This window comes from Triturus cristatus, chromosome 2_1, assembly GCF_964204655.1.
Source record: "Triturus cristatus chromosome 2_1, aTriCri1.1, whole genome shotgun sequence".
In the NCBI taxonomy this organism is placed as follows: Eukaryota; Metazoa; Chordata; class Amphibia; order Caudata; family Salamandridae; genus Triturus; species Triturus cristatus.
The window spans coordinates 759,948,912-760,525,627 of NC_140581.1; the positions used below are offsets into that span (position 1 = coordinate 759,948,912).

At 46.5% G+C, this 576,716-nt stretch overlaps 1 protein-coding gene and 1 long non-coding RNA gene across 2 annotated transcripts in view; one reads left to right on the forward strand and one right to left on the reverse strand.

Moving 5' to 3' along the window:
* Window positions 1-58,394: 58,394 nt before the first annotated feature.
* SPMIP10 (sperm microtubule inner protein 10) lies at window positions 58,395-295,606 on the forward strand. The gene is made up of 3 exons (XM_085640775.1): window positions 58,395-59,277; window positions 162,892-163,000; window positions 295,225-295,606. Exons 1-3 carry the CDS (start codon window positions 58,490-58,492, stop codon window positions 295,429-295,431), a joined length of 1,104 nt encoding a protein of 367 aa, XP_085496901.1. The 5' UTR covers window positions 58,395-58,489; the 3' UTR covers window positions 295,432-295,606.
* Window positions 295,607-500,140: 204,534 nt separating this feature from the next.
* The window catches only part of LOC146865832 (uncharacterized), a 266,254-nt gene continuing 189,678 nt past the window's right edge, over window positions 500,141-576,716 (reverse strand). The window contains exons 3-4 of the long non-coding RNA XR_014970339.1: window positions 547,737-547,806; window positions 500,141-504,184 (exon numbers count right to left, since the gene is read on the reverse strand). This is a non-coding gene — a long non-coding RNA (uncharacterized LOC146865832). The remainder of the gene's footprint in view (window positions 504,185-547,736; window positions 547,807-576,716) is intronic.

Below are 576,716 nucleotides of genomic sequence, written 5' to 3' on the forward strand. Positions count from 1 at the left end.
ACCGATGAGAGAGAGATTATTGCCGAATTCAGGGACTACTATGCAGGCCTTTATAAATCTAGGTCCTCTCAGATGGACGAGGAAATAGATGACTACCTCAGTTACATTAAAATGCCCTTTTTGTCTAACTCTCAGAGGGCATTTCTGATGCTGCCCATACAAAAGGATGAGATTCTTGAGGCACTGGAGGGAATGAGAACAGGTAGTGCACCGGGGGCTGATGGGCTGAAGGTGGCCTTTTACAAAGCCTTCAAGGATAAACTCCTCCCGCACCTGATGACACTCTTTGATGATATATGTCAAGAGGGTAGCATGCCTGACACTATGAGAGAAGCTTTGCTCGTCACCATCTTGAAGCCTGGGAGACCCCCTAATTTGTGTGGATCCTACAGACCGCTCTCCCTGATTAATGTTGACGCCAAGTTGTACGCCAAGGTCCTCGCTACGCGCTTGGCACTACTGGTTCCGGAGCTCGTGGCCCCGGAGCAGGCGGGCTTTATCCCGGCCAGAAACCTCACATATAATATCCGCACAGTACTGGGAGCTATGAAGCACGTGCGCCCCGAGTGCAAAGCCTTAGCTCTCTTCCTAGATATGAAGAAGGCGCTCGACTCTGTGGAATGGCCCTTCATGGTGAGGGTCTTGAGGAAGCTCGGACTGGGAGAGCCTTTCCTACAGATGCTTGGAGCATTGTATTATCGACCCACTGCCAGGCTGAGAATAGGTAACCACGTTACGGAGGCCTTTGAAGTTGGCAGGGGGACCAGGCAGGGCTGTCCCCTTTCCCCCCTCCTATATGCATTAGTAGCGGAACCCTTGGCGTGCGCGATGAGAGAATACCACAGATTCGAGGGTATCAACTTTCCCACCTACTCGATCGGTATTTCTACGTATGCAGACGACACGCTGCTATACATCCGGGATCCGGAGGAGAATCTCTCTTCTATATTGAGGGATTTGGTCAGGTTTGGGGCCCTGTCTGGCCTCAAGGTGAACTGGAACAAGTCGCTAGCGTTCCCGCTGACACCGGTTACTTTACCGTTCCCTATGGAATACCCCCTGCAGTGGACAACAGACTCAATACGATACTTGGGGATTCGGTTGCACAGGGACCCGGATGTTCTGCTCAGGGAGAACTATGGGGTGGCCTACGCCAACTTAGTTGAGGATGTAGAGGTATGGAATAGGCTTCCTCTGTCTCTGCTGGGCAGGATAGCCATCATGAAAATGGTGGTTTTGCCAAGATTCTTGTTCCTATTCAATAACATACCTATAGTGCTGTCCAAGGCCTTTTTCGCGCAGCTGACCCAAACCCTTGGTAGGGTGGCCTGGGGCGGTAAACAGCCCTGTGTGCAGTGGAAGGTGTTAATGCTGCCGTATGAGATGGGAGGGCTTGGAGCTCCGGACCTGGAACGGTACTACCGGATAGCGCAGGCGGCCCACTTGCACACGTGGATACATGCCAACCCCGATGTCCCGCATGTGATCTTGGAGCGACTGTTTGCGGACCCTCTCCCCCTGCCGGCGACTGTTTTCCAGCCGGTCGATCGCCGCGTTGGAACATTGGACTCGATAAAAGCCACAAATCATGCTTGGCATGCGTTGCTGGGGGCGCATGACTGTGCACTGTTGTATTCCCCGCTGATGCGGGTGGAGTGGGCGGTTTGGCTCCGCCCGCTGCGGGAGGCAGGAGTGCTGAAGGCGTTAGGCGCCCTGGGCATCGCGAGGATGGCGGATTTGTTTTTGGATGGGGTAGTCAAGACATGGGAGCAGATCGGCTCGACACGACCTGAGTCCACGCTTCTTCAGCGCTTTCAATTTCATAGGGTCCGTAGTGCACTGTCGGCCCTGTTGGGGCCGGACATTGCAGAACCCACGGAAATCCCGGAACTTACTTATGTCATTAAAACCGTGGCGCCGTCCAAACTGGTTACGACCCTTAAAAGAATCAGAGACCAGCACAAGTCGCACCAGTGCTCTACAGCGAGGCGAGACTGGCAGGTCGACCTCCAATTTGATATTACCGATGAGATGTGGAAATACTGCTGCGCTAGCACCAAGAAGGTGTCACTAAATGGTTGGCATAGATTGGTGCACTTTAAGTACCTACAGCGGGTCTATTATACTCCGCAGAGACTGCATAGGTACGGGCTCCGCCTAACGGCGGAGTGTGAGTGCTGTCACTTCCCAGTGGCGGACTTCATACATATGGCCTGGTACTGCCCGGGAATAGCTAAGTTTTGGACGGAGGTGTTTCAGGAATTGAGTCAGATTTTGGAAACAGAGATACAGCCCAACCCATCGCTGGCGTTACTGGGATATTCCAGGCCGCTCCCAATGGCACTGCGCCGTCTGACGGATATAGCGCTGTTAATAGCTAGACGAGTGGTGGCGACATGTTGGATGAGAGGGCCACTTCCCACTAAGAAACGGTGGACCAGGGATATGCTGTATTGCAGCACACAGGCGGAGGTATATAGTGAACTGCTACCCCCGAAGAGTCGTCCCAAGAACTTTTGGGAGTTATATAGAACGTATTTGGCTGCCGGGGTCACCGGGACTGCTGGCCAGGGGGAGACACAGAGTGAGGAATCCAATGCGCACACTGCGACAGAGGGGGGCGCGTGTCCAGATCGGGACCCTTCGGGCGCATGATTGTTAGGGGTGTCGTTGTGACGGCCTGGATGAACGCCTGCGTGTGGAGAGTGTGGGCAGGTGCACTTCGGACCTACTGTCACGCTCTAAGCGGGGTCACTCGAGGTGTTGCTGAGTAACGCATGGTTGTACACAGACTGAATGCGGGGAGGCGCTATCGCTGGTTGCTGCTGGACAGAGGGACGGAAGACACGTATGCATGAGGTTAGGGGGAAGGAATAGACAGCTAGCGTGCGGTGGGTGGGGTGGGTGATTGGGGGTTGTGTTATGATTAACTATATGGGAACTATGCCAGGTGTGCAGGAGCATGTGGATATTGTTGGGCTTCTCATCCATACATGTAAGGCTGATACATGGACTGGGGTCGAGTGCGGCCTTCACTTGCAGATGCCAGCATGACCGGTCTATTGCATATCATGCTTCACTGAGACGCCGCCGGTCCCCCGGGATGTCGGCTAAATGGCCGTGTGACAGACAGCGTATCTGCCCGACTGGCTGGCAGGTTCCTTTTATGGCTATGTGCTTAAACAGTGGTTTGCTTTGTATAATTTCTATATGTTAATAAAAAAAAAAAAAAAAAGTTTCCTCACGTGACCCTTTATGCCTTAAACCTTCAACAAAACTACTCAAGCAGTAAATGGTCACAACACTAAGTGCTATATAAATACAACTCACAATTCTGTGAACGCGTTTCCCACGAGCAGATTGTGGTCTGTGAACGTGCTTCACATGACCACCTTTTGCGCGTTCATTTTATTGGAGTGCTCCTCTCCGGAAGACCTGCTGAGTTAATTATAGGTCCTTTCCGGAGATGTGCTATTATTTAGCATTGTGGGGCGCTTGTTTTTTTATTGACGTTGCATTCCACCCGTTTTTTAAAATTCCTTTACGAGCGCTGCTTATGTCATGCCGCCTTCCTAAACAGCAAAACGGCCACTTGCAGACACACTCTTCATGTACAGCAGGATTCATGGGGTTATTTTGTTTAATGGCTGGAAAAGGTAGCGTTTAGGTTGAAAAAAAAAGTGGTGTTTAAATAATTATTCGCTTGGAAAACGGATTTAGACTTCATTGTCATTGCAAGTTTTGACATGCTTCAAAAAGCATTTGTATGCTCCGATTTAGTGTGTACTCAGAAGTACCCCATGGCACAATTAGGCACTGACTTAAGTGATTCCCGATCATCGTGCACTAAGTAGTCCTCCCCCCACCCCCCAAATCAGGCGCCTACTTCTGTGCTTAGAGTGAAGGTGTGGCTGGCGGACAACTCTAAAAAAACACGTGAACAGGGGTGACGGAAAATTTACGTCTTATTTTACCAGATTAATCATGCAAAATCTCATATTTTACAAGCACTCTCTCCCTTCCATCTCGCTCTTGCTCGCAAACACACTACACACAGGCGAGCGCTTCCTCCTACTGCCACATACCCTCCTGCCTAGCTCACCAGGTCGCTCCTCTCCAATCCCCAGTTGTCCCTGCACCCCCTCCAGTGACAGCCAGCCCTGCGCCATCTGCTGACCCCCACCATATTCTTCCAGGACTACAGACTTCGTTTCCTACCCCTGCCAGGATGAAGGCATCGCGGCAGAACCTTTCAGTCCCTGTCGCCCCCTCCATACAGCTACTCCCTTCCCGCATTCCTTACCGTTACGCCATACATCGTGCGATGCCTTGCAGCGGGTCCCCAGAGCTCACTGGGTGCTCTGTGTACCCTGAGTGCCCAGGCGGCTGCTCAAGGACACTTCGGCCTCGGATTCAGACTCGGAGCCTCAGCGCGGATAGACGGCGTGTCTTCTCTGGCGATCCCCAGCTTGCTCCGGGACAGCCGATGTGCACGCTCACACAAAGTGTGCTCCCACCGCGCTTTCAATTTCGTTCCTGCCCTCCAGCAACTTCCAGACATCAATTAAAATGTCAAGAGAAGCCCCGTCATTAATCGGCTTCCTAGAAACTGACCGGAGGTTTCTGTTGTGGAAGGTTTGACTCATCCTTAGGCAGCTCAGAGGGTTAAACTGCCTGCTGCTAAGAAAGTGTCCCACTAGTTTTTCGTTCCTTGGGCTTGCAGTTTACCCATTTTGTTTAAAAATGTTTCTCCACATTTGCGAAAAGTGCTGAGGGTAGTCTTATGGGTAAGCTCCTTTTCTCACAGAAAATCAGAGAGCCCAGGGCGCATTGGACACACAAGTGCACTGGAAAAAACAAGGACGTTACACATGACACCGTTGACTCTTCTCACTTTCAAAGAACCAAATACACATCATATTTATTCCCACTGAGCCAGCGTGAAGCAGTTCTTTATTGCACACCTTCACCTCTGGTGGGTGGGCTGTGCTTTTAGGAGTCTGCAAGGCTTCTGAAGGTCGTGAAGCATTGGTGCAAGAAAAAATGAAAGTAGTTCAGGTAATATGAAAGATTTGTTGATGTAATACAGAGTAAAACGGCATTGTTCTAGAGCTGAAAGGAACGGACTCGGTCCGTTTTCAAGTGCCACCTTCACTGCTTTGTCCTTAGCTGACCAAGTCTGCCAAGGGAAACCCAGATGTCTGCCTTGCAATTGTTTACAGCATACCAAGTGAGTTTCCATATTGACTACAGCCCCAACCTCTGTCTTGCCTTACACAATAAACACAGAGGATGCAAGCATCAAGGACTGCCAAAAGTGCACCTGACACATTTTTACATGCAGGGTAAATTCCAGGTCAACCTGTGGAATCACAACTAACAAGCATTTGCAATGCAATAGGTCTCGCATTTGCGAGAGTTTGAGCTATTGGCATTGTAAATGACAACGCCTTTTATTTATGTGTTTTGAAAACTTGCAAACGGTGTGTAAATACACACTTTGTACTTATAGAAGCAAGGCTGGCAGTAAAAGAGGCGCAGTTACTGCCAGCCTTGCTTCTCGTAAGCAAGGACTATAAGCACCGCTTGCACGTTTTCAAAACACATAATTAAAAGCATTGTCATTTACAATGCCAATAGCTCAAACTCTCACAAATGCGAGACCTATTGCATTGCAAATGCTTGTTTTACTTTTGTAACCTCCGATGGGGACTGGCCATCTCACATGTTCTGTTACTTATCATGTTATTTATTACTTTACAAGCACTCTTTCTTTATTGTTGCTTGTTCAGGCTCAGGAACTCACTCACACCCACACTGGCTCCCTCTCTTTGGGCTGCGGCTGCCTTCTCCTCCTTCCCCCTGCTTATTATTTATTTCCTGCTCACTCTTTTGTGTGATTTATCTTTGGCTCCCATCCGTCCCCCCTAAAACCTCCCAACCGTCAGGTATTTCAGACCGTTTTTTAAAGATATTATGCGCAAGGGCTGCTTTCATAAGGTATGTTCATTCAAATACTGGTCTGCCGTCGCGCATAATATAAATAAAGTCCTGAAACATACATGCCAGCCCCTCCCACTCACCCAGTACTGCATTACTCTCAGTGGTGGCTCCTCCATTGGGGCGTAGGGGTGTCGCCTCACTGCTCTCGGGGCCGGACTGGCCATAGCGGGCACCGGGCATTCCCCCGGTGGGCCGCCAGGGTTGGGGCCAGTTTTGGGCCCCTGGGGGCCGATATTGTTACAGGGCCGTTTTTGCAGCATAGCTGCAATAATGGCTGAAACGAAATCGTCCGAAACTGGCCGTGGCAAACAGCTCGGCCGCACCCCCAACCCCCAGTAGGGCTGGCCGAGCACTTTGCCAGGGCCAGTTTTGGTTCCCAGTCCGGCCCTGACTGCTCTCTCGCAGTGCGAGAAGCAGAAACATAAAATGGTAAACCTACCATTTTATGTTTCTGCTTCTCGCACTGCGAGAAAGCAGAAGTACCTGGTTGGGGACGGGCGCTCCTGCTCGAGGGCCGGGGGGAGTGGCTTGCCCACTGTTGTTGGCCCTGACTGTTTGGTCAGCCCTCTGTCATGCGCACTCTCCCTTTTCCTCTATGTAGGTTGCATGCAGCCTACATAGAGAAAATGGCCTCCCTGCAAGCACCCGGCTGGGCGCCGTCCGCACCAATCACAATGCTGCCATTGCATCGTTGTGATTGGTGTACGGTAGGGAGGCTGCCTAGCTAAAACGCAGACCCGGTCAGGAGCAGCAGGAGCTGAGGTGGCGGCACGTGACCCGGGGGAAGGTAAGCTTTTTTTATTTTAATTACTGTCCCTGACAGCTCCCCCCTGAGATCCCACACCACCCCTTCACCCATGTCAGTCATGCTGGCTGCGACTGCTCTGATGACGGGGTTAAGAATTGTTGAAGGGTTTCTGAATATGCAAAGATCGCAAATCAGACCAAGACAGGCTTATTGGTAAAGTACTGTACTGTAGTAAACAACTGTACGGTGTGCCTGGTGCTATGTTGTAAATCTGCAACATTAAATGAATGTGCACTGTAAGGAATATGAAGCAATTATGTTTTTGTCTTTAAAAGTGAATGATGTAAGCGCTGCTCAGTGGCGCAGATTAACTCCCTTACTTCTGCTCGGCGTAGCCCCGGCAATGCGTTTAGTGCAACTGATTGCATCAGCGCGGCTCTTCTCACCTGCTGGATCCCATCTGGATCAAAGACGCTGCTCTCACCTGCTCTTCCTCCTACCACAGCGACGAGGCCGAACCCTCGCTTTGTAACAGCGGTAACTCCCCTCTCTGAAGTTTGCCGGGCTTGTTAAGCTGCACGCTACACTGTAGGGTTGCTCGAAGCCAACTGCATTGATTCACTTTAGCATGGAAGTCACATCTTTAGGAGCAGGCCAGTAGGCCCTTGTGTGTAGGGGATGCACTGGCTAATAAGGCTTGGTAGCCCAAAGACCTATACGGTGGGTAACCCCGGTGCATTCTTGCAATGCACCCGGCAGATTTTTGAGGTGGAACAGATCTTACCACAGACCTCCTGTGCTCCTAAGCAGCCATGCCACCCAAAGAAAAATAATACATTAGATAGACGTAAAAGAAATCCCATAAATAAATGCACAGGTTTTCATCAAAAGGCACGCCTTGGGCAAAAAGCTTCCTCACGTGACCCTTTATGCCTTAAACCTTCAACAAAACTACTCAAGCAGTAAATGGTCACAACACTAAGTGCTATATAAATACAACTCACAATTACAATGAGAATTAGATATGGCGTTTCTATTTATGGCACTACTGGGGGGCATGGAAAATGTTATCCTGACCTCAAAGTACAACTCATAGGCAGAACCTCGAACCAAAGAACGGTGTGGGAGATGCCTGCTTACATGTTTAGTCCTTTGTAAGTATGTATTAACTATACGTATGTGTTTGGTTCTTTATCACGTTAAAGTTTTTTAAGCAGAGTTGTATTTTTAACTTTAATTTAATTTTTTTAAAGTTTGCTTATTGACGTGATTTCCTCTAGAGTGGTCGCCTCTGGAATCCGTGGTGTCATATTCTGGCTCAAGTAGAGGGCGTACACCTGGCTAGAAAGATGTGGATGATCATCTTCAGGTGATGTGTGGCTGGGCCCCATACAACCTTCGATATCGGAGGCCAGAGTCACAATTCTTTCTGTGCACTCACGTCAACATATATTATCTTGAGTGATTGACGGTCAGAAATATGTATTTGGAGCAAAGCCAGGTTGGGAGAATTTTTTTAGCAATGAAATAGCAATATACAGGGGAAATTTATACTGGGATGGCGTTGTTAACATGTCGGAGGAGAAATGACTACAGAAATACAACAATCAAGCCAAAGTAAATGAAATAGAATTTTAGCTAGGTCGTCACAGCGGTGTCAACATGCTTTTTGTTCATTAACGGTGTATATTACTGCTAAATGTAGTTTGGTACAACTGCCTGCAGTGCTGTCAAAATTCACATTTCTTGGGTTTTCACGTAATCGTCTGGTGCTATGGAAATGTTCTCACTATGCACCATGCGTTTCATCTCTGGCTGTGCGTAACTTGAAGAAAAACATAAGAATGCTGCCATAGGGGCACATGCTGCTAAAGTTGGCTTGCGCGGTCACCAAAATGTATCACGTAGCGCCTTAAGCTTGCTGTACCTTCATGATGCGTAGAAAGTAAAAATCCTCAGAAAATATCAGAAACTAAAAGGAAATGTTTCAAATTTTTGCTTTGAAATGGCAAAATCTGCAGAGACAAACCTGTGAATTCTGTAGAAAAGACAGGGAAAATATAAGTGCATTCTTCTTGGTATCATGACAAGAACAACGGACAAATTGCATCAAGCTTCCATGTCTTGCATATGTTTATTTACTTACAGCATTCCTGGTTGTTTAGAAGGCAATCTTTTCGAAATAGGTATGTTGTTCCTCTCCCTCACACAACTCCCCTGGACTCTCTTGGTTATGCTTCTAGGTGTTGAGGTCTCTGCAGTCTGCACACCACAAGCGCACAAATTTGCTTGAAAATGCACCATTTATCCACTCTTTTTTCAAAATTTTCTCGGGGGGAGAACACCCACCAAACCCCCCCATAGGTTGTTCGGGCTCGCTCTCTACGCTTGCTCGACCCAGTGCAGTATGGCAATAATTTTATGCCTCACCACTTTCAAATGGCAGGCGCTTTTAGTGCATGTCATAAAAATTACAAGGACGCCGTGCTTCAGTTTTCAGCATGGCGCCCGCTATCATCAAATATGGTGGCCCCCACCTGCCCTCCCATTCTCCCTCTTCTACTGACCGTGTTTCCTTGCCATCTCCCTCCCTTGTCCTACTGTCCCTGTTTTGACTCATTGCCCTCACCCATCGATTGCCAAGCCCCCATCCGAAATAACAAAAAGCAGCACTATGATAGTTGCTATAGAGCTTTTTTACTTGTTTTGGTCATCAACAAGCGCCAGGAGGAAAATTGCCTGCAAGGCTTGTCTGTAAAATCTCTATTTATGCACAAAGACCCTCTTCTTATCTGTTTGTCTCTGTCCCATCCTCTCTGTCACTCCCTCCCTCATTCCTTGTGCCCCCTCTTGCCTCACTTTCTCCTGCTGTCCTTGCCTTCACTTGTTTCTCTTCCATCTTCCAAATTCGAAGCACAGTGGACGGGGGAGGTAGGGCAGTCCTGGTGATGTTAGATCTGTCGGCTGCCTTCGATACCGTAAACCACGCGGTTTTGATTCGGAGGCTCCAGGAGATTGGTGTTCAGGGAATTGCACTGTCCCTCCTCTCTTCTTTTTTGGAAGGTAGGGAGCAGAGCTTGCTATGGGATGGTTTGCAGTCAAACATTTTTCATTTGCCATGTGGTGTACCGCAGGGTTCAGCCTTATCACCGACGCTATTCAATATCTATGTAGCTCCCTTGGCCAAGCTCATTAGGAAACATGGTTTTACGATAATCTCCTCTGCTAATGATTCCCAGCTCATAGTTTCGGCTGCTGAACAACCGAATGACATGGCTTTCAATTTCCATAGCTGCCTGTCTGAAATTATGAGTTGGATGCGGGATAGCTTCCTGAAAATTAACGGAGACGGAGATTATAGAGTTTGGCCACGGTAGCCCCTTGTGGAATGGATCTTGGTGGCCGGTGGAGGCGGGGGAGTGCCCCTGTCCCGTGCCCAAAGTTAGAAATTTGGGCGTGTTGTTTGATAACCAGCTCAATTTCTCAGCGCACGTGAGTAACCTGGCGTCATCCTGTTCCTTTTTAATAAGGACCTTGCGGAAGATCCTTCCTTTTATTGAACCTGACCTTCGCAAGACGGTGGTAGTGGCCCTTGTGTTGTCCAGATTGGACTACTGCAATGCCTTGCTGTTAGGGATAAATAAGACTTTGATGAAGAGGTTGCAGACTCTTCAGAATGCTGCAGCAAGACTTCTGCTAGATGTCCCCAGAGATCAATCTATCTCTGTGGGAATCAAAACACTACACTTGCTCCCGGTTCAGCAGCGTGTAGATTTTAAGGCTATATGCTTAGTACATAAGGCTGTGTTTGGGGGGGAGCCAAGGATGTTCAGAAGCTTCTCATTCCTTATTCTTCGGGTCGGGTGCTAAGGTCCACCACTCAAAATCTTATTAAGATAAATCGGATTAGGAAAGCGAGATGGGGCGGCAGAGCTTTTTCTTTCCGTGCTGCTGGTCTCTGGAACAAGCTTCCTTGTTCATTGAAATCAACAAATAATCATCAAGCGTTCAGAAAACTGTTAAAAACATGGCTCTTTGATGAGAACCGCTGCTGAGGATGGTGTCTTTCTCTCTCTGCTTACCAGCGCCTTAGACGCTTCGGCATTCGTTGTGCTATATAAGTGATTATCCTATCCTATCCTATCCTATCTAGCTATCTGCTGTCCATTTACTATGGGTCCCTTTCTTTCCCTCAAACTCACTTGTATTTTTAACATGCACCTCCTCTACCTTCATGTCTGCACCCCTCTCTCACCATCTCACCAGTTACACAACTTCTCTCCTCAATATCTCTCATCATCTTACCTTCTCCTATTTTCTCCCTTCTCATACCCACCTTTCTTTCTGCAACTCGTTCTCTCCACACTCTTATCTCATTTTACCATCTTCGGCCCCCTCCATTAACAGTTCTCTCTCTCTCATATCACTCTCTTTCCATTTCCAGTGGTGCCCAGCTCTCTCCCGCCTCACCCACCCCCACAGAGGAGACATGCACTGGGATGGTTTGGAGACAGAGGGGAAGATGCACCCCCTACTCTGGGGGAGGCAGAGAGCTCGGAGACACAATCCACTTCATAGTTGTGTTGTACTCATGTTTTACGGCACATGTGATGCTTCGCTAGGTCACACATTGTGATCCTGGGTATCTTTGCGCTGGTGCTGTTTTGTAATGCTATGCTGCTATTTGTTATAATGCTATGCTAGACAATGCAATATAACTAGATGCCATCTTGTACTGTTCAAATCTGCTAAGCTATACTGCTGTGTTACTATATATTATACAGTACTTTGAGGCAAGGGAGGTTGGAGTCCTATAGGATGGGTGTCACCAGTGCTGGATTTGGAAAAACTTTACACAGGGAACCCAAAAATTGGGGGTCACGTGTTGCAAAAAGGGGAAGGAGCTGCAAGAGTGAGTCATGAAAAGCAATCTGTCAGAAAAGTATACATCTTTTTTGTAAAACTCTGCCACAAAGAAATTGGCAACAAGGGGAGACATGCCAGTAAACCTACTCTGGTTTAATTGGTTGCAAAGACCACTCATGCAGTGCTGTCACTCTCCTGCACCGTCATCTCTTTCATTAATGCTTTGCTCTCACTCTGTCATGCAGTGCTAGAATCACTCTTACACAATGCTCTCTCCTATAGTGTTGTTTTATTTACATACAGTGCTTTCTTTCCCCTCCCCCTCACTGAACTTGGAACAGAGTTCAAATAATGTCGGGCTGTGGCTTTTAAACTTCGCTCACTACAGGACGGGTCCTCCCCCAGGAAGCAATGGACATGTCACTTCCCCTCCTCCTCTCTCTTTACTCTCGCTTTCTCTCCTCTTGTATCGCCCCACCCTCTTTTTTCACCCAGCCTATCTCTCACTCATATAAATACACCCCACATAAAACCAATCTATACCACATAGCAACAATTCACATAAACATAAACCACTCCACATAGTTACAATTAGCATAATTTCACTCAATGCCACATAGTCCACACAAATCAACTCAACATGTTTCCATTTCACAACACATAATGCAACAAGAAATCATATAATACAAATTAACACAATTACCATACACACCACATAATTCCACATCACACCACAAAATTCAACAGCATGCAACATAGTTAAGCTCCACTGCATAACACTCCACAAAACAAAATATCATACCACATAATTGCTCTCCATAACACACAATCCCCTTCCAAATAATTCCAATACACTAAATACCACATAATTACAATCCACTGCATACCACATACATCCACTCCACAAAACATAAGTAAAAAATATTTACATCACCAACAGCTCTAACTCTCGTTTTCTAAATAATCACTCCACGACATACAAAAAAGCATAAGTAAAAAACGTCATAATTTCCAATTTACAAATGCGAAACCGATTGCATTGCAAATGCTTGTTTCTCCTTCCCATGCCTTTCAATATCAGGTATTCTGTACAGAATGGCTAAAACCATTGGCAAAGATAATAGGGCCCAAAGGCAAGAGTGACCTATTGGCTTTGCTAGTATTGTATATGTATGTATGTATGTATGTATATGTCTGCGTTGTGTATAAGGCTGGGCTATTCCTCAAAATCCGTACTGCATCTCTTAATTATCGGAATTCCCTTATTTCACAATTTTGAAGTCGTGTGGAAAACATAGTACTCAGACAGACAGGAATATCTATTTTTGCGTTCTTTGACAATGAATAGAACGAACTACTAACGGCATGCCCCGAAATTGACATATGTTCGATAATTACCTCCAATGTCCATAAGATGGCAGCAGACACCGGCTAAAGTACAGGGTGGTACTTATAGATGGGACATGACAAATAATGGAATGGCAGAAGGTCAACGAATGGGTGTATGGATCATCAGGCACTTTCAATCCCTCACTTATGTAAAACGTATATTCTTTACAATGTTTATGTTCTTCACAGTGAAATGAGACCGAGAAAGTACCCGTACTTTTCCACGTTTTAAATTATTCCTCTGCCATATTGAGGTTCATGTTTTAAACTTTGACTTTAATACCATCACTGTTCAGACTGAGAGTGAGAACTTGCTTCTCATCTGGCTCCCAATCTAATCAATACTGCAGTACATTTAAAGTACTTTTTAACATGATATTTATCTTTGTGGAGCCATTCCCCACCATATGTATATAGTACTGAGGGGAACTTACAGCTACATCACTAAATGTTACTGAGAGTTCTAATGTTTTCTGTTGTGCTGGTTATCCTTAGTGCGCTCACAACGTGCAATTTGCTGCCCCCACAAAAACAACTCCCAAGGAGATACACAACAGCGATTAGTGTGGTTCAACACAGGGTGTAGCTTTTTATTCAAATAGTCACATAGCGAAATGATAACAATAGTTATGCAGACATTGTTATGAGAATACAGGACGTAAGATCACAAAATACATACGTTATTGTTATGAGAATGCAGGACGTTAGGTCAGCAAACAGCTCAAAGAGTGTGCAAGCATTACGACAGTTGTCCCCACCTTCCATAAGAGAGGCCCATTCAAGATACAAAGTGCCAGAAGGCTCCTTTACCTTATCCACCGCCCACGCCCTCAACCAAGGGCATCCAAGGCATAGCTCAGCAGGAACTTCCCCGCCATCACTCAAAGGGATAGGGAAACCCACAGATCCATACCAACACATGCACCAGGGCACCACATAGTGCTCCGTCCATGTCGGGGTACCTGCCATCAGGCAAATCCCCCAAAATGTTCAACTCCAGGCATCCTGGGGTAGGGCTAAAAGGTCCAGGACCACCAGCAGGTCAGCCCCCCCTCCTACCTTCCCAGTGCCCACACAAATCAAAACCCCTCCAAGGGGAAAGTTCAGTAAATCAGTCCATATTTGGGGTAGCCCCCTTTTCTGCGCAAGAAATACCGCCAATTCCTCCTTCCTCCAGGAGATTGTGAGGGTGTGATATGATGGGTACCGGTGTGTGGTGGAGAGAAAAGAGGCAGATTCCTCCCCTCTTGAAGCCTTATATGCTACTGTCCCGGGCACCACCAGATGGCGTCACGGGACATCCACCCTCATGGTGACACCCACGAGGGACTCTCTACCTTGGCTCCTAGCAGTGGAGCGAATAATGGTACCCCTCCGCTAATTGCATGTGGCACCTGGTTTTAGTGCACTCACAAAGTGCAATTCGCTGCCCCCACTATAACAACTTCCACGGAGATAGACAACGATTAGTGTGGTTTAACAAAGGGGATAACCTTTTATTCACATAGTCACATAGGGGCATATTTACAAGCCCTTATCGCCACCACAACGTCACTTTTCAGGACGATGCAGTGGCGATAGGGGCTTCCCCTTATTTACAAGGCAGCGTTAAGCCACTTAGCATGGCTTAACGCTGACTTGTAAATAAGGCACCCTTTCTCGCTACACTTAGTATGAAAGGGGAGGGCAATGGGTGTTGCTGTGGGTGTTTCACTGCAACACCCACTGATTTTGACGCTGCCCCATATTTAAAAGGGCAGCGTAAATGTGGGGCAGCGCCAAAATTAAGACCAGGGAAAACCTGGTTTTACCCTGACGAAACAAGGAGAAATGTTTATTTTCTCCTCATTTTTGCTGTTTCCATGTGTTCTGCATTGTGCGACACACATGGAAACAGCAACATGCAAATGATTATTGATGTGCAGGAAGTTGTCCCTTCCTGTCCATAAACAATCTTTTCCTGCAAAGCAGACACCCTTGCACTATGGTGCAAGGGTGGCTTCGTTGATGCTAGGCAGCTAAATTTAGTGCCAGCACTGGGAGAAACGCAGGGCTGCACCATATTCTTGTAAATATGGTGCAGCCCTGCATTTCTAAAGTAAAGAAGGGTGTAATTAGCCTTCTTGGCTTAACGACACGCTTCGCCACTTAACTTGTAAAAATGCCCCTGAGTATCATTGCGAAATGATAACCATAGTTAAGCATACATTGTTATGAGAATACAGGATGTAAGATCAGCAAAAGACATACAGTATTGTGATGTCAATGCAGGACGTAAGGTCACACTCACTTCTCCAACATATTCAACTTTTTCAATTCTAGTAGGTTCATGACACACCAAACACATCTTACCCTACCTTTCATGTTCCAATCTCAATCTTGGATGCAAATATGACCATCTGGATCGTTCCTCTGCCATGATCTGCTCTCTTATCTTCTTGTTTTCTCTCCAATCTCTCACAATTGTAACTCACCTCACATTGAATTCTTAAAGAAACTCACACTCTTCATTACTCAAACCACATACATAGTCCTGGTCAGTACTTTTAATTTTCTGCTTAATTTGTACAATGGCATTCAGAATTTTACAATATTTAAGGTCCTTATTAAAATCTTCATCTTCAGAGATAGGTAGATCTTCCAATGAGACATTGAAATCCAATAAGTGAGGAGCAAAACATTCATGTTTGTGCTCTCAGAACCTACAGAGATCAGCTCCTCCCTGAGCCCCACCCTCTTCAGGTGCGGTCATCGTCAGAAACCACTGACTCAATGTTGTTTACTATGTCTACACCCAGCTGATCCTCTCAGTCACCAATAAATCCACAGCCGCCAGATCCAACTTTCACAGCGGGATGAAGGCCGTGCCACCTGAATGAAGGATAGCTGCCTCAAGTTCAACTCGGACAAGACCAAAGTACCCATACGGAGAACCGCCCCCTCAGCCTGGGGTGACTCCTGGTGGTCCGCCCCACTGGGAACCGCTCCCACCCCCTCGGACCATGCACATAACCTCGGTATCATACTGGACTCTTTACTGACAGTAAAGCGCCAGATCAACAGCATATCCTCATCCTGCTTCCACACGCTCCGCCTGCTTCAAAAGACATTTAGATGGATCCCCACAGAATCCAGAAAGATCGTCATCCACACACTGATCACCAGCAGACTCGACTACGGCAACGCACTCTATGCTGGCGTCACCCAGAAACAGCTCAGGAAACTACAGAACATTCAAAACGCCACAACCAGACTGGTCCTCGACATTCCCCACCACAGCCACATCACACAACACCTCAACTCCACTGCTCCCAGTCAACAAGAGAATCACCTTCAAGCTCCTCACGCATGCCTACAAAGCTCTCCATCACGCAGGACCAGCATATCTGAACCACTGCCTCTCATTCCATGTACCCGCTAGACAACTTTGTTCTGCCCAACTTGCCCTGTCCACCGTCCTATGGATTCACAAGACCAGAGCCGGAGGAAGATCCTTCTCCTACCTCGCTGCCAAGACCTGGAAAACCCTGCTCTTCCACCTCAGGCAATCCCCGTTGCTGACCCAATTCAGGAAGGATCTCAAGTCCTGGCTCTTCGACTGAACCTCCATGCCCATACAGATCAGCAGCCCCCCCCCCCCACCTCAGTGCCTTGAGACCCTCACGGGTGAGTAGCCGTGCTATAAAAAACTTCTGATTGATTGATTGACTCCACCTCTGTTCCTAGAGAAGTAACCTCTTACTGAGGAAGGCTAAGGTTGATCCAGGCCCACTTTGTTAAGCTAATAGAGCACAGCCCTATGCCATGCTCTGAGACTCCTGTCTGCACAATGAATTCTTGGGAGAAGTCGGGGGCAATGAGCACAGTTGCTGGGCACATGGCCTCCTTCAGGGTGTCAAAAGCCTCTGTAGTGGTACACCTCTGTCCAGATCTACTGACCGGGCGGCTTCTTGGAAGACAGCTCTGTCAAGAATGCAACAATGATGACATACACTTTGACAAATCTCCTGTAGTAGCCAGTGAGGCCTAAGAAGGTTTTCCCCCCAATCTTGTTCTCAGGGGGTTCCCAAGACAGAATGGTTTAAATCTTGGCCCCGAGAGGCTGCACCTTGCCTCCTCCCACTTGGTGACCCAAGTAGACCACTGACCCATGCCCTATCAGGCACTAACTGGCCTTGATAGTCAGGCCTGTCAACTGCAGAGCCTGAAGCACTTCTCTGAGGTGGCACAGGTGGTCCTCCCCGCTAGAACTGGAGACCGCAATGTCGTCTAGATAGGCAGCACTGAAGTTCTCCATGCCAGTCAGGACCCAGTTGACGGGTCAGGGACGTTCTTCGACCCAAATGGCATGACCTGGAACTACAAGTGCCCTCTGGGGTGGAAAACACAGACCTCTATATGGCCCCGTGGTCTTTTGTTGTATAAATAATCCAACAAAGAAGTAAAGGAAATAATCTTCTTTATTCCGCACAGGAAACAGGTGTGTCTTGTCCAGCAGCAGTAACAGTACTGACTGGAACATAGAATACCTACAACAACATTCTAATACATCACTAAGCTCTAAGAGAGAGAATGTGGATACAACACATCCCCCTCTTTATGATAGAAACACAAAAGAGAGTACAAAGAACATACTATGTAAAAAGATTAACAACTTACCACCACTTACTACACAAAAAGAACAAAAATAAATAAATAATAGTTAAAAAGAAATTAATAAGAATCATCCAACGACAAAATCCTTCAACCAAGAAGGTAAATTCCTCTTTCTTCCACTCCTCCCGTCGGATACATTAGTACATTCACTACTAAGGTCACTACTAACTGCAGGTACAACAATATTTTGGTAATTAGGTCCACTAATATCAGTAGACAAGAGGGGATCGGTAAATGAATCAGTTTTACATTTCACTCCTAATTGACTCTTTTTACATAACACTACTCTTTTCAAATTACACACTTTACTGTTCTCTAAACGAACAGGATTCTTTAAAATTACAATGACTTTTTATGGCTCATTAACCCTACTAATACCTTTTGCGACCAGTGTTGGTTTTTTGATTCTTACCCAATCACCAACTTTCACACAAACATTTTTAACATTATTATATAAGTCATAATATTCCTTGCACTGCTTTTTACCCCCTCGCGCTTTTTATGCCTTTTTAAATCGCCCCAGATTTTCTTTTCCACGTTATTCTCTAATAATCTAATTTGCCTGCTGAGACCAGAGAACTTCCGCCGTCTCGCAAAACTTGCACTGCTTGGAATACATTGGAGTCGAACGGAGACACTCCCGCCTCCACCCGACTTACTTTTCAAGTTTTCTCCGGCCCCTTCAGGCTGTAGAGAGCTTTCCTCCCACGGGACCGGCATCTTTCAAATGCCGATCCCGTGCTGAAGGACGCCATTACTGTCTCCATGGTGACCCTGTGGCCTCAGTCGAAGCACGGCGGGTGCCGCGCAGGGTTGCTTTAACAACGGGAGACAATGGGAACTCCGTATGAGCCCATTAAAAATAAATAAATAACGGTCACGGAGCTCCCATCTGGACAATTAAATACTGTTTACCCACCAGGGACAAAAATAATTAGGCTGACTCATCTGACGCACACACGGTGTGCCTCTCCATAGATCTTACACTGGTTAACCCTTCATCTTCCTTACTGGTTACGGGCTGGTCTGCTCTGTCTAAGAATAATATATTTAAAAAAAAGAGAGGGCAAAGCAGGTCAAGGACCATGGAAATAAAGGAAGGGCTCTCAGATTAAGCCATGGACAACTTGAATTAAAGGAAAAGCCCTTAACAAAGACCAAGGAAACAGAGGAAGGGCTCCTGCATTAAACCCTGGACAGTCTGAATTAAAGGAAAAGCCCGTAGCAAACTTTGGTATCCATTTTGTTGAACCAAGTTAAATTACCTCATCAATAAGGCCGCCATTTTATGTACCTAAAACTCCGACCTGTTTTTTTGACAGTTGACATCTCAGTACCCCTTTGATTGTTCATTGTGTCGGAGCTTATCTCTAGTTATGTCCTCAGAACCCTCAACCAGCGCTATGGAAGATAAATTAGAGGGACTAATTAATAAGGCCCTAGATAGAGTGAAGGGATCACTTGATGACACCATTAATAAAAAATTGAAAAGCATATCAAATAAAGGCTGGCCATCCACAAGACCTCAGGAGGAGCCCGCAGAACCTACAACGGCGCAAAGGAAAAGGCCAATTAACGACAACCCTCCTAAGGGCACCAAAAAGTCTACCCTTTTGACCTCACACTCTGGCGGTGACAATGATAGTGCCTTGGGCACATTAGATGGGCAACATAAAGGCCCCACTTTACCCACCCCTGTCGGGAGTGATGATGGACAGGAGGATGAAATTGATCTCTCCTACTCCTCTGACTTCAACTCTGAAGAGGAAAGTGAAATTGTGGAAACTTCAGGTGAGGCATCAATGGCCTCAGGGTCTAAAATGGGAATCCTTGATCCCTTTGGGGAATATCTGTTCGACACACTCCTCATAAAATACCCTCTCTCTCCCGAGTGGGTCCCCTCCCATCACATTGAGGAATACCTCTCCTTCTGGCTCCGTAAAGAAATACCCAAAGAGGTCAGATCTCGACTTAGATCTGAATGTCCTCGCCCCTCCCTTCCCGATAAGATAGCTCTGACCCCCGATTCGGACAGCAAAGTGGTGGCATTCATTGCCAAAACCAGAAAAGACCCAAGAAAAGGACTTGATAAGGGCCTTAAGTCAAGTCCTGCCAAGATAGACTCCTGGATATTACGGGTCCTCTGACTAAAATGTTCGAGCTAGCTGAAGGAGCCTATCTTAACAATACTCCCATAGACCCAAAGGAGCTGTGCAAATGGGCTCAAAGAGCAATTCACCTACTAAGCAATGCAAACACTGCGCTCTCTAATGAGAGGCGAAAGAGTGTGCTCTTAAAAATAGATCCCAAGCTAGTCGAGCTAGCTAGCAAAGAAGGGGGAACATCCTCCCAGGGCCTTCTTTTCGGAGAAGAATTTATTAAGGAGATGGCCAAGTATGTAGGAGTTTTCAACTCCATTCAAAAGTCACAAAAAGATATTTTAAAAGTCTTTAACAACAGAGTTTTTACCAGGGCCGGGAGGATGCGGGGTTGGTTCCCCGGCCGTGGAAATTTCTCATCAAGACCCTTCATGGGACGAGGAGCAAGAGCCTCCCAATCCGGATTTGGAGGTCAGTCATCCTTCTTTCCCCAAAGGTGGAAGAGGCTTCAGGGGTGAAAGAAAGCAAAGAGGCTTTTCAGCAGGTAAGACCAACCAAAGACCTTTCAGATACCCCAATAAAGGTAGGAGGGAGACTAGCCCTTTTCTGTGGGAACTGGAACATGGGGAGTCAAGACCCATGGATACTAGACACCGTCAAAGGCTACAAGATAGAATTCATAGACTTACCTATTCAGGAGAGACTTCTACGAGAAATACGATTCTCCCAAAAAGATTCCGCCTTGGTGACTCAGGAAGTAAAAGACCTGTTTGCCAAAGGTGCAATCCGAGAGGGAAAAGAGATTGGCTTTGTCAGCAATGTCTTTCTAGTAGAAAAGAAGGACAAAAAGATGAGACCCGTTATAAATCTAAAACTCTTAAACCAATGGGTGGTTTACCGCCATTTCAAAATGGAAGGAATCCACCTACTCAGAGATGTCTTAAGGAAAGGGGATTGGCTTACTCGGCTAGATCTGAAGGATGCTTACTTGACCATCCCTATCTGGCCCCCCCATCAGAAGCTTCTCCAATTCTTTTGGGAGGGCAAGCTATGGCAGTTTTGCAGCCTTCCCTTCGGTCTATCATCAGCCCCTTGGTGCTTCACCAAGGTCCTGCGCCCAGTGGCAGGGAGGCTAAGAGGCAAAGGGGTAAGACTAATTCTATATCTGGATGACATTTTAATAATGGCTCAATCCAAAGAGGTTGCTTCCCAACACACAAACCTTGCAATAAAACTCTTAGAACACCTGGGTTTTATTATAAACACCAAAAAATTAACAAGCCAAGACACAGAGTTCCTGGGTTTTACGGTAAGTACAGTCCAAGCAGAATTGAAATTGCCAGGGGATAAACTCAGAAAACTCAGGAAGGAGTTAAGGAAAATTCTAAAGATTCATTCCTTCCCACTAAGGACGTTAGCAAGGGTACTGGGCAAGTTGCCCTCAACTATCCAAGCCATATATCTGGAATCCCTATATTATCGGGCCCTTCAGAGACTCCTAGTCAAAGCCCTCAGGGCAAATCAATCCTATTCTCAGATTGTTTACCTGGACTCAGATTCCAGGAAAGAAATACTCTGGTGGTTGAGAAATACAGAGGCCTGGAACGGCAGAGCCATCTTTGGGGAAGAACCAGACTTAGTAATAGACTCAGATGCGAGCCTAGAGGGATGGGGTGCCACATGTGGCGACTCTTCGACGGGGGACTCTGGATGCCCCAAGAGAAGGAACTACACATCAACTGCCTAGAATGACTGGCAGGATCCTTTGCGATCCAGAGCTTTACCAAGGGCTTGATGAAGTATTCAGTCATGCTTCGTATGGACAACGTATCCGCTGTGAGATACATGAACAGAATGGGAGGCCCTCATTTAGAGGACGTTCGGACCTAGCCAAGAACTTCTGGGCGTACTGCCTCAGCAAGGGCATCTCAGTGATTGCCGAACATATTCCGGGCTTGAACAATGGGGTAGCAGACTGGTTCAGCAGAAATTTCAAAGATTCGAGCAACTGGAAACTGGACAGACAGGTTTTTCTATCCATCCAGTCGCTATGGTGACCCTTTGGAATAGACCTGTTCGCAGACAGAGTCAACACTCAACTGCCCACATTTTTCAGCTGAAGGCCGGACCCTCTGGCCTTGGGGATAGATGCGTTCTTTCAGAATTGGCTTGGTTTGAGACCTTATGCCTTTCCGCCTTTTGCCATGCTTCCTCGGCTTCTTCTACAAGTTCGGAGAAACAAGGAAATACTGGTTGTAATAACTCCCCTCTGGAGATCTCCGGCATGGTTCCCCATCCTGATGGAGATGAGTGTGGACTATCCAATTCTCATACCTACCTTCGAGGAAATAGTCACAGGTCCTCAGGGAGAATGTCACCCCCTTGTACTTCAGGGCCTCCTGTCATTGATGGCATGGAGGATTTCAGGAGACAGTGGCATCTCCCGGGACTTTCGGAGAGCGCTTTCAGACTCATATCAGAGTCCTAGGCACCTGGAACAAGGAAAGCCTACAGATTGGCTTGCCGTGGGTTTGTTGGTGCCTTCGACGGAATTACGATCCCATTTCAGCTGATGTAGTTCAAGTTATCATTTTCTTGGCTGAAATCTTTGCTTCAGGCCTGGCTTATCGAACTGTTACTGTCTATAGATCGGCCATCGCAGCAGGGCACTGCTTGATAGATGGTACCTCGGTAGGCCAAAACTTATTAATTAAAAAGCTCATGAGAAGTGTGCGTGTTTTACATCCACCTTTGGCCAAATATTCTGCCCTATGGGACGTAAGGGATGTCCTTAGAGTAATTGCCGATTGGGGTGAGAATTCTACTCTCTCGCTAAAGAAACTGTCCTATAAACTGACTGTTTTACTGTGCCTTGTTTCCTTCAGAAGTACGTCAGATGTTAAAGCCTTAGATATCACCAGTAGGGCTTATCAACCTGAGGGAGTTTGTTTTTTCCTAAAGAAACAAACTAAAACTATGTCAACTTCTGTTTTCTACCCGTTTTTTCCACAGAACGAATGTTTGTGTGTAGTGAAGTGCTTGTTGGAGTACGAAAGAAGAACCTTAAGTTTCAGATTAATTATTAATATCTCACAGGATTCCACACAGAGCAGTTTCCTCCCCCACCTTAGCAAGATGGGTTAAGGATGTTATGAAAGAAGCTGGAATTGATATTTCCATTTTTGGTGCTCATTCTCTTAGAGGTGCTCCGGCTTCCAAAGCCTTTATTCTGGGTGGTGGCCTTCAAGATATCCTTAGGGCTGCGGATTGGTCAAACAAATTCATTTTCAAAAGATGTTATTTTAAACCTGTATCTAATGCTATTGATAGTGTGTTGAACACACTTTAAACTTGCATAATATTGGCCTCCGTGTCATGCCATAAAATGTAGATAAAATGCAGATTTTTCACAGCCTGGTGGGCAGAAAATCTGGATTTTATTGAGGACATGGAGGCTAAGATTACCCCTCCTCTACTGATCCCACCCTGGGAATATAATTTATTTTTGTTCTCTTGTCTTGCAGATTAAACGTTTCAGTAAAGTTTTTCCAAAAGAATTCTAAAGTTTTCTTGTTCGCTGCACAAAGAAGGGAGAAGACTACCTGCACATGGACTATATACTGTGTTAGAATGTTTTGAAGTTCTAAATCTCTGAGCTGCGCAATAAAGTAGATTTGCATAATCTTAGCCTCCGTGTCCTTAATAAAATCCAGATTTTCTGCCCACCAGGCTGTGAAAAATCAAAATTTTCCATTAGTCTTTTCTTCACAATTTCACAATACGTTTTGGCTGCTAATCAAGTAAATTGTACACCATTATCACTCAAAAGAGTAATAGGAAAGCCCTCAGATAAAAACACTTGGTCTAAAAATTCCCAAACTGTGTTAGTGTCCACTTTACTTACAATATCTATAATGGGCCATTTAGTAAATAAATCCATTAAAACAATAATGTACTCTTGTGATTCACCAATGGGACCCATAAGATAAATGGCAACATTTTCCCAGGGTTGATTTGGAATATTAACGTCAGACTTAGGGGGCCTTAATGTCGGGAAGTTGTATCTGAAGAGGAACAAACAGTACAATTTTTTACAAACGCTTCAACTGCTTTATAAATAGAAAGCCACCAGAAAGACTCCTTACTAACCTTTTTCGTCCTTATCACACCAAAATGTCCTTCATGACATAGACTCTACAACCTCTAAAAACTATGTAATTTTCTAAGGATAGCTCAGATCTAACTTTCCAGAAGGCTTTACACTCCTTTGACAGCACCTCTTTCTTTAGCCACCCTTCAGATATGTACTTGATAATCTCTAGTAAATCTTTGCCCTCTGCATTTTTTTCAACCCAAACTTTATGTTCAGTAGCAGATGAGCCTGAATCATGCACAAAAGCAACTTTATAGCCATTCCATGGATCATCCTCACACACTTCTAAAGGATTCTGTAATCTTGACAAGAAATCAGCAATTACATTTTCTTTGGCTGGAACGTAAACCATTTTGTAAATATAATCTTTCATCCTCATAGATATTCTTGGTAATCTTGCAGAAGAAGATGAAATGCCTTGAGTGGAAAGTAGTTTGAAGAGTGTTTTATGATCACTGCGAATGACTATAGGCTTACCCCAAATGAAAGCTCTAAAATGATCAAGTGCCCATGCACAAGCTAATGCTTCTCGCTCAATTATAGGGTACTTTTCTTCTGTAGGTGATATTAATCTTGATGCAAACAAAATAATGTTCTCCTTCCCATGAATATTATTTTCAGAACGCACTGCCCCTAAACCCTTATTACTTGCATCTACAGTAATATAATTGTCTGAATTAGGGTCAAAACTTGTTAATTGTAGTACCTTTTCTAAACATTCTTTGATGTACTGGAATTCTTCTTCACATAAAGAATCCCAACAGAATTTAACATGAGTATTAAGGAGTTGCCTGATATTGAACACTTTCCCTGCAAATAAACTTAGCACAATATTCCTCCATTCCCAGGAAGGATCTTACTTCGTCCTTGCTCGTGGGAGATGGTATATTTGGAATAGCATTGATTAACGCAGGTTTAGGTTTAACGCCCTCTTCACTGATAACATGACCTAGATGAGATACATTTCTTTCAGAAACTTTACATTTGCTTAACTCAATTGTTAATCATTTACTTCCTAAATTACTTAATACCTTATGCAGCCTCTCATCATGTTGACATTTGTTCTCACCAAAAATTAAAATGTCATCCTGAAAGAATAATCCACCATTTTCTTTCCCAAATAAGTTATACATAAGTCTTTGAAATTCAGCCGAAGCCAGGCCAAATGGCATACGTTTGTACTGAAAACAGCAAAAGGTGTTATAAAGGCCGTGATTTTTCTAGACTTTTCGGATAACAAGATCTGGTGACACGCACTTGAAGGATCGATGGGTGAAAACCACGAAGCACCTTTAAGGCAAGACACCATTTCAGTAAAATAGCTACCTATCTGTTGGGTGTGTGTGAACCATTCAATGGCTGGCAAATGCTTCTGGGAGGGGGGGGGAGTGCTCCATCCTTCTCAGGGGTGGGTCAGGGGGCCTGGTGTGAGTTGTTGTGCAGGCCTCCCACCTCCAAACGGCCCTCCCAGGGAAGGGGTCTACCTACCTGTTAGTTTGCTTGTAGTGAGACAATGGCTGCCAAATGCTTGTGGAGGGGGGGGGGGGTGCTCCATCCTGCTCAGGTGTGGGACACGGGGCATGGTGGGAGTTGTGTTGCTGGCATCCCACCCCCAAACAGCCCTCCCTGGGATGAGGTCTACCTACCTGTTAGTTAGTTTGTAGTGAGACCATGGCTTCCAAATGATTTTGGGTGTGGAGTGCTCCATCCTGTTCAGGTGTGGGACAGGGGGCATGGTGGGAGTTGTAGTGCAGTCTCCCCACCCCCAAACAGCCCTCCCTGTTAAGATGGCTGCCTACCTGTTAGTTTGATGAGAGCAATGCAATCTCTGCCACATGCTTCGGGGGGTGCTCCATCCTGCTCAGGGGTGGGGCAGGGGCATGGTGGGAGTTGTGCGGCTGGCCTCCCACCCCAAATCAGCCCTCCTGGAAAGATCGCTACCTATCTGTTAGGTGAGGGTGAACCTTACAATGGCTTCCAACTGCTCCTGGGTGGGGGGGAATGCTACATCCTGCACAGGGGTGTGACAGGGGGCATGGTGGGAGTTGTAGTGCTGTTTGCCTGGACACATACAACCCTGTAAATTCTTTCTACCTTTGGGGTGATTCAGATGGAGTGAATGTTACATCTCAAGGACATGTGTTGGATATTGTGGTGCATATGGATATTGTTGGGCTTCTGAGATGTAGCTTTGTAGTTTAGCTGGACAGTACATAGCTGTGTAATGGTCTACATTTGTTTGTACTTACCAGCCTGTACTCCCCCGGCTATTCCTGTGAGACTCTCTGGATGCAGTATGGCAAGCACCTTCTCCTCCCATGCAGTGAATGTTTTGGGTGCAATGGGAGGGCCACCGCCAGTCCTCTGAGCAAGCTCACGGTTCTTGCTCCTCTTCTCCTTTACAACCCTCTTCAAGTCATGCCACCGCTTCATGATTTCCTTTTTTGTTCTTGGGTTTGTCCCTACTGCATTGACATTATCGACTATCCTTGCCCACATTTGTGCTCTTGTGGCTAATGGTGTCTGTTGAACCAGGATACCAAACACTTGTGGTTCTACTCTGATTATCTCATCTACCATGACTGTCAACTCACTCTATGTGAATTTGGGCATTTTCTGTGTTGCCATGGTGTGTGATGTGCAAAGGGGTTATATGTGCAGGGGTGTGAGTGGTGGGGGTGGTGGTGATATGTATGGTGTGTGATTTGCAAAGGGGTTAGAGGTGCAGGTGTGGAAGTGGTGGTGGTGCTGTGTGTGGTGTGCGTAGTGATAGTGTGTTGATGTGCCTCTCCTTTGTGCTCTGGAGTTGGGCCCTTCAGTTGTGGAGTTTTGCAAAGGCTTGTGGTCAGGGAAGGGGCTGGTTTTGTACTCAGCTATGTGGGTGTGTCCAAATGGGGTATTGCTGTCAGGTGTGTTGTGGGGGTTGTCCTTGTATTTTTGTAGTTGCCATGTGGTTGTGTCATTGGGGTGTGTTCGGTGTTTTTGGGTGCATGGCTAGTTTGCTGTGTGCACTTTGTGGCCTTGTTTTGAGTTTTTTCTGTCGTCCGCCGTATTTGTCATGGAGTGTCCACAGCAGTGGCTATGATACAGCTCTTCCACCGGCTCTCCCATTCATCACTGTTAGCGACCGCGGCGGTCGGAAACAGCGGAACGTACTGCGGTAACATCGGGGATATCCTAATTTTCCGTGCGTTATCTCCGTTGTCATGGCGGCGGTTTGATGATTTTCTGCCACAAATCCAACTGCCGCGGACGGATTTTGGCCTTCTCCGCCCGCTACGGGCGTTTTTTCTTTGCCTTGTTCCGCCGTGGTCATTTTTTTGGGGTGGTTGATCCAAATTGTACCGCCGGTTTTGCCGCGGTACCGTCGGGCGTTTGTTTTCCGCTACCATGGCGGTTTTCTGACCGCCATCCTAACGGGCCCCTTAGTTTTCATCAATATCCAGCATTTTTTCTAAGGCAGGCACCCTTTAGAGTAGAAATAGTAGTTTTAGCCTCATAACTCTTTAGCACTCTCTTTGAAGTATGTATCCCTTGGAGTTGGAATAGTAATTTAAACACCATCACTATCCAGATTTGTCCCTGAGGAAAGCACCTTTTGGAGTAGGAATATTAATTTGAACTCCATCACTATCCAGCACCTTCTCTGATGTATTTAACCTTTCGAGTTTGAATAGTTATTTTAACCTCACTGCTATCCAGCATTTTCTCTGAGGTAAGCTCCCTTTGGAGTAGGGATAGTAATTTAAACCCTATTACCATCCAGCATTTTCTATGAGTTAATCACCCTTTGGAGTTGGAATAGTTATTTTAACCCTACCACTATCCAGCATTTATCCTGGGACAAGCTCCCCTTGGAGTTGGAATAGTAATTTAAACCCCACCACCATCCAGCATTTTCTCTGAGGGAAGCACCTTTTGCAGTTGAAATAGTAATTTAAACACCACCACTTTCAAGCATTTTCTCAGACAGCAGCACCCCTTGGAGTTAGAATAGTAATTTAAACATCACCACTATCCAGCATTTATCATGAGGCAAGCACCCCTTGTAGTTGGAATAATAATTTTAACACCAGTACTATCCAGTATTTTTTTTAGAGGTAGCATTTCTTGGAGTTGGAATAGTAATGTAAACCTTAACACTATCCAGTATTTTGTCTGATGTAAGCACCCTTTGGAGTTGGATGTATTTAACCTTTCGAGTTTGAATAGTTATTTTAACCTCACTGCTATCCAGCATTTTCTCTGAGGTAAGCTCCCTTTGGAGTAGGGATAGTAATTTAAACCCTATTACCATCCAGCATTTTCTATGAGTTAATCACCCTTTGGAGTTGGAATAGTAATTTTAACACCACCACTATCCAGCTTTTTCCCTGAGACAAACACCATTTGGAGTAGGAATAGTAATTTAAATCCCATTACTATCCAGCATTTTTTAAAGGTAAGCACTCTTTGGAGTTGGTATAGTAATTTAAACCTCACCACTATACAGCATTTTCCCTGAAGCAAGCACCCTTTACAGTTGGAATAGTACATTAAATATTATCACTAGTAAGAATTTTCTTAGAGGTAAGCATCTTTTGGAGTTGGAATAGTAATTTTAACACCAGCACTATTTAGGGGTCAATTCCGATTCCGGCCGCACAACGAACCGACCGACACGCACCCGACCGAATACCGACCGACACGGACCAGCAGCGTACGACCCGTGCAGTACGATGCAACGCGAGTGAATTACAACCGACACGTACGGAATACAAGCCGTACGACCGAGCCGGAGGGAAAATAGTGATCCGGCTGGAAAACTAACGCGATTTTCACCGACCGACACGAACCCGGAATCAACCCGACCGACCCGTACCCACGATGTACGATTAGCGCAGTACGATGCAATGCGTGTAAAACTAGACCGACTCGCACGGAGACAAAGCCGCACGACCAACACGCACAGATAACCCGGCACACAAGCAATAGAGACCACGGCGAACGACGCGTACCAAACACAGAAGACAGGTAGCGTGAACAAGGCAGAGAAGCCCGCACGAGACAACAGCAGCGTCCGTTTCCATCACATGAACGTCTCCTTCATGCCTACAAAACACAAAGGAAAAAACACAAAAAAAGGACCAAACAAGCAATGACAAAGCCAATAAATACCCTAAAAAAATTAATTGGACAAAGACACACCCACAACTCCAACTATATGAAGGGCTACAATCACTACCATCATCCCTTGCAAACAGGAGGCACAGCCAGCAGCAAACACCAGTACACAGCAACCACAGACACACTCACAACTAACCCATCACACAACTCACACACCATCAGCACCTCATACAAAAGCACACACACATACACACAGCAAAACCAACACCAACCCAACATCACTTGCACCCTCACGCACATCCCCCACCACTCATCACCATGCCTCCAAAGAAGAATCCAAAGTTCACAGATAGTGAGTTAGAAGTGCTGGTAGATGAGATCATCAGAGTAGAGCCACATTTGTTTGGTATATTGGTTCAAAGGACCCCCATCTCACAGAAAACCAAGATGTGGGCGAGGATTTTGGACAAGGTGAACGCACAAGCACCAACGTTGCGCACAAAGGACGATATCCAGAACCGGTGGTATGACGTGCGCAAGAGGGTCAATAAACTCATCGAGAAAGATCACGCCTTGAGACAGCGCACCGGCGGTGGCCCTCCTGCCAAACCAGTCTACTTCAGGACATGGGAGGAGAAGGTGCGGGACATCCTACCACCAGAGAGTGTCCATGTCCTAACAGATATCCCAGACACTGGTGAGTACACAAACAACATACCCAAGATTGTGTGGCAAGGGGACAGTGAAACTATGCACCCCAAGCAAAGCTACACTAACCAATAGATAATCAACCCAAGATGTGTATGCCAGTCACACAAACACAATACCTGCCATCTCATAGTGACTGGGGACTGTGTCATGACATGCACCAACCTACAAACAAATAGAGCAAGCCAGTGGCACTAAGCCAAATACACCCAGCCAGACAGTTTGCCACCACAAACACACCACCTCACAGTGCAGCTGACTGTCAGGAAGGAATAGTGGGGATGCAGGTGAAGTGAGTGTAGACAAAAGCATGATGGGGCCTGTAGTCACAGATAATGCTCCCCCTCCTGATTGGCCCATCAAGACCCCTCTGAAACATGCCCACATCACAGGGAGTGGAAAATGACTGACAAGATGGCTGACACTGGCTCCTGCTGTTTGGAGCACAAGGCCCTGCAAGGGCTTGTGTGCAAATCAGAAGCAGGACACCACTGACTGACATCCTGAAAGACAACTTGCACGCCCTACAATGGAAGCACGTTTCATGATGGGAAGGAGGACTGACAGCCCTGACCATACTAATCAGCATGGGGAGACACCCCCCCAATACAAACTCTACACAACTCACCAGGTACAATGCATTGACACACACCTCATTGAAATATCAGCAAAAGATACCCCGTACTGGGTGCTGCTGTGTGAAGCACAGGGGCTCACTTGGGACTTGTAGCCAAACAAACACCGGGATTTCACATTTAGCCATCTTGCCATTGATGTCATACCCCCTCACAGGGAAGCAGAGTCAAGAGGGAGGAAGCATGGGCATGCTGGGAAGGGGGGTGTAGCCAAGAGTATGATGGGACTCGCAGTCACAGACAACCTACACCCACCCACATGGCCCTGCAAGATCAACCTGAACCATACTCGCCTCACAGGGAGTGGGAAGGGACTGACAAGATGTCTGACACTGGGCTCTGTTGTGGGGAGCACAAGGCCATGCTGGGACTGGTAGCCAAACAAACACCAGGATTTCACAGTCAGCCATCTTGCCATTGATGTCACACCCCCTCACAGGGAAGCAGAGTCAAGAGGGAGGAAGCATGGGCATGCTGGGAAGGTGGGTGCAGCCAAGAGTATGATGGGACTCGCAGTGACAGACAACCTACACCCACCCAGATGGCCCTGCAAGATCAACCCGAACCATACTCGCCTCACAGGGAGTGGGAAGGGACTGACAAGATGTCTGACACTGGGCTCTGTTGTGGGGAGCACAAGGCCATGCTGGCAAATGGCCAACAACAAGATCAAACTCTGTCTGTGACAAGCCTGGAAAAAGCAGTGTACAGGCAGGCATCTGTATGAAAAGTAGAAAATGTCATGTTTGTGAACCAACGATGCATGTAGAAACATAAATCACATTGTGTGTCTCTTCCAAACACAGGTCGTGCTGGGCACCCAGCGCCAAATGACGAGGATACCCAGTCTCAGACTCTGGTGGACACTGAGCTCTCTGGTCTGACTCTATTACTGTCCTCTTCGGCTGACGACGACCAACCTGGCCCCTCCGGTGTGAGCCATCATGCAGCACCAGCAGCAGCAACATCTGCCCCCCCTGTACCCATGCCTCCAGCATCTGGACACTGACAGGGCACCCCCGCCAACACGGACAGACCAAGGATAATCAACACCCACAGCACAGGGACACAGGGCCCCCCGGAAGCTACAGCCAACACCACCAGCAACACCACCCAAGGGGTCCCAGTGTCACCTGTGCGTACTGCTGCTGGTCCTGCCCGTGTGGAGAGGGGTGCTGGGAGGGGTGGGAGGCACAGGGCACGCCTTGCAGAGGGGTCTGGACTGCATGATGACCCCCAACTGGCACGCATCTTAGATGTGTACCAGGATAGCACCGGAGGATTTGGCCAGGTAGTGGGGATCCTCAAGGACATGCAACACGAGCAGGTCGCCCACCATGCCCGCATGGAGGCAAAGTGGGATGCCCTAATAGCGGTGCATCGGGACATACTACAATGCCTCCGCCAGATCAACACCAACCTGTCCCCACCCCCCTGTGTGCCCACAACATCTGTTGCAACACCATCTGCCAGCGCCACAGGGAGGGAGGAGGACTCTGGCGGAGAGTCCCCTGCACCGCAGAGGCCTGCACATGAGGATCCCCCCCTCCGGAAGAAGAGGGGTCGTCCGAAGAAGGACATGTGAGAGGCAGATGTCCCAGCACATCCCCCAGGGCCTCCAAACGTGTTCTGGACAATGTTCTTTGTGCGCAACCCGTTCACCTTGTCCAATCGCAGACAACTCGCCCACATTACATGGAGGGTTCATGTTGGGCCAATGTAGCAGACGACTGTGGACTTTACTCTGGACATTTCATCTACCAGCACTTCCAACTCCAATATGAACTTTGTATTCCCAAACCACTGCACAGCACCCACCATCCTATGTACTTCACTCACACATGTTTGTAAATAAACTCACCAGCACACCATACTTGCCTCTGTTGTGATTCCAACTTGTCATGTTCAGGGCGAAGTCGATCTGCTACACAACACAGTGCAAGCCAAATACTGCAACAATGTGACCAACGTAAGGTGAGTCATGGGGATGTGACACATGTGAGGCAGACACACCACCATGGCAACACAAAACATACTCACCATGGCCATGTTACTCATCACACACAATGATGTTGACCTGAAACACATTGGCATGCACAGACACAACACCAACCCCAGTCAGTGGTAACAAGTCCACAGGTGAGGTAAGCAGATGTCACTCAGATGTGGGAAGACAGACAACGCACATAACAAAGCGTAGCACAGGTTCATTACACATCAGCAACACGTTTATTCCACACTAGTTGCACGGTAATTCTACATAACAGTGGACACACGCTCACGATGTGTTGGAGAATGGAAGTCCGGGGATGTGTGTTACGTCAGTTGATGGGAATTGTCAACTTCCACACTGGTGTTGGCTTCTGGGTGTTGGGGGTCAGTGTTGAACATACAACAGGCAAGGGACCCTGGGAAGGACAGACAAGATACAGTCAAAAGCACAGACGAACAGGAGAAAAATGCAATACACATGCACAAAACATGTTGCAAAACACCTACACAAACACTAGTTAGCATTACTACCCTATTGTGGAGTACACGCCACCTGAATAAACACATCACAACACGCATCCAGTCAAGTGGCACACAGACACACTCAGATAGCAACAGAGCTGGCTCAACACATTCCAGGCTACCTCCATACATTCACATAACAGCACTGAAAACTCACATTCAGGTGAAGAAGTTGTTGATGAGCTGGGAGCGGACGTCACCATCATCTTCATCATCACTGGCATCTTGGTCCAGGCCGGGATCCTCCACAGGTGCCGGACGTTGGTCGTCGTCATCCTGGATGAGAGGCACCTCCTTCCGCACCACCATGTTGTGTAGCATGCAGCAGACCAGTATTATTTTTCACACCTTTGCAGGCTCATATGGGAGGGCCCCTCCGGTCTTGTCCAGGCAGCGAAAGCGGCTTTTCAGAAGGCTGAATGTCCGCTCAATCACCCTCCTGCTCAGACCATGTGCCTCATTGTAGCGCAGCTCGGCTGGTGTCACAGGGTTCCTGAGGGGTATCAGCAACCACGGCATGTTGGGGTATTCAGAGTCACCTACACACCCAAAAATGAACAAGTAGCTGAGTTTTGTAGGAGTGCGGAATACAACACTGACAAACACACACAATGAGAAACAGTCAGTACACACCGACAAGCCAGGCACGCTGAGCTGGCATCTGTGACATCAGCGTTGCAATGTGACTACTCCTCATAATGTAGGCATTGTGCGCCGAACCAGGGAACCGTGCACACACATGTGTGATCAACATGTCAGCAAGACAGACCACCAGAGCATTGATCGAATGGTAGTGCTTCCTGTTCCGGTATGCCTGCTCATGTGCCTGTGGTGATATCAGGGCAACATGTGTCCCGTCAATGGATCCAATGAGGTTTGGCATCCTGCCCAGTGTATAAAAGGCATCCTTAATTTCAGGGAGTTCATCTTGGCTCGGGAACATGATATACAGGTCGAGGAATTGCAACATCTCCTCCAAGATATCGTGTAGCACCCGACTAAACATCGTTTGCGACATACCACCAGCAGTAGCCACAGTGTACTGGAAGGTACCAGTAGCAAAGAAGTGCAGGGCTGCCATCACCTTCACCTCTGGGGTCAGTGCTGTAGGGTATGTCCGGCCAGGTAGCAGATGTGTGCGCCAACTGCTCCGCCAACTCCTCAATCAGTGGCCTGGTGAAGCGGTACCGTCTGATGCTGTCGCATTCCTGCATGGTTGCACAAAAAGGTGGCGCACTAATAGTACGACCCCTGCTAGGCAGCCCTCTGCAGAGTGTAAGGGAAGTCCCATGGACCTCCCAGACATTCCCATTACTAGCGTGTGTGGTCACTCACTGCACCTACCTGCAGAGGGACCTCTGTCCCAACTTTAAAGAGAAGATGGATTAATGCCTGCACTGTGAAACACGTAGCGGCTTGAAAGCAGCCACTCCCTATTTCACAAACGATGCTGCCCAAAGGACAGGTGCAAGTTTGCGGCTGGCTTGGGGGCTGTGCATTTATCATACCAGGGGGCATCATCCTGCCTGTGACAAGCACCGTTTTTGAAAGGTGCATTGTGGCACAGACAGGGACAATGTACTCTATGTTTAATAAGGGTCCAGATGTTCATTATTAGTAACACCACACCCCTGTCAATAAGGAATGCACTTCAGATTTAAAAAACTGTCCTCATCACTAAGTTCCTATATGTAAATGCTTTCTGTTTGCCCTAGACATGAGACTGTGTAAGTGTTTGTACTAAACTATGCATACAGTAGCCAAGCAGTGGCTTTACCCACTATACAACCGTTACTCTCTTCTTAAAGTCAAGCATTTTGAATCCCCAAGACTGGACAGCAGCTTGTCTGTGTTCATGGGATCAAATTATCCAAAACATTTAATGCAAAAGTGTCAAGAGGTAGCACAAGGAGTGGAGTACTTGAGCCAATTAATTCATAATAACTTAATTAAAGGATGAACATGGTACCCTCAAGCACCCACTGCTGCACAACATTGTTTATCTTTGAGCTTCAAAGATGGATGGAAAGATGCTTTCAAAGAGCTCAGCTGTTGACGAAGAGGACTAGTTGAGGGTTAAGACGTTGGTTAGAGGTTTTTTCATTACTCCTACATAATTAGTAATGGATTGGTAAAGTTGCTCTAGTAATTGCTTTGAGACAAGGTGCATTTTCTCTGCATTGTTTATCAGCTGCATCTTGCATTTAAAAATATGCACGTGTTTGCTAGTCAAGGGCATGTTGACTTATTATAGAATATTTAAGATGTTTTATGAATAGTATTTAGTAGATCATCTGATACAGGACAGAAGATGTCCTTTCTCTGAAGGGAAGAGTAGCTAGGAGTCTTAAAACCCCTTATTTAGCCACAAAAAAATGTACATTCTGGAAATGGGTTGAAAATGAGCTACCCATGTCTGTGTCCCTTCACCTTCTAGTTTTATGGTGAGCAGTCATCTGTATAATAAAAATATGCCGGTGGCAGGTTGGAAGTGTAGAATCTCCTTGTCTGTCTGAAATTCTCAGGTCTGGAGTCTTTTAACCCCTTCCCCGCTCATGACGGAACCGTTCCGTCATGAGCCACGGTTGCCGTGTGCTCATGACGGAACGGTTCCGTCATGACAATCCTGTTGGCGGCCGCTCCGCCTGCGCGGCGCTGTTTCCCCGCCTGTGCGGGGGGACAGCGCAAATGGGCGGAGTCATGACGGAACCGTTCCGTCATGAGCACAGCTCAACTGTGGCTCATGACGGAGCGGCTCCGTCATGAGCACAGGCCCACCGCGCTGCCTCCCTGCCCCCCCCAGCGCTGCAGCGGAATGTCCGCAGCAGCGAAGGGGTTAAATTCACCAACACGTAGTCATAAAGTTACCTGGTGACATCACCAAAATCATCCATAGATAACTGTAAATTACTAAGGTACACTTTTCTCCTCAACTTAGTTGCATGTAATTAATTCTACTGGTGCTTAAATAAGACTGAGTAAGGCTATACAGGAGGTATTCTGACTTTTGGACCTAAGACACTGTCCTGTCTGAAAAATATATCACAAGATGTAAAACAAGCCTAGTGTGGTGTTGTAAGTTCTATCTTAGGGGTCTATTAGGATGACGGTCGGAAAATCACCCGACCGCCATGGTAGCGGGAAAAGACCACCCGCCAGGACCGCGGCATAACCGCCGGTCCAATTAGTATGCTCCGCAGTCGAAATCCAACCGCAGTGGTACGATCGCGGCCTTTAACATTGCGGCAGTTGCTGCTGCCAGGAGCACCGCCGCGATGTCAAAAGGGGCATGCCCTGATTATCCCTGCACTGCGTGGCAGGCACTGAACAGTGCCTGCCACTGAACATGTAGGGTGGAACCATGGGTACCCCCCAGTGCACCCACACCCCACCCAACACGCAGGAAGCTTATTTTGAACAAAATATGGGACGATGTATAGAGGGTGTCCGTAGGTCAGTAGAGTTTTGGCGTACCTTACCCTTATCACTAATGGGGCGTGTGGCTCTGATAAAAATGGTGGTCCTCCCCCGATGTTTATATGTAATGCAGAACTCCCTTTATCGGATACCACGCGAGTGCTTCCTCCGATTAGAGGCCTGCTGGTAGACCTGTTGTGGGGGAAACGAGTGGGGTTGCAAACATTGCAGAGAACTTGGGAAAGGGGAGGTCTGGAAGTTCCAAAATTGGAATTTTATTATATAGCAGTGCAGCTCCAGCATGCTGTACAATGGCTCGATGACCAAGATAATTGGGAGAAACAATTGCTGAGGGGTACTCACAGGGATAATTCACTCCCGGACCTGCTGATGTTGGGCTCACTTGTGCCTGATCATCTCCTGTATATTATTGGGCATGTGGCCTCTACATGGGAGTCTGCCGTTAAGGTTGCAATATGAATGGCACCTTATGCCCCTGAGGCCCCATTATGGGCGGTTGTCCCATTTGGGCAAATCGATCAAGTTATGTCCATCTCAAGATGGATGGAGGGTGGCTGCAGAATGATGGGAGAGCTGTATTTAAATCAGCATTTTCTGACCAGGGTGGAAGCAGTGACTGCGTTTGATCTGGGTAGAGGTCAATGCCTTCAGTATGAAAAAGTGGCTGCGGTAGCATGGGAGATATGGCCGACGTTTCCCGAGGAGCCTCCAATAGCTGCCACCCTTCAGGCCCTGGTGAGTCTAGCAGGAAGCTGTAGACTGGTCTCATATTTATAGAGCATTACGAGCCCATCTTGCTGCGCACCCTCTTCCAATTCAGTCTAGATGGGACGAAGTGTGGGAAGTGCCCCTTACAGATTCTGAACGGAAGAGGGTGCATGAAGGAGTAAAACAAATCAGTTCCAATACCAGATTTACACTCATCCAATTTAATATTGTACATCAAACCTATTTAACACCGCGAGTGCTGCATACAATATATCCAGGACGTTCCTCCTGTAGTCCCAGATGTGGTTGTGATGCTGCCTCATTTTTGCATATGGTATGGGAGTGCCCGAGACTGAATTATTTTTGGGACTCCATACTAGAGCAATTGCACCGAGTAACGGGATGGAGGCTACCCCAGTTTATTAATGAGATACTATTGGGTTTACTTCATTGTCCCAAGGGTAGGAAGCTTACACGTAGATTTCTCCAACTGGGGTTAGTGCTTGCCAAAAGACAGAAACGATCCTCTGGATGGGCTCCCAACCCCCCAAGATGGAATGTTGGGCCAAAGATTTGAGGAAATGGGCAACAGCGGAATGGATCCGTATGAAGAGGGTCAGGAGGGATGATAAGTTGGAGGAAGATGCTAGGACCTGGTATGCTTTGATGCTGAAGGTCCCTTTGGAAATAGCCTCTGATATGCAGCGATCGGAGAGCACACAAGCAGTCCTCACTGAGGACAATCAGTGAAGCAGTGTACGGATGCTCCCGTAATAAACGTAGAGTAATCACACAGTTGTATAGAGTGATGGGGTGCAGTGACCTCTGGCATGACTGGAGATTCCTTTTATGTGTGTGACCAGGGGGGAGGGTGGGGTGGGTTTGTTTATGGCATTTTTGATTTTGCGATTTGTTTATTGAGAAATTTAAACTTGCTATATGCATTGTACGGAGTAGAGATGCAGATGCTTACGACTGGTATGCGCTCCTAGTTTAAGGGGTATTATTCCTTCATGTCCATTTTCTGTTCCACTCTTACCTACCTGGCAAAACTTTTTGTAGTACATTTATTGTTATTTTATACGATTGAACTGAAGTGAGAGATTGCTGTTTCTGTACTGATTTTCTGAAACCGGAAGCTTTGCACCCTCAATAAATAAAAACATGTTAAAAAAAAAAAAGAATTCAGGAAAATTGGAGGCAAGCAGCCAAACAGTTTGCGGGAAGACAACCCTAGGGCTGTCATGTCTAACACAGCAAACTAAGAAAAAACTCCATTATCTTGTCTAATAATGGGTTAGTGGAACGCATCAACAGGTTTAAAAAATAAGTTTTGCAAACTATGCAGATGTGGCCTCAAATCTGAATGTAGAGTATATCAGGGAAAAGGTTTGTAGTTATAACAACACTCCCCGATATTCTCCGTTTTATTTATTAAGAGGGTAGGAAACGCAAACCAGGCTTACTCCCAGGTGTAGTGGTGCGAAAGTAAATACTGTTTGTGATATGTTTCTCAAAAAGAAATTGGTTAATTGAAAGGGATGGTATAAAGCCCATCATCATCAGATACACAGAAATAAATGCAAGAATACTGGAGTGGGTGATTGGGTCCTTATAAGGTAATAGGTTTGATTCCAAAAAGACGAGTTCAGCTTTTCCCCAGCTGTACAGGTTCTGAAGGCGACCGATGGTGCTTTTCTTTTGAGAGATACGGGATGGTGGAACAAAAGCTTAGTTGTGCAACTTAAACCTGGATAAGAAGTCATTTTCAATAATATTGAGGGCAATGATAGTAGACTTTCTTGGGCTGGTTTCAGTAATACTGGTGGACTCAGTGGCTAGTGTAAGGGAGTTCTAAGGATTTACAGTTTTGGGCATGATTGAAAATGTGCACAATGCATTTACACACATGATTTCACATCTGCAAACAGATTTAACACAATTGTTTTTCAAACAAATGTTCTATGATGAGCATAAATGTATTTTCTAATGTGTTTTATTTAGTTAGGCCCCATTTCTGGGCAAAGCGCCATTTTAATTAAGATGGAAGTAAGTTCTGTCACTCATTTGTGCTTCCCCCCGAACCCACTCTCTTCCTGCAAGCTCCGCAGTACAGTCACGCTGCAATATCTTTTTTTTTGGTTTAAATTTCTTTATTGGGAGTTTTACTTTTCATGCTACATTGTTATACAGGTTAATTAATACATGATGACAGGTGTATACAGGCAGGCAGACGACATCAGTACAGTGTGGAACATCCATCCTATCTCATACCATAGAGCTCAAGTAAAAGACTGCAAGGTACATGAATATTGCATCTCCAGTGGATTAGTGCAAGTGTTTGTAGGCTGATAGTGCCTGGTGCCTGTAGTCAAGCTGCAATATCTTAGGATATTTTAACTGTTGTTTTAGTTCTGTTCACATTGAACTTTCCCTAGCTCGGATGTAACTGGAAACATGTTGCCATGTCTTCCGCTTCTTCAGTGGGATCTATTCATCCAAACAGAGAGCCACTGTAAAGTTATATTATTTTTTTAGAACATCTTTGGAGGATGCGGAATAATTAATCCAATAATGGGATAGTGTTTTGATGTTAAGGTAATGACATTTATTTTTTCTTGAGCTTTGATTTGCTGACGAAATGATACATCCACTCGATATCAGTAATAATCTTTATTCGAAAATCAGAGAGAATCATAAAAACATACATTTAAGAAAAACAATAAAACAATGTATGCATAGCAGCTATAAGTCCATACGTTTCTGATATAATAATACAGATTTAAAAAAGAACCCACTCTGAAACTCAGATCCTTGCTAGGTAACAACTGCAGGAAGCCTAAGGCAACTCTACATTACTTACATTTGTGTTCCCTTAACTGTGGCAATAAAAAAAACATGATCTGAAAGCACAAAAAATGTACAGAAAACCATAAAATGCAAAATTGATGAAACTCCGATACCATCACAAGGGCATATCCTTTCATTTATGTTGCTGAATTGCCTCAGGGGAAAACATAAAAGATAGCAAATCAAACCTGCTGTGAGCCTAAGTAGCACAGCCCTCTCCCAACTGCTACACGCTGGAGTCAAATAGGGCTCCATTCCAACATTAGTTTTTAAAATAACATATTTCACATTACATTCAGTCATACCACGATGATTCTGGGAACATTCTTATTTTCTATGCAAGAATTGTGTATAAAACCCTTGATTTTGGGGATGAGCCAGAAGAGTTTCCTGTTCTACTAGGAAACCTGTCTGATTGTTTCTGATTTTGCTGCCCACTGAGATTTAGAATATGTTCTGATTCTTACCTACTCTGTATAACTCTGCACTCAAGAGCCTTCATGGAATTGATTCTGGACCGCTTGTTTTTTAATTTTGTAATAAAACCTTTTAACTTTTCATTGATATAGAACGCAATTAATTAATTAAATGTATTTCGGTTGATTTTGATGTTTTGGGAGGTCCCTTAACATGGGGCTACATTCCCTAATGAAATTGATGTTTTCACCGACTTTGATCCAATAAATTGTGAAAAAGGATAAATGTTGTTGTGTCCGAGCTTAGGGGGAGCAGTTTGCTCCCACAATAGTAATGTGAATGCGTCAATTCAGCTGAGGACTTTGTGGACAACTGGGATGGAGGCTCTGGTGACACAATTTCCTCTTCGCATTCTTCTTTTCCACATACTGGTGAAGATGTCAATGGTTCTCTCTTCTCATAACAGTGAGGAGTACAATGACGAGAATGATTACGAATGTATTAATATATTTGTTATGTTTTCCTTCCATTATGACTTCTGCTTTTACATTTTCTTTTTGTTTTATGTTTCATTAAAAGGAGGGGAATGTTGTAGGTTGTTTAGAATCTCATCTATGTCATACACAGAATATTCTTAATCTGTATATAAGGCACCTGTCTGGAATGTTATGGGCATTTGCATCTGTACCTCCTGGCTACAGACCTTCCTGTTGTTCCTTGCTAATTGAGTTGAATTTGAATGAATTTAGAAATTATAGAGTGCCTGGTTACTCCGATGGAGTGTCCCCGCACTAAGCAGGAGCCAACATATCAGGATCGGAATATTCAGAAGCAGGTAGGCCCAATGCTCCTTTTAACTCTGTCTAAATAGCCAGGTCTTCAGGTTTTTATGGAAACTTGCCTCAGAAGGTTCACGCCTTAGGTTGAACTTTAATATTCGCCTTTAGTTAAGTTCTTATTTTTCACTATTGCTGTGACATGACTGTTTTGCCTACACCTTCACTACAGATGTGTTTAAATTACTGATCTGAATGTTTGCCATTGTAGGAAAGTGCCTCTTTTGACATGGTTACCCCATACGTTTTACCTGGTATCTGGTGCAACTTTAACTGAGAGTGTGCTGGGTTAATGCTAACCAGGTCCCCAGCACCAGTTTTCTTTCCCTAAACTGTACAATTATTCCACAATTGGCACCCCTTTAGGATCCCTTGTAAGTCCCTAGTAAGTGGTAACCCTGGTACAGTGGCAGCAATGACTGAGAACGGGTGGTGGGGTGAGTGCGCGGGGGCGTGTTAATAATAATAATTGAAAAAACGTACCTGACGCCGCTGGCCGCCTCCTGTGTAGCATCGCTCCTGTCCCTGCAGCCCCTGGGACAGACTCCTATCCAATCCCCATGCTGCAGAGCAGTGCGGGAATTGGCCTGAGTGGGCTGTAAAAATGGTCCAGTCTGGTCATGGAGTCTGTAGGGTTTCTTGAGCTCGGCTGCTGAATGCAGCTGGGCTGGGGAAAGCTAAGTGCGCTTGAGTGTTTTGGTCAGCCTGAGACGACCGGCCAAACACATATGTGCACGTAGGAAGCACAAGCATTCCTCATCCCCTGCCTCTCCCTGCAAAAGCTGGCTCAGAGCTGGCAAATTAAAAATAAAACTATGCCAGAACATCGTTTTATTTTTCATTTATTGGCTCGGTGCCAGGAAGTGGGGCGACGCTCCTCCGCCATTGCGGAGGAGCTGCCACTGCCCAGGCACCTATTGCATTGGACCTAAAGAGGGTCCCTAAGGGCTGCAGCATCAATTTTGTCACCCTAAGGGACCCCTCACCAATCTCATGCTAACTGCCATTGCAGCCTGCGTGTCTTGGTGCAGAGAAAACTGAAGAGTCGACATAACACACATCCCTGTGTGCCATGCCAGCAAAACATTGCATGTGGTATAGGTTGTCACGTGGCTGTAGGGAGACATTGTCAACATCACTAAGTTAGCATGAGACCTGAAGCCATTATGCTGCTTTGCGTACGTTACTCAATGGCTTTATTTTTGCAAAGGACTTTATTCTGCCTTTCACATGAGAACTGTCTGATGTGTTCGTTCTCTGCCTGTTCCTGGAGTTTAGTCTGAACATTGTGTGCAAGGTCGATAAACAATGCCCCTTGTTATTCTGTTCTTATCAGGCCCTAGTACCTAGACAAACATACCAATGCAGTTGTTGTTGGAAACTCGTACTTTGATTTTATTGGGATACATGCATAGGGAGCACACACTTGGAGAGGGGCCTTTCCAGGGAGAAGAGCGAGACAGCACATATGATGGAGATCTACCATCTATAGGCTAAGGCAGTGGTTCCCAAACTTTTTTGACCCAGGGCTCCCTTGACCCATTGGCTGTTATCTGCGGCTCCCCGTTAAGTCACTTTTCTTGGCGTGTGGGGGAATGTAAGCCTGGCCTCGGAGTACTTTCGTTTTTCTTCCTGAAAATAATTGGGATGCTGCTATTGTAATCATAGCTGTAATCCAATCCTATCCACTGCAGAGCCCCATGGAGTGTCAATGACTTATTGGAGGGACACCGGGTTATCAGATAAGGGAACTGTGAAGGAATGCTTGATGCTAGGCCCTAACAATACTTCATTCTAAAAGGTATATGCATGGGTGCTACATGTTATGGCTGCTGGTAAACTGTTTTGTGTGCCAGATGCTGGAATCATGGAAGGAGGTTTATGCAAATGTTTTTGAGTGAAATTAGCGAGTCTGTCTTTCCATAGGAGTGGTTTTACAGCTGACCTCCTTTAAAGATTTTGTTTTCACCCCTCCCCAAGCCCCTCTCATGGCTTATCCTGTCACTGTGCAATACACTCAGAAAACTCAACCATGCAGAGTCACTGTCACTTTCATCCTATTAGATCCCAATACAACAGCTAAGGAAATAGCTAGCGGCCAATGAGGTTTAACATGCTACTTATTTACCATGCTATGTAGGAAGGCCAGCCACAAAAAACAAATGCTAAATACCTTTAAATGCCCTGTGTAGCATTTATTGTGTTACCATACTGGTGCCTTCCTTTATCAACAACAAATACTCACTTAACCTCTTCTGCTTTTAAACTCCAGACCTTGAAGCCTTGACCCATGCGTTTTTACGCTATGAAAGCATCTTCTTCAATGGCAGCATCTTGCATCGTCCTCTGCATATCACAGAATGAAATTGAATGCAAATCCCTGCCAATCCTTAGCAACAAACATTATACACCCACTGAGCATATGTAGCCAATTTAAACATTTATTTTAATGTTAAGGCCAGAAGTAAAATAACGGAATCCCCATTCGCTCCAGCACTCCCGATTATGGTGGGACACTGTTTAACCCAACAATCCCACTGTTTTACATTTCCACCGGCCAAAAAGATCCACCTGTTCAATAAAATCCCAACAGAGACAATACCTTCCCTAGATTTTATATAAAGCTCCCTCTCATCTCTTCCCAGATATTGGCATGTATGGACGTGAATTTTATTGTCAGATTAACCAGCGCTTCCACCTGCCGTTCAGTGGAAAAGAAATAGAAGATACAAAATAAAAGCAGGCCTTTTCTAAAAAGCTAGCGGTTTCAGCAGAGTCCAAAACCTGCATGACCCTTTACCCTGCCCCCCATAGCACACCTCGGCACGAGGATTGGGAAATTGTTTATTATTTGCCACGTATGACATATCTGGCTCAAAAGACAGCCTGTGGCATTACACCGTCAATCCTACCTTCGTGCGTCTTAAACAGCTCTGTCAGACCGAGGATAAACATAATGCAGACTGTAGTGAGGAGTGTAGTGAACGTGGACTTGGCGCTGGTTCTGCACATAACGCTGGGAGATTGTTTGTAAACGCTTCCTGGTTCAGCAAGTGTCTGAAGTGAAGTCGAAGCTGCCTGCGCTTTGTTCAAAGTGTATTTTTTGAATCGAGCTCCATGCAGTGGTTCACAAACTGTGTGCTTGGTGCGCGGCGCACAGATTGGGAACCCCTGGGCTAAGGTATGACGTCTGCTGAAAAAGCCCAGAGATCTTCTATTATATAATAATACTTCTTCTTAGCAAGGAGAGGGGGGTTAGTCTTTTCTCCACTGTATTTAAATGATGACATCTCCCTTCATGATATATGGACTAGCTGCTATACTGACTGTATTTGTACTATGCATGTTCCTGCTTGTTGTGACACGTATACTGCATGTTAGGGCACATTAGTTAAAATAAATATTTTTAACTATTCCGTGTCTCTGTCAGATCTTATTGTGAACAAGTACAAGAGTGAGAGCGAAAGGGTGTGTCTTGTTAGTGTGGTTTTTGAGAGATCAGGAAGTGTGGTGTTCTGGGGTGCCTAATCATTTGTTTCTCTGTGAGTGAGTAAGTGAGGCACTATAGCTAGTCGGTCCTGGGCTCGTAGGTACTAAGGTGGTAGGAAGACTGAGTCCCTATACACCAAGGTAGAATATTCCTGCGCATAGTTCTGTGTTTGTGCAGAATCCCTGCAACAAGGTAAGTCACCCCTATTGCAGACCTTATAGGCCAAAGGCAGGGTGCTCTATACCCATGTGTTGGTATACCTGCCTGAGTGGATGTGTCCCCGTGATATCTAAGTTCACCTGTCGATATTACCAGTGTACAGGGAAGCCATGAAAAGTACATGGGCTGGACACTCGTGATTACGAGTTCCCCAGCTGCATGATAGCGTCACTATACCCCAAGGTGTTTGCTACCGAACACCGCATCTTAATAAACCCACACCAATGCCAGTGCTGAATTTATTAATAAATGCACACAGAGGGCACCTTAGAGGTGCCCCCTGAAAACATACCAACGACTAGTGAGTTGATTGACTAGTCTCGATCAGCCAGCCACCATAGACAGGATTCTGACTTCCTGAGGTGATAGCCTTAGCTCTCGGAGGTTGGGAACAAAGCCTGCTTTGAGCGGAGGTGTTCACACTTACTCCAAGCAGAATGAACATTCCAGAGCTGGAAGCTTCAAAGGCCCTGCCACCTTTGTTATGCGACCCCGGGCCTCTACCGATAGTGGAGGTGCCCACCCCCTGTCCTGACCCCATTTTTTGGCTGCAAGACAGGTGGGAAAATTAGTAAGATTAGGAGGCGAGCCCACATTCAGCCAGCATCACCCCTAGGGTGGGACAGCTGATGTGGACCCCACTTTTCAGATTTCTCCATGTTGTTTTGGAAGAAATTAGCCTTCTAGGGTCAGGGTTATGCCCACTTCCCATAGAAAGTGGTCGTATAGAGGGTGTAGACACCCTAAGGTAGGTAGCCCATTGTCTACTACCTGTCACTCCCCATAAACTCCCCTAAATTGAGTATTTAGGTGGCATTCCTGAACCCAAGAGCTTAGATTTGATGGGTCAACAGAATAAGGACAAAGAAGAGTCACTGCCAGGCGAGAACTGAAGCAGAACTTTGGAATTTGGGGCGAAAACCTGCTGTCCTCAGCCATCTCTTGACAATCGCGACAGAGTGGCTCATCCTGGAAGCTGGAGAACTACCAAACCTTTGGGTAGCCTGCCAGCACTTCGACAAACACTGAAAGTCTCCCTTGGAGTAGAGGAGCTACTACCCTACAGCCTGTAGGCACCGACAAGCAGAGTCTGGTCCACCGCCTTGCGGGTCCCTGGCCTGACCGATACTGCAGATGACCAGGAGAAGGTATTTGTGCGCTAGAAGGTCATATCTGTCTCCCCACTGAGTGTGAAGACACCAGGACCAACCGCAGCCGTGCAGCACCAACCCTCGGGGTACTGGACACCGAGCACCAAACACCAACAGCCAGAGTCCAGTCCAGATTCTCACTGCACCAGAACCAAACAGCCATCAGAGGACATCAGCTTCACTGAAACCCACTTGGGAGTGTCCCAGCTGCTTTGATTTTTGCCCCTGCCAGATGTTTGTCCCTGATCACAAGGTGCATGTAGTATCTGGTTAAGGTATGTCATTTCTTAGCAGAATATAGAATTATAGAACCTATTTGTTAACATTCCATGTTCTTAATATTTATGGTAGAGAATAGTATGTCAGCCATTCTTCATTGGCACTTGTACTTGTCAAGAATTCCTGTCATACGAGGGGAGGAAAACGGTAACCAGCGAAAACGGACATCATCTCCCAGGATGCTTAGCGGTTGAGAGGTTATGTAAACAGGAGAGCTGTTGCATAACTCAAGGAAAACACGCCCTTATGTAAACAGGAGAGCTGTTACATAACTCAAGGGAAACACGCCCTTATGTAAACAGGAGAGCTGTTACATAACTCAAGGAAAACACGCCCTTATGTAAACAGGAGAGCTGTTACATAACTCAAGGGAAACACGCCCTTATGTAAACAGGAGAGCTGTTACATAACTCAAGGAAACACGCCCTTATGTAAACAGGAGAGCTGTTACATAACTCAAGGAAAACACGCCCTATAAAGGGAGGAACCGGGAGGTACAACGCTGTCGGATATTGTGTTCACACCGACGTACCTGCTTCGTGAAGAGCAGTGTTCCGGAGTGGTGCTCCAGTAAGGCAAGAACGGAGGTAGGTCGAGTCGTTACTCCCTGGGCCGTGTCTTGCCCCATCGTCACCTGTGAAGGACCCGGAAGCTCTACCGGTCAACCATTGAGCTTCGCTTTTTGACTCGGCTGAGTCCAAGCGCAGTGGCGCTTTTGCTGGTTGGAGTCGTAACTCCCAGCCCGACCAGAGACACAGGGACTGCCAGCTGTAACGCACACCAGGAGGTGTTTGCCGCGTTACAGACTCGGAAGTCCACAGGATCGATCGAGCGGCTGCTCTCGGTTCAGTCTTCTTGCTTGTGATTGGGGTATCGGTGACGCATCACCAGGAGGTGACTCCGCGTCCCGGTGCAGTCTGAGGAAGAGGTTGAGCGGCTGCTCCCTTCAGGTAGAGACCCCGGCTGGGTGTTTCCCTGACTCCTCGATTCTCCCCAACATTCTTCGTGCCCCTCACAGCCTACCGATTGGCATTGTCGGCCATTTCATTTCTGCCCTCTGTTGGCATACGCCGGGACCGGCGTATATGCAGAGGACGGTTAGGACCATCCGTGCTGTGGGCTGGTAACGTACTTAGCCTGGAGGATTCCAGTGACTATAACTTTTGTTTATTCTTTGTATTATATTTGCCTTCATTAAAACAACTAACCCTTCACTAGTGGTTGCGTCCTCATTGTCGTGTCTGTTAAACGATCCTGAGACGTTCAGGGCGTTACAAAATATCCGACCTTAATAACACTAACTGTCTCCCGGTCGATAACAGACATGGCAACACTTGATGATGTGCTGGCTGCTTTAGCGGCCATGCAAGTTGAAGTGGCTGCCTCTAGGCAAGAAACAGCCGATGTAAAAGCCAGACTGGATGCTATCCAATTGGACCCGCTCACGCCCAGCACCTCCCTCACGAATCAGACCCCTGCGGTAGTAGTGGAATTGCCGGTAGCCATCCCCTTGGCGACACCAGAGAGGTACAGTGGGGATCCTAACACAGTGCAGGTATTCCTCACACAAGTGGCGCTACATTTATCGTGCAAACCAAAGGCGTTCCCCACGAGTCAGGCTCGTGTGGCTTTCCTTATATCCTATTTGGCGGGAAACGCGGCACAATGGCCCGTACCTCTGGTGAGCAGGGACGACCCCCTCTTATGTGATTGGGGTGCTTTTCGCGAGGAATTCCTGAAGGTATTCGACAGAAGGGCTGACTCGTACACGGCGGACCGTGAAATGCTTGAGTTGAGACAGGGATCCAACGACCTGGTGCAGTATCTCAACGCGTTCCGAAGGCTGGTTGCGGAAACCAAGTGGCCTGTTGCTAAACAGACGGCGCTCTTCCATCAAGGGCTGTGCGATGAGCTCAAGGACGCCGTGGCTCATATTGACCCTCAACCCAAGACATGTGAGGGCCTTATCAACCTGGTATTACGGCTGGAACATAGGCTAAGTGAAAGAAAGGGGGATCATGGGAGAAAAGGAAAATCCCTTCCATCCTATGGGACGGTGGGAAGTCCTGAAACTTCCACCGCATCCAAGGGAGAACCCATGGACATCGGCGCAATACGAGCGAGCCTCACAGCCACGGAGAAAGAGTCACGCCGTAAACAAGGATTGTGCCTATATTGTGGCAAAAAAGGCCACTACGTACGTGAATGCCCTGCCAAACCGAAGACGTCACGTTATCGGGCCAACCGGTCGGTAACAGCCGTGGTGGACATACCGGCGGAAAACTAGAGGACTCCAAGACCAGAGAAGGGGCATCTCGGAGTCACTCATCCATCCCTTCACTTTCCAACTCGGTCACTAAGGGACAACGACACCTGTTTATCACGGTGCACGTGGGAGTGCATGACCAGTGGATACCCGTTGTGGCCATGGTGGATTCAGGAGCCACTGGCATGTTTATGGACCACAACGAGGCATGCAGGCTAGGGCTAGTGCTTCTTCCCAAAGCTGTACCCGAAGACGTCTATGCTGTAGACGGAAGGCGATTGGTGACGGGGCCCATCGGGCAGCACACGGGGGTCCTTCCGATGAGATATGGGTGGAACCATTTGGAACAAATCGATTTTAACATCATCCGAGCGCCCCAATATGGCATCATATTGGGATTGCCGTGGCTACAGAAACACAACCCCTTTGTGGATTGGCCAACACATCGCATCGAAATGACGTCACCGTATTGCATCCTGCATTGTGGAATAAGAACGGAATGCCTTGACGCAGATGAGAGCGGGAGTCAGACGGTGGCTACAGCGGCAGAAAAAGATGTGGCTCTCCCCCAGGCTTATCACAGTTTTGAGGATGTATTTGATGAGGTGAAGGCGGAAGTGCTACCACCACATAGACAGTTTGACTGCCAGATCGACCTGGTGCCAGGGGCCAGCGTTCCCAGCGGCAGGCTGTATGCCCTGACGGAGCCTGAAAACGTGCATCTCCGGGGGTACCTGGATAAACTCCTCAAGCTAGGATTCATCCGCCCGTCCAAGTCTCCGGCCGCCTCGCCACTCTTCTTCATCCCGAAGGCTAATGGGGAGCTGAGAGCCTGTGTGGACTTTAGGGCATTGAATGCGATAACCATAAAAAATCGGTACCCCTTGCCTCTCATCAGTGTACTTCTGGAACAGGTCAAGAAAGCTCGTATCTACACCAAGTTGGATTTGAAAGGGGCATACCATCTGGTGCGCATGAGGGACGGAGACGAGTGGAAGACCGCCTTTAAGACCAGGTTCGGCCTTTTTGAGTACCTCGTCATGCCGTTCGGTCTGTGCAACGCCCCGGCAGCCTTTCAGTACTTTTTGAATGAGGTATTCAGAGAGGAGTTGGATATCTACGTGGTCGTATATATCGACGACATCCTCATCTATTCGTCCAGTGTGGAGGAGCACGTACACCACGTCAAAGCTGTGCTCCAAAAGCTGAGGGAAAACATGCTGTTTTGTAAACTCAGCAAGTGTGACTTCCACGTCACATCTGTGGAATTCCTCGGAGTGATGCTGAGTCCAGAGGGACAGGAGATGGCAGAACGAAAGATCAAGGCGGTGAAAGAATGGCCGGTGCCCCAAAGCGTGAAGGACGTCCAAAGCTTCATTGGCTTCGCCAACTTTTACAGGCGGTTCATAGATGGATTTTCAGGAGTGGTGGCCCCAATCACACAGCTACTGAGGAAGTCCAAGGAGTTTGTCTGGTCCCCTGAAGCGAACAAAGCCTTTGAGGCCCTGAAAAGCGCCTTTGGTAAGGCGCCGGTGTTGGCTCACCCCGATCCGGATCTCCCCTACGTGGTGGAAGCGGACGCGTCGGATGTGGCGCTGGGGGCTATCTTGTCCCAACGCAACCACGACACAGGGGTGCTTCATCCCGTTGCGTACATGTCCCGCAAACTCAACGACGCCGAACGCAACTACCATATTGCGGAGAAGGAGCTTCTCGCAATCAAGGACGCCTTCACCGAATGGAGGCATTGGTTGATGGGGGCAAGACATGTGGTATCGGTGTACACGGACCATCGGAACCTACAGTTCATGACGGCCACTAGACACCTTTCTCCCAGGCAGCTGCGGTGGATGATCTTCTTTGCGGGGTTCAACTTCCGCATCACATATCGGCCGGGGACGGAAAACCGAAAGGCGGACGCCCTGTCCCGTCAATCTGCAGTTAAGGAACCATTGCCTGCGACCGAGCGTTCCATCATTTCCCCGAGGATGGTATTGGGGGTTATCCAACCGGATACTTTCCTGAGGGGAATAAAGAGAGGGATCAGGTCATTCGCATGGCGGAGGTGGCTCCTCAGTCACAGAGAATGGCAGCTGAAGGACGGGATACCCCTGAAGGGCAGGTGCCTATTGATACCCACGCCTAGGCTAAGGAAACAAGCATTCATCTGGTGCCATGACTCTCCATGCGCAGGTCATTTGGGCTTTGAAAAAACGGTGGCTAGCATGGGACGGCATTTCTGGTGGCCAACCATGAGAGTGGATGTCAGGAGGTGGGGACAGGAGTGTCCTACGTGTGCTACCATGAAGGCCGACCATGGCCGAACCCAAGGGCTCTTACATCTACTTCCGACCCCGGATAGACCATGGGATAGCATATCACTGGACTTCGTGGTGGGCCTACCGGTAGACCAGGGGATGACGGCAATACTGGTGGTGGTGGATTACTTGACGAAAATGGGGCACTTCATCCCCTGCAAGAGAGTCCCTACGGCCGGGGAATTGGCGTCACTACTCCTAAAGAATGTGGTACGACTGCATGGATTACCTGGGGTGATCGTGTCGGACCGGGGGTCGCAGTTTACTGCGCAATTCTGGAAGACTTGGTGCACTGCGCTGCATGTTAAGACCGCCCTGTCCACCAGCTACCACCCTCAAACGGACGGCCAAACCGAGCGCCTGAACCAAACGCTCAAACAGTATCTGCGATGTTTTGTGGACCAGGGCAGGGAAGAATGGGTCGACTTGCTATGGGTTGCAGAGATAGCCTATAACAACGCCACTCACAGCTCCACACAGTCATCTCCATTCTATAGCAACTATGGCCAACATCCCAGGTTCTTGCCATTTCTACATCCGTTCAGAGAGGACAGGATTCCCGCCACAGCGGACAGGGTGGCACACATAAAAGACACATTGATGCGCTCAAGGGCTGTCCTAATAGAGGCCAAGAGAAGATACAAGGCTGCGGCAGATAGGAAGAGAAGGCCCGGGCCACTGTACCGCACTGGAGACTACGTCTGGATATCCACAAGAAACATGAGGTTTCGAAAGAACAGTGTGTTCCATCCCAAGTACATGGGCCCCTATCGAATTACCAAGTGTATGGGTCCCGTGAACGTGAAGGTGTGCTTGCCCCAGTCATTGCGGATACACCCTGTCTTTCATGTATCATTGCTCAAACCAGCACCCTCCAAGCCCTCTGGGACACCTCGGCCGGTATGCGTGGAGTCGGAGGTGGAGTATGAAGTGTCGGGCATACGGGCGTCCAAATGGTGCAGGGGGAAGCTGTGGTACCTGGTTGCGTGGAAAGGCTATGGCCCGGAGGAGCATTCATGGGAACCGGCTGAAGGGGTTCATGCTCCGCGCTTGGTCTCCTTGTTCCATCGGCGTTTTCCTGCCAGCGCTGGACCCGTGGGGAGCCGCTGAGAGGGAGGATGTACTGTCAAGAATTCCTGTCATACGAGGGGAGGAAAACGGTAACCAGCGAAAACGGACATCATCTCCCAGGATGCTTAGCGGTTGAGAGGTTATGTAAACAGGAGAGCTGTTGCATAACTCAAGGAAAACACGCCCTTATGTAAACAGGAGAGCTGTTACATAACTCAAGGGAAACACGCCCTTATGTAAACAGGAGAGCTGTTACATAACTCAAGGAAAACACGCCCTTATGTAAACAGGAGAGCTGTTACATAACTCAAGGGAAACACGCCCTTATGTAAACAGGAGAGCTGTTACATAACTCAAGGAAACACGCCCTTGTGTAAACAGGAGAGCTGTTACATAACTCAAGGAAAACACGCCCTATAAAGGGAGGAACCGGGAGGTACAACGCTGTCGGATATTGTGTTCACACCGACGTACCTGCTTCGTGAAGAGCAGTGTTCCGGAGTGGTGCTCCAGTAAGGCAAGAACGGAGGTAGGTCGAGTCGTTACTCCCTGGGCCGTGTCTTGCCCCATCGTCACCTGTGAAGGACCCGGAAGCTCTACCGGTCAACCATTGAGCTTCGCTTTTTGACTCGGCTGAGTCCAAGCGCAGTGGCGCTTTTGCTGGTTGGAGTCGTAACTCCCAGCCCGACCAGAGACACAGGGACTGCCAGCTGTAATGCACACCAGGAGGTGTTTGCCGCGTTACAGACTCGGAAGTCCACAGGATCGATCGAGCGGCTGCTCTCGGTTCAGTCTTCTTGCTTGTGATTGGGGTATCGGTGACGCATCACCAGGAGGTGACTCCGCGTCCCGGTGCAGTCTGAGGAAGAGGTTGAGCGGCTGCTCCCTTCAGGTAGAGACCCCGGCTGGGTGTTTCCCTGACTCCTCGATTCTCCCCAACACTCTTCGTGCCCCTCACAGCCTACCGATTGGCATTGTCGGCCATTTCATTTCTGCCCTCTGTTGGCATACGCCGGGACCGGCGTATATGCAGAGGACGGTTAGGACCATCCGTGCTGTGGGCTGGTAACGTACTTAGCCTGGAGGATTCCAGTGACTATAACTTTTGTTTATTCTTTGTATTATATTTGCCTTCATTAAAACAACTAACCCTTCACTAGTGGTTGCGTCCTCATTGTCGTGTCTGTTAAACGATCCTGAGACGTTCAGGGCGTTACAGTACTTGACTGATGCTGTTGTCCTCCGGGTTGATATTAAAGAGAAGATTCCTACAAAGATTAAATGTTTGTGTGATTCATTGCGAGCCCAACACTAAAGAAATTTGGTGACAACTGGGATGCTACTAATCAGCCCCGGATCCGGATCCATGGACTATTTCTGGTGTCATCTACTTTGTTATTTCTTCAAACGGATGTATTCAATCTGTGGAAATGTTGTTTACTTCACATTATGTGTGACGTGACGATCGAGAAGATACTTTGGTGGATTGTGCCCTTTTACTGTTGATTGAGCCTTCATACTACCTTGTACAGTTTTCTTTATTTCATTGCTTACGCTAACCTGCATTGCCCGTGCATTGAAACTACAGTTGCTGTATATTTTCAAAAAAATAAATCCCAGGCATTCATACAATGCTCATTCTTTCATTGGCATCATACTCACCAGATCTTTGTTGCAAGTTCGTTCGGATACTACTTGACGCTTCACATCAAGTTCTCTCACAGTGCATGCTGGGATTCTAGACTTCGGTCACACTATGTCACCTTTACCTGCCGACATTTAAAAAAAAAAATATTTTCATTATCAGGACTTCCTCGAACTTTGCGGCTGTGGATCTCCGGCTCACTGCTCACTGCCGACTGGAGTATGTAAATAAATAAATAAACAAAACGAATTTCATTGCGTGCTCTGCATCGCCATTTGGCGTTTCAGAGCGCAATGAAATTTGTTTTATTTATTTATATATGTACTTACCTCCTTTCTGCCGTAAGCCAGAGTTTACTACTCCCCACCCTGCCACTACCGCCCCCCACCCCGCCCACCGCCCCGCAGCACTCCCTCCAGGAGCCGCTACTGTTAGTAGCGTGTGACAGCGAAAACACAAAAAAATGGGTGTTGAATGAATTTCTGTACGTATTCAATGGTAAAATTGGTAATCTTAAAGGTTTCACTCACCACATCAGAGTTAAACCTTCTGCTGTTCCCAAAATACACAAAGTTCGCACTATTCCTATGATAGTTAGAGATGAAGTCAAATTGGAACTTAAAAAGTTGCAGGATGCAGGTGTTATTGAGCCCATAGAGGCATCTGAATGGATTTCTCCACTGGTCGTAGCCAAACGTTCCAATGGAAAATTTGTCTGTGTGTTGATCTTAGAAGTTTAAATGACAATATCATTGTGGATCAATTTTCTTCACCGAGGAATGACGAAATGCTTTCTCTAGCCAGAGGGGCCAAATTGTTTTCTACCACTGATCTTTTCTTGGCGTATCACCAAATTGTTTTACATCCATCGTGTAGGAGCGTAATTTTATTTTTTTGTACTCTATTTGGATGCTATCAATTCCATTAGAATTCCATTTGGATTAGCGTCCGCGACTGCTGGTTTCCAGAGATTAATGACACAATTGTTTGGTGAAAAGCCGGGGATTGTGTTTTTTCAAGATGATATTCCCATCAGGGGCCGTGACAAACAAGAACATGATGATAGCTTAAAGGAGGTATTATGAGTTTTATCCCTTAAAGGTTTAACTGCAGAAATTTCAAAATGCAAATTTGCTGAATGGAGTGTGGTTTACTTAGGTCATGAAGTAAGTAACAAGGGCATTAAACCCAAAGAAAAACTGGTTAATGCAATTATCAATGCGCCCTCTCCTATATCCAAGGATGTTTTGCGATCGTTCTTGGGCTTAGCAGAGTTCTACTCTAAGTTTGTAGAAAATGTCTCAGAAAAAACGTATCCTATGAGAATCTTGCTAAAAAAACAAAGTGAATTTTGTGTGTTCTATGGGATGTCAACAAGCTTCCAAATCATTAAGGAAGCTATCAGCAAGGCTCCTAATCTTCAAGGGTTTGATCTCTTAGCTAGCACTTTCGTGACCACTGACGCTAGCAGCAAAGGTTTAGGCGGTGTCCTATCTCAAATTAATGAATACAGGATAGAAGTTGTCATTACGTTTGCATCTAGATCTTTAACTCCTACAGAGGAGAAGTATTCTGTAATTGAAAGAGAGACGCTGGCGTGTTTATGGGCACTAGAACATTTTAGGAAATTTCTATGGGGTAGGCAATTTATCTTAAGGTGTGACCATAAACCATTAACTAAATTGCTTACCACAGAAGGATTGTCTAGAGCTACCACCAGAATTGCCAGATGTTCTATGCAGTTGCAAGATTTTAGGTATAATGTTCAGTACGTTCATGGTGTAAAAACATAACAGCAGATTTTTAAAGTAGAATGGCATTACCATTAACTGAAATAGATAATAATCGTTGGAATGGGTATTCTGTTGCCAGTGTTTCACACAATGATGTCTTGCAGGGAAGTATTGAACAAAAGGAATGGATAAATTCTGAAATGGAGGAAGCTATTCTGTTGGATATCAAATCCAAAGTAGGTAATGGCTGGTACGGAGTTGAAAAAAAACAGTTAACTGATGAATTAAGAGGATTTTGGGAGGTTAGGGATGAATTGTGAGTGAATGATCAATTTTTAATGAGAGCTGAAAAAGTTGAACCGCCTACTTCTTTAAAGAAAAGGATTATCAGAATTTGTCATGAAGGACATTCAGGTATCACTCGCACCAAAGACTCAAAGCGTTATATTGGTGGCCTGGAGCAGATATAAGTGTGGAAATATTTAAGAAAGAGTGTGCCAATTGCGAAGTTGCTGATAAGTCCCAGAAAACTCTAAATCCTCCTTCGTGCTCTTTGCATTGTCCTAGTATACCTTGGGAGGAAGTAGCTTTGGATTTCATGGGACCCATCAACTGACAAGATGGTTCCATCAAGTATATTATTGTCCTAGCTGACATGTTTTCTAGATGGTTCGAATTAGACATAGTAGAGATTGTAAATTCCAAAGGGGTCATTACATTTTTGGATAGTGTGTTCCTAAGAGAAGGGTTCCCTGCGTCCATTCTTATGGACAACGGTATACAGTTTAAATCCAATTAAATGATCCAGTAAGTGTCTTAGAGCCTCAGGAATTAAACAAAAGTTCACTGCACTTTACAATCCTAGTGGGAATAGTGTTATGGACTATAGAACTATCAAAGGGATTCTTCAATTGTCCAATAAAGCCAATATTTCTTGGGAAAATGAACTTCTGAAAATGATTTGGGCTTACAGAGTGACTTGTCATTCCTCAGTTGGGTGTAGTCCTTCCTCTATAATGAGAGGTAGAATTCCTTTTTCCAAAGAGAATCCTGGATGGACGGATAGAATTAAAAGAGTTCACAATGATTGGGAGGGTGTGAAGTGCAATATAAAACTATCTCAGATGAAAAATAAGCTTTACTATGATAAGAAATATGGCACTAAACAATTGAAATTGGATGTTGGTCAATGGGTACATGTGAAATCTGGTAAAAATGTGCCTAAAGGGGAGAGTAGGTTTAGTGAACCTAAAATAATTGTTAAAGTGAACAACAACACTGTTGTTTTGGATAATGGAGAAGTATGGCATATGAGTCGACTTGCCCTTACTGAAAAATACGGAGAGCGTTTTGTCAAGGACTCCATTCCTCACTATTGGTGGTTGTGCAGTAATGATGGACGTTTTGCATCACCTAGTGTAAGTTATTCCAAAGGTGGTGAGAATTTTAAAGTAAATGAAAGGGAAAATTGTGCTTTAAGGGGAGAAAATTGAGAGACTGAAATTACACCATCTGAGCTGAATCAGGGGATTTCCTCTTTTTCTGCTGAGTTAAAAACGTCCAGTGGTAGAGTTGTTAGGAAACCTAGTCATTTCAATAATTTTGTGTGTGATTAAAAATATAAAGAATATGTTTTTATATATAATATTTAATGTATAGAACCATTTGCATATTTTTGCCTTATTTACGACATGTAAGTTATATATTATTTTTTTTTTAAAGGGAGAAAGATGTGTAGTTCCTGGTTAAGGTATGTCATTTCTTAGCAGAATATAAAATTATGGAACCTCTTTGTTAGCATTCCATGTTCCTAGTATTTATGTTAGAGAATAGAATGTCAGCCTTTCTTCATTGGCACTCATACTTGGACGGGTGCTGTTGTCCTCCGGCTTGATATTAAAGAGAAGATTCCTACAAAGAATAAATGTTCATGTGATTCATTGCGAGCCCAACACTACAGTGCATTTTTGTGCACCAGCCCAGCTGACTTAACTACTCTGCATCTGAACCCCCCAGCTCAGGCCCCAATGAACTGGCTATGCAACGTGCTCCAAAACCCCTAGCGACCTGAGCCCCCATTTAGGAGCCCTGTGACTTACCCACAAGTCCCCCTGTGCAGCCTCTTTTGAGGTGGCCCCCTTTCTCCGTAGCGTGAGCTACCTACCTCACCAGCACCCTGCTCCTGGTAGAACCCAGGCAGTTCCTAAAGAACTGCTGGTAGTACTTTGTACCTTGACCCACTACTATTCCGATCCCAGAAGGTGAATCCCTGAAACCAACTATATCTACCTTTATGCATCTTGGACTTTTACTCCCATAGGATTGAATTGTGAGTGGAAGCGCACAGGTTTGAAAGTTTTACTTGCCTGTACATATTTCTATCAAAAACTGTACTTTTCTTTGAATGAAGTTCTTGAGTTTGAAATATATATAAAAAGAAGTGTTACTTTTCTAATTTGGTCCCGGATTTGTTCTTTGAGTGTGTGTCTCATTTATTGCCTCTGCAACTGCTTAGCACTACCCTCTGATAAGCCTAACTGTTCGTCCACACCACCACAAAAGACAGTGTTAGTATGATCTACTTTAGCCTCTGTAAACCAATCGGGGACCCACTGGACTCTCTGCACAGTGTACTTCGTTTTAGTACACTATATAGAGAGCCAGCTTCCTACAGCCACTATCTTAATTGCCATAAATAATAATCGATTTTAAATACAATCCATATGTCAATCAATGCTTATTCCTCTTATGCCTGTAATGTACTATAAAGTTAAACGTGCTTGGATTAAAACCTATTCTTCTAACAATATAATTCCCCTATCTTTGTAAAATAAAAATGAAACAGATTAAGACGAGTGTGAAAAGCTCACTTTTTTGGTAAATCGACTAATACCATAATCCATTCAGCCCCGTCTATAATACACAATATCGGATTCAGTTTTACACCTGCCTGCTCAATTCTGGACGGGTGCGCGCCGTGGCCGGTGACAACGAACGCCACAATGGTCCGCCATCGCCTCACGTGCGAGTCATAAACAGACGTGTACTTGTCTCGAGCCTCTCAGAAGCGCCCCGCCCACACCGTTCGGTCTACAGATTCAGTTGCTGTGTTCTCGTCTCCATAGAGACAGCAGCGCTGCAGGCCAGCCCACACTGTTGATGATGGGGTGAATCTGACTTAAACTTGCGGTATGTGCGAGGTGGGTCCGACGTCCGGTGTGCTTAAGGAAGAAGGTCCAACATGCGAGGTGTCCATCGAGGGTTCAAACAGTAAAGGGCGCAAGGAAGGTCTGACATGCCCTGAGCGCAAAAAAGGTCAAACAAGCTTGGTGCTCAAGGAGGGCCCAACGTGTGAAGTGCGTGAGGAGGATCCAACACGTAAATTGCTCAATGAGGGCCCAGTGTGCAAAGTGCAAAAGGCGGATTCGGTGCACAATGTGCGCAAAGAAAGTCAAACCTGCGAAGTATTCAAGGAAGGCCAGACGTCCTCTGTGCACCAAGAAGGTCCAACGAGCAATGTGTCTCACAAAGGTGTAAGGTTTGAGGCAAACAAGGAGAGTTCAACAGGAGACATTCCCAAAGAAGGTCAGTCTCGTGAAGTGCACAAGGAAGGTCCAACGTCTGAAGAGCACAAGGAGGGTCCAACTTATAAAGTAGGCAAAATGGGTCCAACCAGTGACATGAGCATGAAGGGTCCAATATGTGAAGTGAACAAGGAGGAACCAACAAGTAAAGTCTGCCAGAATGGTCCAACGTGTAAAGTGCACGAGAAGCATTCGATGCGTGGAGTGCAGAAAGTGGGAGCAATATGTGAAATGCGCAGGGAGGATCCAATGGGTAGTGTGCGCAGAGAGGATCCAACGTGCGTAGTGCGCAAGGGCACTCCGCCACACTCAGGCCCAAGAGGGGGCAAGTGCATCCCAGTACCACCGTGCGCCGCCGCCATGGTGTCCATAGGAACCAACACCGACTGGAAAGGGTAAGTGGGAGGGAAGAATCCCCGACCTAGGGTGCGACTCAGAAGTAAGTCATAGAAAACCCCCTCCTCAGGGTTCAAAGAAAAGGAGTGACAGGATACAAGTCCAATTAAAATGGCCACGTATGACCAGTCCCTTTTTTTCATTCGCTTTTTGGATTATTGTATTGTATTGTATTGTAATTGCATTTACATAGTGCTTACTACCCCTGACGAGGCGTCAAAGCGCTTTTTCGGCGAGTAGCACGTTATTCCGGGACCCATAGAGGATTAGTGTTGAATTAGTATAGTGAAACATGCAAGTAATTTTAAGTGGTAGATGGGTTAGTCAGTTATTTGGAGTGAGAAGGATAGCCAAGGGATAGAAGGGGAAGAAAGGTTTGTATTTATATAGCGCTTGTTACCCCTGAAAGGGTGTTGAAGCGCTTTCCTTTTTTATGGGCGAGTAGCACGCTCCTTCGGAAACCCATAAAGGATTAGTGGTGAATTAGTATGGTGAAATATGAAAGTAACTTGAGTGGTGGATCTTAGTCAGTTATTTGGAGTGAGAAGGCTAGCCGAGGGATAAAAGTGGAAGAAAGGTTTGCATTCATATAGCACCTGTTACCCCTGATGGGTGCTGAAGCGCTTTTCTGGCGAGTAGCACGCTACTCCGGAACCCATAAAGAATTAGGCGATCATTAAGATGGCGTGCGGACAAAGTCTGCCCGCCATCCTGATGTAAAAAGGGACCGCCTGCCATAAGTGCGGTAGTCCTGTGGGGGTGACATCCTGCATTTGTTTTTTTTTTTCAAAGTTGTTTTTATTTGAATAAGGTCAACAACCAAGGAAAGACACGCGGCAAACCCGCCACAATTCCCAAGCAGGGGAGATGCACAAGGTGAGGGGGGCCGCTATGACTAGGAAAAGTCCTGTTGTCCGGCCCAGCAGGGCATCAACTCTAAAGATGGTGAAAAGGGACCAAGTCTAGGCCGCCAGTACGGATGCAATACAAGTGTGCGAAGTCCGCCCTTCTAGAGTGTACACCAATAGGCAAGTCTCCAGGGCCGGACCAGCCCGGCCCATCATCTCAGGCCCCCCCCACTCATCGTTTAGGACTGACACAATTATCTTTCCAAAGCGAAAAAATGAAACCGGGAAAACTCCCCCCAACCCTCCAACAACCACCCAACTCCCTCCCCAACCCTCCAGTGATGGCAGCACTCAATCACCCCACCGCAAGCTTCCAATGCAAATCACACTTGAAACAGGTGTAGGGCTCGAATCGACGGTGGGCACACCGCAGCTGGTAGCCCCCGAGAAAGGAAACGCACTAAAGGCCCCCAGCGGAAAACAAAATTTTTGAAATCCCCCAGAAAGATGTCCGCCATTCGCTCCATGCTGAGCAACTTCCACAGACTCGCATGCCATAGAGAGATCGCTGGGGCCTCCCTCTTTTTCCAGGCCGCTGCCAAGGTGATTTTAGCCACCCCAATACAAAGCCAGAAGATTTTTTTGTCCGCTCGAGTCTGATGTTCTAAGAGCGGGTCCCTAAGACCCAACAACACATGTTCCAGGGAATCCACAATAGGATACCCCAGGATGTCTTTAATATGGGACAGAATCTCTTCCCAATAAGGGCGGATAACCAGGCAGTCCCACCAGATGTGGCGGAAGTCCCCCAACAAACCACAGCCCCTCCAACATCTGTCTGAGGTGTTAGGAAAAATGTGATGAAGCTTGGCGGGGGGAGATACCAATCCATCATAGTTTTAGCGTGTGCCTCCCGCAGTTCCATCGAATGATTATGTCTGGCCATATCTCGCCATTGATGGGACCACTCCTCATTCGTGATGTCTCGCCCAACAAGGTTCTCCCATTGACCCATATACCGTGGCCTAGGCGAGACAGCTGTGGTCAGGAGGTGACTATAGATGAAGGAGATAGCCCCACGCATGGTCGAGGTGCGGGAAAGAAAGGCTTCAAAGGGAGTAGGCGGTCGAGTCGCCGCCTCCCGAACTGACGGAGATAGGGCTCAGTGTAGCAACTGTCCGTGATGGAACCTTTCCTTCTCAGCAATCCCATAGTCCCGCCCACAGTTCGGGAAAGTCAGCGGGGCACACCCGTGGAACAAATGTGTAAGGGCCAGGCAGCCTCCCTCTCTCCAGGCGTCAAAGGAGCTGTCCCGCAGCGCAGGCGGAAAGGCCGGATTGAAGTGTATGGGAGTGAAGGACGATGGAAAAGTGGTACATCGCTCGTCTCCGGAGACTGCATCCCAAACCTTTAGGGTGGTGCCGGTAGGGGTGCTAAGATAAGCATTCTTGGGCCTGTCCCCCTTAGGCTTCCACACCAGGTCCCAGATCGTGCAACCCGCCACACTCCTATCCATGTGGAGCCAGTGTTTTTCCGAAAGGGGTTGGGTCCACTCCACCAGGACCCTCAATTGCACTGCTTGATAGTAGAGATGCATGTCAGGGAGGCCCACCCCTCCCTCCGCCCGCGACCGTCGAAGAGTGGTAAAGGAAAAACGAGCCCTGCCCCCCTGCCACACGATGTGAAGCATGAGAGTCTTTATGCGGCGAAAAAAGTCCCCGTCTAAGACAATAGGAAGGGCCTGGAAGAGGTATAAAAGCTTCGGGAGGAGTGTCGTCTTGATCGCGTGGATCCTGCCCAGCCAGGAGATAAAGAGCGGCTTCCAGCGCTGCAACTCAGTCTGGATAGATGCGAAGAGCGGGGGGAAATTAGCCGAGTACAGCTTGCCCACAGTGGGGGTCAAGCGGACCCCCAGATATAACAGAGAGGAGTGAGACCACGATAGGGGCGTGAGCGGACGAAGCCGCTCCACCTCCGCCGGCGAGAGCGTAAGATTAAGGATGTAAGATTTGCTATAATTGACCCGGGACCCTGCAACCTCCTCCAAGCGCGCCAGGGCGGCCTGCACATGGGGGAGAGAGTGCGCCGGATCCGCAAGGGAAAGGAGGACATCGTCCGCGAACAGAGAAATCTTATGTTGCTCCCCCGTGAAGGGCAGTCCCCGGACGTCCGGATGTTCCCGAATCGCCAGTGCAAGGGGCTCGATACTCAGGGCGAACAGCAGAGGGGAGAGAGGGCAACCCTGCCGCGTACCCCGCTAGTGCGAGAGGAAGGGGGACAAGTACCCATTTACCGCGACTCTAGATCGGGGGCTGCTATAGTTAGCTTTAAGCATGGTCACAAACCTGTCCGAGAAGCCAAAGGCCTGAAGAGTGCGGAACAGGAACTGCCAATCCACCTGATCAAACGCCTTCTCGGCATCCAGCCCAAGCAACACCGCCGGAATATGAAACCGGTTGGCCTTCTCAATAAGGTGGACCACCCGTCTGATGTTGTCATGGGTCTGCCGCCCCTTAATGAAACCGGATTGGTCAGGATGAATCAATGCCGGCATCAAATCCTGCATGCGCGACACCAAAATGGCAGAGTAGAGTTTAGCATCAAGGTTGAGAAGAGCTATCGGTCGGAACGACGAGCAGACAGAGGGGTCCTTGCCAGGTTTGGGAATCACCGAGATGACCGCTTCCGCCATGGAGACGGAGGACATCCCCGAGTGGGCCATTTCATTAAACAGGCGAACTAGAAACCCACAGATTTCCACCGCAAACGTCTGGTAGAAAAGGGCTGTGAACCCGTCCGCGCCAGGCGCCTTGCAGGGCTTCAGAGACTTAATGGCGCCCAACACTTCCTCCCTAGTGATAGGGGCGGAGAGCTGGTCATTCCATTCGGGAGACACTCGAGGGAGCGGGAGAGCGCGCAAATAGGCCTCCTGGGTAGTGGGGTCCAGGGCGTCCCCTGAGTACAATGCAGCATAAAAGTCCCCGAAGAGTTCTGCCTTGGTCGCGTCGTCGTGCTGCAGCAAGCCGGCGGCATCCCTTATGCCCCCTATGTACTCCCTCTCCCACTTGTGGCGTAGCTGACGGGCCAAGTGCCTCCCCACCTTATTCCCCTGGGAGTAGGAGAGATGACGAAGCTTCAGAAGGGTGAAGTCAGCCCTGTTGGTATAGTGGGCCCGAAGCTTGGCCCTGATAGCCGTAAGAGAGCGCAACGTCTGCCTGGACGGGCTGGCTTTATGCGCCTGCTCCAGTGTTGAGAGCTCCCCCTCCAGTGCCTCCCGCTCCACCCTCCGCAGCCGATTAAGCGCCGCATTGAGGGCCAAGCAGCTACCCCGGATTGACGCCTTGAAGGCGTCCCAGGTAGTGAAGATCGATGTGTCCCGGACCGGGTTGAGCTCAAAGAATTCCCGGATCGCCTTGCGGAGGTCGTTGCAAGAAGACTCGTCCCGCACCAGTGACGCCGGAAAATACCATCTGCGCGGCGCAGTCCCCTCCGGAGCCCACTGAAGGCCCAGCGCCAGTAAGCTATGATCAGAGACGGAGAGGGGAAATATCTTCGCGTCCCTCAGAGACCCCTGGAGGGACTGGCTATAGAAAACATGGTCAAGGCGGGAGTAAGAGTTGTGCACGTGAGAAAAGAAGGTGTGATCACGAGAGAGGGGGTGTAGAGAGCGCCACCCGTCCAGCAGACCAAGCTCCTCAAACCGCCGACGCGTCTCCTCAGAGAAGAGGCCGGCCTCGGCCCTCCGCTGGTGAGAACAGTCCAAGTCTCTGTCCCAGACCAAATTGAAATCGCCCATTAAAAAGATGCCGCCCTCCACAAAGTCTTCCACCGAGCGCAACAGTTCCAGGAGGAACCGGTTTTGCCCAGCATTGGGAGCATACACCACAAGTAACGTACAAGTCCTGCCGAGGAGCACTGCCTTAACAACGAGCCATCTGCCCTCCTTATCGCCACGCACCCCCAGAGGTTGAAACTGAAGGGTCGAACGAAACATCAGGGCCACTCCCCTGTGCTTCGACGCCGCTGAAGACCTGTATATAAGAGGGAAGTGCCTATGCTTGAGACGGGACTCGTCTCTCCGGGCCAGGTGCGTCTCCTGGAGTCCCACGACATCCAGGTGGTGATCTAGAATGCATTTCCAGACCTTCTGGCGTTTCTGTGGAGAGTTCAGCCCCTTCACATTCCAGGTACCTAAGGTAACAGGCATCCTACATTGTTCCCCTCTCCCTTCTCCGCCAGATCTCCCCCTTCACTCCTCCGCACAGGCACACATCCTCCAGTGCGACCAAGACTCCCTCTCCAAATTCGGGCCAGCAGCGCCCCTCGGAACCATTGCTCTCGAAGCACAGCATCGGGAGACTCCAGGTCATTTCCTAAGCTGTCATGCGTCCCATCGGACCTATCAGCCAGTAGTCGCCTCACCTCCTGACATGGCAAGTAGACCAAGGACCCCAGCCAATTCCACCTCCCACTCCCCCGTCTGCAGCTAAGACGTACACAGCCATTCACTCCAGAACCTCCCTCCTTGCCCCCCCAACAGACACCCCCCACACCGCTCGCACACGCCACCCCCGGCCGCCACCACTGGACCCTCCCGTCCCCACACCCAACCCACCCCCCCCCACCCTCTCCTGGAACCCCCCCAACCAGGGTCCCTCCAAAAAAAAAATAACTTGGAACACAAATAAACCCAACAACCCCAAAGCCGGGACCACTGTAGTTATCCCCCAAGTCCAGGAGGCGGGGCCTCCGCCCTCACCCCTCCAGTGAACAGGTCCAGGGTGTCTCCTCGCAAAGTACATCAATACCCAGTGGTACCTGAAAGGAGGATGGCCCTCCGGCGCCGATCAAGCTGAGGCCTCCCTGGTGGCTAGGCAGCAGAAGAAGAGTTCTGCAAGGCAGCTTCCGTCACATTCACCACCGAGGCAACCGCGGCGTCTCGCTCCTGCACGCTGGTCTCAGGGTCCGGCCGACCCGGGGCAGCAGGGCGCCCCACTCGTTGCCAAGGGAGGGAGCGCCGACGCTGCCTCCCCGGCGAGCCCCCATCCCCCAGCGAGGGGGACCCGTCGACCAAACCAAGGAGATCCCTGGCAGCCTGTAGAGAGCGGACCTGAACCAGCCCGTTCCGCCACCGGAAAATCAGCCGAAACGGGTGCCCCCATGAGTAGGAGATATTCTGGTCTCGCAAGAAAGACGTCACGGGGCGAAAGTCACGGCGCTTCTGCAGCGTCGACGCCGCCAGATCTTGGAACAGCTAGGGATGGTGGTCCCGGTAAAGCAGTGATGGAGTCCCTCTCGCCTTCCGAAGTATACGCTCTTTAAGCTGGTAGTCGTGCACGCAAACCAGGATGTCCAGGGGAGGATCCCCTGTCCCTCTTGGCAACCCCACACGGTGCACCCTGTCCATCCGGACTTCGCGGACGTCGTCCTCTCCCAAAACCTGCAGAAACAGGCCTTCCACGTAGCCCCGCAGGTCCCCAGCCTCTCCATCCCATGGCACCGAGCAAATGCGGATGTTGTTCCGTCGGGACCGATTTTCTAGGTCCTCTGCATGGGCCTGGAGATCCAAGTTCTGCTCCGTGAGCCGAAGAACATCTTGCTGGAGCTGATGGACGTCGCCGGCGAGCCCCAAGTTGTGCTCTTCCAGGGTTGCCACCCTCTCTCCAATACCATCCACATCTCGACGTACCTCCCAGAGGTCAGAGGCCCGCTGGGAGCGAAGGCTGGTGATGTCCTCTTTGATAGCGTTGAACAGTTCCAGCATAAATGCCTTGGTGACAGGCGCATCATCATCAGGTGGCTTAGAAGAGGCACTAGCGCCAGGCGGCGTCGAAGGGGTGGCAACCCGCTGCGGACCGTCTCGTCCGGGTTTGCCCCCTCGAGTCTTGCCAGACATTGTGCCCTGTTCAACGGTAACTCGATGCCACCCACTGGCAGGCCACGCGTCACCACCACCGGCGCTGCTCCACTACGTGACCCTACAGTCGGGGGAAGCCGGTCGTCGGGCAAGTCCACTCCCCAGTTCGTGCCAAGCGTGGGGGGTAGGCTGACACACGTCGGCCCCCAGCAGTTCAGATGGTCCAGCAAAGGGGCTGCACACCGGCCACATGGCGACTCCTCGAACGACCCCGCTTCTTCAGGCCCCAGTCCACACTCCTCCTCCCGAGAGATCCGGCCAGCCGTAAGGGTAGTGGGGCTATGGTTCCCCAAGCGGTCGCCAGCAGGAGCCCCCAGGGGGATCGCCCACACCGCGGGCCCCAGATCGAGCTTACCGGGTCCACACGATCAGGCAGGTCACAGGCCCTCCAGCTCCACTACGGGCGGAGCACACTCCAAGCTCCCACGCCCCAGGTCACCACAGATGCCTTCATGCCATGTCCTCCTGTGGCCGCAGCACCATCACTGTTTCCGCTGCACACCGGAGCCCATAGGGGGCTGGACGCCACCCCGCACCCTGTGTCACCGGGTCGGCCCGGTCGGATCAAACTCCGGCGCAGCAGCGCTCTAATCAGGTGGCCCCCTCAGGCTTCGCCCCCGTTGCCGGGCGGGGATTCGTGCCCCCAGGCGCCCACAGCTGTGTCCACCCGCTGGGCTGGCCGCTCAGTCTCCGCCCGCTGGCCCACTGCACCACGTCGCCTCCGCCGGCATGAAGCTCTGCCCTCGGTGGGAAGCCGGGCTCCACAGCGTCAGCCCCACGTCGTAGGCGAGGTCCCGGCTCCTCCGCCAGCCGCGCCGCAGGCCGCAAACACTACGGGACAGCCAGCACCACGGGCGAATCCGCCGGCGATCTCAAACTGCCTCCGCAGCCACAGGACGCCAAGCGCTACCGCAGGCAGGTCTTAGAAGTCCTCAGGAGGCCGCTAAAACAATGCTTTGCAAGTCTGGCGCCGGAGGGACCGAGGAGAGCGTCCTACTCCGTCGCCATCTTGACTCCGCCCCCCCATCCTGCATTTTTAACATTGCGGCGGGCAGTGCTTTCAGCATCACCCGCCGCAATGCCAAAAATGCATGTTGTGCATATGCATGCACAACGTGGCAGGCACTGCGCAGTGCCTGCCATGTTGTGCATGCACATGCAGGGAGGTACCACAGGTGCCCTCCATGTGCCCCCTCATCTCCTCAAAATCCTGGGGGACCACAACGGGCCCCCGACTTGAAAATCCGCATGCCTTTCCGCCTGCATATTGATATGGATGGCGGTGTCTAAGAGACACTGCCACCATATTAAACCTTTTCCGCCCGGTCGACTTGTCGACCGGGCGGAAAAGCGGCGGATGGTCTTCCCGTCTGCCGCGGTACCCCCCGCCATGCTAATATGGCGGTGGGGAAATGGGTGACAGGCGGGGAAGGATGTAGGGTGGATCGCCACCGCCATGCGGGCGGTGGCGATCCGCCCTACATCCTAATGGATCCCTTAGTGTTGAAAATTAGTATAGTGAAATATGAAGTAATTTGAGTGGTGAATGTGTTATTCAGTTATTTGGATAGAGAAGGGTAGGTGGCGGGATAGAAGAGGGAAAGAGGTTTGTATTTATATCGCGCTTGCTACCCCTGATGGGGTTGTGAAGCGCTTTTTTGGTGAGTAGCACGCTACTCTGGAACCCATAAGGATTAGTGTTGAATTAGTATGGTGAAACTTGAAAGTAATTTGAGTGGTGAATGGTTTGAACCTTATGCTTCCCTTAGATATATACTAGCTGTAAAATGCAAAAAAGATATCCCCTGTCCGCTCAGCAGATAATTTGCTTAGTTGAGATACCAAAGGTGAAATACACTAGAAAGAGTGACATATCTTTTTCCTTTATGACACCCTCTCTCTGGAAAGGACTGTCGTTTGCTGTTGGTGAAAATAACAATCATAACTCCTTCTGGAAACATCGCAAGACATGCCTTTTTCAAAATAACTAATTGTCTCCGGTGGTTATATACCTTGTTATGGATAGGTCTTAGCTCCTGGACACTCTTCTTTAGCTGTTGTGCCTAATAGTTTCATTTCAATTCATTCATTCACATGCTTTACTCAGGCCAACCAGTATTAAGTGGTATAAACTGCAAAACAATGCTCCCCCCCCCCCCTGCAAAATGTGGTGAAGAACCCCCAGAGGTACTACTATTTCACAGACACATATTTAAGGCCATTTAAATAAACATACGTATGTTTGCTGCACGCATATTTTATTGGCAAACTCGCCCCGTTTCATAGCAAGCCCTGTTGAATTCTTTCCTTATTTTCACCCTATGTTCATTACTCTCGTCAATAACAACACATCTGAATGGCACTCAGGCCCAGATTTACTACTGTTTTGCATTAGGGTTGCATCACTTTTGTGGTGCAACCCAATGCAAAATCGATTTTGAGATTTGCAAGGCCACACAAAGCCCTATTTGTGGGATTTTGTAAAAAAATTACTCGATGCTATGCAAATCCATATTTACTAACATCAATAAATATGGGTTTGTGCCAAAATGGTGTGCCTACCCGAGGCTGACCTAGCAAGGGGAGATAGCTCCTTGTTGCTTCCTCTTTGCTTCTATGTTTTCGGCAGCACACATACAAGGAGGAATATGCCTTTAAGAACAAAAACTATTCTGACCACAACGTAAACACCCTTGCGTCGTGGTGCAGGGGTGCCAGCGCTGGTGATAGGCATCCAGAATTGCACCAGCACTATGAGAGAGCAAAACTGCGTCATATCTTAGGCAGATATGGTGCATTTCTGCTCGCTCCCTCTGACGCAATGCAGGGCAGCAACTTCCCTTGCTGCATTATATTGTGTCAAAGTTTAGTAAATCTGGGCCCTAATATTTTCCCTCCCCATCATATTATTGGTAATGCTGACTGTTGTAATGCTATTGGTCTGTTTACTTTAGAATGAAAAAAGGGAAGAGGAGTAGGGCATTTTTGTGTGTGTGCAGAGGATTGGTAACTATTAAAATTAGGACCAGGTAAAAAATTTTATGATGTATTCCTGCATAAATCCAGATAATTCGGTTTCGCGCATGTGGAATGGTTCCATGGTGTGAAAAGTCCAAAAGTAAGATTTATTCCAAAGATAGGATCCACGACCGCTTTGCCACAGCAGCATGCCAGTCAATGAGTCACAAACCCCACATTCCAGAATACCCCAACAACATGACATGATTCTATTCTACTATATCCATGACAACATTAAAGACACATGCCTGAACCAAAGATTAACGATAATACACCCATACTACACATCCCCCTTTTTTAAATAAAACAAAACAAAGTTATAGGGACTCAATAATACACATAATCACTAGATCAAACTGGAGCAGTTCTAACTCTACCACTACTCCTATGCATACCACCCCCATCACCATAAGTCTTGTTACACACACCTGCCCTTTCAAGGAAAGAATTGTAAACCCTGCAATCATTATCTCCTCTGTCAAGCACCAATACTGCTTGAACTTCCATTGCGTAAAGTACCAACACCACCCTCAAAAGAAATTAAAATCAGCCAGATCAAACCAATCATTTCTCACCAACCCACTCTTCATGACCGCACTCTGATCACTCACTGTTAGAAAACCCCGGGCAACCGAGGTTAGCAGTCACCCGGTTTTTCCCAACACACACTGTGGTAGCTTGGCTCGAGCGGTAGGGAAGGCACCGTGTTAAGCGTACGTCACCCCCTCACAATAACCATGCGTTCATCCGTTCCAAAAACGACTCTACACCGTAAAAATTTATGAAAATATCTCTGTGTTTATCTTGTTTTCTCTTAGTTGCAGGTTAAATAAATAATGACACACTTACAGTACACAAAGCTTCTTCTGTAAAAAGGGGTAGGTCAAATAAATAAGCTCAGATCATAAATAATCAATGAATAAATAGACGTGCATAAAATACATAGGCAAATAAATACTGCGAGGGAATAAATACTGTGAGACAATACATACTGTGAGACAATAAATACTGTGAGACAATAAATAGGATAAATACAAAGAATACAATACTCTCAATAAATATAAGCCATCAGTACACTTTCAAATCAGGTCACATTTGTGAGGTTCTATGGGTTGATTCGGCCCAATCACAGCTTGTGGTTATGTGGATGGCCTGAGGATGTCCCACCTAGAGTGGTCAAGGCTGGGGCCTAAGCTGAGGTAAAATGAGGGTAACCTAAGGTTCTGGCTCACCAACTACACAGTTCCTCACACAGGTCCCTGCACCAGTCTCAGTTCACCCCCCCTAGCACCTAGAATGGTCTTAACACCCCACTAGCCCCTAGAATGGTCTTTTAGGGCTCCACAGGGCCTCAGATGCCCTTTCTACCACTTACTGCCCTTTTCTCGGTGTTCGGCTCCACTCGGCGCCGGGTCGACGTCGATGGGCGGCTCCGGTTCGATGACGAGTCGATCGGTTCCACTTGACGCCGTGTCGATGCCGTCGGCCGGTTCCGGTTCGATGTCGCTGGGCGGCCTCGGTTCGTTGTCGGGTCGATCCGCTTTACCTGACGCCGGGTCGATGCCGTGAGGCGGCTCCGGATCGATGACGCTGGGCGGCCTCGGCTCGATGTCGGGTTCCGGGGTCACGGTCTCCCCGCTTCCGGGCGACTCCGGAGTGCGACCTCCACTCCCGACCTCCGTCGGCTCCACTTCGGGTTCCGGCGACTCCGGAGTGCGATCTCCACTCCCGACCTCCTGCGCGCTTCGCCTCGACCTCAGGCGACTCCGGAGTGCGATCTCCACTCCCGACCTCCTGCGCGCTTCGCCTCGACCTCAGGCGACTCCGGAGTGCGATCTCCACTCCCGACCTCCTGCGCGCTTCACCTCGACCTCAGGCGACTCCGGAGTGCGATCTCCACTCCCGACCTCCTGCGCGCTTCACTTCAGCTTCCGGCGACTCCGGAGGGCGGACTTCACTCCCCCGTCGACGCCTCACCTCAGGTGACTTCTACTTGACCTCCGGTGTCTCTCCACGACCCCCGTCGGCGCCCTCACTCGACCTCTAGCAGCTCCGGGTACGACGTCTGCCTTCTGTCAGCGCCGCTTCTCCACCTCGGGCTCCAGGTCTCCAGGCTTCTCGACGTTGGGTCTCCAGGAGGATTCCACCAAACAGGTCAGGAACTTGCTGTTCTTCTCCTTTAAGGCCTGTTCCGGCTGTTCAGGTCCTTAAGATGATTTTCTGGTCTTTATCCCACACAGGGCACTAGGCTGGGCTCGGTCAGTAGGGACTAGCATCAAGGGTGGGTTTCTGAACCCCACTCCAAGCACTGGTTTCCACCCCTGCTGCCTCACTCCTTCCTCCTTCTGAATCTCTGTCCTCTCCCTTCACTAGTCAGGTGCCAACTGCCAATTCCAACTGCCAACTCTGAGCTGGCTTCCCAACATTCCAAACCTGCCTCACACTGTCACAGGGTTCTAGAATGTTCTGGAAGGTACTAGTAGGTTCCAGTGATGTCACAGGTGACAATGGGTGGCCACCATTTTGTATCTCAGGCCCTCAGACAGAAGTTCCAGGGGTAGGGAAAATGGCTCCCTGACACTGCATCAACACTAAAAAGTCTGGTGGTTCCCAAAAAGGAAAAATCTTAACAGGGTTTGAGGCAAAAGTGGGACAAAATAAATAATGATGAGGAGGGACCACCCAAAGGGCTGACAGGTCTAACACGCGTCCCCCCCAGCTGAAAGTGGGGAGAGCTACCCAACCCCTTGGGAGTTCTCATCACTAAGGCGGAAATACCTTGAGAGACCGTCTGCATTGGCGTGGTCCACTCCAGGCCGATGTTCCACCTGAAAGTCCATTCCCTGTAGGGAGATAGACCACCTTAGCAGCTTGGGATTCTCCCCTTCATCTGCATCAGCCAACGAAGGGGTCTGTGGTCGGTCTGAACCAGGAAGTGCGAGCCAAACAGGTATGGCCGCAACTTCTTCAGAGCCCATACCACTGCAAAGGCTTCACGCTCTATTGCACTCCACTTCTGTTCCCTGGGAAGTAGTCTTCGGATAGGAAGACCACGGGTTGATCCAGACCCTCTTCATTGAGTTGCGATAATACTGCCCCAATGCCATGTTCCGATGCATCCGTCTGGACAATGAACTCCTTGGAAAAATCTGGGGCCCTTAAGACCGGGGCCTCGCACATGGCTTGCTTCAGTCTCACAAAGGCCTGCTGACAAGCCTCCGTCCAGACTACCCGTCGAGGTTGTTTCTTGGACGTGAGCTCCGTGAGGGGGGCTACAATGGTACCGTACCCCTTCACGAAGCGGCGGTAATATCCCGTGAGGCCCAGAAAAGCTCGGACCTCAGTCTGAGTCTTGGGGGGTTCCCAGGCCATGATAGCCTCGATTTTCGCCTGGAGGGGTTGCACCGCTCCCCTACCCACCAAGTGTCCAAGGTACACTACCGACCCCTGCCCGATCTGGCATTTGCTGGCCTTGATCGTTAATCCAGCTTGTCTCAGGGCCTGGAGAACAGCTTGCAGGTGACGCAAGTGATCCTCCCAGCTGTTACTGAAGACGGCTATGTCATCCAGATGAGCAGCAGAGAAACTCTCCATTCCAGTGAGGATCTGGTTCACCAGATGCTGAAACGTGGCAGGTGCGTTCTTGAGCCCAAAGGGCATCACACAGAACTGGTAGTGGCCATTGGGCGTGGAGAAGGCTGACCTTTCCCTTGCTCCATCAGTCAGAGAGATCTGCCAGTACCCCGAAGTAAGGTCAAAGGTACTTAGATATTGGGCAGCTCCCAGCCGGTCAATCAATTCATCCGCCCTCGGGATCGGATGAGCATCAGTCTTGGTTACTGAGTTCAGTCCCCGGTAGTCCACACAGAACCTCAGTTCCGGTTGGGCACCCGGTGGTGCAGCTTTTGGTACTAACACCACCGGACTGGACCAGGGGCTGCTGGAAGGTTTGATCACTCCTAGCTCCAGCATCTTAGTGACTTCACTGTGAATGCTGGCCTTCACCTTGTCTGACATCCGGTAGATCTTGGACTTCACAGGTGGGCTGTCTCCTGTGTCCACATCATGGACGCACAGGTGAGTCCTACCCGGAACAAGGGAGAACAACGAAGAGTACTGTCCCAGGACCTGGCGGCAGTCCTCCTGCTGTTCAGGAGTTAGAGATGGGGAGAGAATCACTCCCTCCACCGACCCATCCTTCTCTTGAGACGCAAACAAATCGGGGAGAGGCTCGCTTTCCACGTCCTCTGCTCCGTCAGTCACCATCATCAATATGACTTCGGGCCTCTCGTGGTGGGGTTTGAGGCGGTTGGCATGCAGCACCCGTAGGGGCTGACGAGGGGTCATAAGATCCACCAAGTAGGTAGCCTTACCCTTCTTCTCCAAATACCTCAAAGGGTCCTGACCAGCGATCCTGGAGGGCGCTAAGCTCTCCTGGTTCGATCACCCACACCTTCTGGCCAGGCTCCAACTCCACCGGGTGAGCGTTGTGATCATACCACGCCTTCATTACTGCTTGGCTGGCTTCCAAGTTGTCAGAAGCTTTCTTCCACAACTTAGCCATTTGGCTCCGGAAGGCCAGCATGTAGCTCACCACATCCTGGGGAAGCTTTCTGGGAGTTCTTTCCCATCCGTCTCTCACCAGGCTGAGAGGTCCACGCACAGGGTGCCCATACAAAAGCTCGAAGGGGCTGAAGCCCACTCCCTTCTGTGGCACTTCCCTGTAGGAAAACAATAGACAGGGTAGGAGGACGTCCCATTTCCTCCGCAGGCTTTCAGGCAGACTTCTGATCATGCCTTTCAAGGTTTTGTTGAACCTCTCCACCAGACCATTGGTCTGGGGGTGGTAAGGAGTGGTGAACCGGTATGTCACTCCACACTCCTTCCACATTGCCGCATGTACGCTGACATGAAGTTGGTCCCCCTGTCGGACACAACTTCCTTGGGAAAACCCACTCGGGTAAAGATTCCCATCAGGGCCCTAGCCACAACAGGTGCGGTAATGGTCCTCAGAGGTATTGCCTCTGGGTACCGTGTGGCATGATCCACCAGAACCAGGATAAACCTGTGACCAGCTGTAGTAGGTGGATCTAACGGACCCACAATGTCGATGCCCACCCTTTCAAAGGGGGTGCTAACGACAGGAAGTGGTTCCAGGGGAGCTTTCAGCTTCACCCCTGTTTTCCCACTGGCTTGGCAAGACACACATGTCCGGCAGTAGGTGTCGGATGACACTTTCATTTGAGGCCAATAAAAGTGTGGGACAAGACGGGCAAAGGTCTTGTCTTGCCCCAGGTGTCCTGCCAAGGGGATCTCGTGAGCCAACTCCAGTAGGAAGGCTCGATAACGTTGAGGGACTACTAAGGCTCGTGACGATCCATGTAGGGGTGCCTTGGGTTCACTGTAGAGGAGGCCATCCTCCCAGTAAACGTTGTAGTTCCCCTCAACGTTCCCTGCTGCCTGGGCTTCGGCCTGTCGCCTCAGTCCCTCAAGGGTAGGGCACTCCCTCTGGCCCTTGCAGAATTCCTCCCTGGTCGGCCCTCCCTCCACGTGCCACTCGGCCGGGATGGGTAGGTCCTCCAGTTTGGTAACATCCCCCACCGCGGACTCCTGGTCCACCACCTCCGGTGGCCTATCCGTCACACGGGGCGCGGATGCCGAGGCAGGCTCCCCCTGTCCTCGGTTCTTCCCTTGGTCGGCAGCTGGCTGGGCCTTTGTTCCAGGCTCCAGCCGAAACGAACTCCCTCTCCGGGTAGTCGCAGACCTTGTGCTGACACAGGCCCAGTCAGGTGTACCCAGCATCTCAACATGAGTCCGGTATTCCACCTCCTTCCAAGCATTGTGCTCCATGTCATTCCCCAGCAGACAATCGACTGGCACGGCAGGGCTTACGGCAACTCGAAGTGAACCTGCAACCCCCTCCCATTCAAAGGGAACCTCGGCCACCGGATAGTGGCCTGTTCTGCCGTCAGCCATCGCGGCTGGGTGGAGTACATCGGGAATTACCTGCTCTGGAGACACCAGTTGGCTACGTACCATAGTCATACTGGCTCCTGTGTCTCTCAGAGCCTCCCCTCTTTGGCCGTTGATGGTGACCCACTGCCCATACTTTACGGTATTTGCGGGCACCTGGATCTTAGGAACCATCTCCCGTTCTCCCAGGGACACTAAAGTGACACCCGCCCACTCCCTTCCCTTAGTTAAGGGCATCTCCTCCCCGAGCACTACACTAGCTACTCCGGGGGCCTTTCCTCCAATGGGAGGGGGTGGTCTTTTCGGGCACTTCGCATCTCCCTTATAGTGTCCGACGCCACCGCACTCGAAGCAATGGACAACCCTTGGCTGCTGACTCTGGCCAGGATTAGGGTTTCTGGGTGGGTTAGCCCTAAGGGTGAATCCTGTTCCCTTCCCTGGGAAACTATTTTGGGGGCCTTTGGAGAACTCCTTTTTCTTTTCCCCTCCCTCTTTCTTCTGGGGGGCGCCCTGTCCGGCCTTTTGAGTATCCCCTCCAGTCCCCCTTGTGGACACCCGGGTACTAGCCCAAATGTCCGCCTCCTCAGCAAGCTTCCGGGGACTGGTCAGCTTGCTATCCACCAGGTGTTGACGCAGTTCAGGGAAACATTTTTCGAGCAGGTGTTCCTTCAACATTAAATCAAACAACCCCTCGTAGTCCCTCACCTCACTGCCTTGAATCCAACCCTCTAATGCCTTCTTCGCATAATCCAGGAAATCCACCCAATTCTGTGTGCCCAGTTCAGGCTACCCCGGAACTTCTGTCGGTACTTCTCGGGTGTTAGTCCAAACTTTCTTACGAGCGCCACTTTCATGGTGGGGTAGTGGGTCTGCTCATCCTGCTCTAGGGCCAGTAATGTATCCCTACCAGCTGGAGGCATGTATTTGTACAATCCCCCTCCCCAGTACTTATCTGGAACCCCATGGGCCCTTAAAGAGACCTCATAGGCCGCTAGCCACTTGGCAATATCATCCCCTGCACTATAGCTAGCTACTATGTCTTTTGGCAGGTAGGGTTTGGGTTCCCTGGTGATTTCTTGGGCTTTGCTGCCACCATTAGGAACAGTTTGTGCCCCGACTCGTAAGATCTGGATATCCATCTCCTTGAGCCTCAACTCGTGAGCCATCCTCCGTTCCTCCTTTTCTTTCTCCAGCTCCGCTAACTTCCATGTGAGCTGTCTTTTCTCCCTCCGGTCAGTTAACTCTGCTTCAGATAAGCCACCGCTAGAGACAGTGCTGCCCTTCCTGGAAATGGTTCTGGGCCCCGCTACTAGGTTCCCCACCTCAGGTTGGTACAACCCAGCCCCCTCGCTAACAGGCTCTCCATCCCTGTCCTCCTGCTCAGCCTTACTTTCCCGTCGTGCCTCCCACCAAGCCCTCAGGCTGGTCTGGAGCTCACCCTTCCTTGCACCTGGGGAACAATACACCCCCTCTCTCTCACAAAACTCTTTGAGTTGGGCCACAGTGTAAGCTTCCACATCTTCCAGCACAAACTCCATTTTGCCCACTCAGAAGAAAGAACAGGTGTTTACAGAAGCTATGCAGGGGGGTACCTTATATAATACCTCCTCCCACCACCAGAGTAAATTTGGAAAAAACAAAACTCAAAATTAGGAAGTCCGCTTTGAGAAAACTCCCGGTGTAGGCCTATGGACTACCCACAGTTATTGTCGAGTGGACGCAAGCACAGCTCTATCCCACCACTGAACACCAATTATGTTAGAAAACCCCGGGCAACCGAGGTTAGCAGTCACCCGGTTTTTCCCAACACACACTGTGGTAGCTTGGCTCGAGCGGTAGGGAAGGCACCGTGTTAAGCGTACGTCACCCCCTCACAATAACCATGCGTTCATCCGTTCCAAAAACGACTCTACACCGTAAAAATTTATGAAAATATCTCTGTGTTTATCTTGTTTTCTCTTAGTTGCAGGTTAAATAAATAATGACACACTTACAGTACACAAAGCTTCTTCTGTAAAAAGGGGTAGGTCAAATAAATAAGCTCAGATCATAAATAATCAATGAATAAATAGACGTGCATAAAATACATAGGCAAATAAATACTGCGAGGGAATAAATACTGTGAGACAATAAATACTGTGAGACAATACATACTGTGAGACAATAAATAGGATAAATACAAAGAATACAATACTCTCAATAAATATAAGCCATCAGTACACTTTCAAATCAGGTCACAATTGTGAGGTTCTATGGGTTGATTCGGCCCAATCACAGCTTGTGGTTATGTGGATGGCCTGAGGATGTCCCACCTAGAGTGGTCAAGGCTGGGGCCTAAGCTGAGGTAAAATGAGGGTAACCTAAGGTTCTGGCTCACCAACTACACAGTTCCTCACACAGGTCCCTGCACCAGTCTCAGTTCACCCCCCCTAGCACCTAGAATGGTCTTAACACCCCACTAGCCCCTAGAATGGTCTTTTAGGGCTCCACAGGGCCTCAGATGCCCTTTCTACCACTTACTGCCCTTTTCTCGGTGTTCGGCTCCACTCGGCGCCGGGTCGACGTCGATGGGCGGCTCCGGTTCGATGACGAGTCGATCGGTTCCACTTGACGCCGTGTCGATGCCGTCGGCCGGTTCCGGTTCGATGTCGCTGGGCGGCCTCGGTTCGATGTCGGGTCGATCCGCTTTACCTGACGCCGGGTCGATGCCGTGAGGCGGCTCCGGATCGATGACGCTGGACGGCCTCGGCTCGATGTCGGGTTCCGGCGTCACAGGGTCACGGTCTCCCCGCTTCCGGGCGACTCCGGAGTGCGACCTCCACTCCCGACCTCCGTCGGCTCCACTTCGGGTTCCGGCGACTCCGGAGTGCGATCTCCACTCCCGACCTCCTGCGCGCTTCGCCTCGACCTCAGGCGACTCCGGAGTGCGATCTCCACTCCCGACCTCCTGCGCGCTTCACCTCGACCTCGGGCGACTCCGGAGTGCGATCTCCACTCCCGACCTCCTGCGCGCTTCACCTCGACCTCAGGCGACTCCGGAGTGCGATCTCCACTCCCGACCTCCTGCGCGCTTCACTTCAGCTTACGGCGACTCCGGAGGGCGGACTTCACTCCCCCGTCGACGCCTCACCTCAGGTGACTTCTACTTGACCTCCGGTGTCTCTCCACGACCCCCGTCGGCGCCCTCACTCGACCTCTAGCAGCTCCGGGTACGACGTCTGCCTTCTGTCAGCGCCGCTTCTCCACCTCGGGCTCCAGGTCTCCAGGCTTCTCGACGTTGGGTCTCCAGGAGGATTCCACCAAACAGGTCAGGAACTTGCTGTTCTTCTCCTTTAAGGCCTGTTCCGGCTGTTCAGGTCCTTAAGATGATTTTCTGGTCTTTATCCCACACAGGGCACTAGGCTGGGCTCGGTCAGTAGGGACTAGCATCAAGGGTGGGTTTCTGAACCCCACTCCAAGCACTGGTTTCCACCCCTGCTGCCTCACTCCTTCCTCCTTCTGAATCTCTGTCCTCTCCCTTCACTAGTCAGGTGCCAACTGCCAATTCCAACTGCCAACTCTGAGCTGGCTTCCCAACATTCCAAACCTGCCTCACACTGTCACAGGGTTCTAGAATGTTCTGGAAGGTACTAGTAGGTTCCAGTGATGTCACAGGTGACAATGGGTGGCCACCATTTTGTATCTCAGGCCCTCAGACAGAAGTTCCAGGGGTAGGGAAAATGGCTCCCTGACACTGCATCAACACTAAAAAGTCTGGTGGTTCCCAAAAAGGAAAAATCTTAACAGGGTTTGAGGCAAAAGTGGGACAAAATAAATAATGATGAGGAGGGACCACCCAAAGGGCTGACAGGTCTAACACTCACTCTCTGACAATTATATAAGCTTGTTCTTCAGTCAACTTGACCAATGCATTTTGATGTAATCCAAAGAAGAAGTCCAGCGGGAGCCATGAGGTAGGTAATAAGTGGGAGGTTTATTAAAGCTTAGTTACAGATCAGGTTTAGATAGTAAGTAGAAGATGTAATGTTTAGCCCCACCAGGAGCAGCATCCTTGCTGCTCAGCTCACACACACCAACTGTCTCTCTCTCTCCACTCCACCTGGCACTCCTGCATTCCTCTCCCTCATCAAGCATTCTAACATTCCACATACACATCACATTCATATTGGCTGAGCAGTAGGGAATGGGTAACCAGGGAAAAGATGCAGTATAAGAAATCAAGGTATATCAAGGGAAAACAATAAATAATGATTTCTACAACAATGCACAATAAAAGTACAGTACAAAAGAGAAATATACTGCATGCAAATAATAATTGCAATTTTCGAGTTCTTTAGAATAGAAGTACAGTACGTGAGAGAAAAATACAATATACTAATAATACCTGCAAATTTAAAAGAACTAAGAATAGGAAGATTACCCACTTCCCAACAATACTGAATAAAAATAGAAATTATGTAGTGGTAATATTGTGCAGGACCGGGAGAAAGGTGGACACCAAAGATGTGGTGTAATTCCCTAATCATTCACCCCATTCTGCACACCACACATAGCCCACCTGACATAGTAAGAAGTTTCAGGTAAGACACAGTACAGGGTACACGTCCCCTCAACACACACCTAGGTAAAAATTACGCAGTGGTAATATTGTGCAGGACCGGGAGAAAAGAGGACACCAAAGACGTAGTGTAAATCCATCATCATTCACCCCCTTCTGCACACCACACATAGTACACCTGACATAACAAGAAGTTTCAGGTAATAAACAGTACAGAGTACACTATCCCACAACGCACAGCTTGGCAAAAATAGTACAGAGTACACGACTCCTCAATGCACACTTAGGAAAAACACAGCACAGGGTACACGACCCCTTAACTCACCTCTAGGTAAACTAATGCACAGGGTACACGACCCCTAAACTCACACCCAGGTAGAACAAATGTTCAGGGTACACAACCCGTAAACTCACCCCCAGGTAAAACAAAGTACAGGGTACACGACCCTTCAACGATGCCTGACTAAATTTGCATAGTATAACAACACCACCAACAATAAAAACATGGCAGCAAATTCAACATAACAATAAAAGAACACAATGGCAGAACCACAAATACATCTCACGCATTTTACTTCTGCCACTGGATTATTAACTCACCTCATTCACATGAACAAGAAATCAGATCACATAAATCAGCATACATTTAAATCACATTTTGCAGTGAATCACTGTCAGAATATCGAAGGTCAGATTATCAACCTACAAAAATATCGCAGCAAGAATATCGAGGTCAAGAATATCGACATCCTATCTACATTATGGTAAAATCAAAACAATTTTGGGGGAAAATCGATGTCAAAAATATCGTCATTAAAAATATTGTTTTTTATTTAAGAAAAAAAAAATGCAAAACAAAGTACATAATACATATAATCAAAATAAACATAGTTAAAATTATTACAAAATGTTTACATTTTTAAAGTAATATATATATAATATAAAAACAAATTAAACATATATGTATAATAAATATTATATATATACTTATTAATGTTTTAATAATTCTTTTAATAACTTATACATTGTTTAAAAAAACTTATAAATTATAAATACATCTATCCACATAAAACAATAATATAAATGCAAATTTACTAAAAATATGTAACAATTTTTTTTTTTTTTAATTATTTGTAATCTTTTAAAAATTAATTATACACTACATTAGCTAAAATAATACAAAAAAGATTAGATAGCGGAGGGAATAAAATTACTATTCCAACTCCAAACAGTGCAACAGTAGGGAAAATGTTGGATACCGTAGGGGTAAAAATTACTATTCCCACCCCACTGAGTGCAACAGTAGGGAAAGTGTTGGATAGCATAGGGGTAAAAATTACTATTCCCACTCCAGTGAGTGCAACAGTAGGGAAAGTGTTGGATAGCATAGGGGTAAAAATTACTATTCCCACTCCAGTGAGTGCAACAGTAGGGAAAGTGTTGGATAGCGTAGCAGTTAAAATTACTATTCCCACTCCAGTGAGTGCAACAGTAGGGAAAGTGTTGGATAGCGTAGGGGTAAAAATTACTATTCCCACTCCAGTGACTGCAACAGTAGGGAAAGTGTTGGATAGCGTAGCACTTAAAATTACTATTCCCACTCCAGTGAGTGCAACAGTAGGGAAAGCGTTGGATAGTGTAGGGATTAAAACTACTATTCCCCTTCCAGGGAGTGCAACAGTAGGGAAAGTGTTGGATAGCATAGGGGTTAAATTAACATACTTATTAATTTAATAATTTGTGTAAAATAAATAAATTAATAATTAATTAACAAAAATAATAAATACCAATATAATTAAATTAATATTTACCAAAATATAATAAATTACTTCCCACCCTATTCCCCTATGAACCCGCAACCCGCTACATATAAAGAATAACACAATGAATTTAATTATCTATTAATCAATTAATACAAATTCATTACCAATTACTAATAAATTGCCAATAAATTAACAATAACAATAAATAAAAATGAATAATAAATTAATAGTTTATATAGTCATAAATTAACCAATTATTAAAAATAATTACCAATTAATAATTAATTAACAATAAATTAATCAACAACAATAAATTAATCAACAACAATAAATAAAACATATTCATTATTTAATTATAATTACATTACTTCCCACCCTATTCCCCTATAAACCCACAACCCGGTACACTTAAAAAATAACATAATTAATTTAATTATCAATTAATAAACATTAATTACAATTAATAATTAATTAACAATGCATTAATTAACAATAACAATAAATACAAATAAATAATACATTAATTATAATTAATATGATAGATTAATCAATTAATAAAAATGAATGCCCAATTAATAATTAATTCGAAATAAATTAATAATCAAATACAATAAATAAAAACATAATAATTATATAATTAAATTACTTCCCACCCTATTCCCCTATAAACCCACAACCCGCTCTGATACTAAAACGCGAAATTTACTTAATTTACTTTAAAAAATGTTAAACATACATATAAAATACGTACTAAAATACATAACACTAATATAAATATCGATAATATTAACAACAATATTTTTGCTAACGATATTACTTACTTCGATATTACTTACTTCGATATTAAAAAAAAACAATATTACTTACCTTAAGGTCGATATTCTTGACATCGATATTCTGTCCCTACGATATTAAAGACTCAGGTGCCGATTACGATCCGGTAAAAAAATTCCCCGTACGACTCGTATCCGGTCGTTTTACCGTACGAATCGTACAAGTGCCGTACAAACTGCCAATTACGATTCGCATGGGAAAAAGACCATACGAATCGCATTGGGAAGAATTCCCCACACGTCCTCGGGTCGGAAAATGTGTCCGACACGTCCACGGACGATTTACCGTACAAACGTGAAAAGTGAAGTCCGACCGCGGAATCACGATCCATCCCGTGCGTCCGATGTTACAACCGTATGGAAAAAACACCGTCCGCACCGAACTCCCAAAGCAACCATGGAGACATGTGCCCGCATACGCGCCGACCCCCCCCAGCCCCCGTACGTTCGAGTCGTACCCCCGTGTATGTACACCCCTGTACGTGTCGTACCCCCCCGTGTATGTACACCCCTGTACGTTCGCCGTGTATGTACACCCCTGTACGTTCGAGTCGTACCCCCACCCGTGTATGTACACCCCTGTACGTGTCGAACCCCCCGTGTATGTACACCCCTGTACGTTCGAGTCGTACCCCCACCCGTGTATGTACGGTGCGGACCCCCAGCGCTGGGGGTACGCACCGTACATACACGGGTGGGGGTACGACTCGAACGTACAGGGGTGTACATACACGGGTGGGGGTACGACTCGAACGTACAGGGGTGTACATACACGGCGAACGTACAGGGGTGTACATACACGGGTGGGGGTACGACTCGAACGTACAGGTGTGTACATACACGGGTGGGGGTACGACTCGAACGTACAGGGGTGTACATACACGGCGAACGTACAGGGGTGTACATACACGGGTGGGGGTACGACTCGAACGTACAGGGGTGTACATACACGGGTGGGGGTACGACTCGAACGTACAGGGGTGTACAAAGACGGGTGGGGGTACGACTCGAATGTACAGGGGTGTACATACACGGGTGGGGGTACGACTCGAACGTACAGGGGTGTACATACACGGGTGGGGGTACGACTCGAACGTACAGGGGTGTACATACACGGCGAACGTACAGGGGTGTACATACACGGGTGGGGGTACGACTCAAACGTACAGGGGTGTACATACACGGGTGGGGGTACGACTCGAACGTACAGGGGTGTACATACACGGGGGTTTCGACACGTACAGGGGTGTACATACACGGGGGTTCAACATGTACAGGGGTGTACATACACGGGTGGGGGTACGACTCAAACGTCCGGGGGCTGGGGGGGGTCGGCGCGTACATACGGGGGCTGGGGGGGGTCAGCGCGTACATACGGGGGCTGGGAGGGGGGGTACGGCGCGTACCGGGCCACCTACTCTGGTCGTTTCGCGCCGTACTTCGCTTTTCCAGCACTTTTTGGGTGCCGTGAAAATATTGCCGTCCGGACTGCTGTCGGTTCGAATCGTACTTCCTGGGTCGTGAAACGCTGCCTGAAAACGTCCCGACGTCACGTCGCAGCATTCCCGGATCACATTCGTATGTATATTTTCGTCGGTCGGTGTTTTTTACGATTCGTACGGAAATGGTGTTTCCGTGCGAATCGTAATTCCATGTTTGTAAAGTTTTACGACCGGGTACGAGTCGGACAGAGAAAACGCTCCGACCTACGGTTCGTACCCGGTTTTTACCGGATCGTAATCGGCACCTCAGTATTATTGTAGGTCGATATAAAAAATTTGATATTTTGACTGCGCACCTTTTGCAATAACTTGCATAGTAGAATGAACTACGAAAATAGGCACTAAACACAGTGAGCTAAGAAACGACAACACGGGTGAGCGGCCTCTCACCCAAATAAAATGTTAATGATGAGCACAAATTTTCAAAGTTCCTTCGTGCCAGGCTGGCTTAAGTAGAACATTTTTCTTTTTTTTTTAAAAGCGCTGTCCTTAGAAGTTGCGCACACACCTCCCTTGTTGCTGAAAGTTGCCGCAATGCGAAACGTTTTACAGTTCGCCTATGCGTCTCCAATGCAGATCACTGTAAACAGGGCCAGAAGCACCGGACCTCAAAGGAGGAGGGCAATTAAATGATGATGCCAACATTGAGCTTAAATGCGCTTACGTGCAACCAGTAGGCGAACTAAATACACTGGACTCACCCGTGCCAACGAACTGCACAGTCCGGAGACATCTTTCAGTCCGCGGCCTCGTCCACTCGCAAGTAAATTTACGGAACAGCGCTGGCCAAAAATGTCTCATGCTTTGTACAGCTTCAAAAGCCTCCCCACCGGTCATGCTTGTACACACAAGAGAGACCTGCGCGCTGCCTCCAACAAAGATGGCGGCATGCCGGGGTGAGCAACTTCGGGTGGCTCACCGCAAGGACGTGCTCTCCTGACGTCACTGAACAGCGCAACGTCGTGGAACAGCTCGCACTCTACAAGGACTTCACGTGAGCTTAAGGCCGTTCTCTCAGCTTGCGGCTCCACAGCAACAGACATCATAGATGCCTCTTTTGAAACTGGTTGTGTGCTGACTTCATGGTTCACGCGCTGATGTAAAAATAAGTTTTTCGTAGCACATTCACCATTTAGAATGCAAATGCCACAGTACTCCTCAGATCAGACCTCGGTATACAGCAACAGCGGCTCCACAAGAAGCTAGGCAGAAGTTTAAATAAAGTGTCCACAATGTGTCCCTAGTTGCTGTAGCAGATTCACATAACTGAAAAGTAGCAGGACATAAGGCACCAATCCTGTGCAGCAATCCCTAGCAGCCACTGTATGTTGCAAAATGACTCCACTAAAGTGCCACCACATACATCAATATCATAGTACTTGCCAGGTCCACATCTTGGTAGAAAGGTGTCTGAAGGCTTGCCAGCCTTCAAAGCGCACTGGTTAGCACCACATTGATGTTCAAATCTGTAGATGAAAAGAAAGGTCAAACGCCCAAGGCAGGCTGTCCAGGTGGTAAAGGACACTGGTGGGGCTACCGAGGGGCGTAATTTTCCTTAAAGTTTCAAGCTTCTTTACCTCAAGTTTCCATAGTAGTTTCCAGTACAGTTCATCTTGTTTCAAATTTAAAGTATCTTTACCTCAGGTACACTTGGGTGCCGATTCCGATCCGTTAAAAATAAATTGTGTACGACCCGCATCCGTATTCTTTTACGTACGAGTCGCACAAGTACCGTACAAACTGGCAAGTACGATTGGGACGTGAAAAATAACTAAGAATAGTGTTGGGAAAAGTATACGAGCGTGCGTCGGAAAGTGTCCACGTCCGAATATCGTCGGGAAAAGTGTACGAAAGTGATCCGGACTGTTTCACTTACAAATCGTAAAACACAAGTCCGAGCGCGCAAGTACGATCCCGAACGCCCGTCCGAATACACAATTGCACGTAAAAAGGCCCGTACGGAGCCAACGCAGTAGCACACATGTACACGGGTAAACTCATGCCCGTGTACGAGTCGTACAGCCCCCCCACACACAAATATGTCAGCACTGTACAACACCCTGTCAGCACTGCACCCCAGGCCTGCAACTGTACGCGCCGTACCCCCATGTACACGCAGCACCCCCTCATGTACGCGCTGTACCACTGCATGTACGTACTGTACCCCAGCCCCCCACCGCATGCACGCACCATACCCCCAGCCCCCCCCACCGCATGTACGCACGGTACCCCTGCACCGCATGTACGCACTGTACCCCCAGCCCCCACCGCATGTACGCACCGTACCCCTGCACCGCATGTACGCACCGTACCCCTGCACCGCATGTACGCACTGTACCCCCAGCCCCCCACCGCATGTACGCACTGAACCCCTGCACCGCATGTACGCACTGTACCCCCAGCAGCCCACCGCATGTACGCACCGTACCCCTGCACTGCATGTACGCATTGTACCCCCAGCCCCCCACCGCATGTACGCACCGTACCCCTGCACCGCATGTACGCGCCGCACACCAACACCGTACCCCAGCCCCCTCACCCAGCATCGCATATGTACAGATCGTACCTACGCGAAAAATACTCTTACAGAACCAGGACACTGTAAAACAGCACAGGGAGGGCCAATCCGACTCGCACAACAACACAAAACACGTCGACATGACAAAATACATCTCAAAGACTGACCTGGCACATCCAAACAGGCAAACAGAGGCCCCAAATCACAACCACCACTTATAACACACCCACCAAAATTCAAACACAGCCACACCCAAAAATGGACCAATAAAAAGGGCCCACACACACACCCCATGAGCCTTTGCAACAGACCCACTGCTGCCAGACCCCACGAACAAACAACCCCACACAACTCATACTTTCGCCACACCTTCACTCACACACCTTCACACAAACACCTCCACAAACATCCCCCTCTTCACATTCACACACACACACCCACAACCATCCACACCCACACCCCCACACCATGCCCACAGACAAGAATCCAAAGTTCACCACGGCGGAGCTGGAGCTCCTTGTCAACGAAGTCATCAGAGTCGAGCCACAGCTGTTTGGAACATTGGTCAGACAGACCAGCATAGCTGCCAAATCTGCCATGTGGCAGAGGATTGTCGACAAGGTGAATGCTGTTGCGCCCGTCCGAAGGACCAGGCAGGAATGCCAAGCCAGGTGGTACGATCTGCGCAGGGCGGTCAAGAGGAAGATGAATGAAGAACATGCCCAGACCCACATCACTGGAGGTGGGCCGCCCCGCAGACCCGTACACTACCATCCCTGGGAGGAGAATGTGATGGCCATGCTACCGCCGGTGGGACTACATGGAGTGGAAGGAGTCGCAGAGCCTGGTGAGTACACAAGCAACTCACGTAACTTGTGGGGAATGGCATCCACACCCCAACCACCAGAGGCGCAACTAGAGCTAAATTTCGGGAGAGGCTAAGTAAATATTTTGTGGGGGGATGAATCTTTTAAGCCATAGGCAGAGTGGAGCTGCAGGGGCTGTTAAAGGGGTGAAACAACAGCGAGGCCTCATTAACACGCAAATGGCCTGTTAAAGACCTGTGAAGTGCTCGGGTGCGGCTGTGAGTGCGCCAGGAAGCTGTCTCATCCCAGGCTGCCACACACGACGGGGGGGGGGCTGAAGCCCTGTGAGTCCAATGGGTGTTGCTCGCCTGCCAACCACAACAAATGCACGCACCTATCCCCAAGCACTCACCGCGCACAACCACACCCAAAAACCACGCCCATGCCACTAACATCACCATTCACCCATCACAAATCAAGGCAAGGCCATGTCCAAGGCTACAGCAACCACACACACAAGACTGGATGTCCGGGAGGCTGGGAGGGTGGGCCCCACACAACACATTGTCAAAATGAGACGCAGACAACAATGTCCTCAGCCCATATGGCATAGGTACATACCCATGCACAATGCACAGGGACTGGCAAAGTACTGACAAGGTAGATGACACTGGGCCCTGCTGTATGCAGCGCAAGGCCCTCCTGGGACCACTGTAAACTCAAACACCAACTCCACAAGCACAGGTATCTAGCACAGGAACTCACACTCACTGTCATGCCAGCATGCACCATGAGGGGGCACACACATCACCTGGGAGACCCAATGACAACTCACACTACACACAACAGCACGCCCGGTCACACCCCCCCCTAACACAAGCACACTCACCCCGGGGCAGAGAACGGATTCACACACTCCCACAATGGACATGTGACACAACAAGACCAATCCAGAGTCAAGTATGCATCAGAGCCAACTATCTACAGGTCACACACTCAGGAGAACATCCCAATCTGTCCCCCGCAACATCCCCATCCCCAAGTGGACACTGAGAGGAATGCTAGGGACATCCAACTACCTGGGTGAACTGTGTCAACTAGAATATGTATGAAACATGGATGTGGCATGAAACAGCATTAACATCGTCTCTCTCTCACACACAGGGCAACGTCGACGATCTCCCCCCAACACTGGGGGGGAAGAATCACAGTCCCAGGCACTGCATGAAGACGATCCCAACGGCAGCGACGACTCTCACCACTCCGTGGATGACCCCGACCAACCTGGCCCCTCTGGTGTACAAGCCCCTGCAGCACCTGCGTCAGGTACATCTGTGCCAACCACCACCCCCATTCTTGCCACATCCCAGGAGACACCCAGGAGCCCTGCTCGCACTGAACAACACAGCCAGTCTGACCAGGAGGGACAAGGTTCTCAGGGCACCCAGGAGGAGGCAGGCAACCCTGCAAATGCCATCCCTCCGGGGTCCAGGAGACCCGATGTGCCCACAACGGCAGGCCAGGCTCGTGTGGGCAGGGGTGGTGGGAGTGGAGGCAGGCAGAGGCGCGAACCTGACCAGCCAGCTCAGGACCCCGGTATGACACACATATGCAACATCCTGGACTCATACCGGCGTGACACCAGAGGCATGGACCAGGTCGTGTCTAGACTTTCCGGGATGCAGGGGACCCTCAATGAGATTAAGAACCTGCAGGTCGAGCATCATGCCAGTCATCAACAACACCAAGGACGGATGGAGGCAAGACTGGCTGATCTCCTGGCGGTGCACAGGGATGTGGGACAATCACTCCGTCAGATGGCCCAAAGCCTGGCAAACCCTCCCTGTACCACCAGGCGTAGACCAGCACCAGACACAGGGAGGGACTAGGAGGAGGAGGATTCGTCTGACGGAGCGTCCCTGACATCATCAAGGCCTGCATCTGAGGGTCCCCGGAGGAAGGTGGGTCATCCACGTAAAAGACCGTGAGAGTTAGCGGACCGTCACCATCTCCCAGGTCACCTGGCCTGGCACCTGGCCCTCTGGCGCAACAGCTGCACCTCACCAAATGACATTCTCTGCCACATGGACTTGCTGGTCACAGTCTGACCAATGATGACCAACACTGTGGTCTGGACTCTGATGACTCCAACTGACAAGGGTGCCATCTCCCCCTGTGAACTTTGGATTCTATTCCCCCGGTAGAGCACCTTGGCACATCTACCAAAATACTCACCCCACCAAAAATAAATTCACATTGTTCTGTACATGAGATGTTGCTGTCATTTTGCATTATTCAACAACATATGTGTGTAGAAATGTCCAACTATGCCTGAGTGTTGAACTAACTCCAGCCATCCATACCCTGGGATCAGAGTCTGGTACAGGACACACATGGGTCACAAGGTATCATTCAATGTAGGCATGGAGCACACCACTCACCTGTGATGGCCTCTGGCTGCTGAGGGTGGGGGGTTGCTAAACTGTGTGTACACACCTATTTGGGAGATCATCATCAAGGCGTAGAGGTCATGGCCCATGTGGAGGTACCCGGGGAGGGAGTCCCAGGTATGTGTTGCCAGGTGGGAGAACAATGTCCTGTATGCTGGAGTACGGTGGATGTGAAGAACGGTGGCCAGGGCAAGGTTGGATGCACGGAGATGGCCCAACAGGATCTAGGATGACAGACGTACAAGGTAGGTTTGGGGTCGGGGTTGTGGACTGCCTCCTGAGTGTGGGTGGGAAGTGTGGAGGTCATCCTGCAGCAGACAGTGATCCATTGCAGCTATCTATGGTGGACGGTGAGGTGGCTGGGGCGCCGGGTGTAGAAGCTGAGGTGTGCAGATGCCCCCTGGAAGTGGACCAGGTTCCTGGGAGTGCGAATGTACTTGCACCGTAGAGGGCAGGGCAGTATATGAGACGGATGTTGTCATGGACCTGGGGGATGGACTGTCGTAACTTGGAGTGGATCTATCTGTGGATCATGTGTATAATGCAGAGGGCATTGCAGCATGAGGCACAGATGCTGTGGACTAGCATGGCATATGTGAGCGAGCCAAACATGATGCACACCATCTCGTGTGTGTGGCCACTGGGTGCTTGTGCAGGGCCCGCAGCAGCAGGCGCCATCTCCCTGAAAAATGCCCCATTTTGCACACAAAGCCTAGGATGTCAGAAGGACAACTGCAACAGGCGCGTGTGTAAAGTAAGGAGTGTCCAGTGTCACATGGCACACCCAGAGACAATGTATGCACAATCACCAAAGAGCCATTACACCGGATCAGGAAACTGAAGGGCCAACTGCGCACAGGAGACACACCCTCAGCAGCTGGTGATGGCCCATTGTGTGGTCGACCTTGCTAAAAAATAAGACACGACCATGTACTTCGTGCCCAATAGAGAGCCTAATCCATGAGCAACTGCATGCATGTCGCTAGACTACACATGGACTCCTATGCATTATCGACAGCAAGTATGCCAGAGATGCCGCATGCCAAGTGGCAACAAACCTGCATTGACAGAGACGAGGCACCTTGGAGTGTGACGAACACCTTTATTACTCAGCCTCACACCAATGGAATTGCATCCATTGGAACAGTATCACAGGTCATTCGGCTGACCATGTGTGACCTACACTGGACATCCCCTGCAACACACAGATGTGGTAAATCCTACTGAGCTGGCACACAAGTGAAGGGGTTGAGCCTCACACCCCTTGCTGCACACGGAGAGTGTACAATTCCCCATTGAGCCTCATATGGGGATGTCCCACACCATGTCCACCATTGGCATCCCGTATGTTCCTGAGTGACGTTATACACACATTGATGCCTACATCAGAAACCACAATCCATGACAGATGACTGTCAGGAAGGGTGACTATCAATTCATGGGAGCCATGCAACACGTCAGGTGGCCCATGGTGAGTCTACATGTATGCACGGTAACACAACATGCACAGGAGCAGTCCCCACATATCACAAACACGTACCACCACACAAAACGCCTTGCTGCACTCCTTACCCCAAATGACTTTTCACCATGTCTGTGCATGTAACTCTGATCCAGCCCACGTTGCAATACTCATGAGGAATAGCAGGAGTGCAATGATGACATGAGCAGACGACAGCCGCAGGAACCTGGGGAGGACAGACACACAACAAGTCAGCGAAGAGCTAGTAATCCGCAGACATGTACATGCACTCTACAGGATTTATGTTGTCACCATGCTAATCATGAAATTTGTGTACCCGCTGAAATTTGGCAAATGACATCATCACTTGAATGACACATCAGAACACACCTCCAAGTCACTTAGCAAACAGTCAGCTCGACACACACATTGCAACACATGCCACACAAGGCCCTAAGCGTGCACACTCAGACACAGGGACTCACCATCATGAGAAGAAGTTGCGGATAAGCTGACTCCGGATGTCCTCATCCTCATCCTCATCCTCACTTGCCCCGTGCCCGAGCCCTTCATCCTCCACGGGTGGATTATCCTGCTCATCCGGACCAAGGATGAGTGGCACGGCCTTCTCCACTGCCATGTTGTGCAGCATGCAGTACACAAGGAAGATTTTGCAGACCTTCACCGGGGCATATGGGAGTGCGCCGCCGGTCTTGTGGAGGCACCGGAATCTGCTCTTCAGGGGTCCAAACGTCCTCTCAATCACGTGCCTCGTCTGCCCATGCGTGTCATTGTACCGGTGTTCTGCGGCTGTTCTGGGGTTGCGGAGCGGCGTCATCAGCCATGGCATGTTGGGATAGACAGCGTCCGCTACATGGAAACATCATGGACAGAAGTGGGTCAGGAGGAGCAGTAAGATATTAAGATACCGCTAAATACAGGACTAACAGAGTATACCCACCAACAAGACATGCACGTTCGTTGCACAGCTGCAGCATCATTTCAGGCATCCTGCTACGCCTCATGATGTAGGCATCGTGTGCTGATCCTGGAAAACGGGCACAGACATGGGATATCATCATGTTAGCAAGACATACCACAAGGGCATTGATGGAGTGGTAATGTTTGCGGTTACGGAAGGCTACCTCCTGTGCGTGTGGTGGTACCAAAGCCACATGTGTCCCATCAATGGCCCCAATGACATGGGGCATCCCTCCCAGGGCATAGAACTCACCCTTGACACCTGTCAACTGCTCATGAGTCGGGAAATGTATGAATTCATCCAGGTGTAACAACATGGCCTCTAACACATCATGCAGGACGTGGCTGAACATGGTCTGGGACATGCCACCTACATCAGCTAGGGTCAATTGAAACGTACCCGTGGCAAAGAAATGTAGGGCTGCCATCACCTTCATCTTGGCTGTCAGTGCAGTAGGATACCTGTGTAGCGGTTGGAGGTGTGGTTCCAGCCTTGTGGTCAAGTCGTCAATCAACGGTTGGGAGAAGCGGTAGCGGCGTATACAGTCACGTTCCCTCATGGCAGCCAAGTCTGGCATTGGTCGGGGGAGAGTCGGTGCCCTGCAGAATTTTGGAAGGAATAACGAAGATTGAGTACAGCACTACACCACTGTCAATGAACTGAGCACATGTTCAACAGCTAATACACACATGCTACATACAGAGTCTGTACTGTGCAATGCATCCAGGACACGCATGCCAGCCAGGTGACACCCCTACCAACAGTCAGATACACACGTGGGTGCTCAAGGTCAACATGACATGACATGGAACTAGCTGTGGGCCAGTGTAAGTGAACAGGCAGACGCATTACAGGAGTGACAGACAACCACATATGTGCATGAGAAGGATGTTTCATCATACAGACCGGTTGCGGAACACTAGAGGCACAGGTCACATGTCCTTGAAATAGGACAGTCCACACACCTTGCCATGAAGGGGTACATGTCTGGAATGATCACACATACATTGAGACTACGCAGATATGTCCTTGTCTCGCAAGGCCATGTGCGATGTATGCATACACCCGTTACGTCTGATTCCACATGTGGCCTGGTGTGCGTAATAGTGTGCCATGCCCATCAACACGCACACACATGTTGGATGCAGCAACTGCAGATGCATGTCACGGAACAACTACAGCAAGCTCATGGGAACACATGACACACACATTACATAGTCACATCGTGCAACACCGGTAGTTACATGTCAGGTGTCATTATCCGTGTCCCTGGCATCAGGGGACAGTTGCGGGTGTAGGTGACTGTGCCATGCCAGTGATGCAGTGCCCGACTGTCCACAGAGGGTAGCTCCTCTGTATCAATTGATATCAAGTAAATTTGCTGTCGTGTCATGCTCCCCATTTTTTCACAGTGGCATGGTGGGTAAACCAACTGTGTGGTGCAGGGCCTACATATGTTTGTGGTATTGCAGATGTCACTCATGTTGCTGTTCATGCTATGCGCTGTGTCCTATGTAGTTTGGACTCATGTGTCATATGTATACAGGTGTCTGATCATTTCCTGTCTCTTCACCTTGCCCGCAGCATCGTCGGGGGAAACCGAGGGAGACACTGGCACGGACGTGGGGGAGGGATCCAGCACCGGGGCTACCAGTGCTGGGGAGTCTGGCACTGCAAGTGGCACGGAGGCCGAGGGGAGTCAGGCGGAGGACCTGTCCAGTCCCATCACCGCCCTCCCACTTGCTCGGGTCCCTTGTGTCTGTGCTAGGTGACAACAGGTGCGTGAGAGGCGGCAAGGAGGTGTATTTAAAAGGTGAAGGGTGCACTTCCACTCCGGATCATTCTGTGGTGTGTAGGCAGATTCAATTGCATGGTGCATGTCATATGCACGCTCATGATTTAGCTTGTATTCTAAGGTGGATTCGTGTGCCAGTCATGACCCCGTCTTGTACGCTGCTTGATAATGGTAATTATGTGCTGTTCAATGAAGAAGCTTGCTGTGGGATGGTTCCGGGAATTCCTCACATCGTGACTGTATCACTACGAGTGGTTTTCTGTCATTACGTCCTTTTCCCACCCCTGCATGGCCGGCTGGATGTATCCATCTGGCCTTCCATTCCAACCTTGAAAGCAGAGTTCAACAAGATGTGCAGAATAAGGGCTCTATTGTCTCAAAAACAAGTTGTGTTGACTTCATACCGAGAAACATTTGTCCTTCACGTAGCTCACATGCGCACAGAGGTGCAAGCGCTTTTGGACACTGATCTCCCACTACATATTTGGGACTCGGATTCAGACTATCTTTCATGCCTCGTCAACAAGTGGCCTGGATGTTTTTTTCAGAATTGTGTGCTCCGGCCTCGTGACCTCCTTCCATACTCTGTTTGGTGTGATCCCCGCATTTCATCATTCGATTTGTTCTAGCGTCTTCGGAGGTCTCCCTTTGCTTCTCGCACTCATGGCTGGGGTGCTATCATTGATCTGCGTACTACGCTGTGGCTTCACAACTTGCGTTACAAGACAGCATGCACCGGCTGCTCCATCTTCTGAAACAGATGCTTGAATTCTACGGCACTCTGCCGCCGGCGACCTTAAGCAGTGCCTATGGATTGTCCTTCCGTTTCCCTTCTTTACCTGCGTGCAACCTGTCTTTCATTGCCTAGATTGTCCATTCGAATGGGCTCTGGATTTGTGCCTGTGTAATTCGGTGTCTCCTGACCCGGATTATGATCGACTGATGAGCCCCTTAGTGGCTCATGAGTTGGACTGCTCTGGCGTCGGGATTATGGCCTGTGCTGCAGCACATGGAGTCCCTGGGAATTGGGACATCGGAACAGCTGCAACTGAATTCTTATCCAGAAGTTATCTTGATGTCCCCACCAGTTGTCCACAAATGGTGCTGGATGCCCCGATTGTTAAGGAACACTTGTGTTCTTTCCCCCTGCTGAACTGGATGGCAGATCATTTTGCGGGACGTTCTAATGGTTTCCTCTTGGAAGCTGTTGCGACTTATTGTGCATATACCTTGATGGATTGACTTTAGCCCTGCTCATTTCATGGTGCATCCATCGATGTTATGTTTTTCCCCCTTTTACATGGTTCATTTCCCTGCAACATCGTTCATCATTGACATTTCTTTTCTGACTTTTTCGCTTCCCTTCTATGGACTTCCAGTTCATGCCCTTGGTTCCGTTGTATCAAACTTGAACTCTGCGTTCTCGATTTTGCGCCCCTAGTGGTTAGTGGTATGAACAAGGGGGGGTGTAGTCATGATTCCTATCTCCCTATGTACAATGCTAAGTTGGCACCACCGCGTTAGTTGTTAGTGAGCCATCTTGCCAATTTTTCTGCTTTTGCACGCGACACTGTAGTTGCGTGTTATCAATTTTAAAATGCCTACTTGAGTTTGCTTCACATGAGGACTGTCTGTTGTTTGACATCCTTCACAGTGAGCAGCGAGCTTGTACTGTACATTGTGTACACAAACAGTCTGGGTGACTGGACGGTGCATGTTGTTGTGTGCAGGTTGATCGTCCCACTATTTAGCCATTACATGCACGCAGCTGCAGATACCTGATAGACGAATGCTTGCCATATTGCAGTGCAGCACGTTTGAGTTTCATTGTGATGGGGAACTTTCGCAGGAGAAGAGACTAGATGATCCTGTGATGTGATACCACTGAGCTGATCTGTACGGTGGGGGGTCCCCCGTTCAAGCCTAGAGACCTTCTATTAGTCGAATAATACTACTATTGGTTTACTGGCGACAGGAAGGTTGCTGTTTCCACTGTCATTTACTCATGATTGCTCCTTTCATTGTCTATGATATTGCAACAATGCTGATGCTTCTGAACTTAACCATTTGTCTGCTTATGTTAGCCACAGTACTGCATCTTAGGACGCGAGGTTCATTGAATGAACTCTTTCAACTTTACCGTGTCTATTCGGTTGTGGACTGATCTGAGAATAATGATGTACAGGTATGTCTGATTCCCACCATTCGTGAGAATATTGTCATGCGCTTGTTCTGGGTTGTCTATACATTGGGACCGCCGAGCTCAACCTCGGCTAACGAATGGGACACTAAGCTAGTCGGATGAGGGGTTCTGGGGGGAGTTTGTGGTACACCAAACATGTCTCCTTCGTGCCAGGCACCGCACCCCCTGCCCCGGTCTCCCCTGCTGCCGTCCATGCAGAGTCTGTGGACATTCAGCGCCAGTTGCAGGTTGGTCAGACATGGCTCATGTGTGTCCTCCATGGCCACACCAGACTGCTGACAAGGATGGTGTCGTACATGGAGGGCATGTCATCAGCGATGTCTGACCAACGGATGTTGCTGAGGTCCATTGACTCGTCACTGACGCCAGCAGAGGGTCTCCTGCAGCGCTCCGTCCCCCCCCCCCCCTACCCCGGCACCATCCGCACTTCCCACTCCCATGCCTGTCCCATACACACCCAGACGTCCCCATGCTCGCACCCCACCAGACACAGGCAGCACACCACCAGGGAAGGCCAAGCGCACACCTCCTGTCATGCACACACAGGGGGGAGTAGGCACAGGCACTGGGTCGGGGGGAATACAGCAGCCACGCTGTCACAGTAGGAGTCCGCAGTCCTCACGACCCACTACCTCCGAAACCACTCCCCTTGGCTCTCCTGCCCAACAGTCAGACAGAGAGTCCTTCATGGCCAGTCCGTCCCCAGCCCCAGTGTGACACCACCCCGCAAGCGTTTGAGGGATTCCTCAGGCAGGGTAGTTGATTCCCCCTCCCCTGTCCACACCCTCCCCCAGTTGCGCTGCGGCCCATCCCTCCGACCCCCCCCTCCTTGGGGCCTGTGGTTCCTTCGGGTGCAGGGGAGACACTGGAAGAGCTTGCTGCCATGTGCAGCGCCATACTGACCTCCTCCTTTGGCGCTGCCCCACCCCCTGTGGTGGAGTCGTCCGTCCCTGCACCCACGACACCTACACGTGCCCCTCCTTTCCCTGCGGTGCCTGGTTCTTCCCCCCCACATGATGCCCCCCACTCTGTGGATGATATGGTACAGTGCACTGTGCAGGCAAGCTAGGGGAGACGCGTCCCAACGTGTCCCCTCCCAGGACTTCGCATCTGGCGTGGCCCATGGGCTTGGTGAAGAGTGTACTGTAGCTACTTTTCTTCGAAATGCTGATTGTGGTTCTTTGTTTTTCCTTTGCACACTATGGCTTTTCTGGTATTGCTGTTGGTGCTGCTGCTCCCTGAGTTGGGGTGGCGATGATGTGTTGTGTGTCTGGGAAATGTTGTAGTGTGCTGCTCATGGGGTGGACCCTGGTATCTGCATGCCGTCACAAGGTGACTGCATGTATTCTTAGGTGATGTTAGCTCTTACTGCATGGTGACATTGTCCCAAGGTGTGTTCCTTACTCTGTGGCACCTGCCATCTTCCCTGCAGGGTGTTTGCCAATTGTTGTGCTGAGCTGTGTCAACATTTCCTGGGTGTGTGACACGTCCCTTCGACTTTGGCCATGCATGCTCTGCTATGTCTCCACCTGCATCGTTTGTGTCATCCTTGCTGGACACTGTACTTGTGTATGGAGTGTATTGACATGACTTCATGTGGACATTTTCCCTTTTCCGCACTATGCATGTGTGTACTCCCTGCCTCACACACATGTGTTACATGTTCTGCAGGGTATTTGGGCACCTGACTGGCAATTGTGGGCATTGTATCTGTGTGTACTCCATCATTTTCCTTCCATGGGAGGCTACAATTTGTTGGCTGCCCCGGCACCTGTACATTTCTATCATTCCTGGAATGTGGGTGACAGTGTGTGTTCCCTTAGGCTCTCTTACTTTAGTGGTGTTTGACATGAGGATACTGTCTTGTTGCATGATCTCAGTGTGTGTATTGTGCTGCCTCCGCCAGGGGTGGGTATGCATGTGTAATTTGTCATCACACCCACATGTGGTGTGTCATGCAGTGGGGGAAGGACATCCATCCTCATGGGAGTGGGACACTCTAGTCAGTGATGCGTTGTCATGGCACTCTCAACATTGTCGCACATTGTGTATGCCTTCATGCACCCATGGAGTTTGGCTCATCGGAGGGTGATGTACACACCCCCATGGCTCTGTCCACTGCTGAGGGTCCTCTACATCCACCCCTCATATGTCTGGGCACTGCTGGGAGTGATAGGCACCCACCACTCATATGTCTGGGCACTGCTGGGAGTGATGGGCACCCACCCCATGTATGTGTCCACTGTCGTGGTACGAGCCGTACCCACGCGCTGATGGCCTGGGTAGGGCACGTACCCCTATGGCACCCCAACTTTGGGGGTGCGGCCCGTACCCATGCCTTTGGGACGTGGGTACCGGCCGTGCCGCCATTGTTGGTGTGACGTAGGGGTCGGCGAGGTATGTGCCGTACACACGCGCTGATGGCCTGGGTACGGCCCGTACCCCTACGGCACCCCAACTTTGGGGGTGCGGCCCGTACCCATGCCTTTGGGACGTGGGTACCGGCCGTGCCGCCATTGTTGGTGTGACGTAGGGGTAGGCGTGCTATGTGCCGTACCCACGCGCTGCTGCCCTGGGTACGGCCTGTACCCCTACGGCACCCCAACTTTGGGGGTGCGGCCCGTACCCATGCCTTTGTGACGTGGGTACAGGCCGTACCGCCATTGTTGGTGCGACGTAGGCGTAGGCGTGGTACGGTCCGTACCCACGCTCTGGGGGGCGTGGGTATGTCCCGTACCACCATTGTGGTGGTGATGGGTACGCGTCCACGTCCACTTCTGTTGTGGCGGGACATGGGATTGGTGGACACGCCCCCCGAAGTGACCAGACCATGGAGGTAATTAATGTGCAGGATGTATTAGTATTTTGTGGGGTGTGGGTTATGTTTCCTGCCCCTTGCACACCCCCCCCCCTTGGCCCCTGGGGGTTGTTCTGACCTTCTGCGGCGTCTGCGTCGGTTTCTGTACACGAGGTGGTAGGCTATGAGGGCCGGGATGATGCGTAGGTTGGGGTCCATGGCTGTCCGTCGCGTACCGGTGCTCCTTGTTCGTTTCATCCTCAATTTCCCGGCAGTTTTTGGCTCCCGTAAAAACTGCTGCGTGCGGAGTGACTTGCTGGTCCATAGAACGCTACCTGACTCCGTCCGGACGTCGCGTATGCGCCGTCCTGATTCAGATTTGTATGTATTTTTTTGCCGGTCGGTGTTTTTTACGACTCGTACGGAAATGGTGTTTCTGTGCGAATCGAACTTGCGAGTTTGTAAGGTGTTTTTCCCGGTTACGAGTCGGACGGAAAAAACGCCTCGTACGACCATTCGTACCCGGGTTTTACAGGATCGGAATCGACACCTTGATCTTTAAGAACACACAGGTTTTTTTCTCCAAATCGTCGCCATTGATGTAATCCAAAGAAAAATTCCAGAGGTAGCCAAGAGGTAGGTAATAAGTAAGATGTTTATTTAAGCTTAGTTACAGATCAGGTTTAGATAGTAAGTAGAAGATGTAATGTTGAGCCCCAACAGTAGCACAACCTTTGCTGCTCAGCCCACACACTCCAACTGTCTTCCTCTCCACTCCACCAGGCACTCCTGCATTCCACTCCATCATCAAGCATTCTAACATTCCACATTCACATCACATTCATACTGGCTGAGCAGTGGGTAATGGGTAACCAGGGAAAGGTGCATTATAAGAAATCAAGGAATAACACATTTCTATTCCACCATCCTCTGTCTTGCAACAAAACAGCCATCCGAGATACTTTAAGTACCTTAACTGTTTACGAAAATTTAGATTGTCCTTTCACCACATTAACTTTTTTTTAATTAAAACCCAGTCACCCGGCACCAAGTTTCTTTCTTTCACATGCCTACGTCTGTCATAATCTCTTTTGTAAACAGTGTGCTTCTCTTTCACATGCTCACAAATTTCCTTTAAATATAGATTGTGGGATTGCCCCACTCTATCTAGCAACCACGTAGGTCTCAACATGGAAATAGGTTTTCTACTTCTTAAAAGTACATACAGAAAAATATTGGTAGTGCTATGGGGAGTGGTATTATAACTCCAGACTTTGTGATGCAAATAATCTGCCACTACCAATTTATTAGCAATAGCCGTTTGTACAACCTCTTTCAACAAACGATTTGCATTCAACAAGTCCATTAGAAGCGGGAATATACAGTGGTACAAGAATATGCATGATATCATAAACCTAAGAAACTAGCTCATTTCTTCTGATACAAAATACGTCCCATTTTCTGTCACAATTTCTTTAGTAATACCTTCAATAAAAAACAAGCATTACAAAAAGGAAATAACAGAACTGGTATCAGCATTATTAACAAAAGCAAAATACAACGATTTAGAAAAAGAATCTATGACAACAATCAGAAATCTCTTATCACCTCCAAAAACATTAAATAGACCCGCAAAGTGCAAGCCTATCTTCTCCCATGCATCTTTAGACCATTCAACAGGACAAAGGAGTTCCGTGGAAGTTTTTCTATGTTTATCGGAACACAAACACTGCGCACACCTCTCAACAAAAGGTTTTACCTGACCGCCAGGCCACCAATAAGGCTGCTTATTCCTCCTGACTGTAGCAGTAATACCCAAATGCCCTTCATGAGGAAACAAAATAATCTTTCCTCTCAAACCTACTGGTGGAAAAAACATGTCTTGTTTCAACAAAATATCGTTTATCAACGACAATTCAGATGCTACTGGTGAGAAAATGTTTACTTCTAAAGACATGCTCCTATCACAAGGCCAACGTTCCATCAAAAATTTCTTAACTTTATTTAAATAATCATCCTTCTCGCAACTTTAAAACCACTCCTTCGGAGGAGGAGCCTAGCGCGCAACCAAGATGGCCGCGTAGGTGCGAGGCTCCCGAGGACCTCCGCGACCTCCTGAATTAATCCTGGCGATATCCTGTCCTTGTTGAGGGGACTGTGTTGGGGAACCGGAGCTGAGGCGCCACCCGTTTTTTGGGCTCGAATCGGACCCCGGACGCCGGTGGGAGCATCGATCGAAGGTTGTGGCCTTCTCCTCGCCGGCCCCCCGGATTGGAGTAGTGGGGCGATCCGGGGACAAAGTGAATAACAGCGGCAAACGGGGCTGGGCGACTGGCGTGCCCCGCACTTTCACTTTCGCTTTTGCGCCCTCCTAGCTCTCGAGCGGGGTCGGACTGCGGAGCGGGGTGTGGTGGTGTGGCTTTGTCCAGGAGCCCGGCTGACCCGCCGGCGGTGGGTTGACCCGCGGCTCGGTGGTCGCCCCTGCCCCCCCCCTGGCACCCGTGACTGGGTATAGCGGCCCGTTTGGGGTGCCTGGTACGACGGTGGAGGAGCCAGCATGTCCACCAAACAAGATGGCGACCGGGCGAAGGTGAAGACGACCCGCCGTGGCACGGCGCACCAGGCCAACAGTATGGACCGCTACACGCTCCAGAAGGGTTCTCCGGAGACATCGCGTACATCCCCGGTGGGCCCGACGGAGGCATCCGCTCATCCGGTGGATCTGACCCTCCGGGACGTCATGGGCGCCATCGCAGAGATGAAGGCCTCGGTGGACCAGCGTTTCGACACCTTAGCGCAAAAAATAGACTCGGTCCTGGTGGATGTGAGCCTTGTGAGGGCAGATTTGTCCAAAACAAACGACCGAGTCGACTCCCTGGCCCACACCACGACGAGCCTCACGACAGATGTGGTGGCCCTCCAGAAGGAGGTGCGCCGGCTTGGCCAGGCGAGCGCCCTGATGGACCGGCGACTGGAGGACTCCGAGGGTCGGGCCCGGAGGAATAATGTCCGTATTGTGGGGGTGCCGGAGGGGCGAGAGGCGGAGGCGGCGGATCTTTTCGTGGAAGAGTTGATCCTGACCCATCTCCAGCCCCGGGGGCTGAGTAAGCTTTTCGCGGTGGAGCGTGCTCACCGGGTCCCCGGGGGCAGACCTAAGACTGGTGCCCCGCCGCGGCCTCTCATTGCCCGGATTTTTAATTTCCGGGACAGAGATGCTATCCTCCAGACCTCCAGACAACAGGGACCGGTCAAGCTTGACAACATGGAGGTACATTTCTACCCAGACTTTACCCCGGCGGTCCAGAAGCAGCGGCAGAGCTTTCTTGGTGTTAAACGTCGCCTGAGGGACCTGAACCTCAAGTACTCAATGCTCTTTCCAGCTAAGCTGAGGGTGGAGGTGGATGGTCGCACGCACTTCTTCGACCGGCCCGAGGCGGCTGGGGACTGGCTGGACACTCTGCCTGGAGATCGGGGCCGGGGGGGCGGGGGGGGTGCGGCTGGCGAGGAGGGCCCGCCGGAGCAGAATTGAGGGGTGACTGCATAGGCCTTGCTCTGGACGTTGTTCCTTCACCATTTATTGATTGCGTATTTTTCCCTCCTATGGAGGTCGTGCGGGGTCTGTTGGGGGCTTCCCTCCTCCTCTGGGGGACTAGTTAGTATTTTAGCTATGGGGCGACAGGCACACTGCACTTTGGGGGGGCTGTCTGGGCTCATGCAGGGGTGCAGGGAGGGGGGAGTTTTGTTGGGACCGGGGGGTGGGGGGGGTGTGTTGTTTGTTAGCACCGCAGGGCAAACCCGCTACTATGTTGTTGTTTTTAGGATGCTCGATGGGGGACGACCGATTGTTTCGCCGTATGATGGGGGGTAGGGATCTGGCTGTGTTGTCATGGAATGTTAATGGCCTGGGGGATAGGATTAAGCGTGGTGTGGTCCTGCAGTACTTAAAACGTATTTCACCAGATGTTGTCTTCCTGCAGGAGACGCACCTTATAGGTAACTCCTTTCATGCAATGAACCGGCGGGGATATCGTTTGGCGGCCCATTCTGGCTTCACCTCGGGCTCGCGGGGGGTGGGTATTATGATTAAGAACTCGCTCCCGTTGGAGATTGATGAGGTGCGCCATGATGAGAGGGGACGCTACACGGTTCTGGTGGGAAGAATGGAGGGTAGAGTGTTTATCTTTATATCAGTGTACGTCCCGCCTGGGTTACAAGCCACCACATTTGCGGACCTGGGGCGCCTCCTTCTGGACCTTCCGAGTGGCCTGCTGGTGGTTGGAGGGGATTTTAACGCGGTAGCCTCTGGGTCTATGGATCGCCATCCCCCTAGGGACCTCACCCGGGCACAGGCGTGGCTGCCCGGCCTTCTGGACACGCTTGGCCTGGTGGATTGCTGGCGATTAAAGCATCCTGCATTGCGACAGTACACCTTTCACTCGGGTGCCCATGGTAGCCTCTCGCGGCTTGATTACATCCTTGTCCCAGCGGCCCACGCAGGGAGGGTGGGGGAGGTGCGCCATCTGGCGCGGGGTATCTCAGACCACTCCCCATTGTTGTTGCACCTCGACGTCTTCCCGAGGGGGGATGGCAGGGTGGCCCCGATCAATGCATGGTATTTGCGCGACCCCACCATTCGTGCCGATTTGATCAAATCCCTACAGCGATATTTCGATGAGAATGTGGGGTCGGTCTCTTCTGCCATCTCCCTGTGGGAGGCTTTCAAGGTAGTCCTTAGAGGGGAGGCCCTCTCCTTTATCTCCCATGCCCGGCGGCGCGAGCGGGAGGAGGTGACCCGGGTAGAGGCCGAGATTGCAGAACTTGAGGGTGCCCTGGGAAGCGGGGTAACAGACGACAAGTTGCATGTTCTACACCTAAAACAGGCGGCCTATCGGGCCCTCGTCACGGAGGCGGCCAGGGGCCTCAGTAGAGAGCAGCAGGGGCGATTGTATGATGTGGGTGATAAGGCTGGCAAATTGATTGCGTGGTTGGATAAGAGGGAGAGAGCGAGCCGTGTGGTGCCTTCGATTGAGAGTGTTGATGGTGCGTGTGTCACTGAGCCGGAAGCCATTGTCTCCTGCTTCGCGGATTATTTCCGCGAAGTCTACTCCCCGGTTTCCCCCTGCTCGGAGGCAGACTCCCATGCCCTGCTTCGGGACATCGCACTGCCCTCCCTAACGGTGGAGGACAGGGATTCGCTGGACGCCCCTCCCACCTCGGACGAAATTGCCTTGGCTATTCGCTCGGTTGCATCCAGCAAGGCCATGGGCCCCAATGGTATTCCCATCGAGCTCTACAAGCTACGCCCGGATGTGTTGGCGCCCCACCTGCGCGCGATGTTCCTGGCGGCCCACTCGCGGGGTTACCTCCCGCCGGACCAGCGTCTAGCCACAATTGTGGTGATCCACAAGGAGGGGAGGCCCCGTGAACGGGTCACATCCTATAGGCCGATTTCGCTTTTGAACGCGGAGCCCAAAATCCTCGCCAAGGTGTTGGCCAACAGGTTGGTTGGCGTGGTAGGTGATTTGGTCCACCAAGACCAATCTGGCTTTATACCGCACCGCAACACGGCGCTCAATCTGCGGCGCTTGCACGGGGTGCTCGCGCGTGTCCCATTTGTGCGGGAGCCGGCCATCTTGGCGTCCTTGGACGCCACCATGGCGTTCGATACGCTTGAATGGCCATACATCTGGGCGATGCTGGCAAAATTCGGGTTTGGCCCGGGCTTCATTAGCTGGGTCAAATTGCTCTATTCGGGCCCATTGGCGCAGGTGGTAGTGAATGGGCGCGTCTCGGCCCCATTCGCGCTGGGGAGGGGTACGCGACAGGGCTGCCCCCTGTCGCCTCTCCTGTTTGCTCTGGCCCTGGAGCCCCTGGCGGAGTGGCTGAGGTGGCACCCTTCTATCCGTGGTCTCCGCTGGACCCCCGAGCATGAGGACCGTGTGTCCCTCTATGCTGACGATATCCTTCTGTATCTCGCCTCCCCGCGTAAATCACTGATCGTCCTGGTTGATGTTTTGCGTTCATTCGGTCGAAACTCAGGCCTGGTCATCAACTGGGCGAAATCCTGTGTATATGTGCTTTCCGGGGAGGCTCCGGCCTTACCACGGGACTGTCCGATCCAGATTGCCTCCCAAGGTTTTCGGTACCTGGGTATTTATATCACTCTTGACCCGGAGGCCCGCTATGAGCGGAATTTGTTACCCCCCCTTCGGCGTTTGAGGGAGGACGTGGTGCGCTGGCGGCGTCTGCCGCTCTCGCCGCTCGGCCGAGCGGCCTTGTTTAAAATGATGTCCCTGCCACGCTTCCTCTACGCCCTCCAGAATACTATGGACTTGGTCCCGGCACGCTATTTTTGTGAGGTGGAGGGCCTCCAGCGGCGCCTGTTCTGGGACGGGAGGCCGCGCATTGCTCTGGCTAAATTGACGCTCCCGTGGTACGATGGGGGGGTCGCCCTCCCTGACATTAAACGGTATTACTGGGCCTCCCAACTAGCTGCAATTAATCATGGCCTTTACGGGCCCGCCTTGAACCCGGCATTTGAGATGGATAAGATGCTCCTGCCCGGTGGCGATTACAATCGAGCGCTCTACGCGGGCGCGCCCGACTCCCGTTTGACGGGACCGACGCGTGTCATGGTGCGTGTCTGGCACGCGGCTAATGCAGCTATGGGGTGGAAGGACCGTTTGACCCGGGCGTCACCGCTGTATGCGTCTGAGAGGTTGGGCTCCCTGTGGACGTCGAAGGGCTTCGAGAAGTGGGACACGATCGGAATCAGCACGGTGGGAGATCTCTGGACGAGGGGGGGATTCAAAACTTTTGAGACGCTGCAGGCGGAGTTCCAGCTGCAGGGCAGTGAGTACTTTCGGTACCTATAGGTCCGGCACGCGCTGGGCTCCGTCTTCCCGGATGTCGCATCCATTCCGGAGTCTTCCCCCCTGGAGGACAGAGTCTTAGATGGCCATGTCCCGGACAGCACGATCTCCCTCATATACAAAAAATTGATCAACGATAGATCGTGCCTGCTGACCAATCTCCGCGAGGCTTGGGTTGCCGACGGGCTGGAGCTGGACGATGAGGATTGGATTTCCGCGGTGGCCTCTCCGAAAGAGGTGGCCATCCCGGCTCGCCTTCGTTTCGTCCAGCTCAAGATCCTTCACCGGGTTTACGTGACGGGGCCAAGGCTTCTGCGTATGGGTTTTGCTGGTGACGGAATGTGTAGGCGTGGCTGTGGTGCGTTGGCGACTTTCATGCACATACTGTGGGAGTGCCCGAAGGTGGAGCGATTCTGGCGTGGTGTGCATGAGGTCCTGCGTGTGGTGACGCGTGTTGCGCTGCTGCCTGAAGCGAGGAGATGCTTGCTGAATGTATGGGAACCGAATGACTATTCGGTCCCGCAGACGCGGTGGGTGACTCTGGGATACATGATAGCCAAGCGCGACATTGCTCAATTGTGGGGATCCCAGAGGCCCCCTGCGGTGTCGGCCTGGAAAGAGCATATGGATTGGTGTATGTTTCGTGAAAAGGTGGTGTATGTGGCGAGAGGTAAGCCTGGGGCGTGGGTGAAACTCTGGGGCCCCTGGAACGCCTACCGCGGGGGTATTTGTGAGCCGCCACTGCTACCGGCTGCCTCGCCTGCTCCATCTCCCTAGCCGGCCCCCCTCCCTCAGCCGCGGGCGCGCGATCCCCCAGTCCCTGATCTATTCCCATTCCCCCCTCCAGAGTTTTGCTACTGGTTTGGATCCCCCACTTATGGAGCACGTGCTGTTATTTTGGATTGCGGGTTGCCTTGCGGGTGTGGTTTTTTGGTGTTGTTTTGTTTCAAGAAAAGGGAACCGTACTGTGGGCTTGGAGCTGTGTGGCCTGCACCATTGATTACTCCTGTTTTCACTGCTCTGCACTGCCTAGAGACTTTTACTGTATGTGTGCAATATGTTTTTTGTCATTCTAGCGGCCGGCCGGATGGTTGTAGGCCCATACCTGTAACTTTTCGAACTGCAATAAACGGTTTCAAAAAAAAAAAAAAAAAAAAAACCACTCCTTCTCCGTGATTTTAAACTCTTCAATAACCTCACCCAGAGTTAAAACAAACTCATCATCATTCCTACCAGCATCATGGTTATCTTCAGGTAAACATGACAGGCAATCAGCCCTAACATTTTTTCCTCCCAGCAAGTACTTAGGGCATCATTAGGATGGCAGGCGGCATTTGTCCGACCGCCATACTTTCGTAGAATGGGACCGCCTACCATAGGTGTGGTGGTCCCGTGGGTGGCATTAGGATGCGCCCCCAACTCTGACGGGCACATCCTGCATTCTTGACATTGCGGTGGGTGGTGCTCTCAGCACCGCCGGCCGCAATGCCAAAAAGGCATGTCGTGCAGTTCCATGCACAACGTGGCAGGCACCACGCGGTGCCTGCCATGTTGTGTATAGAATTGCAGGTACCCCCCATGTGCACCCCCCAGAATCCCCGGGGGCCCACCAAGGGCCCCCAATGGTGAGAACCGCCTGCCTTTTGGCAACACCCCGTATTTATCATAATATGGATGGTGGTGTCTACCAGACACCGCCACCATATTAACTGATTTTCCGCCCGGTAAGCAATCAGGCAGATTGCCTACCGGCGGAAAACTGGCAGATGGTCTTTCCGTCCGCCAGGGTCCCCTCCGCCATGGTAATGTGGCGGGGGGAAATTTCAATGCGGGCGGTGGTTTTTGGCGGGCGGATCGCCACCACCATACGGGTGGTGGCGATCCGCCCGCTATCCTAATGACCCCAACAATGTCAAAATTAAATTCTTGCAACCTTGCCAGCAACCTAAAGTCTTGAAGATGCTTTCTTGGAGCAACTGTCACCCAACATGTAAATCAAAGGAAAGTGCGCAAAAGTAAAGCGCACAACCAAGTAGAAACGTGTGCCTGTCACAGAAACAGGCAGAAAAGAAGTGCACAGAACAACATGTTTCCTGAAGAATCAATGAAGAAATGCCCAAATGATTAAAATGGACACCGAAGAACGTGTGTTGCGTGCTTTTCTACCGACGGTTGAAGTAACGTTTAGCAGCGCGATGAAGTGTGGAATTCCTGAAGAGCTTCGTGAAGAAAGCGGCAGGCACCGAAGAATGTCTGGCTTGAGCAGTTAGTTTGAAAAAAACCGGCAGGCACAGGAAGTGCTCAAGACTCTTAACGAGGTAAGGAGATGTTTAAAGGATGCAGCGGGCGCACCGATAGTTGCACAGATTGGTACAGACACAATGTAGGCTCCCAAAGTCAAGGCACGCATCGGCACACAAAATGAGTCTCAACAAATTTCAGCACACAAAACTTTATAGGTTAGTAACTTGTCGCCATAAACATGTGGAATGGTCCCATGAAGTAAAAAGTCCAAAAGACAAATTATTTTCCAAAGTAAGATTTTTTCTACAGATAGGACCCACAACCTCTTGCCACAGCAGCAGGACAATCAATGAATCACAAACCCCACATTTCAGAATACCCCAACAACATGACATGAATCCATTCTAGTATATCCATGACAACATTAAAGACATATAAGCCTGAACCAAAGAATAACAATAATACTCCCATACTACAGTGCATAATGCATAATTTTTAATTTTGTCCACTTAGGCTTTGTTGCATAATTTTCAACGTTACAAGGCTAGTTTGATCAGAAAATGTCTCAAGTGAAATTTGAAACTGGAGATACTCTAAAGCAGCATGCGCTGCACGACAAAAGTATTACTTTACAAATTATAAGGAAAATACATTGAACAGGTGTTTTGCATGACGTCGTGTACTCATTTATAACTTTCACGCGGACTGCCAAAATTAATTTAGTATGTAACACATAATTTGCAGGATGATTATGCATATTTTATGCACCAATTTTTTTTTCAATTTTATTGAAACCTCTGTTCCAATCTCTCCTGCATGTTCCTCTCTTAAAAACAACATTATAAATTTCTCTTTGCTCACCATTATACTTGCTTAGTGACAAAAACATTTGTTAAACACAAAAAGTCTCTCAGTAGCATGATGAATATTTGTACTTTAAAAAAAAAAAAGTAACCCCTCCTTTTTTGACCTTCCATGCCCTCTGAACACCAGTCGATTGAGACTTCTTTAAGAGGAAGAGACGGAGCTGCTATTTCACAGAGACACAAACCAATTAGGGGTCGATTCTGATCTGGGTCGGACAGCTCTCCGAGAGCTGTCCGTAGCCTTACCGTGCGACCGCACGTACCCGTATCCGATCCGTCCTGTAGATGAAGTACGATGCTCATAACTGACACAAATCCGACCGACACGTACGCTGTGATTCAAGCTTCATTCTCCGTCCGAGCCGTAACTCCAAACCGAGTCGCCCGGAAGCAGTATCCATAGCAGTTTCCGGCCTGACAAGTACGATGCGTACTCCCTACGCGCCGGGCGGGTCGCCACGTACGGCACGTCACAGCATCCGGAGAACAAGCACATCAGCTACGATTCGCGCCACAACTCAATCCACGGCTACGAGACGGACCAGCTTGCAACGGGTACGAGATGGAGCAACAAGCAGCGTGTACGACACGACCACATCATGATTCCCATCGTGCAGGTCATACCAGTACTCTACATCTATGACCGGATCAGGAACCGACGTCGACGGCGCAGACGGTAAGTCAGACACCTACCAAACAAACAAACGACATGTACCCGCAAACTGTCACACACACACAGGGGATCCATATCCTGGCCACTAACAACAGGCCACCATAGAGGTTGCATGACCAGCACCACTACCACCCCCACCCATAGGGCTCATGTTGACCATCAGCCCTGCCACCCCCACTCATAGGGGACCTGTTGCCCAGCACTACTGCCACCCCCACCCCTCGGGCTTATGTTGCCCATCACCCCTGCCACCCCCACTCATAGGGCTTATGTTGCCCACCACCCCTGCCACCCCCACTCATAGGGCTTATGTTGCCCATCACCCCTGCCACCCCCACTCATATGGCTTATGTTGCCCATCACCCCTGCCACCTCCACTCATAGGGGACCTGTTGCCCATCACCCCTGCCACCCCCACCCCTAGAGCTTATGTTGCCCATCACCCCTGCCACACCCACTCATAGGGCTTATGTTGCCCATCACCCCTGCCACCCCCACTCATAGGGGACCTGTTGCCCATCACCCCTTCCACCCCCACCCATAGGGACTATGTTGCCCATCACCCCTGCCACCCCCACCCATAGGGACTATGTTGCCCATCACCCCTGACACCCCCTCTCATAGGGCTTATGTTGCCCATCACCCCTGCCACCCCCACTCATAGAGCTTATGTTTCCCATCACCCCTGCCAGCCCCACTCATAGGGAACCTGTTACCCATCACCCCTGCCACCCCCACTCATAGGGGACCTGTTGCCCAGCACTACTGCCACCCCCACCCATAGGATGGGTGATGCGCCACACATCCATCACACTCCAACATTAGGTAAGTCAGCAAAATACATCCCCCCTAACATCATGACAACAGTGTGTAGTCTGTGACAAATGCCCACAACAGTGATTATGACTTCGAACATACAATGTAACTAACAGCACATGTGTGACAAACAAATGAGTGGGCCCTACACAAGGCAAGAATCACTATAGCACTGTGTTAATGTAACACTAACACCCCCTCACTGTGTTGAACAAAAGTTAAGTGTGGGGTCCAAACTGCAGCAGTTGTTGAGCATTGTGATGATGGGGTTAAACCCCCTCTAATCACAGTGAACAAAAGGTAAGTGTCATCATGGTCAAAGCTGCAAATAGCAAACAGCATGGATGATCCCTGCTCCCAACACATTAAACACTCCTGAGGCAAACTAGTGGTTGTGTCCCATACCCACAGAGATGTGGTGAGGCTAACAGCGCTGTGAAAACAAAAAATACTCGCGGCCATGTGCAGACAAGCACCACACATGGGGGCTGACAATGCATACAGTGTACAATGACACAAGAGCAGAAGTGACCATCACAAAGCATACACACATAGACACACCAATCAAAACAACCTGTGTAGACTGTAGGTGTCAGCTCACAAACTCAAATTCCATGTCAGCAATGGCACCTAACAACCAGGATGAATGTGCACAATGATGTGATATGACTCACAGGGACTGCAGGGAAATGGCCCACAACAGCAACAACAATGCACCGATGCAGATACACAAACACAAACAGGCAACCTCACACTGCACATCTGACACAACATGTGTGTGTGTGTGTCTCAGTATCCCCAGGCAAATACACAACACATGAGGGGGGCTGAACCACAGTGATACAGATGTGGACACAGTGCTATACAAAAGTAAACCATCATTGGGACCCCCTTAGTGGGCAATCAGACATTGTGAGAGGAGAGGGAGCCCAACAGACACATGTGACACAAGCTGGAATGAACAGCAACTGGATACAACAGCCTGGGTACGTGAGTCTCCCCTAAGTCATCTGCACATACTCAACACATATGTACAGCAAGTTGCACAGAGGACCCAGTTGCTCCTATACCAATGATGCCCACACCTGTAGGTCCAGTGGAGATGCGCCCAAAGTCAGGGAGACAGACAAATTGGACAATGGGAAGCACATCATATGTGCACGGGTGCAAGCCACAGATGTGACCATGCGAATGAAATGTTCACAGAGATGTTATCAAATTGTTAATCATGACACACCCAGTTAGCTGCAAAGGATGAGATGGATACCCACCAGAATAGGATACATATCTCATGGACCACATGGAGTACCTCACATCAGCACCTCAGTATTCAACATTGGAAACCAAGCATTACAGGTGCAAGGGCATGCTAAACATCATCAACCTAATGTCCTGCTAAATCAAGTTCACAGGGATAAATTAAAAAGCTTTATTCAGCAGATGAAAATTGAAACGTCCATTCAAACAAAAGGCCAATGGCCAGTCCATCATCAAATTACAAGGAGTGAACCTTAGTGATAACTATCACACGTTGCTTGCCTGCACTGCTTAGGACAGGGGACATCCCCTCGGAGGGGCATACATGGGGCAGGCCAGGCACCGCAGGGACAGGATCAGTGGAGCTGACTGAAGTAGTGGGTGCAGTCACAACTGTGGGGTACAATGCAGATGGGGTGGGTGCCGGCACAACGGCAGTGGGCAGGTCAGATGGAGTGGATTGGGTCCCCACTGCAGTGCCCAAGTCAGACGGGGTGGTCGTGGACTCCACTGCAGTGCCTAAATCCATGGGAGCGGAATGGGGTGCAGGTGAGGTCGGCAGGACAGAGGGGGGAGGACACGGTCCCCACATCAGTGGCACTAACCGTCTGACCGGGTGTGGAGGAGCAAGTGATGGGGAAGGGCCTCAGCATTTTGGGGATGGTGTATCTGTGGGTGGGGGAACCCGGGGCAGGGTATGGCGGGGGAACCTCTGGAGTGGTTGCCTGGGGGATGGAGTACGGAGACTTTGCCTTGGAGCTGCGTGGCGGCGGTGGGGTCTTGCTCTTCCGGCTCTGGGGGGACTTGCGGGTGGGGGTCTCAGTCGGGTCAGAGGGTATCCGGGTGTGAGGGGCACTCCCCTCTGTGTATGGGGACTTCCTCTTTCCCTTGTAATCTGGATCTGCTGGGTCGGTGGGGAAGCGGCCAAGGTCACAGAGGAAGAGCTTCTGGGGAGATGGGGTTGCAGGTGAGGCAAGGGAAGGGGGCTGGGAGGGAGAGGTTTCGGAGGACTGCAGAGTGGTTGTGGATGACTGTGTGTGTGTCTGCAAACCAGCCCCTGTGAGTGTGGTATCAGTCACCTGCTTGTGTTCACGTCTAGCCCTTGGTTTGGGTGTTTGTGTGCTGCCCGTGTCTGTGGCTTTGTGAGAATGTGCAGGTGTGTGTGTGCTTGGGATAGGTAGGCTGCTAGGAATCGTGGGTGGTGCAGGGGTAGGAGAGGTGCAGGACTGTTGGAGGAGGGACACTGCTGCCGTCAGGGATGAGGCGATAGACTGGTTGGTCCTCTGTAGGGCAGACATGCCCGATGAAATGCCCTCCATGAACGACACCAGTTGCGTCAACAGAGTGGTGTGTGCATGTAGGACACTCAGCATCGATGTCTGCCCTACATGGATCTGTCTAAGTAAGTCCACAGCCTCCTCACTCAGGGCAGCAGGGGACACAGGGGCAGGGGGTGCGGTGTCTGGCACAAAAAGAGACATGCTCCAGAACACGGGAGCCTCCACGGACCTCTGGGATGGGAGCCGATGGGAGGGTGGTGATAGTGGTGGTGGGGCGGTGGCGGGGACTGCCTCACTAGCTGGGGTTTGGTGGCTGCTGACCACCGCCTCCACAAGGGAGTCATCCTCCGAGCTGCTGTGGCCCTCATCTGGGGGGATGCTGCTGTTGACGACTCCTCGGTGTGGCTCCACTCGCCCTCCGTGCCACTGGGTCCCCCCGACTCCTCTCCTGTCCCTGTCAGGCTCTGTGGCTCCTCCTGGTCCATGGAGCTGTCCCCTCCTGTGGCCATGGATGTATCTGGATAGGAATAGGAAGAAAGAGAACAGCATCAGTCACCTGCACTGACTGCACACACCACAGTGAGTACATCACATCACAGGGCAAGCCCTGGCATCATCAGCTGAACACTGCTCAAAGTGCCAACACTTTTTAGAATAAGCCAATTGTCATTCTCAACATCAACCATGGCACACATATCCCTCCTTGACTTGCACCCATATGTCTGTTGCATGTTGGATGCTAATACCCCAATGTCCCGACATGCACCACCCACACATCAGTTGGACATGCAAGTGAACATGTAGCAGCAGCAACCTTGCCACTCTTGAGGCGGAAGCCGGGAGGTGTATCATTTTACTTTGTGTCTTTAGCGCTTTTTAACTTTTGATTGTTTTTGCATGACTCATATTGCATATCGTGTACTTACATAGCGGTGTGCATTTAGTCACTTCCTTGCGCTCCTAGGAACTGTGTGCTCCTTTCCCCCTTCCCTGCCTCCGGACCACCCTCGGCCGAGTATTGACGCCGAGGGCTGGCTTCCCGGTTTCTTGGCGGCCATATTGGGTGTGGGTCAGGCGGGTGACGTGCTCTAGCAGCGCTTTAAAAAGGGAATTGTGCATCTATTCCGGCGGTTACCAACAGCAGCAACCTTGCCACTCCTGAGGCGTAAGCTGGGAGGTGTATAATTTTACTTTGTGTCTTTAGCGCTTTTTAACTTTTGATTGTTTTTGCATGACTCATATTGCATATCGTGTACTTACATAGCGGTGTGCATTTAGTCACTTCCTTGCGCTCCTAGGCGCTGTGTGCTCCTTTCCCCCTTCCCTGCCTCCGGACCACCCTCGGCCGAGTATTGACGCCGAGGGCTGGCTTCCCGGTTTCTTGGCGGCCATATTGGGTGTGGGTCAGGCGGGTGACGCGCTCTAGCAGTGCTTTAAAAAGGTACGGCTATGACTCCGTGCAGCGGACGCGAACAGCGGACGCGCCGGATTAGCGCCGGAGTCGTGCCAGAGTCCTGCCCATCTGCGCCCGTCCGCGACAGGACGGGACCAGGGACCATGACCCGGACACCTTCACCATTCGTATCTGTAATTATTCCCCATTTCAGGTACACGGCGCAAATGCTGCTACAACTCAGACCCATTCCTTCCCCGAACTGTTGCAGAAACTCCTGGACTTGCCCCGAGGCCCCTTTTTCCTGCATTAATTGCAAATTTCAAATTTCTCTTACCACACCCGGTTCTGAGAAGTCAAACAATAGGGAACATAGTCTACCCATCGGGACTGAGGGAACTAAATGCCTCCTCTTAAATGTTCGTTCCCTACCTAGGCATCAACTAGAGGTATGGGATTTAATACATTCTGCTCAACCCGACCTCTGCTTCCTAACGGAAACTTGGCTGAAACCCCACACTGTTCCTGCTATTGCTGTGGGGGTTCCCTCTGGCTATAAGCTTGTGCATTTCGATCGGCCAATTAAAACAGGTGGTGGTCTAGCCATTGTGCATAAAGAACATTTGAAAATCACTACACTAGAACAGAGGCATAGCCCCCTCTTTGAAATATTGATCTTTAAAATGCAATATGCCTCAAATAGATTCTGGAAAGGTGCCCTAGTATATCGTCCCCCGGGGCCCTCTACTGGTTTATCCCTGGCTTTATTAGAAATGCTGGCCCCACATTTTAAAGCAAAAGAAGATTTCCTTCTTCTTGGTGACTTTAATGTCCATGCTGACAATCCCACACTCCCTGAAACAAACTCCTTGGTCTCTGAACTATCCTCCCTTGGCTTGACTCTGCAAAATCATGAGCCCACCCATATAGGTGGCCACCTTCTTGATTTAGTGTTCACCAACTTTCCTAATACACAATGCCTCTCCCCGGCTCAAATAATTTAGTCCGACCATTTCATGGTGGAATTTTTAATACCTAAGGCGGATAAACCCTCCAATAAAAACTCTCTACCACCCATTTGGCGCCGACAATGGCATAAAGTCACCGTAGAGGAACTACAAAAGGAATGGAGGCAGCCCATTCCCACTGAGACAGACAGTACAGAAACCATGTTAACCAAATTTAATAATTCTCCCAGAGAAGCTATTGATAAAATAGCACCTCTAAAATTGCATAAGCAATACCCCGTCACCAAACAGGAATCATGGTACACTGAGGAGCTCAGAACAGAAAAACAAAAATGTAGGAGGTTGGAAAAAAAATGGAGGAAAACACGAACTGATGAAAATAAGAAAGCACATCAGGAGGCTCAGACTAAATATCACAAAAACATTAAACTTGCTTGGAAAAACAGTATCTCCCAACAATTGGAAGAAGCGGGAAACCGTTCCAAGGAGTTGTTTAAAATTCTTCAGGACTTCGTAAAACCCATTGCATGTAAAAGCCCTGATGAATTCTCTCAACAACTTTGTGATGAAATCTCCCTGTTCTTCGAAAGCAAAACTAATCTGATATATGATAAAATTTTATCAGCTGTCATTCAAAATAATATTAGCCCCTCTTCCCCCTCTACCCTGCCCACACGTAATCAAGCCACATTTATGACATTTCCAGCAGTGAGTGACTCTGACCTCACCTCCCTTATGAGCCATATAAAATCGGGCTCCCCAGATGACTTCCTATCCGCTACTATCACTGCATCTCTGAAACCTCTGCTCGGGCCCCACATTCAATCATTGATTAACCATTCCCTTAGGACAGGATCTGTACCCACGGAATGGAAAAAAGCAGTAGTGAATCCTATTCGAAAGAATGCTGCGATTCCATGGACCGACCTTTCCAATCTTCGACCCATCTCCCTCTTACCCTTTCTCGGCAAGATGACTGAGAGACACGTAAACATTCATTTGTCTAAATACATCGAGGAAACGGAGGGCCTAGACTTCTCTCAATCTGGATTCAGGCCCAATCACAGCACTGAATCTGCCCTCTTCTCAGTGACTGATAACATCAAAATGTCACTGGATGGAGGTAATTCCATGATTCTAGTGCTGTTAGATCTATCCGCGGCCTTCGACACTGTGTCTCACGAGATACTCCTTGATCGTCTAAGGGAAAGAGGTATAGAGGGTGTGGCTCTCTCCTGGCTGGAAAGCTTTCTTTCAGAACGCCAACAAGAGGTAAGATTGGGCTCCCACCATTCTATCTCAAGGGAGCTCACTAAGGGAGTACCACAAGGCTCATGTCTAAGCCCCACACTGTTTAATGTGTATGTAGCCCCCCTGGCGGATATCGTAAGATCTTATGGATTCACTCCTGTTTCGTATGCTGACGACACTCAGCTTCTGTTCCCCTTTAAAAACCTGACGCCCGCAATCCAAAAATCTTTTGCGGACGGAATGAGGGCAATATCCCACTGGATGGCTGCTAATCGCCTCCAGTGCAATGTTGGGAAGACAGAGGTAATGCTGTTTGGGGATGTCACACTCCTGTGGTCTCCGGAATGGTGGCCTCTGGATCTAGGACCCACCCCAACTCCTAAACAGACTGTTAAAAATCTTGGTGTGCGTCTAGACAAATCCCTTCTGTTTAAAGAGCACACAAATCAACTAGCAGGCTTTTGCTTTCAGACCATTGGGCTGCTCCAGCGAGTCTTCCCATTTCTATCAGACTCCTATAGGAAGACTCTTGTCCAAGCCTTGATTATAAGTAGACTTGACTATTGTAATGGCTTACTGGTCGCGGCTAATGAAGAACAGCTTCAAAGACTACAGGTAGTCCAGAACACGGCTGCGAGACTAGTTCTCAACGCCCAGCCAAGATCTCCGTCAATCCCCCTTCTGGCAAAACTTCACTGGCTACCAATCAAACAGCGGGTAAAATTTAAAATCTGCTGTATCATTCACAGTTGTTTGTTCTGCCATGGACCAAAATACTTAAAAGAACTTTTCAAACCTTACACGCCGAGTCGTACCCTGCGCTCCAGCAGTCAGCAAAAACTCATAGTAGCTAGGCAGGGTGGACGTGCCTTGTCCTACAAAGGACCAATCATTTGGAACTCATTGCCCCCTGCTCTTAAAAACGTTACTAATCTTCCAATTTTAAAAAAATCCTTGAAAACGTTCCTATTTGCCGGCTGTTAGGCTATTGTTAGGTACTCTCCCTGCATAAGATAAGATCTGGGCTCTTTGGTAACCATAAGCGCGGAGATACCCCTTCGGGGGTCGAGTTCCTGCGCTATATAAGAATATAAATAAATAAAGCAGTATGTCACTACACACACAGCACATCTCTTGCCACTGACTCAGTACAGGTGTTCGGATGAAGGGATGGGCAGAGACTTATTTCACATGCTTGTGATGCATGCCAGCAACACACACTATGATGTTCTCATGTCCTGATAGTCAATGCCACAATGGGGTGCATGGTGCACACTTGAACACAATGCAGGATCACTCATAGCAAATTAAATGCCATTGCACTGGCATGCCTGGAAAGTCAGTCAACACTGTCTCCTGTCACAGGGGCAGGGCAGCCATACAACAACAGTATGCACTGTGTCACAATCATAACCCAGGGGTAAAGTAAACTCTGCAGCTGACAAGTGCACTTGCCGATCCCCTGCAAACAACATATCCAGGACCCAGAAGACCCCACATCATGCAAATCAGACATATGAGTCTCTGCAAACACAACTCCATGTACATTAGCACATCACAGTCTACTGTGCATGTAACCCAGCTGCCTGAAGTACACAGTTGCTTACACCATTGTGCGCTGTCAAATGATCACACACCTATATGTCACACAGGTCTTGTCTCACACAGTCACATCTCAGATGTCCTGCTGACCCTCAAAATCATGGACACCCCAGTTGTACGTAACAGGAAGCCACACCATAATGACACAGAGGCAGACACCTGAAGGTACATGTCACGAAGCACAACCTGTAAGTTGATACACAGGAGTGGGATTACAGAGTGTTTCTAAATGCCCTTGAGGGGGCATGACTGCCCAGGTCTACGTGAAACAGTTTTTGGCCTTGAACAGTAGTCAGGTGGCTAAGCAAGTGGGACATACTTGATATACATACTCCTGAGGCCTACAAATTGGAGTCCCCTGCTGCATGGTTTTGTTTGAAATACCCCAGCCACATGTGGCAAGCCAGACCAGCAATTGGAACACATATCAAGGGCACACACAGATCACATGTCAGATAACAGGCATTGGGCAAACAAACCACCCATGAAACACACAACAGAGTCACGGGGACAGATGCTGTCCGTTAGCTGAAGCATAGCTGACTGCAGGGACACAGTGTCCTAGTGACACAAGCAACAGACTGTAGGGGCCACACCTGTGGAACAGATGAGGAGGGTGCATCACAAAATTGAGGGACCTGAATATTGGACTACAAGAGCGACGTAATGTGGAAGTGTGACCAGGGCAAAAAACTGCAATTCTCATGTCAGACATAGTACACAGATTAGGCATGGACTTACCCCCTTCCTGCTGCTGTCTGGCCTTCAGCTGCCTATCCAGTTCTGGGAAGACCACCGCCAGGATCCGGAGCATGTGGGGGGTCAGGGTCCGGTGTCCGCTCCTCCTGCGTGGAGGTGACAGCTTCAGCTGGACTCTAGCTATCCTCCGGGTCCAGCCCCGAAGGTCCTGCCACCTCTTCTGGCAGTTGCGGATTCTGCGCTTGTAGACCCCCACCGAACGAACTGCCCGGGCGATGGTCAGCCATATCTCCTGCTTCTGGTGGGCATCAACCTGTGAGGATGACAAAGTTAAAAGTAAATTAACACACCTGCCCCATATATGTGATGCACACATTTGGATATACATGTCATCATCACAAAGGGAAATGAGTTACACAGGTAGTGCAACCATGGGGAAGGACAAATCACCTGCATGTCTGACATGTTAACAATGCCTGGGAAGTTTAAGCTTACACTAATGCACTTTAGCAGCAGAACACCTGTTCATTACATGTCCCTACACACTTTGGGGGATGAAAGTAGTCAGTGAGAATGCTTGCCACTGGTGTACACACTGCTAGTACTGCTAGTCAAACAACGTGCACAATTAGGAAGGCAGTGGACTGCACACTCACCTGCTCCCCTGGTTTCCCATACGGCTTGCTGCACTGTGGAAGGAGCCCGTCCAGCAGGGCCTGGTTCTCCTCCTCAGTGAAGGCTGGGACCCTCTCCAGAGTATGTGCCATAGCAGGAGCCAGAGGATGCAGAGACAGCAGCAGTGGTAGCAGGGATGTGGTTTAGGGGCATGTAATGCAGGCAAGTGAGCTCCCTGGGGGGCAGCCAGCCTTATATCTGTGCTGCAGAGGCAGAATCTGTGCCATGTGTCCCAAGTGATAGGTCCAACACGGTTGCATTCTATGAATCTGGCCAATCCATGGAAATGTACGACTCGTACATGCCTTCCGCATCGTTCAAATCTTCACCTTCATGACACACTAGTAATTGCAACATTGTTGTAGGCATCCAACTGAATTTCCAGCGCACAACTCGTACAAGTTTTGAATCCGCATCCGTCTCCATGACAGTCCAGAGCCAATGGGTGCACCCGGCTCGGTCAACTGACAGTACAACGCGTATTTTGAATATACACATGCACCCATCTCCATACGATTCAATGGCCAAGGCATACGCATGTCTCGGACCATGCCTGCCCGACGCGTATGCATGATAGTCACCCGCGTCGGAGCTCATTGCAGTCAATTGCAAAGCGTACGCACGGCTCGGTCATGAACCACGCAATGCGTACGCATTGTCACCCGTGTCGGAGCTTATTGCAGTCAATGGCAAAGCGTACGCACGGCTCTGTCATGAACCATGCAATGCGTACGCATTGTCACCTGCGTCGGAGCTCATTGCAGTCAATGGCAAAGCGTACGCATGGCTCGGTCATGAACCGTGCAATGCATACGCATTGTCACCCGATTCGGAGCTCATTGGTGTGACTATTCGACGGATTCAACACACAATTACTTGCCAGGGACACCTGTGCACACCTACCACACTACAGCATTGCCCACACAGTGTCCCATGGCATGTAAGGCTGCATTCCCTGTGTGTTGGGGGGCACATTTGGTTTGTTGGGTGGCACTTTTGTTTAGCCACTCCCAGGCTGTGCACGTGTACATGGGGGCAGAATTGTTTGTGTGTCGTGCACATTACCACTGTGATGTGCAAATGTACAGTAATGGGCATGAGTCAAGGACACAGTTTCATGTTGGACCTGTTTAGGGCATGTCACATACACCCTGAGTCCTGGGGGTGATGGCATTTACGTCACAGGGAGACCTGTAGCCACAATTCTGATGTGCACCCACAGTCTGTGTGCATGTTGTGTCTCAGATGTGGCTGATCAAATGTGCCCAATGGGAAACAGTCTCTACATCCATGTGGTATATGCATCTACCTTGATGGTGTGTGTGTGTGTCTAAGAGACGTACATGTAGGGCCTGCAGGGACAACAGTGGCCACTACCTGTGGGACTCACGCTTGCCTTGTGGTGTGTACGTGATATGCCATGTCCATGGCATTGTCGATGTGGCAATAAAGGGACCCTGGGTATCTGCATGGCAAAGATCTGTGATGCCTGGGAGACATCAGGCCTCACTTGTCACTGTGGTGTGTGCTTGTAATGTCATAGCAGTACATAGGTCGGGTGACACAGCCAGATGATTGGCCATTGCACTACATGGGACTCATGTGGACATGTGGAATTGAGATGTGAGGTATGCAGGTGACATGTGTGTCCATGCCCAACAGCACACACCTCAGTACATTGTGTAATGTCATGATCTGTCATGTGATATTGAGCCTGGTCATGGCCACATGGGTGGATGAACCGACAATCTTCCTTTGTTCATCTCAGTTCTGCAGGGCACCAGCTGTCCATCGACCGTTCTCAAACCATGCAGGAACGCGACTGCATCCAACGTTACCGCTTCACCAGGCCACTGATTGAGGGGTTGGCGGAGCAGTTGGCGCCACATCTGCTACCTGGCCGGACATACCCTACAGCACTGACCCCAGAGGTGAAGGTGATGGCAGCCCTGCACTTCTTTGCTACTGGTACCTTCCAGTACACTGTGGCTACTGCTGGTGGTATGCCGCAAACTATGTTTAGTCGGGTGCTATGTGATGTCTTGGAGGAATGTTGCATTTCCTAGACCTGTAAATCAAGTTCCCGAGCCCAGCTGAACTACCTGAAATAAAGGATGCCTATTATACACTGGGGAGGATGCCGAATGTCATCGGATCTATTGATGGGACACATGTGGCCCTGATACCACCACAGGCACATGAGCAGGCATACCGGAACAGGAAACATTTCCACTTGATCAATGCTCTGGTGGTATGTCTTGCAGATATGTGTATCACACATGTGTGTGCACGGTTCCCTGGTTCTGCGCACGATGCCTACATAATGAAGAGTAGTCGCATTGCAACGCTGATGTCACAGATGCCAGCTCAGCATGCCTGGCTTGTCGGTGTGTACTGACTGTTTATCATTGTGTGTGTTTTTCAATGTTGTATTCCGCGCTCTTACAAAACTCAGCTACTTGTTCATTTTTGTGTGTGTAGGTGACTCCGGATACCCCAACATGCCGTGGTTGCTGACACCCCTCAGGAACCCTGTGACACCAGCCGAGATGTGCTACAATGAGGCACATGGTCGGAGCAGGAGGATGATTGAGCGGACATTCGGGCTCCTGAAAAGCCGCTTTCGCTGCCTGGACAAGACCGGAGGGGCCCTCCCATATGAACCTGCAAAGATGTACAAAATAATCCTTGTATGCTGCATGCTACACAACATGGCAGTGCGGAAGAAGGTGACTCTCATCCAGGATGACGATGACCAACCTCCGGCACCTGTGGAGGATCCCGGCCTGGGCCAAGATGCCAGTGATGATGAGGATGAGGGTGACGTCCGCTCACAGCTTATCAACAACTTCTTCACCTGAATGTGAGTTTCCAGGGTTGTTATGTCAATGTATGGAGTTCGCCTGGACTGTGTTGTGGCTGCTCTGTTGCTGTCTGAGTGTGTCTGTGTGCCACTTGACTGGATGCGTGCAGTGATGTGTCCATTCAGGTGGTGTGTACTCCACAATAGGGTGGAACTGCTAACTTGTTTTCGTGTAGGTTTATTGTGACATGTTTTGTGCATGTGTATTGCATTACTCTCCTGTTTTGCTGTGCTTTTGACTGTGGCTTGTGTCTGTCCTTCACAGGGTCATTTGCCTGTTGTTTGGTCAACACTGACCCCCAACACCCAGAATCCGACACCAGTGTGGGAGTAGTCAATTGCCATCAAGTGATGTGCCACACACTCCTGGACTACAATTCTCAGACGCTCTGTGACCGTGTGTCCACCGTAACGTACAATTGCCTTGCAACTATTTTGGAATAAACATGTTGCTGATGTGTAATGAACCTGTGCCATGCTTTGTTAGGTGCGTTGTCTGTCTTCCCACATCTGAGTGACATTTGCTTACCTCACCTGTAGACTTGTTACCACTTACTGTGAACAGGTGTTGTGGTTGTGCATACCTATGTGTTTCAGGTCACCATCATTGTGTGTGATGATGAACATGGCCATGGTGAGTATGTGTTGTGTTGCCATTGTGGTGTGTCTCCATCACATGTGTCACGTCACCATGACTCACCTGACGTTGGTCACATTGTTGCAGTATTTGGCCTGCACTGTGTTGTGTAGCAGATTGACATCTCCATGACACATTACAATTTTGAATCACAACAGAGGGAAGTATGGTCTACTGGTGAGTTCATTTTCGAACATGTGTGAGGAAAGTGCACAGGATGGCGGGTGCTGTACATTGGTTTTGGCATCCAAAGTTCACATTAGAGTTGGAAGTGCTGGTAGATGAAATGTCCAGAGTATAGTCCACAGTCATCTGCTACATTGGCTCAACATGAACCCTCCATGTCATGTGGGCGAGTTGTGTGCGATTGAACAAGGTGAACGGGTTGCGCACAAAGAACATTGTCCAGAATAGGTTTAGAGGCCCTGGGGGATGTGCTGGGTCATCTGCCTCTCACATGTCCTTCTTTGGTCGACCCCTCGTCTTCTTGGGGGGGGGGGGGATCCTCAGGTGCAAGCATCTGCGGTGCAGGGGACTCTCCGGCAGAGTCCTCCTCCCTCCCTGTGGCGCTGGCAGATGGTGTTGCAACAGATGTGGCCACATAGGGAGGTGTGGACAGGTTTGTGTTGATCTGGCGGAGGAATTGGAGTATGTCCCGATGCACCGCAGTAAGGGCATCCCACTTTGCCTCCATGCGGGCATAGTGGGCAGCCTGCTCCTGTTGCATGTCCTTGAGGATCCCCACTACCTGGCCAAATCCTCCGGTGCTATCCTGGTACGCATCTGTGATGCGTGCCAGTTTGGGGTCATCATGCAGTCCAGACCCCTCTGCAAGCTGCGCCCTCTGCCTCCCACCCCTCCCAGCACCCCTATCCACACAGGCAGGACCAGCGGCAGGACGCACAGGTGACACTGAGACCCCTTGGGTGGTGTTGCTGGTGGTGTTTGCTGTAGCTTCCGGGGGGTCCTGTGTCCCTGTGCTGTGGGTGTTCAATGGCCTTGGTCTGTCCGTGTTGGCGGGGGTGCCCTGTCGGTTTCCAGATGCTGGAGGCATGGGTACAGGGGGTGCAGATGTTGATGCTGCTGGTGCTGCATGATGACTTACACCGGATGGGCCAGGTTGGTCGTCATCATCCGAAGAGGACAGAGACAGAGTCAAACCAGAGAGCTCAGTGTCCACCAGAGTCTGGGACTGGGAATCCTCTTCATTTGGTGCTGGGTCCCCAGCACCACCTGTGTTTGGAAGAGACACACAATGTAAGTTATGTTTCTACAGGCATCAATGGTTCACAAACATGACGTTTCTACTGTACGAACAGATGCCTGCCTGTACACTGCTTTTTTCCAGCTTCTTACGGACAGAGTTTGATATTGTTGTTGCCCATTTCCCAGCAGGGCCTTGTGCTCCCCACAACAGAGCCCACTGTCAGACATCTTGTCAGTCCCTTCCCACTCCCTGTGAGGCGAGCATGGTTCAGTGTATGCTTTCTGGGCCATGTGGGTGGGTGTGGATTGTCTGTGACTGCAACTCCCATTATACTCTTGGCTACACCCCCCTTCCCAGCATGCCCATACTTCCTCCCTCTTGACTCTGCTTCTCTGTGAGGGGGTGTGACAGCAATGGCAAGATGGCTGACTGTGAAGTCGTGGTGTTTGTTGTTGCCGATTTCCCAGCAGGGCCTTGTGCTCCCCACAACAGAGCCCAGTGTCAGATATCTTGTCAGTCCCTTCCCACTCCCTGTGAGGCGAGCATGGTTCGGTGGGTGTGGATTGTCTGTGACTGCCACTTCCATCATACTTTTGGCTACACCTCCCTTCCCAGCATGCCCATATTTCCTCCCTCTTGACTCTGCTTCCCTGTGAGGGGGCGTGACAGCAATGGCAAGATGGCTGACTGTGAAATCCTGGTGTTTATTTGGCTACAAGTCCAAAGAGACCCCCTGTGCTTCACACAGCAGCACCCAGTACGGGCTATCTTTGGCTGATATTTCACAAAGGTGTGGGTCAATGCATTCTACCCGGTGAATTGTGTGGAGTTTGTGTTGAAGGGGGGTGTGTGTCCTCACATGCTGGTAAGTATGGTCAGAGCTGTCAGTACATTTTTCGGCAGACCGAGCTGGGTCCGTGTAGCTGGTCTGCACTCCAGCGCAGTTGGCCTGAGTTTCTGACTTTGTCCAGATCCGGCTTGACCAGATATCCACAGTTGGTGCTTCATGCTTTGTGGTGCTATTTTCCCTGAAGCCTTTAAAACTGCATATCTCCACGTCAACTAATTGGATTTTTGCAGTTTTTTGTTGTTGTTTTATTTAATAAGGGAAGTTCTATTATTCCAACTTAGTGTGGGAATCTTTTTGTGTGGTGCTTTTACTCTATTACTGAATGAAGTGTTGCACAAATACTTTACACATTGCCTCTAAGTTAAGCCTGACTGCTCTGTGCCATGCTACTAGAGGGTTGAGCACAGGTTAATTTAGGGTTGGCTTGTGCCTCACCCTGAGAAGGATTGTGGTTGCTATTTGACCAGAGTTCACACCACAGTCAACCAACAATTTCTCACAATAACCCACCTGCCCTCAACCTTACTCGGGCACATACTGCAGCCAAGCTTCTCACATCCATTGCCCTCTCCCACTAACTCCTCTCTCACACTACTACAACCTTCCTACTATTTTTCCTACCACTTAAAAGGTAGCCCCTATGAACCCTATTTCTCCTCCCACCCAGTCTTTTCTTAATGCTCTGTCAATTTATTGTACATATAAATCATTCTGTTGTTTTGTAATTAGATTTGTCCCAAACATCAGCTTGCCTATTTCTCAAATATAAAGATTAGGCTATCAAATTTAAGCTTTTCATTTTGGAGTAAAAATAACTTAAATTCCTTCAAACAAAAGCATGTAATTTTTCTTAAAAAACATTGTTTTGAAATATGAGCTTGGCATGTTTAGTAAATACACATGTGGGGCCATATTTATCAAAGAGTTGCATTACCTTTGCACCTTGGGGTGCAAAATTGCAAAAAAAAAAGCAACCTTTAAGATGTAATTTATCAAGCCACACCAGGCCCCCTTGCGTGGCCCTGTGTGGCTTGATAAATCCAAAGAAATGCAACGTAGCGCAAATCACTGCGTTGCGTTACTCTGATCCAGGGAAGCATTCTGTGGGTGGTGCGTGGGTGGTCCAGTGAAAACCCATGGATTTTGATGCATTCCCAGATCTCTGCTCCAGGGAAGCATACCATTGGTGGTGCGCGGGTGTTACCTGGCAAAACCCATGGATTTTGATGGATTCCCAGGTTTACCATGAGTGATAGACCTGACCTGCAAATGTTCCAAAACTTCTACGCATCCCCAGAAGAGGTGTAAAAGGGAGAACTTTCTCTTTGTTCTTTCCTTTTCTATTTGCAGCACAGATAGAAAGAGGAAATGTTCTGTAGTATGTTAAATGCAGCATATTCTGCACTTTCCCTGTCATGCAGTGCAGCTCAGCAAGGTAACTAGCTGCGCTAATAAATATGCCTTGTGATCTCCGAACATCAAAATATTACTTTAAAAACATACATGCCCACATGAGCAGCTTCTACCGTAGATGTGCCCGTTACAGTCACATATCAAGGATTATTTTCAAATGGCAAGGATTTCCACCAACATCATGTCAAGTTTGAGCACTAACACGCTATTGACGCCCACAATATGCAATATGCCAATAATTACCACCATTGTACCAGGGTTAGCATTATGCCAGTGGTGCTTACCGTATTGCCATGGGTGCCTAAATATGCAAAAAAATACTGTTCTGTCAGCCAGCATTATGCTAGGGGTTAGCACTATCTTGCCATATACCCGTAGTATACCAGCGATTATCATGGTTAAGTCAGGGCCAGCACCATGCCAAAAGGGGGTCCATTGTAAAGTGGATGCCCACAGTATGCTAAGAATTATCAATATTGTGCCACAACTAACATAACAAAGATGAGCACCACAGTACAGAGGATGCTCCAGTATGCCAAGAGTTACCACAAATCTACATGGGCTGTCATGATTCATTGTGTGGCCACTGTTGTGCCATAGATACTCACAATATGCCAAAATGTTTCACTATTATAAAAGAACCAGATTATGTCTCAGGAGGGCTCTATCATGCCATGGACACCCACAAAATGTCAAGAATTGCCACCATACTGCCAGGGCTAGACATCTTTGTGCCATGAACTCCCACAATATGCCTACAATCACAACCATTGTTCCATGACAAACATTATAACTGCAAAAATATAACAGCTATGTGAGCACTCGATTTATTCAAAATAAACTGAGAATCTGTTCGTATTTGCGTAGTGCTAGTTTTGTGTGCAATGCCTGAGGTGGTTCTACCCTGCCACCTATTTATGAAAGCTGAAACTAGAGCGCTGTGACCTAGACAGAATTTGCACTACCATGAACACTCATTAAGAGAGTTTAACTGATGCGTCATCATTATTTATGTGTGCTTAACTGGTTCAAACTTATTGCAAACATTAAATAAAAACAAAACAATTTACACTTTGTTATCACAGATTATCTCAAGGAGATCCAAGGAATCCAAAATGAAAAAATGCTTAACCCCTTCGATGCTGCGCAGATTCCGCCGCTGTGCTGACGGAATCTTGCGCGGGTGTGCTCATGACGGAATGGTTCCGTCATGAGCACAGCTCAACCGTGGGTCATGACGGAACCATTCCGTCATGAGCACCGAAGGGGTTAAACGAGTTCTTCTTATTGATGTGTTGTCTTTTATTGACACATCAGTTTTATTGCAACAAGTCCTTTTCAGAAATCCAATAAATTCTTTTGTTATTTGTAGATATCCCCTGAAGAAGGGTGATGACAACACCCGAAATGCATTGGGATTGATTTAATTTCCTCTAATACAAGAATTTATTGGATTTCTGAAAAGGACTTGTTGCAATAAAACTGATGTGTCAATAAAAGACAACACATCAATAAGAAGAACTCGTTTAAGCATTTTTTCATTTTGGATTCCTTGGCTCTCCTTTATATAATAAGTTTGAACCAGTTAAGCACACATAAATAATGATGACGCATCAAGTTACACTCTCTTAATGAGTGTTCACGGTAGTGCAAATCTTGTCTAGATCACAGCGCTCTAGTTCCAGCATTATACTGGAGACGGTCACCTTTATGTGTTGAATGCACACAGTTTGACAGAAATATCACCAAACTGTAAGGACTAGCTATCAGAGGAAGACAAAGGGGTATGTCTCACATTGGCCTCCCTCTCCCAGATCTGTACCTGGGCATATGATGCCCACTGGGAGAAAACTAAAATTGCAGGTACTCAATTCAATTAGCCACTAAGTGACAACATGTTGTGTGGGACATCTTCAGTTCGCATTTTAGCTAAAGGCATGTTGAACTCTGGTACTCATAGTCTAGTTTTCCGTATTGCAAGTATAGGCTAAGAAGACTCAGCAAGCAAACTGCGGATGACTGATTATGTCACACATTGCATTGGGCCAATTGACAGCTCTGAATTCATATATTTACAAGGCCAATCACAGGTGGCGGTTGGGATTGAATCTTTTTACCCAGAAATGACAGGTTTTTTAACAGTCATGTGTATTGATAGAACCACCATGACTAGTCATCTCTCTCAAATTATGCGAAATGTTTAGAAGATATTAGCCGTGTCTACTTAAATTTCGAACTGACATGGATTTGTCATTGGTTGTGTTAAAATGTAAAGCTCTCCAAGTGTAAGCATTTTATTGAGGATCTTCAGACACTGAAATACTTATTTATCTTGAAATTCTTGATCTGGCTGGATTTATTTAGTGGGTCATACCAGAATCCTGTATTTCTCTAGAAATGAGCACTAGAACCTCCAAATGAAGATCCCTTCAGAGGTGTAAAATTGCACTTGTCTACTCGCTCCGAATAACATCTTTTTACCAAGTCTCAACAAACTCTCATCATTACCAGATCTCATTTAGTGCTAATTTAATGGATCTAAGCCAGGTGGCCTGGGCTGTGACAATCTTATTATTATTTTAATCCAAATTAGGTTAGTGAAAACCCATTTTTATTATACATCTCTCCATGACTGAAGTTGAACGATATACCAACCCAAGCTTCAAACAACTATATACATTCATGTACTTCATGGAGGTCACCATATTGTTAAATTCACATTATTATATAAAAATAATCATAGGCAGATAATGCACATAACATATTCACTGAAACGTCTTTGTTAGTTGTCAAAATGAGATAAGATCTAACTTTCATAAACCAAAAAACCCTGACATTTGCCAGTTATTGTTTAATGAACTAACTATATCTTGTGCTCCCATCATGCAATGCTTATGACCCCACATATTACATCACTCATGACATGCTAAATTACATCATTGGTGACATCACTGATGACATCTGAAATGACATCACTGATGACACCATTCAGTCATTGGGACAGGGTCCTATAGAGTTTGTGGACTTGAAGTAAATCAACACTCTATACCTGTGCCCAGTGTTCTATCACCAATCAAGTGATAATGGATATAATGTTTGAACACGTGCTGGACATATCTGTCAAGTTGTTATATTCCATATAGGTACCCTATATAGGCGCAGGTAACACTGCAACCTTTCACCTATATCCTTCCCTACGTTACATACATAACGGTTCATAGGGACTGACCTTTTACCTAGATACGCCACTGCATTCAGAACGCAGGATTTTCCCTGGTTCAAAACTCATACATTATGCATGAGGCTTGTTGGAAGCACAGCAGGACTGACAGCAGGACGAACATCTCCTGTATAATATCTATGTATAAAGTTCAAGCCCGACGTCATCCTTTAGGCCGACACAGTAACACAGCAAGGTAGGACCCCTGGGGAGACCTGTGGGTGTATATACATCATGTGTTGCTTAAACAGACAGAGGAGACCATGACTTCCTGGCTGATACTTTGACCAGAGACGCTGAGGTTCCTGCATGCAGACGCTCCAGCTAGCAGTGGTCTAACATCCCTCGCGGAATGTCCAACTCGAAACCAGGACGCGGTCCCATATTCTCACCTTACTCAAGTAATGGGGTTGACTAGATCTTAGAGGGATTCTTGGCATAACACCTACATAGATGCTAGGTACATTTAGGTATATCTAGTTAGGGAGGCATTGTAGGAGCACGCACTTATTATCATGTATTTTATGTAGTTGTATATATTCATGATTACTGCAAAATGGTAGAACTGTACCATCCTTTTACGTTCGTAGTACTGCTAACCATATATCTCTGCTACTGTCTGATGGTTGTTACAGCACATCTATTTTACACTAGAATAACAACTGTTCAAAAAATCCCTATTGAAACGCCCAGACTGTTTATTCTGTGTATCTCTGAGACCAACTAAGTGAGCACGAGTGACTGAGCAAAAAGTAGTATATTGTTTCCACAATCCTGAGGGATCAGGGTTGTCATGATCTGAGGTTGCCAGAAACTATTCTCTCCCCGATGAGAGGAGATTCTAGTGGCACTGTGAGCTAGCTAATGCAAACAGGTTAACATATCCGATGGGGGTGCTCGGAACCAGTCTGCCACCAGACCCACAGATATCTGAATGCGCAGATCCTGTATAGGATATATAGGAACTACACGACATGGCGCCGCCAACGTTGGTTGGGTACTTACTTAACAGTAGAATCTGAGTAGTTCAGTCGTGCTATTTCTCAGAGATCCCTACTCACAAAACACCAGAACGTCTGGAGTGGGTGGGCACTAACTCCGCCACAGCTGAGTAGGCAAAAAATCCTATTTATTAGCTGTTGGTTAATCAAGCTTGAAGGACACAGTGTTAAATTGTGCATTAAAACCTTTATCTTAGTTCCCTTGAACAAAGTTCTTCTTTACAAAAATGACTGAGACAGGAGATAACCCCATAGTGGATCTGCACCTCTCAGCCAGGGAAGAAGATGCAGACGCAATTCTGATTGCTGAAAAATTCAGACGTACAGTCACCATGAAACTGTTAGAAAATGGTTTATCAGCTATGGGTGGCTTAGTAGTTTTCGTGATTGAGGCACACAAATCAAACAAAAACAGGTATTTTATTTGTGGGTTACATTCCCAGCAGCAAATGCAAGAACAAAGACATTTCACTCTTACACAGAAGGAGATGCACCCGTGGAATATTGTCCATTCGAGGACATAGAGGTTCCGCTCACGTGCCAGGAACACTTATACTGGTTTAAAGGCGCCCTACCCCATATAAAAGGAAGAGTAAGATTAGGCCCGCTCGGAGAAGGGGCAACATGGCTGATATTAGCAGCCTACACTCCACATCCTGACATTAACACAATCCCACAGGGAGACTTACTGATACAACATAAAGATTGAATTAAAATCTATAGAAACTTGACAAAATTCGTAATGAGGACATTTACAGTCCAACCAGCAATAGTCGCAATAAATGGAACTCAAACTCAGGGTACAGCAACTAAAATCACACCTCAAACATTACACTCAGTTATGGGTAAAATGCCCTCTAAACGTGAACAAAGCCATTCTGGGTAGCTCAGAAAAAAACACAGCTCAAGGCAGTATTTTTGAATACTACCCCATATGAAAAACACAGAATGCTAACAATCTGCTTGCCCATGGGGATAACACCACAAGTAGAAGATTATACCACTTGGGGTACAGTCTTTGCTGCCATTTATACCAGAACTCATGGTATTCCTTCATTAGCGGTGATACTCAATGTATTAAGACAAATATAGAACGAGTATCTGAACTTAGGGAGTAGGTAACTATGCCCAGGTATCAGCCATAATACCAGCTAATATTAAAGGGGAAGCAGCTTCAGTGGCAATCCGCCAACGCCTAAGGGAGTTCAGTCCTTTAGAACAGGAACACTAAGTACCCAAAATAATTGAAACTGCATATGCAGAATTAGGCAGAGACAGTTTGGGTGGGAAAGCTTTAAAACCACACCTAATGGGCAGTTCTGAAAAGGACACCTGCTTCTTCTAAAAAGAAGTGGGATAATAAAAAAACAGCAAACATTTAAAGGAAACAGATCTCAGGAATAGGGATGATATTAGGAAACCTGACAGGTATCAGGAAACTGATACACGTTCCTCTCGTTCCTTTCAGGGTTCATCGAAAAACTCTGAGAGGGAAGGACGGTCAGAAAGACAAGAAAAGCGTACAAAGTCCAGAGACTAGCAGCACGCTCAAGAATACACACTTCTAAAAAAGAAGAAAAGCCAAAGAAGAAGCCACAGTTCAAAAAGAAGAAAGTTGCAGGTCTAAAAATCAGACATGCCCAGAATTCTGAGGACTCGACTACTGAACGGGGAATGGACTCTGACGATGCTAGACAGTGCGGCGGAAGTAAAAATAGCTTGCTAGAACCTTATGGAATTTCTGGTGATAGTGGACTTGAATGATTATATCACGGTGGAAACACCTGATAGTAGAGTGAGTGTCCCACATAAAGTATATGAAATAACGCTCCAGATGGAGGGGGACAAGAGTAGGAAAGTGAGAGGTCTTTTTTGGGAGAACCTTATGTTTGGCTATGACATTTTGTTAGCTGAACAATATTGTCCGCCCGCATTCGTCATGGATTTCCCTAAAGGAGAAACAGTAATTATGCCGGCATTCTCAGACCAAATTCCCAGGCACTTGCAACACACATGTGCACGGGAGTGGGCAGTGGCCCAAGTTCCAGATTTATATAAGAACCATGTTGGATGGGATGAGGATTCAACCTACTACATAATTCCTTTAAAAAATACTCCAACTGCACAGGGCAGTGTCCAATAAAGCAAGAAGCTAAAAAAAGGTTAGGGAGATCTTAGATCAACTTGAATACCAAGGGGTGATTGAAACATGCACCTCTCAAATGAATAATCCTTTGTTTCCAGTCATGAAACCCGACAATACATATCATCTAGTTTTAGATTACAGACATTTAAACACTTGCACATAGACATTCGCAGACCAAAATGCACACAGTGCCGCATTAATGAATAACATTGTGCCAAAACAACGCTTGATATGTCAAATTATATTTTTCTGCCAAATTATAGCACCTGAAAGCAGGTATTTGACAGCATGCTCAGCGCTATGGTCCCAGGGCAATTTCGGCGACTCCCCCAGGGGTATAAGAACAGCCCGGGATTGTTTTCGGCCAGAGTAACAGAGTTACTTCAAAAATTAGATGAAGAGGCATTGTCCGATGATATTTATCTGACAGACGATGACCTAGAGGAACACTACAACAGAGTGAATACCATAATTTTGGAATTTGCATCTGATGGCTACAAATTCAATAAAAAAAAAAAAATTGCCCACCTCAGTGTCCTGTTTTTAGGATATAAGCTTTCATGTGAACGCCTGGCAGCCAATTTTTTTGAAAACTGTGCGCTGCTCCAACCTCCTAAATCATTAAAAAATCTACAAACAATACTGGGATTCCTAAATTTTGGTAGAACATACATTTTGGATTACGCAGAAAGAGTAAAACCTTTCTATGACTTAATAAAACCTGATTTCTCAGCGAGAAATTGGACACAGGAACTCACAGATACACTACATTCCTTACAAGCTGACATGATAGCTTCAAAACACTTACAGACACGTGTAAACATATGCAACCTGGTGATCCGTATAATTGCGGGTCAATCTGGGTACACGTATCTCATATATAATGAAGGTGAAACAGTACCAATTGCATACAAATCACATTTGTACACAAATGCTGAGATGCGCTTTGCATCTACAGAAAAGATTCTAACAGTAGTACAGACTGCTGTAGTGAAAGAAAGAGCACTGGCTCAGGGGAAACGAATATTAGTAGTGACTCCAGTCCCAGCCTTAGAGGCTTGGACTAAGGCAAGCATCCCTAACGCTAAAACTTTACATCCGAGATGGATACAGTGGGCTAATTGTCTCACTGCAACAGATGTAGAATACAGGTACGATCCAAATTTAAAGACACAAGCATTCCTGCAATACGAACAAGAATATCCTCTACCTAATGAAATAATGCCTCTGAATCAGTATGAATATATCATTTACAGTGACGGATCTGCTCAACCGGCCACAGGAAGTAAGCAACAATATAGCCCGGCATGTGCAATCGTTAAAGGTTGCATGCAAGATGGAAAGTTCCATCCAAGTTGCACTAAAATTGAATCTCTAGGAGACTGCACGACACAGTTGGCAGAATTAAAAGCTCAGATACTGGCACTTGCAAATTCGGATCGAGAATTCCCCACACTAATTGTGTGCGATTCCTTTTACTGTGCACAGTCATATCATGAATACTTGCAATACTGGGTTCAAAATGGAATCAAAGATGCTAATGGTGGCACAATTAAGCATAAAATGCTATGGGAATAGGTAGTGGAGTTGAAATCCGAACTACTAGGACTCACGTGATACATACACTGAGACATGTTGAAGGGAATTCATTGGCTGATGAAGCAGCGAAGGTGGCTGTACCTACGGCTTCCATAGCTGCAATCACTCGTTCTAAAATGAAAATAGACAGTGAGATTATGGTGGCTGTTATTCTTTCAAGCAAAAACAGCAGTGCAGTATCAAAAAGATTTCTACTCAAGTACTCCTACAAGTTAGATGCCAATAATGTTCCATTTGCTCAGATTCCTGGTGTGGGGGATAGAGTAATTCCAAACATGGATCGTAGGTTAGTTTTAATACTAGCAGCACACGAAGGGATAGGTTCTGCACATGCAGGAGTTACGGTGACTGTTTCCTTATTGAAACAACGCTACTGGTGGCCTGGTTTAACAAAGCAGACTAAAGACTACATCTTGAAATGAGACATCTGTCAGCAGATGAAAGGTTCCACCGTAACATCACTTGCACAGACACCGTTGTTAATAGCAGACAAACCACTAGCGTGTGTCTACCTAGACCACTGCAGCCCCTTGAAAAGAGACGGGGATAAAACATATATCATGGTAGCAGTGGATTCCTGCTCGAGGTTCCTATGGGTGTGGCCCCAGCACTCGGCTGACGCTCGAACTGTTATAAATGATTTGCGAGTCTTCATAGGAACATATGCAATTGGCACATTACATTCTGACCAGGGCCCTGCGTTTAGCTCTAGGGCTCCCCTGCTCGAATAGAAAGGGGAGTTCCCTATACTAATGTGCAGTGTAAGGGCAGATAGCTGCTCCTTATTATAAAGTTGTCATTCTGTTAATAAATTCACTCTCCTAAATTGGGATGGAGTGAATTTATTAACAGAACGACAACTTTATAATAAGGAGCAGCTATCTGCCCTTACACTGCACATTTGTATAGGGAACTCCCCTTTCTATTCTAACAGGGGGTATACGCCCTGAAGAATGTCCGCGCACCCTTTATGGGGCAATTAGGACAGAAACATGTTGGCAATAGGGTCCTAGGACCATAATATCCCTGGAAACCCACCTTTGTTGTTTTTATTATCAGTGCCAAACCCAAGAATAAAGGGAAACTGGGGTTTGACACCGATTTTTAGTCTTTAAAACCCCCTGGCCAAATATCATCTCATCAAGTGCTCCCTGAAATACTGGTTGAGCCCACCCTGACTTTTAGGCGTTGGGGTGTCCCGATGATGAAGCATGACACCACTAGGGTGTGTGAGGGAAAATAATAACAAAAGGACTTGCTTCCTTCCCCACACTTAGGTGGTGTTTTACACTACAGATAGGGCATACCACCGTTTGAACTAGCAATATATTGTTATTACTGGCTGGACCATCGCGGGAGTACTTATAGTGATTTAGGACTATGCAACAATGCCATGGAACTCATTCCTCTTGAACCTGAAGTTCAACTTCAAAATGGAACTCAAAATAACACACAAGTGACTTTTCGGCAAAATACAGATGTCTACGTCAACATACCTCCTCAAGAGCAAAGAACGATTTCAACAAATCCTGATTCAATTCCAACAATTGATCAAACTGCTTCTGGCTATTTCATAAACTTTGATACTTTTTCTTTGGATCCAAGTAAACATGAAACGACGCCAGTCCAAAAATCACGCAAGCAGCAAGTTAAAGACTTTCTGAACTTTCTTAGAACTTACCTGGCATCACCATGGGTGGAACTATGGATAATTACTGGGGTGCTTTTCTTTCTTTTCTGTTTAGGCTTAGTGATAGTTTTTAACATGCTTATTAGTGGACAATACATTAAGCAAAGCTCTGTAGCCCAAAGGAGAATTTAATTTTGAAACCACATCAATCATCTCATCGAGAACAAAGAGACTTGCCATCAGTGAACATTACAGCAGTTCCTATACCAGATGGTACAGTGTGGGACAAGGTTGATTTCGATATATTTGGCCCAACAGAAATTTTAATAATTCCACATTTATTTAAAATATCATTAAGTGATATCATTACCTCAAGTACATTTTCTGATGATTGGGATTATGAAACTGTTAATAACATGTTGTCTGCTGCATTTTCTAATAGTGAAACATTGCAGAGCTCATCAGATTATGAATCTATGCATTGTTATCAACATTATGGTCATCATTTTTGCATAAACCTGCTAATCCTAGAAATGTGTTCACATACTATCAGTGGGAACATTGTCCAACACCGCCAAAAGGCAGTTCAAAAACATTTGCACAAAAGTTTCCATATTTTTCTGGGTTTAATATGTCTGACCCAGCCTCATAAAATTATAAGGTTGCACCAACATCAGCAAAGAAAAATATGCTGACAAATACCAAACAGATTTACTCTGCATCCTTTATTGCCCAGTTGTCTGAACAAGGTTACGACTTATAGAAAGACACCATACACTTAAAATCGGTCTGGGGTACTAGAGAATGGCAAGTTCATGGAACAAAATCTTTATTTAGAGCATGCCTTATCCCTCACCAGATCATGCTTTTGAACGAGAAAGTGCAACAGACGTCTTGTCTTGGACTAGCCAATAACAAAGACTTGAACACACCTCGGGTGCCAACACCATCGCTGACCGAGGGTAATGAAACATCACAAGAAAAAATTACATTAGATGACCTCAAACAATACAGCAGGTCGTACCCCAATTGGAAGAAATGGTTGATTTGGCCCGCAGACATCAATAGCTGTCAATCTAGATTCTTGGGTAGAACCGAAGGGTTTAGTACCTATAGGCCAGATCCACACTATGTACAGAGAGAACATCCAGGGGTAGTGACATCATACAGTGTTGGGAAGTTGTGCCTAGATTGGCTAAAAACCTCAACACTCACACAGGTGAAACAGTCAGTCAAGAAGGCTTTATTTCGATATAAAAATATCTTAAAAAGCAGAGATACAATAATACACAATAAAATAGTAAAAAGGAACCAGTGCATGGAGAGGTAAACAAACATTTCGGAACTGCTACTGGTGCCAATAAATTAAGTTAAAACCAAAGTATTTTTGAATAAAAAGACTAATTAAACAAGATACAAAAGCCTAGCTGATCTGATGCGCCAAGCCCAACCTAGGAACTTGGCTAAACCACAAGCAAGGAGGGGCCGTGGGTCATTTTTTAGTATTCACAGGGCCTCAGCGTGGAGTCTAGTTCCAAGTTCTCTACAAAGAGGCTTGAGCCATCTGCTCCGGGGGGCTGCATAGGCCGGGCATTCAAACAAAAAATGGGGGACTGACTCAGACCTTTTTTCACAGAAAGGGCAAGAAGAAATTTTCTGAATTGGAACCTTCCACCTGGAGGTCAGTTCTCCGACAGGGAGTAAGCCTACTCTGAATTGGAAATATAGTGCCCTGTCCTTACGGTTTGTAATGACATCCAGGTAAGGTTCACAGTAATGCACTTCCTTAATCAGGAGAAAATCCATAGAGGACCTACACAGATTGGCATTGCTACTTCTGGTGCCAGCTACCCAGCTCCAAAAAATCTTTTTCAACTCTGGTTTAGGAGGTGCAGTTCTGTTATTCCAGTCTTCGCTAAGGCCAAGGCTGAAGAGAAGACGCTTGACTTCCATCAGCCAGGGAATCTTGGCCCAGGCTGATGACCCCAAAACATCGGTTAGGCCATCCGCATAACTGGATAGTTCTGGTGTTCTCCATATTCTCGCCCATAAAAGAAGAGGGCGGAGCCTAGCCTGGTCGCTAAAAGACCGAGTGTCCGTATCTAGAAGCAGTGGGAGGGTTGGGGTGCTATAGGGGAGCCCCATTAGATCTTTAAGGAATTTGCTTTCCGAGCGGGATAAGTGATCCACCTTATGGACCCCCCATAGTTCGGCCCCATATAGAGCAGCACTAACCCCCCTTGCCCTATAGATGTCTAAGACTGCAGCGATGGGTTTCAGGGATGAGGCACAATGTTCCTTAAGCAGGGCACCCACCACCCGCTTGTGAGGCAGCAGCTTCTTTTGGAGGTGGCAATTCCAGCTCATGGAATCGCAGAGCCGAATACCAAGGTAGTCGAACTCTGAGACTCTTTCTAGGGCAACAGAATCTAGAGTCTGTGGTTTAGCCAGCTTTTTTGGGGGGTTAAGGACCAAATACTTGGTCTTCGCAGTGTTAATAACTAACCCTCTCGCATCACAGAAAGACTTGAAGTTGGCTAATAGACTCTGCAAACCTGCCGGGGTTTTAGAGACCAGGAGGGTATCATCTGCAAATAGAAGGGTAGGTATTCTTCTGCCTGCCAGGGATGGTGCATCTGCAGGATGTTGAAGCAGGTGCTCCACCACTCCATTGACATACAGAGAGAACAAGGTGGGAGCAAGGACGCATCCCTGGCGTACACCTCTATTTACAGGTATGCATGCTGTTTTTTGCCCCTGATTACCCCCACCTGATCTGTGCAAAATTGTCGGCATGGAGATTTATCAACAGGTTTAACAAGTAGGGTGGAACGCCCTGTTCGTCGAGTACTCTCCAAAGTTGGCTACGGGGAACTAGGTCAAAGGCAGTCCGTAAATCTATAAAAGCAAGATACAGACTGCCCTTGGCCTGTAGAACAACCTTCCAGTAAAGCATCATAAGTCGAAAGGATTGCTCTATTGTCCCCGTGCCTAATCTGAAGCCAGCCTGAAAGTCTGAGAGAATGCCCTTTTCCTCTACCCACTGCAATATCCTGGCAAGACCACCTTTCCGGCCACCTTTTGTGAGGTATCTAGGAGACTTATTGGACGGTAGTTGGCTGGGTCGTTCCGACAACCTTTCTTAAAAATCGGAACGACCTCAGCGCCCTTCCATGAAGTCGGGAAAATTGCCCCTTCAAGGCTGGAATTCAGTAGGGCAGAGATAAGTTTTCCCCAGGCTTCCGGATTGGTGCGAAGCAAGTCTCCGGGAATGCCATCCGGACCTGCTGCTTTATTGGGCACAAGACTATTTATCGCCCCCACCACTTCGTTAGATGTGAACAGGAGCACGTCCTTAGACTGGGAAGAGACATGCGGATACCGTGCACTCAAACTATCCCCCTCTTCCTGAGCCATAGAATAAAGTTGGGAGAAGTGGTCAACCCACGCGCTCTCAGGTACGTTGCATGTAATCATTGTTTCCACAGGTTTCTCCCTAGATCTCAATAGGTCCCAAAAACCCCTTTCATCCTTCCTCAAGCTTGCGGCCTTTAGGTCACACCAGAACTGGTCTTCCCATTCTGCCTTTGCCTTTATTAGGGCCCTCCTATAATTACCCCTTGCGGCACAAACCAGGGCTCTATTCTTAGATTTTACTGCCTTTAGCAGTTCCCATTTTGCCACTCGGCATGCACCTGAGAACCACCACGGTGGACCCTTCCTGCCATCTCTCATATTGACCGCCATTCCCGCGTTCTTAACTGAAAATAATTCGCCAATGGCCTTTGTAGTTTGTACAAAAACTACGGATACTTCCTGCGCACTGGTAGAGGGGGAATCTAAGTGAGGTAGAATATTAGCCATTATAGATTGTGCCTCCCGCATCTTGGCCTCGTTACCGCTAAAATTCTTCCATTTCAGGCGCCTGCCACAGTTAGAGGGGCATACTTCGTGTGTTGATTTCCACACATGGGGGATTGAGGGTGGGGAGCTACCCTTCCACAAAGGGGACAGAGATAGAGATAGAGGGTTATGGTCACTGTCGATGGATGGACGGACCTCCATATCCACCAGGAAAGACCACAAGCGAAAGTTCAACATAATGTAGTCAATCCTGGAGGAATGGCCTATTCTATTGAATGTATGTGCCCCCATTTGGTCTGACTTGGATCTGCCATTGGTGGCTCTAAGGCCATGCTCCAGGCAAAGGGCATTGAGGTCAATTGCATTTTGTGTCCATCTTTTAATTGGAGCGATTGACAACGGCGGGATGCCTCTCCTTGCATCGTCGTCGCTGTAGCCTAGCACATCGTCCACTGCAAGAGGTTCGAATGTGCAGTTAAAATCCCCGGCTAATAAAACAAGGGAGTCTGGACCACAGCTCTTAAGTTCCTCATCAATGCCCGACGGGGAAAGGATAGGTAAAGCACCCCTAGTGCCTCTAACGTAAATATTAAATATTTCGAAAGCCCCTCCTCCACACGGGCCTCTTACTGAGAGTCTCTGTAAGTCCGGAGAGGTAGTGGTAATACATTTAATAGAATACCGCAGGGAAATGCTTACCCAAATTAACAAACCTCCGGATGGGCGCCCTTTACCTTCCTTCGGTCGAACAGCTGGGACAAAGTAGGTAGTATAACCCAGCTTGTACTGTGGTTCCAGGCACCAAGTTTCCTGGAACATGCAGATCTCAAAGGTTTCAATGAATGTGTTCCATTCTGGAATGCTAATATTTCGAGCTAGACCAGCAATGTTCCAGCTGGCTACCTTCAGGGGCGTATTAGAGACCCCTCCCTTCCCTAAGTCTAATGCTCTAATAGTGGGAATAGTATCAGTAGTAGTGTCCGTTTCACCAGCAAGTGATGCCACGTCATATAGGGTTTGAAGGCCTTCAGCAGGCAAATTTCTACTGGACTGGGGCTCGGCCTGTGCGTATCCCCTAGGAGCAGGTAAGAAGGAGAGGGTAAAGGTGGGAGGGCTCACCAATTGCTCTCCAAGAGGAGAGCTATCAGTGTAAGAATCCCCAGAAGCTTCGATATGCTGCTCCTGTCTAAGGCAACTTGCCTGTCAATAACCTTGCCAAGAACGACCCTGCGACTGGGTGGGGTTATTGTTGAATAGACTGAATTTGGAAATGCAACCACGAGAATAACAGCTGTCCCAGCCCTCCCGCATGTGATGTCCAGCTTGTCTCGCGGGCGGGAATGGAGGGTTGAAATTTGGTCTGTACTGCCTACTAAGCTATGTTCCTTCCTAGGTCCCCTGCATATGTAGCTGGCAATCCTTGGGTCTTCAAAATTCACTATAATACAATCCCCATTAATGGATTTTTTCCTGTTGCCAATCCATCCAACTCTACGTACATGGATTATCCGGCCCTCCCAAGACTCGGGCAAGGGTCTATTCTCTTTGAGCCAGAATAGAGTCTTATTAAACAGATCAATATAAGGCTCACTCTTGCCCGGACTAAGCGCCGGTACCCCGGTCAACACAACTACATAAGGCTGGCAATCAGGGGGAAGATTTATATTAAGATCCCGCCTACAAGAAGGGCCCTCATCTGGTTGCACCACGTTGGCCTTTGTAGTTTCCACAGGGTTGGAAGTTGGGGTCTCAAGTGTACTATGTGCTACTGGCGAAATAAGTATGGTGGTAGAATTATCAACGCCTGGATAACCCGGGGCTAGGGAACATGTCGTCTGTTTGTCTGGAATAAAATTGGGAACCTTAGAGGTGTTAAGTTTCTCCACGGGCTTGGGGAAGGGGTGGCTCGGATTACAGGGAGTGTCCGCCGCCAGCACAGTGGGGTACAGGTTACGATTTGTTACTTCTAACCCAACTGGTAGGTTGTCAGCGGTGGTGACTGATCTGTGTTGAGCGGTAGACAATGCCTTCCCATCCAGCCCCCCCCCTAGTCCATCTTCCCTTGTCCTTAACTGCAGTTTAATGAATGATTTTAATGAGAAGAAGTTATCTAAGGTTGTCTGCTCCATTTTGTCCACTCGCTCCGTTAACCCTCTAATTTTATCTAATACTCGAAGGAGTAAAGATTTTATTATATCCTCCATTTTTTTGATGAGGGAAGAATCTAGGGAGAGAGTCGCTGCGCTACCCGCAGTCTGATTATTGGGCACAGAATTTGCAGACCCCTCAGTGGTGCCCTCTTCTTTCTCTTCCTGAGTTGGACTAATAGCCCCCCCCACTGCTTTATTGGGATTACCCCTCCTGACACCCGCCCACCTCTTGTTCTTACAATTTTTGGACAATCTGGTTTTCCGGGGGATAACAGGTCTAGTCTTCTTTAAAGAGGCAGGATGGATTTCTGCCTGTACCCCGATAGCCGCCGTGAGGGGCGATGTTTGGATGGTAGTGGGGTCGGCCGGATGTGGACAAGAAATAGATGACTTAGTTACTGCTAAGATAGGGACCACATGATTTTGGGTATTAAGTGCCGTAGCCGTCAGATTTTCAAGCCCTACTATGTTAGCTCTCAAGGCCGCCACTCGAGGGTGGTCCACAGAATGGGGGACATAAGGGAGCGAGTCCGGAGTTCTATCCGGGGAGGGTATCTGGGCTAACTGGCCAATCGAAGATCGTCTATCGCCAAACGAGCTTTGAGATAGCCGCCGTTCGGCCATGTTAATTTCTTTGTCGATAACGTTGGCCACACGGGTGATAAACTGGTCCATGGTGCCCGCCATACCCCCCATACCCACCACAATCCCCCTCAAACTTTTGCCAGAGCGAGTTGACATTGCTGCTGCTAAGCCAAGCTTTACATAAAATCACAACAGAGCCCTAGCACAAAATTAGACGATGAGTTGCAAAAGGGGAATAAGTGATAGCAGGATTCAAATATCGAGGCAGGAGGTCCCAAACTCTGTCAAGCCTACAAAAAGTAGGGAGGATTATCGTAGGTAAAGTCCATTAGGCACAGTCCTAGACCATATCTATAACATTGGGCAAATAACCACACGAATCGGTAACAGTACCTGGATGGAAACAGGTGCGGTAATCCCAACGTTTAGAGGGATGGCCCAGCCCAGCCTCATCCGGCCCCGGACGGCCACAGACGGCCCGCCCTCTGCCCGGGCTCAGCCCGGCGTTGCCCGCGCGCATCCCGCGATGCGGAGGGAGCCTCGGAAGATGTAGCGCCTCCGGGCGCGTTTTCCGCCGGAAATGGGCGGAGCAAAAGGGAATGCTGGGGGCTGTAGTCTCGCCCTACTGCGGCCCCTGGTGACAGAAGGCGGCGGGTGAGACAAGCAGCCACGGAGGTATGAAAGCAGCAAACTCTTCACGGGTGCCCAGGAGACCAGGTAGGTGCTGCGTAGTACTGCCAGTCACGGGTTGCAAGCGAGGACCCCCCAGGAAACAACACTTATCCTTACTCACACAGGACATGGACCTTAGGGATTTTCTACTAGGTCGCGGGAAGCCACATCAGAAACGTTTCATATATGCTGGCATTTATGCTGCCTACAATGAAATATGGAAAATATTCCAACAAGAAGCCGCAGAAAGAATATTGGAAATAGACCGTATAAATCTAGAAAAATCTCTAGCAGTGGTAGACAATGGGTTAACAACATTGACCTTCAGGATATATTCCTCAGGCAACATTGTATCTTCTGCGACAAACATACTAGAAAAGGATTTGGCCATATTACAACACGGGCAATCTCAGTTATGTTCTACTTTGTTATTGAGCTGGACGCTGCAATCTTTGCGTGCAGGCTATGTGCCTTGGCGTTTTATCAACAGTACGTCTGTTTTCTGAATACAATCTAACAGATAAACAGATAGAAATGGCACAAAGGAAAACGAAATATACAATGCTGCATATCGAAAAACTAGATGGATTACCATTCACAGTGGCAGAATCACCGTCCACAGAATGGCTAATCCATGGCCACATAACTCTACCGGTCACTACTTTTCAGTTTCAGTATTGCCTTGAACAAAAGCAGCAAGGCAGATATGAAAAAAATGGGTAAGGAATACATTAAGGAATAATGAGAATTACCATACAGATTTCGATGCTGGAGTGGGGATCGAGAAGTGTTTCTAAGCGGTACAAACTGTGAGAACGCTTTAAGTGGATCACTCATTTGTCAGGCTATTCTACTGCATGGGGCTTGTAATGGTTCTTTGGAGAACTTGTCCTGTCATCTGAGGTCTGCCCCAGCTGCCGTGATTACTTCAGCATTTGGGCTACTTTCGAATGGGAGTTACTTGATGCTGAACAGTCAAGGCTTCTGGGCATCGCATATCTGGTAACTGTGAGCTTCAGGGTTACTTTTTGTATGCAAGTATTGTTTCCACCAACACATACTGTCAGGGAGGCGCCATTATGGCCTTCACTGAATGTTTCTTTAATACGGTTTGATACACTAAGCAGAATGAAAGCCATGCTTTTACAGAAGTCTGTGCCCTTAACCTCCGATCAAGAGACTTTTGATCTCCAGATCGCAAGGTCCTCAGCAAAGATACAGGCGCTTATACATACAAACTGCCCTTTCCATTTCGTAGAAATGGTAAATCGCATCTTTAACATGTCTGATACGACTGGCATTGTCCACCTACTTCAAACCATAGGTTCTGGGCTTCTAGGCACCTTTCAGACAGTATTTGGAGTTATACCAAATTTCATACACTCCGTATTTGGAAGCATCTTTGGAGGACTTACGGTAATCCTGTTTCTAATAGCAGGTATCCTGATTGTCTTCTGTCTGCTACGCAATGGACGTCCCAGTCACCAAGAAGATGGAAAAAGCACTCCTGGTGCGGAAATACCGTGACCGAATGGTACATCTAGCACGCCTCACCTGAGAGAACTAAGTGCATCTTGATTCCTGTCATTTCGACCAGTCTGTATGGACTGTATCTTACCTGTCCTCTGATGCCTGTTTTGAGGAAAAGAATGTGTGTTAGACCTATGTTTGAAACTCCCATCATGTGCGCAACTGGACATGAATGCTCTACTGGACCCTGATAACGGCCCATGTTCTGCAATGTCCTCAGCGTATTCCAATGTTGATGGTGGCATTCCTTGAGCCACCGCAGGTAGTAACATCACCTGTTGGTATGACACCGGCTCCTCCACTGACACCCAGGCTTTGGACGGCGCACAGGGTGCCACAGCACCGGCAGTGGACAGCGTGGAACATCATCTGTGCTCAATTAACGTACTCTGCAAGGTGCTACAGGGGCAATCCACTGCGGAAGCAAGCAATGAAAATGTTGCGTCTACCAGCCAGGACACATAAACAATTGACTCATTTTTGGCTTGTCGTTTGCTGGACGAAATTCACCCTTTTTTAATAACAAAGCTCAATTTGGAACTCAGATACAAAATTGATATTCTTTTTCATTTATTTGGGCATGAATGGCTTTCTAATGCTTATAGTGGTTCGGACTATAACAACGGACACTTTTTTAGAGCTAGGGCCTGCAAAATATTTAGCTTTTTATATTTTTAAGTCTTTTAGACATTTTTAGACATTTTTATAAAAACTTTTAGCTATAGAATGTTTTTAACACTTTTTGCATACCAATGTCTAGATAGAATGGTAGTACACTTATAGGTTACATGTGTCGTCCAGTTGGAAGAGGAGTGGGTGTTATATTCCATATAGGTACCCTATATAGGCACAGGTAACAGTGCAACCTCTCACCTATATCCTTTCCTACATTACATACATAACGTTTCACTTTTACCTAGAATCGACAGTGCATTCAGTGCGCGGGTTTTTCCCTGGTTTGAAACTCATATATTATGCATGAGGCTTCTTGGAAGCACAGCAGGACTGACAGCAGGACGAACATCTCCTGTATAATATATATGTATAAAGTTCAAACCTGACATCATCCTTTAGGCCGACACAGTAAAACAACAAGGTAGGACCCCTGGGGAGACCTGTGGGTATATATACATCATATCTTGCGTAGACAGACAGAGGAGACCGTGACTTCCCGGCTGACACACTGACCAGAGACGCTGAGGTTCCTGCATGCAGACGCTCCAGCTAGCAGTGGTCTAACATCCCTCGTGGGGTGTCCAACTCGAGACCAGGACGGGGTCCCATATTCTCTCCTTACTCAGGTAATGGGGTTGACTGGACCTTAGAGGGATTCTTGGCATAACACCTACATATATGCTAGGTACATTTAGGTACATCTAGTCAGTGAGGCATTGTAGGAGTACGCACTTATTATCATGTATTTTATGTACTTTTATATATTCATGATTACTGCAAAATGGTAGAACTGTACCATCCTTTTACTTTCGTAGTACTGCTAACCATATATCTCTGCTACTGTCTGATAGTTGTTACAGCACATCTATTTTACACTAGAATAACAACTGTTCAATAAATCCTTATTGAAATGCCCAGACTGTTTATTCTGTGTATCTCTGAGATCAACTAAGTGAGCATGAGTGACTGAGCGAAAAGTAGTATATTGTTTTCACAATCCTGAGGGATCAGGGTTGTCGTGATCTGAGGTTGCCAGAAACTATTCTCTCCCCGATAAGAAGAGATTCTAGTGGCACTGTGAGCTAGCTAACGCAAAGAGGTTAACATATCCGGTGGGGGTGCTCGGAACCAGTCTGCAACCATACCCACAGTTTATGTTATCCGAATGCACAGATCCTGTATAGGATATATAGAAACTACACAACAAAGTCATCCACATTTGGTGGAATGTTCCCTCTTTTAACCGGTATTCACCCACCTATCAGACAAAATGCCTCCACAGAATTTAATGGGGTCACCCTCCAAAAATAATTTATACTCTGTTCACCTTAGCGGGATCACCCTGTCAAAGGCTCTACATGAACTGTAATTTTTTTAAATTGTTTAATACTGCGTGTACGAAATCCACCTCTTCTGCTTGGTAGTGCCGGACTGGTACTTTTGGGCACTGGGCAATCCCCCGGTAGGCTGGATGGGGTGGGGGTTGGTTTTCCGACAGGGGGCCGGTTTTGAGGTTGGGGGGCCGATTTTCAATCCGACCATCGTCGGACCGTGAGTGACGTGACACACGTGAGTCACTCAGAGAGAAGTCACTGTCTGACTGACTGTCTGAGTCTCAGTCAGACAGACAGTAAGTCAGACTTCCAAGCTCCCAGCGAAAACAATACTACTACTGCGACCGAGTCTACTCTCTGACTGCAGCTGCAGGGAAAACAGCAGCAAGCCTGATTGACCCGTGCAATGTGCAAGTGCAACCAAACTTTTCAGGAGGAGGAGGTGCCTGTGCGCAGCGCGCAGAATGATGCACTGACTCCTCCTCCGCCGCGTCTGCGCGCCTCTCTAGGGTGCCGCTGATGTCATCCCCGCATGCGCATTGGGCCTTGTGCAATTAAAACTGCACGTGACTGCCTGCAGCATCACGAGTGACGACCAGCAGAGGTGCGCACTTTTTGACCTTGGGCGGCCATAATTTAATTATTCCATCCTAGGCTAGCCCCCCTGTGTCTGCAGACTGCCACCAACAGCAGGTGAGTACGTAACGTTTTTCCAGCACCAAATCAATTAATATGACATTGATTCGTCATGGTGGGTGGCACAAACAGTTGGCGGGCGTCGCGCCTCGCGCAGTGGTGGTGACTGGTGGTCTGGAGATTCCGTTACCGTATATGCACAGCTCTGTCCTCTGTGTGTACATGCTGAGGCCTCTCACCTGCTAGCGCCTTGTTCAACCTTCACTGAGCTACCCATTCCTGAGCTGAGCGCATAACTCAGGCTGAGGAGGGGGCTGGGGCCCCTCAGCCTGAGTTGTGCGCTCAGCTCAGCCTCTCACAGGACCGTCGCGGGTGCAGGCAATAAATCAAAATGTGTAATTATGATGATGAATCAATCAGCATCATGATTACAATTTTTGATTTGGTGGCGCGCATGGTGCGGGCGGCCAGGCCGCCAGCCAGGCCGCGATTAAAGTAGGAGAACTGAACGAAGCTAATGCAGCAGGCTGTCTGGCTGCTTTGTTCGTTCTCCTACTTTAATCATGGCCTAGGCATGGGTTTGATTAATATTAGTGATCAGCAATTGCTGTAACTTTGAGGGATTGGGCATGAAATCTGTAGGCTGCACCAAGCTATTTTTGCTCTTAGTTTGAGAAACTATTCAGTGAGATGCAGACAGACTTTATTGTGGTAAATCACTGGCAGAGCTACGCATGAAACCTTTTTCATGGGCATTTAATCTGTGCTTGCCTTTTATCCATACACCATGTCTAAACCTTTCCCATGTCAACTCTTCCTTTCTGTCCCTGAAAACTTACACCTGTTTGTATCTCTTCATATTTTTGTCTCCCTTTCTCTCCTTTGCCAAGACTGTCTTACTCTCCCCTCTTCAGTCTCTTCCTCTCCTTTTTTTCCTCTACCTACGCTCAGTTGCTTTTCTTAATTCTCTTCCTCTTGAATTTATAGAGGTTCTTTAATCTCTTTTCCCCATCTTTACCTCTCACTGCCTCCGGCTTCTGCATCACTCTGCCTTCCTTCTTCTTATCCCATGCGCCACTGGTGGCTCGGAATTTCGTAGCTATTTGTTTCTGTTTTTACACGAATACAATGAACAAAATCGTGTTTCTGTTCCATTTCAATACTTTTGCAATGTCTTCTCCCCATCTTTTGAGCGGTATGTCAAGTCATACATTTCCCAATCTAGTTTACAGTTGAACAGGGAGCTCGCTGGCCGCACACAATAAATTAACCGGTTGGTAAGGTTGGCAGCGTGTGATCGTGCAGCAGAGCTTGCTCTCTGTTTGCCAAACAGGTGACCTACTGTATAATCAAGGCCCAGGAGGAGCGCTTGCACTGCTGCTGCAACCCTGTGAGCACCGGTATTCTCCCTGTTTTAGGAGAAGCTCCAGTCCTCCAGGAGAGAGAACTGAGAAATGCTGGCATTCCATACCGATGAGTACCGGCCCATTTAAAACACAGGTCATGATGAGAAGTCGGCAGGGTTTCTTGACCCTAGAGCCAGAAAGGCCATCATTGTAGTACAACTGTACACGGCGGTGCATCCTGCAAACCTGACCCCATGGTGTCCATTGAAATTGCCATATCAATCATGTGCCTTAGTGATAACTCCTAACAGGGAAATGTACTTATTTTTGACTAAAAACCGGAGGTAATCGTATGATCACACATTTGTTTTGCACTTTGAGGAGCAAAAGAAAGTGAGGCTGTCAAACGTGATGTAAAAAAAAGATGTCTCTTTCTTTGGATCTGCTGCAGTTTACAAGTTTTGAAATACTGACTCTGAGGCGTCCAAGTTTGGTCCAGGAAGGCTGGATCCTTGGCTGGTGTTGGGAGAAGCACAGACTGTGTAATGTGTTCCATTTCAGACTCGGTGGATGTGCATTTATCTCATGCCCCTAACCTTAAAACGTCTCTATGACTATGGACCTTTTGGTTTAAGTGTTGCCTGCTGTTCATATTGGGACGTACAGGTAGCACAGTCATGCTCTGTCTGGCATGCATGTTGCCCCATAGGTGGCGGAAGCGGAGCCAGTCGGGGGTTGAGAGCCTATTTGAGTGTGGCTAGCAGTAACTTCGTTTGGCGAGCTGATAATGCAGAGAATGAGAAGGCTACTGTGATTGCTGCCTCAGCCTCTAGGGACTGCAGTCCCCAAATGTGAAGTGTATGTGTGTGGGTCTTCCTGGGAGGTCGTGCCGCTAGACAGTGCACACACTGCAGGAGTGAAAGCGACCAGAGAATGTATACTAACATGGTGCACTCCATGAGACTGCATGCAGTGTTCACTATTTTGATATGAAAACGTTCAGCAGCCAGACATGCCCCCAAACATGCAGTCATGACTTGTCACTTCAAAGCAGCTGAACATATGTACTTATCCTTGCTTCTAGAACAACTATGCCATAACAGAGTGGCCATGCATGTGATTGCCCAAGTATGTAGTCTTTGTGACATGTCTTGTTTGCTGTGGGTACCCGTTTCTATCAGAGAAACCACAAAGTGTTACTGACTGGCAGGCATATGGGCGAGAGAACTGCCTTTCCAGCAATTCTGGCACCTACACATTCTAACTTCTACCTGCTGCAAGTGCGTTTTTTGCTGAGAACGCTGCCCAACCAAACTCCTGGTGAAAGAGCACACTGGGGGAAGATGGCTTGAAATGCCGCACCTTCAGCCTGCGCGAGATCTGACTGACCCATCCACCTTTCGATGTCTGTAATTGTGGCATGGGAGGAGGGGGGGGGGGCACTCTCTCCCTGCCGCACCTGCCGCATATCTGATAGAACCTCGTGCATGTAACGAACACCCCAGCGTGCCCCGTCCTTACTGCAGGGGTGAGCCTGTTTTTGCCAATTCACTCTGAGCTGATGATGCACACAAGTCAAACTGTGATTGCTTGGGCAATTCCGACAATATAAAATAAATGGCTTGTATTTTTCCTTCTTTTCTTTTCTTGCATTGTGAGCAGCCCTCTTTTTAAATGTGCCTTTTCAGAGAGTGGCTGCCTGACTGTAAACCCAGCAGGTACAAGCAAATCTCATTAAGAAGGCGGGGGCGCTATTACCACATTGCCCCTAATTAATCTCCAAAACGCCTCGCGCAAGAGTAGTAACGCAAGATCTGGGCTTGGCGCGTGTGCTCGCCGTTGTGTTCAACCTGGACTTCTTTGTGATGCAGACGTGACCTCAATTTCCTATTATCACAGGTGCATTACATATCTTATAAAAGGTGGCTCCAAGCTTCAGCGAGGCCCCACCGGATACACCCATCGCACAATAATGCACTAGCTGGAGTTTGTGAGCCCAGGTTTGTGCCGATTCCAGTGTATAAAACATCTGTATGGTCTAGAGCGCCTTATTCGTATTTATAGCAGCTATATTTTTCCTCGTCATATGAATGCATTTTTAATGCCGGCATTCCTGAAATTTTCAAAACCTAAAACACAAAAAAGAACTATGTTTTGGAAGGCCCACCTCTTATATTTCATAGCACTGTCCCTGGACAGCATGAAAAAATCTTATCATCGGTTTATTTTAATTGCAAGTTTCATCTACATTCAGAGGAAGAAACCAGAAAAAGGCAAGGACAGAAGGGTAGGAGACAAAGAGAAGGGACAGAGAGTGAAACAAAAAGCGACAATCAAGGTGGAAGAGAGATGAAAGGAAGAAGAAAAGACAAATGCGGACAGAAAAGGGAACAGTGTGATCTCTCTCTCTCTCTCTCTCTCTCTCTCTCTCTCTCCTCTCTCTTCTCTCTTCTCTCTTCTCTCTCTCTCCTCTCTCTTCTCTCTTCTCCGTCTCTCTCTCCCTCTCCTTCCATCTCTCCCCTTTCTCTCTCTCTCTCTGTATCCCTCTCTCCCACTCTCTTTCTTTCTCTCTCGCACCCCCTCTCTTTCACCCTCCTTCTCCCTCCCTCCCCCTCTCTCTCCCTTTCTGTCTCTCCCTCTCTTGCTCCGTCCCCCCCTCTCTCTCTCTCTCTCTATCCCTCTCTCTCTATTTCTCTATCCCTCTCTCTGGCTCCCTCACGTGCTCTCTATTTATCCCTCACAATCTCTCTTTATACCTGTCCCTCTCTCGATCTCTGTCACTCTCTCCCTCCCTCGTCCTGATGTTCTTTAAGGTCATCATCTACTATTTACTGTGCTTGAAAGTTGATACAATTTGAATATGTAATAAAAAATGTGCTGTAAAATTCACCATTTTGGTCTGTCGTTTTCCCAAATTTTCTTCGGGGGAGAACCCCCCCCCCCCCCCCCAACCCCCCTAGTCGCGGTTTGGCTCGCTCGAGACGCGCCGGATGGGGGCTGGTCTGGCAAAATTTGCCAGGGCTGCTTTCAGTTCCCAGTCCGGCCCTGCTGCTTGGTCACTCCGTAGTATTTGTTAGCACAATAAATACGACAGCTCCAGGTAGAAAGCACAATTAGTGTTCTTGCCTGATAATAAACATCCAAATAGTCAGACTTGGACCGTCACAGAAACCCTGTGCAAGTGCTGAAGTGAGGAAGCCTCACACACAAAATTGTGTCATGCTTCATCATCAGCAACCTCTCCTCATCCTGGAAGGAGAGAGTACCTCCAGGGCAGACTCAACCTCCTGTTGGACTCGGCGCAGGACGGAGTTCTGAGATAAAAGCAGCCGTATTTCTTGAGGTGACAGTCTTTTTCTAGGAGGGCGTACGGCTGCTTACTTCCTCCTCTCTGGTGGGTTGGGTGCACTCCATAGTATTGACATTTTGCTGGAAAGTATATTTCTACTGACTTTAGAACTTTGTGCACTTTAATCCTGCTAACCAGTGGTAAACTGCTTGTGTTCCTCCTTTAAACATAGTCGAATTTGCATACTCCTAATTGGTATATTTAGCGTATCTATAAGGCCTAATATATGGCACTGGGTGTACACATGGTATGGGAGTTAAATGGTACTAGTGGACTGCAGCACCTATTGTTCCATCTAGTACAGTGGTCGTGCAGTCATGGCTACAGGCCAACCCTGTGTAGTCTGATTGAAGTAGTGTAAAATCTGCAGTATGACCCGTCACAGTGGTCATGCAAACATGGTGTTAGGCCTACATTGTGGCAATGTAAATCTGCAGTTCATCTCGCCACAATAAACCCTTTTGAAAGGTCAAAACCTCCCTTTTAGATATTATTAAGTCACCTCCCATGTAGGACTTGTAGTCCTCAAGGGAGGGTGCATCGTATTTAAAAGTAGGACATATAGAAATGCAACATATCCATACAGTGACTAGCACCCAAAAGCTAGTGGCAGGCCTACTATGCGTTGTATTTATCAGACTTCTGTCTCTGGGTTTGGCTAAGGGGTGCCCAGGATTCATTCCAACCACTGGTTTGTGCCATGCATAAATGTGGCACCTCCAAACTCCCACTTTAAAACACTACTGGACCTGAGGAAGATCAGAGGAGTACTTAACATGCTGTTTGTGACCCGAGAAGAGCCCTGAAGGACTGGGCTTGTTCTCTCTTGTATACAGGACAAAGAAGTGAACTCCAGGGGTCCTACAGCTGACCTCCTGTTCAAGCTACTGGGACACAACAAGCCACAAGAGGCCTTTTCCTGCAACTTCCCAGCTCACCAGTGGCAACTGGACCTGGACTCGACCCTGCTGTTTGGATTCTGCCTGATACTCTATGAGTCTCTTAAGTGTCTCCCCTGAGGTCCCGGGAGAGGGGAGACACCTGTAATGGATCGAGGATTAAAGGAATATAGTCAAAAGGTAAAATCTTTGACCAGGACAAACCTGGTAAGTGTATCTGACCCAGGCTACATCAGCAGCAAATTGCCCCAAGGTCTACCACAACCATTAACTATAGTTGTATGTATCTGAATCAGTTTGGGATTTTTTTTTGTTTTGAATTTCGATGTTAGTACTATTTCAGTACTGCATAAATACTTTATGCATTACCTCTAAATTAAGGTAATCTGCTCTGTGCCACAGCTACCAGAGGTTGAGCTCACTTTAATTTAGCGACTTTAAGAGTTCACCCTGATAAAGGTTGTGGTTATTACTTGAGGTGGGTACATATCTCCCTCAACTGATATGCTAATTTCTTACATTTGTGTTCAGAGGTGGGATCAAGGATTTGTGTTTCTCAGTACTGCTCGGTGGTTTAAGTTAAAATCAAAAATCCTTTTTTAAAGTGACATAAAAAATTAGCTTTGGGATTTTTAATTGGCTTTTGATTTTTACTTTTTACTGAATTTATTCCTGTCTTCAAATGTATGCACCTTTGAGTTTTTGCCAGTATAAAGGTAGACCTAAGCAACATGGAGAGCCACAACATGACTGATCTGAGGAGAATGTACAAAGAAAGTGGGATAAAACTGGTGAAGGCAGCCTTCAGAGCATTGTAGGGAGTAAGCATGAAGACGGTCATCCCACAGGATCAAGTGGGTGAGGAATAAGAGGAGGTAGAGGAAGAAAATACAATTGATAATGAAGAGGCTTCAGAGCTACAGCAGTACAATCCCAGAGGGGCTAGCTCACCTGCAGTGTCCAAAGCAGGGATCAGTGTGTCCTCTCACATCTGAACCCAATCATAGCTGGAGAACAGGCAGGACAAGCAAGGGTCTTGAAATTGCAACTGGCTACTCTTGCCCTTGAGGAGTAAAATGTGACTCTGGCTGCTGAAGAGCAGAAGTCTGCCAAAGAGAAAAAGACGGAAGCAACTTTGGCCTAAAAGGAAAATAAGTTAACACTGGCCTTAGAGAAGAAGGCCCTGCTGGCCCACAAGAGGAACCATCGTAAAATGAACTTGAGTCTCAAAGGGCATCTGAGTCCAGTGAAGATGGTGGCAGCGACAGTGACGTGCCTAGGTAAGGTAAATGCATTCACATCTGCAGAGGCCTGGTGCCTAGATATGTGGTGAGACGTGACACAGATAAGTGGTTTGCTGCATATGAGGTGCCCCTACATATGCATAGAGTCTAGGTGAATGATTATGGGTGGGTCTGAAGAAACGCATGCCCATTGCAGGTAGGGATACCTTATTGGCCCTTGAGGTAGCTGACCAGATGACATATGCTCCCATAAAGGAAGCCTTTATTACTAAATTTGGTTTAACCCCAGCAAAGTATCACCTGAAGTTCAGGGATAGCCAGAAGCAGAAACACCAGTCATGGGTGGATTTGGTGGATGTTTCTCATAAGGCACTGGATGGTTGGATGAAGGGCTGCAAAGTAAACAAATATGATGGGCTGTACAATTTGGTTATGAAGGACCACATTTTAATTGTCAGATCCCCTTTCAATGGGCCACGGGTCAAGAAGGAGCTACTTGGCCCTACCATCGAGGTTGAGCCTTTTACTCATGATGATTGGCATGGCAGTCTAGCAATCTGCACAGCGACCTTGTATGGCATACAGGGTCTCCAATTTCACTACATAGATGGGCGACAGCCCGATCGGCACAGCAGCCTGGCAGTCTTCCTGGTGGCCCCCTCTGGGTGGCGTGCTTGCGGATTTTACTTCATACATGGGCGACTGCGGGATTGTCAAGGCAGCCTGGCAGTCCTCACAGTGGACCCCTCTGGCATACGGGGCAGAGAATTTTGCTCTACACACAGGTGACTGCCTAATCGGTAGTACCATGGCTAACTTCATGACAGCCCCCTCTGGCATACAGAGTCTCTGACTTGAATCTACACACGGGCCATGACCCGATCAGTGCAGCAGCCGTCTCCTCTCACCTAGCTATTGGGATCTACTTGCCAGGACCCCCCTCTGGACCTCTCTCCATCCAGTACTCTCCTTCTCTTCACATGGTACACTAGTCTTGGCAAGCAGGCAGGAATTGGTGCTCAGAGGCCGGGTGGCCTTGGATTTCCCAGGATAATTTCCCCTCACCCAGCTGGCAGACTGGCACTTCTTAGCCCCCAGTCCTGGTCACAGGCAGAATTCTTGCAGTGCTTCTCCTCATCATACAGCCAAACTGCCTGCCTGACAGTTGACAATTTTATGACCTCAAGCTTCCCTTCTTATAATCCATTTCCAGACACCATTTTTTCTTAGGGTCTGAGTCTTTGAAGTTTGGGTTGGGGGTCAGATTCCTTTTGAAGTGCCCACTCCTCTGCCCTGCCCTTCCTCCTGAAAGAAGTCAATCACAGCAGTAGCAACTCCAAATCCAATTGCCCCACAACATAGACCATCGTAGTGAATAGAGGTTCACACCTAGATGTCAGTCACAGTAAAGAGCCTGGCTCTTCTTCCTCCAGTGTGTGCGTGTCTCACCCATCTCACAGGAAGATAGCAATTCACAAATCTGTCTGGGGTATTCTTCTACCTCCTCATGCTCCTCCAGTCAGCTCTTGGTCTCTCAAAATGGGACCCAGAGTCTTCCATGTATTGTATCATTCACGGGCACACATACACACATGGAATCACGTGTGCTGCCCAGTGCTACATACCAAATCAATGTAGGTTAAGGGTGGGTTAAGCACACAGCAGCAGAACTTTACATGCATGAGCTTGTAGATCTCACTCCAGTGACACAGGTAAAAAGACCTGTTTACTTCTGCGATTAGTATACGGTATGCTGTCATCACCGCGCTCATGCTACTCAACTCCTGGCAAAGGTAGTAACCTTTCACCAACCATGATGAGGCCAGCACCTAATAGATACCAAGCTCACTGTGCCGAGAGTACTTGGGAAAGAAGATGACCTCTGGGACAGCACCAGAGTGTCTAAGAAGGTTCCTGCGAGTAACCAAAGGAAGGGTGGTTCAGGACTCCCTCCGCAGAGGGAAGAATAAGATCGGGTTAATACTGGGTAGTTCCCCAAAGGACCCCAAAAAAGTTTGGAGGGAAAAAATTGTTATTCCCCTTTAGAACTCAGGATTTGAGGTTCTCATGGGCAGAAGCCCAGCCTGTCCTTTCACCCACCCCATTGTTATGACTGTGTCAAGTCAGGGCAAAAGAAGGGGGTCTCTCTATGTCCATTAAGCCACCCACGGGTGGGACCGACAGAGATCAATCAATCAATCAATCAATAAAAATTTGTAAAGTGCACTACATACCCGCAAGGGTTTCAAGGTGTTGAGGGTGGGGAGAGGGGGGTGCTGTTGCTACTGGTCGAACAGCCAGGTCTTGAGTTGTCTCCTGAAGGTTAGAAGGTCTTCAGTTTGTCGTAGGATGAGGGGGAGGGTGTTCCAGGTCTTGGCGGCGCGGTGGGAGAAGGATTTGCTTCCGGCTGTGGTTCTACGGATGCGTGGGACGGTAGCCAGGGAGAGGTCTGCGGAAAGGAGTTTCCTGTTGGGTACGTAGAAGGAGAGTCAACTGTTGAGATAGGCCGGGCCGGTCTTGTGGAGTGCCTTGTGTGCGTGGATCAGGAGCTTAAAGGAGATTCTTTTGTCGACAGGGAGCCAGTGCAGGTTCCTCAGGTGGGGGTGATTTGGTCGCGGCGCGGGATGTCGAGGATCAGGCGTGCAGAGGCATTCTGGATTCTTTGCAGTCTGTTGATGAGCTTGGTCGGGACTCCGGCGTAGAGGGTGTTTCCGTAGTCGAGTCTGCTGCTGACTAGGGCCTGGGTGACTGTTTTCCTTGTGTCAGTCGGGATCCATCTGTAGATCTTGCGGAGCATACGGAGGGTGTTGAAGCAGGTGGAGGAGACAGCGTTGACTTGTTTGGTCATGGTGAGTTTCGAGTCGAGGATGACTCCCAGGTTGCGTGCGTGGTTGGTGGGTGTGGGGGTGTTCCCAGCGATGCGGGCCACCAGTAGTCGTCCCATGCTGAGGGGTTGGGCCCGAGGATGAGGATCTCCGTCTTGTCTGTGTTCAGCTTAAGGCGGCTATCCTCCATCCAGTCGGTGACGGCCTTCATTCCCTGGTGGAGGTTGGATTTGGCGATGAGGGGGTCCTTGGTGAGTGAGAGGATCAGTTGCGTGTCGTCGGCGTAGGAGATTATGTTAAGGTCGTGATGTCGGGCGATGCGTGCAAGAGGCGCCATGTAGATGTTGAACAGCATCGGGCTGAGGGATGATCCATGCAGGACGCCGCAGATGATCTCGGAGGCTTCGGATCGTAACGGGGAGGCGGACTCTCTGGGTTCTGCTAGAGAGGAAGGAGGAGGTCTAGTCCAGGGCCTTGTCTCGGATCCCTGCGTCGTGGAGTCGTGTGCGGTGGCAGACGGTATCGAAGGCGGCGGAGAGGTCCAGAAGGATGAGGGCCGTCTCGGTGCTGTGGTTGCTGCGGAATCCCGACTGGGAGGGGTTCAGGATGCTTTTGTCTTCGAGGTAGTGGGTGAGCTGGATGTTGACTATCTTCTCGATTACCTTAGCTGGGAACGGGAGCAGGGAGATGGGCCGGAAGTATTTGAGTTCGCTCGGGTCCGCCTTGGGTTTCTTCAGTAGGGCGTTGATCTCGGCGTGTTTCCAGCTTTCAGGGAAGGTCGAGGTCTCGAAGGAGAGGTTGATGATGTTGCGCAGGTGGGGTGCGATGGAGCTGCCGGCTTTGTTGAAGATGTGGTGTGGAAAAGGGTCAGATGGCGAGCCGCAGTGGATTGTGCCCATGGTCTTCATTGTGTCTTCGAAGCTCACGTTGGCCCATGTTGTCAGGGGTTTGTGGTCGGTGGGGTGTGGTGGTTCTGGCGTGTTGGGACCTGTTAGGGTCGTCCGGGGGTTGAAGCTATCGTGGATGTCGGTGATCTTGCGGTGGAAGAAGGTGGCGAGGGAGTCGCACAGGGCTTGCGACGGCAGGATGTCGTTGGCGTTGGAGCTGGGGTTGGAGAATTCCTTCACGATGTTGAAGAGCTCCTTGCTGTTGTGTACGTATTTGTCGAGGTTTGAAGGAAGTCCTCTTGGCGGTCCTGATGAGGTGGTGGTGGTTGCGGATGGCGTCTTTGTGGGCTGCGCGGCTGTCCGGCGATTTCTCGCTGTGCCATATGTTCTCCAATTTCCGGCACGTGCGCTTTGATGCTAGGAGTTCTGGGGTGAACCAGTTAGCTCTCTTGCTGGTGTCTTTGAAGGTTTGTTTTTTCAGCGGGGCTAAGGTGTTGGCGCAGTCGTCCATCCATCGTCTGAGGGTGCGCGCACCAACGTCAGGGTTGGAGGGGTTGGTCAGTGGGTTGAGTGCGAGGTTTGTCTTTAGTTGTACTTCGGTGATTTTGCCCCAGCAGCGACGGGGGATCTGTAGGGTGTGGTGATGTGCAACGGGTTTCCGGAAGGTGAAGAGGATGCAGTGGTGGTTGGTCCAGGTGGGTGCGGAGACGTGGCTGAAGGAGACGTGGGGGCTTGAGGAGAAGATGGTGTTGAGCGTGTGACCGGCGATGTGGGTCGCGTCGTGACGAGCTGTTCCAGTCCGAGGTTGGCGAGGTTGTCTATCAGGGTGGAGGAGTTACTGTCGTTGTTGTTCTCCAGATGGAAGTTCAGGTCTAAGAGGAGGTGCTGATGAAGTCGGCAATGGCGTCGCAGAATTGTGGTCGGGGTCTGGGTGGTCTGTAGCCGAGGGTGCCTCTTAGGGTGGTCTTGGGGTCCGTGTGGATCTGGAAGTGCATGTGTTCGGCGGTGCTGAGAGTGTCGTCGGTGTTTGTGAGACCTTGATGGTTTTCTTGTGGATGATGGCGATTCCTCCTCCGACTCCGTTGGTGCGGTCTCTGCGGGCGATCTTGTATCCATCGGGGATGGCAATGGCGATGTATGGAGAGGAGGCTTCATTCATCCAGGTCTCGGTCAGGAAAGCGACGTCTGGTGATGCGGTGTCGAGTAGGTCCCAGAGCTCTACGGCGTGTTTGCGTGCGGAACAGGTGTTAATCAGGATGCATCGGAGCTGGTTGTGTTCTGTCGTGGCGTGTGTCTCTGCGTCTTTGATGCAGGAGAAGCTGCAGTTCTGGCAGGCGAAGAGACCGTGGGTGCGCTTCGGGGTGGCCCTGCAGCAGGTGAGGGTCCGTCCTGGGTTGAGAGCGCAAAGGGTTCTGGTGTCGTATCGGAGACGGTTATCATGGCTGAGGCGGGGGCCAGGGGTTCTAGCGCTGGGCGCGGTCCAGGCGCGGACAGGCGCAGACGGGCTTGCCTTAGGCGTGGCCGCCATTGTAAGGGGAGGTGGGAGGGAGGAGCAGCTGGGAAGCGGGAGGCGGGTGGCAGGGGTCATCGAATGGGCACGGGGGCGGGCCGCAGGGAACGGGAGCTGCGAGGGGGGAGCAGGCACAACAGGGGACACAAAAAGCAAAATGTGCAGCGGGGCACGGGTGACGGGGGCACACAAGAATGGGGACACAGAAGCAAACTGGGCAGCTGGGCACAGAGGGAAATGGGGCACACAGGAACAGGGACACAAAGCAAATGGAGAGCGGGGCACAGAGGGGACGGGTGCACACAAGAATGGGGACGCAAAAGCAACTGGGCAGCGGGGCACAGAGGAGCGAAGGGCACAAAGATACTCGGCGAGCGCAGGTGGAGCTGCAGCGGGGGGGGAGCGACCTACCTGGCAAGGTCAAGAAAGGTGGCTAATGCAACCCTGGGGAAGGTTATTCCCAGGAGGAGATGGTAGAATAGGTAGTATCCCTTCGTTGTAATGTGGACCCAGAAGGTAAGCTAGTGGTTCTGGGAGGGGGGTCACTGTTACTTCCAAGAGGTCACTGTAACTGGAGTCCCTGCAATTGCTGTACAGGACACATGTGCCAGTTAGACCACACCATGGTAGTAGCAAGGCTGGTTTCACCAGAACAGTATCTGCCAGGACAGGTCTGTAGGTTGAACGGGGCCCATGTGCTGGACTTTTTCTGCCCAATGGCCACAATGTCCTTAGAAGGGAGAGGGTACTTGCCCACAGGAGGGTCATTGTTAGTCCCCAAATGCCCATTTAATGCATTCTGCACACTGGCTAGAAAAGAGCCTGGAAGGGTGGTAGCCTAGGCCATCCGAGTACTGTCTCTGAATGGAGGGTATGGTGGAGTGAGGGGTAGGAGGTGGATATCCTTCACAGTGGGAGGGCCAGTGGGTCAAGGATTACCTGGCCTGAGAGGGGAGCATGCCAAGGCTGACTTTGGTGATATCTGACCTGGGAAGGCTGCCTGCGCTGCCACAGAAACAGAGAACAGAAGACCTGCAGCAGGAAGACCCTTATAGTGCATAGAGTGTATCATCCTTGAGGGGGGGCTATGCTTCTCCTGTGGAAGTCCTGGACTGCACAAGCAAGCTGGGGACTCCTTGTCAACCCCATGGCTGGAAGTGAGACCTACGCAAGGACCCAAATTGGAGCCTTCACCTGGCAGTGGAATGCCAGGGGCTTGGTGACTGACACTGACAGCTATCATTAGCCCCTGATGGTTGTTAATCTTTTGGCAGAAGTTGCCCTGGATTGGGGGCAGAAGTCTGACCCACAGGGCTGAACGTGTCACATAATATTATTGGCCATGGTGGTACTGTTCGCCTACTGTGAGCAAGCTAGGTTTATTTGTCTCCCTGGTGAAGTCTGCAGATGAGGATTCCCCATGAGCAAGGTTAATGGATGAGACACGTTGACAAAGGGGTACAGGTAGATTCTTAGGGCCATAGAACAGACAAGTGCCTCTGGAGCGGTGGAATCACCTGAGACAGGAAGCTCATCTAGGAATTGCTTAGTGTACCCTAGCTTTTGGCTGGAGTAGGTCTGTGTAGCACATCTGCCTTTTCTGTGTGGTCACTTCATATTTTTTGCCTTTTGCTGGACCCTATATTCTAGCTAGCTTTAGACTTTTGTGTGCTATAATCCTGCTAACCAGTGGTAAAGTGCATATGATCCCTAGTATATGGTTCAAAGTGTACCCAGGGTCCCCGATTGTAAATACCATTAGTGGCCTGCAGCACCTATTGTGCAATCCCCTACAGTGGCAGTGCAGTCATGGCTACAGGCCAACCCTGTGTAGTCTGATTGAAGTAGTGTAAAATCTGCAGTATGACCCGTCACAATAAACTATTTGGACGGCTCAAAAACTCCCTTTTAAATATTAATAATTAATTCCTAAGTAGGCCTTGCAGTCTACAAGTGTACAAGGCAGACTGCATGGCATTTGTAGGTAGGATATGTAAAAATGTAATGTTAACATTCCCCATCGGTGATTAGCATTCAAAAGCTATTTTTCACAGTAGCAGGCCTTGCTGCCCCTAGCAGTACAGATTACAAATCTTATTAATGTATCTTGGGAAAGGGACTGGCTAGAAAAATAATTAAACAACTATTTTTTAATAGTGATTAAAAATCTAATTCAATGGGGAAGTCCGATTTTTAGTAAATATTAAGGAAAAGTAACTTTTTAGAAAGTTACATTTTCCATGCCTGAGGTTCCTGGAAGCTAAACTTATATGTGATCTACCACTTCTGTCAGCCAGTAATTAGCATTTGAGTTGTTATGAAAAAAGTGTGAAGTGCCTTACAGAAGCAAACAGTATGCTTGAATATCAGATCCTGCTGGGTTTACAGATAACACTGGGGGCACATTCAAAAGGAAAGGGAACATGATGCCAAAATAATTCTCTGCTGTTTGGCCTCTGCCTGACACCCACTAAGTCACTAACTGCCTCCCCTGACATCCTGAGGTACTATATAAGTGTACTCCTGTGGTAGATTGGGACTCAAAGGACAAAAGGCAGAAGGTAAAATCTTTGACCAGGACGAACCTAGTTGGTGTGTCCGACTTGTGCTCCATCTCAGTCAGCATCAAATTGTGCCTCGGTCCTGGAAATATGTAATTTGTTTTGCAAAGTTATGGGAACATTGTGCAATATAATGTGGGCCCATTTTGAACAGTGTCCAAACACCCTGGAACAAGTCAGACTTGTTTGCTCACTGTAGTTTAGGATGGGTATTAAACCCAATCCCCAAAAACGCACACAAAAAAGAAATAAAACGTACAACACTCAAAGTTTCATGTTGAAGGGTGCTTACCATGTTAGATTTAACAACCTTGTAAATTCCACTCCCACGGCAAAATATTTTTGGAAAATTAGATTTGTCAGAACCGCTTTTGTTTAATGCAGGTTTTTTGTCATGCGTTTTAATAGTGGAGGAGCCTTTACCTTCTCTGCTACACCATCTTTATTTCATGGAAACCCAAGTGGATAACCTTGCTCGTGATTGAGATTTTGCTTTAATTGTGTGGAGGTATAGATTCTATGTATTAAGTAGTCTATCCATCTTTCGCTCCATCAAATACTACATTTATTTGTGCAGACACAGTAGGCTAATGTTTCGTAGCTATAGTTTGAGGGCTGGTGCTATCCCTCTTTGTATTCCTTTCAGAACAGGCCATTGCAAAATGGCCTATTTATGGAAACACATTCACTCCTAGAAATTGGTTTGCGATTACTGCCCTATTCAGATTTTTTAGGCTTGTGGTTGCATTTCATATACAGCATGTTTATTTGTGTGTAATAGCATGAACATATATCTTACTAATATATATGTAATTGAGCTATCTTCTCAATCTCATAAAGTAATAAAATGTAACTCAAAATTATCTCAGATAGGGGACTGATTACTCATATCTTTGACCTTTGATATATGAAGTCTGTGTAACAGAAAATCTTGACCTGTTCTTCCTCTCACTGTTTAGGTTAGTACACGCTCATTTCCCAGTGATGTCTAAAAGCCACCCTTTGATGCCCAAGCGTTATGTGATGCCCTGGAAACAAGATATGGTGAACAGAAAGCTGATTTCAAAGGTGAATTTGAACAGTTTAGGACAAAACAAGAACATTTTCCTTTTTTTGTATTAATTGTAACAGGCTAAGAATGTACCCTCTGTTTACGTTACAATGCATATTGATGTGTGAGTGAGTGATTGATGTTTAGGAGCCTATATCAACGATAACGCGTGTACGATTCGACAGTCTTGTAAAATGAGCTGTGAGCCTGACAACATTTTTTCACTGTGGCCCACACACTTTGAACCACAGGCACTTTGAATCTATGCTCTTCTCTCCCACACTAAATACTTCCTTAGCCTGCAGACCTGCTTAGAAGAGCAGGAGTTTTAAGTCTGTAGATCTTGTTTATTTAGCATTCCACCAAGCTGCACTGTCTTTCTAGCCAGTAACTCTCCCTATTTCCACTGCCACCGCAGATCATTTTTAAATCAACAATTGCATATTCCAGACACCAGGAAGGTTAGGTTTGAAGACCCAATTTTCAGAGTCCATGCTGAAAATCTATGTAATGCTGTTCATTCTCAAATAACATCACCAGGCTGAAGTTCTTCAATTTATTGAGAACGTGGTGGTTCATTTAGTACCATAAGTTCCCTACCATTGGGGTTCTTTTACGCAACTGTCAGAAGTACATACCGCCGGACTGGGGCCAATCACGATAAAGATGAGTGCTGGTGGGATGGAAGGGATCATCATGAAAAGAAGTCATATGCCCCCCCAGGGAGCCAAGGCAGAATCCGCCTTAAGGAACAGATTCGACCCCCTTATGTCTCTGGAGGAGGTGGATTGACTGAATGGGGTTAAAGATTATGCTGAGCAAAAACCGGCACAACTAAATACTGCACAATTTATTCCCATCATTACGACCTCCTGCCACCCTATGAGGAGCAACATTTGCACTCATCATCCAACTAGAGGGAGGCCTCCAGAGAACACTATTGTAAACAAACATATAACAGTTAACAGGTTGGATTGCCTAGGTCAAAGACAAGAGGAGGATGAGACTAATGAGGAACCAGCTCATGTGGCCTCACACACACAGCACCCACAAGCTATCCAGACCTCACTAGTGCTTAACACTAATGGAAACTCAGGAGAGTCTGACCATAATACCCCCGATAAATCTATCCTAATAGGGAGAAAAGTGCAGCAGGGGACTGAAATGGTCTCATGGAATGTAGCTGGACTGTCCTCCAAATTTCATAATCAGGAGTGGAGGCAATACATCTCCAGATTCCATATAATTTGCCTGCAAGAAACTTGGGTGGTGGACCATAATCCCTATCATCTAGCAGGATATAAATGCTTTGCTGTTCCTGCAAAAAAACTGGCCCCGGGAAGAGCAATGGGAGGGTTAATCACCTATGTGGATCTACAGTTAGAAGGATCATGGACTGATTTAAACTGGAACTCACCTAATATACAAGCTATCGGGTTGAAAGCAAGCAGGCTAAATGTTGTCTTGATTAATGTTTACAATGCAATGGCAGGGAGTGGGAAGGGGCAAATAACACACGACCTGGATACCTATCTGACCCGTGAAATGAGCCAAAGGAAGATAGGTAGGGAGCCATGTGTGGTCTTAGCAGGAGACCTAAACTGTCATCTGTGTCCAAATCTAAGTCCTTCGATGGGTGCCTGGACCGGTTGCACACTGTCAAAAGGGGCGCACTTCGAGCATACACCGGGAGGGCGGGAGTTACAGAGGGTCCTGGAAAACCACATGTTGAGGCACACATTAGACCTGGTGGGTTTTAAAAATAGCTGTGAGGTCATACCTACATTCAAGGGAAGAGGGCAATGCTCCATCATAGACTACATAGTTGTCTCTCACCAATTTAAGGATTGGATAAATGAAGTAGGAATTGAATGGAGCATATTCAGTGATCACAATCCACTAGTACTGAATATTAAGGACTGGTTCGCCCGAAATGTGAAGAAAAGGACCGAGGTCATTAGCACAGTGAGGGCAACTGACCAAGGGAGACGCCTCAGATGGGCAAAAGTGGATGGGGAGGCCTTTTATAAATCCCTAATAGAGAAAGGCAAAGAGATGTTTGAGGTGTGCTTAGAGCCATCACTTAAAGGTCCTGTTGTGGTCAAAGCGTTTGAGTCTATGGCACACCTTATAGATGGTTTACTTAAGTCATCTTCGAACCCGGTAGTCAAGACTTTCCCTATGTGGTTTGACAAAAACTGTTCTCGGGCCCATAAAGAGCTAAAAGAATGTTTAAAAACAGTTCCAAAAAATAAGAGGGATATTGCACAGTGTAGGATTGCATATAAAAAGGCAATCAAACAAAGGAAATTGGCATTGCAAACACAGGTATGGGAAGACTTGCGGGATGCAGCTGAAAGAAGAGATTCTAGTGCATTCTGGAAAATAATTAATAAACCTTGTTTCCAGGACACCGCTGCCCCAGTAATTGGCACATCTATTCCCCCAGAGCAATGGTCCAAACACTTTGAACAACTGTACAATCACTCGAATGCGAACTCGAGGGGCGATGGAAATCTTTGCCCATGGGCATCTAATATCGAATTTACATTGGAGGAAATAGTAGAGGGCATTAAAGGTCTTACAAAAAATAAAGCCCCTGGCCCGGATGGAATCCCTCCTGACCTCTATCTAAGTAGGGTTGAGCTCTGGGCCCCAATCCTTACAAGAGTAATAAATGCAGGAATAGCAACCGGTTTGCCACGATCCTGGTCCGAGGCAACAATAGTTCCAATTTTAAAAAAAGGGAAAAGGACGACCCGCAGTGTTACCGGCCTATATCCCTAATTGATGTGACAGCTAAAGTCTTGGGGCGTGTAGTTCTGAATCGCCTATTAGACTGGGCCACTGAACATCAGATAATCACGGATTTGCAATATGGGTTCAGGAGCGGAAAATCAACAACAGACCAATGCCTGAACCTCTATTTAATAGTGCCCAAATACACTATTGCAAGTGATCAGGCGGTGTATCTGGGGTTCATGGACCTTTCAGCCGCTTTCGACCATGTCAATAGGGAAAAGCTCTGGGTTCTGATGATAAGATTAGGGGTTGAGCAGGGCCTAGTGGATATCCTAAGAGCACTTCACTGGAACACTTCTGCTAAAGTGCGTTTTAACTTGGAGGGTGACACGACAGCATCCTTCCCTTGTACAAGTGGGGTGAGACAGGGATGCATCTTGGCCCCGTTCCTGTTCTCGCTGTACATAAATGAGTTAGATCGAGCACTGTGTGAATTGAATGTGGACACCCCTAGACTAGGTTCCCGACCAGTTCCCGTGCTATTGTACGCTGATGACGCGGTACTTTTAGCCCGCACACCTAAAGGTCTTCAAAGCCTGTTAGATGGGTTCGTTAGCTTCATGGCCAGCTTAGATCTATCGGCCAACCTAACCAAGTCTTATGTGATGCTGGCTGGGTCCAAACCCTGTAAAAGATTTTCATATAAAATAGGCACACATAAAATGGAAAAGGTTGAAACCTTCTCTTATCTGGGTATACTTTTTGATGGGCTTTTAAATTTTAAACTTTTAACTGAAGAGCGGAGGTCAAAGTTAGCGGTATCTACAGGGGCCATAATGAGTTATGGGCGCAGGCTGGGCAGGTGGTCCCCTGAGCAGGATATGCACTTATATGGTTCAATCTGTTGCCCCAAAGTATTATACGGGGCAGAAGTGTGGGGTTTCACAGGTATCCAGCAAATACAGATTGAGGAGAATAAATTTCTGAGAAAGATTCTCCAAACCTCACAAAGTACATCGGCCCATATTTGTCATCACGAATTGGGTAGAGCATACATGGAAGATCTGATCAAAATCAGACCTATTATGGCCTGGCTAAAAATTTGGACCAATCCAGAGGCGGGACTGAGTAGGCAAATAGTCACTGACTGCATGAATAGGGATAAGGGAATGTGCATACCATCGCTGAATTACGTTAGGGTCACCCTGGAGAGTTTAGGGTGTAAGGTTTTTTTTTATAACCCACTAACAATAATTCCCGAGGACAAAATTAGAATTAAAAGAATGTTCTTCGAAAAAGAGACTACACGAAGAGCGGTCCTTGAGGAAAGCAAGCCTACAGTCCGCGCCCATTTAATGGTAAAGACAGTAGAAGGTATGGAACCGTACCTTGCCCTCATACATAATGCACAGGACAGGTTCCTAATTACACGATTTAGGTTTAACCTTCTCCATCACCTACTGGCTGACCCGCTTGGTTTTACTGTTACAGTCGAACAGAAGGGTACCTGCGGCTGCGACAATAGGTCTCCGCAGGATACCCTTCATTTCGTTTTACTATGCCCTTTTTATTCGATACCTAGACGCAAATATTTAGTAAGGATTCTTAAACAAATGAAGTTTAGACATGCTAAGGTCGCTCTTTTATATTTACAAAGATCGGAGAACCCACTAGCACTGGCTTGCACTTTAAACTTTATCAAAGTTGCAATAAGACTTAGGAACACCAGGGGACTTCCTTGAACGAACTGTGAATTTGGAATGAATTACTAGTTTTGTAATGAACTGAATGTTGTTTTTTAATTGTATATTTGTACTTTTATGATATTTTTTTAAAATATCGAATAAAGGAATTTAATTGAAATTGAATAGTACCATAGGAATCTGGTCATAGCATTCAGTCCTCCGTCATGCTACATTAAGACATTTAATTGATAAAGCACTAAAGAAATAGAAGTGACATAACATAAAACCCACAGATATACACTCCATCGCCCAAGTCACACTTTGCGCACACTTAGCCATGCTCTACACATGCTCAGTTGCCCTCCGAACACCTTCAACTGGGCTGTGCACACCCACCCAATTTCTGCCTTGTTAGGCAACCTCATTTGTAATTTACTGGACAGAGAGGCAACATTTCTGCAATTGTGGGGGTGTTGCTGCATGCTGTGTTTTCCACTAAGGTCTCCAGTGATATAATTAATATTTTGGCGGGGTAGTGTTTTTCTTTTTGGAAAATGGTTTGGGTGCACAACGTGGTAGAACCTAACCTTGGTTTATTTGAACATTGCACTCCAAGCTGCATTCTGTATCAACCAAGTGGCATTCAAACCTCCATGTGGAAAAACATCACTGCTCCTTGATCAGTCTCCATATTTTTCTTTCATTCAATTCAATCCATTGAAAGTGTTCATATATTTCTTCATGTTACATCTGAATTATCCATGTTCAGAACAACTCTTAAACCAATTTGTATCAAACTCTTGCATTTTAATGTAATCTCAGTGCATTTCAGCGCAGAAGATAATACAGTTCTCTTCAAAATCAAATGTCTTTTTAACCAAAAGACATAGCATTAAGTTAATTACATCTCTTAAAATTTCAACATCTTCTTAGAGTATTCTAAGAAAGAGAAATCTGATTGTTGACATCAATAAACAATAGTCTTCCATTTCTCTATGTGCTCCTGTTCAGCACCTTCTTTCAATGGCGGTAATTTGGTGTTTTCTCTCTTCCATTATTGTAAACATGTGACTTCCCTGTAGACATTCTGAAAGGCCTGTTCACAAACTGCATTTTGTAGTACAGTTTGTAGTACTACATATGTACTAGAAATTGCTATTCACAAACGTCTGTACAGAGGTTCCGCCTTGCCTATCTTTTTCTCTGCAGAGATCTCTGCCCGACTGTGGATTCTCCGCACACATAAGTATACGTTTTAGTGATAACTTCGGGAGGGACAGGGGAGAATGGCTGGACAATTGAAAATTCTTACTGCTAAAGAGGAGGGGTTAGGGAAGGAGTAAGGAGGGGTTAGTGGAGTGTTATGAAGAGTTTTCAAGAGAGACATGCACCCACCCACAAAACCCCTAAGGGCCACATGTATAACTGTTTTTAGCAGTCGGTCTTTTGCGACCGCTAAATAGGTCTGTGGCATGTACCACCCCTATTTTGCGAACCTGTAACCTATTACCGACTCGCAAAGTAGGGTTAGTGACTTGTCATTGGGAAGGGGTGTGCCAAGGGGGCGTCGCTTCCTAATAGCGACTCGAAGTGCCATGAATGAATGTTTTACGACCGAAATGCAGTAGCAAATGGAAAGTTGGTGAGGCACACCTTCCCCTTTGTGAATGTGGGCGCAAATATTTTTTAAGAGCAAGCAGTTGTCCCAGGGACTGCTGCCTGCTTTAAAAAAATGAAAGTGAATCGTTTCATTTTTCTTTTTGAAATGCATTCCGTTTTCCTTTAGGGAAAGTGGGCTGCATTTTAAAAAACTGGTTTATTTAAAAAGCAGTCACAGACATGGTGGTCTGCTGACCCCAGCAGGCCACCATCCCTTTGAGTGCTGGCCATTCCCAATTGGTCGCAAATTGCGACCTGCCTCATGAATATTAATGAGCCAGATCACTTGTGAACCATTTGGGAATCGCAAACAGTGTCTCAGGCACTGTTGTCTATTCTATTTTATGAGTTACAAATTGCGAGTCGCAAAATTGAATGGTCGTGCATCTGGGCGTAAACCTGTTGCTAATCACAAACTACACTTCTGAAGTTACTACAGGCAAAAGGGCCCACAACATAAGTAAATGTACTCCAGCTCACAGCTGGAGTATGTCTAGCACCACGCAGGGCCAAACCCTGGTACTGCAACACCCTTCCTTAGTAATCAGTGGAACCAAAAGATAACTATAGATATATATCGGCAAATAAAGCCTGTTAGACCTGGCACCTTGGCGTGGGTCTCCCTTCCATTTTTTCGCTGTTGCTTCATGTATTTTTGCTGGTGTTAGTTGCTCAGGGCACTGTGCCACTGCTGTCCAGTGCCACAGTGCAAGTGCTCCCTATTGTACATTGATGTATGATTTGTGATTCCATGATTGGTTGGTTTGGTTTACCTGTCAGACCCTAGTACAGTGCACCAGGAGTGCCCAGGGCTTGTAAATCCAAATGCTGCTGGTGGGCCTGCAGCACTGGTTGTGCCACCCACAGAAGCAGCCTGTAAAAATGTGTCTAAGGTCTGCCATTGCAGAGCCTGCATGCAGTCTGGTACTGTCATGCTGACTGGGCAAGTGCACCCACTTGCCAGTCCCTAAACCTTCCCTTTTCTTCATATCAGACACCCCTATGGTAGGCCCAAGGGCAGGGTGCATTGTAAGGATAAGGTAGGACATGCCCTGTTGTGTGTGGCATGTTCTAATAGTGAATTACAGCCATTTTCATTTTTCACTATTGCAAGGCTACCTGTTCTCCTTAGGCCAGAATGGACAGTTTGGTTATTACATTTTATAATCCTAACTGACTCAGGGAAAATTCGAATTTAGTATGCCTGAACTCAGAATGATAAAATACATCTTTTAGTGTAGTTGGTTTTAACATTCTGTGTTTGAAAATGCCACTTTTAGAAAGTAGGCATTTTCTTGTCTAACCATTCAAACCTGACTCTGCTAGGCTGTGTATTTCCTGTCTGGAGTTTTTAGTGACAGGGCTGGGGAATTCCTGGAGACAGGGTGAGGTGTCCCAGTGGTGAACAGAGAGATCTGCATCTAGATGGGTGGGAGGAGTTGCACCTGGGACCTGAATAGGGCTGTACCTTCCCTCCACAATTCTGGCTCCACCTCCTGTGGTGCCTCTGATGTCTCTGCCCTGCACTCTGAAAGGAAAGAAGGAGTCAGGTAAACAAAGTGCTCCAGAACTGACCAGAACTGGTTTGAACAAGGCAAAGGCCCCTCTGCCCTCAGAATTTTGGGGTATAAATATTGGGACCCTGATCCCAAGAATTTAGATCACTTTGGGAAACATGAAGAAACTCTGCTGAGGAGGGGAACCAAGAAGAAACTGAGGAGAGACTATCCCTGAAACTGGGGGATTGGCCTACAGGGGTTGCCTACTGCCAAAGAGAGGAGAAAGGATCTTTGTGTATACTTTTGCTCAACTTGTGAAGGCTCTCCAAGGGCTTGGAAAAGAGCTTGCCTCCTGCTGAAGTCTCAGGAACAACAGACTTCACCCCCCAGCTCCCCAGAGTTCTTTGGAAGTGCCTGCTGCTGTTGTTGGGCCTCTTGAGGGACTGCGTGTCGCAAGGAGCTGGAAGCGCGACTCAAGAAGGAGAAGTGTGCCGCCGTCGGAGCTGTTGTCGTCGCATCTCGTAAAGTGTGTCGCCGCTGCAGCCTCGCATCGAGCGGAAGCGTCTCGCATCATCCAGGAAGTGTCTCGCAACGCCAAAGAAGCGTGTCGCATCGCAGCCATCGTAGCTGACACATTGCACCGCATCAAGAGAAGCGTCTCGCATCGAGGAAGAAGCAAGTCGCCATGGCAGCCATCATAGTTGTCGCATTGCACCGCATCAAGAAAAGTGCCTCGCATCCACGGAATAGCGTGCCGCCGTCGGAGCTGCTGTCGTTGCATCGCGTAAAGGGGTGTCACCGCTGCAACATCGCATCGAGCGGAAGCGTCTCGCAACGTCGGAGAAGAGTGTCGCTGCCAAGGCCGCTGTCGTTGCATCGTGTAAAGTGTGTCGCCGATGCAGCTGAAGTATCAAGTCGAGTCTTCTCGCAACATCGGAGAGGCGTGCCGCATCTGGAAGATCTTTACGTCTTTATTTCTTTGCACCAAAATCTTCAAAGCATCAACATCGTTGCAACACTTTCGTTGCCCTGCGTGTCGCATCTAAAAGGTACATTGACTTAAAGTGTCGCATTTAAGAACTGAAGAGAACTAAGCAAAATTCTACCATCTAAAGTAACGGTATTGTGTGTATTTTTGTCGTTTAATGGTCTTGTGGTAAATATATATAAAGAATACTTATTTTTTATATAAAACCTGTGTGGTGTCCATCTGTAGTGTTGTCACTTGTTTACTGTATGTGTTCACAAATGCTTTACACACTGCCTCTGAGATAAGCCTGTCTGCTCGTGCCAAGCTACCAAGGGGGTGAGCAGGAGTTATTTTAGGAGTGTACCCCCTTACCCTGACTAGAGGCGAGGGTCCCTGTTTGTCACAAGTGCATACCTGTGCCAACTAGAGACCCCCAAGTCTAACAAAGCCAAATTTATTTCTGTGCATAATATCCAAATTACTGAACATTTTTTTTGACTGAGTATACATATTGTTTGCTTTGGTCTCCAGTATCTTTGTCATTTTTTTGTAAACTCCGTATAATTGTGTATGTTTATATAAAGTGTTGTTGAACCGGGCTAATTGTGTTTTAAATTTTTCAGTGTTCACTTATAAGCAAATGCTGGAGATTTACATAACAAGGATTAAAACACTTGCAACACACTTGGTCATCCATGCATCACCATCAGAAACACATTTCCACAACAACCAATCACAGCCAGACTAGTACATAAGAAATTAACTCAAACATCAAACCTCTTCTGATGCATTCACTACTTAGGGGGAACATCTTTGTAGGTTTGCCCCTAGTTTTTTGGGAAAAAATATATTGAGGATAAGGAGAGAGAGGGTTTACAGGCAAAGGGTCAGCATCTTTCTAATATCCAGGGATGCTGTCATTGCCAGATACTGCTTCTTACCTGGTGTGATCCTGAACATGAATCTTTGGAATAGGAGCCTAATTCACCTACAGCCCGCTAACAGGCTTTCCCAGCCTAAGTCAAAATATTGGCTGCACTCCGTCTCACAGGCAAGCCAGTATCAATGCTTGCTTCAGATTCTGAGATTCATCAACAGAAGAGTGCACCAGTTTATTGCTATTTCACAGTCACTGGCAGAAAAACAATAGGTGGCATGTGAAGTATATGCCTTTGGCCACTTCCCTCATGTGCTAGGCGCCATTGACTGCATCCACATGGCACCTGAGCCACCTCACCTCACCATATAGTACATCTTTTTGGCAACATGTGCATTTGGGGATGTTATCTCAAACATAATCAATAATCACTACAGACAATACAGACACTTCACCCTAACACACACTGCATGCATGCAGACATGATGTATTACATTTAGAATAGAGGCCCTTTGACCAAAAAAAGCCACTTCTATTTTATAGGTAATGCCGTGTGTGCTCTCTCTCTCCTATGCCTTCACACCCTACAAACATCCAACCACAGTATCTCAACAGTAGTACTATAAGGCACACATACGTACACAAGCCATTTTTGAGCTAACTTTTTGGATCCTCAAGTCGCGATTCAGATGTCTTGACCATACAGGAGTGATACTGGTGTGCTCCCCAGAACATGTGTGCAAGATTTTTGTTGCCTGTTGTGTGTTGCAGAAAATCGCCATGCAATGGGGCTTGCATATAGATTTTGATCCTGATATATGCCCAGGTCCAGGTACCCATAGTGGGGTAAAGAATAGAGGTCATGGTGTGCAGGAATGGGATTGCCTAGTTAACACATTTTTCTCTTGAGCTGCTAGTTTGGTTGCTGCATTTATATGGTTGGACAGTCTCTTGTCAATGATGAACGGTGAATGGCTAATACACTGTCCATGTATGCCATTCTGAGGCAATTCTCTTTCTGAATAAAATGTTGTTGCCTAACATACTACATTCAAGTTTAAAATTAGTTGACGCTCTTATTTTTGAAAACATTATAACACATCATTCACAACACAAAATCACACATTCTCAGATGCTACACTCCTTTTTTTTGGTAAAACCATTACTTAAAACACATATATTTATCACAAACAATCTCTTTATTTTTAAATATATAAATGTTTTATTACTTTAGGTACATGCAGCATGTCTCTCTCTCATATGTGGAGAGTTCCCTTCCTCATGCAGAGCCTCTGCTACGAGTGTGGTGTCTCCCCTGTGCACGTGGTGCAGAGACTGCACTTGGGTGGAGATTTCGACCTCCAGCGTCAAGCAGGAAATGACATACAGGAAGAGGAAGTTGGCCATTTGGTTGACATTTAGAGCCATCATCTCTTCACAACACCATCCTCCTTGATCCTGCTGTTCCTTGCAATATTCTTGCCCTCAACACAGCTGAGGGACTTGACCAGAAGTCGTCCCATAGCCTAAAGGAAAAAGTAAACATCAGTAGCCAGGGGGTTGTTGAGAAGTACCCTCAGCTTAATGGGGTTCCAGAGACCCAGCTGAGCAATGCAGCTCAGGCACAAATCTGGAAACAAATCATGCCGCACTGGAGTGCTGTGGGTCTCCACACACCGTGGGAGAAGCTGTGTCGCAAGCTCTGGTATGACATTAATCTTTGGGCCTGAATTCAGACCCAGAACATTATCGGCTTGTCTTCCCAACCACATTCTGGGCACCCCACAAGGCACCACTTTACCTGAGGCTCCTGAAGACTGCCGAGCCAAGCCCTCATGCTCAGTTTGAAGAGTTTGAGCAGAAAAGATAGGGTTTGTATTGTTCACGCATGTGCATATATGGTTTGAGAGTGGTGTTCTGTCATGTGTTCACAGTGACCTGTGTTATGTCCTTCCATGTTATATTTAACGTGTTTTGTGATATGAAAGTTTGAAATCAAACTTTCCTAACATGCATCTTTAGTGTTTCTTTAGTTTGGAATGACTAATCTTCTGATCTTGTCATGGAAATGTTTTAAATATATTCAGGTATTCTGTCAACTTAAACTTAAGACACACATTATATATTTGAAATCTGTAACTTTTTCATTTTCCAATTTTAGTTTATATGTTACTGATATTGTGTACCTTTTCCTTTATTCCTAACCACCATATAATTGTTGTATTTACCACAAATAATGATTAAAGTGTAGAACAACTAATGTTAACAAATGTAGAGCAGATCAACAGCCTCTACAATGCTTTACAGCCACATTTAAAAGCTATCTCCTCCCAGATAACCAATGTGTGGAACCTGTTAAAAAAACAATTTTCTACAGTTTAAACATCATTTTTCACAGACATAAGCTCTTAGTATCTCTTTCTCTTCCTTTGGATGGCTGATCCCAGATATGTTTCAGAATATAAAATTTTTTTTTTTATAATCAATTTTATTGAGTTTTCAATGTAACCAAACAAACAGCACCATTCAGAATTACATCGCATGAGAATAGTCCAGGGTAAGCACATTCCACATTGATATGAAAAGTGATGTACATGCAAATCAAAGGTCCACATCTCCGGAGGCAATCCGCAGATCCAACCGACCCACCTTAAATCTCTATCACTCCCACCCACTTCCCCCACATTCGGCGAAATTTCCCAGGGCATCCCCATGCCACATAAAGAGGTTGTTCCTGGGCGGCACACCAGTCTACCCCATTGCGCCAACGCGCCAATGTTGGTGCGGTAGCCGTCAGCCAATGGGCAGCGATATCCCTGTTTTCTACCACCAAGGCCGTGTTAAGAAAAAGCTTTTCGGCTCTGCTACCGTCCAATCCATCAGTGATGCCCAAGACAATATGTGTAGGAGCCAGAGGAACTTCCCAGCCCAAGACCTCCGTCAATTCTCCTATTAAGGACTCCCAGTACCTCTGTATCACAGGGCAAAGCCACACCATGTGATAGAAGTCTGTGCGGGGGTGGAAGCAGCTGGGGCAAAGGGCATCCGATCGGAGCCCCGCACTGTGAAGGCGCAGCGGTGTAAGATAGGCAGCATGCAGGAAGTAGACTTGGACCAGCCGAAGCCGCGCCGAGAAGTGATTGTTTTAGGGCCCATCAAGGCATCTCTCCAGTCGGCATCCTCTAGAGCCCCAAGCCAGCCCTCCCACTTATCGCGGAGTTGAGAGAGGGAGTTGGGGGTATTATTGGTGAGTGATCGGTATATTCTGGAAATCCCCCCTTTCCCCAAGTCACCAGTCATAATCTGAGCTTCCGGCGGACTGTTTTCCGGCAAGGAAGTACCATCTGGGATGTACGAGCGGAGGGCATGGCGAAGCTGCAGGTAGCGGAAAAATTAGGAGGGGTGGAGAGAGTGCCTGGCCTGCAGGTCTTGAAAGGAGCGCAAATGGGTACCACTCCAGACATCGCCCAACAGGTATATTCCAATGAGGTCCCACTGCCGGAACCCTGTCAAGGAAGCCACCTCTTTGAGCCGGGTGCCACACCACAGGGGGGTATATTGCGTCAGCCTGCCCGAACATCGGTGTGGCGCAAGGAGGCCCGCCAAGCCAGGAACACTCCAAGGGTAACCTCAGGGAGAGCCCGAGGGACAGCCGCACCATATAGCATCCCCTGGAGGGAGTCGAAGATCAGAGGGGGCAATTCCAGGCGATATGCTGGGTCGGACCATCTGCCATTAAACCAGTCATGAAGCGTGAGTAATCGGGTCGCTAAATAATACAAATAGAGGCTCGTCAGACCAAGACCTCCGACAAAAGGTGGAATGCGACATTGGGCCAGGGCCAGCCTTGGTTTCTTTCCCCCCCATAAAAACTTTGTGATCAGACCATCCGTCTCCCGGAACCAAGACCTGGCGAACAAGAGGTGTGTGTTTTGAAGCATATAGAGAAAACAAGGTAAAATCATCATTTTGAAGAGAGCTATCCTTCCCAAAGGGTTTAGGGGGAGAGCACGCCATTTCGAGAGATCTTCACGGACCCGTTTGACCAGCGGGGTGACGTTTAGCGACCATGCAAGTTCGGGGAGAAGGGCCACCCAGATCCCCAAATACTTAAAGGACTGCCGTCGAAGGGGAATCGTCGACTGCCAATCAAAGCACTCCTGCGATACGTGCAGGGGGACCAGAACGGACTAAGCCGGGTTGAGCCGCAAGCCAGAGGTACATTCGAAGAGGCCAAGCGCTCGGAGGCATCGGGGTCCCGACTGGGCTGAGTCTGCCAAAAACAGCAGGACATCATCCGCATGAAGTGCAATTTTGTCTTCTTCAAAGCCGGCCCACCGCCAGCCCGTGAAGGATTTGTCGCTGCGAATAAGGCAGGCAAGGGGCTCCATAGCCAGGGCGAAGAGGATCAGAGAGAGGGGGCATCCCTGCCGCGTACCACGTCGAAGAATATTCCATTTTAACGATTTGTTATCATCAGTATTTTGAGTATGAAAGCAGAGCACAGTGTCAAGTTTATTAAAGACTACACAATGTCTGCACTTGTATAATAGGGAACATTTCCCCTTTTAACTAAAGTTATGTAGATATGCATTATTGACCTAATGAATTAAAAACGTCTCTCTTTTTTCTCATATATTTTCTGTGAATCTGGCTGGCCAAGGAAGATCACAGCAAAATTAGTGGCAAGTCGCAGAGGTGGGCACAACCACTAGACTCCACCAGCGAGGAGGAAAAAGAATCCTCCACCACCAGCAGGAATAGTGAGATGCAATTATTTGTCAAGAGAAGGAGGCTGAACAGTCAGCTGTGAGGTAGTGGAGCTGAACACTATGGGGCATATCAACAACAACCGGCGATAATTATCTCTAAGTGCACTTAGCGCTAGGATAATTATCGCCGGCTAGCGTGAATTTTTATCGCTGAGATAGCGTGCTATTAGCAACGCTTATCTCAATAGCGATAAAAATCCTCACGCTAACAGGCTAACGTGAGATTATCGCTGGAAACCCAGCGATAATCTAACGTTACCTTGTTGATAGGGACAGACAAACTTAGCCATGATATCCTCCTTCCATAGGATATCATGGCTAAGTCAGAAAAATACCAGACGTAAAAAAGCAGCGTTAACCGCGGTTAGCGCTGCTTTTTTTGTCCCTAACAGGGTTAGCGACATTCTTGATAATAGGAGAAATGTCGCTTAGCGACATTTCTCCTATTATTTTACTCTGGAACGCCCCCTTTGCATCTCATTAGAGATGCAAGGGGAAGCGTAGAGTAAAAGGGTGCTAACATGCAAATTTGCATGTTAGCACCCTGTTGTTGATAGGGTGCTAGTTTTATCTCTGCTTTTTTGGCTTTTAAAGCCAAAAAAGCAGAGATAAAGCCCTTGTTGATATGCCCCTATGTTGCCAGGAAGAGGAAGATCTTGGATCTCCTTCTGGCTTTGAACAAGACCAATCTATGGTGTCCCAAGATCAGCCCCAACACCATGTGGGCCTGCACACAGACCCGCCTTAAATCCTGAGGCCCTAATTGAATTATTGTTCAATAAAAACTTTAAAAAAAATAAATAAATAAATCCTGAGGCCCCCATTCCATCGGGCCCTCCTCCTGCTGCAACACCTGGCCATACATTACCTCCTCCTCCCAGTGCTTATCCGGAAGAATTAGTCAAGGAACCCTTCTGCCTCCAATACCCACAACTCTCTAATATGTATCTTTGGATGCTTTGACGCAAGCCATGAGGCCAATTGGAGAAGTTTCTGGAGCTGTCTCATGTGTGGCGAGTTTAGGATACTCCCAGAGACAGTCACTGAGCAGCTCCAAATTCTATGTGACCTCATGACCTCCTTGATTGCAGGTCTTATGTCTTGTCCAAGACACTCCACCTCCTTTTGGCCCATCTCCCAGTTTGTCTGCGGTCCTTGTTTCCCCTGTCACCCCTTCTTTTTTTCTTCTAGTGGGGTGTCAAGCAGTGGCCAGCTACTTGACATCTGTGTGTTGAGGAGGATTTCAACATTGTGGTAAAGATTGAGAGCGGGGATAGCCAGAAACTTTTGCCCCCAAGCCAGAAACATGTTTGGTGCACTCTGTGGCTTGGTAGTGTGATTTAATTTTATGTGAAACCCTTCTTTTTAGACTCTATATGGACCTTTTATTTTCCCTTTTGTATATAGACTGGTTCCTTTTACGTTTCCTAACGTGTTTTTATTATTTGCCCAATCCCCTTCAAGTGAGCATTCCCCCTCTGAATAAAGACTCTAATTTACATTAATTGTAGCAACTTCCCAAAGACAGATAGATTTGAATTCCTCTAAAATATATTTGTGAATAAATTGAAGTGTGTGTGTGTGTTTGTATGAAAATAACGTACAACTCTCTTTCTTACCTTCACAAATGTTATTGTATAATGGATTGTATATCAGCCAAAGAAAATGTTTAGTTAGAATATTCTTTTTATATCAGAAGGCAGGTTTTAAATGCATTACACTTTGAAGGCTACCAAAGAAAAGCAAATACATAACAGTTTCCTATGTAGTAAATGCAATATCAAACAGTCAACACAGATGGAAGTTGACACAGGTTTGTGCTCCAAAAAGTGTACAGATTGTTATTGGTGAAAAATGCTTACAGGGAATGTGTTTGGAATAATAATCTAAGAAGCAGTTGTTTTGGACAGTTTCTCCTGCTACTCCACCTGTGCACTGCTGGTGGGGAGTACGATTGAGATTATATTTGTGTTGTAGGTGAGTGTGTTAGTAGTGGTTGAGTTGAGTTGCATTGTTAGAGGTTGAGGTGGTGCGGGTAGCTTACCTGGTGCAGGCAGAGGTGGCAGAAGTTTGAGGTTGCCAGGTGTTGTGTCCCTTCTATTTTGAGATACCTCTGTAAAGTGTCCTGCATGCGTTGGCCGTGAAGATTAACATTGGCATTATTTGCCTATTGGCTCTAATATTTCATGGCAAAGGCATGCCGCCTTACATTCACACCCTTAAGAAATTGAAGATGTGATTCTTGGTTCATCTTTGCCATGTCTCAGTTACATTTAGCGATATCATCCTAGGCATGAGTCTGTTTGTCAGTCATCTAAGGAAGTCCTTTAAGTTTGGCAGCTTTATCACAGAGAGTACCCCTTAGCATGAATATCCTCCCATACATTAGATTGATATTTATAAAATAGATCTTCCCAGTAACCAGCATTTGCCCATGCAAAACTCATCCACCTATGTGGCCATCTGATATGGCCTTTGTTAAATTGTTTTTAAGGCTTTTTATTTTGTGCATCAATAATAATAGTTAATATTACTTTTACACATGAATTTACGTATATAGACTGAACTAACATATTTGCAATTGAAACAAAGGTCCTTAGATATGTAGAAATGTGTTACTAACTTTATTAACTATCTGAAGAATAAAGTGTATTAAAATACGGCGATGAAATTCAGATACAAAACTGCATTTAATGTAATTCATATGTTGAAATGTGTTCATTAATGTATTTTAATTATGCCGCATTTCCTGTGTGAAACTCCATTTTAGATGAGATGACTCACCATCTCTGCTACTCACCTCACTCCTGCTTCCACCCTTCATAAATCTTTGCCCCCACAGGCTTCACAGAGTACACATTTGAGCTGATGACATTATAGCATATTCCATTGTAGTAGTTGCCTTGTTGGTGATGCTATCGTGTAACAAATATTCTAAGTTGTTTGTTTTTAAACTCTATCCATTCATTGAGGGAAGGTTTTATTGTTAATGTTTCATATTAGTTAGAACATCTCTGGATGACACTAGCATAGAGGGTTAAGAATACTTTTGTCTGAACACTGGGATGGTTCTTATGTGTTAAGGTAATGACGTGTATTTTCCTTGAGTTCTGATTTGCTAAAGAAATTATACTTTTGCTCACATCACAATTGTTGGAAAACCACTCCCACACTAGAAAAGGTGGTGGTGGTCTTCCGGACACACTGTGGTAGCTTGGCTCGAGTGGTCAGGAAACAGGCGCAGTGCTAAGCATACAATATACCCATACAATAACCATGCGTGCATCCGTTCCAAAAACGACTCTACACCGTAAAAATTATGAAAATATTCTTTCTTTATCTTTTTCTCTTAGTTGCTGATTGGAAAAATAAATAGGTCAATCACAATATACAAGTTTCAATTAGTGCAGGTCAAATAAATATTGGCTGTTTGATGAAATAAATAGGGGTGATCATAAATAACAGGGCATAAATACAAGTGCAATATATACAGACAATTAAATACTTTGAGGCAATAAATACTGTACCAATAAATATTGTACACCATCAAGTCCTGTGGACCTATAAATATAGTGAAGCAATAAATAGGTGAAAATTCAATAAATACAGTACCCCCAATAAATAATTAAAAGTATACAGCAACCCTCATATAATCCGTTGACACTACAATTCTTATGGGCTGATTTGGCCCAGGCACAGCTTGTAGGGTTGTGGAAGGCTTGAGGGGGGGGGCTACTCCCTGGCTGGGACAAGGCTGAGGCCTAAGCTGAGGTAGATCAAAGGGGGGAATACCAGTGCCCTGGCTTTCTCTCTCCACACAACCTCTCTAGGTTAGTCCCAGTTCACCCCAGGCACAGTCAGGTTGGTTTCAGCACCTCCCTAGCCCCTTAGAGCAGTCTCTCAGGTCTCCACAGGGCCTTAGGCGCCCTCTACTCCACTTACTGCCCTTTTTCTGATGTTCCGACGCCGCTGGAGTCGTGTCGACGCCGTGAGGCGGTTCCGGTTCGGTCTCGGCGGCCTCGGCACAATGTCAGTTCTTTGACGACGCCGGTAGGCGGTTCCGGTCCGATGTCGGTGGCCTCGGTTCGATCTCGACCTCCGATTCGACGGCGTCGGGCAGCCTCTTCACGATGTCGACTTCGGGCGGCTCCGGTCCGATGGCGCTCCCGGCTCCGATGACGTCGGCCGGCCTGGCCTCGGTGTCGACTTCCGGCGACTCCGGGGTGCGATCCTCACCCCCGACCTCCGGTGCTCCTCCTCTCAGGTTCCGGGCGACTCCGGAGTGCGATCCTCACTCCCGACCTCCGGTACACCTCTACCTCGGTCTCCGACGACTCCGGAGGGCGGACTTCACTCCTCCGATGACGCCGCTCACTCGACCTCGGTTCGCTTCCTCCTCGACCTCTGGTATTCCTCACGACCTCCGACGGCGCCCTCTCACGACCTCAGGCGGCTCCGGGTACGACGTCTGCTACTTCAGTCAGCGCCGCTTCTCCACCTCGGGCTCCAGGTCTCAGGCTACTCGACGCCGGACTCCAGGGAAACCAGTTTCCAGGTCAGGATCTTGCTGCTTTCTGCTTCCAAGGCCTGTTCCTGCTGTCCAGGTCCTTAGGATGAGTTTTTCTGTCTTCTTCCCACACAGGGCTATAGGCTGGGATCCATCAGTAGGGACAAGTATCAAGGGTGGGTTTATGGACCCCACTCCAGGCACAAGTTTCCACCCCTGCTGCTTCACTCCTTCCTCCTTCACTGTTGTGCTCCACTCTCTTCACCAGTCAGGTGCCAACTGCCAGCTCCAACTGCCAACTGCCTCTCTTATCCTCCCAACATTCTAAACCGCCTCCAACTGTCACAGAGTTCTGGAATCTCCTGGAATGTTCTGGAAGGTGCTGGTAGGTTCCAGTGGATGCTGGTGATGTCACAGGTGGCCACCATTTTGTGCTTCAGGCCCTCAGACAGAAGTTTCAGGGGTAGCTAAAATGGCTCCCTGAATCTGTAGCAACACTAAAAAGTCTGGTGGTTCCCAAAAAGGAAAAATTCAAACAGGGTTTGAGGCAAAAGTGGGACAAAATAAATAATGATGAGGAGGGACCACCCAAAGGGCTGACAGGTCTAACACGCGTCCCCCCCAGCTGAAAGTGGGGAGAGCTACCCAACCCCTTGGGAGTTCTCATCACTAAGGCGGAAATACCTTGAGAGACCGTCTGCATTGGCGTGGTCCACTCCAGGCCGATGTTCCACCTGAAAGTCCATCCCCTGTAGGGAAATAGACCACCTCAACAACTTGGGATTCTCCCCCTTCATCTGCATCAGCCAACGAAGGGGTCTGTGGTCGGTCTGAACAAGGAAGTGCGAGCCAAACAGGTATGGCCGCAGCTTCTTCAGAGCCCATACCACTGCAAAGGCTTCACGCTCTATTGCACTCCACTTCTGTTCCCTGGGAAGTAGTCTCCGGGATAGGAAGACCACGGGTTGATCCAGACCCTCTTCGTTGAGTTGCGATAACACTGCCCCAATGCCATGTTCTGATGCATCTGTCTGGACAATGAACTTCTTGGAAAAGTCTGGGGCCCTTAAGACCGGGGCCTCGCACATGGCTTTCTTCAATTTCTCAAAGGCTTGCTGACAAGCCTCCGTCCAGACTACCCGTCGAGGTTGTTTCTTGGACGTGAGCTCCGTGAGAGGGGCTACGATGGTACCGTACCCCTTCACGAAGCGGCGATAGTATCCCGTGAGGCCCAAAAATGCTCGGACCTCAGTCTGTGTCTTGGGGGGTTCCCAGGCCATGATGGCCTCGATCTTCGCCTGGAGGGGTTGCACCGTTCCCCTACCCACCAAGTGTCCAAGGTACACTACCGACCCCTGCCCGATCTGGCACTTGCTGGCCTTGATCGTCAATCCAGCTTGTCTCAGGGCCTGGAGAACAGCTTGCAGGTGACGCAAGTGATCCTCCCAGCTGTTACTGAAGACGGCTATGTCATCCAGATAAGCAGCAGAGAAACTCTCCATTCCGGTGAGGATCTGGTTTACCAGGCGCTGAAACGTGGCAGGTGCGTTCTTGAGCCCAAAGGGCATCACACAGAACTGGTAGTGGCCATTGGGCGTGGAGAAGGCTGACCTTTCCCTTGCTCCATCAGTCAAAGAGATCTGCCAGTACCCCGAAGTAAGGTCAAAGGTACTTAGATATTGGGCAGCTCCCAGCCGGTCAATCAATTCATCCGCCCTAGGGATCGGATGAGCATCAGTTTTTGTCACTGAATTCAGTCCCCGGTAGTCCACACAGAACCTCAGTTCTGGTTGGGCACCCGGTGGTGCAGCTTTTGGTACTAACACCACCGGACTGGACCAGGGGCTGCTAGAAGGTTCAATCACTCCTAGCTCCAGCATCTTAGTGACCTCACTATGAATGCTGACCTTCACCTTGTCTGACATCCGGTAGATCTTGGACTTCACAGGTGGGCTGTCTCCTGTGTCCACGTCATGGACGCACAGGTGAGTCCTACCCGGGACAAGGGAGAACAATGAAGAGTACTGCCCCAGGACCTGGCGACAGTCCTCCTGCTGTTCAGGAGTTAGAGATGGGGAGAGAATCACTCCCTCCACCGACCCATCCTTTTCTTGAGACGCAAACAGATCAGGGAGAGGCTCGCTTTCCACGTCCTCTCCTCCGTCAGTCACCATCATCAAGATGACTTCGGGCCTCTCGTGGTGGGGTTTGAGGCGGTTGGCATGCAGCACCCGCAGGGGCTGACGAGGGGTCTTCAGGTCCACCAAGTAGGTAGCCTTACCCTTCTTCTCCAACACCTCAAAGGGTCCTGACCAGCGATCCTGGAGGGCACTAAGCTCTCCGGGTTCGATCACCCACACCTTCTGGCCAGGCTCCAACTCCACCGGGTGAGCGTTGTGGTCATACCACGCCTTCATCACTGCTTGGCTGGCTTCCAAGTTGTCAGAAGCTTGCTTCCACAACTTAGCCATTTGGCTCCGGAAGGCCAGCATGTAGCTCACCACATCCTGGGGGAGCTTTCTGGGAGTTCTTTCCCATCCGTCTCTCACCAGGTTAAGAGGTCCACGTACAGGGTGCCCATACAGAAGCTCGAAGGGGCTGAAGCCCACTCCCTTCTGTGGCACTTCCCTGTATGAAAAGAGTAAACAGGGTAGGAGGACGTCCCATTTCCTCCGCAGGCTTTCAGGCAGACTTCTGATCATGCCTTTTAAGGTTTTGTTAAACCTTTCCACCAGACCATTGGTCTGGGGGTGGTAAGGAGTGGTGAACCGGTATGTCACTCCACACTCCTTCCACATGGCCCGCATGTACGCTGACATGAAGTTGGTCCCCCTGTCGGACACAACTTCCTTGGGAAAACCCACTCGGGTAAAGATTCCCATCAGGGCCCTAGCCACAACAGGTGCTGTTATGGTCCTCAGAGGTATTGCCTCTGGGTACCGTGTGGCATGATCCACCAGAACCAGGATAAACCTGTGACCAGCTGTAGTCGGTGGATCTAACGGACCCACAATGTCGATGCCCACCCTTTCAAAGGGGGTGCTAACGACAGGAAGTGGTTCCAGGGGAGCTTTCAGCTTCACCCCTGTTTTCCCACTGGCTTGGCAAGACACACATGTCCGGCAGTAGGTATCGGACGACACTTTCATCTGAGGCCAATAAAAGTGTGGGACAAGACGGGCGAAGGTCTTGTCTTGCCCCAGGTGTCCTGCCAATGGTATCTCGTGAGCCAACTCCAAAAGGAAGGCTCGATAACGTTGAGGAACTACCAAGGCTCGTGACGATCCATGTAGGGGTGCCTTGGGTTCACTGTAGAGGAGGCCATCCTCCCAGTAAACACTGTAGTTCCCTTCAACGTTCCCTGCTGCCTGGGCTTCGGCCTGTCGCCTCAGCCCCTCAAGGGTAGGGCACTCCCTCTGGCCCTGGCAGAATTCCTCCCTGGACGGGCCCCCCTCCACGTGCCACTCGGCCGGGATGGGTAGGTCCTCCAGGTTGGTAACGTCCCCCTCCGCAGACTCCTGGCCCACCACCTCCGGTGGCCTATCCGTCCTACGGGGTGGAGACGCCGAGGCAGGCTCCTCCTGTCCTCGGTTCTTCCCTTGACTGGCAGCTGGCTGGGCCTTTGTTCCAGGCTCCAGCCGGAATGAACTCCCTCTTCGGGTAGTCGCGGACCTTGTGCTAACACAGGCCCAGTCAGGTGTACCCAGCATCTCGGTGTGAGTCCGGTATTCCACCTCCTTCCAAGCGTTGTGCTCCATGTCATTCCCCAGCAGACAATCGACTGGCACGGCAGGGCTTACGGCAACTCGAAGTGAACCTGCAACCCCCCCCCATTCAAAGGGAACCTCGGCCACGGGATAGTGGCCTGTTCTGCCGTCAGCCATCGCGGCTGGGTGGAGTACATCGGGAATTACCTGCTCTGGAGACACCAGCTGGCTACGCACCATAGTCATACTGGCTCCTGTGTCTCTCAGAGCCTCCCCTCTTTGGCCGTTGATGGTGATCCACTGCCCATACTTTGCGGTATTTGCGGGCACCTGGATCTTAGGAACCATCTCCCGTTCTCCCAGGGACACTAGAGTGACACCCGCCCACTCCCTTCCCTTAGTTAAGGGCATCTCCTCCCCGAGCACTACACTAGCTACTCCGGGGGTCTTTCCTCCAGTGGGAGGGGGTGATCGTTTCTGACACTTCGGATCTCCTTTATAGTGTCCAACGCCACCGCACTCGTAGCAATGGACAACCCTTGGCTGCTGACTCTGGCCAGGATTAGGGTTTCTGGGTGGGTTAGCCCTAGGGGTGAATCCTGTTCCCTTTCCTTGGAAGTTATTTTGGGGGCCTTTGGAGAACTCCTTTTTCTTTTCCCCTCCCTCTTTCTTCTGGGGGGCGCCCTGTCCGGCCTTTTGAGTATCCCCTCCAGTCCCCCTTGTGGACACCCGGGTACTAGCCCAAATGTCCGCCTCCTCAGCAAGCTTCCGGGGACTGGTCAGCTTGCTATCCACCAGGTGTTGCCGCAGTTCAGGGAAACATTTCTCGAGTAGGTGTTCCTTCAGTACTAGGTCAAACAACTCCTCGTAGTTCCTTACTTCACTGCCCTGAATCCAACCTTCCAGTGCCTTCTTTGCATAGTCCAGGAAGTCCACCCAATTCTGTGTGCCCAGTTTGTGACTACCCCTGAACTTCTGTCTGTACTTTTCAGGTGTTAGTCCAAACTTTCTGATGAGCGCCAGTTTCATGGTGGGGTAGTGGGTCTGCTCATCCTCTTCGAGGGCCAATAAAGCATCCCTGCCAGCTGGAGGCATGTACCTATACAATCCCCCTCCCCAGTACTTCTCTGGAACCCCATGGGCCCTTAACGAGACCTCATAGGCCGCTAGCCACTTGGCGATATCATCACCCAACCCATAGCTAGCTACTACGTCCTTTGGCAGGTAGGGTTTGGATTCCCTGGTGATCTCTTGGTCTTTGCTGCCACCATTAGGAACAGTTGGTGCCCCAATTCTTAGGATCTGAAGCTCTATCTCTTTCAGTCTGATCTCATGAGCCATCTTCTGTTTCTCCGTCTCATGAGCCATCCTCTGTTCCTCCTTCTCCTTCTCCAGCTTTGCTAAGTCCCATGTGAGCTGTCTTTTCTCCCTCCGATCTGCTAACTCCACTTCGGATAAGCCCCCACTAGAGACAGTGCTGCCCTTCCTAGAAAGTGTCCTGGGCCCTGCTGACAGGTTCCCCACCTCAGGTTGGTACATCTCGGCCCCCTCGGGGTCAGGCTCTCCATCCCTGTCTTCCTCCTCAGCCTTGCTTTCTCGGCGTGCCTCCCCCCAAGCCCTTAAGCTGGTTTGGAGTGCACCCTTCTTTGCTCCTGGGGGACAGTACACCCCCTCCCGCTGGCAAAACTCCCTGAGTTGGGCCACAGTGTACGTTTCTAAGTCTTCCAGTACAAATTCCATCTTGCCCACTCAGGTTAGAGGACAGGTTTTGTGCAGTAACAATGTAGGGTGGTACCTTTAATAATACCTCCTCCCACCACCAGAGTAAATTTGGAAAAAACAAAAACCCACAATTAGGAAGGCCGCTGTGAGAAAACTCCCGGTGTAGGCCTATGGACTACCCACAGTTATTGTTAAGTATATGTAGGCACAGCTCTATCCCACCACTGAACACCAATTTATGTTGGAAAACCACTCCCACACTAGAAAAGGTGGTGGTGGTCTTCCGGACACACTGTGGTAGCTTGGCTCGAGTGGTCAGGAAACAGGCGCAGTGCTAAGCATACAATATACCCATACAATAACCATGCGTGCATCCGTTCCAAAAACGACTCTACACCGTAAAAATTATGAAAATATTCTTTCTTTATCTTTTTCTCTTAGTTGCTGATTGGAAAAATAAATAGGTCAATCACAATATACAAGTTTCAATTAGTGCAGGTCAAATAAATATTGGCTGTTTGATGAAATAAATAGGGGTGATCATAAATAACAGGGCATAAATACAAGTGCAATATATACAGACAATTAAATACTTTGAGGCAATAAATACTGTACCAATAAATATTGTACACCATCAAGTCCTGTGGACCTATAAATATAGTGAAGCAATAAATAGGTGAAAATTCAATAAATACAGTACCCCCAATAAATAATTAAAAGTATACAGCAACCCTCATATAATCCGTTGACACTACAATTCTTATGGGCTGATTTGGCCCAGGCACAGCTTGTAGGGTTGTGGAAGGCTTGAGGGGGGGGGCTACTCCCTGGCTGGGACAAGGCTGAGGCCTAAGCTGAGGTAGATCAAAGGGGGGAATACCAGTGCCCTGGCTTTCTCTCTCCACACAACCTCTCTAGGTTAGTCCCAGTTCACCCCAGGCACAGTCAGGTTGGTTTCAGCACCTCCCTAGCCCCTTAGAGCAGTCTCTCAGGTCTCCACAGGGCCTTAGGCGCCCTCTACTCCACTTACTGCCCTTTTTCTGATGTTCCGACGCCGCTGGAGTCGTGTCGACGCCGTGAGGCGGTTCCGGTTCGGTCTCGGCGGCCTCGGCACAATGTCAGTTCTTTGACGACGCCGGTAGGCGGTTCCGGTCCGATGTCGGTGGCCTCGGTTCGATCTCGACCTCCGATTCGACGGCGTCGGGCAGCCTCTTCACGATGTCGACTTCGGGCGGCTCCGGTCCGATGGCGCTCCCGGCTCCGATGACGTCGGCCGGCCTGGCCTCGGTGTCGACTTCCGGCGACTCCGGGGTGCGATCCTCACCCCCGACCTCCGGTGCTCCTCCTCTCAGGTTCCGGGCGACTCCGGAGTGCGATCCTCACTCCCGACCTCCGGTACACCTCTACCTCGGTCTCCGACGACTCCGGAGGGCGGACTTCACTCCTCCGATGACGCCGCTCACTCGACCTCGGTTCGCTTCCTCCTCGACCTCTGGTATTCCTCACGACCTCCGACGGCGCCCTCTCACGACCTCAGGCGGCTCCGGGTACGACGTCTGCTACTTCAGTCAGCGCCGCTTCTCCACCTCGGGCTCCAGGTCTCAGGCTACTCGACGCCGGACTCCAGGGAAACCAGTTTCCAGGTCAGGATCTTGCTGCTTTCTGCTTCCAAGGCCTGTTCCTGCTGTCCAGGTCCTTAGGATGAGTTTTTCTGTCTTCTTCCCACACAGGGCTATAGGCTGGGATCCATCAGTAGGGACAAGTATCAAGGGTGGGTTTATGGACCCCACTCCAGGCACAAGTTTCCACCCCTGCTGCTTCACTCCTTCCTCCTTCACTGTTGTGCTCCACTCTCTTCACCAGTCAGGTGCCAACTGCCAGCTCCAACTGCCAACTGCCTCTCTTATCCTCCCAACATTCTAAACCGCCTCCAACTGTCACAGAGTTCTGGAATCTCCTGGAATGTTCTGGAAGGTGCTGGTAGGTTCCAGTGGATGCTGGTGATGTCACAGGTGGCCACCATTTTGTGCTTCAGGCCCTCAGACAGAAGTTTCAGGGGTAGCTAAAATGGCTCCCTGAATCTGTAGCAACACTAAAAAGTCTGGTGGTTCCCAAAAAGGAAAAATTCAAACAGGGTTTGAGGCAAAAGTGGGACAAAATAAATAATGATGAGGAGGGACCACCCAAAGGGCTGACAGGTCTAACAACAATGATTTTGCAGTTCCTTAAATTTGATATTCAAGAATTGTGTTTAAGACCCCCTTGATTTGGAGGGTGAGCAATAATACTTTCCTATTTTACTAAGGATGCTGTTCGGGTACTTTCTGATTTTGCTTCTCATTTGGGACTTAGATTAATGTCTGATGTTGCATTCTCTGTATAACTTTCCTTTGAGAGCCTTTATAGAATTGATTCTGTACAGCTTATTTTGGAAATTTTGGTAACAAACCCCTTTAACCTTTCATTGATCTAGAACTCAATTATTGAGTGAGCTTCATTATTTTTAAGTTTAAAAGAAGTTTATTTGAAAGAGTAATGCAACAAAACATATATACTTAATAATAATTACAGTAAAATTATAAAATACGAAATAAATTGATAACTTAATAATCAATCAGCAAAAATCAAACAGTTGCATATGGAATAAGGATATAGGGAACTGTAAAAGGATGGAAAAGAGCAAGAGGGGAAAAAGGTGCACTAACATTGAACTAATTATAATGTAAAGAAAAACAACAATAGGAGAGCTTAATATGATAAAATAGTAAAATAAGCTATTATTAAATAGTGACTGTAAGATGGAAATAAACCATTATAAAGTAGCTATAAGCAACTAGGACAAAAAATATACTATGTAATATTGGATTGGACAATTCATGGCGGTTTGGGGACTTCTTCTAGCATTGGGCGATGATGATTAGAACATTGAGCAGAAGCATATAAGAAAATAGTGATAGGCGACCATAAATGTTCTCTTTTGATAAGTAGGGATAGAGGGGAGATATAAGCACGATCCAATCGGTGGTTATAGGAAACACTATGCCACCAAGCTTCCGAGAGTCAATTCACCCTATTCTTGTGTCGAACCCCTTTGCTAACATTACAATTGAGGAGTTTTTATGTCATGCCACTCTGACGTCCACCCTCTTCTCATTAAAAATTACATTACAGTCTCATTATGTTGTTACCATTTTCTGCTCTATAGCAGCTTTCGGCCGGGTGGTCTGAATCTTCAGTTTGGTTTGCTTCTATCTGTGTCCGACTCAAGTGTCGCTAGCTCACCGGCTTGTTCCTGGTCTGGTTGCTTCCACTCTTCCTGCTATGGTCGGGGTCTCCTCAGCGTTGCCCTGTCCCCCTTCCACTGCCTCGGCTGTTGGTTCGCCATCCCTCCAACCACTCCCATACCTCATCTGGGGAGGTGAAGTGCCATGAATTGCACTCCGCTTTTATTCTGAGTTTTGCCGGGAAAAGCATTTGATATTGCACTCACTGAGTTCCTTCTTTACTGACTCAAAGCTTCTTCTTTGCCATTTCACTAGTAGCGGGAGGTCTGGGAAGAACCGATTCTGAGTATTCTTAAAATGTATATCCCCTTTTGCTCCTGCATGCTTGCAGGATTGCGTTGAAGTCCCGATAGTTAAAAATCTTCGCAATTATTGTTTTCGGGGGCGCCCCAGCTTTAGGCGGGGAACTGGTGTCCTCTCTACGGAAAAAAAGTTGGATAATCTCTAAGGATGCAGTGTGTTTACAATCAGGTCTTCTAGGAAGAGGTCAACACCATGGCCGTCCAACCCCTCTGGAACCCCCACCACCACACTGATATTTTACCTTCTTGCTCTACACTCCTGGTCTTCGAGTTTGGCCCCCATGGTCGTCGTCCGCCGGGTTAGTGTTTGTACCTGAGTCTCTAGATGTTTTGTAGTGGCTTGGAGTTTTTAAAAAAACTTTATTTATACATTTTTCACATAACTTGAGCATTCACATACAGAATCCTTCGAGACAATATCCCACGTCTTGTTTTCAGTTCACGTATAAGAGTCCCAAGCACTTAGCACAGTTAAATATACTTCACACTTTTCATGGCCTAGCAGCAGAGACAGCAACATATACAAAATATAGGGTTTGGGTTGACACAAGCACCAGCTACATACTATTATCCCCATCAGACTCACTAGACTGTTCACAGCCTAACCCCGTTGATTTCAACAGTGCCCTACACAGCTCTCTTCAACTTGCTATGTCCTCTTCCAGCTTTTCGTCTCTACGGCATGCCTTAATATGCAATTCCTTAGCCAATGACAACTCTCCTACATCTCTCAGCCAATTCACAAAAGAGGGGGCTCGGTCACCCATCCAGCAAATGGCATCCCTACGCTTAGCCAATACCAGTGCAAGCTGTATCAACTTGTTAGCCATTTTTCTCTTCTTGCGTTGTGGTACCAACCCTAGAAGACACTGCTCAGGCATAACCTCCAGTGCAACTCCAACCCTTCCACTGAGTTGCGCTACTACCTCAAGCCAGTACTGATGAACTCTGGGCACGTCCACGCCAGATGCATGAACCCCGTATGACCTCCATGACATCTAGGACATTCATGTGTGCGAGTGGCCGGAGTCATGTACACCCGTTGCAAAAAATTATAGTACAGCAACCTCAACCGGGCATTGCAGGACACCTTACGCTCTCACCCACTCTTTCTCCTGCTACGGCTCCTGCAAATCCAAATTCCACACATCCCATGCCCTAAGGGCCAATGATCCTGAATCTACCCTCATAGCCTTGTACAAAAAAAAAAACAATCTGCGCCCGCCTCCACATTAGCAATATATCTAAGGTTTCCGTGGTCCGTGGCTTATCCGGATACAAAGCCCATGTTACCTTAGCCATTTCCATCAGACCAGCATATTGAAGATATTGCCCTTGACCCTGGCCAAATCCCTCACACGCCTGCTCAAACGTAAGGTAGGTGTCATTAGTATACAAATCTGCCAACACCATGTAGCCACCCTCTCTCCATGCCTGGAAATACATGTTTTCCACCATTCTGCGTACCTGAACTAACTGCCAGATGGACGATTCCGGATGGAAAGGAGCCCACCCTAGCACTCGTTCCACAACTTTCTGCCACACACTGGCTGTTTGCTTAACCACATACGGTAGCTCTGCATTGGCCCCATTACCTTCCATCAAAACCATTGGGAGATCCTCTGGCTGCAGTCGCCCGGTGAATAAACGCTTTTCCCAATGATCACCCTCATCCAGCCACTGCACAGCGTGTGTTGTGATTGGGCGTAAAACAGGTGAATGTTCTCTGAGTCGGGTAATGCTCCCTTCAAACATCCCGGAGGCTCAGGTCAACCATTCGTGTCTGCAGCTGCTTAGTCATACGCGGCTTGGTACCCATTCTAGGGGGGCATCTATCCAGCTCCGGGTCCACCACACAATTAAAATCCCCTAACCATATCAGGGGAATTTCCAAGTCTATAGTCATCAGGTCCTGCAGGACTGCAAAGAAATTTGGGTTATCAACATTGGGGGCATAGATATTCAGTATACTGATATCTTTACCATCTAGCTTGCCCTACACTAACACATAGCGTCCTTCGACATCCCCTTCGGCGTACTGTAGTGTGAACGGAATCCCAGGTGCCACCCAGATCAACGCCCCCCTAGCATAAGTAGAGTACGATGAGTGGAATACCTGTCCCCTCCACTTGTTTGTCAGACGCCTGGCCCCAGCATCATTCAGATGTGTCTCCTGCAAACACGCAACCATTATATTATGCCGCTTAAGGAATGAAAGACCCTGTGGCTTGGTGCAAGTGCCTAAACCCCAACGTTCCAGCTAAGAAACTATATCACCGCTGCCATGGCCACGCATCCGCACTATCTGTCTGATCTCACGCCAGGACTCAGCACTCTTCTACAACAACATGCTCTTTCACTATCTGCCGCATAATTGCAGATTTTAACCAAAAAACAATGTTTTTTTTCTAGCTCAAGCAGTTCAAAAGTTAGGGAAAATGGATTGACACGTGTTGCCGTGCAGTGGAAGGCCCTTTGCAAAGCTGGACTGGACACCTTTCTGTTGCTTAGTGCTATATTTGTGTATTAAGCAGATTGGTCAGTGATAGCTGGAGGCAGATCAGCAGGTCAAGTGCAGGGCCATACTAAGTAGCCCTTTTTTGCTCTTATGGCCCTGTGAATCATGGAAGTGACAGGAAACTTTTGTTTGTCCCCTAGTCCCCCCAACCCTTGTCCCCTGTGGCCCCCACTCCAAAATATGGGGGGGGGGGATATGTCCCCTGCATCCCCCACACTTCCTACGCCCATGCTACTGGAAGTGCTTGAAAAGGGTCTCTCCTATTGCCCAACAGCCCACTGGGATATTACAAATGTGTAAGGAGACTTAAACTCAAAGTGTTCTTCTCTGACAAACCAAGAGCTAGATCCACTTTTCAAGTGGAACGTGTCACAAGCGAACTTACAGCACAGGACTTACAGGATATCCATTTTCCAACTAAATTATCAGACACCAGCATAACAGACTCTATTATGGATCTGACAGCATTAGCAGAGAAATTAGAAATCAATACATCACACACCAAGAAAAACAAAAGATTCTTCCCAAAGTCTACATTCACACCCATTCTACCTCCAGGTGATACAATAGACCTCTTTTACAGGGCAGTTCTAGAAGATCTTGAGAAGGAGCACAGGCGATATAAATCAAAAAACAAATGCCTCCCATCTAGCATCACACATGGACAAAAACAGGCACTAATGGATCTCAATGGAAATGCAGATCTAATAATAAAATAAGTGGACAAAGGAGGTAACATTGGTATTTTAAACACTGTAGAAAGAGTGAAGATTACACAACAAAAGCGATGGAACTTACCTACAGTCTAAGGCAATGGGGCTATGAAGAGAGACACTTGCTTAATACAATGCAAGAAATTGGTCAGGTGGACAGAAACCAACTCCTTGTGGACACATACAAACCAAACCTATACAACCAAGCACAAGATTTATTACGGATTATCATAATGGCCATCACCATATCGGAAAGGTATTGAGAAAACACCGGAAACTACTCTTGCATAACATACAACTACAGGAGGAGATCAAAACTTTTCCACAAACAAGTTTCAGAAAAGCATCAAACTTGAAACAAATATTGTGTCACTTTTTCATTGAAGAGAAAATAAATTAACCAGGCACCTTTTTTTCTCAATCTATAGGTTTCTTTACTTGCAGTAATTGTTCAATCTGCAAGTTTGGGTAGAACAAACCAAGGTCTGTACCATAAACAACCGAAAACATCACATGCAGCAGTGGATAAATGGTAAAAGCACATATGTAATCTACAACATTCTCTGGTCTTGTGAAAAAAACGATATAGGCAGATCTATCCGACCCCTTAAACATTAGATCCAAGAACATTATCGAAATATACAGAAATCTGACCTGAAACTACCTCTTGTTGACCACTTAAAAAAATACCATCCCCACCATAGATCTTTTACAATCTATAGGACGGAAAGATTCAACAGAAAACCACAGGGTGGAGACCTGGAAACCACCCTACGAAAACAAGAGAGCAGAATGATCCTGAAGTTTAACACAGTGAACAAGGGGCTAAATAATGATGCTGAACTTCATTATTGGTTATGAGAAGCAATCTGCACTATGCTTTGTTTTCCCTCCCCTCACCTCTTCCATCTCCTCTCCCAATTGAAAATGATGTCTGCTCAATGGAGGATACATAGTTGCTTGCCATTTACTGTGCTTAAATACTGTCAACCAATGTGTATGCATTCTTACAATGTATTATGTCAGTTATTTAAATATTGACTACTAATTTGTATGGACAAACGTATCATTTTTATGACAATAATACTGTCATATGGGTTCTTCAACACATTGGGGATGTACAACTAACTCAGGTGACTACATGGAGTGAACCCCTGCTTTTTTACTGTTTTACTCTACTTCGCTAAAACATATCTAAGCTCTATCAGCTGTAAGTCCCACCGTTCAAAAATACGATAGTGCTTTGGGTTTGGCCTCCTTCTATACCGATAGTAACCGCTACAAACTGGTGCAGGCTACATGATCGGGGCACGAGACTTAGAACCTCTCAGCTTACAATGGAGGGTTTTCTCCTAGCTATATTGATTATAAATCCTACGAATAATATATGATTGAGTATTGACCACTGTCACCTTTCATATCGCTCTAAAACCGCTCCAAGAGGGCGCAAGACCATATGACGTTAAAAGTGAGACCTAGAGTCTACAACCAATAATGGATCGAGGACTTGAAATGGCACCGTTTCTGAACATCAACTCTGGAGAAGGAACCGTGCACATGTCATCAGTACCACAGTGGCTGAATTTATTGTTCCCTGACAAGGAAGCAAGGTATGTTCCCCTTTACAAGCGAGGCGCTGACCCAAGGAGAAGGTGTATACATCATCTGTAGTGACAGTGGGCTTTTAACATAGCCCGATTTTTCCCTTCAACATGCTGAATTGAGCACTATGGGAAGGATACGACTTCCCGTCTCTGCACAAACATAACCCCATCGTTTCTGTCCGTTAAAAAGATGATGTGAACGGCTGCAAAAGGATACTCATATTGTTTTTAATGTGTTTGGTTGATATTCTGAGATGGGCTTACACTAGTGAGCGCTCAAAGACATATTGCCCATCAAAATTACGATGCGAATGGGCTGTTCATTTACACCTAGCTGTTTGTTCATGTTTTCTTTGACTTTTAAGCATTGCGCTAAGGTATGGGATGTGTACTGATGGACTCAGTGTTTCATCAAATATGGCATTTACAGTGTAGGCAAAAATCACAGAATGGTTGTACATCACAATCAGCCCCCCTCCCGTTTTTTGTAAATTACTCCATTCTTGTTAACTTACTTAGATACAAATCTTTAAGGTGCATCCCATTTCATATGCCGTTGTCTGGCAGTTTTTTACAGCTTGAACAGATTTACCTAGGATAGTACTTTTATTTTCAAACCAGGACATATCGAGTGCTACAGAATTCCAAAGAGGTAAAAGTCCTCTCCCAAGTGCCAGTACACATATATGCTTGTAGCTACACTTAGTATTGGACTTACTGCATGGTCCACTTATCATTTGCCCCAATAACCTTTTTCCCATTTATTTTATTTTCCTTTTTCCTTTTTTCACTTTCTCTTTTTTTCATATCACTTGGTTTTCAGTCGGTTTTATTTGGTTGGGTATCTTGAATCCCTACGTCTAAACTCTTGGGTGCTATGGGAAGAACTCACCCTTTGAGCACCATCACGATTGTTTAAAACACACCAACAGGCACATGTTTGAAGATCAGGGGTCACAGGAAGTGTGATGAAAGGAATAACAATCACATATTTAAATAATATTTTTTACATTGGATTTTCATGAGAAAGCCCCCACCACACAGGCACTGTAAGGGGTGAAACACGTGTTGGCTGCAAGTAGTCAGTATGAAAAAAATGCAGGACAGTCTGCAAATACCATATACAAAATAAAAGGACATTCAACACAAGCATCTGCATGGAAGTGATTCTCTTTTCTATCTGGATACTCAAAATTTCATTATTGAGATCCAGTAAATATTCACCAGGAGAACATTACACTCAGTATAATAAAAGTTTACTTATGAGGAGTGGGCCCACCCCTCAAGAGTCTCAAAGAGTTTTCCAGTAGATCAGGAACAACCTTAAAAGCATTGTGAGTAAGGAGGGAGCAGGTCGAGCCTGCAAGTCTTCACAAATCTCACACTTATCAAAAACAAGTGAATTGTGGGGCATAGCTAGACCATATAAAAAAGGCAGCATTATGATAACTGAATCCAGGGGAATTTATGTCCAAGGCACCTCTGATCAAATTCAATAATTTCAAGTTAATTTATGTTCTATTTAAGAAATTGAATTTGATATATTCAAAAGTAATTTTTGGAGACACCAAATGGGTATACATCAACACTCTTATTGATAAATAGTTTCTGAAAGTTTTGTTCCCATTTCTCCCTGAGATGTGTCAAAGGATGTTTAATTATCGTTATTAAAAATGTATACAACCAAGAAATGGTATGTTGGATATTTCCAATTGTGAAAAACTGTTATAGAATGTTGTGAGTTTTGGGTTTTGCTCACCCCATTCTCCAATTTTGCTGAAATGAATGTTTAAGAGTAGCCTTTTTAAAAATCTGAGTTATGGGGAGGCTCTAATTGCCAATCAGAAGGGTCAAGGTAATAATGCAACCATCCACAAATAGGTCTTCCACTTCAAGATCGGTCCAGTTGGATAAAGGAGATGCTGTATGGTTCCCAGGCCATCCAGTAAACCAATTAAGGATATCATAGGAGCCTATAAAGGATAATAGACCATCATGTGATTGACTCCATCTCCTGAGGTCCACAGTCAGTAAAATATCCTCCCCTCTAGATTGTTTGTTTAGGTTCTATGTGACAAGTAACCAATTCACCCCTGTTTACTCAGTTATCCAGCTACTCAGTTCATGCAAATATTCCCTGCTGAGCCACCTCGGGAGCCACTGCATCTGAGCTGCGAGCTAGTACATTTTAAAGTTAAGAACCTCTGCCTGGGAACGCTGGAGGACCCTAATAGATGTTCTATGGCTAGTGGAATCCATTTAAAATCTCGGATATAGAACTCCAACTGTTTGAACCACTTAGCTGAAATCCATAAAAGCACATTTCTAAAGTAGTGTGAGAGTCATGAAAAGGGCAATCATTTGAAGAATAGCAATTCTTAGACCAAGTCTTAAGCCAAATAGCCCGCAATCCTGAGAAGTTGCCAAACCCTTGCATGTGTACAACCATGGCCAGATGTCTTCAAGTGCTTTCTTCTTAAGCTACAGCAGCATTTCACCCACATAGAGCAAGTTTTCTCCATCCTCTTATGTCCCTATTCTTTGCCCTGCATGAACCTGATCTCTTTCTACTTTGCTCTGCATTCTATGTGATCTATGCCTTCATGTGTCTAAGCTGGGCAGCATTTTCTGTGTCATCATATGGTTACTTTGTGTGGTAGTGTCTCAGTTCTCTGGTGTGTCCCAGAAATGGAGGCTTCTTAGGCCCAAACTATAGTGGTCCATTCATAACCAGCAGGAGTCCCTACCTCATAAATTCTTACAACGCCTTGTGGTAACCACCATAGCAATAAAATAAAAACGTGTTTCTAACTGTAAAAGCAGGCATAGGGTTAGGCCTTATATTTAAGTGTGCATCAGCTAACATATTTGGTCTGCCTACATCGAGAATAGTCAAAAACACATAAAACTACACAGTCACAAGGATAGAGGAGAGCAGGCCAGTGAAATTGAAGCTCCTTGGGCTTAGGATCCAAAGCTGACCGGGAACATCAGAACCAGAGCCAAAGGCCCTCTGAAAGCACTCTCTGGGTGGAGGTACTGTACATGTAACGTACCAGTGATGTTTGAGGCTGAGAAAAAGAGCGAGCTGTGGAGTAACAAAGAGAGGAAAGAATGTTGGAAGCTCTCTAGAAGAATAGGAAGGCAGAAGAGAGGTTACGGGGAGTAGAAGAGGGAATTGGGGAGTAAGAGTGAATCAATGAGGAAATAAAAAAAGAGGAAAATAACTGATACATTATTGGTATTGTTATTGGTATTGATAGGTTTACAGCACTTCAGCACCCATAAGAGTGCTTCAGTGCACTGATCTGGCCCATGAATGTTCAAACCATGATGATGGGACCATTAGAAGATCTCCCTTAAGTAAGACGTCCAAGAACCGGCGTGACATAAAAAGGAATCATCAGTGAGGTTAACTTTTGGGGGGATAAAGTGAAAATATAGTTGTGGCATGGCAAAACTTTTGGCAAAGTAGAGAGAGATTACCTTGAAAAATATCATAACTTAACATGCATTTTTAAAGAGCACGTTCACTTAGAAGGGTATCTTTGTGTGGAATAACAGATGTTTATTATTACCCTACTTTATGATGCTCACTTTATTGGCTTATAAAAGATGAAAGGCTGAGTGGACCTGCCAGGATTTTAACTTGTGACCATGAGGTCAAACACAGATGCCTGCAGTGAATTTATTAGTTCACCCAATCACCAGATCCGGTAAATAAATGGTTGTCCATTATTATGCCCTATGAAGGGTCGTTATTAGAGATGAAAGTGGAATGATGATCCCATTGCCTCTTGTGTTGGTGGTCGAGGGTGCTATAATGGAATATTGTAACCACCATTACAAGCTTTTTGCATCGCACTTTTGGTTCCAGAGAGGGTAACCCAGCATCTTGTAGTTTACAGGGGTGGGAATCTTGGGATAATGTGAGAAACTCCAACTCTTTTAAAAAAAAAACTTTATTGAGTTTTCAATGTACATCCATTAGGCATGTTCAAAAGTCAATGACATTTGCTAAAATCACAATGTTGTTACATTTAGTCTAAACCCTATTCTATGGAGTACCATGCTCTTTCAACCCACCCATTCCCCTTGGGCCTCTAACACTAGTCAATGATACATTCAATAACCGACCCATTGCAACTCGTCAACCATATCTTGTGATAACAGCGTTTTGCGTGTACATTCCTAATATGCTTAACCACGATAACCCATCAACTCACTAAGCTACCCCCCTCCTCCCTCCCCATCCCCATAGGCATGCCGCTTCAGGCCCGGCACCATAATTCCACTGCTCTGGAACAACACATAGGTTGAAAAATACTCGCATTCTAACAATATGGACATGTGCATATGCATGATCCCATCCCTAGTTGCAACCATGACAATTGCCAGTGTATTCCTCTTCTTAACTTTGTGACCCTTCAGGACTGCCCTCCAAGTCCTGCGCATTCAACGCAACATCATCCTCATTCTCCCCATCAGAGTCTGGGTCTTTTAGCAACCGCACCAGGTGCTCCCACGCTCTTGCCATCTCCAGTGCCCTCTCGCTTCCGGATCTCTTTGCTAATTGCAGCCGCACTATCCCATCACATTACGCCCATTTAAGAAACTCTTTCTTCCATCGAACCGCACCAGGGGGTGTTCTCGCCTTCCAGTGCATTGTGATCTCCCTTTTGGCCAGCACCAACCCCATGTCTATGAATTTACTGGAAATTTTTGTTTCAGCCGTGTGAGGAAACCAGTGTAGGATGCATGTTCCCAGGGTCAACTCCAACTCCCTTTCCGTTACATCATTCAGCAACTTAATCACCTCCCTCCAATAGTCTGCTAATAGCGGGCAACCCCACATCATGTGAGGGAAGTCCGCACCCTCTCCTCTACAACACGGCATTCATCTGTTTCCGTATTAAAATATGCTTCGATCTTTGCCGAGGTAAGATAAACCCTGTGCAGAATAAAGAAATGGACCAATTGAAATCTAGGATTCCTAGTTTTCTTCCATGCTTGCGCTACTATGTCAACCCAAGACCTATCAGGTATCTCAGCTCCCAAATCCATTTCCTATTTATGCTTAAGACCCTCCAGAGGGACTAACCTCTCCAGGGTCAAGCACCTATTAAGGCACGTAACTGCCTTATACCTCCCTGCAGCAGTCACAACATACTGACACCCCAAAGAGTGTCACGGCTCCCCGAGTCTCCTCAGGATCTGGGCGATGCTTAAAGGGGTCCACCTCCAGACATCCCCACACTCTGATTGAACAATGCTACAGAGTGTTGAGGCGATCAGGTGAGGGAAAGGAGAGGGTAGGATCTGCGTGGGAAGGGACACCTGCAAAACAAAGAACATGTGATTACTATCTACTCTCACCGTTCCCTACTCTCATAAGGTCTCACTAGTGAATTCTCATACCTGCCAATGTATCTCCCTGAACACCAGTCTTCTCTCAGAAATGGCAGGGTAATTATATATACTGCAAAACAAAAAGGCAAACACTGTAACACAGGAATCCCTGACGATTCATTCCTCTACCCCTTCCACACTCCTTCGTCCTCATACGTACCAAACAACTCCTCCCCACACGCCTGGTACTTAGGAACCGAAGAAATAATAACTGAACAGTGGCTTGAAGAACCCTTTTAGTCAGGGCTTCTCTCTCCCACCAATAGGTCTCGAATACCTCAATATCGAACCCAGCTCCCACTCCGTGGTTTTACTGCAGGCTCCGGATTTAGTCAAACAAAAAGAAAGCACTGGGCCGGCTCCACCCACATGGCTGCCAGATGGCCCCTAACAAAGAACACAGCTATAACAAAGAACTCCTTACACAACGGTCGTCTTGGCTCCAGCAACGGTTTTGTTCGCCGTGCGCTAATCCACGGCTTACCTGACACGGTGTGCGGGTTTCCTGGCGTGCTGCTCCGGAGAAGCGGAGAGAGAGGGAGAAACTCCCCGTCTGTTGAGCCTCAAAGGCGCCTTGCAGCGAATCACGCCGTTAACCTGAATTGCTCCGTTGAAGAGTCCTGGGAACCCCTGCCGATAACCCACGGCAGGTTCCTAAACGGTTTCACGAAACTCTCCTTCTTCGCTGGAGGCTTGATTAGTTGAGCCGCAGCAGCTCGCAAATCCGCTGCTGCTTCCTGGTTCCAGAATCACGAACAACGCCCTGACGCGTTGTTCGTGTCTATAAAGTCATTAGCCCCTCCCCTCCTCTGGGGTTGCTGGGACTTGTAGTTCCGTCGTAAAAGATACTCGGAACAATGTAGGCGCCCTGGCCCTCAAACCCTGACAGTACGTCCCCCTCCCCAGCGCCTCCTTGACCCTGGTTTCTCAGGATTGCGGGCATGAAACCTACGGACCGCCTGAGGGGCATGCACGTTCGTACTCGGTTCCCATGAATCATCCTCGGACGGGTACCCCTTCCAGGAGATCAGATACCACAAACGACCTTGCCTGAATTTCGAGTCCAGAATGCGGTGTACTTCATACTCCAGCTGGCCGTCCCGTACCATCGGCGACGGCGTTCGGCTCCTGACATTCCTCGCCGGTTTCAGAAGGCCACAGTGAAACACCGGATGTATTCGTAAGGAGGCAGGCAGTTTCAACTGATACGCCACAGGGTTGATTTTTCGTACCACCGTATACGGTCCAATGTATCGGGGATGAAAGACACTGCGCCACCGAAAGCGGATGTTTTTTGTGGAGAGCCACACTCGGTCCCCCACCCGGTAAACCGGCCCCTCTTGCCTGTGGCGATCGGCCCATTTCTTGTACTGTTGCTTGGCTCGCCTCAGGGTGGTCTGGAGTTTTTTATGGAGTAGTAGGAGTCTGTCTACTTGTTCCTTTACCGCGGGCTGATTTTGTACGTCTCGAGGGATCACCACAGGCAGCGTTGAGGCATGAAAACCATGATTAGCTCGGAACGGCGTTTCTTGAATAGAGCTGTGCCAGGTGTTGTTGTACGACAGCTCAGCCAACCACAACAACGAAACCCACGATTCTGTCGCTTCTTCTGAAAAACAGCGCAAGTATTTTTTGAGAGTTTGATTAAGTCGCTCGGTCTGCCCATCAGTTTGTGGGTGAAAACTGGTGGACAGAGCGGCCTCCACTTGAAGTGCTTTGCACCACATGCGCCAGAATCTTGCCACAAACTGGGGGCCCCTGTTGGAAATGATCACTCGCGGTAGGCCATGTAAACGCACCACCTGTGCCAAGAGCATCTGTGCTGTTTGCCCTGCCGTGGGAAGGTTCTTGCAAGGAATAAAATGTCCCATCTTAGTTAGGCTATCTACCACCACCAAGATGGCGGTAAATCCTTGATCCTGGGGTAGGCCTAGAACAAAATCCACACTGATTGTGTGCCATGGTTGAGGCGGTGTCGGCAACGGCAACAGTTTCCCTCTAGCCTTGCTGTGTTCTCCTTTAGCCCGGGCACAGGTCTCGCAGTGAGACACCCAGCGTTTGACATCTGCTACCATACTCTCCCACCAGAAATATCTTTGCACCAGGTGTAACGTTTTCTGGTTCCCAGGGTGTCCGGCCAGCACCGTATTATGACACCAATTGAACGCCTGTATCTGTAGCTCCTGTGTGGGCAGAAACAGCCTGTCCTTGTGGAGTGGAATGCCGTGTTTCAGGACCCTACCGGGGTCTTGTTCCACCCAACGCTGCCACCTCATCGGGGATCGACTGGCTTTGACTTGATCCACGAACTTCTCCGCTGTGACCACACACACGACCTTCTCTGGAGGAACAATGGCTTCCAAGGGTTGTTGAGGCACTGCCTCGCTTTCTCCAATCCTCGACAGGGTGTCTGCTTTTCGGTTATCTGAGCCTGGACGAAAAGTCACCACAAACTCGTATTCAGCAAAAAACAACATCCAGCGGAGCTGTCTCTGCGATAGAAGCCTTGCCGTTTTCATATATTGCAGGTTCTTGTGATCTGTGTATACGGTGACAGGATGAAGAGCCCCCCATAAATAGTGTCTCCACTCCTGGAAGGCCCTCTTGATTGCCAACAGTTCTTTTTCGGCGACTGAGTAATTAATTTCCGCAGGACCTAGCTTTTTTTACAAGAACGCCACCGGATGCAACTGTCCTGTCCTCTTGTCTCGTTGAGACAACACTGCCCCCACAGCGAAGTTGGAGGCATCCGCCTCTACAATGAATGGAACGTCGATTTGGGGGTCTCGCAAAATGGGGGCTGTACAGAAGGCTTCTTTCAGTTGACTAAAGGCTTCCATGGCTTCGGGTGTCCAAATGAAGACAGCCCCCTTTCTCAACAACCTTGTGATGGGAGAAGCTAGTTGAGAGAAATGAGAGAAGAACCTCCGATAATAATTGGAGAACCCAAGGAAGCACTGTACTTCTCTCACACAGCTAGGCACAGGCTACTCCTGAACCGCTTTCACCTTCCTCTCAGCCATCCTAAACCCCCACGGACTCAGAATCACTCCCAGGAACTCTACTTCCTTAACTCCAAACTCGCACTTGCTAATTTTGCAATATAGCCGCTGTTCTTGTAATCGTTGGAGAACCAGTAGAACATGACTCACGTGTTGTGCGGGTGACACTGAGAAGACCAGAATGTCATCAATATAAACGATGACAAATCTGTCTATGTACTCCTTCAAGACATCATTCACGAAATATTGAAATGCCGCCGGGGCATTACACAGCCCGAACGGCATCACAAGATATTCGAAAAGACCGAACCTGGTCTTGAACGCTGTTTTCCACTCATCCCCCTGGCGGACTCGGACCAGATGATAGGCCCCTCGGAGATCGAGCTGGGTGTAAATGGTGGCCTCTTTCACCTGGTCCAGCAACACGGGGATGAGTGGCAACGGGTACCGATTCCTGATGGTGTTTTTATTCAACATGCGATAATCTATGCACGTTCGAAGATCGCCGTTCGCCTTCGATATAAAGAAAAGGGGGGACGCGGCGGGCGAGCGGGAAGGGCGAATAAACCCCAAGGCACAGAATTTGTCTAAATATTCCCGCAGGTGTTTGGTCTCGGGCTCCGATAAGGCATACACCCTACAAGAGGGCATTGCCGCCCCATCCACCAGGTCTATCCTGCAATCGTACTCGCGATGAGGCGGCAGGCTCTCCGCTTCCTTTTCGCAAAATAAACTCCGATACCTGGCGTATTCCGGCGGTAGCTCGGTCTCTTTTTCGACTGCCGTGGCCACCTGCCAAATCGAGGCCAGGGCAAGCGTGTGGGAGACAGACACCCTATCCCTCATACACTGCTCTAGGCACTCTGTTGAGTTGAAGCAAATGGTTTTGTTTCTCCAATCCATGGTCGGATTATGTCGCCATAACCACGGCATTCCCAAAATTATCTCGTATTGAGGGGCCTCAATGATGTTCAACCGGATATCTTCCACGTGATCTTGTATCTCACCGTGGAGAACCAGTTCTACCTCCTCCGTCTGTTCGGTGATGGGACTGGAGGTCAGAGGAGTCCCATCCACTGCTAACACCTTCTCAGGCTTGAGAACTGGAACCCTACCCAAACTCAACTTACGTACCATCCCTTCATCCATAAAGTTGCCCGTGGCTCCTGAATCGATCATAGCAAGAACCGGATGTGAGGCTGACCCGGTCTTCAAGAGCATGGGCAGCACGATATGGGTTTCTGTCGTCTTTTTCTCACCCCCCGCTAGCGAAGGCAATCTCCACTCTGTCGTGCCGGCTTCGCTCTCGGCTGTTTCTGACGGAGCGACTTCTCCCCTGGCAGTGACGGCCACCCTTTTCCCCACGAAACCGGTAGGTCTTTTCTTGGGCTTATGGGGACACTCCCTTACATAGTGGCCCTTCTTCCCACAGTACATGCAGAGTCCCAGGACTCTGCGGCTTTCTCTCTCGGTTTTTGACAACGGAGGCCGAAGCGCTCCCACTTCCATAGGTTCAGGTACGGTCTCCCGAACTGCTTGCGGGGCACGCCTGTCGGGCTCCCATCCTCCTGAGACCCTCTCACCTTTTCTCCTATCTCCCCCTCTCTCTGTGAGCCTATGATCGAGACGTAGCGTTAGGTTAATTAAATCCGTACAGGTCTTGGGTTGGGGATCTATCTGCGCCAGTACGTCTTTAAGGTCATCCGTCAACCCTTGATAGTACAAGGCCATTCTTTTCTCCTCGGGCCATGCTGTCTCCCCCACTAGTCTATTGAACATCGTCATATACGTTACCAAGTCTTTCTTGCCCTGGCGCAATTCCAACAGCTCTCTGTCTGCACTAAGAGTGGTAGCCCTTCGGTCGAACACCCGTTCGAACTCCGTACGGAAGGCGTTCCAGTCGGTCAGTAACGGATCATCGTTCCTAACCAAAGGAACCGCCCAATTGGCGGCGTCCCCCGTCAGGTACGATACCGCAAACGCCACCCTTGAATGATTCGTCGAGAACGCCGACGGACGACATGAGAAGTGAAGCGTGATTTGTGTGAGGAAAGCCTGTATTTTTAAAGGATCTCCCGCATACCTCTCGGGACTAGCCAAAGGAATGGGCGGGGGTACGGTGACCTGAATTGGGGGCTGACCAGCCCCCACATCAAAAGGGTTCCTAGCCTGTCTATCCACCCTCTCTCGTAAGGCTGCTGTCTCCGCTCGGGACGCTACCAACTCTTGTTGCACGGCCGCTAAGGCTTGCATCACATTTTCTAACGTGGCCATCTATGCTATTAGCCCAGACTGGGAGGAGAAACTATCTTGGGTTCGTGATTCTGTCACGGCTCCCCGAGTCTCCTCAGAATCTGGGCGATGCTTAAAGGGGTCCACCTCCAGACATCCCCACACTCTGATTGAACAATGCTACAGAGTGTTGAGGCGATCAGGTGAGGGAAAGGAGAGGGTAGGATCTGCGTGGGAAGGGACACCTGCAAAACAAAGAACATGTGATTACTATCTACTCTCACCGTTCCCTACTCTCATAAGGTCTCACTAGTGAATTCTCATACCTGCCAATGTATCTCCCTGAACACCAGTCTTCTCTCAGAAATGGCAGGGTAATTATATATACTGCAAAACAAAAAGGCAAACACTGTAACACAGGAATCCCTGACGATTCATTCCTCTACCCCTTCCACACTCTTTCGTCCTCATACGTACCAAACAACTCCTCCCCACACGCCTGGTACTTAGGAACTGAAGAAATAATAACTGAACAGTGGCTTGAAGAACCCTTTTAGTCAGGGCTTCTCTCTCCCACCAATAGGTCTTGAATACCTCAATATCGAACCCAGCTCCCACTCCGTGGTTTTACTGCAGGCTCCGGATTTAGTCAAACAAAAAGAAAGCACTGGGCCGGCTCCACCCACATGGCTGCCAGATGGCCCCTAACAAAGAACACAGCTATAACAAAGAACTCCTTACACAACGGTCGTCTTGGCTCCAGCAACGGTTTTGTTCGCCGTGCGCTAATCCACGGCTTACCTGACACGGTGTGCGGGTTTCCTGGCGTGCTGCTCCGGAGAAGCGGAGAGAGAGGGAGAAACTCCCCGTCTGTTGAGCCTCAAAGGCGCCTTGCAGCGAATCACGCCGTTAACCTGAATTGCTCCGTTGAAGAGTCCTGGGAACCCCTGCCGATAACCCACGGCAGGTTCCTAAACGGTTTCACGAAACTCTCCTCCTTCGCTGGAGGCTTGATTAGTTGAGCCGCAGCAGCTCGCAAATCCGCTGCTGCTTCCTGGTTCCAGAATCACGAACAACGCCCTGACGCGTTGTTCGTGTCTATAAAGTCATTAGCCCCTCCCCTCCTCTGGGGTTGCTGGGACTTGTAGTTCCGTCGGAAAAGATACTCGGAACAATGTAGGCGCCCTGGCCCTCAAACCCTGACAAAGAGGTCCTAGGCTCTGTTGGACCCTCTTTCCAGTGCACTCGAATAGCCTCCGTGAGGGCCGCGTGTAACAAAGTCTCCTTCCCGCAGCTCGAAGCGCTCCTGCAATACCTGGAAGGGCAGCATAGATCCATCTTTACACAGGTCTCCAATAGTAACCAACCCTTTTTCCTCCCATTCACTCAAATCATGCCACAAACCTCCATGAGGGAGCACCTCACATACTGCAAGAGGTATATCAGGAGCATATGGCAGCCTCATTCCCGCTCGTCTAATACTCCTCCTCCAGCACTGCCTCACAGTCCGAAGGTCCCCTGGTAGGTCACTCATCCAAATGGGGAGGTCCAAAAGGAGCTGTGATTTCAACTTCAATTCTGATACCCCCTCTCTCTCCAGCTCAGGGCCCCTCAACCTTGCCGCTACCAACTGTGTCAACCACTGTAACTGCGCGGCCAAGTAAATAGTCTCAAAATCTGGAACTGCCCATCCTCCATCTGAGCGCGGATGCTGTAAAATCGTCAGGGCTACCCGGCGCCTCCTAGTGCCCCCATAGAAAACCAGTGACCATAGATGTAAGTTGTTTAAACACCCGTGCCTGTATCCAAACTGGCAATGTCGTAAAATAATAAAGCAATCGGGGAAGAGCCACCATTTTAAGTAATGCCACTTGCCCCGCCATCGACAGTGGTAACGTACTCCAAAACTCAAAACTGCCCATCAGGCCTCTCACCGCTCTCAGCACATTCCCTTCTAATAATTCCAACCAGTCACAATAAATCTAGACCCCCAAATATGGGAGACACCTGGCTTCCCACCGCACCCCTGCCACTCTCTGCAAGTCCCCTCTAGTATTATCTGTTGGAAATAAACAAGATTTGGACCAGTTAACTCTGAGGCCAAATACTTCTCGTAAATAATGCAATAGCGCCTTTGCCCCTTCCAAAGCTTGCCCCGTATCCATCAAAAACATGAGGAGATCATCCGCGTACAAGCCAATATAATAAATATGGTTCCGCACTTGAAGGCCCCTTTAATAACGCCCGGTTCTTGCCTTCATCGCCAAAGGTTCTATAGCCAATGCGAACAGGAGCGGAGACAGTGGACATCCCTGTCTCGTACCCCGACTCACTACGCAGGCCTCTGATATCACCCTGTTTGTTCTAACCCGTGCTGTAGAAGACAGATATAACAGCGTCGTCCATGCTATAAACGCCTCCCCCAACCCGAAACTAGCCATGACATGAAACAGATACGACCACTCTAAACTATCAATTGCCTTTTCTATATCAACGGCAAATATCGCAGCAGTGTCTTTTGGATAAGTCCCCTACTCGAGCACCTGCAACAATCAACGGATTTTTAAGGCCGTGTTTCGGGCAGGAATATAGCCAGCCTGGTCCAGATGGATTAAGGACGGCATATGTGACAATAGCCTAGTGGCCAAAATACGACTTAGTATCTTATAGTCCGTGTTCAGCATAGAAAGCGGGTGATACGCCACCCTATCCCACACTGGCTTGCCAGGTTTAAGTAACGGAATAATAATCGCCTCTCTCGTGGAGGCTGGGAGGCGGCCCAAGCGTCTGGCCTCATTATACAGCAGCACTAAGCGTGGAGCCAGGAATTTAGAGTAGGTTAAATAAAATTCTGTCGGGAGGCCATCTGAGCCCGGTGTCTTGTTCCGTGCCATGTGCTTAATTGCCGCCCGTACCTCCCCCACCCTGTAAAACTCTTAGAACAACCCATTAATTCCCTCTTGGGTAAAACACGCTTCCCCGCCACCATCCCTGATCTCTAATATTGGCGTCCCTCTTCTCGATGGGCTAGCTAAAAAGGCCAACAATGCCCCCGATTTATCCCCCTGTACATGGGTCCGGGCGAGATAAGCCTTATAATCAAAGCAGCGCAATCGCTCCACATGGTCTGCTACCATTTCCTTTGCCTCCAGCAGCTCAACTTGTTTGTCAGGTCTCCCAGGTCGATCCCTTTCCACCTCTCTCAGTTTCCGTTCTGCGTCTGCCACTTCTATCAACCGTGACTTCCGAACCCCAACTGTGCCAGCGATACAGCGGCCCCGAACCACCACCTTAAAGGCATCCCACTCCACCAGTGGCGTGGATACAGTCCCTCCATTAACCTCGAAATATTGCGTGATCCCCTCACCCACAGCCTCTCGATATACTTGATCTCCTAAGGCCTCTGGGCGCAGGAGCCAGGCCGGCACCCGGGTCCGGACACGCGACCACTGCATCCAGATCAAGACAGGGTTATGGTCAGAAAGCGTCCTAGCCAAATACTCGCTCCCCTGCACTCCCACATGCACATCCGGGGTACACAGTATCGCATCCAGCCTGACGTGCAGGTCATGTAGTGCCAAAAAATAGAAGTAATCCCGCTCCCCCAGGTGCTGGGCCCTTAAAAGTGTCCACCAGGCCCCACCGCTGCTGCCAACCACGTCTCGCCTCTGCAATCTTGCACGTGGGAGCTGCTAGAATCGGAGGATGCAAGCGGTCTAACAATACATCTGAGACACAATTAAAGTCCCCACCCAATAGCACAGAGTCCGTGAGGTAGGGAGCCAGTTTCCCAGACAGATTTGACAAGAAAGTCGGTTGTTCCACGTTGGGGTCGTAAATGCTTCCCAATGCTATATCCCGCCCATCTAGTTTACCGAGGACCACCACATACCTCCCTTTGGGGTCTATGAGTTTTTCCCTACACAGAAAGGGTACTCCCGCTCTGATCCATATTAACACCTCTCGAGCGAAAGCAGAATAAGTGGTGTAGAACAATTTGCCACGCAACCTGTAATGCCGCTCCCTCCTGCGCCTGCAAGTGTGTTTCCTGTAAAAGCTCTGTATGCACCCCCCTTCGCACCAGATAGGCTTGCAACTTCTGACAGCGCCACATAGAGTGCATACCCCGCACATTCCATGATATACACCTTAAGTGATTAGCAGTTCCCAACCCAGCCATACCAGAGTATTAACACTGAAAGCAGATACAACGACATGCCTGGTCCCAACCTTCCCTAAAACTAAACAACATCCCCAACTCCCCCACCCAAGGACAGCTACTCTAAAACTGGTATCCATCCAAACCTGAAAAAAAAGCACACACAAAGTCCTCTGTCAGCAACAGAGGAGCTGGGGCACACGGCTGGCTGAAATCCCTGACCTCTTTGCGCCTCTGCCCCTTCGTAGAAAAAGCATCCCCAGCCCAATAGCAACATCCCCGCACATTGAACAATCCACCAACGCCACTCTGTTCATTCTTGATTGCCTAACCACTCAGTTTATGATGCCATCCGCCGTCTGTGGTGTCACCTCTGGTCCCGGCCCCACGCTACCCATTGAAGTGTCCGACTCAGCACCCGCCGACTACCCTGTCGTTCCCACTTCCTCAGTTGCCACAGCAGTTCGATCTTGCGCCAAAGCCACCACCGCCTGCAAGGCGTCCGCTCTTTCCCGTACAGTCTGAGAATCTGTGGGTTTCTTCTGGGTTCTATTACGGGGTGCCTCCGTGGATCCCGCGGCCTGCCCTCGTACCCATTTTGTGCTTTCTCCGGACTCGCACCCCTTGGCTTCTCTTTCCTGTAGGTCTCTAACCAATCCCATGCTTCACTAGGGGAGTCCATGTTGTGTGTGGTGCCATCCAGGATTATGCGCAGTCTCGCTGGAAACATCAAAGAGTACTGAAGGCCCTCATCTCTAAGGGCCCTCTTTACTGCCAGATATGAAGCCCGCTTGCACTGCACCTCCAACGTGTAGTCCGGAAATAATGTGACCTTTGCATTACCCACAAGAAACGGTCCCCCCAGTCTCATTTTCTGCAGGAGCAAGTCCCGGTCCCGAAAGTATAGCAGTCGAGCCACTACCGGTCTCGGCGGTCTGCCAGAAGCCAGCGGTTTCGCCGGTACTCGGTGCGCTCTTTATAGCGTGTAAAGGTTCGAGAGACCCTCCGGGGCTACGACCAGCGGAACCAATTCTCCAGATAGTTCACCATATCACCTCCCTCCACTCTCTTGGGCAATCCCACAACTCGTACATTGTTCCGGCGATTGCGCCCTTCCGCATCCTCGGCCCTTCGTTCACACACATTCACTCTGTCAGTTAGGGCCTTCAGTTGTCGTGTCACATCAAGCTGAGCCGGTTCCAGTTCTGCGATAGCGGACTCATTCTTCTTGACCTTTTCTGACACCTTCTTCTGTTCATCCAGCAGTAATCCAAGTCCCACTGCTACCGTGCTAATGCCCTAGTGGACGAAGGTGACACGAGTCCGCTATTGCCGCAAGAATCTGTTGGAACTGCGCCTGCATCCGGCTGCAGCTGAGTCTGAGATCCAGCATCATCATCCTGTTCTGTGGGGGCGCCAGCACCGCGACCTCTGGGTTTACCCATGCTACAATCCTGCTGCTCCACCCTCTCCTGGCGCCACTTGTCGCAGACCCCAAGGACTCCCTGCTGGTGGATGCAAGCTATTCCACCTGCCAACAACGCTGCTCTGCTCCAGATCTCCCAGTCCGGGCCTGCCCAGGCGTCCACTCATAAGCCCCAATGCAGCGGGCCTCTGCCTGACCCGTCGCTTCTCTTCCCTCACTAGTTCATTGAGGCAAGGCCATCCCAACAGCTTCCTCAGGCCTCTGCACTGCCAACTCCTCGCTTGTAAGCTCTTCTTCCAGCCAACAGCGCTGTCCTGCGCCAGCTCTTCCAGTCCAGGTCTGCTTAGCTGGCCGTTCTTAAGCCCCAGTTCAGCAAGTGCCAGCCTGACCAGACGCTTCTCTCCACTTCACAGGTTATCAGAGCAGGGACATCCCAACAGCGTCCCCAGGCCTCTGCACTATCAGCCCGTTGCAGCCACATCACTGCTGTCCCACCACTCGTGTACCCGAGCCCTCAGGGCGTGCCCAGGAGGACCAGTTCTCTCACACCTCCATTCACTGCAGTGGCATCTCAATTCAGTCTCGTCCCAGTCTGGGAGCCCTACCGCCACAGGAGACCTTGCCCAGCCCATCCTCCTGTTCCCAGTGGGCCCCCGACTAACCGCCTGGATCTTTCTTCAATACCCTCGGTCATCCAGCAATCCGAGTGCAGAACCGGCCAGGAACACTGTGCCGTGAGGGAGAGCGGAATCATTCGAGCCGAGAGCAAGACCTCCTCTCAAGTCCAGCCCCTGCGCCAGAATCAGCGGTCTCCAAACCTCGCCTCAGGGCACCTCCAATGTGGACTCCCCTCCAGGCCAGCTCCCGGGGGCAGCGGCAGGAAACAGTACTGTGCCGCCTCAATTATCTCTGTAGCACCCCTGTCTCCGCCATTTTGAGCTCCTGTGTCACCAGGGCAGCGCCTACCCCGATCCTCTTCTGCGCCCCAGGTGATCTGCTCCGTGGCGCCGATAAGAGCCACAGCTCCCCGCGATGTTGCTACCAGCTCCGATGGTGCCCCCCCGGCGTAGCAATCGTCCTGCAGGGTGGAGCTCCTTCACCCGCAGCAGCACAAGGCAGTCCCGCGCCGGGACCGCACTCCCGCACCAGGCAGCGCCGCAGGCCTCCGATCGCCCCCGTGGACCCGCACAATCGTCTCCAGTGCTGTAAGCGCCACTATCGCGGCATCTCGCATCCGCTCCTCGTCATCCTGATCGCCGCCATCTTGTGACACTCTGCCTTCCCGGGACGATTCTGTCGTCTGTTTTCTCCGGCACGGCCCCGATCTAGCCGCCAACAATCCAGGAGCACTGCTCAGCCTCTCACGCCTCTCCAGGATCGCCAGCATGGCGATACCGGGGCCAGAGCGCCGATTATCTCAGAATTACAGCGGGGCTGAGGCGGAGCTCTGTGCTCACGCGTCCGCCATCAGCTCCAGCCAAGCCACGCCCCCCATGAGAAACTCCAACTCTTTCCTGTGACCCTCATGTATTTGTTTTAATGAATGAATTCAACTTGAAGGCCAATGCTACCTGGAAACTGGCACAGGCATTCTGACATTTGGTATTTGATCTCTGGAGGAGGTTCAGTGTATGATAGTGTTGTGTAGTGAGGGTGTTGTGCTAATCAGACTCCAGTTTTATGTGCGCTTCCATGAAAATGCAAACATTTGTATTGAAAGGTTGTCAGTTTCATACCATTACACACATTTCAAATGTGAGATTCAAGACTGAAGGGGGTTTTTCCTACTTGTATCTAAAAAGGTCAAATGTGTTTCAAAAAGCCCATGTGTTTGCAGCAGGCTCCACAGGCGTGTTTTCTCAAGTGTGTCATGGACAAACATAATTTAGATAACTAACTCCCATTAGGAAAGTGCTACAAACTTCAAATGTGCAGCTACTAGATAATTCAGTGTGGCTTAATGAGTGAAAATATAAGATTTGATTAACTACACTATCTACCCATGTTTTAGGGTTTGTCATATTGCCTGCCTGAATTTAGCCGCAGTGTTAAGCAATAGGCTATTCATTCAGTTACCTTGGCTTATTTCCTTATGATTCACACCTCATCCCTTTTTGTGACCTATTCCCCCCTCGGGCACAAGTTGATAACTGGATGGCTTCAAACACCAGTTCAGACAAAGGATCTAGGGACAAATACAGAGGCAAACAAAGAAAGAAAAGCAACAACACTAGGTTCCTTTCTGTAGACAGCTCTACTCTGGAGACATGGAGTCAAATTCAGCAGTGAACAAACAGGGAGGGTGGGGATTTTCTTTAATCCTGGAGGAACTGGGCCAATTTTGGAAAGAGTTGGACAGAAAGGACTCACTCTTGTACCATGTTGTTTTTCTGTGTTTTGCACGAAAGCATGCTCAAACAACAGGAACTCCATCACACTGCTGAAATATTCGGTGGAGAAAGTGCAAGAATTATAGTTTGATTTGGCCAACTCTACTGCACTAATCACAAACTGGTTTAGAGATTTTTTTAAACCTGCTGCATGAGTCAGTCTTGGGAGGAAAGCACTTGGTACTTCTCTGCATGCGGCTCTGAAGCATTTCCGCATGCATGGCTGGGTTTTGGAGAATGATGTCTCCAGCTTTGGACTTGAATGTCTGAACCGAGAATTATTGCCCATATCTTGTAGTGCTGGACTCTTGCTGACCCCCAAGTAAATAGTGGTCCAGTTCCAGTCTGCCAGGAAGCCTACTTGTCCTATGGAATATCTTTCCTGGACCAATAGAGTGTAGAATGTCCTGAAGACAGAGGAACTGCATCCTCCTGGAAGACAACCAGTAGCTCCGTTGTATTAGCACACATCTTTACCCTTAAAATGTAACTATTTCCCATGTGTCTGGGAGTGACGAAAGCCCTGTAGACCCAGCTATTGAAGCAGCTATAAAGGATTCCTTGAGTCATTTCTAACTGAACACTTCTCCAGAAATGAAGTGGAGTTGTGTTCCTTGTCCCACTATCTTGGACACACGTCCTGGTGTCAAGACATCTCTTTTGGATGTTTGAAGACACTAGGAGCTTCAGGAAAGAGGTTAAAGAACATTTTGTAAAAGTTGGGGCTTAAATATTTTTAATCTCTGGAGCATTGGAGCAAGATACCAGTCCTCTCCGAAGAAGATGTAACACCTTTGACTCCATATAGCTGTTTATCATGCCCAGAGATCTTGACCGTTGGACTGCAAAAAAGGAATACCCTGCCTTGTGGAAACCTGTCTGCTCCAAATTCTAGTCTTGCCCCACACAAGATGTTCAACCACAAGGCATTTATATGTCGAAAGGTAAAACTTGTGATTAGAACAGACCATTTCCTCATCCCTGACTGTGCTCCATTATGGATAAATAGGAAAAGGTAGTTGGTCCCGGTCACCTGTAACATTTGACTTGGGCAAATAGCCAACTTTTACTTGAATGTGCACCAAGAGACATTGCTAAGATGTGGAAAGCGAACTCCCCACCGTCCGTAGGTGCATGGAAGAGAGGTATGGACCATTGTATGGGTCTAAAAATATTGGTCTTTCAGGCCAGGGGCTGTCCTCAAAAACACCCAAAGATATGGCAGCGCTGGGCCAATTATAAAGGTATAGTTCTATCCCCAGTGAGCACTGTTGATGCCCACTTGCACACTGAGATTCGAACATATGGAGAAACCACATGAGAGAACCTGCCACAAACTATGTGTACTCGCCTCAGGGATCCGTGGGAGGCACTCCAGTCTTCTATTTTCAATGGTATGTACCCTATTATTTGCTGCCTAATTATGAAGTCCGTTACGGCCTTGTCTTATTGCAAAAACCGAATGCTATTTGTTGGGGAAAAAGCACACATTGCCTTAGTAGTCCCGGTTGCTGGAGGGAGCTTACTCCATGTGCGGATGTACTCTTTGTGAAAGAGCAACCACACATCATTTACAATGAAGTTAGCCAATGGGGGGAACAACCTTTACAACGCAACTTTTACAACGCACTACACTTACAACGCATTTTTTACAACGCAACATCCATTACAACGCATTCCATTACAACGCAGGACACTACAACGCATTTTTAAAAACTACCTTTACAACGCATTCCATTACAACGCATACTACCTTTACAATGCATACTATTACAACGCATAATATTACATTAAAACCCCTACACTATCCAACACTTGCCCTACTGTTGCACCCCCTGGAGTTAGAATAGTAATTTTTACCCCTATACTATCCAACACTTACCCTACTGTTGCACCCCCTGGAGTTAGAATAGTAATTTTTACCCCTATACTATCCAACACTTGCCCTACTGTTGCACCCCCTGGAGTTAGAATAGTAATTTTTACCCCTATACTATCCAACACTTACCCTACTGTTGCACCCCCTGGAGTTAGAATAGTAATTTTTACCCCTATACTATCCAACACTTGCCCTACTGTTGCACCCCCTGGAGTTAGAATAGTAATTTTTACCCCTATACTATCCAACACTTGCCCTACTGTTGCACCCCCTGGAGTTAGAATAGTAATTTTTACCCCTATACTATCCAACACTTGCCCTACTGTTGCACCCCCTGGAGTTAGAATAGTAATTTTTACCCCTATACTATCCAACACTTACTCTACTGTTGCACCCCCTGGAGTTAGAATAGTAATTTTTACCCCTATACTATCCAACACTTGCCCTACTGTTGCACCCCCTGGAGTTAGAATAGTTATTTTTACCCCTATACTATCCAACACTTGCCCTACTGTTGCACCCCCTGGAGTTAGAATAGTAATTTTTACCCCTATACTATCCAACACTTACCCTACTGTTGCACCCCCTGGAGTAAGAATAGTAATTTTTACCCCTATACTATCCAAGACTTACCTTAAATCCAATGTAATATTATGCGTTGTAATGGTATGCGTTGTAAAGGTAGTATGCGTTGTAATGGAATGCGTTGTAAAGGTAGTTTTTAAAAATGCGTTGTAGTGTCCTGCGTTGTAATGGAATGCGTTGTAGTGGATGTTGCGTTGTAAAAAATGCGTTGTAAGTGCATGCGTTGTAAAAGTGTGCGTTGTAACGACATACATCCGCCAATGGCTATAGTGGGCTGACCCACTGCCCCATACTGTATGCTGCAGTGAGCAGAAGAAAAGTGTGAATGACACAACAACAAACCATTGGATAAAGAATGCTGGCTAAAAGCCCCTGTAGGTAAGTACATTATGCTTGTAATTTTAGTAAAATCAAAAGGTCTTGGCTAACACTAGACCTACGAATGAGTGCAGAACTAAAAAGCAAGTCTGTAAGTGCAAATTCGGTATTTTCAGAAAATGGCAAGCTGATTTTTTAAGTAAAACTTAATCCGTTGCCCAAATATATTTAAAAATGATGTTTGAATGATAATTCAGGTTGAGCTGGGGTCACTTCTTACATGTCTTAGGCCAGAGTGCTCTTGCTGCTACAGAACATATTTGCTGGCACTTAATCGCTCATGTGAATGCGTTTTAGCACCCATAATAGCTTATATATCTTTATCATCAATACTGCTGTTTGAACTTGGAATCTTTGGTATAACTTATGCATATCTAATTTATTTGAAGATGTCTAACCATGAGGATTGATCTATCTATGGCCTGAGGTTGTGAGATCGGTATATATTAATTTTCTTGCACCAAGTTCCAAGTCGGTGTTTGTTCCTATGATATGACTCTTAGTCTACGTGGGAGAGTTGGAAAATTAAAGGAAATATGAGGTAATGGTGAAAGGACGAAATGTCACAGGTAGCTATGTCAAATTGCCTACCCAGAATATAATAACTGGCTGCCAAATCTCCAATATTATCTCCATGTTTTTTCGGAAAATCGAGCAATAATGTGCACATTTTGGCCCAGGTTTATTTACATTTTTGCTGGAGACAAGACTTCAGACACTCCTGAAAAGGGTCATGACAAACCTTTGAAGTACTGGAATATTTCATAATTTGGTACCCATTATAACTGCCTGTAAAACCTAATGCTTTCATCAAATGTCTTGAGAAAACTGTGCTGTAAATAACCTACTCCCGCCAAGGGTAGCCATGTTCCGAGTATATTATTGTGTTCTGTTGTTTCCTGCTAAAGTTGATGATTGTGTGGGGTGGTACAGTGAGATGTGAGATGCTATGTTATGGTGTGAAGCAGTGTGGGGTTTGTGTGTTGTAGTGTGTGGTAGGGTGTGATATGTAAAATTCAGTATGATTTTGTATCGGGTATGGTGGTGTATGTTGCAGGTTAGTGTAGGGTCTACTGTGCTACAGTGTGAAGTGGAATGGTATGTTGTTTGGGGTGGTGTGCTGTGGAATTGGAAGGAGTGGGAGAGATGTGCTGCTGTATCAAGCAGTATGGTGTGACAGCATTGGATAGTGGATTGTGTATAGTGGAGTATGTTGTATACATAATGAGGTTGTCAAGTACTAGAATTTTAATCTAGTGTGGTTTGTATTGTGTAATGTGTGGTGAGGGTGTTGTGATGGCGCGAGAAGCGGTGTGGTGTGTTGTGGTAGCATATGTTGCATGGTGAGATCTAGTGTAATTTGGAAATGCGTGGTTTTTTATACTATGGTGCAATTTGGGAATTAAAGCGGGAACTATGTTACGGAGTGGTTTAGCATAGTATCATTTTGTGAAATACTGTGCTGGGGATATAATATTGCATCATATTCTATGCAGACCAATGAGTGATATATTGTGCAATGATGTTGCAGGGTGTTGTGTGAAGTGGACCATGTTGTATGGTGTAATAACGTGACATGTCATCAATGGGTGATTTGTGTACTGCATTGAGGTTTGGTTGTTGTATTGGTGATTGTGTTGCATTGTGAAGTATGTACTTATTTAAGGTGGTATTTTGTGGGATGTTGTGGTATGTTCAGTTCCGCACAGCATGTGTATGGTGTAGTGTGGGGCTAGATGGCGTGACGCAGAATATCGCAAGATTTAATGTAGGTTTTTTTGTAGTCTCTTGTAGCATGGAAGGCTGTAATAAGTGAGATACTTGTACTCACAGAAATGGCCCGATGTACTAAAAGACTGGGTGCAAATTAGGTTCCTACTTTCTGCAATCAGTATTTAATTTTGCAATGCGACTTGTGGTACTAATAGGTCACTAATAAGTCGCATTGCAAAGTCTCTAGTCGCAGGGGGTCCCAGAACGACCTGCCTAATAAATATTAATTAAGGACGTCATTGTATGCGATTCCCTACAAACATGTGAATGGTGGCCTGCACGGCGCAGCAGACCACCATCCCTGTTTCTGCATTTTCCATACTACTGCCGAGATTACATTCTGAATTAGCATACATTTTACCCTTACAGCAGCGTTCGAACTTTCTAGTGGCTTACAAATAATGTCACCTTTTTTTTTTTTTTAGCATTTTGTCTTTTGCATTCATACACTTAGCCATGCTCGAAACAGACACATTTTCACACACGGAACTGTTCCCTACACTTAGCACTTTTGTTGGGCCTCTTTTGTTTTTAGGCTTTGTTTCTTTTGTTTTTACAGTCCGTATGGCATTTTTACAGCAGTGTACCCCCAGGAATGTGCTTTGACAGTGTTTGTCAGGCTCAATACATAGAGCATTATCGGAATGAACCGTTTAGCGTTTTTGTTACAGAGAGCTAGATAGAAAAATACAACAATGTTATGCTATATATTGTATCCGTTTTCGCGAACACCTCCGAATGTATGTATTTATTTTAGCATTAAGAAAGTAACACCCCAGCAACGTGAACATTTAAATGATTTTTCGTAAAAACGTCTACAAACAATTTAAGATGGCTCTCAGCAAATATTGTCTTCGGTTAGTAGGAAGCATGTGGAGAGGGCAACATCTTTATACTTCATACCAGCCCAAAGCAGCGGAGCCACCTTTAAATGTCAACAAACCTAATCAGGCCATAAGAAGAAAATACTTTCAGAGATACATTATCCCTAAAGGTCACTCGTTATTTTAGTTGTACTGTTTTTATTAGGCGAATGCAGTGTACAGACTGAAAACATCGACTATCCCACTTTGATGAAAATAACTACGTACTATTTTCACTCATCTGAAACAAACAGGTCCTCGTGTAACAAAACAACTGAAAGCAGCCACTATGAGTCATTGAACCCAAGAAGGGAAAGGGAAAGCAGAGAAACCCCAGAAGAACTTTGCATCTACAAACCACAGAACTGATCACACTTTTCCTTCCAGCGAAACTACTCCAGGACCATACTACAAGGAAGTCTCTACATGCACAATGCCCCAGACAAACTCCCAACCCCCCACACTACCATCCTACAGATTATCCTCAGCCGTTATTCAGACAACAGAGAAAGGCCTTTGCAGATTCAACATTAGAAAACACAACATTTCCACTTTTGGTTTCAGTGGGTAGTTCATTGCGGCCACAAGTCAATTTCTCTGTTGATATCCAGCATCTATTTCTTCTTAGTCAAGGTACAGGCCAGGAAATAAATCAATATTTCATGTCAACCAATTTCACCTCTTCACGTCTAATGGCCTTTCAAGAAATCACATCCCTTTCTTAAGCCATAGACTGCAGTATCATCACTTTACTACCTAGCCCTCCCTTTGATTTCTTAACAGCAGGTGAGAGAGCCTATGTCATCAATCAGTCAATCAATCAAGACATTTGTAGAGCGCAGCTCCTACTCCAAGGAGTGTCCTGACGCTAAGAAGACTGCAGCCACTCTACTCCCACTGCATTGAAATTACCATGTTCAAAAGCCATGTCAAATAGCCAGAATTTCAAAGATTTTCTGAATAGGCCTTCAGACCTAATCTGCAACAATGTGGCGGAAGGTGATCCCAAGCCTGGGCCGCGAGGTAGGAGAATAATGCCCCTCCCCATTTCTTGCATTTGATCCTTGGGACTTGGAGCAGATTAGCATCACATAAACTGAGGGTTCTAGTTGGCTAATAATACCTCAGTCTATCAGGGAGGTAACAAGGACACGTACCTTAGAAATCTTTGTGTGTGAGGACTAAGGTTTTAAAAAGGATCCTCTCTTTAACCGGCAGCCAATTGCGCTCTTCCAGTTGAGGAGAATTTGGTTATTGTCTAGGGATCGTCAAGAGTAGCCTGGATGTTGCAGTTTGTACTACCTGGAGTCCCTTTAGCAGGTCAGAGTCTTAGCATAATCAATCGGAGAAGAGATCAATGCATGAATTACTGTTCTCTGCACCTTGGAAAGAGAGCAAGCCCAAATTTGTTTTCAGAGATCTCAAAAGAGCGAAGCATGAGCTGACTATTGTAGCAATCTGAGGTTGCATGGTCAGGTGGAGCACTATCTTAACACCTAAATTACGGTCCAGAGACATCAGGGGATGGAGATGCAGCTCACTCCAGCCAACAATCAGGTTCCCAGCAAGGGTAGGGAGACCTGAACAATAAAATGTCCGTTTTCCTAGTGGTGCACGGAAGGTTGCTAGCTCACATCCATTAAAATACCCCTTAGAAACAGTTCTTAAATGTGATTCAGTTGTGTCCTTCTCCATAGAAAGAAAGAGCTGCGTATCTTCCACATAAGAAACAATTCAGACCACAAAAATATTCTAATGATGGCCAGAGATGCCATATAAACATTAAATAGGGTCGGGCTCAGGGCAGAACCCTGTGGTATGCCAAACTTGAGCTTTGTAAAATCAGAAGAGTGTGGGGCCATACAAATTGTTTGGCTGATGTTCTCCAAAAAGGAGCAAAAATCCATGGCAAGGCAAGGCAATCCACACCATTGTTTTTCAGACACTGGAGAAGAATATTGTGTGACACAGTATTGAAGGCCTCTGATAAATCTAATAAGACCAGGGCAGTCAGTTTTCCCTAATCAAGCATCAGTTTGATGGAATCCATCACCTCTACCAATACTGTCTCTGCTGTGACGCAGTCTGAAGCTAGATTACGAAGTGTGAAGTAGATAACCATGCTCTAAATAGGTGGATACTGCCCATTAATCAATTTTTCAAGCTTCTTCGAAGCAAAGAGATTGGCCTAAAATTGGCCAGTTAGATACATGCTTCACCAGCGATTCCACCTTACTAGGCCAAATAACTAGCAATTCCTCCTCCACAGCACTCATTCTGACATGCAGCTTCTCAGATAGAACATCTGCCAAAACACCAAGCACCTAAACTAGGGTACTCCTCCTCCGATTTTCAAGGACCTCCAGTCTCAGCTTAGCATCCACTGAATTGCCCCCAAAGGTCTGCACCTTTTTTATTTTCATAGCAAACTCAGCAGTGCAAATCGCCCTTACCCTGCCCTTTGTCGGTTGCAATGCCAGTTCAGCCATTTACATCCAGTTAGATAAAGACTCCAACTTCTCCTCCACATTTTTCACCACTGATGCAGATGAATAGATCTTTTGAACCAAATCAGTATGCAGGGCCTTAAGGGAAAGCATAAAGGCCTTCTCATCTCCAAAGAAGTGAACTCCGTCCGAAGGGTCCCAAACCAAGCCTTTTTTGCCACTTTTGGAAGTTGACTTCTTTGGAGTAAAAATAAAATTTTCTCTGCTATTTTTCCTCCTTGCCATGCCTAACCTGGATGAGCACCAGGAGAAGGTCAATGAAGCAGCAGCGACACAATCTGCAACAGTCATATCACCTACCCATTCACAATGTGGAAGTGAATTGCAGATTGACAGCCACTAAACTGTGCCTGTGTGTGTTTGCTGGGATCTCCACCAGGGTCTTCAATGGTCAGTATGGAGGGGGAGGGGGTCAGCCCCTGCCAGCCCATACCTAATCTCTGCTCTTCCAGCTCATTCCTGCCCACCAAAGCCCACCTCTAGTGCTGCTCTGATGGTCTTAAACTCCAGTTACACTGAGGTCAGCATTACACTGTCTCAGCCCCATTCCAACGCCTATCTGATCAGCCTCCACACCTCATTCAAGAGAGCAGGTGCAAGAAGAATACCACCATAGGCTCAGTTGCCTGAGCCAGCGTTGGCAACAGACAAGCATCTCTGGTTGAAGGCTTGGGGCTGACTCTGCACAGTTGCTGCCACAGACTGGTATCAGCCTGTCTTTGGGTAAGCACCTCATAATCGGGTCATTCTAAGAAGGCCTCAGCAGTCAATCAGCGCAGGTTGTTGCCTGGATTAAAATGGCAGCCCTGTCTCTAGATCCACGGATATGTGGCCACCCTGGAACTCACCCACATCCACCCTGGCCACTCATTATTTTAATCTTGCTGGGCCTTTGCTTTAGCGTTTTAAGCTGGTTCTATCTGGCTAAATAAGTAAACTTTTCCCTCCTTTTTGACCTGCAGTTTGCCAGAGTATTAATAGCTGAATACAACAGTTGCACAGTCTTCTCTTGTCAAATCTGCCAGAAGTAAGGGTGATACCTTCCTGTAGCAACTATGTTGTCTAATGCTTAGGGAATCACTGGCAAGCAACAGGTGTTTCCTTGAGTTTCATTGATTGTTTAAAAAAGCATTCCTGGATAAAAACAAAACCTAAGCAGACAGGACAGCCAACGGGGAGAAACTGGACAGTCACAAAACCCAGAACGGAGTGGACAAGGACTGGATCCCACACAAGAAGAATTCCAGGAGATGTAGTTGGGTTCCAAGAGGTGAAAAAATTATTCCAGACGATCAAGCAGGATTGCAGGAGAGGTAGCAGGAAAACACAGGAAACCTGGAACAAGTAAACAGGATAGAAAATTCCCATGAGGACTGGATCCCACACAAGCAGAATTCCAGGAGATCTAGCAGGGTTCGAGTCAATAAAGCTAGGATTCCAGGAGATGGAGCATATTCCAGGAGATGAAGCAGGTTTACAGCAAATGGAGCAAGAAACCGGGACAAAAAACCCACCTCTATAATTACCGGTGCATTTGCAATTCGTGGTACTAAGAGTTCCAGCTCCTTTTTGGGGATGAAACTGAAACTAATGAAAGAGGATGCAGGAAATAACATACAGGAATTAGTACTGCCATGATAAGTTGGGGGTTTGACAACATTACTGACTGCAGAAATGATCATGATGGGTTGGGAGGACAAAATATGCAATTTCTGGTTTCTTCATGGCAAGTTTGAATATAAGTCATCTTGTGAAAGAAAGATTTTAGAAACATGGACTGAGAAGCAATTTCTCAGCAAGTGTTGAAAAGTGGATAAGAGGTAAGGAAACAGCTAATGTGGTGTTTATCCCCCTTGAAGGTGGAAGAATGTACAGAGAATTACAAGAGAGGCTTCAAGAGAGAGGGACGTTCACCTCTAGCGTGCAGACTGGGCTGCAAAAAGGTGTCTTTTTTGCATCCCTACTACAATTGTATGTGGTGTCTGGGGTCAAGGCATGAGGCTTTGGCCTGTGACTATTGCGCTGCCATACCTCTTTTTGTATAATGAATGGATTGTTAATCAAATTATGTTTTCAAGGAATATCAATTGAATCATGGATTTGATATTTTGGATTGATTTAAAAATATTTGTTAATAAACAGAATAATTATTTGTAATCATTTGAATGATTTGTAATCCCTTTAATTAAATTATGGTCTTGCAATAGTTGTTAGTTATTTTCTGAATTGTTACATATAGCATGTTTTCTAAAAGGTGTGCTTTACTTCTTCTCCCTCATTCAATTTATTGTATCTCAGTGGGATTCTAACCTTGCTTTGACTTTCTTTGTGGATTTTCAGTTCAGATGAATGCACCGTTTACCAGTTTGGTTTCTAGCTCTAAAAACAGTTCTGTTGGGTTGATTACTTCTGTTTTTAGTTTCATAGAAATTCTGGCCCTTTCAGTTCATCCCCCCTTTACTGTTTTCTATCCAGATAACTTTATCCTCACATCTGCCCATCGTTTCTTATGGCCCAGTCTATCACTCTTTCAATGTTCTTCCCTTTTCTGCATCCAAACAAGAAGGAGGAATGCTGTACAGACTGGACTCTAGATGTGCACTGCACTCAACAAGACAGAGTGGATAATCAGCTCTTTGTGGACTTTGCTGGAGCCAAGAAGGACAAGATGGTGACCAAAGGCACCATTTTGTGTTGGGCCATCCTCTGTATAAAAATGATCTGGAAGGCATTTGTGCTCATTTCACCAGACTGTGGCTTCTTCCATGGCTCTTTCCAGAGCGGTCTTTGTTGCTTACCTCTACCAGATATCCATGTGGTTGTCCTTCCATATATTTGTAAAAGTACTACTGCCTCATACCTCAAGTATGCAGTAACGGGCACTTTGTCTGAGCTGCATTACATGATTCCCTTGGTTAGCCATTGCACCTCCCATTGAGGTCTGATTTAGCACTCATTCAAAAGGTGAAAAATCATGGAAAATGTTCTCATATTCAATAAAGACATCTCTGGTGGAAATATAATCGTCTTGCCGATTCCTCTGCCCTTTCTCCTCCCCGATGAGCTAGTGCTGTGATTAATAAGATCCTAGGCATGCAAACATGTGTATTGTATTTGTCTCTGTCCTGACTCTCTTGGTTCTGCTCCACACACCTTGATGAGGAGCACAAAAAAGGTCAGCAACTGACATCAACAGATTTACTGTCCAGAACACTGTTGCAAGGGGAACCACCCGAGGAAATGTTAGACACTCCCATCATGGCTATAATGGATCCTGCATTAACAGAAGAGGAATGGGAAAAAGGCATGAAAGAAGATAAGAGTTTAAACAGGTTAAAGGAAATACTGGTGGAAGGGTGGCCCAGCAAGTGCACTGAGGAGGAGATCAGAGACTTCTGGGAGGTCAGGTTTGAAGTGAGCACCATAAGAGGCAAAGTGTATCGCAAGAATAGAATTGTACCTCCGGAAGGTCTTAGGAAGAGAACCGTGGAATTGGCACACGAGGGTCACCTAGGGAGGACCATGACAAAAAACAGAATTAGAGTTAATTTCTCGTTCCCCAGGATGGACACTATGATAGAACAATTGGTGAAGGACTGTCACCAATGTGTCAAAAGTGAAAAATTGAAGTCTACCTGCAAAGCTGCATTATCCCCTGTCGAGGCACCTCTTAAACCATGGAATAAACTTGCCATGGATATAATTGGACCTATTGACAACTTAGGGATGTACAAAAAATGCATGCGTGAGTTGGTGGACTAATCATCTCACTTGGTCACACACAAAAACAGTTCTAGACTTTCTCAAGGATGTTTTTTCAAGGGAAGGAATACCATGTACCGTGGTCAACGACAATGGGGTACAGTTCACATCACAACAGATGAAGGAGTTTTTGCTAAATCTAAACATCAAACATGAAAGAAGTGCGCTATATTGCCCCAAGGCAAATGGTCTTGTAGAATGGGTCAATAGGCCAATAAAAGAGCACATGCAGTCAGCTGTAGTAAATGGTCATGATGTTGAATCATTCTTGCGTGACTGTTTATGGGCGTACCACACCTCACCCAATCTTGTATCAGGGTGTCTCCGTTTGTTGCCCTCAGAAGAAGAGAACCCTGCACAAAGTTTAACCCCATGTGGTTGGGTGGTGGTAGGGTGGTGGTTCTAATTCCAAGGAAGTTGGTAAGTAGGTGGAACAACACCAGAGCAGGTAGAAGAAGTGGTACATGGGAAGAATGTGGTCAAAGCTACTAAGTGGAAAAATGTGATTGGGTTACAAGTCAAAAGGAGCATAAAAGACCCGCATAACAAAAGCAAATTCTACCCTCCATGTCGGTTGTCCAAGGCCTACAACAATGTGGTACTACAGGAGAATGGGCAGTTGTGGAGTTGTGATAGGATTGTCAAATGTAGCAATGTTTAACATAATGTAAAAAAGGGAGGTGTGTTATAATCCCCTCTTTTCTCTCTCTTCCCCAACTTGGTATAACCCTTTGCTACCCCTCCCAGTTTCCCTAGTGGACTCTCCCTTGGGAGCCTGCTTTAGAATGTTTGTGATGTTCACTGTGAGGCAGAGTCGGAGAGTGGACAGCCAATAAAGAAGTTACTCAGTTCTTACCTCGTCTTCTCGTTACTACTTTCAACAGTTATCTCAAAAACAGTAGAATATATTGTGAAATAGGGGAAGTTTGAAAAAAGATTTTACTGTAGAACAAGAATCAGGAAATATAAAGAAACAGGAGTCAGCCGAAGAGGAACACCACTTCGATGCCCAAACCTGAAACGATGCAAACTGAGACTTTACAAATGGTCACTAAAGATCATGTGGCTCTGGTGTAAGTATGCTGTCCTCTGCCACTTACATGTGTGGTAATTCCCCACTGATCCTTAGCCTGCAAGGATGGTAATAAACTGGTGAGCATTCTAGAAAATTCATATGGGCTGCCATAAATCCCAGCATGGATCCGTAATGTAAATTAAGTCCTGAATGTTTTCTAGGAAGCTGCAAATGAGTGTTTGGGTCTGCCTCAAGGCCAAGGTGTCCGTGAAATGTAGTCTTTGAAAAGAAAAGCATCATGGCTGCTGTAAAAGGGTACGTTATGAATAGTTTTCAAGAGACTGGAAGTCAGTGCAGTGATACAAGCAGTCAGGGAGCTTAGTTCCTAGTCTCCCAGGTATGCCGCTGGTGGTGAGTACGAAAAAACAAGGAACAATTCTGTTAGAATTATCAGATCCCTGTTCATGCCATCGCAGAGACGTTTTCAGGAATGGCCTAAGAGGGCAATAGTGCACAGCCCCATCCTTTAAGGGGCCCTCTGATAAAGTGATCTTTCATAGTTTCTCCCACTCTATGTCACTGTTAATGATTTCTCTGCCACAACCCCTCCCCCTCGCTCTTCCTGTCTCTACCTGTAACTCTGTCTCTCTAGTATCATTTTAAGGATTTTCGAGCCAGAGCATATTTCAGCTGTTTTTTGTGAAAATCTAAATATAATTCAATATTGTTTGGCTTTCATTATTGGAAAATAGGAAATACAAATCAAAGCTGTTCCAAACAGGGGGACCCAAAATATGTTTTGCCCAGGCCATAGAAAATCCCTAAGACGACACTGTGCCAACACATTGTAAACAGTAAGTTCATGCGCCTTGGCCTTGCTTTATGTTTCAAACAGCTGATTGCTGCGGGGAGCGGGATCTTGGAGAGGAGGGCAGAACAGGATGGGGACCAATGGCAGTGATAAAATAAGCAAGCAGTTGTGAGTGCCTTGGTTATGGTACAAGGGTTTGTTGACAATGGAAGTCTGCATGCAGAACAGTTTATTGTTTTCCTGGGGCCATCTGATCACTGCTGAGCCTTCTCTTTTCCACAAGGGAGTTTTTTCTCCTACTGCAGGGCATGTGAATCCATACTCCTAACCTCATGAGATCCCAGCAAAGTGCTCTTCTTGCCAGGCCAGGTGTTCTTGTTTCTTACAGTAAATGTGAGATGCTAATTGCTACACACTGTCACCTCACCATAGCTTGGTGGTTGCTGCATACTTCTATTGCCAGTCGTCCATGGATAAGAAGCTGTGTTACTCAGCCACCAGGAGATATAAACCTGGGAAGGAAGGTTTAAAAGCACTGGGTACCCCAGATGTGCTGCATCACTATGCCTATAGGGGCTCATTCCATTCCATTGTTTTTTACCTAGTCTGTCTCTTCAGTTAGAGGCCAGCCATATGCAAATCAGTTTTGGTCTTGTCCCAATAAAAAAGGTCCAATTTGAACTGCCAAGCCCAGGTCCCCTCTATACGGACCACAAGCAGCACCAGACTCTTTAAGCTGTTTTGGGTCTCACCAGTGGCAAGATTAGCTGTCCTCATCCAGTTGTGCCAGTATCCCTGGTTGGCTGCCACTCAAGGATACAAGCCCTCTCCAGGCTTCTAAGATCTTGGAGATATATAATATTTATTCCAACTTAGCCACCTAACTGAGCTAGTATTTTGTTTCAGAGGCTTGAAATCGTCATGTGTTTTCAGCTTGGGCAGTCTGCTAATAATGATATTTTGTCTCTATTTTTTTACAGGTCTTTTCATGTTTTCCTCTTTTCCTTGGACTTTTAGGTTGAAGGATTTCTTTAGTGCTCGTGTGAACTAAGGTGCCTCCACCCTCATTGAATTTCTAATGATTGTTTTTAATTCGAGCCTGGGCAGCGCATGCGCTGCTCTGCAAGGCATTCTGTATTTGAGTATGGTCTTGAAGCTCCACCCATATTTTTCATTAGCTTGTATCATTGTCCTTTATAAATGCTGGCTTCTGATTCATTAATAGGCTTGTTAGTCCCTCCTTAGTACCACCTTGTCTTCATTTGTAACCTCACATGAGGACTGGCCCCTTTACTTCTGGTGTTACACGGTCTTTCTTATTTAGTCTGTAAGCACTATTTAAGTGTCTCTTTCAGCAGGCATGACTTGCTTTCCTGCTACATTCAGCGCGCCATGCGCGCTTTCACTTTCCAAGCAGCCCGAGAAAATGGCGGCCGCTTCTTTGAAGTGTGATATGTCTCGCATTTACAAGAGTTTGCACTATTGGAGCTATTGGCATTGTAAATGACAATACCTTTTATTTATGTGTTAATTATCAAAACAGATCAATAAAAGGCATTGTCATGTACAATGCCAATAGCTTAAACTCTCGCGAATGCGAGACATATTGCATTGCAAATGCTTGTTTAATTTGCTCCACAGGATGTGTCTCCTGATGGTTTGAACGCCAATCTTGGATTTGCCATCTTGCAACCAACCTCGATAGCATGGGGCCTAAGGATATGACCGATGATAAAGCTTTGCCTGACAATATTTTCCTGTTTCTGGAGTTTTAGCAATGCTTTTTTAGATCCAGTAAGTTTATACAACGTTTTCTGTTGAATTAGAATCTCAGAAGTCTAGGCTTTTACGAGATTTATCAGCTTCTCTTATGATTTCTCCTACCCAGGGCCACTGGAATTATGCAGCAGGGGAGCACCCAATTATGTGGGAAGGTTGACTAAATTATGCAGCAAGAATAGGCTAAATATGTGGCATAATGCAGCACATCTTTTGATAGCATTACTTTATTATCTGTCTGGGCAAAGATTCCACCTCATTAGTACTATTTTAACATCCAAATACTGAAATAAGCAACTGAAAGATGACCAGTTAGCCTTTGGGAGGGACCTTCCAAGGCGTGCCAACACATTGCACAACGTTTTTAGTATGTTTTGATTAGTTTCAGCTAAAAACAAAACTTTTTTGTTAAAATCTGCAGATTATGCAGCAGATGACTATGTGGCAAATTCGGTAAATCCATAATTATGCGAAAAAAGCTGCAGCCGCAAAATCACATAATCCAAGTTGCACTGCTCATACCTTAGCTTTTGGAACAAAGCTTCCTGGTGCCTTTTCATCTGCTTGTCCTGTGGTAGGGTGGGTTCTGTTTGGACTAACTAGCTTTACATCGGTGCCTACTGACTATGTGCTGACAGTTCTCTCATGATTCCAATTCAGAATACTACTCTTCTCCACCGCAATAAACAACATATGCATAGTGAACCCTGTCTTTAAAGCTTTCCACTTATCCACATGCTTTCTTTGTTACTCCAAAAATGGTCACAAAGAAACCCAGAATATTTTCTGGGCCTTTTCCTGCAACCTTTCATCAATTTCCTTCCTAGTGCCACTTCCTTATTCTCAAACTTCCATTTTGACCCATGTATGTTAATTGCTCCAGATCACTCAGGCTGGTCGATCTACAAAGTGCTTTAACATACTTGCACTGGTGTGTCATTACTGCCTTAGAGTAAGTGATGGCAACAGGGTCAGGTTTCAGAATTTCAAGAACTGAAGCTACTTGAGGTACGTTTTGGGGCAAGCAGGGTACTTGAAATACCTTCTCATATCATGTCGATGTCAGCTCTCAAGTTAACATAATATAAATCTTGCTTCATGCTTGTCACCATCTCATTAATTTCACTTTGCCCTAATGTCCACAGAACGGATTCCAAATGCTTACCGGCTGGATTTAGACTGGAGTTGCCTGGAGGGTCTACCATCCATTCACCCCTTCCCCATATGTGTATACACACACAATATACATACATCTACATGCACAAACACAAGTGTACACTCGCAGGCAAAGCACTTGGAGCGTCAATGCAATCTATTGCATACACACATTGCACAGGCAGTACCAAAACCTGTGCCTGTCTCAAGTTTCAAACGTGATTCCCTAGAGTAAATCACTTGATTATACATCAATATCAATGTTTTTAAAGAGTTTATGTTTACATTTTCCATAATTTACGGTGAACAACATATATCTTAATCATGCTTAATCCAGCTTTACTTATAATATCATTATTAGCTTTGTTCCGAGGAAGACACATCACATGGTTTCTTTGTCCTGAATAAACATCCATATCTTTAAAATCCTCCTGGGCTCCAAAGCCTCAACCCCTTTAGTCCCATATCTCCCCAATGTCCAGATTGGGCTCTCTTGTACCCTATTCTCTATGTGCTATTCACACTCTCAGGGATTAGTAACTTTGCTTATTCATCATGCTTCTGAATCAGTTGTCGCTCTCATCATTTGTTTTGTCTTGCAGCAGTCGCTTTCCCCAGTAATCCCTGTCTTCTGTCCAGCTGGTGGCATGTTGTAACTGGGATGCAATATAATACGACCCTGGATTGGGCAGTCCAAGACTGACCTCTGTGGGGTCCAGTTTTAAAGTTACCAAACTTGCTCCGCTCCTCTTTCTGCCCATGTTAGAGATATTAGGAATTTGTCTAATCTTTAAAGGCTGTTCTGTTCATAGCACACACAGAGTTCTGCAAGACAAACAGATATAAGGGGAGGGAGACCATCTTGTCCACTGCTATCCTTCCCACGCTAGAGAGCGGAAAAGAGTTGCAGAATCAAACCGATTCAGCAGTCCATCCAGTACTCTGCGCATATTGTACTTATAGTGCCCTGTGACTCTAAGGGACACCTACATGCCAGTTACCTACATTTCTCTGTCTCTCAGGGTAATCCTTGCTCTTGTCGGCCTGTGGTGTATCTCAATGTGTGCCAAGCATCGTAAGGTGAACAATATTGTTTTTTCTCTATTTATTCACAGTCCGGATATTTTCCTAAATTCTCCTAACTTTCAAAACAAAATTGGTATTGAGTCTCTGGGAGTCTGATATACATTAATCTGTCATCTGCAAACATAGAAACGGAATGCCACCTGATACACCAATCATGTTGAAGCTTCCTCTGTCCAATCACCAAATGCTCTATGGCTAAGGCGAAGAGTAAAGGTGACAGTGGGCCTCAGCTGCCCTAACCCCAAGGGTCTTTACTAATAAATAAACCAGGCTAATAATGTCCTTGGTTTATCTCTTTCCCTATGCAGCTTCACCCTATACTCTTCATGGCTGATCTTGTCTAATATATCCCAGATTCTCTCTATCTCCTTTCTTACCTCTTAATGTTTCTCGCTTGCTTTGGGGTAATGTCGTTTCATGTTTTTGTAGGTCTGTCAATCTCCTCTCATTCTCCCTCAGGGACTCACTTGGCTTGCGTCTAGTCCTGCGTATTTTACTCATGCAGTCACCCCTCGTAGCTACCTCGAGTACCTATGATTCTGTGCCCTCTGTGACCTGTGGATTTCCAGTTTGTTTACAAGTATGTGTCAACAGTACTTAAACTTTTACCCCAAAAGCTCAACTCCTCCAACAGCTGTGGTCTCAGCCTCCAAATTGGAACTCGACAATTGACTCTTCCCAGAACTATATCTTTGTTTAAAGAAGAGTGGTCCGAAAGGCTCCTCCCCAGGTATACAGCTCCATCTGTATTTCCAACTAGATTCTGTGACTGTGGAATCTAATCCAGTCGACTATATGTATTATTGGAGCTCCAGTAACTGGACTGTTCCCTATGCAGAGAATGCAATATTTGCCAAATGTTTACAGATACAGTTTCAGTGAATATGTGTCCAAGGGCCATCATCATATTCAACTTTGTGTGTTCTTTGGCAGGCTGCCTGTCCATGTTGCCAGTCAAAACAAAATTAAACTCACCTGCCCACATTGTCGGGGTATCTTAAAAGGAGGTTCTGACCTCTAATAGAGTCCATTAAAACAACTTCTTGTCCATATTAGGGGCATATACGTTTCTAACGGTCACCTTGTCCCCAGTCAACAATCTGTGAACTACTATGTATCTACCTGCTGTTGAATAGGTAAGTTTGAAAGAGACCCTGGGTGCCAACCATATAGACACTCCTCTGGCATAACTGGAGTATGTGGGTAAATACAATTGTCCCGGACACTCCCTCTTGCCCTAATTCACCTCTTCATCCATGATATGTGTCTCCGGAAGAAATTCTCCTCATGACGTCTTAGAAAAGAATGGACTCTGTACCTTTTAGTCTACCCTCTGAGACCGCTAACATATACTGTGTGTGTCAGCACTCTCAGTGTTTTCTTCTGTTCTGCATTGGTCCTTTGTATGACTTCTCTCACCTCCACCTCTGCCCTTCATTGATAGCCAAAACCATACCACTATTCACCTGCTTTTAGATGTATGCGTATCTCACCCAGTTTAATGTGCCTCACGAATATATGTCGTTACTACGCATTCCGTTGCAACGCATGCCTTTACCACGCATGCGTTACAACGGAATGCGTTTTCCACGCTTTGCCGTTACCTCGATTTTACCTTTACTCCGCTTTTTCTTTTTTTGGGGGGGAGACCCCCCCAAGCCCCCTTTCTTCTTTTTTTTCCTTTTTCTGCAGGTCTCCGCCGACACTGAAAACGGACTGATGCTTTTTTTCGGATTAGGATGACGTTGTTCCGTGATGACGTTGCTTGCGTGGTGAAGATGGTCGTTGAAGCATTACCCGTTGTGAAGACGTTTACGAGGTAAGTGTATCGTTGTAAATGTAATGCGTGGGAAATGCTTCGTGGTAAAGGCTGTTTCCCGTGCCTCACATCGGAACCTATGCAAGATCTAATCCATGTACTCTAGCTACCATAACAATGATCCCTTACTAGGTAACTCAACAGGTGGTGTTTCCCAGTGCCTAGTGGACTGGACACAATATATTGTGACCTCTTCCCAACCCCCCACCTTAGAACTTTCCTCGACCATAATAAATCTATAACATATATACTGTATGTTGACATCTGCATATCAAACTTGTACTTACTCTGGTCAGCATTAGGTCACAGCAGTCACGCTAATGTGAATTATAAGAAAGCATGGTTGAGAGCCATTATTCAGTAAAACTAAAATTGTTAACTATAATGTCTCGAACTCTCCCCCATTTTCCAGTGTCAGTGTTCTCTCGCTCTGTATCACCACAGCCGCCGTTAATGCGCAGTTATCACTTCCTGTACTGTTGAAGCTTCTCACACTCATTATTACACGTAGGAACCAAGGAGTTGCGTGGGAGTCGTGGATCCAGAAATGCGGTATATGTGGTGGATCATCATGAGGACGCTGCTTCTCTGTCATGCATTCCCTTTACTTTCTGAAATGTGAGCACATATTCTGAAATATATAACACATAAAGTAATTAATCGCCAACCTCCTTAGAGTTACGATACATGACTTTTTTTTGCAGAGACGTACAGTTACATTGAACATTCTTGTATATTTATAAATACCATTTCTAATCACGTCCTTATCAAACTCACACCCTAACATATACAGCAGTTCTTTTATGTTACTTATTTCTCTCACTTGATGTTATACTCATTTCAGCCTTTGATTTAGGACAGTACACGAGGTTATTTGTACTATGCTGTCTCTTCAGTTGCTGTAACATGTTTAATTATTCCCATGTTCACAAGTCTTTTTACAGCCACATAGTGAGATGTTCGAATAAATCACCCATGCGTCCATATTGCAAAGTGTTAATTAAAACGCTTATAGGTCCTTGTGCACACCCTATAATGGATTATAAAGACATTTGTGAGCCTGCCATGAATTTGATGTATGTTGAGAAACACACTCTAAGTAGCTCACCTAAGAATTCTGAGAAGAAACTAAAGCAAGTTTTTAATCCGTAAAGGGTCCTGTGGTTTTCTAATCTGTCATAAAAGACCTAGAGAAAATCTATGAAATAGAATTTCAGTCAAGTGAGAGATACAGTTCCTATTTATCGCAACACGATTATCACACTGCTGCATAAATGCTTACTTATCCAATTGTGGCAAAATTAAATAAACGTTCCGCGTTGTAAAAAATAATGAGTTATTTCACTGAGTTGTACAATATAGTAATTTCACTAGATGAAGGTCATACTTTACTTAATTTGTAATGCAGGATATATCTTAACCTTAGAACATCTAATAATTCATACAAGCATCCAGAAAAAAGATTCCTCTTGAATTTGCGATATAGCTCAACCTACAACAGACATTTATACAAACAGCCCTAAATATATAACTGTGAACATCCTGCAATGATACTCACATTGACTGTGAGAGAGAGTTCTACTACAAGGAAACAGCAGCATTGAACTTCCATCCAAATGCCCATCATTAAACTCTCTGACACAGGTTTACGCAGTGTGCAATTTGCATCCAAAACTAGATCACACACGACATTACCTACATGCCAAAACCAAATTGCAGGACAAGGAGTGGTAATCCAAAATCTACATCAAACCTTTAGAGAGCTAACAACATATACTTTTGGTACAACAACTGAGTGTCCACATATAGGTTCTGAGTTCTTTTGAGCAATTGGAGTTCTCGACTTGTTTCACACACATATAATTGCTTTATTAAAAAACAATCTGTTCAACATTTTCCAAGTGACTTGGTATATCCAGACTTTTTATTCATAGATTTAAGAGGTATCTATGTTTGAGCCTCTTTCCGTGTGAGCCAAATGTGCCAACACCAGACATGTAATTTTTAAAGGTGAGTGTTTCTCTTTCATATAACTGTTAACCAGTGTCCGCTTTGCATCTTATCCTTGAGCGATTTTGTAAAATATGCCTTTTTATCGCTAGATAGTTTTTCCTATGTAGATATTTTGCCATGGACAGAGGCTACAGTTCATAACTTTGCTTTTGCTACAATTAGTGTACACTTTCAATTGCCACTCAATAATTACCATGATTAAAATACTTTTCTACTCACTGATCTTGGAAAAGCTGCACAGCTGCCACACTTAAAATGGCCAACAATTGTGAGAAATCCACAACTTTGTGTAATGGTTGGACACCTATTTATTCTCTGTCAGAGTTCACCAAATTATCATGTATATTCCTAGCTTTCCTAGTAGCAAAGAGTTGACATTTAAATCACTTCTCGTCATTGGTCAAAATGTACAAGTTGTGTAGGGTTAGTTTCTTCAAAGCATTACCAAGCGATCCAGATGTGGTCACACATACCATCCAAGCTGATTTCTCTAGTTTTCTTTGACAGCCAGTAGGCTCTGTGGGTCATAAAAACACGCTCTTTCCATTGAGAATCAAAGTAACTACCTCTGATTGCTTCCAGTTTTTTCATCAATATCGCAACCTCTAAAAAATAGTCGTCTTTCCTAAAGTCTACAATTTTGCCTATCTAATAGGGCAACCATGTTCCTCTTCCAGTTTACAGTAGGCAGAGCAGAATAAGAGGCTGCACGTCTAGAGGGGGCTCGCTCACTCTTCGTTCTAGTTCGCACGTCTTCCCTTGAGTTTCACCTTAATTTTCTTACATTCCTGTGGGTAGTTTTCCGTGAATATGCAACGTTGTTTACACCGCGATACCTTTACAACACAGGCATTACAACGCAGGTCGTTACAACGACTTGCGCTGTAGGGCGCTGGACTTAGGAATAGTATCATTTACTATTCCAACTCCAGTCTACGTACAGTAGGGAAGGTGTTGGAAGATTTAACTCATACTATTCCTTAGGTTAGAGCGCCATCTAACGCAAGTCATTGTTATGACTTGCGTTGTAATACTCGCGTTGTAAAGGTATTGCGGTGTAAACACCGCAATGTAACCAATGTTTCCTGCTTTACTTAGGCATTAATTGTTATCTGCTGTTTCTATTTACTGCTCGCTTTTCGTTACTCTGTTCTAGTCATTCATCATGGAATCCTTCAATTTACCCTGTTCTCGAGATTGACTCATAGCTTCCAGGTGATGAATTGCAATATGAATTCTGTATTTCTCATATTGCAAATATATATAGATTGTTAATACCTGTTGATCCTATTTAAATATGATTGTGTAAGGAACTCCGATTATAGGTGGTGAAAGGGTCACAAAACATGAAATATCCCAGTATTTCTTCCTTCCCTTTTCGACCAGGGCCCGATTGCAAATAAATATGTCAATAACATAAGAACGAAGAATCCTAGGTTTTAAGGAGACTTGAGTGTGTCTGCTGAGATTCCAATGCTACTGATCAAAGTTGCACCTAGAAAGGATTTTTGGAGCTTTAGAGATGACACAGTTCTCAAAATTTCAAAATTTGAAACACATATTCGCCCAGTCCAGCACAACAGTTTCGCTCATAATATTCTCTTCTTTAGAACAACATTCTCTTTGTACCATGAAGTTTTTATTCATTGCAATACTTGCACAGTCCACAGTGAACAATGTTGATACTAAAGGTGGCTTTGCTCTCCTATCTAGTACCTGCCTAATTACTTCCAATGCTTGATCCTGGGGAATATTAATATAAAGAGATCCATTGTCTAATGTGAAAAGGTATCTGACAAATGATAGTTTTTTGGGGGGACACACTGTTAGATAAATTGGTCCACATATTTATATGAAGTCTCAAGTAAAGATTGTCAGTTCACAACAATTGGATGAACTGGGGAATTTACTGGAATCTTATGTATTTTTGGCAATACATAGATCGCCGGAATCTGTATATCAGGATTTGTAAGATACCCATATTTTGCATCTCACTCATCAATTTTTGAGAGCTGCTTTTCTTCATTAAAACTAATATCTCTTTGTGAACATCTAAGGACACATTTCTTTGTAAATGGCAGACATGATCATGAACACTCAGTTGTTGTTTCATAATTTCAGAATCATATTGATAAGTATCCAGGATCACAATATCTCCTCCTTTGTCACAAAGCACAGACAGTACTAATGAAACAAGCATTTGCAATGCAATAGGTCTCGCATTCACGCGAGTTTGAGCAATTGGCATTGTAAATGACAATGTCTTTTATTTATGTTTTGGGTTTTAAAACATTTAAAAGGTATTGTCATTTACAATTAATAGCTTCAACTCTGGCAAATGCGAGATCTATTGCATTGCAATAAAGGGCCTTCTCGACCGCTTGTTAGATTGTAAATAGCAGAGGAAGAGACCAGCCTGCAATGTCTTTAAAGTAGTGATAAATAGTGCAGTGAAAAAGATGTGTAAGTGTAAATTACACAGACACAAAGTGTGAAGTGAGAGTTACATATGATCGGAGTTATAAACACCTACAAAGCGCTCCAACACCTTTCGCTCTGTGATTACACTGTCGCTGCTCAGGAGGAAGAGCGGGAGGGGGGCTAGTTCCTGTCCTCTCCATGAATTGAGTGTGCAGTGTGGCATTGTGTAATGTCATTGCTATCTTTGGCCTAATAAAAAACACTCCAGCTGTAGTAGGGCCCTGACATCACCTCCTGGTGCAGGGTGGGCTCCGCGTTATGGCAGGCATGGAGGGAGGGAGGAAGGGAGGGAGGGAGGGATGGTCTCGGATGAAGCTCCGGCCTCGTGCAGTGCCCCTGCTATTACTAGTGAGAGAGAGGTGCTGAGGTAGTGGTATTGGTGGTGTTAGTATTGGTATTAGTGGTGGTGATATTGGTGTTATTGGTGGTGGTGGTATTCATGGTGGTGGTATTGGTGGTGCTGGTATTGGTGGTGGTGGCATTGGCGGTATTGGTGGTGGTGGTATTCGTGGCAGCAGTATTGGTGGTGGTGGTATTGGTATTGGTGGTGGTGGTACTGGTATTGGTGGCGGTCGTACTGGTTTTGGTGGTGGTGGTACTGGTATTGTTAGCGGTGGTACTGGTATTGGTGGTGGTGGTACTGGTATTGGTGGTGGTGGTACTGGTATTGGTGATGGTGGTATTGGTGGTGGTGGTATTGGTGGCGGTGGTTTTGGTGGTGGTTGTGGTATTGGTGATGGTATTGGTGGTGGTATTGGTACTGGTGGTGGTATTGGTACTGGTGGTGGTATTGGTATTGGGGGTTGTGGTGGTATTGGTGGTGGTTGTATTAGTGGTGGTGGTGGCATTGGTGGTGGTGGTGGTATTGGATTGGTGGTGGTATTGGATTGGTGGTATTGGATTGGTGGTGGTGGTATTGGTATTGGTGGTGGTGTTGATGGTGGTGGTAGTGGTATTGGTGGTGGGGGTATTGGTGGTGGTGGAGGTTGTGGTATTGATGATGGTGGTGGTATTGGTGGTGGGGGTATTGGTGGTGGTGGAGGTTGTAGTATTGATGATAGTGGTGGTATTGGTGGTGGTCGTATTGGTGTTGGGGGTGGTGGTATTGGTGGTGGTTTTGGTGTTGGTATTGGCGGTGGTAGTATTGGTGGTGTTCGTATTGGTGGTGGTATTGGCAGTGTTGGTATTGGTAGTGGTATTGGTGGTGTTGGTGGTATTGGTGGTGGTCATATTGGTGTTGGTGGTGGTATTGGTGGTGGTGTTGGTGGTGGTATTGGTGGTGGTATTAGCGGTGGTGGTATTGGTGGTGGTGTTCTTGGCGGCAGTGGTGGTGGTATTGGTGGTGGTGGTATTGGCGGTGATGGTATTGGTGGAGGTGGAGTTGGTGGTGGTGGTATTGATGGTGGTGGCATTGGTGGTGGTGGTGTTGGTGGTAATAATATGAATGAATGTGAAAGGTGCACACCTATTTAATCTGAATGATAGACACGCTCATGGCTAATTTATAATGGGTGCTGAGGTACTAAATCCGTTGTCACTACGGATGTGGAACCTTAGGGAAAAAATAAAGTGGGAGAAACCCACTATGTACCTCGCACTGTTCACTGGTTGGAAGAACCAACAAACCAGAGTTTAACAGATGAATGAACACAATTATAGACCAAACATTGGAAAAAAACGTTGTGCATTAATATTTTAGCAAATCAATACAAATGTAATGGTGGAGTTTCCATTTTTACATCGCAATCAAATGAAATACAGGTACACCACATTAATTATCCTTAATGGAGTGTACATTAATCATAGAGAATTTCCATGAATACAATAATAACAGTCTTCTTTATCTTTTCTTTGAAAAAGTGCCCGATGCATTTCGGGATCGTAAATCCCTTCGTCAGGGGCAAACCTAAGGTAAATGTAAAGAATAAACCATTGGTACAATTTATACAATGACTGAAAGGATGCTACGGTGGTAAATGTTATCAAAATAACCACTGTGATCATGCGCTGGCAGTGATGATAACATGGACATTCCTGTTAGGCATAGTGATGAGCTGAATGAGGAAAGATTAAAAAAATAGCCTGGAAATAAAACAAGAATAGAGAAGCCCACGTTCCGAAAGTTTGTGAGTGTTGATGGAAGTAATGAGGTAAACGATAATGAAAGTGCAGGAAAACAACAGTGTGGCGTAGAAGCAAGCGCTCACCTAGTGCTGTAACGTGGATTCTGTTCAGAAGGAAATGGCCCTTCTAGAAACAGACAAGCAAACAATGTAGACGGAAAAATACACTGATGGAAAGAGAAAATAAGGAAATGCTAATGTTGAAAACGTAGCTCACCTAGAGGGCGTGGCAAATAAGAATAATAGATGAACCCGGAACAGAAAGGCGGAAAAGGTCTCTGAATTGGCCTGTTCAAAATAAACATGAAATTAATGATACGGAGTGGTGTATAACCGAGAAAGCATGTTACGCCAATGAATGCTAGGCGCTTACCTAGTACGGTGGTCGGGAAATCCTCATTACTGTCATGGATTCAAATAGAAAACAGATGATGCCAGCAGGGTGTGCGGAGCTGAATATACAATCGCGTGAAAGTTTGCGAGGCGCAATAAGTCATGTTAATTGGCCTATTCAAAATAAACATGAAATTAATGATAACGGAGTGGCATGTAGCCGAAAAAGACATGATGCGCCAATAAATGCTAAGCGCTTACCTAATACGAAAGTCGGAAAATCCTCAATAGCGTTGTGGATTCAGATTGGAACAACCCGGAAGATAGCGAGACGTGATGAGTCATGTGACTGGCGTAATGGAAATAGTAAACATACTACGGGTAATGATCATGACAGACAACAGTTACTGGAATGCTTGTATCAATGAGAAAAGAGTGGGTAAAATATAATAATCGTCATTACTGGAATGAAAAAATGTGGAAGTGTGAAAAATGGAACAAAAAGAGGGCTGCTGGACGAAACGCGGAAAAGGCAAATATTAAAATCATGACAAAGCGGAAAATAGAAAAAATGAACCTGTAGTAGATAATAGCAATCAAGGTCTCTGGTAAAAAATGAAAACGAGGAACAAACTGGGAGGGAAGTGGCTGTGACCACTTAATGGCGTGGGATGAAAAGCTGAGAGAATAACAATCAATCTCAAACATTCATGTGATTGCAACTCTATGAATGTCATCTACTGTATCAAATGCCCTTGTGGCAAAGCCTATATTGGGAAAACCGAAAGAAAAGTCAAGGTCAGAATAACAGAACACAAAAGCAAGATTAGAAATCATAGTTCCACTTCTTCTCTCGCAACACACTGGAACGAATCCCGACATATCATATCACAACTTAGATTCCAAATTGTTGAATCCGTCACACCGAGGCCAGGCGTAGACACCACCAAAAAACTTCTCCAAAGAGAAATCCATTGGATTAAACTGCTTAACACCATGATGCAATTTGGTCTTAATGACAGTATGGACATGAGTTGTTTTCTTTGATCTTATCATTTCACTATATGACTTTGATCTCCATTTAACAGCAGCATAACTCCATTATATAATTAGGTTCCTATAGATCCTTCTCTACATATATATACTAATATTGGTCTTTAGGCATATTACATGGTGTTCCTTGTGTTATCACTTTTTGTTAAACATTTCTGTCTGTTCAACTGTCCAAGCAGTATGATATCATTGTATTCTAATGGGATTTAGTTGAACTTATCAGTCAATTTACACTGATTTAAACCTGGTCATCCCTCCTCCAAATATTCATTTTTTCCTTCTTTCTCATCTTTACTTCAGCTCCCACTCATCTCTTCACCACTTTAGCACTGTATTTTATATCGCCTCCACATTAACATGTTCACCTTTTACCATTCTTTCCTTTACCTATCAGCATGTTTCTTGACCCCCATATTTTCACTAATGTTAGTCTCTCAGCTTTTCATCCCACGCCATTAAGTGGTCACAGCCACTTCCCTCCCAGTTTGTTCCCCGATTTCATTTTTTACCAGAGACCTTGATTGCTATTATCTACTACAGGTTCATTTTTTCTATTTTCCGCTTTATCATGATTTTCATTTTTGCCTTTTCCGCGTTTCATCCAGCAGCCCTCTTTTTGTTCCATTTTTCACACTTCCATATTTTTTCATTCCAGTAATGACAATTATTATATTTTACCCACTCTTTACTCATTGATACGAGCATTCCAGTAACGGTAGTCTGTCATGATCATTGCCCGTAGTATGTTTACTATTTCCATTACGCCAGTCACATGACTCATCGCGTCTCGCTATCTTCCGGGTTGTTCCTTTAAACTCTTGCACGGCAGCATATTCAGCCATCACGTACTTTGCTGGTATCAACTGCTTCCAATCTGAATCCACGACGCTATTGAGGATTTTCCGACTATCGTATTAGGTAAGCGCTTAGCATTTATTGGCGCATCATGTCTTTTTCGGCTACCTGCCACTCCGTATCGTTAATTTCATGTTTATTTTGAACAGGCCAATTCACATGACTTATTGCGCCTCGCAAACTTTCACGCAATTGTATATTCAGCCCCGCACACCCTGCTGGCATCATCTGTTTTCTATTTGAATCCATGACAGTAATTAGGATATCCCGACCACCGTACTAGGTAAGCGCCTAGCATTCATTGGCGTAACATGCTTTCTCGGTTATACACCACTCCGTATCGTTAATTTCATGTTTATTTTGAACAGGCCAATTCAGAGACCTTTTCCCCGTTCTGTTCCGGGTTAATCTATTATACTTATCTGCCATGCCCTCTAGGTGAGCCACGTTTTCAACATTAGCATTTCCTTATTTGCTCTTTCCATCAGTGTATTTTTCCGTCTACATTGTTTGCTTGTCTGTTTCTAGAAGGGCCATTTCCCTCTGAACAGAATCCACGTTACAGCACTAGGTGAGCGCTTGCTTCTACGCCACACTGTTGTTTTACTGCACTTTCATTATCTTTTACCTCATTACTTCCATCAACACTCACAAACTTTCGGAACGTGGGATTCTCTATTCTTGTTTTATTTCCAGGCTATTTTTTTAATCTTTCCTCATTCAGCTCATCACTATGCCTAACAGGAATGTCCATGTTATCATCACTGCCAGCGCATGATCACAGTGGTTATTTTGATAACATTTACCACCGTAGCATCCTTTCAGTCATTGTATAAATTGTACCAATGGTTTATTCTTTACATTTAACTTAGGTTTTCCCCTGACGAAGGGATTTAGGATCCCGAAATGCATCGGGCACTTTTTCAAAGAAAAGATGAAGAAGACTGTTATTATTGTTATTATTGATTTCATTACAAGACCGGAGGCTACCATTATGCATATTACTTTTAATGTGTCACCAAGCAGCCGCATACATCATAAAGAAGAAAGGTTCCAGAATAGAACAACAAGAAAACATAATTCATGAGGACATAACAATCAGCCTCTTTTAAATGCGGCTCTAAGCAGATAAGTCAACCTTTACTATGTCTCCTGTCTTTGTTGGTATTTAATTGCCATTTCATTGACTTTTATCTTGTATTTATATTCGTGTTTGTATTGTTCATTGCTTATTTGAATCCCTCTAAAACACGATTTTATACCCCAATGGGCTAATTTTACTTCGTTTGGGATCCCTCCCTCCCCTCCCCCCCTCCTGCCGGTCTACCAAGTTCCTATTGTGGTCCTTGGTCCTTCCCTACCCTCCTACCCTTATCGACGCTGTATGCCGGTCTTTTCTACGCTTTGAAAGCAACCACTCTCTCCTCGCCGGTTTTTGTGATATTACCGGACCTCCCCTCGCAGCGCACTCCTCCTCCTCGTTAAACATCCTTTCGAGAGGAGGAGAGCTGCTTTCTCTATCGTTTGCCGGATCTCGCCCGCATTTTTTGCTCCGCCCTGAGCCCGGCTCCCATAACGGAAGCAAGCTGAGGAAAGTACCTTGGCAACACGTGCGCAACGTTTGCGCGTTGCCAAGGCACTTTTCTCTAAATAATTGGATGCATAGCAACCATCCTACGCTCGAGCTCAATTTGTATTGCTCGTTTATTTCCAGCGTTAATCCAACCGGCTGAACACTCCTGATTCCTTCAAAGACCTCAATTTACCTCCATTAACCCCCCTTTTACCAACCCAGTTAATAATAATAATTATACCAGAATAATCTTTTAGAGAAAGGCAGATCCTATATATATTTTCCTCACATAATTTAAAAAAAAAAAAGAGGAAGTTTATATTAATTTAAACTTACAAATAAAAAAATATATATATTTATTAAAGAATTATTTATTGAAAAAACATATATATACTATTATTCATCTTGAATACAGGGGATCAGATATTTATTATTATTGTTATTATTCTCTCCCCTAATCAATATGTCTGATTTAGACTCGGATGAGGCTAGTGCTCCCATCCCTAATATGGAAAATGAGGCAATCAAAAACATGATTCATGACGAAATGAGATGTATGTTGTCAACTTTATCTAAAGTTATTACTTCAAAAAGATCACTCCCCACTGAGGAGAATGAAATTCAACATACTTTTGCGGATGACGATCTCATTGAAATACGGGGAAAAAGATCTAAAAAAGTTTAAAATATTGATTCTATTCCCAGGAGCACTATGGGAGGTCTCAGCACCTCAAAGTTGACGGGAGGTCTTTGCTCCTCAAATACTTCAGGTGTCCATAGCGGCACAACTTTTAAAGGTGTCCCTTGCGGCACAAAATATATGGGTGTCCCTAGCGGCACAAACTATCGAAGTGCTCACATAATTGATACACATCTTGATCAAGATGATGACGATGACTTTAATGATGATGATGCCTCTGAATTTCCTGACGAATATATCCTCGATCTAGATGAGGACGATCAGGATTTTAATTCTCTACCCTTAGATAATGATCTGCCTTCCTCTTCAAAGGACACCATCCTAGACCCCTTAGGCAGAGAGATGTTTTCTCCCCTTAATATTAAGCACCCAAGAAGCAATGAGTGGGTTCCACAAGAACATGTTAGCAAATTCATCACTAAATGGTTAAGAAACCCTCTGTTAAGAGACACACGAAATCTGTTAAGATCCGAATGTTCCAGACCCTTTATCGAGGATAAGGTCTGCCAAACCCCAAATCTCGACCCAGAACTAATCAAATACCTTTTTATATTTGGGCGCGATCCAAGGAAAGGCATGGAAAGATCTCTTAAAATCTGCCAAGATCGCCTATTAGACATCCTTGGTCCTCTGGCTAAAATCATCGACGCTGCAGAAGATAGCCACCTCAATGGTTCCACATTGAATACCGATGTAATCCGAGGGTGGAGCCAAAGGGCTTTGGTGTTCTTGGGCAACGCCAATGCCAGCATCAATTCAGAGAGAAGGAGAATTGTTCTCACAAAAATTAGTCCCAAACTGAGCGACCTAGCGGATAAAGAAACCTCTACCAACCCTAAAGGTCTATTATTTGGCGAAGACATGATCAAGACCTTAGGTAAATATGTCTCTACCTTTACCGCACTTGACAAAGCGAATCAAAATATGAAAAGAGTCTTCAACAACTACAACCTTTATGCCAGGGCCGGAAGAAGAGGCCAATCTTCCGGCTGCTTCAACCGAAGGCCATACTCCAGATCCAGAGGTTACGGTGGAAGAGGCTATCAACCCTCAAACATACCTCAATTCTACCCCCCAAGAGGGAGAGGATTTCGCTCAAGAAATTTCAGAGGAAGAGGAACATCCAGTGACATCAACCCTCAAAGTGAGTACTACTATTCTTCCCACCCCCCTTCCCCCTCTCCAAAAGTAGGAGGCAGACTGAAACAATTTGCTCACAACTGGCATCTAATTACCAAAGACCCTTGGGTCATGAATACCGTGAATGGGTTTATGATAGACTTTATAGACATCCCGACTCAATTTTCACTGCCGAAAAGCATTCCCCTGACCTTAGATCAAGAAAAAATTATAGAAGAAGAGATCTCCTCTATGCTTCTGAAAGGAGCAATCGTCGAAGTCCCTTTCCATTTGATGAGATTTGTGAGCACACTTTTCTTAGTAGAGAAAAAGGACAAAGGTTGGTGACCCGTTATAAACTTAAGGGAACTCAACAAATTCCTTGTTTACAGACACTTCAAGATGGAGGGAATCCATCTTTTGAGAGACCTGCTTCTAGAAGGAGATTGGCTAGTCAAATTAGATCTAAAAGATGCTTATTTTACAATTCCGATGGCCAAATCTCATCAACCCTTTCTCCAATTTATCTGGAAAAATCATCTTTTTCAATTCCAAGCTCTTCCCTTCGGTCTCTCCTCAGCCCCTTGGTGTTTCACCAAGGTGATGAGGGCAGTCGCCTCATGCATACGGGAAAAAAGCATCCGCCTTATCATATACCTGGACGATATCCTCATCCTGTCTCAGGATCATTCTCAAATTATTCAAGACATAAACTTTGTAATAAACCTCTTAGAAACTCTGGGTTTTATAATAAACAAAGAAAAGTCAATTCTTTCCCCCTCAAAAAAATTGGAATTTCTGGGTTTCACTGTGGACACTACAAGTTGTCTCCTCCTCCTTCCCTCCAAGAAAATTTCAAAAATAAGGAAGGTAATAAGACACGTTCTCAAACAAAAGGATTTATTCTTGAGAGAACTAGCCAGACTTCTCGGTCTCCTTTCCTCTTCTATTCAGGCTATCTTCCCAGGCCCTCTAAACTATCGAGCCCTCCAAAGGATAAAAGGGAAGGCACTGAAATCAGGTCTATGGTACGGAGATCGAATCTCTCTAAACCAAAATGCCAAACTGGAACTCAACTGGTGGTTAGAGAACTTAGACGCTTGGAATGGACGAGCGATCTTTGGCTCAACCCCAGATTTTGTCTTAGCATCAGATGCCAGCCTTCACGGCTGGGGTGCATGTTTCCTGGATCAGAACACAGGAGGAGTGTGGTCTCAAGAAGAATCTTCCCTCCATATAAACTTCCGAGAGCTCACTGCCGGTCTCTATGCTCTTATGAGTTTCAAAAAATTCCTTCAAGGGAGATCTGTTATCCTAAAGATGGACAACATGTCTGCTGTCGCCTACATAAACCGTCTTGGAGGTACAAAATCCACAGATCTTTCGAACCTAGCAAAGAAACTTTGGATGTACTGTCTAGAACACAAGATCTCCCTAAGAGCAGAATATCTCCCAGGAAAGTCAAATCTATATGCAGATTGGAACTCAAGGTTCCTCCTAGATCACAGCGACTGGAAGCTCAACACCTCTGTTTTCAATTCTCTCAACAATTTCTGGAGTCTTTTCCAAATAGATCTCTTTGCGAGCAGACTATCTTTCCAACTAATGAATTACTACAGCTGGATGCCCGACCCGGGTGCTCTAGCAGTGAACGCATTTCTCCAATGCTGGAAAGGAATCAACGCCTATGCCTTTCCCCCTTTCGCAATGATACAGAGAGTCCTCCAGAAAGTCAGACTTCAACAAGCTTCAATCGTCCTAGTGACTCCCTTCTGGCCATCCCAAGCATGGTTTCCCACTACTCTGGAACTTTCTTACGACCTTTCCTTCTTAATTCCCCCCCTCGCAGATCTCCTCTCGGACGTGGACGGTCACATTCACCCTCTAGTCCCATCAGGGAATTTGAACCTTCTTGCCTGGAGAGTGTCAGGAGATCCAACCATCTCACAGGACTTTCATCAACAGCTTCAAATCTCCTCAGCGAGTCTTGGGCCCCCGGTACACACTACCGGTATAACAATATCTGGAAGGTTTGGTTACGTTGGTGCTTGGAAAGGAACCTGGATCCCGTGGAGGCTCCTATCGTTCACATAGTTAATTTCCTTGTCGTTCAATTTGAAAGAGGTCTTAGTTATAGATCGATTAATTGCTATAGATCAGCAATCTCCGCAGGCCATGCTCTCATTAATGGTAAAACAATAGGCAAAAACAACATTATTTGTCGAGTCCTCAAAAGTATCAGACTTAGAAGACCTCCTAAACCTAGATACCAATCCCTTTGGGATGTCAATACTATTCTTGACCTCTTCTGTAGTTGGCCCGACAATAACCTTTTGAATAGAAAGAATCTCTCAATCAAATTAGCCACTCTACTTTGCTTAGTTTCTTGCCGTAGAGTTTCTGATGTTAAGGCTCTTGATATTTCATATAGATCCTATAACATGTTTGGAGTCAATTTCGATTTGTATAAAAGAACAAAAACTATGTCTGACTCTATCTTTTACCCCAAATTTGACCTTTGTCCAAAACTTTGTGTTGTTAACTGTATGAAAGAATATGACAATAGAATGAGTCCTCTCCGTCCTTCTGGTGTGAATCAATTACTCATCTCCTTCGTTAAACCTCTCCTAGGTATTAGCTCTGCTTCTATCGCTAGATGGGTTAAAATTGTTATGAAACTAGCAGGTATTGATCTAAATATATTTAAACCTCACTCTATCAGAGGCGCTATGGCCTGTAAATCCTTCTACTCAGGTGGTAAGTTGAATGAGATTCTTAAAGCTGCTGATTGGTCTAATTCTACTACCTTTGTTAAGCATTACTGTAAACCAATCTCTCATATGTCTGATGTTGTACTACATAGCTACCAACATGCATAATGGTAGCCTCCGGTCTTGTAATGAAATTGCGATTCTCCTATTACCATGACTAGAGAATCTAGATTTCATTAAAGACATGGAGGTTAACATTATCCCTCCCACCCTTCCCTGGGTGGTTGATTTAGAACTGAAATTATATTGTAATTTCATTGTATCACATTTATATTGGTATTGCTCAATGTCTAATTGCATAAATTATTTCTGATGTTCACTATAAATGCTCACTTGTTTTCTGGAGTTCTTTCTTCGTTTCTGTGATATCTTCTTGACAACCTAAAGAATCTACCTGGACTCTAAAGTTTTTTGGACTTATCCTTCTATATACCACATTTTAAAAGAGGCTGATTGTTATGTCCTCATGACCTATGTTTTCTTGAACCTTTCTTTTTTATGATGTATGCGGCTGCTTGGTGACGCATTAAAAGTAATATGCATAATGTTAGCCTCCGTGTCTTCAATGAAATCTAGATTCTCTAGTCATGGTAATAGGAGAATCGCAATTCTCTATGACTAATGTACACTCGATTAAGGATAATTAATGTGGTGTATCTGTATTTCATTTGATTGCGATGTAAAAATGGAAACTCCACCATTATATTTGTATTGATTTGCTAAAATATTAATGCACAACGTTTTTTTCCAATGTTTGGTCTATAATTGTGTTCATTCATCTGTTAAACTCCGGTTTGTTGGTTCTTCAAACCAGTGAACAGTGCGAGGTACATAGTGGGTTTCTCCCACTATATTTTTTCCCTGTTGTTGGTAATAAAACATGCTTTTGAAAACATTTGGTCAGGTGGCTTTAGTACCGATGACATACAGATGACATGTAACACAGCGGTGCTGTTATCAGCTTCAGCCCACTAGCACAGGATTATGTGCTATCTGGAATCACATGACTTTCCCCAATCATTTCTAAATCCATTTTACTTGGGGGGGGGGGGGTAAAACAGACAAGCGATAATGCCAGTTTAAAGTGATTAAAAGCAGGCACCCGTGTTACGAAGAAAGGTCACTATTTCAAAATAGCTTTTTTCATTTACAGAATTAAACCAGTCAGTCCAAGAGTCACAACATCTGTCTGCATTCAGGCAAATCAATGCTTTATGTTTGAACACAAAGGTAATGTGGCATGATGCACTTATTGAAAATAAGGGCAAAATGTAAGGCACTCAACATATTGATTTCAAGGCCCTGAATATCGATTTACCACTATTTAAACATAAAAATGTAATACAATGTTAGGGCTGATTGACTGCCTACTAGGGATGGACTTCATGACAGTGGCTGCCAGGTGCTGAATGCAGCAATGCATCCTTAGGAGCTGTGCAACACAGGTTTCGCCCATCCTAAGGAATGATGGGAATCTTTATCATTTTATATATGAAAGCATAGCACAGGGCAGGGGAATGCTACAACATTCAACGTTGAACAAACAAAACCAAATCCAATGCACACGTTTGAAAAGTATCACACATAAAGTTGTATCCATATATCACAGTAATGCTTTTCTTGTATTTTCCGAAGTGTTTAATTCAAGTTTATCCGTAAGTGAAGTTGGTTCTGTACTCCACTAGTCTGTTTCTTAGCCAATACGTGTTTCGTCACTGTTACAAGGGAGTACCCTGCGACTTCCTCAGGGAACAAGGGAATTTATAAACCAGTGCTTGCTTGTTCATGCGTACATAGGTACTTTGTATTGTAAGACATTCTCGGGGTGACTTTAGTGACATGTGTGAGTTTTGAATTTGTGAGTAGAACTGTGTGGGAATCCATGTTATAGCTAATACCGTCCATGCAATTGGTGCATTATTGCTAGTGCACCAGTGTATCAGTGGGGGGAGAAAGAAATGAAAAGACCCCCCAATTGCTAGTAGTTATCACTATTAGGTTCATAAGCATAATTGGTGTTATTGACTTCCTCCAATAGCCGGCCCTGCAATTTATGGTTCCCAATTAGGCGAGGGGGCACACGTTGCAGGTCGTGTCAAAGTCACTTATAACCCAGAAGCATTCACCGCAGATCCGGAAAGAGCAAGTTTTGAAAATCATAAAATCATAAAAAATCTAAGATCCGAGGACGCCCTAGGCCCCAATGGCTTGCCAAACGCCTTGTTTCGCCACGACCCTCAATTCTGGTCCGGCCTCCTCACGCCACTCTTCTCTTCCATCCTAGCATCCAGTACTATCCCAGATTCTTGGAGGGGCAGTATCTTAAACCCAATATACAAGTCGGGCGCCCGCTCTGACCCCTCCAACTATCATTTGATAGCCCTGATTGATGTGGAGGCAAAAATATATGTATCAAACTTGTTGGTTGATTTAGAGGACTGGGTCAGTAGATGTAATCTCATTCCCTATACTCAAATAGGATTTAGGGCAGCGACGGGCACACTCACGAACATCTCCGCGGTCACCCTGCTAGCCAATCAAGCCCTCTCAAAATCAAGGACCCTGTATGCATGCTTTATAGACCTCAAAGTAGCTCTTGATAAAGGATCGAGAGCTAAGTTAAGGGTGTGTGCAGGCACCCTGCCTCTTCAACATCTACATTGCCGACTTTGATAAACAACTCCGGTCAATTCAATCCGACTCACCAAAATTGGGCAAAATACCCACACCCAGTTTACAATATGCAGATGATATCGTGCTCCTTGCACAAACACCTGTAGGCCTGCAGCAACTCATCACTAAATTAGGAGCTTATACCATCTTGGCTCAATTAACCATCAACCATCGAAAAACAAAGGTGATGTGCTTTGCCAGACAGCTCAAAACAACGGCAAATTGTAAACTTCTCTGGTACTTGGAGGAGCAACCTCTGACCCAGGTTGACTCATACAAATACTTAGGCTTTCAAATAGAGCGGAATCTTAATTTCAAATTACAACTGGCACAAGGTCGTACTAAAGCCAAACAATTGCAGTTCGCCTTCAAAGTCCTAAGAAACAAACTTACTGGTTGTTCTACAGGACAATTGCTAAAAGCCATGAAAGCAAAATGTTTTACCTTCAATCTCATATGGCTCAGAAATTCTAAACCTTAAAGACGTCACATTTTTAAAAACAGTACAATCAACCTTTTTAAGATCCTGTTTTCGATCCCTCGACACATTTCTCAATCCCAAATTCGATTAGAGTATGGACTAAGAAACCAGATTCCTGACAGACATGGGGCACTAGCCAAGTACAATTGGAGAATGAGGGATGCAGAGGACAACACCCTTGCGCACTTCTGTTGGGTGGAAATTGAAACCCAAGCCAAGCTAAATAATTTAACGTTCAGAGCTCTGAAGGAATCCCTCGCGGCATTGCAGCTAGAGGAGGCCTGGCTTACTCTTCCCACCTATTCTGCTTTCAAAACTGTAGCTAACAAAGCAATAAAAAAGTCCTCCTTACAAATAGATAAAACAGCCTTTTCAAAAAAATCCCACGCTTGGGCAGTGATCCAAGCCTATCAACGGCTGAAACCCCAACTATATCAACTAGAATACTTCTACCATCAGAAAAAGCACTACCTGACGTTACTGCGGCTGGGGTCATTTCCATCAAAGGAACTGACGCCGAAATGGAAACACTCTTAGCAATCCAATGAATGCCGCTTATGTGGAGGAGGAGACGAGTCTTTTTTGCATCTTCTATGCATCTGCCCCTCCCTGGCAGCAACCCGAAAAGAGGTTCTTCGGGAAGCCTTTAGGAAGGAACAAATAAGGTCATGCAGAGTAGCCGTTATCCAATGCCTTGGAGGACCATCATTCCAACTGTCCCGTAGAGCTATAATCTTCCTGAAAATTGCAGCAAAAGAACTGGAAAAGAAAGAAAACAACAACTGATTTAATAAGTTTTAGTATAACCAGTCTCAAAATCCTCTTATGGTGTTGATTGTATGTTTTAAATTTTTAACTTAACTGCTGTAGAACCTACCTGTGAGTGCTTTCATTTTTTATAAGTTTCTAAAATGTCCATTTTATGTATGGTGGTTTCTCCACCCTTTTATGATTTTTTACGAAATCAAATAAAGTATTTGTACTATAGACTTCCTCAATAGGAATCATTCTTTGTAGGCAAGGTGCAGTTCTGGGCATGCAAACATCACATATAAGTTTTTAATATTATACTTATTATATTTATTGCATCTATAACATAGTGCACCCTCATGTAGTCAAGGTTGCGTGTGCGCATGCTGATTGTACTGGTGTTCCCTTCAAAGTAAAACCAGGTATTTGTGTAAATACGATACCTATGAAAAGTCTTTGGCAGTCTCTAAGTATCCAAAAAGAAAAAGCAGGTCAAGCGTGTCAGCAAAGGATAACAAGCAGTTCATTGTTACTAGGTCATAACCAGTAATCCTTATGGAGCCCCTACCTTATTTCTTGTGATAAATCCAACCCGGATAGGGTTTCTGTCTGTTAATAAATTAATCCTGGAAATGCCATCTTTGGCTGTGAGTATTAAATCCCTTTCCAAGTAGAGTGGAGTTTCTAGTTCTGCCTGATCCTTACATGGAGGTAAAAGGTAGAGTCACTACAAGCTTTTCCCCCTTTATCCTATTCCTTAACTTAATTATTATAGGATACGCTTTATACCTGCAAGTCTGTGGTTTAGAAGAAGGAAACTCCCGAAAGCGGCGTGTTCGCCACGCGAGTCTGATGTGCTCTGCAGCCAGTCTTCACCGGCGTTGTTTAAATAAAGAAAATAGAAAGCGGACTAAACTGGCTCCCATATTTTCTCGGCTGCCATCTTTGTGTGGTGTTCCGGGACCCCGGGTTACTATGGTTAAAAATGTACCGTCTCCAGCGTTTATAATATGCATGTGGAGCTGGGAGTGTACCATATTATACTTGTGACATTTGTGGCAATGTGAATATGGTGAAATTAACATGGCTAAGACATATGGTATATTATTCATGCCGTCCAGCTTTGTATTTATATTATTTTTGTGACAATGATATTAGTATTGCTCGAACATATAAAACATTATTCTTGCCATTCAGGTAGGATATTGTAGAAGAACATAGATCATTGTCAGCATAGTAGTGTGCTACATTATTTTCGTGACTTGTTGTGACACTGTGATTATAGCGTTCTATATCAAAACCAGGTTTATGTTACATTATTCTTGTCCTATAGGTACCTTAGTCTAATAACAAGCGAACATGCTTGGTCTAGGTCTATATATTATACATACAACATTTTATGGTGAACATTAGTTATTTATTCTCTCTATGCTACAGACTAATATTCTAACAGTTCCTGGATATACATAGCATATGATGTCCTCGCACTATCTTTGTTACTATATTCACATTTGAACAGTTATAGGCGGTTGAGCGGGCTGGGGTGACACATTTAATGGCCCGCATTTGTCGTAGTCAAGCATTAGTGTTCATTTATCACGCAAATGATCCACCGGGGACAATCATATGCCCACCCGGAGCGTACAGTTGTATGGTGCCACACTAATGTTGTCCAGATAACGGTCTATCAGAGTGCGTAAGAACATCAGTGTCAGTAATAGAAATTTTCTATATAAACAGAGTCGGTTGTGGGAAGCAGTGTGAAACATTTTGGCCAACTAATATTGATCCCAAACTCAAATCTAGTGTCCTGTGTTAATATGTCCCCTGTATGTGAGCCAAAGATTAGCATAGTAGCTCATAATCGGATGTGTACGTAACTGGCTGGCCAGCCAGTATCTCAGAACATTTATGGGTAAGCACATGCAAGCTGGAATTTCCAGTAGTGTGCTAATCTCCAAGAAAGTACTGAAGCTCATGATCGGTGTTTAGTACCCTGTTCCACACTTTTAAGTCTCATGATGCATAAGGCCTCCCTTCTCCTGAGCAATAGTTCTCTATTGCCTCCCCTTGTGTCTTTGGGTATGACATCAAATCCATAATAGGAGAAAGTCCTGTGTATGTCTTGAGATTTGCATTCTGCTATGTGTGTGGCAATGGGATATCTGCTGTCCCCTGGCTTAACATCTCTCATGTGTTCCCTGATACGTTCCTTGAGACTCCTGATAGTGCTGCCAATGTATCTTTGTTTACACTTGCACTCGATAGCATACGCCACATATGTGATGTAACAGCAGATATGAGTGTCAATTTTGTACATCTTGTTATTTGGTCCCATAAATTATTTTTTCCTGTCCGTGGCCCGTCTGCACATAGAGCAGTGGCCACATTTGAAAAAAACCAAGTGTGGTGGGTCAGCCAATTTGGCCTAGACCGAGCATGTTCGCTTGGTATTAAAATAAGGTACCTGTAGGACAAGAAAAATGTAACACAATCCTGGTTTTGATATAGAACGCTATAATCACGGATTCACAACAAGTCTCGATAATAATGTAGCACACTACCATGCTGACAATGACATATGTTCTTCTACAATATCCTACTTGAACGGCAAGAATGATGTTTTATATGTTCGAGCAATACTAATATCATTGTCACAAAAATAATATAAATACAAAGCTGGATGGCATGAATAATATACCATATGTCTTAGCAATTTTAATCTCACCATATTCACATTGCCCCAAATGTGACGAGTATAATATGGTGCACCGCCATGTGGACAAATGTCCCTACACTTTACACAATTCTCACCAGAGAATATCTGGGATACCTTTTACCTCCATGTAAGGATCGAGCAGAACATAGAAATTCCACTCTACTTGGAAAGGCATTTACTACTCACAGCCAAAGACGGCATTTCCAGGATTAATTTATTTACAGACAGAAACCCTATCGGGGTTGGAATTATCACCGAAAATAAGGTAGAGGCTCCATAAGGATTACTGGTTATGACCTAGTAACAATGAACTGCTTGTTATCTTTTGCTGACACGCTTGACCTGCCTTTTATTTTTGGATACTTAGAGACTGCCAAAGACTTTTCATAGGTATTGTATTCACACAAATACCTGGTTTTACTTTCAAGGGAACACCAGTACAATCAGCATGAGAACACCCAACCTTGACTACATGAGGGTGCACTATGTTATAGATGCAATAAATATAGTAAGTATAATATTAAAAACTTATATGTGATGTTTGCATGCACAGAACTGCACCTTGCCCACCAAGGATGATTCCTATGGAGGAAGTCAATAACACCAATTATGCCTATGACCCTAATAGTGATAACTACTAGCAATTGGGGCGTCTTTTCTGTTCTTTCTTCCCCCACTGATATATTGGTGCACTAGCAATAATGCACCAAGGGCATGGACAGTATTAGCTATAACATGGATTCCCACACAGTTCTACTCACAAATTCAAAACTCACACATGTCACTAAAGTCACTCTCAGAATGTCTTACAATACAAAGTACCTATGTACGCACAAACAAGCACTTGTTTATAAATTCCCTTAGCCCTGAAGAAGTCGCGGGGTACTCCCTTGTAACAGTGACGAAACACGTTTTGGCTAAGAAAAAGACTAGTGGAGTACAGAACCAACTTCACTTACAGATGAACTTGAATTAAAGACTTTGGAAAATACAAGACAAGCATTACTGTGATATATGGATACAACTTTTATGTTTGAAATGCTTTATTGATAAAATTGTTAATACAGAGAGATACCAACCATTACAAACAATATTATCCAATACGTAAGTAAGATGACAATAGGTTATACCGCATAGCAAAAAGACAAAAGCATTTTATAACATTTTATAAGTAAGAGGGGAAGAAAAGAGAGAAGGGAAACAAAAGGGGAGAAGTAAAAGGAAAAGAGGGAGTGGAAACACTACAAAAGAAATATGAAGAAAATAGGGCATATTGAATAGGTAAATAAGAAAATCAAAAATATATGAATCAGTTGAATGTAGGAGTAATAGGAAAGGCATGAAAAATTAATAAAAAGGAGGACAGAGCAAATATCATTCAAGGAGGTTTAAAATTTTCAGAAGAAAAATGTGTATTGTTTTTCAAGGCAACGCGATCAAGGTATGTTGTAAGGGGTAACCAGAAGATATCTCTGTTGAGAGTGGGAGTGCAGGAGGAGGCAAATGCCACATCAAGTCTATGAAGGTGACAAAGAGAATTCCACCAACATTGTATAGAAAGCTTGTTGAGAGTTTTCCAATTAATAGATATGTGTTGGAATGCAAGAGCAAGCATAAGGTCTAATATAGACCAGAGCAATGCGGGGGAAGATCTAAGGAATCAGAAAGGCTGCCTATAAAGAGAACAGGTATAGAATAGGGAATAGATATTGCAAATAGACGAGAGATGTAGGACCAAACATCATCCCACAATGTAGCAACAGGAGGGCATAGAAAGAAGAGATGGAGAAGGTCAGCACAAGGAAAGCCACAGGTCCAACAGTTAGAATCTTTAGAGATAGAAAAGCGAGAAAGAGAAACTGGGGAGAGATATAGTCTGTGATATAGAAAAAACAAAGATTGGGTCAAAGAAGCAGAGCGAGAAATTTTAGAGATCTGGACCAAATTTTATCCTAAAGAGCAACAGCCCAATCACATCCCAGATCCAACTCCCAGGCAAGTTCTAGTTTAGATTTGACGCGGTTTGGATTGGGAGATAAGAAATATTTATAAATAAGAGAAGCTTTAGGAAAGGTAAATACAATTTGAAGAAGAGAAGATTGAGAAATAGGAGAAGATGAGGAAGGAAGGGAATAGTAAACGTCGAGAATAAGTGCCATGAGAACGGTGAACTTGCGTGAAAAGGATTGAGGACACTGAAATAGGAGTTGAAATCGAGGAAATGAGCAAGGAAGAAGTCCATCGAAGAGTTACTTAACCCATATGAGACCGTTTGATCTCCAAGAAGTCCAACAAATAGGTCTGTTGTTTAGGAGAATAAGCGAATTATGCCAAATGGGGGTCTCCAAAAAGGATTCGCGAGTAATTGGGGCAGATTGGACCAAGGGTCTCAGAAGGGAAGCGGTATATCTAAATAAGGGAAGGGAAGTATATGAATTCTTGGCAGAAAAATGTATAACTTCATTGAGAGAAAAGGGTGAAAGTAGCAAACGTTCTATAGAAAGCCAGAGAGGAGTAAAAGGAGAAGGTTCTGATGCGAGCCATCTGGAAGCTTGATGTAGAGAAAAGGATTTATGATAGAGGCAAAAGTCTAGGAAATTGACTCCACCATTCAATTTCGGTTAACGAAGAGAAACTAAAGCAATCCTAGACTTTTTATTTTTCCATAGGAATCTTGAAAGGCAGGAGTCAAGACGTTTAAAGTGAATATCGGGGATATGTACAGGGAGCATGGAAAAGGTCTATATAAGGATAGGGGATATCATCATATTAATCGAGTCCAGCCGACCCCACCATGGAAGATAAAGAGGATTCCAAGAGGAAAGTGATTTATCAATACGGGAGAGGACTGTAGACATATTCAATTGAATGGATGAGGAGATGGAGTTAGAGAACCATATACCCAGGTATTTAATTTTTGAAGAATTCCAGGCAAATCCAGTAGAGGAAAAATGATGAGGAAGGCAGAATTTTGTAAGAGGGAGAATCTCCGTTTTATCAGAGTTAATCTTATAACCAGAGACTTGTGAAAAGGAATTAAATTCAGATAATAAGGCAGGAATAGATGTTTCGGGGGCAGGGATAAATAAAAGAATATCGTCCGCATATGCAGAGAGTATCAATTGATTATTACCATATGGAAAACCAGAGATGGATACGTTATTCCGAATAGAAGTCAAAAAGGGTTCAAGGGCTAGAACAAAGAGAAGCGGAGATAAAGGACAACCTTGACGGACACCGCGCTGGAGAGGAAAATAAGAGGATAAATGACCGTTAACTAGAACTGAAGCTTTGGGAGCAGAATAAAGTAGGAAAATGAGGGAGATAAATTTAGGACCAAAACCATGCCAGCGTAAAGCAGCAAACAGAAAGGACCAATCTACTCTGTCAAATGCCTTCTCAGCATCAACAGAAATAGCAGCTAGAGGGATGGAAAGAGATGAGACTTTATTTAAAACGTTGAGGAAAAGATGAGAATTGTCAGAGGTAAGTCTGCCTTTAACAAAGCCACATTGTTCTTTACCAATAAGATGGGGCATAAGGGGATCTAAGCGAAGAGCGAGCAGTTTAGCAAATAATTTATAGTCCACATTTACTAAAGATATCGGTCTGTAACTTTTACAAAATTGAGGATCACGACCTTCCTTGGGTATAAGGCAGATCGTGGCCTCATGGAAAGTTCCTGCCGCTTTACCAGAAAGGAAGTATGATTGAAAGAGTGTTAAAAGTTTAGGGAGTAATAGATCAGAAAAATGCATGTAGAATTCGACAGAAAAACCATCAGGTCCTGTCGACTTACCTTTAGTAAGAGTATTTAAGGCACTATCAAGTTCAGTAAGTGAAAGTTTGTGTTCAAGGCCAAGAAAATTGAGATGAGAGGTAGAACGGATAGGGAGCTTCTCAAAATAGGATTGAATAAGAGAGGCGGAGGGAGGAGATTCGGGTGTGTAAAGGGATTGATAAAAAAGCTGGAATTGGGTAAGTATATCTTGCTTTTTGTGTACAAGTAGATTATCTGACGAATAGATAGAATCTATAGAAGTACATTCCTTACGCGATTTGAGATAGTTAGCTAAGAGTTTACCCGATTTGTTGTGACCACCATAGTAACGGAGAGTACTCCGGAGAAGTACTGAGGAAGCATTATCAGTAGTAGATTTGTTAAAATCAAGTTTAGCATGTATGAGATCTGGTAAGACAGAGTTAGTAGAAGAGGTGTAAAATCTATCGATGTTCTAAAGACTTAATATGAGCCAACAAAACTTTCCGTTTGTTAAGAAAGAGTTTTTTTTTCTTAGAAACAAAATCAATAATCAACCCTCTTGCCGTCGCTTTAAAAGAATCCCAGACAAGATAAGGGGACAGAGAAGGATCAGAATTGAGTAAAAAGAATTCGTTGGCAAAGGAAAGAAAAGAAGAAGAGAAAAAAGGGTCCGTAAGAAGAGAGTTATTGAACCACCAGCGAGAAGATTTAGGGTGTGAAGGAAGAAGATCAAAGTCTGTTACAATAGGAGCACGATCAGAAATAACTATGGGTTCGATAGAAGAGGATAAGAGATTTTGGGAAAGGGATTGAGAGAGAAAAATGTAATCAAGACGAGAAAGAGAAGCATGAGGAGGAGAGAAAAAGGAGTAGTCCAGAGTATCAGGATGTGAGAGTGTCCATGAATCAATGAGATGTGATTGTGAAATAGTGTCAAGGAATTGTTTATGGGATTTGTGAGGTATAAAGCAGACAGATGACTTGCGATCAAGAAACGGATCAACAATCTGGTTACAATTACCACCTAAAATAAACATGGTATCTCTGTGTTGAAAACATTTCGTTGTAATTAAAGGCTAGAAATTACAGTCAGGTTGAGTAGGACCATAAAGATTAAAAACAGTTAAAGGTACAGAATTAATTAATAACTTAGATAGTACCCATCGACCTTCAGTATCATTATCTTGGGATACAACCTTACATTTTAGTTTCTTGTGGCATAAAATAGCAACACCATTTTTTTTATTGGAAGATGGGGAGAATAGGACCGTACCCACCCAGCCTCTTCTCAACTTAAGCGATTCGGCTTCAGTAAGATGAGTATCTTGTAAAAGAACTAAATCAGGATTATAAGAAGCCAGGTGGGAAAGTATTCTCTGTCGCTTAATAGGATTAATAAAACCTTTTACATTCCAAGAAATAACTTTAAAAGTAAAAACAGTAAAAATGTAATAGAAAAAAAAGCCATAAGAACAAAAAGAAAGAGAAGAATGCCAATAAATAAAAGAGAAAAGAAAATGAGAGAAAAGAGAAATTTTAAAGAGGGAAACGTAGGAGCACAAAAAAGAGAAAATGGAAAGCGTATGTATAGGGAAATAAATAATGAGAAGGAACAAAAGAGGAGGGAAAGGTACAACCAATAAATAAACGGGACAGAAGGGATAACAGGGGAGAGGGAAAAACAAGAAGAGACAGTACATATCCAAAAAGGATGACTGAAGACAACATACCTGAGGGGGAGAGGGGAACAGAGAACGATGGGACAATGGCGACACTCAACAAGACGAGCCCCCCATATGCGGGAGTCCGAACCACACCAGGACAGGGAAAATGCAGAAGAGGAGGCACACAAATTGAAAAAGACCCATTGAACCTATTAGAATAAAACAAATAAAAACAATTAACACAGAAAAAATTTAAAAGGATAAAAATAGTCAGCAATCATTAAATATAAAAGATAATGAGTCCTAATAACAGTGATGTCTAAAAAGTAAAAACAAGAAAAGAGGAAAAGCTTGTGAGGAACATTACACTAAAACAACTAGTATAGCATCAAAACAATAATACTGTAATGAACCCGGAGGCAAGAAATGTAAATTCAGGAACACGAAATCTGTAAGGAAAGAAGGTTATATGATCAACCATTAGAAGAGGTGGAGGTGTCCATGCCATTGGGAGCGTGAATATGAATAAAGTTTTTAAGTTCTGCAGGATTTTGAAAAGTCCATGTTTGATTTTGGTATGTAACTTTGAAAAGACATAGATGGAATAAACCATATCTAGCACCCAAAGAGCGAAAAGGAGCCAGAAGATTCAGGAACTTCTTCCTTCTGGTCGCAGTAGCATTGGAGACGTCCTGTGAGAGAAACACTTTTTGACCCATCCAGGAGATCTGACATTTGGATCTGGCAGCCAAAAGGACTGAGAGAAGATCTGTAAATTTCAAAAAGAGGATGATGACTCCAAGTGGCTTGGTTGAGGAAGATGTACAAGGACCAAGTCTGTGTGCTCTTTGGATACTGAGAGAAGTGGTAGATGGCATATCCAGAAGTTTCGGGAGAAAGGAGGTAAAAAACGAGACAGGGTCGTCTCCTTTTAGAGATTCCGGCAGACCATAAACGCGAAGGTTATTCCTCCTGTTGCGATTTTCTAAATCCTCGTGTGTTGCTGAAGAGCGAGGACCGACTTTTCCAAAGAGGAAATTCGCTGTGAATTGGCTGGAATATCTGTAACTTGCTGCTCCATCAACGAAACTCTGCTCTCCATAGCGGACCATTTCTCCTCAAGAAATTGGATCTTGTGATTAGTTTCTTCAACAAACGGCTGTAAAGCGCGTATCTCATCCAGGAGAAGGTCCAGAGAGACAGGGGGTGTTGTCTTATCTGGAGAGGGAGGATCTTGCTTCAGGCACTTAGAGGAAGTAGTAGGTGAAGAAGCCTTATCAGCCGATGTTTGCGCCGACGAAGGACGATTGGAAGAAACTCCCGCCATTAGGTCTGCGTTAGAAGAAGAGTCCGTAGCGGAGGAGGGTGAATTAGTTGCCACAGGAGGACGCTTAGAGGGGATAAAAAACAAACTTTGGACTGCGCAGTTTTCCCATAAAGAAGTAATAGTCCTCAGTCCTCAGGGCGTCCAGTAGATGGCGTTACAGTCAACACAGGGGAGCATGGACGCAGAACAAGGTGGGGGGAAAAGGAGCACTCCTCACAATACCCCCTCCTCCAGGCAACAATGCAGCTCCTGCGAAGCGTGAAAATAACAAAAGTCTACAAAGTTATAGGTCCTTAGTGCCAAGAAAAATAACCATTGCAGCTGAGATAAAAACAGGAGTCGTTTTCATACAGAGGAGCCTGCAAAGCATAGTATGTAAAATAGAAGCATTCCTGGTGTTAGTGGTAATTAGAGTAGAAATACCAAGTCTTTAGGGTCATAGAAGGTGGCAACGTGAGAAAATCCCTTCCGTGTAGGTAGTATGACGCATTTCAGAGCGCGCGAAAATCACCTCAGCAGAGGCAGCAACAGGCTATCTCGAAGCGCGCATATCTAAGATGGCGGCCGCTCCGAGGGAATTCACACAATAATCAAACGGTGGAGCGCGCAGCCGCCGACATCCACAAACAACCTCACCAGAGGCACGGATTGTTCCCTGGAATGATGCGGGCGACCGACGGGCAGTTCCGAAGGGAAATCATGCCGGTCTCGTCGGAAGAAGGTTCCGGTGCGGAAGAGCGGAGACCCTATGCAGCCATCTTGCGCGGCGCCGTAGCCACGCCCCATGGATACAACTTTATGTGTGATACTTTTCAAACGTGTGCATAGGATTTGGTTTTGTTTGCAGTAAAGTGGTCTGTTGGCCACAAATTTGGGTATTTGGTGGTTTTTCCCTACCTAATGCACCGTGCCAGATTTTTTGCCGCAAGTTACAGTATAAATGTGATACACCTAAGACCGCCCCTTGTCCTATTACTCACCACGGGCTCTGTATAACAAACATTCAACTTTGGACTGCACTATCGACATTTTATTGGTCAACTTTGGAAGTGACCTGTGTCTCATAAGGATTGCAACTCCCTCATAGTTAGTTGCAGCTGTGGGCTTGGCGAGATAAAGTGGCACCAGGCTACTTTGGTTAGGGGCAGGAGACAGTCTTTTTAGGTCTACGGAGACGCCAAGAATATACATCAGTTTGGCTGTAGGGGCTGCCCACCGCACCTGTGCATCAATGAATCTCTGAGCGTGTTTTTGCTGACATGGTGTGCTTTAGATTAGGATCGGAATAGAAACCAAAATCAGCGCCGGCAAAAATGTTCAATGTTCATACCGGCCCCATGCTGCAGGAGGCTATTACTAGAAAGGGGCTCTGGAGCCTGGTTAGGTCATGGCAGTCCATCCTGCTCCGTCTGCTGTGAGTGTGTTTAAACTTTTAGTTTAGTTAAATTAGCCTAAAAGTATTCAAAGAGTGCTTCAAAGAATAGTAATTCACAAAAATATCTGATCACATGCCGAGCAGAAGTTGATATACACAATTCTTTCACTTTCACACAGCGAGCTGCATTCGTTTTATGCCACAACATAAAACCCATGCAGCGCGCTTTGTGAAAGTGAAAGAATTGTTTATGTCGACTTCTGTTTGCAAAACGGATCACAGTGATCAGCTATTTGACGCACACAGCACACGATACCATAAAGTAGTTCCGTTTGGACTAGGAAATGTAATCTATATTTCCCCTTATAATGGAGGAGTTGTAATTCAGCCAGGAGATTTTCTGGTATTCCCCTGAATCCTCACAACCTCATTTATACTACCTTTTTTTGCGCAAATAAGAGGAAGAAATGCAGACGGGAATCACATTTTTTGCAGTTGCAGTTTTTTGGGTGGGCACTCGGATCGGCACTGTTTTACAGCGCAGTACTGCAGTCTATGCCCAAGCCTCGTGTTCGTGTCTCACTGTGCTCTGACTGTCTGCTGCAAGGCTGGTCTCTGGCAGTGACAGACAGATTAGGAGAAGTGAGTGACTCCAGTGGGTGAGTTAGGCCAGAGCACACAGAGGCCGCTATTTAAAGAGAGTGTGTGCGGCACAACGCTTTAGACCCCAGCAGTGTGACCGGACACGCGTGCCACCCTCAACCTCTCCACACAGGGGGATGGAAGGTGATTGTTTATTATCTGGTGGAGGGGGCTGTAGAACAACATCCGGCCAGATCTAATTAAATAGTCACTTGAAATAGCGCTCCTTGTTGCCAGCTGCTTTACTTTGGATCATGGCATCAAGTAACTGAATATATTTTTCGCTTTTGATTCCTTGTTTTCTTAAAAATGATAATGCTCATTAAAAACAGGGTGTGGTTGCGAAGAAGAGAAATCATGAAACTTTTGTGTTGAAAGTGCCCTTGCATAGTTAACCCATTTACTTTTCTGAGAATGCAATTCTATGGATAGGGTGCCCATCATGTTTCCAGACCATTTGCTTCTAAATCACGCCCTTGTCCATTTCATGGCAGAGCCAATTTATTGTCCACCCTCTGTGGGTGAGGTGTGGCGCAGTGGTCAGAGCGTCTGACTGGCGCCTGGGGCTCACAGTTCGAGCCCCGGTGCCAGTGGCAGTTCAGCTCAGCATCAAGTGACTCTGGGCAACAGCTCACTTAATCTCCCCTCGCCCCCCAGCACCTTGAAACCTTAAGAGTGAAATGGTCGCGCTTTACAATTATGGATTGTCATTATTATAATTATTGCATTACACAAGAGAATCCTGAAGGACGTTTGATGAGGGGAACATTTCATCCTATTACTGACAAAGGCTGTTACAGAAAGTAAAAGACAAACACAGCCTTGCTGGAAGACCGTATATGTATATTTTAATGAGCATTCCAGGATGCGCATTAACGTCATTTATCTAACGCACATTATTTTACTGCATTGACCCAGGCTCACGCAAGTCAGAAGTTGTTTATAGGCCGAGAGAATAAATGGAAGTGGGCTTTCCATAGAACGAGGACCTGGCACCATCTACTGGTATTTACCATGTTGGCTGTCTCGTCATTAACAAATAGGGCAGATTTTCTGAAAATCTATAAAAATGTTTTAGCAGGAGTGGGGGACCTTCGGAAATCAAGGGGCTTTGGGAATAAGGACCCCTGGGCAACCCCTCTTATGCAGGACTGCCAAGATTGCAGGTTTGCTTTTGTATGACATTAACATGTTTGCATTAAGCTTAAGTGTGTCTTTTCATGAACTAAGAGTGACAATTTTCATTACTTATGTGTGACACTTCATCACAAACTGAGAAAGGAATTGGGTCTAAGTTTCATTATTACAGAAACTACATAATTTTCACAATGATTGCGGCTCTTCCACTAGTAACATGTAGGTTAAAACCATATACCACTGTGTGCTGGAATCCTGTACAGTCTTTCTTCCTATCCTCCGCAGACATGCCTTCTTTTCTATAGTTCTCAGGTGTTATCTCTATCACACTACTCAGGTACTTTCTTTCAAGTCTGTCTCTTGGACACTCTTCTCTATCCCTACTGAAGGACCCTGTAACCCATGCCAGGACTAGTAATCTGTCCTCTATTCTCTCAGATTTTCCTGCATCAAGCTCTCCTCAGGTGTTCTCCCCTCTCCATCTCTATATAGGGAGGTACTCTGTCATCCCTGTAACAGATTTCCTCTCATTGGTTTCAGTAAAGTATCTCCTACACCCCTACATTAATCACAGTTATTCTCGGCAGCACCCAAGTACCTTATGTCCCTGTTAGGCACTTTACTTAATTTTCGTCCGCAGGACCACTCCTTTCCTCTGTAACTCTTCATATGATATCTTTATTGATGTCATAACTACGCTTTCACAGTTGCGTTACTAACCTACTTGCTTTCTCAAATTAACTTGAAAATGCAGCATTTGCCCACTCTTTCAAAATGTTCACGGGGAGAACCCTACCGAGCCCAATTTATAACGGTCAAACTCGCCCGCTGTGCTTGCTCACCACAGGTGGCTCATCACAAACTTTTACACCCTACCACTTTCAAATTCACCAGCCTCCACTGATGCTGCAAACCACTTCACTCCATAAACCAAAATACAGCATTTCATAATTAGGTTTTCATGAAAAGCAGAATTATTGGTTTGGCAACTTAAAACGCATTTGTTTATTTGAGAAAGCAGTGTTATGTTTCATCTTCGCTCAAGGTCTTTCTCCTCAGTCTGATGATGGTTATGTTCTAAGGGAAAATCGTCTTAGCGATCGGAAGAAAAGTGTTTTCCAGAACACCAGTGGATTTTCACTTTCTTCCAATAATTTGCTGCTGGTTTAGCCACCAGGTGAAGAGGAGCTCTGGTGTTTAACTAGAATGAAAGTCCATACAGTGAGGGAGATCGTCCTGGGAATACTCTGGCCAGGATGCGCCAGAAGCCTCACGCTTCAGCCATTGTCTCTGACCTCTTGGATGCAGAAGGCCAGAACCACTCCTCCACCCTGGTTCTTTTTGCAAATTATGGCCAACTTCTTTGACCACCTCTACTCCGCCACTCCAATAGCAGAACCAGCAGATCTGCAGGCCTATTTAGATGCCATCCAATTAGTCTTGCTATCCAATGCACATTGGGACTTCTTAAATGTCCCAGTCACAATAGAAGAAATATACCAGGCAATTGCCAGCCGCCCTCCAGACAAAGCTCCTGGCCTAGACGGACTGACCGCTGCTCTTTATAAGGAATACTCCTAAATCTTGGCTCCTGGACATCTACCAAGATGCCTTGGAGGTAGGCACACTTCCCCCATCTATGCGACAGGTGGTAATATTCACACTTCTCAAGCCTGACAAGTCGGCCAACCAATGGGACTCCTATCACCCATTGTCCCTCATTAACACAGGCAATAAGAGGGGGGCATGGCCTAGCGCGTCAAGATGGCGATCGCACTCTAGGAGTGCTCCGGACCCCTCTGTCATCCGCACTAATATCCTCAACCTTCAGCAGCCCTTCTTTCACTTACCGGGAGTCTCCTGTGCCGGTCCCGGTGGGTGCTGGCCTGTGGAGCGGTGGGTGCCGTCTTGTCCAGCCTGGGCACAGAGATCGGAGCTGTGACCTCCAGTGCGCCTGACTCTAAAATGACGGCACTGGTGCTCTGAGGCTCAGCGCCCTGCATGGGGTCAGGCCACACACCTCCTCTGCTCCTCCCCCTCCCTTCTTCTGCCCTGTGGGGGACTCGGGACCGAGTTGGGAGTATCCCGCGTTGGATCGGCCGTCACTTCAGGCGGCGGAGAGCTGAGGGTCCGGAGTTGCCTCGATCCACTACTTCAATATTGAGGGGCCTACATAGGGGTGAGGGCGGCGTGCGGGTCCGAGCATAGACAACTCGGGTGCCGTGCCTCTCCGGCGAGGGGTCGCCTCTTCGGTGGTCCTCCCTGCTGGTTGGGCGTCAGAGGCCCTGCACCTGCGACAGCTATGGGTGGGGATCATGCTTCTAAGACCTCCGCTTCGCAAACTCAGACTAAGATGGACCAATATACCACAACGGATCGCAGCCCAACAGGCGGGGTGACTGGGGGCTCTTCCCTTCCAGGGACTTACATTTCGATCATCCTGCAGGCTATCGGCGCCTCCCAGGCGTTAGTAGAGAGTAAGATCAGAGAGGTCCAGAGCTGCTCCTACGCGGACGTCAAGCAGAAGCTCCGTAATCTCGGGCTTAGATATGGTCTCCTCTTCCCGGCTCGCCTCCAAGTTGTTATTCAGGGTAAAAACATTTCTCCAGTATTGGGGTGTCTTTCATAGATTCACATGCTTGAATATTCCCCGTCGTCGGAGTGGGAGTCCCACGGTAAATAATATAGCAATATATACAGTCATAATATATATATATATATATATATATACATATACATAAGTAATCATATAAAAACAGAGATATAAGTAAGTGATAAACATCAAGAATGTCCCTATATGAAATCTCCATAGAGATATATGGAAAGAGAAAAAAGACATTCGCAGTCTATCTCTGTCATTATGTTAGTCCAAACTACGGCCAATCAGGCGCCAGCTCCTCTCTAGAACCTTCTCCTCAGAGCTCCTCACCTCAGATTTTCTACCGCACGTCGTGTGAAAGGGAGTCTCCCTGAGCTCTGCTCAGTTTTGTTCTATTCAACATGTCTTCAAGTAAGAAGTCTTTGTTTAGACCTTGTTCTTCTTGTGGAAAGCTACGTTTATTCTCAGAAGATCCACACAGTAAGTGTATTTACTGTCTTTACCCAGACCATGAAGTGGCTAAATGTAAGTTCTGTAGAACTTTTTCTACAAAAACTTTGAAGGACAGGGAAGGCCGTCTCTTGTTGTGGCTACAGAGACTTAAGGATATAGATGAAGTGGTTTCTGAGGTAGAAAGCCTTACTTCTGGCCGTTCCCACACAGCCTCTAAGCGCAGTAGCATACAAGAATTACCTTCTCCTTTTCTGAAAAAGAAGAAAATGTCTTTGACTATGACATCTGCCACTTCTTCTGCCTTGACTACTGCTTTTTCGCCCACGAGACATAGTTCTCAGGCTGCTGAGGCTTCCACTTCCCAGTTTTCAGAGAAAAAACTGGCTTAGTCGTCGACGAAGCTTCCGACGATGAGATCTGCAATTTCCTGCTCGTCGACGGTGACACTCACGACGACGACAGCATCTACATCGTCGTCGACGGTTCCGTCTACGTTGTCGGCGACGACAATGTTAATCAGTACCATCAAGACTGTATCCTCTATTGTACCTATTGCATCGTCGTCGACGAAGAAGGAGGAAAAAATCTTGTCGACATTGACTTCGTCGTCGTCTAAGGTTGAGAAATCGTCCTCGTCGACGAGTACGTCGTCGAGTGACCCGTCGACGAAGAAGAAGAAGACCTCGTCGTCATTTCTGCCGACGACGATGACAAGGGTTCCGTCGACGAAGGTTCTGTCGACGAAGGTTCCGGCGACGAAGGTTCCGTCGACGAAGGATCCGTCGACGATGGCCCCGTCGACGATGGTCCCGTCGACGATGGTCCCGTTGACGCTAATTTCATCAGCTATGGTTACGTCGACGATAGTCCCGTCGACGATGGTTCCTTTGACAAGTCCATCTACAAGGATGTCCTCAGTACCTTCTATATCTCCGGTACCGTCGACGGCAATCTCTTCAGTGCAAATAAAAATTAAAAGGACGACTGCTACTCAGAGGTCCTTAACTGATCAGATTTCCTCAACGTCCACAGCACCTACTTCGTCGTTTGCCGCTGCTCCTTTGATTCCTTTGCCACCAAGTTCTCGACCTGATATGTCGGGTGAAGTTATATTGTTGGAGGATTCCCATCTTCCTTCTCCATTGTTTGCCACGGATTCTGATCAGGATTCAGAAGAAGGTTTACCTGAATCGTTTGGGACGGCCCGCAGTCCCTCAGATTTAATAATAAAGTGCCAAGACGATAGTAGTGAGGATGGGGAACAATTTTATCAGCAAGAAGTATCTACAGAAAGACAAACTGCGAAGCAACCACTATCCCTCATAACAAATCTTCAACTCATGTTGGACGATTATAATAGACGTTTTCCGTTATCACCGCAAGAAGCTGTGGTCCCGCCTCTTCCAGTGGTGCCAACAACTATATCGGAACGGGTACCAGCCCCAATTCCATCGGTGGTAACACCTTCGCTACCGCTGCAACATTCCTCCACTCGGGCAGTACCTTCTCAGGTCACTGAACAAGAGGAAGAAAATCCTCAAGACAGGGAGGATGGTGAAATTCTCGATTATGGTGGTGATGATGATGATGACGATGATGGTATGACGGAGTGGGATGATTATCATGCTCAAACACCATCTCCCTCGGCAGTGATACCTGGTGACTCACCACCGGTGGATATCGCCAGTTTTCACCAGTTAATGGATAGGGCAGCACAGAGATTCAAATTGACAACGGAGCATAAGGAGGAGGATTGTTTCCTTTACGATTTCAAAAACCAGCCTTTTAAACAAACACATACAATCCCTATAATCGAATTTATTTGGGAGGAAGGCAAAAAGATTATGAAGACCCCAAATAGTCTTCCGGCACAGGTGCCCAGATTGGAAAAAAAGTACAAATCGCCTTCGGGAGCGCCAGCGTGTCTTACTGGTCAAGCAAAGGCAGATTCTGTGGTGACACAGGCCGCGCAACGCCGGGCTAGAAACCCTGCGTCAACGATCACGGCACCACCTGATCGTGATGGACGTCGTTTGGACGCCATAGGGCGGAAATTTTCTTCAATGGCTTCCACCACTGTAAGAGTGGCTAATACTCTGGCCATTTTAGGCCGCTACGACCGTCAGGTATGGGCGGATATTTCAGCGTTAGTTGACCAACTGCCGGAACCATCGAAGAGTGAGGCCCTAAAGCTACTCCAGGAGGGTGAGAGTACATCTGCGGAGATGATAGACTGTGCAGTTGATATCGCCTGTATGGGATTCCGTCAGCTTGCTGGGGCAGCGGTATTGCGCAGGCAAGGTTGGTTGCGCTCAACATCCTTTCGTCAGGAAGTACAGGCAAAAATATTGGACATGGCATATGATGGAGAGGCTTTGTTTGGAGAGCATGTGGATGAAGCTCTCCAATCAATAAAGAAGGATACGGAAACTGCCCGCTCTCTGGGCACGTTACAATTTCGGAAACAGTCCTTTCGGGGTGCACGCGGACGCGGCACCTCTTCTAATTTTCGACGAGGAAACAACCAGTATAGATCATATAGCCAAGGTTCCAACCGTTATTCCTATAACCAACAGCAAACCTCTCGACAACAGTCTTCCAAGACTTACAGAGGAAAATCCTCTTATAGTGGTTCTACCCCTAAGAGACAATGACTTGTATCAGTCCCAAAAAATTGGAGGTCGAATCTCTCTGTACTCTTCTCAATGGTCCTCCATAACAAAGGACCGTTGGGTTTTGGACATTGTAGAAAGAGGTCACACTCTAGAGTTCACCGAATTCCCTCCACCCACACCGCCTACCGGACCACCACCAGCTCATATCAAGGAACTGTTACATCAAGTTCAACTTCTAATAGACAAGGGAGCTATAGAGGTAGTTCCAAGATCTCAAAAAGGAAAAGGATTTTATTCCCGATTTTTTCTTATCACCAAGAAGAACGGGGAATGGAGGCCCATTCTAGATCTGAGGGCTCTCAACAGATTTCTCAAGAAACAATCCTTTCGCATGTTGACGCTTGTAGAGATCTTGCGCTTACTCTCACAAGGAGATTTCATGGCAACAATCGATCTCCAAGATGCTTATTTTCATATCCCCATACTACGACAATATCGGAAATTCCTTCGTTTTCGAGTGGGTCGGAAGGATTTCCAGTTCAGAGTACTACCATTCGGCTTACGCTCGGCCCCGCGAGTGTTTACAAAGGTGCTAGCCCCTGTCGTAGCGTTCCTACGTCTCCAGGGTGTGCAGATCTTCCCATATCTGGACGACTGTCTCCTAAAATCACAATCGGAGGTTCAACTTCGAAGGAGGTGTTTCGCGCCTTAGGGCTCAGCATAAATACCGCAAAGTCTCATCTACAGCCTTCTCATTTCAGGGATTTTCTAGGAGCAACTTTGGAGACAGTGCCAGCCAGGGCACTTCCCTCCCAAGACCGTCTTCAAAGGATTCTCAGTCTGGTAACCCTTATCAGATCAAAAAGATCCGTTTCTGTACGACTGTTGAAGTCATTTCTGGGAATGGCGTCGTCATGCATTGCAATGATCCCTCATTGCAGGTTACGGACACGCCCCATCCAAGAAGAACTGGATGTTCAATGGCGTCAGGTTACGGGTTCTTTCAACGATCTCGTAACTGTCACAGATCGGATGAAGTCGGCACTGAAATGGTGGACACAACCGTTAAATCTGATGAAAGGCATTTCATTTCTGTCAATCATACCAGACATGACAATAACAACAGACGCCTCTCTAGAAGGATGGGGTGCTCATTTGGAGGATCTATCAATCAAGGGAAAATGGACAATATGCCAAAAAGCCTGGCACATCAACAGGTTAGAGCTCATGGCTATATTTCTGGCTCTCAAATCCTTTCTTCCTTTAATCCAAGGACAATCAGTCCTCATACAGACAACACAATCTGCATGCACTACGTCAACAAGCAGGGCGGAACAAAATCCCCGAAACTGTCTCGTCTAGCCCAGTCGATCTGGGATTGGTCTCTCAACCATCACATCATGATTGCAGCAGTTCATCTACCAGGGGTATCCAATATCCTAGCGGATTCCCTGAGCAGGTCCACCTCGTCGACCCACGAATGGGAGTTACATCAGCCGACGCTGGAGATGATATTTCAACGATGGGGACGTCCACAGCTGGATCTCTTTGCCACACCAGAGAACCGCAAATGCCGACACTATGCAAGCTGGCATCCCCACCAAGGATCACGGGGCAATGCCCTTTTGATGAACTGGTGCAATCGGTTTGCCTACGCTTTTCCTCCAATCCCACTCATACCTCGGGTCCTGTGGAAAATGCGGAGGCAACCTTGCCATCTACTTCTAGTAGCCCCCCGTTGGCCTCGGCAAGCATGGTTCTCAGAGTTACTCCTAATGTCTCAATGCGAACCAATCCTTCTACATCCTCGTACAGATCTTCTGACAATGAGCAAGGGGAAAATTTGTCATCCGAACCCCTCCTCACTGAGCTTATCAGCTTGGAACCTGAGCACTGTGAATTTGCCCATTTAGACATCCCACAGGACTGTAGAGACATCTTGGCTCAGGCGAGGGCTCCTTCTACGGTAAAGACGTACAAATTAAAGTGGAAAAGATTCTGCCACTGGTGTGCAGCTAATGGAGTTCATCCATTTCACTCCACGCCACAACAATTGCTACCTTTCTTTTTGCATTTAGCTAACTCCGGATTGTCTAATTCAACCTTGAGGGTTTTTCTGGCGGCAATCTCCCGTTTCCGTCAAGATGGTTCAACGTCCCTTTGTTCTTCAAGGATTATCCAACAATTCTTCAAAGGGTTATTTCGTAAATTTCCTCCTGTTAGACGCCCACCTCCATTGTGGCATCTAAACATCGTATTGCCACAACTGATGAGGCCAGCATTTGAACCTATTCACAAGGTCGAGTTGAAGTTTCTAACATGGAAGGTGGCTCTTCTTCTGGCACTAACGTCTTCACGTCGTGTCAGTGACATTCACGCATTTACCATAAATCCGCCTTTCCTACAGTTCAAACCAGATTCTGTAGTGTTGCGTACAAATCCAACTTTTTTGCCTAAAGTACCTTCAGACTTTCATATTAACGAACCAGTGATTTTGAAAACCTTCTTTGCTAATCCTCAAACTCCTGCGGAGCAGAGATTACATTCCCTGGATGTGAAACGATGTTTAAAGTTCTACATCAGCAGAACAGCTTCTTTACGGAAGACTGATCAACTCTTCATAGCTTATGGACGCTATCACAAGGGACGTCCAGTGACAAAACCAACTATTGCACGTTGGGTTTCAGCAGCCATCGTCTTCTGCCATCAAAAGGCAAACAAGCCATTGCAGTCACCAGTGAGGGCTCACTCCACTAGAGCGATGTCTTCTTCAACCGCATTATTTGCTGGAGTGCCTTTACATCAGATCTGCAGAGCAGCTACGTGGTCAAGTAGACATACGTTTACGAGACATTACTGCTTGGCAACTTTAAAAAAGGAGGATGCTGCAGTTGGGCAGGCAGTGCTTCGCAATCTTTTTAAATAAGGTGAGCCTCTTCCTTCCCTCCTCCATATTGTTTCCATTTACTGTTGAGATAATGGTTCATTTACACTTATATAGATATTCAGTAATATCATATATATAAGGATATTGATTGGCATTACAACTGTTTAGTGCTGTTATAACTATGGAAACAATAATAATTGTTACTGCTGGCTATTCTATATTCAAGTATGTGAATCTATGAAAGACACCCCAATACTGGAGAAGAACAATTGTTACTTACCTGTAAACAGGTGGTTCTCCAGTATTGGTGTCTTTCATAGATTCACATGCGACCCTCCCTCCTCCCTTCAGAGGCTCTCTTCTCCTCATACACTCTAAAGTCACTTTGGTGCTACGAAAATCTAAGGTGAGGAGCTCTGAGGAGAAGGTTCTAGAGAGGAGCTGGCGCCTGATTGGCCGTAGTTTGGACTAACATAATGACAGAGATAGACTGCGAATGTCTTTTTTCTCTTTCCATATGTCTCTATGGAGATTTCATATAGGGACATTCTTGATGTTTATCACTTACTTATATCTCTGTTTTTATATGATTACTTATGTATATGTATATATATATATATATTATGACTGTATATATTGCTATATTATTTACCGTGGGACTCCCACTCCGACGACGGGGAATATTCAAGCATGTGAATCTATGAAAGACACCAATACTGGAGAACCACCTGTTTACAGGTAAGTAACAATTGTTCTTTCTTCGACACCCCGCAGGTGGCCTGGACCTGGCTAACTGAGGAGCGGCCCCTGCGGACCTGACCAGCTTCCCCCCATGCCCGACCCGGCTCTCAGCAAACCAATCTGCCTCCTCCCAAGCAACAACGGAGACGTACTCAGTCTCGTAGGAGGGGGGCAGTGGGGTGAGGCATCGCGGTCACCGGGTCCCGAGACCCAGTCGCCCACCGCCAGGGGGTTCCCCCCGCTCCTGAGGACTGGAGCAGTGCCAATTCCATGGACCACCTGAGCCGGGAACCGGACCCGTCCGGGACCTTGCGCCCTTCCCTGTTGGACTCAGACCTCTCTAGAAGCCCCGTGCTCCAGGACGTCAGTGAGGACGAGACAGTCTGATCGACGAACGCCCATCAGGCCGATGCCGGGGTAGATCCCCCGGGAACACTATCTACATAGACACAGGCTGATGACCGTCCACATCCGTCACTATGGAGGAGTCCACTGCTGCCACAAACTGCCCTACTAAGTGTTTTAGCTTGGTTGCCTGTTATTGTTAATTTGTTCCTTTTCAGGGCGACAGATGCTTCAGTTCCTGAATAAAGGGTGGGGGCAGGTGGGGGGGGGTCTGGTGAAGGGTATCGTTGTTGTTCTTAAAGTTGTTTTGGATCAGGCTTTGTCCAAGATTTTGTCTTCCGCGTTTGAGCCATTGTTTTTTGTTTTTCACGGCAGCCTACTGCTTACATACACCATCACCACAGACCGCCAACATGCTACCTTGCGCACTCCATCTTCTCTTACTCTAGCCGCGATGCACCATTTTCCCTGGGATCCAGGCTCCTTGGGTCCCCCATGTCCCACATTAGCCACTGCACAGATGCACATCCACGGTAGACCCCTTCATGTTCTGTCTTGGAACGTGAATGGCTTGCTGGATCGCATCAAGCATACGGCGGTTCTCAAGGAAGCCCAACGCCACATGCCTGACTTGCTCCTTCTTCAGGGGACTCATCTCCTGGGGACCCACTTCTCCTTTCTGGCAAGATACGGGTTCGATGGGGTGAGGCATTCCGGCTTCACGTTGGGCTCTCGAGGGGCAGCCGTATTAACCTGAAGAGGCCTTCACTTCACCCCATAACACGTAACGACTGATGAGCAGGGCCGCTACGTGGCCGTGTCCGGCATGCTTGAAGGTCAGGTCCTGAACCTACTGTCAACATATATTCCTCTTGCTACACTTTCCTCTACTCTCTGCCACCTTACAGAGGTCATCTCTTTCATGCCACAGGGTCAGACAATAATTGAGGGAGATTTTAATGCAGTTGTGCAACCGTCACTAGACACAATGGGTGACCCATCCTCGTTGCGCCTAACCTGCTCCAAGCAGCTTTCAGACTGGACAGCTGCCCTCGGTTTATGTGCCACCTGGAGGATTTGGAACCCCCGGGGGAAACAGTACACCCACACTTCAGTGGCCCACCACATCCACTCTCAAATCGATCTGATCCTTCGGCCTGCCACCGGGTCTCTGGCGTCTCTATCCTCCCCCGTGGCATCTCGGATCACTCCGCCATTTCCCTCCACCTGGGAGGCACCGCTGAGGGGGCGCGGATGGTCTAGTGATTGAATGCGTGGGTCTTACAGGACGCAAAGACTAAGGCCGCACTACTTCCTTATCAACCAAGGTTCAGTCCCTCCCCCGGGCACACTTTGGGAGACTGGCAAGGCCACCTTACGTGGCGTAGCCAGAGGCCTGGTCCACACGAAATGGGCGACACAGGCAGCTCACCTGACTCAGCTCGAGGCGCAGGCAACGTGGCTGGAATCGACCCTTGTTGACTCAGAGGACCAATCCACAACTTGGTCTCTTACCCCAAGGCTAACAGAATTATCCCCGAAATCCGAGATGCTGCCGGAACCCACCACCACACATCGAAGGCCATTGCCCAAGTTTTCGCGGGCTACTATGCCAAGATTTATTCAGCCGGGCCCCCTGGGGTTTCTTTGGTCGATTTGTAAGACCAAGCGGAGGTCAGGCTCTCCTGCCTTGCCCAGGCTGAATCGGACGACCTCGATCTTCCCTTCACCCCAGAGGAGGTTCAAGGGACTATTTCCCTGCTGCACTCTGGGAAGACACCGGGACCAGACAGTTTCCCACAAGAGTACTATGCGACATACTGAGACCTGTTGGTACCCCACTTGGTTGACCTCTTTCAGTATGTGGCCAAGAAGGGCTCCTTTCCCTCTGAGACCAATGCAGCCACCATAGTGGTCATCCCCAAAACCCAGCCACCTTCTCTCTCCTGTGCGACTACCATCCGATTTCCTTAATTAATACCGAGATGAAAATCTTTGCCACAGTCGTGGCCCAACGTCTCCGTACCCTGCTACACAAATTGATCCATCCAGACCAATGTGGCTTCATGCCGGCACGTGGAACCCGCCACTGTATACGATGCCCCCACCTTGCCCTGGCCCACCGACCACCTTCTTACGCCATATCTAGCCCTGCTGCTCATTGAGTTTGAGACGGCCTTTGACACGGTTGGGTGGGGCTACTTGGAAGACGTTCTCACCATGATGGGCTTCGGCCCTCACTTCAGATGCCTCCTCCATGTCCTGTACTCCAACCCCAGAGTTTTGACCAACGGGGCTCTCTCGGAAGCGTTTCCAATACAAAGAGGCACACGTCAGGGGTTTCCTCTCTTGCCACTCTTATTTGCACTCATGATGGAGCCCCTGGCCTGCCTCATACGCAATGATTCCCAAATCCAGGGGTGGTCTTGGGATCCCCACCAGGGGGATAAAATCGCCTTATACGCGGACGACGTCCTTCTTTTCTTAGCTGACCCGGAGTGCTCTGATCCGCGCTGCTTGGAGGTGCTCCAGGCCTCTGAGAACTTATCGGGTCTGTGACTCAACCTGGCGAAGTCCATTCTGATCTCCCTCCACCCCTCGAGGGCCTGTTTTGACTGGCAGTCTAATATCCTGTTACGGAGTCAATCGTTTAAGTACCTGGGGATATGGGTGGCACTGCTTCCAGAGCTAGAATGGGCCCTTAACATCACACCCCTGGTCACGAAAGCCAAAACCGACCTTAAGCACTGGCAATCTCTTCCCCTCTTGGACAAGGGACGCGCTTTAAAATGATGATCCTCCCCCGTTTCCTGTACATTCTTCAAAATACCACCTTTCATCTCCCAGGTAGTTGGTTTCGAGACTTCCTGTGGGAGAGTGGGAGACCCCGTATAGCCCAGGCTTGTTGCCGGATTCCCCCCTTCGACGGGGGCATGGGCATGACGAACCTTCACATCTACTACCTGGCCACCAAACTGATAGTTGTTCACGATTGGTTCAATGGCGGCTACCGGGTTGAGCTTCGCATCATGGACTTCCCACAAATCCAAGCCTACCTGTACGGGGTCCCTATTCCACAAGCGATTCCTCCCATCACCAGGGCGGTCCTAGTGGCCTGGCGATCTGCCGTGCGCTATACGAGATGGGGCAAGAGACTTACCCAACACACACCTCTATGGCACGGCACATGGCTGCATGAAACATCGACCCTTAAGGGCTTCCGGCAGTGGGATCGGGTTGGGATCTCGCTCATTGGGGTTGTCTAGGTGGGAGACCACATCAGGGCCTTCTCAGACCTGCAGAGGCGTCACTCCCTCCACGCCACCCAATTTTACAAGTACTTACAGCTCCGCCACGCCCTTACTGTGCATATCTCACCAGGTACCGCGCTCCCCAAGTTCAGCCCGCTGGAGGCCCAGATCATGATGCAGGACTTAGGTAGAGGAGGGGTGTCAAGGATATAATGATCCCTCACGAACAATGGCCCTACCACCCTAGACTCACTGCGAGCACGCTGGGAGGGATGGCCGGGCCCCCTAGAGGAGGCAGACTGGCGCAACGCCCTTATGGCCCCCAAAACTTTAACGACCTCCTCTAAATTGCATCTCGTCCAACTATATTACCTACACATGGCTTATCTCACCCCAGTGCGGTTGCACAGGAAAGGACTGCGCCCCTCCCCAGACTGTGCATGTTGTGGCCAAGCCCCGGCTGACTTCTACCATATGGTCTGGCTATGTCCTGGGCTCGCCCCATTCTGGTCAGGCGTGGATTCTGAACCCACGCAAACTCTGGGGTGGCAGGTCCTTCATGATCATCTACGCTTTCTTTTGGGTGTTTTTGATGGTTTGGACGGCTCTAGAGCCGATAAGCGCTTCCCGGGCACTGCGGTGGTGGTGGCCAAGCAAGACATCGCTGCAGTCTGGGCTCAGTCCAAACCCCCTACTATACGAAAGTGGCGACAAGGATTGGATTGGTGCGCAGCCCAGGAGGAGCCCCTCTTTGAGGCCCGGAGATGCCCTGAGAAATTCCTTCAGATATGAGGCAAATGGCTAAACCTACTGTCTTGAGTCACATGTCTGATTTTTCTCCTACCTCGTTACATTGCTTATCAGGTGGGGTGGCATGTTTGGTGGTGCTACATCATGGCTAGGACTTTTACTGTTTGGCAAAGATGAACTTTGAATTATTATGTACTTACATGCTGTCATTTGTATGCTTGATCTTTCATATGCAAATAAAGTAGATTATCAAAAAAAAACACAGACAATAAAATATTTGCAAAAGTACTCACAAATAGGCTCCAACTGCTGCAAACAGTAATGCTTAGACCCAACCAATCTGGCTTTGTCCCAGGCCGATCCACAGCTCACAACCTCAGAACTTCATTCACAGTTACAAAGTATTTACATCCACAAACGTCTGCGATGGCCGCCTTAGGCCGCCATACTTGATGCCACAAAAGCCTATGACTCGCTGGAGTGGGAGTACATCTTCTGGCTGCTGCGTAGATTGGGACTGGGCTCCAATTTTTCATCGTGCAGGTCCGGATTATCTGTTCCCAGCCCACTGCCCGAGTGCGACAAGTGTGCCCACTTTCTCCAATCCTATTTGCCATCGCGATGGAACCCCTGGCGGCGCATATTCGCCAACACCATGCTAATAGAGGGATAGGTTTCACAACCCACGGCCTAGTCATATCTTTATATGCTAACGACATTACCCTCTATGTTACAGATCCTGAGACTAACCTTGGCCCACTGATACATGAAGTCATAAGATTTGGTGGCTATTCCAGCATACAAATAAATTGGGCCAAATCTACACTCTTCCCTTTAACAGAGGCAACCACCTTCACTTAACTGGAATACCCGCTCCAGTGGGCCACCAGCCCAGTTAAATACTTAGGCATCCTGGTCAGTAGGAATATTGAAGAGGTGTGGCAAGCCAATTTCGGCAAGCCATGAATTGGATGGAAGACCGTATTCCACTGTGGTCCAAGCTCCGCCTGTCCATGGCGGGACGTATAGCCATTGCAAAGATGGTTGTGCTACCCAAATTCCTTTACCTATTTGTAAATATCCCTACCCTGATCACCATTGCCTTTTTTAAACGCCTCTGCTCCAATCTCATTAAGCTGGTCTGGGCTCGTAAGCAACCCCGAGTGAGTTACGAGTTGCTGACACTGCCTCAATCACAAGGCAGTATGGATGTGCCAGATCTACAGCTGTATGCACTGTGCTCCCAGGCACACTTTTTCCACCATTGGACCTACCCATACCCTTCCAGCCGCATGTTACAGTTGGGATAGACAGGACTGCCCCATGGTCTCCATCCACAGCACTATTTCTTTCATATAAACCGACTACCTCTGAAATTGACATGACGCAGTGTATGCACTGGGCGTGAGCCGGGCTGGTAAAACACGCCAGCATCACATCACTCTGTGCTCCATCAATTCCAGTGGCGCAGCACTCCCTGATGCCCCCGTAAGATAAAGGTGCAATTAGCCGCACCAGCAAGATGAATATCCACACCTTTGCAGATCTCTACTCCGTGGACTGCTTCCTCACCACCGTCATCCACCACAACTACCTGCGCGCTTCTAGATGCCTTCCTTTACTACCAATTATGAGCCACATGCTGCGCGATTCATGATAGCTTTGCCGACCCTTGCAACATTAGAACATGTGTACACTAAGCCATCGCACCGCAAGATGATAACGTCCCTATACAATCACATGCAGCACTCTGCACCGGCGGCTGTCCCAACAGCTTGAGAGGCATGGAACACAGACTTGGCTGTCACCTTGACTGATGCACAGTGGGCTTTCTGCTGTGTCCAGTTTAAGATGCTCTCCCCCAATTACAGACTACGTCTTATACATTTCAAATTTTTGCACCGTTTGTATCGAACACCCATACACATATTCCGAATGGTGCTGTTCCCGACACACGGTGCCCGCGCTGTTATTCGCCCCAGGCGGACTTCTTGCATCTTGCTTGGTATTGCCCCGCATTGCCACATACTGGGAAGAGATTCTCCACACGATAGGAAGTGTCATGAATGTATTGGTTCCCCTATCTCCACTATTGGGTCTATTGTGCTGAGTTAGCAATGTCCCATATGACTCCCATAAACCGATCACTTTGATGCTCCTTCTTGCAAAGCGAGAGAATCAATATGTTTCCCCCTCCTATTTAGAAACACTACTTCAATCTTCATCAGACAAAGCCAGTCAAGTCCCTTTATCATCATTCTTAAATTATTATTTGTGGTTGTCATTCAAATAAGTAAATTAAAGTTGAATAAATTCAAGAATGTGCTCCCAAGACCCAACTGAAAATCGAAAACATTTCAAAGTGGGCGAGTGTCTTTTCACTTTCTTACCCAACTCGAAGTACTGCAGGCTCACTTTGGCCTGTAAATAAGGGGGCAAAAACATAAACATGGGCAATTTTAAATGTTATAATTCATCATAACAAATCAATTCTGACAGGATCTTATTACGAGCTTGGTATTGTAACTTTAGTATACAATATGGTTAAAAAAATGAGGCAAGAGGCGTTGCAAAACAGAAACAGTTTATTCAATTAAATGTAGCAGCCGGTAGAACAGCTACAGGCAGGATATGAGGACTATCTAAATTTACATTCAGTTGTCATCCTTCTTAAATATAGTTTTTAACAGGTTGTAAAAGTTCTGCCGCAAACCTTGTATGGTGAGGATTGTTGGTTGGTGCCTCAGAGTCATAAATTAACTGTCAAAATTGCTACAGGTGGACCATGATCTTGCTTGGACACGGTGTGGTCAGTGGTGTATGGCGTGGGTAGCATGTGATCACAACATGTGCTAGGTCTTGATTGGCAGTGTTCTTAACTCATGTGGCATCTGACTTTATGATGTATTTCGAAGCACAAGAACACTCTGGGATATGTATGCTTTATTGGTGGCAATCTCATCTGACCATTGTGCTGTCGCTGCACCTAGCTGTGGGATCGATCAAGAGTTGCCTGCCCAAGTTTTTGTCAGCTAGCTATGCACTCTCACACCTGTGACCTATTAATCAGTGACCTTGGACCTGGGTCTCAGAGCTTGCCTGATCATGTATTTGCAAGTCGGGGTTGATGTGGAGTTCACAACGGGCGATTTCATTACTACGGACGTGATTTGGTTTTCATAAATGAATATATTGTTTCCTATATTAACCCAATTGTTTTCCATATTAACGGTATTATTCTCTCATGGATCAAACCTTGCTTATTTGTGTTTGTCACATTAAACTGTTTCAAGCTCAGAAGTTCTATTTTATTTTAGTTGGAGGCATCCTAGTTTCTGTATGCAGCTGTTTTAGTTCCCCTAAGCCTGACTGTGATGGATCTAGATCATCTGTTTTAGATAGTTGATCCAGGATCAGCAATTTCACATTCATTAAACCGATTTCCAGATTACGTTGTCCCAGAAGTGTGTGGTCCACTTCCTGCATTCCATCCATGACAATGGATTATTGATGCCCTTACTCAAATGCTGTTGTGGCAACCCCCTAGAAACTTTCCTTATTTTTTTTAAAAATAGTCCCTATATTGAAACTTGCACTTCCATTTAAAAGTAGAGTTTTTTCCCAGAATGACCATCCCAAAATTATATTTTCATTGAAAATGTTTCCATTAGTGTGAGCAAACCCCTGTTTGTGTCAGATCTCACCAACACTGCAGGATGATATGGGTTTCACAGGGAAACTAAAAGTCATGCTTGAGACCCATATTACATAATTTATACAACTGACAGAAGAGATTCTCCACTGTGGTATATATACAGACTTACTTACTAGATGTGCTAGCAAGGGTCATTCAGGCTCCAAATACCATTTTTAGTCTTCTCAACCTGGCACTGCAAATAGATCACAGTTTCCAAGATAGTAGAAGTGAGCAATGGTGAACAGAGATCTACATTAATTGGGATCCTCTGTGGGTATACACCCCATCTACAGTTCAAAGACTTACAGGGCTGCTCACTCCTGATGAGAAAACAATGTTTATCTTGTGTGTTATAATCAAGATTCACCTTTAATTATCTTACTTAACAATAGGATACTGGAACCTAAACAGTTAAGTCATCAAACGGCTGTCTTCCATATAAAAGGAAACATTTCATTTGTATTACTTTCTTAAATGTTTTCTCTGAATGTTTAATGTTCTCAATCCTATTTTTGTTGTTTATGTTTGCGCATGCATATGGGAGACTACTGCAATATTAAGTGGACTGGTATCAAAGTTGTTTCATGTGTTGGACTGTGACAGGGAACAATTAAAGATAAATCCTGCACTCACTTAGCCCTGTATCACCTCAAGCCCCATATATATATATACGACATTACATTTGTAAGTTCCATGTCAATTTTCAGTCCACGCTTGTCTAGTTTACTAGTGGCACAGTGTTGACGGCTGAAAGTAATGACAAGCAGTGGCATAGCCAATAGGTCTCGCCTTTGGGACCTTATAAGTGATTAGCCAGATGTTTTGGTTTGGCCTTTGTTTTAAGCTATGTTGTAGAGCAGTGTGGCTGCTGTGAAGCTGTGTTGCTTTGTAATGTTGAGCTGGCTTTGTGTTGATGTTGTTTATGCTGATGTAGTGCATCACTTATGTTGAAGTTGTGTTTTGTTGGTGCTGAATTGCTGCTGTGGTATGGCTGTGCTGATGCTGATGCTGATGTGGGGCTGCACTACTGGTGTTGTAGTGATGCTGATGTGGAGCAGCGCTGATGCTGAGGTGGTGCAGCACTGTTGCTGAAGTGGCGTTGTGTTGGTCCTGATTTGCTTTTGAATTTTGGCTGCGTTGGTGTTGATGCATTGATTATGGGTGGAGCTGCACTGATGCTGAGATGGTGCTGTGTTGTGCTGTGCTGTGTTGATGTTGCGGTGTTGGTGAACTGGAGCTGAGGTGGCGCTGTGCTTTTGCCGTTTTGGTGCTGCACTGTTAGTGGTGCATTGATGATGTTGTGCTGTGTTGGTGCTTATGTGGTGTGTGGTGGTGTTTATTTGCTGCTGTGCTGGTGCCGATGTGTTGCAGTGTGATGCTGAGGTGGTGTTTAGTGATGTTGAGGTGTTGCTGAGTGATGATGTGGTGGTGTTTGTTGATACTGATGTGTGAGAGTGATGTTGATGTTGTTCTGCGTGATACTTTGGTGTTGTGCTGATGTTTAGGTGGTGCTGAGTGGTACAGAATCACACGCCTTTGAGCAGAAGCCAGGATGTTGTCCCGGTTCAAAGTCAGCAGCGCTTACCACTATGCTACATCCCTTTCGCAGTGACTGCATGCTGACTGATACACAAAACGAACATGTGGCATGCAAAACGTGGGTATATTGCGTGTGCAGTCTACCAAGATTACTGCATAGGGACCTGTATAAAGGGCAGTGTTATCCCATTATGTTTGCAGCTACCCAAAAACTAAATTAGTATTATCAAAGAAAAAATACACTTTTTTGTAGCATTATGATCTGAACTTTGTTTTTTAAAACAAAAACGGTTTTACGCTGGTTCGTGTAGCTGTGTGAATAAATCCCACTGTATTAGCATTTGTTTTGGAGGAAAAAAGGAGCTAATAGAGTGTAAATAAGCCTCGTTGTAAAGATCCTAATCTTTGTGTCTGCAGCATCTGTGAGATGCAGATCAGTAACTTAAAAAGAACTTGCCAAAACAACTGTAGGTTACAGCTAAAAAGTACAAAAAACAAGAAACGGGACACACACGTAAAAGGATTTTAAAATTTACAATTCATTTTATGGATGCCACACAGGCCCTAAAGTACATGGGACTACATTTATTTTCTAAAAGCGTTCCAGTATGTTTATAGAAAACCAGGAATGAATCCAGATTCCAGGCATTCATATTATGTAGTGGTATTTTACGTTTTGGAAGAGCGCACTGGTAAATATAAGCCAATATTTTCGGATGCTTTGCACTGGCACCTTATAATCAACATAACAGCTTCTGCTCCAGTCCTGAGCACATGTATTTTTAATGCATCTTAAAAATTTTAAGTGTGTGCACAAAATCACACGTTGTAGAGCAAATTTTAAAACTGGAACGTGAGTTCCAAGGTGGTATAGAATCACGCGTCTTTGAGCAGAAGCCAGGATGTTGTATTGGTTCAAAGTCAGCAGCGCTAACCACTAGGCCACATCCCTTTCGCAGTGACTGCATGCTGACTGATACACACAACAAACATGTGGCATGCAAAACGTGGGTATATCGTGTGTGCAGTCTACCAAAATTACTGCATAGTGACCGGTACAAGGGGCCGTGTGAAGAGCAGAATGGCGCGCATTGCCTGGTTACTGCAGGTTGAGTAGTACTACAACATCACAGATGTACATTGCAGACTTGTGTGTCTAGGCATTGTTCTTTTATTAATGCCTGCTGATTGGCGGAGAAAAATTAAAACTCGAAGCGCAGAAACTGTTCACATGTTTGCTTTACTTTTATTACAGCATTCTGGCTGGCACACTGCATTTTGTTTTGAAGGGTAGAGCGCTGTGAATTAAAAATTTGCGAACATTCGTGACAAGAATTTTCAATTCTATTAAGGACAACGGAGGCGAGGATTATGCTTCTCAATCTTTACTAGGAAGCTCACAGCAGCCAATAAAAACAAAGATAAAACCACGTGACAACCATAGAGTCTCGTCCATAAAAGGTCCCTGTCAGCACATAGAGTCCTCTTTCTTTGTAACAGTACATAAGTCCATGCACGACCTGTTCCTGAGGATCACCGACAGCTAGGGTCTTCTCCCACCAACGAACTGTGCGCCCAACGGGGCCGAACGTCTCACTGGATCCCAGTCCAGACAACTTGTTTGAGAGCGAAACAACAAACTGCGAAGCGTTCCATCGCCGATAAACCATAATCAGGTTTACTTGTTGTCAGTTCCTGAAAGAAAGGAAACATCCCGTAAAAACCGTTTGAGGTTGTAAAATCAACAGCATTCATCACGAGAGATTTGGGTGGGGAAAAAATACACAGCAATGCAAAAATAGCATGATCCAATACATACAGTATCATAATCTTGAAAGCAAATATGCAGTCAATAGCAGTACGTTAGACAATGTATTTCTGGGCGGGATAATCCTCGCCTCCGTTGTCCTTAATAGAATTGAAAATTCTTGTCACGAATGTTCGCAAATTTTTAATTCTATGTCAGGACCGGAGGCTCCGATTATGCTTGTTCAAAGCTGAGCCACCACCATTGAAGCAACATTGACAATCGGCTTATAGTAAAACGTTTTAAAAGTACTTTCATTAGACCAGTCAGCTGCACTCATGATATCCACTAGGCTGACACCCGTTACAAATGCTTTGGAAGCCATGGCTCCGCGCGCAGAGTGAGCCCCAAACTTGGAGATATCAATCCCTGCCTCGCTCATGAGCCAGCGCATCCACCGCGATAAGGTAGCTGGCGTCACTGGGCGAAAAGGCTTTTGCAAAGCAATAAGTAGTTGCCCCTGCATATCAGAACGAAACACCTCAGTACTCACCTCGTAATCTTTAATACATTGCACCACGCACAGTTTAGGATTGTTAGGAAAAACCGGGTACGTGATTGAAGTAGTGTTACACTTCGTTCTCCTGGACAAGGTGAAGGACACCCCTTCCGGGGTAAATCTACGCCCGCTAAATCAAGTGCTCGGACGTCAGAAACCAGTTTGCAAGAAACGAGACACAAAAGCATAGTCAGCTTGGCTGAGAGTTGTTTACGAGACAAGAACCTATTGGATGGCCAGGATTCCAGGAATCGGAGGACAAGAGAAACATCCCACAGATGAGAGTACTTTGGGCAAGGGGGTTTCACCATCCTGACTCCCCTCAGTAATTTACAAACTAAAGGATGTTCCCCAATGGGCTTACCATCTACAGGTAAATGTCCCGCCGATATGGCGGACCGAAAGTTGTTGACCGTCCTGTAGGCCAACCCGGAGGACGCCATAGAAGCCAAAAAGTTGACCACTAAAGACACATGTGCCTTAGCGGGATCCCCGTCCCGTTGAGTGCACCAATCACACCACCTTTTCCAAGATGAGGAGTATCGCTTGTGGGTATTGGCCGACCAAGCTTCTTTGATGAAGTTACTAGCTTCTCGTGAAAGGCCCGGGACACTCCACCTGTCCCTGAAACCCGCCAAGCAACGAGAGGAAGTTGGCCCGAGGCCACCAAAGGATGGGGATTCTGAAGAGGGTCCAGCAATAGGTTCTGCAACTGAGGAAGGAGGATCGGAATCTCGCAACACATGTCCAGTAACACCGGAAACCAAGCTTGAGCCCTCCATAGAGGAGCGATCAAAATGAGTTCCGCCTGAAAGGTTCTTGCTCGTGCTAAAACCCGTGGAATCATGAGAAACGGGGGAAACGCGTAACAGAGGGACTTCGGCCATTCCTGCAGGAATGCATCTGTGGCTAACGCCTCCGGGTCCGGCCTCCAACTGAAAAACTGGGGAACCTGACTGTTCAGTCGAGACGCAAAAAGGTCTATCTGGCAAGGGCCCCAAAGATGGGTCAGGTGTCGAAACACTGTGGGCAACAGCCTCCAATCGCTGGAGTCCTGTAGATGGCGGGAATTCCAATCGGCCACTTGGTTGCTGGAACCGGGCAGATATTCCGCAACCACCGAAATTCTGTGTTGCAGACAGAAGTCCTTGGCGATCTCCGCCAACATCCGCGACCTGGTACCGCCCAGCTTGTTGACGTAACGTACCGCCGAGATATTGTCCATCCGAAGGAGTATACAACAATCTGCTTTCTGCGGCGACAGACATCTGATCGCAAAGGAACCAGCCAACAGTTCCAAGCAATTGATATGTAAATGAAGTTCTTCTGGCGACCAGCGACCACCCGTGGACAACGTGCCGCACCGGGCTCCCCAACCCCACCGGCTGGCATCTGATTCGATCACCACATCCGGGGTCGATCCGAATAGCGCTCGGCCGTTCCAGGCCTCCATGTGGTTTAACCACCAATCCATCTCCAGTCTCGCCTCCTCTGAGAGAGGTATCTGTTCTGAATAACTGAGACCTTTCCGAAGATGGCGGATCTTGAGCCTCTGAAGGGCCCGATAATGAAGGGGGCCCGGGAAGATCGCTTGGATGGAAGAAGCCAGGAGCCCCACTATGCGGGCTAAAGATCTCAAGGACGTCGTCTGCCTGAGTAGGATGGACCGCAACTCTTTCTTGATTGCCCTGACCTTTGTCATCGGCAGTAAGAGTTGACACGTCACTGAATTGATCGTAAACCCCAGAAATTCGATGGACTGAGAGGGGATTAACATTGATTTCTGCGGGTTGACAATGAACCCCAAGCTCTGCAATAGTTTGATCGCCCAATTGAGGTGCGTTTGTACCGTTTGAGGGGAGGATGCCAAAATAATTATGTCGTCCAGGTATATAATGAGGCGGACTCCCCGGGCCCTGAGAGTTTCCACCACTGGTCTCAGAAGCTTCGTGAAGCACCACGGTGCTGACGACAGACCGAACGGGAGGACCTTGTACTCGTAGCATACCTTTCCCCAGACAAACTGCAGGAACCTCCTGTGAGGTGGAAAAATGGGAATGGAGAGATACGCGTCCTTCAGGTCCAAACGGACCATCCAGTCTCCTTCCTGGAGAAGGTCGCGCAGTAGATGGATCCCTTCCATCTTGAAGTGCCTGTAAACAATCCACGAGTTGAATTCTTTGAGGTTTAGCACCAAACGGGAACCGCCCCCTTTCTTGTCTACGAGAAAGACAGTACTCACGAAACCGTGAGGGTGAACCTCGGAGGGCGCAATTGCGCCCTTCTACAGCAAGGAATTGATTTCTGCCGTGATAAAGCTCTGATCTTGTCGGGAAAAATACAGAGGGGGGGGGGCGGGAGTGTTGCACAGGGGAGGTGTACATCTCCAGCCTGTACCCCTGCACCGTCTGCAACACCCATGCATCTTGCGAAATTTCACGCCATTTGTCTAGAAAACATGCCACTCTGCCCCCCAATGTCACCTCCGAGAAGGGAATGAGGCTCACCTGAATTTCCGGCATCATGCTGGTTGTTGGAGTTTCCTCCAAATCTGCCACCTTTGCGGAACCTGTTCCTGGAACGTCGCGAGGGGTAAAAGTTGGAGGTGTTGGCTGAGTTGTCCTGATAACCACCTCTCTGCTGTCCACGTTGGGTGCCTTGGTTATATCCCCGGCCGAACGAGCGCCCCCGTAAGCGTCCGGCCCTGCCAAAAACCGGGCGGAAAGCCCGCTTTAACGAACCCTGGGCCTTGTCAAGCCCACTAAATGTGGCAACAAACTTGGTGAGCTCCTTGAGAAAGGGCTGACCAAACAGGAGGCCTTGGGCTAGCGGGCCCGACTCAGACGTAGATAATTCGGCCAGCCTGGGATCTAACTTTAGGAGAATGGACCTGCGTCGTTCCGTTGACAATGCACAATTAGCATTGCCCAACTGGCACACTGCCCGCTGTGCCCAGCCGATCAACTCATCAGGGCTAATTGCAATGGAGGATTCTTTGGCCCTAAAGCCGATCTCGAGAATCTTGGTCAGGGGGCCTATGACGTCTAGTAGTTTATCCTGGCAGGATCGCCAGGACCTGTCCAAACCTTTCTTAGGATCTTTTGAGTACTTTTTCAAGTACGTCAACATGGACGGGTCCACCTCCGGGGTAGTCGCCACCTTATCTGCTAGTTCCGGTCGCGGGCATTCCGACCGCAGTCGTGCCCGTACGTCCGTGTCAAATGCTTGACGTAGATGGGTCTGAACATAATCCGCCACCTCTTGCGGTGGTAGCCAGGAAGATGAGTTAGGGTGGATAATGTCCGCTGGTTCGAACGTGAGCACTTTAGGTGATGCGGACGGACCAGAGTGCTTCTCCTTCCGTGTTTTCTTGGAAGGGCGAGGAGACTCATCCTCGTCCGTTGTAGGATCAGGTGTGGTATCTTGGCCATCATCCTCCTGGGAGATCTCAGTAATTGTCGCTTCTCTAGGAGAAGAACGTTCCTGCTCCGCCATCGAGCGTGCGAGCTTAGCGAAATCTGCAGCATGGGGATTCGTTCTTACCTTACCCCCCGGTGTAGGACGGGAAGCTGAGGATGGAACCCAGCCTTGTTTCCTTGCGTAAGAGCAAAGATGGCGCTTCAATGGCGCAATCGCCCTCACCAATGGGGAATTGACAGACTGCTGCACACCTGCGTCCAATGCCTCAACGAGGTCATATTCCATAGACCCTGAAGGGTCTTCGTCATCATAATAATAATAATCCTCCTCATAATATTCAGACATAGTTGCCACACAGTGAGCAATTAACGACCCTGAGGATTACTTGTGAAGTCCGTCAAAATTCACAATCAATATTCCCACACAGGAGATCAGGGGGAGTGGTAACCCCAGGCAAGCCCCCAATACAGGCACCAATGAAGACACCGACTGATAAAGTTTAGATGTGGAGGGAGGGAGGGCTTGCACAACACAAATCACCAATCCCACTCTAGGCAAAGCCTATGCTGAATTATACAGCACCACTGACTGTAGAAACAGAAGGGCGTCTGGGAAGCCAAAACGAGCCTTTTCCGCCGAAAAAACGGCACAAATACGGGTCTTAAGCAGTCAAAACACACTGCTCTGTGTTCAATTCAAGCCCGACTAATTTTCGCGGGCAAAATGGCCGCCGCGCATGCGCGCTGGCTCAGGCTCGTACAGATAGTAAAAGAGGACTGCGCGTCAGACAGATGCGCGCCCTCGCTCCCCTACCTCCCGCTCCACAAACCCGAATGACGTGAGACAAACTCACCGACGGGATACGGAAACGCCCGCAGCGCTTCACACTACTTAAAAAGGAAAGGCAATCGGCATACAAACTCGATGAGGCGAAGACCTCCGTCCACACAACTCGCTCTGACCGCGAACGCGCATCAAAGGCAGCGCCTCAAAATAAGCAATAAACCAACAATCACTAACAACGAACAAATCGCGCATCAAAGCAGCGCTTCGTATAATGAACAACAATTACAGCGTATGAACTTTCAATAAACCAACACTGAAGTAATATCACACTGTAAGAGAGTAATAGGCATAAGGTACTTAACTGGCTGCGGAGCAGCAAAGAAAGAGGACTCTATGTGCTGACAGGGACCTTTTATGGACGAGACTCTATGGTTGTCACGTGGTTTTATCTTTGTTTTTATTGGCTGCTGTGAGCTTCCTAGTAAAGATTGAGAAGCATAATCGGAGCCTCCGGTCCTGACATAGAATTGTAAGGTTTTTTTCCCTATGCCCAGTGACACGAAAACAAACGCGAATCCCTAAAGCTGTTGCCTGATAAGATTCCGGGAACATTATTTGTTACAAATTCAACACTAAAAGCTCATAAGTCACCAACACAAAGGAGCTGCCTTGATTTGCGATACCAGGGGCCTGTTTCCCTTAAACTGATTGTGGAAAGCATGTGGGGGCATAATGCTCATCAGTGCTAAAATCATCACAACACAAATGCAAACATTAAAACTCATCGTGCACAGAAGGGATTCGCGGTACCGGGGGCCTGTTTCCCTTAAACTGATTGTGGGGAGCATGTGGGGGCACAATGCTAATCAGTGCTAAAATCATCGCAACATAAATGCAAACATTAAAACTCACTGTTCACCCCCAAAAAATACCATGCACGAACAAATTAAGAACAACACCAAAAACGAAAAATAGTTCCAAGACAAATACTTCAGCACACTAGTGGCATGTTTACAGTAGTTATGCGGTGCTGCATAGGCATTCGCAAAACAAATAAAGGAGGAACTAAAAGACAGATTAACCAGTCAGATGCAAAAGATTTAAGCTGACGAGCGACCAACCCAATAAAAAGGCAATAGGCAGAGTTTCACCATTGATAGAGATTACTGGATGTCTCGGGAGACAGCGCTTGTGCACTGCCTAGGCAAGACCTAAAAATGTATGCCTTCAATTTAGCGTGACAGCTGGAAAATTGGTAACTACTCTTTCAGACCTCTGCCTGGAACTCTATCATTCCACATGTTACTGCAGTTTTGTAGCACAATGATGAGTTTTTGTTAGGGCACTCTGACTATTGTTGCAAGGCATAAGACAGGGGTCTCCTACCTTTTCTGTAATCAGAGCTACTTATGTTCAGTGGAACTCATTGAGAGCTGCTAATATTATGATAGTGATTACATCAGAAGAGATTACATTAATGGCCACCCTATGCAATATTAGTACCAGATATCACCTCAGTGTATTAGGCCTGGTTGCCAGAAGTAATATTAAAAAGGCTTTGCTAATATGGAATGCCTCTACATGGGTAATCTATAACAGCCATATCTGCAATGCCTCAGGCACCAAAGTAATAATATTTGAAAAAAGTCTCTCAAATGCCACAAGATTTATCTTTGGAATGTCAACTTAATTTCTGTCCAAATATGAACTTATGTGTTTCGAAAGCGAAGATATTTTCGTCTAGAATATGCACTCTCAATGTTGGTATATGCATATTATTTCAATCAAGCAAAAGCTTCTAATTTAGTACACCGAACTGCACACAGGAGAGCTATTTACCAGTATTTCACAAGCTATTTGTTAGAGAAGCCTGGTATAAGACTTCAGTTCTCCATTCATTTCCCACATTATCAAAAAACATTTGTAGGGCTTTTCACTTAGCTCTTAAGCATACCACACTTTTGGATGCTTTTGCCTTCAAAACCTATTTGACTGCTGATTTACATTAAAAAAGATATTACAGTCACAAGTAGAAAGGGCAGACCCCCTTCAAAAACATTGTGGTATAATCAATGAACAGTTAATTCAAACTTGCGTCTGTATTAATGGACTGAATACATCAAATGAGACAAGTTATTGGCATGAAAGACAGTGAGAAAATGAAAGAGAGAATGTAATTAATAAATGGGAATTTTACATAAAAGAATTCTCACACAGGTCTCAAGATTTGATTTACAAATTATATACAATCCTTTATGGGTTCTGGAGTAGCGTGCTACTCGCTAAACAAAGCGCTTCAACACCCCATCAGTGATAACAAGCGCTATATGAATGCATAGCTTTTTCATCCTTCCGCTATCCTTCTGAATCTAAATAACTGACTAACCTATCCACCGCTCAAATTACTTTCATATTTCACTATACTAATTCAACACTAATCCTTTATGGGTTCCGGAGTAGCGTGCTACTTGCCAAAAAAGCTCTTTGACGCCTTGTCAGGGGTACTAAACGCTATATAAATGCAATTACAATACAATACATAACTAATATATTGAAATCCAACAGCCTGATCAAAATTAAAGACCAGAGGTGAAAGCAAGGAGCTTGGTGAGCTCGGTGAAAAAGTATAACTTTCACAACATTTGACCAAGTGCCCGGAGACAGAGTATGATCAAGGTTTAAATCAAATGTGCCAATGAAGGTATTGGAAAATGCATAACTGTACAGGAAACAGAATAGGTAATAATGAAGGGGCTCATTATGATGGCGGGAGGATTGCCACGGCCGGTCCAGCGGTGGTAACCCTCCCGCCATCACAATGAGATTTACCCACCACCAAATTAGGATGGCGGTGGGTATCGCGGCGGACGCAAATTCCATCCGCCGCTTTTCCGCCGTTGGCAGTTGTTACGATTGCCTGCCGGGCAGAGCAGGGCCACTAATATGATGGCGGTGCCTAGCAGGCACCGTCCGCCATATTAGGATCAGGGTATTGGACAGGCCTTTCCATGGCGGCAATTCTGCCAAGGAAAGGCTGGCGAGGATTGGCTTTGGGGGCCCGTTGCGGGCTCCCTCTGTGGGGTGGTGTGGGGGGGTCCCCCCTGCAGTTCCATGCACCAAGTGGCAGGCACCACGTGGTGCCTGCCACGTGGTGGAGGGAAATGCTGTGCATGCTCTTTTACCATTGCGGACGGTGCTGCAGCCAGCAGCACCGTCCGCAAAAGTAAAAGGCCAGGATGCGCCCGCCATTATGGCGGGCGCATCCTAATTGCACTGGTGGGACCACCGCACATCTGGCGGGCGGTCCCATCACCGTTATGATGTCGAGCGGACTAATGTCCGCCCGCCATCATAATGAGCCCCGAAGTTCCGTTCAGGACAGAAAGAACAGGGAAAAATCAAACTAATTGCATAAACACACAATGAATAGTACAGAGAGAGGACTATAGCCTGAAAGTGTGTTCAAAATTATTGCACACTTTGTGCTATGCCAAAATAGAGAATGTCCCCAAGAAACCAGGAGGACTTTAATGGACAAAGAAATTATTTGGAATGTAAATGAGAAAGGTTAAAGTTGAAGTAAACCTTGACTCCTATAGGGTAGAAGAAAATAAAGCGGTTTTAGAAGATGTCTGAAATGATCTTACTATAAATATGACCTCACTCATCTGTAAACTGGAGTTTTCCAAATAGTCGAAACAGGAATTAGATGAATCTTATCCGAAACAGCAAGAGTTATATAACACGCTATGTGGTCTACAGGTAAATAGGAGGCCTTGTTATTCAGTAAGAAGCGGAAAACATATCTTAGACAACAGTGAAGGGGGTGTAGGCATGACTACATTCACCCCCCCTAAATATGTTTCTTTCTTTCCAAGGAAATCCCTTCAATATGATCACAAAGAATCTGTTTCTGAAGACGATCAATCTGGAAATGGGATACATGCAAGAGAGGCACACACATTTTTAGAAGGGTGGAATTGTCAGGCTTTAGAGAGGCAAGGACGGCTGAATATATTTATCACTACTGATAATACGAGGTTTCAACCTCTAGTGACAACCCAACAGGTCTTGGAGCTTACGGGCCGTTTAGACCCAACAACAGGAGACACCTTTCAAGAAAGAAAAGACGAATTCATTTCTCAGTATCAGGGCGTCAGTCTCAGAAGATGAGGCAGAGTGAATATTAGCCATGCCCCCTGCTCTTTCAGAACCATATGCCCATGCTCAAAATGTATTATCGTTTTTGAAGCACCCAGTCCTGCTTCTTCATGATGAGGCAGGTAAAAAGGCAATACCAATATTTGATGCCAGATCATGGAACCGGTGTATTTTCTCTTTCCCTAGAGGATATGTTTTTTAAAACTTAGAAACATGTGCTTGTGCTATGAGAGGCCCCGCTTGACAATTTTGACCTAAGCCCCCAAATCTTCTGATATGCCTGTTTTGTATTAGTACCCTTTTCCTCCGAGCATTGTACTCATGTGCTTTCAGGTTGGTATTAATGCTGGCAATGAAGGACTTCAAAGCTCTCCCTTCTTCAAAAAGCATATCCAAAACTCGGTCCAGCTGTTTTTGAGTATGTTGATTATGTGATGTCAATTCTTCCACCCAAGTATAATGTTATTACAAACCTGCATGATTGCTTAAAGTTTTTCTCTTTCCTTGCTGCTACCAATATTTTTCTATTAATAGTTTTTTCTTCGCAGAATGCTGACCTTGCTAAGTTATTCAAAGGTCCTCAAGAAGAGAGTCTGTTTCTGGAGAGCAGAGAGAGACTTTGCCATGGAGAGGATAGAAAGCGCATTGAGGAGAAGTTGAGGAAACAACCACCATTACAGACCATAGATTTTACAATGGACTCTCCTTTGTCAAGATATAAGTCTTCTGTCATCAGCTACCAGACAAGAATCTAGGACCATGTCAACGATAACGAACCACACATTTTGTGAAATTACCTTTCTAAGGATGTGTCTTTGAATTTTAGTAGTCTAGTTCGTAGCGGAAAATCAGTTCAGTGCACATGGAAAAGTGTCACATATTTCTTTGCATAGTGCGATGCTCTCATTCAATTAAACGAGGGACATTTCACTGTTTTAACATCTTTTGATAGGCGTTCAGTATGTTACAAAAGTTAGGTGAATCTGTAGCTATTTATCTTCATTCCCCGGCTGGTTATTCGAATCTACCAATTGTGTAACAGAAAATGAAGTGTCCTTAACAGTGAGTTCCAGCACATAAATTCTGATATCTGGTTGAAGGGATTTGACCTAACAAATTACTATATCTCCTTCTGTCATATTTACTGTGAACTGTTGCAACAGGAATGATTAGACATAAATAGCAGTGCAGTGAGAGCAGCGTTGGTATGAGGTCTTTTGCATTAGGTCCTCAGCTCATGTGCTCCTCTTCTTCACGTTAGTGCAGACCTTGATGATAATAAAAGTAAAGAAATATACAGGATAAAGAGATTTGCTGTTTCATGTTCACCCCCTTTGAACCATAATTAAAATGTCTATTGGAATGTGGCTATATACAGTTTCACTGGTAATCGGGTCATTTCCGCTCACTTTCAGTATGATCGGAGCATTTTCATTTAGTTCGCATAGACCAACAGAGAGGAGCTCTTTCTATTGGATTAAAATAAAAATCAAGACAGTAAGCTACCATATGTTTAAATGCAATAGGTATAGGAACATTTTATGTACAGAAAAGTTAGTTTGAATGCACCGTCAAAAGTAAAGATACAATCAACAAATGATAGAAATGGTAGCTTTGCTCTGGAAGCAGAAGTGGACTGTTACTGCATCCCAATGTACTGTTCTTTGAAGAGGTTTGTCAGCTGCTTCCTAAATTGGAACAGTGCTGAGGTGGTGCTGATGGACACAGGGATGGTGTTTCCAGATGCTGGGTGAATAGAGGCAGAATACTTTCGAAATGTTTTCTCTTCTTTTCAACTTCTTTGCCACCAGTCTAACGGTGTTCTGGCGCCATCGGAGATGGAGAGCTTGTCAGTCTGACAGGCTAGGGTGCTGGTCAGGATAGCTTTGTTTATGGTGGGATAGGTGGTTTTGAAGATGATGCTAGTCAACGAGGGGAGTCAATTGAGCTCCATCAAGTTGGAAGTGATGTCATCATATTTCTTCAGGAAATGCATGAGATGTTCTGCGACATGTAGGATCCTCTTAAAATGACTAATGAAATTGTTTTTGTTTTCTTGGAAATGAGTTAATTGAGGGGGTTGTGTCCATGGAGAATCCAAATAGCTTGGCATTGGGTAAAAGTTGGGTTTCAAACTTGTCAAGGCACATTTCATTGATCCAGGTGTGAACTCATTTTTGCTTGTTGTTCTTAGCAAATAACAGTAATTATGTTTAGTGGAGTTGAGATTCAGAGAAATCATGGACAGCCTATTCTGGATGTGGTGCAGACAGTGCTTGAGGCACTAAATATCTGGAGTGGAGTCGACTTTCATGTAGAATTTTGTATCGTCAGCATATTGGTGAATTTTGATGCTATAATTGGTGACTATAGCTAGTACCACCTATACCACAGTAAATTCATTCCATCAGTGCAATACAGGTTATGAGGTAGCCAAATCATGTGCATATGGAGGCTTTAGATATGGTAATGTGCATATATTTTGTAATGTTGCTTTTTTTTCTGTAAATAGTGTCCATAATGCACCAGTATTTCACAAAAATAGCTATTTTAATAAAATACACAGTACGACTTTCCATAATGCCTGATATGCCAACTAAACCAACGAGTTTCCATAGTGCTGCCACGTGCTCACACTGTCAGCTTCCATAATTCAAAATAAGAAACAAAAAGGGAGATACCCTAATATTCACAATAGGGACAGGGTAAGTATGCACAAAACTAAGAGTCCCAAAACAGTAGCAAAAAGCTATGATTATAATATTATACACACTGCTTATAATAAGAGTAAGAACAACAAGCCCTAAAATCTATAACAATCAAAAAACATAAAACATAAAGTCAGTGCAACACAATGGATTAATAACAAACTGAATAAGAAAATATAAGAAATGTATTCATTCAATAAAAATACATAATCATGATTAAAAAACATTTAAAGTTAAAAATACAAAGTAGTAATATCTTTTAGAAAACAAAAAAGAGTCAACGCTGCGTTTCGTTGAGTTGATAATTGATCACCTTCTTTAGGACAGTTTTCTAGTATTAAGAGGTAGCTTGCGTTTAGATTGAAGCAAACACATTCATTGAATAAGAGGTTGACACTGTCCCAAAATTGAAAAAACCTTTATAGAAAAGACCAAACGATGTTAGTTGTGTTCATTGTTGCCACCATGATAATAATATTCTTCATGAAAGAAAAAGGTTTAGATATATAAAAATAAACTGATATGTAGGTATCCACAGCTGATAGGCCGTGATAGAGGATACACAATTTAAAATCCACTTTGCGCCATTGATTGATGGCGAGTACGCTGATTTGGTCGCTGTATCGTGCAAATAACCAAAGATTGTTTAGAGCCTGTTGCGAGTAGTATGGCCTCCTTGCAAACAACGAGCAGCTGCCGTATCCTGACCCAGCTGTGGATACCTACATATCAGTTTATTTGTATATATCTGAGCCTTTTTCTTTCATGAAGAATATTATTATCATGGTGGCAACAACGAACACAACCAACATCGTTTGGTCTTTTATATAAAGGTTTTTAAAATTTTGGGACATTGTCAACCCCTTATTCAAAGAATATGTTTGCTTCAATCTAAACGCAAGCTACCTCTTAATACTAGAAAACTGTCCTAAAGAAGGTGATCAATTATCAACTCACCGAAACGCAGCATCGACTCTTTTTTTTCTAAAAGATATTACTACTTTGTATTTTTAACATGAAATGTTTTTAAATCATGATTATGTATTTTTATTAAATGAATACATTTCTTATATTCAGTTTGTTATTAATCCATTGTGTTGCACTGACTTTATGTTTTATGTTTTTTGATTGTTATAGATTTTAGGGCTTGTTGTTCTAACTCTTATTATAAGCACTGTGTATACTATTATAATCTGAGCTTTTTGCCACTGTTTTGGGACTCTTAGTTTTGAGCTTCCATAATTCTCCAACATCTTCACAGCATTTTCCATAATACTCCGCGTTAACCGCCACCCGCCCGCTTTGGTGGTGAAATAACGCAATGATGCTTCTCCATTTGGAATGTATTGCGCTTGTGGCAGAAAGCAACCACAATACCACTCACACATGACGAGCAGTTTACACATCACACAGTATACACATGTCTCAGTTGTCTACTTATTGAAACTGTAACACATAGATTGAAATAAAATAAATAAAGTATGTGTTGAATTTGCACTTTCTGGGTACTTAAAGAAAGTAACAAGGTCATTAGGGCCCACAGGGCAAAATAACTCTTCCTTGCAAGCCCCTATAAGCATTCTGATTGCCGTTCCTCCTCCCTCATGTCAGCCCTGAAGTGGGGCATGGCATTGCACAATCTAATTTCTTATGGCCTAGCAATATTCCTCTCCCCAAATCTTCCCGTTCTTACGTGGGTCCATAAGCCATTAGATGTCACCAGCAACCTAATTAGACCCCAAGGTTCCATTTAGCTTTGCGAGCCACCTATTTGGAGGGCCTCCCAGAAGGACCCTGATTTTCTTTTTTATCAGGCACCTATCAGGACACACACACCCCACAAGGGCCCCTGAATCTCGTTTGAACATCCAACGGGGCTTGCTTACTTGTCGACATTGAAGTATTTGTAAGACCATGTCTATTTGCAAGATGCTGAAGTCTCCTTTTGGAGGTGAAATTGACTTTTTTAGTCCATGCAGGTCTGATGTTTAGGGAAATTGTCAAGACACGAAAGATTCGAATAGTACTTCCCTCTTTCTCATAATAAACACACCCATTCCAAGGAGCAATTTTCGTTTGTATTGGCTTGTAGGGCTATTCTATGAGGCCAACATTCACTAGTGTCATTTTTTCCAAATCATGTTACCACACACACAGAACCAAACTCGCAAATATTAACAACTAAAATGAGCCAAATCTTCACCGGAGACCAGAGACCTCTGATCTCCACCTCTCCCATGTGATTGCCCTAACCCAGAAGTGATGTATCTGTCAACTCCGGTTGGGGAAGCAAGAGGGGTCTACCACTGACTCAATCATGGTTCATCAGCCAGCACTGCATATATTTTGCAGTTCCCTTTGACAACTGGACCAGGTTGGAGAGATTTCCCTGATGCTGCGCCCCCTGTAACTTCAGGTCCCAATGCACAGCCCACATTTTCATTCGGAGACACTCCACCACAAGTATCTGCCCATACCACAGTAGTATCAGTCCAGAGATCTCAGCCATAGGCACTCTCATCCCTGAGCACTCGTGCAGGTAGTTCAATTTCCCCGCATGTCATGATCACTGTTGTCTTGGGCATGGCAAGGTCTTTAAACCATGCATGGAGAAGAAGGTTCTGCTTTGCCTTGTGGCTCTAAGGAAGGGAAGGAGCTCCTGAGCTTTGGGAAACGCACCTGCTCAGGAGTCAGTGTCGCCGTCAGATTCCAGCAGCATTCAGACCCCAATGCTCCACTCAGTGTGACCGTCTTCAGGTACCTGCAATGAAAAGAGAAATTATTGTCAGAGCTCCAAGAGACCAAAGGCAAAATGTTATGTTTGCCTCATACCTGCGAAACTGCATAGGACAAAAGCAGTAAAGGTACCATATGACTTTTCACCCATTTTGTTGATTTTATTTGAACTTTGAAGCACCACTGCACATCTGAGAAAGACATTCTTTCAATAGACAAAAGTTACAGAAAAAGTTAATGTGCAGTAACATTTGTGAGAACACCCAAGAATTCAGGTATGACATTCAGATGTGTATAACTAATGTTGTACAACTTGTTTAGAAATTTATAAATATGATAATGACACGGTGTACCTTCTAGACTCATAGAGGCTTACGTTCTGCAAGTGCAAAAATACGAGTGCAAAGGGATCAACTTCCTTGAACCACTTCCCTCACCTTGGTGCGGAAAACAGAACAAGCTGACTTGTAGGTATTTCAGTTAACACATGGGAGTAGGGCCTGCATGATCACAAAGAAGAGTATACCTTTGATATGTATAGATAATCCACTCTCCCTGTACCTTCCTCCCTCATATCTCAGGTCGACAGTTTAATAGTTTACAAGAAGCACCTCCGCAAAAGTCAAGATCCTCTTCCTTAACCCTGAGAAATGCTTCTTTCTGTATATAATGCCTCAGCAGCTGGAGCAGAAAAAAGAGTTGGGTCTATATTGTCTCTGCAAGGCTATGCCATGAACTACAAGCTGAGAGTTTGCACATCAGTTCTGACATGCACATGCCGATGGGCATGTGCCACTAGCAGGAGTTCATGAGGCCCAACAGCCTCAGAATCAGTTTAGCCGAAATCCAGGATAGAGGCTTGAACATCGGAATCATAACCTGTACATCTTGGACTCACTGTTCAGGAGAATAGGCCCAAAACTGCACTGCCTCCAGAACAAGCCTGATGAAAAGGGGGCATCTGAGAGGGAGTCAGGTGTGACTTTGGCATGTTGATAGTGAATCCCAGTGAATGCAGGAGGTCTGCGGTAGTCTGGGGATGGCAGACACCTACCTAGGGCGAGCCTGCCTTTAACTGCCAATCATTTAGGCAGACCAAAACTGGAACCCCTGACCTCCGCAGGTTTAGCTGCAACCACCGCCATCACCTTGATGAACACCTGAGGGGTGCTGGTAAGGCCAAAGAGGAGCACGGACAACTGAAAGTGCTCTTGGCCCAAAGTGAACCACAGGTAACGTCTGTAGGCTGTCAGGAAGGGGATGTGGAAATATGCGTCCTGTAAGTCCAATACTACCATCCAGGGCAAGACAGGACCCAAGGAAGGGTGAGCATTTTGAACTTCTTCTTCTTGAGAAGTTGAGAAGGCGCAGGCCAAAAATAGGACAGATGCCTTTGTCCTTTGTGGTCACCAGATAGTATCAAGATTAGCAACCATAACCTACTTCTGATGCGGGCACCCTTTCAATGGCCCCTTTTGACAAAAGAGCTGACACTTCCTGACAGAGCAAGGAGAAGTGGTCCTCTGTCAGCTGATTGTAAGTGGGTGACATGGGGCGCTTCCAGGAAGGGGATGGAGTAGCCCCTCCGTACGATTTGTAAAACCTACTTGTACGATGTTATGGACTTCCAGTGGGAGAGGTGATGGCAGGTCATGCCTTCCACTGGGTGCCTATGCTGGTATAAGGACAAATTAAAGGGATTTTGAGGCTGCGGATGCTAGAGGGGTGTTGGATTGGCTGGACCTCTGTCTGATTGCCCCACGTGGTCTGTGGGAACTGCATCTGTGGCCACTAAAAGGCTATGAAGCCTGTTGGCTTTGGTGGCTGGGCAGGATAGAAAGCAGTTGGTAGCCACAGAGGGACAAAGCGCACGCTGGGGCTGGTGGGGCTATGGATGGACCCAAAGACCTGGCCGGAGCTCTGCTGTCTTTGATGTGACACAGCGCTGAGTCTGCCTTTTTGCCAAAAAGGTGGGAGCCATCAAAAGGCATGTCCATAAGGAAAGTGTGGACATCACTTAAAAAGGCAGTGGTTCTCAACCAGGCGCGGCGTCTAAGTGCCACAGACGATGCAATCGCTCTGCCTAACAACTTGGCCGTGTCCAGTCTACATCTGATGCTGAACTGTGTTGCATCTCACGTGTCAGCAATTGCTTGAGTGAGTATGGCCAGGGCCTCCTCCAAGACCAGCCTTTGCACAACCCAGTACCACACTGCGCCCATTTACTGTCCCAAAAGGCACGTGGTGTTCACTGACTGCAGTGCTAGGCAGAAGGAGAGAAGATCCTCTTGCCAAAGGTATTCAGGTCCCTATCTGGTGGAAAGGTAGGTGACCGCACCAGAGTTAACAAGGGAGTAGGAGGTTGAGACCACCAAGCTCTTCGGGGTGTGATCCTGGGTGGGGAAACTGAGGTCCCCAGGAGCGGGACAGTGGCGACTGGCAAATGTCCTGTGCAGAGCTTGGACCAGGCCCCGAGGAGGACATCTATAAGGGCTTCATTGAAAAGGAGTAAGGGTTTGGAGGGTGCAACCCCTGATTGAAGCAACTCCATCAAGACATTCGTCTTGACCACCATCTAGGGCAGCGGAAGGTCTAGGACCTAAGCCGTCCTCTGTATCACCATAGCAAAAGAGGCTCCCAGGTTCTTAGCCACTGTAAAGGAGAGACCAAGCCAGTGAATGGTGAGGTGTCCAAACCACTGGCATCCACCAATTCCTCATACCAGTTGTCATCTGGTTCCACAAGGGGGTGATGGTATCCATGAGGGTTCTAGGACCCCTTCCAATCTTATCCCTCTCCAGGCTTGTCAAAGGAAAAAGGCACTGGTTCCGACTTGGAGGGCATGGTACTGGTTGTCACTGGATTCGGTGTCAGACAATGCCCATCCGGCTCTGTATCAGAATCAAGAATGATGGTGGTGCCAGCGTCGCAGTGAGGTGGCAGCAGCCAGAACAACAGTGCTAGAGCTGGCTCCGAAGAAAGTCATGGTCCCACAGGCACAATGCTCAGAGTCCTGATGGAAGAAATCCAGTAGGGATCCCTCCCCAACTCTATTGGGCCCAAAGGTGCTCCAGAGGTGTTGGGCCGGCCAAATCTGAGGTGCATGGCCTCCAAGAACTCCTCAAGTTGGGTGAGAATTGCTCCAGCTCTTGGAAAGTCTGAGAGGTGCAGACCAGACCGAGGCACATGCTCCACTGTGGAGCGAGGCTTACAGTACTGACATTCCTATGCCTCGTCCGATGACTTGGACCGGCGCAGGGAAGTCGAAGAACACTGACTTCTTCTACGTATTGTGTTTGTGAGAGTTTCCTGATAAATTAGAGTGGGACAATGAATGCTGAGAGTGACTGTGCCATCGAACCCGAGACCTTCCTCGTGAGTGAGATTTCGAACGTTGCAGAGTCATCCCACGTTGGGTGGTGAGGAGCTTCGGGGAACATTCCCTCAGTGCCTTTGGGTTCATGGTACAGCAGTCCTCGCAGGTCTTGAAGTTGTGGTCCAACCCCAAGAACCACAAACAAACCAAATGTGGGTCTGTTACAGGCACCACATGGCTTGAAACCCATTTCATTCTTAGGGGAAATATCGAGCAGGGCAGGAGCATAAATTCTTGAAAATATGTTCCAAAAATAAATAAAAAGTTCACCACTTCTCTCTTGTCCATATTAAGGGCCTTATTTAGACTTCGGCAGAGGGTAATACTCTATCACAAACGTGACAGAGATCCTGTGTGCCCGATTACAACCCCATTAATTCCTATGGAGATCGTAATATGGCGGATGGGATATTCATCACGTTTGTGACGGAGTGTTCCATCCACCGCGATCTAAATAAGGCCCTAAGTTTGAGGCAGTTGGAATTTATCCAGATGACTACTTCGGTCATGCATGTGTTGAAGTTGTTCCTGGTGCTGGGTGTTTTGTCCAAGAGGAAGAATATCAGTCGTGTGTTTTCAGTGTAGGTTAGTATGTCAATGTTGTGTGTGTAGATGACATCTGCTAATAGCATCATGTAGATGTTTAAGAGGGCAGTGCTGGGTAAAGAATGCTGTGGGTCTCCACAAATTAGTTTCCGGGCTTCTGAGGAGTATGGTGGCATGTTGACTGTTTGTGCCCTTCTAGTAATAAAGGTGCAGATCCATTGGAGGATGGGTCCTTGAATGCCGGCCTCATAAAGTTGTCTCAACAGGATGAGACAGGAGACTGCACTGAAGGCTGCAGAGTGGTCAAGTAAAATGAAGGCTGTGGTTTCTCTGTCACAGATCATCAGGATGTCACCTTTAGCTGCGATGAGGGCTGTCTTTGTTTGGTGGTTTGGTCTAAAACCTGATTGTCTGTCAATGAGGAGCTGGTGGTTGGCAAGGTGGCTGGTGAGATGTCTATTGATACCTTTTTCTAGGACCGCAGGGAATGATGGGAGGGATATCAGTCGATAGTTCGTGAGTTCGGCTCGGTCTGCTGAGCGTTTCTTCAGGAGGGCGGTGAAGGCTGCGTACTCCCGGGCTTATGGAAAAATGTATTTGTTAATGGAGGTGCTGGAGATAGGGGTGAGGACTATGCTGATGGGAGCTGAGCCTTTGTCGAATGTGTGGTGGGGGCAAGGGTTGGATGGTCTGCATGATTGCTATAGTTTCCTCTGCAGTGACAGGGCTTCATGTTGCAAGGGTGTTGCCTTTGTCTGATATGGTAAGCCCTTTGCAAAGGGTTTTGCGGCATTGAAGAGGATGTGTGGAACTCCCTTAAGTTCAGAATTTGATATCTCGATGTAGTAGCTGAAACGAAGGATTCAATTTCATAGATGGCTGAAGAGGACCCCAAAATTTCTGGCAGTGGAAGGAATTTTCAGGAAGGAAGTTGATTGAGTTTGTAAGAGAGCTGGGTGCAAAGGAAGAAGGAGAGTAGAGGACATTAGTTTTTTAGTTTTTCCAGTATTGTATCTTTTATAGATTCACATGCTTGAATCTTCCCCGTCATCATGGTGAGAGTCTCACCGTAACAGTAGAAATAGCAATATCAAAACATTACCATAGACCTCTATAAAACAGAAACCCCACTTTAGTAAACTTTCAACCTTATTTTATAACATCCAAAGTTCCGCCAATCACAGCAGAGACCTCAGAGTTCCCTTCCCCTACCGAGCCACCATACCTTAGATTTCTTACTGCACGTTGTGTGATAGGGATTCTCTCTGAGCTCTGCTCAGTTACAGTATTCTATCTTCAACATTTGACCTCCAGTTCCAGCTTCTGCTACTTTCAAGGTATTTCTGGACTATATATGTTTGCCTCTCCTTCTTATTAAGATGCCAGAGCCTACAAAAGGGCTTTTTGGGCCCTGTAAGACCTGTGGGAAGTGTAGGCTCGTCTCTGAAGATCCCCACAAACAGTGCCTATATTTCTCTACCCTGACCACAAACCCAGGAAATGCAAATATTGTTGCACTTTTACAGCCAAAACTCTTAAGGACAGGGAGGGTAGGCTACTCCTCTGGCTCTAGAAGAAGAAGGCTGTCTCAGACTCTGAGTCTGAACCTGAGGAAAAAGCTCATTCTTCCTCAAGAAAGAGAAAGGAAGACAGCTCCTCTTCCCATCAAGGGTGTAGGAACCTGGGGTCACCAGGCCCTATAGGCGGTAACGTGGCACGAGCCGGTCGGGCAACCAGAGGGCTATGTGTTAAGCAACCATACACCACACACTCCTCATGGACTAGGGACACACACAATAAGTGACGCCACACCGTTTAAATTATGCAAATACTTCAAGTTTATCCAAGGAGAGCTGGTCAGTTGCAGTTCAGGAAATAGCAAGGCTATACATGCGTTATAATACCATCAATCACTAGATACGGCAATCCTGACGATGTACATGCAGTGCCTAATCTTATACATACACTTCCTGAAGATGGCTCAGCACGGGTGATTATAGCGCTGCGCGCGTTAAGCACGGTCTTTCTCTGAACAGGACATCTAACACAGAGCACTACTCGTAATGGGTGACACTGGATACGTTAACATGGAGCCGGTAGAACTGAGCGCTCCTCGTAATCAATGGCACTTAATACTGTGAAGCAAGGCATATCAAACAAAGCGCTACTCGTAATGGATGACACGTAACACTTTCAAGCGGAACATATAACGTAACGCGCTACTCGTAATCACTGACATGTAAATACTTTTGAGTAGAGCATGTAACACAACGCGCTACTCGTAATCACTGGCATGTAAATACTTTTGAGCAGAGCATGTAAATACTTTTGAGCAGAGCATGTAACACAACGCGCTACTCGTAATCACTGGCATGTAAATACTTTTGAGCAGAGCATGTAAATACTTTTGAGCAGAGCATGTAAATACTTTTGAGCAGAGCTTGTAACACAACGCGCTACTCGTAGTCCCGGTCTCTCAGGACGTGGAAGCGGAGTCGGTGGCGGGAAGCGCCACGCGAGGGTAATGTCAGTCAGTACTTCGGAAGGCTTCCAGCGGGGAGTGTTACCGGACTCGAGGAGCAAGTTCCTAGGCTCCGGTGCAGTTCACAAGGCACCGCACTCAGTCTCGCTGAAGGGGGGACACGGAACGGATCCCTCGGCGGGGTCTCTCCGTCGCGCAGGCAGGGGAGGGGACTCCCACGGAGGGGACAACCCGGGCCAAGTGCGGTGTGGTTCCCAGACCAGCAGGGGGCGCACCAGGGGGGATCTCGGCCTCCGGGCTTACCTCCATCTTGGCGTCAGCAGGCGTCCGTCCTCACGACGATGGGGGAACTCGGCCCCGACCTTGCGCACCTCCTCACACGGCTGCGACGGCAGCGACGGGGCCCCGGGCTTCTCCTGGGCCTCGCGACACAGCAGGGCACTTCTCCAGGGCCTCGCGACACAGCAGGGCACTTTTCCAGGCCTCCAGGCCGCGGCGGTGAGTGCGCTGGCTTCGTCGTTGCAGGGGGGGGGCTCAAGTTAAGGATGGGGGTATGGTGCTCAGCGGAGCACGCTGCCGGGGGTCCCAGACCAGGGCAGGGAGCGCGGGGGTCACAGCGCTAGTACCTGGTCGATCCCCGGTGGTTTGGCAATCGGTTTAGCATTTAGTTTGATAGGTCAGCTTGGACATGCAGTCTCAGCTCTGGAATTCAAGGCTTACAGCTCGTCCTTGTCATGCAGTCTCAGTTCTTACAGTTAGGTTTCAGTTCTCAGTTGACAGATGAAGTCTTGTGGCGCAGATGTATCTGGCGCCCTTAAGGGGTTCTGTTCCAGGGGGTAGGAATGGAGAGGGCGACTAGATCCTTCCTAGTCAGGCTGGCAGAGAGTCTCTGGGTCCTCCTACTACTGGGCAAGATCAGTGGGATTCACAGGGCACCTCACTCACTTAAGAGGCAGTACCTAAATCCTGTCACTCTCAGAGGCATAAGTCCCTGGCTAGGCCCTACCGCCTACACTCCTGGTGGATTCTTCCAGCTCTGCTTCACCCCAATGGCCAACTCACCACAAAAGTTTCCCTCCCACTCTTAAGTAGCCCTAGGTCAGGTGACCTCTAGCCAAGGCGGCAAAAGTAAAACCCCACCTCCCTTCTAGAAGGTTCCAGCACATTCCAGGAGCTTCCCCACTCTACCTATGGGACAAAAAGGCGGGCTGGTGTCGCAACATTGTTGTGGGTCCCAGCCAGCTCCTGGCAGCTAGGGTGCTACTATGAAAAACGACCACCCTGCAGTAGCAGGGGTCTGTGGCAGCCATCTTGGGAGAAGGGAGCACCTGCACCTTAACACTGATTGGCAATGAAAAGGCGCCCGGAGACCTAGTCCAACATAAAAATGAGGGTGGAAAAAATGAGGCAAGATACAAAAATAGACGGGGAGACCACCCTAGGGCTGACAGGTCCAACAAAGGGTCACTCTAAAAGATCCAAGTCCCAGGACAAATATGAGGTGAATAACCACAAACAAACGCAGGCAGAGGCTTCAAAATGTTTTTCAGCTCCAGCTTCTGCTTCTCTGACTCCTGTCAGAGACCAGTCATCTCGCTAGTTGACGGCTTTGTCGTCGAAGATCCCAGCCTCCTCAAGCAAAGCGGAGGTTTCCGCACCGTCGACGGCCTCGTCGGCGACAGCTACTATGACAACAGTCAAGAAGTCAACAGCAGCAACGTCAATGGGATCACTTCAAACAGTGACTACATCGTCATCATCGACAAGACCTTCACCGCCAGCAAGAATTTTACCATCGACCACCGGTCCATCGCTGCCTCCGGTGATGATGACTCTCCAGACGAAGACCGTCCATGCAGCGTTGACGGTGTCGCAAACTATTACATCAGCGGCTGCACAGTCGTAGAGCCCCTCGACTGGACCGACCGTCAACGGAGGGAAACACCAGCCTCCTTCAGCCCAAGCAAATACAGGGTGCTTGGTCCTGCTTACAGTCCATCCAAGTTAATGGTCAAGTGACATGATTCTGATGATGAGGACATTGAGGACTATGATCCATCTTCTTACCTTGCAGAAAAATATTATTTTGCGGATAGAGATCCTTCTTCTATGCAGCGGTCTGATTCCTTCCAGGAGCAACATGATAGGAAGGAGGAATGTCATCACTTTAGGAAACCATCAGTGAACGTTCCAGTTTCCCTAGTATCGGACCTACGTCATATGATTGACGATTATTATAGACGTTTCCCAGATGCAAATGCTCCTCAAAGGCCTTTAACTCTGCAAGAGACTCCTAGTGAGCTCCCTGGCCAAAATAATCCAAAATCCACCTGGGAAAAGGGTCCACCTCCTCCAATAATTATCACGGAGGACATCCAGGATACGGGCCAACAACAGATAGAGGAAGGAGAAAAACACTGGCACCTATGTCCATGATGAATGGGATGACTGTATAGCCCCTATGCCGCCATCCCCTATCTCTCCTTCTGTGGAGTCTGCTCCTGCAGACATTGGGGGATTTCAGGATCTTTTGGAGCATGCCTCCAGACATTGGGATCGGACAATGCCGGCTAAACAAACAGAATGTTTCTTATATGATTTCAAGCCAGGCACTCAGCGTTCCATCAAGGCAATCCCTATAGTTGATTTTTTTTATGGCAAGAATGTCTCAAAGTAATGAAAACGCCTGCTTCTATTCCAGCAATGATTCCAAAACTGAACAAAAAGTACAAGGCTCCTGACAAATTGCCCACATGCCTCATTGGTCATCCGCAAAGGAGAGCCAAGAATCTGGCGTCTCCATGTACAGCTCCACCGGACAAGGAAGAGTGCTGCCTTGACGATATTGGTAAGAGGTTCTCTGAGTTGGCGGCCACCTCCATTAGAGCCTCCAATGCCATAGCCATTCTAGGGAGGTATGACCGTCAGAGGTGGTCAGACATCTCTGCACTGTTAGAGTATCTTCGGACGATAAAAAAATAAAGGCTAAGGTCATTTTGTTGGATGGGGAAAGAAAGTCTTCAGAGCTCATTGTGATCGCCATGGACGTCTCATCTACTGGGTTTCACCAGATATCAGGAGGAACGGTGCTGCGTCACCAGGCGACTACCTTTTGTCCAGAAGAACTGCCCAAAGTACTCGATGTTTAAGAAAAACAAGAGAGGGAGGGTCCCAGGAATATTTTAGAGACCTGCAAGGATTACCGTCCCCAACCAGTACAACAAACAACAAAATCCTTGGGTCGGAAATGCCTGTACAGGCAAGAGGAAACACTAGAGGTAGTCTCTAGTGGCTTGTGGGGAAATCCCTTTCAGGACAAAATTCCTCACCCACCATAGTTGGCATGCTTCATCATCTGGGATTCTCCTCTTGGCGGGAAAACCTAGTCCCGCCCAGAGCTACAACTTCCTCTCTAAGAGGAAGGAGCTCAGTGATGTTTTATTCCTACACTTGCTAGGATATACTAAATCCTACAGACGAGAAAGGCCAAAACTAGTGTGATGAGGGTGCAGTGCAACAGAAAGAAGAAAAACTGTGTAGGTGGTGAAGCTAAAACTAACTAGCGAGAGCGATGGAATTGCCTTTATTTGTTTGTTCTTGCTGCCAGGATTAAAAACTGTGCACCTGCAGTATGGATATAAAACTGCACGTGTCAGACGAAAAAAGTAGGTCTACATGTTTGTAGGAAGGTGGAATCTGACTATATGGTTGCCCCCAACTTTTTGCCTGGTATTTGGATGGTTTTTGACTAGTCTGGCTGGGATCCTGCTATCTAGGACCCCAGCCTATCTGCTTCCTCCCTAAAACTGATGTGAGTACCCTCGGTACATACCAATTGGATACTGAGGACACCCTGTCAGCCCCTTGTAGATGGTACCCTTGGTACCCAGGGCATGGGTCCCTCAGAGGCCTACCAGGGGCTGCAGCACTTATTGTGCCACCCCTGGGACAGCAATACAAACTGACACCCCCAGACCACTACTGTAGACTGGGTAAGGTGGTGCTCGCACCCCTTACAGGGATATAGGTATCCTATATCCCACTTAATACAACACATATATCCTCATAGGTCACCCCTAAGGCAGGCCTTGCTAATCCTACAAGGCAGGTTGCTGAGATATGTGTGAGGGGGAACCCCTACCTGAGTAGGGCCCCTCTGCAACCTTCGTAAAACATTGCTGGGTTGTTTGTAGTGCAGCCCTACCATATACTCTTAACCGCATTATAAGTAATCGCGATAGCGTGATAACTTGAGAGTGGCTGCACAGAACCATATCGTGTTTGGTGTCAATCATGTAGGAATCATACCCCCAATCCAGCCATGGGAGTGAGGGCATGATTCCCCCCTGCTAGAGGGGCGATATGGGAAAAGCGGCAGAATTTAGACACCAATTTAAAAGTGCACACGTAGTACAAAATGGATGCTACCCGCCACCCACACGACTCTGGCTGCCTGTTGCTGGGCAGAACTCCAGCCACGGCAGCTGGACAATAGGGATCTTGTTGCAGGGAGGTGCTCCCACCTCCCTAGACAGACTATGTGGATTGGAACTGGGTGGGTGAACCATAGGATGTCTTTCAGACTTGCACGTAGGCTTCTCCAGTGCCTAGCTCTGCATACACCGCCTCAAACCGGTTCAGGGGCATCCTGTCCCCTGCCCAGGCGGGAAACCACACAAAGGGGAGAGGGTGTAGCCACCCTCTCCCGCCTGAACTCTCATTGGTGGGCTCTGATCTGAACACTCCCCTAATCTTTGGATAAAGGTGAATACAGGGTCCCCAGAGCCTCAGATTATTCTTGAACTTCACAGACTTGAACTTCGACTTGCTGCTGCACAGCTAAAGGAAGAAATCTCCCTTGGGGTAAAGGAGTTACCCCCTGCTTGGCAGGCACCTGAAACACTGCAAGTGACCCGGTTGGAACCTCGCTGCTCCTACGGACATCGACAACTCTTTCCTACCTTGAGGTGGGTTTCCAAGCATCCCAGAGGCCAGTGAGTGTGCACAGCGAAGCTCAGCACCGTGGACCCCGTGGGTGCCGAGATCGCCAATACCCCAGGACACCGGCCACCTCTTGCACAGCAGCCGACCCCGACAAGTGGGGAAGTTGTGCTTTGGCCCATTATTGAGCCAACCTCTCAGCAGTATCTGTGCCAAAGATCGATGCCCTAGCCCACTCCGGCGACCTTTGGGCGCATCTTTACGCACGCCAAATTGCTGCCTCCCGTGGTCCCTTGTCTCTCAACTGGGGGGCCCTAGCGGAAGTCAATCTTCACTTCCAAGAGTTCCCCTGGTTGCTCCAGGCCTGCTCTTCAGTCTCCTTGCTGGAGACCTCGCTCAGATCTTGTGTGTCTGCACCAGTAGCTGTTTTGTGTTTCTTGCGTGGGTTGCAGTTGCCAAGGCTTAGTGGATCCAATCTGGACACTAACACCGCAGCGACCCTCATCCTTTGTGGGACAGTTGCCCTCCAGAAGCTGGCCTTCCTTGACGCCTCCTGGACCCTGTGGCTGACGATCCAAGCTACACCTCTTCCACCTGGAAGCTCCCGACATTGGAGGGCTCTTTCTCATGAGCCCTCCGGTCACTGTGCCGTGACTCAGACTCTGTCCCCTCTGCTTTCAGGTCCTTCTCTTCAAGATCTACATCTTCAATCTTCACGACATCGACGACGCTTCTTGCTAGCAGCAGTTCTTCACGTTTTGCCATTGAAAATCAGCCCGCGACCCAACATCGAAAACGACCTATGCACCCGGCTTCCCTGCGGCAGGTAACAGTGGTACCTTGGTACTCTCGTGGGTGTGGGCCCTTCAAAAGCTTAACTCTAAAGTATTGAACTTGAACTCCTGCTAGAAGTGTTTATAATCTTGTAAAATTCAACCGCGACATTCTCCATAGGCTTTAATAGAGATCCCAACAGTAGCTTCTGCCACTGCACGCGTCTCCCGTGGGTCCCCTTCCTCACTACCTTGGGTGGTTTCACAAGGGGCCAGTGATCCTAAATGCCCTAGGCATTGTCTGTAGAATTGTTGTGGTTCTTATACCACTTTTTTGATATATGGTTCTATTTATTGTAACTATCAATGCTTGTTTGAATTGTATCTTTACCTCCAGCCTCATAAAGAGACTAGTGGGATTATTCTTAGAATAAATACATATATGTTATATATATACCTGTGTGGACTACTCTCTCATTTGGTTATTCAAGAGGTTATCTATGGTAAAACAATAAGCTTAACACTCCTTCAAGACTTAGCCTGAAGGCTGCTCTCCACAGCTACCACTAGGATAGCTTTCTTTAAAGGTTGTCTTTAACCTATCACCATAAGAGTCGAATTGGACTGGTGCAAGGTGTCCCCTATAACTAGTGGACAGCATATGCCAGGCCAACTTCTCACAATGTTTCAGACTTGGAGACCCAGAGTAGTATCATGGCTTTCGTCAGGACCTGGGACAATGCTACTGCGTAGATAATACGTGAATATCATGAAGATAAAAAAAATTAAAGGTGAAATACAGAACCAGTAATCTATCTGTTTTTCAGTGTTCGATTTACTGGCTGTACCCATGGTGTACGCATAAGGAGCCTCACCTCAACCTGGTGACAGCTCAGGGGAGGGGCACCGCGCTCTCCATTGGTTTACTGCAGGTGCACTGTTCATCCAGAAACAGTGTTTCAGGATGCTCTCTCTCCAAGAGATTCTTTTTCTCATGGAATAAAGGGATTATCTGCCTTCTCTCTATCTCCTCGATGCCTATTTTCATGTTCCCATCCACCCCCAGCATAAACTATTTCTCAGCTTTGAAGTAGCAGGGTGCCATTACCAATTCAAAGTACTTCCATTCGGTTTAAAATGCGCTCCCAGGGTTTTTACCAAGTGCATGGCACCAATAGCTTCTTTCCTAAGACATTCTGGTCACTGGCTCATAAAAGCTCCGACTTTTCAGACTGCAGAAGTTTCAACAAGAGCCTGCTGGAATCTCTTCCAGTCTCTAGGTCTTCGCATCAATCTGAAAAAATAGTCCATCATTCCAGCTAAATCACAGAACTTTCTGGGTGCATGTCTCGGTACGGATCTCGGCAAAGCCTTTCCCACTCAAGAGAGAATATTGCCTATTCAGTATGCGACAAGGCTTCTATCAACAAAAACGTTTTTTTCTGTGACACAATACAAGTGCAAGTTGAGGATGATGTCCACTTGCATCCCGCTAATCCTCATTTTCTGTCTCCGCATGCGACCATTGCAGGAACAGCTCGATGTGCAGTGGATTCAATCTCAAGGTTCATTCAACGACAAGGTTCACATTCCAGCAGCAATGGGAGCCGCGATGTGCTGGTGGATGATCAAGGAAACCTTTCGCAAGGTCTCTCTCTCATTCGCACTTTGCCTCAGCTGGTGATGACCTCAGATACGTCGATGGACAGATTGGGTGGCTCAACATCAGAAATTACAGGTTCACTACAAATGGTCCAAATAGGAGTCAGAGGGCCACATAAGCATTCTGGAACTCAAGGCAATATTTCTGGGTCTGAAAGCCTTTCTGCCTCGGATCAAGGGCACATCGGTGCTCGTCAGGACGGACAATACTACAACAATGTTTTACCTCTGAAAGCAAGGCGGCACAAGATCTCAAGTGCTTTCTCTTCAAGCTCAACAGATCTGGGAATTCTCCTTGCCAACCACCCCCCATCCGAGTGGAACATATGCCAGGTGTCCACAATGAGTGGAACGACTCTCTCAGCAGGGTTTCCAAGCAATGTCACAACTGGGAGCTCAACGACCAACAGTTGCATGTGGTCTCCCAATTCTGGGGCTATCCAATATTAGATCTGATCGCTATGTTGCTCAACAAAAAGTGTCCTCTTTTCGCAAGCAGGAATCCTCATCCAATATCGTGGGTAGATGCCTCCCAGTTTTCATGGACGGGGATGTTCGCCTACACCTTCCCCCGTTTCTGCTCATTCCTCAAGTACTTAAAAAAGTGAAGCAAGAACTGTGTCAGCTCATTCTCATTGCTCCCAGATGGACAAGACAATTCTGGCACACCGAGCTGCATCGCCTTTCAGAGTGTGCTCCGATTTTCTTTCCTGCAAGGGAGGGTCTTCTCTGCATGATCCAGGGTCAAGTGGTTCATCCACGAATTCCCACTCTTCATTTTTTTTTTCATCTTGGCTCCTCCTCATGCTGAATTTGGAGATATGAGCCTTTCCGAGGAATGCACTTCAATACTGCAGAAGTCTCAAGCTCCTTCCACTCTTAAATGTTACACCAGCCGCGATCCGTGCAGGTAACAGCGGTGGGGCCAGGTAAGGGGGGATTTTGAGGGATGATGCAGAGGGAAGATAAAATAATTAATTTTCCCTCTGCATCTTCCCTCAAAATCCCCCTTTACCCGGCCCCACTGCCCCATCGCTGTTACCTGCACGGACCACGGCGGTGTTACACAGCTAAATGGACGAGATTCTGTGCATGGTGTATCTCTCACACATTGCATCACTTTTCATCTACTCCGGAGCAGGTGCTTACTTATCTCTTGCACCTAGCCAAGTAAGGACTTTCTGACTGTTCCATAAAAGTTAATCTTGCTTCAATTTCTAGATATAGAAGACGATTAGGTTAAAACGTCCTTGTGGTCGAATCGACTCATCAAAGAATTTATGAAAAGGACTCTTTAGGGCTTTCCCGCCTGTTAAACCACTTCCAGTACTGTGGCAACTAAATAAGTCCTGTCGCAGCTAATGCGTCCTCCATTTGAACCAGTGCACTAATGCGAGTTGAAGTTCCTTTTTTGGAAGGTGGTTTTTCTCTTGGCCATTATGTCAGCCGAAATCCAAGCTTTCACCATGAAAGTACCATATCTTCAATTTTTGCCATATAGACTGCGCACTAATCCTTCTTTTATACCTATAAGGGGCCTTCAACTTACCCACGTTCTTTCCTAATCAATCCTCAGCAGCGGAGAGAGTGTTGCATTCACTGGCCATTAAACATTGTTTGAATATTATTTACAAAGAACAAGGGTCTTCCATAAATCCTCTAAGTTACTGATTTATTTCTTGGCACCTAGGAAAGGACAATCCTTAAGACGGACCAGCATCGCTCATTGTGTCACCTCAACGATTGTCTTCTGTCATGAAAAGGCTGGCCGCCCCCTGCCTGTGAAAATGCAGGCTCACACAACAAGAAAAGTGGCAACTTCCTCAGCCCTGTTTGAGGGAGCATCTCTACCTGACATATGCAGGGCAGCAATGTGGGTGAACTCTCACACAATCATGAAGCATTACTGCCTCGATGGTTGGAAAAAGGCAGATATAGCTGTTGGCAAGCTGCACTTCGACTCCTCTTTGCTTAAGGTAGATAGCTTTTGGCCTCCTTATTTCTTTACATGCCAGTTAGTTGGTGTGTGTGTGTGTGTGTGTGTGCGTGTGTGTGTGCGAGCATGTGTGTATATATTTCTAAATATTGGCGTATTTTCTTCTTCTTGTTTAACGGTATTCCTATTTTACGTCATGGTGGGATAGTTTGCCTACCCACCGCCATTCTTCTGTTTTATTTCTAGTATACTACTTACTAGTCAGATTGAAGCATGTGAATCTATAAAAGATACAATACTGGAGTAAAAACAAGTTACTTATCTGTACACTGTGGGTCTCCAGTATTGATATCTTTTATAGATTCACCTGCGACCCTCTCTCCTCCCCGAATAAAGGGCCTGAATCCTTTTGAAGTTGGTGTGCATCTTTCTTTCAAGTGGGAAAGGAGAGTGTTTGGATGTGGTCGGGATGCTCCAGTCCCATACACCAAGGCCACCCTGCTGAGGTTGAGGCTCTCTGTGGAGATAAGTGGTGATGGAAATTATTTTGCGTGAGCCTGACCCGCCCGCACTACACAAAAATGAAAGGTACGGAAATGTTCCAACCTATTTAAATTAGAGCTGACAGCGGGCAAGGGGAGTGAAACCAATGACTTTGCTTTCACGTTTGACTTCAAAGGTTTTGGAACGCTTCAGGAAGTGGCTAAGTATGTGGCAACTTAGTTATGGAGTAAGAGAATGAATCAGCACTTTTAAAGTTTAATGAAAGAAAAGTGACTGCAGGATCACCATGAAAAAGAAATACTGGGAAAATCGAACTGCAGTTGTATTCAATATAGTGACATTCTTTTAAAGTGCACCCTGGAAATTGCAGTGTTCATGGATTACGATGACACCTAGTAGTCTGTGATTGGTGTATATAAGCACATGATATGGCTGCAATAATGGGACTGTTTTGCTTACCTGTGAAGCAAGCCTCTCAAGGAGCCGAAACGCGTCAGGACTAATATTTTTAAGCAGCTGCCACATTGCACATTGAATAAAGCGCCTGAATCCTTTTGAAATTGGTGTGCAGCGTTCTTCTTTCAAGTGGGAAGGAAGAGTGTTTGGATACATATATATATATATATATATATATATATATATATATATATATATATATATATATATATATTGACTAAAAAAACCATAGGTTTCAGGGGCGTTATAGTTAGCTGGACATTTCCCTCGTACAAAACCCTAGAAATTCCCCTGTTATAGTTAGTTCAGCTAACTATAACTCGCACCCCGCAATGCACTGCTGATGACATCACATAGTACATCACTCATGACATGGTCAGTGACATCTCAAATGACATCACTGATGACGCAATCCATGTGATAAATTAGTGCATCTTCTCACACCCTAATATAACCTTTGATACACCGACTCAAAATTTCAGACGGACATTTTGAAGACCATAGATACTCCAATACCAATAACTACATACCCACTCATTGACTCTTAGGTCTACATACATCTCCACTCACTCACCTGTACAGTCACTCATACTTACAGTCACTCCGTACAGGACTATCATATGCATTTATACACCTATATAGACACTTACACACCGCCAATCATCCATTGAGGTACTGACACACCTAGTCAGTCATGCAAATAATTAATCACAGTCCAATTTACTCACCTATACAGTTAAACACACTCAAGTTCACTTACTCATACAAATACTAACAAATTCTGATGCTCTTATACAATTACTGATACACGCACACACTCATCCATACAGCCACTCCCGCAATCACACACTCTCACATATAGATAGTTATATACTCTTACACATATATACACTGCGTTTCACATATGTAGTTACTGACACATGTACAACTGAGATATACATTCAATCACTAACACACCCATACATACACTCACCCAACCATACAGTCCATCACAGTTGCACTCTTAAAACCATGCACCCATAGAAACACCCACTCACACATCTATGCACAGAGTCACACACACCCTACCCACACAGACACTCAGGCACCCATACAGATACTCAGACAACCAATCAATAACCCATATAGACACTCATCTAGCTATTCACAAAACCATGCATCCACTTATACACCAACACACAGACACATACAGACATTCACACAGTTTAGTCACTAGTCTGCAGTAAGATACATTTAATGACTCACTTATAGAGTCAGTTACGCACCTAGAAAATCATCCATTCACACACTTGTACTCCCCCTCATTCTTCAACAGGCCTTTCCCTATATATATTAAACATATTAAAACTTTACAGAAACACAGACTCACTGGATGACGTCATCAGTGATGTCATTTTAGATGTCATTTTAGATGTCATCAGTGATGTCACTGACCATGTCATGAGTGATGTAATATGTGACGTCATCAGCAGTGCATTGCAGGGGCGCGAGTTATAGTTAGCTGAACTAACTATAACGTGGGAATTTCTAGGGTTTTGTACAAGGGAAATGTCCAGCTAACTATAACGCCCCTAAAACCTATGATTTTTTCAGTGAGTTTCTAGGGTTTTTTAAATGCCAATTCCTAACTATAACGCCCCTGAAACCTATGGTTTTTTCAGTGAATTTCAAAGGTTTTTTAAATGCGAATTCCTAACTATATCATGCCTGAAACCTATGGTTTTTTCAGTGAATTTCAAAGGTTTTGTAAATGACAATTTTTAATGTATTAATTGTTATACTGATTTTTTGATACTGATTTACTACATTTTTAAAACTATTTAATTTTAGATATATTTTTTTAATTACATTATACATTACAATACAAAATATACCTTCTCAGAATGAATTACTTTAGTTTAAATACTTGGCAAATAGGCAACAAAATTTTAAGTACAGTAGTTACAGTTGTTGCAATGGGCAACACAATTTCAAACACAAAGCAACATTGAGCTCAATGTGAATTTCTAATTAAATGCAATTAGTTACTTTATGGATTACTTTTCTAACCATAGGACTGGATCCTAGATCCAGTCCATGGCCTTCTCCTGTAAACAGTTGAGTAAAAGCGCTTTAGTTACAGTAGTAATTTTTAAGGAATATTATTGTATTTTAAAAGTTGACACTTAAAAACTTGTAAGTAGTGTTATCGTTACTTTTTCTTACTCAGTGGTGGATCCTGGATGCATCACTGGCCAACCTCCTGTAAACAGTTGAAAGAATGTGTTTAAGTCATACAGACGATTTTTTAGGAATATTTTTAGTTTGTGAAAATAGACAGAAACTTTTCTGGTGACAACCACACAATGGATTCCTATGGAAGGAAATACAAGTTACTGGTAAGTACGCTTAGAATTACTTTTCAGGGTCAGTGCTGGGCTAAAAGATGCAGCCCTGGGTTCTCTCCTGATAACAGGTGAGTAAATCGGAATTCGTAGTTCGGCTGATTTTAGAGGAATATTTGTACGTTTCAAAAATGGACACTTAGAAAATTTTCTTCTGAAAACCACACAATGGATTCCTATGGAAGGAAATACAAGTTACTGGTAAGTACGCTTAGAATTACCTTTCAGGGTCAGTGCTGGGCTAAAAGATGCAGCACTGGGTTCTCTTCTGATTACAGGTGAGTAAATCGGAATTCGTAGTTCGGCTGATTTTAGAGGAATATTTGTAAGTTCCAAAACTCCACACTTAGAAAATTTTCTGCTGAAAACCACACAATGGATTCCTATGGAAGGAAATACAAGTTACTGGTAAGTATGCTTAGAATTACTTTTCAGAGTCAGTGCTGGGCTAAAAGATGCAGCCCTGGGTTCTCTCCTGATAACAGGTGAGTAAATTGGAATTCGTAATTCGGCTGATTTTAGAGGAATATTTTTTGTTTGTGAAAATAGACACTTAGAAACTTTTCTGCTGAAAACCACACAATGGATTCCTATGGACGGAAATACAAGTTACTGGTAAATACGCTTAGATTTACTTTTCAGGGTCAGTGCTGGGCTAAAAGATGCAGCACTGGGTTCTCTCCTGATAACAGGTGAGTAAATAGGAAATCGTAGTTCGGCTGATTTTAGAGAAATATTTGTAAGTTCCAAAACTCCACACTTAGAAACTTTTCTGCTGAAAACCACACAATGGATTCCTATGGAAGGAAATACAAGTTACTGGTAAGTACGCTTAGAATTACTTTTCAGGGTCAGTGCTAGGCTAAAAGATGCAGCCCTGGGTTCTCTCCTGATTACAGGTGAGTAAATCGGAATTCGTAGTTCGGCTGATTTTAGAGGAATATTTGTACAATGGTGAAGGAAGGGGGCGGGGCCTGAGGTGACGTGTGCAAACACGCCCTGTGGCGCGTTTTAAGTTGGGGAATTAGTTCCTCTTCAATCCTGAGGTCCCCTGGGGGCCAACTAGCCCACCAGGTACCTCCAGTATGCGCCCGGGACTTGCCCCCCTGGGGGCTAACTGTAAACGAAGTGCGGGAGCCCGCACTTCGTTTTTTTTTTTCGTCAGTGGGATGCGCGCATCCCGCGATTTTTTAAAAAACATAATAATTTTTTTTTGACCTTGGGGCTCCTTGTGGGACCCCCTGAGCAGGCCTAGGGGGTCAGGGTGTTTCTACCCTGACCCCTTTTCGCGTTTTGCGATGTTTTTTTTGGGGCTTCTTGTGCCTCGGTTCTACTGAGGCACAAGATGGCTGCCAACACTTCCTGATCTGGGTGTTGACAGCCAATTAGCATTCAGCTCGTGCACGGCAGGGTGCGCGCTGGGTGCGGGGAGGGTGGGCGGATCCTCCCCAGCCATAGATATCACTAACTTTTTTACCCTAATTTTCTCAGGAACTACTGAACGGATTTACACCATTTAAGCAAAAGGCACAAGTCTGAACTGAGGACTACCTCTTTGCCAAATTTGGTGTAATTCCGTTCAGCAGTTCGGGCTATAGCTGCGACAACAGGTCCTACGGGAAATTGCATGGGGAAAATGCGTTTTGGGCCCCCCCTTTTTTCTCAGCCCCCGCTTGACGAATCACCGCAAAACTTTCAGGGTAGGAGCGGAGCAGAGCTGGCCAAAAGTTTGGAAAATTTCGCGAAGGTTCGTCAATCGCCGCCAGACTTATTGGGAATAGAATGTTGCGGATTTCCTATGGAAAATAGGTCCTAACTATAACTATCTACTGGCGACCGCCAGTAGATAATATATATATATATATATATATATATATATATATATATATATATATATATATATTATCTACTGACGGTCGCCAGTAGATAGTTATAGTTAGGATTGTGTTTCCATAGGAAATCCGCAACATTCTATTTGGAATAACTTTGGCGCCGATTGACGAATCCTCGCGAAATTTTCAAAATAGGTGGGGCGCTCCGCTCCGCTCCTTTCCTGAAAGTCTCGGGAGGATTCGTCAACTGGGTGCTGAGAAAAAGGGGGTGTCCCAAAACGTGTTTTCCCCATGCATTTTTCCATAGGACCTTTAGTCCAAGCTACAGCCCGAACGGCTGAACAGAATTACTTGAAATTTGGCAGAGAGGTAGTCCTCAGGTCAGGGATGTGCCTTTTGCAGGTCTGTTGTAAATCTGTTCAGTATTTCCTGAGAAAATAGCATTTAAAAGCATATATATACCTATAAGCGCGCACCGTGCGCGTACGGTAAAACTTACCGTACGCGCACGCTGCCGTGCGCGAGCGCGATTCCGATTGGTTGTTAGATCTTAGTAAACATTCGAATCGGTCGAAACCAGGAAGTGTCGGCTGCCATTTTGTCTCTCGCAGTCTGAGGGGGTGAAAAACAAAAGTGGAGAACGTGAAAAGGGGGCAGGGTGGACAGTTCCTGACCCCCTAGCTTTAGTCAGGGGGTCCCAGAAGGACCCCCAAGGGCCAAAATTTCCTTTAATTTTTTTGCGAATAATCGCGGAGTACGCGTAGCGTGTGCGTACGGTAGAAACGGACGCCCACCGTGCGCCCACAGCGCGCGCACGGTGCGGGAAGCGCACCGTGCGCGTACGGTATGCGGACGGTGAAAAACCTTAACAAAATAAATAAATAAATAAATACATAACTTAGCATTTAAAAAACCGTACAAATTCACTGAAAAAACCATAGGTTTCACACACGTTATAGTTAGGAATTAGTATTTAAAAAACCTTGCAAATTCACTTAAAAAAACATAGGTTTCACACATGTTATAGTTAGCTGGACATTTCACTCGTGAAAAACCATTGAAATCCCCCCGTTATAGTTAGTGCAGGCAACTATAACTCACGCGACCGCAATCCTCTGCTGATGACGTCAGATATTACATCACTGATGACATATGTGTCTTTCTGAAAAAAAAATCTTTGTAATATATGTATAGCTAAAAATTAATGGAAGAAGACATGGGTAAATAAGTGTCTAAATACAGTGATGTAATATCTGACGTCATCAGCAGAGGATTGCGGTCGCGTAAGTTATAGTTGCCTGCACTAACTATAACGGGGAGATTTCAATGGTTTTTCACAAGTGAAATGTCCAGCTAACTATAACATGTGTGAAACCTATGGTTTTTTAAGTGAATATATATATATATATATATATATATATATATATATATATATATATATATATATATATATATATATATATATATATATATATATTATCTACTGGCGGTCGCCAGTAGATAGTTATAGTTAGGACCGTGTTTCCATAGGAAATCCGCAACATTCTATTTGGAATAACTTTGGCGCCGGTTGACGAATCCTCGCAAATTTTTCAAAACTAATGGAGCGCTACGCTCCGCTCCTACCCTGAAAGTCTCGGGGGGATTCGTCAAGCGGGGGCTGAGAAAAAAGGGGGGTCCCAAAACGCGTTTTCCCCATGCATTTTCCCATAGGACCTTTAGTCCGAGCTACAGCCCGAACGGCTGAACAGAATTACTTGAAATTGGGCAGAGAGGTAGTCCTCAGGTCAGGGATGTGCCTTTTGCAGGTCTGGTGTAAATCTGTTCAGTAGGTCCTGAGAAAATAGCATTTAAATCAATATATATAAGCTTACCGTACGCGTACGGTGCCGTGCGCGAGCTCAATTCTGATTGGTGGTTACATGACTGTAAACATTCGAATCGGTCGAAATCAGAAAGTATCGGCCGCCATTTTCTGTCTCTCGCACTGAAAAACAAAGGTTGATAACATGAAAAGGGGGCAACGAAGAGAGTTGCAGACCCCCTAGCGTTCGTCAGGGGGTTCACGAAGGACCAAAAAGTATGAAAAATAAATTTAATAATTTTTTAAAAAAATCGCGGAGTGCGCGTACGGTAAGCTTACCGTACGCGTACGGTAAAAAAAAATTAAAAAAAAAAAAAGAATTAACAATCACATTTATCTAAGGACCCCCAAGGGAGAAAAAAACAATTGATATTTTGTAAAAAATGGCGAGGCGTGCACGGTACGAAATGCGCAACATGGGCGCTCGGTGCGCGAAGCGCACCGAGTGCCCACATTGCGCGCACGGTGCGCGCAAAAATTAAAAATAAATACATAACTTAGCATTTAAAAAAACGTACAAATTCACTGAAAAAACCATAGGTTTCACACACGTTATTGTTAGGAATTAGCATTTAAAAAACCTTGCAAATTCACTTAAAAAACCATAGGTTTCACACAAGTTATAGTTAGCTGTACATTTCACTCGTAAAAAACCAATGAAATTCCACGTTATAGTTAGATCAGGTAACTATAACTTGCGCGACCGCAATGCACAATGTGTCATTTCAGATGTCATCATTGATGTCATGAGTGATGTCACTGACCATGTCATAAGTGATGTAATATGTGACGTCATCAGCAGTTTATTGTGGGCGCGCAAGTTATAGTTACCTGATCTAACTATAACGTGGAATTTCATTGGTTTTTTACGAGTGAAATGTACAGCTAACTATAACTTGTGTGAAACCTATGGTTTTTTAAGTGAATATATATATATATATATATATATATATTAACGCTCCAAATCCTTTAAATTGTAAAGAATGTAAGCACTCACGGGTGGCGTGGCAACAGGTCTTTTATTCCCGGAACAGACGCGTTTCGGCAATCTGCCTTCCTCGGTGTTAACAACACACCGGGAAGCGCCATATTATATACATTATATCTCCACGTGTCATAGTATGATAGACATAAACAGAGGACAGCGTAAAGTGTAGGTGGAATCACCGGCGCCATCTTGTAATGAATCAATATACATATATACAGTGCAAGTCATACAATATATACATTATATACAACGTAAATTTAAAGGCGTTCCGAAATTTACTCGGTGGCTGTGATATTCACTTGAAATATACGCCGAAATCAAATATAGATCAAACATCAAATTAATGTATCACTGAAAGATGGCTGCCATACCACCTCTATTCATGATTAAGCCGTGTATCGGCAATGCTCGTGATGATGCCGGATACGGCATCATCACGAGCATTGCCGATACACGGCTTAATCATGAATAGAGGTGGTATGGCAGCCATCTTTCAGTGATACATTAATTTGATGTTTGATCTATATTTGATTTCGGCGTATATTTCAAGTGAATATCACAGCCACCGAGTAAATTTCGGAACGCCTTTAAATTTACGTTGTATATAATGTATATATTGTATGACTTGCACTGTATATATGTATATTGATACATTACAAGATGGCGCCGGTGATTCCACCTACACTTTACGCTGTCCTCTGTTTATGTCTATCATACTATGACACGTGGAGATATAATGTATATAATATGGCGCTTCCCGGTGTGTTGTTAACACCGAGGAAGGCAGATTGCCGAAACGCGTCTGTTCCGGGAATAAAAGACCTGTTGCCACGCCACCCGTGAGTGCTTACATTCTTTACAATTTAAAGGATTTGGAGCGTTAGTTTTATACGGCTGCACCGCCGTACTACAGCACCCGACCGCGAGTGACTCGTTTCTGGTGCATTTGGAGCAGTCATATATATATATATATATATATATATATATATATATATATATATATATATAAATATATATATTGCAACCACAAAGCTTGCCTGCAGTGAGGAGCCCACACCGGTAAGTTCAATAGCCAACTTCTTTAATGAAGAAACTGCACAACAGACAGCAAAGCTCCTTTGCCTTATTCCAGTCCCGCCCGACGCGTTTCGGCAGTTTTCTCAGCATACTTTTGAAGTCAAATATCTCCGCCCTTGTGGGCGTGGCCATCCTGTGGCCTGATGGTTAATGTAGTGCTGTAGATTTTCCTCGAGTGAGTCTCCGTGCAAGGACCCTTAATTTTCAACAGTATTTCCACAGTAGGTTGCGAAAAGACAACTTCACCCACCTGTGATGCACGTAATTGTTTCTCCATTGGGCATTACAGATCCCAAAGCTGCCACGCCGGTTGTCGAAGCAGCAGGACTGTACTCACAGTACAGCGGGGCTTACCTCGCGGCTCAGGCTGCGCCGCTATTATTCAAACCACAAAGTTTGCCTGCAGTGAGGAGCCTACACCGGTAAGTTCAATAGCCAACTTCTTTAATGGAGAAACTGCGTAACAGACAGCAAAGCTCCTTCGCCTTTTCCAGTCCCACCCGACGCGTTTCGTGCGTGAGCACTTCCTCATGGGCTACGGGCTTTCAATCAGGTACAAGTCACGGCAGTTTTCTCAGCATACTTTTGAAGTCAAATATCTCCGCCCTTGTGGGCGTGGCCATCCTGTGGCCTGATGGTTAATGTAGTGCTGTAGATTTTCCTCGAGTGAGTCTCCGTGCAAGGACCCTTAATTTTCAGCAGTATTTCCACAGTGGGTTGCGAAAAGACAACTTCACCCACCTGTGATGCACGTAATTGTTTCTCCATTGGGCATACCAGATCCCAAAGCTGCCACGCCGGTTGACGAAACAGCAGGGCTGTACTCACAGTACAGTGGGGCTTACCTCGCGGCTCAGGCTGCGCCGCTATTATTCAAACCACAAAGTTTGCCTGCAGTGAGGAGCCCACACCGGTAAGTTCAATAGCCAAGTTCTTTAATGAAGAAACTGCATAACAGACAGCAAAGCTCCTTCGCCTTATTCCAGTCCCGCCCGACGCGTTTCGTGCGTGAGCACTTCCTCATGGGCTGCGGGCTTTCAATTAGGTACAAGTCACTGCAATTTTCTCAGCATACTTTTGAAGTCAAATATCTCCGCCCTTGTGGGCGTGGCCATCCTGTGGCGTGATGGTTAATGTAGTGCTGTAGATTTTCCTCGAGTGAGTCTCCGTGCAAGGAACCTTAATTTTCAACAGTATTTCCACAGTGGATTGCGAAAAGACAACTTCACCCACCTGTGATGCACGTAATTGTTTCTCCATTGGGCATACCAGATCCCAAAGCTGCCACGTGTAGCGATACTCCACTGTTACAGGCGTGCCCGAGTGCGCCACCACCCGTATAAAGCTATTCGGACCAGTGGAAAGAGACGGGAGCAGTGCACAATCCAGAAGCACTACAACTCCCATAACACCATGGGGCCCGGCCGAGAAACGCGCGGGAACATGAAACGACCCGCCCCTATAAAAGCTCCACCTCAATCAATGGTGAGTGCTTGACAATTCTACCGGAACCAGGAACTTCGCCGAGGCTTCGTTGCCGCTGTCCTGGCCACCTTACTTCGATTCCCAGTACCGCGGACGCTTGCCTTCCCGCTAAGGACCGGCTTCATAGCCATCTCACCCCCGACACCTCCGCTGTGCGCGGACGCTTGCCTTCCCGCTAAAGACCGGATTCATAGCCATCTCACCCCGACGCCTCCGCTGTGCGCGGTTGCTTTCTTTCCCGCTGGAGCTGCGGGAGGCGTGACCACGGTATTTCGAGGGCGGACGCTTTCCTTCCCGCCTCGGAATACGGAACCCTACCCGTTCTCTGTTTACGAAGCGGACCATTCTCAGGGAGACAGGTAAGGGGCGCTGAGTGCGTGATATTCAACGCACTTATAGACGCTCAAAGAGTTTTTACCTCACACACCCTCTACGAGCCCGAGTGCACGCTGTGCGTTGTACACTTGTATCCTCAGAGTTACAAACTCATTGGCATAGAGGTAGTGGTTGGGTAAATGTGGATCTAACATTTGCTCTCAAGAAGCTGGCTGTGGTGTGAACAGCCCGATGGTTTACAACCGACCACGCATGAACTACTTTGATTCCCTTGGCGCTTACTTTACCCCTGACATTTGGCGCATGCAACCCCGGAAGGGAGTGGAACCCCAGACACCCTAGCGATCTCATACTAAGGCCGTGTGAGTAGTCTTGAGTCAACCCCGACTAGGGGAAGTCATATCTTGGTGTAGTGTATTCCCTGTATGGTATTAATGCTTATGTTCTACCCCCTCTGCAGCCTACTCCAAGCAGTGTGGTACCAAGACCTTCTCCCACCACACACCTCAGCAATTCCCGATCGGCTACTCTCTTCCCTGTTCCCCGAGGTGCTGCCCTCCATACCAGAGTCCACTACTGGGTGGGAGGCAGTGTCTGGGCGAATAGGGAGGCTTCTCTACAGGCTGTCGTCCCTGCTGGCTGTTCCTTAAGGTTAGTGGCCTGCCTATTTACCTTGTGCTGCTGACATCCTGACACACGCCGGTTGACGAAGCAGCAGGACTGTACTCACAGTACAGCGGGGCTTACCTCGTGGCTCAGGCTGCGCCGCTAATATTCAAACCACAAAGTTTGCCTGCAGTGAGGAGCCCACACCGGTAAGTTCAATAGCCAACTTCTTTAATGAAGAAGCTGCATAACAGACAGCAAAACTCCTTCGCCTTATTCCAGTCCCGCCCGACGCGTTTCGTGCGTGAGCACTTCCTCATGGGCTGCGGGCTTTCAATTAGGTACAAGTCACGGCAGTTTTCTCAGCATACTTTTGAAGTCAAATATCTCCGCCCTTGTGGGCGTGGCCATCCTGTGGCCTGATGGTTAATGTAGTGCTGTAGATTTTCCTCGAGTGAGTCTCCGTGCAAGGACCCTTAATTTTCAACAGTATTTCCACAGTGGGTTGCGAAAAGACAACTTCACCCACCTGTGATGCACGTAATTGTTTCTCCATTGGGCATACCAGATCCCAAAGCTGCCACGCCGGTTGACGAAGCAGCAGGACTGTACTCACAGTACAGCGGGGCTTACCTCGCGGCTCAGGCTGCGCCGCTATTATTCAAACCACAAAGTTTGCCTGCAGTGAGGAGCCCACACCGGTAAGTTCAATAGCCAACTTCTTTAATGAAGAAACTGCATAACAGACAGCAAAGCTCCTTCGCCTTATTCCAATCCCGCCCGACGCGTTTCGTGCGCCGAGCACTTCCTCATGGGCTGCGGGCTTTCAATTAGGTACAAGTCACGGCAGTTTTCTCAACATACTTTTGAAGTCAAATATCTCCGCCCTTGTGGGCATGGCCATCCTGTGGCCTGATGGTTAATGTAGTGCTGTAGATTTTCCTTGAGTGAGTCTCCATGCAAGGACCCTTAATTTTCAACAGTATTTCCACAGTGGGTTGCGAAAAGACAACTTCACCCACCTGTGATGCACGTAATTGTTTCTCCATTGGGCATACCAGATCCCAAAGCTGCCACGCCGGTTGACGAAGCAGCTGGACTGTACTCACAGTACAGCGGGGCTTACCTTGCGGCTCAGGCTGCGCCGCTATTATTCAAACCACAAAGTTTGCCTGCAATGAGGAGCCCACACCAGTAAGTTCAATAGCCAACTTCTTTAATGAAGAAACTGCATAACAGACAGCAAAGCTCCTTCGCCTTATTCCAGTCCCGCCCGACGCATTTTGTGCGTGAGCACTTCCTCATGGGCTGCGGGCTTTCAATTAGGTACAAGTCACGGCAGTTTTCTCAGTAAACTTTTGAAGTCAAATATCTCCGCCCTTTCACGGAGACTCACTCGAGGAAAATCTACAGCACTACATTGACCATCAGGCCACAGGATGGCCACGCCCACAAGGGCGGAGATATTTGACTTCAAAAGTATGCTGAGAAAACTGCAGTGACTTGTACCTAATTGAAAGCCCGCAGCCCATGAGGAAGTGCTCACGCACGAAACGCGTCGGGCGGGACTGGAATAAGGCGAAGGAGCTTTGCTGTCTGTTATGCAGTTTCTTCATTAAAGAAGTTGGCTATTGAACTTACCGGGGGGGGGGTCCTCACTGCAGGCAAACTTTGTAGTTTGAATAATAGCGGCGCAGCCTGAGCCGCGAGGTAAGCCCCGCTGTACTGTGAGTACAGTCCTGCTGCTTCGTCAACCGGCGTGGCAGCTTTGGGATCTGGTATGCCCAATGGAGAAACAATTACGTGCATCACAGCTGGGTGAAGTTGTCTTTTCGCAACCCACTGTGGAAATACTGTTGAAAATTAAGGGTCCTTGCACGGAGACTCACTCAAGGAAAATCTACAGCACTACATTCACCATCAGGCCACAGGATGGCCACGCCCACAAGGGCGGAGATATTTGACTTCAAAAGTATGCTGAGAAAACTGCCGTGACTTGTACCTAATTGAAAGCCCGCAGCCCATGAGGAACTGCTCACGCACGAAACGCGTCGGGCGGGACTGGAATAAGGCGAAGGAGCTTTGCTGTCTGTTATGCAGTTTCTTCATTAAAGAAGTTGACTATTGAACTTACCGGTGTGGGCTCCTCACTGCAGGCAAACTTTGTAGTTTGAATAATAGCGGCGCAGCCTGTGCCGCAAGGTAAGCCCCGCTGTACTGTGAGTACAGTCCTGCTGCTTGGTCAACCGGCGTGGCAGCTTTGGGATCTGGTATGCCCAATGGAGAAACAATTACGTGCATCACAGGTGGGTGAATTTGTCTTTTCGCAACCCACTGTGGAAATACTGTTGAAGATTAAGGGTCCTTGCACGGAGACTCACTCGAGGAAAATCTACAGCACTACATTAACCATCAGGCCACACGATGGCCACGCCCACAAGGGCGGAGATATTTGACTTCAAAAGTATGCTGAGAAAACTGCCGTGACTTGTACCTAATTGAAAGCCCGCAGCCCATGAGGAAGTGCTCACGCACGAAACGCGTCGGGCGGGACTGGAATAAGGCGAAGGAGCTTTGCTGTCTGTTATGCCTTTTCTTCATTAAAGAAGTTGGCTATTGAACTTACCGGTGTGGGCTCCTCACTGCAGGCAAACTTTGTGGTTTGAATAATAGCGGCGCAGCCTGAGCCGCGAGGTAAGCCCCGCTGTACTGTGAGTACAGTCCTGCTGCTTGGTCAACCGGCATGGCAGCTTTGGGATCTGGTATGCCCAATGGAGAAACAATTACATGCATCACAGGTGGGTGAAGTTGACTTTTCGCAACCCACTGTGGAAATACTGTTGAAAATTAAGGGTCCTTGCACGGAGACTCACTCGAGGAAATTCTACAGCACTACATTCACCATCAGGCCACAGGATGGCCACGCCCACAAGGGCAGAGATATTTGACTTCAAACGTATGCTGAGAAAACTGCCGTGACTTGTACCTAATTGAAAGCCCGCTGCCCATGAGGAAGTGCTCACGCACGAAACGCGTCGGGCGGGACTGGAATAAGGCGAAGGAGCTTTGCTGTCTGTTATGCAGTTTCTTCATTAAAGAAGTTGGCTATTGAACTTACCGGTGTGGGCTCCTCACTGCAGGCAAACTTTGTAGTTTGAATAATAGCGGCGCAGCCTGAGCCGCGAGGTAAGCCCCGCTGTACTGTGAGTACAGTCCTGCTGCTTCGTCAACCGGCGTGGCAGCTTTGGGATCTGGTATGCCGAATGGAGAAACAATTACGTGCATCACAGCTTGATGTAATCAAAACTGTAATGCCTAGAGCATTTCCTTTAGAAATTACATATATGAGATGGTCTTATTTGCATCAAAATTATTGTTAGTGCTCTAAAAAACTAAAATGATGACATATTTTCTGAGTTTTCAAATAGCGACAAAGAACTTTTAAATTATTTGTAATCTTAGTTTTTTTATCCAGTTGACCACTTGATTAAAGGTTGCATCCAAGGGGAGAGGGTGTGGTGTTACTTCCAGAGCTGCAGACTTTGCAACTGGGGAACCAGGTTGGAGTTTCTGCTTCAGCACAACATTCTGTGATTCTGGTCAAATCACTTAATCTCCCCATGCCTACAACCAAAATGAATTTGATCTTGTGTGATGTAACCAATGCTCATGTAAAGCACTCCAATACCTGACAAGTCTGCACTATATAAAACTGCAAATACACAAAAAATAAGTGTTTTGCACACTTCTGTCATTGGGCTACATTTGGGCTACATTTGGGTGATATTTGGGCTACATTTGGGCTCTTTTGTCTCTGGTGGCCATTTTAGGAGATTTATTTGTTATGAAGTTTCCTAATTTCCTCATTTACTGCAGTCTCCTCAGTAGGAAATGCTTTCAGTTTTTTACTTTGATTCCATCAAGAAGGTATTCAGATATGTCACACATTTGCCATAAATTTTGAATGTTAGCATTCTAGTTGCTCATTAGATCACTGTAGTAAAGCTACTGCTCACCACGGAAGTCTGCTGCTAGTATTAGAAGTGCATGTTTCAGTCTGCATATCAGAATTTTTTAATGAAATAGAAGAGGATTTGAGAAGTCACTCAAAATATGCCCTAATTTTTCTTTCTTCAGCACTAATCATAATTTCTATGGCAAAATGAACCCCCTCATTGTGTTCCTTTTTAAATTAAATGTTTTAAGTGTTACCAGTTTATTCCAATCAAGATGGCTTCAGGTATGCCATACTTTTGTCATAAGTAAGACAGTAAGCGCTCTAGTTGATCTTAAGAACACTCTGGGACGTTCTGTCATTGGGCTACATTTGGGCTACATCTGGGTGATATTTGGGCTACATTTGGGCCACATTTGGGCTCTTTTGTCTCTGGTGGCCATCTTGGGAGATTTATTTGTTATGAAGTTTCCTAATTTCCTCATTTACTGCAGTCTCCTCAGTAGGAAATACTTTCAGTTTTTTACTTTGATTCCATCAAGAAGGCATTCAGATGTGTCACACATTTTCCATAAATTCTGAATGTTAGCACTCTAGTTGCTCATTAGATCACTGTAGTAAAGCTACTGCTCACCAGGCAAATCTGCTGCTGGTATTGAAAGTGCATGTTTCAGTCTGCATGTCAGAATGTTTTTTATGAAATAAAAGAGGATTTCAGAAGTCAAAATGTGTTTTTCTTTCTGCAGCACTAATCATAATTTATATGGCAAAATGAACCCCCTCATTTTGTTCCTTTGTAAATTAAATGTTTTAAGTGTTACCACTTTATTCCAATCAAGATGGCTTCAGGTGTGCCATACTTTTGTCATAAGCAAGACTGTTAGCGCTCTAGTTGTTCTTTAGAACACTCTGGGAAGCTGCAGTAGAACACAAAGGAATCAACTGACAGTCTCTGCCCTTGTTGGATGTACATGTTTTACTGAGACTGTCAGACTTCATTCTCCCATGACTGAGAAAGATCATGTGAATTTACAGAAAATATGCTCTCAGTTTAGCTTATAGATCACCTTCCAAACCTCTGTGGGAAAAGCATGATAAAATAGTTTTCTCTCAAACATGATTCATGATATCACAGCAGAAGGCTTTTTCACATGGTAAAATCACCTTAGAACACACCACAATTCCTAAAATGAGTATGGTACCATCAACAAATGATTTATAATGTAACTAAAGTCTTAAAACCTTCTATTAACTGCAATGCTTTTTAATGAGGTGCTATCATGTATATTGGTCCCAAGATGGCTGCCAACACTTCTTGGATGAAGTGCTGACAGCCAATCAGATCTCAGGATGAGATGTGTGGTTAGGCTCCGCCCAGATATATATATGATTTTACTTTTGATTTTCTCAGGAACTACTGAACAGATTGACTCCATATATGCAAAAGGCACATCCCTGAGCTGAGGACTACCTCTTTGCCAAATTTCAAGTAATTCTGTTCAGCCGTTCGGGCTGTACCTTGGACTAAAGGTCCCTATGGAAAATTGCATGGGGAAAACACGTTTTGGGACCCCCCTTTTTTCTCAGCCCCCGCTTGGCGAATCCCCCCGAGACTTTCAGGGTAGGAGCGGAGCAGAGCGCCCCACCTATTTTGAAAATTGTGCGAGGATTCGTCAACCGGCGCCAAAGTTATTCCAAATAGAATGTTGCGGATTTCCTATGGAAACACGGTCCTAACTATCACTATCTACTGGCATATATATATGAAGAAAACCTAATTCCCATAAGTCCAACTTTTTTAGTGGAACACAAGTACAGGTACAGACCACAGCACGCTAGAAATAGTTATTGGTGCAGGTTTATTCCATGTAGATCGGCATGACGCGTCTCGGCCGTGTTGCCACATCCTTGATCACATGACACGCAAAGAACCAACCATGTAATATATAGTGCAATTTGATTTCCCTCCTCCCACATCGACCAATGGAATTGCGACAGACAAACAGCAAACTCCAAGTAAGTTCAAGGTGAAAAAATACTCAATCATAGAGTACATTGTCGTTCCAATTAGAAACTAGTTGGAAACCATTCAAAATAATACCATAGTAGTTAAAAATTAACACCATAAAGCCCTGATTATACACTGATCACGATTCCACAGGTAAAATAAATTGGCCTCTATTTCATACATAGATAGGTCCAAAAAGTAAGAAGCTGAATATGCAAGAACATGTGAAGGGGAGAGGAGAGAAAAAACATAAAAGTAAGTTAAAAAGATATATATATATTACCTACTGGCGGTCGCCAGTAGGTAGTTATAGTTACAACCTAGTTTCCATAGGAAAAGCATTTTTTGATTTGCTAATAACTTTGGCGTTGTTTAACAAATCTCTATGAATTTTTCTAAAAAGTTGCACTTTTTTTTAGTTCAGCTCTTATCTTGAAAGTTTGGGGCTGATTCGTCAAGCGTGGCTGAGAAAAAAGGGGGGACCCAAAACGCGTTTTCCACATGTTAATTTCCATAGGAAATTTTGCGCCGAGCTACAGCCCGAACTGTTGATCGGAATTACCCAAAATTTGGCAGAAAGGTAGAGCTTGGTTCAGAAAGCGACGTTTTTTAAATTGTGTAAATCCGTTCAGTAGTGTTTGAGAAATTCAAAAAATAAGAGTGAAAAAATCAATTTCCCATAGCTGAAACTACTGAACTGAATTACCCCAAATTTGGCACAAAGGTAGTGCGTGGATCAGAAAGCGACCTTTTTTTTAAATGGTGTAAATCCGTTCAGTAGTTGCTGAGAAATTAGAAAAATAAAAGATTCGATATCTGGGCGGAGCCTGAGTCCAGTGCACAAGCTTTACTGTGATTGGCTGCCAACACTCCAAACCAGGAAGTGTTGGCAGCCATCTTGTGGCTCGGTAGAAGCAAGTCGCTAGAAAACAGGAAAACAAAGGTAGAAAACAAGAGAAGGGGGCAGAGTAGAAACACCCTGACCTCCTAGGCCTGGTCAGGGTCCCAAAATGTTTTTTTTTATTTTTAGAAATCGGTGTAATTTGCGCTAGGGTCGCGGGTTCCCGTGTTTTATTTTAATGAGACCCCGGGGTGGGTAGATCTCGGGGGGCATTCCTTAAAAAATAATAGCGGGGGCTCGCTGGGGCTGCGGGTGCCCGCTGGGGTGAGGAAATTCGATTTTCGATCTCGCTTGTATTCAGCCACCATTTTGTGTTCCACCGCCATTTTGTGTTGCCCTCACTCAGGCAGCACAATGAACTAAGTTTTTCTGCTGATCTTACTGCGACGTGTCAAAATAACCTCCTGCCTCTGTTTACAAAACTAATGTCAGGGACTGGCTGAGTCCACTAATCCTCGTCTGGTTTGACTAAACCCTGTCTCGACAGTCTGTTGGTTCGCACCATTCTTTCCTGACTTTATCTTATCTTCTGGCCTTCGCTATTCTCTACTTGTATTCTCCCATTTCACGACTGTCCTCCAAAGCATGCAAATATGTCCTGCCACCTGCAAGTTGAGTTGTAGACACTACCACTGATTAACTTGTGGGGAGGGGTGACAAAAACAGTTGGAAGAGAGGTTTATTTGGGTTACTTGATATCTTGTTTTTAAACTTTCCTCATTGGTTATATCTTGTTTTCAAACTCTTCTCATTGGATAATCATGTATGTATTGGGAGTGTTCTTGGTGAATCTATGCGCTATAAAAGATTGTGCGCCACGGAGTAAAGTGGCAGTCTCCTAAGAACATACTGAGTGTACTTCTGGGACAACTGTACTTAGCAGCAGCTAATAAACCTGATCTTCTACGCTCAACAGAATGTCCTGTGTCTCTGTTCAACAAAGCAGGTGAACTCAGGAGATTAAGGCATACCCTGCGCCACCAGGCCCATAAGGCCCTGGTTCTTCAATTGGTGCCCTCTGTGAGGCGGCTTCAGAGGTAGCAGTTTTTGCCTGAGGGTCGTGAGGAACCCCGCAAGAAAATTCTGGAGGAATCGCGAACCAAGTCAAGCGACCCCTGTATGTCGAAGTGGTCCGAAGGTCTTTTTCAGCGCGGTTTCTCCTTCCTGACGGCTGATGATGACTGTTGCCCTGACTGCCGCCTTGCTTTGGCCCTTTTTTGGTGATGTATGGTATCGCGAGACGTTAGACAGGCCTCTGTTGGCGTAAGAAGACACTTAGTTAAGTATTGGTGGGTAGCTCCCACTATTTTGTTTTGATTTGGGTCTTTGATTCGGCTATTGCAAAAGCTGAAGCCGAGGGGTGAGTACGTTTGTGCTATATTATTTGATTTAACCCCATGATGTTTGTGAACAGTCCAGTGAAATAACGATGCCTGGTCTGAGTAAGTTTAGAAAGTTTTGTTGTTTTTGGTTGTGATAGGGATTCGCGGCTGGAGGACTCTTGTCTAATTCCTCCGGTTGCAACTCCTGCTTATGAGCTTTATTCTAAACATGGTGTTGGCCCCATTGCCTTTAATGAGGCATGGATCCGATACACGAAGAACAATGGGGTTCTGCAGTGGCCACAGAATGGTAGCTTTGAGCCTGACATATTAGATAATTTGGAAGCACTTTTGTTTAAAAGAAAAGCCCGGCCGGCAATGTTTGACTCTTTCCGCCTTTGGGGCAAGGAAGCCAAACAGAAAGAAATAAGTCAAGCAAAAAGAGATAGGAAGGAAAAGGGCATGACTGTTATACAGGCTGCCCAGTAGTTTAAAGATAATGAGAATGATTATACAATTGAGGTTTTAGATAGACAACATCGTATGGCAGGACATATAGCAGTCTGTTGGGCTGGTTTTTTTCCCAGTCATTTGGAACACTATTAAGAAGCGTTTCTTGTAAATATGACTTGCAACTAGTATTTACAAATGGTTTGGTTTAAGTACAGTCTGTGGGCTGTCCTTTATTTTTGTCTTAAGTGTTGATCTGTGGGTTAAAATGTGTGTTTCTGTGGGTTAAATGTATGTGTCCTGAGTGTTGACCCCTTTCTGATTATGTCTGAAATGAGCTCAATGTGTGTTTGTGGTTTTTCTTGATGGTTTCAGTCTGTTAAGCAAAATGTCAGTTAATTAATATTAAATAGAAATTAAATAAAAATCCAGAAATGAACCATGTGATATGCTAAATAGCTATATGTTGCTATATAATTTATAGAGTAAGCAATTATGCACATGTACAAACTGTTAAATGCTTAAAAAATAAAATTAAAATTCACATTCACTAGGAATACAATGGCCTCACAAACGAAATGGTGTGTTTTGTAGAAAAATAAACTTATAGTATTTTTTTTACTTACATACATTGTATTAGATATTAACAGGCAAACACTTCAGCTGAAGTAAATTTTTGCTGAACTCAAACGCAACACGCATTGATATGTCTTAGTTTGAAAAAGACTGCCACCGTGCTCATGTTACAACACTGAGAGACAAGCTTTTATTGTCGCTAAGCAAGCAGCTCTAATAGACAGGAATGTTTACTCAGCCAGGACTTCGCCCTCAGTTGAACACGGGTGAAACTTTGCATTTCAAAATGTTGTTTTAAAAAAGTTCCAAAACTAAGGTTCATTATTTTGTATTACAGGAAGACATTTCAATTAAGGGTTTCTTATTTTTAAGCATTTTTATAAGAATATTCTTGGTTCTAATGTTAAAATAACAGTTCTGTTAAAAAAAAAAAAGAAGTGGCGCAAAAATTCGTCATGTTTTAAATTAGGTTTCTGTGCTTAACCCCTTCTGTGCCCATGACGAGCTGGACTCATCATGGAGCACAGTCGCGCTGTGCCCATGACGAGTCCAGCGCGTCATGGCACCCACCCACGGGGGAAGCACTCGCGCTCCCCCCGTGAGTGGTTGATCTTTTTTTTTTTTACTGGGAAGGCAGGGGAAGACCTTCCCCTGCCTCCCCCCGCCCCCCCGCGTCATCAATGACATCAGCGCGCGAGCCGCGCTGACGTCATTGGAGGTTTCCCGTTTGCTCTCCGTGGCGCAGGAAGCCATTTGCTTCCTGCGCGTCGGAGAGTAAAGGTGAGTTTTGGGGCTGGGGAGGGGGGATTTTTGCATCGGTGGGTTTGTGTTAGGGTGGGGCACTATGGAAGGCCCAGGCATGCCAGAGGCTCGGCTTCGTTCGTGTGTGCCTGTTGTTGCTTCCCTGTGAAATGGATTCAAATTTGAAAAACGCTCGTCTTTCTAGTTGCTTCCCTGTGAAATGGATCCAAAAATGCCGAGAAATGCCCTTCTTTGTAATTTTTCAAATCCAAAGTGCAGCAGCATGATTTTTGCATCGGTGGGTTTGGGTTAGGGTGGGGGCACTTTGGTATGCCCAGGCATGCCACAAGGCTCGGCTTCGTTCGTGTGTGCCTGTTGTTGCTTCCCTGTGAAATGGATCCAAATTTGAAAAACGCTCGTCTTTCTAGTTGCTTCCCTGTGAAATGGATCCAAAAATGCAGAGAAATGCCCTTCTTTTTAATTTTTCAAATCCAAAGTGCAGCAGCATGTACAGAAATAGAATTTCTTATATGAGAATAATAACAAGACAGAGGGGTTGCAAAGTGGCCAGATTGATTTTTTTTACATCCAAATACACCAGCATCACTTTACAGAGTTTGCCAGTGAAGTGCTACTTTCATTTTCTCGTATTTCTTTGAAGAGCATTGTTGTTTCCAGGTTGGGAGAGTGTACCATTCCTGGAGGTACTGCAATACCTGGTTGATGGGTGGATTGGAAAACACAATGTGTACCATGGCTCTGTGTTTATGGATGTGGTCTTTTTATACCATACTGCTTACGTTTTGTAAAGATGTAAGCAATGGACAGTGAAACGGTTCAGGGCCCTCTAGTCATGTCCATAACTTTTCAGGTGAAACCACTCGCTGATTTCTGAATAGTTAGTGAGAGCTCGTTTAGGTAACCATGTTGTTTCTGCTTACATTTCACATGCTTTGCATTCCCTATGAGTGGTTGCTTTTTTTTTTTTTTTTAGGCATCATATTACTCTTATCAAGTGCATAATTTGAATTGAGCCACATCCAAGTGTTTATAGTGGGCACAATTAGGTTACAGCTGAAGGCAGTGCGAGTTTCAGTGGGCAAGTATGGTGTTCAGTGGGGATGTGGCACTATGGCCAGAGCTGTGGAATTTGGAACTGGGGAACCGGGTTCCGCATTCATGACCAGTCCACCACACCACTGTGCTGAGGGAGCACATTCCCATGCTAGACCGTAGAAGGCCCCACTAGACCTTAGAAGGCTTGATGTCTTAGCACAAGCAGGTGTACCCTAGTGGTGTCAATTGTGGGTTAACCTTGAGGGCCTGTCCACCACAATCCATACTGAAGTCCATCTCAAATTTCCCACCTCCCAGCGTTCCCCTGGGTCTTCCGGTAAAAATGGTGCCTCACTTGTGTGGGAGGCCCAAGTACCCGCGACAGGCAATGGCCCAAAACGTAGTGAGGTGACATCAAAATTGCCTATCTCAAAACCACCTGGTTTTGCAAGGGGGGTCACCTGAGTTTTTGGCCCGGTGCTCGGCGGCCATCTAGTGAAACCTACCAAACCCATACATTTCTGAAAACTAGACACCAGTGGGATTCCAGGGAGGTATGGCTTGCATGGATCCCCCAACGTTTCCTTACCCAGAATCCCCTGCAAACCTCAATTTTAGCTGAAAAAATCACTTTTTTCACACATTTTTGTTTTTGAAAGTTGTGGCATCAACGGGCTCACTCAAATTTCCCACCTCCCAGCGTTCCCCTGGGTCTCCCGGTAAAAATGGTGCCTCACGTGTGTGGGACACCCAAGTACCCGCGACAGGCAAGGGTCCAAAACGTAGTGATGCGACATCAAAATTGCCTATCTCAAAACCACCTGGTTTTGCAAGGGGGGTCACCTGGGTTTTAGGCCCGGTGCTCGGCGGCCATCTAGGGAAACCTACCAAACCCATACATTTCTGAAAACTAGACACCCGGGGGCTTCCAGGGAGGTATGGCTTGCGTGGATCCCTCAACGTTTCCTTACCCAGAATCCCCTGCAAACCTCAATTTTAGCTGAAAAAATCACTTTTTTCACACATTTTTGTGTGGGAAAGTTGTGGCATCACCGGGCTCACTCAAATTTCCCACCTCCCAGCGTTCCCCTGGGTCTCCCGGCAAAAATGGTGCCTCACTTGTGTGGGAGGCCCAAGTACCCGCGACAGGCAAGGGCCCAAAACGTAGTGAGGTGACATCAAAATTGCCTATCTCAAAACCACCTGGTTTTGCAAGGGGGGTCACCTGGGTTTTTGGCCCGGTGCTCGGCGGCCATCTAGGGAAACCTACCAAACCCATACATTTCTGAAAACTAGACACCCGGGGGCTTCCAGGGAGGTATGGCTTGTGTGGATCCCCCAACGTTTCCTTACCCAGAATTCCCTGCAAACCACAATTTTAGCTGAAAAAAATCACTTTTTTTCACACTTTTTGTGTGGGAAAGTTGTGGCATCACCGGGCTCACTCAAATTTCCCACCTCCCAGCGTTCCCCTGGGTCTCCCGGTAAAAATTGTGCCTCACTTGTGTGGGAGGCCCAAGTACCCGCGACAGGCAAGGGCCCAAAACGTAGTGAGGTGACATCAAAATTGCCTATCTCAAAACCACCTGGTTTTGCAAGGGGGGTCATCTGGGTTTTTGGACCGGTGCTCTGCGGCCATCTAGGGAAACCTACCAAACCCATACATTTATGAAAACTAGACACCCGGGGGCTTCCAGGGAGGTATGGCTTGCGTGGATCCCCCCACGTTTCCTTACCCAGAATCCCCTGCAAACCTCAATTTTAGCTGAAAAAATCACTTTTTTCACACATTTTTGTGTGGGAAAGTTGTGGCATCACCGGGCTCACTCAAATTTCCCACCTCCCAGCGTTTCCCTGGGTCTCCCGGTAAAAATGGTGCCTCACTTGTGTGGGAGGCCCAAGTACCCGCGACAGGCAAGGGCCCAAACATTTTTTTGGATAGGCAATGTTAATGTCGCATCACTACGTTTTGGGCCCTTGCCTGTCGCGGGTACTTGGGCCTCCCACACAAGTGAGGCACCATTTTTACCGGGAGACCCAGGGAATGCTGGGAGGTGGGAAATTTGAGTGAGCCCAGTGATGCCACAACTTTCCCACACAAAAATGTGTGAAAAAAGGGAGTTTTTTCAGCTAAAATTGAGGTTTGCAGGGGATTCTGGGTAAGGAAACGTTGGGGGATCCACGCAAGCCATACCTCCCTGGAAGCCCCCGGGTGTCTAGTTTTCAGAAATGTATGGGTTTGGTAGGTTTCCTGTTAGACCTGTCAGCCCTAGGGTGGTCTTCCCCTGTATTTTTGCCCTTGCCTCATTTTTTCCACCCTCATTTTTGTGTTGGACTTAGGTCTCCGGGCGCCTTTTCATTGCCAATCAGTGTTAAGGTGCAGGTGCTCCCTTCCCCTAAGATGGCTGCCACAGGCCCCTGCTACTGCGGAGTGGCCTTTCTAGTGCACCCTAGCTGCCAGGAGCTGGCTGGAACCCCACAACAATGTTGCAACACCAGCCCGCCTTTTTTGTCCTATACCTAGAGTGGGGATGCTCCTGGAATGTGCTGGAACCTTCTAGAAGAAGGGTGGGGTTTTACGTTTGCCGCCTTAGGTGGTGGTCACTTGACCTAGGGCTACTTAACAGAGGGAGGGATCTTTTTCTAGTCAGTTGGAGTAACGCAGACCTGGGGAACCCACGCAGGAATTTTAGGCGGTAGGGCCTAGGCAGGGACTTATGCCTCTGAAGGTGACAGGGCCTTGGTGCTGCCCTTTAAGTGAGTGAGGGATCTTGTCCTACCCACTGATCTAGCCCAGCGGTAGGAAAACCCAGGGGGCATCTGCCTCACTTGACTAGGAGGGAACTAGTCACCAACTCAACCCCCCCCCCCCCAGGAAGGCTATTTGCAGTGCCATGTTCATGCAGCCTGATTTTAAACGCTATTAAATTGCTGTGCGCAGCGCTATATTCCTAGAACCTGACGTTTTATTGTATTCAGGTGTTGCCAATTTCAAGTATGATGAAATGCTTTTGAACCTGACGTTTTATTGTATTCAGGGGTTGCCAATTTCAAGTATAATAAAATGCTTTTGAACCTGACGTTTTATTGTATTCAGGAGATGTCAATTTAAAGTGTAATGAAATGCTTTTGAATTTATTCTGGTACTGCCAGTGAGAACCTAATTAATTGCCTTTGAACCTAATCTGAACTAGATATGATTGATTTTCATTGAACATACTGTGTGGTATCAGTTATTGCGTGCGCTTCCTGCTTCAGGGGATGTGTGTGCTGTATGGTTGCTTCACACTCAAGCCTTCGGGTGCCTACCTGCTCGAGTCACGTTACCCCCTTAGGGCCCGGTGACCCCAGGTCCTACATTTCCCCAGATGGCCGCCGAGCACCGGGCCAAAAACCCAGGTGACCCCCCTTGCAAAACCAGGTGGTTTTGAGATAGGCAATTTTGATGTCACCTCACTACCTTTTGGGCCCTTGCCTGTCGTGGGTACTTGGGCCTCCCACACAAGTGAGGCACCATTTTTACCGGGAGACCCAGGGGAACACTGGGAGGTGGGAAATTTGAGTGAGCCCGGTGATGCCACAACTTTCCCACACAAAAATGTGTGAAAAAAGTGATTTTTTTCAGCTAAAATTGAGGTTTGCAGGGGATTCTGGGTAAGGAAACTTTGGGGGATCCACGCAAGCCATACCTCCCTGGAAGCCCCCGGGTGTCTAGTTTTCAGAAATGTATGGGTTTGGTAGGTTTCCCTAGAGGGCTGCCGAGCACCGGGCCAAAAACCCAGGTGACCCCCCTTGCAAAACCAGGTGGTTTTGAGATTGGCAATTTTGATGTCACCTCACTACGTTTTGGACCCTTGCCTGTCGCGGGTACTTGGGCCTCCCACACAAGTGAGGCACCATTTTTACCGGGAGACCCAGGGGAACGCGGGGAGGTGGGAAATTTGAGTGAGCCCGGTGATGCCACAACTTTCCCACACAAAAATGTGTGAAAAAAGTGATTTTTTCAGCTAAAATTGAGGTTTGCAGGGGATTCTGGGTAAGGAAACGTTGGGGGATCCACGCAAGCCATACCTCCCTGGAAGCCCCCAGGTGTCTAGTTTTCAGAAATGTATGGGTTTAGTAGGTTTCCCTAAATGGCCGCCGAGCACCGGGCCAAACACCCAGGTGACCCCCCTTGCAAAACCAGGTGGTTTTGAGATAGGCAATTTTGATGTCACCTCACTGCGTTTTGGGCCCTTGCCTGTCGCGGGTACTTGGGCGTCCCACACAAGTGAGGCACCATTTTTACCAGGAGACCCAGGGAAATGCTGGGAGGTGGGAAATTTGAGTGAGCCCGCTGATGCCACAACTTTTCCACACAAAAATGTGTGAACAAAGTGATTTTTTCAGCTAAAATTGAAGTTTGCAGGGGATTCTGGGTAAGGAAATGTTGGGGGATCCATGCAAGCCATACCTCCCTGGAAGCCCCCGGGTGTCTAGTTTTCAGAAATGTATGGGTTTGGTAGGTTTCCCTAGATGGCCGCCGAGCACCGGGCCAAAAACCCAGGTGACCCCCCATGCAAAACCAGGTGGTTTTGAGATAGGCAATTTTGATGTCACCTCACTGCGTTTTGGGCCCTTGCCTGTCGCGGGTACTTGGGCCTCCCACACAAGTGAGGCACCATTTTTACCGGGAGACCCAGGGGAACGCTGGGAGGTGGGAAATTTGAGTGAGCCCGGTGATGCCACAACTTTCCCACACAAAAATGTGTGAAAAAAATATTTTCTCAGCTAAAATTTAGGTTTGCAGGGGATTCTGGGTAAGGAAACGTTGGGGGATCCACGCAAACCATACCTCCCTGGAAGCCCCAGGGTGTCTAATTTTCAGAAATGTATGGGTTTGGTAGGTTTCCCTAGATGGCCACCGAGCACCGGGCCAAAAACCCAAGTGACCCCCCTTGCAAAACCAGGTGGTTTTGAGATAGGCAATTTTGATGTTACCTCACTACGTTTTGCGCCGTTTCCTGTCGTGGGCACTAGGCCAACCCACACAAGTGAGGTACCGTTTTTCTCGTAAGACTTTGGGGAACGCGGGGTGGGTGGAAATTTGTGGATCCACGCAGATTCCGGAACTTTCCACTACAGAAATGTAGGGAAAATGTGTTTTTTTTTGGACAATTGTTTAGGTTTGCAAGGGATTCTGGGTAACAGACCCTAGTGGGAGGCAGTCAAGTCACCCAATCCTGGATTCCCCTGGGTGTCTAGTTTTCAAAAATGTATAGGTTTACTAGGTTTCCCAAGGTGCCCGCAGAGCTAGGGTTCAAAAACTACAGCTAGTCATTTTGCCAAAAAAGGATCATTTTTCACTGCGAAATTGAGATGTGACCACGTTGCGTTTTGCGCCGTTTCCTGTGGCGGGCACTAGGCCGACCCACACAAGTGAGGTACCGTTTTTCTCTGAAAACTTTGGGGAACGCGGGGTGGGTGGAAATTTGTGGATCCACGCAGATTCCGGAACTTTCCACGACAGAAATGTGGGGAAAATGTGTTTTTTTTAACAATTGTTTAGGTTTGTAAGGGATTCTGGGTAACAGACCCTGGTGGTAGGCAGTCAAGTCACCCCATCTTGGATTCCCCTGGGTGTCTAGTTTTCAAAAATGTATAGGTTTGCTAGGTTTCCCAAGGTGCCCGCAGAGCTAGGGTTCAAAAACTTCAGCTAGACATTTTGCCAAAAAAGGGTCATTTTTCACTGCGAAATTGAGGTGTGACCACGTTGCGTTTTGCGCCGTTTCCTGTCATGAGCACTAGGCCGACCCACACAAGTGAGGTACCGTTTTTCTCGTAAGACTTTGGGGAATGCGGGGTGGGTGGAAATTCGTGGATCCACGCAGATTCCGGAAACTTTCCACGACAGAAATGTGGGGAAAATGTGGTTTTTTTGAATTTTTTTTAGGTTTGCAAGGGATTCTGGGTAACAGACCCTGGTGGGAGGCAGTCAAGTCACCGCATCCTGGATTCCCCTGGGTGTCTAGTTTTCAAAAATGTATCGGTTTGCTAGGTTTCCCAAGGTGCCCGCAGAGCTAGGGTTAAAAAACTAGAGCTAGGCAATTTGCCAAAAAAGGGTAAATTTTCACTGCGATATTGAGTTGTGACCACGTTGCGTTTTGCGCCGTTTCCTGTCGCGGGCACTATGTCTACCCACACAAGTGAGGTACCATTTTTATCGGGAGACTTAGGGTAATTCAGATTTGTAAAGGAACTGTTATTATCTATTGACTTTCGATGCATTTCTGCCTTCCAAATGAAAGACATTGTGTAAAAAATAAGTAATTCTAAAAAATGACTGATAATTCTCATGCTAGTATGGGTATTCCCAATTTCAGAAATGTGCAAATATCTACTGTTTCTAAACTCTATATTTTGTTCCCATTTCAGAAATACATAGGTGTCTTTCATACCGATTTTTCCATGTACACATTTTTACAGATTAATTACTATATACCCGGTACATAATAAAAAAACATTGCAAGTTGCTGCTCAGTTTTTGGCTCTGGGCTCGTCGGGTTCTTTGTGAACCTACAAGTCCTATATACCCCCACAACCAGTAATGTCCAGCGAATGCAACGGTATATTGCTTTCAAAGAGCTGTCATAATTAGAAGAAGTTACAGGTGAAAACGTTGACACAAAAGGCTGTTTTTTTCAACTAATTTTCAATTTATCCTATATTTAACTGTTTGTTTCTATAAAAAAAACCTTGATGGATCTACACAAATGACCCCTTGCTGAATTTAGAATTTTGTCTTCTTCTCGAAAATGTATAGCTTTCCAGGATCCATTATTGCTTTTGTACCCATTTCTGCCATTAACTGGAAAGAGGTCAAAAGCACAAAAAATAGCAAACATAGGCTATGTCCCAGAAAAATGCCAAAACTGTGTAAAAAATGTTGGGTTTCTGACAAAAGTCTGGTATCCCCGAAAATCTGGGAAAATGGTGATTTCAACCCTACAAACCCTTTTTTGATAACATTTGCAGGGAAAACCCAGATGCTTTCATTTGCAGCCTGTTTTTCCAATTTTTCCGAAAAAACCCAAAATGTTGCTGTATTTTGGCTCATTTCTGTGACCCCTCCAGGGGAATCCACAAACCCTGAGTACCTTTAGAATCCCCATGATGTTGGAAGAAAAGGACGCAAATTTGGCGTGGATACCTAATGTGGTCAAAAAGTTACAGGGGCCTAAGCGCGCACTACCCCAAATAGCCAAAAAAAGGCTTGGCACAGGAGGGGGAAAAGGCCTGGCAGCCAAGGGGTTAAGGAATGCATCTAAAATGATAGGCAAAGGATGCAGCTTGCTTTTATATGTGAAATTATCAAAAATTATTGGGTTTATCAAAAATAGTTTTAATTATGAAAAATAATTATTAAAAATAAGTGCTTCAAAATTCATTTTTTTACTATTTATAAAGCTTAATACTCATACTGTGACCTCCTAGCATTATAATTTAATTTAAGTTGCGTTGTACTGCATAGTGAGGACATTTGTATATGGAATTTCACTTGGCGCAGGCTTAAAAAAACTTATTTTTCTAAAGGATTTGCAAGAGATATGTTTAATGTTCAATATCTGCAATCTGTAAAGAACATTCTGAGGATGATTAATATGTAGCACAATTATAAGATATTTATTTTTAAGTGCCCCAAATATCAAAGTCGAAATTGGGTAAAATAGACTATTTAACAGCATTCTTGCCTTTTACAATAGCTTTAAAGTGCCTTAGGCTTCAGTAAATGCATATATTTAGGTATAATACAAATTTGCAGGTTGTTCCCATTTGGGGTTGCTTTTAATGTCTCAGTGAGCCAATGTGCCCAGTGCAGAGGTTTGTGTTTAATATCAGGGTTTAAGGTTCTAACTCTAGCTAGACCTACTGAGACGTTCATCCTTTTAAGGTTGATAAACTAAGTACCGTTGCATAGGGTAGTAACAAACATTTGTTCTAAAGCTAGTATGTTATGTTATTATGTTCTGTGAGTTATTCACAGTAAATGTTTTTAATAATTTAAGAATAGAAATAAATTGTAGCCCCTAAAAGAAGTAATATATATAACATGTGTTTTTAAAAAGGGTTAATTATTGCAGGTTAGGAAGAGTTAGGAAGGTTTTTTTTGTCTGTGACAAGCTTCAGGGTGAGGAGAGAGACAGGGCTAAAGAGCGCAGAATGCGATGCAGAAATTGAAGGCAGATTTTGACCTTGAAGCCTGTAAGGTGGGGGCTAGAAATAGGAGCGAGTAAACCAGGAGGTGAAATCACTGCTTAGAAAGCTTCTCTGACATGAAAATGTGTAATGCTTGCAGCAGGAGAGCCTTGGGAAGAAGTGGGGGCCAGGAGTGCTCGCAGTGGCTGGTTCCGCGCTGAAATGCTATTTTTAGCCTTTCTGATAAGATAGGACAGCCGAGAATCGTTACGGAGCCCTGTCTGTTCCCATATTGTTCAAGACAAAAGTTTAAAAAAGGGGTGCTGGGAAGAAAATGATACATTGGTATTTCTGCTTTTGAAAAATAATGTCCATGTAGTTGCCTTCATTTAACAAATGTGGCATTAGCCTCAGGCAAAAAGTAAGATGAAGCTCTTTCTTAGAATTTTGTGGGCTACATGCCTAGGTAAAAACGATCAGCAAATTAAGATTCATTTTTCACAGGAGGAATTGTGGCGCAAGGGAACACAGAGTGTCTGTGAAAATGTTTTCCTTTTAGACAGTTAAAATTAAGGTGGCTTAACATGCTTACATGTTTTAGTCATTGCAAAGTTGAGAAGATGGTTACAGTTAAGTACCACTAGGTTTATATATTTTTTTTTGTGTTTTGTTAATGTGTGTTATGTTTTGTCTCCTGATTAAAAGATATAGTTGATATTTTTGTGTGTTATGTGAAGTGTTTTTCTTTTGTGTGTTGTGTATTTTTTATTTTGCTTCTGCCCACAGATCATTCATGGATTGTTCTGGGTGGTTCGAGGGCTGACAAGACTACAGTTGGACACGTGAGTTGGTTTGACGAAGATGTCAGTTGTGAAGGAATAATGGTGAAATGAGCGCCCTGAATGGCTATAGGCAGGAAATCAGGGTGAGAGAAGACTAGAAAGGACTGAGAATGTTACAGTAGGTGAAGAGGAGTAGTGAAAAAGCAGGGGTTAACAGCCAACGAAACAGCGATGGTCCATATCATGAGGTGGTGGAACGAGTGTTCCATTTGTCCCTGTGGGGCCTAATCAATGAGCAAATTGCAAAAAGGAGGGTGCTGTCAGCTGTGTTTTGAAACAGATATATGTTTTTGCATAACGTCTTTGGAAAGAAATGTTTGTGTTTATTTTTGTGCATTTTGTCTTTCTATGAATTGTTCCTGCTGGTCCTGTGTGTCAGAAGCGACACAGCCAGTTGTTTTGACAGCCGGTCACCAGCTGTCAAAAGAGGGGAGTAAGGAAATGGAATATTATTTTTGAGCCTGACAAATTAAGCAGGCCAGAATATTAGTTGCTGGGTTGCAGGTTCATTGTGCATAAAGTGCATGACATAGTGTTGTGCGTCACCGTTCATTTACGTATGATATTGAAATTTGTCTATGCTTTCTGTGCTTGGTATACAGCAAGTACACCTGATGGCTTGGCATGTGTGTTTTTATTTTATGCACGTTTTTTGTTTTTGCGTTGTGTTTACGCTTTTGCTTTTAATACTGTTACACGCTCCCCTGTGTTGTGAGGGGATGGTCATGACGATGCCCATCGCTACGCAACAGTTGGTTGGACTTGTTCTGGTTACTAAATTTCACAGATATGATATTTCATGCTGTGAATATGACAGACAACACTTCACCAGTGCATGTCTATTTGGCTATAATGGTATTGAAAAAAAATAAACAAAAGAGATATACAGGATTAAAAGTGTGTCACCTGCAGTTAGTCATGTTACTGCTCCTTCCTTTAAGGGACGAGCAGCCTAGATTGATGTTCCCTGATTAGACTCTAAGGATGAACTATAAATCTGTGGCTCTTGCTAAAGGTGACCTAACTTTCCTTATGATATTGCACTTCTACATATAGTCATAGGAGACACCAACAGTTCCTTATTTGCTGTCCTGAGTAGCAGGATTGTGATTTTAAGTGGGTATAGTGCCCCCTCCGGACAGGTGACTAGGGAAAGGAAAATTGTAGATCAGACACCAGAGACCTGAGAATTATTAGACTAGGGTGACAGGTATTATCAGTGATCATGAGTAGATATTGTTTAGCCTGTGTATTGCATGGTGCACTTGTTGCACAATTATTAAAGGGAGGTATCTGCAAGCCCCTGATAATTTGTATCATGCGTTTCCCCTTTTGAGGTGTTCTAGATAAGGAATGTAGGAACACACAGATGTAGTAATTTAAGAGATGTTTATCCCATTAGAAAATCATGAAATGAATATTTGTAAATCCATAAGGGACTGGCCTATCTGTAAAACTGGTGCCACTATGAACCACGTCCAGTTTTACTAATGATATCAGAATGTTTAATTGATTGGTTATTGAATTTGCCTTTTGGATTCCCCTCCTTTATATCTGTCCTACCTCATGAGCACTTTATTTTTTTCACACCCCCCTTGGAGCAACCTCTTTCTCTATTAGGAGCCTTTATTTGGGTGATCTGTTCTAAAAGTATCTTAGTTTTCTCTGGTCTGTATCATACCCTGTTCTCCTCAGGTTTTGAGCTGATCATGCATCTAACTGACACATTTTCACTCTGACTCCTGCAGTCCCGCATTTTGGTGGGTCAGCACTGATTACAACTCAGGCTACTGCTGCCATACCTTTTTGATGGTGCACTGTTCATACACATGTTGTGACTAATAAAGGAGAGACTGCAACATGATCAATCTCCTTGTGGCTTAATTATATTGAGATTGGATACCGACGGTCATGTAGCAGATCCTATAGGCTGTCACACTGTGTGTTTGAGTGTTAGTATGAGTTACTGTGATACGTTTGGCTGGCTGTCATTCTTAGGGTCTTGAGATGATCAGTGCTGCCTTCTTTAATAGGCACCTACTCTGAAATTGATTCTGGGCTTAACTTCACCTCAGAGAGCTACTTTGAAGGTACTGGCGAGCTACCAGTGGCTCCCGAGCTACTCGTTGGAGACCCCTGGACTAGAAGTACTGCCTTTGCCTTTGCATCTTATGAGAGTGACAGTGCATTCTAAACCAGAGTTGTCCCATGGCTTCTAGCCACTCCCTTGAAGATTGCAGGCCACCTGCCTGCAGTCCTATTGTTAAATACAATGAACTGTTTTTATACTAAACTGAAGGAAACTAACAACTGTGTCACATTTCCTACGTCACTAGATTCTGCAGGAATTAAGTCATAATAACCTGCAGAACACTGATTTAAGCCTAATTGCCATCAGTGACAGCTACAGATGAAAGGCGGACGTCTTGGCCCTACAGTCCCAGCACCCAGAAAGTAGCAAGGCTGGACAGCGATCGCCAGCGCGCCATCAATGGTATCTCCAAAGCATCGTACTTACTCCATCAGACGGCGTTGGACATCACAAAACCAGAGTTTCAGTGTAAAAGAGCGAAAGAGAAGGATCCCTGTTGTTGATGGCAGGGCTGGTTTGAGGCTGCAGTTTTCTACCTGTCATGTGCTGGTAACCTCTGACAGTGTGCAGTCCCTTGAGCCCCTTGGCCTGAGTTTTGGTCCACCCCCCTCTTTTCTTTGCTCCAATGGAAGGGCAGTGCACCGGAGGATCTAAGGCACTACATGATGAAAGGAAAATTAAATGAAAGAGCAGCCCGAACATCCTCTGACACTGAATAGCGAGTGTTGGAGTCTGAAAGTGTTGCTGAGCGTGAAAGTCTGTTGCTCTTTCCGATTAATAGTACTTGGGTCTGCAAGAGATGATCTGTGCCCATGACCAACGAAGAGCACAATATCTTTAGTGCCTGCCGCAGAGGAAATATATTGGTGCACTGCCTTGAGACATTGAGACTTTCGAGTGAGCTGTGAGTGTTTGCCAGGAGGGCACTACAACGGATACTGAGAAGCACTATTTTCATGGAAGGCCTGAATGAAGAGGCCCAATGCGGAAGAAAACAACAGAAGCAGATTTGATGGACGATAGAAGCCTACCAGAGAGGCTTAGAAAGGACTTTGGGCATAGTTATGGTTGCACAAGCGGTTCCCGTGCAATTGCATAGAATGGGTGTTAGGAGACTGATTCTTATTGTTTTGCTGGCATTGTTTTAGAGTAGTATTCTGTTTAGTAAAAGCAGAATGAAGTCTATCCTCTGTTGAAGAGTATCTCCATTTCACCTGAGAGCATTGATAAGGATCGCCACTGTTTCACCTGAGTATACAATAGTCACTGAAATGCATAAGAGCCCTGAAAAGGTTCGCTAAATAATTTTAGGATTTGTTTTTGCCTAGGGTTGTGAAAAAATGACAATCCTGTTTGTAATAATGGTCATTACTTTCTTCTGCTATCTGAATGTTAATTATGACCCGATGCTTTGTTCTCTTTGTATCCCTGTTGATAGCTTACATATACCTGCTTAAATGAAATGTGTAGAATGGAAAATGCTCACCTAGCAATGAATCTGTGTGTTTTGCCTGAGTTATGGCAAAAGGAGGGTCTGAGGAAATTCGATTTTCGATCTCGCTTGTATTCAGCCACCATTTTGTGTTCCACCGCCATTTTGTGTTGCCCTCACTCAGGCAGCACAATGAACGAAGTTTTTCTGCTGATCTTACTGCGACGTGTCAAAATAACCTCCTGCCTCTGTTTACAAAACTAATGTCAGGGACTGGCTGAGTCCACTAATCCTTGTCTGGTTTGACTAAACCCTGTCTCGACAGTCTGTTGGTTCGCACCATTCTTTCCTGACTTTATCTTATCTTCTGGCCTTCGCTATTCTCTACTTGTATTCTCTCATTTCACAACTGTCCTCCAAAGCATACAAATATGTCCTGCTACCTGCAAGTTGAGTTGTAGACACTACCACTGATTAACTTGTGGGGAGGGGTGACAAAAACAGTTGGAAGAGAGGTTTATTTGGGTTACTTGATATCTTGTTTTTAAACTTTCCTCATTGGTTATATCTTGTTTTCAAACTCTTCTCATTGGATAATCATGTATGTATTGGGAGTGTTCTTGGTGAATCTATGCGCTATAAAAGATTGTGCGCCACGGAGTAAAGTGGCAGTCTCCTAAGAACATACTGAGTATACTTCTGGGACAACTGTACTTAGCTGCAGCTAATAAACCTGATCTTCTACGCTCAACAGAATATCCTGTGTCTCTGTTCAACAAAGCAGGTGAACTCAGGAGATTAAGGCGTACCCTGCGCCGCCAGGCCCATAAGGCCCTGGTTCTTCAGGGGTCCCCGTAGTCTCGGGCATCACTCATGTTGTGAGGGGGGTTGCGCGGCCCCCCTCCTGGAGCTCTCCATGTGCTTATAACTTTGGCATCGTTTGACGATTCTTTACTAAATTTTCCAAAAAGTTTCTCTTTTTTGATCAGCTCCTATCTTGAAAGTTTAGGGGTGATTGGTCAAGGGGGGCTGAGAAAAAAGGGGTGTGTGAAAACGTGTTTTCTCAATGGATTTTCCATAGGAAACTTTAGACAAGGCTACAGGTCAAACTGCTGAACGGAATTACGCCAAATTTGGCAGGGAGAAAGGTCTTGGTCCAGAAAGTGCGGTTTTGTTGAAATGGTGTAAATCCGTTCAGTAGTTTTTGAGATATTAAAGGGAAAATATATATCTATATATCTGGTCGGTGCCTTACTCCCGAGCACGAGCTTGCCTCTGATTGGCTGCTAACTCTTTAAAGCAGGAAGTGTCCTCTGATTGGCTGCTAACACTTGAAACTAGGAAGTGTTAGTGGCCATCTTGTGCCTCGCATCAAGTGAAAATATAAAAGAAAGGTTCCGGGGCAATTTAATATAGCGGAGCTCTGTGTAATGATGATTTGGACGCAGTGAAGGTTTAAGATTTATTAACAATAAAGGAGAAACAGGTGAGCGCCAGGCAGCACGACTTCCACTCCAGGACACTAGTAGGAAGATAACCCTTTCACGCTCCCTGTGCCCAACATCACCACTTCGGAGGTATGCCTTTAGAAGCCAGTCCGTCGGCTCGCAGCTGTCTACCTTTGCAAGCTAGTACGCTGCTGTGCCTGTATGTCTGCGAGCTACTACGCTGCTGTTCCTTTGGGAGTGGACAGCTCATAGTTCTGCCTCAGTGAGTCGAGCGGACGGGCCGCAGTTGCGAGATTGGGTACGAACTGTTCATAAGTCTTATGATATGAGCATTGAAAAGCCATTTTGTGATTCAGTCCGTCAGTTGGCATCTGTCCGAGGCATTTCTGAATACATACCGCAGCTCTGTTTGTGAGAGATACCCCTTTCACGCTGCCTCTCCCCACATCAGCAGGTAACGCACCCTCTTCCCACATCACTAGTATACCGTCAACAACCTTCTTGTGCCCGCAAGTGTCCCTCTGCGAACCACTGGCGGGCTTGCAGCTCTTCCGGTGCGACTTCTTGGGCCCGCACTTTTACGAACCAGGCCACAGGTTTGCAGGTCTCTGAGAAGAGATGCAATGGAGGCAACGATGATGCAGGTCAGACACTGAACAGTACTCCGACATCCCCCAGCAGCAGCTGCTTGTCCGCCATCCCAGCTCACCCCCCACAAACAAATGTGACAGGAACGTTTTTAAATGTGGAGCCTAACAAATAGGCTGGTGTTGCAGTTTTAATAAAATAAATGCTTGAGAGGTTGGACAAATAAGAATCTTAGTTATGTATGGATTTACATAGAAAACATTTTATTAAAACAAAACAACAGCAAATAAAACTATGTGTGTAAAATATTTTATTAAAAGAAAACAACAACAAATAAAACTATGTTACAGCCATGGCGTGTCATCCCTCGACAATTTGTGAATCACAGCCTGCAAGACAAAAAGAAAAATAGCGCGTTATGCGTCCAGCAAAGGAGAGAGAAAGAGAGGAAGAGTGAGATACAAGGAAGATAGAAAGAGAGAAACAGTGTGAGAGAGAGGAAGAGAGAGAAAGAGTGAGAGAGAGAGGAAGAGAGAGAGCAAAAGAGAAAGAGAGAGAGACAGACAGAAAGAAAGAGTAAGACAGAGATGAAGACAGAGAAAGAGTGAGAGAGAGAACGAGAGAGATACAAGGAAGCGAGAAAAAGTGTGATAGAGAAGAGAGAGAAAGAGAGAGAGGAAGACAGAGAGATGAAGAGAGGAAAGAGAGAAAAAGAGTGAAAGAAAGGAAGAGAGAAACAGTGAAACAGTGTGAGAGAGAGGAAGAGAGAGAGAGGGAGAAAGAGTGAGAGAGAGGAAGAGAGAGACAAAGAGTGAGCGAGAGGAAGAGAAAAATATTAAGAAAGAAAGAAAGAAAGAAAGAAAGAAAGAAAGAAAGAAAGAAAGAAAGAAAGAAAGAAAGAGTGAGATACAAAGAAGAGAGAAAGAAACAGTGTGAGACAGAGGAAAAGAGAGACAAACAGTGTGAGTGAGACGAAGAGAGAGAGAGGAAGTGAGAGAAAGCAAGAATGAAAGAGAGAGGAAGAGACAGAGAAAGAGAGAAAGTGTGAGAGAGACAGAAAGGAATAGATGGAGAGGGAGTATTGACACTGGAGAAAATCTTCGCAGCTCACCTTTGTGTCACCGGTGTGCCTCCAACCACGTGCCGGGACATACTGCACCCTCAAGTTTAGTTATCTGAAAGATAGTATAGAATTAGTAATTGCAGACTATGTACAACTGCACACGCGAAATTCTCTGTTTCGGCTCTGCGCACCTAGGCTGCTGCATCTCATCCACTTCCACTGCCCAGAGGTTTCTAACAGCCGCTGCGCACCCATATTATCAAGAACGGCGATAACCGGGGCGTGGCTAACGGCCGTCAGGAATGGTTGCTTTCTGAAGCGGCTCCGCAGCCCTCACCTACACATCTGATAAAATCTCTGTTTTTCGATTTGGAGACTTCCCCACGACATCGGGGAACTCTCCCTAAACCTAGTCCGACACTTCTGAGCGGCTCGGGAAGGTTACCCATTCACCTCGCAGCCGGTGAGAGCGCCCGGACTGCAGCGCCCCGAGAGACCCAAAATGGCAGCCGGGAAGAAGCAAAAAGACTAGCCCAAGTCGGGACCAACAAACTACAGCTACACGGCCCCGGGCGAGGAGACAAGCACTACAGGGTACCACTTCGCCCCCTGGGAGCCTCTGAGAGACAACGGTGTTGAAGCAGCAATCGGGTGCAGCTGCGGGGGAGATGACGCAGCTGTGATTTTACCGAGACGGAGCCTTGAACGTGGATCCGGCCCAATCGAGATCCCCGGATCTGGGCTCTGCACGCAGGCCTCCGGGTCTTGCAAGATCCCACTACAGCCCCTGACAACCAGCAAAAACTGAGGTGAGGAGGAGCAATTTGGAACCTCTGGGACCCCTGGGGGTAAATGATTGCTAGAGGGCCCGCCACCGTCCATACTGAGTGAAGAGCGGACATGGCAGCGGACAATAAATAGAGACCCCGGGTGCAAGGCCTACCCCACTGAAGACGCCAAGTTGTGCCTGCTCCCCAGAATCTGGGTCCATTGAGAGTCGGCGGGGATATTTTATCGCTGGCACAAGGGCGGGAGGTACCAATACCTGCATTTTTCTCCAGCATCCCTGAACGTTGTGCAAGCGGAAGAGGGCCTGGATGAGAGCTAAGCGGCCCGACCCCTGTGGGGCCTCTCGCTGACACTCACACGGCGATCGAGCAAAATACGCCCCAACCCACCTCATGAGCTGCGGAGGCAGTGGGCTCCTCAACTCTGGCTCATGGAACCATGGCGGGGCGCTGCTAGGTGGAGCACTCCCATATATCCTGTGGCCTCATCTGGACCCCTGCGGTGAAGGACACAAAACAGGCCCGGGGCCCGACCAGCCACTGGGACGCACTGGTGCGTGAAAATCGGGGTCTTTATCCATGACTACTGCATAGCTGGTTCCAGACTCTGAAGACTCTGGTCAACCGGGGAGGCGGAATTACTTTCTTCAGCCCAGTGAAACCATCTATAACACCGACAGGCCGGCGAGGGGATAGTCTTTTTTCCTCGCGAGGGGATAGTCTTTTTTCCTCGCGCAGGCGGCTATTACAGGTGTGTTTCTCCGAACAACTGCACCCCCTCTCTCTGCTCTGTCACTAATGGCTGCTAACAGAGGACCGACATCTCAAGCTCAGAAACAATTGGCAAAGTTTGCCTGGAATAAACAAGGAGAAGACAACGAGATGGCATCAGGCGGGGACCCTAAAACCTCACAACCTCGGCCCCCAGCTAAGACTCTCACCCTGGAGGACGCTATGGAGGCTATAGCAGGAGTGAGGACATCTTTAGAAACAAGTATAGACTCCGTCAATATTGAAGTGACCCTCCTACGAGCTGACCTGAAGAAGATGGACTCTAGGGTCAAAAAAGTTGAGACTACCACAACGGCCCTTATGTCCGACACATCTACCCTTCAACAACAAGTTGCTCAGCTCCAGAACCAGCAGAAAAGAATGGGAGAGCTCCTGGATGATTATGAAGGAAGGGCGAGACGGAACAACATCCATATTCTTGGTGTGCCTGAGAAAATGGAAGGTCTGGCAGCTGACCTCTTTGTGGAGGACTTGGTACTCAATAAACTCCAGCCTAAATGTCTCTCTAGCTTCTTCTCCATCGAACAAGCCCACAGAGTCCCTGGGGGACGCCCAAAACCTCAAGGTCCTCCGAGGCCCATAATCGCAAAGGTTTTAATTTTCGAGACAGGGACGTCATCTTACAGACTGCAAGGACCGGACCCCCATTGAAAATTTACAACGCAAACATCACATTCTTTCCTGACTTCACCATCAAAGTTCAGGCACAACAACGCAGTTTTACAGAAGTCAAAAAAGCCCTCCGAGATAAAAGCATTAAATACTCCATGCTATTCCCAGCCAAACTACGGGTAGAATCAGAAGGTAAGTCTTGTTTTTTTCTATCCCCGGAGGAGGCCTGGGACTGGCTGGAAGGATGGCGCCAAGTGGGGAAACAACCGAATGGTCGCAACAATTGGGGGCCCACACAACAGCCAGCGGTCCCTTCCTATAACAAAAGAGCAGCACTCAGAGGGAGAATCGGATGGGGCACATTGACTTTGGCAGTCGAATCCTAAGGCTCTATTATACGCGTTCCATTGAAGTCTGAATCTACCGATTCGGTGACCTATGTTCTTCATGCAACAACTGTCCGGGCGGTTGGCGCCGGGCATTCACCCCAGAGCCTCGACTCTAACATGAATCCTACATGAGGACTGGACTAAATTGAACATTGTCTAATTTACTATGAAACTAATACGTTGGTGCGGCGAGGGCAGGAGGTAGCTAACCGGGTTACCCGCAAATGGATGGGTGGGCGACAGGCCCTCTGCCTTGTTGGGGAGTGGATACTAGTTCAGATTCCACTGGCAGGGGGGCAGGGAGGAGGGTTCGGGGGGGAGGGGTGGGAGGATAGTTGGGGTTTTACTAGTTAGAGTTTTCTTTGCAAAGAGCATCCTAGAGCTCAGGACTCCACCAACCCAACGGGTCAGGGCTCTGTGTCCGTCAACTGCTTGGGGGGATGGGTCAGGAGGGATCCGACTAACTTTGTGGGGAAAAAATGTTTCGTCAGCAGGGGTCCTGCACTTGGGCCATCCATCCAGGCATGGCAAACAGCGCTTACTTTCTATAATTCCCAGCTATGACAGACTCTAAAATGATGAAACTATCAATAATGACGTGGAATGTGAATGGTTTAGGTAGCAAAATAAAGAGAGGGGTGATCCTACAGTACCTTAAGAGACACTCACCAGACATGATTTTATTGCAAGAAACACATCTAGTGGGCAACAGTTGTAAAGCTCTCCACAGATGGGGCTACAAACTTATAGTTCATGCTTGATTCACGTCGGGATCTAGGGGCACTGGTATCCTTATTCGCAAGAATCTGGCCCTTACACCCACCCAGACTTGGGTCGACCCCCGGGAAGGTTTTGTCTTGGAGGCGACCTGGGAGGGTAGGCCACTGAATGTAATTTCAGCCTACCTCCTACCAGCGTTGGGAAAGACAGCACTACAAGATCTGGGCAAGCTACTGCTTGATCTCCCTCCGGGTACTCTTATACTGGGTGGGGACTTCAACATGACAATGGACAATATGCTTGACCGACACCCTCAAAGAGCACCTCCCCGACACAAAACCTGTATGGGTGAATTCATCCACACAATGGGACTGATTGGCATATGGCGAGTGTTGAACCCTGACATAACTCATTTCAAACCCTACTCTAATGCCCATAACAGTATTTCCTGCATTGACTATTTCTTTACATCCCTCACAGATATAGGTCACTTTCAGGGTCTTCAGGGACTCCCAAGAGGCATCTAAGACCATTCTCCACTCAGACTTGAACTCACATGTCACCGAAGACTCACCTGAGGTCCCATAGTCATCAATCTATGGCTTCTCACAATTCCAGACATCAGAGAAGACCTTGCCGAACACACAGACTATTACTTCAAGGAAAATTTTGGATCCGTTGACTCGGCCAACACCATATGGGAGGCCTATAAGGCGGTAATCAAAGGACGTGCCTTGGCATTGAAGGTCGGATATCTCTGAAATCACAATGAACAGCTGACTCAATTGGAGAGCGATCTGATCCTTCTTGAATCGGAACACAACACCTCTCCCACTACAGCTACAGCCCATAAACTCCGAAACAAACAACTAGAATACAAAGCTTTGGCACGAGAAAGGGCCCATTCGAGACTGCTTCAGACACGCCATAGAGTTTACGAGTTTGGGGAACGGGCTGGAAAGATGCTGGCATGGCTTGGAAAACGAGATTAGGAGGCTAGGTGGGTCCCTGAAATTTTACTTGAAGATGGTAGGCGGGTTACAAACCCCTGGGAGGTAGCAGGAGCATTTGCAGATCACCTGGAAGCCGTCTACACCTCTAGGACTAAATCCACCCTGGAGACTCCCGTCAGCTTCTGGAGGAAATGACTCTGCCCACACTTTCAGATTCTGACAGAGACGCCCTAGATGCAGACATAACAGCAGATGAAATTTGTAAGGCTATTTATGCCATTAATTCCGGGAAGGCCATGGGACCTAATGGGATCCCCATTGAATTCCTTAAGGGGATGGCCCTTAAGGTGGCTCCTCACCTGAAAAACATGTATGACGAGAGTCGGGAGCTGGGTATTCTCCCATTGAACCAGAGACTGGCCTCAATAGTAGTCATCCGCAAGCCGGGTACAACTACGAGCAATTGCAGCTCATATAGACCCATCTCTTTAATTAGTGCAGAGGCCAAGGTGCTAGCCAAACTCCTTGCATCCCGGTTAATTACAATCCTTCCATCTCTAGTCCATGAAGACCAATCGGGATTTGTGCCAGGTCGGAATACAGCCCTGTATATTCGTCGTGTTCACAATGTCCTGGGTAGGCAGCCCTACCTGCAGGAAGATGCGGTTATATTGTCCCTTGACGCCGCCATGGCGTTCGACTCGATAGAGTGGCCCTACCTTTTCGAAGTGTTGGCAAGGGTTGGATTAGGCCCAAGATTTCGACAATGGGTGGCATAGCTATATACTGATTTGTTGGGGCAGGTTAGAATGAACAATCATACATCCCGCACGTTCGCTCTACAGATGGGGACCAGACAGGGTTGTCCCCTGTCCCCCTTACTGTTTGCGTTGACCCTCGAACCGCTGGCCCACTGGATACGACGAGATGTCTCCATAAGGGGAATACGATAGAGCACAGACACAGAGGACAAAATATCATTATATGCCGACGACATCCTTATATATTTAGCGTCCCCCCAAACATCTATCAACAGTTTGCTTAACGTTATTACTAATTTTGGTACACTATTAATTGGTCCAAATCCGTATTATACGTATTGCACGGCCCTCCGCCTCGCCTACCCCGTGGCTACACAATAGAACTGGGGTCTGAAGGCTTTAAGTATCTGGGCATTTTCATCACCCCAGATCCCAAATTGTTTTATGAGATTAATCTTGTGAGCCCCCTTAAGCGGCTACAGGAAGATGTTATGCACTGGAGATCGCTGGCCCTATCCCTCCTGGGTAGGGCAGCCCTATTTAAAATGCTTGCGCTCCCCAGATTCTTATATGTACTCCAAAACTGCCCATTCCGTATAGCTGACAATTATTTCAACACTATAGAAGGGGAGCTCAGGGTGTTGCTGTGAGATGGGGGGGGGGCGCCTCGTATCGCTCTGCAGAAGCTCACAAAGGGATGGTATGATGGGGGATCACTTTGCTTCCATACAGGGTTTGACAAATGGGACACTATTGGCATTACCAATCTCGGAGATTTGGTCAGCAAGGGGAAACTTCTCACCTTTAAAGAATTACAAAATAAATATGCACTTGCACAAGAAGAGGTTTTCCGGTACCTACAGATCCAACATGCTCTTCTCACACAAGTTCCAGACCTTCTTTCCTTGCCATACTCTCCCCCCTTAGAGAACTCTTGACAAAAGCCATCTCGTGTACCTACCGTAAACTTTGCAATAACCTCCCTGACTCTTTTCAAAATCTTCGAGACCATTGGCAGACTGACGTAGGACTAATGGACAACGAAGACTGGCAGACTGCATTAATGTCCCCCCCCCGGGAAATAGCGATAAACCATTGCTTCTGCCTGATACAACTAAAAATGCTTCACAGGTCCTATTTCTCCGGAGTGCTCTTGGCCAAAATAGGTAGCCGTGCGGATGCGCTGTGCCTTAGAAGCTGCGGCCAGGATAGTACTTTTTATCATGTTCTGTGGGAGTGTCCCCAAATACGGCCCATGTGGGACAGGGCAACCAAGAAAATGACAGACACACTGGATAAACATATTCAGCTGCCGCCAACACTGGGAATCCTCAACACATGGGAGGCCACAGACTTAACAGAAATTGAGCAGCAATGGGTGGCATTGGGATATCTGCTAGTGAAGCGGGATATTGCGATGCAGTGGGGATCCACCACAAAGCCGTCAACGATTGGATGGGTTGCAGAGCTGGATAGATGCATGATTGCAGAGAAAGAAGTCTAAAAGCAAAGGGGATGCTCCAAGAAAAGAAATGGGACAAAAAATGGGGAGGGTGGAATGCTTTTAGACGTGAAATATGTACCTCTCCCACTGAAGATATGGCAATGAGGAGATCCCGATTTAGTAACCTTTAATCATTAATATTTCCATTGTGCCAATGCTAATGGACTGTATTGTATGACCCTTGAACTTCATTGTGATACTGTAATGATGACTCTGTGCTTTATTTAAAACAAGAACGGCGATAACATTATTGCGGCTTTAAGGCGATAAGCAGACCCCCCAGGATATAGCAGCATGGATTTGCAAATTTAGCGGCACAAATATGGAAATTTAGCGGCACAAATATGGAAATTTAGCGGCATTTTTGCGGCACTTTATTTTACTCATAATCATTCATTTTCAGCCTTAAATCAATGGAAACTCTTTTAGCAGAGTATTCCACTTTGAATAGGGAACCTGGAATATGGAACAGAGGAAGCAGCCCTCAGGTGAAGGCTGTTATCCTTTGGAAATGCAATTCTCCATTTGCTTTAGTATAGGTTGGTAGCAGTCATCACACCTTTTGACACATTGCGGGACCGGTGTTTGGCACATCCTTAACCCTTTTCTCGCCTGAAAGTCTGAGGGCGGCTGGACACCGCTTTCGTGGACAAGCCATGGCCCTTTGAGCAGGTCCGAGAAGGTCCACTGTGAGAAAAATAACTGACTTTATTAGTATGCAAACCTTTTGAAATCCTACCACTGCCCATTTATTTTAAATGTCGAAATTATTCTGGTTTCTTCTTCCAACATCCTAAAGCTAACTTCCTGATTTGCAGAAGGGAAGAATATTTGTAAAAAATCCTCTCACGTTTGCCTCAATTTGTAACAAGCTAATATACAGAATTTAGCACACAATCCCTGGTAACCCATAGTTTTACTGCAGAATAATTAAAGACATGTTATCTCTGCCCAGGATCGATAGGTGAGTGAGCCAATAAATTAACCACAAGCCAAGCTAAGGGTCAGTCTTGGCTCGAAGAGTCCATGCACGAGCCAAGGCTTGAAAATGTTTGGCACATAAAAATATATTCTCAATCAATCAAATATAGTTCGTTTTGGGACAAAACCTATAAAACCATATCAGTAAAATAAAAAAAAATAAAACACACATGCTAGACCTAAATAAATATGGCACTTGAAAGTCAACCTCTAAATTAATGTTATATAAATAAATTAAGATTATAATTTTAACATCATGTCAAGGAAACGGGAAATGAGTAGGTACGGGGGCACTCCTAATATTTTAAATGGGATTAATCAGGGTCTCCGCAATAGGTCAGAGGCGCTGGTGATAGCCCACAGGTGTGCACCACACAGAGTTGCTCTTTGCCCTTGTGCTTTACATGCCTTCAAGGCCTTTTGGATCAGGTCCTTTATTTATATTGGATCAGGATCCTGCAGAGTAGAAAGTGCTCCCGTTTTGCTGGACCATCAGATGTCTTGAGTAGATCAGATGCTGCCTCCACCTCACAGAAGTGTATGGACAGCAGGTGACCTGATTGAGGGGAGAAGAGTTTAATGGGGTGTTGTTTTCGATACCCCTGTGGGCAGGCACGCAACACCCATTGGACGCAAAGGGCTTCAGCCCCCCCCGTCGTGTGTGGCAGCCCGGACAGCTTCCCGGATACACACACAGCCGCACCCAAGCACTTCACAGGTCTTTTAAAGACCATTTGCATGTTAATGAGGCCTCGCTGTTGTTTCACCCCTTCTAAGAGCCCCTGCAGCTCCACTCTGCCTATTGCTTAAAGATTCAGACCCCACCCCCGAAGTATTTTCTTAGCCCCCCCCCCCCCCGAAATTTGGCTCTAGTTGCGCCTCTGCCTGTGGGGGCAGAACATCATCAACTACGGGATTAGGTTCAGGGGTTGTAATCGTGAAATCCTGGAGGGTCTGGATAAGGGGCTTGATAATATGCCCTTGTGAATTCCCATAGAAGCCCAGGTTTGATGTCCGTCACACCAGAACCTGGGATTCTATGAGAATTCTCAAGGGCATATTTTCAAGCCACTTATAAGCCGCTTTAGCGGCAGTTTCCTGCCACTAAAGTGGTGATAATGTTATCGCCGTTCTTGATATTATGGTCCCTAGTCTGCTGTAGCCCATACACTTGCACTGCCCAGAGGTGTATAACAGTCGCTGCACACCCAGGCTGCTGCACCCCCTACACTTCCACTATCCGGAGCTGACTGCCTGCCACTGTGCATCCAGGCAGCTGCACCCCATCCACTCCCACTGGTCGGAGGTGAGTGCCCGCTGCTGCGCAAACAAGCCTCTCTGCTCACCTTCTGCCACCGGCGTGTGTCAAAGAGAGTCGACCAAGTGTCGAAGGAACATCCTCAGCCTCAGTACACGCGGTCAACGGAGCTCACAATTCAAAATGGGTGTTGATTGCCAGGATGCCCACGCATCATCGCAGGTTCTACACGTGTTCAGCTCTGGTGGTGTTGGGGGGGCATCAATTTGTGAATCAGAGTCTGTTAGATAAAAAGCAAGATAAGATTGTGCGTCATGCGTCCATCAAAGGAGAGAGGAATAGAGAGAGAGATAGAGAGAGAAAGAGTGAGAGAGTGACACTGGAGAAAATCTTCGCAGCTCACCTTTGTGTCACCAGTGTGTCTCCAACCACGTACCGGGACATATTGCACCCTCAAGCTCCCACATCTGAAAGATAGTACAGAATTAGTAATTGTAGGAAAGACCAGTATACAGGAATGAAAAGAGAGAGATGGTAATTCTCTTGATGTGGTTTAATTCTCAGAACATGTTTTGCAAGCATTAAGTATAAAGCAAGAATGACTGAACCCCCGTTAACTTCTACCTCCCAACCTTTTCACATTCAAAACATAACATTCCCAAAGCGACGCGAGGCAGCCACGAGCGGTGAGAGGAATGTCACGCTCAGTCTGCAGGCTTCGATGAACCCAACACACCTTACCTCTTTAAAAAAAAAAAACAGAGAAAGGAAAGTTTGTCAAAATTTGATGGTAAATTTAAGGGTACAAAGTATGAAAAAAGAAATGCTCAACTACTTTGCTGCAGATGTGGGAGCAACGGACATTTGGCCAACTGTTAAAACTGTCCTGCTGTTGGAAAACTTGGTCAAAATGCAATAAGAAAGGGTAATGGCAAGGTATATACGACTGTGTATGCCTAAATCGCTGTGAAGCCTTTCTGCATCCAGACTGCTGCACCCCATCCACTCCCACCGCCCGGAGGTATCTGCCCGCTGCTGCGCACCGTGGCCTCACTGCTCACCTTTTCGCGGTCACGGCACCCTCCACATCATGCAGCTCCGTTCTGGAAGGTAATAGGTCTCACATTGGGTACTGAGTCTTGATATGGCCATGGCAGAAGACATACTAGTGCACCTATCATCATCGCAGGTCGTACACCCGCTCAGTGCTTGCGGTGCTACTAACTCAGTGAGAAGTGAGGCCATGTACTCTAAACTCTAAAATTGCGTAGTGCATGTGCGTCCGGTCTTTTATATTAGCAGGGTCATGTGTCCTGTGACGCCTGTGCTGGATGGGTGTGGTGTGGGTGTATACCAGCCGTGAGGGAGTGGCTGTGGCATCAGTGTTGCCAGATTGGGCTAGATCACGCACAATTGGGCTATATTTTTCCGGTTGTGTGGTAAAATTTTGGTTTGTGCTAGTTGCCAGATTATAAATATATATACAATGCTCCAGCAAAGTAGTATGTTAAAGCGCTTTATTAGACAAATATTTACTTGGCACACTGCTGCATCATCAATTCCAATGCCTTCACCGCCTGCTTGACGCTGTCCCTGCCCCTCCTTCCCTAAAGTAGCAATATTGGGCTACTTATTAGTTGGGTTTGGGCTATAGAAAGCTTAACTAAAATGGCGTAGTGCACGTGCGCCCGGTCTTTTATATTAGCAGGGTCACGTGTCCTGTGGCGTCTGTGCTGGATGGATGTGGTGTGGGTGTATACCAGCCGTGAGGGAGTGGCTGTGGCATCAGTGTTGCCAGATTGGGCTAGATCATGCACACTTGGGCTATATTTTTCCGGTTGTGTGGTAAAATGTTGGATTGTGCTCGTTGCCAGATTATAAATATATATACAACGCTCCAGCAAAGTAGTATGGTAAAGCATTTAATTAGACAAATATTTACTTGGCATATTGCTGCAACATCAATTCCAATGCATTCACCGCCTGCTTGATGCTGTCCCTGCCCCTCCTTCCCTAAAGTAGCAATATTGGGCTAGTTTGGGCTACTTTTTAGTTGGCTTTGGGCTATAGAAAGCTTAAAAAATCTGACAACACTGCATGCGGGTGTCCGTGTTGGAGTGCTACCATCACCCGGGTTGCAAAAGCCAAAGTGTCACTTTGTGAGTCAAATCCCACAATATGGCTAACATGGAAGGTACAGGGAATTATTGACCCTATATTCATCCATAGTTCCACACAAGAAAGATGGTGGACATGAGATATCTGTGTAGATATGTGTAACGCCCTGAACGTCTCAGGATCGTTTAACAGACACGATAATGAGAACGCAACCACTTGTGAAGGTTTAGTTATTTTAATGAAGGCAAAAATAATACAAGGAATAAACAAAGGTTATAGTCACTGGAATCCTCCAGGCTAAGTACGTTACCAGCCCACAGCACGGATGGTCCTAACCGTCCTCTGCATATACGCCGATCCCGGCGTATGCCAACAGAGGGCAGAAATGAAATGGCCGACAATGCCAATCGGTAGGCTGTGAGGGGCACGAAGAGTGTTGGGGAGAATCGAGGAGTCAGGGAAACACCCAGCCGGGGTCTCTACCTGAAGGGAGCAGCCGCTCAACCTCTTCCTCAGACTGCACTGGGACGCGGAGTCACCTCCTGGTGATGCGTCACCGATACCCCAATCACAAGCAAAGAAGACTGAACCGAGAGCAGCCGCTCGATCGATCCTGTGGACTTCCGAGTCTGTAACGCGGCAAACACCTCCTGGTGTGCGTTACAGCTGGCAGTCCCTGTATCTCTGGTCGGGCTGGGAGTTACGACTCCAACCAGCAAAAGCGCCACTGCGCTTTGACTCAGCCGAGTCAAAAAGCGAAGCTCAATGGTTATCCGGTAGAGCTTCCGGGTCCTTCACAGGTGACGATGGGGCAAGACACGGCCCAGGGAGTAACGACTCGACCTACCTCCGTTCTTGCCTTACTGGAGCACCACTCCGGAACACTGCTCTTCACTAAGCAGGTACGTCGGTTGTAAACACAATATCCGACAGCGTTGTACCTCCCGGTTCCTCCCTTTATAGGGCGTTGTTTTCCTTGAGTTATGTAACAGCTCTCCTGTTTACATAAGGGCGTGTTTTCCTTGAGTTATGTAACAGCTCTCCTGTTTACATAAGGGCGTGTTTTCCTTGAGTTATGTAACAGCTCTCCTGTTTACATAAGGGCGTGTTTTCCTTGAGTTATGTAACAGCTCTCCTGTTTTACATAAGGGCGTGTTTTCCTTGAGTTATGTAACAGCTCTCCTGTTTACATAACCTCTCAACCGCTAAGCATCCTGGGAGATGTAGTCCGTTTTCGCTGGTTACCGTTTTCCTCCCCTCGCATGACAGGAATTCTTGACAGTACATCCTCCCTCTCAGCGGCTCCCCACGGGTCCAGCGCTGGCAGGAAAACGCCGATGGAACAAGGAGACCAAGCGCGGAGCATGAACCCCTTCAGCCGGTTCCCATGACTGCTCCTCCGGGCCATAGCCTTTCCACGCAACCAGGTACCACAGCTTCCCCCTGCGCCATTGGGACGCCCGTATGCCCGACACTTCATACTCCACCTCCGACTCCACGCATACCGGCCTAGGTGTCCCAGACGGCTTGGAGGGTGCTGGTTTGAGCAATGATACATGAAAGACAGGGTGTATCCGCAATGACTGGGGCAAGCACACCTTCACGTTCACGGGACCCATACACTTGGTAATTCGATAGGGGCCCATGTACTTGGGATGGAACACACTGTTCTTTCGAAACCTCATGTTTCTTGTGGATATCCAGACGTAGTCTCCAGTGCGGTACAGTGGCCCGGGCCTTCTCTTCCTGTCTGCCGCAGCCTTGTATCTTCTCTTGGCCTCTATTAGGACAGCCCTTGAGCGCGTCAACGTGTCTTTTATGTGTGCCACCCTGTCCGCTGTGGCGGGAATCCTGTCCTCTCTGAACGGATGTAGAAATGGCAAGAACCTGGGATGTTGGCCATAGTTGCTATAGAACGGAGATGACTGTGTGGAGCTGTGAGTGGCGTTGTTATAGGCGATCTCTGCAACCCATAGCAAGTCGACCCATTCTTCCCTGCCCTGGTCCACAAAACATCGCAGATACTGTTTGAGCGTTTGGTTCAGGCGCTCGGTTTGGCCGTCCGTTTGAGGGTGGTAGCTGGTGGACAGGGCGGTCTTAACATGCAGCGCAGTGCACCAAGTCTTCCAGAATTGCGCAGTAAACTGCGACCCCCGGTCCGACACGATCACCCCAGGTAATCCATGCAGTCGTACCACATTCTTTAGGAGTAGTGACGCCAATTCCCCGGCCGTAGGGACTCTCTTGCAGGGGATGAAGTGCCCCATTTTCGTCAAGTAATCCACCACCACCAGTATTGCCGTCATCCCCTGGTCTACCGGTAGGCCCACCACGAAGTCCAGTGATATGCTATCCCATGGTCTATCCGGGGTCGGAAGTGGTCGGCCTTCATGGTAGCACACGTAGGACACTCCTGTCCCCACCTCCTGACATCCACTCTCATGGTTGGCCACCAGAAATGCCGTCCCATGCTAGCCACCGTTTTTTCAAAGCCCAAATGACCTGCGCATGGAGAGTCATGGCACCAGATGAATGCTTGTTTCCTTAGCCTAGGCGTGGGTATCAATAGGCACCTGCCCTTCAGGGGTATCCCGTCCTTCAGCTGCCATTCTCTGTGACTGAGGAGCCACCTCCGCCATGCGAATGACCTGATCCCTCTCTTTATTCCCCTCAGGAAAGTATCCGGTTGGATAACCCCCAATACCATCCTCGGGGAAATGATGGAATGCTCGGTCGCAGGCAATGGTTCCTTAACTGCAGATTGACGGGACAGGGCGTCCGCCTTCCGGTTTTCCGTCCCCGGCCGATATGTGATGCGGAAGTTGAACCCCGCAAAGAAGATCATCCACCGCAGCTGTCTGGGAGAAAGGTGTCTTGTGGCCGTCATGAACTGTAGGTTCCGATGGTCCGTGTACACCGATACCACATGTCTTGCCCCCATCAACCAATGCCTCCATTCGGTGAAGGCGTCCTTGATTGCGAGAAGCTCCTTCTCTGCAATATGGTAGTTGCGTTCAGCGTCGTTGAGTTTGCGGGACATGTACGCAACGGGATGAAGCACCCCTGTGTCATGGTTGCGTTGGGACAAGATAGCCCCCAGCGCCACATCCGATGCGTCCGCTTCCACTACGTAGGGGAGATCCGGATCGGGGTGAGCCAACACCGGTGCCTTACCAAAGGCGCTTTTCAGGGCCTCAAAGGCTTTGTTCGCTTCAGGGGACCAGACAAACTCCTTGGACTTCCTCAGTAGCTGTGTGATTGGGGCCACCAATCCTGAAAATCCATCTATAAACCGCCTGTAAAAGTTGGCGAAGCCAATGAAACTTTGGACGTCCTTCACGCTTTGGGGCACCGGCCATTCTTTCACCGCCTTGATCTTTCGTTCTGCCACTTCCTGTCCCTCTGGACTCAGCATCACTCCGAGGAATTCCACGGATGTGACGTGGAAGTCACACTTGCTGAGTTTACAAAACAGCATGTTTTCCCTCAGCTTTTGGAGCACGGCTTTGACGTGGTGTACGTGCTCCTCCACACTGGACGAATAGATGAGGATGTCGTCGATATATACGACCACGTAGATATCCAACTCCTCTCTGAATACCTCATTCAAAAAGTACTGAAAGGCTGCCGGGACGTTGCACAGACCGAACGGCATGACGAGGTACTCAAAAAGGCCGAACCTGGTCTTAAAGGCGGTCTTCCACTCGTCTCCGTCCCTCATGCGCACCAGATGGTATGCCCCTTTCAAATCCAACTTGGTGTAGATACGAGCTTTCTTGACCTGTTCCAGGAGTACACTGATGAGAGGCAAGGGGTACCGATTCTTTACGGTTATCGCATTCAATGCCCTAAAGTCCACACAGGCTCTCAGCTCCCCATTAGCCTTCGGGATGAAGAAGAGTGGCGAGGCGGCCGGAGACTTGGACGGGCGGATGAATCCTAGCTTGAGGAGTTTATCCAGGTACCCCCGGAGATGCACGTTTTCAGGCTCCGTCAGGGCATACAGCCTGCCGCTGGGAACGCTGGCCCCTGGCACCAGGTCGATCTGGCAGTCAAACTGTCTATGTGGTGGTAGCACTTCCGCCTTCACCTCATCAAATACATCCTCAAAACTGTGATAAGCCTGGGGGAGAGCCACATCTTTTTCTGCCGCTGTAGCCACCGTCTGACTCCCGCTCTCATCTGCGTCAAGGGATTCCGTTCCTATTCCACAATGCAGGATGCAATACGGTGACATCAGTTCGATGCGATGTGTTGGCCAATCCACAGAGGGGTTGTGTTTCTGTAGCCACGGCAATCCCAATATGACGCCATATTGGGGCGCTCGGATGATGTTAAAATCGATTTGTTCCAAATGGTTCCTCCCACATCTCATCGGAGGGACCCCCGTGTGCTGCCCGATGGGCCCCGTCACCAATCGCCTTCCGTCTACAGCATAGACGTCTTCGGGTACAGCTTTGGGAAGAAGCACTAGCCCTAGCCTGCATGCCTCGTTGTGGTCCATAAACATGCCAGTGGCCCCTGAATCCACCATGGCCACAACGGGTATCCACTGGTCATGCACTCCCACGTGCACCGTGAGAAACAGGTGTCGTTGTCCCTTAGTGACCGAGTTGGAAAGTGAAGGGATGGATGAGTGACTCCGAGATGCCCCTTCTTTGGTCTGGGAGTCCTCTAGTTTTCCGCCGGTACGTCCACCACGGCTGTTACCGACCGGTTGGCCCGATAACGTGACGTCTTCGGTTTGGCAGGGCATTCACGTACGTAGTGGCCTTTTTTGCCACAATATAGGCACAATCCTTGTTTACGGCGTGACTCTTTCTCCGTGGCTGTGAGGCTCGCTCGTATTGCGCCGATGTCCATGGGTTCTCCCTTGGATGCGGTGGAAGTTTCAGGACTTCCCACTGTCACATAGGATGGAAGGGATTTTCCTTTTCTCCCATGATCCCCCTTTCTTTCACTTAGCCTATGTTCCAGCCGTAATACCAGGTTGATAAGGCCCTCACATGTCTTGGGTTGTGGGTCAATATGAGCCACGGCGTCCTTGAGCTCATCGCACAGCCCGTGATGGAAGAGCGCCGTCTGTTTAGCAACAGGCCACTTGGTTTCCGCAACCAGCCTTCGGAACGCGTTGAGATACTGCACCAGGTCGTTGGATCCCTGTCTCAACTCAAGCATTTCACGGTCCGCCGTGTACGTGTCAGCCCTTCTGTCGAAGACCTTCAGGAATTCCTCGCGAAAAGCACCCCAATCACATAAGATGGGGTCGTCCCTGCTCACCAGAGGTACGGCCCATTGTGCCGCGTTTCCAGCCAAATAGGATATAAGGAAAGCCACACGAGCCTGACTCGTGGGGAACGCCCTTGGTTTGCACGATAGATGTAGCGCCACTTGTGTGAGGAATACCTGCACTGTGTTAGGATCCCCACTGTACCTCTCTGGTGTTGCCAAGGGGATGGCTACCGGCATTTCCACTACTACCGCAGGGGTCTGGTTCGTGAGGGAGGTGCTGGGCGTGAGCGGGTCCAATTGGATAGCATCCAGTCTGGCTTTTACATCGGCTGTTTCTTGCCTGGAGGCAGCCAATTCAATTTGCACGGTCGCTAAAGCAGCCAGCACATCATCAAGTGTTGCCATGTCTGTTATCGACCGGGAGACAGTTAGTGTTATTAAGGTCGGATATTTTGTAACGCCCTGAACGTCTCAGGATCGTTTAACAGACACGATAATGAGAACGCAACCACTTGTGAAGGTTTAGTTATTTTAATGAAGGCAAAAATAATACAAGGAATAAACAAAGGTTATAGTCACCGGAATCCTCCAGGCTAAGTACGTTACCAGCCCACAGCACGGATGGTCCTAACCGTCCTCTGCATATACGCCGATCCCGGCGTATGCCAACAGAGGGCAGAAATGAAATGGCCGACAATGCCAATCGGTAGGCTGTGAGGGGCACGAAGAGTGTTGGGGAGAATCGAGGAGTCAGGGAAACACCCAGCCGGGGTCTCTACCTGAAGGGAGCAGCCGCTCAACCTCTTCCTCAGACTGCACCGGGACGCGGAGTCACCTCCTGGTGATGCGTCACCGATACCCCAATCACAAGCAAAGAAGACTGAACCGAGAGCAGCCGCTCGATCGATCCTGTGGACTTCCGAGTCTGTAACGCGGCAAACACCTCCTGGTGTGCGTTACAGCTGGCAGTCCCTGTATCTCTGGTCGGGCTGGGAGTTACGACTCCAACCAGCAAAAGCGCCACTGCGCTTTGACTCAGCCGAGTCAAAAAGCGAAGCTCAATGGTTATCCGGTAGAGCTTCCGGGTCCTTCACAGGTGACGATGGGGCAAGACACGGCCCAGGGAGTAACGACTCGACCTACCTCCGTTCTTGCCTTACTGGAGCACCACTCCGGAACACTGCTCTTCACTAAGCAGGTACGTCGGTTGTAAACACAATATCCGACAGCGTTGTACCTCCCGGTTCCTCCCTTTATAGGGCGTTGTTTTCCTTGAGTTATGTAACAGCTCTCCTGTTTACATAAGGGCGTGTTTTCCTTGAGTTATGTAACAGCTCTCCTGTTTACATAAGGGCGTGTTTTCCTTGAGTTATGTAACAGCTCTCCTGTTTACATAAGGGCGTGTTTTCCTTGAGTTATGTAACAGCTCTCCTGTTTTACATAAGGGCGTGTTTTCCTTGAGTTATGTAACAGCTCTCCTGTTTACATAACCTCTCAACCGCTAAGCATCCTGGGAGATGTAGTCCGTTTTCGCTGGTTACCGTTTTCCTCCCCTCGCATGACAGGAATTCTTGACAATATGAATGTTTATTGCACATTCAGTGGAGTGTTGCAGTTGTAGCAATACAGGGCCATGGAAAGTTGAAGTTTTCGTTTTTGGCACATGGAGGGCAGCCAATTAGAGACAAGGTTGTTGTCGGAGTTAGGCTGCGCCAACATATGTACTTATACAATCACTCTGACGATCCTCAAACACTTATAAATTCAGTATACACTCTCCTTGCAGTACTCTAATGATGCAGTCTCTACGTACGTACTTGTACAATGACAGAGACAAAGTTACATAACTAAAGTTTTCCCCCACTGTCAAAGGTAAGATGGTTACATACGCTGTCCAGAGCACTATGTAAGGTGGAAGGGCCTAAGGGCAGCATGTTGCATACATAATGATTTTTATTAACAGGGTCACATGTCCAGTGACATTTGTGGTGGATGCGTGTGAGGTGATTGTAAGCCAACCTTCCGTGAATGGTTGGTGGTGGCAACAAGTACAGCAGTAATCATTGGATCAGACACAGAGATTCAATCATAAAGGGTCAATGATTTGTGCTGCACTAAGGTACGGGTACCAGATATGAAATCATACAGAAAGATTCTATCGTAAAGGGTTCATGACTTGTGATACACTTAGGTAGGACAGCAGATGTGAAATTATACACAAAATATTGTATCAGAAAGGATGCATGAGTTGTGCTGCACTGAGGTAGGGGCATCAGAAGCATTCAGCATGTGTGCAGTCAGCGATGATGCGTGGTCCGGGGGGGCCGCACTGGGAGCAATGTCTCTTGCCTTTTGGACTGCGTCATCTGCTATTGCGACTCGATGTGAATTGTGAGCCCTGCTGTTCGCAGTGTAGGTGGATGGAACAAAAGATGAAACATTTATGAAATACACTGTCGAAATATGTAGGTTTCAGGGACGTTATAGTTCAAATTGTGAGCTCTGCTGTCCACCGCGTAGACTGCCATTCAGTGTTTGTTTGGACTTGCAAGAGGAATTTGGTCATTATAGTAAAGCTATAACTGACATTAAACAAGTTCTTTAAGCAAGGATACTAAAAGGATGTTGTGTAGATTTGAGGGACGTTATACTTAGTTGGAATTTTCACCAGAAACTACTTGAAACTTTGTTATTTCTTTTTGAAACTTCACATCACTATTATCTTCCATCTCTTCTTCAACACATACACTTTTTAAACTGTTATTTTCTGTACACTTCTCTTGACTACCAAAGCAATGTAACTATATATCATCACAAACTTGTTTTATATCATTTATATTAAAACTCAATTTCGTGCCGCAGAAAGACCTAGACTTATCCAGATGATTCCTCTTGACTTTGAATATAAACTTGCAGATGTCTATCCATCCGAACATTCGTAGGATTTAATTTCTCGAAGTGAAAGCATCTTCAAACTGAAGCTGTAAAATTTTTTGCTAAGTGTCTTCTTCTGTGAAATTTAATTCCCACAATTCTTTCAATTCTGTCTTTTCAGACTTGGTAATATATGACGTGACATAGCGAGAAACAGCAATTCAGTTTTCTGCAACATATTGCATGTCCATATTTGCATTCCACATCTTCAAAATCACCGGATTGTAATCATTAATGTACTTCTATTGGTCTGTTCTTTTTATACTATAAGCATTTTTGGGTGATTTTCGGGTGATAGCATGCCTCGCTGCTGACATAAAACTGTTCACTCTTTCTTGCGATGACTTATGGTGCACTGAGTTAGTAGTACCTTTGGAGCTCAGCGTGGACGTAACCTGCGATGATGCGTGGCTCGGGGGGGCTGCATTCGGAGCAATGTCTTTTGTCTATTGAATTCTGCCTCAATAAGGCCACGTGGCAATGAGTTATGGAGCACTGAGTTAGTAGTACCTTTGGCTCTCCGCGTGTACATATCCTGCGATGATGCGTGGTCCGGGGGGCCACACTCGGACTAATGTCTTTTGAATTCTGCCATAATAAGGCCACGTGGCGATGGCTTGTGGTGCACTGAGTTAGTGGCACCTGAAGTACTCAGCGTGTGTGCACCCTGCGATAATGCGTGGTCCCAGAGGGCCGCACTGGGAGCAATGTATCTTGCATACTGCACTGCGTCATCTGCAATCGCTACTCTGTATTGTGAGGCCTGCTGTCCGCAGTGTAGATCAAAGGCAGTAGTCTGTACAGACATAAGTCTGCGGTGGTGTGCCGCTGGGTTCGCCGGGGGCCTGTGTCGAGGAGGCCCGCGTCATGGCGGCAGCCACGTGGCAGGGTGAGACCCACCACTCTGGTAGACGTGTTGGCCTTCACAGTTCACAAGTGAACCACGCCCAGAGCCCCAGCTTATTTATTTATACTCCTACGCTGGAGTGGCGTACATTGGACGAGCCCACTGCGCTTCTATTTCCAGGGGAGGACAACACAGCTTCATGTCTGAGATCTTACCCACTGCCTGAGGTAACATGGTTGCGTCTATTGTTCACAACACTACAAGCACCAGCAGTATATATACAGATGGAGAGGTTTATGATCTGTATAGTGAGGTCTATCCAGCACATCACCGCCACACTTGGTATTGTGTACATTATTATTATTGATGGGTGAGTTGCGTCCTTCACACATACTTGGTTGCCATATCTGGCAACAATCAAGTATTGTGTGGCTGAGGGACCATGCCGTTTTTGGAAGGTCCGCTGCCCTGTTCTGCGCTGCCTCGGTGGTAGTAGGGAGGGGGGTGGTCCAGGGGGGACGTCCTGAGGCTGGTGGCAGTGCGTGTTGTGGCCTTCATGGGTGTTTGAGCTGCGTGATCAGTAACTCTATGACATATGTTGCGCTTCAGTAGTGATTCTGGCCTACGATCCCTTTCACATTGTAGGTAGTCGTCCTGGTTTTCACCAGTAAAATGTAGATGTTAGATTCCTACTGCGAACGTGGCTTATTCCCTGTTTTTGGATCGCACCCCAGATTTGGCTGCTCATTGAAAATATCGGGAACTGGTGCTTTTGTGTTAATTTTTGTACGGGGACGTCTACTCTGTATATTATTACTGTTAGTTGTTGTTCTCATTTGTGACAAATTCTTCTTTGTGGAAGCTATTGCTCGAAAACTGGAGATATTGGCTGTTTTCACTAGGTTAACAGTAAAGTGGTAATTTAAAACCACTGAAAAAACTATATGTTTAAAGAAGAAAATAATTAGAAATTAGCATTTAAAAACCTTTGAAATTCACTGAAAAAAACCATAGGTTTCAGGGACGTAATAGTTACAAATTAGCATTTAAAAAACCTTTGAAATTCACTGAAAAAACCATAGGTTTCAGGGACGTTATAGTTACAAATTAGCATTTAAAAAGCCTTTTAAATTCACTGAAAAAAACATAGCTTTCAGGGACATTATAGTTAGCTGGACATTCCACCGTTATAGTTAATTGAGCTAACTATAACTCACGCCCCCTCAATGCACTGCTGATGACGTCACATATTACATCGTTAAATGATGTAATATGTGACGTCATCAGCAGTGCATTGTGGAGGTGCGAGTTATAGTTAGCTCAACTAACTATAACGGTGGAATTTCTATGGTTTTGTATGAGTGAAATGTCCAGCTAACTATAACGTCCCTGAAACCTATGGTTTTTTCAGTGAATTTCAGGTTTTTTAAATGCAAATTTGTAACTATAAAGTCCCTGAAACCTCTGTTTTTTCTGGTGAATTTCAAAGAATTTTTAAATGCTAATTTATAACTATAACGTCCCTGAAACCTATGTTTTTTTCAGTGAATATATATTACCTACTGGCGGTCGCCAGTAGGTAGTTATAGTTAGGACCTATTATCCATAGGAAATCCGCAACATTCTATTTGGAATAACTTTGGCGCAGGTTGACGAATCTTCGCGAAATTTTCAAAACTGGTGGGGCACTCCGGTCCGCTCCTATCCCGAAAGTCTCGGGGTGATTCGCCAAGGGGGGTCCGAGGAAAAAAGGGGGGTCCCAAAACATGTTTTCCCCATGCAATTTCTAATAGGAACCTTTAATCGCAGCTACAGCCCGAACTGCTTAACGGAATTACACCAAATTTGGCAGAAAGGTAGACCTTGGTTCAGAGTTGTGCCTTTTGGTTAAATTGGGTAAATCCGTTCAGTAGTTCCTGAGAAAATCAAAATTAAAATCACATATATATCTATGGGCGCGGTGGATCCGCGCACCCTAAGCGCACCCTGCTGAGCACGAGCTGTATGTTTATTGGCTGTCAACACTCCAAACCAGGAAGTGTTGGCAGCCATCTTGTGCCTCGGTAGAACTGAGGCACAAGAAAACAGTAAAACAAATGCACAAAAGGCAAAAAGGGGTCAGGGTAGAAATACCCTGACCCCCTAGGCCTGCTCAGGGGGTCCCACAAGGACCCCCAGGGCCCAAAAAAGCATTTTAAAAAAACCAAAAAAAAGGCGAGATTAGCACACCCAGCGCGAATTTCGGCTGAACTTTTTAAAAAAACAAAGCGCGGGCTTCTGCACTTCGTTGTTAAGCCCGGGGGGGGCAAGTCTCGGGGCAATTTGCATAATGTAATCAGGGCCCAGAGGGGCCCCCCAGCCCCGGGGACTGCCACCCCAGGGGCTTTATAAAATTATGTAAGGGGGCTCTCAGCCCCCCCAGCCTTGGGGACTGCCACCCCCTGGGGCTTTTAAAAACATGGGTGGGGGCTCAAAGGCCCCCCCAAGCCCCGGGGACCGCCACCTCTAAATATTCAAATTAGGGGGTCCGTGACAGACACCCCAGCCCCGGGGACCACCACCCCCCGGGGCTTTGTAAATTGTGGGGGGGGGAGGTGCGGCCCCCCTCCTGGAGCCTTGTCAAGGCCCTGGGGACCATCACCCCCCAGGGGCCAGCTCCTGCAGTGTCCCGGGGTGCCCACACCCGGGACACTGCTGTTTGCTATGGCTAATTGCTATGGCAGGGCGGGAGCCTTGTGGCTATCGCAAACTGCTTTGGTATTTGGAAGAGAGAGCTCTCTCTTCCAAATACCAAAGACGATTGCTTTTCCACATGGGGAGCTGCATCTTCGCAGCTCCCCATGTGGAAAAGCAATGCTGGCTCCTGCAGGAGGCGGGGAGCCGGTGGGACTGTGGGGGGATTGGGGACCCCCCACGGCCCCCAAGAGAGAGGGCCAGCCCCGGGGGATGGGGTCCCCGGGGCTATTAGTGGCCCGGGAGGGGGGCATTGCAGCCCCCCTCCTCAAATTTTCAAAAATAAATAAATAAACAAAGGCCGGCCCCGGGGGATAGGGTCCCCGGGGCCATAAATGGCCTAAGGAGGGGGGCAAAGTAGCCCCCCTCCTAACATTAAAAGAAAAAAAGGCCAGGCCCTGGGGGATGGGGTCCCTCAGGCCAATTATGGCCTCAGGAGGGGGGCCACATGGCCCCCTTCAAAAATAAGATAAAAAAAAAGGTGTCAGGCCCTGAGGGATGGGGTTCCCAGGGCCAAAATATTAGGAAAAGAAGGGGGCCACACAGGCCCCCTTCTTAAAACAATAAAACAGAAAAAGACCGGAATCGCGCTGGAGGCCACGCCCCCTTCTTGCAGCACTCTGCAAACACGCCCCCTGGCGCGTTTGCAGAGGGGGAACGAATTCCCCTTGAATACTGGGGGTCCCTGGGGGCCAACTAGCCCACCAGGAACCTCCAGTATGCCCCAGGGGGCTGCGTTGCGGAGAGGTGTTCTGAGGCCACACCCCTTTTTACACCTCTCTGCAACGCAGCTCTGTGGCGCCTAATGGAGGTAGCTAGTGGGCTAGTTGCACCCCAGGGACCCTCAGGATTCAAGGGGAGGTAATCCCCCAACTTAAAACGTGCCACGGGGCGCGTGTTGACAGTGGTCAAGTGAGGAGGCGGTGCCTGAGGTGATATGTGTGCAAACACGCCCTGTGGCGTGTTTTGAGTTCAGGAATTAATTCCTCTTCAATCCTGAGGGTCCCTGGGGGCCAACTAGCCCACCAGGTACCTCCAGTAAGCGCCACAGAGCTGCGTTGCAGAGTGTTGTAAAAAGGGGCGTAGACTCTGAACACCTCTCTGCAACGCAGCTCTGTGGCGCTTACTGAAGGTATCTGGTGGGCTAGTTAGCCCATAGGGACCCTCGAGATTGAGGAGGAATTAATTTTCCAACTTAAAACGCGCCACAGGGCGTGTTTGCAGACATGTCACCTCAGGCCCCGCATCCTTCCTTCACCATTGTGCAAACGCGCCCTGTGGTGCGTTTTAAGTTGAGGAATTAATTTCTCTTCAATCTTGAGGGTACCTGGGGGCCAACTAGCCCAACAGGTACCTCCAGTATGTGCCAGGGAGCTGCGTTGCAGAGAGGTGTTCAGAGGCCACGCCCCTTTTTACACCTCTCTGCAACACAGCTCTGTGGCGCTTATTGAAGGTACCTTGTGGGCTAGATGGCCCCCAGGGACCCTGAGGATTGAAGGGGACTTAATCTCCCAACTTAAAACGGACACAGGGCGCATTTACACAGTGGTGAAGGGAGAGAATGGTGTTGGAAAGTGGCTCTATATATACTGGACCAAAGTAAAATCAGACGAACTACGAATTCCGATTTACTCACCTGTTATCAGGAGAGACCTCAGTGCTGCATCTTTGAGCCCAGTACTGATCCTGAATAGTAATTATAACCGTACTTACCAGTAACTTGAATTTCCTTCCATAGGCTAACATTGACTGGTTCCACTTGGAAATTCGTCTAAGTGTGGAGTTTTGGAACTTACAAATATTCCTCTAAAATTAGCCTAACTACGAATTCCAATTTACTCACCTGTTATCAGGAGAGACCTCAGTGCTGCATCTTTGAGCCCAGTACTGATCCTGAAAAGTAATTCTAACCGTACTTACCAGTAACTTGAATTTCCATCCATAAGCTAACATTGACTGGTTTCACTTGGAAATTCTTCTAAGTGTCGATTTTTGAAACTTACAAATATTCCTCTAAAATCAGCCGAAATATGAATTCCGATTTACTCACCTGTTATCAGGAGAGAACTCAGTGCTGCATCTTTGAGCCCAGTACTGATCCTGAAAAGTAATTCTAACCGTACTTACCATAACTTGAATTTCCTTTCATAGGATATCATTGCCTGCTTTTTGCTGAAAAAGTTTCTATGTGTCGATTTTTGAAACTTACAAATATTCCTCTAAAATCAGCCGAACTATGAATTCCAATTTACTCACCTGTTATCAGGAGAGACCTCAGTGCTGCATCTTTGAGCCCAGTACTGATCCTGAAAAGTAATTCTAACCGTGCTTACCAGTAACTTGAATTTCCTTCTATAGGCTAACATTGACTGGTTTCACTTGGAAATTCTTCTAAGTGTGGAGTTTTGGAACTTACATATATTCCTCTAAAATCAGCCGAACTACGAATTCCGATTTACTCACCTGTTATCAGGAGAGACCTCAGTGCTGCATCTTTGAGCCCAGTACTGATCCTGAAAAGTAATTCTAACCTTACTTACCAGGAACTTGAATTTCCTTCCATAGGCTAACATTGACTGGTTTCACTTGGAAATTCTTCTAAGTGTGGAGTTTTGGAACTTACAAATATTCCTCTAAAATCAGCCTAACTACGAATTTCAATTTACTCACCTGTTTTCAGGAGAGACCTCAGTGCTGCATCTTTGAGCCCAATACTGATCCTGAAAAGTAATTTTAACGGTACTTACCAGTAACTTGAATTTCCTTCCATGGGCTAACATTGACTGGTTTTACTTGGAAATTCTTCTAAGTGTGGAGTTTTGGAACTTACAAATATTCCTCTAAAATCAGCCGAACTACGAATTCCAATTTACTCACCTGTTATCAGGAGAGACCTCAGTGCTGCATCTTTGGGCCCAGTACTGATCCTGAAAAGTAATTCTAGCCGTACTACTAGTAACTTGAATTTCCTTCCATAGGCTAACATTGACAGGTTTCACTTGGAAATTCTTCTAGTGTCGATTTTTGAAACGTACAAATATTCCTCTAAAATCAGCCAAACTGTGAATTCCGATCTACTCACCTGTTATTAGGAGAGACCTCAGTGCTGCATCTTTGAGCCCAATACTGATCCTGAAAAGTAATTTTAACCGTACTTACCAGTAACTTGAATTTCCTTCCATAGGCTAACATTGACTGTTTTCACTTGGAAATTCTTCTAAGTGTGGAGTTTTGAAACTTACAAATATTCCTCTAAAATCAGCCGAACTACGAATTCCAATTTACTCACCTGTTATCAGGAGAGACCTCAGTGTTGCATCTTTAAGCCCAGTACTGATCCTGAAAAGTAATTCTAACCGTACTTACCAGTAACTTGAATTTCCTTCCATAGGATATCATTGCCTGCTTTTTGCTGAAAAAGTTTCCAAGTATCGATTTTTGAAACTTACAAATATTCTCTAAAAATCGTGCCAACGATAAAAACGTAATTACTTGCCTGTTTTAGACAGTGGTCCCAGTGCTGAACCTAGGAGTCCAGCACTGGATTACAAAAGTAACTTGAATATTCTTTACCTGCAAATTGAATTTCCTTCCATAGGATAACATTGGTAATTCCAACTGAAAAAATGAAAAAAAATTAAGAAAATGATATAAATATATTAAAATAAAAATATAAAACAAAAAAAACAAATTCAGTTTCAATATTTTAAAAATCATTTTTTCCATTTATATTAAAAATATATAATGTAATTTAAAAAATACAATATGTAAAAATGAACAGTTAAAAAACTGTAGAAAATCAGTATCAAAAAAATACATATAACTATATATTACATTTAAAAATTATCATTTAAAAAACCTTCAAAATTCACTGAAAACACCATAGGTTTCAGACATGTTATAGTTAGGAATTAGCATTTAAAAAACTTTATAGATTCACTAAAAAAAACATAGGTTTCAGGGCTGTTATAGTTAGCTGGACATTTCATTCGTACAAAACCATTGAAATTCCTCTGTTATAGTTAGTTCTGCTAACTATAACTTGCGCGCCCGCAAACCACTGCTGATGATGTCACATATTACATCATTCTTGACATGATCAGTGACATCACTGATGAGATCACTGATGACATCTCAAATGACATCACTGATGACATCATCCACGTGACAATCAGATACACCTCATCATACAGTAGTATAACCTTTCATCACTCACTGTAAAATACAGAGTACCATATTTGAATCCATTGACACACTAATACAAGTTTCTAAAAACCCACTCAGTGATTCCTAGATCTACACACACATCTTATCACTTACCTATAGATTCACTCATACATGCTGTCAATGATCAATAGAACACTATCAAATATACTTATACACCTATATCGACATTACACACAGCACACATCCTATTCACTTATGCAATCATCCTACTCACTTATGCAAACAATGTATCATACTTACATTTATTCAGCTACACACGTATACAAACACCACTTCATTTATTCATATAGATAGTAACTCATACTTAGTGTTATAAAATCACTATTACAAGTATACAGTTATCCATACAGTCACTCATACAATCACTGAGTCTCATGTATACTTATTTATATACAACAACTGTCACATACACTGCCTTTTATTTTTCTAGTTTGTGGGACATGTACTATTGAGAGATATATTTGCTCATCACCACACCCATAAAGATATTCACTCACCCAAACAACTGTTATAACATGTAGTCTTAACCTCATGTACCTACTGAATCAACTATTTACACATCTTTGGGCAGTCACACACCCCCCACCGAACCACACACACATTCACTCTCCCATACAAATACTCAGTTAACTAATCAATAACTAATATAGACTTTCACATAGCTAGTAACCAACTGGTACAGCAGTTTACACAACAACTGGCAAAGTGATACAGATATTCACACAGTTTAGTCACTATCCAATATATTTAGTGAGACACTATAAATTAGTCAAGTAAACAGTCAATCACACTGCTACTAAATCCTCCATCCAGATATTTATATTTATATATCCACTTATTCTTCAATGCAGATTGCTATATATATAATACATATTTAAATAACGAACCAAACCACATTCACTGGATGATGTAATCAGTGATGTCATCAGTGATGTAATTTGAGATGTCATCAGTGATGTCATCAGTGATGTCACTGACCATGTCATAAATGATGTAATATGTGACATCATCAGCAGTGGATTGCAGGCGCGTGAGTTATAGTTAGCAGAACTAACTACAACGGAGAAATTTCAGTGGTTTTGTACGAGTGAAATGTCCAGCTAACTATAACAGCTCCGAAACCTATGGTTTTTTCAGTGAATTTCTAAGGTTTTTTAAATGCTGATTCCTTACTATAACATGTCTGAAACCTATGTTTTTTTCAGTGAATATATATATATATTTATATGTATGTATGTATGTGTATATATGTATGTATGTATGTATGTATGTGTACATATATATATATATATATATATATATATATATATATATATATTCCCAAAATGATAACGCGGCACTCCTCTTGATGGTATAATGTTGTTTATTCAAATCGTGACGTCCTCCAAGGAAGTCACGATTTGAATAAACAACATCATACCATCAAGAGGAGTGCAGCGTTTTCATTTTGGGAGAATAGGTATTGCGAGACCCTGTCCTGGTCTCGACGCGGGCACCAGCTGATCAAAGTGCTCCCACTGTTAAATGGACGATAATTGAGGAAGGATATATAAATATATAAATATATATATATATATATATATATATATATATATATATATATATATATATATATATATATATATGTATTGGTTGGCATATTTTATTGGCATATTTTCTTCTTCTTGTTTTACAATATTACTATTCTGCGTCATGGTGGGATAGTTTGCTTACCCACCGCCATTCTTTTGTTTTATTTCTAGTATACTGCTCACTAGTCAGATTCAAGCTTGTGAATCTATGAAAGATACAATACTGGAGAAAAAACACGTTACTTACCTGTACACACAATGTAAACAAAACAAAAATCCAATTCTTGGATATTGAAGTGTACCAGGAAAATGGTCAATTAGAAACCACAACATATCGAAAGCCTACAGCCACAAACAGCCTACTCCATGGAACCAGCTTCCATCTAAAATCATTGATTAAAAGCATACCCTTTGGGGAATTTCTACGAATGAAATACAATTGCTCAGATGAGGATGAACTAAAACAAAAAATGGATGAAACAACGAAAAAATTCTTAGAAAGTGGCTATAAACCTACAGATATAAGACTGGGAAGAACAAAGACAGAACAAATTCCAAGAGAATCCACTTTACAAGCCAAGCATGAACAACAAAAAAATGAAACATCAGATATTAGAATGATCCTGTCATACAGCAAAGAAAATCATGCCATCTCAGAAATCATGAACAAACATTGGCACATTTTATTGAGAGATCCAGACATGGGAAAAATTCTCAAAGAAAAACCGAATATAGCCTATAAAAAAGCACCATCAATTCAAGATAAAATTGTGCATAGCCATTTTCAAGGAATAAAAAAAAAACTGCCTTTCGGATCATCAAAGAGGTTTTAAAAAATGTGAAAAATGCAAGGCTTGCAAAATTGGAATAAACAAAAAAGAAATCATGGGTCCAAAAGGAAAAAAATATATAATTAAAGAAAAAATCAACTGTGAAAGCACATATGCTGTATACATGTTGGAATGCAATTGCGGAAGCAGATATATTGGCAGTACAATATGTCAACTAAAAAAGCGAATACTAGAACATATCCGCGCAATCCAAAACGATGACCAAACCTATGCAATGACAAAACATATGAAATTTCATCATGAATATGGATGGCAGCAAATGAACTATTGGGGACTTGCAACGATCCCCATAAATGAGAGAGGAGGAGATAGAACTAAAAATTTGAGACAATTGGAATCAAAATTAATAATTAGATTTCAAACTAAACAGCCGAGAGGACTGAACGGTGATGAGGAACTCCATGTTCACTTGTAAATAACCTGCTCATGCATGAGACATCTGAAATACAAGAGACTCAAAAGTCTAAGCAAAAAATCATGTACAGATTGGCAACGATGTATGAAATATAAATATATGTGGTACTATACCATACGATTAGGGCACTAAGCCACGACCGAATTGCCAAAACAAATATGTATATACTATATATAACAGAAGAATTGGTTCATCATTCAAAATTGTAAAATAATCATATAAATTACACTGTAAAAATCAATCACCTTTTCACGATTTGTACTACATGTCCCATGATGCATCATAATGGCTATATGGGCAATTGTATATATTAAGACATTATCTGTAGAACACAGCTAACCGTGAGCAAGACCAGAGTGGTCGAAACGCGTTGGTTAATTAAGGGAATTTCGATGGTGCTTGGCCTGTTTTGAAAAAATTGGAGTAAAAGAAGCTTTTGATTTATCTCCTGGAGTGCGAGTATTTCTTCTTTTGGTGAAATATATATATATATATATATTCATCACCAACTTTTGCTTATCCAAAAGAAATCCAGGACACACAGGAGTGTATGTTGCAAGATTTAATGGGCAAGGTAGCGCCTCACCAATGCGTTTCGCTTTGCAGCTTTTTCACGGTGAAAAAGCTGCAAAGCGAAACGCGTTGGTGAGGCGCTACCTTGCCCATTAAATCTTGCAACATACACTCCTGTGTGTCCTGGATTTCTTTTGGATAAGCAAAAGTTGGTGATGAATATTGGGTTAACGGAGCCCGTTCAGGACCGCCGCGTTTGAAGCACCGGACTCCCGTAACTTGTGTCTGTGGATATATATATATATATATATATATATTTATATATATATATATATATTCACTGAAAAAACCAAAGGTTTCACACACGTTATAGTTAGGAATTAGCATTTAAAAAACCTTGCAAATTCACTGAAAAAACCATAGGTTTCACACATGTTATAGTTAGCTGGACATTTCTCTCATACAAAACCAATGAAATTCCCCCTTTATAGTTAGTTCAGCTAACTATAACTCGCGCACCCGCAATGCACTGCTGATGACGTCACATATTACATCACTCATGACATGGTCAGTGACATCACTCATGACATCACTGATGACATCTCAAATGACATCACTGATGACATCACTGATGACATCATCCAGTGAATGTGTCTTTTTCTGAAAATTAAATATGTTTTATATATGTATATCTCAAGGTCGATGGAAGAATAAATGGGTATATAAGTGTCTAAATTGATGATTTGTTTTTGAAAAATTGATTGTATAACTGACTGATTAAGTGTATCATAGTGAATACATTGCTTAGTGAGTAATGTTTAAATATGTAAATATCTGTATCAGTCTCTCACTTTGTGTATAAGTGGCTGCATGGGTTGGTGAGTAGCTACATGGGTGTCTATATAGGTTATTAGTTGTTTTTTTTAGTATCAGTGTGAGTGTGTGTATGGTTCGGTGGGGGGTATTACGTAGTGCATAGGTGCATGAATGAGTGACTCACTCTTTGTATGTGTTGAAGACAGCATGTCTGCAGGACTGTATGGGTGGATGAGTGTGTGTATGGGTGTGTTAGTGAGTGAATGACTGTCTCAATAGTGTCTCTATGAGTAACTACATATGTTTTAAACTAGTATATGTGACTATTGGTGTATATAAGTGAGTATATGTGAGAGTGAGAGATTGAAAGAGTTCCTGTATGAATAAGTATGTGTTTCTATAAGTGATTGTTTAAAAGACTAAGAATGTGTAAGTTCCCGTAAAAGTAAGTGTGGTGGTGTGTGTATAACTGTATATGCAAGTAAATGTATGTTTGATTCTTTATTTTCATGAGTGACTATGTGTGTCAGTAACTCTATGGATGAGAGGCATTGTGTAACAGGATGTATAGGTGTATGAGTACATATGATGAGTGAGTACATGTATGAGTGACTGTACAGGACTGTTGGTGAATGAGTGGATGTGTATGTGGATCTTACAATTACTGAAGAGGTTGTTGTAACTGGTATTGGTATGTCGATTGTTTTGAAAATTTTAGTCTCTATTTTTGAATGTGTGTATCAAAGGTTATATTAGGGTGAGAGGAGGTCTGCCACTCTATCACAAGGTTGATGTCATCAGTGATGTCATCAGTGATGTCATTTGAGATGTCATCAGTGATGTCATGAGTGATGTCACTGACCATGTCATGAGTGATGTAATATGTGATGTCATCAGCAGTGCATTGCGGGGGCGCGAGTTATAGTTAGCTGAACTAACTATAACGGGGGAATTTCATTGGTTTTGTATGAGAGAAATGTCCAGCTAACTATAACATGTGTGAAACCTATGTTTTTTTTCAGTGAATTTGCAAGGTTTTTTAAATGCTAATTCCTAACTATAACGTGTGTGAAACCTTTGGTTTTTTCAGTGAATTTGTACGGTTTTTTAAATGCTAATTTTTGAATTATTTAATTAAAAAAAAAAATATATTAAAAATAAAATTCCTGTGTATTCATTTATATATTATCTGTATCTTTTTATTTGTTTTTGCTTTTTTAAAAAAATTTCAATTAGGATAAAGTTGAACAGTTTTTTAAATTTTTGCAATAAATTTTTCTCCACTTTTTTTTTTAATATAAATTCTTGGGGTGCGCGCTCTGATCGCGCTCCTAGTACAATTTCGTAAGTTTTTTATGAATACCGTCGTACGTTATTTACGTACGCATATATACGTCATAGTGCGCGCTGGGAGCGCGCACCCAGTACGTATGCGTACGTACGTACGCATGCGTGCGTCCTACGCGCTCCACGCGGTTTACTTCCGCATACGCTTAAATTACGCGCAATAACGTTCGCGTATTGTCAAGAATTCCTGTCATGCGAGGGGAGGAAAACGGTAACCAGCGAAAACGGACTACATCTCCCAGGATGCTTAGCGGTTGAGAGGTTATGTAAACAGGAGAGCTGTTACATAACTCAAGGAAAACACGCCCTTATGTAAACAGGAGAGCTGTTACATAACTCAAGGAAAACACGCCCTTATGTAAACAGGAGAGCTGTTACATAACTCAAGGAAAACACGCCCTTATGTAAACAGGAGAGCTGTTACATAACTCAAGGAAAACACGCCCTATAAAGGGAGGAACCGGGAGGTACAACGCTGTCGGATATTGTGTTTACACCGACGTACCTGCTTAGTGAAGAGCAGTGTTCCGGAGTGGTGCTCCAGTAAGGCAAGAACGGAGGTAGGTCGAGTCGTTACTCCCTGGGCCGTGTCTTGCCCCATCGTCACCTGTGAAGGACCCGGAAGCTCTACCGGATAACCATTGAGCTTCGCTTTTTGACTCGGCTGAGTCAAAGCGCAGTGGCGCTTTTGCTGGTTGGAGTCGTAACTCCCAGCCCGACCAGAGATACAGGGACTGCCAGCTGTAACGCACACCAGGAGGTGTTTGCCGCGTTACAGACTCGGAAGTCCACAGGATCGATCGAGCGGCTGCTCTCGGTTCAGTCTTCTTTGCTTGTGATTGGGGTATCGGTGACGCATCACCAGGAGGTGACTCCGCGTCCCGGTGCAGTCTGAGGAAGAGGTTGAGCGGCTGCTCCCTTCAGGTAGAGACCCCGGCTGGGTGTTTCCCTGACTCCTCGATTCTCCCGAACACTCTTCGTGCCCCTCACAGCCTACCGATTGGCATTGTCGGCCATTTCATTTCTGCCCTCTGTTGGCATACGCCGGGATCGGCGTATATGCAGAGGACGGTTAGGACCATCCGTGCTGTGGGCTGGTAACGTACTTAGCCTGGAGGATTCCAGTGACTATAACCTTTGTTTATTCCTTGTATTATTTTTGCCTTCATTAAAATAACTAAACCTTCACAAGTGGTTGCGTTCTCATTATCGTGTCTGTTAAACGATCCTGAGACGTTCAGGGCGTTACACGTATACGCGTGTTCAACGTATGCGCGCTACGTACGCGCATATGACGTATACACATGCGCTCCTACGAGTTCATGCGTAATCACGAGGTGCGCGCTCGGAGCTTGCGCAGTGCGCGCACCTCGGGTTATATGCATAATAAAACAACACTTCTTATTGGTTATCATTACTTTCAGTTTCTGATTGTTTCAACACCACACCCAATCCCCTCATGGAAAGTCATGTGATCAAGAATCATCACTTTTGATTGGTTTGAAGTACTTTCAGTTCCAGATTCTTCCCAAACCACACCTACTCCCCTCATTATTAGTTCTGATTCCTTTGGAGAAGGAGCTATTCTGTTGTTGAGAGACAATGGCTGAACAGCAACCATCTTCAGACAGTGACCAGGACACTCTTGAGAGGCAGAGGAGCAGGAAGCAGAAAGACAGCTTTATATGGCAGTTTTTCACTTTTCCAGAGGGACAAAAAAAGGTAAATGCACCTAAAGTTACATGTGTACTTTGTCAAAAAGTCTTGTCACGTGGGAATCCTAACAAGAAGTATTCTTTTAGCATTCACACTATGTTGAGGCATGTTGACAAAATGCATCCAGTGACTTTTCGTCGAGCTTCTGGAGCAAACCCTCCACCTGCTCAACCGACGACATCTGCAGCAGCTCAGCCGAGCACATCTTCGGCAGCTCAGCCGAGCACTTCTTCTGCAGTGGTGCCTTTGCCTTCTTCCACACCTCGTTTTGGACCACCTTGTTTTGCGAGGTTGTCCACACGCTGCACTGATTGCGGTAAACTTATTTCTGTGTGTGAGACCAGTCTTGATCTCATTCAGAGAAAATTTGATGCGCATGAGTGCAGTAGGCCATAGATGTTTTTTATTTTTTTTCGTTTTTCTCTTCCTGTTTCCCTCCATTAACTCAAGGGCTCTTTTAAGAGCCACTTAAAAACTGAACTCAAAACATTTTTGGGGGGGATTTGTTTTTTGTTTTTTTGGGGGGGTGCGCGCACCCTGCGCGCACCCAAGGTTTTTTTTTTTTTTAATTTAATGTACAAAAAGAGGTGAAGAAATGGAAGCATGAAAAGGGAGGATTGAGAAATACTAATATTTTTCACTTATTTTTTTTTAAAAAATAAAAAATTTTGAAAACATTTTTTTAAAGTATTTTGCAAGGGAACAGAATTTTCTTTTCTTTTTTTTCTTTCCAGTTCTGCAAAAAAAGAAAAAAAGTATTAATATTCAATCATACATTACAAAAAGCATTACATGTTTTTACATATTTTACAAAGCAATTTTTTGCCCTTTTTTTGCTGTTTTCAGAATTTTTTATTTTTCACTTAAAATAGTGAAAACAATTGTATTCATCATTTAACAGGGGGAAAAAAAAACCAATCTGAAAGATTGTTTAAAAAAAGCCCTAAAACTTTCCTCACTAAAATATACCTTGTTAGAAATATTACATATATATTACAAGTACTTTTCTAGATGAATAAATGTTTTTTTTTTTTAAAACCGTCTTTAAACCTTGTCGCAAAAGCACACATGCCAAAATAATTTCTGTCAAAGGAGTCCACAATTGTTTTTATTACTTTTCCTTTAGGCCAAATAGTAATTTCAAAATCCCTTTTAAGTGATATCTTCAATTATAATCCTTTAAAATTACAAAAAATGCTTTGTTCAGATGCAGTTTTTAGTTTTCAAAATTTAGGTTTCAGAAAAATTAAATAAGAATTGGGTAAATCATAAGGCAAACGTTGCTTGAAAATCAATTGGGAATCATTACACAGTGTCCAGCCTTTTTCACATTTAAGATAAACTGTGTAATGTCCAGAAGTTACAGTAGGTCCTTCATGAAAAATTATTGCAGCTGTAACAAAAGTTTTTCCAGAAATTGATAATTGTTGTCCTGTAAACTTCTTTATTAAAGTTTCCAATTTTGAACCATCAGCTCTACAACGTTGCATCATTAAAATTACATACTGACCATATTTCTGTAAAAATAACATGGAAAACATGTCAGATTTGCAATCAGAACATTCCATGTTGTGATTGGCATCTTTAACTAATTTACTAAAAGTCACTGATTTACTCTCTGGTAATGGTAAAAATATGAACCTTTCTGAATCAACATTACTACTACATGTGTTCATACAGTTTTCACAGCAATGTTCCCATTTGTAAGAGACACCAAATAAGTTTTCTACTTCTACTCCTTCATCTTCAAGTACACTCAAAATATATATTAAGAATTCCTGTGCATCTTGCTGGACATTTTCTTTAAACTGTGTAGAACCACAACATACATCTAAAAGATTTCTAACATCAGTAGCACTTTCTATTTCAGTTTTATCAGTACTCAGCTTCTCAAAAAGGAGACTCAGCAGAGAACACAATCTTTTTCCATGATTTACTATTATCTATTCTAGCAACTTTTCAAGATAAAATACAACATTCAGCACTACATTTGCATAGCAGTTGACACCAGAGCTATTTTCAAAATGGCAACCAACCTTTTTCTTTTTCCTTGCTATCACATCACTGTTCTTTTTTTTTTTGTTCTGTTCATCCACATTACAGATATTTTCAAATCTCCTTTTCCGAGAAACAACATGTTTTTCAATCACAGGATACTGTCCTAAATGAGGAGCATAGGTTCTTCTTAATCTATTATACTCCTTTACACAGTTTGTATCAGCACTAACTTTTGAGTCATCAAAGTCTATCATAAATAAACCAGATAATGTTTTTACTCGTGACAGAGCAACATATGCCATACCTTCTTTGAACACAGTAGAACCAATGTTTACAAAAGCACTATCTACAGTCAATCCTTGAGACTTGTGAATAGTTACAGCATATGCTAGAGAAAACGGAAACTGCTTCCTACGTACATATAAGTCTTTCACAAGCATGAAACGAACTGAACAACGACAAATGTCTTTAACTTCTTCTATCTGATCAAATTTTATTTTTAAACATTCAATTCCTTCTTTTTTCTGATAATTAATAAAACCCACAACTCTTCCCATAGCTCCATTCACTAAACCTTTTTCTACATCCAAATTTCTCCTTAAAATCACTCGACAATTCATGCAAACATATAGATTTTTTTCTAATCCAGCTGTTTTGGAAATGTTCTTCTCTAGTGAATCCAATTGATTTTTCAGTTTGCCTGTTAATGTAAAAGTAATTCTTTCATGCTGAATTTTGTCCTCCGCTTCCATTTTCTTAATCTCTTCCTTTTCCAATTTCAAAAGTTCCTCATTGAATATTGAGCACTCACGTAGTGTTGGCATTAAGCAGATTACAATATTTTTTTCTGCAATGTTCTGGTATATTTTCTCTGCAACTATTTCTTCATTTGGAAATAAATTATGTAGTAACCGACTCTGTAATGCTTTTTTGCCAACTTCTGTGAGTAGTCCAATTCTGATATCTTTCAGAATACTTGCATAATCTTCGTCGTTTGCTTGTCTCATATTGGTAGTGAGTTCTTTGTACTCAAAGAACGACCAAATATTCGCATTACCAATGCTTCCTAATGACTTCTTCGTGTCTTCATGTGTCACAGTATTAAACACTGGTTGTCCTTTAACTGGAGTGAGCTGTAAAAGATCTCCAAAAACTATGACGTGTTTACCTCCAAATAACACGTCATAGTCTCTCTTAAGAATTTGTTGCATTCTTAAATGCACAAAGGCAAGCATTAAGTTTGATACCATGCTCACCTCATCAATAATGAGAACTTGCATCTTCTTCAACACTCTTGAAACTTCGAAGCATGCTTCTCCAGTTAGCTTGTGGTATTCTATTTTGTTCTCATGCTCCACTGGTAACATTAGCAAGCGATGTAAGGTAATTCCTTTTATGTTATAGGCTGCTAACCCAGTTGGAGCAGTTACCACACAAGACAAATTTGAAGCTGTTTTTTGCTGTAGGTAGCTTCTGATGACTTTTATTAAGAAACTTTTACCAGTTCCAGCTTGTCCACTCACATACATCCTGATTGGTTCAAATGATGTGCATGAGCACTCTTTCTTTTCATGTAGTAATCCATGATCAATTTTTTTGGTGACTTCTTCATAAATTTGTTTTTGTTCTTCATTCAGTTGTTGTTCCAGATTTAGTAAGTCGATTGAATCTTCCTGTGCTTGATTCATAGCCGTTTCTACTTCAGTCATGGCTACTGCAGCTTCATTTTCTATGATTGGTTGTCCTAGGGGATCTTGACTAAGTGTTCCTGAACTTTGGCTGTCTTGAGAACTGTCTCTAGCTACTTCAGCTGCAATTTTTGCTTCCTTTTCATTTTCTTCATTTAACATTTGGACATAAGTTGTGAAAGTACTGCATTCTATGCTATCTTTGCTAGCATTAAAAGAATCTTCATAGCTTTGAAATTCTCCCAGTAGTTCGTCCTCTGAACGCCATGGTTTAAACAGCTGTAAAAGAGCCAAGTAGTAAAATTCCTTTTTGTCAGTAGTGTCGCAACTCAGCTTCCTGTGATTTATCAAACTTCCTTTTGTTTGCTTCACCAAACATCCTTCCTCACCAATGACTTTATATTTTCCATTGTTGATGTCTTCTGTGGCTTTCCGTGAAAAAATGTAGTTCTGCAGCACTTCATAGAGACACATGTTCTCAAGATGATGACTTCTTTTTGGGTAATATGTGTCCAACATGTTTGTTTTCAAAATATCTGTACTTTCTGGGTCATTCTCGGCCAAATATTCAATTTCTCCAACAGATTTCAGTACCCGATTTCTCATTCCTGCAAGGCCTAAGCTTACCCAAATTATTCTTCTGGATTTCGAGTAAAGACTTGCAGATGATAACCTATCTGAGCATTCGTAGGATCCAATTTCTCGATGCGATAACATCTTTAAACTGAAACTGTACAGCTTCTTACTGACAGTCTTCTCGTGAGAAATCTCTTCCCACATTTCCTTCAATTCTGTTTTCTCAGATTTAGTGATGTAAGATGTGACATACCGAGCAACAGCAATAGAATTGTCTGCCACATACTGAATATCCATGTTAGCATTCCACATGGATAAAATGACTGGGTTGAAGTCATTTATAAATTTTGTCTCTTCTTTTCTTTTTAGGTTGTATGTATTTTTGGGAGATTTTCTGGTTATAGTATGTCGCACAGGTGACATAAAACTGTTGACTCTTCCTTTTGAAAGAACAGGTCTAGGAAATCCAAATCGACACTTTGTGTAGAATTTATCTTTGGTCTTGTACTTCCGTCGACAGTATTTTCCACACCGATGACTTTGGAAACGTAAAACTTGTTCTTTTAACTTTTTCTCTTCTGTGCTTTTAGGTATAGCACATGTTGCATATTCTTCAATGAAAGATAACACTGCTTCATCAGCAGCTGTTCCAAACTTTGGGGCATCCTTGATCCACAACAGCATATGAATATGAGGAGCACCTCTTGCCTGGTACTCTTTTCTCCAAAAGAAATCCACTACTTCTCCAAGAGGTGGATTTTTTTTATTGCAGATGAAGGACATCATAGCCTCAAATCTATGATTGAAATATCTGCAAACATTAACTGGATCCAATGAGCACAGTTCTCCTGCTGTCTTGTATTCAATGTTTTTAATGTTTGAATTTGCCTCTCGTAGAAAATCCAGTAAATCATCCCAAGCGTACTCGGCACAGCTTAGGGTTAGAAACCATGTAGGAGTTCCTAAATTCCGTAACATGCATTTTAATTCACCATGGCGTCGGTACCAATATTCATTTGTACCACGCTGACAAGCCATCAGATTGATCAGTTGTGTTTCCAAATGATCATCTCGGTGCTGCACTTTCTCCATAAAATCCTTAGCAGACACATTATGTAGATGTACTCCACTTTTTAAAATGTGATTTACTGCATAAGATAATGCAGACAAGTCGCTTTCAAATAAAAGATGAAACAAATAAGGAATACTTTGACGAAATCTTGAATCTTCAGCATATAGTCTTGTAGTCCGATACTCAGAAGCTGGAATCTGTTCTGGGCGTTCATCGTATCGTCCACCTTTTCCTGTAGGAAACAGCTGAGGAAAACATCGAGCTTCCAAGCTCTTCTCCCATACACTCACGGGAGTTCCTTTTGCTTTCTTCATCTGAAACAGATCAATAGTGTCTCCCATAACTTCTTTTGAATGAAGAGGATGTATGCTAAAATGTTCATAAATTTCTTCTTCCTTTGACTTGTCCACTTTTTCAATTGACCAGTTGGTGTTTCTGTGTCTTCTTGTAAATCTTCTTCTTCTTCATCTATATAAATTGATTCATACCATTTATTATTCCTTTTCAAATATAAATTTGCTCTTTGTACTTTCCGTACATCTACCAGCTCCTGCCAAATCTTCTTATGCTTTGTAGGTACACCATTAACCAGAATAACTAATGGTTCAGTTTCCAAAGTATCTGCATCAATAGTTTCCATATTTTTTTTCAAATCCAAGGGCAAATACACCACTCTTCCTTTTAAACCTCTCAGTAAATCAGAAGGAGGTAATTTACCAGTTTTGGGCTCCATACGTACTATGGTCTGGAACGGATGAACACATTGAATGAGTATAGACTCATATGTATTTAATTCAGAAAGTTCGGCAGGAATAGCATCCAATTCTAAATTATTATGTACAGCTCTGGTCGGCATTCTATTTTCTTCTAACTTGTTATAACAGTATTTACAAATACGCTGATCTTCACCCAATTCAAAACAATTTTCAAGAAATATATATGTTGCAAAATCCTTCCACTTATAATTATCTTCATTTTCACTTTTCTGTACGCTGATCTTCACCCAATTCAAAACAATTTTCAAGAAATATATATGTTGCAAAATCCTTCCACTTATAATTATCTTCATTTTCACTTTTTTTATACAGATCAACATTCCTTGTTTGAATTTTATAATGACTTCTGCGGCAACAAATACAAGTAATATTTGGTCTTTCATTAGAGATGATAGTAAATTTTGTCATTTCATCCTCAAAATTTTTAGTAATAATGAGTTCTACATTCTGTTCCTCATTTTCCTCATTAACTGTGTCCTTTTCTGCACTTTCTTGTTCTGGACCAAAGTAACAAAACTGAATCTCATCAGTAACCTTCACTACATCTGATACAGATCCACGGAACAGAGCATTATTCAACTCATTTAACTTTACTGCTGGACTTTTAGCAAAATACAATGTTCTCACAAACTTTCTCATTTCAGTATGATGAACAGCCAGCATCCTAAAATGATGAAAAACACTTTTACACACTTTTCTAGATAGACAAGCCAGAGAATGTCCCTGCAAACCAGTATTCTCTCTCACTCTGCATGGATCTAATGTTTGAAGCACCTTAATCTTCTGTTTTACACTCTTTTTACTATATTCTCTTAGAAAGTCACGTAATTTATCAATAGATTTCTGACGCACAGTACAAATACTACTACAGTTCCAAGTGTACACTGGGGCTTTTGGACGTCTCCCCATAGCCTCAGCAGCCATTACTTCTTCCTCATTTCTTGGGACCATTTTCTCTTTTTCCATCACACAACCATCCTTAACTTCATATGCTCTACCATTGGTGTCAACTGCATGCAACAAACTATTACTTTGAAGATAACTCTCTTCATTAAAAAATGGTTCAGTACTTGAACTGTGTTTCCATTCTCCCAAGAACACTTTACAAAAGTTACTTTTTTTCACTTCTCTTTTCCTTTTGCTTTGTGACTTCATTGCATTCACTAATTTATCTAATCTACGCATCCTATTCAAAATTAGAATAAAATGTTTTCTTTTTATTTCCAAAGCCTTACTTACAATATTTTCTATAATTTTTTTTTTCTTAATAAATTTTGTTTTTTTCTTATATTTTTTCACATCCTTTAGCAAATTTAACATCACTCTTCTCTGAAACATTTTTCGACAAATGTTTTTAAAATCTAATTTTCGTGTTAAATCAGTTTGACATACTTCTGATTGTACATTAGCTTTTTTTTTGCTGTTGACTCTGTTGTTGCTTTGTACATAAAACACTGTTTGTTTTACATTTATTTTTGCCATTTTTTTGTTTTTTGAAATTCTTTTTTAAGAAATCTCTACTCTGCTTACCAGTAGACTTTTTCTTTTTGCCATCACCAGCTTCTCCTCCTATTTTTTTTTTCCCAGTTTTGTCCAGAATTGTTGTTGCTTTTCTTTCCTCTTTCTTGTCCTTAAAGGCATTTTTTTTTCACTGTTGCTCAGCAATACCTGCAAGAAACTTAAAAAAAATTCCTTTTTGTAATTATAATTCATTAAAATATTTTTTTTTGCTTTTCATTAATTTCAAATGTTTTTCCATTTGCCTCTCATTTGTGATTTACTAATTTGTGCACAGTGCTAACCACCACAGTTGAAAAAAAACAAGCTGCCCCTTTCCTGCAAGTGCATGTTTTACAGAACAACTGCAACACAAATTATATCTGTGGCCACAATTCCTGTGCGCACACAGCCTCATGGTGTGCTTCTAAGCAGAAAACAGAATTTGATTTGCAAATTCAAAGCACATTTACTACTCTGGTAGATCAAGTGATAATTGCTGTTACAGCCTGACACATTTTCCTTATAGTTTACAGAGACAGAAAAGAGCACATTTCCTAACAGCTACTTCATACCATAAGCATCTGCAACCTGGGTGAGTGTTTAGAGTAGAGCAAAGAAAATGAGGCCTTGGTGACGTTGAATGTGTTTGCATTACACACAGACCTGAGTACTACGCATGGGAGTGTTGGAGAAGCTGCTGCGTGTGTGCCAAGAGTGTGTTTCTGCAGACTATGTATTGTCAGCTGCAAGAGAGATGAGCAAGGAGACTTCCAGAACTGCATGAACACTGCAGGGATGTATGTAACAGTGCATGTGTGCTAAGGGATAATTTGTGTAAACACAACAGGCTGCTCCTTTCCTGGGACTGCAATTCTTACTGAACAACAACTTCACAAATGAAATCTCTGCCCACAATTCCTGTGCGCACACAGACTCATGCCATCATTTTAGGCACATAACACAGGCTGCCCCTTTCCTGGGTCTGCATTTCTTACTGAACAACATCTTCACAAATTAAATCTCTGCCCACAATTCCTGTGCGCACACAGACTCATGCCATCATTTTAGGCACATAACACAGGCTGCCCCTTTCCTGGGACTGCAATTCTTACTGAACAACAACTTCATAAATTAAATCTCTGCCCACAATTCCTGTGTGCACACAGACTCATATCATCATTTTAGGCACATAACACAGGCTGCCCCTTTCCTAGGACTGCATTTCTTTCAGAACAACAACTTCATAAATTAAATCTCTGCCCACAATTCCTGTATACACACAGACTCATGCTATGTTTTTTGGAACAAAAGAGTGTTCCTGAATAGTACCAAATTACTGTTACAGCCTGACACATTTCCCTTATCATTTACAGAAGCAGAAAACAGCACATGTCCTAACAGCTCCTTAAGACCATGACCATGTGTTACAGGGTGAGTGATTAGACTAGATCAATGTAAATGAGGCCTTGGTGACGTTGAATGTGTTTGCATTACACAGTGCTATCTGAAACAGCACACAGAGCTGAGTACTACACATGAGAGTGTTGGAGAAGCTGCTGCGTGTGTTCCAAGAGTGTGTTTCTAGACACTGTGTATTGTCTGGTGCAAGACAGATGAGCAAAGAGACTTCCAAAACTGCATGAAGACTGCAGGGATGTATGTAACAATGCATGTGTGCTAAGGGATAATTTGTGTAAACACAACAGGCTGCCCCTTTCCTGGGACTGCAATTCTTACTGAACAACATCTTCACAAATTAAATCTCTGCCCACAATTCCTGTGCGCACACAGACTCATGCCATCATTTTAGGCACATAACACAGGCTGCCCCTTTCCTGGGACTGCATTTCTTACTGAACAACAACTTCACAAATTAAATCTCTGCCCACAATTCCTGTGCGCACACAGACTCATGCCATCATTTTAGGCACATAACACAGGCTGCCCCTTTCCTGGGACTGCATTTCTTTCTGAACAACAACTTCACAAATTAAATCTCTGCCCACAATTCCTGTGCGCACACAGACTCATGCCATCATTTTAGGCACATAACACAGGCTGCCCCTTTCCTGGGACTGCAATTCTTACTGAACAACAACTTCATAAATTAAATCTCTGCCCACAATTCCTGTGTGCACACAGACTCATATCATCATTTTAGGCACATAACACAGGCTGCCCCTTTCCTAGGACTGCATTTCTTTCAGAACAACAACTTCATAAATTACATCTCTGCCCACAATTCCTGTATACACACAGACTCATGCTATGTTTTTTGGAACAAAACAGTGTTCCTGAATAGTACCAAATTACTGTTTCAGCCTGACACATTTCCCTTATCATTTACAGAAGCAGAAAACAGCACATGTCCTAACAGCTCCTTAAGACCATGACCATGTGTTACAGGGTGAGTGATTAGACTAGATCAATTTAAATGAGGCCTTGGTGACGTTGAATGTGTTTGCATTACACAGTGCTATCTGAAACATCACACAGAGCTGAGTACTACGCATGGGAGTGTTGGAGAAGCTGCTGCGTGTGTGCCAAGAGTGTGTTTCTGGAGACTGTGTATTGTCTGGTGCAAGACAGATGAGCAAAGAGACTTCCAGAACTGCATGAAGACTGCAGTGATGTATGTAACAGTGCATGTGTGCTAAGGGTTATTTTCAGTTTTGAACATATGGCATCTACATGTGCCTTTGCTATTTTGAAAGGGAAATCTACCCTGTTGGTTTCAAATGTTTTAGCTTTTGCCTCCCATTTGCGATTAATTGATTTCTGCTGAGTGCTAACCACCACATTTGAAGAAAACAAGCTGTCCCTTTCCTGCAAGTGCATGTTTTACAGAACAACTGCAACACAAATTACATCTCTGGCCACAATTCCTGTGCGCACACAACCTCATAGTGTGCGTCTAAGCAGAAAACAGAATTTGATTTGCAATTTCAAAGCACATTTACTACTGTGGTAGAACAAGTGATAATTACTGTTACAGCCTGACACATTTTTCTTCTAGATCACAGAGGCAGAAAAGACCACATGTCCTAACAGCTACATCATACCATGAGCATGTGCAATCTGGGTGAGTGACTACACTAGAGCAAAGGAAATGTGCCTTGATGACGTTGAATGTGTTTGCGTTACACAGTGCTATCTGAAACACCACACAGACCTGAGTACTACACATGGGAGTGTGAGAGAAGCTGCTGCGTGTGTGCCAAGAGTTTGTTTCTTGAGACTGCGTATTGTCTGGTACAAGACAGATGAGCAAAGAGACTTCCAAAACTGCATGAAGACTGCTGGGATGTATGTAACAGTGCATGTGTGCTAAGGGTTATTTTCAGTTTTGAATATATGGCAACTACCTGTGCCTTTGCTATTTTGAATTGAAAATCTACCCTATTGGTTTCAAATGTTGTAGCTTTTGCCTCTCATTTGCGATTTAGTGATTTCTGCTGACTGCTAACCACCACATTTGAAGAAAACAAGCTGTCCCTTTCCTGCAAGTGCATGTTTTACAGAACAACTGCAACACAAAATACATCTCTGGCCACAATTCCTATATGCACACAGACTCATGCTGTGTTGGTAGGCACAAAGCACAGGCTGCCCCTTTCCTGGGTCTGCAATCCTTACAGAACAACAACTTCACAAATTAAATCTCAGCCAACAATTCCTATATGCACACAGACTCATGTTGTGTTGGTAGGCACAAAACACAGGCTGCCCCTTTCCTGGGACTGCAATTCTTACAGAACTAATGCTAATTACAAATGTGCTACCATTTTCCTCTCTTTTCTTTCAAAGTGATTTCTGCTAAATCCTAACCATCACAATTAAAAAGAAGCTGTCCTTTTCTTTCAACTGCAAGTCTTACTTTTCAACAGCAACACAAATTAAATCTCTGTCAACAATTCTTCTCTGCACACAGACTCATGGTTTGATGGTAGGCACAAAACAGTATTCCTCATTGTTACCAGTACACATTAACTTATGGTGAAAACATACTCCTTAATATCTTACAAGTTCAAGACAGTTAAATATCTCCCAAACCTCAAAATGTAAAACATAACTTTTGAAGAAGATTCACAATTCTAATATTTTTCTCAAAAATCACCACATACTTCCCCTCTCAAACTCATAACTCACCTTTAAAATTAGTTACTTGTGAAAGAAAGGTGCCACTCAAACAGCAGACTATCAGAGTCAGAATATCAGAGCTCTACACCTCTCTCCTCTCTGCAGAACCAGTAAATGGCAATGTTTCCCTCTCTTTTTTCACACATATACATGTTAATTTCAAATCTCAGTGCTTCCCACTTTTTTTCAAATGAAATCACACATTTCTATTAGTTGAAAACTTCAACCCCTTTCCAAATGTACCCTTCCCCCAACTTGTCTCCTGCCTGCTACCATAGCAACAGGTCATGGAACACTGCTGTGAGGAGAGAGGTCAGAAGTTCAGCAGACAATGTTTCATATCCAAAGAGCAAGAGTGCTTGACTTTTCAAACCTAACAGCCAATCCATAGTAATGTTCTTTGGTAACACATTTTTCTGTACCAATACAAAACATGCTTTTTAAAATTTAAACATACAGCCTAGTTTTTAGTGTAGAATGGTTTCAAACAGCCAATGAGTTCTTTTTATAAAAAAAACTATGTGTGCCCCCATTTTTCAACTGTCTTTCATTTCATATTGCCTTTCTACTGAAAGACACCTCCTGAGTGCATCCAGATCTCCTTGGAAGATGTTCACAGTGTGGATTGTAGGTCACAGCTATGTCTTCTGGAGTGAGAAATTTGCAGAAAAAAGAGGTATGGAGAGAGACCTTGCTTTGCCAAATGTAGACATTAAATGGATTGGTCAGAGAGGTTTAAAGTGGCACCAATTAATGGCTTTGGTGAAAACCTTTCTACATCTCCCACAGCCTAATCTTATTATTGTGCACTGTGGTGGTAATGGCCTAGGCACTTTAACTGGGGTAGGTCTGGAAATGCTTATTAAGGACACCTTTGTGCAATTGATGTCGCTTTTTCCACAAACTGCCTTTGTATATTCTAACATATGCCAAAGGCAAAAGTGGAACTGGTCCAACCAATTTTGTCCGCAGATTGACAAAGCAAGGAAGCACGTCAACAAATCTATTTCTGCTTTCCTCAGAGACTTTGGTATGGGTTCTATATACCACAACAACTTGCGTTACAACATGCAAGACATTTATAGAGGAGATGGTGTACACTTCACTGATGAAGGCAACAGAGTCTTCCTCTTGAACTTTAGACTCTGCATTGGTACTTACTTGTAGGTACCGAAAAACACACAATAAACACAAGGGCTCTTTTTAGAGCCACCTTATATCTTTTTACTTAATTGCAATTTTTTTTAAATTTTTTTGTTTTTAAATATTTTTCGGGTGCGCGCTGGGTGCGCAAACTCGGCGATATTTTTTTTCAAAATATAAATCTTTTTTTTTGCCCTACAAGGTCCTACTGTGACCCCCTTACAATGCCTAGTGGGTCAATATCTCCCCACTCTGCCCCCTTTTCAAGTTCTTCCCCTTTGTTTCTCACCCCCTCTTTATGCGAGAGACAAAATGGCGGCCGCCGCTTCCTGATTTCCACCGATTCAAATGTTTACTGACATCTAACAACCAATCAGAAGTGCGCTCGCGCACGGCAAGGTGCGCGCACAGGACTTGCTCAGTGCGCGCACGCTGCGCGCTTACAGATATATATATTGATTTAAATGCTAATTTCTCAGGAAATACTGAACAAATTTACACCAAACCTGCAAAAGGCACTTCATGGACCTTACGGCTACCTCTCTGCCAAATTTCACATAATTCTGTTCAGCCGTTCGGGCTGTAGCTGCGACTAAAGTCCCTATGAAAAAATGCATGGGGAAAACGCGGTTTGGGACCCCCCTTTTTTCTTGGCCCCCGCTTGACAAATCACCACGAAACTTTCAGGATAGGAACTGAGCGGAGCGCCCCATTAGTTTTGAAAATTTTGCGAAGATTCGTCAACCGGCGCCAAAGTTATTCAAAATAGAATTTTCAGATTTCCTATGGAAACACGGTCCTAACTATAACTACCTACTGGCGACCGCCAGTAGGTAATATATATACATATATATATATATATATCCAAACAAACTCCTGACGAAAGGAGCGCCACAGCCTCTCGGGTCGGGGCCTGTCAGGGTGCGCCAGACACCTTTGAAAATTCCACCAGAAAACACGTACTATTTTGTAACGTGATGCAGGCCACACCGACAGTGCTTCATGAAGTTGTTTTATTTTCAGGCAAACAGAAGGCATAACGCGTTTCAACTCATGCGAGTCTTTGTTAAATGCACACAATCATTGGGTCAGTTCATTGGTTTCTTTTAAATATTCAACAGCTATGGACATTGAGAAGGGACTAATAGCCCACATATAATTTAAAGCAGCAGTGAATTAATTTTGCGATTATATTTCAAATAACGTGGGCATAGATGGAAAGTATTCGCAGTTTATAAGTTCATGCTTTGTAAATGTAGTATTTGTAATTTACCATCCTTGCATGCCTCACATTTTATGATTTTGCAGTCACCTCGACTACATGTCCCATAATCCTCTATTCCTGCTGCTCGTACTTGTTCATAGTTCTCAATTACAAAATAAGCTCGTTTTCAGATCGTGCCTTACGATTTCATCGAATATTCATAGATTCAATTCCAAATTCAGGCTGAACCGCTCCAACTTAGATCTTTCCATATTCATACTCGCCTTAAAAATAATGTTCCTGGAAGCACTGCGTGCAACTCGCTTTCCGAAATACTGGCCGATAAATTGTCCACCTTTCAAAATAGAAGCGGGCCTCCTCTCAGTGGCCCTGCCGTCAATATCTTGTCACTGTTCAAATTTCCAGCCAGCACACAGGAATTCAGTCGCAAACCCTGGCCAATTCAAAAAATCCATTATCCAGAATAGAAGCGTGCCTCTCACAGATGGCTCTGCCATCAATACTCCATCAATGTTCAATTGGACAGCCGGCGGGCGCCTCTTTAAGATAAACTCCAAACAAACTCCTGATGAAAGGAGCGCCACAGCCTCTCGGGTCGGGGCCTGTCAGGGTGCGCCAGACACCTTTGAAAATTCCACCAGAAAACACGTACTATTTAGTAACGTGATGCAGGCCACACCGACAGTGCTTCATGAAGTTGTTTTATTTTCAGGCAAACAGAAGGCATAACGCGTTTCAACTCATGCGAGTCTTTGTCAAATGCACACAATCATTGGGTCAGTTCATTGGTTTCTTTTAAATATTCAACAGCTATGGACATTGAGAAGGGACTAATAGCCCACATATAATTTAAAGCAGCAGTGAATTAATTTTGCGATTATATTTCAAATAACTTGGGCATAGATGGAAAGTATTCGCAGTTTATAAGTTCATGCTTTGTAAATGTAGTATTTGTAATTTACCATCCTTGCATACCTCACATTTTATGATTTTGCAGTCACCTCGACTACATGTCCCATAATGCTCTATTCCTGCTGCTCGTACTTGTTCATAGTTCTCAATTACAAAATAAGCTCGTTTTCAGATCGTGCCTTACGATTTCATCGAATATTCATAGATTCAATTCCAAATTCAGGCTGAACCGCTCCAACTTAGATCTTTCCATATTCATACTCGCCTTAAAAATAATGTTCCTGGAAGCACTGCGTGCAACTGGCTTTCCGAAATACTGGCCGATAAATTGTCCACCTTTCAAAATAGAAGCGGGCCTCCTCTCAGTGGCCCTGCGGTCAATATCTTGTCACTGTTCAAATTTCCAGCCAGCACACAGGAATTCAGTCGCAAACCCTGGCCAATTCAAAAAATCCATTATCCAGAATAGAAGCGGGCCTCTCACAGATGGCCCTGCCATCAATACTCCATCAATGTTCAATTGGACAGCCGGCGGGCGCCTCTTTAAGATAAACTCCAAACAAACTCCTGACGAAAGGAGCGCCACAGCCTCTCGGGTCAGGGCGTGTCAGGGTGCGCCAGACACCTTTGAAAATTCCACCAGAAAACACGTACTATTTAGTAACGTGATGCAGGCCACACCGACAGTGCTTCATGAAGTTGTTTTTATTTTCAGGCAAACAGAAGGCATAACGCGTTTCAACTCATGCGAGTCTTTGTCAAATGCACACAATCATTGGGTCAGTTCATTGGTTTCTTTTAAATATTCAACAGCTATGGACATTGAGAAGGGACTAATAGCCCACATATAATTTAAAGCAGCAGTGAATTAATTTTGCGATTATATTTCAAATAACTTGGGCATAGATGGAAAGTATTCGCAGTTTATAAGTTCAAGCTTTGTAAATATAGTATTTGTAATTTACCATCCTTGCATGCCTCACATTTTATGATTTTGCAGTCACCTCGACTACATGTCCCATAATGCTCTATTCCTGCTGCTCGTACTTGTTCATAGTTCTCAATTACAAAATAAGCTCGTTTTCAGATCGTGCCTTACGATTTCATCGAATATTCATAGATTCAATTCCAAATTCAGGCTGAACCGCTCCAACTTAGATCTTTCCATATTCATACTCGCCTTAAAAATAATGTTCCTGGAAGCACTGCGTGTAACTGGCTTTCCGAAATACTGGCCGATAAATTGTCCACCTTTCAAAATAGAAGCGGGCCTCCTCTCAGTGGCCCTGCCGTCAATATCTTGTCACTGTTCAAATATTCCATCCAGCACACAGGAATTCAGTCGCAAACCCTGGCCAATTCAAAAAATCCATTATCCAGAATAGAAGCGGGCCTCTCACAGATGGCCCTGCCATCAATACTCCATCAATGTTCAATTGGACAGCCGGCGGGCGCCTCTTTAAGATAAACTCCAAACAAACTCCTGACGAAAGGAGCGCCACAGCCTCTCGGGTCGGGGCCTGTCAGGGTGCGCCAGACACCTTTGAAAATTCCACCAGAAAACACGTACTATTTAGTAACGTGATGCAGGCCACACCGACAGTGCTTCATGAAGTTGTTTTATTTTCAGGCAAACAGAAGGCATAACGCGTTTCAACTCATGCGAGTCTTTGTCAAATGCACACAATCATTGGGTCAGTTCATTGGTTTCTTTTAAATATTCAACAGCTATGGACATTGAGAAGGGACTAATAGCCCACATATAATTTAAAGCAGCAGTGAATTAATTTTGCGATTATATTTCAAATAACTTGGGCATAGAAGGAAAGTATTCGCAGTTTATAAGTTCATGCTTTGTAAATGTAGTATTTGTAATTTACCATCCTTGCATGCCTCACATTTTATGATTTTGCAGTCACCTCGACTACATGTCCCATAATGCTCTATTCCTGCTGCTCGTACTTGTTCATAGTTCTCAATTACAAAATAAGCTCGTTTTCAGATCGTGCCTTACGATTTCATCGAATATTCATAGATTCAATTCCAAATTCAGGCTGAACCGCTCCAACTTAGATCTTTCCATATTCATACTCGCCTTAAAAATAATGTTCCTGGAAGCACTGCGTGCAACTGGCTTTCCGAAATACTGGCCGATAAATTGTCCACCTTTCAAAATAGAAGCGGGCCTCCTCTCAGTGGCCCTGCCGTCAATATCTTGTCACTGTTCAAATATTCCATCCAGCACACAGGAATTCAGTCGCAAACCCTGGCCAATTCAAAAAATCCATTATCCAGAATAGAAGCGGGCCTCTCACAGATGGCCCTGCCATCAATACTCCATCAATGTTCAATTGGACAGCCGGCGGGCGCCTCTTTAAGATAAACTCCAAACAAACTCCTGACGAAAGGAGCGCCACAGCCTCTCGGGTCGGGGCCTGTCAGGGTGCGCCAGACACCTTTGAAAATTCCACCAGAAAACACGTACTATTTAGTAACGTGATGCAGGCCACACCGACAGTGCTTCATGAAGTTGTTTTATTTTCAGGCAAACAGAAGGCATAACGCGTTTCAACTCATGCGAGTCTTTGTCAAATGCACACAATCATTGGGTCAGTTCATTGGTTTCTTTTAAATATTCAACAGCTATGGACATTGAGAAGGGACTAATAGCCCACATATAATTTAAAGCAGCAGTGAATTAATTTTGCGATTATATTTCAAATAACTTGGGCATAGATGGAAAGTATTCGCAGTTTATAAGTTCATGCTTTGTAAATGTAGTATTTGTAATTTACCATCCTTGCATGCCTCACATTTTATGATTTTGCAGTCACCTCGACTACATGTCCCATAATGCTCTATTCCTGCTGCTCGTACTTGTTCATAGTTCTCAATTACAAAATAAGCTCGTTTTCAGATCGTGCCTTACGATTTCATCGAATATTCATAGATTCAATTCCAAATTCAGGCTGAACCGCTCCAACTTAGATCTTTCCATATTCATACTCGCCTTAAAAATAATGTTCCTGGAAGCACTGCGTGCAACTGGCTTTCCGAAATACTGGCCGATAAATTGTCCACCTTTTAAAATAGAAGCGGGCCTCCTCTCAGTGGCCCTGCCGTCAATATCTTGTCACTGTTCAAATTTCCAGCCAGCACACAGGAATTCAGTCGCAAACCCTGGCCAATTCAAAAAATCCATTATCCAGAATAGAAGCGGGCCTCTCACAGATGGCCCTGCCATCAATACTCCATCAATGTTCAATTGGACAGCCGGCGGGCGCCTCTTTAAGATAAACTCCAAACAAACTCCTGACGAAAGGAGCGCCACAGCCTCTCGGGTCGGGGCCTGTCAGGGTGCGCCAGACACCTTTGAAAATTCCACCAGAAAACACGTACTATTTAGTAACGTGATGCAGGCCACACCGACAGTGCTTCATGAAGTTGTTTTATTTTCAGGCAAACAGAATGCATAACGCGTTTCAACTCATGCGAGTCTTTGTCAAATGCACACAATCATTGGGTCAGTTCATTGGTTTCTTTTAAATATTCAACAGCTATGGACATTGAGAAGGGACTAATAGCCCACATATAATTTAAAGCAGCAGTGAATTAATTTTGCGATTATATTTCAAATAACTTGGGCATAGATGGAAAGTATTCGCAGTTTATAAGTTCATGCTTTGTAAATGTAGTATTTGTAATTTACCATCCTTGCATGCCTCACATTTTATGATTTTGCAGTCACCTCGACTACATGTCCCATAATGCTCTATTCCTGCTGCTCGTACTTGTTCATGGTTCTCAATTACAAAATAAGCTCGTTTTCAGATCGTGCCTTACGATTTCATCGAATATTCATAGATTCAATTCCAAATTCAGGCTGAACCGCTCCAACTTAGATCTTTCCATATTCATACTCGCCTTAAAAATAATGTTCCTGGAAGCACTGCGTGCAACTGGCTTTCCGAAATACTGGCCGATAAATTGTCCACCTTTCAAAATAGAAGCGGGCCTCCTCTCAGTGGCCCTGCCGTCAATATCTTGTCACTGTTCAAATTTCCAGCCAGCACACAGGAATTCAGTCGCAAACCCTGGCCAATTCAAAAAATCCATTATCCAGAATAGAAGCGGGCCTCTCACAGATGGCCCTGCCATCAATACTCCATCAATGTTCAATTGGACAGCCGGCGGGCGCCTCTTTAAGATAAACTCCAAACAAACTCCTGACGAAAGGAGCGCCACAGCCTCTCGGGTCGGGGCCTGTCAGGGTGCGCCAGACACCTTTGAAAATTCCACCAGAAAACACGTACTATTTAGTAACGTGATGCAGGCCACACCGACAGTGCTTCATGAAGTTGTTTTATTTTCAGGCAAACAGAATGCATAACGCGTTTCAACTTATGCAGTCTTTGTCAAATGCACACAATCATTGGGTCAGTTCATTGGTTTCTTTTAAATATTCAACAGCTATGGACATTGAGAAGGGACTAATAGCCCACATATAATTTAAAGCAGCAGTGAATTAATTTTGCGATTATATTTCAAATAACTTGGGCATAGATGGAAAGTATTCGCAGTTTATAAGTTCATGCTTTGTAAATGTAGTATTTGTAATTTACCATCCTTGCATGCCTCACATTTTATGATTTTGCAGTCACCTCGACTACATGTCCCATAATGCTCTATTCCTGCTGCTCGTACTTGTTCATAATTCTCAATTACAAAATAAGCTCGTTTTCAGATCGTGCCTTACGATTTCATCGAATATTCATAGATTCAATTCCAAATTCAGGCTGAACCGCTCCAACTTAGATCTTTCCATATTCATACTCGCCTTAAAAATAATGTTCCTGGAAGCACTGCGTGCAACTGGCTTTCCGAAATACTGGCCGATAAATTGTCCACCTTTCAAAATAGAAGCGGGCCTCCTCTCAGTGGCCCTGCCGTCAATATCTTGTCACTGTTCAAATTTCCAGCCAGCACACAGGAATTCAGTCGCAAACCCTGGCCAATTCAAAAAATCCATTATCCAGAATAGAAGCGGGCCTCTCACAGATGGCCCTGCCATCAATACTCCATCAATGTTCAATTGGACAGCCGGCGGGCGCCTCTTTAAGATAAACTCCAAACAAACTCCTGACGAAAGGAGCGCCACAGCCTCTCGGGTCGGGGCCTGTCAGGGTGCGCCAGACACCTTTGAAAATTCCACCAGAAAACACGTACTATTTAGTAACGTGATGCAGGCCACACCGACAGTGCTTCATGAAGTTGTTTTATTTTCAGGCAAACAGAAGGCATAACGCGTTTCAACTCATGCGAGTCTTTGTCAAATGCACACAATCATTGGGTCAGTTCATTGGTTTCTTTTAAATATTCAACAGCTATGGACATTGAGAAGGGACTAATAGCCAACATATAATTTAAAGCAGCAGTGAATTAATTTTGCGATTATATTTCAAATAACTTGGGCATAGATGGAAAGTATTCGCAGTTTATAAGTTCATGCTTTGTAAATGTAGTATTTGTAATTTACCATCCTTGCATGCCTCACATTTTATGATTTTGCAGTCACCTCGACTACATGTCCCATAATGCTCTATTCCTGCTGCTCGTACTTGTTCATAGTTCTCAATTACAAAATAAGCTCGTTTTCAGATCGTGCCTTACGATTTCATCGAATATTCATAGATTCAATTCCAAATTCAGGCTGAACCGCTCCAACTTAGATCTTTCCATATTCATACTCGCCTTAAAAATAATGTTCCTGGAAGCACTGCGTGCAACTGGCTTTCCGAAATACTGGCCGATAAATTGTCCACCTTTCAAAATCGCAAAATTAATTCACTGCTGCTTTAAATTATATGTGGGCTATTAGTCCCTTCTCAATGTCCATAGCTGTTGAATATTTAAAAGAAACCAATGAACTGACCCAATGATTGTGTGCATTTGACAAAGACTCGCATGAGTTGAAACGCGTTATGCCTTCTGTTTGCCTGAAAATAAAACAACTTCATGAAGCACTGTCGGTGTGGCCTGCATCACGTTACTAAATAGTACGTGTTTTCTGGTGGAATATATATATATATATATATATATATATATATATATATATATATATATATATATATATATATATATATATATATATTGGTTGGCATATTTTATTGGCATATTTTCTTCTTCTTGTTTTACAATATTCCTATTTTACGTCATGGTGGTATAGTTTGCTTACCCACCGCCATTCTTTTGTTTTATTTCTAGTATACTGCTCACTAGTCAGATTCAAGCTTGTGAATCTATGAAAGATACAATACTGGAGAAAAAACAGGTTAGTTACCTGTACACTGTGGTTTTCCAGTATTGATATCTTTTATAGATTCACATGCAACCTCCCTCCTCCCCAATTAGCTTCGACAGTTACCTCAGAGTTTTATATATATATATATATATATATATATATGTTTCCAAAAGCGGCCCGCTTTCAGGTTCCTGGGCGCTCGTTAGGCGGTGCGTTCAAGGTACGACAGAGCCAAGTCGTTACGTATTCCTCCTTTGTCCCCACCGGGATTTTATGCGTTGGAGACAGTAGGAATACACCCAAGAGGTGGGGATCGTGAAAGGATCCTAAGACAGAAGGAATCACGCCACATTCTAAATTTTCGAACACTTATGCCGGATGGCTTAAACCAGGATGAGGAACTCCATTATCATTTATGAACTGTTTGTAATATGCTCCATGATGAGACTAATGTAAAATTACCAGCAGAGCTGCCATAATTTGTCTCCCTTTAGCACAGTTGTCACTATATTCACGTTTCACATGTCTGAAAAAACACTGTTTTAAATGAAATTTCTTTGCAATAAACCTTCCTGTAAGATACGATGGTAAGATGAGTGACAATAGGTAGTCACGAGAAAAATGAAACAGTAAATTTTGTCAAAAATTTTTTCCCAGATGAGGTGAAGGCCCACTAGAGGGCTTGAACGCTATATGAGGTGATCATGCGGATGTGTGTTCATATATTGGTCACAATCGACATATACCTCCCTTTATGATTGGCAGACCCACTAGAGGGTTTTAACGTACCATAGCAGGCTAAGATGTAATATCAATACAGACAGAAATGTTTGCCCACTGGGGGGCGTTATTTGGCAATAATCAGGCGTAGCCTGGACAATATTGGTAGGATAATGTCGTTTTCCTCTTGCAATTGTATTAATGATTGTAATGGAAATATCGTCATGGATTAATCCTTTAGATGAATTCAGATTGGCAACACGAGATTACAATGTGACCTCTTTAATGGAGAATTAAAACGACTTATATGTAGCATAATGCTTAGCTGTGTAGCACAGGAAGTGACACAATGTATCACATGGGTGTGTTTTTTGTTTTTTTATAAAGAGAAAATAATGCTGTTTGAAAACTGTTAGAACTCGTGAGCAAGGTTTCAGGGGAAACCGAAACGCGTAGAATTTTTATTGAGTACTGGCTTGCTGAATATGAAATAAAAATATAACTGATTCACTGCACACATGCCTCTGGTCTCGTGAGTGCGCGAGGAATCCCGGTGGGGACAAAGGAGGAATATATATATATATATATATATATATATATATATATATATATATATATATATATACACTCATGCTCGAAATCTGAGGTATGGTGGCTCTGTAGGGGAATGGGACTCTGAGGTCCCGGCTGTGATTGGCTGAACTTTGGATGTTGAAAGGTTACTAAAGTGGGGTTTCTGTTTATGGAGGTCTATGGTAATGTTTTAATACTGCTATTTCTACTGTTACAGTGGGACTCCCACCATGATGACGGGAAAGATTCAAGCATGTGAATCTATAAAAGATATCAATACTGGAGAACCACACTGTACAGGTTAGTAACTTGTTGTTTAACATGAGTCATCATAGAGCCCTTCAGTGCCTAATGATAGTGAGAGAGTCAGGTGCACGTGTCTGAAGGTCAGATGAGAAGGTAGTAAATGAGAGGAAAATGTGGGTGTCATCGACATAAAGATGGTATGAGAATCTAAATAAAGTCCCCGAAGTATATTATGAAGAGTGAGAGAAGGAGAGGGTCAAGTATAGAACCTTGAAGGATGCCATTGGAAAGGTCAGAGGAAAGCTGTTTATCCCTTTGGTTATACCTTAGACTTGTGATGCCTTATAACCTAAAAGAGGATGGTGGCATGGTAAAGCCAACACTGACAAAGTTGTAGATAGGCTGAGGAGTATGAGAATGGATGAAGGCAGTTGTGCTGTGGTGATCAAGTTGAATACATGTGAGAGTGCAGCTTCTGTTGAGCGAAGGGTACATACACCTTATTGCAGGGGATTAAGCAGGGTCTTAGAGGATATATATATAGTGTGACACAAAGAGCAGTCATTAAAGTTTATTTAAAAAAAGGGAAGTAGGGACACCAGGTGGTGATGGAGAGAGAAGAGGTTTGACAGTGGGTGTTGTTTTTCAAGGTCAATGGCTGTGTTCACTAATCAAAATGCGCACAGCCATAAATATCATGAATATGGATCAATTCAAACACATTTGCCTCCAACCAACATGAGCTACCACGAACATGAGAATGTTCACATATGGGGGCAAGACCAGCTGACGATGAAAGTGAGGTTCCACAGATTCATCAGCCATGTAAAATGACAGGTGACAACAAAGATTTACATCACTGATGCCAGGATCAGCACATTGAACTGCTATGGCATGGCAGGTGATTTGCACCCACTACACATTGCAAGGCATGTGGGCCAGTGGGAGATTGTCAATGTAAGAAAGTCTTTTTTTAGCATTTCACAGGTTGGGCAAGCTGAAACAAAAGCAAATATGGCACTAGTATCCAGCAACCGTGGATGTCGGGTAGGTCGTCCCATACATCGAGGAAGAGCGCGAATTGCCTCTACCTTCCTACGGCATTGCTGAGGAGGCTCACCCTTCATCTGAGGGAGGGCTGAGAACAAGGTACACGCATAATCACGTGTCCTATTAGCAGTATTCATGCGTCTCTACCTATAAAAAGGACAATTGGGAATATAGGGTGTCTTTTCCCCATTCCCTGATTTACCCTTCTTTTCATTGGTCCTGATGAAGCGCTCAAGAATCCATTAGGGACCACAAAAAGCGCGAAACATGTCGACCCTTCTATACACTCAAATACTTTTGGTATTCACCACACGGGTTTAGAGCAGTGGGATCTTATTTGTTCAGTTCCCCCTCTCACTTCAGCATTAATTTGCATGTCCATCCCCGTGACATTTTTATCCTGATCTAAAGGACTTCTCAATAAACTGTTTTTGTCCTGTGGATCATTTTATCCTTCACCACTTTCTTTGACCCACACACCCCCAAGCACAAATGCGGCAACTCCTAAAAGATCTCCACCAGAGAGCCCCTTAAAACGGGCCCGTGAGGGACTGCAGCGCCACCCCCACACGGAGCACCTGCCCAATGATGATGCTAGACACTCGCAAGGGTGTGTGAGGGCACTACAAGATTAATACAGGAGTACTCTTTCTCACCTCTTGGCACACTCATATCTACCTGGAGACACCACACTCTGATTACAGCCGATCTAGCTGTTATATATCTTCCCTTTTTCCTTAGGAACTAACACCAAATATACTGTTAAACTATTTGCAGTGTGCCATTTCTCATCTGGCAACCGACCGAGGATGAATTGGAAAAGGTGAAATTTGCATGTGTAGCAGAGAAAATAAAGACTCTGATGCCATGAGTCTTTCTGATCCTGTTCACCCACAAGGCTAACCAGCCAGATTAGTTAAATAAGAGCTGATTACAGCACACGGTTTCTTGTCTGTTCTTATGCTGACGACACAGAGCTAGTGGTAGCCATTTCATCTAATCCAGAAAAAGTAGCCTTGCAGTTCAGCACATGCATGAATAGTATTGTGTAGTGGATGCAATTGAACTCTCTTAAGATTAACTCTGATAAAATGGAGGTGTTAATGTTTGGCAACAACAGTAATTTTGGGAATTCCTCCTGGTGGCCATCTAATTTGGGCTCGCTGCCAACTCCAGCCCAGAAAGTGAGAAATCTGAGTGTCATTGTTGACAACAGATTCACCTTCGTAGAACATTCAAACCCAGGTGAACGCAGCCTGCTTTTTCACATTAAAATTTTAAACAAAGATCTTACCATTCTTACCATTAGAGTATAGGAAAACAGTAATAATCTCCTTGGTAATATCAAGACTTGATTATTGTGATGCAGCATTTGTAGGATGTCAAGCGCATCTTCTTAATAAATTTCAGACTCTGCAAAATGTGGAAGCGAGAGTTCTGTTGAAGTTACCAAAATCCTGCTCAGTTTTCAATCCCATAAGGGAACTTAATTGGCTTCCAATTAGGCTGTAGTTTTTTGCTGGACGCATAAGGATCTGCATCATGACGGTTCACTCTTTTTACAGGAAGTGTTTCACTGGTACCTTCCCCCACTTACCTTAAGATCTAGTACAGCTAACAAAGTACACATACCCAGAAAAAAGAAAGCTAATTGGGGTGGAAGAAGTTTTTCCTCTATGGCAACAAAATGGTGGAATCTATTGCCAAAAGCTCAACCTAACCTTTTGAAATTTAGGAAGGATCTAAAAACCTGGTTTCTCTCCTTGGACCAGCGGATTGGTACCCCTTAAAAGATGGGTTCGCTTTTAGATTCTGATTATTTTATTTTATTTTATTTATTTTTTTAAACCTTTATTTACACATCAAATATTCACAGTCATGGGCCTACAACCGCCTGGGCCGGCCGCTAACATAAAAGAAGGAGGCCAACAATAATACAGCCGTCATGAGAACCGGAGCAAACTGCACATGTAACGGCTGCAGACGCCCACAACTTAACCCAACACTACAAAAAGGTTTCTTATTTAACTTTTTTTCTTAAAAAAGGACAACAAAAAGAAACTTAGACCAGGCATAGGAACTCCATCATCACGAATCTGCTCTCCCATGAGCGGGGGACAACAACGGCAATGCAGCACATTATACATCAACTCGTGCTAAGAAAGGCAGGGGGGGGGGGGGCAGGGAAGAGACCAGTCATCAATTCTGCAATACAAAAGGAAGAAAGACCAGGAACATCAAAGTCAAGGGGACATCGTTACGTCTGGTGCGACCACCAAGGGGGGGGTGCATATATCCCCACGATAGGAATTCCACGGACCCCACATCTTACTCCATTTCTTAGGTTTGCCTCTAGCCATGTAAACAGTCTTCTCTCGGAACATGCACCAATCCATATTTTCTTTCCACTTCGAAACTGTGGGAGGCCTACCGGAACCCCAGAGTTGTGCAATGTCTCTTTTAGCGATCATGTTACCCAAAGTCACCCAGCGCTCTTGTGCCGCATTGCAGTCAGTCGGTTCCCACACATTCAACACACATCGTCGAGCCTCAGGGAGCAGAGCCACACCTGTAACCTCCTCCATCACTGCATGCACACCAGTCCAGAAACGTAGCACCTTCGGACACTCCCACAGAATATGAAGGAAAGTACCAAGCAGGCCACAACCACGCCGACATAAACCATCACTTGTGTAACCCATGTGAAGCAAGCGGGGACCGGTGACATAGACCCTGTGTAATATCTTTAACTGCACAAATCGAAGGCGGGCCGGTATGGCAACCTCCCTCGGTGAGGCTATGGCCGCGACCCAGTCCTCATCATCCAATTCTAGGCCATCGGTGACCCAGACCTCTCGCAAATGTGTGAGGAGGTCCGCGCGAGTATTGATTAGTTTTTTGTAGATCAGGGAGATAGTACTATCCGGCAGGTAGCCATCAAGTAAACGATCTTCCAACGGGGAGGCTTCAGGGATATCTGCAGGATTCGGGAAAGTGGAAAGTAGCGCATGGCGGATCTGCGCATAGCAAAAGAACTCCCTATCGCTCAGCTTATATTCCGTCCGAAGAGCTTCAAACGTTTTAAAAGCGCCTTTTGCCCAGAGATCCCCCACACGACTAATTCCAATCAGATCCCATTTCTCAAAGCCCTTAGTACACCATAAGCCACCCAATGCCTCAGACGCATACAGTGGAGTCGCACGAGACAGACGGCCTGTCCAACCCGTAGCAGCAGTGGCGCAGTGCCAGGCACGTACTGCATTTTTCGTAGGGCCTGTCAATTTAGTGCCTCCCTTCGTAGAATAAAGCGCTCTATTGAAATCTCTGCCCGGCAACAGTAGCTTGTCCATCTCGTACGCGGGGTTCACCGCCGGGCCATATGTCCCATGGTTCACCGCCACCAACTGGGACGCCCAATAATACCTTCTAATATCAGGAAGAGCTATGCCACCGTCATACCACGGAAGGGTCAATTTAGCGAGAGCAATACGTGATCTCCCATCCCAAACTAGTTGCCTCTGTAGGCTCTCCACCTCACTAAAATATCGGGCGGGCACCACGTCCAGCGTATTCTGCAATGCATACAAAAAACGTGGAAGGGACATCATTTTGAATAAGGCTGCCCGGCCAAGCGGCGATAGCGGGAGCTTTCGCCAATGAGCGACATCGGCCCGAAGCCGCTGGAGCGGGGGCAGCAGATTCAGAGCATAACGAACCGCCGGATTCAGGGACACGTGGATACCTACATATTTAAATCCAGTATGTGAAATCTGAATCGGACAGCCACGGGGGAGAAGAGGGGGGTCGCCAACCAGCACATAAACACAGGATTTCACCCAATTAATGACAAGCCCTGAATTGCGACCTAAGGAGTTTAAGACATCAAATAACACCATCAACGATTTCCGAGGGGAGGTGAGATAGAGCAAGATATCATCTGCGTAGAGTGATACGCGATCCTCAAACGTCAGTGTCCACCGAATACCCGTCATGGAGGGTTCCCACCGCAGCCACGCCGCCAGGGGCTCCAACACGAGAGCAAAAAGAAGCGGGGACAGGGGGCAACCCTGCCGCGTGCCCCTCCCAGGCCCAAAGGGGGTAGACACTCTATCATTCACCACCACCTGCGCCAGCGGTTCCACGTATAACAACTTCACCCATCCAATGAATCCGGGTCCAAAACCAAACTTAGCCAGCGCCGCCCAGAGATACGGCCATTCCAACGTGTCGAACGCCATCGTGGCGTCTAAGGACGCCAAAATGGTAGGTTCCTGAATAGAGCCAACTCTTGCGAGGACCCCGTGGAGGCGCCGCAGGTTCAGCGCGGTGTTGCGATGCGGAATAAAACCAGACTGGTCCGGATGAACCAGGTCACCAATGACCTTAATCAGACGATTAGCGAGCACTTTAGCGAGAATCTTAGGTTCGGCATTCAGGAGTGAGATAGGCCTATAAGACGCACAGCAATCACGCGGCTTGCCCTCTTTATGGATCACCACAATAGTTGCAAGACGTTGATCACGCGGAAGGGAGCCGGCCTCTCGGGATGCAATAAACATCTCGCGGAGATAAGGCGCCAGCCTATCCGGACGAAGCTTGTAAAGCTCGATCGGAAGACCATTAGGGCCGAGAGCCTTTCCTGAACGGACCGAGCGAATCGCCGATGCTATCTCATCGTTCGTCAACGCCGCATCCATCAATTCTTTATCGTCGACAGAGAGGCACGGCAATGCAATATCTCGTAGCAGTTGACGAGAGTCGTCTTCTGGCCTCTTCGAGACCGAAGAGTAGACGTCACGCAAATGATCCGCAAAACAGCTCACAATCTCCCCCGGATCCGTGACACTCACACCATCAGCACGCACAATCACCGGGACCACACGACTCGCTCGCTCTCTTCTCTCCAGCCATGCAATCAACTTTCCAGCCTTATCACCAACGTCATACAAACGCCCCTGTTGTTCCCGACTAGTGAACTTGGCCGCATTCGTAACCAACGCCCTATAATCCGACTGTTTAAGGCAAAGACATGGAGTTTATCCCGCGTGACCCCCCGCCCGAGATCCTCTTCCAAGTCAGTTATGTCAGACTCCAGGCGTACCACCTCCTCGTTTTTACGTCTCTTAGCAAGGGAGATCAAGGATAGGGCCTGCCCACGGATGACCACTTTGAAAGCCTCCCACAATGTTACGGCCGATGAGACTGAACCCTGATTTTCTACAAAATAACAAGAGACTTAACCAAAAGGGCACGAGTTGTGGGGTCATGCAAATACCAGGGATTAATCGGTGCCACCCTTCCCCCAGCCCCCAATGCAACATCTAAGTGTAGCCGCACCGGGGAATGATCAGAAATGCCACGAGCCAGATGTCTAACTTCCCCGATCATTTGAGCTTGGGCGGCTGGCATCAGCACATAGTCCAATCTAGATAAGGAGCCGTGGGCGCCAGAGTGAAATGTAAACTGGGCGAGCCCTGGATGCATCGATCTCCAACAGTCCACAAGCCCCATAGTGTCGATAAAGCCACCCAGCCAAGAGTGCGCCCCGGGGAGGTCTCTGGGGGGGTGTCGATCCTCTCTACCCGATACCACAGAATTGAAGTCACCACCCACCAGCAGGAGGCCCTCCGGGAGCCCAAGCAGCAACCCTCCCAAATCCGCAAAGGTGGTGGTTTGCAACCCAGGGGGGACGTAAACTGAAACCAAACACAAAGTCCGTCCCTCCCACCGGCCAACCGACACCACGTAACGCCCCCGGTCGTCGTGTATCACCTCATCGATTTCCAGCGGGAGAGAGGCTCGAACAAAAATGCCCACCCCTCTGGATCCGGTAGTGAAACCAGAGTGGGCCACCAAACGGTAGCCCCTTCTATTCATAGCATGGCATGAGTGTCCCACCAAATGCGTCTCCTGCAACAAAACTACATCAGGAGAGAGACGTTTCAGATAATGTAGCACCACCCCTCGCTTCAATCGGTCCCCCAAACCATTGACATTCCATGTTAAAATGCGCAATCCCCTACCCCCCTTTCCCACCACAACGGTCACCCCACCCACGCTGAGAGCAAAAAACAGCACACTGGTTGCCTGGTACAGAACAAACGCCACCCAAAAACAACTCCCCTACCGCCACCCCCCAACTCCCGTTCCACACCCCCCCACCCTGCACCCCTGCACAAGACCATCCAGCCACCCCAACTCGCAGTGTGCCTGTCGCCCCAACATGAACCTACTCTACGGAAAGAAAGAAAACCCCCCAAGGAGGAAGAATCTCACCAGATACCCCGCAGCCCCCCAATGATGAAGGAAGGGTGATACAATCCTAAAAAAGGGAAAAACACATCAAACCCAAGTCGTAGGTGGACGCAAGGTTGTCTAGGAACCACCAATCATTCGTTCACAATTGATCCGCTGATCCACCACCCTCCATCCTCGGCCCGTTCCTCCCCACCGCGCCGACGGTGCAAGGTGTCCAGCCGGTCCTCAACCGCCTCGGGCCGGTCGAAAAAGTAAGTCCGTTCTTCCAGTTCAATACGTAGCTTGGCCGGAAAAAGCATAGAGTACTTCAAGCCCCTGTCTCTCAGCCGCCGCTTGACAGTCATAAATCCCATTCGCTGTTTTTGTACCGACTGTGTAAAATCAGGATAGAAACTGATGTCCACATTGTCATACTTCAGCGGGCCATTCACACGGGAGGCCTGCAGGATTGCGTCACGGTCCCTGAAGTTGAAGATCCTGGCAATGATAGGTCGCGATGGGGCCCCCGGCTTCGGTCGGCCCCCCGGGACTCTGTGTGCCCGCTCCACCATAAAGAATTTGCTGAGGCCTTTCGGCACTAGTTTGTTCAGGATCAGATCTTCCACAAAGAGATCGACCGACCCATCCTCCGACTTCTCCGGAACACGGATGATGCGCACGTTATTCCGCTGAGCCCTGCTTTCAAAATCCTCCAGTCTCTTAACAGAGAGGTCGTTGAGGGCCCGCAAACTGCGGATCTCCGTCTGTAGTTCAGAGACATCTGTCTTGAGGCCCGAAGTCGTGAGATCGAGTGATTTGACCTTTTCACTGGTTTTCGACAGGTCCGCCCTAAGTAAGTTGACATCAATCAACACAGTGTCCAGCTTGTGGGCCAGCGAGTCGAATTGCTGGCCGACCGAAGCCTTCATGGCGTCGATGGCACCCATGACATCTTGCAGTGTCAATTCCGTCGAGGGTGACGGGCCCTCCTTGACCACATCCGAAAGCCCAGTCGAACCGGGAGATCCCTTCTGCTGGGCATAACGGTCCATGTTGTTCGTTTGCACGTAGCCACCTCTCCGGGTAGCTCTAGACTTTTGCTTGTCACCGTCCAGCCGGCCCACCATTACACAGCAGGGAGAACAGAACCAGTATACCTTTGAGGCGTATCTCCCTGGGGAGTCCACCTCAATCAGCACTGGACAGCCCCCTTTGTCAATGCCACTCGACAGCCACAGATCGGTCCAACTGTAGAGCCACTGCGAGCGCCCGCCGCCAGACTCGTAGAGGAAAGTCAAAAACGAAAGTGAAACCAGGGGGGGGCGGGCCCGCCTGAGACTCTGGAACCGTTGTTGTTCGATTGGAGCTCGGGGACAGTGCCAACCCGAGTCCGGGGTGGCGCAGCGGGGTAGGCCTCTTTCTGGAGGGCTGAATAAGTCGAGTTCCCAAGGTCCGATTTAAGTTCCGAAAACAGGAATCACCTCAGCTTCGGTTCACCCGTAATATTCCTTCAAGATAGCAGGATTATAGCCAGGATATACGTGGGAGGCTGCGAGGGTCTCGGGAGCCCTGTGCCTACGCGTCCATCTTGGTTGCGCGCTAGGCTCCTCCTAGATTCTGATTATTGATAATGTTGAGAGTTCTTGCCACTAGCACCAAGATGCCCATTTTTGGGTAAAAGCGCACTTTATGAACCTTTTTAACATTAACAAGAGTATGTGGAAACCTGGGTGTACAGAACAGAGCCATCTGACAAGATGATGGTTATGGCAGTCATCAATGGTATGCAGTGGTTCTCAAAATTAGATTCAACTTAGACCTTCACCAGTTAGAATTGTACTTGGCCTCAAACAACCTAATCCCGTCTCAGTGCATCTAGGCCCTTCGCTTCTACAGGAGAGTATTTCTCTCCTAGCTCATCAAAGGAAAAAACACCTTCGGAGGCAAACAGTTGCCCCACTGAGTCTGCCCCACATTGCCAGTGAACTTGATTCACTCAACCGCCAAGTTCACAGTGACGGCGCAACGAAGGCGTGTAGGCATTTGAGGGAAGAAGGTCAAGTGAAGGAAAAAATCAAGGCAATTAATGTGATGTGATGTTGAGGTATCATGAATTTCAGGATTATAATGGTACAGCGGTGGAAGTACTGTTGTATGCAGTACCAATGCCACGACCGCACTCGATTCTTACTGGGGGTCGTCTCTCCACTGCCGCGTTTCATTATGCGCCTTGCACTTAATTTGCTAACTCTCCACTCAATAAGCCTCCTCTTCTTGCAATCCATGGCATCACTCCTGCATGACGACATTATTAATCAATTTCTCTCAATCTTTTACTGCAATTTGCGCCTTCTCCCGCGGCATTGGTACTGCATACAACAGTACTTCCACCGCTGTACCATTATAATCTTGAAATTCATGATACCTCAACATCACATTAATTGCCTTGATTTTTTCCTTCACTTGACCTTCTTCCCTCAAATGCCTACACGCCTTCGTTGCGCCGTCACTACTACGCAATTGATTGTTGTATTTCTAATTTAGGACACATTAGTAATTGATTGCTTTCCCCAATTTAGATCTTACGTGCTCGCACTTACTTTGTCCTGATGATGATCTTGATTCACTAAGATCGAAACGCCGTCGACTACAATTTCAAAGTTCCCTAACATTGTTTAAACCAATTGGGTTCTTTTGACCTGTTCTCAATGCGATTAAATGTTTTTATTGTCACTAAGCACTTCACTTCACGCACCCTCACTTATGTATGTGTGAGCACCTTTTATATACAATATATTTTTTATGAATGCAAAAATGGCAGAAACGGAAGCTATTCCATTTTATGATATTTAATAAAATGTGATGTCTTCCTCTAATCTTTTGTGTCCTTGTATACTTCTCCTATCTGGATCTAATTGAGTTCCACATAATAACAACTATATTTGAATTTTTTCTGAAATTACTAACTGTAGCCTCGCTACTTGAGGATCTTTGACCTCACCAGACCATTGTCCATTTGAACTTCCTCAAGAAGAGCAGCACATAGGTCTGACAAAGTAAAGATACAGGACTTTGGCACATTAACACTGGGTCCAGAAAATGAACAGAAGGTGAGTGAAGAGTTGCATAATGAGATCCAAGCCAGAGGTAATGTCCTGAAGGTAAATAAGGATGTAGTCCGAGTAAAGAGAGATGGAATGAGTATGGTTGGCTATCGGCAGTCCATGATCATCACCAAGCAGATGCATACTCCAAGCCAGGGGCTGCATGGCCAGAGCGAAGAGTAACAGTGAAAGGGGACATCCCTGACAGGTATCGTGGCGTATGGGCAATGGATCAGAAAACTCTTGACCAACGCACACCTGGGCGAACGGGGTGAAGTTCAGGATCCAAATCCAGGACACTATGGAATCCCCAAGCCCCTGCGCTTCAGTACAGTAAAAAGGTAAGTCTAGGGGAGCCTATCAAAGACCTTCTCGATGTCAATGAAGAGTGCAACTGCCCACGTCATTGCCGCAGGAAGGCCATCCAGAATACAGAAAAAGTCACCTAATATTAACTGAAGTACTATGCCGATGTCTGAATCCCAACTGATCTTCATGGATCAAGAGGCCCAGCTGCAGAAGAATACAATTGGTTATGGTTTTTCCAGAGGATTCTGCAATATAAGTTAAGAATGGACAGTGGTCCAGTGGGTCACATCCATCTTTAGGAAGCAGCACAATAAGGGCAGCCCTGGAGGAGTGTACTAATGGTTTTTCCTATCAGACAGCCCAATACATCGCCGCAAGGTGTTTAGTGAGCTCCCCCTGAAAGCATTTGTAAAATTCTAGAAACAGACAATCATTTCCAGGTGTTTCACCTCTGGCTAGCTGCTTAATAGCATCCTTGATTTCGCGGTCTGTAATGGGACCTTCCATTTCCAAATAGTCATTGGGTTCCAACATGCCACCATCGGGGCTCTCCAGTTGGCCATACAACGTCCAGTAGTATGCAGTAATTAGTGCATTAATGTCCACTTGTTAGTGTACTATATGGCCGTAAGGGAGATGGATTGCAGCAATGGGATGGCTTTAAGTCTCTGCCTGGAGTACCCCTTCAAGAAGTCTGCCGGCTCTATCTCCTTCTGCTTGCTTGGTGGATAGGGCAATAATCATGGTGCAATAATTGTGTAAATACTTCGGAATGTTAATGGCACTTCTGTACAAGAAGATATTGCTTGTCCAAATCCGATACCACTTGGATCTTCAAAGGGTGCAAATCAGACTCAATCAGCCTAGCTGGACGTGGAGGACCGAGCAGACTCCGGCAGATGTCTTAAGACAAATCTCCTGTATAAACACTTTAAATGCATCCCATTCGATGAGGGGGCTGGATGCAGAGCTGGCATTTTCTGTGAAGAAATCACGGATCTCCTCCTCAATTGTACGCCGGTTTCCACATCCTGATATATCCTGGCCAGCGGATAAGTGTTACGTATCAACCCCAGGAGGAGTGGTGTGACCATAAACAGGTATACGTATGTGTAAGGCATGAATGTGAGAGAAATGGGAGTATACCCGCTGCAACAGGTGGGTCACATGCCAAGAATCAGCCAAGTGCAGGCCTTGAATTCAGTGACGCAGGCCTGAAGACATGTCATGGGCAACAGCGCCTGGTTAAATGGGGTGGCACCTATCTAAGGAAGTATCCAGCACGCACTTGAAGTCCCCTCTAGAGGCTCTGACAAGGAGGATTCAACAAAGCAGGAATGCAGGTGGGTAACTTGCCTGGTGTTGGGTGCATAAAGTCTCGGAATGTGAATAAGAGACCAATGCAGGTGACCCCAGATACAAGCATACCTCCCCTCCGGATCCACTTTCTTGGTGTTTTTTATTTATTTTTATTTTGTTGAATTTATAAAACGCATGAATCACCCCCGGAGGGGTATCTCTGCGCTATAGGTAGCATAGCAGACAGTACAAACCAAGACACCTACATCCAGAAGAACTCTGTTTTAAGAAGTTTCCTAAATAGAAAATAATCAGAATATTTTCAAAGATGAACCAGTAGTTGATTCCAGTACTGGGGGGCCAAATAGAAAAAGGCCTTACCACCTGTATGGGCTTTCCTGAAACGAGGAATGACAAGCAGGGATTTTTCTCATGAGCGAAGGAATCCATTCGGCTGGTAAGGGATATGTTTTTCTATTAAATAAGCAGGACAACTGCCATTCAAAGCTTTGTGTACAATGAAACAAATCTTGTATTTGACTATCTTGGATATTGGCAGCCAATGGAGTTGACATAGGAAGGGGAGGGAGGCAGTTCTATTTGGTACATTCTTAACAAGACGGGCAGCAGTGTTTTGTACCACCTGGAATCTATTTAAATAAGAATCATTTGCTGCAATCAAAAGAGCGTTGCAATAGTCCAGACGGCTCATCACAAGTGCCTGAATGAGTGTTTTATGCACAAAGTGGGGAAGGAGAGAGAAAACTCTGCACAGGAGGCTCAGCATATTGAAACAAGAGCCGACTGTAGCCATCACCTGATCCTTTATGGTGAGTTTCTGGTCAAGACGGACACCCAAGTTCTTAACTACTGTCTTAGGGGTGGCGGTGGTGCCCATCTCAGAGGGCCACTATTCGGGGATTCAGAGCGAAAGGGCGTCCCCAAAGAGCATGATCTCTGTTTTCCCAGCATTCAGTTGGAGAACATTTTCTGTCATCCAAGAAGCGATTGCTCTCATACCCGCAGAGAAACAAGACTGTTGAATGAAAGTAGGAGCTGAGTATCCGTCGGCATATGAAATCAGATCCAAGTTTTTCAGCAAGGGGGGCCACACAAATGTTAAATAGAGTGGGACTAAGACAGGATCCCTGAGGTACTCCCTTGTTAAGTTTCATTGCATGAGATCGAAAGGATCTGAGATTAAAAGTCTGAGTACGGTGGGATAGGAAGTTGGAAAGCCAAGCCAAAGCTTGTCCGCAGATCCCAATCTCTTTAAGTCTCCAGAGTAAGATGGAGTGGGGCACCATGTCAAAAGCTTCTGACAGATCTAGTAGCACCAGCAGAACTGACTGACCATTATCAAGGAAATGTCTAATATTGTCTGTAACAGCAATTAGTGCTGACCTTGTGCTATACGTTGATCTGCAACCCAATTGTGAGGGATCAAGGCACCCCTAGGACTCAATGTATTTCGAGAGTAATTTATTGATGTTTTTCCAGAAGTTTGCTTAAGAGCGACAGAACGGAGATAGGACGGTAGTTTGATAAATCCTCTACTGAGGCGTTTGCCTTTTTACGGATTTATCTGTGCATCTTTCCACTCTGGTGGGAGTAGACCTTCTCTCATGGGGAGGAGATTCTGTCTGGAATGAAATCCCTGGGTGGTCCAGATTTCGCTGCTTTCAGCATTGTCTCAACCAGGTCTACTGTAAGTGCAGTAAAACTGTTCTATGAATGGATATTATCTGAGATAGGTGGGGTGAAATATATTGTTTCACTCGAAGCGTCTCTAGTTGCTGTAAATTATTGTAAAGAATTTCGATCTTATTGCAAAGTTCCTGAGATGGGTGGATTTCACTGGAACAGGCCCTCGGATTGGTGAACAATTTGAGTATCCGGTATAATTCTTTAGGAGAATTTCCTGCCTGATTGAGCTGTAAGGCAATGAAAGCTCTTCGGGCCTTTTAAAAAAATTTATGATAGAGAGCTAAGGAAGCTTTGTAGATTTCCTTATCATTCTGGTGAGCAACACCATCGTTTCTCTAAGTTTTTGCAGAGAGTTCTCTCCTTACGTAATTCCTGAGGGTACCATGCTGCGTGTGGCCGACACACATTATTAAGTTATTGTTTCAGAGGGGCCAGCCTGTCTATGACTGATTTAACTGCTTTGCAGTAGGCAGTTAAGCTGTTGTTGATATTCCTCGACTCCCCAATTGAGTCCGCCATGAACTCATTCAGAAGGTGTGTGGACTAATTTTACGCCACTGTCTTCTATTGCTGTGGGAGACATTTGGGCGGATGATCTCCGCCTTGGCCCCTGAAATTTGAAAGCCAATCAGAGAATGATCTGACCATACCAAAGGTCAGGAAGCCTCCAAATAAATATGCCGGGAGTTGGACAGTACGAGGTCTAGAGTGTGTCCTGCCAAATGAGTTGGGCTTTCTTTAATTATATTCAGTCCTATAGTGGCCAGATCGGCAAGGAACATGGAGGCGTCAGTATTGGAGGACAGTTCACTATGTATATTAAAGTCTCCTAACAGCAGGAAGTGTTTGGTAGAAATGGTGTGGGGCGCAATCAACCAATCAATCAATCAGGGAATTGTAAGCGCGCTACACACCCGTGAGGGTGTCAAGGCGCTGGGGGGGGGGGGGGGCGGAATAGCTCCCCTCAGTTCAAGAGCCAGGTCTTGAGTGTCTTCCTGAAGAGGTTCAGGGAGGGGGCGCGTCTCATGTCGATCAGGAGCTTGTTCCAGGTCTTGGCCATGATGTAGGAGAAGGTTTTTCCACCCGTTCTGGCCCTACGGATACGCGGGTTTCGGCAAGGTCGGCTGATCGGAGGTTTCTCTTGGGTGCGTGGAAGGAGATTCTCTCGTTTAGGTATTGGGGGTCGGTGTTGTGGAGGCATTTGTAGGCGTAGGTGAGCTTCTTGAAGTTGACTGTCAAGGAGCCAGTGGAGGTTATCAGGTGTTGTGTGATGTGATTGTGTCGAGGGATGCGGAGGACAAGTCTGGCTGCAGTGTTTTGTATGGTCTGGAGATGTGGAGCAGAGACTTGTTAATCTCGGCGTAGAGGGCATTTCCGTAGTTCAGTCTGCTGGTCATGAGTGCGTGGATGACGGTCTTCCTTCATTTGGGGGCGATCCATTTGAAGGTCTTTTGGAAGATGCGGAGGGTGTGGAAGCAGCCGGAGGCGACGGTGTTGACCTGTCGGGTCTTGGAGAGGGAGGAGTTGAGTATGATGCTGAGGTTTCGGGCGTGGTTTGTGGGGGTGGAGGGCTGCCGAGGGTGGTGGGCCACCAGGTGTTGTCTCATGCAGAGGGGGAGGGTCCGAGGGCGAGGACCTCTGTCTTCTCCGGGTTGAGCTTGAGGCAGCTGCTGCTCATCCAGGATGCAATGTCTTTCATTCCTTCCTGGAAGTTATGTCTGGTGGTGACGGAGTCTTTGGTGAGGGAGAGGATGAGCTGGGTGTCATCGGTGTAGGACACTATGCTGAGTCCGTGCTATCTGATGATGGCGGCGAGGGGGGGCATGTAGATGTTGAAGAGCGTGGAGCTGAGCGACGATCCTTGGGGAACTCTGCAGTTGATTTCCGTGGGTTCGGAGAGGAAGGGTGGGAGACTGATCCTTTGGGTTCTGCCGGTGTGGACGAGCAGATCCAGTTGAGGGCTGCATGCTGGCCTCTTGGAGTCTGGTGGTGAGTGTGCGGTGAGAGCCAGTGTCGAAAGCTGCGGAGAGGTCGAGTAGGATCAGGGCCGCGGTGTGTCCTTGGTCGAGGAGGGAGCGGATGTCGTCTGTTGCGGCGAGTAGGGCGGTCTCGGAACTGTGGTTGCTGTAGAATCCGGATTAAGAGGGGTCGAGGATGGAATTTTCTTCGATGAATTTTGTGAGCTGGACGTTGACGATCCTCTCAGTGACTTTGGCTGCGAAGGGGAGGAGGGAGATGGGTCGGTAGTTCTTGAGGTCCGTGGGATCTGCCAAGGGTTACTTGAGTAGGGGTCTGAATTCTGCGCGTTTCCAATCATTGGGAAAGGTGCTGATCTTGAAGGGGGTGTTGATGGGGCGTCGTAGTTGTGGAGCGATGGTGATGGTGACTCTGTGGTAGATGTGTGGTGGGCAGGGGTCCGTGGGGGCCCCCAAATGGATGCCCTTCATGATCAAGGTGGTGTCTTCGGTGGTGACTGGAGTCCAGGCGGAGATGGTAGGCTGGCTGGAGTTGCTGTGGAGGGAGGTGGTTTCGGAGGTGGTTTCGGAGGCAGGTGTCTGGTCGTTGAAGTGGTCATGGAGGCCCTTGATTATTTTTTATTTTTTTATATTTTTTTATTTTATCATAAAGAAAAGTAAAGCTGAAGTAATAAATCACCGTACTTATAATACCATAAATATGGGTCTATATATAACTAATAAAAACCATTATCAGCTAAGATCATATACCAAAAACTAGCGACTTTTAAAGAATGAGGTCTATATACAGGCAATAGATCATTTTAGAGGTTAAGACAGTTACATTTGACTCTTCAGGTAAACAAAGCTGTATTTGATAAAAGGCAAACACAGCAGCAACATTTCAACACATGTCCTTTATACTAAAAAAAAAGGTTGCAGATCTACCCAGGCAGAGGCAAACACAAAGTCTTAAATCTGCCATCGCAATAAAAATAAGCTCTTCTCCTTTTTTCCCTATTGATTTGTTCACCCCCAATAACATAAGCTGTGGTGACAGAGGAATATCCTCTTTTAAGACAAGCTGTAAAAAAGCAGATATTTCTTGACCAAGTGGCTCAATGCAGGGGCAGTTGGAGAAGATGTGTATTATATGTGCAGCATGTGGCTTGCACCTAAAGCAGTGGACTCCCTCCACACCTACCCATTTCACGATTTTCGCAGGCGTGATATAAAGGTAAAACAGGGTCTTGAAATGTTGTGATTTTAGATTAGCTGAGCACAGCACAGAGTTCCCCAATTCCACTGACTTAAGGAAACGGGAGTCCAAAACCCCCAATTTATCCAGCCATCTTTGCCTGTCTTTATCCAGACTGTCTGGCAGCCCTTCCAGCAGGCAGCTATAACGTTGTGAGATTGAGGAACACGAACTGCGAGTCAGCAATTAGATTATCCCCACCTGCCCAAAACCTGCAGCGCCACCTGCTTTTTTAAGAAGGAAATCCCTTAACTGTAAGAATGTAAAAAAAATCCCGGGGACCTATACTAAATCTTTCCCGAATGATATCAAAGGGAGCTATGTAATCCCCTTCCAAAAGATCTGCATTACTGTAAAAGCCACCTCTTCCCCACCTTGCCCTAATTTTTTCCTTACACCAGCCCAGTTACGAAAGGCAGTAATTAAAACCTTAAACCGGGTGTTTTTTGAAGTAACTGGCTTCATAAAATGTTAAAAGGCAGTCGTTAGCCCGAGTACCCGACAAGATTTCAAATATTGAGGGGACATAACTAGGATTGTTTCCCTCCCTAGCCTTTGCTCTTAGGAGAGGTCCATAATATTGCAAGACTGCAGCTAAGTAATATTGCTTAAAATATGGGAGTCCCCAACCCCCTCTCTCCCTCGGGAGGGATAGGAATGCATTAGCTCTCCTTGTTTTGCCATACAACCTCTCAATTTGGCAAAATCAAAGATTGTGTAATTCCAGAGGGATTGTGCGAAAGATATACAACAACTTTCGCGGGATAATCATTTCAATTATATTACACCTCCCCATTATTGACAGCTTCAGGTTATCCCACCGCTGGAGGTCATTTTTTACTTTCCCCATTATGGGAGCCATGTTTAACTCTATGATATCCACAACCTTAGCTGTAATACAAACCCCCAGATAAACTGCTTTCTCGACAATCCGAGTGTCCGAGGCCGTGACAAACCTATTTGTCAAGATCTGTGTTTTAGCTCTATTCAGCAAAATAGCCTGAATAAGTCCCAAAGTCTTCCGCAAAGCTTTCCACAGAGCACATTGCTCCATCGGGGTCAGAAGAGATTATGGCCACATTGTCTGCATACGCCAGGAGCTTAGTGTCCCAACCGCGGAGATTCACAGGAATAATGTCTGGCGAGGCCTCCAACCGTCTAAGAAAGGGGTCTATATATAGTGCGAATAGCAGGGGGGAGGCCGGGCAGCCCTGCCTAGTCCCCCTCCCAATTGAGAAAGCCTCCAATTCCTCCCCCATTATTCTTAGTTGGTGCGATGGGGTAGTCCCGTAGTGCATTAACAAATGAATCCCCCAGGTCGTTGGCCTCCAAGACCTTCCATAGATAGTTCCATGCCACTCGATCGAACACCTTCTCTGCATCCAAGAAGGCAACCCCCATAGGATTTGTAAAGACTTCGGTAGCGTCAAAAAGTGAAATTACCCTCCTGATGTGGTCTTCCGTCCCCCTTCCCTGTATAAATCCGTGCTGCCAACCTGAGACTAGTTGGTGCATCACAAAGTTCAACCTAGTGGCTAAGATCTTAGAGTACAGTTTAGTATCACTATTGAGCAGCGTAATGGGCCTATATGAGCCCAGACTAATAGGATCTTTACCCTTTTTTAAGAAGACAACAATATTGGCTGGGCCCCAAGAGCCGGGTGGTAGAGCTCCTTCCCTAACCTCCTTGAATAAACCTAGCAGAGCCTGACAGGTCTCTCTGAAAAACACCTTATAAAACTCTATAGGGATACAATTGGTACCCGTAGCCTTGCCTGCAGGTAGGGCTTGAAGTGGACAATATACCTCCTCCTGTGAGATATCCAGCCCCAGTTGCATACTCTCCTCCTGGGATACCTTTCCTCTCAGGAGAAATTTCCCCAGTATGTCCTCCTCCAGAGGAGTAGTAGCAGGAGAAGCATTATGTAAATCCTCATAAAACTCCCTGAAGACCTTATTGCCAATAAACGACCGACGTTCTCACTGAATTCATAGCAGTCTTGTCTTTTGGCCAAGTACTTCCCTGCTGTCTTTTCAGTATTAAAGTCAGACAGACAAGCTTTAGTGACCGTAATAGAGTTCAGAGTTACGGCGAGATCCTCTTCCCTAGCCACCTTACATATTAGTTCTGATTCAAGACCGGCAAGCTTCTGGTAAAACAATTTAATCTGTGTAGCCCCTTTTTTCTGCTTGGTCAAACTATATTGCAGTGTCTCCCCCTTCAAGGCTGCCTTGAACGCATCCCACATCATTCCAGGAGGGGCGCTACCGATATTATTATCAAAAAACTCTCTGATCCAACCCCTTATATATTCAACATATTTATTGTCTGATAAGAGTGCCCTCTCAAACGTCCAGCCCATATACTCCTTTCATATCCCACTAAGTGGAAGTTCCAGGACGGTAGGGTTGTGGTCAGACATTACTCTGGGAAAAAGCTCCACCCTAGCCTTCTGAAGAAGAGATGGGGAAATTAAAGAATAATCGAGCCGAGCAAATTTACCATGAGGGGCCGAATGATAAGTATAGCCAGGATCATCGGTTATTAATTTAGCCCACACATCTACCAGGCCAATATCTTTTAATAAATTATTATAAGCCCTCATAGAGTGTGGTTTGCGCCCTTTACTAGATACTCTAGTATCGCCTGGGGTTCCTCTTGAGCCATTAAGATTTAAATCTCCACACACCACGTATGGTGCCGACCAGGAAGTCAGTTCATTAGCTAGAAAATGCAATAAGCCCGGATCATCTAACACTGGTGCATATACTGAGCACAGTGTAAAAGAACCAGCACCACTCTTACATTCCATTATAACCCATCTACCATTCCTGTCCACCACCTTTTCCCCCAGAGTAATGGCACTGCCTTTCGAAAGGATGGCAACCCCCTTAGTCCTTACATTTTGCGTTGTATACGCTTTGACCTTCAACCCTAAAGATTTAAGCAGATCACAGTCTCTCCGTGCGATATGACTTTCCTGAAGACAATACAGATCGGCCTTAAGGACTTTGAGATCTTCTTGAACCCTTCTCCTTTTAGCACTGTCATTTAACCCACAAAAATTAATAGTGGCAATTCGTAATTTAGCCATTATACCTATTGAGAATGTTTTTCAAGCTGCAAGACCACATCTCTTTTATCTCGAACATTATATTGCCTGCCAGATTCACTAATCCTGAGTGATCTCTAGTCTTTGATACTCTCCAAAAAACACAAAAATCCCTATATATACACTTCAGCTGCTGTTCACGCTTCACCATTTTAGCCTGTGCCCTTCCCTAGCATCCTCCCACCCCACCAATCCCCCCACCCAGCTCACTTCCCACCCAACCCACCCTCCCTTTGAAAGCAACCGGACCCTTAGGGTCCGAGTGATGGAGGTAACAAAAACACCGCAGCCCCCCCAGCCCTCTGTGCACCCCTCATCCCTTCAAACCATTCACCCGACCGGCCCTGAGACCCCTTAGAAAGAAAGAAAAAAAAAAGGGAAGGAATGCCGATAGAGGGTACTGGACCTTACTACCCATAAAGCTCATTTGGTGAAGCTAACAAATAAGACTGCTGAGCTATTCAAAGACCTAATCTAGTTCTTATTTTCCCCAGACTTGATCCAGATACTCTCTCGCCTGAATTTCAGAAGTGAAAAATTTAAAAGAGCCTCTAACAACTGTTTTCAGCCTTGCTGGGGCCAGCAAGTATGCCTCGAAGCCTGCATCTTGATAAGGTTTGATCAGTTGTCGCAGTCGCCATCTGCGCTCCACCGCAATGTGGCAGAAATTGGAGCAAACAAAGAAGGAAGAGTCTTTATATTGTCTTCTGGCTTCGGGACGAGCTTTTTCAAAAATAGCCTGTCTAGGCAGGTAATTGCCAAAAAAGACTAGAATGGCCCGCGGCTGGTTAGTGTCTCTGCCAGAGGACTTGCTGAGGACAACTGGGAACCGGTGTACCCGCTGGATTTCTCGGTCCAAATCCCAACCCTCTATCTCAGAAAAAGCTTCTTTAAGTAAGCCTAATATAAAAGCACGAATGTCCTCCCCCTCCAGACCTTCCTTGATCCCAAGAAAGCGAAGGTTATTCCTCCTCTGGCGTTTTTTTATATCTTCTAGCTTCCACTTTGCGTCCTTTAATTGTGCTTCATGGGATGTAGAACCTTCCCTCACAGCAGACAGTTCACTTTCAACAACTTCGGTTCTCTCTTTGATGGCATTCATCCGCTCCCCAATCTCTGCGCAGGCTTTGCCAACTTTCCGGACTGCACCTTCCAGATTCATTGTAGCTTATCTTGCTTTCTTACCATCCGCCCTGGTCTCTGCGTGATGTTCTTTAATTGATTCTAGAATCATGCTTAGCGCAAAATTCATATCAGCAGTTCCTTTAGGTTGCTCCAACATGGGGAATCCGGCCTGACCCGGTGCCGATTCCGTGAGACTGGTAAACCTTGTGTGAGAATAATCCCACTTCAGCCCGGTGCCTGTTTTTTTTGCATCTCGACAGGCCCCTTATACCCTTTAGAGCACATTCGTTGTTTTTGGCGCTATAGGGCAGTCTCTGGTACTTAGAGAGTGCTAGAGTCCGAGGTCAAGATGCTGTCCCCACTTTCCCTATGGTCAGAGTCCGAAACACCTGACAGTGAATACTCTGCAAGTGAGAAAAACTTGTCTGTATTATCCGATATGATGTCGTCTGTCGATAAACCAACGGGAGCTCTGATATATGCTGGACCCCCAGAAGCACCTTCTTGGACAATTACAGACATATTACAGACATACCAGGTGAGGGTTCAGATATGGTACCCAAACCGTTCGCTGTGGCATCCTGAGCCATCTCGCTTGGGGTGCTGACCCCATCTTCCTCCAGAGCTTTGAGCTGCAGCGTCGACATCGCGCCCAAGGCATCCACCAGAAGCTCGCTAAAGGGCTGATCCTGAAGTTCTAGATTCGTATTATGCATGAGTTCTGGAGTACCTAAGTTTGGTATATATTCCTTAGATTTAAAAAAGTCAGTGATAGCCGGTTGGGGCAGTACAGAATTTGGGGCAAGATCATTCCCATCGAGGGTTGCCCCCCCTGTTCCATTACCTTAGGAGCAGTTGTTTTCCGTCCACCAGTTTGTAGGCGTTCAGCCGGGGTCCTACACTGTCCACTTGTTTCTTCAGGGAAACAACCTTTACAACGCAGTCATTACATTGCACTACCTTTGCATAGCAGTCATTACATCGCAGTATCCGTTACATCGCATGTCATTACAACGCAGCCATTACATCGCATGTCATTACAATGCATGTCACGGGGGCGTGGCTAAGCAAGCCATGATGGCGGAGGCAGTCTGCTAGGGCTCCGCGACCGGGCAGCCCAAAAAGTCGACACACAGCGTCGTCCTGGCGAGGTGAGCGCGGCCACCAACACCGGAGCGGCGACGAGCGGCGGGGGGCCACCCTGGGCGACTACAACTCCCGGGAGAGGCATCCCGGCGGCACCGGCCGCCCCCGAGATGACCAGGACCTTCGGGGCAAGATGGCGGCGGCCGTCCTGTAATTCCTGACGGGACGCGAAAATCAGACCGACAGAGCCAGCTGCCCCTGGAGGGGACCACCGGAGGCACCAACACGGTGACAGACGACCCCCCCTGACCCGGGAGACGCGGCGGCCACCCCCCGGACCGGCCTGACTGTGCCCCCCGACGGGGGATCCCTCCAGCGCACGGCATCACCGGCACCCCCAAGGCAGACACGAGAGGTGAGCGGGGGCGACGGCTCCCCGGGGGCTACCACGGGCGCGGATGGCCACGAGGCGTTGGGCCGTTGGGGGGCCACGGAGGGGCCGGGGCGCCGCGTGGCCCACTGCCTGACCCTAACATGGCCGCCGCACGATGCCAGCAAAGCTGCACCTAAGGCCCCAGCCAAGCACGGAGAAGGGCACGAGATCGGGACAACGCCAAATCCTGCCAGGGACCATAGACCGAACACCCGCGCGCGTCACCCGGGCGAGGAGGGGCCCCCACGGCTGCTGGACGTCACAATCGGGTCGCCCCCCCCGGGCCCATCGCATGACCCTAACATGGCCGCCGCACGCAGTCAGTAACGCTGCACTTGGGTCCTCAACCGAGCACTGAGAGGGGCGCGAGACGGGGGCAACACCGACTCCTGCCAAGGGATCATAGTCGGAGCCCACGGACGCACTGGGGAGGACGAACCACGGTGGTACTCCCACGGGGGCGACGTGGACGGAAGCCACACGGCGTGCGGTGATTGGGGACGCCGTCCCAGAACACACGGAGGGGCGCCCTGTGGTCGGGCCGCCCTCCTCCCTCAGCCGGGGGCCGGCGGCGCCCGGCGGCCAACGCCAAACAGATACAGAGGCGAAGACGGCGGCGGGAGGTGCTCGATCAACGGCGTGAGGCCCTGCGGCCCTCGGGCTAGCGCCCGCTTTCTTCCATGGAACAACTCCCATGGGGGAGTCGCCGACGGGGTGACTGGCGGCCCGGCGGGGCGGCCCCTGGCGGGGCAGAGGTGGGGACATACGTACACACTATATCCCATACACGAAACGAACGGCCAAGAGGCCGCCGGAGGCGGTGGTGGTGGACCCCGGGGAGGACCCGCGCCTCGCCACGCCGGTACGGCGGGAGATCGCCGGTTGCAGTTCGGTCATGGGGAAGACACGATCGACGCAGCAGATCACAATACCGGAGACGGCACCGGAACACCGACCACATGCTGGGGTGCTGGAGGTGCCCACGGTCACGCAATCGGACCCGGTCATCACAGCCAAGCTGGACCAGGTGCTAGCGGCCATCGAGCTCTCCCGGATCTCCATGGAGGAACGCCTGGGGTCCATTACCACAGACATTAACCTGATACGTGATGACCATCGGAAACTGGCGGACCGGGTGAGGGATGGGGAGACCTCGATCTCGGAACTCGCACCAGTGGTGACAGCCCAAAAGACTGTAATACAGGCGATGCAGGATCGGCAGGCCACCATAGAGGAGCGCCTCGATGACCTAGAAGGACGTTCCCGAAGATGCAACATTCGGGTGGTCGGTCTCCCGGAGGGAATTGAAGGGGCGACGCCACGGCACTACATGGAGACCTGGATCAAATCCTTTACCCCTCAGGTGGACCGAACTGCCTTTTTCACTATAGAACGGGCACATCGGGTGCCGTCGGGCAGACCGCGCCCGGGGGCTCCGCCCCGGCCGATGCTCGCCAAGTTCCTGCACTTTCAGGACAGAGATGCGGCCATCCGAGCGGCCCGGACCGCGGGCCCCCTACAGGTGGAAAACAGCCACGTCATGGTGTTCCCCGACTATGCCAGGGCAGTCCAACAACAGCGATCATCATTCCTGGAGGTGAAACGCCGGCTACGGGACAATAACATACAATACTCTCTGTTGTTCCCGGCCCGTCTCAAAGTCATCCATGAGGACACCACACATTTTTTCATGGCTGCTGAGGAAGCCGCCGACTGGGCGGACCGCCACTGCCGGCTGGGGCAGCGGAAAGCCCCAGTCAAACCCCACACACGAACCAGGTCACGCCCCGGCAGACGCAGGGCACGAAAATCACAATCCCTGCGATGGCAGAGCGGCCGAGATCTACGCGACCAACGCACAGAGCATTCTCCGAGCCCGGATCAGATCCTTCGGGAGAGAAACAGGGCCGTGCAGGCGGTGGCGGCGCTGGGACCCGAAGCTACTGGGGAAGACCTGGACGGAGCGCCTCATCTCTTCACCTCGGAGGAGGAGGAGGAGGCCCTCCCCGACCGGCCCTCCGCGCCCTCCATCCTAACAGTCCCGGACACTATGCCACAGTCGGATACGGGCTGAAGGAACGCCGGTACCGAAGAGACCTGGACCCACAGGTACCATCACAACATACCTTCTGCACATATACGACCTGCACCGCTCACACCACTTCAGCGCCTTTATACATGGGCCGCCAACTCGGCCAGGCGACATATGATACTCCTACAAATGCCCGGCGCAATCCAGCCTCGGCGGCGCCCGTCACCCCCATTGTTGTTTTGTTCTGATGGTTACGATCCCTGGACTGGGGAGAGACAGTTTGGACGCATTGGCTCTGCTGATGGGTCCCAAGTATTGGGACAGTTTCCCGCTCATGGTTTTGGTTACTTATTTGTGTTTCCCTACCCATAATAATTCTTACCCTAAGGAAACCACACATGAGGTACACGCTCGACACCGAGACGCCTACGACACCCCACGCCACTGTTTCAGCCGGGCCGAGGGCACCCCGGGGGCCATCACACTCCCCGCGAGCGTCGCCACTAGGCCACTACGCACTCACCAGGACCCTATCCAATGCCTAACACAGAACTTAGCATCCTCACACTAAACACCAGGGGCCTACACACGCCGCGTAAACGTTATGCCATCTACTCATACCTCAAACGTCAACGTGCGCACATAGCGTTTCTCCAAGAGACTCACCTCACAGCTACAGAAGTGGGTAAATTGCAGGCGAAATGGAGGGGAACCTTGTGTGCTACAACATTCTCGGCTTACGCACGGGGGGCGCTCATTTGGCTGCGCCCGGGCACCCCGTTTCAGGAAATTCAAAGGGTGGTAGATCCGGAAGGGAGATATGCGCTACTACATGGGGTATTAGATGGGCAGGCGATACTATTGGGCAGCATTTACGCGCCGAACACCGACCAAGAGCGATATTGGGAAGTCCTGACGGGGGTATTGGCGCAGTTCCCATCCATTCCCTGGATCCTAGGGGGTGACTATAATGGAGTACTGGACCTCACCCTGGATAGATCTCACCCGCCCCCGCGCCACTCCCCGGCTTCGAGACACGCAGAGCAATTCCGGAGTTGGGTGACACATTGGGCGTTGGAGGACGCGTGGAGAGCACATCACCCCCACACAAGGCTGTACTCCTTCCATTCCATTCCCCATAATTTGCGGGTTCGACTGGACCGGTTTTTATGCTCCCCAACGCTCATCCCAAAAATACACGAGACAGATTATCTAGGTAGGGTGGTGTCTGACCACGATGCCCATGTCATTCGACTGCATTGGAGACCGCCGCTTCCTCCGGTTCCCACATGGCGCCTCCCACGCGAATGCCTTACGGATCCGGCGTTTACACATGATCATGCACGCACAATCCAAGACTACTTTGCTGATAACACCGACACGGCTTCGTCAGGGTTAACGGAGTGGGACGCGTTCAAGGTGGTGGTGCGAGGCGCGTGTATCACACAGATAGCTGGGGTGAAGCGTACACTGGAACGAACACTCATGGACACGGAGCGACACCTGGCAACACTCACCCAGCGCGAAGATAGGGATGCGGCGTCAGCGCGACAGGTGGCTACAGCGCGGTCCCGTTACACTGAGGCGTTAAATACCCTGCGGAAATACAACTTCAGAGCTTACGCAGCCAGGGTACACCGAGATAGGGATAAAGCGGGAACGCTCCTGGCCTGGCTGGTGAAACAGGATGCGGGCATACACCCTATCACAGAGATCACAGGCCCCTCGGGGGACATTGCACGGACCCAGGTAGATATCCTCCAGGTTTTCTATCAGTACTATAGTACTGTCTACCGGGCCCCACAATCGACCGACCCGGAAGCCATTCCTCGTTTTTTAGACCCCTTACAAATTCCATGTATCTCCAGGGCCGACAACGTCAACCTAGAAGCGACGATTTCTGCGTCGGACGTCTCGCAAGCTCTCCGAGCCATGGCACGTCGCAAAGCACCAGGGATGGACGGTCTACCCCTGGAGTATTTTAGCGCCTTCTCCCCCCTTCTGACCCCGCACCTTGTCGCAATGTATGCAACGGCGTTCGAGAAGGGAGAACTACCCAGCTCTCTCCGGGAGTCGATCATCGTGTCCTTTGTGAAGCCACATCGGGACCCACTATCGCTATCATCTTACCGCCCAATTACGCTCCTCTCGGCCGATTGCAAGCTATTGGGGAAAATTCTGGCAGAGCGCTATGAAGGGATCCTCCGACCCCTGATTCACATAGATCAGTGTGGGTTCGTCCCGGGTCGCTGTACCTCCCAAAATCTGCGGCGTCTGTTCCATGTCCAGGATCAGGTGAATACTAGATATCCTCATGCAGCGTGCCTGATCTTGGACCTTGAGAAGGCATTTGACACTCTCACGTGGCCGTATCTATTCGCAGTTCTTCGGAGAGCTGGGATAGGTCCCAATTTACTTAGATATACCCAACTTCTTTATACCAATCTTACCACTCGCGTCAGGATAGGGCAGTATATCTCTGAGCCGCTGCGGGTCGAGCGCGGGACCAGACAGGGCTGCCCCCTCTCCCCTCTAATCTTCGCGTTGGGGATGGAACCTCTGGCCATACGTCTGCGGGAGGGAGGTATTGACTGGGGCCTTCCGATAGCAGGTACGATACACAGTGTCTCCCTGTACGCGGATGATTTGCTCCTTTACATCCGAGATGCCACAGCGGACCATACTGCGATCTGGGCGGCGCTGCAGGACTTCGCGGCGGCCTCCGGGCTGCGAGTGAACTGGGACAAGTCCATCGTGTACCCTCTTCATATGGGGTCCCAGCTGCGGGAAGTCCGCCTTGGCGAGAAAACGCTGTCGGTGGGTGCCACAGCCCCCCGATACTTGGGGGTACGGCTCTATCACTCTCCAGCCGACCTGTTTGACGGCAATCACCGCGCGATGTTAGCTGGGATCAGATCTGCGGTACGATTCTGGACGGCCCTCCCGCTGGCGCCCATAGGTAGAGTAGCGCTTGCGAAAATGATACTGGTGCCCCGCCCTCTCTATTACTTCGCCAACCTGCCGGTGATCCCGCCACACGCCTTTTTTCGGGACCTGGATACACTCCTGCGTTCCCTTATCTGGGGAGCTGGCAGACCTCGGATCGCCCTGCGTACATTGCAGTTACCCACCACGGAGGGTGGCCTTGGGGCCCCAGCCTTTGAATCCTACTTTTTGGCGGCACAGCTCCAGTGGCTGTCGTACTGGACAGCTGACCGCCACATGGGAGAGACCTATACGCAGCACGGCCAGATCCCCATACCGGAATTGTGCCGACTGCTACTTCCAGGCTCCAAACCGCGACGCACCTACCCGCTTCAGGTCTCCGTGGCCAGACGCTGTATGCTGCGGATTCACCGAAAGGCGCCCGATGCGCCGGCCTACTCTCCCAAGCTACCCTTAGCTGGCTGGCCATGTCAAGAGAACTACTTCCCGTCGGCCCGGCTGGGCCCCTGGACCGCGTGCGACATCACAGAAGCCGAGGCGTTATTTACCGACAACCAGCTGGCGTCCTTTACTCACCTCACGGACTTGTATGGTCTGCCGCCGGGGCAGTTCCTACTCCACAGGCAGTTGATAGCACACTTCCAGCCCTATGCGGACCTCTCCAAAGGAGAGCCGGAGACACACCCGGTCATTCACACGATCCTCCACATGGGCTCCGGTCGCCACCTCGTCCGTTGGTTGTACAAGGCTATTAGACAACTTCTTAATCAACCACTGACCGCCCTTCGCTCCCAATGGGAGGAGGACATCGGAAGACAATTACATGATACAGAATGGGAGAAAGCCCTCGAGTTCCCCAAAAAAGTGTCCCGCAACGCGCGCTTCAAAAACGTCCAGTATAATATCTTACATAGGGCGTATCAAACCCCTGCACGTCTGCAACGTTTTTATCCGGATGTACCTATCTTGTGCCCCCGATGCCGATCCCCGGATGCCCGGCTCCAGCATATGTTCTGGAGCTGCCCGTCACTGGGTCAGTATTGGACGGCCGTCCTCACATCTATCACGGCGATAACTAAGCTCCCAGACCTACTCTCCTGGGAGGCGGTAGCCCTGGGACTGTTCCGTAAACCCAAGCCGCTCAAAGCCCACACCCGCTTTGCTTCCCTCACATTGTTGCTAGCTAAACGGGCCATTGCCATGAAATGGCGAGACCCCCAAGGGCCATCTAGAGAGGCATGGGCAGGGGCGGTGAGGAAATGGGCAGCGGCAGAGGAGGAGGCAATTAGAGAGGAGGAAACCCGAGGGTGCAGAAAGTACCCACTTGCAATGGAATGGACTCAACTACTCTTTCAATTCACCCAAGCCTGGCCACCCACAGGGACACGCTCGACGCCACCATCACCGCACACGCCCCCCCCCCTTCAAATCCCGTCTCGGAGGGTAATAGTTCCCACGAACTCTGATACTTCTCCCACAATACCTAATAGCTTGCACTTATCCTCCGCACTGACCAGATGCGCCCCCAGCACTGGGGCAGAGTCTAGGCCCACCATAGTAGACGCAACGTGAACACATGGGCAACGACATCCCCGTTTTACCCCCCGACCTCCACCCCTGCTGCATATTCTAACACGGTCTGTCGCGACGTACATCCCCTAATACACACTTCAATGATGGTGGTTTCCCTTCCACAGTTCTTTCTCAGTTATATAATGGTTTTAAAAAGGAAAAAAAAAAAAAAATAACAAAAAAACGAGATCTAAGTCACCTTGAGTTGTCACCGCTGCCCCCCCCCTGACGCGGCCGGCCCCTCACGGGGTTGTAGGCGGCTTGCTGTGTATTCTACCTCCCCCCACATACCACCCAGCACTGGTACTTTAGCCCTGCCGGCCCGACGGGATGTAGGCAGTGGATGAGCTGTATGGCCCGCGATACTAATAAAGATCTTGTTTGTTTAATTAATACAATGCATGTCAATACAACGCAGGCATTACATCGCAAGTCATTACAATACTTACCAGTACAACGCATAGTACCCTTACACTATCCAACACTTACCCAACTGTTGCACTCACTGGTGTTAGAATAGTAATTTTTACCCCTACACTATTCAGCACTTACCCTACTGTTGCACTCACTGAAGTTAGAACAGTAATTTTTACCCCTACACTATCCAACACTTACCCTACTGTTGCACTCACTGGAGTTAGAATAGTAATTATTACCCCTATACTATCCAACACTTACCTTAAATACAATGTAATTGAATGCATTTTAATGGCAGTTTCTGAAAATGCGATGTAATGGCATGCGATGTAAAAGAATGCGTTGTAAAGGATGTTGCGATGTAAAAACTGCATTGTAAAGGCATGCATTGTAAGTGTATGCACTGTAACGTCATATATTCATTTCTTCAGGTTGCGCGGCTCACTAGGCTTAGCTGCCTGGCCCGGTGAGGACTCCTGTTAAGAGCCATGTATTTGCACCGAATTTCTCCCCACAGCTTCTTTTCCTAGTCTAGAGGCTTTAAGAGGCATAATTACAGGCTCTTCTGCAAGTCTAGAGCCAAACACTGCTATGTGAGCCCACAGCACCAATTTTTGTCCAAGAGCAGATGCAACGTCCAGGAGTCTGGCAGCCAGAACACCGCTCCTCCTTTCATACTGCAACAGACGGCTCATATCCCAGCCCCGCCCCCATCCTCTTCTGCCTGGAAGTTCTGCCCGGTGCCTCCTCAGATGTCCTGCCACCCAGCTAGAGCTCTGCGGCTGCCCGGAAAATGCAGCCCATCCGCCAGGTTCAGCTCCGCCACCGCCACCGCCGTGCTTAATCCCCTCCGAAATCACCCTTGATTTTTAGATGGAAGTAGGATCCGAGTTTGTTGCTGAGGTCCTGGGATGGGGTGATGTCTGTGGTTTCGCTGGGGGGTTTGGTGAATTCCTGGATGACGCTGAAGAGTTCCTTGGACTTGCTGGAGTTGGCGAGGATCTTGTTTTGGATGAAGGTCCTTTTGGTGTATCTGATGCGTTGGTGGTGTTCCGTCATGGCGTTCTTGTAGGTGGTGTGATCTTCTGGCATTTTGCTGTTTCTCCAGTTCTTCTCAAGGCTTTTGCAGGTGTGTCTGGATTCTTGGAGGTCGGTGGTGAACCAGGTGGCCTTTCTGGCGTGCTGTCTGTCGGAGTTGCGTAGGAGTGCGAGCTCGTCTGCGCAGTTGGAGATCCATTTGTGGAGTTCTTTAGCTGCGAGGTTGGCATCGGATGAGGTGGTGGGGGTGCTGTAATCGACGGCGGAGTTGCTTCGCCTCAGTGATTTTGCTCCAGTTCCTTCTGGGAGGCCGTGGTGCAGGTTTGGGGGTGGTGGGTTTGTTGACGTTGAAATGTACACAGTGGTGGTCCGTATAGGGGGGTATGGTGGTGTGGCTCAAGTGGATGCTGTTACATCCTGTGAAGATGGGGTCGAGGGTGTGTCCTGCCTTGTGGGTAGGGCTGGTGATGAGCTGTTTTAGTCTGATGTTGGTGATGTTTTCCAGGAGGGTGGTGGTATTGGGGTCGCTGGGGTTGTTGAGGTGAAGGTTCAGGTCTCCGATGAGTAAGTAGTACATGGAGGCAATGGCGTGTGGTGCGATGAGGTTGGCGATGCTCACGGTGAACAAGTTGCGAGGTCCAGGGGGTCTGTAAGCGAGAGTGCCATGGAGTGTGGTTCTAGGGCAGGTCTGGATTTGGAAGTGGAGTTTACTGGGGCAGGCGTGAACCCTACCAGAACAGTGGCAGCACAACGGAGGTGCAACAGTGGAGCTACTGGGGGAAGAGAGCAGGTCACTGACCAATCAAGTCCATTAACTGGGATGTAAAATCACAGAGGGCCAGGGGGGCGATACACCAGGACGCCTTTCCAGCACTACTGGGGCGAGAGGACAATTCTGAAGATACCAATCTCTATCTTATCATCAATCAATCAATCAATCAGTTAATTTGTAAAATGCACTACTTACCCGCAAGGGTTTCAAGGCGCTGAGGGGGGGCGGTGCTGCTGCTACTGGTCGAAAAGCCAGGTCTTGAGTCGTCTCCTGAAGGTCAGCAGGTCTTCGGTTAGTCGTAGGTTGAGGGGGGGGGGGTGTTCCAGGTCTTGGCGGCGCGGTGGGGGAAGGACCTGCCTCCGGAAGTGGTTCTACGGATGCGTGGGACCGTGGCCAGGGCGTGGTCGGTGGAGCGGAGTTTCCTGTTGGGTACGTAGAAGGAGAGTCGACTGTTGAGATAGGCTGGGCCAGTTTTGTGGAGTGCCTTGTGTGCGTGGATCAGGAGCTTGAAGGAGATTCTTCTGTCGACGGGGAGCCAGTGCAGGTTCCTCAGGTGGGGGGTGATGTGGTCGTGACTCGGGACGTCGAGGATCAGGCGTGCAGAGGCGTTCTGGATTCTTTGCAGTCTGTTGATGAGCTTGGTCGGGGCTCCGGCGTAGAGGGCGTTTCCGTAGTCGAGTCTGCTGCTGACTAGGGCCTGGGTGACTATTTTCCTCGTGTCTGTCGGAATCCATCTGTAGATCTTGCGGAGCATGCGGAGGGTGTTGAAGCAGGTAGAGGAGACTGCGTTGACTTGTTTGGTCATTGTGAGTTTCGAGTCGAGGATGACTCTCAGGTTGCGTGCGTGGTTGGTAGGAGCTGGGGGTGTCCCCAGTGATGCGGGCCACCAGGAGTCATCCCATGCTGAGGGGTTGGACCCGAGGATGAGGATCTCCGTCTTGTCTGTGTTCAGCTTAAGTCGGCTTTCCTCCATCCAGTCGGCGAAAGCCTTCATTCCCTGGTGGAGGTTGGATTTGGCAGTGAGGGGGTCCTTGGTGATGGAGAGGATAAGCTGCGTGTTGTCGGCTTAGGAGATTATGTTGAGGTTGTGCTGTCGGGCGATGCATGCGAGTGGTGCCATGTAGACGTTGAACAGCGTCGGGCTGAGGGAGGATCCCTGCGGGACGCCGCAGATGATCTCGGAGGCTTCGGACCGGAACGGGGGGTGGCGGACTCTCTGAGTTCTGCCGGAGAGGAAGGAGATGGTCCAGTCCAGGGCCTTGTCTCGGATCCCTGCGTCGTGGAGGTGCGCGCATAGTGTGCGGTGGCAGACGGTGTCGAAGGCGGCGGAGAGGTCCAGGAGGATGAGGGCCACCGTCTCGCCGTTGTCTAGCAGGATCCTGATGTCGTCTGTGGCGGCGATGAGGGCAGTCTGGGTGCTGTGGTTGCTGCGGAATCCTGATTGGGAGGGGTCCAGGATGCTGTTGTCTTTGAGGTGACAGGTGAGCTGAATGTTAACTATCTTCTCGATGACCTTTGCTGGGAACGGAAGCAGGGAGATGGGCCGGAAGTTCTTGAGGTCGCTCGTATCCGCCTTGGGTTTCTTCAGTAGGGCGTTGATCTCGGCGTGCTTCCAGCTCTCAGGGAAGGTAACGGTCTCGAAGGAGAGGTTGATGACGTTGCGCAGGTGGGGTGCGATGGAGTTGCCGGCTTTGTTGAAGATGTGGTGTGGAAGAGGGTCAGATGGGGAGCCGGAGTGGATTGTGCCCATGGTCTTGATTTTGTCCTCGATGCTCACGTTGGCCCAGGTTGTCAGGGAGTCGTGGTCAATGGGGTGCGGTGGTTCCGGCGTGTCGAGGCCTGTAGGGGTCGTCCATGGGTTGAAGTTGTCATGGACGTCGGTGATTTTGCGGTGAAAGAAGGTGGCAAGGGAGTCACACAGGGCTTGCGATGGCGGAATGTCGTTGGCGCTGGAGCTGGGGTTGGAGAGTTCCTTCACGATGTTGAAGAGCTTCTTGCTGTTGTGTGCGTTGTAGTTGAGGCGGTCTTTGAAGGAGGTCCTTTTAGCGGTCCTGATGAGGTGGTGGTGGTTGCGGATGGCGTCTTTGTGGGCAGCACGGCTGTTCAGCGTCTTGTCGCTGTGCCAATTGTTCTCCAATTTCCGGCAGGTGCGCTTTGATGCTAGGAGTTCCAGGGTGAACCAGCTGGCTCTCTTGCTGGTGTCTCTGTTGGTTGTTTTTTTCAGCAGCTCCAGCGTCTGAGGATGTGTGTACCATCGTCGGGGTTGGTGGTGTTGGTCGGTGGGTTGAGTGCGGGGTTTGTCTGTAGTTGTTCTTCAGTGACTTTGCCCCAGCAGCAGCGGGGGATCTGTAGGGTGCGGTGGTATGTGAGGGGTTTTCGGAAGGTGAAGTAGATGCAGTGGTGGTCTGTCCAGGTGAGTTCAGAGGCGTGGCTGAAGGTGATGTGGGGGCTTGAGGAGAAGATGGCATCGAGCGCGTGACCGGCGATGTGGGTCGGCGTCGTGACGAGCTGTTTTAGTCCGAGGTTGGCGAGGTTGTCGATCAGGGTGGAGGAGTTGCTGTCGTTGTTGTTCTCCAGATGATAGTTCAGGTCTCCGAGGAGGATGTAGTCGGTGGAGGTCAGCGCGTGCGTGCTGATGAAGTCGGCGATGGAGTCGCAGAATTGTGGTCGGGGTCCGGGCGGTCTGTAGACGAGGGTGCCTCTTACGGTGGTCTTGGGGTCTGTGTGGATCTGGAAGTGCATGTGTTCGGCGGTGCTGAGAGTGTTGTTGGTGTTTGTTGAGACCCTGAGGGTGTTCTTGTGGACGATGGCTATTCCTCCTCCGGCTCCGTTGGTGCGGTCTCTGCGGGTGATCTTGTACCCGTCGGGGATGGCTATGGCGATATCTGGAGAGGAGGCTTCGTTCATCCAGGTCTCGGTCAGGAAGGCGACGTCCGGGGATGCGGTGTCGAGTAGGTCCCAAAGCTCGACGGCGTGTTTGCGTGCGGAGCGGGTGTTGATCAGGATGCATCCAAGCTGGTTGGGTTCCGTCGTGGCGGGTGTCTCGGTGTCTTTGAGGCAGGAGAAGCTGCAGTTCCGGCAGGCGAAGGGGCCGTGGGTGCGCTTCGGGCGGCCTTGCAGCAGGTGTGGGTCCTTCCTGGGTTGAGAGCGACGAGGGTGCTGGCGTCGTAACGGAGGCGGTCTTCATGGCTGGTGCGGGGACCAGGGATTCTGGCGCTGGGCGCGGTCCAGGCGTGGACGGGCGCAGACGGGCTTGCCTTAGGCGCCCCTTCGGCCTGCCAGCAGCGCGCCCACGCAGCGGCCACCATATATAGGGAGGTGGGGAGGGAGGAGCAGCTGGGAGGCGGAAGGTGGGTGGAAGGGGCAGTGAATGGGCACGGAGGGGGAGGGGCCGAAGGGGAAGCGAAGCAGTCGCAAGGTAGGGAAACAAGGCAAAAAGGGGTACAGAAGCAGAAAAGGGGGCACAGCAGCAGCCGGACAGATGGGCAGGGGGCACAAAGCAGAAAGGACGCAGCAGGGGCGGGAGGCAGACGAGGGACAGAGGGAGAAAACCGGGCAGTGGGGGCACAGAAGTAAAAGAGGTCACAGCGGCGAGGGTACAGAAGAGGGCACAACAGAGAGCAGATACAAACCTAAGGCCACCACTGGCCACCAGGGATGAGGCGCAGGTGGTAGCCTGCGGGTGTCGGAGGGCCTCGACTTCAGCGGCGGCAGCAGGCGGCAGCAGGAACGCAGGCGGAGCTGCAGCGGGGGGGAGCGACCTACCAGTCAAGGTCAAGGGTCGCTCTCCTCAACGCGCAGCGGGCGCCATATATGGGGAAGTGGGGAGTAAGGAGCAGCTGGGAGGCGGGTGGCAGGGGCAGCAAATGGGCATGGAGGGGGCGGGCCGCAGGGGAAGCAGCGGCGGGGATAGAAGCAGGGAAGCGAAGCGGTCGCAAGGTAGGGAAACAAGGCAAAAAGGGGTACAGAAGCAAAAAAGGGAGCACAGCAGCAGCCGGACAGATGGGCAGGGGGCACAGAGCATTAAGGTCGGAGCTGGGGTGGGAGGCAGACGAGGGACAGAGGGAGAAAACCGGGCAGTGGGGGCACAGAAGTAAAAGAGGTCACAGCGGTGAGGGTACAGAAGAGGAACGGATGTACAGAAGGAGGGCAGAGGAGTACAGAAGAGAGACAGGCAGACAGAATACAGGCACAACAGAGAGCAGATACAAACCTAAGGCCACCACTGGCCACCAGGGATGAGGCACAGGTAGTAGCCTGCGAGTGGAGGGCCTCGACTTCAGCGGCGGCAGCGGGCAGCAGCAGCAGGAACGCAGGTGGAGCTGCAGCGGGGGGGAGCGACCTACCAGTAAAGATCAAGGGTCATCAGAACATTGTTCAAGCTTTGAGACCTTAAATGAGTCTCTATAGATGTCGGGAATCCCTCCACCCACCCGGTTCTCCCTGTCAATCCAGGGTATACTATTGTGTAGTCCCTATATGCCTTATACAGGATCTGCGTGTTTGGATAGCATAAACTGTAGGTTTGGTGGCAGACTCGTTCTGAGCACCCCCACCAAGAATGTTTGCCTGTTTTGTATTTGCTAGCTCATGGTGCCACTAGAATCTCCTCTTATCGGGGAGAGAATAGTTTCTGGCAACCTTAGATCATGACAACCCTGATCCCTCACGATCGTGGAAACAATGTACTACTTTTCGCTCAGTCACTCGTGTTCACTTAGTTTGTTTTAGAGAGGTACACAGAAGGAACAGTCAGGTGTGTTACAATAATAGTTTATTGTACAGTTGTTCTTCTTGTGTAGAATATATGAACTGCAACAACCATTAGACATTAGCAGAGATATATGATTAGCAGTACAGTGAATATAAAAGGATAGTACAGTTCTACCATCTTGCAATAAGCATGAATAAATACATGAATATAAAATGCAAGATAAAAGTGTGCTTACTCCTACAATGCCTATCTAGATGTCCCTAAGTGTACCTAGCATGTGAGTAGGTGTGTAGCTAAGAATCCCTCTAGGATTTAGTTGAACCCCATAACCTGAAGTGTGAGAATGTAGGAGCCAGCCTGGTATTGAGTTGGACACCCTGCAAGGGATGTGTTAGACCGCTGTCAGCTGGAGCGTCTGCATGCAGGAGCCTCAGCGTCTCTGGTCAGTGTGTCGGCCTGGAAGTCTCGGTTCCCTCTACCTTATCCTGGCAAGATGTGGTGTATTTATACCCAAAAATATCTAGGGCTTCTTTGTCCCTTGTATGATTTGTATGGGCCATTGTCGGACTGAGGAAGACGTAAGGGATGGACCTTGTACATAGATATTATGCAGGTGATGTCGTTTCTGCTTCGTTTCCAAGAACCCTCATGAATACTCATACATAATGTATGAGCCCATCGGAGATGTTATAGGAGGCCTTTGTTAGGGAAAAAACCTCCTTCTGCACCCAGATCTGGAACTAGATAAAGGTTCAATCCTTGGAGCCCGTTATTGTGTAGTGTAGGGAATTAATGTAGGTAAAGGATCATGCCTATATTAGGGTATCTAGAAGCATGCCTATATTAGGGCATCTATACGAAACATAACACCCACTCCTCTTCCGAACCGGACGACAATATTAAATGCTAGCAAGCTACTATTATTCAGTTAAGTAGCGCACAATAAAATTTGTCTATTTAAAAATAGTAAATTTGTCCATGTATAGAAGTTACATAACTACAAGCAGAAGAAGGCCATGTCTTTTTCAGTGAAAAGTGTCAATTTAGGAAATGTTCTAAATTTCGTCCGTTTATTTACTAGAAGAATGAAGAAGCTGAATTCTTTCCCAGCACACGAGGAGCCAATTCGAGATTATGTGTTCTCGCTGGGAGATGCAACAGTATGTGGAACCAAAAATGGGAGACCACACTTCTGGAAGCAAGGAAACAAAAGATTTATTAGTACATAAAACAGACAATCTCTAGAGATGGAAGAGTGTCCGAGACCCACTGTTTACGTAGGTGTCAGGAGACTGTTCAATGTGTTATTGGCATGCAGCATCTTTTATAGGATGTGGATACTCCCCTAGTGTGCAGGGGGACGACGGAAAGTCCATTGGTATGCAGGAATTCAGGTGTTTGAGGCAGAAATTCAGGTATTTGAGACAATGGAAAGTCCGTGGTATGCAGAATTTCGGGAGTGGGCTGGACATGTTCCTGTTTGGAGGCAGCTTACATGCCTTGCGGGTAAGAAAGGTTCTGTGACAGACCAGGTGTTAGGCCGTAGGCAGAGGCAGACCGGTTAGGGACAGACCTGTTCTACTGTCTATACAAGTTCCTGAGACAAATGCATGGGTGCAGCAGAAACCAGCCCAGGGCACTGACACGGGGTCCTGTAGAAGATGATTCTGTGAAAAGTCAAAAAGGGATCATGTGCACAAGATGGAGTTTGTACATGGCAACATTAGCAGTTCAGTTATTACAGTCCCTCCTCTTGCCGTGTGCAACATCATTAGGAAATGTCAATATTACAGAGGTCTTCAATGGCCTGATGATATAGTATTTTGCTGCTTTCTGCCTGACGTGTCATAGGGGTGGGTCTACAAACGGAAGCACACAGAGAACAGAGTGCTGGGCCACAATGAATGCACAGGCAGCAAAAGAAGACAGTACCCAAGGGGATCGTGAGGAACACCAGTATCTTCCATCCCCAAGTGATTAGTATGTTCAAAAACCCATTGTCCTGGTCCAAGGGGTTCCATTGTCTGGGTGTATTTCGGTGGCAATTCGGTGTAGTTTAGAAATTGCTTCAGAGACAGAGGGTGATGAATCAGGAATATACACACAGCAGCTGGCCCCGATGATGCGACAGGCTCCTCCCCGATCTGCCAGGATGACGTCTAGTACCATGCGATTCTGGAGAGAAACCATACGTATAACATCGATCTCGGCTGTGTGTTGGGTCAGTATTCCTGCAGTGATGTTGGTAGTAGCTTCCAGGACCCTGGTCAGTCGTCTGGTGTTGAGACTGTTGGACATGGGACCCCAAAGAGGTAGAAGGCCTTTCAGGGCATCGTTGAATTGCTGGTTGCTGGTATCGGTCTGGTCTACATCTGGTACTCATCTTTTCTGTCTGTGGTACATGTTGTCCCTGTTAAACGTGGGTGGTAGCAGGAATGCAATATAGCATGTGCCACTCCAGTCAGAAGGCAGCCAGGTGTAAGCTTTGTTTCCACATACAAAGTGCAATCCTGACAGAAGGCTGAGATATGGGGTGAAGTTATTGTAAATTATGGTAGTATTGCATAGACTGGTTCCTACAGGTATTTTCCCTTGACCTTGCAGACATAATATACCAGGACGTGATGTAATAGAAATGGCGACTTCTTTCTCTTGGGTGGGAAGGAAAGTGTAACCCCAGGTGTCCTGCATAGGGATGGACATTATAGCACGCATTTGTGGCGGGTCAGAGGTATTACAGATAGTATTGTTTTTTGCATGGAAAGTCCAAAGAAAGGGTTGGAATGTTGTAAGGTTGCCTCTGTCATAACGTGATGGAAAAACGTTTGTCAAGTTGTACATCAAAGCACAAGTATAGGCGGGAGAGGTAGGAAACACTAAGAATGAGATAGTGTGCTGAGCTGCGCGAGGTAGGAGTCCACAAACATAACAGTCTGTTGCATTTGAAACCTGATTAAATTGGTGCAACATTTGAATAAAAGTATTATTATGAAATTCCAGGTGTCTGTCGAGGTGTGCGTCTGGCCAAGGTACGTGATAGTGTTCGGTGGCGTTGGTGGAACTGTTGCTTGCGGTAATACAGTATGTTTGGCGGGGGCTGTTTCTTCGAGGATCCAAAATGATATACCAACAATTACTGCAAGTATGGTCAGAATGAACAGTATTATGGTACGGGTACTGTAAACTCTCATTCTAGCTTTCTTCAGCGTTGGGGTAGTATCACGGGTGCATGTGACCTCTGGATTCATAAAGTTCCCGTGTCGTTGATTGTTTTCTTCATCGGGGGGAGCATTGGCAGACCTCAATGATGGCCCTTGTTGGTAATCATTGTTCAAGGGGGTGCGTAGTCTTTGGTACTCATGAATAGGACGGATCGTGACATATCCGGGTTTTGGGGAGATTGGTCCCACATTATTGTGACCTCCAGCCATAATAGCTCTACAAGTGTCCCGAGAGTACTGCAATGTCCCTAATAGCTGCCGATAGTTGTTGGTTGCTTCACTGGCCAATATCTGCCCCGGTAAACCAATACTAGGGGTACCTAGGACCCTCTGCCAGATTTTAATACCGCCCTGAAGCAACGGACAAAGGAGTACTAACGGCACTTGGAGCTGGGCTTGTTCTTCAGCTCAGCCTTGGATCGGAGGTAGTAACCGTCTGTTCCCTCATCACAGAGTTCCAACTCAGTGTCTGACTCAAGGTGTGGCGAGGCAGGCTTTTCGTGCCCTAGGACTTCCTTTTGGGCTTGTAGCTGTTCCTTGGTGACAGGGTCCCCTTTTCGGCAGTGGGAAGCGTGCACCCACGATTTTCTTCCTTCCACTCTGATAGCTGTTCTTGTGGCCAGGAGCACCTGCAGAGGACCCTCCAGCGTGGTTGTAAAGATTGAGTGCGGGTAAAATTCTTCACCAGGACTAAGTCGCCAGGGAGGATGTGATGGCCTGTACCCTGGGATCTGTCCTCAGTAGTGGCCCGCACCTGTTCATGGATTAAAGACATTGTTTCAGTAAGTTCATACAAATAATCAGTCAATATCTCCTGTGGTAGCTCAGAAATGGACTTTGGAGAGGGTGCATTCCAAATGTTCATGGGTCTGCCAAAGACTACCTCTTATGGGGTAAGATGGGAATTAGAATGTGGGACTGATCTAATAGATAGTAGTGCCAATGGGAGAGCATTGACCCAATTCAGTCCTGTTTCTGTTGTTATTTTAGCCAGTTTTTCTTTAAGGATCCCATTGTACCTCTCCACCAGCCCTGCTGCCACGGGGTGAAAAGCTGCATGAAATTTTTAATTGACCCCTAGCCCTTCCAAGATGTTCTTAACTGTTTGTCCAATAAAATGGGACCCTCTGTCACTTTGCATCAATCTACAAAGGCCATATCTAGGAAAGAATTCTTTCAATAATACCTTAGCTGTAGTGATGGCCGTGTTATCTTTCGTGGGGTATGCCTCGACCCATTTGCTAAAGGCACAGACTACCACTAATGCATATTTGTAGCTATTGACTCTGTTTAACTGTATGTAGTCCATCTGAAGGACTTCAAATGGTGCAGTAGGTAGAGCGAATCCTGCCATTGGGACTTTAGCTCCCTGACCTATGTTGTGTTGGAGACATGTGAGGCACTGCTTGACAAACCGTTCTGCTGCTGGTCGGAGTCGGGGGTAGTCCCACACTTCCTTGAGCATGGTGCATATGGCCTGGGAACCAATATGTGCGGGTATGTGAGTCATAGAGAGCAATGGGAGTACGTAAGCCTGTGGTAGTTTCCATTTGAGCATATCTTGGGACCTCCAGCGCCCCTCTTCATCAATCATTCCATCTGTTTCCCACTGGCCCCTTTCTTCAGGAGTGGCTGAACGCTGTATGTCAATTATCTACTGTCTAGCATCATGCCATTTCTCAGTTTGTGACTTAAGGACGTATACTCGGGCTGGTACTTCCCCCAATGCTGTCCGTCTCGCTATCTTATCTGCTAAGGCATTTCCTTGCCCTACTTCATCTGTCACCCTTTTGTGAGCTGCACATTTGATTACTGCCAATTTGGTTGGTAAAGTGATTGCTTCCAAAAGGGCATCGATAAGGTCGCCATGCTGAATAGGGGTGCCATGGGAAGTAAGGAAACCTCATTCTTTCCATAGCAGGGCAACATTATTTACCACCCCAAAAGCATATTGACTGTCGTATCTATATTGACTGACATATTGGTACTAAGGATGCATGCTGGTGTAAGGGCTGTTATTTCCGCTGTCTGGGCTGATTTCTGAAAAATTCTAGCTGTTTCTATTACTGTAAGGGCTGTAGTGACTGCAGAGGCAGCAGAAGTAGTACCGTCCGGTAATTTTAGACAAGACCCATCCACCCACAAGTGGCCTTCTGCCTCTGGGAAAGCCGTATCTTTCAGATCCACCCGACTTTGTGTTTCAGCTTCAGTATGGAACACACAGTAATGGTGGGGTGGCTGTGTGAAGGGATCAGCAGTTGGTAAGGGTAAGAGTGTGGCTGGGTTAAGGGTGGTACAACGTTGTATTGTGATATGAGGGTTAAGAAGGGTGAGTTCATATCCATGTAATCGGGCACTGGTGAGATGTTGTGTCTTGGTTTTGTTGAGCAATATGTCCACCGAATGGGGGACCAAAACCGTCAAGGGGGAGTCTAAAACAATGCCCTCCATCTGTCATACCGCTACTGCAGCGGCCGCTACAGCGCGTAGACAGGTGAGTAAAGCAGAGGCAACAGGGTCCAATACTGCAGAAAAGTACGCACAAGGTTGTTTCTGTGTGCCGTGTGTCTGACAGAGGAGTGAAAGGCTGCATTCAGACTGTTCGTGTACAAAAAGAAAAAATTGTTTTTGATAGTCTGGTGTACCTAGTACAGGAGCAGAGCACAGGGCCTGGCGTAGTGTCATGAATGCTTCTGTGTGTTGAGTGGTTCAGGGGACGGGGTCAGATACATCTCTGGTGACTAGAAAAAGGAGTGGTTTTATGATGAGAGAGAAATTAGGGACCCATTGTCTACAAAAGGAAGTCAGTCCTATGAGTGCTCTGACATCTCGTTGGGTGACAGGAGTTGGAAAATTTAGAATAGTTTGAATCCTATCTGGTGTAAGAGTGCGCCCCTCCTCAGACAATAAGTGACCCAAATAGGTCACTTGTTGTTTACAATACTGTAGCTTGTCTTTAGAAACCTCGTGTCCCTTAGCAGCAAGAAACTGGAGGGTGAGCATGGATGCTTTGTGGGCAAGTTGCGTTGTGTCTGCTGCCAAAAGAATGTCATCTACATATTGAATTAACGCCACTCCCTGCGGAAGCTGAATCTGATCCAGTTGTGTTTTTAAAGCCTGGCTATAGATGCTGGGACTTTCAGTGTAGCCCTGAGGAGCTCTACAGAATCTATAGGAGACATTCATCAATGTAAATCCAAAAAGAAAACGGGAATCCTTGTGTATAGGAATGGAGAAGAATGCGTTTTTAAGGTCTATAACTGTGAATACTCTAGCTGTTGGTGGGATCATGGTGAGAATGGTGGCAATGTCAGAAACTACAGGGAACTGAGGCTGCACTATTTTGTTCATAGCTCGCAGGTCAATCACAAATCTATATATCTTTTGTCCTGTAGGCAAACGTTTAAGAACCGGGAGAATAGGACTGTTACAGACATTTCCTTAAACCTGTTCCACTACATCAGCGAGTATGAGGTCCTGAACAATGGCTTGGAGGGCAACCTCTCCCTCTTTAGATATTTTATACTGTGGGATCCTTAGTAGAGCTACTCCTGGTTTTACAGTGATATGCACTGGAGGCATTTGGATGGACCCAACGTCAGTATCAGAGGTTGCCCATAGACAGGGGGAAATAGTCGCCAAATCATCTTGCAAGTGTGATAACTGTAAAAGCTGGGCAGAAGCAGAAGGTGTAATGTTATCGTACAGTATTAGCCGGACGTTATTTGGTGAACACCGAATTGAAGCTCTATAGTGCTTCAACAGATCCAAGCCTAACAGGTTCTCTGGGCATTGGGAAGATAGTAAAAAGGTAGCTGAAGTCTGTTCACCCTGCATTGAAAATGGTGTTGGGCAGGACAAGGGATTGACAGAGGGCTGACCATCAAATCCAGTCGATGTAATGAGTTTGCCGGATGGAGGAGCCCTCGGGATCAGTGGTGTGGCTAGAGTGCTACCTAGAAAGATCCCGCTGACCCTGCGACTGACCCTGTAACGTATGGTCCCTGTTGATCTACAGGTACTTCCACTGGTTGCTGCTTCCCTCATCCTTGACTGTCCTATGCTGCCCAATATAGGGATGTAATTTCAATATTATCCTCAGTATAGTCCTGAAGAGTAGCTTGGAGTTCCTGCTGTCTTGGGCCCTTATCGAATCTATTCTCCCTGTAAAGTGGTGTGGTTTCTGTCGGGGTGTTATGTGTCCTGGGTTGTGTTTTCCCTGAAGCGATGTTGGCTGCTAGAATCCTACAATCACCTTTCCAGTGTCCTTGCCTTTTACAATAAGCGCAGATGTCAGTAGGTTGAGGGCCTAACCTGGGTAGTTGACGTGGGGTACCTGAGGTATGTTGTTTAGGTTGCGGGTATGAGACCGTTGGTCTGGACAAATTGCTGTTGGTGCGACGTGTGTCTAATTGACTAAGTAACACTTGTTCTTTTAATTTCTTCTTTTTGTTCTCTTTCTCATCTTCTGCTGTCTTATTCTGTGTCTCGTAATATCTAGCCATAGTCAGAATAGTGGCCGGAGTGGCTGCTGGCCAACTACTTTCACTAGATGTTAGTTTGTTCCCCACTGAAGGTAACAGACCCTTTACAAAAGTTTGAATTAAGAGATGTCGGCCAGTTTCAGTGGTCACATCCTGACCACTGAAGTCAGTGTACGCTTTTCCCAGCCTTGTGAAATAGTCAGAGGCTGACTCATCCTGGTTCTGTTTACAGGCAGCAAGTAATGTCCAGTCTATTTTCCTCTCAGGTGCCATTGTTTTCAATTTTGTCAGCAATCTTTGGGACAATTTTAAAATATTATCGTGTGGTTTTTCACCTGGTTTCCTATTTGTATCTTTGAGTGTCAACTCTTCCCATGTATCCCCAAGGGCTACCTGATCATCTGTAAACCGTTGGGGTTTCCACAGTTCGGCTGGAAGTATAAGTCCAAAAAACGGTATTATGTCTGTTAAAGTCAGTGTATATGAGCTTAGAATCTGTCAGACGCTTTCATAGAATCCTGTGGGATTCTTTCAGATATCAGGGATATCCTTTCGCAGCTGCAACATTTCTACTTTGGTCCAGGGGGTATATACAAAATTGAACAACCATCTAGAACACGCATTGGGATCATTAGGGTTAGTAACATGAGACCCATCGCCCCGAGGTGGGACAAAAACGGGTGCTGCTTCTTTAACAGGCATTTGTTGTGTCTTTTCAATAGGTTCTGCCTTGTTGGAATGGCTCTCTTTATGTAAAATGGTTTTGATCATTGCCAATAAAGTATCTCTTTCATTTTTTGTTGACCCACCACTCTCTACTGAACGATATAATTTTTGAAACGCCGAGGGTGTATCTATACCCTCGTCATCATGTTTAGCCATTAGGTGATAAGCCATCCTCTCTAGTAGATAGCTTTTCCCTACCACTTGGATCTGTTCATCGGCTGCACTGTGTATGTCTGTTGGGGTGGCACCTTTGTATATTAGCTGCTGGGCTCTGCGATTTATTCTTTTCCTGTCATGGCCTCTTAATCGCGGTGGGTGGTTTTATTTATATTCGCTAGTATCGGAATCATGACCTAGTACTAGAGATTCCGACTCAGAGTCTGAATCTTCAGTAGACGGGGGTCGCTTCTTTTGTTTTTTTACTTTTAATCTTACCACCGGTTCAGCAAGGGTAAGAGGCGCGGAATCTGATTCGCTAACCAAAAGAATCGGGGCAGTGGCTTCAAATGGCTGAACAGGTTGATTTTGTGCGTTTGGGAGTACATTAGGAATGACGGGTGGGGGCTGTAGCGGTTGTATTAACAATTGTGGCTGATAGGCAGGGGGTCTAGAATACAAGAGTGCATCCTCTCCATCCTGTTTAGTGGGTAGGACCGGCTATTGACCTGTTGTATTTAACCTATATTCTCTGTCATGTCTCTCTATATTATGCTCTATTTCCTTTCCCCTTAGGGCTGCCATGTCTGATTGGGGAGTTCTCCTTTTCCGATTATTCTCTTTAGCCTGGGCCTTCCTAATTCTCTCATGTATTTCTTTCCTCCAAAGCTCAAAAGAATCAAACATACTTGCTCTAACCTTCCGCCGGTGAAGTTGTTCTTCTAGGTACGTTATTTGCGGAATCTCAAACGACCCAAACTCTGGCCATTGTAATTCTACATTTGATTTGTGTATTGCTGCCACAATTTTGTGTAAATAATGCTGGAAATACCATACTTTATGTATATTTCTTTGTTAAGGGTTCCTTCGGGAGGAGCCGGCTGACTTTCTTCACAGTTCAGTTATTACAAGTATCGGTGCCTGCTACCGCAGTTGAAGAGTCTAACACCTCGCAGAGTATGTCAATTACACATTGATGATATTCAGTACTGCGAACAGCAGGTGCTGGGGCAGCTTGTGCAGTAGTTGATACCCGAGTGCCTGTGGAGGAGCCAACACCTAACCCAGCAGGAGCAAACGGCACCTGTGGATTCTCAAGGAATGCAGCCATCAGTATAGGAATACGCTGTGGACAACGCAGAGCATGGGCCTTTACGGGGTCCAGCATAGCATCCATGTCCGAAGGCGTAGCTGATGAATATGTCAGACAGAGATCCAGCACGCATGCTTCCTCGCAGAACAGGCATCGAAGAACAGGTAAGATGCAGTCCATCAAGACTGGTCTAAATGACGAGAACCAAGAGGTGCTCAGTTCCCCGTAGGCGAGGTGTGCCCAGATCCTGTACCATGCGTTCACGGTATTTACGCTATAGGAGCGCTTTTGCCATCTTGTTGGTAATTGGGCCGTACATTGCGTAGCAGAAAAATGACAATCAGGATTACTGCTATTGAGAACAGGATCAGCGGGAGACCTCCAAAAACGCTTCCCAATACGGAGTGTATAAAATTTGGAATAACTCTGAGGATTGTCTGAAAGGTGCTTAGAAATCCTGACCCTATGGTCTTAAATAGGTGTACAATACAACTCGTATCAGACATGTTAAAGATACAACCCACCATTTGTACGAAATGAGAGGGGCAGTTTGTACATATAAGTGCCTGTATCTCAGTGGTGGTCCTTGCATTCAACAAAGGCCATAACAGCGCCTCCCTGACTGTACTTGTTGAGGGAAACAATACTTGCATACAGCAAGTAACCCTGGAGTTTACAGTGACCAGATTTGCAACGCCCGGAAGCATCCCACAGCAACCTTGATCGTTCAGCATCAAGTAACTCCCATTCGAGAGTAGCTCGAATACCGGTGTAATCACGGTTGCTGGAGACCCTTTCATGTGGCAGGCCAAGTTCGCCATTGAACCATTACAAGATCCGTGCAGTGAAATGTCCTGGAACAAGAGAGAACCACTTAAAGCACTCTTGCAGTTTGCACCGCTTAGAAACGCCTCTTGATCCCCACTCCGGCATCTAAATCTGTATGGTAACTCCCAAGATTCCTTAATGTATTCCTTACCCATTTTTTTATATCTGACTGCCTGCCTTTGTTCAAGGCAATATTGAAACTGAAAGGTAGTGACCAGTAGAGTTATGTGGCCATGGATAAGCCATTCTGTTGATGGTGATTCCACTACCGTAAATGGTAACCTATCTAGTTTTTCAATGCGCAGCATTGTATATGTTGCTCCCATTTTGTGACAATTCTATCTGTTTCTCTGTTAGATTGTATTCTGTAAACAGAGACGTACTGTTGATAAAACGCCGAGGCACAAAGCCTGCACGTGAAGATTGCAGCGTCCAGCTTAATAACATAATAGAACGTAACTGAAATTGCCCGTGTTGTAATAAGGACAAATCTTGTTCCAGTATGTCTATCGCAGAAGATAAAATGTTTCCTAAGGAATATATCCTGAAGGTCGTTGTCCATTACCGCGAGTGCCTTTTCTAAGTTAATATGGTCTATTTCCCGTATTCTCTCAGCAGCCTCTTGTTGGGATATTTTCCAAATTTCATTGTGGGCAGCATAAATGCCGGCATATATGATACGTTTCTGACGTGGTTTCCTGGGGTCTTTTAAAAAATTCCCTAAGATCCATGTCATGTGTGAGTAAGGATAAGTGTTGTTTCACCTCTGTGAGTGTTGAGCTCTCTAACCAATCTCTAACTAACCGGTCCTAGGAAGCTTGTTTACGGTCCAGGGAAGACATGGCTTGGCAGTTCAGGCTGGACTGTTCCCATGAGGCACAGGGTCAGACTGATTTGCATATAGCCATGTCTGAACTGGGGTGGCAGAGTGGGCTAAAGAACGGTGATAGATCAAACCAAGATCTGTTGACTGGGTGTGAGTGTTTGATTGGTTCTGATGCTCCGTCCATCACCACCCCCTTTTGTACCGCTTTGTTTGCCATAAGTTGGCAGGGTATGCTCAGACGTGAGTCCCTTGCTCACTTTGCAACTGGATTCAAGCAAGCTTGGCTGAAGACGGCTGAAATGCCAGAAACCGGTCCTAGGAAGCTTGTTTCCGGTCCAGGGAAGGCATGGCTTGACAGTTCGGGCTGGACTGTTCCCATGAGGCACAGGGTCAGACTGATTTGCATATAGCCATGTCTGGACTGGAGTGGCAGAGTGGGATAAAGAACGGTGATGGATCAAACCCAGATCTGTTGACTGGGTGTGAGTGTTTGATTGGTTCTGATGCTCCGTCCATCACCACCCCCTTTTGTACCGCTTTGTTCGCCATAAGTTGGCAGGGTATGCTCAGACGTTGAGTCCCTTGCTCACTTTGCCACTGGAATCAAGCAAGCCTGGCTGAAGATGGCTGAAATGCCAGAAACCGGTCCTAGGAAGCTTGTTTCCGATCCGGGAAAGACATGGCTTGGCAGTTCGGGCTGGACTGTTCCCATGAGGCACAGGGTCAGACTGATTTGCATATGGCTATGTCTGAACTGGGGTGGCAGAGTGGGCTAAAGAACGGTGATGGATCAAACCCAGATCTGTTGACTGGGTGTGAGTGTTTGATTGGTTCTGATGCTCCGTCCATCACCACCCCCTTTTGTACCACTTTGTTTGCCATAAGTTGGCAGGGTATGCTCAGACGTTAGTCCCTTGCTCACTTTGCCACTGGATTCAAGCAAGCCTGGCTGAAGACGGCTGAAATGCCAGAAACCGGTCCTAGGAAGCTTGTTTCCGGTCCAGGGAAGGCATGGCTTGGCAGTTCGGGCTGGACTGTTCCCATGAGGCACAGGGTCAGACTGATTTGCATATGGCCATGTCTGAACTGGGGTGGCAGAGTGGGCTAAAGAACGGTGATGGATCAAACCCAGATCTGTTGACTGGGTGTGAGTGTTTGATTGGTTCTGATGCTCCGTCCATCACCACCCCCTTTTGTACCGCTTTGTTCGCCATAAGTTGGCAGGGTATGCTCAGACGTGAGTCCCTTGCTCACTTTGCCACTGGATTCAAGCAAGCCTGGCTGAAGACGGCTGAAATGCCAGAAACTGGTCCTAGGAAGCTTGTTTCCGGTCCAGGGAAGGCATGGCTTGGCAGTTCGGGCTGGACTGTTCCCATGAGGCACAGGGTCAGACTGATTTGCATATAGCCATGTCTGAACTGGGGTGGCAGAGTGGGCTAAAGAACGGTGATGGATCAAACCCAGATCTGTTGACTGGGTGTGAGTGTTTGATTGGTTCTGATGCTCCGTCGATCACCACCCCCTTTTGTACCGCTTTGTTCGCCATAAGTTGGCAGAGTATGCTCAGACGTTGAGTCCCTTGCTCACTTTGCCACTGGAATCAAGCAAGCCTGGCTGAAGACGGCTGAAATGCCAGAAACTGGTCCTAGGAAGCTTGTTTCCGGTCCAGGGAAGACATGGCTTGGCAGTTCGGGCTGGACTGTTCCCATGAGGCACAGGGTCAGACTGATTTGCATATAGCCATGTCTGAACTGGGGTGGCAGAGTGGGCTAAAGAACGGTGATGGATCAAACCCAGATCTGTTGACTGGGTGTGAGTGTTTGATTGGTTCTGATGCTCCGTCCATCACCACCCCCTTTTGTACCGCTTTGTTTGCCATAAGTTGGCAGGGTATGCTCAGACGTTGAGTCCCTTGCTCACTTTGCCACAGGATTCAAGCAAGCCTGGCTGAAGACGGCTGAAATGCCACAAACCGGTCCTAGGAAGCTTGTTTCCGGTCCAGGGAAGACATGGCTTGGCAGTTCGGGCTGGACTGTTCCCATGAGGCACAGGGTCAGACTGATTTGCATATAGCCATGTCTGAACTGGGGTGGCAGAGTGGGCTAAAGAGCGGTGATGGATCAAACCCAGATCTGTTGACTGGGTGTGAGTGTTTGATTGGTTCTGATGCTCCGTCCATCACCACCCCCTTTTGTACCGCTCTAACCAATCAAGGCACAACTTCCCAACACTGTAGGATGTCACTACGCCCGGATATTCTCTCTGTACATTGCGTGGGCCTAGCCTGTGGATACGGAACCCTTCAGTGGTACTACAGAATCTTTGCTGATATCTGTTGATGTCTATGGACCAAACCAACCATCCTTTCCAATCAGGATCTGATCTATTGTACTGTAAAATGTCATCTACTTTTGCCCCTTCATGTGCAGTCGAATTTTGCCACCCCTCCATCTGTGATGGTGTTGGAAATCTAGGTGTATTCAGGTCCTTGTTCTTGGCTAGTCCAAGACAGGATGTCTGTTGCACTGTCTCATTTCAAAATATCATCTGCTGTGGAATGAGGCATGCTCTAAATAGCGCTTCTGTTCCCTGGATTTGCCAGTCTCTAGAACCCTAGACTGATTTTAAGTCTATCGTGTCCTTCCATAGGTCCAAACACTGTTCAGACAATTGGGCAATAAAGGAAGCAGAGTAAATCTGTTTGGTGTTTGTCAGCATAATTTTCAATGCTAATGTCAGTGTTACTTTATCATAAAATGATGTCGGGTCAGAAGTGTTAAACCCTGAAAAATATGAAAAATTCTGTGCAAATGTTTGCGAACTACTTTTGGGTGGTGTAGGGCAATGTTCCCACTGGTGGTACTCAAAAACATTTCCAGGTGTAATAGATTTGTGCAAGTAATGATGACCATAATGTTGGTAACAGTACAAAGTGTCAGAGTTTGAATTACCTTCTAACATTTCAGTGTTCGCAAATGTGGCAGTTTTCTCTAAATCAGACAACATATTATTGACAATTTCAGAGTCCCAATCATCAGAAAATGTACTGGAGGTAATGATATTACTTAATGACATTTTAAACATGTGAAAGTTTTAAAACTTCAGGTGGGCCGAATATGTTGAGATCAACCTTGTCCCATACTATACCGTCTGGTAGAGGAACTGCTGTAATGTTCACTGATGACAAGTCTCTTTGTTCACGATGTGATGACTGATGCGGTTTCTGAATCAAATTACCTTTTTGGGCTGCAGAGCTTTGCTGAAGGTATTGTCCATTAATAAGCATACTAAAAGTTATAACTAAACCTAGCCAGAAAAGAAAGAACAGTATCCCAGTGTTTACACATAGTTCTACCCAAGGCAATAAACCAGGTAAGTCTTCCTTAGAAAGTTCAAAAAGTCTTTAACTTGTGTTTGTGTGATTTTTGTGCTGGCGTAGTTTCTGGTTCACTTGGATTCAAGGAAAACGTATCAAAGTTCATGAAGTAGCCAGAAGCAGTTCGACCAATTGTAGAAATTGCATCAGAATGTGTTGAAATCGCATTTTGCTCTCGTCGAGGCATGTTGATGTAGACATCTGTATTTGGTCTTATTGCAACTTGTGAATTTTTTTTTTTTTAAACAAATTTTATTTGTCAGGGTGCACACAAATTGCAGATCTCTGCATCCCAGAGACGACTGCATAATCAAACCATACAGATACGATGACCCTGACTTTTTAAAATAGCATCCAAACATATAAAAGCAACACTTAAAAAGGATTCCCCAACTCCCACCCACCCTCCCCCACCTCCCTGATCGCAAAAAATACGCATAAACATGTCCACAGCCTGTAAATATAGCAGGAAGGGTAAACTCCGCCGGGTCCCCCCCCGCTCAATGCACCCTCACAGTCCGAAGATAAACATATAAATTATCCCTATGGATGAGATTCTACTTCTGATGGCGGGTCTAACAACAGTCCCCGGTAGTCCGCCCATCGTTTCCAGATCTTATAATGTTTGCGCGGACACCTCCTAGCGACAAAGATAGGTTGCTCCAACCTCATACAGAAATCTAGCCCTGTCTTCCATGTGGCCACCGATGGAGCCCGTGGCGCCCTCCATGCCTTGCAATGTCTCATTTCGCCAGAGTAAATACCAGTTGCATGAGGTGTCGCTTATAAATATTGCCTCCTATTCCCTCCATGACGTGTTTCAAGGCCAGCTGCGGCGTGTGGGGAAGCTCCCACCCCAGAACCTCCGCGAAGCATGCAAACACCCCCCTCCAAAAGCGGTCCAGGAAAAATACAGTGCCAAACTGTGTGGATGAATGTACCTTCTTCACAATTGCAGCGGAGACACACGAGAGAGGCGATCAGCCCTGCCCTCCACAGATGCACCCGGGTAAAATAGAACCTGTGAAGGTATTTAAACTGGACCAGGCGGAGTCGCATCGCTATGGCCGCCCCACGTGGGGCTGCCAGGGCCTCAGTCCAGTCCTCCTCTTCCAGTGTGCCCACATCCTCTTCCCAGTCCCCTCGAAGCTTCTGCAATGTGGGGGAGCAGTGAGTGACTAGGGATTGATAAATCAGTGAGATTTTCCAATCATTTAAATTCTCCCATAAAAACCTTTGCCTCCAGAGGGCTGAATTCCGGAAGCGACTCCAGGCCCTCTAAGCTAGGGGACAGGGCATGTCGAAACTGGAGGTAACGATAAAACTGGGACCGAGGCATATGAAATTCTTTCTGAAGGTCCTGGAAGGATTTGAGCGTCCGACCTTTCATAACATCGCCCAGGACAGAGATACCTATGTTGTCCCACCCCTGGAACCCCTGTAGAGCCGCCAACTGGGGTAGGTGCCCATTATCCCAAAGGCGGGTCTCCCGAGTCAGTGTTCCACCATCCCATCCGCCGCAACGCCTGTCTCCAAATTAGGAACCGCACCCGTGTGACCGGTGGCAGTGAGCCCCGCAAAGGAGCTGCATATAGGATTGTGTGTAGTGAATGGTGTCCCATGAGCAGCCGCTCGACTGCATATGCCGGGTCTCCCCTATCCTCATACCACCACTTGTTAAGAATCAGCAAATGCGAGGCTTGGTAGTACGAGAGAACATCTGAGGACGCTAGCCCCCGCAATAGGTGGACAAGAAGCATGTGCACAGAGCTACACGCACCTTACCTCCCTTCCACAGAAACTGCCCAAGTGCTGCATTCACCTGTCGGAACCATCGGGGCGGGATCTGATATGGATGATTTTGCAACTGACAGAGGAGCCGGAGAAGCGCCACCATCTTAAAAATCGCTGATCTGCCATAGAGTGAGAAGGGCATATGGGACCAGGTTTTAAGATCTTCCCGGGTACGTTCCCACACCGGGACCAGATTACGTTTCCAGGAGATTGCAGAAACATCTGTTAAGAACACACCCAGGTATTTCAGCCCCCCCACCACCAACTGAACCGATGATGTCCACGCACCCATTCCCGTCTGATCCCCCCAAGATCCATAACGTGGACTTACTGGGATTCATGTAGAGTCCCGATAGCTCCCCAAAAATTTGCATGATGCGCAGTAGCTGCGGCCCCGTCCGGTCTACAGCGGTAAGGAACAAAAGGACATCATCTGCATATAATGCGATCCTATTGGATAAACCCAGCACCCACTCAAATCCCAGAATCTGCGCATCCATACGCACTCATGCGGCTAAGGGTTCCATAGCTAGCGCAAATAAATATGGGGACAGGGGGCAGCCCTGCCGCGTGCCCCGCCTGATGGGAAATGTGGACGAGATCGCCCCAGCGACCCGCACCGACGCTGTCAGGTCTGTATAAAGGAGCGTTAGATAGGAAAGAAAGCGCGGTCCAAAATTGAGTCTGCGTAACAAGGCAAAGAGATACACCCAACTCAGGGAGTCAAACGCCCTGTCCATATTGACCAATAAGAGAGCCGCTGGTTCCCCCAACCGCCGAATAGCCGCCAGTGCCACATGCGCATGCCTGATGTTATGTCTGGTCGCCCTCCGGGGTATGAACCCAGTCAGGGTGTACCAGAGTGGAAATGTGAGTACCTTGGCCTCCACATTTAAGAGGGAAATAGGTCGATACGAGGCATGTTGCTCCGGGGGCCCCCCCGGCTTATGAAACACCACAACCTCCACATGCCTCCAATCTGGGGGGAGCGAGCCCCGTTCCCGAGCCTCCTCTACCACAGGTCGAAAGTGGGGGGCCAACTGCACAAAGTAATGTCTATAGAATTCACTGGGGAACCCGTTGGGTCCCGGCGCCTTCCCGGGGTTGATTTCCCCCAGGGCCGTGCCCAGTTCTTCATCTGTCAGTGGTAGTTCCAATTGATCCCTCATCTCATCTGAGACGGCTTTTGTGGGTAGGTCAGTTATAAATGTATCTATGACGGCGGCCGATAGGCATTCTTTAGGGGCATATAGATCTGCGTAATATGTGGCAAAGCTGTCTGCAATGGCCAGGGGTTCCACAAGTGGTTCACCCACCGGACCCAGAACGCTCGGGAGGGCCTGAGAATGAAACGTTCCCTAACAGAAGCGATGCAGCATCCTGCTGGACTTGTCCCCCCACTGGTACACCCTGCTACATGTCGTCAACCAGGCTTGGCGGGCCTCATCCATCAAAAGAGCCGCATAGCTCTGTTGAGCCATCAATAAGTGCCTCTTAGGCTGACTTCCCTCTGTCTCCCAGCTCTGACGTTCAAGCGCTACTATTTCTGCCTCCGCTCATAGCAGCTCCTCCCTATGCTCCCTACGGGCCGCCGCACACCAGGAAATATCCAGCCCCCTCAGCGTGGGTTTCAGTGCCTCCCACAAAGTCTCTGCGCTAGTGACAGACCCCGCATTGGCCACTAAATAATGATCGATAGCCTCACACATACATTCTCTGTAGGCCTCCTTCTGCAAATTCCATACAGAGAGGCGCCATCTAAATGGCTGGCGCCCGTGACCCATCTGGAGCGTGAGGGCCACCGGAGAGTGATCTGACTGGCCTCTGGGCAAAATCTCCGTCGACACCACTCTGCCCACCGCCACCCTGGGAACAAAGAGATAGTCAATTCTGGAGTAGGAATCATGGACCACAGATAAGTAGGTGAATTCCCGGCTATCACCATGAAGGCACCGCCATACATCAACCCAATCAAGCCCAATCGCTAATTAGTGCAATTTCATGGGGCGACCCATCTCCGGACCTCCCCCAGCCCGTCATCGGTCTCTGGCCAGCTCCATGACGTCATTCCAATCCCCACCAACTACTGAGAGTGTATCTGGCATGTCCGCCCACAAGGTCATAAGCCGCTCTACTAGATTCCATTGCAGAGGAGGGGGAGCATAGATACTGCCCAGCACCAGGGGATCCGCCCCAATCTTACCCCAAATAAACAGGCAGCGTCCCTGTGTGTCTGTCCATTGTTTATCGTGAGTATAGGGGACCCTGCGATGTATTAGTATAGCTACCCCCCGTGAGCCCCTCGTGAAGCTCGAGTGAAAGACCTGGTGGAACCAGGGCCGGACTGGAAACCAAAACCGGCCCTGGCAAAGTGCTCAGCCGCCCCCCCCCAGGGCTTGGGGGTGCCGCCGAACTCTTTGCCAGGGCCGGTTTCGGACGATTTTGTTACAGGGCCGATTTTGCAGCTATGCTGCAAAAACGGCCCTGTAACAAAAACGGCCCCCAGGGGCCAAAACCGGCCGCCACCCGTGCGGCGCACCGGGGGATTGCACGGTGCCCGCTACGGCCAGTCCGGCCCTGGGTGGAACCCATATCTCTGGAGGCAGAGGGCCTTTGTACCCATGAGGTGTGTCTCCTGTAACGAAAGTATGTCGGCCCCAGCCCGCTTTGCTTGGTGAAGTATGGCCCCGCATTTAATTTTATCCAGGGCGCCACGGATATTTCAACTGACTATGCGGAGGGTACCCGGGACCTCCCGTCCCCTACGGGATGCATCTGCCATCTGGGCAGACATCTAACACAATAACCACAATGGGGACCTTTCGGTACATATGGGAAGAGCTGTGGACCATCAGTGAGTGTGCGATCTATAAACATGAACAACCCCCACCCAACAAACCCCCCACCCTACATTTCAAAAATGCTAGGCCCGAACCCCAAAGGGGGAACGGGTGCCACCCCAGCCAATGGATCCCCACCTTACTGCCCATAGCCCCTGGGCATGCCCCCTGCCAGCAAGGGTCTGGCAAGGAATCCGGCCCATGTCATAGTCCCTTCTATTAGAGGTCGATAGTCCAGAGCTCTGCAGCTCCCCGTGGACCCATTCATCAATCTGCCGAAACCTGCCATCCAGATACAGAACCACTCCGCGAGGAGGTGCCACAGGATTGGGAACGTCGCCGAGACCGTGACCCTCTATTACCCTTTAGCTGTCCCCGGGGACCTCTCCTGGTCATCTCGCTCGATGAAGAATCGGATGCTCTGCATCGGTCCATTTGAATACCTCCTCCGGAGTGCGTGCGGGAGTGGTAAACCACCCGTAGGCGGGCAGGATACTGGAGAGCATAGGGAAGCTTGAGGTCTCTGAGGCGAGCCTTCGCTGCCATAAATGATTGTCGCTGCTGCTGCACCAGCCTCATGTAGTCAGGGAAAATTAGGATGCATGCATTGTCATATAGCAGGGACTCTTTGACCCGGGCCTGCTTCAATATGGTATCATGATCTAGATAGTTCAATAGTTTTGCAATGACTGGCCGTGGGCGGGCTCCCGGTTGGGGCTTCTGCGCAAGCACCCTGTGGGCCCGCTCCACAACAAAGCAGCGGGACAGGGCCTCTTGGGGGAGCCAGCTCTCCAGCCACTGTGTGATGAAGAGTTCCATGTTGCCCCCCTCACAGCCCTCCGGACACCCAACAAATTGAAGGTTGTTGTGTCGGACCCGTTCTTCTGCATCTTCCACTCGCAGCGCAAGCCCCTTCTGCACATTTTCCATGGCAGCCACATCGTCTTCTACTCCTGAGATACGGGTTTCAGCTTCAGTAATTTGTGTCACCGCATTGCGCAAATCTTGCCTCAACAGCAGGTTATCAGCTCCAACCGCTCCAATCTTCGCATCCAGCATATCCCTGGATTGGGTAATGGCTGCCATAAGTGCTGCGTTGTCGGGCATTGACCCTTGTTGTCCTCCGGCCGTCCCAGCCGCCGCCCCCGCGCCAATATATTTGTCTATTGGGCCTTGCTTGGCCTGGCCACCACCACTTTTGTCTGACGTCATGGCCACCCCCCGGACTCACCACGCAAACCCAGGAAGATCAGGGGAGGGTGCGGGCAGAAGGATTATACAACAGTTGGCACTAGCCGATGGGGAGCCTATGCCAGGCCACCCCCGGGCCTGGGCCAGCAAAGAGTCCAGGGGTCCACTTCACTCCAGACCCAGTCAAGCCCCCAGCAGCACCAGCACTGCCCGGAACCCCAATGAGGGCCCCCAATCACCTGTTCACCTTAGAGCTGTTGCCAGTTCGAGGCACATGCCTCCTGTCTGCACACCCCTCCGACGCCGATCAGGAAGGTCCAGCCGGTAGGAGTGTCCTCCGTGGCCCGGGGGGACACCCACGCAAGAGAGAAAGAGTCTACCCCCACTTGGGCCCAGATTGATCCAGGGGCTCTCTAGAGATCGTTTCTGCCCCCCTCCACCGGGACGACTCTGCTCCCACGGCACATCAATGCTGCCAATCTCCCGTTGAGTGGAGGCCCAAGGGGGAGGGGTCTTGAACAGCAGGCCCGCCTAACTAGGCCTGCAGGCCGCGCACACACCAGACCCCCACCGCAGCCCAGGGGGTCCCAGATATAGTCACATGGGGCACGAGCACTCCCAGGGGTTACTAATCGCCGGCCAGGCTCTGTCACTCCCGTACCCCCACACCAGGCCTCACCTCCGCGGCCCGATCCAGCTGCCGAGCCGTGCCGCCATTCTCTGCCGACCTACGGGGCACTCTCAGGTTGCTCTACGGAGCGAAATTCAGCTCCCCGTCTGCTGCCTCCGTCCAACTGCCGACCTCCGGGGCACTCCCTTCCGCTCCCTCATCAATGGATGACGCTGAGGCCTCCGCACTCTCTCCAGCGACGGGATCCGACACCACTCAGTGCGGCATCGCAGCCGGCCGTGCCTCACCCCCTTGCGGCCCCGTCTCGGCCAACGCTCTGTTGCACCCCTTCTGACCCCGGATGAGCTCCAAGGCTGCTCAGGGCGATGTCGCTTGCTCCACAGGACTGCGGAGTCAGTTTAGTGCTCAGTTTGGCATCGAAGGGTAAAGATATTTAAGGATTTTGTGGCGGGCTGGACGGAGCTCACTCAGCACACGTCCACCATGCTGGCTTGCCAAGCCATGCCCCCAACTTGTGAATTATTTTGAGTTTGGGTTTGAAGTTGAACTTCTGGTTCAAGGGGAATGAGTTCCATAGCATTGTTGCACAGTCCTTCATTCCGTACAGGATGCTCTTCGAACGAGATGAGTCTTTCTGTTTGAACTTCTTGGATTGTCGCTAGAGGAGGGCGTCTGCTACTGTGGAGTCCACCGGGCCTCCTGTTCAGTATTGGCCACATAGTTTAGTTTGATTAAGTCGATTGAGACAAATCGTTTCTCCTTTTTCCCAGCAAGAGTCGGCAAAAGTACAATTCTTGTTCCTTGAACTGCTAGAACAGGTACAGGTAGAACAGGTACAGGTTTTCTGTATGATGGTCCAAATTCTTTTTTATCCGCTATTTTCTCTCTGACCAGATCCCCGACTTTTGAGATCCAGACAGGTCTTGCCGTGACTGCCTTGACTTCCCCAGTGGCGGTCTGTTTAAGGTGGACATTGCTTTGTTGTGTCCTAGATTCATTTAGATCCTGTCAAACAGCTAAACATTCATGGATATCAAATGGTTTTTCATCCGCCACTGTGCCTTCACAATCAAGATCAGGTACCCACATTCTCGTCACCAAATAGGGCATCATATAGAGTGACACCCCCTAGAGAACTTCTTGACTGGTTGTTGAGAGCTCGCTGTACCCCATATAGATGATTGACCCAACTACCGCCCTTGCCTGATACCCTAGCTGTTTAAGATTGCTTTAAGTCCCGAATTTTTCCTCTCCACAATCGAATTTCCCTCAGGATAGTACGGAGAGGAGTACCGCAATGCTACGCCCATACTTTCTATGGCCTCTTTGCCAACTACGTATGTCCCTGAAGACTCACAAATCTTTGATAACAGTTCAAGCGTCAGCCGAGCGCTGAGGCCATACCCATAGGAATCTGGAGCATTAATCCACTGTCACCAAGATATACTTGTAAGCCATATCGGATTGTAAAGGGTGGTCCAGATATACACAAGCGAGAGGTTTGTCTGATTTTAATAACGGTGTCTGTGCCAGTCGTGTTACTGTGGAGCCTTTCATCTGCTGGCAGATGTCACATTTCAAGACATAGTCTTTAGTTTGGTTTGTTAGTCCTGGCCACCAATAGCGCTGTTTCAACAAGGAAATAGTTGCTGTAACGCCTGTATGCGCAGAGCCCAAAACCTCGTATGCTGCTAGAATTAAACCTTGACTACAATCCATATTTGGTATTACTCTAGCCCCCACTCCAGGAATCTGAGCATATGGAATGTTTTGTGCATCTAACTTGTAGGAGTACTTGAGTGAAAATGTCTTTGGTACTGCTGAGCTGCCTTTGCGCGAAGCAATGACAGACACCATTATTTCACCATCTATTCTCGTTTTTGGAACCAGTGATTGCAGCTATGGAAGCCGTGCATACAGCCCCCTTCGCGGCTTCATCAGCCAATGAATTCCCTTCAACGTGAACGCCATCACGCTGATGACTCAGTGTATGTATCACGTGAGCCCTTGGTAGTTCGTTTTTCAACTCTACTACCTCTTCCCATAGCATTTTATGCTTAATACTGCCACCGTTTGCATCTTTGCACCTGTTTTGTTCCCAATGATGTAAGTATTCATTGTATGACTGCACACAGTAAAAAGAATCACACACAATTAGAGTGAGGAATTTGTGATCCGTATTTACAGGTGCCAGTATCAGCACTTTTAACTCTGCCAACTGTGTTGTGCAGTCTCCTAGAGATTGTGTTTTAGTGCAACTTGGATGGAACTTCCCATCCCGCATGCGACCTTTAACGATAGCACACGCTGCGCTGTATTGTTGCTTACTTCCTATGGCCGGTTGAGCAGATCCGTCAGTGTAAATAATATATTCATACTGATCTAGAGGCAAGATTTCCTTTGGTAGAGGATATTCTTGTTCGTATTGCAGGAATGCTTGTGTTTTTATACATGGATCAGCCTTTGTAACAGCTTCTTAATCTGGTACCGGACTTACGGCAATTGTGCATTTCCCCTGAGCCAGTGCTCTTTCTCTTGCTACAGCGGTCTGAAATACTGTCAGGATTTTTTCCGAAGTGAAACGCATTTCTGTGTTTGTGTACAAATGTGATTTGTATGAGATTGGTACAGTTTCGCCTTCATAAAAGGTTAAGTGTACCCGCATTAAGCCGCTATTACACGGATCACCAAGTTGTGCACGTTTTTCGCGTGTCTGTGTTTGGAAGCTATCATGTCTTCTTGTAGTGAACGTAAGATGTTTGTGTGTTCCTGTGTCCAATGTCTAACTGAAAAGTCAGGTTTTATTAAGTCGTAGAAAGGTTTTACTCTCTCTGCATAATGCAAAATTTATGTTCTGCCAAAATTTAGGAATCCTAGTATTGATTGTAAAAAAATTTATGTTTTTGGAGGTTGAAGCAGCGCACACTTTTCTAAAAAGTTAGCTGCCAGACTTTTCCCTTCACTTGATAGCTCATATCCTAAAAAGAGGACACTGAGGTGGGCAATTTTAGATCTCTTCAAATTAAACTTGTAGGCCCCAGAGGTGAATCCCATAATTATGGTGCTCACCCTGGTCAAGTGCCTCTTTAAGTCATCGTCCGTCAGATAAATATCATCCACATAGGACAATGCTTCCTCATCAAAATTTTGGAGTAACTCAGTTATTCTTGCTGAGAATAACCCTGGGCTGTTCTTATACCCCTGGGGGAGGCGACAAAATTGTTGCTGAGACCCCAATGCTGAGAATGCACTCAAATACCTGCTTTCAGCTGCTATATTTTGGCAGAAAAATCCATTTGAGATATTTTGTGCGCACAATGTTATTCATTAATGCGGCACTATGTGCATTTTGGACACGAATGTCTTTGTGCAAGTGTTTAAATGTCTGTACTCTAAAACTAGACGATATGTATTGTCAGGTTTCATGACAGGAAACAAAGGATTGTTCATTGGTGAGGTGTAATTTTTGATCACCCCCTGGTATTCTAGTTGATCTAAGATCTCCCTGACTGTTTTTTTAGCTTCTTGCTTTATTGGATATTGCCTCTGTGCATTTGGTGAAACTTTTAAAGGAATCACGTGGTGGGTTGAATTCACATTCCATCCGGTATGATTTTTATACAACGTTGGAGCTAGGGCTACTGCCCATTCCTGTGTGTATGCATGTACAAGATGTATGTAAACGAGGTCGTAAAATGCTGAAAAATTACTGTTTCTCCCCTAGGGCACTCCATAAAGAATGCTGGCGGCCAATCTTGTTCTGCTAATAGATGTCATAACCAGATGACAGGTTCTCCCAAAAGTGACCTTTAAGTTTCCTGGGCTGTATCTGGTGTTTCCACCGTGATGTAAACATTCAAGACCGCTGTCACCAGAAATTCCTTCAGGTTCTGGCAAGCTATTGTGACTTCTGCTGGCGCTGTCTAGCATTGTCGGAGCCCATTCCCTGTTCAGTAGTTGCATTCTCAGAATTCTGGGCATGTCTGATCTTTAGACCTGCAACTTTCTTCTTCTTAAACTGAGGTTTAGATTTTGGCTTGTCTTCTTTTTTAGAAGTGTTGTCTTGAGCGTGCTGCTTGTCTCTGTACTTTGTACGCTCTTCTTTGTGTTCTGACCATCCTTCCCTCTCTGAGGTTTTCGATGAACCCTGAAAGGAACAAGAGGAGCATGTATCAGTATCCTGATACCTGTCCGGTTTCCTAATATTATCCCTATTCCTGAGATTATACCTCCTTTCAGAGGGCTCCTGTGGAGGAGATCTGCCTCGGGATTGAGATCTGTTTTCTTTAAAGTTTTTTTGTTTTTTATTATCCCACTTCTTTTTAGAAGAAGCAGGTGTCTACTTAGACGGGCCCTTTTCAGGACTGCCCATCAGTTGTGGTTTTAAAGCTTTCCCACCCAAACTGTCTCTATCTAATTCTGCATATGCAGTTTCAATTATTTTGGGTAGTTCGTGTTGTTGGCCCAATGGACTGAACTCCCTTAGGCTTTGGCAGATTGCCACTGAAGCTGCTTCCCCTTTAATATTAGCTAGTGTTATGGCTGATACCTGGTCGTAGTTATTTATTAACTTCATCCCTAAGTTCAGGGCAGGTTCTGCTCCATACTCATTTTGTATTTGTCTTAATACATCGGGTACTATTGCTAATGCAGGAATACCATGAGTCCTGGTATATATGGCGTTATAGAAGAGGGTAAGCCCAAAATCAATGGGACCTGGGTATATAGCAGTATAGAACAAGGTGGTCCCAGTGTTAATACATCAAAAAGTGCAAAGAAACACAATTAAATTTGATCAAAATAATTAATCAAAAAAGAGAATTAGATAGGTGCTGGAGTGTTATTTAATCACACCCAACACATGATGCATTTTTAGGCAGACATTTTACCATGATCATTTAAAAATCACAGTTGAAGTGCCCAAGCTAGGTGTGGGGAGAAAGGGGATGGTGACTTGAGTGAGGTAGTGAGGTAAGTGACAAAAAATGTTTTCTTAATAAATAACACAATCAAATTGATGGGCATGCATTTCAATGCCACATGTTCATTAAAACAGTCGAAATCAAATTGATAGCAATCAATTACAAAGCCATGTAGTATCGAAGGTCACAGTGCAACATGCACAATTGGCAATACTGGCAGCAGTGAAGTGTCGACGTTTCGACCCCTAACAAAGTGTAGGTTTCATCACATCCTTACTGGCGGGGTCTTCCTCAGGACGGAAGTGAGAATGGGAGGATAAAGGCACCTAGGGGTACATTAAAATGAGGAATAGTCAAGGCCAAAAATTGAATTAGGGCAAAGAAGTGAAGGCAGGGGAGGATCACTATATTTACCGTATCCTAATTAAAATGGGGGAAACCGTCAGGCGTTGGAGGTTGTTCTAGGCAGAGAGGGCTTAAGAGGCTCCAAGAGAAAATGGATAGGGAGTGATGAACACCTATGAGAAAAAGGGTGTCTGTTGAGGAATTGTAATGAAACAAGGATCATGTGAATTAAAGAAACACAAAAGTGGCAAACTTACTCAGCGAAGGTGGAGGGAATCCACACTAATTAAACCAGAGCAGTATGAATACTGTCGGGAGCACTGTGGCCGACCAGAAATAGGTCCACCGGACAAACCAGTCATGAATCACTGTAAATTGGAGTCAAATTTATCTAGGAAAGATAAACAAAAACGGGGCAAAAAACATCCGTCAGGATCAGGACCAGTGATCAAAACTCTAATTGAAAAGGGGGGGGGGGGAATTTCCTGGTACGTAAGTGGAATCTCTTTGTCCTCGCACAGACCATATTCCATTGGTGCATCTCCTTCTGTATAGTAGTGAAATGTCTACGTTTTTGCATCTGCTTCTGGGAATGTAACCCATGAATAGAATACCTCTGTTTTGTTGGTGGAACTGGGTTTAAGCCATGTCTCTGTGAGGAATCTTAGGTCGGGGGTTTCCGAGGTGGGTAAATCCCAGAAATCCAGAGCATGCTTAGGTAAAGATCTAACATTTCTCAAAAAACGTTTCCACATCCAAATAGGCCAGGAAGGTAGAGTCTTGGAAGGGGAAGAAGAAAAGTCTCTAATTACTAACCACTGGGTCAAGAATAGCCAGCGTACCCGATTTCACACGTTGAAATCGGAAATATCTACAGGAAAAAGGACCCTCCATATTATCAAAGGCCATTGGCCCATTGCAGGATCTATTTGTGCAATGTGCTGTGTGCAAACATCTGATGTCAAGGAGTTCCTCACGGGAGTAAATATATCTGGGCCAGGGAGCAGTATCTGACCTAAAAGATGCAGGGGGTCCTGGCACCTGGCAATGGCTGGGCACAGGTGGGCTTGCTTTTGGCGCGCCAGTCGTGCTTCGGGAGAGCCATGCGACTAAATAGCTAGGGAGCAGCTGTTAAATTGAAAGGGGACCTGCAGCCTAATCCAGATAAGCACCCCTTCAGAGAATGCAGACAATGTGGAATAATACAGTTTACCCCTCCAATATGCTTGAAAACATTAACCTTCCACCTGAGTGAGATGGGTTTCCTGCAACATTCCAATATAGACATTTCGCCTGGTGAGGTATAAATGTATATGGTGCCTTTTAGCAATATGCCCCATTTCCCCATCATTCCATGTCAAAAAGTAAATGTATGCAAACTAGACATGCCGTTACATGATGCTCAGGAGAGGGTCAAGGGGGGGGTTAAGCAAGTATGCCTCATCCTCTGCAGTATGTCAGCGCACCCACAAGAATTACAGATCAACCCACAAACAATCCAATGCCAAGGTGAATTATTAAGCCAATGTCTCTCAATGCAATGGTATCAGTTGCTTATTTACATATGAAAAAGCTAGTAAAAGCAGAACAACCCAGCAATAATAAAACAGTCCCAACAATTACTCCCCACCTGGAGCTCGGAGAAAAAATAAAACACCCTACCCAATTGAAGCAACAAACAAAAGCAAGAGCAATACAGTAACAGTGAAGAAAGAGAGGAAGGGAAAGATAAAGAAGGATGTAAGGGGGGAGCTAGAAGGAAAATAGAGGACAGGAAAAAGAACAAGATAGAAAAGAAAGAAATATTGTCAGGGGAGTGGCGCAAGGACACATCTTATAAGAAGGGATCACGGTGCCCAGGCATCAACAGTCATAACTCAAAAGAGATAGACCTCCATGGGGCCTACATGGGAACCACATGAACATCTAGCATGTCTATCATGAATCAAGCAAGAGGAACAAAAAAGAGGTATTGTAATACCCTTCAGCAATTCTGTCATAGCACGTTACATTTCTGGGGTTCCAGAGGAGCCCGAATTCAACCAATTGCATCCGGGTGTAGAGTTAAGAGTGGGATGCACCTTCCTCCAGCTAAAAACCATAGGCCCTTGCCCTCGTCTTCAGTTAAATTATCTCATCAGCAGATTGTGGCAAGATATTTGGCAGTACTACCGCCTCTTGCTTGGAGCTACTAAGGAGTTCGTAAGTGACTCTACCGCTACTCGAGTCTGAAGAAAAAGTCTTTGTCCCTCTACGAATAGCCATGGCTGCTTGTAGTGCCAACTCCTTACCCACAGCTTTCTGAGAGTTGTCAGACTGAGTGCTGGGAGCCACTCCTCCATGCCTCCTCCCGTGGCATGATATGTGAGGGGCTTGGGACCACTGTGACCATTTCTGCGATGCCCCAGCCTGAGAGGAGAATCCCTGTGCCTTCACCGAGCTCCAAGCATCCTTCAGATTGGTGAAGAAAAATGATGTATTGTCCAAAATAGTCTTAAGTTTGGCTGGGAAGAGGAAAGCACAGTGGAGTCCCATCTTGCGTAGCTTATGTTTAAATGCAAGGAAAGATGCACAGTGTTTCTCCAAAGCCACAATGTAGTCTGGGAATATAAGCACTCTGCTGTTGCCAACCGTGTAATGACCAGCTGTTCTTGCCGCTTGGAGGATAACGTCCCGATCCTGTAATGGAAGGAGTTTCACCACCACCGATCTGGGTGGGGCGCCGGAGGGTGACAGCTGTGCTGGCACCCTGTGCACACGTTTTAGGGAGAAGAACGTGGATAGCTTCCGGGGCGCCACCATGTCAGCCAGCCAGGATTCCAGAATGATGAATGATCACCATATCTTGCCCTTACGTGCCTTGGGCAGATCAACCACTAGGGTATTGCTTCACTGAGCACGGCCTTCTGTATCCTCTGCCCTGTCTTCAAGAGTGCGGAGATGATCCGTGAGTTCCCGAACCCTACCCTGGAGATCTGTCATCTGGGACTGAAGCTGCCGTAAGGCCAGCTCCATGTTTGCAACTCTGTCCCACAGCTTACGTTGACCCTCCCAGAGAAGAGTCACATCAATGGCCACAGCATACATTTTGGCCTTTCCAGATAATCTAGAGGTGGTGACTGCATCTAAGATTTGCACTATTCTGTCTGGGTCAGGAGCAGCAGGCAGCACAGCCATGTCCTGGGCACCTCTGGAGCCAGATCCACAAGCCAAGGGCAATGCTGCATCATTATCGAGGTGCCGCATAGGGGCCACCAGCGGTTTAGTGAGATGTGGTTTCCTCATAGCGCTGACGCCCCCCCAAGAGCCAGCACACCAGCCCAGGAACACCGAGGTGAGCAGGCCATAACCTGCTGCACAGTCTAACGACTCGTAGGCCAGAGTCCTCCACAAGGCACCACCTGACCTAGCAGGCAGGCCACCTAGTACTCAGCAAAGTGCAGTGCAAGCAACAATCTACTCGCCCACCACACCAGGGGCTTAACACTGAGGGAGCACCCCCCAATCAACAAGGTAACAGGCCAGGCTGCTATGTTCCGGTGGCAGCCAGAGCAGCGAGAGGTTGAGCGGGAGTTAAAAGAGTCCTCATAAATGATGACAGTGCCCAGAAATGAAGGCAAACAGCCAGAGCACATCAGTCTGTACCTCAAGGCGTGCACAGGGCCCCCTCCCTGTATAGCCAGTCTCCAGTTATATAAGGAGGAGAGGGAAGTGATGAACTGGCAGGGCAGCACAGGAGGGAGTTCAGCCCCAACTAAGTCTCATCATCGGTCGCTGGGTTGCCCCCGGCAGTCCCCAGCATCTATATGTCCTTAGGAAGTACCAGATCAGCCAGGAGAGCCCCGTCCCAAGGTGTAAGCATTGTGGTGCTTGGGGATGGACTTCTTCTTCTGGCATGAGGCTGCCCAGGAGTATAGGCATTTTGATAATGCTAAAAACATCCCAGAGGTCTTTCGTAAATTAACTTAACCAGCAATATTATTGGGCAAAAGCAGCATCGCCATGGTGTATGTGTGTATGTGTGTGTGTGTGTGTGTGTGTGGGGGGGGGTTGAATAGCCCCTCTTTTTCAGGACTGGCTTAAAGACATGACCCTATGCAAAGAATTGTCTGAAACTTACTCTGCTACCCTCCCCAGTGCCACAAGGGCTAGAGACTTTCGGGAGCCATTGCAAACGTATCCGTCCTCTCTGAATAAATTCATAAAGTACACTTAACCAGATGTTACTTGTAAGATGCAATAATGATATATAGGCTTAGAGAATATGCCACTTTATTATACAGTAGATACGCTGCAAGGATTGTTGTATAGTGTTGGATATATATAAGCGTGTAATAGCCATGCCTGGCGCCACTATGTTAGCCTTGTGAATATTTGTTTACTGACACTGTAAGCTGCAACTGTTATCACATTTGAGTGCCCAGGTCTCATTTCGTCTGCTTATATTGCAAATTAAAAGATTTTTTTATCTCTACCACCCTGAAAAAAGAAAGAAATTTCAAGAACATTCTTTCAACAACCTCGGCTGCCACCCCAGTCAGAACAATCATCAATCATTCCTTGGCAACAAACTTTTTCCAAAAGACTTAAAAAGACATACATGCACCCATTATTAAAGAAAACAAACCTGGGCCATCAAGATTGAAACAACTACAGACCTATTGCAAACGGACATTCCTCAGCAGACTAATAGAAAGAGCAGCATTCACCTAGATGTCTCAATTTATTGAAGATAACTCAATACTTTCTGACTTGCAAACAGGATTCCGTTCAGGAAGAGGCACAGAATCTGCCCTAATCGCCATCTGGGATGATCTTATTAAAAACACAGTAGACCACAACACGGTCGCTGCACTACTTCTCTTGGACCTTTCAACTGCCTTTGACACAGTTGATCATGACACTCTAGTTCAAAGACTCCCCAAAGCCGTCATAGAGGTGACTGCACTCAACTGAATCCCATCCTAACTTCAAAATAGAGCAAATGTCGTGACGCGCGAGGGCGCAAAAACAAGATAGCCGCCTCCCGGTGAGCTCCGTGACGAGGAGGCCGTTTTGTACCGACGAAATAGCGTAATTATAGTCGGAATATATTAGAAATTACCCAGGCAGTCCTGTGAAGCTTGGTTTAGTGCTGTGGTGCTTGTTCCTCGATCCTTCAACATCGGTGGTGGTGTTTTTTGTCGTCCTGCTTCTGCTGGGAGCTCTGCTTGAGGTACTGCCCAGATTTCCTCTCAGGAGGGCGGAGCATACATTCAGGAAAAGGCCTGGCTTTGGCCTAACCACTCCCACAGTCAGTCTTAGCTGCTGCACCTGGATTTTCCTTGCTGCATTTTAACTGCATTTATTTCATCTTTCTCTACCTTACATTTATTTACTCCTGGCAATTTTTCTAGTGCGAAAATGGAGGTTAAAAATGCGCAAAATTCTAAAAATAAGAGGGAGCAACAGGTTTCTCCTCCGCCTGTAAAATCTAAAGTGGTGGAATCTAGTGAGCCTTCTTTGGCATTAATTCTGGATGAATTTCATGCGCTGCGAACCATCACAGACACCATTGCGTCAGAGATTAAAAACGTACGTAAAGGTATGTCCAGTATGTCAATGAAAGTTTCTGATAATTCCATTAAAATTCAGGATAACAAAGTTAAAATCGACGCCTTTGCGCCCCTTGTGGCAAAACTTTCTACTATGTCAGTCAATGAAATTGATAAGGTGCATAGGATTCCATCCCATCGCAATCCTCATCATACTAATCCGAGACAAATGATTTTTAAGGTCCTACGTCATCACCATTTGGTCTTGATCAGGAAAGCAGCACGCAAAATTCCATCCTTAATGGTTAATGGCAATAAAATCTTTATTCACCAAGACTTTGCCAAGGAAACTGTTCGGGTTCGTAAATAATTTACTGACATGCGTCCTCAACTGAGAAGTCTTGGATTCAAATATGGCCTATTTGATCCTTCAATGATGCGAATCTGGAAAGATAATTTTTCTAAGTCCTTCCAATGGACAGAAGATTTAAAAATGTTCCTAGATCAACATTCACAGCATTCTATGGATACGCATGATTCTGCTACTTGAATACTGTTTTGATATGTATTTCTGACTAATGTTACAGTCCTTTTCATGCTGGGCTCCAACGGGTCGGTCATGCTTGTAAAGCGCGTGTGGGTTTCAGATCTGTTATTAATGTTTATTTGTGGCTGTCTTTTTTATGTTTGTTTGTCTTTTTTCTTTTCCCTTCTTTTCCTATCATACTTTTTTAGAACCACTATTTTCTCTACTTTTCTTCAATCTTTTCTCCTCTTCTTAAATATTTTCTTTTCCTATCTTTTCTATTATGGCTAATGTTCATAATATTAAAATAACTTCTTTAAATGTCAAGGGTTTAAGACATCCGGTAAAGCGTACAAAGATTTTGGACTATTTAAAAAGTTGTAAGGCAGATATTTGTTTTATTCAGAAAACATATATTGAAGATAAAATACTAGACTATATGAAAAAAAGTGGGTTGATACTATTGTCTCTTCTCCTGCTAAAGGTCGGAAAAATTGTGTTGCTATTCTTTTTTCCAAACAATTGCATTGTCAAATATTAAGTAAATCATCAGATTCAGAAGGTAGATTTGTCATAGTTTAAATTAAAATCTTTGATTCAGTTATGTTTTTGATTAATATTTATGGTCCAACTGCTGATGATCCTATGTTTTGGTCTAATTTAACTACAGAAGTTCTCAAGTTAGGTAATGTTCCTGTTATAATAGGAGGAGACTTTAACCTTATATCTGATCCTTTATTGGATAGAACATCTCTCACTAAATTTCGTCCTCCAAAAGCCTTTTTTACTTTTAAATCTTTCCTTAAACTACAAAATAATTGATATTTGGCAATTGCATTTCCCTGTGGTAAAAATGTTTACCTTTTTCTCTCATCCGCATAATTCGCATTCGAAACTTGATTATTTACTAATTTCTAGACAATTCATTAATTCTGCAATTACTCCTACCATTGGTAATATTGACATATAAGATCATGGTTTAATTTCTTTTGTTTTACAATTTAACTCACAATCCAGATGGAGAATGAATACTGATATTGTTCTTAATGAACAAAATCAATTGAAAATATTGGATGCTATTCAAGATTATTTTCATCTTAATGCAGAAGGTTCTACATCCATGGTGAATATATGAGACACTTTTAAAGCTTTTATTAGAGGTGCCTCTATTTCTCTCATGGCACATGAAAACAACATTTTTAATCTAAGAATTAAAGAATTGGAAAAACAAATTGCAAAATTTGAAAGGCTATTTATTACCTCTAATGACCCCCAAGATAGGTTAAACTTACAAAAACTTAGATATGAATTTAATTCTAATCTTTATAGAAGAGCTGGTATTCAACTTTCCAAATCTAAAGCCAAATATTGTTTTAATGCTAATAGATCCGGAAGGCTTCTAGCTAATTATCTACGTATGAAAAAAGATAAATCCCAAATAAATTCGATGCATGGTCCCAATGGGAAAATTGCCATTTCGCAAAATGATATTGTTAATGAATTTTTAAATTTTTTACACTACTACTTTATATAATAAACCTAATTTTGACGATTCCTCTCTAATTGATTCCTTTTTACCTACATGCGGATTACCTAAAATTTCTCCTTTAACTAAAAACAAATTGGATCTGCCCATTACTGAAGATGAAATTCGGTTAGCTATTAAATCTCTTAAACAAAAAAAATCTCCTGGAGCAGATGGCATTCCAGCAGAATTTTACAAAGAATTTTAAATACAACTTATCCCTCATTTATCTTTTTTTTTAGCTCTTCAGGGACTATTTCAGATTCTTTTACTGAAGCGTTAATTGTTGTATTACCTAAACCTAATAAAGACCCTACACTGGTTTCAAATTAGCGTCCTATTTCCTTATTAAATCAAGATTGTAAGCTCTATGCTAAAATACTTGCAACTAGGTTAACCTCTGTCAAATTATCTTTACCAATAGGAGTTTTAGCATTAGATGCTGAAAAAGCCTTTGATAAAATCCATTATTTCGTACTCTGTTTGCATTTAATTTTGCTGACATATTTATTCGTATGATATCTGCTCGTTATTCTAGTCCTGCAGCTCGTTTATTTATTAATGGCCAAACTTCGAACCAATTTTCTCTTTTCAGAGGTACCAGACAATGTTGCCCACTTTCCCCACTCCTATTCCTTCTTGTAATTGAACCTTTGCTTGTTTCAATTAGGAAATGTAATAATATTACTGGTAATACAATTAAAGAGGTTAATGTAAAAACGTTAGCATATCCAGATGATGTATTGTTATTTATAAGTAATCCTATTTCCTCACTTACTTCTTTAGTTGAGATTATTTAATCTTATTCCTTACTTTCTGGTCATAAGTTAAACACTAATAAAACAGAAATCTTTCCTATTAATATTCATTGTAACCCAGATATGTTGCCCATGAAAGATATAATTTGGCAAAGAGAGAAACTTAAATACTTAGGCATTTTGTTTTCCTCCTCTATAAAAACTACTATATCATTAAATTGCAAATCTATTTTAAGTTACATTAAGGATAAAATATCCAAATGGTCTTCCCTTCATCTTTCATGGTGGGGGAAATTAGAATCAATTAAAATGACGATAGCTCCAAAAACGTTTTACTCCTTAGCTATGATACCTATCCAATTTCCTATGAAGTTTTATAAAAATATCGATCTGCTTTTTACTAAATTTCTTTGGAACAATGAGGCACCTCGTATTTGTTATCAAAAATTTAAATTGTCTAAATGTAATGGTGGGTTTTGGTATACCAGATTTTTTTTGTTATCACAAAGCTTTTATATTAAAGCAAAGTTCTCTTTGGTTTAATCATTCTCATTTGATTGATCTTCCTGCATGGCTTTCTATTGAAAAAAGTTTGATAGATCCATTCCCCTTACCTTCTTTATTAACTATGTCCAATAAATCAATATTTTTTAACAAATCTGTTATTTTGAAATCCACTAAATTTATACCACGTGATTTCGATTTAATTTTTCAATCGCCTATATCCATTGCTGAAGATATGTCTTTATGGTATAACTCTAATATAAAACTTACTAAAAATGTTAGATATTGGCATTCATGGATTAAAGCTGGTATTTTGTACCTTAACGATATTTGTTGTAACAATGCTTTTATCTCTTTTGATCTAAAAGAGAGATTTAATGTACCTTCCTCTGATGTACTCAAATATGATCCTCTATGCAATTCTATTTTAGATTATGTTCCCAATTTTATTCCTTCTAATGCTAAATCATATTTATCAATCTATATCCAAACCCTTTCTACCTTGCCTCATACAGTTTCAATATTGTATAAAAAAAATGATTACATTTAAAGATGACAATATTAATAAGCTTATGACATTTTGGAATAATGAGCTTTCTTTATCTTTATCTTATGAAAACTGCAAAACTGTTTGGCGTAATGGTATTTCAGGATGGTTACCTGTTTCACTTTATCAAACAAACTCGTATATTTTATATAATTGTTTATGGTCTCCATTGAAATTATTTAAAGCTAAACTTCTCCCGACTTCAAACTGTTGGCATTGTCATTCACATACTGGTTCATTAAGACATATGCTTTTTGATTGTCCTTCTATTTTGAAATTTTGGACTGAAGTTTGGGAAGTTATAAAGAAAAGACTTAATATTCATGATGATTTATCATATAACTTGATCATTTGTAAATCTGTTGTTCTTTCTTATAAATTAACTGACTTAGAATGTAAGCTTTTTAATTTTTTATTATCAGCAGCTTTAAAATCTATTACCTCATGTTGGAAACACGTTTCGTTATTATCTGTTCATATTTGGTGGTCATGGGTTATTGTCACTAGAAGAGGAGCTCATTTATCCTTAAATGGTATTATTCACAATTGTAATTCTTTTAATTTATTCTGGAAACCTCTTGATAAATATTTATTTTCTTATAATGTATTTTCATATGTTAAGTGTTTTATTGATATTCACACATATTTTCTATTTATTAGTAGTTCTATTTATGATTATTGATAACATATGTATAATTGTTTCTTCTCCTCACTTTTACATTTTCTGTAACATTATATTATATTATATTGTACCTGTCAAACTGTATTGATATGGATAATCCTCATATATTTCTTATTGGTACTTTTATTGTACTATTTTTTGTATTGTTTTTGCTTCCTAAAACATTTAATAAACTATTTTAAACACACAAAAAACAGAACAAATGTCATCATACTCCTCCTTTCTGATCCAAACCCTACATCATAATAAAAGCAGGGGTCCCTCAAGGGTCTATCACCTTACCCATGCTTTTCAACATCTACATGAAGTCAATCCAAGCAATGATCAATGAATTTCAGCTCACCTGCTGTAACTACACAGATGACACACAAATACTTCTTAAACTGGAAATCCCACAAAGACATTGGAAACTCAAAATTCTTCATGTGCCTCAGAGCCATTGATCAGTGGATGACATGGAGCAATCTCAATTTTAATGAGTCCAAAACTGGAATACCCACTTGTGGCAACTGGATAAATTATGACTCATTCTCTACCTGATGATCTGGAAACACTTCTTAACCCCTTCGGTGCTCATGACGGAACGGTTCCGTCATGAGCGTCGGTTGAGCTGTGCTCATGACGGAACCGTTCCGTCATGAGCCCGCCCGCGCAAGAAACGGTCAGCACCGCGGCGGAATTCGCGCCGCATGGAAGGGGTTAACATATCCAAGGAAGTAAGAAACCTCTGAATTACCATGGATTCCAAGATATCAATGAAACCCCAAGTGCATACGTCAGGAAGACCAAGCTTCATTGCTATGAAAACTCTGCGACACATCTTCCCCATATAAGATTTCCACACAAGGTCCAAGCTACTATCGCTCTTGAACTGTCTTAACTTGATTACACCAATGGCCTCTACCCTGGATCACCTCTATCAACTACGAAAATTGTACAAAGAATTCCTCTACTTTCTAGCTGCCCAGATGCAATGGCTGGTGCAATGGCTGGAGGGGGTGAACCCGGAAATACGTTTTATGATGGAAGCTGGAACAGGCCCCACCCTACTACTGGCTAAAATACTGGACCCAACAGTACATGTTCCCTACAGGTCGGTACTGCAATCCGCAGCCCTAGGGACCTCCTCTGTATTCACTGGTGTTTCCCCTGGTTGGCCTACCCCATGGCAATCCACAGACGGTATTTACTGCTGATCAACTAGTGACCTGGGTGGAGGCAGGGGTGGAGACGGTAGGCGATTGGTATCAGGAGAAGGTCTTAATGCCATTCGAAGACTTGGTAGAAGGGTACTGCCTTCCAACAGGGCATTTCCTTCCATACGAAGCCCTGGGTCTGTACTTTCGGAATGCTGTGGGGACGGGAGCGGCAGGAACCCGAGACCCATGAGGGTGCTACACTCCTTACTTAAAAGTAGGCACGGCTAGCCACCAAGTGAAGGGGTTTTATGTAGCACTGTTCGGGCATCCCTTACCCCCTACATGACTTACGGAGGCGCTGGGAGACGATTCTAAGTAGGGAACTGACCAACCCAACATGGTGCAGAATCCTGTCCTCATACGAAGAAATCTTCCGTAACACCCGGTTCACATATATCCAGTTTAACTACGTGCACATGACGTATATGACCCCCCACTGACTCTGCGTTACATATGGAGGGAACCGCGTAAATACCCCAGATGCAATCACAACGACACAGATTTTATACACATGACCTAGGTGTGTGCCAGACTTCGCCCTTTCTGAGACGAGGTCTTATCAATGCTACAAGCCTCAGTGGGGCACTCACTTGCCCCTATAATTAAGATATGCTTGCTGGGACTTTTTCCCAGATCACCTAAACGAAGAGTGGTCAATAGATTTATCGATTTAGCCTTGTCACTAGCCAAAAGAAGGATAGCTATGTCCTGGGAGTCCCCTGCTGGGCCATTGGTAGGACTTTGGAAACAGGATGTCACTTACTGGGCTCGGGTGGAGGGAAAATTCCTGTCCCAGGAAGAGTCGAGAACCCCATGGTTGAGAAATGGAGGGAAGTGTTATTCAACTGGAAACACCCCACGTGGGCCTAGGAAGATGGGATGTGCCAATAGATAGGAATGAACCATGAAATAGTGAAGCTGAAGGGACCTAAAGAACACGTACTATACATGAACTACTGCTAGTGCAATTATAGAGTGGAAGGACAATAGCCCCTAGAAGAACGAGAGGCAGATGAGGCAATGGGTGAAAAGGAGAGATCAATTACGCGTTTGTGTTTGTAGCCCCACCCACCTCCCCATCATGCTAAAGGGAATAGATTTGGAATTGTGAGTTAAGTACAGGTTCAACAGGAAAACACGCAAGTAACCCCAGCCCCCCGTACTCCCTGTAACCTAAGCCACATGATTGACCATATAAACTAAAGTAGCGGCTGCCCCCCTGCATGTTCCTTCATGCTCACCTTTTTTATAGTTAGCCTTAGTTTCCTTAAAATATCAAACAGACAGTACATATGCAGACACTCCCACAAGGTAGGTTGATAAAATAAGAGTAGGCGGCTGCACCCCAGACACTGATGATAGACCATGTTACCATACCCCAGAAACATGGAAAAATGACACTGGTAAAACACCACCACTACCTACCATAAGATGTCAGTGGGAGAAGTGGGAGAGGGAGGAAGGTATGATGTACTCATCCTTGTATGTGAATACCCAACTCCTGTGATACGCAAAAAAAGACAGTAAATATGACTATGCCTTATTGTCAATATCTAAAATACCGAACAAATATATGTTTGAAAAAAATTAAAGTGTACAACGGATTCAAAACTCTGCTGCCAGACTTCTCCTATTTATAAAGCAACAAGATGACAGCTCCCCTGCTTTAAAGGCCCTACAAAAGTACCTGGTTGCCAGAAGATCTACTTTCAAGCTGCTTTGTAACACCCACAAAGCAATACATAGAACAGGACACCTTTTTATCAGGTAGAAAATAACAGTATACATACAACAAAGAAACCTCCTACTACATTTATCAGCCTTAGGGTTGTCTTCCCCAAACTTTTTGCCTTCCTCCTCCATTTTTACTGACCTCGTTTTTGCTTGCCTTAGGACTTTGCACACTTTACCACTGATATCCAGTGCGAACGTGCTTGTGCTCTTTCTTCCAAACATGGTAACATTGGCTTATCCCCATTTGGCATATTTAAGTTACTTATAAGTCCCTAGTAAAGTAGTACTACATGTACCCAGGGCCAGTAAATTAAATGTCACTAGTGGGCCTGCAGCACTGTTTGTGACACCCAACTGAAATAGTTATTTAAAAATGTCTCAGGCCTGCTATTGCACAGCTTGTGTGTGCATTTTTAAACTGCCATTTCAACCTGGCAAAATAAACCTTTTGCCAGGTCTAAACCTTTCATTGTAATACATACAATTCACACCTAGGGTAGGACCTGGATAGCCCAGGGGGAAGGGTGCAATGTATTTAAAAAGGAGGACATGTACATTTAGGTTTTACATGCCCTGGTAGTGAAAAACTCTTACATTCATTTTTCACTACTGCAAGTCCTATGTCTCCCATAGGATAACATTGGATTCGCCTTATTATATTTTATAAGAGTAATTTCCAAATGGGAGGGATAATCAGTTCATGTTTAGTGTCTGTGGAATCACAATATGAAATCCTAGCTTATGGTGCAGTTGGATTTTAAATTGCAATTATGAAAATGCAAGTTTTAGAAAGGGGCCATTTTCTTGCCTTAACCATTTAGGGCCTGTCTCTGGTCACTTGACTGGGTGTAGCTGACAGTTGAGCGTTTTGTATTCCTCCAAGAAAGCCAAATGCAATAGGGAGCTTAGGTGTGCCTGGATGGGCTAGGGTGGGAGGGAGGAGCTAGGCATAGCCCCATTTACACCTCAATAGCCTGTGTCCTGCCTCCACACAAACGGCTGCAAACCCCCTGCAGTTAGTCTAGACCAGGGCAGTGAAGGCAGGATGCATTGGGACTTCAAAGGAAAACCTCTAAAAGCTTCTCTCCCACTTCAAAGGCACCACTGCATATAAATACTGGACCTCAAATACCCGCCCTTCAGTACGCTTCTGGACCTGTGGATACTCTGCCAGAATGAATGACTGCTGTGATGCTGAAGGACTGCCACTCTGCTGGACTTCTGCTTTACTGTGCTGAGCTGATGCATGCTGCCCTCTTGCCTGGACCTGCATCTTTTGAACCCAGAACTCAGAATGATTTTTTTTATTTATTGAGTTTTCTATAGCACGAACTTGACCCAAACGTATCAGAGCGCTTTACATAAGCGCCAGTTGCAATACCGATAGACACATTCATTTTGTTAGACACAGGGAGATTACGTGATTTGCTTAGAGCCACAGGATGTTGAGCGCCTCTCCCAAGACTCAAACCTGGTTCCCCAGCTTTGAGGTCGACCACTCTAGCCAGTCGTCCACATTCCACGGGCCAGTTGGTTGGTCTCCTGATCTGAAGCCTCAGGGACATTAAAGGATTCTGACAATCTTGCATCTGCACCTGGACTCTACCATTTGTGAGTCTACCCTGCCAAATGGTGCAACTCTAGTCCTGGACCTTTGGAAGTGGACTTAAGGTGATTTGCCAGCTACCGTGGTTCCAGCAGAACAGACTCATCTCTGTTGCTGCGCGGCGCAACCCCAAGCAAAACTGAGGCATCTCTTCTGCTGTGTGGATTGGACCCGTCACAAAGACTCGTATCACTGCCACAGCCTGCTTCACTTTCAGAACTGCCATTGCACCAACGCATCCTCGGCGCAGGCTCTCATATCTCTTGTCGTTGGCAGCCACAATAACAAACTCTGCATTACAGCCTCGCAGCCCCTCAGAACCCGTGCATTGCCCGACTGTGCGACGCATCCCTGACTCCAGACTTCGCATCGCAAGCCCTCATCGACAGGATCCTCAGTGTAACAGAACCTCACACCACAGCTTCACTGCATCTCGGAACTGACGCATCGCTTTGGCTGCACGACGCAACTCTGACGCGGCTCCAAGCAACGCTCCACAAACCTGGACTTGGCATGAACTCGTGACTGTGCCCAGATTTCCCCAGTTGGCGCTTTAGACTTTTTGCCATTATTTCCTTTTAGAACTTTTCAATTCAATATCTCCTGTTCTTCTAATTTAATTTTTGTCATTTTGGTCTTATTTTATTTATTAAAGAAAGTTCCACTTTTCTAAATTTTTGTGTGGTGCTTTCACTGTTTCAACTTTGAAGTATTGTACTAATACTTTACACATTGCCTCTAAGTTAAGCCTGACTGCTCTGTGCCAAGCTACCAGGGGTTGAGAGCAGGCTAATTTGGGGTTAGCTTGTGCCTTAACCTGACAAGGACTGTGGTTTACTGCTTGACAAGAGCTCACACAGCTCATTCAACCACCAACCTAATTTCTTACACCTGTGCTCCAGATTGGCGCCCTACCTCAAAACCCCAGCATACAAGAAGAATAAACATCTTTCTCTGTTCAAGCAGCCAAACTAGGGAATTCCTTACCCCCAAATGTAAGATCCACAGATAACCATTGTATCTTCAGAAGATTACTAAAGAGATGGCTCTTCCTTTCCTGACCAACGTATTCAAAATACAAATGTACACCAATAGTATGCCCAAGACACCAACGGTGCATTTATGTGTGTTTGTAAACATGTATACTTTGATTATATGTATGAATTCAGCCATGTGCATTTCTTTGTACAAATGCACATATTACTTATGAATACAAAGATATATATACTTTCTCATATCTATACTTAACAAATGTGCAAATGTATATATTGCTTATGGTTAAAATATATACATTCCTTATATTTATGGTTAAAATGTATATAGGTCATTAATTAAACAACATATAAGTATTTGACTACATGCTTATGGGTCTCTATTATGATCACTCATATCACAACGTATAAACATGATTATACAGAAAGTATGTGTAAATGTTAACTATTCAATACATCTATCACTTCTATAATCTGAAATATATAAATAATAAAAACATAAAAATAATAATACAAATTAATTATTGAGAAAAAATAAAAATTATATGGGTATGCATCTCTATAAATATATGTTATACTTACTAGAGGAATGAAAAAATATATATTTATATATAAAAAATAAAGAAATGAAAAATATATACATTATATGCATACATACATATATGTATAATTTTATCGTTCTAGCCATGTATAAGTAGATCAATACACCAATAACATATAGGGTGATGACTATATGCTTATGGGTTTATTTGCCTATGATAACACATCTCCGTCACAATGTATAAATAGGATTATAGCAATTGTATCTATAAGTGCTTCATTAATGAAATAAAGAGGGATGAATATAAATGTAAAAAACATAATAATAAAGAAAATAAAAAACCTTATTTTACAGCAAAAATGAAAAACATGAGTTTGTAAATATGTTTCCACGCATGTACATATGGGACTTTATCTAGTACAATTTTATATCTATTTATTGTCCATATGTGTATCATGTTAAAATCTCCATGTAAGTACACCTCTTGTGTGTGGCTATGTTTCTAGATATTTATATGTTTTCCTCACACTGTAGAGCAGAAGAAAAAAATCAGTTAAGTAATCTCCCCAACCCTCACCAAACCATGACTCTATGACTAATCCTATTCCCCTTCCAAAATATCCCCTACCACCACTCTCTGACTAATCCCAAACCTCTTTTACTACTATGAACTCCTACAAAACCATTTCCAAACTCTTCCCTCCTCTATCCAGACTTTATCCTATTTATCCAACTAACAGATTCTCTGAATCCTCCCAAACCTCTTTTACTATTATGAACTGCCAAATAATCCTTTCTAAATTCTTCCCTCCTCTGTCCATCCTTTATCCTAGTCATCCAACTTACAGACTCCAATGTAAACCACACCCACCACTCCCAATATCAATCTAAATTTCTCTCTACTAATCTACCACTAATCCAATTTTGGGTTCCGGAGTAGCGTGCTACTCGCCGAAAAAAGCTTCAGTTCCTCATCAGGGGTAGTAAGCACCATCTAAATAGAATTACAATTGCAAGTCACTTTTCCTCATTGCATCAACCAGTATACAATTATGTGACTCTCTGGTCACATGCACAGACATCTGAAATTATTGCATTAACCAATTGAGATACAATTATTTTAACTGGCATTCATTTTGTCATTTAAAGTGTGTGTTCTATTTTATATGCAGTAATCTAAAGTGAAAGAACAGAATAGTTACAAAAGATATTGTTGTGTTAGCCATGTCCTTGTACCTGACACCACACTCAACGAACCAGCATATAAATGCATCCAGTCTGGAAAATGATAAATTGGTACTTTGGTACAATCACCAAACCCAAAACTAGGTCTCGAGATCCTAAAAAAATATTTCTTTTTAAGGATGAGAACCCTCACCCACCGTATGGTGGCATGCTTTATCATATGGTCCCTCCTCACACCCCATCACCAACAGGTTCGGGGTGTGGGCTACAACTCCCAGTTGGGGATGAGCTTTTCAGATTTCTGGGTCAACATGTTTCTGCCGGTCAAGTACCCTACTTCTAGGTGTGTGGCATTCATCAGGTCCCCAAATTATTACAATATTACTCTACAGACAATATCTGAGATGAAAATTAAAAATAAATCTTTCACCCAGTAGGCCACTGAGAATGTGAAAGTGATCACCACTGTTGTAATCTGAAAAAGTATTTTTCCAGGGCTCAACTTGCACTTCCTCAAACAGTGTAAGTACAGAGCCATGTCGGTCCCCTCTCATGTCGAACCGTCATTGCCCAGGGCAAGGAGCCTATCTCAGGAACTACAAGTTGAGGCCTGGAAGCCAACGTTTGTGGGTTACAACAGTGGTTATCACTTTCACACTCTCTGCGGCAGAAATATGTTGACTCGGATATTACGATTAGATTGAATTTATATTACCTTGGTTTTTAATATACACCTTGAGGAGAATTAGTAAATCATTTTCTTTACCAAGAGTATTTTTAATTCTCCCACTGTTAACATCACACTCTGCTACCCCCTACATCTTGTAGCTCACAAAGGGTAAAAAGAACTTGAAGAGCTCCTCCTTGAGTGGGAATTGTAGCCCACACCCCAAACCTGTTGGTGATGGGGTGTGAGGAGAGACCCTATGAAGAAGCATGCCACCATATGGAGGGTGAGGGTTTTGTTCCTTAAAAAGAAATCGTTTTTTAGGTTCAGGAGACCTAGTTTTGGGTTTTGTGATTGTACCAGTGTACCAGCTTATCCTTTTCCAGACTGGATGCATTTACATTGTGGTTCTATGGGTTATTGGAAGTAATGCATCTGGATCTTTAAACACTCCCATGAGACCCCTTGTGTATTGGGCCTCCCTCAATGACCCAAAAGGCCAGACTGGTCTTTTTTTACATCAGGCATTTCCCCAGTGGGCTAGTGTCGTTGGTCTTGAAAGCCCAGTTATGCTGGTGGTGCCTCTTCACTTTCCCCAATTTTGCCAAGGTTAATTGCAGCAGTGGGAGGCTTCAAGCGAGAGAGAAAAGAGGAGCAGAAGAGAAGGAGTTGAAGAGAAAGAGATAGAGATAGAGGAGAGAGTAGAGAGAGAATGGATGGAAAGAGAGCAACGAAAGGAAGGGAGTAGGGCTTGGTTTAGTTCTTATACCTGGGTTGCTTTCGGTTCACTAGCAGTAGCGTTGCAAGGATCCCACATGGGACCTGGTGCAAGCAATGAAAATGCCCCTTTGTTATGTGGATGGGTTTATACAACACTGCAGTTATCAGGGTTTAATGAGCCCTGGTGCCACTGCACCTGCTACACCACTAGAAGAACAATTGTTACTTACCTGTAAACAGGTGGTTCTCCAGTATTGGTGTCTTTCATAGATTCACATGCTTGAATATTCCCCGTCGTCTGAGTGGGAGTCCCACGGTAAATAAAATAGCAATATATATACCAAAATATATACATAAATAATCACATAATTAGTGTTATACAGGTGTAAAAACACCCATAGTGTACCTATATGAGAAACTCCATAGGAATACAATGGAGAGAGACAAAAGACTTTTGTAGTCTATCTCTGTCATTATGTAAGTCCGAACTCCAGCCAATCAGGCGTCAGCCCCTCTCTAGAACCTTCTCCTCAGAGCTTCTCACCTCAGATTTTCGTAGCACAAGAGTGACTGTAGAGTGTATGAGGAGAAGAGAGCCTCTGAAGGGAGGAGGGAGGGTCGCATGTGAATCTATGAAAGACACCAATACTGGAGAACCACCTGTTTACAGGTAAGTAACAATTGTTCTTCTCCAGTATTAGGGTGTCTTTCATAGATTCACATGCTTGAATATAGAATAGCTAGCAGTAACAATCACCATTGTTTCCATGCCAAAATAGATTCAAAAATATAAAGATAATCAATCTTCTTATGCATAAAAACAGTATTGAACAACTGTAACATTGTAAATGCATAATATAAATGGAAACAATATGGAGGTGGGAGGAAGAGGCTCACCTTACTTAAAAAGATTGCGCAGCACTGCCTGTCCCACTGCAGCATCCTCCTCGCTTAAAGTTGCCAAACAGTAGTGCTTAGTAAACGTGTGTCTGGTCGACCACATAGCTGCTCTGCAGATGTGTTGCAAAGATACTCCAGCAAATAAGGCAGTAGATAATGATACTGCCCTAGTGGAGTGTGCCCTCACTGGAGAGTGCAGAGGTTTATTTGCCCTTTGGTGGCAGAAGACAATAGCTGCCGAAATCCAGCGTGCAATCGTTGGTTTAGTAACCTGACGTCCATTATGACAGCGTCCATATGCTATAAAAAGTTGATCGGATTTTCGGAACAAAGCTGTCTTACTGATGTAGAACTTTAGACACCGCTTCACGTCCAAAGAATGCAATCTTTGCTCTGCAGGTGTCTGAGGATTGGCAAAAAAGGTCTTTAATATTACTGGCTCATTAATATGAAAGTCAGTAGGCACCTTGGGTAGAAATGATGGATTGGTGCGTAACACTACAGCATCCGGTTTGAACTGCAGGAAAGGAGGTTTGATGGTAAAAGCATGAATGTCACTGACACGACGTGAAGACGTTAGTGCCAGAAGTAGGGCTACTTTCCAAGTTAGATATTTTAGGTCGGCCTTGTGAATGGGCTCGAACGGAGGTCTCATCAATTGCGCTAACACAATGTTGAGGTGCCACAACGGAGGAGGACGCCGAACTGGCGGAAATTTTCGGAATAAGCCTTTAAAGAATTGGCGGATTATTCTTGAGGAACAAAGGGAACTTGATCCATCTTGCCGGAAACGGGAAATAGCTGCTAGAAAAACCCGTAAGGTTGCATGAGACAGTCCAGAACTAGCTAGGTGCAAGAAGAATGGCAGCAATTGCTCTGCCGTGGAATGTATCGGATGGACTCCGTTAACAGCACACCAGTGGCAGAATCTTTTCCATTTGAACTTGTACGTTCTGACTGTAGAGGGTGCTCTTGCTTGGGCCAAAATATCCCTACAATCCTGCGGGATGTCTAGGTGGGCGAACTCATGGTGTTCAGGTTCCAGGCCGATAAGCTCAGTGTGGAGGGATTTGGATGACAAATTCTCCCTTCGCTCATAGTGAGCAGATCCGTCCGATGTTGCAGGAGGATTGGTTGGCATTGGGACAGCAGGAGCAGTTCTGAGAACCACGCTTGTCGTGGCCAGCGCGGGGCTATTAGAATCAGGTGGCAAGGTTGTCTCCTCATCTTCCAAAGAACCCGAGGTATGAGGGGTATTGGAGGAAAGGCGTACGCAAATAGATTGCACCAGTTTATCAAAAGGGCATTCCCCTGCGACTCCTTGTGGGGATGCCAGCTTGCGTAATTTCGGCATTTCCGGTTCTCCGGCGTAGCAAAGAGATCCAGTTGCGGACGTCCCCATAGTTGGAATATCCTCTCTAGAGTGGGTTGGTGTAACTCCCACTCGTGGGTCGACGAGGAGGACCTGCTTAGGGAATCCGCTAGGACATTGGATACTCCTGGTAGATGTACTGCCGTAATCATGATATGATGACTGAGAGACCAGTCCCAAATTCTTTGAGCTAACCTGGAGAGACTTGGGGATTTTGTTCCGCCCTGTTTGTTCACATAGTGCATACAGGTTGTGTTGTCTGTCTGTATTAGCACTGACTCTCCTTGGAGCAAAGGTAGAAATGATTTTAGAGCCAGAAAAATCACCATCAGCTCCAACTTGTTGATGTGCCAAGATCTCTGATGTGTTGACCATCTTCCCTTCACAGAGAGATCCTCCAAATGTGCGCCCCATCCCTCCAATGAGGCGTCTGTCGTGATTGTCCTGTCCGGCGGCGCCGACAGAAATGACATGCCTTCCGTCAAGTTGGCTGGAATTGTCCACCATGCGAGTGCTGACTTCATTTGATCTGTGACACATATCATGTCGTGGAAAGATCCCGTTACCTGACGCCACTGAGCATCCAGAGCTTCCTGGATAGGACGTGTCCTCAGCCGGCAATGAGGGATCAAGGCAATTGATGATGACGCCATTCCCAGAAACGATTTTAACAGTCTCACAGAAACTGACTCTTTTGATCTGATCAGAGACACCAGCTTTGCAGCATCTTTTGTAGACGCTCCTGGGAGAGAAACGCCTTTGCTGATACAGTTTCCAGAGTTGCTCCCAGAAAATCTCTTTGTTGGTACGGATGAAGTTGGGATTTTTCTGCATTTACGGACAGACCCAATGAGCGAAACACGTCCTGGCACAGAAGAGTGTGTTGTCGCAGGTGAGTACTTGACTGAGATTTCAGGAGAAAATCGTCCAGGTATGGAAATATTTGCACTCCCTGGAGTCGCAAATACGCTATTACTGGAGCTAGTACCTTCGTGAACACTCGAGGGGCCGAGCACAGGCCAAATGGTAACACTTTGAATTGGTAATCGTGTTGACCCACTCGAAAACGCAGGAACTTTAGATGCCGCTGTAATATAGGGATATGAAAATAGGCATCCTGGAGATCTATCGTTGCCAGAAAATCTTCCTGCAAGAGTAAGCGCAAGATGTCTACTACCGTCATCATACGGAAGGATTGGCTCTTTATATATTTGTTTAGTGCCCTTAGATCGAGGATGGGCCTCCACTCTCCGTTTTTCTTTGTGATCAGAAAGAACCGGGAATAAAAACCTTTTCCCTTTTGAGACACTGGCACCAATTCTATAGCTCCTTTTTGCCTTAAAAGTCGAACTTGATGCAACAGTTCTTTCATGTGAGCTGGTGGTGGTCCGGAGGGTGGTGTGGGAGGAGGGAATTTGGTGAATTCTAAGGCGTGTCCCTTTTTTACAATGTCCAAAACCCAACGGTCCCTTGAGATGGAGGACCATTGGGAAAAGAACAGAGAGATTCGACCTCCAACCTTGTCCGTCTGGTAAGAGTCACTGTCTCTTTGACGCGGTTCCTCTGTATGAGGATTTTCCTCTATATGACTTGGAGGTTTGCTATCGTGATGCTTGCTGTTGCTGGCCATAAGAGTAACGGTTGGATCCCTGATTGTAAGGTTTGTATTGTTTATTGTCCCTTCGAAAACTTGAGGAGGTGCCGCGTCCGCGTGCACCACGAAAATTGCTCCTTTGAAATTGAAGGTTTCCTAACGATCTCGCTGTCTCAGTATCCTTCTTAATGGACTGTAGAGCTTCATCGATGTGGCTTCCAAATAACGCCTCGCCGTCATACGCCATGTTAAGGATCATGGACTGTACCTCCTTACGAAAGGATGTCGATCTTAACCATCCTTGCCTACGCAGAACAGCCGCTCCGGCAAGCTGACGGAACCCCATGCAGGCGATGTCTACTGCACAATCGATTATTTCCGCCGATGCCGCTTCTCCCTCTTGGAGCAACTTCATTGCCTCCACCTTAGATGGCTCTGGCAACTCCTGAACCACATCCGAAATATCAGCCCAAACTTGTCTGTCATATCATCCCAAGATGGCCAAGACATTAGCTGCTCTAACCACAGTAGAGGCCATAGAAGAGAATTTACGCCCTATGGCATCCATCCGACGTCCATCACGATCCGGAGGTGTGGTGATAGTAGATGCAGGATTTTTCGCCTTACGTTGCGCTGCCTGCGTAACGACTGACTCAGGTTTAGCCTGACCCGTGAGGCATGCTGGGGTTCCTGTTGGTGCCTTATATTTCTTTTCTAATCGAGGCACCTGTGCTGGCAAGGTATTCGGTGTCTGCATTAATTTCTTGCCTTCTTCCCAAATAAACTCCACAATGGGAATAGCATGCGTCTGTTTATAAGGTTGATTCTTGAAATCATAAAGGAAGCAATCTTCCTCTCTGCGCTCCGTTGTTAGTTTAAAAGGGTGTGCTGCCCTTTCCATCAGTTGGTGAAAATTGGCTATGTCCACTGGAGGTGAATCCCCTGTTACTATCTGTGAGGGGGATGGTGTTTGTGCCTGGTAATTGTCCCACTCCGCCATATCATCGTCATTGTCATCCACATCCCCATCATCATCTGGGATTTCACCCTCTTCTGTGTCCTGAGGGCCTTCCTCTACAGGCTCAAAGTGAGGCAACAACCTTTCTGGAACCTGTCTTGGAGGTGCAGGCGGCATCTGAGGAGCAGGATTTACAATAGGTACCGGTGGAATATTTGCCGGAATCACCGGGGCTGACGGAACCTCTGAACGTTGAGGGGATAGAGGGAACCGTTGGTTGTAGTCGTCCAACATGCGTTGGAGATTAGTTATGAGCGACAAAGGAAGAGTCGCCGTTTTATGCTTCGGAGGGACCTGCTGTATGTAAACTGGATCTTCATCCTCACTGCTGACATCCTGGCATTTAATAACTAAGTCGGACGGGCTTTGTGCCGTTCCAAAAGACTCCGGTAACCCCTCGGACTCCTGATCAGAATCCGTGGCGAATAATGGTGAGGGAGGCTGTGCATCTCCCACAGGAATATTGTCTTCCTGGCTATCCAGGCGAACACTAGGAGGTAATGGTGTCCAAGAAACCCCGGTTAAAGATGAAGCCGACGCTGAAGTTAGCTGAGGTAGTTGTTCCCTCTTTGTCTTCTGGGCAGACGAAACGCTGCTTACTCTTATCTTTACAAATGTCCCTGCCGTCGACTGCTGCAAGGTATGTTCTGCAGACGCCTTTGGAGAGGCCCTCGTCGACGGAGCCGTCGTCGACGGAATGATGGTCGACGGAACTATCGTCGACAGAGTCTGTGGCAACGAAATCGATGTCGACGGAGCCGCCGTCGACGGAGCCGCCGTCGACGGGGCCGCCGTCGACAGAGCCACCGTCGACGGGGCCGTCGTCGATGCCTTCGTCGACAAGGCTTTCGTCGACGAAACCACCGTCGACGGTGTCGTCGACGGGATCTTCTTTTTCTTCGTCGACGGAGTGGGCGTCGACGAGCTCGACGACGTCTTCGTTGACGACACAATCTTCGTCGACGGAACCTTTCTTCTTCGTCGACGATGAAGTAATGGGCAAAATAGAAGTCACCGCCCTCGAGGTACTGATGGTAATCGTCGACGAGGATAACGTCGACAGAATGCTCGTCGACGACGAAGCAGCTGATGTCGTCGTCAGAGTCACCGTCGACGAGCTAGAAACAGCAGATCTCGTCGACGGGAGAAATGTCGACGAGGCGGACAATCTTTTCCCAGAGGAATGGGAAGTAGACGCCTCAGCAGCCTGAGAACAGTGTCCCTTAGGCGACAAAGCAGTAGGTGAGACAGCAGAAGTGGCAGCTGCCAGAGTCAAAGATAGTTTCTTTTTCTTGAGGAAAGGAGATGGTAACTCCTGCACACTACTGCGCTTAGAGGCTGGTTGAGAACGGCCAGAAAGAAGACTTTCAAAATCAGAGAGTGGGTTATCCTTATCCTTCAGTCTCTGTAGCCATATTAACAGGCGGCCTTCTCTGTCCTTTAAAGTTTTTGTAGAAAAGGTTCTACAAAATTTACATTTTGCCACTTCATGGTCTGGGTATAAACAGTAAATGCACTTACTGTGTGGGTCCTCAGAAAATAAACGCAGCTTTCCACACGAAGAACATGGTCTAAACAAAGATTTCTTACTAGAAGACATCCTGACTGACAAAACTGAGCAGAGCTCAGGGAGACTCCCTGTCACACGACGTGCGGTAGAAAATCTGAGGTGAGAAGCTCTGAGGAGAAGGTTCTAGAGAGGGGCTGACGCCTGATTGGCTGGAGTTCGGACTTACATAATGACAGAGAGACTACAAAAGTCTTTTGTCTCTCTCCATTGTATTCCTATGGAGTTTCTCATATAGGTACACTATGGGTGTTTTTACACCTGTATAACGCTAATTATGTGATTATTTATGTATATATTTTGCTATATATATTGCTATTTTATTTACCGTGGGACTCCCACTCCGACGACGGGGAATATTCAAGCATGTGAATCTATGAAAGACACCCTAATACTGGAGAACTACACCCCGGTTGCCGAGTCCTGTCCTGAATACACCCTGCCATCACAACACTCAGGATCTCAGTTCTCGTGCTTTTATATGCACTTCAGCCACTGTAAATAAAGATCGTCTGGAAACGGACAAATAAACAAAGTCGCACCTTCAGGCCATCTTCCTTTATAGGTGCTTCCAGCGTCATTTGCGCCCCCTTGGAATACAGCCACAGACTACCAGGGGGGCAAACCCCACACTTTGAAGGTCTTTGCTCTAGACGCTTTAGACAAGAAAATGGTAACTGTTTAAAAGTGCCTTTTGCTTAATAGAGAGACAAGATTAAAATGTACCATTACATTGGTTTTTGAACAACTATTAAGAGGAGTCCTCGAATTATTGATCTAGATGCTACCAATCCAAATTAAGAGTTTAATAAATGTAACAATGTAGCCCAGTGTTTCTCTATAGAAGCAGGCAGCCTTGCGACACTGACTTTTCTGTCCATTTAATTGTAAGGACATGTGGAACATTAACCTTTTACGTGTCCTACTTTTGAATACCATGCACCCTATACCATGGGCAATAAGGCTGTCTTAGAGGTGAGTTATTAATATTTAAAAGGAAGGTTTGGGCTTGTCAAAAGTAGGTTTTTTTTTTAAAACAGATTTTATTTGTCAAATAGCACATATAGAGCAGAGCTCTGTACCCCAGAAACTTCTACATAAGAAACGTACATCATTCTGACTTTGACTGTTTACATGAGCAAGATAAGGAAAAATGAAGAGCAATACAAATGAATTACCAACGGAGTACCCATAACCCCACGAACCCACCCCCCCATCGCACTAACGTCCAGTCCAGAGCAGCACATTAAAAGCAAAAGCATTGTCTATAAAAGCATGATCTGTCGTTGCACAAGAAACGATGTCCTGTACCAACCAAGTAGAAAGTTAAGCCGGGTCGAAGGGCATTGCCATCGAAACGGGCTCCAACTCCAAGCCACGATAGTTCATCCAGCGCTTCCAGATTTTAAAGTGTTTAAGCAGGCACCCTCTGGCCGTAAAGATGGGAATCTCCAAACCCATGCAGAAGTCCAGGCGTTCTTCCATGTAGACACTGAGGGCGCCACCGGTGCCTTCCAAGCCCGAGCAATATCCCTTTTAGCCAAAGTGAACCCTAGTAGCATAAGATGGTGTTTGTATATGTTGCCCCCAACCCCTTCCATAACATGTAGGAGTACCAGCTTCGGCGAGCAGGGGAGGTCCCAATGTAACACTTCGGAGAGGCAGGCCATAACTCCCCTCCAAAATCGCGCCAAAGCAGAGCAGTGTCAGACTGTATGCAGCAGAGTACCCTCCTCACGCTCACATCTTAGATACACAGGGGAAGCCACGAGACCTGCCCTCCACAGCCTAACCCTGGTAAAGTATACCCGATGAAGGTACTTGAACTGGATAAGGAGCAGACTTATGGCTATGGCCACCCCTCGCGGGGAGGCCAGGGCCTCCGTTCAGTCCTCCTCCTCCAGCGGGCCCACGTCACCCTCCCAGGCCTCCCTAAGGTTCTGCATCATGGGGGAACTATGAGTAACCAGGGACTGGTACATTTTTTCGATCTTGTGGTCTTGGAGATCTCCCATCAACACCTTCGCCTCTATCTGGCTAAACTCAGCCAATGACTTTAAGCCCTCCAAACTAGGGGAAATAGCGTGCCTGAACTGAAGGTATCTGTAGAATTGGGTTTTTGGCATATGGAAATCCTTCTGTAGATCTTGAAAGGACTTCAGGACTGGCCCCCGCATTATGTTACCCAGAGAAGAGATACCAATACTGTCCCAACCACGAAACCGAAGCAGAGTAATCAATTGTGGCAGTAGCCGATTGTGCCAGGGAGGGGTCTCCCGCGTCAACCTACTCCACCAGCCCATCCTCCGTAGAGCCTGCTGCCAGATTTGGAATACAACCTTTGTGACAGACGGCAAGGAGTTGTGTAGTGGTGCAGAATAGAGTATAGTGTGTAAAGTAAGATCCCCCATACACCTCCGTTCAACAGCATACACCGGGTCAGCCCTATCCCCATACCACCACCATTCAGGACTAGCAGGTGCGAGGCCATGTGATAAAATAAAATATCAGAGGTCGCCAGCCCCCCACAGTATGTGGATTGAAAATAAGTTCGTAGGGCCACTCTCGCCACTCCACCAGCCCATAGAAACTGTCCCAGGGCCGCATTGACCTGTCGGAACCATCTGGGAGGGATCAGATATAGGTGATTTTGCAAGTGATAGAGCAGGAGCAAGACCATCTTGAAGATGGCCAACCGGCCATATATAGACAGAGGCATATGAGACCAAGTCTTAAGATCCTCCCGCACGCGATCCCATACTAGAGCCAGATTTCTATCCCAAGATGTGGTAGGCGAGTCCGATAAAAACACCCCCAAATATTTCATCCCCCCAGAAACTACCTGAACCGAGGATGCCCAGGAGCCGAAACACATCATTGCCCCGAGAACCCAGAGGGTAGACTTTCGAGGGTTCATGTACAAGCCAGAGGTCTCTCCAAAAATCTGAATGATGTGAAGCAGCCTCGGTCCCGTCCTATTTAAATTGGTGAGAAAGAATAGCACGTCATCGGCATACAGAGCAATACGATCAGACTGCCCATATGCCCATTCAAAACCCGTCACTTGAGCGTCGATCCGCACCCAAGCAGCCAAGGGTTCCATAGCTAATGCGAACAGGTAGCGAGACAATGGGCAACCCTGCCTGGTGCCTCGTCCAATAGAAAAAGTGGAGGAGATAGAGCCCGCCACGCGCATAGACGCGATGAGGTCGGTATAAAGCAATGTCAGGTAGGACAGGAAGCGAGGTCCAATATTCAGCCTGCGTAGGAGCGCAAATAGATATACCCAACTAAGGGAATCAAATGCCCTATCTATATCTGCCAGTGACAACGCTGAACGGTCGCCACAGCTGCATGTGCACGATGAATATTGTGACGAGTCACCCGCTGGGGCATAAACCCGGCCTGATCGGGATGGACTAGGGAAGTAATATGAGACCGGAGGCGGTTGGCCAACGCCTTAGCCAGAATCTTGGCCTCCACGTTCAGGAGAGAGATAGGGCGGTATGACGGATGTTGATCGGGAGGTCTACCAGGCTTGTGGAACATCACCACTTCTGCGTGTCTCTAATCTCGAGGCAGCAGGCCCCGCTCCCTGGCCTCCTCCACCACCCTACGGTAATGGGGCCCTAGCTGTAAAAAATATTGTTTAAAAAATTCACATGGAAAGCCATTCGACCCTGGGGCCTTTCTCGGGTGCATGTCGCCCAGAGCGGCACCAAATTCTTCCTCCGTGAGTGGGAGATCCAGCTCCGTGCTCACCTCGTCAGATAATGCCTTAGGCGGGAGATCGTCCCAGAAGCAGCCTATAACATCTGCAGGTACACACTCTCTGGGGGCATATAACTCTGCATAATGCAAAAGGAGTTATTTTGACAAGTCAAATTTACAGCTTAAAACGGCCATAGGCATGCTGTCTGTGTGCAACTACCTGGCTGCGCACGAAGGTAGTCTCTCATGTGCAGTCTGCATGTAACCAGCCCAGTATGCCTTAACCTAGCTGCACCACAGTGGCCTTATCTTGAAAGGTGGACATTAGTGGTTAGCACTCTCAGTTCAACTACCTTGAATTTACAGAGAATGAGGCTCAGGTAGTGAGATTCACACACAGTAAAGGTCTAAAAAGCAAAAAAGCAGGTGATCAAAAGCAACACAAAATCCAGGTGGACTAAATGGGTAGAAATAATTTGCAACAGGATACAGAAGACTCAAAGGACAAGTTTTGTTGTCAGATATAACTGGGATGCACGGAATTAAAGAGACGTTTCTCCGAATACAAGAATTCTGCAGATGCAGGCTTGAATTATCTTGAACGCAGCATTGGATGTTTTGTTCATACTATTGGAGGAGCAAAGCACTGCGTTGATAATGGTGGTCCTGTGCAAGATCGAATTATTAATTGTTGATAATTAACGTCTTGAATACCATCTGTGTATTTACTATAACATTGCCATCTCTTTTGCATCATTATCTGTTAAAATGTCGATATTGCTAGATAATATGAGAGAAATGCCTCATAATATGTTTAATAGGTTACTAATCGGCATAGTTTGCCTTCCCGTGCAAATAATTCGTCTTCCTTTGACAAATGATTGAGTCAACTCTGCATCATACGTTAGTACACCAGGGCTGCATGATTACAGCGGTCCTGACTGTAGTGCACCTGCTATGTGTTATTACTAATACATGTGAGGCCATTTTCATTATAGCACCAATATCATTAGCTTTGTCAAAGTGGATAAAGTGGCATACATGAGAAGTTGACAGGAAGGCATAGATTTGTGGTAAACTATAGCTGTATTCTATGGACAATGAGGGAATTGAGGTGCTGTGTTGATAAGAATGGGTATGTTAATGTCAATTCACTAAAATATTAGGGTTAGTGGCTCCCACACCGTGCTCCTTTTGATCCCTAATGACATCATAGAATTGACACTTTGTCCCACATTCCGTTTCTTACTAGCCTTCTTCCAATTTGCCGCTGAGTGGCTAGAGTAAGGGCAAGGAGTGGAAACTACGAAGAGCAAACAGAGCTCTAGGAGCCCTGCTATATTTTTGCAACTTAGCTGTTTTTCTGACTCCTCTGATCAGCGGCTGAAAAGACAGCTGGGTTCCACAGGACAAGCCAAGGGCAGCATCTGACCTAATTCGCATGCATGAAAAAGTGAGATGGGGACTCCCAGTGACCCAGCAAGGAGTTTAGCAAAGAGGCAGAAAGAAATATTGGCTTTTTCCTATCGCTACTTTTGTATTCTTCAAATACTCTCTAAAATATCATGTACATTACTTGGGGCTGATCTAGCAAGCCTGCTGAAGAGTTTGGTTTGTCACTTTACGAAAAAAACACCAGTCACTATTGAATTGAAGTATTTCTCTGGCTGCATTCTTTCGTGCATTCCTCCTGTTGTTGCTGAGTGAGCTGGCGTGTTTTTTGGCTCCAGCAATGCGCTGTAAATAGAAAAAAACAACATATGATTTTCGTTTTTTTCTTTCCCATTATAATAGGTATGGCAGCCTGAAGCAATGCATCTGGTACTACACAGAGACACGTGCGTTACACGCGCACGACAATTCTTTGCAGCTCACATATTTTACGTGGAATTGTATTTTTTTTTTAATTAAGAGTGCCCTATTCGATGAACTCTCCTGAATGTTTGCCCTGACTATTTGCACTGACATAGCTGTCAGACAAAGACTTCTCCAGAGCCAAACTGCAGTGAATGAGACTCAGTGTGATACATTTCAGAAGTATTTGCAAATATTTAACATGAATTTACACATGGAAAGAATTTGTTGAATATATACAAAAAAGTGAAAATAGTAACTGTGCATGCACCTCAGCTGAGTGGGAGACGCTAAGCAAATCCTAGCTCGCATAGCGACGAGGAACAATTACGTTCTCTACGGTTACTATGTTAAAGTTTAGTAAGGATTGATGAGTGTAAGGTATGTACTTGTATATCGTAAGTGGTGCTCAGGCAACAAAGCACAACTTAGGAAAAGCTGTCTTCGGAAATACAGGCAGCATGGCCGGTAGAACAACCATACAGCAGGTTCATAGACAGACTGGATATGTTTTAAGAGGCAGTACACACGTGGCTCGAGACATGCAAGGGTGCAAAGGCCCTGGGTGGAAGAGTCTAATCCTTTGCCCTATCTAATTGGAGCAGAGACCAGCACAGGTCTTACACTGTCAGGGGATATGGAGCTTCAACAGACAGTAGAAAATTCAGGAAAGAAAAAAGAAAAAGAGAGTGAATGTATAGCCTAAATATACGATATTCAATGCTCAATAGTGAAATACAGAAACTGAGAAAGACTTAAGACAATAAGAGGAACGGAACAGCACTAGAACTTAGCTTACTAGGCCTACGATACATCACAGAGACAAGAAGAAAGTCAACAGTGCAGTTGTAGTGAAATCAAGAGTAGAAATCGCAGATAGGATTTTAGAAGTTAAGAGAAGGATTGTAGAGGTTAAGGCATGGGTACTCACAAACTTTCTCTCGGGGGCCAAATTTACAGTGTGGTTTGTGCCCGAGGGCAGCACCGTGGAGGCGGGGTCATTGGGGGAGGGGGCGGGGCTAGAGCAACCAAAAAAACCTGTGACCATGAGGTGGAACACAGGCCCCTGCAGCGGACGCCTGCGTCCACTGAGCCACCGGATCCGGCATACACATCTCTCTCTCTCTCTCTCTCTCTCTCTCTCTCTCTCTCTCTCTCTCTCTCTCTCTCTCTATTTCCCTCTCCCTCTCTTTCTCCCTCCCTCTGTCTGTCTCCCTCCCTCTCTCTATCTCTCTCCTTCTCTCTCTGTCTCCCTCCCTCTCTCTGTCTCCCTCCCGCTGTCTCCCTCTATCTGTTGCCTTCTATCTGTCTCCTTCTATCTGTCACCCTCTCTCTCTCTGTCTCCCTCTCTCTCTCTGTCTTCCTCTCTCTCCGTCTCCCTCTCTCTCCGTCTCCCTCTCTCTCTGTCCCCCTCTCTCTCTGTCCCTCTCTCTCTCTGTCTCCCTCCCTCTGTCTGTCTCCCTCTGTCTCCCTCAGTCTGCCTCCCTCCCTCTGTCTGTCTCCCTCTGTCTCCCTCCCCCTGACTCCCTCCCTCTGTCTCCCTCCCTCCTCTCTCTGCCTGTCGCCCTCCTCCCTCTGTCTGTCTCCCTCTGTCTCTCTCTGTCTGTCTCCCTCCCTTTGTCTGTCGCCCTCTGTCTCCCTCTCTGTCTCCCTTTGTCTCCCTCCCTCTGTCTCTCTCCCTGTCTCCCTCCCTCTGTCTTCCTCTCTCTGCCTCCCTCTGTCTGTCTCCCTCTGTCTGTCTCTCTCTGTCTCCCTGTCTCCCTCCCTCTCTGTCTCCCTCTCTGTCTCTCTGTCTCCCTCCCTCTCTGTCTCCCTCTCTGTCTCTCTCTGTCTCCCTCCCTCTGTCTCTCCCTCTGTCTCCCTCTCTCTGTCTCCCTCTCTCTGTCTCCCTCTCTCTGTCTCCCTGTCTTCCTCTCTCTGTCTCCCTCCCTGTCTCCCTCTCTCTCTGTCTCCCTCCCTCTGTTCCCTCCCTCTGTCTCCCTCCCTCTGTTTCCCTCCCTCTGTCTCCCTCCCTCTCCGTCTCCCTCTCTCTCTCCGTCTCCCTCTCTCTCCGTCTCCCTCTCTCTCTATCCCCCTCTCTCTCTGTCTCCCTCTCTGTCTCCCTCCCTCTGTCTCCCTCCCTCTGCCTCCCTTCCTGTGGCTGGCTCCCTCTGTCTGTCTCCCTCTCCCTCCCTCTGTCTCCCCCTGACTCCCTCCCTCTGTCTCCCTCTGCCTCCCTCCCTCTGTCTCTCTCTCTCGGTCTCCCTCTCACTGTCTCCCTCCGTCTTCCTCTCTCTGTGTCCCTCCTTCTCTGTCTCCCTCCGTCTCCCTCCCTCTGTCACCCTCTGTCTCCCTCCTTCCCTCTCCCTCCCACTCCCTGTCTCCCTCTGTCTCCCTCTCCGTCTCCCTCTCCATCTCCCTCTCCATCTCTCTGCCTCTCTGTCTGTCTCTGCCTCTATCTGTCTGTCCCTGTCTCTGCCTCTATCTGTCTATGTCTGTCCCTGTCTCTGTTTGTCCCTGTCTCTGTCTCCCTCCCTCTGTCTCCTTTTCTGTCTCTGTCTGTCTCTGCCTCTATCTGTCTGCCCCGTCCCTGTCTAAGCCTCTATCTGTCTCTATCTCTGTCTGTTTCTGCCTCTATCTGTCTCTGTCTGTCTGTCCCTGTCTCTGCCTCTATCTAGCTCTGTCTGCCCCTGTCTCTATCTGTCTCCCTCCCTCTGTCTCCCTTTCCGTCTCTGTCTCTGCCTCTATCTGTCTGCCCCCTCCCTTTCTCTGCCTCTATCTGTCTCTGTCTGTCTCTATCTCTGTCTGTTTCTGCCTCTATTTGTCTCTGTCTGTCTCTGCCTCTATCTGTCTCTATATGTCCCTGCCTCTATCTTTGTCTCTCTCTCTGTCTCTATCGCTATCTGTCTCTGTATGTCTCTACCTCTATTTGTCTCTACCTCTATCTGTCTCTGTCAGTCTGTCCCTGTCTCAGCATCTATCTAGCTCTGTATGCCCCTGTCTCAATCTGTCTCTGCCTCTATCTGGCTCTGTCTCTATCTCTATCTGTCTCTGCCTCTATCTGTTTCTGTCTCTATCTGTCAGTCTGTCCCTGTCTCTGTCTGTCTCTGTCTCTATCTCTACCTGTCTCTGTCTGTTTCTGTCTCTCCCTACTGCCCTCTGTCAACCTCTGTCACCTCACCCGACTCTCACTCCCTGCTGTCCTCTGTCATTCTTTGTCACCTCACCCCCCCCCCTTGTGTGGCAGCTGAGGCAGCTTCCCTTCCCGGGCACACACACAGCCCCACCGAGTACTTCACAGGTCTTTAAGAGACCATTTACATGATAACGAGGCTTTGTTGTATTTCACCTCTTCTTAGCGCCCCTGCAGCTCCACTTGGACGATCACTTGAATCGCCCAGCCCCCACAGAGCAGAGTCTGTGTTTGCTGACACTGTAAAAAAAAAGAAAAAAACACCGGTACGATGTCTGCAAGGTCCGCGGGCCGCCAAGAAAGGCTTGCCGGGCCGCTGGCGGCCCGCGGGCCGTACTATGAGTACCCGTGGGTTAAGGGAACAACTAATGTCTTTGTGGTACAGGGAAAGAGTAACAGGAGCTCAAGGATGTACACAAATGGCACTGCGACAGCACGTGGAAACTATAGCAGGTAATTGTAATTCTAATTGTAATTGTGTTTATATAGCGCTTACAAACCCTGATGAGGAATGGAAGTGCTTTATGGTGATTAGCACTCTTCTCCGGAGGTTTAGTGGTTAAACCAGTGGTTAAATGTTGGCTATTGCAATTATTCATGTGCTCTCAAGAACAAAACATTGCATACATTTACTCCAGTTACGTTGTGATATATTTTATCAATACCCGTTAGGTGTGATCATTATTGGAGCTAGGTAGTTTCGGGTGAATGGTTGGTGAGATAGATAGGCTGCTGGAAACTAAATGGTAAAAATAGGTTACAGGGATAGGGTTTTAAAGCAGGAGAGGTTATGAACAATGAAATGAGGTGTCAGCCTTTTGCAGAATTACAATAAGAGACAATAAGGCAGACCGAGAGGAAGCTATAGTCAGAAATAGAAAGCATGCGGAAGAAGGAAGGTAATGAGAGGGTCACTGAAGAAAGAAAGGAGAGGAATAAAGTCTATAGGAATCAAGTGAAATTAAGGAATATTTAGTTTTTTCATTCAGGGTTTTATGAGTATAGTGGAAGGCAGCTTCCTGAGATAGCAAGCAATCTAAGGATGTAAGCTGTCGGAAACAATCAGAGGTTGTAAGCTGTAAAAAGAAAACATTTTACATAATGCTCTGTATTCGAGGCAGACAGCTTAAAGCATGCTAGTTTGAGTGTACAAATCATTTAAACATTAAGGGGCCGATTCCAATCCTGGAAAAAGGCTGTACGAATCGTTGTACGGAGCGTTTTCCCCGTACGACTCGTACCCGGTAAACTTTCCGTACAACCTAGGAAGTACAATTTGTACAGAAAGCCTATTTCCGTACGTTTTGTTCAAAAGCCCGTACGGGTAAAAAAAAACTACGATTCTGATCCGGAACAGCTTGTATGCGACGTCCGGACGTATTTAAGCAGCGGTTTCCGGCCCAGCAAGTACGATTCGTCCCTACGTCACTCCGTACGGCTCTTTTTTTACGGGAGCCAAACACAGCCGGAAAAGCGGAGTCCTACGTGAACCGCTACGCAACGGAGCCCCGGTACGCGACGTACACCCCATGAACCCCATCGTACGTGTCATCCCAGTCCTCTTGGCCTACGACCTGGTGCACCGGACCCGATGCACACGCCGCAGAAGGTGAGAACAACACCCAGGGGCCAGGTGGGGGTGAGGGGCAGGAAACATACCCCATACCCAATGCCAAACCTATAATATGGAGGCCATACATTACCACCAGGGTCTGGTCACTTGGGGGGGCGTGTCCAGCAACCCCTGCGGAAGTGGACATATACGGTGCGACATGTACCCCTACGGCACCATTAGAACAGTGATACGGACCGTACACACGCAATTAATGCGTGGGTACGGTGCGTGTCTCATGTACCCCTACGGCACCATTAGAACAGTGATACGGACCGTACACACGCAATGAATGCGTGGGTACGGTGCGCGTCACACGTACCCCTACGGCACCATTAGAACTGTGATACGGACCGTACACACGCAATGAATGCGTGGGTACGGTGCATGTCACATGTACCCCTACGGCACCATTAGAACAGTGATACGGACCGTACACACGCAATGAATGCGTGGGTACGGTGCGTACCACACGTACCCCTACGGCACAGTAGAACTGTGATACGCACCGTACACACGCAATGAATGCGTGGGTACGGTGCGTGTCACACGTACCCCTACGGCACCATTAGAACAGTGATATGGACCGTACACACGCAATGAATGCGTGGGTATGGTGCATACCACACGTACCCCTACGGCAAATTAGAACAGTGATACGGACCGTACACACACAATGAATGCGTGGGTACGGTACGTACCACACATACCCCTACGGCACAGTAGAACAGTGATACGGACCATACACACGCAATGAATGCGTGGGTACGGTGCGTACCACACATACCCCTACGGCACAGTAGAACTGTGATACGCATCGAACACACGCAATGAATGCGTGGGTACGGTGCGTGTCACATGTACCCCTACGGCACATTAGAACAGTGATACGGACCGTACACACGCAATGAATGCGTGGGTACGGTGCGCACCACACGTACCCCTATGGCACAGTAGAACTGTGATATGCACCGTACATGCGCAATGAATGCGTGGGTACGGTGAGTGTCACACGTATCCCTACGGCACCATTAGAACAGTGATACGGACCGTACACACGCAATGAATGCGTGGCTACGGTGCGTACCACACGTACCCCTACAGCACAGTAGAACTGTGATATATACCGTACACACGCAATGAATGCGTGGGTACGTTGAGTGTCACAAGTACCCCGTTACGGCAGCAGTACATTTGGGATACGTACATTTGGCGTACACACGCCAGGAATGCAGGCTTACGGACTGGCCCTGCATGTTACCTTCATATTGGTGTGTGTGTAGGTCCAGGCCAGCAGTGTACTGCTCCAAGGGGGTGCGTGGGTGGGTGCAGAGGACTCCCAGCAGTGTCCAGACATATGAGGGATGGGTGCATATGACTACCAGCAGTGTCCAGACATATGGGGGTGGGTGCAGAGGACTCCCAGCAGTGTCCAGACATATGAGGGGTGGGTGCATTAGACTACTAGCAGTGGCCTGCAATATGAGGGGTGGGTTCATATGACTCCCAGCAGTGGACAGAGATATGGGGGTGGGTGCAGAGGACTCCCAGCAGTGGACAGAGATATAGGGGTGGGTGCATATGACTCCCAGCAGTGTCCAGACATATGGGGGTGGGTGCAGAGGACTCCCAGCAGTGTCAAGACATATGAGGGGTGGGTGCATTAGACTACCAGCAGTGGCCTGCAATATGAGGGGTGGGTGCATATGACTCCCAGCAGTGGACAGAGATATGGGGGTGGATGCAGAGGACTCCCAGCAGTGGACAGAGATAGGGGGGTGGGTGCATATGACTCCCAGCAGTGGACAGAGATATGGGGTGGGTGCAGAGGACTCCCAGCAGTGGACAGAGATGTGAGGGGTGGGTGCAGAGGACTCCCAGCAGTGTCCAGACATATGAGGGGTGGGTGCATTAGACTACCAGCAGTGGTCTGCAATATGAGGGGTGTGTGCATATGACTCCCAGCAGTGGACAGAGATAGGGGGGTGGGTGCAGAGAACTCCCAGCAGTGTCCAGACATATGAGGGGTGGGTGCATTAGACTACCAGCAGTGGCCTGCAATATGAGGGGTGGGTGCATATGACTCCCAGCAGTGGACAGAGATATGGGGGTGGGTGCAGAGGACTACCAGCAGTGGACAGAGATATGGGGGTGGGTGCATATGATTCCCAGCAGTGGACAGAGATATGGGGGTGGGTGCATATGACTCCCAGCAGTGGACAGATATATGGGGGAGGGTGCAGAGGACTCCCAGCAGTGGACAGAGATATGAGGGGTGGGTGCAGAGGACACCCAGCAGTGTCCAGACATATGAGGGGTGGGTGCATTAGACTACCAGCAGTGGCCGGCAATATGAGGGGTGTGTGCATATGACTCCCAGCAGTGGACAGAGATATGGGGGTGGGTGCAGAGGACTCCCAGCAGTGTCCAGACATATGAGGGGTGGGTGCATTAGACTACCAGCAGTGGCCTGCAATATGAGGGGTGGGTGCATATGACTCCCAGCAGTGGACAGAGATATGGGGGTGGGTGCAGAGGACTCCCAGCAGTGGACAGAGATATGAGGGGTGGGTGCAGAGGACTCCCAGCAGTGTCCAGACATATGAGGGCCAGTCCATTTCACAAGTCCAAGGGGGGACGTAGGGGACTGCCTCCACCCCTACCTTGCCTGCACAAAGTAACCTCAAGGTTTGTTGACCGGGGGGGGTCAGGGGGGGCATCATCAGTGGCAGTACCAGGCACCGCAGGGACAGGAGGGGGATGGGTAGGTGTGGTGGGTGCAGGGGTGGACGTCTCCACCACAGGGGGTGGGGCAGCGCCAAAGGTGGAGGTAAGCACGGCGCTGCACACTGCTGCTAGTGCATCCATCCTAACCGCTGTACCTGAAGATCCCCCAGGGCCGACGGAGGGTGTGGTGGCCAAGGGATGGGGTGCAGAGCTCTTGGGGGAGGGGGTGGACATGGTGGGGGACTCAACTCCCGTGCCCGGGGACTTCCTCGCCCGCTTGTGGGGTGGTGGCTCAGTGGGTGCGAGGTCCAGCTCACCCATAAAGATGTCCTTGGGTGAGAGTTTGGCAGGGGAGCTAAGGGGAGTGGTTTTGGAGGAAAAGGGTTGTGAGGACTGCGGACTGCGACTGTGGCTGTGTGTATGTCGTCTGCCCCCAGACCCTGTGGGTGTGCCTACAACCCCTGAGTGTGCGTGCCAGGAGGTGTGCGCTTTGCCTTACTTGGGGGTGTGCTGCCTGTGTCTGGTGGGGTGCGTACCTGTGACTGTCTGGGTGTGCGTTGGGCAGGCATGGGAGAGGGCAGTGTGGATGGGTCCAGGGTAGGGGGGGACAGGGCGCTGCAGGAGAGTAACTGCTGCCATCAGTGAAGAGTCCATGGACCGCAGAATCCTGCGTTGGTCAGACATCGTTGCTAAAATGCCCTCCACGAACGACACCATCTGTGTGAGCAGTTTAGTGTGTTCATGGAGGACATACAGCACCGATGCCTGCCCAACCTGCAACTGCCGCAGTATGTCCACAGACTCTTCACTGAGGGCAGCAGGGGTGTCAGGGGCAGGGGGTGCGGTGCCTGGGCCGAAGGAGACATGGTGGGACTCTGCACGGACAGAAGGGACGGGAGCAACTGGGAGGGCGGAGATGGTAACGGAGGAGGCGGGGACAGATGTGGGGATGATGCCAGTTGCCGCCTCCTCAAGGATGTCAGCCTCGGACCCGTCGGCGTCGTAGCTGCTCTCGCCTCCAGACAGGTCCTCCGACTGACTCCCCTCGCCCTCCGTGCCACTGGCTCCTACTGACTCCACAGCACTGGTGGCACTGTCGCTGGGTCCCTCCTCCAGGTCCATGCAGGTGTCTCCCTCGGGTGCGGATGATGATGCTGTGGGAAAAGAGAAGAAACCGAAATGCATCAGTCACCTGTATACATCTGACACATGAGCACAAAAACAATTGGTCACAGTGCATATCAGGCAATGCATCATGAGTAACAGCTAGATTACTCCGCACATATGTAAGCCCTGTACTGCCCAGTTGGTAGACCCACTATGCCACTTGGACACCAGGAAAAAAAGAACACACCAGGCCACAACTTGAATGAGAAATACACTGAGAAGCTAGTGTCTGTGAACCGGTGAGCACAGCAATATAATGAAGTCATGCCACCTCTTGTTTACCATGAAAGAAACAGTAGTGGTGCACCCAAGTTAAACTAACACATCTCAATACTCAAGGTGTCACCACACTCAGAGAGCTGTAAGTACTTTGGAACACTAAACGAAAAAATGTTGTTACCTTGGGACTCACAATACTTTACACAATCGACATGTTTTGAATGTGGCAATTCGCCATTTCGTGAAATGAACACTCATGTGCATGCATGAAATATGTTGCACAAGGCAGTGCACACAAAAGGACATTTGCACTGTCATTGAAGAAGCTGGCACCTTTTCTAAGAAGCAACTGTTAAAAATAAATGGTGCTGCAGAAAGTACATATACATGGGCCCATGGAGGTCTTGATGTCTTGAGACTCGTTAGTTTGTATCACCAACAACAAAGGAGTCTCACAAAATCAAGACCACTGTGGGAACATGTATATGGAGAATCTGCAACACCATTTAATTCTAACAGTGGCTTCTTTGAAAAGGTGCCAGCGTGTTCCATGAAAGTGGAAATGTCGTTTGGTGTGCACTTCCTTGGGAGACTTTTTCCATGCAGGCACATCAGTGTTCTTAACAGAAATCATCAAATGACCACATTTAAAACATGAAGAACTGTTGACAAGTGCTGTGAGTGCCAAGGTACAATTTTTTGAGAGTAACAACTTGAATTATGTCAGTTGTCACATGGCCATCCGTCACCTGATTACACAGTTGGTTACACATATGACCTACTGCCTGTCATCTGGAGTGGCACACATGTCCACACCCAGGACAATGCATAAGCTAATGGGCCGGCAATTGGGTTGTAAAAAACGCCTAGCTGTACTGTGGGGACACCCTAATGGTAAGCCAGAATGTACACACAGATGTCAGCACACAAAGTCCAAACTGCGTTGCATCTGAACCACACACAGGTGCCAAAAATGTATGAGCAGGATTCATGTTTTTAAAAAAAATTGACACAGGCTGCAAAGCACGAACATTAAGCACTGGCCAGCATCACAGGGGCACTGCACGGTGAATTTATGTACAGCCAATTTTCACACACAGGTCAGACCTGGCAAGGAAAAATCAGGGTTGGCCATGTAGGCCTCTCCCGCACACCCCCCCCATACCTGAGTGAATGTGATTGATACAGATCAAGAAGTGACACCTCTTATTCAGGGTTACAAAAACTGTGCAGCAAAAATTGCAACATTTACTCACCATCACCTCGTGGGGCTGGCAACACATATTTGTGATAAACAACCATCAACAGATTGTTGTGAATAGCCACACAGGCACTGCCCAGTGTGAGTATGCACAAGCAAAATGGTGTATCCCTGTCCAGTGGACACATGTAGCACACATTTTAAATATACAAACTATGCCAGGGAACAATGCCACAGAGGCAGACCCCTGCAGAACCCACAGAGAATGTGCACAGTGTTGGATGACATACATGATTAGGAGGCCAGGGTGTCTCAGGGGACTGTAGTGGGCACACTGCTCCGTGTTCCTGGAATGAGCTGACTGTACCATGATCAACCGTCATGGCACTATGCATACCTCCCACTCATGCACATCATGTCTGAGGCCACAACATTGGTCATGCATGGTGCAAGGGTGTTCATTTGAAAGCTCACACTCCTATGTTGAGAATCATCATCATTGCCAACAAATATGGACCCCCAACATAGTGAACAGGTCATGGCACAGGCAAGGTACCAACACAAGTCACAGACCACCCTCCCACATGATGCAGAAAGCAATGTGCACTTTGATCTTCTGGCAGCCTAGATGACCATGTGCAAATGTGTTTACACACAGACCAGGAGACACATGTCAAGGAGGTGAAGGGATGAAAAAGAGCACCAGGTGACATTGGGGAACAGAAAATGCACTGCACATATAAACTCTGGGAGTGTATCCAGGCTACAGAGCACTTCCAAACATACAGCCATGTACCTACCCCCTCCTTGCTGCAGTCTCTCCTGTAACTGCCTATCGAGGTCAGGGAAGACCACCGCCAGGACACGTCTCATGTGGGGGGTCAGGCGTCGGCATCTGCCGTGGGGGCGAGGAGGGTCGAACCCCAGCTGGACCCGGGCGATCCTCCGGGTCCAGCACCGGATGTCCTGCCACTTCTTGCGGACCTGTGGCAGCTGCCGACGACGCTCCCCCTCAGATCTCACGGCCCTGACAATGTTGTTCCAGATCACCCCCTTCTCGTAGGCAGTTACCTGTCAGGATGACAAAGTGACACAACATCAATACACCTGCTCCATGTCCCAGAGACACACATTTGAACATCTTTGAAATGTTGAACAGGGCATAGGATGCTGACAGGAAATGCTTCATTCACAATAAGAAATTGGCCTGTGTGCAAGCCCCAATGCACTACATGGCATTGAAAGTCAACAGGTGGCATGAGGGGTGCGACACACTCACTGATCATGCCACACACTGTGCAGCACATGCAACAGAAGGCTGATGGCCAGCACGCGCAAAGCAGTCACATGTCCCACTCCACTGACGCACCCTCAGCAGACTAGACATACACACCCAAGCACAGATCACTCGCCTGTCATTGACAACAGCGGATACAACCCTCACTCTGCACATGTGCCACTTGCCAGTGGGGTGTCACAGGTGTCATGCTAGCTCTGCAATTCAGACACACAGCACGGCTTACTTGTCACATCAGATGGGTTGATCTGTTGCCTCCTCCATGCAGCTGTGGTGCAACACTTCACATAGACACTCACTCACATGTAAAGGAACATTCACACACATCAATGTCCATGAGGTCGTACACATCATTTGGACACTCTCACCACAGGTCGACTCAACTCATACACATCTGTGGGTACAGTCACCTGTCACACCGGGGGGGACCACCGAATCACCTCAGGACAATAGGAAAAAAAGCCACCAAGGATTTGCCAGGCTGAATGTGTCATGCACTATGCAGTGAAAGTCACAGTAAGCACAATGCAAGTGAGGAGTGCACACAGGAACTACATCATGCTCTGCATGCGAGACATCAGCATGTCCCCCCCTGGGACCCACTCTAAACAACATTGCATGTCTGTCCCACCTGGACACAATATTGACAGTCACACAACAGGTGCATAGGCAAAGGTAGTAGACTCTGCACTCACCTGCTCCCCTGGTCTCCCATACAGCTTGGTGTACTGTGGGAGGAGGCAGTCCAGCAAGGCCTCATTCTCCTCCTGGCTGAATGGCTGGGCCCTCTCCACAGTACGTGACATGGTCCAGAGGAAGCAGAGACAGCAGCAGTGTAGTCGACTGGAAAGTTGTGCAGGCAAGTGCCCTCTCATGGGTTTTGGCTGCCTTATATCTGTCTTGCTGAGGGGCATTCATTTTGAGGAGTACATAGTGATTGGTCATACTCATTAGCATCGTACGTTTACTCCAATCCCTTTAAACATACACCAATGACAGCATTCGCATTGTTCAAATTTTGAGCATCATGTCAAGTCAACAACCACTTTGCAACATTGTATTTTGTGGCCAACTGACTGTTCCAGGACACCTGATCGACACTTTTCAACTGAAAACTCTGTCTCCATGACAACCAGCATGCATTTAGGGCCTAAGACTTGTCCCTTATGTGTCCCCTATGTAATTTTTAAATCCACACACAGGTACGGTGTGTTTCACACGTACCCCTACGGTGTTGCAAATTGGCAGCGATTGGATTAGCATTAGCGGAATCCATCTTGTATTTAGAGGCTATCTTGTCCATTTTGTGGAAACCATTTTGTATTTCTGGCAGCCATTTTGTTTACCATGTGCTGCCACATGCTCACCATGTGCTTTGTCCTCCCTCAGTGTTGACTGCTCTTGTAATCGGCCTAGAAACAAACTATATTTAGCATCTTCCACCTTTGCACATGCCCAGTGAGTTTTCAGCTGTCCTTGCAGCTGTTAGTAGTATGTAACTGTCAGGATGTGTTTACTAGCATTGGCAAACTGTTAACTCCTCCTACTTGTCGACTGTGCATTTCTATATGACCTTATATGTACATAAAACTTTCTCCTGTACTTGTACCGCCTTCTTTTAAGCCCCTGTGTCGGATGCCCAAAGGATTGGTCGCGACGAAGGATTGGAATCTCGCTCTGGACGCGATCGCTGCCCGATGAGACCCGAGTCTTGGCAACCACGGCGTTTTTCCTTTCTTTCTGATCTGACCATCCAGGTGGTGCCGGTCCTCGACTGAGATCTCTTCTGTTGATTCGCCGTGCAGTGACCATTTGGTCGATTTTAGAACTTGGCAGTTGGAACCTGGACACCAAGTGATTGGTAAGTGTCATTCTGCGGCGCTTGCTGTTGGTTTTTATGCCTGGGATTGGTAAGGTAGTTTAGTAACACTTACTGCGGCTTTTGTATTTTGGAATTTGTGTTGGCCAACTTAGATTTCTATGTGATTCATATATAAATTGCAATTTATATAGGCAGGTAATGAGGAGAATTTTCTCTATCTGAATTGATTTGAACGGCTCATCGTACTAAAGGTACCTTAAGTGCTACTTTGATTATAATACTGCATATTCTGCACTATTTTTGGCATGCCTGTTTTTAGCACACTTCGTAGGATGTGTTGCTTTTGTAGTGGTACCAATTTGAGACTCGATGAAGCACAACCGGCCCCCCCGGAGGGTACGCCTAATAGGGATATGTATATTAAGTATGGTCTTTCTTCTATAATGTACAGCACATTATGGAATAAATACACTCGTAAGGATCCTGAGTTGCATTGGCCTATGCATGGGTCATTTGATTTACGAAAGATTGAGTATGTGGAACAATGTATGTTTAAGCGAAGGACTAGGCAAGATATGTTTGACTGTACGAATGTGGGAGAAAGAAGTGCGTGAACGAATGAAGCATGAGCAAGCCTTGATTGAAAAAGAACAGCGAAAGAACATTTATGCGAAAGCATTGGAGCTGAAACACAAAGAAATAAAAGAGTTAAAAGAGAGAGAAGATAGGGAGCGCAATTTACAGGTAACTGGCCAATACGCTGTTCGGCGGCCCCTTTATCCTATACTTAATAAACCACAAGATGATTTCTTATTATTAGATCGTCCTCCACCTCCCTATACTGTTCCTTCTGCCCCTCATGAGTCAGATGAGGACTCCGGTTCGGAGAAACACAAGGCACGAGAAACTTGTTCTATGTTGACCACTGAGCGTGCGTCCCAGCTTAGATCTGCTGCTCGTAAAGCAGTTTGTAGCATTGCCCCTGCCTCTGAACTTCTAGATAGTATGAAAGGGTGGCAGGAAAGGGAGCAGCTGTATTTTACTGAGGTGTTTGCCGCAGAGGTCCTTGAGCTGTTTAGGAAATATTCTGAGGAGTTAGAGTCCGACGATGTAGTAGTTAATTGTAAGCAAATGCGTGATGGTCTTTTTGTTTCCCCCCAGGTGAATGATACAATCAGGCGTTTGGTTAAACTCCGTGTTGATGCAGTCCGTTTGCGAGAGGAGAAAAAGGCTGCAGACGTAGCTGCACAGACATCTCAGACCGGCATGGCACAAGCTTCTATCTCCGGAACAGATAAGACTATGATAGTTCATGCGAAACCTATGCGGGAGGCCGCGCCTTTGTATGTTCCTCCTAAAGGACAGGGTACAAGTACAATAAGGCTTCTATCGATGCTAAGGGTTATTTTATTTATAATTGGGTTTACACTCCTTGGAATAGGACGGATGTCATGGCACTTAAAACTGCATTGCCTGATCCGTGGAAAAATCCAGCCGCTTTTTATGAGGAAGTTGAGGGTGCTATTAGCTCTTGTACTATGACTTTGCCTGATATTGATTTATTTTTTCGGATTGATATTACCACCTGATATGTGGAGAACTGTTCGTAAAATTGATGATCGTGCAGCTTTTGGGGCGTTATGGAAAGACTTAGAACAAATGGATGTAGAAAGGGAACCCGCACAGAAGCCATGTCAGTTAATTTTAGATCTTCCGCAGCTATATTAGTTAAGTTAAAAACAATTATTCCCCCTTAAAAAGATAGATTGGACTGTTTTAGCGTCTTGTAAGCAAAAGGCAGATGAATTGGTCTCTGATTTCTTTACACGTTTTGAAGAAGCATTCCACGATTTTAGTGGCCAGTCATTGACAGATGACACGGGCAGACATCTGTTTGTTGATAAATATGTCGCTAACCTGTTGCCAGGAATAGCTAGTCGCCTAAAAGCCAGTGAGAGTTCATGGACTACCTCTTCTCCGGTTTCTCTCTTGATTATGGCTCAGTATTATGAACGCCAGGAATTAGAAGCAAAGGGTTATGAGGATAAAAAGACTAAAGAATTAAAAACAAAGGTTATGTTGGCTCAGGCTTATGGTCCACCTTTTAGAGGTAGTGATAGAGGTGGACGTGGATCTTATGGTTCGTCTTTCCCTTCTTATACTCGTTCGAATTTGTCTGTTGACCAGTGTGCGTACTGTAAGAAATTTGGGCATTGGGCTTCCGATTGTCCAGCACTGCGTGCTCAGCAGTGTCCACGTGGTCGGGGACAAATGAGAAATCGTTCAGGATATTCAGGGCCTAGAGGAAGCACAGGTGATTGTGCTAGGTTTGATGCTAATATACGTGGGCAGGATGGGTTTAACACTTTTGATAGAAGGAACCAATATCAAATGTCCGACTATGTGCTGTCTGATTCTCAAGATTCTGCTTATGTCTAGGATTGCCTAGGATGGGGTAAGGAATCAGTTGAAGTTCCAGTAGATCAGAGGGGTCCCTATGTTACAGCACATGTTTTGGGTTCTACTGATCAGTTTCTGGTTGATACAAGAGCACTCGTAGCGCCTTGTCTAAACAATTGGTTCCAAGGGCTACCCTGTCTGGCTTAACCATTACATCAATAGGTTTCGATGGAACCCCTTCCCTTAGCCCACTGTCAGAACCACTTGCATTCCATGTGGATAAATTTACTGCTCCATGTCCATTTTTGCTTTCCCCGAATCCACCAGACAATATTGTGGGTCTTGATATGCTCAAGTATTTCAGGGCTACGATACGATGTTCTCCAGAAGGTGTATGTGTTATCTTGAATGACAACCATCCTGTGAAGGAGAGAGCTTGTCTTGTTAAAGAGGATAGTGCATTAGCTTCACTCCCTAGTAATGTGTGGGCTACTTCAGACACTGATGTAGGGCAAATGGTTATTCCACCAGTACATATTAGTGTGAAGGAGGGCGCTGTGCTGCCACGTTTGCCTCAATACAAAATTTCACAGGAAGGTGAAGAAGCACTCATACGTATTGTACATGATCTCATTGAAGTGGGGGTTGTTGAGGAAGTTCCTTACAATGTTTGTAACAGTCCGATTCTTCCTATTCTGAAAAAAGATACTGACACTAGGATTTACTGATTCATTATTGATTTGCGAGGAGTTAACAAGATTGTAGTACCACAATACCCCGTGGTTTCTGACATAACAACACTTCTTACTTTGGTTCCTCCGACAGCAACTACATTCTCTGTGACAGACTTGAAGAATGCTTTCTTTTCGATCCCTATTCATCCTGATAGCCGATATTTGTTCGGTTTCACTTTGAATAATCAATCGTATAGGTTTTGTAGGCTATACTGAGAGTCCTAGTATTTACAGTCAAGCATTAAAAAGACAACTTGATTCTTTCGTTTTGCCTGAAGGTGTGGCTCTCATACAATATGTCGATGAGATCTTGTTGGCAGCCGATACCCCTGAACAGTGTGAAAAATGTATTTTGTCCTTGCTTTCTTTTCTTGCTTCCCATCATCACAAAGTGTCACAAAAGAAATTGCAATATTGTAGACCGAAGGTAACCTACTTAGGTCACCTTTTGTCTAAGGAGGGCCGTGCACTTACACCAGATCACATTCAAGCTATTTTAGACACACCAGTGCCCCGTACTCAGAAAGATGTCCGTGCATTCATTGGTCTTACTTCTTTTTGTAGACAATGGATATTAGGGTTTTCACACATTGTTAAACCCTTGCTAGCACTTTTGACTAAAGATACTCCAATGCCCCTCCCATGGACAGATGAATGTGAGACTGCTTTCCAACAGTTACGACAAGCTCTTTGTTCAGCACCAGTGTTAGGTACTCCAGATTATACGAAGCCTTTTACCCTCTATGTACATGAGAAAGATGGATGCGCATTGTCAGTTTTAGTGCAGACACACAGTGACAAACAGCGTCCCTGTGCATATTTTACAGCAGTACTTGATCCTGTTGCTCGTGCGTTACCTGGATGCTTCCGTTCAGTTGCAGCAAAAGCTGTGTCAATACGTCAGAGTGAAGGGATAGTTTTGTCACATAAGCTGTTGGTGCTAGTACCCCATGCGGTTGATGCCCTTTTAAATCAGACGAAGACGCAGCATTTAACTAGTGCTCATCTGACAGGATACGAATTGACATTGTTGGCCCCTCACATTACACTAAAGAGATGTGCGATACTAAACCCAGTAACAACAGAACAAAGTAGGTGAAGGTCCAAGGGAAAGAATTTAAAGACCAGCAGGTTGTATATCCCCTTAATCAAATCACTATAACACTAATCAACCCGGGTCTGGTGCTGAGTCAACAAAGAAAAACAAAAAGCATATCTACTAAATCTGACATCTCTAGTTAGAAGAGAACCCTTCTAGGAACAGAACCCATCAATCACCGAGGAGTCAGTGTGTTTGTCATCATCTGGGTCTGTCTCTCTTGATACACCGCACCAGGTCTAGGTGGAACGACCTGATTGCGAGTAAAGAGAAGTGGCATACAGGGGTTGCAGTCAAATCTCCACTAGAGATGACAAGAAGCAAAAGGTAAATTCTCGCTCACGTGAGAGGGGTTGTAAAAGTGCAGCACTAAATCATAAAGAGTGAATAAAAATGGCTAGGGGAACTCAAAAGTGCTTTAATTAGTAGAGTACCTCTGCCAACATTAAAAAGCAAAATGGCAACTCAGCATAAATACTTTGTCATTATGCTCATTGTCCATAGTATCTGGTCGACATGTTTCTGCCCACTGGGATCTGTGTAGTATCAAGGGCATTCATCAGGACCTAAATTGCTGCTACTATGTAAAAATGTGTGAAAGTATAAAAAATTATTACAGACATTCCTACCACCGGTTGAGCTCAACAGATGTCAAAACCGGATACCTAGGAAAGTAAAGAGACATGGATAAGAAATGCGAAAAATCATCAATGTTGACAAAAACAGCAAACAACAGTATCTAAATACCGTCTTGGAACACACACATTAGTGTTTTATACATCCAATAATGTATTAGATTGCACTTACCCCAGAATTCTGGGTGATACCCTCACCTCAACCTGGTTTCTACTCAGGGAAGGGGGCCCCGCTCTGATAGGGGGAAGAAGAAAAAGAAAAGAGGCTGCTAAATAACATGCCAAAATCTTTATGTTCCCCATCAAGATGGCTAAAAAGTATAGAGATTGTCCATGTATTTATAAGGGTGGAGGCAAAAAGCATGGCAGTGATGGCTTTAAAATAGTTTTGCACCTAGTTGGGAATCAAAAAAGAACTCTAACAGTTCAGAGAAAGGTTTGGATTATAATGACAAGCAATGGAAAGACCCAAAACTTGTTCTTCAGAGAACAACCAGTGTTGTAGGCTACTGTATTGTAGAGAAAAACTCTAAGTTTGAAAAGCAGTCACAGAGTACAAGCCACGCTTACCTCTCCGTCGGTACCCCGGGGCGGTCTATGAGTAAAAGACCGGAGGTACCGACGTGAGCGCGAGGGAGTGCTTTATAGCTAACTGGATTGAGAACAGGTGGGTCTGTTTCACTGGGGTTACTGCGGCGAAGCCTGTTGAATTTAGAACGGCGTGAGGACCCAAATCACACCGTAGAGTACTGCGCATGAGTAGGATAGTGCGCTTTCCCTGTGCCTGAGAGTGCGCATGTGTTAGGTTATACACACTGTTCTAATACAGCTCTCATGCTGCAAGGTGCTTATTCTAGACTTGTCTCACTAGATTAAGAACGAATGGTAAAAAAGAAGAATTTCAATGTTTTCGTGGAATGCTGGCTTCTGCGAGTAGACCGTGAGGGTCATTGCGGAACCTGTTATATTTGAATTTAGATTCAACGTGAGAGCCTTGAAGAGGGGGCTCACAGATGTAATAAACTGTCCATGTGTGAAATGTATTAACTAAGCCCCTTGCCTGCGCGTGTGTCGGTCTATGTACACACAAACCCACCGAGCTCAAGAGTAACAATAGAGGTGGGGCCTGACCAGTTAGATAAAATCAGAACTGGAAACCGTAAAGATTGTAGCGGAACCTGTTGTATTTGGATTATAATGCGACACAATGGTCATATCAGAACCTGATCTATTTATATTTAAATGCGACATGAGAGCCGAAGAGAGAAGGCTCACAGATGTGATAACCTGCGCATGTGTTAAATGTAATAACTAAACCGCTTAACTGCGCGTGTGTAGATCTATGTACACAAAAGCCAACTAGCTCACAAATAACACAAGAGGAGCCGGACCTATCAGACAGAATCGGAACTGAAGACAAGGGTGTTGACTAATGTGAAATAAATTAGGGTCAAACTCCTAACCGCACACACAGCTTATAACAAAAGCCAGGGGATATCGTCATTAAGTCCTGTAATATCCGAGTGTAGACGAAAAACCCATTTTTGTTCTCTACAGAGGAGAAAGCGTTGGATGTCCATAATGTGTTGGGGAATATAGGGTTGTTCAAGTATTACCCAGCGCAGATCGGTTTCCCTGTGGCCTGCTGAGATGAAGTGGCTGGTGAGTTTGGTGGCACTCTTCCTGCACCGAATAGTGCTCTTATGTTCTGCAATCCTAAGTTTGATTTTTCGAGATGTCATCCCCACATAGTTCTTGTCACAGGGACACTTTATCAGGTAAATGACCCTCTCACTGTTGCAATTGGTGTGTTTGTCAAGCCGCCAGGGTCTGTTCGTCCCAATATCGATTTCAGTGGTGTGCGAAGTCTGGGGGCACACCGAACAGTTCCCACAGGGAAAGTGGCCTTTTACTGAAGGTAAACCCCAAAGGGGCACATCTGCGGATCTGCTAAGTGCTCGAGGCCGTGTGTGTATCAGCTGATCCTTGATACTAGGACTCCTTTTGTAGGCAAATAAAGGAGGAGGTAATATCTTCCCTTCAATTTTAACCACTCTCCAATTCTTGAGAATGCTCTTCTTCAGTGCATTAGAGTAGCTAGAGAAAGTGTTAACACAAGTAATCCTGTTCTCCTCAGTGCTTGGATTACAAATTCGTTTCTCCAGGAGAGACTCCCTGTGATTATTAAAAGCTCTCTTCATTGATGTTCTTACGGTTCTCTTGGGATATTGCCTATCCAATAGTTGGGAAGAAAGTTGGTTGGCATGTTCGCAGTATTTGGAAGTTGTTGAACAATTGCGCCGAATACGGAGAAATTGCCCAAATGGCAAGTTCTCTCGCAGAGCTCTCGGATGAAAACTCTGGAAATGTAGCAACGAGTTCCGAGCCATCGGTTTCCTATATAGTTCCGTAGTGAGTATCCCATCTTGAGAACTGATCAGAAGATCCAAGAAGGGAAGGTTCTTTTTCGAAGCCACGCAAGTGAACTTTAGAAAACCATTTCTATTGTTTAGCCATGAGTGGAAGTTCTCGATTGTCTCCATGGGACCTCTCCAGATGACTAAAATATCGTCTATGTACCGTTTCCAGGACATGATATGGCCTAGAAACGGATTGGTAATGGACAATATCTCTGTCTGTTCAAATTGGTGAACATAAAGATTGGCTAAGGAAGGGGCAAAAATACTCCCCATAGATGTTCTGGAGATCTGTAGGAATAGCTGATCCTCAAATTGAAAGAAATTTTCTTTCATCGCCAGTGTCGCACAGAACATGATGAATTCAACTGGCGTGGGACTCTGCAGATCTCTAGTTTCCAGAAGTGTTTTGATGACAGATAGAGTCTCATCCTGTGGGATGCAGGTGTAAAGTGACTCCACATCAAAGCTCACTAAGAAGTCTTGTGTGGTGTCAAAAGGCATTCCATCCAAGATGCGCAGAAGATCCTTCGTGTCCTCAACATATGTGGGCATTGTTTTCACTAGGGGTTTCAGAAAAAAATCAACAAAGGTAGACAGGGGTTCAAGGAGTGACCCTATCCCCGAGATTATAGGTCTACCTGGAGGGGGTAAGACCCCTTTATGTTTTTTCGGTAGTACATAGAAATATGGAACCACTGGAAAAGTGGTTACCAAAAACAATGCCTCATGGTTTGTGATCCAGCCTTGTTCCAAAGCATCATCTACTCTCTCTTTGATGATGGTCAAAAGTCTCTTGGTGGGGTCCAGTTTGAGAGGCTGGTAAAAAGTGCCATTGTTCAGTTGTCTCTTGCACTCACTTCTATAGGCTTCTGTGTCCATGATTACTGTGGCGCCCCCTTTATCCGCAGGTTTGATGGTGATTGACTTATCTGATGATAATGTCTGGAGAGCGAAGTTCTCATTCTTGGACAGATTCATGAATTGTCGATTCTCAAGCTGAAACAAAGCTTCAGCATCCCTCAAAACAGCCCTCTCGAAAGTAAGTATTTCCGGAGGAATTAGATGTGTCGGTGGATTGAAAGTGGACTTGGGGCGCAAGCCAGTATTAGTGGTGTTCTCCTCATCGGCCTCTTGTGGTTTGTCGCCAAAGAAAGCACGTAATCTCACCTTCCTAAAGAAGACAGCTAATTCTTGCCGGGTTTGAAATGAATCTCCTTTGTATGTTGGAACATACCAAAGCCCCTTCTCTAGGACGGTAGTCTCATCCACAGTAAGAAGACGTTCACTTAAATTCACAATCAGGCTGTCACGTTGCTCGGGCCTGGTGCTGTTGGATCTCTCAGGTTGCTCCGTGTCCGGGACGATGGAGGGCTCCAATGGACAGTTGTTTGAGCGGGTCTTCTCTTGCCTCTGGAGCGGCGTTGGCCTTGTCCTAAAAAAGGCTGTTGTTGGAAATTGTCAGGATGTAATGGACCCGGATACATTGGCTGTTGGAAGTAAGGTTGTTGAAAGTTGTATGGGCCAGGCGGCCACCATTGTTCCCCTAGCCATTTTTATTCACTCTTTATGATTTAGTGCTGCACTTTTACAACCCCTCTCACGTGAGCGAGAATTTACCTTTTGCTTCTTGTCATCTCTAGTGGAGATTTGACTGCAACCCCTGTATGCCACTTCTCTTTACTCGCAATCAGGTCGTTCCACCTAGACCTGGTGCGGTGTATCAAGAGAGACAGACCCAGATGATGACAAACACACTGACTCCTCGGTGATTGATGGGTTCTGTTCCTAGAAGGGTTCTCTTCTAACTAGAGATGTCAGATTTAGTAGATATGCTTTTTGTTTTTCTTTGTTGACTCAGCACCAGACCCGGGTTGATTAGTGTTATAGCGATACTAAACCCAGCCACTTTGTTGCCATACCCGGTGACTCAGTCTCAGTCACAGGAGTCTCATGATAGTATATTCCTTACTGAGGAACTGACAAAGGGTCGTGTCGATTTGCAAGACACGCCCCTTTCAAGTGTTGATGGGGAACTATGGGTTGATGGGTCCTGTTTGAAGTTACCAGATGGTACAACGTCAGCTGTATATGCAATTACAACGCTTCAGACGGTAGTTGAGACAGCTCGTATTCCACAGAAGTCAGCTCAGGCAGCTGAGCTAATAGCTTTAACACGAGCATGTGAACTTAGTACTGACTTATCTGTGAACATTTATACAGATAGCAGCTATGCTTTCGGAGTGGCTCATGATTTTGGGCTACTCTGGAAGGAGAGGGGCTTTCTTACATCCCACGGGATGCAAATAATGCATGGAGAATTAGTACATAATCTCTTGACTGCTTTAACATACCCGAAGAGAATAGCAATTGTTAAATGTAGCGCACATAAGAAAATAATTGATAAGATAGGACAAGGCAATGCTTTTGCAGATCAAACAGCCCGTGAAACTGCCATGCAGCGAAGCACCACGTCTATGTACGTAGTGAAGTCACAGGCTGAACGCTGGCATGATACCAGACAGGAAGTGCTAGATATGCAGAGATCTGCTTCTGCAGAAGAAATTGAGCAATGGTCTTAGGAGGGAACATTGGACGATGAGGGCTGTTCGAGGAATAAAGAGATGAGCAAGTGGAGATTGCCTACAGCCTATTTACAACCTATGATTCATATGGCACATGGGCTGGCACATGTAGGAGCCTCCTCGATCACGAAATTGCTCACGCAAGTTTGGGAGCTTTCAGAAATTGCCGGCACAGCTAAAAAGATGGTACAGTCTTGTCTGATTTGTCTTCAGCATAATCCTGGTAAAGGGACACGAACTCCTACAGGAGGGTTTGCTACGCCAACCGTACCTTTTGAAGTTTTGCAAATGGGTTACATCCAGCTTGAGCGCTGTAACAACTTAAAGTATGTTTTGGTAGTGGTATGTGCCTTCAGTAAATGGATAGAGGCATAACCTACAAAGGACAATACAGCTCTCACTACAGCAAAGGTGTTTTTGAAGGAATTCTTCCCTAGATTTGGTGTTTGTAAACTTTTATGGCGTGATAACGGAGCCCATTTTATTAGGCAAGTTGTCGAATATGTCCTGAAGGGATTAGGGATAAAGCAGAAATTCCATGCTGCTTTCCATCCACAATCAGCAGGGCTAGTGGAAAGGTATAACGCCACACTTAAATTGAAACTGGCGAAAATACTGGCTTCCACATCCTTGAATTGGCCAGACGCATTACCTTTGGCACTGTTGTCCATTAGATCAGTGCCACATTCGCGATCTGGTCTTACACCATATGAGGTGGTGTTTGGAAGGCCTATGAACATTTGGGGAATTCCTAAACCACGTCCCATACATGATGTGCCATGTGTATTGATGAGTGACTACCTATCACAATTGACTGACAGTTTGATTTCTATTCATCAACAGGGTCGAGAAGCTCTTCCTGATAGGTCTGCAGGTGAAGGCCATGGACTTTGACCTGGAGACCAGGTGATGATCCGATCATTCCAGAGGTCGAGCAGCTTGGAACCGAGGTGGCGCGGCCCGGAGCAGGTGCTCCTTTCAACGAGAACTGTAGTCCGAGTGACGAACAGGAGGAACTGGGTGCACTCCACCCACTGCAAAAAAGTGCCGTCTACCTTGGTGGATCCTGCTGCCTTGATCGACCATTGGGACATCCTGGATACAGAGAGAGGCCAAGCCATATCACCTGACAAATCTGAGGAAGTCTTCCCGGACCACACGATTCCTGGAGTATCCCGATACCAACTGAGACCTCGGAAAGAGCCTGCATAGTCGAAATAGACTGGTTGAGCAACTGCCCTGGGTTAGTGAAACGGAATTCCGATGTGGCAAGGGGGGGATCAGTCCTGTATAGTGTAGCGACACCCGTCTTGGCCCTCGGTGAAGAAACCAACGGCTGCCCAGGGACAAGAGCTCCAACGATTGTTTTCAACGACAAGCTGATCATGTCCACAATGAAATCAACTGTTGCTAAGAGAAAGATCATTTGTGCTATAGGGTTTGTTGTTGCTATGGTGGCTGTAGCAGTAATAACCTGGTTCGTTGAGAAAGTGGCTCCTGCTCGAGAGCTTTTGAACGCCACTACTCCAGTATCAGTTGAACACCACTACTTGACGCTTCCCTACCATGAGCAGAAGCATCGACAATCTTATTTAAATAATACCTTTATCCAGATGTTGCATCATACTCATAATGCCCCAAATACTACCAACTGTTGGGTGTGTAGGATGATACCTGCACATCAAAAGAAAGGAGGAACACCTTTTATTCCTCTTCCCTTTTCTCATAATGGTTCTTGTCAAGCCTGGTATGCGCTTTTGTTTGCATCTGGAAGACGTACAGTAGGCGGGCTTCTTTTTTGCCTTAATAAAGTATGCTACCAAGATAAAGATGGTTATCCTCAAGCCAAAGGGACCAAATGGGAATGGGAAGAGTATCAACCGGACAATATTTCAACACCATATGTCTTCACAAATATGAGAACTTTTACCAATAATGAACAATTTGTGATTTCTGTTACTAGAGCTAAAGCAGATCTATGTGTAAGCAGTATTGGGAGAATTCCAGTGGTGAAAAGCGAACGTACTGTAATTCTGACTATTGAAGGTGTAAATAACAGTAGTTTTATAGCCTCACATAATACCTACTTTATCTGTGGTAGCCACGGATATTGTCAACTACCTGCTGGGTGGTCAGGTGTGTGCTATGTGTCCTTTCTATTGCCCCCTGTGTTTCTGGCACCTGCATCATACCACCGGGACCTTAAATTATTCAACGATATCTCTAGAAATAGATATAAAAGTACAATAAGTGCTGACGAAGTAGACCAAACTGATACCACTCTGCAACAATATGTTTAATTTAGGTTTGTTCTTCTTTGTGGGTGCTGCATTAAACAGTAGGAAAATAAGACGATTGACTAGAGTTGTGGAAGCTGTTACCAATCAGACAGCTATGGCACTTGGGAACATTACGGAGGAGCTGCAAATTGCAAGGATTGTAGCTCTCCAGAACCAAATGGTTCTAGATGTGGTTCTGGCTGATCGAGGTGGTGCATGTCGCATCATCGGTAGCAGCTGTTGTGTATTCATACCGGATCACTCACCTTCAGTATATGACGCAATATCAAAACTGCATAAAATTGCTGCAGAAATTCATCCAGAGACTGGTACTTGGACTTTTGCTGGATGGTTTTGGACTCTTGTTTCTGCTTGGGGCTGGAAGCTCCTGACTATCCTGTGTGTAATGATTACGATACTTTTTACATGCTGTGTATGTATCCAATGTGGTCCAATGCTTTGCTCCATTTGCATCTCTGTCTGTATACCTGTCAAAAGGAATGTTGCAGAAACAAAGGCCCAACAAATGTTGAATAAAGAGGTGGCCGAAATAATGCTAATAGATGTACGGGATGCATATTTAGATTACTCCAGAGGAACGAATGTCTTCAGCTAATGCTAAAAGGGTCGTCTGTTGTAAATCGGCAGCGATTGGATCAGCATTAGCGGAATCCATCTTGTATTTAGAGGCTATCTTGTCCATTTTGTGGAATCCATTTTGTATTTCTGGCAGCCATTTTGTTTGCCATGTGCTGCCACGTGCTCACCATGTGCTTTGTCCTCCCTCAGTGTTGACTGCTCTTGTAATCTGCCTAGAAACGAACTATATTTAGCATCTTCCACCTTTGCACGTGCCCAGTGAGTCTTCAGCTGTCCTTGCAGCTGTTAGTAGTGTGTAGCTGTCAGGATGTGTTTACTAGCATTGGCAAACTGTTAACTCCTCCTACTTGTTGACTGTGCATTTATATATGACCTTATATGTACATAAAACCTTCTCATGTACTTGTACCGCCCTCTTTTAAGCCCCTGTGTGGGTATAAAAGGACCATGCTCCTTCTGTTTGGTGTGCTACTTCATTCAATACCGAAGGGTGCTGTGTGAATGTAGTTCCACCTCATGAGGTTTATTAAACTTTGTATTTTCTATTCCAGTTTCTGTGCCAACTTCTTCCTATTGGTCTGAGGACTCTGTGCAGAGAAGGGCGAACCCCTTGCACTAGTAGGCCTACCGGAGGTCCACTTCTACAACGGCACCAGTACAATGGTGAAACGAAGCGTACACATGCAATGATTGCGTGTGTACAGTGCGTTTCACACGTACGGGTACGCACTACTTCACACGTACGGGTACGCACTAGTTGCACGGTGCTTCTCAAACGTACATGTACGCACTAGTTGAAAGGTGCGTTTCAAACGTACATGTACACACTAGTTCACACGTACATGTACGCACTAGTTGAAAGGTGCGTTTCACACGTACGGGTACGCCAATAGTTGTACGGTGCTTCTCAAACATACATGTACGCACTAGTTGAAAGGTGCGTTTCACACGTACATGTACTCACTAGTTGAAAGGTGCGTTTCACACGTACATGTACGCACTAGTTGAAAGGTGCGTTTCAAACGTACATGTACGCACTAGTTGAAAGGTGCGTTTCACATGTACGGGTATGCCAATAGTTGTACAGTGCTTCTCAAACGCACATGTACACACTAGTTGAAAGGTGCGTTTCACACGTACGGGTACGCCAATAGTTGTACGGTGCTTCTCAAACGTACATGTACGCACTAGTTGAAAGGTGCGTTTCAAATGTACATGTACGCACTAGTTGAAAGGTGCGTTTCACACGTACAGGTATGCTAATAGTTTTACGGTGCTTCTCAAACGTACATGTACGCGCTAGTTGAAAGGTGCGTTTCAAACGTACATGTAGGCACTAGTTGAAAGGTGCATTTCACACGTACATGTACGCACTAGTTGTACGGTGCGTTTCAAACGTACATGTACGCACTAGTTGAAAGGTGCGTTTCAAACGTACATGTAGGCACTAGTTGAAAGGTGCGTTTCACACGTACATGTACGCACTAGTTGAATGGTGCGATTCAAACGTACATGTACGCACTAGTTGAAAGGTGCGTTTCACACGTACGGGTACGCCAATAGTTTACGGTGCTTCTCAAACTTACATGTACGCACTAGTTGAAAGGTGCGTTTAAAACGTACATGTAGGCCCTAGTTGAAAGGTGTGTTTCACACGTACATGTACGCACTAGTTGTACGGTGCTTCTCAAACGTACATGTACGCACTAGTTGAAAGGTGCGTTTCACACGTACGGGTACACCAATAGTTGTACGGTGCGTTTCACACGCTTACAATGGTAATACAGGTGTACACATGCCAGGAATAGAGGGCTACGAGTCGCACAAGGATGTCCATCAAGTACTTGTCATTGCATACTTATCTGTGCAGGCCCTAGGTGTGGCAGACAGTGATATTTCACAGGTCATCTCATCTAGTTGCACAATTGATGTGTGATGACCTGTGGACACATGTCATGTGTGATGGGGCACTATGTGGCACACATCACTTTGACACTTGCCACATGTGTGTCTGTAGTCCAACTGTGTCATGCACAGCAGCAGTGGGATGGCACAGTCAACAACACCCGCAACTGTCTCCTGATGCCAGTGACAGGGACACTCTATCAACTGACATGTCACGATCAGCGTGCCCCTTTGTGACTATGTCAGGTGTGTGTTATGTGTTCCCTTGAGCTTGCTGTCAGTGTTCCGTCAACTGCATCTGCTGTTGGTGCATCCAACATGGGTCAGTGTGGAGATGGGCATGGCACACATCTACGCACACCATGCCACATGTGTATTCCCACGGCTGTAAGATCTGTGTGCATCGGACATCATATTTTCCCAGGCATACATGGCTACGTTGTTTCAATGGCTGTTTTTTTTTTTGTTGTCACGTGTACCCCTTCATCGCAATGTGTGTTTGTACATTTGACATTCCATGTGACCTGTGCGTGTGCCTTGCAGTCAGCTGTCTGGATGAGATGACATCCTTCCAATGCAGCTATGTGGTTGTGTGTCACTCTAGTGATATCTCTGGCTGTTCACTCAGACTGGCCCCCAGCTCATTTCAGGGCATGTCATGTAGACTTGACAATAAACAGGTGTATCTGGCTTTTTGTAGGAGTGCCAGCAAGCTGGCATATGTGTCCTGGAAGTATTGCACACACCGACTCCATAGTTACCTGATGTGTATTAGCAGTGTAGCATGTGCTATGTTCATTGATGTTGCCCGACTCTCAATCTTCATTCTTCCAAACAATGTTTTGCAGGGCACCGCCTGTCCCAAGACCAATGCCAGACTTGGGTGCCATGAGGGAACGTGCCTGCATCCGCCGTTAGAGATTCACTCGCCAGTTGATTGAGGACTTGACAAACAAGCCGGCACCACACCTCCAACCGCGAAACAGGTATCCTACTGCGCTGACCCCCAAGATGAAGGTGATGGCAGCCCTACATTTTTTTGCCACAGGTACGTTTAGATTTACCATAGCTGATGTTGGTGGGATGTCACAGCCAATGTTCAGCCGTGTCCTGCGTGATGTTTTGGAAGCCATGTTGGAGCACCTTGATGAATTCATCAAATTTCCTACTCCTGAGGAGTTGACAGATGTGAAGGGTGATTTCTATACCCTGGAAGGGATGCCCCATGTAATTGGGTCCATTGATGGGACACATGTGGCTTTGGTACCACCAAAGGCACAGGAGCAAGCCTATGGCAATAGAAAACATTACCACTCGATAAATGCCCTTGTGGTGTGTCTTGCTAACATGCTGGTTTCCCATGTCTGTGCACGTTTTCCAGGATCAGCACACGATGCCTACATCATGAGGCGTAGCAGGGTGCCACAAATGATGATGCGGCTGCACAACGAACAAGCATGTCTTCTTGGCGGGTATACTCGGTTTGACCTGTGTGTTACGGTATCTTTGTCTCTTACGGAATCTCCTGACCCACTTATTTACATGATGTTTCCATGTAGGGGATTCTGGCTATCCCAACATGCCATGGCTGATGACACTTCTCCGCAACCCAAGAACAGCTGCAGATCACCGGTACAACAATGCACATGGGCAGACCAGGCGAGTGATTGAGAGGACGTTTGGACTCCTGAAGAGCCGATTCCGGTGCCTTGACAAAACAGGCAGGTCCCTCCCATATGCACCGGAGAAGGTCTGCTAAATCTTCCTTGTGTGCTGCATGCTGCACAACATGGCAGTTGAGAAGGCAGTGCCACTCATCCTGGATCCGGATGAGCAGGAACATCCACCCGTGGAGGATCAAGGGCTTGGTCACGAGGCTAGTGATGAGGAGGAGGAGGATGATATCCGGAGTCAGCTCATACGCAACTTCTTCTCATAATGGTGAGTCACTGGGTATGAGTGTGCAAACTTGTAGCATTGAGTGGCATGTGTTGCAATGTGTGTGTCAAGCTGACTGAATGCAAGGTCACTTTGATGTGTGTTCAGATGTGTCACTCGAGTGATGATGTCATGCCACACAGTTTAGCGGAGAGACTTTCTTTGAAATTTGCATGTGTGCAACATTGTTCATGTTTCGTAAATGTCCATGTGTGCGGCGAGAATTGTCTCAGGTGACTTCTTGTGTGTCTGTCTTTCCCAGGTTTTTGCGCCTGTTGTCTGCTCGTGTCATTGTTGTCCTCCTGCTATTCCTCACGAGGATTGCAACGTGTTCTGATTCAGCGTTCCATGCACGGACATGTGGAAATGTCCGTGTGGGTAAGGATTGCAGCAAGGCTTTTTGGTGTTGGTACGGGTTGGGAATGTGTGGGCCTGCTTCTGTGCATGTTGTGGTACCATGCATACATGTCTTCTCACCATGGAGCATATCACATGGAGCATCACTCCCATGACATGTAAGTCACCCTTCTTGACAGTTGTCTGTAGTGGAGTGTGGCGTCTGATGAAGGCATCAATGTGTGTATACCTTGCCTCTGAAACATTGCGGATGCTATGGGTGGACATAGTGTGGGACATCACAACAACAGGCTCTATGGGGAATTGCAGCCTCTCCGTGTGCAGCAGGATGTGTTTGGCTCATCCCCTCAACTTTTGTGCCAGTTCATTGGGATTTACATCATCCGTGTTGTGAAGGGGGGTCCAGCGTATGTCCCACATGTTATGTCAACTGACCTGTGAGTCTGTTCATATGGATGCATTTCCCTTTGTGTGTGTTTGTGGAATAAAGGTGTTCAGCACAATCCAAAGTGCCTCATCTCTGTCAGTGCAGCTCTCTTGACAGTTTGCATGCGTCATCTATGGCATAATTGTCAAAGATTGAGCATATGAGTGTATGTGTACTTCGGAAACATGCATGCAGTTCTTCATGTCTGATAATATCTATTGTGCATGAAGTACCTGGTTGTGTATGCATTTGTGCAGGTTGCTCCACACAACGGGGCAACAACGCCTGCTGACGGTGTGTCTCCTGTGCGCAGCTCCGCATTTTGTTGCCTGATCCTGTGTCCGTGATTTCTGGGGATTGTTCATACATTTTCTCGGAGTGACCCATGAGTAACCTGACACTCCTTCCTTTACATACACCTGTTGCACTGGGCCTTTCTGACCTCCTTGTCTTTGTGTGCTACTTTTTGCCTAATTTCTCACCCCTTCCGCCTGCTGCTGCCTCACCTGCGGCACCGCCCCACTGAGTGCCCAGATTCTACAACCCACATGCCTCCAAATTGCTCCTCCCTTCCCCCTCCACCCATTCTAAATGCAGCCAGCAGTTTTTCTGTGCCACTGTTGCGCCAACGCCGTGCCAAAGGCAGGACCGTCTGCGCCTGCAACGTGCACAGTGCACGACCCTCTGGTCTTTGCATGACCCACGTCACACAACAGGCTCATGCTGCAGCCACCCTCCATGCAATGTCCTCCAGACAATCAACCCCCTGCTATCAGGCAACCCCTAAGCACACACACAACACCTTCGCATGCTGAGTGTGCAACACCAACTGCCTACACAGCGCTGCCCAGCCTACCGGACCCTGTCAGAACAACCGGGTCATGTGCCTCCAACTCCACACCCGCTCCGTCCACCAGCATGCCATTGGACTCTGTTACCTCCTCAACACAACAGCCACACACATCACCTTCACGACAGTAACCTGGACAAAAGCCTCCTCAGCACAAAACTTCTTCATTGCCATCTCAGACGGATACAAGATCACCCGCAGGGACGGCACCAACAATCCCGGAGGATGAATTGCAATTTATTCCCAAGTACACCCTCAGAGTCACAAATCCGGTTTAGCATCAACCCCCTGCAACCCTCAGAGTAACACTCATCTACAGATCTCCAGGCCTACATCCACAATTCTGCTAAGCCATCAACATGTACATCTGCACGCACGCCCTCACCTCCACAGGCTACATGTGGCTGGGGGCCAGTAACTTCTTGCTGGAGGAGAACCACACCACCATCCATCATTGGTCCATCAACATAAGCAGCCACATCTCCGAAAAGCAACACACTGCCCCACACCCCGCTACCGATCCCCCAAAGATGCTTGATGTAAGTCACCACAGACAAGCTGTGTGGGACACTCAAAACAACACCACCGCCACACCCTGCAACCTCACACACTGGATCAGCAACTGATCCAACAATCTTGCCACATTGACGGACTTTCCTGTGAAGCACAACAACAGTTAAGCCACCTGGGACAAGGCAGACCTACCAGACTCATACAGATCTAGCCAGACTCTTGTGCAAACCTTGCAACACAAAGAACCATCAGTTACCTTACAGCCCTGGAAAACGCCACACACAGCCATCACCATATCATCAGCAAGGACAAGTGGAGATCCTTAAGATAGGGCCGAGGCACCAAAACACACGACATCAAGGTGCTCATCAGCATTGTGAGTGAACTGACAGCAGTTCTCCATCCAAAAGACACCCCACCCTTGCGAGGCAGATCACATCCCTTGCAACTTTCTACCACTGCAAGATCATGGCCATACACGACAGCCTTGGCACACAGAGGCAGACAGCACTATTATCCGCAGGACAAACCCCACTCAGGTTCTGGACTCCCGTCAGCAGCAACACACCCCCTGGCTCATGTGCACCATCCACTCTGGCTCTCCATCAGGCCTCTTCCCACACAACATCTCAACCACATCATTCCCCATCCTTGAAGCCCACGTCCAGCGCGTCATGAATGTCTCCTTTGAGTTAGCCACATTCCATGGGAGCTGGAGGCATGCAGAGACCCAGGCCCTTGTTAAACAACGGACGGCAGTCCCGCAGGATCTCCTGGGACATCACCCTGCTTCCCTACCCAGCAGATGTAATCAGGAAGACACTCAACGAGCAACTGACAAACTTCTTACACGCAAACAGCTCCAGGCAACCGGCACCAGACCATCTTCCACAGTAATCACACCACTGGAACCGTCATCATTGCCAACACCAATGACAACTTTGCCCTGCTCAACAATGGTGAGCCCACCACCCTTGACCTCTCAACGGCATTCTACACCATGTGCTACCACACTGTCAGCTCACACATCTCCAACACTGGTATCCAGAGGAGGGCCCAGGATTAAATCAACAAGTAGCTCACTAGCAAGGCCCAGGGAGTCGGCCTCCACCCTGCAGCATGTAGTACACTGGGTCATCTGGCCCATGCCCCAGGGATCTTCTCTCAGCGTGACGATCTTCAATGTCTCCATGACCCCCCTCTCCACCATCACATGCGCACACAACCTCATCATCATCTCGTATGCCATTGACACCCAGCTGCTCCTCAAACTCACCAAAGACCCAGCCATTGCCAGATCCAAAATTCAAGAAGGCATGAGATCCGTTAACAAATGGCTGTACATCAGCCACCTGAGGCTTGACTTGGACAGGACTGAGGTCATCATCTGAGGATTGTCCCCTTACGGCTGGGTCAACTCCTTGTATCCCACTGGTCTGTGCACGGCACAAGCACCCAGTGGCCACACACGCAATCTGGTGTTCATCATGGACCCATCGCTCACAATTACCATGCAACTCACCACCATCTGTACCTCATGCTGCAACAACCTCCGCATGCTGCAAATGATCCACAGATAGATCCACTCCAAAGCAAGACAGACCGTCCCCCAGGTCCACGACATCAGCCGGCTCAAATACAGCACCAGCCTCTACGGAGAACAACAGCAAAACTACAGGAGAACTTGTCCACATCCAGGGTGCATCCGCACACCTCATCTTCAACATCCCCCGCCCCAGCCACATCACCGTCCACCTGAGATAGCTACAATGGCTCACTGTCTGCTGCAGGATCACCTTCAGACTCCTCAACCACACTCAGGAGGCAGTCCACAACCCCAGACCCAAAACAAACCTTGGATGTCTGTCATCCAACACCCCATTGGCACAACTCCATGCAGCCCACCTTGGCCTGGCCACCATTCATCACATCCACATAAAAACTGCATGCAGGAGATAGTTCTCCCACCTCGCCAAACAGACCTGGGACTCCCTCCCCGGGCACATCAACATGACCCATGACCTCTACATCTTCATGATACTCTTCCAAATTGGTCTGTCTGAGCAGTATTGCAAGCCCCCTCAGCAGCTTGAGGCCATCACGGGTGAATATTGGGCTCCATGTCTGTATTTGGTGATACATTGTGACCCATGTGTGTCCTCGACCGGACTCAGATCCAAGTGTATGGATGGCTGGAGTTAGTTCCACACTCAGGCATACTTTGACATATCCCCACACGTATGTTGTGGACTCATGCTAAGTGACTGCAACATAAACTTTCAAGTATTAATATTTTAATTATAGCTCTGGGGCGTGATTTGTGCACAGAAAAAGGTGCAATGCAGGGACCATAGAATCCAAAGTTCACAGGGGAGATGGGATCCTTGGCATTTGAAGTCACCAGAGTCCAGACCACAGTGTTTGGCATCATTGGTCAGACTGTGACCAGCAGGTCCATGTGGCAGATGATGTCAGTCAATGAGGTGATGCTGTCGCACATGAAGGCCAGGTGCCAGGCCAGGTGACCTGGGAGATGTGGATGGTCCGCTGCCTCTCACGGTCTTTTCCGTGGACGACCCACCTTCCTCGGGGGACCCTCAGATGCAGGCCTTGACAATGCTTGGGAAGCTCCGTCGGACGAATCCTCCTCCTCCTCCCTCCCTGTGGCTGGTGGTGGTCTTCGCCTGGTGGCACAGGGAGGGTTGCCCATGTTGTCGGCAATCCGACGGAGTGAATGGCTTATGTCCCTTTGCACCGCCAGGAGCTCAACCAGTCTTGCCTCCATCCATCCTTGGTGTTCTTGTTGACTGGCGTGTTGCTCGGCCTGCTGGTTCTTGATCTCTGTGAGGGTCACCACTACCTGGCTGAACTCCCTGGTGTCACGCCGGTATGCATCCATGATGTTGTGTATGTGTGACATACCGGTCCCTTCAGCTGGCTGGTCAGGTTCTCGCCTCCGCCTGCCTCCACTCCCACCACCCCTGCCCACACGAGCCTGGCCTGCCGTTGTGGGCACATCGGGTCTACAGGACCCCTGACGGATGGCAGTGGCAGTGTTGTCTGCCTCCTCCTGGGTGCCCGCCGCACCTTGTCCCTCCTGGTCAGACTGGCTCAGTTGTTCACTGCGGGCAGGGCTCCTCGTTGTCTCCTGGGATGTGGCAGAACTGGGGGTGGTGGTTGGCACAGATGTTCCTGAACCAGGTTCTGCAGGGGCTTGGACACCAGAGGATCCAGGTCGGTCGGGGTCATCCGCGGAGTGTTGAGAGGCATAGCTGCCGGTGGGATCAGGTTCCTCCCGAGTCAGGGACTGTGAATCTTCACCCCCATTGTTGGGGGTAGATTCATCACGTTGCCCTGTGTGTGAGAGACGGACAATGTTAAAGCTGTTTCATGCAACATGCATGTTTCATACACATTCAAGTTGGCACTGTTCCTCCAGGTAGTTGTATGTGCCTAGCATTCTCCTCAATGTTCACTTGTGGATGGGTATGTTGCGGGGGACAGATTGATATGTTTTCCTGAGTCTTTGACATGTAGAATTTTGGCTTGGATGCTTCTTCGGCTATGTATTGGTCTTGTTGTGTTACATGTCCATTGTGACAGTGGGTAAATCCATTGCCTGTCCCGGGGGTGTCTGCTTGTGTGAGGGGTGTATGTGACAGGGCCTGCTTGTGTGTGTAGTGTGATTTTGCCCTGGGGCTCCCAGTTGATGTAGCTGTCCCCCCATGGAGCATGCTGCCATGACAGTGAGTGTGAGTTCCTGTCCTAGATATCTGACCTTGTTGTCTTGGTGTTTGTGTTTGCACTGGTCACAGGAGGGCCTTGCGCTGCCTACACCCGGGCCGAGTGTGAGGTATCTTGTCAGTACTTTCCCGATCCCTGTGCATTGCGCATGGTGCATGGGTATGTACCTGGGCCATATGGGATGAGGGCAATTGTGTCTGATTTGGAGTTCAACAATGTGTTTTGTGCCACCCACCCTCCCAGCATACCGGACATCCATTCTTGGGTTGGTGCTTCGTGTAGCATGGGACATAGCATGGCCTTGCTTTCTCAATGGGGCATACACATGTTAGTGGCATTAGCGTTATTTTTGACTGTGGTTCTGGCCGGTGAGGGCTTGGGGGTAGTTGCGTGCATTTGGTGTAGTTGGGGTGTGGATGCTATTACCCCCATGTTACCTAAGTTGTTTGTGTACTCACCAGGCTCTGGAACTCCTTGCAGTCCATGTACTCCCACTGGCGGAAGCAGGGCCATCACCTTCTCCTCCCAGGGATGGAAATGTACTGGTCTGCGGGGCTCACCACCTCCAGTGATGTTGCTCTGGGCGTAGTCATCATTCATTTTGCTCTAGACCGCCCTCTGCAGATCGTACCACCTGGCTTGGCATTCAGTCATGGTCCTTCTGATGGGTGCAACAGCATTCACCCTATCGACGATCCTCTGCCACAGGCGTGATCTTTCGGCTATGCTGGTCTGTCTGACTAATGTTCCAAACAGCTGTGGCTCGACTCTGATGACTTCATTGACAAGGATCTCCAGCTCCTCCCTTGTGAACTTTGGATTCTTGTCTGTGGGCATGGTGTGGGGTGAGGGTGTGGATGGTTGTGGGTGTGTGGGTCTGAATGTGACGGTGTGGGTCTGAATGTGAAGAGGGGTTATGTGTGAAGGAGGTTGTGTGAAGGTGTATATGTTAAGGTGGATGGGTGCAGTTGTTTTTGTGTGTGCTCTCTAGCTGCAGTGAGTCTGTTGCAAAGGCTCATGGTTTGTGTGTGTGGGCCCTTTTTATTGGCCCATTTGTGGGTGGGCCTCAGTTTGAATTTTTGGTGGGTGTGTTATAAGGGGTGGTTGTGAGTTTGCCCCACTGTTTGCCTGTTTGGATGTGTCCAGGTCAGTCATTTGCATTTCTTGTGCACTGTAGACGTGTTTTGTGGTGTTGTGCGAGTCGAATAGACCCTCCTTGTGCTGTTTTACAGTGTCCGTGGTTAAGTACGGTACAGGGGTACGAGTCGTACAGGCACACACCCCCCTGGGTTGTGTATGTACGGTGCGTACACCGCCATTGCGTATGTACGGTGCGTACACCGACATTGCTATGTACGGTGCGTACACAGACATTGCGTATGTACGGTGCGTACACCGACATTGCGTATGTACGGTGCATACAGCGCCATTGCGTATGTACGGTGCGTACACCGACATTGCTATGTACGGCGCGTACACAGACATTGCTATGTACGGTGCGTACACCGACATTGCGTATGTACGGTGCGTACTACAACATTGGTGTGTACAACAACATTGGTGCGTACAACATTGCGTATGTATGGTGCGTACACCGACATTGCATATGAACAAGTCATTCCCCGTGTACGGGACGTTTTCCGTACAAATCGTATATCGGAAAGCCGGTCCAGTTCGTACTTGTACGGTCGGACTGTATTTTTAGGCTTCGTACGGAAAAGTGTCCGGGTCCGTCTCGTACAACTTTTCCCGATACGATTCGTACGGATCGGGCCGATCCGTATGTATTTTTCCCGTGCGAATCGTACTTCACGGGTCAGACGTGACTTGTACAATTCGTACGGTAAAAATTACGAATACGAGTCGCACGGTAAAAAAAATACAGGATCGGAATCGACCCCTAAGAGTTTAGCCTGCTGGGTGTCAACGCTAGGACAGCCCTTTTAGACATAATTTGAAGTATGCAAACCTTGGTACAGACCCAATACACTGCACAAGAGAAATTGCTGCAGAAAAAAGAAAAGGTAATAACCTTTACTTGCTATTCTGTAGTAAAGATTTTTTTATTTTATATTTTTACTCACTCGGAAAAAAGAGTCATTTGACATTGGCTGAGAGCATCTCATCAATACGCAATCTGATATTACACTTGTTTTGTTACTTGCTCCCATTCTATGTTGTCTTTACTGCACAGCAGAGTAACCGCTGATCTGAACGGTACTTACAGCTAACATCCGAAGTGTATGTTGCGCATGTATGTGCATGTGGCCAGTGTGGTATATGCATTGTACAAATAAGGGACGCTGAGTAATGTAGGCCTGTGGGTCACATTGTGAAAACCCCAGAACTTTTCCTGTGCACAAGATGGAGGGGATTTTGTTTTCCCAGTCAGTGGAAGTGTATTGCTAACAATCCTGAAGCAGGAGGGAGAGGACCGAGTCACTTAAGTGGAGGCAAATGAGACAGGGCTCCTATAGAAATGTGATTGTCACCTTTTGCTGAGAGAAGTTCCTGATTAGTCTTACTGTAGCACTGCCAATTGGTAGATGGGTGAAGTGGGAGGGCAGGGTGCTACAATCTCTGGTGTTCAGAGTGTGAAGGATCCTTTAGGTGAGAATAGCATTTTGCCTCTTTCCTGATCACTGTCTTCTTGACTGTTCATAGCCAGGAGCAGATAGTTCACATCTCTTTGTGCCTTTGTTGTGTGTCCTCGAGGCTGGAGATTGCCCTGCTGTGAGGTGCATCACTCTGCACAAAGGCTGTGTCAGCAGAACAGCCTAGAGAGGCACTTAAAAAGAGAATCCAGCCCAACCCAGCATGTGAAAACAACAAATGGTGTTTATTCATACAGCAGACTATAATATATAAACATATTTTATGTTGTTTGTCAAGTGCTGTGTGCTGCTTTTCGACTCTTCTCTAAGCGCTCTGGATGGTATAAAGAAGCTACTAATCCGAGCGGACCAGGGGATCTAGCTATGGTGACAGACAATTGTAACTGGTTACAGTTTAGTGTTTTAATTTTTACACTGTTTCCATTAAACCAACTAGGGAAGCATGAGCAAACACGCGAGGCAAACAGCCAGAAGGGCACATGGAAAGAAAAAACACAAATCATGAAAGGCAGGTGCAATGTGAGATCTGGGTCACTAGACATGGAACTAAAGTAACTAAAGTAAGCAAAAGCAAGAGAGGACGTTGCAATGTGCAGCAAGAGATTGGAATACAAGAACTAGGAGCAGACACGAGAAACAGACAGGAGTAAATAAGGCCCATCCTTCAGAAGGAAGGACAGATCTGGCTAGCTGGAGAGGAGCTGCCTTTATCCAGTGGGTACAGAAAAAGGGTGGAAACAAACAGAGCGAAGGAAACTGTAAGAAGGTTCTAGCCCCAGACCGGAGCAGAAAAATCAAAAACAGTCAGTGCATTACATCATCATGGTAAGATGACATCATGTCTGATAGGTGCCATGTTTGAGTCCTGAGCGTGCTTTTGCCCAGCTGGCACATATGTAGCCCCTTGACTGAAGCTTGCATGCCAGACAGTGAGAATGGAGAAACTGTACAGAGAATGAGAGACTGTTGGCAAGAGTGCTGAAAGGAGGTCAGTAAGAAGGCACATAGTGAGAAAGAAAAGAAGAGAGTGCAGTGAGATATTATCATGCAGGAGATGCTTCAAAGAGAAGGGTATGTCTTTGGCTTGGTGTGTTCCCACAGGTTCACTGTGCCAGGAGACCCCATCTCTCTTGCTAGCACCTCTTTCAGCTCCACTCGTGAAGAATTGACCAGTGCATGAGGCGCCTAACAAACAGCTATTTTAGACACAGGAGGAGACTAAGCCTCCACTTGTTCTTGGTCACACCTGCACCAGGTACACATGAAAACATAAGTCAGAGCCAAATCCATTTATCAGTTCCTAGAGCAGGGTACACCAACTCCTTCCTCACCCAGAAATCCATAGACTAGCCCATATAACCGTGCACGGAGAGGGTTAATGTGTCTGCTGCATACATCTTGTTAATCTCAAGTCTATATACACGAATCTCACTTGGGTCAACTCAGCCTACCAGACTTCCAAGGTCAATTAAAAAACACAAGAATCTCTTAAATATAAATATACCTGCTACTGAGCCTTGTAGAAACCATTTATTACTGGTCACCTGGAAATTCAAGTAGTGGTGACAAGCTGGAAGCAGACGGGTCAAGTGGGAAATTCCACCTCGGCAGTCAAGGGGGCAGTGAACTGTCAGGGCCCCAGCCAGCACTGGTCTTCAGTCCCTTCCACACCTGGCGCCATGACTGTTTTAGTCCACACACATCGAGAACCCTTCTAAGAAGAGCCGAGCCCCCGTCAGACCGTCTACGGTGTCTTCCTAAACATGTCACTTTTCTTGTTTTCCACAGCAGGCCCTGTTAATAGCGCAATTAGGGCAAAAAGGAACAGTCCAGACCTGTGATGCACAGAGCTCCCATTCTTCAGAGCGACACAAACCAGCCAGCGGCCCCACAGTCAACAGGCAACAGGGCTTCCCTCAGTACAGGGTCCCACACACAGGGCAAAGAACTCCTTGTCACCAGAGGCCCGGAGGCCAGCGGGCACCGGGCTGCCTTGAGTACATGCACCCATAGATAGGGTAATGAATTCCCTGAAGACCAAAGGGCACCCATGCTTCCTTCAGTTCAGACAGCCAGAGAGGAGGAACTTGACTCCCTGCAGCAGTGATCTGAAGACCAGCGGGAACCCTGACTTCCCTCACTACAGGTTCCTACATTCAGGGCAGTGATCTCACTGGCACCAGGGGCCTGGAGCGTAGTATGCACCTGGGCTTCCCTTTTTACAAGGACCCACAGATAGGGCAATGTACTCCCTGGCACCAGGGGCCTGGAGGCCAGCAGGCACCCAGGCTTCCATCAGACAGGCTGATATACTCCCTGGCCCTAGGGGCTGGTGGCCAGCGGGCATCCCACCTTCCCCAATACAGGCTGCCGTAGAGAAAGGCAATGAGATTGCTTGCACCAGAGGACTGGAGGCCAGCGGACAACCGATCTCCCCTCAGAACAGGCAGCCACAGAGAGGGGCACCGGACTTTCCTCAATAAAGGGTCCCACAAAAGGGTTCAAAATTTCTTGCCATAGGGGGGGCCGGGATGCTATCGAGCACCCCGGCATTCCTCAGTACAGGGACTTACAGATCAGGCAATGTATTTACTAGCTGGGGTCTGGAGGCCAGTGTGCACACAGGCTTCCCTCAGTACAGGGTCCCACAGACAGGGCAATAAGCTTCCTGGAATACGGAGGAGGTCTGGAGGCCTGCAGGCACCTGGGCTTCCATCAGTGCAGGCTCTCACAGACAAGACATTGATCTCGCTGGTACCAGGGACCTGGAGACCAGCGGGCACCCGGGATACCGTCAGAACAGGCTACAATAGAGAAGGTAAGGAACTCCTTGACACCTGGGACCTGGAGATGCCAGGCACCTGGGCTTCCCTCAGTACAGGCTGCTAAAGAGGGCAATGGGCTCCCTGGCACCGGGGGCCAGGAGGTCAGCAGACACCTGGGCTTCCCTCAGTACAGGCTATCACAGACAGTGCAATGAACTCCCTGGTACCAAGGACCTAGAGACAGCGGGCACCTGGGTTTTCCTCAGTAGAGGCTCTCAAACAGGGCAATGAACTCCCTGGCATAAGAGTGTTTGGAGGGAAGCAGGCACCCTGGCATTCCTAGGAACAGGCGGCCATAGAGATCTTGAAATAGGTGATCTTGAAATAAGCACCACATAATGGTGTAAAAGTGATTTTGGAAAGACACACGTCGAAGGGTTTCAATCTGATTAGAAGTGGGTGAAATATTTCTGTCGCCAACCAAGCTGAGCAGAGCAAAATGTATTATTTTACACATTGCAAGGTTGCAATCATGACACTTAAACAACTGCCCCACTAGTGAACGTTTGCAATCAAAAATATATTTGAAGGAACATTCAACCATTAACATTTAATTTAGGGAGTTAATTTTCAGTATGAAAGTGAAATCAATTATAAAATACTTATCTTGCCGAATATCAAAATTGAATCGGCAAAATGGTAATCTGTCTCAGTTTCTACGTCTCAAACTATTTCTGCAAATCTTTTCTGACAAATCACTGAGCAAACTTCATGACATTTCCTTACACCTAACACAATGGATTTCCAAATAATAGCGGCCTACATTAAAAAGAATTGGTAGCCTTTGGTGTTCAGATGGAGGTACTTTAAGGAACACATATTCCTCACTTTATAGGGTACATAATGGTGCAAAGGGGTATATCTTTGAAGTTGGGGCTGATGTTATGTATTGTAATTACCTACAGATCAAGCAGGCTTTCTTAAAAACAAATGCTGTTTGCCACAAAAAGCCAGTGTACAGACCTTCATGTGCATGTGAGTTGGTCCCGTCTCTGAAGTCCTACCAAGGCCCAACATGGCAGCATTTGTGCCCGTTGAAGTTTATGAACTAGTTTTAAGGGAGTTACCAACATATGGTGTTGCAGTAGTCAAAACAGGAATTAATAGCCATTCTTACAACCAAAGCATGCTTTTAATGGTGAAAAGCTAGAGAAGGATTGGTTTAGTTGAAACAATAACCAACTTCTGACTACTGTGCACATCTGCAGGTTGGTAGAGGAAGCATTACAATCTAACACAAATACCAGACTTTTCAGTCTCAGCCACTTCTAGATCAAGAATCAAAAGGTTTTGCGGGTTTGAGAGAGGATAGAGTCAGTCTGTCATTTGCCCCACAAGATGACAGCCTCTGTCAGCTGTACAGAGACAACTCGGGTAAAAGCACATTCATTCTGCTATAATACAGCTCTGCTTACTAACACTGAGGTCACGCTGGATAGAAACATCTTTTAAAAACCAGTAGTAAAAGTGCTCAGACTCTAACAGTACTTGACAATTGGAACAACTACTACATCTGCCGAAGTCCCACCAGTAAAGATGCAACGAAGATACATTCAGTACACTGCAAAACATTCGCTTACCAAGGCCACCAGTAAAGGAAGGAACCAAGCTCCCACCAGCAGTAGGAAAGGTAATGGTAGAATCTAGCAGGAAGACACGAGTAGGAACTTCCACGAGAAGGAAAGCAGAATACAACACAATACTGAACATGGCAGCAAATAACGAAGGAAGATGCAAAATCAGTTACAGGAATCGGGATTCATCATGTCCTGTGGGTACTTCTAGTTTAGACACTTCATACAACATGCACTGTAGAAAGAAAGCAACCTTAATAAGCTCTTCCAGATCACAGTCAGACAAGGTGTGGCTCACTACAACACTGGAAAGGTGAGAGCAAACTGCAGCAGCATGCATTTAAGACCAGTTAAAGTTCCTACTTAAGTACTCACACAGGTATAAGAAAGCAACAATGTTGCAGAACTATGGGTCAGATGTACAAATGTGTAATTTACCGAATTGTAAATTGTGATTGTTAAGAAATCAAATTTTGCAATTCAGTAAATGAAATGTACTATTGAGTAAATTCTGAATAGCGGTTTCTTAAGATTCGCTTTCCTACAATACTGAATCGCAAATAGCGATGTATTTGCAAAATGCAAACGTCACACAGACACACATTGACGGCATCAGAATCAGGATACACCATTCCAATCACATTGAAAAGCATAGGAGCTTCCAGGAAACAACCCAGCTAAACATACCATCTATGTGCATTCCCTGTTGTACCTTGCTTACCTAAGACTTCCTTCTTTTCCACTGTGGTTTCAGCCAATGATGAGGGAACAAAACGAACTTTGAATTATTCCTAGGAAAGAAAATTATGAATGTGATTTAAATGAACCCTTTCTGAAACAATGTGTATTTAAAAATAATCCCCTCTGAAGAGTATTGTGGTTACCTAACAAATCATTCAGGGAGTTCATATTAAATAATACGTTTGAGAATTATTGAATCATTCCCAGTAATCTTCCATCCTATTTCTTAAGACAGACAATAGGCCCAAACCAAGTTAAAGTGAAAAACAAATTAAAGTCTTGTATATCCAAATAGGAGAACATTAAGTAAAAAGTTATTTAGGGACTAGAAAGGGCACTCTTACCCATTACATTATATATTGTCTTTATTTTCAGGGACAAAAAATCCAAGTTTAGATGAGCCCTTAGACAGTCTCTTTATTATACAGTTAATTAAAACCGTAAAGTCCAAACATCGCATTGATACTTAATTAAAGCAGGGATTAAAATTTAAAAGCGCATTATAAAAGCAAGTAGTACAAGATTAATAACAATTCCCAAGCAGCATTTCTGGTTGATGGCAAGAATGTTAAAATTGGCCATTTAGAGCCAGAAGGAAAGTGTGGAGTGCAAAAGGCAATATCAGAATGTCCCAAGGTTTATTACAGTTGCCAGTACCCAGCTTTCAGCAAAGTCCATGTGTACAATGGTTATATAAGAAGGAACTTGAGATTGCTTCAACAGCTCTTAGTGAGCTATCTCTGTGAGTGAGTTGTTAGACCCTGCAAGGTGATCCGATTTTCCCCCCTAGACCCGTCTCATGCTCTTTGACTATTTCTTAGTGCCGTAGCTGTGTGTAGTGTGGTTAAAATAATGTTAATAAACTTCCCAGCCCTTGCTAGAACTTGAGCGGAATTGTAGCTGAAACACAAATCAGATGCTTCCCTGCAAAGCCTCAGTAGCTTCTCCCGATATACTGGGAACAATAGTCGACGACGGTTGTGAGCAAGGTGGGGACAACAGCATAGCAGGTGTAACCAGGACTCATCTGGGTCATTACAAAGCCTACACGTTAGCGGTCTATTTCTCTGAGCCCAAAGCATATTAAAGTCATAAATTGGAAGGGCTAACAGCCTCATGTAAATAATTTTGTTGCAAGTCTGTGGTTGAAGGAAGTAATTAAAGAATGGTTGGGGTTTCCCCTTGATATACGAGGCGTCCAGGGCTGTAAAGAGTGGATTTTTAGGAAGCCGAGCAATGTCGCTCTCAAATGACACTAGGGTAATTTGGCTTTTTATCGTTTTTTTCCAAGTTGACAGAAGAATGGTTGGGTTAGCGAGGTTTGTGGTTTCAATCTTCAATGTGGAGATGGCCAAATGCAGCTGTCTGTACGAGGGGGAGAGTTCGTCCGTGAATATAGTTTGAAGTTGTTCTTTCATGGATTGAGCTGAGGCGCGCAGAGTATAGATGTAAAATTTCATTATATCGCCTAAGCAGTGAAGGTCTTCACTTGCCAGACCCAACTCGATCCTCAGCCTGGCCCTCCTTGCATGCTGGGGAATGGAAAATATTTTCTTATAGGCCATTGTTTGATAATTCTCAAGGAATAGGTCCATTTTGCCTGGAAAGGCCAGGTGGCCATAAGACAATGCTGGGAGCAGTTTGGCGTGTAAGACCCTTAAAATGGCTTGGCGGAGGGGCTGTGCAAGGGCCGATTCAGGCGCCTCAGGCTATGTATAACCCCAGCTCCCTTGGGCCGAAGATGTTTAGGATGGGCCACTTGATTTGCCCTTTCATTGAACCAGACTCCCATGTAATTGTAGCTGGTGCTGGTGCAGGTGGCTATTTATGACCCACCTACTCTCCAAGACAAGATTTTCTTTCTTTGAGTTTCCCAAAAATCATGACTTTAGTTTTTGACTCATTCATCAAAAGTTTGTTCTTTATGTTGTATATGTTAAGGGCAGGGAGCACTCTTTGTAGTCCCGTTCTTGTATGATCCATAATGACAATGTCATCGGCATATTGCATGATCTGGAGCCGCACACCGCCCAATTTTGGGGCAACCAAGGTTGCACCAGCCAGAGCTTTTGGCAAGTCAGCAGTATAGAGGTTGAAAAGTAGCGGGGAACAATACACAGCCTTGTTTTAGGCCATTTTCCGTTGTGATTTTTACAGATACTGTTGTGGCGTTGGTTTTAATCCTCACCCAGGTCTTCTGATTTAGTGACATCAGTGCAGAGAGAAGTGTGGAGGGTACCCCCCAAGAATTTAGCTTATTCCATAACACTCCTCGATTGACTTTATCAAACTCAGACAGTATCAAGCACGGTAAGTAGTAATCCATGCAACACTTATAATGGACGCCGTACCATCTCAATAGGGCAGTCCTCTGTTGGTAAGGGTTCTTTAAATTTGGTTCCATGGGTTCCTATTGTGTTTTTCGTTTTAAAACTTTTACTAACTTTCCTATTTCAAAGGAAAACACTATAAGGCAAACTTACTTTTATAAAATGTGTCCTGTTCAACTATTTTCTAATGTACAAAAATGTGTTAGCTTTCAAAGTAGAAACATAAATTGCATATAGTGTTATTTTGTATTATGACCATATTCCAGATAAACACCAAACAACCAAATTTAAACTAATCTAACACCCTTTCACTACAGAGATGGAGGCAAACATATCAGAGGTCCATGAGGAAGATAATCAGGATGAGGAAGAGGATCAGAACAGTGCCATCATTGATCTTCTGTACTTCTTCAGCACTAACCTATTTCTTTCTCTGGTCGTGCGATCTTGTAGGAGTGATATGCAATCACAGGAGCTAATCCCCAAAACTACCGAAACACTGTCACTATTAATTAAGTGAAAAGTTCTTTACGGACTGTAAAGTGCACTTTCTCCCTTTAAATTATATATTGTCTGTATGAGAGACTCCAAAATCCAGGTTCAGATGAGCACTCAGAGAGTATCTAGTACCGTACGTATTATGCAACACTTCTAATGTATGCCTTTCCAATTTAATATATAAGTCCTCTATTGGAAAGTGTTCTTTAAATCTTGTCTCCACAAGTTCTCATACTAATTTTTATGTTTAAATCTTTTACTAATTTTCCTTTGTCAAAGGACATACTAATCCATGCAACACTTCTAATGTATGCCTTTCATCTTTAAATCTTGTTTCCACAGGTTACCATAGTGTTATCCAGGATTCAAGAGATGCGGGCGACACTAGGGGAACAGGTCAAGGATCGCAGGCATCTACTTCCAGGACATGCAGGGGCGAAGAAACTGGATCAACAAGCATTAGGCAAGTTCAAAAATCGCCATGAAAATGAATAGCTTTTCACCATGGTAATCTTAGACCTGGATTTTTGTTTGCTGCTATATCTGAGAATCATGGCCGCCGCATGCGGGGGTTTCCGATTGCAGCATGCCGATGCACAGGACGCAATCACAATAGACTTATCCGCTTTTCAGGTGTCGGAATTTACCATCAGGGTCATCACTGCGTGGCAATGCATCTTTGCAAGCCACGGCAGCCATGACATCTTCCTCCACCACAAAAATTGCAAGTCCTGCTACAGTTTGTAAAAGAATGTGCCTCCCACAAGATCAACAACATCGTTTACAGATGTACGTCCACCTACACAACATCCAACACATTTCTATAGCCAAAGACTTAGCTATTTTAGGCACCAGTGCTAGGGAAACACAGAGATGTGCTGTATCATTGTAAATACAGCACATCCTGGCATTTTGGAAATGGCGGAGCGCAGTGCTGCAAAATTTGCTGCAGCGTTGCACTGTGCTCTGCCATTTCCTTCTAAGTATGCCCCTAAGTTAGTTTTTTTTCCGGATGGCTCAGTTTCCCCAGGTTATGGGATGTGTGGATAGCACACGTTTTAATTTGTCCAAGATGTACCACAGAATATTTATCTAGAAATCAGAAAAAACAGCACTCTTTAAAAGTAGGAATTGTATGCAATGCAGGGTGTTTAATAAAAGATCTTGTAGCAAAATTGCCAGAATCAACACTCTAACACAAGATGAGCCAGGTGCACCACCCTCAAGAGAATTTGTGCAAATTGAAAAATCACTATTGTATGTACAAAATAAACAAGTAATCACTATAAATATGATTGGCAGAAACATGCATGGAGGATTGTCTTCCATTATTAGTAGCATTGATAGTTTAGCTGATGCCATTAAATCATCATGAGGGGCAATTCATGAGGAGACTCTGCAACAGAATGAAAGATATCACCACATAGTTTGCAGAATGCAAAACTATGGTAAGAATTAAGAGAAACTGGCTACTCCTTTGACGTGCTTAGCAGAAGAACCGTACAAATTCAACAGGAAATAGCACACTGTAGCAAGGATGTAGCTAAGGGTTTAAGGCAGTTGACATCACTTCTGGAATTGCTGCAAACTATGTAAACACGTTCCGCTGATGAGGCAATCTCTGTTCTAGAAAGTGAGGAGGATTTCAGCCACAGTAGTTTGTCTGTGTCTAATGTGATAAGATGTTGTTGTACTTAAAGTCAAGCTGGCGAACAAGAAGAGTACACGCCAGAGGCAAATATTGACAGACCAACTCCTACCAAGTTAAGAAACATTAAAAGGTGTAGGTGAAATGCCAAACAAAAATCTTTATTTTTCCCTTACATTATAGAGCTAAAAATGTGTCTTGAATAAAATTTACTGTGCTTACTTTCATTTTTTCTCTTCTACTTTCCTGTAAATAAACATGGAAATAAGTATGTATATTTTGAGTATATGTCTTCATTACTTTCATTATACTTTAGTTACAATGTACTTACCTTGGAAATCATTTGTTGTGATGTATGTACATTGATCCTTTCCAGCAGTAGCCCTATGGCATGAATTGGGTTGTGTGGTGTGTCAACCTCAGGCTAGATTGGAAGTCACTTTCTTGTTGCGTTGTTGTCCAATTTACATACCACCTAAGGTGAATATTGCAGAGCACTATTATTTTTATGTAGACAGCAAAATCTAGCCTTAAGAAGTCCATAAGTGTTTTAAGTTACTGCCTTGGTTCGGATGTGAGCAACAATGTACCTTCTTTGGCTATGTGTTGTAGCATTCAGGTATGGGTCATTTATCCAAGTACGCAGAGCATATGCACTGTCACCTAACACAAAGTTACATTTTAGATCAGTGCAAATATATATGTAAAAACATATTATACTTTAAAATAATACCTAGTAGAAATTCATCCCTAAAGTCTCCTCTTGAAAGAGGATTGTATAGGCCACAGGCCTGAAGACGTATCAGTCATGTGTTGATTCTGGCAATTTTGCTACAAGATCTTTTATTAAACACCCTGCATTGCATACAATTCCTACTTTTAAAGAGTGCTGTTTTTTCTGATTTCTAGATAAATATTCTGTGGTACATCTTGGACAAATTAAAACGTGTGCTATCCACACATCCCATAACCTGGGGAAACTGAGCCATCCGGAAAAAAAACTAACTTAGGGGCATACTTAGAAGGAAATGGCAGAGCACAGTGCAACGCTGCAGCAAATTTTGCAGCACTGCGCTCCGCCATTTCCAAAATGCCAGGATGTGCTGTATTTACAATGATACAGCACATCTCTGTGTTTCCCTAGCACTGGTGCCTAAAATAGCTGCTTAGTGCCAACACAGACACCCTTGCGCTATAGTGCAAGGGTGCCTGCATTGCTCAGAATGATTGTTCATGTGCAGGAAGGTGTCCCTTCCTGCACATAAACAATCAATGGCAATTTGTTACTTTTGTTACTTTTATGTGTGCTGATTTCTGCAGCAAAGCATCATTCCTGCACATAAACAATCATTAATGGCATGTTGCTGTTTTTATGTGTGCAGCAGAACACCAGCGGCCTTTGATATGGTCAACCATGAGCTTTTGGTTGACCGAATGCGAGAACTCGGGATAGAGGGTCCTGCACTGGCCCTATTACAGTCATTCCTTTCTGGGCGGCAACAATTGGTGTCCCTGGGGGAGTTCACCTCAGAATCTTATTCTCTGCCCTCTGGTGTCCCTCAGGGATCATTGCTGAGCCCCGCAATGTTCAACCTATACGTAACACCTCTAGCCATGCTCAAAAAATCATTCGGTCTGTCTTTAGCATCATATGCGGATGACACCCAAATAATAGATTCCCTTGCCAAAAATGATGGTCATTCCAGTGGTGTATTTATGAACTGCAAATGGATGGACTGCAAATGCTTAAAGTTAATTTAATCAAAAACAGAGGTTATTCTGTTTGGGAACAGCCCATCTGTTTGGTCCCCAGCCTGGTGTCCATCTGAGTTAGACTCACTCTCTACACCGGTCTCGAAAGCTAAAAATCTGGGGGGTTGCTGGACAGGGAATTAAAATATAAGGATCAAGTAAATAAGGTCACTTCATCCTCCTTTCATGCTCTCAGAGCGATTAAGAAGATTGAAAAATCCTTACCCTCTGATCTCCTAAAAACACTAGTCATTGCTCTTGAGCTAGAAAGATTTGTCTTATTTAATAGTCTTTACCTAGACCTGCCCAAGGGTTCATCAAAAATATAAAAAATTCCCTAGAATGCTGCTGCTCGGTTCCTCTTGAAAATTCCAATCAGGGCTGGACTAGCCGTAGCGGGCACCGGTTGTTTACCTGGTGGGCCGCCAGGGTGTGGGCTGGTTTTGGACCCCTGGGAGGCTGTTTTTGTTACAGAGGGCTGCAATATCGGCCCACTGCAACCAACTACCACTGGCTGTTTGCCATGGCCGATTTTAGCTCCCAGTCCGGCCATGATTCACTACATTGGCTCCCAGTCAGGGAGTGCATTATTTTCAAGGCCTTGTGTAAGGTCTATAAGCCCCTTCATGGCAGGGCCCATTCCACTTTAAGAAGAACATTTGGTGGTACACCCCCAGTAGGATCTTGTGCTCCAGCTCTGCGACACACTTGGTGGTGACAGCTTTTAAATGTTCTTATGGGGCGGCAGAAGCTTTTTTAGGTCCATGGACCTTCATTGGAACGTCTTCCCTTTGAATTGAAATCAGCAACATCACTCTCTGTCTTTAGGAAATTCTCCCCGGTGATGTCCAGACGCAGGTAGGTCCCACGATGTGGAGGACCTCATGCTGAGTTGCTCTTCCCTTGCCAATGGGCGAGTATTTTGGAAGTCACGGTTGGGGTTTTGTTTACATCCTCTTCTAGGTGTTCTCCTGAAGGTGTTCTCCAGAAGGTACACTGCACTTTTGTCCACACTTTCACTTTTCCACAGGACTACAACACAAGCCCAGATTACAGGAGATGTGGTTTTTTACATTCTCTGACTGTCCTCCCTAGAGTAGATGAGGACTCCCCGGTCCTGAAGAAATGCAATAGAACCTACTGAACGATTAAGGGCATGAAACATGTCGACCATCTCCACCCCACACATATCACTCTGAGCTGAAGAAAGTATAATTTTCCTCGCCAGCCACGACTTTGTTAGTCAGTTGTTTTTATTAGTAGCAGAGGAATCCAGGGAATAAAAATTTTTGGGGGAATCCTCTAGCTATTTTTAATTCACACTTTTTTTTCTTCCCACTTCTACTCACTACTCACTACACATACGCTCCCACATCTTCCTTTAGCTTCACGTCGGCAACCAGAAAAGACCTCTGGCAAAGGGCACCCCGGTGGGGCGTATTGGGCATTGCAGCACCGGCCCAACAAAGACCTGCCCTATGATGAAGCATGACACCTCATGGGGTGTGTGAGGGGCCCTTGCTCCTAATTGGAACTACTCCATTTACAGTTTCCCTTCTACACCAGGAACACCTAACATCCATTATCCACCATTCCCTTCCATTTCCCCTTCCCACTTCCCTTCCACACCCTCCTTAGGAATTGCATACCTGTGTTCTTGCCATAAAGGGGAGCTGCCACTATACCACGTTATAGTACCTTTCTCCATCTCTATATATAAAACTGTAATTGCTGGACAACCCAAGAGAAACACAAAATACATCAATATCTCCTCTCAAGGTCAATAGTGACCTTGCCAGTCAAATGCTAAAAAGGCAAAGGCCGAAGAAATCATCGCCCTCATATACCAAACAACTTAACAAACAAAGTCTTTCACAGTCTCAGAAAAACATAGCCCTGCACTGAGAGTACCTATTGTTCAAAAAATGAATTTTTAAAATCTAAATACACTTCCTTCTCAAGAGAAATTGATCAAGCCAAAAACAGACCGAAAAATGATTTGAAATCATTGGACAGACTACCAATCTGTCAACTCCTCCTTTGATGAACAACCCCAAGGAAAAAAAAGAGGAACTTTCATAATGATGAGAAGAGGAAATAAAAGAATGAGACCTGCCTTTAACCATGATAGATTCCAGGGACTTTTACAACAGACATAAACATCTCCTCTTGCACAAATTAATCCTTCTCAGCTTGCACGACTTCTTAAAGGTCTCTTGCTAAATGCACATTGAAATGCATTTTATACTGACATTCTGGTTTGCTTATTGTTTGCTCATATTTGCTTTTGTGATTGTGGACTGCCCATTAGTGTCAAACTGAATAACAAGTTACTTACCTTAGATAAAACCTTATCTGATAGAGACTCTATCTAGCCACCGATTCCTTACCTTAGAATATTCCCCAGGTTGGTGCCGATTACAATCCTGTAAAAAAATTCCCCGTACGACTCGTATCCGGTCTTTTTATCGTATGAATCGTACAAGTGCCGTACAAACTGCCAAGTACGATTCGCATGGGAAAAAGTCCATACGAATCGCATTGGGAATTATTCCCCACACGTCCTCGGGTCGGAAAATGTGTCCGACACGTCCTCGGACGATTTACCGTACAAATGTGAAAAGTGAAGTCCGACCGCGGAAGTACGATCCATCCCGTGCGTCCGATGTTACAACCGTATGGAAAAAACACCGTCCGCACTGAACTCCCAGAGCAACCATGGAGACATGTGCCCGCATACGCGCCCAACACTCCCCCCAGCCCTCCCATGTAGGAGTCGAATCCCCACCCGTGTATGTACACCCGTGTATGTACGAGACGTACCCCCACCCGTGAATGTATGGAGCGTACCCCCACCCCAACCGTGTATGTACGACTCGTACCCTCACCCGCGTACGTATGGAGCGTACCCCCACCCCAACAGTGCATGTACGGACCGTACCCCCACCCCAACCGTGTATGTATGACCTGTACCCTCACCCGCGTAGGTATGGAGCGTACCCCCACCCCAACCGTGTATGTACGGACCGTACCACCACCCCAACCGTGTATGTATGACCCGTACCCTCACCCGCGTACGTATGGAGCATACCCCCACCCCAACAGTGCATGTACGGACCGTACCCCCACCCCAACAGTGTATGTACGACCCGTACCCTCACCCGCGTATGCATGGAGCGTACCCCCACCCCAAACATGTATGTACGACCCGTACCCTCACATGCGTACGTATGGAGCGTACCCCCACCCCAACAGTGCATGTACGGACCGTACCCCCACCCCAACCGTGTATGTACGACCCGTACCCTCACCCGCGTACGTATGGAGCATACCCCCACCCCAACAGTGCATGTACGTACCGTACCCCCACCCCAACCGTGTATGTACGACCCGTACCCTCACCCGCATACGTATGGAGCGTACCCCCACCCCAACAGTGCATGTACGGACCATACCCCCACCCCAACAGTGTATGTACGACCCGTACCCTCACCCACGTACGTATGGAGCGTACCCCCACCCCAACAGTGCATGTACGGACCGTACCCCCACCCCAACAGTGTATGTACGACCCGTACCCTCACCCGCGTATGCATGGAGCGTACCCCCACCCCAACAGTGCATGTACGGACCATACCCCCACCCCAACCGTGTATGTACGACCCGTACCCTCACCCGCGTCCGTATGGAGCGTACCCCCACCCCAACAGTGCATGTACGGACCGTAACCCCACCCCAACAGTGTATGTACGACCCGTACCCTCACCCGCGTATGCATGGAGTGTACCCCCACCCCAACCGTGTATGTATGACCCGTACCCTCACCCGCGTACGTATGGAGCGTACCCCCACCCCAACAGTGTATGTATGACCCGTACCCTCACCCGCGTATGCATGGAGCGTACCCCCACCCCAACATTCTAAGTACGTAGCGCACCCCAGGCCCCAACACCAGCACCTTCACCCAACATCGCGCATGTACGAGTCGTACCAAGCCAGACACAAGGACAGCACTGTACAACTAAATTCCCGAAGTACACACCGTACAAACGCTAAAAACGCACGTACACAACCAGGACAAAGCAAAACAACACAAGAATACACCATTCGAATGGCACAAAGCCACAAAACATGTCCAACAAGCACAAAAACAACATATTCACTGACCTGCAACTGCCAAAATCCCAACAGAGGCCCAAAACACAACCACTCCTTATAACACACCCACCCAAACTTCAAACACAGCCACACCCACCAATGGACCAATAAAAAGGGCCCACAGACACAAACCATGAGCCTTTGCAACAGACTCACTGCTGCCAGACCCCACAGACAACCTACAGCACCATACTTGAACCTTTACTACACCTTACACTTGCACACCTTCACACACCCACCTTCACAAACACCCCCTCATCAGATTCACACACACACCTGCACAACCACACCCACACACCCACAACCATCCACACCCACACCCCTCACCATGGCCACTAACAAGAATCCAAAGTTCACTAGCCGAGAGTTGGAGGTCCTTGTCGATGAAATCCTCAGAGTCGAGCCACACCTCTTTGGAACATTGGTCAGACAGACCAGCATTTCAGAAAAAACAGCCATGTGGCAGACAATTGTCGATGCTGTGAATGCTGTTGCAGCCACCAGAAGGACCAGGCATGAATGCCAAGCCAGGTGGTACGATCTGCGGAGGAGGGTCCGAGCCAAAATGACCGACGACCACAACCAGGCCAACGTCACTGGAGGAGGGCCGCCCCGCAGACGCGTACAATACCATCCCTGGGAGGAGAGGGTGACGGCCATACTGCCGGTGGTGGCAGTGGATGGATTAGAAGGACTCTGAGACCCGGGTGAGTACACAAACAACTCACCTCACATGGGGGGAACGTCATCCACAACCAAACTCACAAACAGGCACGCAACCACCCCAAGCTATCGCATGACTCAACCACACTCCATGAACACGCACATGCCACTGGCGCCACCATGCCCCATGCACCCAGCTGGACAATGCCAAGTCACAGGCCACAGAAAACACCAACACAAGACACGGTAAGCCGGATGGCGGGAGTGTGGGCCCCAAAAATCACAAAGTGCAACTCAGAAGCAGACAACAATGCCCCCTGCCCATATGGCCTAGGTCACAGCCAGACAAACAGTGTGTCCCCACACAGGAAAGACTTGCCAGCAAATGGCGGACGCCTTGCATTAACACATGGGGGTAACGGCACGTTTTTGCACATGACAGCAGATAATGAACAGCCAACACTGTGAAAGAGTGGCAGCACACACCACCACAGCAGCAGCGCAGACACAGACACTACACCCAATGGGTGCCTGGAGATCAGAAACAAACTCACATCAACAAGCCAAGGGCCATTCAAAGATCTGCAAAAAGTGTGTGCCTAGGAAGCTGGGCTGAGGTGACAGAGGGTGACACACAGAGGGAGGGAGAGGGGGACAGAGAGGGAGGAAGACACAGGGAGACGGACAGAGGGAGGAGGCTGACACACAGAGGGAGGGAGAGGGGGACAGAGAGGGAGTGAGAAAGGGACACACAGGGAGCCCAATTCAGCCTTGGGGGGTGTGGGAATGTCTGCTCGTCAGCAGGTGGACTGCGTGCATGTAGACAAGGGTGGCCAGTGCCAGAACCCCCCCTCTTCTCCATGGCAAAACACAGGGCCATGTCTCAACCTATGCACGAGCACAACGCCAGCTACCTGCATTATCTAAGTGTGTGGAACCACTCCATGTGCCCACGTACAGTGCAACACGGAAGGCGCCAATGCATGGCTCGCCACACCTGCTCACTCCACTGCTGACTGCAGTCACAATTGACGCAGCAAGTAAGACTGTGCCACACATAGGTAAAGTCGCAAAAGCTGTGGCCAAGGGACATACCCATGCACAAGTGCACTGTGAATGGAATGCAAGACATATCCAAATTCCCAGAGGAAATGTGCCAACTTAGAAACGAATGAAACATGGATGTTGCATGGAACAAAATTAACATTGTCTCTCTCACACACAGGTCAACGTCGTGGATCACCCCCCAACACTGAGGGGGAAGACTCACAGGACCCGGCTCTGCGGGATGACGGACCCACCGGCAGCGACGACTCTCACCACTCTGTGGTAAATAATTTTCCTTTACCGGGACTGAATTTAATACAGAAACATAATAAAATAGCTCAATAAAATGAGAGGCAGAATCCGTGGTATTAGAGGTTCGGAATGGGCTTTATTCCAATAATCGATTATAATCGGATGCTTCAAGTTCCATCACCCCGGAGGTTCAGGAAGTGAAGTACATACATTATTGACATGAAATGACTTTTATAGTACATATATTACTATGAAGCGAATGCAATAGGCGTAACAATTGATAAGGAAAATGACGAGTTGTCTGCGTAACAAAAGATGGGTGGAACAAGGAGTAAAAAGGAACATAATTGGTTGTGATGTCACCTATAGGTGGATCTATAAGATAATACTTGGCATAGAGGCGCGCGCAGCAGTATGACGTGTAATTGACGTGCAACTAGGGGGTGAAGGGGACTTGACTTTTAGCTCTACATGTGGAGACAAGAAGTCTGGGGGGTCAAGTCAACCTAATCCCAAATCATATCTAACATCCTATGTTTAAAGAACTATGTTATCCATAAAAGAAGGACTCTCGGACAGAATCTATTCTATACTGACTGTGCGTGTACAAGCGTCTAAGTGTCTACACTAAATGCGAGGGGGTAGAAATATTCCATGGTGACAGGACTATGAATTACTTGCATGAGGACAGAGAAGCCGGGCCCTTTGCTTGGTAACTGGAAGAATGTTTACTTAAACTACTAGGCAGGAATGCATCGGCTGAGGGGGAAGCAGATAACTCGAAGGTGAAATACAGTTCTTGGCAGAGAATAGGCTGATGTCAGACTTCGTGAGCCGCGCAGAGAATGAGACAAAGTTCATGGTCATAGATGCAGGCTCAGACTGGAGCTTTCAGAGGCAGAAGGCAAGAAGAGTTTGATGACAGAATCAGGGCCTACTTGCCTGGACTGTAAAATGGCATAAGTGAACCATATAAAGTCGGTAGCCTTTCATACTTAGGGATGGAATATCCGGCCTATTCATGGCGGATCTGACAGAGGACATGTTGACGGTGGACGCACATGTGTTTGCGTCTTTATAACTGGAACTGGAGGGAACATACATGTACTTGTGACATGCACATAGAACCGTTGGGGTCCAAGATAGGGGACATAACTGACCAGAAAAATCCATATTTCCACATTCCCTCCTTGTCCCCTACTTGCCCGTTAAGAGATATCAATCTTCATTAATCCATTGATCTGTTCATATAGCATCATTTGTTCTTCTTTCTTCTTCTGGGATCTTGAATGAAATCTTGGTGGTGGAATACACGATGTGGCACACAGACCACAAATCGCTGGTCCACATTGTAGACATATACAGCAACTGAATAGTATGAGAAGGCCAATACCTAGGAAGGATAGAACTCTCCATCCCCAGGCTGATATCACACTCCAAAACCAACTGGACCAAGTCCAAGTGCCTGGGTTCTGGTGTATCTGGCTTACAATCTTGTGAAGGCGAGTTATAGCTTTATATACAGATGGCGAATTCTCTGGTATGAATACGCAGCAGCTGGATCCGATGACCCTACAAGCTCCGCCTCTATCAGCCAAGATGACGTCAAGGACAAGACGATTTTGAAGCACAACAATCCGCATAGCAGACTGCTCTTCTGTTAAATTGCCTAAGGCGGAAATAGTTTCATTCACTACTGCTTCAAGGGTTCTAGTTAATCTACGTATCAGCTTACTATTGGTAACTGTACCTATATAGGGAAAGATGCCTTTATTGAAATCTACATACTTGTCCCATGCCGTCTCAGTATAATCGACAATTGGGAGATCTCTCCGCTCTCTATTGTGTACTAAATGAATATTTCTATAATAATCAGGAGGAGCTAGGAAAACAGGTGGCAAAAGGAATGCAATGTAGCAGGTACCATCCCAATCTAGAGGTAGACGCATATATGCAGTCTGACCACATATAAAGTAGGAGTGGCGATAAGCTCTGAATGAAGATTTGCCTTGATCACTGAATTCTACTGTAGTAGTACACTTACTATGGCCCATATGTATGGAACCAACCTTTCTTACACACAATTCACCCTTCGCTGGGAATACTGACATGGTGGGTAAGACTAGTTCAACTTCGGATACGACATTTAGAATCATGAGATTAGGTGTAAAATTACCTAATCCATATACTTCATTTTCTAGATCAGTTCCTGTTCTTTTGGGGCGACCCTCCTTGTCAGGATAGCAGACCTTGAGTAAAACTAGGTTCAGGTTTCCCCATACCCACTGATCTTGGTAAACTGCTGTGTCTGAGTTTATGGAATTGATTAAACTAAACCATGCTCCACAGGAGCCGTTATGTGTAAATGGATGTGGAAAGAATGGCAGGACTCCTTCATAATTCTGATAGGGAGGGAGCCGGCCACACACCCAACAATTAGTGGCATTACTAGTCTGATGGGAATGATGTAACATACTAATGAAAGTATTATTGCGCAGCGCAAGTCTATAAGACAATTCATGCGGAGGTAAGTCACTAAAAGAATGTTCTGCAATAACATTGTGAACATTTCGGGCAATAGGGTAATATATGTGCAACAACATACTTGTAATAATTATTAAAAGACTTAAGGAAAACAAAATTAATAATGTCACTATACAATGGCTACGCAGTGATTTACAATACGCCTGTCGTTTCATCATTTTTCGCGACTGTCCATGATTCAGGTCTAGAGGATACATGTCAGAGACAGATTCAACCGCTTCACCTAGGAGAGGACTTAAACAATCAAACCGTCTGACGTTCTAGGCCTCAACTTAACTTTGTAAAGTTCTGTTTCAGTCTTTTCAACCAAAGGAAGTTTTGAATCAGTCTGTGAGGGAGTGCAGGGCACAATGTCTATATCCGAGTATTGTCCATGAAATTTCTTGATATGACTTGAATGAATCCAGCCCTTGCGGCCCTCGATCTTCACGGCTGTCCTTGTGGTTAGCAGAACCAACTTGGGTGTCTTCCACCTGGGCTCCAGCTGAGTCTTTCGGTCGAAATTTCTCACAAATACAATATCACCCGGAACTATGTCATGGGGTTTCACCTCAGTGTTGTCGGGAAAGGCTGCAGCTACCTGTGAACGACAAGATTGTAGTGCAGACATCAAGGAAGCCAAATAATCTGTCAGCATATTACAGTCAACATCAGTTATTTTGCGTGGTATGGGCGTCCCCCACATATTTGGTGGTCTGCCGAAGATCACCTCATACGGGGATAGCCCTGTTCGAGAGTGTGCTACCATTCTCATGTAAAAGAGTGCAACTGGTAATGCTACTACCCAGTCGACACCTTTCTCTCTGCATATTTTGGACAATCTGATTTTCAGTATCTGGTTATGTCTTTCTACGAGACCTGCTGCCTCGGGGTGTCGGACACAGTGGAATTTCCACTGATATCCTAACAGAAGTGAGACATGTTTCATTAATTCGGATGAGAACGGCTGGCCGTTATCTGAGTAGACAACACGTGGTAAACCGTATCGTGGGAAGAATTCTCGAACCAACTGTTTGGCAGTGGTCGGGGCAGTGTAATCTGAAACCGGGTATGCCTCCGTCCAACGGGACAGAGCGCAGACAACTACAAGAACGTATTTGAATCCTCGACATCGTTCCATCTGGATATAATCCATCTGGAGTACTTCAAAAGGGTGATCAGGAGGATGAAATCCACCCTGTTCTACGGGAACGCTTTTTCCTGGGTTAAACTGACAACAGATCATACAGGTACGGACTTTTTGCTTTGCTGCTGCTCGTAAATGTTTATTGAACCAAATGTGTTGAATGCTGTCTAGCATAGCTTTTTCTCCGAGATGTGCTGGACTGTGTGTAGTGTTAATTATAACTTGGACCATTGAATCAGGAAGGAACCACACAGACTTGTCCTTCATCATCCATCCCTGGTCCGTTTGGATCCCTCCTAATTCAGTCCATTTCTTTATTTCGTCTTGTGTAGCATGTGTCTGTATGTCAATTACGTCAAGAGTAGGATCTTTAACTGTCATACAATGTGTCGGTATCGGGACTATTGTCTTTGTCATGTCGGGAGTCTGAGTTTGAGCAGTCTGTTTAGCTGTTCTGTCGGCTAGATCATTGCCTTGAGAAATGATATCAGTAACTTTCGTATGAGCTTTACATTTCATAATTGATATTGTAGTAGGTAGATGTATTGCATCTAATAAGGCATGAATGAGGGGTCCGTGCTGAATGTGGGCACCGTGGGAAGTTAAATAACCTCTCTCTCGCCACAGCACGCCGAAGTCATGTACAACTCCGAATGCATAACGTGAATCAGTGTATATGTTGACTTTTTTACTTGTGGCTTGAATACAGGCTTGTGTCAGAGCGATGAGCTCTGCGGCTTGAGCTGACAAAGTATTAATACGATTAGTTTCAATGACTTCTGTATCTGTTGTGACTGCATAAGCAGCCACTAACTCTCCTGTATTCGTTCTCATACATGAACCATCTACATACAACGTCAGGTCTGGATCTGACAATGGGACATCTGTCAAGTCTTGTCTGGGTTTTGTCGTTATAGTAATAACTTCAATACAGTCATGAGCTAGTGGGTCTGTTCCGGTTACTGGCAAAAGTGTGGCAGGATTCAATGTGTTACAGCGTCTGATTTCTATATGTGGCTGAAACAATGTAAGTTCATACCCTGTAAGTCGTGCTATAGTCAAGTGTTGTGTTTGCGTTCTATTCACAAGGACTTCTACTGTGTGTGGTACTTGAACTGTCAATGGATGTCCTAACACTATGGCATCGCTTTGTCTAATTGCTAAAGCTGTCGCTGCTACTGATTTTAGGCATGCAGGCAAAGCCTGAGCTACGGGATCTAATGTACTAGAAAAATAAGCACATGGTTTGTGTGCTCCTGCTTGTTCCTGTGTGAGTACTGACAAAGCAGTACCTTCGCGTTCTGTAACAAAGAGTGTAAACTGTTTTCTGTAACATGGCGTTGCTAAAACAGGTGCTTGACATAAAGCTTTCTTTAGGCTTTCAAAAGCTTGTGTATGTTCCTGAGTCCAAGGGAGAACAGTCGATGTGGCTGCCTCCTGGGTTGTCAACTGGATGAGTGGTTTTGCTAGAAATGCATATTGCGGGATCCACTGTCTACAGTATGAAGTGAGGCCTATGAAAGCCCGCACCTCCTTTTGTGTCTTGGGTATTGGCATGTTAGCTATTAACTGAATGCGGTCTGGTGTAAGCTGCCTTCCCTCCTTGGACAGCGAGTGTCCAAGATAAACAACTCGCTGGACACAGAATTGCAGCTTAGAAGGGGACACCTTGTGTCCCTTTTCGGCTAGAAATTTTAAAACTGTCAATGATGCTTTTTCACATTCTGGTTCGCTTCTTGCGGTGATCAGCAAATCATCGACGTATTGGAGCAGAGCAGTGTTAACTGGCATGTGGATACTATCTAGTTCTCGTTTCAGTGCTTGGCTATAGATGCTGGGGCTTTCTGTAAATCCTTGAGGTGCGCGTGAGAATTTAAAGCTACGTCCATTTAAACTAAATCCGAATAAATATTGGCTTTCCGGATCTATTGGGACGCTGAAAAAGGCATTCTTGAGATCGATTACAGTAAAGAATGTCGCTTCGGAATCAATAGCTGTCAGTAATGACGAGATATCTGGGACCACAGGGAATTGTGGCACAATGCATTTGTTTAACTCGCGCAGATCAATAACCAATCGATAGACTGGCGGGGCCTTAGGATCTGTTCGTTTAAGAATCGGAATTATCGGCGAATTACATACATTGGAGTCCGTTTCCACGACTACTCCTTGGGCAATGAGTTCGTCAATGATTTGTAGTAAAGCCACTACAGCATCTGGTGGTAACTTGTATTGTCGCATTCGTGGTAGCACCACTCCTGCCTTTAATGTGACTTGATATGGTGTAATATTCATGCGTCCAACATCAGTAGGGCCTTGTGCCCATAGATGTGTAGGTAAAGTCTGTAGTCGGGGATCCATGTCTCTAGACACATAGTGACCTTTAAAATCACGTAAAAACAACCTTACTCCTTCCGGAGAACAACATATTATGGCTCCTAGAGCTTTCAACGTTTTTATTCCTAGCAAGTTTTCTGGACATGATTTAGTAAGCAATAAATCTGTAGTTCGGGTCAGAGGTCCTATCGTAAGTGGCAGAGGTTGTGACACTTCATTAACAATAGGTTTTCCTGAAAAACCAAGGGAAATATTCTGTGAGCCTGAGAGGGGTGCCCCTGGAACTTCACTACGTTTTATGGTCGTTCGACTTGCCCCTGTATCGAGTAGAAATTTTCTATCTTGGCCTAATAATTCACTATGTACATAAGGTCCTTCTTGGTCTACTGGGATTTCAATAAGGGGTAAGTCAACTTCCCTCTCTAGGCTAGTTCATGCGTAACGCTGATACTCAGGATATTCATACTGTGCGGTCTGATACATTTGTCGTGTTGTTGTCTGTGTGGCAGCAACAGGCAACGGTGGTGCAGCTGGCACAAACTGTATTGGCTGTTGTGCGGCTGGCATGGCCTGGGCATGCTGCGGAGCTCCTTGTTCATTCTGCTCTTGTCTAAATGGCCGTGATCTTTCTTGTGTTTTACCTATGCTGATATTATGTTTCAAAACTGGACAATCGTGTACGTAATGACCTGGCTTTTTACAATAATTGCATGTCCCTTTTACAGGTCCTGCTGAATCGGAATGTGTCATACCCTTTTTATGTCCTTCAGCTGGAACTGTCTGGGAAACTAGCATTTTCATTTTCGTGTCTTTCATGCGTCTGTGTTCATGTTCTTGTTCCTCTCTAATTCTATTGTGATGGTACTGTAACATTTGTAACATTTGTGATGGAGTGTTACCTTGCCAGGTACTCTCGAATTTTAATACTCTATTCTTTACTGGTGGCAGGGCATTTTCTACTAATTTTGTTACAAACAGATGTGGGTATGATTCGCTACTTGCTTTTATGCCACTATTTATACCAAAACATTTTTCAAATCGGGCATAGTAATCACTAGTGTCTTCATCTTGCTTCTGTTTACAGGCTGAAATTGTACCCCAATCTTCCTTTTTCGTAGTTAATAAACGTGGCAGTACCTGTACTAATAAACCTGGCAGTGCTTTAGTTTTATCCCCAAGTCCTGCTCCTGCAGTTCGGGCCTTTTCTTCTGCTTCTAACACTGACCATTCTATCTTTTGGTCTCCTACCTCCCACTCTTTTTCCTTGAGTTTCTCATAAATACCAGCAGGCATTAATACCTTTAATATTGTCATAATGTCGGGATAGGTATACTCTCCCATGAGTAACATGTCTTTAATTTCTCGGTGAAAACCCGCTGGATCTTTGTCATGACTGGGTACCACTTTTTTCATTTGTAACAATTCTATTTTTGATATGGGCGTGTATACAAATACGCGCTTAAACTCGTTGTCCTCGCCTTTTATTGGGTGTACTTCTCGTAAGGGATTCTGTCTATCCATGTGATACGTAGTTCTTTTCTTGACGGGCAATGAGACACGGTCTGAACATACAAAAAGAATATACTGCTTTCTTGATTCTAGAATTTCTTTAATTAATTTAGTACCTGAACCTCTCCATTTATTCATAAGTAATTCAGTCAGTATGTCAGGTAAGGGACCAGGGTCCGAATGCTGACTCCGATATAGTATAATGAGTTGTTGAATCATATAAATCCCAGCTAACCTCTGTTCATCTGGGGTAAGATTCAAAAATGTGCGTACTACTGTATCATCACTATATTTTCCGGGACTGTCCACCCAATGGACAGCTGCCCTGGCTAAATCTTGTTCATCCATAGAATCGAGAAAATGATAACCCCTTCGTTCTTGGAGTAGTTTGTCGGCGGTTTGGAACGAGTGCTCGTTAGACCTTATATTAATTATAGGTATTTGGAAATTCCTGTTATTATCTGGACATATCGGACGTATCGAGTCAGTAAGACATCTATTACTATTACAAGATCTTCCTCTACCTACATAGGCTATGGTGTCCGACTGTCCTGTGGGCAGTCCTGACCCTTCTTCCTCGCTTTGTTCGAACTCGTCTACCTCTAATCTCTCTTCGTGTAGGCGTTCTATTTCTTTACGGATCTTTCGGCACATGGCTATTATACAATTTTGTTTATCATGTCTCCCTTCTGATATATTCTGGCTCCATCTTGTAAGAATTTTCATTGCTTCCGGGTCTACCCCCGGTCGGTCTTGATTTCTGATCACACAGTTTATGAGGAAAGGTAACAGTTCCCCCTGTATCTCTACTTTCTGGTATTCCATAGCTCTGTTAATACATTCTGGATCTCGCCCTGTTTGGACAAAATGATATATTTTATCTAGATGTTCAGTCATTCCTGGTAACTTTCCTAAATACACTGCGGCTCGTCTGATACGCAATGATGCCAGGGTCATTTCGTCCTCTTTACCGGGCACAGGGTCATATCTACAATCTATAAGCAGTTCCTTCAGCGTACGGGCACTTATGAGTTTCGGTGTACGTGGATGTGCTGACTCTTGAAAAGTAAGTTTATTTATTCTGGGTGGCGTAGAAAAAATGTTGCTAGCACCTCCCGTAGCCCCATCTGGGGTGTCGGGCGTGAAAGGATTCGTCGAACGTGACACAGCAACTACAGGTGTGGATATAGCTGTAGAAGTAGCTGTAGGAACGGATGCAGAAACAGATGTGCTTGCCGGAACTTGTGACTCGATTTGTTGCTGTAGGGATACGGGCACTGGATCTTGGCGTTGAACCTCCCTGGTATGCGGTCTATGTGGGGCGGAATTAGCATATTCGGGAGCTGCGTCATCTAAATATGAGGAAAGAAAAACATCTTCTGCGGTTCTAGGATGCCCCTTAGGATGTACCTTTATTGGGAACAATGGGGGTGGCAAGTCTTTCGGTATCTCTGGAGTAGCCTTAGGTAATCCTTCGGCCAGAAGGGGATACATACCATTCATAAGGGCATTTCTTTGTCTGTCTACTTGTTCTGATTTCACTCGGCTACCTTCCTCAATTAATAGATTCTCTCGAACTTTATTTGAACTTTCTTTATTCTTTTCTTCCTGTCTACGTGCTTTTTCTGTGCGTCTATGAGATTCTTTACGCCATAACTCGACGGCGTCTTTCTGTGACTGTCTGACCTTCCTTTTCCATAACTCTTCCTCAACTTTCATGATGCACTCTGCATCCCAGGTTCCCGCTGTGGGCCACCTCTGACTTTCTGGTAATCCCTTGGTGTAGTCTACCCATAAATCAAGAAATAATATAGCGTCTCAGCCATGTTTGTGATACATGAAGTGCCCTGGAGTGTCCCTAGGAGGAATAGGAACGGCTTCTTCGAGAACCCCTTTTCTGGTAGTGATCTGTCTTAATTTCGAGAAGAGCGGCATATTGAGAACTGACCTTATACTTGATTTTGACCAACTGACCTGATACTTGAATTTGAACAGACTTAATACAATAAACACGATAATGAACAGTCATTCATACCACACTATACAGGACGTTTTTTAAACACATTAAACATTTAACATTAAGCCTTTAACTGAAACAACAATGATGATCGTCTGCATAACTAATCACCAAGCTTAATTCTTGACAATAACTGGATACTTCGGAATACTTGATATACTGCTAAACAGTACAGATACACTGCTAAAACAGTGCAGACCGGATTTGTGTACCCAAACCCGTCTTGACCGGCACAACCTATGTGCACGTCAGAAATGCCTCCCCAGCAATGGTACTCACCGGGTAGCTTCGGAAACGGAAGGCCTCAGTAACTTGAACTTGAACCGGACTGGACTCGACTCGACTCGTCGGACATTGGGCTTGACTTCGGACTGGTGGGTCTCTGTGTACCTCGGATCTTGCTCTCTCAGCTAGGCTCTGGTCGGGATACTTCGCACTTCTCACCGCCTCGTCTGGGTGTTGATCGCAGTCTCAGTCGCCCCCGCTTGACCGGAGGGAGATACAGGAAATCCTGCTGGTACGCGTTATTGTCCGTCCAGCTGTGGCAGGAGACCGGGCCTGCAACTCACCGCCGGCGCGTGAGATGAGAAAGTGTCCCTATTCGGGCGCCATTCATGTGGTAAATAATTTTCCTTTACCGGGACTGAATTTAATACAGAAACATAATAAAATAGCTCAATAAAATGAGAGGCAGAATCCGTGGTATTAGAGGTTCGGAATGGGCTTTATTCCAATAATCGATTATAATCGGATGCTTCAAGTTCCATCACCCCGGAGGTTCAGGAAGTGAAGTACATACATTATTGACATGAAATGACTTTTATAGTACATATATTACTATGAAGCGAATGCAATAGGCGTAACAATTGATAAGGAAAATGACGAGTTGTCTGCGTAACAAAAGATGGGTGGAACAAGGAGTAAAAAGGAACATAATTGGTTGTGATGTCACCTATAGGTGGATCTATAAGATAATACTTGGCATAGAGGCGCGCGCAGCAGTATGACGTGTAATTGACGTGCAACTAGGGGGTGAAGGGGACTTGACTTTTAGCTCTACATGTGGAGACAAGAAGTCTGGGGGGTCAAGTCAACCTAATCCCAAATCATATCTAACATCCTATGTTTAAAGAACTATGTTATCCATAAAAGAAGGACTCTCGGACAGAATCTATTCTATACTGACTGTGCGTGTACAAGCGTCTAAGTGTCTACACTAAATGCGAGGGGGTAGAAATATTCCATGGTGACAGGACTATGAATTACTTGCATGAGGACAGAGAAGCCGGGCCCTTTGCTTGGTAACTGGAAGAATGTTTACTTAAACTACTAGGCAGGAATGCATCGGCTGAGGGGGAAGCAGATAACTCGAAGGTGAAATACAGTTCTTGGCAGAGAATAGGCTGATGTCAGACTTCGTGAGCCGCGCAGAGAATGAGACAAAGTTCATGGTCATAGATGCAGGCTCAGACTGGAGCTTTCAGAGGCAGAAGGCAAGAAGAGTTTGATGACAGAATCAGGGCCTACTTGCCTGGACTGTAAAATGGCATAAGTGAACCATATAAAGTCGGTAGCCTTTCATACTTAGGGATGGAATATCCGGCCTATTCATGGCGGATCTGACAGAGGACATGTTGACGGTGGACGCACATGTGTTTGCGTCTTTATAACTGGAACTGGAGGGAACATACATGTACTTGTGACATGCACATAGAACCGTTGGGGTCCAAGATAGGGGACATAACTGACCAGAAAAATCCATATTTCCACAACTCTGTGGACGAACCCGACCCCGACCAACCTGGCCCCTCTGGTGTCCAACGACCTGCAGCACCTGCGTCAGGTACAACTGGGCCAACCACCACCCCCACTCCTGCCACGTCCCAGGAGACACCCAGGATCCCTGCCCCACCACCACAATGCAGACAGGCTGGCCAGGAGGAACACGGTGTACCGGGCACCCAGGAGGAGGCAGGCGACAACGCCAATGCCACCCCTCAGGGGTCCCGGAGACCCGATGTGCCCACAAGGGCAGGCCAGGTGCAAGTGGGCAGGGGTGGTGGGAGTGGAGGACGGCGGAGGCGCGAGCCTGACCGGTTGGCTGCGGAACCGGTATATTCCCATGTCAGACACATCCTGGACACATACCGGCAGGACACCACGGGCATGGCCCAGGTTGTGTCCATCCTCGAGGAGATCAAGACCCAGCAGGCCCAGAAACATGCGGAGCAACATGCCTGTCTACTGCGACACCAAGGGCGGATGGAGGACAGACAGGCTGAGCTCGTGACGGTGTTCACGGGAATTCACAGTACACTCCGTTGGATAGCCGACAACATGGGCAACCCTCCCTGTGCCACCAGGCGTAGAACATCACCACCCACAGGGAGGGATCAGGAGGAGGAGGAGTCATCCGACGGAGCATCCCAAACATCGTCACGGCCTGCTTCTGAGGGTCCCCGCAGGAGGGCGGGTCGCCCACGGAAAAGACCGTGAGGGTCAGCGCAACAGCACCATCTCCCAGGACACCTGGCCCACTGGACCAACAGCAGCACAGCAGCAAAAGACATTCTCTGCCACATGGACTTGCTGGTCACTGTCTGACCAATGTTGACAAAGACTGTGGCATGGACTCTGAGGATTTTCAATGGCAAGGACACCAACTCCCCTAGTGAACTTTGGATTCCACACACCCGGAAAGCCCCTCATGTCATACCCCCCCCCCCCCCACGTACCCCAACCAAAATAAAAAGTTACACGATAAAGAGATGATGCCTACATTTTGCATTATTACCTTACATGTGTCTTGTAAAGTCTAACCATGCCTGAGTTCTCATTTGACTTCAACCATCCACACCCTGGGGCCTGAGTCTGGCACAGGACACACATGGGTCACAATGTATTAGGCAAGACGGACATGGAGCACCATACACACCCGTGATGGGCCCAACCAGCTGAGGGGGTGGCCGCACAACCGTGCCGACAGACATATTGAGTACAGCGACAGCCATGTGCAGAGGTCAGGGATCATGTGGAGTGTCCTGGGGGGCACCCAGGTATGTGTGGACAGGTGGCAGAACCATGTCCTGCAAGCTTGAGTCAGGTGGATGCAGAGAATGGTGGCCTGGCCAACGTTGGATGCATGGGGATGGCACATGTCACAATACCCACACAGTCATGGACATCATGCACAATACACAGTCTAATCCCACACAAACAGCTTGCATCTTGCTACTCGACACATAGCCACTATCACGGAAAACCATGCCAGACATGCCAGATGCACCGTGGCAACACACCAGCATTGACTGAGAATAGGCACCTTGGAGGCATAGGGACACCTTTATTATTCATGTATTTGGGAATGCAGAGGCAACTCGGAGTACACATGAACAGGTCATGTGGAGTAACATGTGGGTCCAACACTGGAACCCCCTTTCTGTAGCACAAATGTGTGATAGCCATGGAACTGGCACACAAGTGTCGGCTAACAGCTAAACACCCCCTGCTGCTCACGGAGAGGCTGCCATACACCATTGATCCTCTGATGTGGAAGTCCCACACCATGTCAAGCTAATGCAAACCGTATGTGTCCGAGGGCAGTGTTACACACATTGATACCATCATCACAATCCACTATCCCATCACAGATGACTTGCAACAAGTCTGACCATCTATTCAGGTCTACACAGCTACATGTCATGTGTCCCATGGTGATGCGACATGTCTGCAGAGGAACCAAACATCGACAGGGGCAGTGTGCACACATCGTAAACAACTGCCACACCCAATACACCCCTGATGCATCCCTTACCCTAAGGAGACTTCCAAACTTGTCCGTGCGTGTAACGCTGAGTCAGCACACGATGACGTGTCCATGAGGAATAGCAGTGCCACAACAATGCAACCAGCAGACGGCATGCGCAAGTACCTGGGGATGAGAGACACACAAGAAGTCAGCCACAAAAAGCACAGCCACTCGCATGTGCATGTACTCGACACATGTAAGGATGACAACATGCTAGGTCACAATTATGACTGGGGAAATACAACCATCACTGGCACCATCACTCCAGTGACACATCCACACACACCTCTGACTCACGTGGCATACATGCAGATGGACACACACATCGCAACACATGCCACACGGGGACCAATGCGTGCACACACAGACACGGGTACTCACCACTAAGCAAAGAAGTCGCGTATGAGCCGACTCCGGATGTCCTCTTGCGGAACCACATCCTCCACATCACTAGCCCCATTGCCAAGCCCTTCGTCCTCCACGGGTGGATGGTCCTGATCATCTTGATCCAGGATGAGTGGCACAGCTTTCTCAACTGCCATGTTGTGCAGCATGCAGCAGACCATGAAGATTTTGCAGACCTTCGCCGGGGCGTATGGGAGGGCGCCGCCGGTCTTGTGGAGGCATCTGAATCGGCTCTTCAGGAGGCCAAATGTCCTCTCTATCACTCGCCTTGTCCGGCCATGGGCGGTGTTGTAGCGGAGCTGGGCCGGCGTGATGGGGTTGCGGAGAGGTGTGATCAGCCATGAAATGAAATGAAATGAAATGAAATGAAAAAAGGATTTCTAAAGCGCATGGCTGCCCTTGAGCGTCCCAGCGCTAAACAATATACAGAGCCACTATCCCAGGAAACCAAGAGGAAACCTACAGAGGGAAAAGATAGGTCTTCAATACTTTACGGAATTTTGCCAAATTAGGTTCTTTACGCAGGGCCATCGGTAAGGCATTCCATAATTGACCTGCATTAATGGAAAACCGACGTCCACCCGTTTTCTTCTTTTTTGCTCTGGGTATCACAACCAGATTCCCATCTTCAGAGCGAAGGGCTCGCGCAGGTTTATAGGGGCGGACCAAATCTCTTAGAATGGGGGGACCCGAACCTTGTAAAGCTTTAAACACTATACAGAGGGATTTGAATTTAATACGCGCTCGAATTGGTAGCCAATGCAAGGCCTTCAAGGCAGGCCGAGCCGAAGAACTTTTGGCAGTACCAGTGAGCATACGCGCAGCTGCATTCTGCGCTCTTTGGAGCACATTCAATGTGGATTCAGGTGCCGCAAGAAAAAGGGCATTGCTGTAGTCAAGCCTCGAGAGCACCAATCCCTGCACCAATAGTCTCCTAGAATTATCAGGGAGAAGCGACAAGATTTTTCGAGCTGACCGAAGCAGCCCGTAGCACGTCCCTGCCACACGTTTGGCTTGAGTAATCATAGACAACTCAGGTTCCAGCCATACCCCGAGACTTTTTCTGGCCTCCTTAGGGGCTGGGGGGACACCCAGACTGGCCGGCCACATACATTTGGGCAGTGACGTGCACAGATTGCCAAGGAGCATCAGCTCCGTTTTCGACCCATTCAGTTTTAGCCGGGAGTCCGACATCCATGCCAAGATGTTAGTAAGGCAAGCAGCAAACTTCACTCCCTGGGTTTCCGACAGGGACAGAGAGACCATCAATTGAGTGTCATCTGCATAGGTTGCCATTATCACCCCAAAGGGTGCTACCACCTCCTCCAGTGGGGCCATATAGACGTTAAAAAGCGTAGGGCTCAATGAAGAGCCCTGCGGGACTCCACACTGAAGGGGGGGTAGGCAAAGATCTAAAATTGCCATCGCAAACCTGGAAGGAACGACCACTCAAATATGACTTAAACCACTGAAGGGCCGACCCTCCTACTCCAATCTCTCCCAAACGGTGGATCAGAATATTATGGTCCACCGTGTCGAAAGCAGCGCTTAGATCCAGGAGGACCAACGCAGCGGATCCTCCCGAATCCAAGATACATCTGCCTTCCTCAACCATCGATATCAAAGCCGAGTCGGTTCCCTGACCTGGGCGGAAGCCAGTCTGCGTCCGAGCTAGCAAGTTATTAGCTTCCAAGAAGCATGAGAGCTGGCGATTGACAAACTTCTCAGCGATCTTATTCAGGCCAGGCAGAAGCGAGATGGGACGGTAATTTGCCAGATCAGTAGGGTCAAGGTCGGGCTTTTTCAAAAGTGCCTTGACAGTGGCCTGCTTCCAACTGGGAGGAACTATGCCATGGGTAAAGGAGGCATTCAGAAGGTCAGTTGCAGGACCGGCAATGAGGTCCCCAAATTGTTTGAGGACCGACAGGGAGCCACTCTTCAGAGCTAAGAGCTCCTCACAGAAATCCTCCCTTGAAATGGGAGGGATTATGTCTAGTCCCTTCACAGCTGAGACCACCTCAGGGGCTGCTATGCCCATCTTTCCTGAACTAGGGGGAAGGCTGGCTAAGATGTTCCGTATTTTGGAATCAAAAAACTGAGCCAGCTGATTGCATTTGTTAGAATTCACCACCTGAGAGGTCGGAAGAGTGGGGACCGTGAGAAGCTCTTTAAGAATCTTATAGGTTTCCCTTGAAGAATTGCCTGCCTTACTTATTCTATCCTCAAAATGGGCGGCCTTAGTAAGTTTACGTGCAGCCTTATAGGATCTCATGGCTTCACGATAATTGTCTTTGCTATTGACGGCCCAGTCCTTCCGCCATTCCCGTTCAAGCCTTTTGCAGTTCTTTCTCATCCTCCCCAGCTCTGGGGTGTACCAAGACGACTTGTGGCTGTTACTTTTATTTGTGAACTTTTTGACAGGCAGAACTGCATCTAAAGCTTGGCAAAGCCAGTCATGGAAAGCAATGTCAGCTTCCACTGGACCACGTTGGGATAGCCAGCGTCCCCTACATGGAAACCACATGGACATAAGTAGGACAGGAGAAGCGGTCGTGCTGGAAGTCTACGCAAAATACAGGACAGACAGAGTGTACCCACCAACAACACATGCTCGTTCGTTGCGCAGCTGAGTCATCATTTCAGGCACCCTGCTACGCCTCATGATGTAGGCATCATGTGCTGATCCTGGAAAACGAGCACAGACATGTGAAATCACCATGTTGGACAGACACACCACAAGGGCATTGATGGAGTGGTAGAGCTTGCGATTCCTGTACGCCACCTCCTGTGCCTGTGGTGGTACCAAAGCCACATGTGTCCCATCTATGGACCCAATGACATGGGGCATCCCTCCCAGGGCATAGAA

What these genes read in the sequence shown, in the direction of transcription:
- SPMIP10 (XM_085640775.1), top strand. Translation starts at nt 58,490, where the DNA reads ATGTGCGAGGTGGGTCCGACGTCCGGTGTGCTTAAGGAAGAAGGTCCA. An exon ending in ACCAACACCGACTGGAAAGG is followed by an intron (nt 59,278 to 162,891) that starts GTAAGTGGGAGG and finishes CTCACTGTTTAG; the next exon opens with GTTAGTACACGCTCATTTCC. An exon ending in ACAGAAAGCTGATTTCAAAG is followed by an intron (nt 163,001 to 295,224) that starts GTGAATTTGAAC and finishes TTTTCTTCGCAG; the next exon opens with AATGCTGACCTTGCTAAGTT.